General features: G+C 40.3%; 2 protein-coding genes across 7 annotated transcripts; both read left to right on the top strand.

Moving 5' to 3' along the window:
- The first annotated feature begins 110073 nt into the window (after window positions 1–110073).
- Window positions 110074–334735, top strand: LYST (lysosomal trafficking regulator). 5 transcript variants are annotated; one of them, XM_057505741.1, is made up of 55 exons: window positions 110075–110237; window positions 114903–114960; window positions 136486–136568; window positions 140883–141081; window positions 154794–154884; window positions 156586–158665; window positions 160092–161121; window positions 162832–162993; window positions 163685–163841; window positions 165851–166077; window positions 166567–166633; window positions 168451–168560; window positions 169978–170404; window positions 173346–173490; window positions 174446–174619; window positions 178800–178960; window positions 179784–179974; window positions 182386–182631; window positions 184605–184778; window positions 185705–185854; window positions 189432–189569; window positions 216490–216688; window positions 218902–219033; window positions 221420–222047; window positions 222740–222914; window positions 224650–224819; window positions 226052–226282; window positions 227870–228036; window positions 228669–228821; window positions 236099–236251; window positions 236899–237090; window positions 238808–238986; window positions 240670–240876; window positions 248394–248570; window positions 249129–249205; window positions 249349–249537; window positions 257800–257945; window positions 258042–258138; window positions 259097–259158; window positions 259888–259943; window positions 262040–262192; window positions 265028–265272; window positions 281682–281748; window positions 283140–283296; window positions 286125–286265; window positions 287990–288207; window positions 293729–293959; window positions 295978–296167; window positions 299293–299429; window positions 302014–302112; window positions 307032–307171; window positions 307450–307547; window positions 331178–331334; window positions 331746–331817; window positions 332707–334735. In XM_057505741.1, exons 3-55 carry the CDS (start codon window positions 136525–136527, stop codon window positions 332843–332845), a joined length of 11607 nt encoding a protein of 3868 aa, XP_057361724.1. In that variant the 5' UTR covers window positions 110075–110237; window positions 114903–114960; window positions 136486–136524; the 3' UTR covers window positions 332846–334735. The 5 variants fall into 5 exon arrangements, 4 of the variants coding, with proteins under 4 accessions (XP_057361724.1, XP_036775203.2, XP_036775202.2 ...); XM_036919308.2 differs by having other exon boundaries at window positions 114899–114960; XM_036919307.2 differs by lacking the exon at window positions 114903–114960.
- A 16608-nt stretch (window positions 334736–351343) lies between these two features.
- On the top strand, window positions 351344–436325 carry GNG4 (G protein subunit gamma 4). 2 transcript variants are annotated; one of them, XM_036919306.2, is made up of 4 exons: window positions 351344–351433; window positions 394267–394379; window positions 399126–399234; window positions 432822–436325. In XM_036919306.2, the coding sequence occupies exons 3-4, from the start codon at window positions 399136–399138 to the stop codon at window positions 432948–432950; spliced, it is 228 nt and encodes a 75-aa protein (XP_036775201.1). In that variant the 5' UTR covers window positions 351344–351433; window positions 394267–394379; window positions 399126–399135; the 3' UTR covers window positions 432951–436325. The 2 variants fall into 2 exon arrangements, with proteins under 2 accessions (XP_036775201.1, XP_036775200.1); XM_036919305.2 differs by lacking the exon at window positions 351344–351433 and adding an exon at window positions 351829–352230.
- The last annotated feature ends 70357 nt before the right edge of the window (window positions 436326–506682 follow it).

The raw sequence follows: 506682 nt of genomic DNA, 5'->3' as shown, positions 1-506682 counted from the left end.
ACAACTCAATAACAATTAACAAAAACAACCCAATTCAAAATTGGACAAAGGATTTGAATAATCATTCTTTAGAAGAAGATATACAAATGGCCAATAAGCACATGGAAGGATGTTCAACATCATTGATCATTAGGGAAATACACATCAAAACCACAATTAGATATCACTTCACACCCATTAGTTAGCTATCAAAACATAACTGGAAAAAAAACAAAATAACAAATGCTGAGGAGGATGTAGAGAACTGGAGCCTTCATGCATTTCCAGAGGAAATGTAAAATGATGCAGCCACTTTACATTTAAGGAATTTCATGGTTCCTTAAAAAGTTGAATATAAAATTACCATATGAATCCAGTAATTCCATTCCTAGGTATACACCCAAAGGAATCGAAGGCTAAAGCTCGAATAAAGTGTCTGTCAATGTTCATTGCATCATTATTCATAATAACCAAAAGGTCACAATCCAAGTGTCCATTGAAAGGATAAACAAAATATGTTACACACAGATAGTGGAATAATACTCATCCATAAAAAGAAATGGAATTCCAACATACTACAACATGGATGAACTTTGAAGTCATTATGCTCAGTGAAATAAGCCAGACACACAGGGACATATATATGATTTTGCTTTTATGAAGTACTAGAATAGGCAAATTTATAGAGACAGAAAGTAGATTAGAGATTACCAGAGGCTGGGGTGAGGGTGAATGGAGAGTTACTGCTTAATGGGTTCAGAGTTTTTGTTTAGGGTAATGAAAAAGTTTTGGATATAAGTAGTGGTAATGGTTGCACAACATTGTGAATTTACTTGGTGCTACTGAAATGCACATTTAAAAATAGTTAAAATATCAAATTTTATGTCAAATATATATATTCAAACAATTTTTAAAAGTAATAATATAATAAAGAACCACTGAATGTACACTTTAAATGGGTAAATCGTATGGCAATCTTAACAAAGCTTTTTTTTTAAATCATTGTAATTTAAGAAAAAAAGAGTGTTCCTTAAGATTGGCAAAGTGCTGATCACTGTTATAGTTGGATGAGTTCTAAAGATTCCAAGATTCTAATCTAGTTACTTCTGTGAAGGGACTTTGTGGATGGAATTAAGATTATTAATGACCTGACCTTAAAACAAGGAGATCCTTTATCCTGGACTATGCTGATGGGCCTTTAAAAACAATGGCAAAAGAGTCAGGTAAGGCAAAAATGAAAAGCAGGCAATGTGAAGCTGAAGGGTAAGAACACTGGTCATTGCTGTCTTCAAAATAGAGGAGAGAATCACAAGTCAAGAATCAGGTGACCCCTGCAACTTGAGGCCAACAATCAGCCAAATGGGGACCTCAGCACTACAACCACAAGGAGCCTGGTTCTGCCACAACCTGAATGGGCCTGGAAGCGGGCTCTTCCCCAGAGCCTCCAGAAAGGGCCACAGTCCTGCTCACACCTTGATTTCAGCCCTCTGGGACCCTAAGCAGAAGTGCCACCTGAGCCAAACTGTGTTGGACTTCTCACCTACAAACTGGGAGATAATAGTGGATGTTGGCTCAAGGTACTAAATTTGTGGTAATTTGTTATGGCTGCAAATAGAAACCTAATACCCTGTTGCAGCTGGGAGTTGAGATATGGAATTATGCTGCATATTTTCCATATGCCCATCTACTCTCCCCATCCTGATCTGGACCCCACGAGGCCAATCCATGTGGATGACATCTGTGTCTTCCCTGTACCTGACTTTCCACAAGCAAAGTGGGGAGAGAAGAGGGTGAGGCCAGATGTTTATCCTCACTCCCCCCTTCTTAGTTGCCTACTTCCTAGGACATTCCCTGCACCCCAGCCAAAAATGTTAAACCTCCCTCAAATTATCCTAATGTGCATACACATTTTTTGTTGGGACCCTAACTGATAATAGTTTATGCCTCCATGATCTCTACTTTTTTGATCATGTTGACAATATTTGTAGTTTTGTTTAAAAAAACATTAAAAAGCTATTTCATAATCACCTCACATATCTTGTGTTCAATTAGGATACATGTTAGTTACAGTAAAACTAGCAGGTATAAATTACACATATGTACAAGAAGTGTACCAAAAAAGTCCTATTTATTTCAATAGTTCATTTTCATTTTTAGATTCAGAGTCCTGAAATGACATAACTTAATCAGCTCACTCTAGGGGAATTCTAGTTCAACATAGTCATTTCTGTCACTCCAGGTTCAAACTCAATTATATTCAAGAGTGTGGTTGCCTCATCCTTCCTGACGGTTCTCCCCCACACCCAAATCTAAACTCCCTGGAGCTTGCAGACCTGCTACTTAAGGGCACCCCCAGCCCAGCCCAATTGGTCTCAGGCTGGCCTTCTACTTCAAGGGGCATGCCTATGCTCAACAGCTTTGTTTCCATTGGGGTCTCCCTCCATGAGTCACAGAGTCCTTGATCTCTTGATCCTGTGGGTCACTCTGCAGCCTCATCCTGGCCACCTGGCCTGCTTGGAAGGCGGTGGCACCTCCAGCCCTTCACCCCTTTTGCAGATAAGGTGAGAGGCAGCTGTCCTTCCGCAATCTGAGGGAGAAGGGAAGTCAGTGCCCTCCTCCTCCCTAACTGCCATTTCTCAGAGGCTGCCCCTGCAGAGGGGCATGTGGGACCCTGAGGGGCCTCCACCTACTCACGGCTGTGCCCCACCCACGGAGTATGCCGGCCCTACACCCAGTGTGGCCTCCACCTTCTTCCTGCTCCTCTGTTCTGAGCACTGCCGGGGCAGTAATGCATGGCATCCTCCTCCACTCCCAGGCAGGGCCTTGCAGGCTATTCTGTCTCATATCTTATTCACTCTCATTCCAACAGCAATGCTCCTGGGAAGCAAATGGGGTCCCAGGGCCCACAGGTTGGGGTGCAGAGAGAAAGGACATCCTATCAATAGATGCTTCACCCACACAGTGCAATTAAGAAATAAAAAGGGCATAACTGATGCAAAAAGGCTTCTCGGGGTATGAGATGGACCTTAAAAAGCAGAAGTGTGGTACAAGTGTCCTAAAGCTAAATGACTCTCCTACTTGATAAGCTATTTTACTTCAATACTTTCAGCAACTAGGTTTTCTTACCTAAGGAATACAGGTTTTGAGGCCTGATTACTTATCTCAGGAGGGCGCCCACTGTTTCATTTGTCCACTCACAGATTTAGTTTAAAAAACAATCATGTCTCTCGACTCAAAAAAAGTATCAAACTGGATTCAAGATGGCGGCATGAGAGGAGAGACAGAGAATTCCTCCCAAAACCACATATAGTGTGAAAATATAGTTAATACAACTATTTCTAAAATAGCAACAGGAAAGAAGGCTGCACTAGACTGCATACAGACCTCATGAACAAAACAGACCTCACGAAACAGGGTAATGTACAAAAGCCTTGATCCAGCGGGACCCAAGCCCTTCCCCCACCCCATCTCACTGGCAGGAGGAAGAGAAGTGGAGCAGAGAGAGGGTGGAACCTAGAACTGGTGAACACCCAGCACTGGAGGTCTGCTTTGGAGCACAAACCTACATTGTGTGGTGCTCTGGAGGTTGGTGGGATTGGAGAGCTGGGACAGGTGGAGGGCTTGAGAGACTGAGATTCCAGTCATTTGTGGAGGACGGGGATCCACATCCGGCCCCTCTGGGACAAAGGAAAGGCAGGTGGTCTGACAGGCTTCCTAGCAGTGAGAGTGCTACTGAAGGGGCAGGGTTTGCAAGGAGCTTGCTAAGCGGGAGAAGGGATAGGTGGACAAGGTTGTCTGGGTGCACTCTGCCCAGCAGGTTGGGAACTTTGAGGAGCTTCAGGCACTCCTTCCCCCTGGCTGCCTACTTAGCTCCAAGGACCCCCACTGTGACATGCAACTGCTGTGCCTTCCTACTGGTCTGCCCACACCTGCTTGCAAACTGGCAGTCACTGCACTGGCATCAGGCCAGCCAGAGAGAGGCCCCACCTATAACAACTAGAGACGCAAAGCACAGAGGCTTACACCTGTGTGCTCGGCCCACCGGTTCTGATACTAGAGACAGGCACTGCAGTCAGGAATCAGGAAACAGTTCTATCCCCCCCCAAGGCACCAGTGCTGCTCCCCTATGACCCCAACCTCACTCTAGGGGCTGAGCAGCTCCAGAGACTAGGGCTTCTGAGCACTAGAGGATGCCACATAGAATTATGAAACTTCAAAGGTAACTGGTTGAGACCAAAATCTCACAAACCCCAGAAAAAGTGCCAAATGAAACTGAACTCACCAATCTTCCTGAAAGAGTTTAAAATAAAAATCATAAATGTGTTAATGGAGGAACAGAAAAATATTCAAATACTCAGGGATGAATTTAAGACAGAGATTCAATCATTAAGAAATTCTGTATCTGAAATGAAACATACAATGCAGGGATTTTAAAGCAGATTAGGTGTAGTAGAAGAGATGGTAAATGGAATAGAAATTAGAGAAGAGGAAGAATACAAAGAAGCTGAGGCACACAGAGAAAAAAGGATCTCTAAGAATGAAAGAATATTGAGAGAACTGTGTGACTGATCCAAATGGAACAATATTCACATTATAGGGGTACCAGAAGAAGAAGAGAGAGGAAAAGGGATAGAAAGTGTCTTTGAGGAAGTAATTGCTGAAAACTTCCCCAGTCTGGGGAAGGAGATAGTCTCAAGCCATAGAGGTGCACAGATCACCCAACACAAGGGACCCAAGGAAGACAACATCAAGACATATAATAATTAAAACGTCAAAGTTCAAGGATAAAGACAGACTTTAAAAAGCAGCCAGAGAGAAAAAGATCACATACAAAGGAAAACCCATGAGGCTATCCTCAGATTTCTCAACAGAAACCTTACAGACCAGAAAAGAATGGCATGATATATTTAATGCAATGAAGCAGAAGGGACTTGAACCAAGAATACTCTACCCAGCAAGGTTATCATTTAAATTTGAGAGAAGGAGGGATTAAACAATTTTCAGATAAGCAAAAGCTGAGAGAAATTACCTCCCACAAACCACCTCTACAGTGCATTCTGGAGGGACTGCTATGGATGGGAGTATTCCTAAGGCTAAACAGATGTCACCAGGGGAAATAAAACCACAGCAAAGCAGAACAAATAATTACTAAGCAGAATGCAAAATCAAAACAACTACCCCCAAAGTCGATCAAGGGATAGACAAAGGGTACAGAATATGATACTTAACATATAAAGAATGGAGGAGGAAGAAAAAGGAGGAAAAAGAAGACCTTTACATTGTATTTGCGATAGCATATGAAGTGAGCTAATTGGACTGTTAGATAGTAAGGCATTTACCCTTAATCTTTGGTAACTACGAATCTAAAGCCTGCAGTGGCAATAAGTATATACCTATGGATAATCACCCTAAATGTAAATGGTCTGAATGCACCAAAGGAAAGATGTAGAGTCACTGAATGGATAAAAAAACAAGACCAATCTATATGCTGCTTACAAGAAACTCACTTCAAACCCAAAGACATACACAGACTAAAAGTAAAGGAATGGAAAAAGATATTTAATGCAACTAATAGGGAGAAAAAAGCAGGTGTTTCAGTACTTGTATCAGACAAATTAGACTTCAAAACAAAGAAAGTAACAAGAGACAAAGAAGGACATTACATAAAGATAAAGGGATCAGTCCAACAAGAGGATATAACTATTATAAATATCTATGCATCCAACACAGGATCACCTACATATGTGAAACAAATACTAACAGAATTAAAGGGGGGAAATAGAATGCAATGCATTCATTTTAAGAGACTTCAACACACCACTCACTCCAAAGGACAGATCAACCAGACTGAAATTAAGTAAGGACACAGAGGCACTGAACAACACATTAGAAAAGAAGGACCTAACGGACATCTACAGAACACTTCACCAAAAGCAACAGGGTACACATTCTTCTTAAGTGCACATGGAACATTTTCAAGAATAGATTATATACTAGGCCCCAAAAAGAGCCTCAGTAAATTAAAAAAGATTGAAATTATACCAACCAGTTTCTCAGATCACAAAGGTATGAAACTAGAAATAAATTACACAAAGAAAATGAAAAAGCCCACAAACACATGGAGGCATAATAACATGCTACTAAATAGTCAATGGATCAATGACAAAATAAAAACAGAGATCAAGCAATATATAGAGAAAAATGACAACAATAATTCAACACTGCAAAATCTGTGGGACACAGCCAAGACCGTGCTAGGAGGGAAGTGTATTGCAATACAGGCCTACCTCAGGAAAGAAGAATAATCTCATATGAACACTCTAAACTCACAATTAATGAAACTAGAAAAGGAAGAACAAATGAGGCCAAAGTCAGTAGAAGGAGGTACATAATAAAGATTAGAGCATAAATAAATAAAATGAGAAGAATAAAACAATAGAAAGAATCAATGAAAGCAGGAGCTGGTTCTTTGCGAAAAATAAACAAAATAGATAACCCCCTAGCCAGACTTATCAAGAAAAAAAGAGAGCCTACACACATAAACAGAATCAGAAATGAGAAAGGAAAAATCACTATGGACACCACAGAAATATAAAGAATTATGAAAAATTATATGGCAACAAACTGAATAACCTGAAGGAAAGGACAACTTTCTACAAAAATACAACCTTCCAAGGTTGATCCAGGAAAAAACAGAAAATCTGAATAGACAAATTACCAAGAAGGAAATTGAATTGGTAATCAAAAAACTACCTAAGAACAAAAACCGTAAACCAGATAGTTTCACTGCTGAATTTTTTTAAATAATATAGTAGAATTTTATTTCTTCCTTTTTTTTTAGTATTCCTGTAGTTTATTATTATTATTATTATTATTATTTGAGAAGGCATCTCTCATATTTATTGATCAAATGGTTGTTAACAACAATAAAATTCTGTATAGGGGACTCAATGCACAATCATTAATCAACCCCAAGCCTACTTCTCAACAGTCTCCAATCTTCTGAAGCATAACGAACAAGTTCTTACATGGTGAACAGTGCAAAGGCAGTCATCACAGAAACTTTCGGTTTTGATCACACATTATGAACTATAAACAATCAGGTCAAATATGAATATTTGTTTGATTTTTATACTTGATTTATATGTGAATCCCACATTTCTCCCTTATTGTTATTGTTATTATTATTATTATTATTTTTTTAAATAAAATGCTGAAGTGGTAGGTAGATGCAAGATAAAGGTAGAAAACATAGTTTAGTGCTGTAAGAGGGCAAATGTAGATGATCAGGTGTGTGCCTATAGATTAAGTATTAATCCAAGCTAGACAAGGGCAACAAAACATCCACGGATGCAGAAGATTTCTCTCAAAACGGGGGGTGAGGTTCTAAGCCTCACCTCTGTTGATCCCCAATTTCTCACCTGATGGCCCCCCTGCAACTGTGCCTGTCTTAGGTTGTTCCTCCCTTGAGGATCTTACCCGTCTCTGACTAACCAGTCATCTTCCGGGGCCATACAGGGAAATGTAAACTTGGTAAGTGAGAGAGAAGTAATATTGTTTGAAAAGGCTGGCTTTTTACTTCTTTGCAGATTTATGCCCTGTGGCTTTTATGCCCAGCATTTGTCTTAAGGTATCTTTACCACTTGGAAGAATTATGATACTCAGTAATTTCGTTATGAGGCACGAATTCTACTTAAGGGTTGTAATTAGGAAGGAAGAAGAAAAGCTATAGAAGTAGCAGATGGAAGAAAACATGGGGAGATTGATTATTTCTTTGACATATCTTCTTGTAGAGTAACATAAGCATGTGTAGGTTTTAAACTACTAATTAAATTGCGCACACACGTTAACATAATAGGAATACAGCTACATAACCAAAGCAGACCTACAATTACCAGCCATCTCCAGTGAAACCAAGAAAACCAGTTAGGCACCCTAGGCATTTGTGAAAACTTATCAATGATATGATGGATATTGCCTAACTGAATTTGAATAGTTTGAGAAAAATCAGACAAATTAAAACAACACATTCCTGGGAACTGTTCACATCCCATATGTTCTTTTTAACAGTAGGTAGTCTGTAGTCGCAAGATTTTGTAGCACTGCAACTTGCACTTCTCCCTCCCAATTCTTGGTTGAGTTCCAACAGTATAGATCCAGTCAAATTTGTTGTTTTACTGTATGCACAGGCCAGCTTAGATATCTCCTTCTTCATTCCAATGGCAAGTCCAGGAACCGGTGGGATGACTGCAGCTACAACTGCAACAGCGCCAGGATCTTTGTTGAAGTTTTTTGATGATCATCTTCTGGAATGACTCTTCCAGAGAATGTTGATGTTGGAAGTTCTTCTTCATATCGTGTCTTAAATCTTTTTCTGGGTAGCCAAATTAGGCTTTGATCCTCTGTATAAACACATACAAACCCTTTGCCCACACTTTGATATGCCCTCTATATCATTGTGAAGAATTTATTGGAGATCACCACACAGGAACTGCTTTTTTTTTCTTTTTTAAGAGAAAGGAATATTATCAGAAAAATGTACTTCCATAGTTGATCATCTGACACCCTTTAAATGATCAAAATTAAGGATATTTAAAGCATGCATTAATCATTGATTTACAGTTAGTTCTATCCTATCAGGGAGTAATCCCCCTTTTCTTTCTTTTTTTTTGTTATCATTAATCTATAATTACATGAGGAATATTATGTTTACTAGGCTCTCCCCTATACAAGGTCCCCCCCACAGACCCCTTTACAGTCACTGTCCATCAGCATAGCAAAATGTTGTAGAATCACTACTTGTCTTCTCTGTGTTGGACAGCCCTCCCCTTTCTCCCACCCCCCCATTATGCATGCTAATAATAATACCCCCTTTCTTCTTCCCCCCCTTATCCCTCCCTACCCACCCATCCTCCCCAGTCCCTTTCGTTTTGGTACCTGTTAGTCCATTCTTGGGTTCTGTGATTCTGCTGCTGTTTTGTTCCTCCAGTTTTTCCTTTGTTCTTATACTCCACAGATGAATGAAATCATTTGGTATTTCTCTTTCTCCGCTTGGCTTATTTCACTGAGCATAATACCCTCTAGCTCCATCCATGTTGTTGCAAATGGTAGGATTTGTTTTCTTCTTATGGCTGAGTAATATTCCATTGTGTATATGTACCACATCTTCTTTATCCATTCATCTACTGATGGACACTTCGGTTACTTCCAACTATTGGCTATTGTAAATAGTGCTGCGATAAACATAGGGGTGCATCTGTCTTTTTCAAACTTGAGTGATGTGTTCTTAGGGTAAATTCCTAGGAGTGCAATTCCTGGGTCAAATGGTAAGTCCATTTTGAGAATTTTGAGGAACCTCCATACTGCTTTCCACAATGGCTGAACTAATTTACATTCCCACCAGCAGTGCAGGAGGGTTCCCCTTTCTCCACAACCTCGCCAACATTTGTTGTTATTTGTCTTTTGGATGGTAGCCATCCTTACTGGTGTGAGGTGATACCTCATTGTGGTTTTAATTTGCATTTCTCTGATAATTAGCTATGTGGAACATCTTTTCATGTGTCTGTTGGCCATCTGTATTTCTTTTTTGGAGAACTGTCTGTTCAGTTCCTCGGCCCACTTTTTAATTGGATTATTTGTTTTTTGTTTGTTGAGGTGGGTGAGCTCTTTGTATATTTTGGATGTCAAGCCTTTATGAGATCTGTCATTTACAAATATATTCTCCCATACTGTAGGGTACCTTTTTGTTCTATTGATGGTGTCTTTTGCTGTACAGAAGCTTTTCAGCTTAATATAGTCCCACTTGTTCATTTTTGCTGTTGTTTTCCTTGCCCAGGGAGATATGTTCAAGAAGAGGTCACTCATGTTTATGTCTGAGAGGTTTTTGCCTATGTTTTTTTCTAAGAGTTTTATGGTTTCATGACTTACATTCAGGTCTTTGATCCATTTTGAATTTACTTTTGTATATGGGGTTAGACAATGGTCCAGTTTCATTCTCCTACATGTAGCTGTCCAGTTTTGCCAGCACCATCTGTTGAAGAGACTGTCATTTCACCATTGTATGTCCATGGCTCCTTTATCAAATATTAATTGACCATATATGTTTGGGTTAATGTCTGGAGTCTCTAATCTGTTCCACTGGTCTGTGGCTCTGTTCTTGTGCCAGTACCAAATTGTCTTGATTACTATGGCTTTGTAGTAGAGCTTGAAGTTGGGGAGTGAGATCCCTCCTACTTTATTCTTCTTTCTCAGGATTGCTTTGGCTATTCAGGGTCTTTGGTGTTTCCATAAGAATTTTTAAAAAATTATTTGTTCCATTTCATTGAAAAATGTTGCTGGTAATTTGATAGGGATTGCATCAAATCTGTATATTGCTTTGGGCAGGATGGCCATTTTGATGATATTAATTCTTCCTAACCAAGAGCATGGGATAAGTTTCCATTTGTTAGTGTCCCCTTTAATTTCTCTTAAGAGTGACTTGTAGTTTTCAGGGTATAGGTCTTTCACTTCTTTGGTTAGGTTTATTCCTAGGTATTTTATTCTTTTTGATGTATTGTGAATGGAATTGTTTTCCTGATTTCTCTTTCTATTGGTTCATTGTTAGTATATAGGAAAGCCACAGATTTCTGTGTGTTAATTTTGTATCCTGCAACTTTGCTATATTCCGATATTAGTTCTAGTAGTTTTGGAGTGGAGTCTTTAGGGTTTTTTATGTACAATATCATGTCATCTGCAAATAGTGACAGTTTAACTTCTTCTTTACCAATCTGGATTCCTTGTATTTCTTTGTTTTGTCTGATTGCCATGGCTAGGACCTCCAGTACTATGTTAAATAGCAGTGGGGAGAGTGGGCATCCCTGTCTACTTCCCGATCTCAGAGGAGAAGCTTTTAGCTTCTCGCTGTTCAGTATAATGTTGGCTGTGGGTTTATCATATATGGCTTTTATTATGTTGATGTACTTACCCTCTATACCCATTTTGTAGAGAGTTTTTATCATGAATTGATGTTGAATTTTGTCAAATCCTTTTTCAGCATCTATGGAGATGATCATGTGGTTTTTGTCTTTCTTTTTGTTGATGTGGTGGATGATGTTGATGGATTTTCTAATGTTGTACCATCCTTGCATCCCTGGGATGAATCGCACTTGGTCATAGTGTATGATCCCTTTGATATATTTTTGAATTCGGTTTGCTAATATTTTATTAAATATTTTTGCATCTACATTCATCAGGGATATTGGTCTGTAATTTTCTTTTTTGGTGGGGTCTTTGCCTGGCTTTGGTATTAGGGTGATGTTGGCTTCATAGAATGAGTTTGGGAGTATTCCCTCCTCTTCTATTTTTTGGAAAACTTTATGGAGAATAGGTATTATGTCTTCTCTGTGTGTCTGATAAAATTCGAGATAAATCCGTCCGGCCTGGGGGTTTTGTTCTTGGGTAGTTTTTTGATATCCGTTTCAATTTCTTTGTAATTGGTTTGTTTAACTTTTGTGTTTCTTCTTTGGTCAGTCTTGGAAGGTTGTATTTTTCTAGGAAGTTGTCCATTTCTTCTAGGTTTTCCAGCTTGTTGGCATATAGATTTTCATAGTAGTCTTTAATAATTCTTTGTAGTTCTGTGGAGTCTGTCGTGATTTTTCTGTTCTCATTTCTGATTCTGTTGATTTGTGTTGATTCTCTTTTTCTCTTAATAATTTTGGCTAGAGGCTTATCTATTTTGTTTATTTTCTTAAAGAACCAGCTCTTGGTTTCATTGATTTTTGCTATTGTTTTATTCTTCTCAGTTTTGTTTATTTCTTCTCTGATCTTTATTATGTCCCTCCTTCTGCTGACTTTAGGCCTCCTTTGTTCTTCTTTTTCCAGTTTCGATAATTGTGATGTTAGACTATTCGTTTGGGATTGTTCTTCCTTCTTCAAGTGTGCCTGGATCGCTATATACTTTCCTCTTAAGACTGCTTTCGCTGCATCCCACAGAAGTTGGGGCTTTGTGTTGTTGCTGTCATTTGTTTCCGTATATTCCTTGATCTCTATTTTAATTTGTTCATTGATCCATTGATTATTTAGGAGCATGTTGTTAAGCCTCCATGTGTTTGTGAGCCTTTTTGTTTTCTTTGTAGAATTTATTTCTAGTTTTATACCTTTGTTGTCTGAAAAATTGATTGGTAGAATTTCAATATTTTGGAATTTACTGAGGCTCTTTTTGTGGGCTACTATGTGGTCTATTCTGGAGAATGTTCCATGTGCACTTGAGAAGAATGTGTATCCTGTTTCTTTTGGGTGTAGAGTTCTATAGATGTCTATTAGGTCCATCTGTTCTAGTGTGTTGTTCAGTGCCTCCGTGTCCACACTTATTTTCTGCCCGGTGGATCTATCCTTTGGGGTGTGTGTTGAAGTGTCCTAAAATGAATGCATTGCAGCCTATCTCCCCCTTTAGTTCTGTTAGTATTTGTTTCACATATGCCGGTGCTCCTGTGTTGGGTGCATATATATTTAGAATGGTTATATCCTCTTGTTGGACTGAGCCCTTTATCATTATGTAGTGTCCTTCTTTATCTCTTGTTACTTTCTTTGTTTTGAAGTCTGTTTTGTCTGATATTAGTACTGCAACCCCTGCTTTCTTCTCGCTGTTGTTTGCCTGAAATATGTTTTTCCATCCCTTGACTTTTAGTCTGTGCATGTCTTTGGGTTTGAGGTGAGTTTCTTATAAGCAGCATATAGATGGGTCTTGCTTTTTTATCCATTCTGTTACTCTGTGTCTTTTGATTGGTGCATTCAGTCCATTTACATTTAGGGTGACTATTGAGAGATATGTACTTTTTGCCATTGCAGGCTTTAAATTCGAGGTTACCAAATGTTCAAGGTTAGCCTCTTTAGTATCTTACTGCCTAACTTAGCTCGTTTATTGAGCTGTTATATACACTGTCTGGAGATTCTTTTCTTCTCTCCCTTCTTATTCCTCCTCCTCCAGTCTTCATATGTTGGGTGTTTTGTTCTGTGCTCTTTTTAGTAGTGCTCCCATCTAGAGCAGTCCCTGTAAGATGCCCTGTAGAAGTGGTTTGTGGAAAGCAAATTCCCTCAGCTTTTGCTTGTCTGGGAATTGTTTAATCCCACCATCATATTTAAATGATAATCGTGCTGGATACAGTATCCTTGGTTCAAGTCCCTTCTGTTTCATTGCATTAAATATATCATACCATTCTATTCTGGCCTGTAAGGTTTCTTTTGAGAAGTCTGATGATAGCCTGATGGGTTTTCCTTTATAGGTGACCTTTTTCTCTCTAGCTGACTTTAAAACTCTTTCCTTGTCCTTGATCTTTGCCATTTTAATTATTATGTGTCTTGGTGTTGTCCTCCTTGGATCTTTTCTGTTGGGGGTTCTGTGTATTTCCTTGGTCTGTTCGATTATTTCCTCCCCCAGTTTGGGGAAGTTTTCAGCAATTATTTCTTCAAAGACACTTTCTATCCCTTTTTCTATCTCTTCTTCTTCTGGTACCCCTATAATATGGATAGTGTTCCTTTTGGATTGGTCACACAGTTCTCTTAATATTGTTTCATTCCTGTAGATCCTTTTATCTCTCTCTATGTCAGCTTCTATGCGTTCCTGTTCTCTGGTTTCTCTTCCATCAATGGCCTCTTGCATCTTATCCATTCTGCTTATAAATCCTTCCAGAGTTTGTTTCACTTCTGTAATCTCCTTCCTGGCATCTGTGATCTCCCTCCGGACTTCATCCCATTGTTCTTGCATATTTCTCTGCATCTCCGTCAGCATGTTTATGATTTTTATTTTGAATTCTTTTTCAGGAAGACTGGTTAGGTCTGTCTCCTTCTCTGGTGTTGTCTCTGTGATCTTGGTTTGCCTGTAATTTTGCCTTTTAATAGTGATAGAAATAGTTTGCAGAGCTGGGATGAGTGACAGCTGGAAGAACTTCCCTTCTTGTTGGTTTGTGGCCTTCCTCTCCTGGGAGAACAGCGTCCTCTAGTGGATTGTGCTGGGTAGCTGCACGCAGACAGGGCTTCTGCTTCCTGCCCGGCTGCTATGGAGTTTATCTCCGCTCTTGCTTTGGGTATGGCCTGGCTCGGACTGCTGCTCCATAGTGGTGGAGTTGCGTTGGACAGGGAGCGGCTGGGAGGCTGTTTATCTCTGTGAGGGACCTCTGTGCTCCCTGCTACCCATGGGGTTAGAGTGCCCAGAGGTCCCCAGATTCCCTGCCTCTGGACTAAGTGTCCCACCCTGTCCCTTTAAGACTTCCAAAAAGCACTCGCCAAAGTAAAACAACAACAACAAGAAAAATTAAGTAAATAATTAAAAAAAAAAAAGCCTCTCGCTTTTCTTTGTCCTCTGGCACCGGCCTCAGGGACCTGCTCACCGGTCTTGCTGCCCTGTTTCCCTAGTATTGGGGTCCCTGTCCCTTTAAGACTTCCAAAAAGCACTCGCCAAAAAAAAAAAAAAAAAAGCCACTCGCTTTTCTTTGTTCTCTGGTGCCAGCCTCAGGGACTCGCTCACCAGTCTTGCTGCCCTATTTCCCTAGTATCCAGGACCCCATGCATGCACTGTGTCTGCACTCTGGTCGGGATGGCTGGGGCTGGGTGTTCAGCAGTCCTGGGCTCCCTCTCCCTCCCCGTTCCAACTCCTCTCCTCCCGCTGGGAGGTGGGGGGAGGGGCGCTCAGGTCCCGCCGGTCCGGGGCTTGTATCTTACCCCCTTCATGAGGCGCTGGGTTCTCGCAGGTGTGGATGTTGTCAGGATGTTGTCCTGTGTCCTCTGGTCTCTATTCTAGGAAGAGTTTTCTTTGTTATATTTTCATAAATATATGTGGTTTTGGGAGGAGATTTCCGCTGCTCTACTCACGCCACCATCTTGGCTCTGCCTCACTGCTGAATTTTATCAAAACATTCTGTGAAGACCTCCTTAATACCCATCCTCCTTAAAGTTTTCCAAAAAGTAGAAGAGGAGGGAATACTCCCAAACTCATTCCACAAGGCCAACATCACTCTAATACCAAAACCATGCAATGACACCATGAAAAAGAAAATTACAGACCAACATCCCTGGTGAACATAGATGCAAAAATACTCAATAAAATATTAGCAAACCGAATTTAAAAATACATTAAGAAAGATCATCCATCATGATCAAGTGGGATTCATCCCAGGGATGCAAGGATGGTACAACATTAAAAAATCCATCAACATCAAACACCACATCAACAAAAAGAAGGACAAAAACCACATGATTATCTCCATAGATGCTGAAAAAGCATTCAACAAAATTCAACATCCATTTATGATAAAAACTCTGAACAAAATGGGTATAGAGGCCAAGTACCTCAACATAATAAAAGCCATGTATGACAAACCTACAGCCAACATCATATTTAACAGTGAGAAGCTGAAAGATTTTCCTTTAAGATTGGGAACAAGATGATGCCCACTCTCCCCACTTTTATTCAACATAGTTATGGAGGTCCAAGCCATAGCGATTGGACAACACAAAGAAATAAAATGCATCCAGATTGGTAAGGAAGAAGTCAAACTGTCCCTGTTTGCAGATGACATGATATTGTATATAAAAAACTCTAAAGAATCCGCTCCAAAATTGCTAGATCTAATATCTGAATTCAGCAAAGTTGAAGGATACAAAATTAATACAGAGAAGTCTGTTGCATTCCTATACACCAATGATGAACTAGCAGAAAGAGAAATCAGGAAAACAATTCCATTCACAATTGCATCAAAAAGATAAAATGCCTAGGAATAAACCTAACCAAGGAAGTGAAAAACCTATACTCTGAAAACTACAAGACACTCATGAAAGAAATGGAAACACATCCTGTGCTCATGGATAAGAAGAATTAATATTGTCAAAATGGCCATCCTTCCTAAAGCAATCTGTAGATTCATCGCAATCTCTATCAAAATACTGACAGCATTCTTCAACGAACTAGAGCAAATTGTTCTAAAATTCATATGGAACCACAAAAGACCCCAAATAGCCAAAGCAGTCCTGAGAAGGAAGAATGAAGTAGGGGGGGAATCTCGCTTCCGAACTTCAAGCTCTACTACAAAGCCACAGTAATCAAGACAATTTAGTACTGGCAAAAGAACAGACCCATAGACCAGTGGAACAGAATAGAGAGTCCAGATATTAACCCAAGCATACATGGTCAATTAATATACAATAAAGGAGTCATGGATATACAATGGGGAAATGACAGCCTCTTCAACAGCTGGTGTTGGCAAAACTGGATAGCTACATGTAAGAGAATGAAATAGAATTACTGTCTAACTCCATACAGAAAAGTAAACTTAAAATGAATCAAAGACCTGAATGTAAGTCATGAAACCATAAAACTCTTAGAAAAAAATATAGGCAAAAATCTCTTGAATATAAACATGAGCAACTTCTTCATGAATATATCTCCCTGGCAAGGGAAACAAAAGCAAAAGTGAACAAGTGTGATGACATCAAACTAAAAATATTCTGTATAGCAAAGGACACCATCAGTAGAACAAAAAGGCATCTTTTGGGATCAGTATGGGAGAACATATTCATAAATGACAGATCCGATAAAGGGTTGACATCCAAAATATATAAAGAGCTCACGCACCTCAGAAAACTAAAAGCAAATAATCCAATTAAAAAATGGGCAGAGGAGATGAACAGACACTTCTCCAATGAAGAAATTCAGATGGCCAACAGGCACATGAAAAAATGCTCCACATCTCTAGTCATCATAGAAATGCAAATTAAAACCACAATGAGATATCACCTCACACCAGTTAAGATGGCCGCCATCCAAAAGACAAACAACAGCAAATGTTGGTGAGGATGTAGAGAAAGGGCAACCCTCCTACACTGCTGGTGGGAACGTAAATTAGTTCAACTTTTGTGGAAAGCAGTATGGAGGTCCCTCAAAAAACTAAAAATAGAAATACCATTTGACCCAGGAATTCCACACCTAGGAATTTATCCTCAGAATGCAGGAGCCCAATTAAAAAAGACATATGTACCCCTATGTTTATTGCAGCAGTATTTACAATACCCAAGATATGGAAGCAACCTAAGTGTCCATCCATAGATGAATGGATAAAGAAGACGTGGTACATATACACAATGGAATATTATTCAGCCATAAGAAGAAAACAAATCCTACCATTTGCAACAACATGGATGGAGCTAGAGGGTATTATGCTCACTGAAATAAGCCAGGCGGAGAAAGACAAGTATCAAATGATTTCACTCATCTGTGGGGTATACGAACAAAAAGAAAAGAAAACTGAAGGAACAAAATAGCAGCTGACTCACAGAACCCAAGAATGGACACACAGTTACCAAAGGGAAAGGGACTGGGAAGGATGGGTGGGAAGGGAGGGATAAGGGGGAAAAAGGGGCATTATGATTAACACGTATAATGTGGTGGTGGTGGTGGGACACGGGAAGGCAGTATAGCACAGAGAAGACAAGTAGTGATTCTATAGCATCTTACTACGCTGATGGACAGTGACTGTAATGGGGTGGGGGGTGGGTCTTGATAATGGTGAGAGTCTAGTAACCATAATGTTGTTCATGTAATTGTACATTAATGATCACACACAAAAAAAGTATAGAAACCCTGCCATTTGCAGCAACATGGATGGATCTAGAGGGTGTTATGGTCAGTGAAATAAGCCAGCAGAGAAAGACAAATGCCATATGATTTCACTTATTTGTGGAGTATAACGTCAAACCAAAAAGAAGGAAGAAAAGAGCAGTAGATTCATAACACTAAGATGTGACTAGTGGTTACCAAATGGGAGGGGAATAAAGTGGCCCAATAACCTGCAATCAAGATGTAAGTTGGTCATGGGGATAGTAGAAGAGCATGGAGAATATAGCCAGTGATTCTGTATCACCTTTCTATGTTCACAGACAGTAACTGCATCTGTGGGGGTGAGGATTTAATAATATCCATAACTGTTAAACTACTGTGTTGTATATTTGAAACCAATGTAAGATTGTATCTCAATGATAATTCAATTATAAAAAGGTAGAAGAAAAAAAAAGTATATATCAGCATTTAGAATTTTGGACACTACAGGAGACATAAATGCATGGTCTCACACTCTCCCCATCTAAGACTGAGAGGGTCCAGCACAGCCTGGGGAAGGTTAGTGCTATAAATGAAGTTAAGGTGCACAGACGGCGGTGGGTGCTCCTGAAACACGTTAGAGACCAGAGTCGATCTTCATTTTACCCTTGGCCGCAGCAGGAGAGGGCTGTTCACTCAGGTTCCCTCAGGCACAGGGCTCTCTGCTGGCACAGTGCTGAGAAGGGACTGCCACAGGAAACTGCACCTTCCCTGCACCTGGCATTTCCAGCTTGGGGAGGGAGGTGGTCTTACATCTGGCCCAGGGTGTCCTCCAGCTGCTAATCCTGAGGGTCTGTGCTCCTCACTGCTCCACAGAGGCCTCCAGCATCCTTGGCGCTGATGTCATCATATGCACATGGAACTGAGAATAGTAGGTAGTCCATGGGAAGGTAGCCTGGCGTGTCTCCCCACCGGCCCGGCTCTTTTGCTCTCACTGTCCTGCCCACAGCTCTGTGGACACCCTATCCACACCACCCTACAGGCCCCTCTGCCCTTTCACAGGGTGCTTCACTCCTGGGTCTTTTCCTTTCCCTCAAATACAGGTTTTTCCAGGGAGGTCAATGAAAGACTTCACAGGACAAAACCATCTCATATCACAGTAATACTGTGTGGGGAACAGGAATACAAGTACAGAGATAAAGGACTTCAAGGGCTTGTTGGTATCACTCTTAAACAGCCCATGGTGGAGACAAAACTGCTGTTGGGTATGCATTCCACTGGATATACTCTTTGTAAGAGTATGTAATGGTTTATTTTTTAAATACCAATATGGATAATGCACTAGAAGTTACATCTCTTTGTAACTAATGAAGCCAAAGAGAAAAAATGTTTCCAAGGCAAAAAAAATACATGAGGAAAAAATGTTTGCGGAATTCTTTTAGTGGGTTCTCCAGCAAGCATGCTTGAAGACCCTGAGTCTGGAAGGAGGAGACAGGGCTCAGCTCCCCTGGCAGAACTGTCACTGCTCAGCAGTGGCTCCAAAGTCCAGCACTAGCTGTGGTCCGCCTCTTGAGCCAGGAGCTGCATGGCACTGCCAAAATCTGAGGCCTTACTATGGAGAAGAACCCCTATGAGGGGCCTTTATTTTAAAAAACTCAGAATTAAGGAATGCAAGGGCCGAAGAGTCTTGAAAAACAGGCTCTAAGACTGGCTGCTTGCTTGCTAGAAACAGAGGTGGGGATAGGAGAGCTTAGATGACAGAGCTGACAATCCCCAGATGGGGAAGTGGCTCTTCTCAGAGGCAGTTCCAGAAGAGGCCACGAGAGGGCAGGAAAAGCCTCTAAATGCCCACCTGGGCAGGGTGGGCCGGAGGATGATGCGCTCAGGCCTGGGGCCCAGATCATTTCTGCCAAAATTCTGTTCTGGCTTCCCCATCATTGTGTCCAAGACCTTTCTTAATGAAGGTCAGTTGCCTTATCTGTTACCCAAGGAAGTCTAAAAGTTTGAGTTTCTGCAGTGTGTTCAAGTCTCTTCATTTTCATGCAGATTCGCCCCAAAAGCCCAGCATTGTTCCTCCCAGAGTCACCTCCTTCTCAACAAACATTAACAGATATCTCAGGCACTCCCACCACAGCAATGTGTTCAGCATTGTGAGGAATACCCAGAAGTATTCCTAAGTGCACGTCTGTGTCCATATAAACATATTTATTTCTTTAGGGACCAGGTTCTGAATGTATCTAAATTAAGAATGACGCAGTTTCAGAAAACACAGGCCCTTTGCAAATAAGACATGCTCCTCCCCAGCAAGTGTATGTCTAGTTGCTTAGTAGATGTTAATACCAGATGATGCAAAATATTAAGAGCTTCCATGAAATCAGAGAAGGGAGAAGGCTTAAGTAGGGATCCCAGAGAGGGAAGCATTCATTTGCTGAATGTATATGGGAACTGGGATTCCTTCCTCACAATAAGCTTGTGAAGTAGAATTTATTGTGCAAATTGGGAAATTGAGGCCCCAAATGAAGTGATCTAACAAAGGTCATTGCTGTTAGTAAGGGTCAGAGCAGAGTCCAAGTCCAGATCTGGTTTGCTCTACAGTCCAGCTCAGCACATCCCACCTCTCTTTGTATGAAATATTTTAAATAGAAATGGATTTTTACTGCATATATTACTTTATTTCTTTCTATTTAACACATTTACATTTAGAAAACTAGAAAATGAAGGTATGGTACAAAAAGAAGAAATCACAGAAATCTCATTTGGCAATCATTAATACATTGATATCTTCTCAGAAAGTAAAAATGCACACATAAACACATCATGTTATATGTTTTGTAGACTATATATAATAAAAAATGGGGACTGGGGCGGATGATGGCGGTGTGAGTAGAGCAGCGGAAATCTCCTCCCAAAACAACATATATCTATGAAAATATAACAAAGACAACCCTTCCTAGAATAAAGACCAGAGGACACAGGACAATATCCAGACCACATCCACACCTGAGAGAACCCAGCGCCTCGCGAAGGGGGTAAGATACAAGCCCCGGCCCCGCGGGAGCCGAGCGCCCCTCCCCCCAGCTCCCGGCGGGAGAAGAGCAGGCAGAGCGGGAGGGAGACGGAGCCCAGGGCTGCCGAACACCCAGCCCCAGCCATCCGGGCCAGAGTGCAGGGCCCTCGATGCTGGAAAAACAGGGCAGCAAGAACAGTGAGCAGGCACTGGAGGCTGGGCGACAGAGGACATAAGAAAAGCGCGCGACCATTTTTTTTTTTTTGCTTTTTTGCTGCTTTGTTTTGGCGAGCGCTTTTTGGAAGTCTTAAAGGGACAGGGACCCCAATATTAGGGAAACAGGGCAGAAAGACCGGTGAGCAGAGGCCTGAGGCTGGCACCGGAGAATAAAGAAAAACGAACGACCACCTTTTTTTTTTTAATTAAAAAAATTTTTTTTCTTGTTTTTTTTGTGGTCGTTGTTTTGTTTTGGCGGGTGCTTTTTGGAAGTCTTAAAGGGGCAGGGCGGGCCACTTAATCCAGAGGTAGGGAATCCGGGATCTCTGGGCACCCTAACCCCTGGGCTGCAGGGAGCAGGGAGGCCCCTTACGGAGATAAATAGCCTCCCAGCAGCTCCTGCTCCAACGCGACTCCACCATTTTGGAGTAGCTGCCCGAGCCAGGCCACGCCCACAGCAACAGTGGAGATTAACTCCATAGCAACCGGGCAGGAAGCAGAAGCCCTGTCTGCGCGCAGCTGCGCAGCACAAGCCACTAGAGGTCGCTGTTCTCCCAGGAGAGGAGGGCCACAAACCAACAAGAAGGGAAGTTCTTCCAGCCGTCACTCGTCCCAGTTCTGCAGACTATTCCTATCACCATGAAAAGGCAAAGCTACAGGCAGACAAAGATCACAGAGACAACACCAGAGAAGGAGACAGACCTAACCAGTCTTCCTGACAAAGAATTCAAAATAAGAATCATAAACATGCTGACAGAGATGCAGAGAAATACGCAAGAAAAATGGGATGAAGTCCGGAAAGAGATCACAGATGCCAGAAAGGAGATCGCAGAAATGAAACAAACTCTGGAAGGGTTTATAAGCAGAATGGATAGAATGCAAGAGGCCATTGATGGAATTGAAATCAGAGAACAGGAACGCATGGAAGCTGACATAGAGAGAGACAAAAGGATCTCCAGGAATGAAACAATATTAAGAGAACTGTGTGACCAATCTAAAAGGAGCAATATCCGTATTATAGGGGTCCCAGAAGAAGAAGAGAGAGGCAAAGAGATGGAAAGTATCTTAGAAGAAATAATTGCTGAAAACTTCCCCACACTGGGGGAGGAAGTAATCAAACAGACCACGGAAATACACAGAACCCCCAACAGAAAGGATCCAAGAAGGGCAACACCAAGACACATAATAATTAAAATGGCAAAGATCAAGGACAAGGAAAGAGTGTTAAAGGCAGCTAGAGAGAAAAAGGTCACCTATAAAGGGAAACCCATCAGGCTAACGTCAGATTTCTCAACAGAAACCCTACAGGCCAGAAGAGAATGGCATGATATATTTAATACAATGAAACAGAAGGGCCTTGAACCAAGGATACTGTATCCAGCACGACTATCATTCAAATATGATGGTGGGATTAAACAATTCCCAGACAAACAAAAGCTGAGGGAATTTGCTTTCCACAAACCACCTCTACAGAACATCTTACAGGGACTGCTCTAGATGGGAGCACTCCTAGAAAGAGCACAGCACAAAACACCCAACATATGAAGAATCGAGGAGGAGGAACAAGAAGGGAGAGAAGAAAAGAATCTCCAGACAGTGTATATAACAGCTCAATAAGCGAGCTAAGTTAGGCAGTAAGATACTAAAGAGGCTAACCTTGAACCTTTGGTAACCACGAATTTAAAGCCTGCAATGGCAATAAGTACATATCTTTCAATAGTCACCCTAAATGTTAATGGGTTGAATGCACCAATCAAAAGACACAGAGTAACAGAATGGATAAAAAAGCAAGACCCATCTATATGCTGCTTACAAGAAACTCACCTTAAACCCAAAGACATGTACAGACTAAAAGTCAAGGGATGGAAAAACATATTTCAAGCAAACAACAGCGAGAAGAAAGCAGGGGTTGCAGTACTAATATCAGACAAAATAGACTTCAAAACAAAGAAAGTAACAAGAGATAAAGAAGGACACTACATAATGATAAAGGGCTCAGTCAAACAAGAGGATATAACCATTCTAAATATATATGCACCCAACACAGGAGCACCAGCATATGTGAAACAAATACTAACAGAACTAAAGGGGGATATAGACTGCAATGCATTCATTCTAGGAGACTTCAACACACCACTCACCCCAAAGGATAGATCCACTGGGCAGAAAATAAGTAAGGACACGGAAGCACTGAACAACACAGTAGAGCAGATGGACCTAATAGACATCGATAGAACTCTACATCCAAAAGCAGCGGGATATACATTCTTCTCAAGTGCACATGGAACATTCTCCAGAATAGACCACATACTAGGCCACAAAAAGAGCCTCAGAAAATTCCAAAAGATTGAAATCCTACCAACCAACTTTTCAGACCACAAAGGCATAAAACTAGAAATAAACTGTACAAAGAAAGCAAAGAGGCTCACGAACACATGGAGGCTTAACAACACGCTCCTAAATAATCAATGGATCAATGACCAAATCAAAATGGAGATCCAGCAATATATGGAAACAAATGACAACAACAACACTAAGCCCCAACTTCTGTGGGACACAGCAAAAGCAGTCCTAAGAGGAAAGTATATAGCAATCCAAGCATATTTAAAAAAGGAAGAGCAATCCCAAATGAATGGTCTAATGTCACAATTATCGAAATTGGAAAAAGAAGAACAGATGAGGCCTAAGGTCAGCAGAAGGAGGGACATAATAAAGATCAGAGAAGAAATAAATAAAATTGAGAAGAATAAAACAATAGCAAAAATCAATGAAACCAAGAGCTGGTTCTTCGAGAAAATAAACAAAATAGATAAGCCTCTAGCCAGACTCATTAAGAAGAAAAGAGAGTCAACACAAATCAACAGTATCAGAAACGAGAAAGGAAAAATCACGACGGACCCCACAGAAATGCAAAGAATTATTGGAGAATACTATGAAAACCTATATGCTAACAAGCTGGGAAACCTAGGAGAAATGGACAACTTCCTAGAAAAATATAACCTTCCAAGATTGACCCAGGAAGAAACAGAAAATCTAAACAGACCAATTACCAGCAACGAAATTGAAGAGGTAATCAAAAAACTACCAAAGAACAAAACCCCCGGGCCAGATGGATTTACCTCGGAATTTTATCAGACATACAGGGAAGACATAATACCCATTCTCCTTAAAGTTTTCCAAAAAATAGAGGAGGAGGGGATACTCCCAAACTCATTCTATGAAGCTAACATCACCCTAATACCAAAACCAGGCAAAGACCCCACCAAAAAAGAAAACTACAGACCAATATCCCTGATGAACGTAGATGCAAAAATACTCAACAAAATATTAGCAAACCGAATTCAAAAATACATCAAAAGGATCATACACCATGACCAAGTGGGATTCATCCCAGGGATGCAAGGATGGTACAACATTCGAAAGTCCATCAACATCATCCACCACATCAACAAAAAGAAAGACAAAAACCACATGATCATCTCCATAGATGCTGAAAAAGCATTTGACAAAGTTCAACATCCATTCATGTTAAAAACTCTCAGCAAAATGGGAATAGAGGGCAAGTACCTCAACATAATAAAGGCCATCTATGATAAACCCACAGCCAACATTATATTGAACAGCGAGAAGCTGAAAGCATTTCCTCTGAGATCGGGAACTAGACAGGGATGCCCACTCTCTCCACTGTTATTTAACATAGTACTGGAGGTCCGAGCCACGGCAATCAGACAAAATAAAGAAATACAAGGAATCCAGATTGGTAAAGAAGAAGTTAAACTGTCACTATTTGCAGATGACATGATACTGTACATAAAAAACCCTAAAGACTCCACCCCAAAACTACTAGAACTGATATCGGAATACAGCAAAGTTGCAGGATACAAAATCAACACACAGAAATCTGTGGCTTTCCTATATACTAACAATGAACCAACAGAGAGAGAAATCAGGAAAACAACTCCATTCACAATTGCATCAAAAAAAATAAAATACCTAGGAATAAACCTAACCAAAGAAGTGAAAGACTTATACTCTGAAAACTACAAGTCACTCTTAAGAGAAATTAAAGGGGACACTAACAGATGGAAACTCATCCCATGCTCGTGGCTAGGAAGAATTAATATCGTTAAAATGGCCATCCTGCCCAAAGCAATATACAGATTTGATGCAATCCCTATGAAACTACCAGCAACATTCTTCAATGAACTGGAACAAATAATTCAAAAATTCATATGGAAACACCAAAGACCCCGAATAGCCAAAGCAATCCTGAGAAAGAAGAATAAAGTAGGGGGGATCTCACTCCCCAACTTCAAGCTCTACTATAAAGCCATAGTAATCAAGACAATTTGGTACTGGCACAAGAGCAGAGCCACAGACCAATGGAACAGACTAGAGAATCCAGACATTAACCCAGACATATATGGTCAATTAATATTTGATAAAGGAGCCATGGACATACAATGGCGAAATGACAGTCTCTTCAACAGGTGGTGCTGGCAAAACTGGACAGCTACATGTAGGAGAATGAAACTGGACCATTGTCTAACCCCATATACAAAAGTAAACTCAAAATGGATCAAAGACCTGAATGTAAGCCATGAAACCATTAAACTCCTGGAAGAAAACATAGGCGAAAACCTCTTAGACATAAACATGAGTGACCTCTTCTTGAACATATCTCCCCGGGCAAGGAAAACAACAGCAAAAATGAGTAAGTGGGACTATATTAAGCTGAAAAGCTTCTGTACAGCAAAAGACACCATCAATAGAACAAGAAGGATCCCTACAGTATGGGAGAATATATTTGAAAATGACACATCCGATAAAGGCTTGACGTCCAGAATATATAAGGAGCTCTCACGCCTCAACAAACAAAAAACAAATAACCCAATTAAAAAATGGGCAGAGGAACTGAACAGACAGTTCTCCAAAATAGAAATACAGATGGCCAACAGACACATGAAAAGATGCTCCACATCGCTAATTATCAGAGAAATGCAAATTAAAACTACAATGAGGTATCACCTCACACCAGTAAGGATGGCTGCCATCCAAAAGACAAACAACAACAAATGTTGGCGAGGCTGTGGAGAAAGGGGAACCCTCCTACACTGCTGGTGGGAATGTAAGTTAGTTCAACCATTGTGGAAAGCAGTATGGAGGTACATCAAAATGCTCAAAACAGACTTACCATTTGACCCAGGAATTCCACTCCTAGGAATTTACCCTAAGAATGCAGCAATCAAGTTTGAGAAAGACAGATGCACCCCTATGTTTATTGCAGCACTATTTACAATAGCCAAGAATTGGAAGCAACCTAAATGTCCATCGATAGATGAATGGATAAAGAAGATGTGGTACATATACACAATGGAATACTACTCAGGTATAAGAAAAGGGCAAATCCAATCATTTGCAGCAACATGGATGGAGCTGGAGGGTATTATGCTCAGTGAAACAAGCCAAGCGGAGAAAGAGAAATACCAAATGATTTCACTTATCTGTGGAATATAAGAACAAAGGAAAAACTGAAGGAACAAAACAGCAGCAGAATCACAGAACTCAAGAATGGACTAACAGGTACCAAAGGGAAAGGGACTGGGGAGGATGGGTGGGTAGGGAGGGATAAGGGGGGGAGAAGTAGGGGGGTATTAAGATTAACATGCATGGGGGGGTAGGAGAAAAGGGAGGGCTGTACAACACAGAGAAGGCAAGTAGTGATTCTACAACATTTTGCTATGCTGATGGACAGTGACTGTAAAGGGGTTTATAGGGGAGACCTGGTATAGGGGAGAGCCTAGTAAACATAATATTCGTCATGTAAGTGTAGATTAGTGATAGCAAAAAAAAAAAAAAAAAAGGGCAGTTCCTGTGTGGTAACCTCCAACGAGTTCTACACAAGGGTATAAAGGGCATATAAAAGTGTAGGCAAAGGGTCTGTTTGTGTTTATACAGAGGATCAAAGCCTAATTGGGCTACCCCGAAAATGAACTAAGATACGATATGAAAAAGAACTTCCAACATCTGCACTCTCTGGAAGACTCATGCCAGAAGATGATCATCAAAAAACCCCAACAAAGATCCACGCACTGCTACAGCTGTAGATGCACTCATCCCACCAGTTCCTGGACCTGCCATGGGAATGAGGAAGGAGATATCTAAGCTGGCCTGTGCATACAGTAAAACAACAAAATTGGACTGGATCTATACTGTTGGAACTCAACCAAGAATTTGGAGAAGTGCAAATTGTAGCGCTCCAAAGTCTTACAACTACAAACTATTTATTGTTAAAAGAACATATGGCATGTGAACAGTCCCCAGGAATGGGTTGTTTTAATTTGTCTGATTTCTCTCAGACTGTTCAAGTTCATTTGGACAATATCCACCATATCATAGATAAGTTTTCACAAATGCCTAAGGTGCCTAACTGGTTTTCTTGGTTTCACTGGAGATGGCTGGTAATTACAGATATGCTTTGGTTATGTAACTATACTCCTATTATGTTAATGTGTGTGTGCAATTTAAGTAGTAGCTTAAAACCTATACATGCTGAAGTTACTCTACAAGAAGATATATCAAAGAAATAATCAATCTTCCCATGTTTTCTTCCGCCTGCTACTTCTATAGCTTTTCTTCTTCCTTCCTAATTACAACCCTTAAATAGAATTTGTGCCTCATATCAAATTTACCGAGTATCATAATTCTTCCAAGTGGTAAAGATACCTCAAGACAAATGCTTGGCATAGAAGCCACAGGGCATAAATATGCAAAGAAGTAAAAAGCTAACTTTTTCAAACAATAAGGCTTCTCTCTCACTTACCAACTTCACATTTCCCTGTATGGCCCTGGAAGATGACTGGTTAGCCAGAGACGGGGAAGATTCCTCAAGGGAGGAACAACCTAAGACAGGCACAGTCGCAGGGGGGCCATCAGGTGAGAAATTGGGGATCAACAGAGGTGAGGCTTAGAACCTCACCCCCCCGTTCTGAGAGAAATCTTCTGCATACGTGGATGTTTTATTGCCCTGGTCTAGCTTGGATTAACACATAGTCTACAGGCACACACCTGATCATCTACATGTGCTCTCATACAACACTAAACTATGTTTTCTACCTTTATCTTGTATCTACCTACCACTTCAGCATTTTATTAAAAATAATAATAATAAAGAGAGAAATGTGGTATCCACATATAAATCAAGTATAAAAACCAAATGAGTATTCATATTTGAACTGACTGTTTATAGTTCATAATGCATGAGCAAAACCGAAAGTTTCTGTGATGACTGCCCTTGTACTGTTCACTATGTAACTTATTCATTATGTAAGAATTTGTTCTACATGTAAGAACTTGTTTGTTATGCCTCAGAAGATTGGAGACTGACAAAAATTAGGCTTGGGGTGGAATAATGATTGTGCATTGAGCATTGACTCCCCTATACAGAATTTTATTGTCGTTAACAACCATTTGATCAATAAATATGAGAGATGCCCTCACAAAAAAAAAAAAAAAAAAAAAAGGACAGACTTCCAATTGTAAAATAAATTAGTAACCGGGATGTAATGTATAGCATAAGGAATATAGTCAAGATATTGTAACAGCCTGGTAGGGTGATAGCTGGAACCTAGAATTATGTATATAAATGTTCTACCACTGTGTTGTACACTTGAAACTCATGTAATGTAATACTATGTGTCAACTACCCTTCAATAAAAAATAATTATTAAAAAATAAAAATAAAAAAAAAATAAAATAAAATAAAAATAAAAAATGGGACCCTGCTAAATACACTTTTTGGTATTTTTACTTAAATAAACCTATTTAAATAAATGGGCATAAAACATCACTTCGAATGACTGCATAGTATTATATTTTATGAATGGACAATAAACTACCACCAACTTTTTTATTGATGAACATTTAGATTGCTTCCAGTTTTGTTTTCTGTGTTGTTGTTTTTTGCTGTGGCAAATGACAGTTAATAAACACCTTGGTACTTATAGCAAAGTGTCCTTACTCATTTCTCTAGGATAAGACTCACTTATTCAAAGTTTTAAGGTTTTTGATAGATACTGCCTAGCTCCCCTACAGAAAACTTGTACCAATTTATATTCCCACCCACCAGTAATAAAAATAATGTATTACCGATTTATATTTTTGCCTTCAGGTAATTTTTGTTTCCATCTTTGCCAACCAGATAAACATGGGGAGGGGTATTTATTAAAACTAACATTATTTTTGTTGTGTTAAACTTTTAAAGTGTATACTCATCATTCTCATTTGTCAAGGGCCTCTTCAAGTCCTTGTTTCTGTTTGGGTAAATGGGATTTAAAAGGGCCCTGTACATTTTTAAGCTTATTTGCCTTTTGTCCTTTTAGGTTTTGGGTTTTGGGTTTCTTTACCATACAGAAGTCTTTAATTATATGTAGCCAGTTCCTGCCTAGTCTACTACACCACATGCCTACCGGGCAGCATGAACTAGAATGAAAGCACTGCCTAGCAGTCATGAGGCCAGGCATGTCCAAGCTCCACCCATGGCACACAGTGTTTTCCAAGATGGCCTCAGCACTGCCTCCCATCCCACACAGCTTATAATATTGTGTTGTGTGATGTTCACATTTTTTCCATTGAGCAGTAGGGCCTGTGTTCCCTCTCTTTGAATCTAGGGGGCCTGTCACTCTGGAGGGGCTATGTGTGATTCTCAAGGCCAGGCCATGCAAGGTGAAACTGCTTCCACCTGGTTCTTTTGGGATTCCCTCTCTGGGAACACAGCCCCCATGCCGTGAGGAAGCTCAAGCCAAGTGAAGAGGCCACTGGCAGATATGGGGCTCCTAGGTGACTCCAGCCCAGCCACTGTCTAACAGCAGCCCTGGGAGCACAGCCAGCTGACCCTAGTCTATCCCCCGGACCACAGAAGACAGTAATAAAATGATTGCTTTGTTCCCAGCCCCATGTTTGGGGATTATTTGTTACACAGCTGTGGATGACTGGCATTTGCCAGTGATAACCGATATTAAAAGCCCAGAAACCATATACTTCCCTGGCCCCTACTCAGTTTTCTTATTTGGAAAATGAATAGACAAAACAAGCAGGATCCTTCCCTCTGGGCAACATGTCGCAGCCTCAGATCTTGGAATTGTTGACCCTGCCATGAGAGCTGACACAGAGTAGATCTTCTGTATGACCTGCAACTAGCATATGGTTTCTTCTCTCTTAAGAAACAACTTTGGGTCCATGAACTCAATAAGAAAAATGAGAAGAAGAAAAGCAATCGCCTGGTCTCCACTCAGTCACGGAGTACATTTCAGCAATTATTCAGGTGTGAAACTGCCTTGTGCCCTAGTCTGCTAGTTCCTATTGGGAAGTAACCTGATTTGAGCAGGAAACACCTTTATGGCATTGAGATATAAGGAGGGTTCTTTAGGAGAGGAAAAAAGAAACTGTTTGTGAAGGTTAAGATAAACAGCTATATTTGGTTTGTTTAGAGAGGTTCAGTGAGGCTGCGACTTGAATAATTCATAAGTGAGTGTTGGTTTCCCAACCTTTCTTCTACAGCCATCCAGAGCTATTTGGGGGCCTTGTGTTAGGATGTGTTTCTTCCTGCAGAGCGTCAGGCACACGTGTGCTGTGGGAGTGGGAGGGGCACACTGGGGAATCTGGGCTGCCATGGGTACTGTCTCTGCTCTACATCTCCTTTTTCTTCTTTGCAAAATTAACACATTGGCATCCATCTCCTAGTCATTGTGCAGCTACAGGAGAGACAATTAAAAGTGCCTGACATGTAGCAAGAACATAGCAAATGTTTATTTCTTACAATTGCTTAGCACTTTAACATTCAGAAAATGCTTTCGCTGTAGCCTATGGGGAATGTAGGGCCTGGTGCTGTCCCATTTCCTGAGGGAGGAACAGAAGCACGGGATATTGGAGGTGTTTGAGGTCTCAAGGTTAGTACATTTCAGGTCTGGCCTTCCAAACCCATCTTCTCCATTGCCCAATCCCATGCTATTTCTACACACCACACCATCTGTCCTGAAAGTGCACCCGTGTCCCACACATTAGAGGAGTGTCTACTTTATGTCAGATGTTGGGCTAGAAGCGGGGTACAGAGGTAAACAGGGGGATTGGTTAGACCATGCCGGAGCTGAGTCTTGAAGGGGGGATGAGTTGGTCAAGCACATAAAGGAAGACAGGGCATCCAGACAGAGGAAAGGGGATGGCTAAAGGCCTGGAGATGCCGAAGGAGGAATCTGAGTGAGCTCCACCCTGAGGAGTGGGATTAATCGTGACATTTATCCCTGTCTGCTTGAAGACAGCAGGACTGGCCCATCACCCTTTCCCGACTCTCATCCTGCCCTCCCAGCCCTTGCAGTGCACAGCTCTGAGACAGTCTCAGCATGGAGCTAATAGCTTCTCCTTGCTTTCTGGGGTTCCCACCTGCCTTTCCTGGGGGAAATTCTCCAGGGGAGTATCGTCATCTTAATTACATTGAGCATTCCAATTCATCCACATGGACTGTCTCTCCGCTTATTTAAGAAGAGCTACCATTCTTGGTCAACTATGAAACTCTGGCCCTTAGCCTAAATCACTTATAATCTGCCTTTTACTTATGTGGCATCTGAGCCCAGAGAGGTTAAGAAGACCACACAGCTGGCATGCTGGGATTCCAAGCTCGATCATCTGATGCCGTTTCTACTTCACTCTGTCGTCTCTTCTCAATATCAAGGTGGCCCCCAGCCCCATGACCTCCCAGCCCCCACCAGTTCCGGTTGAGGGCATTTCTTTGGCATAATCATTTGCCTCTAAAAAGAGACACGGGCTTGATAAAAAACAACAGGAAGATCCAGTTATCCACAGCAACATGGAGCTATGTCCAAAATGTAGAGATAAGAGAAAAAGGAAGTCACAGAACACTGTGTATCTTCCTACCTATTTTTGTACAACCAAACAAATATGTGCATTTGCACTGAAGGAAGCCTGGAAGGAGGCGCAAGAAATTCTTAATAGTGGTTCTCTCTAGAGACAATGATGTGGTGGTGGGGTTAGTGAGAAGGATTCTAACTTCTCATTGGAGAATATTCTCCACTGGCATTAGGATGCATTACTGTAAGCATGTGTTGCCTTTACAATTAGAAGAATGTCTAGTTGAGAGAGAGAGATGGGGAAATATTTTCCCCATATTGCCAATTGCAGAACCTTGAAAACGGGAAGTTCTTTGGTTCCCCTTCACAACTGTAGTGGCCATGGAGTAATTCTATCCTTCTGAGGGTCACTGGTACATGCTGGCCTGCAGGGGTCAGCAGGGAGGAGGAAGATGAGCACACCCAAGGGAACAAACGTGCAAATACTGTGCCCTGGGGACCCCACTAGGCTGACCCCGATGGTATCTATGGCTGCTGCCCTCCAGACTGGGCCATAGGTTGTCCCTATAGGGTACACAGGCCCCTTACCCCACCTCCAGAGCTACTTCTCTGTGGCCACTGTGTGCCTTGCAGCAATTCCTGTTTGGGGATGTAGGTACCATGTGAAAATGACAAAGAGGAAGCTGTGGTTGTGACAGTGAGAGTGGGGCCTGGGGAGGGCAATCTATTCTTTGCTTTCAAAATGAGAGGCTCCTGTGTATGCCTGCAATAGGCTCAGCAGGACAAGGGGTGCTCCCTCGGGTTGTGTGGGGCTCCCTGGAGACCATGGAGTAGATGAGACCTTCAATCTGGTTCTCCTTCTCCCTTTCATCATCGCCCTCCACCCAACAGCCTTCCCTACCCACCGCACCCACCCTTCCCTTTACCAGGGCACTTCTCACACTGCACTGAAATGACCTGTATCTTTGTCCACTTCCCAGTCTCGCCTGTGAGGTTTTGAAGGCAAGAACTCTGTTTTACTCACCCACCTTTGCTTTCCTAATGCCTAGCATCATGCAGGATACATAGTAGGAACTCCTTAAAAATAGAATGGATGGACAGGTGAATGGATGGAGCTGATGCAATAGGGAAGCTGACATATTCCCACCCTAAATAAATGCTCCTCCAGCCCAAACCCTCTCCCACTGCCTCGATGTGGCTCTCCCACCCCCACATTAGCCTGCTGCCCAGTGAGTGTCGGTTAGAAGAGGTGTTTGCACACACACGGCACACCCTGGGGGACACTGTCTGTCTGTCCTCATTGGCCCTCCTGAGTTTCTGAAAAGAGAGCAGACTTATAAGAATGAGAAGACAGGCCACAGGTGGGGAAAAAAAAATTTGCAAAACACATATCTGATAAAGGAATGGTATCCAAAGAACTCTTAAAACTCACCAGTAAGGGAACAAATGGCCCAATTTTTAAAATGGGCAAAAGAACTAAACAGATATCTCACCAAAGACGTACAGATGGTAAACAGCATGTGAAAAGATGCTCAATGTCATATATAATTAGGGAATTATAAATCAGAACAATGGTGAGATCCCACCATACACCTATTAGAGTGGCCAAAACCCAGAACACTGATATCACCAATGCGGGTGACAATATGAAGCAATAGGAACTCTCATTCATTGCTGGTGGGAATGCAAAATGGGACAGCCACTTTGGACAACAGTTTGGTGGTTCAATCACTCATTGGTATTTACCCAAAGGAGTTAAACATTTGTGTCCACACAAAAACCTGCACATGGATATTTATAGCAGCTTTATTCATAATTGCCAAAACTTAGAAGGAACCAAGATGGTCCTTTGGTAGGTGGATAGATAAATAAACTGTGGAACACCCAGAATTAGTCTGGCTATTAGTCTACATACTGTATGATTCTAATTATATAACATTCTGGAAAAGGCAGAACCATGGAGACAATGAAAGGATCAGTGATTTCAGGGTTTGGGAGTGGGAAAGGAAGGATGAATAGGTGGAACATAGGGGGGTTTTAAAGCTGTGAAACTATTTGTGTGATATTGTATTGGTGGTCACGTGTCATTAAATACTGGACAAAACCTGTAGAATACCAAGAGTGAACCTTAATGTGAACTATGGACTTCAGTTAAGAAAAATGCATCGATATTGGCTCATCCGTTGCAACAAATGTACCACACTCATGCAAGATGTTATTAGGGAAAACTGAGTGGATGTATATGAGGACTACATGGGAACTATGTACTTTTTGCCCAATTTTTTCAGGAAACATGAAACAGCTCAAAAAATAAAGTCTAATAAAAAAAAAAAGAGTAGGCGAGAGAAGCCTCTGACAAACTAATTATTTGGTGTTTTGGAAGCATCAGCATAACCAGAATAACTTACTGCTACAATCATTAGCAGAAAATTTTTACAAATCAAGAATCTTCTTTGTGCCAGAAACTGCACTGGGGGAGGAAGTGCAGAGGTGCGCCGGACAGTCTGGTAGGATGGTCGCTTCCTCCCTGTGACCAACACTCTAGCCGGCTTGGAGTCTGTCTGGGGCCTTGGCCTGTACTCAGATGTGCTGCCCCTGACAAGCTGAACACAGGAGCAATGAAGCCCTTTGCCTCCAGGCAGTGGGACAGGACTTAGGAGGCAAGAGGTCTTTTTAATGCAAACCTTTTTATATGAACTGATCTTTAAAACTACACACACATGACTGTCCTGAAATGCTTAAAACAAAATAAAAGAAAGCACAAAACCAAAGGTTTCATTTTGGAGCTGAAAATTAAAGTGCTTGAGTTGTCAGTGAAGATGTGGGCTTGTGTTGGTGGAGAGGGCCCCCGGGCCATGCAGAGGGCCGCCCCGGCCATGTCCGTGTCCAAGGGCTGCCATAACAGAGCAACACAGGATGGGCGGCTTAAACAAATGTCCAGTCTCCCAGTCCTGAAGTCTAGAAGTCTGCAATCAAGATGTCAACAAGGCTGGCTCCTTCTGAGGCTCTGAGGAAAGGTTCTGTTCCAGGCTCCCCTGGGGCCTGCAGATGGATGGCCATCTTCATGTTCACATGGCCTCTGTGTGTGTGTGTCTGTGTCCAAATTTCCACCTAACGACCTCATTTTAATTTGATTACCTCTGTAAAGACCTGTCTCCAAATAAGGTCACATTCTGAGGCTCTGGGGGTTAGGACTTCAACAGATGAATTTAGGTGTAACACAGTTCAACTCATAACATCAGAACATTCAGCTTCCCCTGGGAGAGTTTCTTACAGTGATGAAGGGGGAGATATGCCTGGGGGGCTACGACAAACTCAGACTCTTTGGCCACCTCAGGAAAAGAGCTACCAGCACAGGCACTCAGGGAAAGTTAAGTCAGCAGAGCTCTAGGCACCAGTCTCAGAAAGCTCCAGGCCCCTCTGCCTCCTGCTTCTCACTCTCCGCTCTTCTTTTCTGCTGGCTTCTGCCTCACAACTCGTCTTACTCCCTTGGTCAGCTGACCCCTCCTGCTCTGATCAGCATTGCCTGGGGTCCAGCATGAAGAAGGAGGTCAGGTGTAACACAGTATGTGTGCTCTGGGCTGCTGGACCATGGTGGGTGGCATGGCTGCATCCTAGACAGCCTCTGAAGCTCCTTCCAGTGAGGAGGCTGGTAACTGATTTGGTCACTGTAAATAAGTTGTTTGAAGAAGTTAACTGAATTGTACATGTGTGGGATTGTTTGCATATTTGAATGCACTGATTTAATTGGTTATGGGAGTCAAATAAGAGCAAGTGTCACTCTGGACCCACATCTGCCACCTAAGGGCCATGAGAGAAGAGGCTACTTTGCCCTCATGGGGCTGGTGCAGGTCCTTGGGGACACCCCTGTCCCTGCAACAGGGGAGTGGAAAGGGGTGCTGGGTGGGCAGTCCAGGCTTTCCCTTGGCCCAGGACAGCAGCCTTCCCAGGCCTCCAAGGGCCGGTTTGGGGATACATGGGCACTGGCAGAACTGTGGCCATGAGTGCAGTTGGCTGAGGTGCCCGTGGCATATGCTGTTGGCCACTGTTTATAGCGTGTCTCTAAATGGAAAACAGATGGGCCCTGGGTGCAGACTGTGGCCACCCAGCACAGTGGGAGTCCACGTGGTGCTGGCAGGCTCCTTCCTCACGTCTACATTATCATCCAACAGAGCTAAGCAGACTAAATGCAACAGAAGCCCTACATGAAACCCCAGGGTGTCCCTTTCTTTGGGTAACTGGGCCTGGTGAGCCAACAGTGTGGCTCCTTCCTATTCAGCAGGGGTTTATTTTGCTTCACAGACACCACGGCCCTAAGTATAAACAGATGGGTGCGCTCATCTGCAAAGGAGATTTTTTGCCCAAAGTTAAGCTGACATATGTTATTTTAGGACAAACAATTCTATTCATGAATAGAAGTATTTTATACCTCACCTCTTTCTAAAAAGAAATGAGACACCTGCCTGTATCTTAAGGGAAGTTGGTATTGTATGTTATGGAGTTCTATGTTTCTGGAATTCTTCACAGGAATGCTTTGTAACCATTTGCATATTAAGTTCCCTCGACCTTGGACTCAAAGGGAAAGTGGAAAATGGAACAAAATAGCCTGAAGTGAAGCAAGTGGTCTTAGGACTTGGGGTGCCTGAGGAGTTGAGGAATCTTCTGACTCCAGGTGACACACCTGAGGAAGAATTCCTCCATTTTGAAAAGCTAGAAGTTGTTGGTTACACATTAAATTTTTATAGAATTTACTTTCACATCTGGAGTTTAAGCAAAGATGAAACTAATCTCCTCCCCCAGGGGCAGCGTATCACCAGCATCTTATTAACAAGTCTTTTGGAAATGTGGAAGATCCCGCTTTAGGGAACCAGGAATGTCAGCATGGTCTCAGTCGGTGCTGAGACTCCCTTTGCCATGTCATTTTGTTTACGACTCAAAGATGCACTCAGTGCTTATATATTGCTGACAAAACTTCAGAGCTATTTAAAAAACTCTTAATTGAGATAGAGTTGACTTGTAACATTACATTATGTATACCACATAATGATTCTATGTTTGTATACATTGGGAAATGATCACAAGAAGTCCAGTTAACATCCATCACCACACATGGTTACAGAATTTTTTTTTCTTGTGATGAGAGCTTGTAAGACTCCCTACTCTCTTAGCAACCATCAAACACACAATGCAGTATTATTAGCTAGAATCAACACGCTGTGCATTACATCCCCAGGACTTACTTATTTCCTAACTGGAAGTTCGTGCCTTTTGACCACCTTTACCCTTTCACACCATTAAATTCCCAAAAAAATGTACTGTTTGCTTTAGAGGGATTGAAGCAGGCCCAGCCTGGCTGTACTGAGTAGGAGGAGCCTAACCTGTCATTTTGTTCTCTATGGTTTGCCTTGTGCACTTAATGAGGAGCCTCAGCTGGCGTCAAACACGCTCTCAAGTCAGCAATGCAACGTGAGTAGGAAGGCTACTCATGAAGCTGGATCATACTGGTCCTGCAGCTCGCCAGTACAGAGTAAATCCATGGCAGGGACCATTTCACTTCTCCATGGCTAAGTTCCAGTGAGTCAGTTATCCAGCAACCATTTATAGCCAGAACTTAAGGAATGGTAAGAAGAGCATAAACATGGAGTCCGAAGATACCAGTTTCAGCCCTGGCTTTCTGTCTTCCTCAGCAGCATCACTCAACCTTCCTGAGTCAGCCTCCACTATAAATGGCAAGCCGTAGACCCAGTGCCCCTTCCCAGGGGAGGGTGGCTGACAGAGCACCGGACCTGTGCTGTGCACTAAACCAGTGTCCACTTGCCAACCTCACACGCAAGGTTGTCTGTGCAAAGGAGCTGACGGATCGCTCTCTTCCGCTGCCTGCTTCAACCAAGGTTGGTCCACAGTAACATCTGGGAGCTGTTCTCAGAAACCATCAGCTGGTTCTAGAGGGCAGCAATGACACTTTTCCAAACTGCACACAGTGCGAGAACAGAAACCAACCGGTGGTTAAGCCCATTCTGCCAATTACTGGGGTCTGGGTTGTGGAATTACTGGAAATAACCAGATCAGCCACTACAACAGAGAGGCCAAGCCCAGATGAAGAAGAGGAACTGGGGACAGGAGAACTGAGTCTGACCTGGTCACAGAAGGCATGGAGTCCCCTGCCTGGTCATGCTGCAATGACATCTTGTGCAAGACACACTGTGTAACATTATGCAAAATGCTTCCCTGAAATGAAAAGCTGTGAGAGACCTCTCTGCAGACACAAAATAAACTAGATCAAATATCACTTAGGATGAGAGCCAGTCCACAAAGCCCCTCCTGGTGCACTTCTGCCAACTGCCACGTTAGGCCTGGCCACAAGCTCCTCCACGGCTGGCTCTGAGTTCAGGTTTTCTTTCAGGGGGAGTTGTGAGGGGAGAGGGTGTGTCCTCAAGGCCACGGTCTTGACCTTAGGACAGACCTTTTTCCTTCACGGGTTTTGTAGCCATGCCACCTGTGGAATGGTTGTGATACCTCACTGCCCACCACTGAGGAAATCAAAGGCAGGCAGGGATTGGGGGAAGGGCAGCTAGAAGGGGCTATAAATCAGGTAGGGCATTGGCAGAGGCTGGCAGAGTTGGTTGAAGTCACAGGACCACCAGAAAATGATATTCACTGTGTGCTGACAGAGCCCAGGCACTTGCCACTGTGGCAGCCCATGTGGGGGACACTGCATGGTGAGGCAGCCCCAGTTCAAATCCTCCTCTTGCTCCTCTCCATCCATGTGAACCTGGTGAGTGACTTTACCTCTCTGGGCCTCACTTCATGGGTCTGTAAAATATTTTTAATGGTATCTACTTTAGAGGATTGTTAAAGAAATAATGTTTGGAAAAGGCCAGGCACATTGACAACTTCATAAATGATACCCATCCCAATTATCACAATCAATGCTTACAGCAAAGTCTGGGAGGTTTATTCCCTAGAAGGAATATTAGAGATCTTCTAAATCTCAAACTTTCATCTGTATCAGAACTACCCAGAGGGTGTGTTAAAACATAGATCTCTGGGCTCTACCCCGTCAGAGGTTCTGATTCAGTGGTCTGGGTGGGGCCTGAGAATGCACATCTCTAACAAGTTCCAGGCAATCCTCATGCTGCTGGTCTGGGGACCACACTTTGAGAACCACTCCACTAGCTTAAATTACTGATTATGGAGATGAGGATCCTGAGGTACAGAATGTTTGCTCCTTGCCCATGTCAACAGAATCTTGGCCTCTCAGCTGCTGCCAGGCAAGGTTGGGAGACAGGAGAACAAAGTGCTAGGCACCCAGGAGTGTCAGGAGGCCAGAAGCCAGACCGCAGGCAAAGGGCTCTGAGAGGGATCCAGGGTTCTAGCCAGAGGGAGAGCTCGACAGAGAGCAAAGCTCCACTATTCGAAAAAGGGAACAGACCTCAGTGTGGGCCTGAGCAACAGCAGCCCAGGTTTCTGGACTCAGGAAGCATGTGTGAGCAGAGTGAGGATGAGTGTGGGTGTGTAAGGGTGTGAGTGGAACAAGTATTGCATAGGTAATGTCATGAGTAGGAGAAGAGTGTGTGTGTGTGTGTGTGTGTATGTGTGTGTGCAGGTATGTAAGTGAGAGTGTTTCCGTGGGTGTGAGTTTGTGCGACTGGGTGTATAGATTTGCCCAGGCTGCCATCACTGTGGAAATACCATAGACTGAGCGGCTTAAACAACAGAAATTAAATTTTCTCATATCTCCAGAGATCAAGGTGTGGACAGTACAGGGGAGGAAAAATTTTCCTCCTTCCTTTCTAGGTTGTTTGGCTGGACTAACAACTAAATTGACCTAAGAAAGATTAACAGGAGAAAAACAAATTTAATTTCATATGTATGGAGCCCCTCAAATACATGAGACCCTAAGGCAGTTGGGCAAGTGAGGCTGTGTGTCATCTGGTCATCTGAGCTCAGGCTGGGACAGGGGCCTGGACTTCAATGGCGGTGGTGGCTGGCGGTGATCCACAAGAAGATAAGAGCAGGTGCCTGGTTGCCCTGCCATGCAGGTAAATCTCAAATAAGGCAGTTATCTCTGGTGAATGCTCTCTTTCTGAGCCAGGTCCCCTACTTAAATTCTTTTAGAGGGTCCTGGGGCTGCAGGTTCTCACCAGGATGGATACACAGACTGGAGGCCTAAATGCCATGTGGCAGTAAGCACAGGGCCTAGCCCGGGACCCACTCTGTAACTGGTACTAACAAAATGTTATTTGAATGACTGATAGAGAGAATGAAAAATGTGGTTTAAAGGGAAGAAACTGTATTCCAGGTGGGAAAGAGAAAGCAAAGTATTGGAGAGATGCTGTTCCTGGCTTCCTTCCCAGGTGTCACTGCAGTGGCAACACTGCCTTTGAGAAAAGCTTTTAGTTGGGGTAACTGTCAGTCTGTCAAAAATTACTTAGTAAGCACCCATTGTATGCAGAACACTGGGAGGCAAATAAAAGATGTATTGTCAAGAATTTCAATTTCCCACTTGCGTGTTATATATTTAAAAACCATAATTACAACTATAGACATGTATTAGGGTTCTCCAGAGAAACACAACCAATAGGATATAAATAGATACATAGAAAAAGATATTTTTCCCAGCTTTCTTGAGGTGTAGTTGACATACAATGTTGTGTGAGTTTAAGGTGTTCAACATGTTCCCTTGAAAAAGAGATTTTTTTTATGAAGGACTGGTGTAGCACCTGTGAAGGCTGGGAAGTCCCGCGGTCTGCTGTCTACAAGCTAGAGGCCCAGGAAAGCTGGTGGTGTGTTTCCAGTTCAAATCCAACAGCCTGAGAACTAGGGAAGCCAGTGGTGTCAGTCCCTGTGCAAATCCAAAGGCCCAAGAACCAGGAGCCCTGATGTCCCTGGGCAGGAGAAGGTGGACGTCCCAGCTCATGGACAGAGAGAAAATTCACCTTCCCCCAACCTTTGGGCTCTAGTCAGACCCTCAGCAGACTCAATGAGGCCCACTTATTGATGCCGGTGACCTTTACTGGTCCACCCATTCAGATGCTAATGCCTTTTCAGAACCACCATCACAGACACACCAGAATAATGTTTCACCAGCTACCTGTTCAGCCCCTTAGACCCGTCAACTTGACACCTAAAGTTAAGCATCACAAGACAGAAGGAAAAAGACTGGAAGGGAAGAAGGAAAAATGGGAGCAATATTGTACTGAGGTCATGGGATTACAGCTACATTCATTTTTCCTGGCTGCTGTTGTTATTTTTTGGCTTTGTGCCTGAAAACAGGTTTCTGAAATGTGGGAAGCCTCTGCTGTCATGATCACTGCCATCAGCTTGGTCACGGGCTGCCCTTCCTGGGACCCAAAGGGGCTGGAACAATGTGAGGAAGATCCTAGCAGGGGCAAACCTGGCCGTTCATGTTGGCCTCTCTGCGGGGCTGCATCTGTCCATGGTGTCTTCCACTCCATTTGCCCCAATAACCTGAAAGTCTGGCCTCAATTTTTACTCCCCTCTATTACTCCCATCCACTCATCAGATATTTATTAAGCAACTTTCTATGAACAATGAGCTACAGCAAGCCCGGGCATAACAGAATGAGAATCAGGCTCTGGGTTCCTAGCTCTGGATGAGAGAGAGGGTATATATTTAAACAAATGGGGACAGAAGAGGAACAATGATATGATATTGGAGCTCAGGGCCAGGAAAGGAGGCTTCCTGGAGGAGGAGATGGATTTGAGGTGAGTCTCAAAGAAAAGTTAGAAGAAAAACAATCAAAGACTTTCTGTGAAGAAGAAACTATGCCAGGAAGGCATGGAGGATTCAGAGAGCTGTGGAGGTTACTGCCTGTTGTTTGTAGGAAGGGGCTATGAGAACATCAGCCCGGAACCACAGGAGCAAGAGGGGAGGGGACATAAAGGAAGTGTGGTCAGACTTTGAAGGACCTGGTCTGCCCTGCAAAGGAGTGTGGACTTATCCTACAGACAAAGGGTTGCTTGGGTCTTAAGGCAGAGTGAGGACTTTGTAACACTGGCTTTTTAGCAAGACAATTCTGATGGCTACTAGAAGGGTAGGGAAGCCTGATCAAGGACCAGAGGAGCTGTGGGAAGGCTGGTGGGGTGGGGTGCAGGCAGGAGCATGATGGAAGTCTGCTCAAAGGACCCAGCAGTGGTGTTGTCAGCAGGATACTGCATTCTTGTGACTTGCACATCAGGCAGGTGGCAGGGCAGGGGTGGGGAAGCCAATGGGTCCAGGCAATAGTGAGCATCCATCTCCTTAGTGGGAACCCAACCCCACACCAGGTGCCCCTTAATTCCTCACAGATCCCTCCATTTCTGCTGCAGACACTCCTCCTCCTCTTCCTCCTCCTCCTCCTCCATCCATAGTAGACTTAGAAAAATAATTGAAAACTGCCAGACTGGGCAGTTCCTTCAAAGACCAAGTTCCAAGAATCAAACACCTCCCTGGTTCCAGGATGGCAAAGTGACGGTGCAATGGCTCTGGGTGTGCCCTACTGTGTCCATATAAACTGTGGCTGGGTCTAGGCTGGGCCTTGGTCAAGCCCATGCTAACTAATTATAGAGAAGCAGTTGCTGCAAAGTTTCCCGCGGAAACCAAAGCTAGGGCTTGGTTTCCACTTAGACTGAGCAACTTCCTTCCAGGGCACTCAGCTTCCTCAACCAAACATTCTCTTTCAACACAGGCAGACCAACACACAAGGGTTGTGATTGTACATTGGACATAAATATATGAATGCACCTTCAGAAGGAAGCTGGGCCTGTGGTTATTCACTCTGGTGAGTATGTTTACATGAGTTTGATCATTTGCCTTAATAATCTTAAGAATCTGGACTAGGGTGAGGTCACAGTTCATGGGCAATGTGGAGGCAAGGGACACCTAAGGATATAATGTTAGATTTATACTAAATAGTGTTATATGGAGTCCCACAGGACATTTCACATTTCACTGGTGGCCCCCTCAAAACAATTTAAACCCACTGTAAAGTGATCTGAGGCTTCCATTACTTGAAGCCTCCCTTTCAAAGGTTTACCTCCTCTGCAGGTATCTGAGCCCCTCCCCTCGCCCCAGCCAAGCCCATTCAGCTGGCCTCTCACCCTGCATCCAGTGGGAAGCTCAACACCTTTAGCCTGGTCAGGCTCTGAGGAGGAAAAGGAAACAGGTCCAGTTAGCTAAGTCGATTGTCTCAAAAGGTTAAAATTCCCAAGTCTGCTTTCTTCTGACCTGTTCCTGGTTATGTTTGGACTAGTCAGGTAGAAGGGCTTCAGGAGCTAGTTTCAGATTTTCTGCAGCCACCTCAACCTAAATTTCCTAGCCACTGCCTGTTGGTCATTACCTCTGCCAGACTTTCACTTGCAGGTGGCTAATTCTCTAATTATACTCATAATATCTTCCAATTACAGCTTTTTCTATCCCTAAAGGAACAGCTGTAGCAAAAGATAGTCCATTGGACTTATCTTCCTTTAAACACAGAGTTCCTGTTGTCTCCTCTGGGTGGATGTCATAAGGCCTTGTGGGAACTGTATCTTCCCCAGCAGAAATGCTTCTCCCAGTATGGGGTGGTTGGTACGGCCAGGCCAGAGTGTTGTGCTATTTATTATAAGACCCAAAGAGCTCTGGCTGATGTGATGGTGTGTGTGTATGTATGAAGTGCTCATGTATATGGAGACAGAGATAGAGTCAGGCACTCTTACAAGGGGTGCTTGTCAGTATAGGCAGGACCCCAAAGCAAATGAGCTATTTTTTTAATTGGATAATTGTCTCCTTTTGGGGCTCCACGTAGTGATGGTTCTGGCTATGCATATTTACTACACAATCCCGAAAAGGGCCTAGAAATTGATGAAAGTTAGAACTCCAGAATGTTCTGTAGTGGTCTCTAGCCTTCCCATTGGAAGGTCCATCCTGCTATATGTGGATTTTGCACATAACGATATCCCTGTCTCAAACCTGCCTCATTCTGTAATCATTCATTTCTGTTTAATGGGCTCAGTCACCCATATAGTTAGTGGAATATAAGAGCAACCACCTTACGAGCCCCAGGTTCCAGAAGATTCCATGTGATAATAATATGTGTGTTATGCACCACACACTTTTCTGAACCCCTGACATGCCCTGCCTCATTTAACCCCAGAACAAACCTATAAGGTAAGTGCTGTTATGACCCTCAGTTTTTAAAAAAACACTTTAGGAAACTGAGGCTAGTACCTTGCCCACAGTCACCCAGCCAGTAACATGTGAATGTGGGATTTTAACCCAGGAAGTCCAAGTGTCTCAGCTTTAATCCCCACACAACAGCAGTAATGAAGGTTGGAGCCAACCTTCCCAGGCTTAAATCCCAGCTCTTCAACATGCCAGCTGTGAGATCTTGGGTGGGTTAAGACACTTCACCTCTCTGGGCCCGAGTTTCCTCATTTGTAAAACGGGGATGATAGGGTGGCTGAGATGTTCAGATGACTTTATGGGAATGGAGCTCCAGTCACATCACAAGCACCATATTGCTAAATGTTTGTTTTCTTAGGCTACCCATGCCTCTGTATTAAAATCCGTGACTTTTAACACTAGGATAGATTTTTAAACTTTTTATTTTGAAAGTTTCAGCCTTACAGAAAAGTTGCAAGAAAAGTACAATGAACTCTATACACCCTTCAGATCCTCTGATTAGTAATATTTTTCCACCTGTGTTTTATCTTCTTTTCTTGCTTTCTAAACATGCAATCATTACTGTTATTTTCCTAAACCATCTGAGAGTTAAATTGCAGTATTTTGCACTTTACGTCTTAGAAAAAGAACATTCTTTTATATAACCACAATACAATTGCCATTTTCAGGAAATTTAACATTAGTACAACATATGATCTAACACACAGTCCATCCTCACTGACTGACCCAGTGATGTTCTTTAGAGAAACTCCATTTCTCTGTTTCAGGATCCAATCAAATCGTGCATTGCTTTCTGTTGCTATGTCATGTTAGTGTCCTTTAATCTGGGATAGCTCCTCAGTCTGGCTTTGCCTTTTGTGCTAATCACCCAGAGTTTGTAGAACACCCCTCCTTTGGGCTTGTCTGACTGGTTCCTCAAAATTAGGTTCAAATTATGTACTTTTGGCTAACATGCTACATAGGTGATATCTTCTCAGTGCATCATGCCAAGAGACACATGATGTTATTTATAACCTGTGAGGAGATACTCTGAGACCACAAATATCCCATTCCTTCAGTCTTGCACCCAGCAGTTTCTAGAACACATTGGAAGGTCACACACTCCATGACACAGATGCCTGGGCCGCACCTGGCCGCCCACGTCCAACCTCGTGTTGCGTATTCCTTCCTATGCACCTCTGCTTCCCGCTTTGAGGACAGGGTCTGCTCTTGTGCCCCCTCCCAACCCTTTCCCTGCCTATCACAGAGGTTTGCACAGAGCAGGGACTCCATAAATGCTTGTCAATCAAAATAAATAAAAAATATGTCATCTGAGGAATAAACACCTCAACAGTAGTGCCTTTCAGAAAGATTTTATTGATAGCCAACTGGGGTGAGGCCTCAAAGAACACAAATGTCCTTCTTTTCATCTGTCTGTGGGGGATTCAGACCAAGAGCTTTGAATGGAATATATACAGATTCCAAACACAGTACACCAGACCTTCCATGGTCAGCTCCCAGGATCAGGGGCTGGAGTTCACTCTGGTACCTCTCCATGTGGTCATGTTCCCATACCCATAAAGAAGAAAGGAAGGAGGGGGAGACAAAGAAAGAGGGGAGGAAAGGAACTTAAAAAACACAGTCAATTGAAAGAAGGCAAAAAATAAAACTGATGACACAGTACCTTTGGTAAAACCTAAAAACATACACAAAATGATTCTATACATGTATATATATATATACATGTGTCCACATGTACATGTACCTCTATATCTAAGGACATGCATGTAAATGTGTTAGTGTGCAACCTAATGGCAGTAAGAATGGAAGTTTGAAAGGGGATCAAAGGGGAAAAATGTAAAATAAAACAGACATGAGCTTTGCCTGGATGGATGACAGGAGGCCAGGAAGTGAGGCGTCCCAGCTGAATGACGTGAGGTCCGTAAGAGTTGGGGAGGTTGTGTTGCCAAGCACAAAGAGATGAATGGCCCTCCCCTCTCCCTGCTTTCTGGGACTAGGGCAGTCCAGGAGCTCTGTGCTCCTCCCTCTGCCCTGGAGGCCATCTCAGGGCAGCACAGCCTGCAGATCTTTCACTCGGGGAGCAACAGGGGACAAACGTGAAAATGGGAGGAGGTGGGCAAGCATGAGGCCAGGAGCACCTCCCAGCCTGTGGCCACCTTTGCTTGGTCACACTGGGGTTGTTCATATTCCAGCTCCCTCATTAAATGTGTGACCTTTGGGCAAACTGCTTGAATGGCTAAAGCTGTTTCCCCATCTGTGAAATGGGAATGATAGCAATGGTCATTTCAGAGGGCAATTGTGAGGATTCCATGGGCCAATGTCTGTAAAGCCCACATCACGGGGCCAGGACCACAGTGCATTCTGGGAAATTCTCAGTTATTAGCATTCTTCTCTTGTGCAATCCTTAAAGCATTGCCAGATGAGCTTAGTCCCGGAACATCTCTCTGCATGTTTAGAACACAGCTGATAGACTCTGGGCAGGGTACTGGTAACTTCTGCCAAATGGCACCTGTGGTTTTCACTTTCCAAACACAGTACACCAGACCTTCCATGGTCAGCTCCCAGGATCAGGGGCTGGAGTTCACTCTGGTACCTCTCCATGTGGTCATGTTCCCATACAAGAACCTGAGGAAACCCAATACTGCCCTGTTGATCTTCTCTTTGGGAAGCTATTGAATTGCTCATGTTTATTTTTCAAAGCCCTGTGTTCAGGACAGCTTCCTTTTCCTAGAAATTTGGGATGGAATCACATAAGTGACTGAATCAAAGCACCAGGAAGACAGTGTGTGTGTGTGTGTGTGTGTGTGTGTGTGTTTGTGTGTGTGTGTACGTGCCATCTCATTCTACGTGGTTGCTAAGTTCTCATCTCTGGTTTTGATTTTATGGCACCTGCACTCAACTGTCATCCCAGGCCAATGTTTATGGCTGATGTTGGCAGGAGAGCTTTGGCAGAAATTATGAGCGCTGTTCGGAAATCTGCACTTATCAGATAACACCAGGTTGCATTGTGGCAATAATTACAGGACAGCCCTGAGTTTCACCGGGACAAAGGGTGGAGCAGCTCTCTTTGGTTGAAATTGCAGAGGCGTAAAAACTACTCCACCCTCTGTGTGGTGGGGAACGAAGGAGAGGAGGGCCCCCTGAGAGGAGTGGGCTCTGCAGCTGTGAATCCCAGCCTCCTGCATTCTCCCCAAAAGGCACAAGTCACCAATTATCATACTTGGTGTTGGTTCCTCTGAGAAGAAGTTACTAGACTGTGATCTCCTTGTGGTGAGGGACTGTGCGTAGTTCACCTTGTTCTCCCAGAAGTCAGCACAGGGCCTGACTCAGAGTAGCTGTTCAGTAAGTGTTTGTAAATTAGAATCAGGGTTTGAGGAAATTTGATTAAAGCTTAAAAATAGCTATCACATCTTTTTTTAGTGCAGCATGTTAAAATGGGTACCAGATCCTATAAGGGCATTTTATTGGCTCTGCTACCTTACTGGCTTCTGATACATACTTTTACCCTTTAGAAATGCAAACTGCAGGGACTCCTTGGATATTATTTACAGAGCCAATCTTGCCAGTTAACATTATATTCCTGTTTGCATCAGCATAGCATTTATGCACCTACAAAATGCTTCTGATGATTCCCCCTTTGCCTCATTCTCCAAATCAAAGTCACTGGGCGGGATCAGGCAGGAGGATGGGAAGTGGCAGTTGACCAGAAAGAGAAAGAGGGGTCCATCTCTCTCTCCTGCCACCCGGGGTCCAGGCTTTCCTTAAACCTGCTGAATCAAACTCCCTGATGCTTAAAGAAACAAGAAACAGAGGTTCCTTCGGCTCTCTGGCATTCTGCATCTGGCCTTCCTAATCATTGCAAGGTATCTTCTTCTGCCAAGCAGCTGCTGACAAGTTGCCACCCATTTTGGGCAGCACAAGTTGCATGAACCCAGAGTGCTGAACTTACATCTCCAGTAAACATTTCCAGCTGTGTTTGTCTAAACGTTTGACGCTGACTCCCTTCAGCTGTTTACCATGAACACCTCTTTCAGAGTGCATTCTCATCTTTGCTACCTGAATCATCCGTGAATTGTGCATTACTACAAATGTATGAGTACACATGGATCATTTCTCTCAGAGTTTCCCCTGCCCTTCTTCTAGCCAGTTGAGAACCCAAGAAGTTTTCTCTCTCTCTCTCTCTCTCTCTCTGGATGAACTAAATCTATCAAAGCTTGTGTTCTGCGTCATTGTCTTACACAAAATGGTGACCGACTTGATATTCTTTTTCTCCTTTAGCAAATCAGTCTCAGTTCTGAAAAGAATTGGCTGCAAAGCCAATATTCCAACGTGGATCAGCCTCATTGCAAAGAGGACAGGTTTTCACAGGTTTTAAATTCTTCTTAGAGAAGTGCTTAAAGACAGTTAACACAGTCTTCATTGTTAGGTATCAGAAGAGGACATTTAGAATTTAGACACCTTGTTGTTTCTTGATTAATAAAGCCCATTTTTCTGGTTGCCCGTGACCTGGAACCAGAGCCTTCAAGGAAGATTAGTTTCAAGGATCAGTGGAAAGAACACAGATTTGAAGTAGAATGTGTTTGGTTTAAAATGCTGCTCTGCTATTACCATCTGTGTTTTCTTAGCAGAACCCAGAAGGTCTCTGTGTTTTGTGTGGTGAGAGAGTCTAGCTGAGCAGTTAAGGCCCTGGCTCCATGCCAAGGCTCCTAGGTTCAAATCTGAACTCTGTGTTTTCTTTTTGAATGACTTGGGGCAAATGACTTAATCCATCTTGATTTCAATCATTGTCATTGTAAATTGAGAATAATAATCATATCTACTTGGACAGTTGTTCTGAGGACAAAATAATTTAATTTCTGTAAAGCCCATAGAATAATGCTGAGGATCATGGCAATCACTTAGAAAAAGAAAAAAGAAACAAGGCCTAGTATTATTTACACAATGGGGGCTAATGATGCCCGCCTTGTAGGAGAGCTGTGGGGAACATTAGAAGAGCTGACCTTTAACTGTCAGAACCTTCTAGGTGCTCAACAACACCTTCATCTTCATTGGCTCCCCCTCCTAACACTGGTGCACCTGAAACATTTACTTACTGTGAACACACATAGGAGCTTTGAAAAGAGAGGAGCAGGAAGCAGATGGTGAGGTGTGAGTGGGGTGTTGTTACCCACAGCAGCCTCAGTCCCAGGAGGTCTTGGTCCTCAGTTTAGAATCTGCAATGTGTCTGGCCTTGCAGCTCAGCAGAACAGGCCTTTCTGGGGCACTGGGTTGGCTTCTTTCTCTTTGATGAGCCTTTCTCTATAGGATGGCTTTATCAAGAAGGTGGCCCCCAGAGTGGACTCTGAGGCTCTGGGGCCACCCACCTTCATATGAAAGTACCATCTTGCAGCACAAGGGCTTGCAAACTTCTCCTTAAAAAACCACATAGAAAGTGCTTTCCGTTTTTCAGGCCATATGGTCTTTGTTGCTGTTACTCAATTCTGCCATTAGAGCCCTAAAGACACTAGATGACACCTGAGCAAATGGGCGTGTCCCAATAAAAGCTTATTTAGGGACACTGCAATCTCAATTTCATTTCATTTTCACATGTTATGAAATAGTATTTATTCTTTGATTTTTTTCTCAATCATTTGAAAATATGGATACCATTCTTTTTTTTTTTTTAAATAATTATTTTTTATTGAAGGGTAGTTGACGCACAGTATTACATTACATTAGTTTCAAGTGTACAACACAGTGATAAAACATTAATATACATAATTCTAGGTACCAGCTATCACCCTACCAAGCTGTTACAATATCTTGACTATATTCCTTATGCTATACATTACATCCCGGTTACTTATTTATTTTACCATTGGAAGTCTGTCCTTTTTTATTTTTTTATTTTTATTTATTTATTTATTTATTTATTTATTTATTTATTTATTTTTGTGAGGGCATCTCTCATATTTATTGATCAAATGGTTGTTAATGACAATAAAATTCTGTATAGGGGAGTCAGTGCTCAATGCACAATCACCAATCCACCCCAAGCCTAATTTTCGTCAGTCTCCAATCTTCTGAAGCATAACGAACAAGTTCGTACATGGAGAACAAATTCTTACATAGTGAATAAGTTACATGGTGAACAGTACAAGGGCAGTCATCACAGAAACTTTCGGTTTTGCTCATGCATTATGAACTCTAAACAGTCAGTTCAAATATGAATACTCATTTGATTTTTATACTTGATTTATATGTGGATACCACATTTCTCTCTTTATTATTATTATTTTTAATAAAATGCTGAAGTGGTAGGTAGATACAAGATAAAGGTAGAAAACATAAGTGTTGTAAGAGAGCAAATGTAGATGATCAGGTGTGTGCCTGTAGACTATGTGTTAATCCAAGCTAGACAAGGGCAATAAAACATCCATGTATGCAGAAGATTTCTCTCAGAATGGGGGGGTGAGGTTCTAAGCCTCACCTCTGTTGATCCCCAATTTCTCACCTGATGACCCCCCTGCGACTGTGCCTGTCTTAGGTTGTTCCTCCCTTGAGGAATCTTACCCGTCTCTGGCTAACCAGTCATCTTCCGGGGCCATACAGGGAGATGTAAAGTTGGTAAGTGAGAGAGAAGCCTTACTGTTTGAAAAGGTTAGCTTTTTACTTCTTTGCATATTTATGCCCTGTGGCTTCTATGCCCAGCATTTGTCTTGAGGTATCTTTACCACTTGGAAGAATTATGATACTCGGTAAATTTGAAATGAGGCACGAATTCTATTTAAGGGTTGTAATTAGGAAGGAAGAAGAAAAGCTATAGAAGTAGCAGGTGGAAGAAAACATGGGAAGATTGATTATTTCTTTGACATATCTTCTTGTAGAGTAACTTCAGCATGTATAGGTTTTAAACTACTAATTAAATTGCGCACACACATTTACATAATAGGAGTACAGTTACATAACCAAAGCATACCTGTAATTACCAGCCATCTCCAGTGAAACCAAGAAAACCAGTTAGGCACCTTAGGCATTTGTGAAAACTTATCTATGATATGGTGGATATTGTCCAACTGAACTTGAACAGTCTGAGAGAAATCAGACAAATTAAAACAACCCATTCCTGGGGAATGTTCACATCCCTTATGTTCTTTTAACAGTAAATAGTCTGTACTTGTAAGATTTTGGAGCGCTACAATTTGCACTTCTCCTAATTCTTGGTTGAGTTCCAACAGTATAGATCCAGTCCAATTTTTTGTTTTACTGTATGCACAGGCCAGCTTAGATATCTCCTTCCTCATTCCCATGGCAAGTCCAGGAGCTGGTGGGATGAGTGCATCTACAGCTGTAGCAGTGCGTGGATCGTTGTTGGGGTTTTTTGATGATCATCTTCTGGCATGAGTCTTCCAGAGAGTGCTGATGTTGGAAGTTCTCTTTCATATCATATCTTAGTTCATTTTTGGGGTAGCCCAATTAGGCTTTGATCTTCTGTATAGATGCAAACAGACCCTTTGCCTACACTTTTATATGCCCTTTATACCCTTGTGTAGAACTCATTGGAGGTTACCACACAGGAACTGCCCCCTTTTTTTTTTTTTTTGGTATCACTAATCTACACTTACATGACGAATATTATGTTTACTAGGCTCTCCCCTATACCAGGTCTCCCCTATAAACCCCTTTACAGTCACTGTCCATCAGCATAGCAAAATGTTGTAGAATCACTACTTGCCTTCTCTGTGTTGTACAGCCCTCCCTTTTCTCCTACCCCCCCATGCATGTTAATCTTAATACCCCCCTACTTCTCCCCCCACTTATCCCTCCCTACCCACCCATCCTCCCCAGTCCCTTTCCCTTTGGTACCTGTTAGTCCATTCTTGAGTTCTGTGATTCTGCTGCTGTTTTGTTCCTTCAGTTTTTCCTTTGTTCTTATATTCCACAGATAAGTGAAATCATTTGGTATTTCTCTTTCTCCGCTTGGCTTGTTTCACTGAGCATAATACCCTCCAGCTCCATCCATGTTGCTGCAAATGATTGGATTTGCCCTTTTCTTATGGCTGAGTAGTATTCCATTGTGTATATGTACCACATCTTCTTTATCCATTCATCTATCGATGGACATTTAGGTTGCTTCCAATTCTTGGCTATTGTAAATAGTGCTGCGATAAACATAGGGGTGCATCTGTCTTTCTCAAACTTGATTGCTGTGTTTTTAGGGTAAATTCCTAGGAGTGGAATTCCTGGGTCAAATGGTAAGTCTGTTTTGAGCATTTTGATGTACCTCCATACTGCTTTCCACAATGGTTGAACTAACTTACATTCCCACCAGCAGTGTAGGAGGGTTCCCCTTTCTCCACAGCCTCGCCAACATTTGTTGTTGTTTGTCTTTTGGATGGCAGCCAATATGGATACCATTCTTAGCTCAACACAGGCCTCCCCAAAACAGGCACAGGGCTGTATTTGGCTAGTTGGCTGTAGTTTGCCCACAGATCCCTTTTCCAGCCTGCAGGATTTCCTTTTCATAGAGCACAGTATTGTTATTTATTTCCTATTCCAACCTGATATTACTGCCTTTCTTCACCTTGATATAAGACAACGCTAACCTTGTAGGCTCACCACAATGTGTGTGAGGTTTCATCTGCTGGAGTAGATGTGATTTTTATCATAACATTTGTGGTTCTTTGAGTAATGGTATAGACTCATGTAATAATGGTCTTGGGCAGCTTTGAGCTTTTTATTCTCTTTCCATTTCCATTTCTGAGTCAGTGTCTGATGGGCATTCATTAATTTTTTATGATAAAGTACATGTAAGATAAAAATTACCATTGTCACCATAGTAAAGTACGCAGTTCAGTGGCATTACATACATTCACAGTGTTGTGCAATTGTCCCCCCTCTATAGTTCCAACACTTCTCATCGCCATCATTCATTCATGTTTCCATCTATGTTATGGTTATCCATGTTACAACACGAGCTCTTAGAGGACACGGACCCATCTTGCAAGCAACAGTCAACATTTAATAACTCTACCTTCACTAAGTTCAGAGACAAAGAAATTAAATCAGTGAGACTGATTTTCCAGAAAAACACAATTGTGTTTAATCTATCTTAATATTTTTCCTTGGTTTCTATCTTATTCTATTGTCAATTATACATGCCATGACTTTGTATGTTTTTTCCAAGACTTATCCAAAAACTAACTATTCTTTCCTAAAATAGTTATAACTTCAGCTCCTCTTTCACGGTGAAGAGTGACACCCCTAGCCTATGGTCAAACCAAACGGTGTCCAGTTGGCATGAAGTGAAGTGAATGTGTGTAGTTTCCTCCTTCTCTTCTATGCACATAGACATCTTTGGCATATTGTAAAGTAAAATAATGAATGGCCTGAAATATTACAGTCTCTCTGTGAGTCATTGGTACTGCTGGATGTAAAGGAAAACTCTATTTACTGCAAGGAAAGGCCCCACAGGCACCTGTCACACACTTCAGCTCTTTGTCTCAATATCTGGTTTCTCTGAACCAGACATCTCAGACTCATGCTGCAACAGAACTGTGAAGACACCCTGATCCTTATTTTGGAGTCAAGATCCCACTAGTGTATAAATAAAACTGAGGTACAGCTGTCAGTGCAGGGCTTAACAACAGTTTGGCATCAAAAATCCTTTGCAGTGGTTTTTCACTAAACTGCCCATTTAAACTTGTCAAGGAGAAGCTGCTAGAAGGTCATGCTCCTGGCATGCCCAGTGGATGGTCTTCTAGTACCTCCCAGTTCCTGTTTCTTTCCATGAGGGAGACATGTGGTTTACAAATCCCATAACTTGGCAAATTGCGGGGATCATGGTGCAAGGAGAGAGTGAGCTCGAGATATGTGCCTAAGTGATGACACCCCTGGTCACAGCAGACATGGGGAAGTCAGGTTCCCTCACACGGGTGATAGTTTCCTTGGAACTGAGTTTATAGAATCTTTAATACATTATTTTTCCCCAAATAAGTATTTACTGACTGACATTGTCTTCATAGTCACTGTAATTCTTGTCAATGTTTTTTAGATAAAATATACGTATATATGTATATATTGAAAAAATATACATATACTTACATATATACATATACAGATATATATATGCATACACATACGTATACACGCATAGCCCACATAATACAGATAGCTGAAAGACTGATGTGTGGCCACAGGCTATTAACCTCCACACTTAGATCATCTTTTTTTTTCCAGGAAAGCAGTTAATAAACTGTTTGCTTAAACTCTTGAGTTTAATTGAAGAATGTATTTTCCCCTGTGATCTATTCTCAGGCAGGAGTGTCACAACACCAGAGCATGAATCCAATTACCAAGTGGTCACTTGTCTTCTTACCTGTCAGCATTGCCATATGTGGCAGAAAGGAAGCAGACCCTCCCAAACAGATGAGCGGCCTGTCATCTCCGGTGCCAAGAAAGTATTGGAAACCTTAGGAAAGAAATGAATGTGGTGAGCTCCCCCCACCTCCCTGGGACTATTTGTGCAGTTGCTACTGCACTTGCCCCTCATTAAATTACAGCAGAATGGTAGACTTTGACTGGGACGGGCTGCTGATTTTTACAGGGAAGGCCCTGTAATTGGATTGTCAGACAGGAGCCAAGAGGACGCTTTGCTTTGTCTTTTTGGCTGACTTGTTTGTGTGGACCATATTACAGCATCTACAAAACCCCCGGGTGTTTTTAGCTGGTAAAATGAAACTCTCAGCACTGGAAGAGCTTCAGAGATCATCCTCTGGGCTGTTCTGCCCAGTGCGGGCCTTACCATTGCAGCGCCCAGAAGCTTCTGCTTAAACACAGATTGCCTTCCTTCCCCACCAGGCTAGCACACAGGGCTGGCCTCATGAGCCAGCGACCTTTACAGCTGCACAGGACCAGCACTCAGAAGGGCCCTGTACTTGGTTCAACCTCTGCTGTTGCTGTCTTGAAATCCTCAATTTGTGAGTGTTCTCATTTTGCACTTGGCCTGACAAATTATACAGTTCCCATGCCAGCACATTTAGGCATTCTACCCATACTACACTCGGCATGTTTGTGCAAGTGCCCAGCAATAATCTAGGACCTCTCCCCCAGATTCTGCCTGTGCTCTTTGCTTTGCTGTGCTGCAGGCTCCAGTTGGCTACCAGCTCCTGAACTTTCCCACCTGGTTCCACTTTGCCTTGACCTGCTTTGACCCCCAGGACTTGAACTCTGAACCTGGCTTCCCTACTTTGGCACTTACAGGTTAAATGCTCCAGAGGTCACAGGCTGTATTCACCTTTTGGGTTTTCCCACATAAGGGAAATTCCCTGCCCAACCCAGTTTTGATCCCTTGACTCCCAACCTAGGCAGGGCCCAGCCCTTCAGGAACAGTTAGCCGATTCTACTTATAGAGTTCTTTGGACTTTTATTAAAATTCTCTCAGATTTAGCCAAAAATCCTATAATACATACACATTACCTGGTAAATGTGTAGATTGTTAGCTAATGAGTCAGCAAGTCAATTAATACATAAATAAACTTACTGAGATGGAATGTGTTATAATTGGCAATATTAAACCACCCCCTTTTTTCAGCCGTTTTTCATACATCCCTACCTCAGCCCCAGACTCCCAGGTCAGCACACGGGATGGCTTAAAACAATACCCCCCATCAGACCATCTGCAAACAACCAGCCTCTTGGTTCTCCCAGCTCCTGTTCAGTGGACCTGCTCATGGCTCTTTAGTAGACCCTCTTCTCTGACCCCATTGCTCCTCCTCCCATGTGGCACCAGGCCTGTGATATCATTTCATGGCAACAAAAGTCTTCCTAAAAATCTTATTTCACTGGGTTCTGCTTTCATGCTGCTCACACTGCTGGCATCCTCTGTGCCCCCAAGTGTCTCCCAGCTGAGGCATAGCAATGTCTATTGTTACTACTGCTGCAGTGTGCATACTGCAGTTCCCCACTGGACAGAACTGCAGCCACCTCCAGGCACTCCCTCTTTCTAAGGACGGTCTTCTACCATCTCCCTAGACCTGCTCATGGGAATGTTCAGACTGCTTGGTCACACAGCCCTTTGACTGCATGTGTTGCGGGGAAGGGTGTATGTGTGTGTGTGCACAAGGATCATGTCACTCATACCTAGAGTGTTCATTTCATTATGAGGAACTCACCTCAGACATCACTACCCACCTGACATTTGCATTCTGATGTCAACCTCAGCTCAGTATTGTGGGTTAAATAGCAGTACCTCCAAACTGCACTGTCTAGTACCAGAACCCAAACCCTTGGTCAGCCCTATTTTAATAGCAGTTTTCATTGACCTAATGACTGCCCAAGCTGGCCACCCATCAGAATCACTTTAGAACATTTTTTCCATGTCTATTCTGTGGTAGCAACTCAGACCACTGAATCAGAGATTCTGGGAGAGGGACCCTGGAATCTGGATCTCCCTAGGCTGAACCAATTGGAGCCCCTACCCTAACAGCAGCCACCCTTTCACAGACATAAACTTCACAGTGGACCTTAAGAGAGCATCTGGTCATCACCCTGCATTGGGATAGGTAGGTATTATTGTCCCATTCTTATAGCTGTAGTAACCAAGTCCCCAGGAGACTATGTGACTTGTTTGCAAGACAGAATGGGGCCAGGACTCAGTGTGCTTGCCATCTGGGAGTTCTCTTTCTACTGTCCAGGGTCCCGCTCAATCTATGAGCCCTTGGTGCCTGTTTGCAGTACCATCTCCTAGACCATTACCCTGGAATTGACTGGAGCACATGGGCCGCATCCAGACACCCCCTGCTTGAAGCCAGCCCTAAAGTCCCTGGCCCTTCACATTGCCTACTCTGTGGTCTCATGGTCTTTGCACATTGCTGTCATGGAACTGTCAGGTGATCACCTGCTCACTCGGCTGTACCCCACAACCCTCTGGGCTCCTTGAGATGGCTGGAATTCACACTTTGATTAGATGTGGCCAGACACTGGTTTGAGTCTGTTTGGTCAGTATATTCATTTGCTAGGGCTGCCATACAAATTACCACAGACTGGGGGGCTTAAAACAACAGAAATTTATTGTCTCACAGCTCTGAAAGTCAGAAGTCTGAAAGCAAGGTGTTGGCAGGACCTGTTCCTTCTGAGGCTGTGAGGGAGAATGTGTCCCAGGTCTCTCCCTCTGCTTCTGGTGGTCCTCTGGCCCTCTTTGGGGTTCATTGGCTTATAGAAGCATCACCCTGATTTCTGCCGTTATCTCCACACAGCATTCTCCCTATGTGTGTCTATGTCTAAATGCCCCCGTTTTATAAGGACACCACTCATACTGGATTAGGGCCCACCTCAATGACTTCATTTTAACCTAACTACCTCTGTAAAAATCCTATCCCCAATAAGGTCATATTCTGCAGTACTGGGGGTTAGGACACTAACATAATCTTTTTGGGGGACAGAATACAATCCATTAGAGCCAATAACAAATTTCATGTCTTTGAGCAAGTAACCTAAACTCATAAGATCTCAATTTCTTCATCTGTGAAATTAGGCTTAAAAAAAATTCCTGCTGCACTGGCATTTTCCCAAAATAATTATTATCAGATTAGATAAGACACTTAATTTTTTTTTTCTTTTTAAAGCAAGGTACAGAACAGTGAGGTTAATTGTTATAATTTGGGTTAAAAGAGGTGGGGCAACTCTCCGTCCATTCTGGGGTGTGTGTGTGTGTGTGTGTGTGTGTGTGTGTGTGTGTTTGTGTGCCAGAGACTGTGACTATCTGAACCATCAAACTGTCAGAGCCTAAGGCAGATTAACAGAAACCACATATCATACAGACATGATGACTTTGAATTTATACTCAAATATAAGGGTGTATCAGCACTGAAATCAAGAAGAAGGCACCTGGGGTGCCACTAATCAGCCTGATAGCTTTTTTCACAGCAGCGTGTTCCCCAAACTTCTTGATCAGACCTGTTAAAAGCCCAGATCCTCTCCCCAGAGTCAGGCTCTGCTAGTAAGGGTGGGCTGCATTTTACCAGCTCTTGGTGGAGCCTTGTAGGACAAGTCTGGGAAAAGGGCGCAGGGGAACAGTGCTCCTCTTCCACTGTGTCTCCCCCACTGCTCGCTGGCCAGGTTTAGTCATTGATCTTGGGCAGGGGCAGTGGGGGTGGGGGTTCACTTCCTCAGCTCTCTCCCTTCCAGCTCTAAAGTGCCACCCGTTTGCTTGTTGGTTGAGACTTGTCTGCCGTATAATGTCCTCTGAACTACCTCTGATATCTCTTTCTATGTCTTCTCACCCACTGGAGAGGTGCATGTTCTGCGCTCACGGGTGTCCAGCCTCACTGACCTGCTGATGGGCCAGGTTACGATGTAGGAGGGAAGCTGGCCACGAGCAGAACACATGCAAGGCAGTCCCTGCCGCCTAAACAGGGAGAGATTGTCTCATCCTGCCCTTCAAGGGCGAGTTTTGGGCCAACTCGGGAGTTTTGTTTAGGCTCACCTTTAAACACAGCCACTTTGTGAATCATTGTTAGGAAACATGGTTGGTTATTTATATGCTCTTGGCTGACTCAGTGTTTCATGAGGAGCAAGCTGTTTTGTTGATTTTGTATTGTTTCATGGGATGAAAGAGCAGCAGACTGTATGCTGCCTGCTGGTGGGCACACAAAAGGTTGCAGCTGCTTTGGAGAACAGTTTTGCCTGTTGCTTAAAACGCTAACTTCAGAGTCACCATATGACCCAGAAATTCTACTCCTAGGTATATACCCAAGAGAAGTGAGAACAAATGTCTACACAGAGCTTTTACATACTGCAACTTGGATGAACCTTGCATGTGAAAGACACCAGACACAGGAGGTCACGTGTTGCATGATTCCCTTTATATGAAATGCTCAAGCTGGCGAACCTCTAGAGACAGAAAGCAGATTAATGGTTGCTGCCCAGTGGGGAGGGGGTGAGAGTGACTGCCTAATGCCTATGGGTGGTCTTGGGTAGTGAGAAAGCTTGAAGCTAGAGAGAAGTGATGGTTGCACAACACTGTGAATGCACTAAATGCCCCTGAGACGTATACCCGAAGATAGTTAAGTATGTGTTATATGAATTTCATATAGGTGAAAATATAGAGAAAATGGGATAAGGGAGGGTGTGGTGGAGGGAAGGGAGAAAGAATGCGAAAGAGAGAGGGGGAGGCAATATTTTTTTCCTGCTGTGGACTTTCTAAGTTTAAAGGATAATGTGACCATTGTGTCACTGAATCAGAACAGTGGCACTGTGTTTACAGTGACCACAGATCCCCTCTGGGGGATGCCCTCCATCATTTCCTTTCACCAGGAGCAGTCTTGGACACTGCCAGTCACAAGATGTGTAGCCAGCATGAGGTCTGTGGTTGACTGGCCCTCCCCCTCCCCATTTTCTCATTCGAGCCCCTCAAGCTCTGAGGACTCCAGCGCTGGGGTCTGGTTGACCACCTCGGGGCTCAGTGGGCATGTGGGGGACCCAAGGGAGTGTGTGCCTTTCTGGAATGAGTCACCAGCCCACATGTAGGGACCTCTTAACTCTTAACTGTGCAAATCATGCTACTGCTAGTGCTTGGCAGGGTAAAGACTTGGATTAAAAAAAAAACCTAATGGGAATTCGAGCTGGGCAACAGAGAAGACCTGCTGCTAGGTCAGGCTGTGGGAGACTTTGGAAGAGTTTGAGCACAACCACTTTGCTGCTGGGCTCTGCAGCCTTTGTGTCAGATGCCTTTCAGAGGAGTCAGGATGAATGTCTAGGCAGGCTTGCCCACATGACAAAACCAGGGCAAGATGAGAGTGGAGTGCTGCAGAATTCATTAACTCACCAGTCAGACCCACATGGGCCATCTCAGTGACTGCTCTAGGCTGCTTTCCTGCACTTCCACCTCCAGGACAAGGGTGTGGGTCTGCCGGTGGGCTTTGGCCACCACTGCTGGCATCACCCTCAGCCACAGTGGCTGCTTCCCAGACCTCTGACTAAACTATGGGCACTCGGCACTTACTCCTGGGTTCAGGATCTAGATCACCAGTCATTCCAAAATATTCAGCCGAGAAGTTGTTGCAAAGAGGCCATTGTGACTCCTAGACATAAAGTTTGCCACATGGACCTTGGCATAGACCTTTCCACAATCAGATGAGGGTCTTGTGGTGCATTCCAGGCTGTCCAAGGGCACGTACTACCTTAGAGCCCAAGGAGCAGAAGCTTCCATTGCTGAGAAGTCGGCCACTCCCAGTAGCCCCAGGACTCTGCTGTCCCCAGGATAGCCAGTCAACTCCCTCCTTCGGTGCAAGCAGTGCTTTGTGGTTCAAGATCAGGACTCAGGAGGTGACCTTCTTAGCTTCACAGCCACTGGCTAGATTCCTGCAGAGTCCCTTCCTCACTGGGAGAGGAGAAGGTGTCTCTCAAAGGGACAATATCTAGAGAGCCATCTTTAGAAGTCTTCACTGTGCTGAGCCTGTTCTGATGCAAAACTCATCGCTCCTTAGATTCCTGTTATTCCTGCTGTTTTCTTCTTATTTGATTATCTTGACAAATGGCTTCATTGTTCTCTAGCCTAAAACTTTCAGTAAAACACATAGTCCTTTAATTGAATACTTAAAATTAAATAGAAATTCTAATTTTCACTTACAAATTTAAATCTCGTCTAAAATTAAATGACAGCTGAATAGTATTTTTTAAATGCAGAAGAGATGTAATACTGGAGTCCTGACCTGCTTTTCCCCCGCAGAATGTAATCCTGCCTGAACACTATTCTCCACTCTGACAACTGAGTCTGTGCCAGATCTTGCCTCTGGGGCTAGAGCTTACAGTTGCCCAATCACGTGGTGTGGCAACTCATGCTTCTTACTCAGAGCATCAGATGATTTAGTCAATGTGGTCGTGTTTTTACTTTTACAAAGCTTCTCCCCCTCGAGGCCTTCTCTGAGCTCCTGGGCCCTTTCTTGACTCTGCTCCAATAACTCCACTAATTTCCTTTGCAGAGGGCCCTCAGGCCAAGACTGCTTCCCACATGAGCCACCACATTTGAACCTGAATTTATTTCACAGTGTTCACCTGAGGGAGGTGGCTTTCCATGAGTGGCTTGGGTGTTGTGAAAAAAGAGACCAGAAATAGGAGATAGAAGTCTGGGATTGAATTCTGGTACAGCCCTGTAGTAGCTGTGTGACTTTGTACAAGTTAATTAACTTCTCTGGCCTTCAACAGGATGCTGAGAGAGCAATGAGCTCAGCCTCCAGAATGGGACTGAGATGCTCTCAAACCCCAACTCTGGGGCTTGCATGTTTGGGGACTTTGGTGGTCCCCTAACATCTCAGAGCCTCAGATGTCAGCCTCTGTGAATGGGAAAGACCCTAGGTGCCTCTGGGCATTTTTGTAGAAATTAAAAGAAAAAAATGTATGGGCCATGCCTGGAATGTAGTTACGTGCTGAAGAAACTTTTAGTTGACTATCAGAGATAAAGCACACTGTATGTCTGCCTCTGTGGACTTTTGAAAGGATCAAATTAACAATGTATGTGAAAATATGCTATAAACTGTAAAGTAACGTAAAATGTCATTATCATTGTTAGAATCTATTTTTTCTTTCAGACCTTTCAAATTTAAAACAGTTGGGAAAAACAGTACACTAAACATCTGAACATCCTTTCCCTAGATTCACCATTAATATATTCTCACTTTCTCTCTTGCTTTATCTACCTCAATCCTTATTTATCTACTTACCATCTGTTTATAATGGAATGAACCATTTGAAAGTAAGTTGCAGACATCTTACTCTGCTCCTAAGTACTTCAGCACCTATCTCATAAGAATAACATCCTCCTCCTATATAACTAAGATTATTACCAAGGACTTTAACATATATTCAATAGTATTATCTAATATACAGTCTGTACTTACATTTCCTCAATTATCCCCACATCAATCTTGTAACTACTTTTTTGTTCCAATATAGGATCCACATTTCATTTGGTTATGCCTCTGTAGTCCTCTTTAATCTAGAACATGCCATCCAATACGGAAGCCCCCAATGTGACCCTCAAATGTAGCAAGTCCAGATTGATTGTACTGAGAATTTAGCACACAAAGAATATAAACTATCTCAGTAATTCTGTATATTGTCTGTGTTGAAATGATGCCTTGAGTAGATCGGGCTAAATATGTGTTATTAAAATTAATTTTGTCTCTGCTTTTTAACACAGCTACTTAAAATTTTTTAATTGCACATGTATTTATTTCTATTGGACAGTGCAATTCTAGAATATTCTCTCCTGCTTTTTTCTTTTGTGACATGGACATTTTTGAACAATCCAAGGCAATTGTTTTAGAATGCCCTACAATCTGACTTTGTTTCCTTTGATCAGATTCCAGTTAAATCTTTCTGACAAGATTACGACCTTAGGGTGTTGGTACTTCACAAGGCATCATATGAGGAGGCTCATGATGTCTATTTGTCTCGCTGTTGGGATTGCAAAATCTGATCTCTTGGTTAAAGTGGCATTTGCCAGATCTCTCAGAAGTAAAGGTCCTCTTTCCCCCTTGTAATCAATAAATAACTAACCTCAGGAGTGATCTTTTGAAACCATGGGAACCTTCTGCTCCTAAAACTTTTACCCAGTGGTTTTAGTATCTAATGATGACCTCTGCCTCCATCAATTATACATCAGTGGTTGCAAAAATCACAGGCATCTTAACTTTTCATTTTAACTCAGTGGCTTGACGAATTTCCTGCTGTGTCTTTTGGGCTCTGACAGGAAGTGAACAATTTGCTACTTTCTAAATCTCATCATATTACAGGTTGCATAGCATTCCATTGTATAGATTCTGGAATACAACATAGTTAACATAATCATTATTGGTGATTGGTGATTATTTAGGTCAGTGTCATTTTTTTGCTATTAGAAATATTGATTCAATGAATATCCTTTTACAGTGTCCATCTAATCTTTTCCTTTTTTGAGATATTTCCTAGAAGTCGTATTGCTAAAGATAGCTAAATTTTTGACACATATAGTCAGAATCCCTTCCAGAAATATTGCACAGTTCCAACTTTTAGAGAATCATCCAGAATGCTTTCAGCTGCAAAGGAACAACAATACCAACACAAATGGGCTTAAATAGTGAAGACATTTATTTTCTCACACAGACCAAAAACCCAGGTAAAAGGTGTGATGCATTCCATTTTTACTCTATTTCATGTTTTAGAAGGACACTGGTTGTGACCCACCGAACGAACTTTATGTTTACAGTTTGAAAAATATTGGTTTAAAATACCCAGATTCCATTCTGAAGCTGGAGATAGGTGGTGACCTGAACAAATTCTGAACTTCCTTGAGGAAAGGAGGAATGGATGTCCATCGCTTTATCTACATGGGGTAGCAGAGCACACCTTTCTCCAAGCCTTCCTCACCCTGGACAACATTCAGCTTTCTAGTCTTCGCCAATCTGAGAAGTGAATAAACTCTTTCTTTTTTATTGCATCTGTATAACAGTGAGATTTCATGGGCAAGCAATACTGAATAGTGAAGGCTTTTGTGAACCACCTGCCTGGCTAATGGTAAAAGATAAGCCACCAACCACTTCACTGTGTGACTCTGAGCAAGTTACTTAAACACTCTATGTCTCTGGCTCCCCATCTTTACAATGGAGATAATACTATCCACCTTAGAGATTTGTTATGAGAATTAAAAGAAACAATTTGAAGTGCTTAGCACAGTAAGGGCATTTCAAATTTCAAAAAATTTTTTTTTGCTTTTTTACTGGCAGATTTCTGTTGTACTATTAGGATGACATCTGGGTTTGAACCCACCACACCAGGGAAAAGAAGTCAGCAGGTGCTTGAGCTCTTCCAACACAACTGCCTCCTGGTTCTTCCAGAGCCTACACAGCTCACGGGGCAGTGGGTACAGAGACCTGGGGACCCTCAGGAGGCCAAGAGAGATGACAAGGACTCTGTCTTCCCAGGGCTTCATTAAGGAAAAGAAGGCAAACAAACATTAAAATATTCACTCAGCACAGACATTTTTTACGGATAGTGCACCCAGCTCCTTGCCCTCGGCTTGCCTCCTGCTCACAGGCTCATGGAGCCCCTTCACCAAGTCCACTGTCTGGCTTCCTTCAGATCCGCTATTTGCTCCAAGCTCCCTGAGCCTCTGTCCCTGACTTTCCATCTCTGGACAGGTGCCAGCCCATCGCCTGACACATTGTGAGCATGAGTAGATGGTAGATGATTGGCTAAATAAATGCAATTTGCAACTGTGGAGTGGAAGATGCTAATATAACTAGTTTTGTGTAGTGTAGTTTAATTAATTGTGTAATTAGCTAGTGTAGTGTAGTTTTCCCTTTGATTTCAGTTTTTCCTCTGGGATCCATGGTGGTTTACATACAAAATTTCATTGTCAGTGTCTTCTTAGTCAGAAAGGGTAGCCTATATATTTAGGGATAATAGGAAGTGGTGAAAGTATTAAGAGGAAGAAAAGGAAGTGCTGAGTGCTCTCAGAAAGAACTGAAGCTATAGAGGGAAGGTCTGTGAAGCAATGATGAACCAAGTGCAAAAGGGCCTGTAAAGTCTAGAAATCAGTGCACACCAGGGCCATCAGTTTCATTTTGCTCAAGGTCTTAAGAGCCTTGGCTTTGCTGTTATATGAATGTACAGGTAGACTTCAATTTGAGATTATTTTTTTTAAAAGGTGACTTGCCCTAACTGGAAAACAAACAAATGACAAGGGTAGGTAAATCATAGAAGCACAAATCTCCCGAGAAGAAGTAAAATATTAGGTTGGGATCAATCACCCTAACAGTGTCATAACTGATGCCATCAGTGAGGTGCCAAGTGAACAAGGTAGCTTGAAATCATGAATGAAATGGTAATAACAGTAACAGCTAACATTGGCAGTGTAGGCTGGCTATAGGACTTCTTTTCTGTGTTGTGACTTTATCCTAATAGAACCACCGAAATCTGTAAATGCAGTAGCAGTTACTTTCTGAAATGCGTTTATCATGCTAAGCACTTTACACGAATTAGTTCTTAATTCTTACAACAAACCTCTAAGGTAGATAGTGTTATCTACCCCATTTGAGGTATGAGGGGCCAGAGGTTCCTTAATGAAGAGGTGAAGTAACTTACTCAGAGTCGCAGAGCAGTCACAAAAGCCTACACTGAGCAACGCTGCCCATCTGTGAAATCTCAGTGCTATACAGATGGGATAAAAAAGCCGTTGTTTTCTGAAATGTGAGTGCATTCTGTAATGTTAATGCAAAGCCTAAAGCTGTCTCCTAGATTGGTCACAACAGTTACTGTAGGATAAGGGGATGTTGAAATTTCCAGGGACCCTAAAAGATACTTGAAAAAGCCGCTTCTTTAACCTCATTGTGGGAAATAATCAAATCCAAGTCATCTCCACTCTAATACCCTTTTCCAGGGCTGTCCCATTATGTTATGTAGTCCCTGTAATGAGTAAGCCATCAAGATAGATTTTTTCCTCATGACACATGCTGCGTGGGACCAAATTCTATTAAGCTATCCTTTGAGTCTGGACCTGGAGGGGATGTTATATCTCTGTTTTTCAGGAGTGGCCTAAAAGGGACCGTATCTATTAACATAACGAGGAGGCCCCAGTGCTCCTAGGATGCCTGACACTCCAGCTTATTCTTCTCTCTTCCTTAGTGAGCCAGCTTCAGGTTTACTGTGGGGAGTTCACCATGACCTTCTCTCCCTGAGACCTGAGAAGGGGAGTTGGGTTGGGCCAGGCCAAGGGACCCTGAGGGACCCTTCCAGGCATCATGCCTCCACCCCATGGTGTTTTACAGTTACTCAGAGCCACAGAGAGAGAAGGCAATCAATTAAGGACCCGCCATTCAGTGCTGCCATGCCCTGTTTCAAGCAGACCCCATCTGAGATCCTTTCTGACTGAAATCCTGTAATTATGACCCTAACAAATATTTATCTAGACAGCAGGCATAAACTTCCCTTGTAACTTGCAAATTGCCAAAGTCAGAGGTAGAGAAGCAAATACAATTAAGTGTCTTGGAACTGAAATTGAAATTGCTTCAGTTGTTGAAACAGAACTACTGAAATTAAACTGAAATTGTTTAAGTTCTAATGATTCATGTACTTAGCCTCTTCCCAACAAAATCCTGGCATTTTTCTTCCAAGAACAAAGAAAATCTGATTAAATCTTGTGAGTGCAACTCACATGCCCTCAGGATAAAAGCCAACCGTTTCATCAAAGTAAAGAAAGTTCTTCTTACTCCCTCCCTTGCCTATCTCCTTAGCCTTATCTCTCAACACCCTCCCCTCTGCCCCCAGCTGAGCCTCAGACCAAGCCCTCCCTGTCCGCTAGTGTCCCAGGGGACCCTTCATTCTGAAACACGCCCTCTCCACCCTTCACCTGGCTGAGTGAGTCCTGTCTCGGCTAAAATGTCATTTCCTCCTAGAACTTTCCCCACTCCCCCAGCCCCCCATGTGTGGGTGCCACTCTTGGGTATTCCCACAAAAGAGCTCAGTGGTTTCCGTGCAGTGTTACAACGGCCTGTGAATTTACTCATCTCCCACTCTGACGGTAAATCCTGGACAGTGAAGACGGTGTTACCTTCACTGCTAGATTCCCAGCCCCAGCTGCGGGGTCTGACACTTAGTAGATGTGGGATAAGTATTTATGGTGGAATGTTACCATGCCCGTATGACTTCTGATACTTTCTGCTATTTAGAATAGTTATCCAGTCTTGTACACTCTGCCACTAAGAATAACCAAGTGACTCATGTTTCTCTCCCAGCAAACTGATGCCTCCTGATGCCATTCAGAGGGCAGTCCTCACTCCGCCCTTCACAGTCAGAGCCAAGACCCAATCTACCCTGTAGAATTGGCTTTTATTCAACAAAGAGGGTGAGTTAGTGGACGTTTGTTTAGGAGCAAGAGAGGGTGCAATTGCTGCTACATGCCGAGAGGAGCATTTCTGTTACGTACAGGATGGGCTGGCAGCAAAAAAAACATGAGAACAAGGGATGATGGTTAAGGAACCATGACAATAATCTATGTAAATTAGGCTATTGGGGGTTGGAATGGACAGGAGGCTCCAGATCCGAACTGAAAGGTAGGGCTTGGCAATCCACAAGCTACTGGGACGGAAGAGAGAGAGAGGTGCAAAGTTGACTCATACTCTTGGGTCTAGAAAATGGGAAGGCAGGTGATGCCCCTGACAGAATCTGGAATTATTAGAGGAGTTGTATGAGGTGTGGTGTTTGTTTTTTTTTAAGGAAGGAGGGGTGTGCATTGGATTTACTAACAGAGTGCAAGTTTAAAAGCTCAGTTATTCAAATAAGAATTATGTATAATGTGTATTAAATGATGACTGTGCCAAGCACTTTATAAAATTAACTTCTTTAATGCTTAGTACAACACTCTGAGGTACATTCTATTATTCTCCCCATTTTATAGAGAAGAAAACTGAAGCTTAAGTCATGTGTCCCCATTCACACAGCTGTTCTTAGTGGTAGAGATGGCATTCAGCCTGGGTTCTGTAACCCCAGCACATTCAATATGTGGAAAGTGAGGCTAGGAAGAGGGTTCAGAGCTCTCTGTAGACTTCAGGGTATCCACATTAGGATGCTAATCAAACACTGTGATTAGATGAGGTTATCTAATGAGATAATGTGCAGAATAGCTGAGAATCCAGAATGGAAATGGAAACTAAAAAGTGAGCAGGCAATGGGAAGAAGAGAAGCCAGAGGTGGGGACTAAGCAGGAACAGCTGAGAGTGGGAGTAGATAGAGTGGAGCATCATAGAATTAGGTGGAAACGTGTTCTAGGAGAGAATAGTGGTGATGTCACATGCTGAAAAGAGAGGTCAAGAAAGAAAAGTACTTTAAGACCACAAGACTGTTTATTATTTTTTGATTGGTCGGGTTAATAATCAATATGTTTTCCTAAGTATTCCTGGGCATCTGCAGTCAGAAAGCAGAATAATGCTGAGGAAGCAAATTGGGAACCATCAACAGCGTTTCTAGAATTGTACCAGCACAGAAAGGGGAAGGTAAATTTGTGCCATGGTTTCAATTCTTTAAAGATGCAAAGTTGTGATATGCCAAGTATTATCATTAAGGTTGCTTGAAACCTTCAGGGTATCATTCCATCATAAGCTTCAGAATTGCTCTAGGTTAACAAATTGACATTTAGTTTGAACATATAACCTGAGACAGCCTTGCCTCTAGTGTATTTGGGGCCTCTGAGATCATTTGCCAAAGATCCAGATCTCATTTCAAGCTCTTCTTTCAGGCTCCAGCACCAGATAACATGGAATATGGCCAGTTCCAGAATTAGATAGAACTATTATTCATCTAGAACCATTCAAATAATACTTTATATGCCATGACAGAATTTACAAACTAAGATATTCTCTTCAAATTTTCCAGTTGTTAATCTTTCAGCTTAATGTGCTGAGTTTCTAAAACTTAGGGAATTTAAGATGATCTCTTCTAACAGTGACACTTTGGTAAGTGGAGAGGTTTCTTTCCTTTTCCTTGGTTAAATAATAAATGAATTGGCATCCAAGTTGCTATGACTAAACTCCCATGAGGGGCTTAATGGCTTCCAAGTGTGTATGCTGGGGAGAAAGGACAGGAAATACTAGGAGTCATGAGAAACTATGAGATGTTAATACTAAAGGAACATCAAAGCCCATCAAGTTTAAGCCCTTATTAAGCCCTCATCTGAGCAAATGAGGCCCAGAAATGTGAAAGGGTTTGCTCAAGCCTCAGAGCTAGAGACTATCAGTTCCCGGACTAGAGCCTAAGCCTCTGAACTGAAATCCAGTTCTCTTTCCACTATTTAGCTAAAAAAAAATCCATTGATCCAAGGAAGTTTGACTATTATCCAGCATTCCAGCATTTTAGCATCTAGTACCACTTACCATTGTACACATTGTGCCTTAGGCAAGAGAGAGGGAAGGAGCACGGCAGACAAGCTCTTCAACACATACTTAGCAAACAGGCGACGAGTTTCTTAAGAGGTAACAAACTTTGGGGAAAGAGTACAAGGGCTTTGGAAGATTCACTCTGGGGATTGTTTTGTGATTTTTCCCAGCTTCATTGAGATACAATTGACATCACTCTTGGTTTTAATTCTGGCTTCACTGTAATTTGTGATACCGTTAAAAAAATTTTTTATGGCTTTCTTTTTTATTTTTTTCAGTTTCATTAATATACACTTACATGAACAACATTGTGGTTACTAGATTCCACCCATTATCAAGTCCCCACCACATACCCCATTACAGTCACTGTCCATCAGCATAGTCAGATACTATAGAATCACTACTTCTCTTCTCTGTGCTATACTGCTTTCCCTGTGCTTCCATCTATGTTATGTGTGCTAATCATAATGCCTCTTTTTCCCCTAATCCCTCCCTTCCCACCCATCCTCCCCAGTCCCTTTCCCTTTGGTAACTGTTCGTCCATTCTTGGGTTCTGTGAGTCTGCTGCTGTTTTGTTCCTACAGTTTTTGCTTTGTTCTTATGCCCCACAGATGAGTGAAATCATTTGATACTTGCCTTTCACTACGTGAATTACTTCACTGAGCATAATACCCTCTAGCTCCATCCATGTTGTTGCAAATGGTAGGATTTGTTTTTTTCTTATGGCTGAATAATATTCCATTGTGTATATGTACCACATCTTCTTTATCCATTCATCTACTGATGGACACTTAGGTTGCTTCCATTTCTTGGCTATTGTAAATAGTGCTGCAATAAACATAGGGGTGCATGTATCTTTTATAAACTGGGCTCCTGCATTCTTAGGGTAAATTCCTAGGAGTGGAATTCCTGAGTCAAATGGTATTTCTATTTTGAGTTTTTTGAGGAACCTCCATATTGCTTTCCACAAAGGTTGAAGTAATTTACATTCACACCAGCAGTGTAGGATGGTTCCCTTTTCTCCACATCCTCGCTAACATTTGTTGTTGTTTCTCTTTTGGATGGTGGCTATCCTTACTGGTGTGAGATGATATCTCATTGTGGTTTTAATTTGCATTTCTCTGATGATTAGCGATGTGGAGCATCTTTTCATGTGCCTGTTGGCCATCTGAATTTCTTCTTTGGAGAACTGTCTGTTCAGATCTTCTGCCCATTTTTTAATTGGATTATTTGCTTTTTGTTTGTTGAGGTGCATCAGCTCTTTGTATATTTTGGATGTCAACCCTTTATTGGATATGTCATTTGTGAATATATTCTCCCATACTGTAGGATGCCTTTTTGTTCTACTGATGGTGTCCTTTCCTGTACAGAAGCTTTTTAGTTTGATATAGTCCCACTTGTTCACTTTTGCTTTTGTTTCCCTTGCCAGGGAGATATATTCAATGAAGAAGTTGCTCAAGTTTATAGTCAAGAGATTTTTGCCTGTATTTTTTTCTAAGAGTTTTATGGTTTCATGACTTACATTCGGTCTTTGATCTATTTTGAGTTTACTTTTGTGTATGGAGTTAGACAGTAATCCAGTTTCATTCTCTTATATGTAGTTGCCCAGTTTTGCCAACACCAGCTGTTGAAGAGGCTGTCATTTCCCCATTGTATATCCATGGCTCCTTTATCATATATTAATTGACCATATATGCTTGGGTTAATATCTGGACTCTGTATTCTGTTCCACAGGTCTGTGGGTCTGTTCTTATGCCAGTACCAAATTGTCTTGATTACTGTGGCTTTGTAGTAGAGCTTGAGTTGGGAAGAAAGATCTCCCCTGCTTTATTCTTCCTTCTCAGGATTGTTTTGGCTATTCAGGGTCTTTTGTGGTTCCATATGAATTTTAGAATTATTTGTTCCAGTTTGTTGAAAAATGCTGTTGGTATTTTGATAAAGATTGCATTGAATCTGTAGGTTGCTTTAGACAGCACGGCCACTTTGACAAAATTAATTCTGCCTATCCAAGAGCATGGCATGAATTTACATTTATCAGTGTCCTCTTTAATTTCTCTTAAGGGTGTCTTATAGTTTTCAGCGTATAGGTCTTTCACTTCCTTGGTTATGTTTATTCCTAGGTATTTTATTCTTTTTGATGCAATTGTGAATGGAATTGTTTTCCTGATTTCTCTTTCTGCTAGTTCATCAATAGTGTATGGGAATGCAACATATTTCTGCGTATTAATTTTGTATCCTCCTGAATTCAGATATTTATTCTAGTAGTTATGGAGTGTATTCTTCAGGGTTTTTTGTGTACAATGTCATGTCATCTGTAAACAGGAATAGTTTAATTTCTTCCTTACCAATCTGGATGCCTTTTATTTCTCTGTGTTGTCTAATTGCCATGGCTAGAACCTCCAGAACTAAGTTGAATAAAAGCGGGGAGAGTGGGCATCCTTGTCTTGTTTCCGATCTTAGAGGAAAAGCTTTCAGCTTCTCACTGTTAAGTATAATGTTGGCTGTGGGTTTGTCATATATGGCCTTTATTATGTTGAGGTACTTGCCCTCTATACCCATTTTGTTGAGGGTTTTTATCATGAATGGATGTTGAATTTTGTCAAATGCTTTTTCAGTATCTATGGAGATGATCATGTGGTTTTTGTTCTCCTTTGTTGATGTGATAGATGATGCTGATGGATTTTTGAATGTTGTACAATCCTTACATCCTTGGGATGAATCCCACTTGATCATGGTGTATGATCCTCTTGATGTATTTTTGAATTCGGTTTGCTAATATTTTGTTGAGTATTTTTGCATCTATGTTCATCAGGGATATTGGTCTGTAGTTTTCTTTTTTTGTGGTGCCTTTGCCTGGATTTGGTATTAGAATGATGCTGGCTTCATAGAATGAGTTTGGAAGTATTCCCTCCTCTTCTATTTTTTGGAAAACTTTAATGAGAATGGGTATTATGTTTTCTCTAAATGAATCTCTAAAATTCAGTGGTGAATCCATCTGGTCCAGGGGATTTGTTCTTGGGTAGTTTTTTAAATTACTGATTCAATTTCATTGTTGGTAATTGGTCTGTTTAGATTTTCTGTTTCTTCCTGGGTCAGTCTTGGAAAGATGCATTTTTCTAGAAGGTTGTCCATTTCTTCTAGGTTATCCAGTTTGTTAGCATATAGATTTTCATAGTATTCTCTAATAATTCTTTGTATTTCTGTGGGGTATGTTGTGATTTTTCCTTTCTCATTTCTGATTCTGTTTATGTATGTAGATTCTCTTTTTCTCTTAATAAGTCTGGCTAGGGGTTTATCTATTTTGTTTATTTTCTCGAAGAACCAGCTCTTGATTTCATTAATTTTTTCTATTGTTTTATTCTTCTCAATTTTATTTATTTCTTCTCTGACCTTTATTATGTCCCTCCTTCTGCTGAATTTGAGCTTCATTTGTTCTTCTTCTTGCAGTTTCAATACTTATGAATTTAGACTATTCATTTGGGATTGTTCTTCCTTCTTGAAATAGGCCTGGATTGCTACATACTTCCCTCTTAGAACTGCTTTCACTGCATCCTACAGAAGTTGGACTGCTGTGCTGTTGTTTTCATTTGTCTCCAAATATTGCTTGATCTCTGTTTTAATTTGGTCATTGATCCATGGATTATTTAGGATCATGTTGTTAAGCCTCCATGTGTTTGTGAGCCTTTTTGTTTTCTTTGTACAATTTATTTCTAGTTCTATACCCTGTGATCTGAGAATTGTTTGGTACAATTTCAATCTTTTTGAATTTACTGTGGCTCTTTTTGTGGCCTAGTATGTGGTCTATTTTGGAAAATGTTCCATGTGCAGTTAAAAGATTGTGTATCCTGCGTCTTTTGGGTGGAGAGTTCTGTAGATGTCCATTAAGTCCATCTGTTCTAATGTATTGTTCAATGCCTCTGTCTCCTTATTTATTTTCTGTCTGGTTGATCTGTTCTTTGCAGTGAGTGGTGTGTTGAAGTCTCCTAGAATGAATGCATTACATTCTGTTTCCCCTTTTAATTGTGTTAGTATTTGCTTCACATATGTAGGTGCTCCTGTGTTGGGTACATAGATATTTATAATGGTTATATCCTCTTGTTGGATTGACCCCTTTATCATTATGTAATGTCCTTCTTTGTCTCTTGTGACTTTCTTTGTTTTGAAGTCTATTTTGTCTGATAAAAGTACTGCAACACCTGCATGAAATATCTTTTTCCATCCTTCACTTTTAGTCTGTGTATGTCCTTGGGTTTGAAGTGAGTCTCTTGTATGCAGCATACAATTATGTCTTGTTTTTTTATCCATTCGATGACTCTATGTCTTTTGATAGGTGTATTCAGACCATTTACATTTAGGGTGATTATTGATAGGTATTTACTTATTCCCATTGCAGGCTTTAGATTTGTGGTTACCAAAGGTTCAAGTGTAACTTCCTTACTGTCTAAGAGTATAACTTAACTCACTTAGTATGCTATTACAAACACAGTCTAAAGGTTCTTTTTTTCCCCTCCTTTTTTTCCACCTCCGTTCTTTATATATTAGGTATCATATTCTGTACTCTTTGTCCTTCCATTTTTATTACCTCTGGTGACAGTCATTTAACCTTAGGAACACTTTCATCTATAGCAGTCCCGCCAAAATACAGTGTATAGATGGTTTGTGGGAGTTAAATTCTCTTAGCTGTTGCTTATCTGGAAATTGTTTAATCCCCCCTTCAAATTTAAATTATAATCTTGGTGGATGAAGTATTCTTGGTTTGAGGCCCTTCTGCTTCATTGCATTAAATACATCATGCCACTCCCTTCTGGCCTGTAAGGTTTCTGCTGAGAAGTCTGATGATAGCCTGATGAGTTTTCCTTTGTATGTGATCTTATTTCTCTCTCTGGCTGCTTTTAATAGTCTGTTTTTATTCTTGATCTTTGCCATTTTAATTATTACATGTCTTGATGTTGTCCTCCTTGGGTCCCTTTTGTTGGGTGATCTGTGCACCTCCATGGCCTGAGAGACTATCTCCTTCCCCAGATTGGGAAAGTTATCAGCAATTACTTTCTCAAAGGCACTTTCTATCTTTTTCTCTCTCTCTTCTTCTTCTGGTACCCCTTTAATACAAATATTGTTCTCTTTGGATTGGTCAGTTCTCTTAGTATTCTTTCATTCTTAGAGATCCTTTTTTCTCTCTGTGCCTCAGCTTCTTTGTATTCCTCTTCCCTAATTTCTATTTCATTTATTGTCTCCCCCACTATATCTAATCTTCTTTTAATACCCTCCATTGTGTTCTTCAACGATTGGCTCTCCATCCTAAATTTGTTCCTGAGTTCTTAACTATTTTTCTGTACCTCCATGAGCATGTTAATGATTTTTATTTTGAAATCTCTTTCAGGAAGATTCATGAGGTCAATTTCATTTGAATCTTTCTCAGGTGTATTCATAATTTTGCTTGGAACCATGTTCCTTTGACATTTCATAATTTGTCTCTGGTGCCCTCTAGTGCCTGGAAGCTCACTCTCTGGAGCTGCTCAGCCCCTGGAGCAATGTTGGGGGTCACCAGGGAGAGGTGTTGGTGCTTGGGAGGATGAAGGGCTGTTTCCTGCTTCCCGGCTGCTATGCCTGTCTTCACTGCCAGAACCAGTGGGCCGAGCACACAGGTGTAAGCCTCTATGCTTTGTGTGTGTAGCCACCATAGGCAGGGATTCCCTCTGGCTGGCCTGATGCCAGGGGAAGGGTTGTTGTTTTGCGAGCCTGAGCCAGGTGCAGGCTAGCCGGGAGAAAGACACAACAGGCTGCATATCATAGTGGGGGGCATTGGAGTTGTGTAGCCAGACAGGGGGATGGAGTGCCTGAAGATAATTTAAGCTCCCAACATGCTGGACAGAGTGTACCCAGAAAATTTTGTCTACCTGTGCTTTCTCTTGATCAGTAAGCTCTGTGCAATCCTTGCCCCTTTAGCAGCCCTCTTGCTTTTAGGAAGTCTCTCAGACTGCCCTCCCAGATCAGGCAGATATGAATCCCTGTTTTCCACAAGCAGCTGGAATCTTCATCTCTCCAGGTATTCCACCTAGCTTAGCTTTCCAATCATACTAAATCACCAGAGCATCATGCAATGTAGGTTCACGCTACCAGAGCAGATCTTCAGGGGTAGGTGTTCAGCATTCCCAGGCCTCCACTTCCTCCCTACTCTGTTTCTCTTCCTTCTGCCAGTTAGCTGGGGTGGGAGAAGTGCTTGGGCCCCACCAGGTCACAGTTTTGTTACGTTACCCTGTTCTGTGAGGTCTGCTCTTTTCTCCAGGTGTATGTAATCTGGTGCAGCCTTCTTTCCTGTTGCTCTTTCAGGATTAGTTGTATTACATTATATTTTCATATTATATGTGGTTTTAGGAGGAGGTGTCTGTCTCACCTCTCATGCTGCCATCTTTAACCCAATCTTCTGCTAGGGAAGTTCTTACTTTAAACATGTATTAGTTTCCTACTGCTGATGGAACAAATTACCACAAACCTAGTGGCTTAAAACAACACACATTTATTCTATTACAGCTCTGGAACAAGTCTAAAATGAATCTTACAGATTAAAAGTGTGAGCAAGTGGGTTCCTTTGGGAGGCACTGAAGGACAATCTATTCCCTTGCCTCCCCCAGGTTCTAGAGGCTGCCTGAATTGCTGGGCTTGTGGCCCCTTCTACTCATCTCTCTGACCTCTTGCTTCTATCATCACTTCCCCACCATTGACTGTGACCTTCTTGCTTCCCTCTCTAAGGCCTTATATGTGATCAGATTGGGCCCACCCAGGTAACCCAAGGTATTCTCCCCATCTCAAGATTTTTAGCTTTATCTCATCAGCAAAGCCCCCTTTTCCATATAAGGTAACATATTCACAGGTTCTGGGGATTAGAATGTGGGCATTTTGCAGGGCCAGTATTCTGCCTTCCACAAACTCTATGTCCTGGAGATAATAATTTCCACCGAATAGTGCTTAAACAACACTGTTTACAAAATGTCCTTGGCATCCCAAAACTGGGACAACAGGGTCCCCTCTTTGCCCTTACAATACTATATTATAGTTACCTGATCATAATTGTATCTTCCCATACTATACTATACAACTCTGGAAAGCAGGGATTCTACCCAAATTATTTTTTCTCTCTCCTGCCCCCAACACAGTATCTGGCACCTGGTGCTTATCAATAAATATTTGTTGACATTGGGATTAAATGAGACCATGCAAAATTGCCAGTGGTACCTGGCTAAAATAGATGTACAGTACATGATGGATGCTTTGTCTGACACCCACTATACCCAGGAAAGTGGGAATATTTCTATGGGTGACAAGTAAAATGTCTCCATCATCAATAGGAAAATGCAAGATTGCATATTTTGTAGCTGAGAGACAGAGATCCTTTGGGGCATTAAAGCCAATGTTATGGTTCACTTTTTCTGTTTTATTAGAGCATGCTTTGCTGAGAACTCAGCACCTATTCACTAAAGAAAATGTGTTGGCTGACCTTCAGAGGTCAAGTAGGACAGGAACAAATAGGAAGGAAGAAACCCACCACCTGTATTTCTTCACTCCAACTGTGCAAAGCAGAAACACAATGTAGGTCCAGTTTTACCTTTCAAATGTGAACTCTTGGCTTCTGTCTCTTCTCCTTTCAATGGGCCATAATTGCTTTTCTCTACTAATGTTTATACCTGGTACAGTGGAGGATAAGAAGTGTAGCTCTGGGCAGCCTCATGGTGCTGGATTCATTGTATTTTTGGAGCAGCTGTCTGCCTTATGCAAGTCTTTCCTCTTTCAGTTTCTGTATCTATAAAATGCATGACTCACCTCACAGATGCCAAAAATTCAAAGGCTTTGTGTTACTATCATTAAAAGGGGAAAGTTAAGTTTAAAAAGCTGCTGTAGACATACCTGTCAGACTCTTATTAGACCAAATCTAAAGTCAAGGCCAAAGCAAGCTTTGATTTCATTTCAAAGCACGGAGCAGGTATCTAGTGACAAAACTTCAAAGACACATGCTGTTTAAAGTGAGCCTGTCTGCGCTACAACTTGGATTCAGATGTAAACATGTCCCATTGTGGGGCTCCTGATTCCCTTACAGGTATACACAGAAGTACTTGAACCAGCAACCTTGCCCTTCTAGCCAAGCAGGGACATGTACTGATTACACAACAGCCAGAGCCTGACTGACACAACAACCATATTTCCTGACAAAATGAGGTCACATGGTCTGCAGAATAAATGTTTAATGATTTGTGAATATATTCCTATGTAAGGTATAACGAAGGAACAAACATTAAACCAACCTTAATTTTGCTTCCGAAAAGGCCCTCTTTTTAAGAAGAACATATTGGGTAACCAGGCCACCACAAGCTTCTTGAAGACCACTGTGTTTTACTTATTCTTAAAACATATCTTTAAACTATCCTTGAAATAGTGCTCAAATAAATGTTGACTGATTAATTATTCAAAATAAAGTATTCAATCAAACACTAGTTCTATTGTCTGTTTCAGGGATAAAAGGGGACCTGAAGACACAGTCTTCACTGTCTATGGGAAGGAATAGAGCAAACAGATTAAAAAGCAAAGGGACACTGTACAGGTGAAAACAAATTTGCATCTATGTGAAATGTAGGCAGTCCGGTAGTATTGATCATTAATTCGTTTACTATCTCATTTTCATTATTCAACAAATATTTCATAAGCACCTTCTACAAGGCAACAAGGGAGCAGGCCATGTTAGCCTGAATAATACTCAAGAGTTCTTGAGTTTTGTTGGACTTATTAGGCAATAAATAGGCAATTATGGGGATAATGGACTATGGCTGTTTGAGGAGAGCAATGGATACCATAGAACACAAGGGAGACACCAACCCTGCCTCGGGGCAACCATGGTCAGTGTCAACCATCAAAGAGCACCTGGCGAAGAGCAAAGAAGGGAGATGCAACACAGTATTCTAGAAAAAGAACTCACCCAAACCTCAGGAACCTTAATAGTCAGTCAATAGGCTGGAAGTTTGATGAACGGCTTGATTCAGAGATTTAGGATTGTGGTTTAACAAAACAAATAATCATAACACAAGTCACCTTTCACTCTGGAAAAAAACAACCCTGCTATCATCAGTGTCATCACCAGCCTCTGGTCAGAGGAATTAAATTCCTCTTCAGTGGCCTCTTTACTTCTGTGGATTCTTGAAATGGTGGCAAAGCAATTCCCAATAGCCAAAGCTTTCCTGAAGCTTCCCATCTGTCACAGGTCAGGAAGTAGGAGGCAAGGGGTGGGAAGAGGGGGTCCCAAGAAGCAGGAGGCTCTTGAGCAAGTGATTCACTGGGGAAGTATTCTTAGGAGAAGGGGAGAGAGGGAAGCAAGATAGGACAAGGGAAGACCCAAGCAAGGGCAGGCCTCACCTGGAGGCTAGCCTCAAGCTCACCTGGACGGCCTGGTGAAGGTGGGGCATAGCCCTGTGGGAGCTATGACTCCTGTTTTGTAGAGTACCATTCCCAGGAGAAGGGGGTGCTATGAGGTGTCAATAGCCAACACTCACAGCAACTGGGGGACAGCAGCTCAGGCACCTGTAGGTAATTGGGAGCTGGGCAGGGCTCCTGCTACATCTACTGCAGTGAACACTGCTAACCACATAGTTCAGTCCTCACTGCTGCTTAGGAAAGGCCATTTCCCAGGAGCTCAATTGAGGGAGAAGTTAATGCCACAAAATATGTTTCTTGCCATCATATGTATACACAATTTCAAAGCCTTTGAGCCTTCCCTTTCACACTTGGCTTGTTCTGCCTCCTTTTATTTCCTACCCTGCAGCCAGACTGCACTTCTTTCAGTTCCTTCGGCACACACCGTGCTCAATCTCAATTTATTTATTCTTCTGTCTAACTGGTATCCTTCCCCCTCCCTCACCCGCCTAAACCACCACTACCATTGACATGGTGGTGCTATTTTCTAAGGCGAGGACAGGGCAGGGGAAGACGTGGGAGTCATGAGTTCTATCTGAGATACCTATCAGGTTTTCAGGTAGAGTTGTGAAGATAGACACTCGGATTCATGAATCTGGAGTGAGGTTCTCAAAACCAGCCTGCACTGGGATTCCTCGGCAGCCTTGTTAAAACACAGATTGCTGGGCCCTGCTCGCAGTTTCTCATTCAATAGATCTGGAGTGGGCCTGAGAATCGGCATTTTTAAGATGTTCTCATGTGATGCTGATGCCCCTAATCAGGGTCCACCCTTGGAGAAGAACTGGCTTAGAGTCCTAGAAGGAGGTCACAGCTGGATATGGAGTTGGGAGGCATTGATGGATCGATAACATTTCAGCTATGGGAAGACGCAAGATCATCTGAGATGGAAAGAAACGCAAGAAAGAAAAGAAAAAATGTGTTATGGGTTGAATTGTGTGTCCCCCTGCAAAAAAAAAAAAATCATATGTTGAAGTCTTAACCCCTGCAATCACCCAATGTAACCTTATTTGGAAACACAGTTGTTGCACATTCTCCCTCACAGCCTGCAGAAGGGACCAACCTTCCTTGCCATACCTCAGTCTCAGATTTCTGGCTTCCAGGGCTGTGAGACAATAAATGTCTGTTGTTTCAGCCACCGAGTCCACGGTACTTTGTTGAGGCACCCCTAGAAAACTAACATGCCTGAGACCCACCAAAATTCAGAGATCCAGTGGGTGAGGAGGAGCCAGTGAAGAAGTGGCCTGTGGAAATCCCAGGAGAATGTAACATCCCAGAAGGTGGGGAAAGACAGCACTTAATTAGGGGAATGGCAGTCAGGCTAAATGCTACAGAGATGACTACTTCATACATGAAGTATTTTACATGACAGCCTCCTGTCTCGGATGACTGCAAGAGCAACTTTAGTGGAAAGAAAGGGGCCAGGGTCAACTGGAGTAGGATGAAGAAAGGGAGATAAGAATGGGGACAGTTTTCCTGGGATGGACTGCAAAGCAACGGAGCTGTAGCTGGAGGAGAACGTAGTCTCAGAGGCTAGGACCCTGGAAATAATCTATATGCCCATAGAATGACAGACAGAGGGAGAAGTTAGTGGTGCTGGAGAGAGGGGAATGATTGTGGGTGAAGTGCTCAGAAAACTCGAGGCCTCTGAGGAGGGGTGGCAAGGGTAGGAAGGAGACAGGCTGACTGTGGCTGGTGTTAAGTTTAGTTTAGTCTCTTGTGCTCTCAATAATTGAACAGAATTGAAGAAACAGAGCTGTTAAAAAAAATTAAAAAACAAAAATGTATGAATGAATTATTAAATGTGGAGCCCAGACTGGAAAAAATTGTGTATGTTTATGTGGGAGAGGAGGGGCAGTAGAAGAGCAGAGTAGATACATGAATCATGTGGCTTGTAATTGTGGAATACCATTTAAGGGAAGAGATGTAAATAGTGCTGTTTGCCAAACCAGGCTGGACGATTGAACTGGAATTTTGATAGCAGGCTTGGAGGCTGGGTCCTCCCTGGGCTACACTTCTAGGTAACTCAGGGAGCCCCTGCCACCATTTCTCCGACCAGGTCAGCCGATGTAAGAGTTCAAGGCAATCATCTGTTCTAATAATAGTGTCTATGATAGTTCAAAATCGGTCATACTTAATTTGTAGAAAGTAAACATATACCCTTCCCCATTATCCTCCACTTTCCTAGGGTTAAGTCCCTGCCCCTGGAGGAAGGAATTCTGGGAGTTCAGTATGACATCACCTCCTCATAGCTGTTGACCGTCGGCCAAGGTCATTGTCATTATCATCATCCATCTGCTGAATGCTAGCTATGCACCAACACTGAGATGCGTATGTCTCACATACCATCCTATTTAATCCTTAGATGGACCTATAAAGTACATGAGCTGTTAGATTCATATTTTGCTTGCAAGGAATCTGAGGCTCTGGGAGGTTATGCCACATGAGGTGTGTGAGAGAGACATTTGGAAGGCAGTCTATCCCTAGAGGCTGCATTTACTTCTTAAGTTCCTGCAGTCTCAGTTTCCTTATCATAAAGTGGAACTAAAAGTGGAAACACCCAGGAGTGTTCCAAGGATTACATGATATAATGCATAAGGTTGGCATTCAACAAGGATAACTGTTATTAGTAGATTCTAGCTATTACTGTAATGCTGGCAAAGTTTACACTTTAATAAAAAGAATTGTAAAGGGAGAATGTGTTTGTGTGTTTGTATGGGTTATTATGTATGTGTGTAAGATAGAGAATGAGGCCAATAATGACCTTAAAGTCATAAAGTAGAGCTGGGAAAATTTTGAGTATTTGTAAAACACACTTTGTCAGGAGTGTCTTGCTCTAGTGCTTCAAATCTTATGATATACAATAGATCTTCAAGATGATTTTAATATTCAGGGCTGGGACTAGGGTAATGTGAATGAGGCCCTTGACTCTGGTGTAACCTTTAAGGGGGCCCGAAAAACTCAGTTCTTAAGAGAAATTATATATATATATATATATAAAACACTAGTAATATATAATATTATATTACACAACATATAATTATCATGTTATGTTATAATAATATTTTTTGTTTGTTTTCATACTGCTGCATGAACTGGTTCTATAAAACTATGTGTCTTATAACATTTTAAGATGGATTTTTGGTATTTTAGTTTTCTATTAATGGGTAAACTGAATGATTTCTCACTTTTTGCTTTACCTTGAGACTTATTTGGAAATAGCATCTAAATTTCTATAGCTTTTCATGTCTGCCTACAGAAGACTTAGAAATTTTATGTTCACTTTTTAAAAATTGAGAATGTACATGACACATAACATTATATTAGTTTCAGGTGCACAACATAATGATTCAACATATGTATATATTGCAAAATATCACCATAGTAAGTATAGTTAACATCATCACCACATATAGTTAAAACTCTTTTTCTTGTGATGAAACTTCTAAGATCTACTCTCTTAGCAACTTTCAAACACAGTGTTATTAACTACAGACAACATGTTATACATTACATCCATAGGACTGATTTATTTCATGTGACACCCTTCACCCATTCCTATCAACTCCCCACCTCTGGAAAACACCAGTCTGTTCTCTGTTATCTATGAATTTGCTTGTTGCTTGTGGGGGTTAGATTCCACATATAAGTGAAATCATACTAGATTGAGAGGATTAAAGATGGCGGCATGAGAGGTGAGAAAGAGGCTACCACCTAAAACCGCATATAATATGAAAATGTAATTAATACAACTAATCCTGAAAGAGCAACAGGAAAGAGGACTGTGCCAGACTGCATACACCTAGAGAGAAGAGCAGACCTCATGGAACAGGGTAACGTACCAAAGCTGTGACCTGGTGGGACCCAAGCCCTTCTGCCACCCCAGCTCACTGGCGGGAGGAAGAGAAACAGAGCGGGGAGGGAATGGAGGCCTGGGACTGCTGAATACCTAACTCTGGAGATCTTCTCTGAGAGCACAAACCTACATTTCATGGTGCTTACATGATACTCTCATGATTAGGGGATTGGAAAGCTAAGACAGGCAGAATTCCTGGAGAGACTGAGATTCCAGCTGCTTGTGGAAAGCAGGGATCCATATCCAGCTGCTCTGGGATAAAAGAAAGGTGGACATTCTGAGAGAATTCCTCACAAGGAAGCCCTTAGCAAGAGGGCTGCTAAAGGGGTAGGAATTGCACAGAGATTACTGCTCAGGAGAAACGACAGGTAGACAAAAATGTCCAGGTGCACTCTGCCCAGCAGAATGGGAGGTTTCACAATCTTCAGGTGTTCCAGCTCCCTGGCTGGCTACACAGCTACAAGGATCCCCTCCATGATACGCAGCCTACTGTGCCTTTCTCCCGGCCAGCTCCAGCTGGCTTGCAAACTGGCAAACCCTACCCTGGCGTTAGGCCAGCCAGAGGGAAGATCTGTCTACAGCAACTACAAACGCAAAGCATAGAGGCTTATACCTGTGTGCTTAGCCCACTGGTTCAGGCAGTGGAGACAGGCATAGGAGCCGGGAAGAACGAACAAGCTCTTTCCTCCCCCCCCAGGCACTAGCACAGCTCTTCAGCGACCCCAACATTGCTCCAGGGGGCTCAGCAGCTCCAGAACAGAGCTTCTGGGCACTAGAGGGCACCAAATACAAATATGAAAGGTCAAAAGAACCTGGTTCAAAGCAAAATTATGAATACAACTCCTGAGAAAGATTTAAATGAATGTTCCTGAAATGGAGTTCAAAATAAAAATCATTAACATGTTCATGGAGGTACAGAAAGATATTCAAGAACTCAGAAATGAATTCCAGTTGAAGATTCAATCATGGAAGAGCACAATGGGGGTATTAAAAGCAGATTTGATATGGTGGAGGAGATGATAAATGAAATAGGAACTAAAGAAGAGGAATGCAAAGAAGCTGAGGCACAGAGAGAACAAAAGGATCTCTAAGAATGAAAGATATTGAGAGAACTGTGTGACCAATCCAAATGGAATAATATTTGCATTATAGGGGGTACCACAAGAAGAAGAGAGAGAAAGAGGGATAGACAGTGTCTTTGAGGAGGTAACTGCTGAAAACTTCTCCAATCTGGGGAAGGAGATAGTTTCTCAGGCCATGGAGGTGCACAGATCTCCCAACACAAGGGACCCAAGGAAGACAACACCAAGACATGTAATAATTAAAATGGCAAAGATTAAGGATAAAAACAGACTATTAAAAGCAACCAGAGAGAGAAATAAGATCACATACAAAGGAAAACTCATCAGGCTATCATCAGACCTCTCAGCAGAAACCTTACAGGCCAGAAGGGAGTGGCATGATGTATTTAATGCAATGAAGCAGAAGGGCCTCAAACCAAGATTACTTTATCCGGCAAGATTATAATTTAAATTTGAAGGGGGGATTAAACAATTTCCAGATAAGCAACAGCTGAGAGAATTTAACTCCCACAAACCACCTATACAGTATATTTTGGAGGAATTGCTATAGATGGAAGTGTTCTTGAGGTTTAATAGCTGCCACCAGAGGTAATAAAACCACAGTAAAGAAAGTAAAACAGCTAATTACTAAGCAAATGCAAAATTAAATTAACTATCCCCAAAGTCAATCAAGGGATAGACAAAGAGTACAGAATATGATACCTAATACATAAAGAATGGAGGAGGAAGAAAAAGGAGGAGAACAAAAAAAAAGAGGAACCTTTAGATTGTGTTTGTAATAGCATACTAAGTAAGTTAAGTTAGACTCTTAGATACTAAGGAACTTAACCTTGAACCTTTGGTAACCATGAATCTAAAGCCTGCAATGGCAATAAGTACATACTATTGATAATCATTCTAAATGTAAATAGACTGAATGCACCCATCAAAAGACATAGAGATACTGAATGGATAAAAAAACAATACCCATCTATATGCTGCCTACAAGAGAATCACTTTAAACCCAAAGACATGCACAGACTAAAAGTGAAGGGATGGAAAAAGATATTTCATGCAACTAATAGGGAGAAAAAAGCAGTTGCAGTACTTTTATCAGGCAAAATAGACTTCAAAACAAACAAAGTTACAAGAGACAAAGAAGGACATTATATAATGATAAAAGGGTCAATCCAACAAGAAGATATAACCATTACAAATATCTATGCACCCAACACAGGAGCACCTACATATGTGAAACAAATACTAACAGAATTAAAAGGGGAAATAGAATGCAGTGCATTCATTCTAGGAGACTTCAACACTCCACTAACTCCAAAGGACAGATCAGCCAGACAGAAAATAAGTAAGGACACAGAGGCACTGAACAACACATTAGAACAGATGGACCTAACAGACATCTACAGAACTCCACAGCTGAAAGCAGCAAAATACACATTCTTCTCAAGTACACATGGAACATTTTCAAGCACAGTTCATATACTAGGCCACAAAAAGAGCTTCGGTAAATTAAAAAATATTGAAATTGTACCAACCAGTTTCTCAGACCACAAAGGTATGAAACTAGAAATAAATTATGCAAAGAAAATGAAAAATCCCACAAACACATGAAGGCTTCACAACATGCTCGTAAATAACCAATGGATCAATGACCAAATAAAAACAGAGATCAAGCAATACCTGGAGAAAAAAATGACAATAATTCAACACTGCAAAATCTATGGGACACAGCAAAGGCTGTGCCAAGAGGAAAGTATATTGCAATACAGGTCTACCTCAGGAAAGAAGAACAATCCCGTATGAACAGTCTAAACTCACAATTAACAAAACTAGAAAACGATGAACAAATGAGACCCAATGCCAGTAGAAGGAGGGACATAATGAAGATTAGAGCATAAATAAATAAAATCGGGAAGAATAAAACAAAGAAAGAATCAACAAAAGCAAGAGCTGGTTCTTTGAGAAAATAAACAAAATAGATAAACCCCTGGCCAGACTTATCAAGAAAAAAAGAGAGTCTACTCACATAAACAGAATCAGAAATGAGAAAGGAAAAATCAGTATGGACACAACAGAAATACAAAGAATTATGAGAGAATACTATGAAAAATTATGTGCTAATAAACTGGATAACCTAGAAGAAATGGACAACTTTCTAGAAGAATACATCCTTCCAAGACTGACCCAGAAAGAAACAGAAAATCTGAACAGATTAATTACCAGCAACGAAATTGAACTGGTAATAAAAAACCTACATAAGAACAAAACTGCTGGACCACATGGCTTCACCGCTGAATTTTATCAAACATTTAGTGAAGACCTAATACCCATCCTCCTTAAAGTTTTCCAAAGAGTAGAAGAAGAGGAAATACTTCCTAACTCATTCTATGAGGCCAGCATCACTCTAATATGAAATCCAGGCAAAGACACCCCCAAGAAAGAAAAATAGAGACCAATATCTCTGATGAACATAGCTGAAAAATACTCAACAAAATATTAGCAAACCAAATTCAAAAATACATCAAAAAGATCATCCATCATGATCAAGTAAGATTTATTCCAGGGGTGCAAGGATGGTACAACATTCGAAAATCCATCAATATCATCCACCACATTAACAGAAAGGACAAAAACCACATGATCATCTCCACAGATGCTTTGAAAAAGCATTTGACAAAATCAACATCCATTCATGATAAAATCTCTCAACAAAATGGGTATAGAGGGCAAGTACCTCAACATAATAAAGGCCATATATGACTAACCCACAGCCAACATTATACTTAACAGCGAGAAGCTGAAAGTTTTTCCTTTAAGATCAGGAACAAGACAAGGATGCCCACTTTCCCCACTTCTATTCAACATAGTACTGGAGGTCCTAGCCATGGCAATCAGACAACACAAAGAAATAAAGGCATCCAGATTGGCAAGGAAGAAGTTAAACTGTCCCTGTATGCAGATGACATGATATTGTACATAAAAAACAATAAAGAATCCACTCCCAAACTATTAGATCTAATATCTGAATTCAGCAAAGTTGAAGGATACAAAATTAATACACAGAAATCTGTGGCATTCCTATACACTAACAATGAACTAGCAGAAAGAGAAATCAGGAAAACAATTCCATTCACAATTGTATCAAAATGAATAAAATACCTAGGAATAAACCTAACCAAGGAAGTGAAAGACTTATACCCTGAAAACTAGCAGACACTCTTAAGAGAAATTAAAGAAGATACCAATAAATGGAAACACATCCCAAGCTCATGGATAGGAAGAATTAATATTGTCAAAATGGCCATCCAGTCTAAAGCAATCTATAGATTCAATGCAATTCCTATCAAAATACCAACAGCATTTTTTAATAAACTAGAGAAAATTGTTCTAAAATTCATATGGAACCACAAAAGACCTCGAATAGCCAAAGCAACTCTGAGAAGGAAGAATAAAGCTGGGGGCATTACACTCCCCAACTTCAAACTCTACTCCAAAGCCACAGTAACCAAGACAATTTGGAACTGGCACAAGAACAGACCCATAAACCAATGGAACATAATAGAGGGCCCTGATATAAACCCAATCATATATGGTCAATTAATATATGATAAAGGAACCAGGGATATACAATGGGGAAATGACAGCATCTTCAACAGCTGGTGTTGGCAAAACTGGACAGCTACATGCAAGAGAATGAAACTGGATTGTTTAACCCCATACACAAAAGTGAACTAGAAATGGATCAAAGACTTGAATGTAAGTCATGAAACCATAAAACTCTCAGAAGAAAACATAGGCAAACATCTCCTGAATATAAGCATGAGCAACTTCTTCCTGAATGCATCTCCTTGAGCAAGGGAAACAAAAGCAAAATGAACTCATGGGACTACATCAAACTAAAAAGTTTCTGTACAGCAAAGGACACCAACAGAATAAAAAGGCATCCTACAGTATGGGAGAATATATTTGTAAATGACATATCCAACAAGGGGTTAACACCCAAAATATATAAAGAACTTACCCACCTCAACACCCAAAAAGCAAATAACCCAAATAAAAAATGGGCAGAGGATATGAAGAGACAGTTCTCCAAAGAAGAAATTCAGATGGCCAACAGGCACATGAAAAGATGCTCCTCATCACTAATCATCAGGGAAATGCAAATTAAAACCACAATGAGATATCACCTCACACCAGTAGGGATGGCTACCATCCAAAAGACAAACAACAACAAATGTTGGCGAGGTTGTGGATAAAGGGGAACACTCCTACACTGCTGGCGGGAATGTAAATTAGTTCAACCATTGTGGAAAGCAATATGGAGGGTCCTCAAAAATCTAAAAATAGAAATACCATTTGACCCGGGAATCCCACTCCTTGGAATTTACCAAAGAATACAACTTCTCAGATTCAAAAAGACATATGCACCCCTATGTTTGTCTCAGCACTTTTTACAATAGCCAAGATATGGAAGCAACGTAAGTGTCCATTGATAGATGAATGGATAAAGAAGAGGTGGTACTTATACAGAATGAAATACTATTCAGTCATAAGAAAGAAACAAATCCTACCATTTGCAACAACATGGATGGAGCTGGAGGATATTATGCGCAGTGAAATAAGCCATGTGGAGAAAGACAAGTGCCAAATGATTTCCCTCATTTGTGGAGTATAACAACGAAGCAAAACTGAAAGAACAAAATAGCAGCAGACTCAGAGACTCCAAAAAGGAACTAGTGGTTACCAAAGGGGAGTGGTGTGGGAGGGTGGGTGGAGAGGGAGGGAGAAGGGGATTGAGGGGTATTATGTTTAGTACACATGGTGTGGGGGGTCATGGGAGAACAGTGTAGCACAGAGAAAGGACATAGTGGATCTGTGGCATCTTGCTGCACTGATGGCATTGGGGTATGGGTGGGGTCTTGATAATATGGGTGAATGTAGCAACCACATTGTTTTTTCATGTGAAATGTTAATAAGAGTGTGTATCAATAATACCTTAATAAAAAATTTTAAAAAATCATACTGTATTTGTCTTTCTCTATCTGACTTATTTCATGCAGTATAACACCCTCAAGGTCCATACATGTTCTCACAAATGGCAGGATTTCCTTCTTTGTTATGGCTTATAATAATATTTCATTGTGTGTGCATGTGTGTGCATGTGTGTGTGTGTCTATGCCACATTTCCTTTTATTTTATCCATTCATCCATCAGTGGACATTTAGGTCCTAGTTTCCATGTCTTGTTTATTGTGAATAATATAAATAATGCTTCACTATTGAAATAATGTTGTTTGATTAATTAAAATGGGGTTGTAGGTATCTTTTCCAGTTAATGTTTTCATTTCCTTCAGATAAATACCTAGAAGTGGGATTGCTGGCTCATATGGCATTTCTATTTTTAATTTTTTGAGGAACTTCCATATTGTTTTCCACTGTGATGGGCCAATTTACCTTCTCACCAACAGTATAAGGGTTTCTTTTTTCCACATCCTTGCCAACATTTGTTATTTTTTGCCTTTTTAATAATAAACATTCTAACATTTGCAAGGCGATTATCTCACTACACTTTTGTTTTGCATTTCCCTGATGTTGAGCATCTTTCATGTACCTATTGGCCATCTGTATGTGTTCTTTGGAAAATGTCTATTCAAATCTTCTGCCCATTTATAAATCATATTTTTGGGGTTTTTATTGAGTTGTGTGAGTTCTTTGTATATTTGGGATATTAATCCTTTATCAAATATATGATTTGCAAATATATTCTCCCATTCTGTATATTTTCTGTTTTGTTGATGGTGTCCTTTCCTTTGCAGAATCTTTTCAGTTTGTGTAGTCCCACTTGTTTATTATTGCTTTTGTATCTTTCACTTTGGATATCATACCCAAAAAGTTATTGCAAAGACTGATGTCAAGGAGCTGTTTGTTTTCTAAAAATGTTATTGTGTCAGGTTTTACTCCAAGTGTTTTTGAGATGATTTTTGTATGTGATGTAAAATAGGGGTCTAGTTTCATTCTTTTGCATATGGCTGTCCAATTTTCCCAACACCATTTATTGAAGAGACTGTCCTTCCCCTACTATATATTCTTGGCTCCTTTGTCATAAACGAATTGACCGTATGTGAGTGGGCTCTCTGTTTTTTCTATTTCATTTCTGGGCTCTCTATTCTGTTCCACTGATACATGTGTCTGTTTTTATGCCAGTATTATGCCTTTTAATTACTATAGCTTTATAGTATACGTTGAAGTCAGGAAGTATGGTGTTTTCAGCTTTGTTCTTTCTCAGGATTGCTTTTGCTCTTTGGGATTTTTTATGTTCCATAGAAATGTTACGATTGTTCATTCTATTTCTGTGAAAAATGCCACTGGAATTTTGAAAGGGATTGCATTGAATCTGCAGATTGCTTTGGGCAGTATGGGCATTTTAACAATGTTAATTCTCCCAATCTATAAGCATGGAATATCTTTCCATTTATTTGTGTCATCTTCAGTTTAATTCATCAGTGTCTTATAGTTTTCACTGTACAAGTCTTTCACCTCCTTGTGAGGGTTAGGGTTAGGGTCTTTCACCTCCTTGGTTAAATTTATTCCTCAGTATTATATTCTTTTTGAAGCAATTGTAAATGGGATTGTTTTCTTAATTTCTTTTTCTGATAGCTTGTTATTAGTGGAAGAAACACAACTGATTTTTATATATTAGTTTTGTATCCTACAATATTACTAAATTTATTAGTTTTGCTGGAGTCTTGAGAGTTTTTTATATATAATATCGCGTATACCCAAATGGAGTCACTTTCACTTTTTCCTTTCTGATTTGGATGCCTTTTATATCTTTTATTGCTTAACTGCTCTGGCTAGGACTTCAACACTATGTTGAATAAAAGTGGCAAGACTGGGCATCCATGTCTTGTTCCTGATCTGACAGGGAAAAGCTTTCAGATAAATAATTTTTTAATGTAATATTTTAAAAAATCAAATTGACAAACTATGGCCTGTGGGCAGCCACCTGTTTTTATAAATCAAGTTTTAACTTCTAATTCAAAACAGAACTCCTGGTTAATCTGTCATACCAGCAAAACATATAAAGCAGTTCTAGAATCATTTCCATACCTTCACTGATACATCAATACAAAATTCATGTTCCTAGCACTGTATTTTTTGTGTGAATGGTTTATACAAGTCATTATTATTCAGCTTTGAATACAACTTCAGAAAATATAACATTACCCAAAATTTATAGAAGAAGGTTTTTATAAAATGACTAGCTGATAAAGTGAGTCTTGGCTCTATCTTCCAAATCTACATAATTGACACTACATCATAAATCTATACAATTTATGTATATATTATATATATATATACTATTCAACCTTAGGAATCTGAAAGGGAGTGTGGGGAAGCTTTGCTTGGCCTACAGGTGGCCTATTCAACAGTGGAGTATCTCTGACACATGTGAGAGCTCCATGGCTACTCACATGATCTGCAGCTCTCCTCACTAATATGCTTATTCTAAGACAAAGGATATTTCTAGGAATTGTGTGCACATCAGAATGATGGCACCCTGCCATACTCAGCAACATCTATTCAGTTTTGAACATGAGTATTTAAGAGAAAAACATTAATTCATGATAAGGGTAACTGGAAATCTAGACCTCATTAAAAAGTTATTTTTCCCTTAGTAATTCTTTAGGTCTCAGAAATGTTAACAAGCTATACTGTAGCTATTTTTCCATCTCTAACAGAAGACAGGGAAAATTAAAGGAAGTTCATCTGATTTGTGAAGGACAAGCAGCTGCTGCTTCTCTCTCCTGCAGAAGGCATTGGCCCATGTAGGGTGGCTCCCCTTCTGATCAACAGTCTGAACTTGGCCAAGTCACTTACCTGGGCATCAGTTTTGTTATCTCAAAAAATGGGGAGAACTAATTCAACCATGGTGGAAAGCAGTATGGAAGTTCCTCAAAAGACTCAAAATAGAAATACCATTTGACCCAGGAATTCCACTCCTAGGAATTTACTCTAAGAATGCAGGAGCCCAGTTTGAAAAAGACACATACACCCTTATGCTTATCGCAGCACTATTTACAATAGCCAAGAAATTGAAGCAACCTAAGTGTCCATCAGTAGATGAATGGATAAAGAAGATGTGGTACATATACACAACGGAATATTATTCAGCCATAAGAAAAAAACAAATCCTACCATTTGCAACAATATGGATGGAGCTAGAGGGTATTATGCTCAGTGAAATAAGCCAGGTGGTGAAAGACAAGTATCAAATGATTTCACTCATCTGTGGAATATAAGAACAAAGCAAAAACTGAAGGAACAAAACAGCAGCAGACTCACAGAACCCAAGAATGGACTAACAGTTACCAAAGGGAAAGGGACTGGGGAGGATGGGTGGGAAGGATAAGGGGGGAAAAGGGGCATTACAATTAGCACAATAATGTAGTGGGGTGGGGGAACACGGGAAAGGCAGTATATACAGAGAAGACAAGTAGTGATTCTATAGCATCTTACTACACTGATGGACAGTGACTGTAATGGGGTATGTGGTGGGGACTTGATAATAGGGGGAGTCTAGTAGCCATAATGTTCAAGTAATTGTACATTAATGATATCAAAAATAAAAAAATGGGGAGAACTACCTGATGGGGATTTTGTGAAGAGAAATCACTATAAGCAAAGCATTTAGGATATACATAGCATGTAGTAAGTGCTCACTAAGTGACAGCTATTATTAGCTAATAGAGGCTGGTTACCCAAGCCTAGAGGGGTATGAAGGTAATGGAAACAAGACTAAAAAGCATGGAAGAATACATAACTGGAGGTGATGCTAACCACTTCTGTCTTTCACTCCAGCTGAGAACAAATGTTGGGGTTCCCTGGACCCTATGACCCACTGCTCATTTCATTTCACATACCGTGTGGGTGAGGTGGACAGGGGGCTGATCACTCCCAAACCTAGAGTTCCAGCCCTGATATCTGGGCCTATTTCTCTTGGGTTCCCCAAATCAACACAAATTCAACATCTCCCAAAGCTGATGTATCCTCCCACTCTCTCCAGCTCACCAAACCTGCTTGCCAGACATTTCTTTGTGGATGGAATTCCATCACGACTGCATCACTCAGCCTGCTGACTCTCATCTCAGCAGCCTCCCAATCAACCTGCCTCACACTGAATCAGTGATCAAGTCCCACCACTTTCATCTGCTACAGATTCTGGCAGCTGCCCTGGACCTGACTATTCTCTGTTACTTCTGCCCCAGGTCAGAACCTTACCATATTCCACCTGGTCTCCCTGCCTCCACCTGTAGACTCCCCACTCCATCGCTCACCCCCTGCCCCCACTTAAAACCTTCAGTGACCTCTTCCTACTTAAATGTCCAAACTTCCAACCATGACTTCTAGTGCCATCCCTGATCTGGCTCAAGCCCATCTCTCTGACTTATTTTTCAGCATTTTCTGACTTGCACTTTATTTTCTAACAACACTAAATTGCTGAGTGTTTTCCTGCCCACAAAATGTTGCCTTTTAGTTACATATCTGGGCTTTTGTGGTTCCCTGTGCTTGTAATGCCTTCCTTCCCTTTATCTGGCTCAGATCTGATGACATGTCCTCCAGGAAGCCTGCCCAGATCTTCCTCTCTCTCCAACTGAGTTAGATATCCTTTCCTTGTGATACTGTGTTTATCTTTTATATAGCAAGTCATTTCTTCTGCTACATAATACTACAATTATGTACTTCCCTCCCTAGACTGTGAGCTCCTTGAAGTTAAGAAATGATCTGTCTTATTCATCTTTGTATCCTGAGTGCTCAAAATAGTGCCTGGCACTTGTAGGCACTTAATAAATGAATACTGAATGAGTATTTATTGAACATCTCCTCCCCCATCCTTGAGACAGAGTGCCATTTGGAGAAATTAGATTAGTGTAATACATGGTTCTCTAAGGTAGGGGAGGCACTTCAAACACTGAACAAACAGTACAAAATAGCAAACATTTCATTTCAGAGCTATAGAAGGTGGTACAGAAAACAGGAACTCAGGGATGGGGGATGGAAGGGATCGGAAGTGGCCTGGCTTCTAGGTGGCGGTTACATGAGTGTATATACATACCAAAAGGCATAGTACACTAAGATTTCTGTTTTTTATTGTACGCACCTTGATATAAAGAAAAGAAAAGGAAGAAATGTTCAACTGGAGCCTCAGATTACAAAGAGAGGTGCTTAGATGGACAAAGATTTGACAGCTCCCTCACCTTACTACAGGGCTATGGGTTTACAAGCCACAAAACCAGAGGAAAAGTGAAATGGTTAATCATTCTATCAAACAGGATTTACTGAGCATCTATTAAGCAGGCACGTACTGGGGATCTAGCAATGAACCAAAAAGCCCTCAGCTCTGTTCCCATTGAGTTTACAGGAAATACCACTAAAGTAAGCAAGGAAATATATGATCACATATAGTCATAAGAACTGTGAAGGGACTAAAAAGGTGCTGTGAAAGAAAATAGCATGAGGGCCAAGAAGGACCTTCTAAGGATGTGGTTTTTAAGTTGAAGTTGACAAGGACATGAAGGAGTGGGAGCAGGCATCCGAGGAAAGGCCTGGGGACTGCCGAGCAGGAAGCTGAGAGGCCAGGGCAGCCTCAGACAGTGGGCAGACCTGGCCAAGTTTTGGGGCAGGCAGGCACAGGTAGGGGTGAGGAGTGTAGATTCTGCTCTATGTACAATGGGCAAGGAAGAGTTTTTGTCTTTGTTTTTGTTTTTTAAATTAAGGTATCACTAATATACACTCTTATGAAGGTTTCCCATGAAAAACATTGTGGTTACTACGTTCACCCATATTATCAAGTTTTTCTCCCCACTCCATTGCAGTCACTGTCCATCAGTGTAGTAAGATGCCACAGAGTCACTACTTGTCTTCTCTGGGGCAAGAAAGAGTTTTAAGAAAGGGGATGTGATAGACATCCACGGGAGAATATCCAGGCTGCCAGGTGGAGACAAGTTTGGGAAGGAGCCTGAGAAGAAAGGAGAAGTGGTTGGGATGAGTGTTTAGCTCTGTAACTCTTCTCTTTAGGAAAGGTCACCATTTACCCCATTTTAAAGCTGAGGAAACTGAGGTCCTGAGCTCGAAGACAGACCCAAGTCTGTTCCACCCCAGAGTCAGAGCTTAAACCCCTACTGCTTCTTCAGTGGCCCTTGCCCTCAATTACACCTACCTTCCAGGTTGGCAAAGATGGAAAAAAAATGATGAAGTGATGATATCCATTTTGGGCAAGGTAACAGGGAAAAGAGAACTGTCATCCTGTGCAGGTGGGAATGTAAATTGGTGCAGTTTTTCAGAAGAAAGCCCAGTACCTTAAAGATCTATGTCCTCCTTGAGTCCCCAGGAACTTAGGAATCCTGAATAAACAAACCACTGAGCAAAGATGTCTGAACAAGTCTTATTTATCACTATTTGTAGCAGCAAAACAGGGCATTGATAAAATGAACTCCAATACTGTGCACTTAATAGCTGATAATTAATTGGCATGGAAAAACTCTACAATATATTGCCTGGTGAGATAATTGGGTTACCAAGTTATACATATGATTCTATCTTTGCAAAACATATGTCTATCTGTAGAGAAACAATGCTGGAACAAACTACAACCACATATTAGGAGTGGCTATTGCTGGGGAGGAAAAAAATAAAGTTCTGCAGCTAGTCTAACAATAAAAATGACATAAAGCAGATTAACAGGAGAAAAACAAATTTATGTACACACAGGAGCCCCACAAAGACAATGAAACTCAAGGAAAATAGGTCAATTGAGACTAATATACCATCCTGAGTTAAGGATGGGGTACAGGCCTGAGGCTTCACAGAGGAGGAAGTAAATCACTCCCAGAACAAAAGGAGCCCAGATGTTTGGTAATCAGACGTTTGCCCTGCCATGCAGGTAGGTTGTTCAGATAAAAAGTTACCTCTAATACAGTTCTCTTTCTGGGCCAGTCCCCCGACCTAAGCACATTAAGGCAGTTAAAGGAGAGGTAGAAGTTTTTCTTGGTCTTCTGGGTCTTCACTGCCTTCAGCTCAAAATAATTCGCAGGCCAAAGTGGCACATTTGGGGGCGGCTTGTTCTGAACCCCTTCACTATCTCTGGAAGATGGGACATCTAGCAGTTTTTGTTGCTATTGCTGTTCTTTTTTATCCATGGTATCTAATTTTTCTAAATCAAAATGTAAACTTTTTATTGAAGTACCAGATACACACAGCAAGGGGCACACACCCTATGCTCACAACTTGATGAGTGATCACAAACTGAACACGGCCATGAAAACAACACAAAGATCAGAAATAGAACATTCCCCATCTCCTAGAAGCCACCTTTGTAGAATCACACAGAATCTACTGTATTGCATTTGATTCCTTTCAGTTAACATTATGAACATTATGTTTTATTTAATTCTTCTGTGTGGTAGCAATGAATCGTAGAAAATTCATTGTTTAAATTCTTAGAATGTTAATGCATTGTCACTTATAAAAATGACACCTAAGAATGAACATCATTACCATTTTGGTCACTTTATAAAGCACTTTTCATGGATATTAGCTCTAAGTGTTATTATCCTCACTTAATGGGCTCAGAGGGCAATTTAATCTGCTCTGGTTCACACACAAAGCTGGTAGATGGCAAATCCAGGATGGGTTCATTCTAAATACATGCCCTTGTTGCAATAGCCTTTGGGATTAAGAACAAAGGTAGCATGGATTAAATGAGAGAAATAACTTTCTTACCATTAGGCTCTTTAAACATGGAGAGAATTACCAGGTAAAGTTGTTCAAACTCCTTTTCTGAAAACTATACAGATTAGAACACACAGACCCTTCTAATTCAGACAGTGCATGTCCCATAAAAATTCAACCAATTTCAATATTAATCATCTCTAGAGAGACTTTCTTTGCCAAGAATCTGTGACAGAAAGCTTTTTCACTATTATAGTGAACATTATTAATCATTGTGCCTTAATTATGATGTCATATATGTAGCATGTGTCTGTGTACTTGCCCTGTGGATTTTATATTTGCATGTGTCCACTTACCTATCCAGCTTTATAAATAATATTGATTACAGCCTCTTAGTGATCATGTACAAGAAAACTTCACTTCTCAGTCACAGAAGAGCAAATTGAGACCCACTGTCAAATAGGTGGTTACAACAGGACTGGGCAGAACTCAGGTCTCCTGAGCAATGTGGACCACATCTCAGTCACTGCATACAGTGAAAAACTTTTCTTTTACTTGGAAACATAATCAATGATGGTTCTGATTGCTAATAGAACATGAAGGGTGGCTTTTTTCAAAGAAAGTAGAGCCACGTGACTTAGCTTTATGTATCATCAGATTCTATTTCACAGTAATATCCATAATGATCCCTCTTTAAACCACTGTGGTTCTAGGTTTATTATGAAACAAGTTGCATAATCCAGTAGACTTCATAGGAATTTCAACAGAAATTAGGTGAATTCATAGGGAAAACAAGAACATATCACCTCAAATATTTACTCAAGCACTTCCACGAGTGTCCTTGTATTATAGGTTCGAGTTGTCAGCTGTTGAAAGCTGAAGTGAGGTAACAAAAGGGCTTCTCTGAATTCTTCTTCCCCATTCCTATTTCCCCTCCTGTGGATGTTCTCTCATTTGCATTTACTTTAGAAAAAAAACACAACCAAGCCATTCCCATCTGTGGTCTTCCTTCCTCTGAGTCTAGCACTGGATTCAGGAGACAGAATTTAGGAAACTATTTCCCTGGGAGGTGGGCTCTGCATTTCCCTGGTTACCTTTCAGGAATCCAAAAACAGGAGGGACCGTTTTTTTATGACAAAAGAACAGTACCCACAGGTCAAAAGACAATTGATAAGCCTATTTATTTTCCCAGGGACTTTGGCCAGTCACTTCCCCCTTCTTAATTTTCTGGTCAGCCTTACTTAGCCTTGACCAAGCCCAGGCCTTCCCTCCTGCTTTGCTGGAGGGATTTCTATGCCTCCTCTTTGAGAACTCTGTGAATGTCTCTCCACAGTTACCTTTTTATAAGTAGGCATGGGGAGAGGGGCAGATCTTTAAATAAACAGGTGAATGAAGTCTGGGAGCTGTCGCCTTTCTAATGACCTTTAAACAGAAGGAAGATACCTCTGCCTCAGGAGCAAAGAAAGGATCCCTCAGTGCCCGGGACCCTCCTGTCTCAGTGCAGGGTCCCATGGGGCCCAGGAGGGTGTCCAGAGTCCAGCTTAGGTACTCAGTAAATGGTGAATCTTCCAGCTTTCAGGGGGAGTTCTACCACTTACAGCATGTCACATGGCATGAATGTCATCTCTCCTACAGGAAATGGCTGAGCCTCGGGGCTCTTGTCTGCAGACCTAGACTGTAACAGGGACTGGTAACTCTCAGAAGACTGCATTTCACCCCAAGCTCAGATAAATTCAGTGCTGTACGGTGTCAGGGAAAGGTTGAGTGAAAGGGGCTGCAAGGAGCTGGCCTACACTTGTGGCAGTGGCCTACAAGTGGGCTTCGTAATGAGGTGGTTAGTGGGACCCAGGCTGGAGGCTGAGTGGCTAGTGAAAGTCAGGGTGGGGCTCATAGCCTCACTGCTTCCTGCAGAGGCAGGGTCTCCAGAAGAACCTCCCTCCTGACCTCTCACTGATGTCTAAAAGACTTAGCAAGTCCTCTTGTTAAGAAGGTGTTCTCTTGGCCAGCACTTCTGTGTATGTCTGCACAGTTGTGTCGGGCTTTTTGAATGAGAAGCACCACATTCCGGATATTGATTACCTTTGGGGATGGGCCACAGGAGAAAGGTATCAATAAGGTTTCATATCTGAAGTGGTTGGTGTTGTTTTTAAGAAATGTTTTATTTTGGAGTAATTTTGGATTTATAGAAAACTACAAAGAGAATACAGAGAATTCCCATATACCCTCACCCAATTTCCCCTCAAGTTAGCATCTTACATAACTGTGCTACATTCCTCAAAACTAACAAAGTAACATTGGTACAACTGAATGTTAGAGTTTAGTCAGATTTTATTAGTTTTTCCTTAATGTTGTTTTTCTGCTCTGTGATCCCATCCAGGATACCATATTGCATTTTGCACAGCCATACTGTTTTATATCTTTAAAAAAGTCTGAAGAAATTATGGCAAATATTAAGATTTGGTTAAACTTTCTAGCAAGAACAGAACATTCATTATATTAATCTATGGCTAATATAGGAGAGAAATTACAATGTAGTGATTATGAGGAAGGCTCTGGAAATGGACTGCCCAGGTTCAGAGTCTGGCTCAAGTTCTCTCAAGTACTCAAGTACCATTTCCAACTGGATACTTAATCTCTCTGTGCCTTGATTTCCTCATCTCAAAAATAGAGATCATCACAGTACCTATCCTGTAGGATTACTCTGAAGCTTATGTGTATTAATTCATGTAAAGTAACTGGAATAGCACTCATATATATTATCTATTATTAATTACATATATATTTCACAATGAAATCTAAAAAACAGTTCCTTTGAGCTTCTCTGGATCCTGTTTTAACAGAAAATCACAATCTTTTTTTGTGGATTCATTGCCCTTGTTATAAAATATACCACTTTGTACTGTAATTATTTGTTTCTTCTGAGTCTCCAACAATGGACTCCACCTCTCATGATGGCACGCACAGGATTTAGAGTGTTTTCAGTCTGAAGGAAGGAAGAAATACTGGAGCCAGGAAAGCAAGCTGAGTGGCTAGGCAGCTCCCCCAGCAGCTTTAACAAGGTGCTCAGAGCCAGAGAGGGAGCACAGCATGGGTTGGGATAGAGTGAGCTGCATTTTTCAGAGCAAGGATTTAGCAGTGATGGGAAGATGGTAACAGTATGGAGGTCTCCCAGTGCAGGGTAGAGGGGCATGGATGTGTGGATCAAGATGCAAAGAAAGAGGCCTCTGTACAGTTCTTTCCAAGAGCATGTGCAGTGTAGAAGCCTGCAAGAACTCTTCATTCCCAGGGCTGAATTGAGAATTCTAGTGCCCTTAATAACCACAGCACAACTGGGACAGTGTCTACAGTTAGCTGTCATCCCTGGACACTAACAAGCCACCACTTTCTTTTTTAATTTAATCATTTTTAAGTGTACAATTCAGTGACATTAAGTACATTCACAATGTTGTGCAACCATCATCACCATCCATCTCCAGAACTTTTTCATCATTCCAAACTGAAACTCTGTTCCCATTAAACACTAAGTCCCCCTTCCTCCTGGCCTGGTATATAAAATGAGTTTTTTTTAGCTATAACCTGTATCCAGAATATAACATGATTAGCATCAATTTCTAGGTACAGTAATTAACCTGAACATTTTGAGCAAATACATACAACACATAATAGTGATTCAACAAATATTTATTGCTCATTTCCTATGTAGTCTATATGCATCACTGCACATACACAAACACATAAAAAGCAGTCTAATTAGTAATGAAGAACATGGAATTAGAAGTTAAACAGGCCTACGGTCTAGTGCTGGTGCCACCACATAAAAGCAATGTGACATTGGGCAAGTCTCAGATTCCTAATCTGTACAATGGGAACAAAAATACCTATCTAGCAAAATTGTTGGGAGGATTTAATGTTTGTAAAATGCTAGACAAGACTGGGCTTAAGTGCTCAATAAAAGGTAGTGGTCTACTACTTTTATACGCACATGTATATGCACATGAATTTGTTAGTAAAGAGAGCAATTCAAAAATCCATAATATGGCATGAGATTTAAAAGATGACAGTGGTTTTTAATTAAAGATTTTAAAAAGAAATATTAACAGATAAAAAGAGAGAGAGAGAGAGGCAGATGTTAGCACAAAGGAAGGACAAAAACTACACCAGGAATCTGAATGAAAGTTTGCAACCAGATGGTTATTGTCTCAGGACTCACATTCTGGTGTTCAGTTCTATGTCCTCCAAAGACTGCAGAATTCTCACAACAAAAGTAATGATGATCTCTCAGGGACAAACTTAGGCCCTTCCCCTGCAGGAGGATCAGGGCTCAATGACTCACAGGAGCCACCACTTACTGGAAATCACTTACTGGAAATCCTTGCTGCAGTTACACTGCATAGGAATGGGACTTGATTTGCCGAATTCTCCATGTGATCTGAGCATGGCCACCTGCCAAAGAGCCAGAGGGAGAGAGGGCCACTTACCTTCCTGGCAACACAGAGATTTCCTAGCCCCATCACCGAAAGAAAAAGCAGCATAGGACTTACAAGAAGCCATTGCCAATGACAACTTGGCTTTGCTAAGAGTACCTATAGTGCTAGAGTGGTTTTGGCGCATTGCCTCTTTCGGCAGCTAAACCATTCTTCCATGGAGAAGTTGTGTTCTGAGTTCTTGTGCATGAACCTATTGTCTTCACCATCTGCTCCTGATCTTCCTCCTGTGACATCAGAGTGCAGCAGCTTTTGCCTCTGCCATCTACTCAGGCTGTCTGGCTCATCTGTGCATGTCCTTACACTGTCAGGAGAATGATCCTACCCCAAGTCAGCTGAACAGAAGCCAGAAGTTAACTGCAAACAAGCAACCCAGCTTGCTTCACAGCATGAGATTTAAAAGATGGAGGAGACCAGTTTCACTGCAGCTAACAGAGTAGATGGTTGCTAATTAGCCTGCAGTGAAGATACCTGCAGGATTAACTACAAAGGGGAAGAGCTCCTTGCTCACCAGAAGAAAGTAATTACTGTGCAGGTAGATTAAAGTGTTCCTGAGACTTCCCAGGGCAGCTTTGGTGGGCAGCCTGCATCCAGAAATTTAAAGCCACTTAGAAAGGTGATTAGCAGGTGGGTTCTGGGCAGTCCTGGTGTTCTCAGGAGCTGGTTCCTGCAGACTGTTTGCCAGAGTGGCCAGATACTGTGCAGAAAGGAAGGAGGATGAAGATATCCTCTGGAGCGGGATGGGCCAAAAACCCTCACTGGAGAGATTGCAGCTCTGATTCTTGGATGCCGGTAAACTGAGATGGTTTGGCTGGGCATGGAGTAGTTACAAGGACTCGCTCAATAATGGATGTAGATGGGCTAATCTCTGATGGTATTAGACAAGGTGCAGCCAACCCAGCATATCCAAAATGCTTCATTCTTTCTTCTCTCTCACCCCTCACTGTTAGCCCTTTTTCCCCTTCAGCCTCTCTTATGTTCCAGATCTATGCTAAGAGTATCTCAAGACCCCCCTTATCCCCCTATCTTGGAGACTAGAGACTGGTCTAGGAGGAAGAGGGAGCTAGCACAGAACTAAGGATTGGTGTAGGGAATCATGAAAGGATAGGTAAGAAATGCCATGGCGGGAGTTGTAGGGAAAGTGAAATACTGGGTGAGATTCTAGGGAAAACTAGAGGAGAATGCCTGCCCGATTGGGAGGGGGCTCTGGATGGTGCTGAAGTCAGGAGTTTAAAGACTGTGAGAGGTAGGAACAGGTCTAAGTAGGGTCAAGATTGGGAGGGGTCTTGAGTAATTGCTTTGAGCCAGGAGCCCTCGAGAGCATGTGGTGGGTCATCCCGGCTGGGGATGTGGATGAAGAGGATGAAAAGGTAGCTCCATTCGCTTAGAAGCCACCAGTGACCAAGGATTTTTCTTATTTTTGAAGAAATCTATTATCTGCCTGACTTGAATTTATGAGATTGCAGGAAACCACACACACCTGCAAGTGCATTCTCCCCTGTGATGAGTGTTCTAATACCATTTCTCTTTATGAAAAATCAGCCAGTGGGTAGGATCTCACCTGATAGCTGCCTTCAATGTGTGGAGACCTCAGTTCACTGGACTGACTGAGCTAGGTGTGGTGGATAGCAAACACAGGGTTAAAAACAAGGTTTACAACAATTAGTAGGGGCACAGCGGCCAGTAAATATGGTGTTGTCTGCCTCCCATCAGGAAACCCTTGCTCTGTATTAGACCTAATTATCAGTCAGCAGCTGATTTCCAGAAATGGCACTGTAAGTTGGGCAGGAAACAAATCAGGCGAGGTTATCTTGAGGGGTGAGTGGCCCCATGATGGTGCTTTGGAGTACATTTCCTGGTCATCTATTCTTCAATGGGATGACCTCAAATTTTTGGCTGATATGCTTAACGTCTAAAGAAGCTTGGGCAGTATGAACAGCAATTGCAGAAGGTGGGCTATAATCATTATTCTTATTTCAGGTTGATGGCATTTGATTCATAGGGAGGATGTGTCTGATCTTGGGGGGAGGAAGGGTGGAATGAAAAGGGGAGTATTTTTCAGAAATCACATTGAATTCAGGAGAATCTGAGTCAAGTGGCAGCTCACACACTAGCCACAAAGTCTACCCATAGGGTGTCCCTTGCAACAAAGTCACTTCCCCCTTGCCCAGGGAACAAGTGCATTTGGCGAGACTCTCTCCTGGCCAGGTGTCCTTGTCCAGCTGAAGGCTGAGCTCACCTTGTCCTGGAATGTTGCCTTAGGGCTTTCCTGACTAAACTACCACATTGACACATGTGAAGTGAAATGATTTTTTAAAAATATATAGATAAAAGCCCAGAAGATATTTTTAAATACCCTGCTTAGTTAAGGCTCTTTATAGTTCACATATATATAGATTTAATATATAAATATAATATATAGATATAAATATGCCTTATATTTTCTTATATGTCTAAATATTTAGTTATCTATATCTAAATATAAATGATATATATATATATAGAGAGAGGTAAGACATATAAATATGTCCTATCTGATAAACTGTTTTCCTCAGATTCCAAGAATCTAGACCCAAGCTGTCTTCTTTATATTTCAGTGATTGATTTTCCAACATAATATTCACATTTTTTCCAATATTATTGTGTGTTTCAGACCACTTTTCCAGGTCAGATATTATTATACTTCCAAACAGAGTATATGTTCTTTTGGCACACCTGGGCTGAATCTATATTGCTAAGTGAGACAACTGTCTTGGAACTTTACTCATGAAATAGGTGTATTACAAAGTCAAAAAAGTTGGCCATAAGTCACTGGTTCACAAAATGAATTCTATGTTCCCAAGGAGTCCTATGTTTCCTGCCTTGCTCCAATGTCAGCATGAGCTGGGCAGGGAGAAGGGTTTTTGCTTAAATTCAAGGTTCCAGGCAAACAATTTGATGAAGCGAATGACCACCCTGTGCCATGGTTGGCCTACCGCAAGCTCCCCCATCACATGGCAAAGTGGGGCCACTCTCTTTTCTCTGGTACAACTACCTGGTTGCACGGATATGAAGGCAGAGCTGTCTGGACCAGGGATTCCACAGACATATTAGTGAAAACAGGCCCTTCAGTTTTTAATCTCAGATGCCTTTGAAATATCTTTGAAATCTCAGGATTTAGAAATATCTAGGATGCCAGTGGGGAACAAATGTGGATAACAGACCCCATGCTGTATGTGTAATCACCCCTTCTCTTCTGCAACCCAAGTTTAATTATTTAATGAGCTTGAATACCAGAGAAGCTTAGAATGAGAGCTGCCCAGAACACTCTTCACTTACTCATGCAATTCTATTTCTGGAGGCCCCATGGGGACCACTACAACTTCCCCCACTTGAATTCCAGAGGTAAACATTGTTTCAGCCTAAGGTGGGACTGCACTGTGTTAATATTCAGTTTTGATTCCAAATATATGCCAGTTCTATGCCTCTCAAATTAGTTTACATAGTGAACTGTGAAATGATTATGTAATTTTTGCAAGTTTGATTTCCCTTTGCACAAAACAGGGCTTTACTAACAAACAGGATGCCACATAATAACGCAAAATATAAAATATGCTGACATTCCATGCACAAAAATCAGGATTTAAATAAAATCTCCCCAAATGTAAGACCCCTAACCTCCAACAACTCTTGAGTGTGACACAGAGAATTCTTTCAGCTACCTGTAGTCTTCTGCCTGTCTTCTCAGCGTTGACTCTCATGCTCCCTGAAATGTGGCCTTTACTCCTTCTACTTTGGAAAGGCTCATTAAGCCACCACGATCTCACTCACCAGTTTTTATACAGGCTGTTCCCACTCCTAAAATTAAAATTGAAAGTGCATTTAAATCACCTGAGGAGCTTGTGAAGTGCCAAGTCTGGAGGGTGGCCTGAGAGTTAGAACTTCTCACAAATTCCCAGGTGTTACAGATGCTGCTTGTCTGAGGACAAGTGTGGGCCTAGAACCCCCTGCCTGGGCTTAAAACACACTGCCTGGCCCGTCCTGGCTGGTTTCTGGACACATGGGATTTTATAGACTGCAACAAAAAAGTAAAAATAACGACGACCATCACCACAAGAACAAAACAGCAAACATTTGCAGCGACCAATTAGCTAGTCAACTCTTTATTGCCAAATAACTGGTCAAGAAAGAACATTAATCATAGGCATGGCTATTAGGACCATATCATAAAGGAAGGTTGTGTAAATTCCAAAAAGGTAGGAAGGGCATAGGTTCAGAACAGAGGACAGTCTTTTGAATTGACTAAACTTAACTTTGTGAAAAACTTACTCCAGTGGCCTCATTTTTAAACGTTTGTCTTAGATTAGGGATATAAAAGCACTTAACAAATGGCCTGCCTGAAGCCTGCTAAGATAAGTCCTTACATCTCAAGTCTAGAGTCATATTTTCCAAGAAAACTTTTATGACCCCAGAGGTAAGACTGGATGTCCCTCCTCAGTGCCCTAGAGATCCCCGTGCATGATGCTGTCATAACTGTCCTCGTCCTCCACTGAAATTGCTTTCTTACCTGTCTGGAGTCCTCAGCAGCCCTAAAATATCTTTCACCTACATTTGTATCTCAAAGCCTTGACCACTGCAGTACACAGAAAATACCCAGTAATTGAATGAAGGCCTGAAATAATGGATCAATCTAACAATCTTACTAGTGGGTCCTTTGTGTGATATTATGTACTGAGTTAGAGACAGTTTTGAAGCGGCCCAAAATTGTGATTTGCATGATATTACAGAAAAAGTGTACATATTAAGAATCTTTATGTGTAGCAGGTTTTTTTTGAGTAGGCAGTAAAACAAGTGTATCTTTACCTGTTCCTTTCATTGAACCTGACTGGCCCTTGCCAACTCTTTCTCTGAACTTAAGTAATATTCTATTCTGTGAACCAGCTGACAACTTGAACTATCTCTTTGTTTTTCTAGTCTTCTGAATGGGCTGCCGTGATCTTTAGAGGGTTCCTGTGATATTTCATCTGCTCTGACTCCCTGAGCTCTCGGCTTTGTAAGCAGGAACAGATAGTAAACATGCATTTCTTATGATAACCTTTCCTAATTTTCTTCTACTTCTTAGACTTATTGAGTAGGATGGACTTAGTTTGCTCTTCTAATATAAACAGCTCACACAAATTATAGCTCAAAGTTAATCACAAACTTACTGACTACAGGAATATATTGGGAATTAAGGCAGACAAATACTAACCATTAAAATAAGAAATGGAAGAAATCACTTGGCTAACAATTAGACTCAATAATGAACTCAAATAAATCCCTCTTTTTTCAGTGATGGTAATGGTGATAAAAATGACTTAGTATAGATATATATATATATGTCATATATATGCACTAAAACATCTGTGGGCATGTATATCACTTACTAGTGATTATCTCTGGGATGGGATCACAGAAGAATTTCATTTTCTATTTTATATATTTGTTTTAGTATTTAAATTGATTACTATATGTCTTGCCAATGGTTTTCAGTCCTGGGGAAGTTCACTATGGATTCAGTGTGTTCAAAGGAAGTAGAACATTCTTGGGGTGAAAGGGATATACCCAACTTTATTTCCACCATGGCAGATCAATCACTAGAATCTGGTCCACTCAGAGCAAGTATGCATGCAGCAAGCCGGTCTCTGCCTCTAGGCCCCTCTGTCTGCACAGCCATCCTCTGGGCTGCTGTCCTTGGCACTGCCACCACTCCAGCCTCTGCTCTGCTCTCCTGCAGCCTTGCAGCTGTGCCACCATGTCCCCCAGAGCACAGGGCAGGGCACTTTATATAGAGTCAATAACAACGTACTGCCCACACTTGTGTAGTGAGCTGGCCAACCAGGGCCAGGTGAGAATCCTGGCCACAGGAACTTTCATTTTGTCCACACTATAGCATATGTTTTCTGTTCTAAGCAGAAAAACAATTCAGACTTAAAGGAAAAAAAAGTTTATGAGAATTAATGACACTGCTGCCCACAAACACAGTCCTTTTTACATACAAAAATAAGACATCAAGACACACTCAGCATGAAGTTTCCACAGCAAAGAAGGGAAATGTGGGTTGTTTTAACACTTTTCACTGGTTGAAAAGATCATCTCCCAAAATATTTTTTGATGTTTACAAATCTTTGAATGCAATGACCTAAGAGTTTGTCAAGTAAAATACTTCTGGAGATTTAAAATTCTGTCAGTGATTTAATAGAGAACATTAAAGAATCTTATTAAAATCTAATGTGATCAATTTTGCAAAAAGAAGTAGATGTTGCTAAACTTAATGGACACATTATCTATGAATTACCCTCTTCCACAAGGTTTCAAGGTACCTATTAAAAAACACATTTTTAAAAGATTCATGTACATCTTAATAAAGTAAAGCACTCCAAAACTAAATTTATACATCTATAATGCATTAAAATAGCAATTACTTGGTCTGTAGTCAAATGCAGGCTTTCTGTGTGATTCTGACCATACTCTTTTTACTGAGATGACAGCCCTGCATTCCCTCTACCACTTCTTCATAAATCCATTTCTGCTCCAGTGCAATGCAGAGGGCATTAAAGCCATCAAACTTCATCTAAAATTATGTAATTAAAATTACTATTTGGATATTTATTTGAATTTAAACAAAATTTTTTCAAACATTTATTCAATAAATGTTACTGAGTGCTTGCTAAGTGCCAGGTATTATTCTGGCACTTGGGATATATCCTAAACAGAACAAATAGACTAAGCCTTCATGGTACTTTTAGCCTAAATGTGGGAGACAATATAAATAAACATATGAAACAGGTAAATTATGTAGAATGTTAGCTGCTGATAGGTGCAATGAAAGAGATGATGTTTAGCATCACATCATGCCCACTCCTAGCACCAGATCCCAAGTGACAGAGAACCCGTGTATTCTTTAAGAAAATTATTTTGGGCAGTGTATTAGTCTGCTAGGGTTGCCATAATAAAACACAGTAGACTGGGTGGCTTACACAACAGAAATTAATTTTCTCATAGTTCTGGAGGCTGGAAATCCAAGATCAAGGTACCAGCGTGGTCGGTTTCTGGTGAGGCCTATTCTTGCCTTAAAGACAGCTGCCTTCTTGTTTCCTCTGTGCATGTGTATCTTTTCCCTTATGGAGGACACCAGTACTATTGGATGAGAACCCGATCCTTATGACCTCATTGAACCTTATTACCTTCTTAAAGACTTTGTCTCTCTGAATAGAGTCACACTGTGGGTTAGGGCTTCACCAAATGAACTGGGGGTGTGGGGAACAAATCCATCCATAACAGATGGCATTTGTGATATGAGGGACACTCAAGTGTGGGGATCAGGCTACAGTACCTTCTTGTCTAGGTTTAAAGGCATTATTGAGATAGACTTCATTGCGAAGGTGAAATCTGAGCAAAGACTTAAGGAGGTAAGAGATTATCCACATGGCTATCTGGAGAACAAGCGTTTTGTCAGAGGGAACAGCCAGAGCACAGGCCTAAGGCAGGAATGTGTCAGGAATGTTTGATTATGAGGGAAAAGGCCAGTCTGATGAGATGAGAGAATACGAAGAGATGAGGTTATGGTGAGAAAAATGGTTTAAAAGATCTGTAGGCCATTACAAGACCTTAAGTTTTTACCTGAGTGAAATGGGGAGTCATAGCAGATTTTTTAGCAGAAGTGTGACATGGGCTAATTTACATATCTGTGTAGTTATGAAATGATTATTTTAAGGTATCTTGGCAAATAATGTGAAATTACATACATATACATTAACTACATCTTTTTAAAAGTTTACTTATTGAGGAACATACAATAAAAGGCATGAATCGTAGTGTACAACTCAATGCATTTTGATGTGTATACACTCATATAACCAGCACCCTTAACTGCATCTTTTAAAACCTTTATTTTATGACTTCACTTTAGAATCTAATTTTAGAGTCAACTATGTTGAGAATTTCCCACTTACAAAATTTTCCAGTGTATGATATTGATAAGTAGAGCTTCCTTTTATATATCTATTACTTTTTCTCTACTCTTTCTTCTATTGCATGTGCTTGATTACACTTGACATTTGTTGTTCATTTGACAACTTTTAACTTTTATCTATGTATATATGTATATAGAATATCTATGTTCTAAGAAACTCTTGATGGTCTTAACAAAGTCAATACTGTGGTAGCTTGGTTAAAATACTTTATAACTCTGATCTAAGGAGAAAGGACTTTACTTTGTGCCTTTTAAAAATAATTTGAGGGTCAATCGTGCACCATTGTCACAGAAAGTCTGTTTCAATCTGTTTGGCTTTAACAAGATCATGATCACATATTCCAGTCAGAAAAACAGAAACTGACTTGTTATTTAACATTGCTGTGACTTCTTTTGTCCATTAAAAAAAAAAGAGGTGGTTTTCAGAGTAATGTATCAAAGTTGATGTGTATATAAGAGCAGTTTCAGTCCAAAGCTAAACTGTGAAACAGATCAAGTTTGGTTTCCGCTTCCTCTTTAAATTCAGGGAAATTCACCAAAGTATCTCCAGCACTTGGCACAGTACCTAGCACATAGTAGGTGCTCATAATATATGTTTCAAATGAGTGATGATTTCGGAGACATCTTTCACTAACTTGTTAGGGACTTCCTGTTTGTTGCTCATCTCTGGAGTATTTGCATTTTTAAGCTTGCCAGAGGAAGTGGGTAACCTCTGCCCAGAGGTATGAACTGCTAACGGCTGAACTTCAGATGTCAGTGGGAAAATAGTTTAAAGGGGGAATTTTCCCTGACAGCCTCTTCAAACCACATCACTGGGCAACAACTTACCTTGTCATTGGGTCAGATGGGAGTTTGAAGTATTAAAAGCTGCACTTGGTATATAGATATAGCCTTAGGAGGTAATATCCTGAATTACTGTGCAAAAATTACTGGAACAGTTGACTCTAAAGTAATTCCCGTCGATTTGTAAACCATGGGCTTATAGTTTGTATTGTTAGGTAGACCCCGGACCCTCAGACCCTAAGGTTTAGGCTCTTTCCCAGTATCTCTGACATTCTATCGGAAGGCCTGTCACAGTGACCTGGTGATGAAGAAGGGTGTCCTCTAAAAGGCCAAACTGCCGGCGGCAGCAGCCTGCCAGCCGTGTGCTGGGCCCGGCAGTCACTGATGCAGGTAACATCCTTGTATTTAACCTGCGGCTCCCACCCTCTGGAGGCACTACTTTTAAGGCACATAACGTTGATAGTGCGCTATATACAAATGTGTTTGCAGAGGGCTGTTAAAAAATACACCTTTGCGCTGAATTAATTCTACAGGGGCTTTGTAAACCTCCCTAAGTTTCCTGAAAGAGCTTACAATAACCTTTGCAAAATGGCTATTTCCAGGCCCAAGACGAAAGATACGGCTCCTCATGGGTAACGCTTCCCCTCTCTCCTGGACCCCTTCCCACATTTCCTCTACCTGCATTCTCTGGACCCACACAAGAGGGAGAGAATGACACTCTGTTGAGAGGTGGAAGCGGGGACTGCGCAAGTGTTGATGCTTTGCAATTGAAACGCGTTCTCCCCGGCGTCTGGCACCAGCGCCCTCACGCAGCTCTGGGAGGGTGAAATCGTGGGATAATCTTCCCAGGGCAAGGGGGAAGCCCACGCCCCCCGCGCGGCGGCGAAGCTGGACTCCTCCCTCCCCATTGGTTAGGGGGTTTCGCGTCATGTGTGCGACGCCAACACTGCCCAACCAGTGAAGGGCGGGGCCCGGGACGCGAGAGGCGGGGCAAGCGCGCACGCGCAGACAAGGTGGTCTGGGTCTGGCCCGGGTGGGAGAGTGGGTGGTGTTCCCGGTGTCCTGGGTTACCTGAGGGGGCGGGGATTGGGAGTTCGCTGCTGCACCGGCGGCTGCTGCGGGAGCGACAACGACCCTGGATTCTCCCAGTGAGGGAAGCGCGCGGCGGCCACGGAGCAGGTAAAGGCGGCAGCCTGGCGCCGACGATGCCGGCAGAGGACTTGGGGTCGGTGGTCTGGAGGGAAGGAGATTGGGGGTCGAGGGGGTGGCAGCCAGAGCTGAGGGGCGCGGGGGATTCTGCCCGACGTCCGGCCCGGGCTTCGTGGCGCCCCGGGGTGGTGTCCCCGCTGCTCCTGGGCAGCCTTTGACAGCAGCTGAGTCGCGGACCGGAGCTCCGCTCGGCCCCTCCGGACCTCTGCGGGGCCGTGCGGCCTCCGGCCACTAACTTTATTTCCCGGAACGCGAGTGCGTCGGTGGACGAGTAGGCTGGCGCCGATTTGCGGCTGTCTTGGTTGTATTTAGTATCCTGCGCTGCGGCACTCTCCCGACCCCGACCTGACCCAAACTGGCAGGTTTACGAGCGCAGTTGACAGTGTCGTCGCCACCACCCCTGCGTTCGCTCCTTGCCCTCTTGTCCCGCGGTGCTCGCCTACCAGTCATCTACGCCTACCAGTCATCTACCCCGTGCGCCTTGGTCTGCTGCTTTGCCCCTGTCTCTAACACCCTTTGCCCAGGCGAGAGACTCTCCTGCGGATCCTCAGAGATACCTGCTGTCTGTCCTGGGCATCCTTGGAACCTTGGCTGAGGTGCCCCCTTGCCTCTGGTGGGATTAAATTGTATGGGAAATAACCCAGAAAGACCCCGGCACCTCAGTGTGGAGGCCAACACGTCGTGTAATGGTGGAGGGACTAAGGCGTTAAGAACGCGCCCTAGACCTGATTCTTAAGGGTTAAACAAAACAAAACAGCCAATTTGCTCAGCAAACCATACACACCCAGCGACTGCTCTTGGTAGTTGATGAGGTTTGTTTTAAGCAGATAGAAAATTTTAAGGCAGTTGAATGTTGTGTTGAATACGTTGGTGTTAAATTCGGACCAAAGTTTCCTTGAATATTGAATTCAGCTCACCTTTTCCCTAGGGTTTAACAGATTGATAGGACAAACTGAATTGGTCTTTTCCTCCTGATGATTCTTGGCTATTCGGCTATTACTTTAAACTTCCACACCCAGAAACCTTATGCTAATAAAGATGTTGACTCTGAGCTTTCATTTTATAGAAGTAGTTAATTAATATAAAAGTTTCTGTTTTACAGAGTTTTGCAAGTAGCTAGCAACTTTTTTTTCTGATAGCTCTTTGCTGTCATCCATATTATAAGTGCAAAGATTGGAGAATTTGGAGAAGAGGAGGTGTAAGATGAGTTACTATATAATTGAATGTACGTGAAAGCAATTTGTAAACGATAAAATTATATATAAATTTAGTAAACGTTTAGTGAGCACCCCAGTGTGCCAGACAGTTTTCTAAATAGAAATCTCCCCTCCTTTATGGAGCTTACATTCTAGTGGGAGATCTCAGATAATGAACAAATAAAATATGTGCTATGTCAGATGACATTAAGGACTATAAAGAAAAAACAAGGAAAAAGGAGGATAGGGAACCAGGGTAAGGTTGCAGTTTTAACTAGGTAGCCAGGAAAGATTTCCCAAAGAAAATGACATTTGGGCCCAAGACCGGAAGGAAGTAATCTATGCACCTCTGTGGAGGAAAAGTGTTCAAGTAGAGAGGGAAAGGCAGTTGTGAAAGCCTTGAGGCAGGAGTGTACTGGGCATGTTTGAGGACAACTAAGAGGTTCATCTGGCTGTGGTGGACTGAGCAAAGTACGAGTAGTAGAAATGAAGTCAGAGGGGTGAGAGGGAACAGGAAGTAAGATTGTGTAAGGTCTTATAGGCCTTTTTAAGGACTTGAGCTTCTATTCTGGATAAGAAGGGAACTCATCCCTTTGACTAGAGAAGAGATATAATCAAACTTGCTTTTAAAAGGGTGACTCCGGTGGCTGGATGGGAATAGACTTTGGGTTAGGGGGAATGGTTGGGCAGAAGCAAGAGCATGGATAACATTTGGGGACTTTGCCATAATCCAGGCCAGAGATTATGTAACTTGGCAGCAGAGTGGAATTGGTAGAGTGCTTGATTTCTGAATAAATTGAGGGTAGAGTCAACAGAAAGCTTAACGGACACCAACATTTTTGTCCTGAACAAGTAGGAAGATGGAATAGACATGTACTAAAATAAGCACTTTGGTGGGGAGGAGCAGTTTGGAGGGAAGAAATGTAGGAGTTGGTTAGAAGATAATGAAATTAGACATGCAAGTGGAGATTAGTAGTAGTAGATTCTAGTGATACTGTATGAAGGCACTTTATACATTATCTTGACTGAAACAGAGGCTTAATATTTTCACCCACGAATTGCCAACTTTTTTTTCTTGCTCATTTTATTACCTGTTTTGGACCAACTTAATCATACTTTTCACCAAATGTATAGTTTTCTTTTTATTTGCTCGCACCCAGAGCATCTGTTTGTTAGTTTCAGTTGTAGAGCAAGCCATATCATCCAGGATTCAGAGTACCTTTTTAGTTTGTTGCTGTTTTTAATGTGAACACCTTCGTCCAGTTAATTTTTTTCTGAATTAAGTTTATATGCCTGCTTAAGTTCAAGAATTTTTTTAAGCCTTGGAAATCTTATCAAATGTGTCTTCACTTGGTCTCTGTGAAATTATAATGGAAATGACCTATATTTTTAATACTTTACTAGTAAGTCAGTAATATACAGGGATTATCCTAATTCTTCTGTGTCATTAAAGATGGCTTCAAATAAATAGGTCATCACATGTTAAATGGAGATGTTTTTCATCAAATTATGCAGTATTTGGAGCAACAGAATTTGACCTGTAAGACTTGTATCAAAAATATATCAGATTCGCAGAATTTAAGGTCTTCCCTTTATATTAAGAATCCAGGTAATAAGCTAATATTTTAAAACAGATTTTCAACCTAAATATATTCTTAAAGTATATACAAATCTGTCAGATTAATAACTAATTATAAACTGATCTTGGAGTCAGTGGGAGCACTATATTCTCTTTGATACTTTGTTTTACTGTTACCTCTCACCAGTGTTTGTCCTTGTGCGTCTTGATTTTCCTGCCCTTGCTTTACAGTAGTTGAGAGAGACTTGATACATTTGGAAAGTTTGAATGCTTTCCAGGTCTAACTGCTGGGAAGGAAAAAACAAAGTCTTATCTAATAATCCTAAAGAGTAATGCTCAAAGTGTGTTCATCTTAAGAAAGGAATCAGTTTTCCAAAAGTTTAGTAATTTTTTTGCATTCAAGTGTTATTCTTTGAAATTCAAACTCAAAAAGTGTAAGGAAATAAAAGAGCTTCTAGCCACTTTAAATGAATGGAGGAAATAGGCGAATGATAGAGTACTACTCACACTTAGATGTGTTTATGCAGCTACTGCCACTCATCTTTAAAAAGTAGAGAGGATAAATTTTTGTCAGAAATCTGAGGAATTGTATGTTTTAAATTTTAAAAAGGTGGGGGGAGGTGAAGCCCAGAAACTATACATCGAATATCTTGACATCGACTGATTCCTAGAAAAATTATATACCAGATTGCCAAGCAGATACTTCATGATTTGTGATTAGAAAAAAGAAAGCACTGGTTACTAAGACCCAGAATTGTTTAAGAACAAGTAATATTAAGCCAACCTCATGTTCACTTTGCCAAAAATATATTAAATAATCTTTGTAAGCACCTCACATCTTAGAGAGTACATTTCCATTTATTATTTCACTTTACCCTTACAACATCCCTGAAGTGAAGTAACGCCATGTGAGGAGGACAGCAGGCGCAGCCCTGGGAAGACTTGGAGAGTGAGATTTGAGAAGTGACTTGCTTAGATAGGGAGTAAGGGAGAGGGAGGAATCAAAGTGGGCTGTAAGGATTCTAGATTGTCTGGGTGAGCGGGGATGCTGGTAATTGATCTTAATTTTAAAAATACAAGTGAAAGAGACATGATTAGGAGACATGAAATTCTTCTGTTCATATCAGTTTGGTGGAAATAACTTACTCATTTATTCAGTAAATGTATTCTTTCAAATACTTTTGGTATGGAAAGGAGGTGGAAGCTTGAGTGGGGAGTTGTGATCAGGGAAGGTTTGTTTTTCTTCAAAGATGGAAGAGTCAAGGACACTTTGGTGGACTGAGGGAAAAAGGCCACTGAAGAGGAAAGAAAATTGAAATCACAAGAGAAAGAAGGTAATCAGACATAATCTCAGAGGAAATGGAAGTGTTGAGGTCAAGAGCCCTGGTGAAAGGGCTACCCTGAAGAAGACAAGTGATGCATCTTCCTCTTCTAAAAAGGAAAGGAAATAGGAAGTAGATACAGATATAGATAAGTATCCAGGATGGCATTTCTTGTCTCTCTGAAGCAAGTTAATCTGCTGAGATTGAGAAGAGCATGTGTGAGGGGAAAAGAAAAGTAACCATTGTGATTGGAAAAGGGACTTCATCAGTGACAAGTGACCTAATTGCTGAATAGTGATCAATACCCTTGAAATCACAAATGCAGAAAGAGGCCAATCAGAATAATTAAGCAGTTTTCTCCAGCAACTTTCATAACAGTACCAAAAACAAATAGTTTTAGTGAACCTGCATGGAGATTGGAAGGGAAGGAATGATGGAGAACTTGGATGGGGTGTAGTGTGAAGTCACAAAATTGAAGTCGGTAATGAGGTTGCTAATTGAAGGTCTGAATCTTTGTATCCTGCTTTGATTAAGGAAGAAAGCCAAGCCAAGATGGGGCTGATAAATGTGGAGAATGAAGAGGATGAAGATTCTCAGTAAGTAAGCTATAGGATTTATCGAAGTAAAGGAGTGTTAGAGATGGAAAAATAGGCATATGTAGTGTTAAGAGTCCTAAATTTAAGATTCTAGAGTTAGAACAATTGGAGGTGATGATAGGGGCCAAAGTATGGCTGATGATGGTGAGTAGCCAAGATGAACAGTGCTAATTACAACAGCAGTAACATTAATGAAAGCTACTGTTTATTGAGTACTGCATGCTTTCCATAGGTTATCATATTTATCGTTGACAACCATTCTGTGAGGTGCATGTTACGATCTCCATTTTACAAATTAAGAAACTGGTCTCAGTGAAGTTAAAAAACTTTTCCCTGGGGGGGCGGAAGATGGCGGCGTGAGTAGAGCAGCGGAAATCTCCTCCCAAAACAACATATATCTATGAAAATATAACAAAGACAACCCTTCCTAGAATAAAGACCAGAGGACACAGGACAATATCCAGACCACATCCGCACCCGAGAGAACCCAGCGCCTCGCGAAGGGGGTAAGATACAAGCCCCGGCCCCGCGGGAGCCGAGCGCCCCTCCCCCAACTCCCGGCGGGAGAAGAGCAGGCAGAGCGGGAGGGAGACGGAGCCCAGGGCTGCCGAACACCCAGCCGCAGCCATCCGGGCCAGAGTGTAGGGCCCTCGATACTGGGAAAACAGGGCAGCAAGAACAGTGAGCAGGCACTGGAGGCTGGGCGACAGAGGACATAAGAAAAGCGCGCGACCATTTTTTTTTTTTTTTGCTTTTTTGCTGCTTTGTTTTGGCGAGCGCTGTTTGGAAGTCTTAAAGGGACAGGGACCCCAATATTAGGGAAACAGGGCAGAAAGACCGGTGAGCAGAGGCCTGAGGCTGGCACCGGAGAATAAAGAAAAACGAACGACCACCTTTTTTTTTTAATTAAAAATTTTTTTTTTTTTTAATTAAAAAAATTTTTTTTCTTGTTTTTTTTTGTGGTCGTTGTTTTGTTTTGGCGGGTGCTTTTTGGAAGTCTTAAAGGGGCAGGGCGGGCCACTTAATCCAGAGGTAGGGAATCCGGGACCTCTGGGCACCCTAACCCCTGGGCTGCAGGGAGCAGGGAGGCCCCTTACGGAGATAAATAGCCTCCCAGCAGCTCCTGCTCCAACGCGACTCCACCATTTTGGAGTAGCTGCCCGAGCCAGGCCACGCCCACAGCAACAGCGGAGATTAACTCCATAGCAGCCGGGCAGGAAGCAGAAACTCTGTCTGCGCGCAGCTGCCCAGCACAAGCCACTAGAGGCCGCTGTTCTCCCAGGAGAGGAGGGCCACAAACCAACAAGAAAGGAAGTCCTTCCAGCCGTCACTCGTCCCAGTTCTGCAGACTATTCCTATCACCATGAAAAGGCAAAGCTACAGGCAGACAAAGATCACAGAGACAACACCAGAGAAGGAGACAGACCTAACCAGTCTCCCTGAAAAAGAATTCAAAATAAGAATCATAAACATGCTGACAGAGATGCAGAGAAATACGCAAGAAAAATGGGATGAAGTCCGGAAAGAGATCACAGATGCCAGAAAGGAGATCGCAGAAATGAAACAAACTCTGGAAGGGTTTATAAGCAGAATGGATAGAATGCAAGAGGCCATTGATGGAATTGAAATCAGAGAACAGGAACGCATGGAAGCTGACATAGAGACAAAAGGATCTCCAGAAATGAAACAATATTAAGAGAACTGTGTGACCAATCTAAAAGGAGCAATATCCGTATTATAGGGGTCCCAGAAGAAGAAGAGAGAGGCAAAGAGATGGAAAGTATCTTAGAAGAAATAATTGCTGAAAACTTCCCCACACTGGGGGAGGAAGTAATCAAACAGACCACGGAAATACACAGAACCCCCAACAGAAAGGATCCAAGAAGGGCAACACCAAGACACATAATAATTAAAATGGCAAAGATCAAGGACAAGGAAAGAGTGTTAAAGGCAGCTAGAGAGAAAAAGGTCACCTATAAAGGGAAACCCATCAGGCTAACGTCAGATTTCTCAACAGAAACCCTACAGGCCAGAAGAGAATGGCATGATATATTTAATACAATGAAACAGAAGGGCCTTGAACCAAGGATACTGTATCCAGCACGACTATCATTCAAATATGACGGTGGGATTAAACAAGTCCCAGACAAACAAAAGCTGAGGGAATTTGCTTTCCACAAACCACCTCTACAGAACATCTTACAGGGACTGCTCTAGATGGGAGCACTCCTAGAAAGAGCACAGCACAAAACACCCAACATATGAAGAATCGAGGAGGAGGAACAAGAAGGGAGAGAAGAAAAGAATCTCCAGACAGTGTATATAACAGCTCAATAAGTGAGCTAAGTTAGGCAGTAAGATACTAAAGAGGCTAACCTTGAACCTTTGGTAACCACGAATTTAAAGCCTGCAATGGCAATAAGTACATATCTTTCAATAGTCACCCTAAATGTTAATGGGTTGAATGCACCAATCAAAAGACACAGAGTAACAGAATGGATAAAAAAGCAAGACCCATCTATATGCTGCTTACAAGAAACTCACCTCAAACCCAAAGACATGTACAGACTAAAAGTCAAGGGATGGAAAAACATATTTCAAGCAAACAACAGTGAGAAGAAAGCAGGGGTTGCAGTACTAATATCAGACAAAATAGACTTCAAAACAAAGAAAGTAACAAGAGATAAAGAAGGACACTACATAATGATAAAGGGCTCAGTCAAACAAGAGGATATAACCATTCTAAATATATATGCACCCAACACAGGAGCACCAGCATATGTGAAACAAATACTAACAGAACTAAAGGGGGATATAGACTGCAATGCATTCATTCTAGGAGACTTCAACACACCACTCACCCCAAAGGATAGATCCACTGGGCAGAAAATAAGTAAGGACACGGAAGCACTGAACAACACAGTAGAGCAGATGGACCTAATAGACATCTATAGAACTCTACATCCAAAAGCAGCGGGATATACATTCTTCTCAAGTGCACATGGAACATTCTCCAGAATAGACCACATACTAGGCCACAAAAAGAGCCTCAGAAAATTCCAAAAGATTGAAATCCTACCAACCAACTTTTCAGACCACAAAGGCATAAAACTAGAAATAAACTGTACAAAGAAAGCAAAGAGGCTCACAAACACATGGAGGCTTAACAACACGCTCCTAAATAATCAATGGATCAATGACCAAATCAAAATGGAGATCCAGCAATATATGGAAACAAATGACAACAACAACACTAAGCCCCAACTTTTGTGGGACACAGCAAAAGCAGTCTTAAGAGGAAAGTATATAGCAATCCAAGCATATTTAAAAAAGGAAGAGCAATCCCAAATGAATGGTCTAATGTCACAATTATCGAAATTGGAAAAAGAAGAACAGATGAGGCCTAAGGTCAGCAGAAGGAGGGACATAATAAAGATCAGAGAAGAAATAAATAAAATTGAGAAGAATAAAACAATAGCAAAAATCAATGAAACCAAGAGCTGGTTCTTCGAGAAAATAAACAAAATAGATAAGCCTCTAGCCAGACTTATTAAGAAGAAAAGAGAGTCAACACAAATCAACAGTATCAGAAACGAGAAAGGAAAAATCACGACGGACCCCACGGAAATGCAAAGAATTATTGGAGAATACTATGAAAACCTATATGCTAACAAGCTGGGAAACCTAGGAGAAATGGACAACTTCCTAGAAAAATATAACCTTCCAAGATTGACCCAGGAAGAAACAGAAAATCTAAACAGACCAATTACCAGCAATGAAATTGAAGAGGTAATCAAAAAACTACCAAAGAACAAAACCCCCGGGCCAGATGGATTTACCTCGGAATTTTATCAGACATACAGGGAAGACATAATACCCATTCTCCTTAAAGTCTTCCAAAAAATAGAGGAGGAGGGGATACTCCCAAACTCATTCTATGAAGCTAACATCACCCTAATACCAAAACCAGGCAAAGACCCCACCAAAAAAGAAAACTACAGACCAATATCCCTGATGAACGTAGATGCAAAAATACTCAACAAAATACTAGCAAACCGAATTCAAAAATACATCAAAAGGATCATACACCATGACCAAGTGGGATTCATTCCAGGGATGCAAGGATGGTACAACATTCGAAAGTCCATCAACATCATCCACCACATCAACAAAAAGAAAGACAAAAACCACATGATCATCTCCATAGATGCTGAAAAAGCATTTGACAAAGTTCAACATCCATTCATGTTAAAAACTCTCAGCAAAATGGGAATAGAGGGCAAGTACCTCAACATAATAAAGGCCATCTATGATAAACCCACAGCCAACATTATATTGAACAGCGAGAAGCTGAAAGCATTTCCTCTGAGATCGGGAACTAGACAGGGATGCCCACTCTCTCCACTGTTATTTAACATAGTACTGGAGGTCCTAGCCACGGCAATCAGACAAAATAAAGAAATACAAGGAATCCAGATTGGTAAAGAAGAAGTTAAACTGTCACTATTTGCAGATGACATGATACTGTACATAAAAAACCCTAAAGACTCCACCCCAAAACTACTAGAACTGATATCGGAATACAGCAAAGTTGCAGGATACAAAATCAACACACAGAAATCTGTGGCTTTCCTATATACTAACAATGAACCAACAGAGAGAGAAATCAGGAAAACAACTCCATTCACAATTGCATCAAAAAAAATAAAATACCTAGGAATAAACCTAACCAAAGAAGTGAAAGACTTATACTCTGAAAACTACAAGTCACTCTTAAGAGAAATTAAAGGGGACACTAACAGATGGAAACTCATCCCATGCTCGTGGCTAGGAAACAATTAATATCGTTAAAATGGCCATCCTGCCCAAAGCAATATACAGATTTGATGCAATCCCTATGAAACTACCAGCAACATTCTTCAATGAACTGGAACAAATAATTCAAAAATTCATATGGAAACACCAAAGACCCCGAATAGCCAAAGCAATCCTGAGAAAGAAGAATAAAGTAGGGGGGATCTCACTCCCCAACTTCAAGCTCTACTATAAAGCCATAGTAATCAAGACAATTTGGTACTGGCACAAGAGCAGAGCCACAGACCAATGGAACAGACTAGAGAATCCAGACATTAACCCAGACATATATGGTCAATTAATATTTGATAAAGGAGCCATGGACATACAATGGCGAAATGACAGTCTCTTCAACAGGTGGTGCTGGCAAAACTGGACAGCTACATGTAGGAGAATGAAACTGGACCATTGTCTAACCCCATATACAAAAGTAAACTCAAAATGGATCAAAGACCTGAATGTAAGCCAGGAAACCATTAAACTCCTGGAAGAAAACATAGGCGAAAACCTCTTAGACATAAACATGAGTGACCTCTTCTTGAACATATCTCCCCGGGCAAGGAAAACAACAGCAAAAATGAGTAAGTGGGACTATATTAAGCTGAAAAGCTTCTGTACAGCAAAAGACACCATCAATAGAACAAGAAGGATCCCTACAGTATGGGAGAATATATTTGAAAATGACACATCCGATAAAGGCTTGACGTCCAGAATATATAAGGAGCTCTCACGCCTCAACAAACAAAAAACAAATAACCCAATTAAAAAATGGGCAGAGGAACTGAACAGACAGTTCTCCAAAAAAGAAATACAGATGGCCAACAGACACATGAAAAGATGCTCCACATCGCTAATTATCAGAGAAATGCAAATTAAAACTACAATGAGGTATCACCTCACACCAGTAAGGATGGCTGCCATCCAAAAGACAAACAACAACAAATGTTGGCGAGGCTGTGGAGAAAGGGGAACCCTCCTACACTGCTGGTGGGAATGTAAGTTAGTTCAACCATTGTGGAAAGCAGTATGGAGGTATATCAAAATGCTCAAAACAGACTTACCATTTAACCCAGGAATTCCACTCCTAGGAATTTACCCTAAGAATGCAGCAATCAAGTTTGAGAAAGACAGATGCACCCCTATGTTTATTGCAGCACTATTCACAATAGCCAAGAATTGGAAGCAACCTAAATGTCCATCAATAGATGAATGGATAAAGAAGATGTGGTACATATACACAATGGAATACTACTCAGCTATAAGAAAAGGGCAAATCCAATCATTTGCAGAAACATGGATGGAGCTGGAGGGTATTATGCTCAGTGAAACAAGCCAAGCGGAGAAAGAGAAATACCAAATGATTTCACTTATCTGTGGAATATAAGAACAAAGGAAAAACTGAAGGAACAAAACAGCAGCAGAATCACAGAACTCAAGAATGGACTAACAGGTACCAAAGGGAAAGGGACTGGGGAGGATGGGTGGGTAGGGAGGGATAAGGGGGGGAGAAGTAGGGGGGTATTAAGATTAACATGCATGGGGGGGTAGGAGAAAAGGGAGGGCTGTACAACACAGAGAAGGCAAGTAGTGATTCTACAACATTTTGCTATGCTGATGGACAGTGACTGTAAAGGGGTTTATAGGGGAGACCTGGTATAGGGGAGAGCCTAGTAAACATAATATTCGTCATGTAAGTGTAGATTAGTGATAGCAAAAAAAAAAAAAAAAAAGGGCAGTTCCTGTGTGGTAACCTCCAACGAGTTCTACACAAGGGTATAAAGGGCATATAAAAGTGTAGGCAAAGGGTCTTTTTGTGTTTATACAGAGGATCAAAGCCTAATTGGGCTACCCCGAAAATGAACTAAGATACGATATGAAAAAGAACTTCCAACATCTGCACCCTCTGGAAGACTCATGCCAGAAGATGATCATCAAAAAACCCCAACAAAGATCCACGCACTGCTACAGCTGTAGATGCACTCATCCCACCAGTTCCTGGACCTGCCATGGGAATGAGGAAGGAGATATCTAAGCTGGCCTGTGCATACAGTAAAACAACAAAATTGGACTGGATCTATACTGTTGGAACTCAACCAAGAATTTGGAGAAGTGCAAATTGTAGCGCTCTAAAGTCTTACAACTACAAACTATTTATTGTTAAAAGAACATATGGCATGTGAACAGTCCCCAGGAATGGGTTGTTTTAATTTGTCTGATTTCTCTCAGACTGTTCAAGTTCATTTGGACAATATCCACCATATCATAGATAAGTTTTCACAAATGCCTAAGGTGCCTAACTGGTTTTCTTGGTTTCACTGCAGATGGCTGGTAATTACAGATATGCTTTGGTTATGTAACTATACTCCTATTATGTTAATGTGTGTGTGCAATTTAAGTAGTAGCTTAAAACCTATACATGCTGAAGTTACTCTACAAGAAGATATATCAAAGAAATAATCAATCTTCCCATGTTTTCTTCCGCCTGCTACTTCTATAGCTTTTCTTCTTCCCTCCTAATTACAACCCTTAAATAGAATTCGTGCCTCATATCAAATTTACCGAGTATCATAATTCTTCCAAGTGGTAAAGATACCTCAAGACAAATGCTGGGCATAGAAGCCACAGGGCATAAATATGCAAAGAAGTAAAAAGCTAACTTTTTCAAACAATAAGGCTTCTCTCTCACTTACCAACTTCACATTTCCCTGTATGGCCCCGGAAGATGACTGGTTAGCCAGAGACGGGTAAGATTCCTCAAGGGAGGAACAACCTAAGACAGGCACAGTCGCAGGGGGGCCATCAGGTGAGAAATTGGGGATCAACAGAGGTGAGGCTTAGAACCTCACCCCCCCGTTCTGAGAGAAATCTTCTGCATACGTGGATGTTTTATTGCCCTGGTCTAGCTTGGATTAACACATAGTCTACAGGCACACACCTGATCATCTACATGTGCTCTCTTACAACACTAAACTATGTTTTCTACCTTTATCTTGTATCTACCTACCACTTCAGCATTTTATTAAAAATAATAATAATAAAGAGAGAAATGTGGTATCCACATATAAATCAAGTATAAAAACCAAATGAGTATTCATATTTGAACTGACTGTTTATAGTTCATAATGCATGAGCAAAACCGAAAGTTTCTGTGATGACTGCCCTTGTACTGTTCACTATGTAACTTATTCATTATGTAAGAATTTGTTCTACATGTAAAAACTTGTTTGTTATGCCTCAGAAGATTGGAGACTGACAAAAATTAGGCTTGGGGTGGAATAATGATTGTGCATTGAGCATTGACTCCCCTATACAGAATTTTATTGTCGTTAACAACCATTTGATCAATAAATATGAGAGATGCCCTCACAAAAAAAAAAAAAAAAAAGGACAGACTTCCAATGGTAAAATAAATTAGTAACCGGGATGTAATGTATAGCATAAGGAATATAGTCAAGATATTGTAACAGCCTGGTAGGGTGATAGCTGGAACCTAGAATTATGTATATAAATGTTCTACCACTGTGTTGTACACTTGAAACTCATGTAATGTAATACTGTGTGTCAACTACCCTTCAATAAAAAATAATTATTAAAAAAAAAAAAAAAAAAAAAAAAAAACTTTTCCCTAGGCGTGTAGAAGTACCTGAGTCTTCTAGCCCCAAAGCCTTTATGCCCAACTACCGAACTGTGCTGGCCTCCTACAAAGTAAGAGTCATTGAAGAAGAGGGAGTCGAAGAGCTCCAAATTCAAGTGTGTTGGGATTAATTGTTCTTATGGATAATAAAGCCCTTCCACCCCCCCATAACAGATCTTGTATGGAAAGGAAGACAGGAGTTGTGTGACAAATTTCTTAGTAAATGGAGATGAATGACTCAAAGGTCAGTAGATGACAACTACAAAATAGCTATAGTGTAGTCTGAAAAGTGGATAAAATGGGATGATGATGCAGCAGTCACCTTTGGAAACCAGGATAATACCAACTTGTCTTTCTGACCTGGAATTTGGGTGTATGTAGTGATTTATTATGAGGAGTAGTTGAAGTGATCCTCCTGTGAAAGGTTTCTTAACAACAGAACTGGGGTTTCTAAAGGTAAGGAGTAAAGAATCCAGGGAGGGAAGAGGACTCATCCAGTTGCACATGAAATATCAGACAGGAACGGTGGGCAGGGAGGGTGATCATATAATTTATTGACTAAACAAGTGTTACTTTGAAAATGAAAAGAATGCCTTTAATAGTTACCCTGAGACAACAGGCATACACCAAGACTCTCCTGGGAAAATTGAGATGTTTAGTCATTTCAGTGATGGGTAACCAGAGGAGCTATCACCTTGGAAGGGGGTTGTGGATATTGAGAATGAATGAATTGAACCCTAAATTAGAGGGGCACGAATGGAGCTTGCTAGCCTAAGGTTATTCTCTCTAACTCTGCAATACTGCCTCAAAATGATATGGGGACACCTTGTTCTATAAAGTTCTGGAGATTTGAAGAAGTTCTAGAAATTCTTCTCTAGATGAAGATTTGGAAGCCATTACTATATAGGTGTACTTTGAACCTTAGAAGTGGAGGAGACCCTCAGAGAAGAACACAAAGAAGGAAAGTGAGGAGGAGGAGAATCCAGAGGCTTACCAACATAAAGGAACTGGCAAAGAAGAATCCAGCCAAGGAGACTGAAAAGGAGACCCAGAGGGGTATGAGGAAAACCAGAAGAGATTGGCATCTCACAAGTCAAGAGAGAAGAGAGATTTAAGAAATGAATTATTAATAGTCTCATATGCTTTATTTTCTTCAGAGAGGTCAAATAAGATAAGGACTGGAATGTGTCCATTGGATTGGATTTAGCAATTAGGTTATTGTTAATCTTGGCCTTAGTAGTTTTGGTAGAGAGTATGGGCAGAAGCCAGACTGCAGTGCCCAGAGAGGTGAGATGAGGTAAGGAAACTACTTCCAGTGTAGACTACCCCTGAGTGATCTTGAAAGAGGAGAATGTCAACAGGATTTTTTCTTTTTAATTGAGGCAGTGGAGAAGCCAATGGAGATGAGGGGTTAAAAAGTAGGAGGGAGCTGAAAGTGCAGCCAGTGCCTCCTAGTAATGTCTACTCAGTAATTTTGTAGTAATCTATAGAGTGAAAGTGAGAGGAAGATATATTTTAAATCAAGTAAGACAAGCTTCAAAATAACTACAATTTGTTAGAAGCTGGAAAGGGTGGAAAGTGTTTATTGAAGAGATGGAATTCCTAATTTGGATGAGATACTGAAAGATGACTAGGTTATGGACTAACTAGGATTCTATTTTTTCTCTGTGCTCAATCTTGCTTTTTGGAACAGTTTAACTGTGTCCCAATGACAAGATTGGGATGGGTTTATTATTTTCTAGAGATTTGTTCTTGTACTTTACAAAATTAATTGTGTCTTTGTACATTGGAAATATTTTCTGGTTAATTATATTTAAGCTTTCTGTTGTAGTGACATTTGGTTATTGGCTGAATTCACTGTTTTTGGTAATTTCTGTTTCTTTAGGATAAGCAAAATCAAATCTGTATGTTCGTTTTAGAATTATGAACTTTTAGAGATCGATAGTTCTATATTAATTTTATTCTTTTGTTTTAATATTGCTCTTATCAAAATGTGATTTGATACCATGAAATTCTTATTAATTCACCTGTAGTTCACTTGTCCTAGTTCCTTAGGTGGAATAATAAGTAATAACTGCACACATATTATGCCAACAGCGTAATTATTATACTGAGTTTGGATGAGTGAAATTAAAACATTGGTAGGAATTATTTCTTTTTTTATTATATCAATGTGGCTTATTTGCAAGGGCAACAAGAGATATTTATCAGCACATAAAATGCATTCATTGTTACTACTTTTGGGTATTCATTCATTGAAGTGCAAAATTCACTGTACCCTGGCCAATGGTAAAAAGAGGTTTTTGGTGTGACTTTCAGGACAGCTGCTTATATCCATCAGCTTGCTCTTATACTACTTTTTAATATTTGCTATCCAGATTTTATTGGACTTTTAATACATTATGGCTTAGAGTTCATTAAAGATTAATATCCTTTGCCATTTTCTGGATTTCCTCTTAATGATGTTTCCAAAGACCGTAATGCTGATAATTATTCTTGAAGGTTTTTTCTCTGTTAGTCTTATTTAAATATTTTGGAGAGTATTTCTAAAATCATACATTTCATATTACTGAAATACATTTATTTTCTCTACACCTTATTTTTGAAAATATAGAATCACAGTAAGGTAGTTTTGACAAGACCTGATTATGCACAATTTAAGGAAACAATTAGAATGGGTCACTTTAATCTTTGGTTAATCTTGATGCATACTATCACTATATTACTATTTTCTGAATGTTGTACTGTCATAAAAGTTTACAGCCTAAAAGATATTTAGAGATCACCTAGTTTTGTCTTGTTTTTTTTTTAAATATGTTAAGAAGAATAAGGCTCAGAAATGTTAAGCACTTGGCCTGAAATCCTAAAGAGGGTTTGAGGCAAAACAGCACTTGGTTTCTAGTGTAATTCATTTGTAACTTCAACCCATTTTCTTTACACCTGCCTACATTTAGACAACAGTGATGTAAAGTAAATTGTGATTGGTACCCAATGAGCTAGAAACAATATTAAGTGTAGTTTGCATTTGAAATGAATTTGCTCCAGAAGTGTTTAAATATATTATTATTTTTTGTTCCTGTTCTTTATCGCTCCCAGTCCCCATGCCCTTCTCTCCTACTCTCTATCCATCCTCATGGATGGTTATGGAGCAATAGAGTAAGCAACTGGATCTCAGTTTGATCTCGCTATTAAATTTCTTGATGTGAAATGTTTTGTAACAGGAAAAACATTTGTCTGTAATTGAATGCCTCAACTAAATATTTTTCTTTAGAAGGAAGCTAATTTTCATTGTCTTTAAGAATTACAAAGGAATAAGAGGAAACTAGTGCTGTCTAAAGTTGCAAGATGTCTTTAAAGCTTGTAAATATCTGTGTTCACTATTTCTGAAACTTATTTTGCAGACTCTCTTACCTTATATAAAAAATATATTTAAACTATCATTATGGTTTTGCTATATAAATTAGTTTTCATTTAACTTTCACTTCACATTTGGGGTAAGGCTCCAAGCTATGTTTTTCATGTTTCTTTAGGAGGTATGGAAAACCATCATGTTTACAATTGATTTTAAGAACTTTTAAACTCTAAATTACAGTTTTTAATATAGGAAGAATAACATCCAAGATTTTTCTTGCTTAAGTTTTTGTTTTTACTCTGAAAAAGTTTGGTAAGGTTTTTAGGTGTTTCTGTAATACTTTCCTTAGTACCTTAAATGTTTGCTATGGAATGGAAAAAAAGTTTTGTAAATGTGCTTCTTTATTTCTCAGAGCTTTAGCTGTATGAAGATTTTCTAAAGGAATTTGAATATTAAAATTTCTCCAAAGTCAGCATTAAATAAATTGGTGTTTATTTATTGAGCTCTTACTGTTTGTGGCACTGTGTTAGGCACAAATAATTTTTTTTCTTAAACAAATGAGGACCTGGTTTCCCTTCTTAAGGAAAGTATAATCTAGCTTGGAAATAATAATGCTGTAGTGCAGTGCATTGAGTCCTAAGATAGAGGTATGTATAAAAGTAATTAATTGGGAATTAATGGGAATTCCTATAGCAACAGCAACATAATTTTTAAAAATCAGTGAAATAGTGTTGAGAAAGGGCATACCTAGGAGAAATTATATGGTAGTGCAGTGTTATGAGATTAGAAAGGTTAGATGGTGGCGGGAATTGTATAGCATGATAATAAAGAATTGGGATCTTATTCCCTAGGAATTGGGGTGTTATTTATGATTTTAAGGAATGTGAGGGACATTTTTAGCAACTGTAGAATTTAGATTGGGTGCAAAATAGAACAGGCAGAGTGACCAATTAAGAGGTTGTTGGTATTGCAAGTGGGAGAGGAGATGTGGGCCTGAGAATGTTTAGGCATAGAGTTAGAGGGGAAGAGCCAAATTCAGGGTGATGATCATGGTAGCTCTAATGGTTACTGACTTTCCTACAACCTGCCAGGCAGTGTGCTACACATTTTTTTTGTATCATTAATCTACAATTACATGAAGAACATTATGTTTACTAGACTCCCCCCATCACCAAGTACCCCCCACAAACCCCATTACAGTCACTGTCCATCAGCATAGTAAGATGCTGTAGAATCACTACTTGTCTTCTATGTGTTGCACAGCCCTCCTCGTGCCCCCCCAATTATACATGCTAATCATAATGCCCCCTTTCTTTCTCACCACCCCCTTATCCCTCCCTTCCCACCTATCCTCCAAAGTCCCTTTCTCTTTGGTAACTGTTAGTCCATTCTTGGGTTCTGTGATTTTGCTGCTATTTTGTTCCTTCAGTTTTTTCTTTGCTCTTATACTCCACAGATGAGTGAAATCATTTGGTACTTGTCTTTCTCTACCTGGCTTATTTCAGTGAGCATAATATCCTTTAACTCCACCCATGTTGTTGCAAATGGTAGGATTTCTTTTCTTCTTATGGCCAAATAATATTCCATTGTGTATATGTACCACATCTTCTTTATCCATTCATCTACTGATGGACACTTAGGTTGCTTCCATTTCTTGGCTATTGTAAATAGTGTTGCAATAAACATAGGGGTGCATCTGTGTTTTTTAAACTGGGCTACTGCATTCTTAGGGTGAATTCCTAGGAGTGGAATTCCTGAGTCAAATGGTTTTTCTATTTTGAGCTTTTTGAGGAACATTTCCTTCAAGATACCACATTAGTGTCTAAGGTGCTAGAGACCACAATCCAAACTTTCTAAGAATGTGTGACATCCTGACATCCAAACAGATGTTCCTTAATGCAAAATTCACAAAATCAAATTTGGAATTTGTCAAGAATGGCCTGAGCTCTATGAACAACTGCTATAATCTACAACTGTTAAAATTTCTTTGAAAGTTGAAATACCCCCACTTATGGTAAATAATCAGTGATTATGGGATCATGATTTGTCTTGTGGAAGTTTTCAGTTTGTAAAACCGTTTATCTTATTGCTAACCTGTTTTATATGGATTATCTCACTCAGTTGTTCTGGAACTTTGCAAAGGTGTCATTTCCTTCCCTAATCCAAATTTTAAATTCCAAGAATTTTATAAAAACAAAGCCTAGTAAAATGTAGTTTAAGTTTTCATATTCAGTGACTATCACATCTTGATTCAATGTTCCCAAGAGAATGTTTATTAGCCATTGCAACATGGGTTGTGAATATCCTTATATTAATAAAAAATATATATGATATATAAATAATCTAATGAATTCTCAGTTTTAAGACTCTCATTGGGAATCATTCTGATGGTTATTGCTTAACACATCTAGAATGACCAAATATTTGCAGAGTAAACCTAAGATTAACAGATATTTTCTTGTTTAAATACTGTATAATTTAATACAGCTGATGTGCCTTAACTATCTTATTCCTTAAAGAGAATTCTGTTAATCTGAACAACGTCAGTTCATAGTCTCTTCCTCTCACCCCTACCCAAGTTTCCTGGATTTCAAATATATAACTCTTTATTGTAGTTACAGATGTTTGTAGAGAAAGATTTTTAAGTCTTGTTTCCAGGTGTACAAATCACAATCTAATGGATTTTAATAAATGTTCTGGGTAATATTTAGAGATAGTATTTAATAAGGAATCTTCTTTGCCCACTGTCTAATTTTTAGTTGGCCTGTCAAAAGGAGAAAGGCTGTGTCTTCTAAACATGGCTATTTTAGTTCTAGTTAATTAGTTCCAAAAATATCATATAATTCCAAGACAGCTGCCATGGGACCTTGGCCCTGTGGGCTTTGGTTTTTGTCACCTATAGAATATGGGGTTGGAGAATATGATGTCTGAAGTTGCTTCTGTTGTGCAAATGTATGATTCTAACTTATTGTGTTCATTCCTTTCTTCATGTCATTTATGAAATAGTATAAATAGAGTCACTTTTTTCTCCTAAGATATTTTTTATTTTTAATGCTGTGTTGCAAAGAATATAAAAGATGTTTGGGAGAAACACTAATCAGTCTATAATCAATATATATTGAACTCTGAAGAGATGGGTTTTAGCTGCTAAGAGTCCATATCAACCAACCCTCATTTTCAAGAAGGCTGCTTCAAATCATGGCAGGTTCTGATTCAACAGAATATATTGAGTACTTATTATGCTATATGTTATTTTGTTTAATCCTCACCCTGTGATTTATAGCAGTCTCCTTTTTTTGGTTCAGGACACATTTCTGAGAAATATTCTCTCCCATGGTAATTTCTCTAATACTATAGTAATTAAGAAATTTAGGCAAACACATGGTATTATTTTAAAAGGGGTTTTGGACTTTTGACATTTGGTGAAAGATTAGGAATCAAGTCCTTCAGATGTTACTGTTTGCTTAGGAAAAAGTATGCTTTCTAATCAGGCTATAAGAATAAAGGTCATTATTGTAATCTTTTTCCTTGTCCTTTTCCTTGTTTTCTGTAGAAGTCACAGGTAGGGAAAAGGCAAAAAATACAGGTACTCCTCTCTTTAATTTTCAGTGCTTTTCTGGCACCAGCATCATCATAAAGCAGAATATAAAAACACGACCTTGCAGACTGCTCTGAGGAAAGGTTGCAGTGATCTTTCTCTTCCTCCAGATGCTACTGTCTGTATTAATGTGTTCAGCTAGTGCCAAACAAAGAGAACCACATACTACATTTACTGAGAATGTTTACTGACGCTTTATAATCTTCGAAGATCCGCAATTTACCTAACAGCAGTTCTATGGGATATACATTTTATAGAAAAGGAAACCAAACATCACACAGCCTCTGTGTGACTGGCTAGTAATTCTAGATTTCCAGTCAGTTGCCTTGTTTTCACCACTGTCACAATGTTATTTTGACTATTTGAGAACAGGTTCAGAAACTAGCAAAAATAGAATGAGTAAAGAGGTAGTAAATATTGATTGAAATATTTGTTGAATAAGTAATAAATTTTGGTTGAATGAATGAGTGAGTGAATGAAAAAGGGAACTATAGCACAAAGGACTCTTCTCTTCTTATCACTGTGGCCCCTGGCTATTTGGTAGTTCTTAAGGAGGAAACTTTGTGACCTAAGGAGCATTTATTGTCCTGTTGCTGGGCTTGAGATTTTATTTTCAGTGGTAAATGTAATGTCATTGGTGACCATGACTAACACACAGAAATGACAAGGTATTGAAAAATGCCTGAAAGTGAAGAATATATGTGTAGTAATGACTTGGTGTAGGGCATAGCAGTAGTACCGTTGACCCTTGAACAACATGAGTTTGAACTGCGTGGGTCCACTTATACATGGATTTTAAAAAAATAAACATATTGGAAAATTTTTGGAGATTTGCAAATTTGAAACATCATTTTATTTTCCCTGGTTTACTTTATTATAAGAATACAGTATAAAATATATATACAAAATATGTGTTAATCAACTATGTTATCAGTAAGGCTTCCAGTCAACAACAGGCTATTTGTAGTTAAGTTTTGGGAGAGTCAAAAGTTATCTGTAAGAGTTTGACTGTGTGTGGTGGGTCAGTGCCCCTAACCTTTACCCTGTTCAAAGGTCAACTGTAGTTCTATATGTAAAGAAGATAAATGTGTAAAAATCCACAAGACTGAGGGTGTTAGCTTAATTCTGTAATCTTTTGTATGCTAGGTAGTAGAAATTAATCACAGAAAACCAGAACATAACTGAGGTATCAGAGTCAGCTGTTCAGATGTCTCTGGCAAGTCTCAATCAACAAAAGCAGAGCCACTATTACCTTATCTTAGTGACCATTTCATTTCCAGAAGGTGAAGGAAATACCAGGGGAGCTGATACTCTGAGCCTGATTTTGACCCACTGAGATATTAATCAGACAAGTGAACATAACAGGAATCCTGAGAGAAAAGCCATGTCATTCATTCAACACATTCAACAAATGATTGAATGCCTTCTATGTGCCACCTACTGTTCTAGATGCTGTAGATTTAGCAGTGAATCCAACAGACAGAATTGTCTTCATCAAGGGCTTTCATTTTAAGAGCTTACAATGATCTGTTGCCCAAAAAAAGCTAGCCTCATGGCTACTTAACTGCAGTGATCTTAACTTACACTTCACTTCACACCCTACTTGCAGGGTCACATTCCAGATGTTGTCATCATCTGAAACTGTTTGTTTCAGAAATTTAGAAATTCCACTCTCCTTCATTACCACATTTTTAATGCTCCTATCTCAGAGAGATTGGCCATTGTCTAATAATTGATTGTATTATCAATGTTTGCCTGACCTCTTTCTGTTTCCTACTCAGTCTGTATTCCATTTTTGATCATATGGATTGTTCTCTCACCTGTATCCTTGATTCCCTTCCACTCATGCTTCTGCTGCCTCAGCTCACAGAAACTCCCATCTCTACATCAGTGACACAATCTTCATTCTCTGCTATTGGATCCAAGGAGCTGAATCCTGCTGGAGAATCTCAGATATCTGAAAAATTTGATATCACCAGAAATTCATGGTGGTCAGCCTCTACTGAGCTCTCGGCTGACCATTAAATCCTTTTATTTATTCTTGGTCACTCCTCTCTCCATCCTTATTTTCCTTTTTCTCATTTTTATTTTGATACCAGACTTAATTAATTCTCTTAAGGACTTGACTTGAGCTATTCTTTCTGTCTGTAATGCCTTTCTTCCCTCCTTTTCTCTCTTTACTTATTCAGATTTTATTCACAGTAAAATAACAGAACTCAATCTTAGGTATTTATTGGCAGCTTTACAGGATCTCTTCTGGGCTGCTGTTTTTGACCCTATTCCACTCATCAGTTTAACACCTTCTCCCATTTCTCACTCTGAGCTGGTAACCTTTTATTTTAGTGAGAAAATGGAAGCATCCAAATCTTGGTCCTTTTACTGCCGAATATATTAATCTTCCTGCACCTGTACTCAAGAATGCTCTCATCCTTCTTATTCCATTAGCTGAACTGTCACCATTCCTAGCGTTTGCACACTGAATCCTCTTTTGTTCTTTGCCTACTCATTATTCCTGGAATTATCTCCTCTCATCTGTATTACTTTCCCTGTTGGAGAAACATGCTATACAAACATTCAATAATATCTCTTGTTTTAAAAAACAAAACAAAACAAAACAAAACAAAAACCCTCCCTTATCCCATGTTCCCTTCAAGCGACCATTTCCTTATCACCTGTTAAGGCAGAACTTCTCAAAAGAGTGGTCTAAACTCCTTGCCTCTGTTTCCTCACCACTGTTTGCCACTCCCCAGAGACCACTCTTTGACAAGGTTGTCAGTAACCTCCATGTTGCTAAATCCAATGATCAGTTCCCAGTTTTCCTCTTACTCAACCTCTCTGTGATATTCCTGTTTCAGGTTTTCTTTACTTGCTTTCTGGGAGGTACCACTCTTTGGATTTTTCTCCTGTCTTACTTGCTGCTCCTTTTAGGTCTCCTGTGCTGAATGCTCCTCCTCTGCCTGACTCAATGATGCTAACCAGATAGCTTGGTCTGCAAATCTCTTCTTTGCTCCATTTGCACTCATTCTTGAGGTCCCTACTGTTCAATGCTGTAGCCACTAGCTGTAGTCTTCTCATTGTAGAAAGTTCTGTTGGACAGCACTGTTCTGGGTTATTTCACCTATCTGGTCTCATTAAAAGAAATCTAGATGACATAGGTGAAGGGGGAAAAAATTAGTGAGATATTTTTCTTCATCTAGGTGATGGCTACATGAAGATATATACATGTCAAAATTCATTGAGCTATACACTAATATTTGTGCATTTTATTGTATGTGCCTCAATTTAAAAATATTTTTAAAAATTTATTCAGCAGTTTGATTGCCCCCCTCCTAAGCCCCAGTTTGGTATATCCAGTGTCTACTTGATATTCTTTGCTTGGTTTCTAAGACACCTGTCAAATGTAACATGGCTAAAACTGAACTTTATTTTCCCTCCCACTGTGCTTTTCTGTATGTCTTCCCTATCAGTAAACAGTGCTACTCTTCACACAGGCTTAAAAAACCTTGTGGTCTTTTTTTTTGGCAAGGGGAATGGGGAATGGCAGGCAAGAAGACTTCCATTCTTGGATTGAGGGGCAGATGGGGGAAGAAGACTTCCCTTCTAAAGGAGAAACACTTGCAAGGGAACACTTCTATTATTTCTACACCTTCAGTCTCTGAGAAGCAGGAGTGAATGACTTCGCTTATTCTATGTAGTAATTTTTAACTTCTCTTTTTCTCTTGTACTCAATGTCTAATGCATCAAACTTACACTAATCTCCAAGCCCTGGACTACTCTTTTCTCAGATACTCACATGTCCCATTTCCGTCATTCAGGTGTTCACTCAGATGTCACCTCTTGAGACATTCTTTGTCCATGCTATCTAAAGTATCATTCCTGTCTGTTACATAGCACTTAGCAGTGTCTGACATTACAATGTGTTTGTTTTTTGTCTTTCTCTATGCCACTGGAATCCATGAGGGTAGGGATTTTGTTTTTGCTCTATACCCAGTGCCAAAAATATGAGATGGTATATAGTAAGTGTTCAATAAACATTTGTTGAATTAAATGTCATATTAATGAAATGTCTAATGACATGAAACTAGGAGGTGTAGCTAAAACATTTAGGTCAGCTTTTTGCCTTTTGTTTTGGCCATTCATATTTACATTTTTCCAGTCACTGCATTACAGAAAGTGAAACTTTTTTCCTGAGGAGGTTGTTTGTATGATATAGGCATTTTGTTATTATGTTTTTCACTTATGGTAAATTTTGAGAAAACACAAATCTTAATATTGTTTGGAACAAGTTTTATTTATTAAGACATTATAACAATAATTGTATTTGAAGTTCAAAATTATAGTAATAATGATGATTTTTATACTTGGCATTATAGCTATAGAGTACAAAAGTAGTAAGACAGGCTCCCTGATTTAAGGAACTCATGACCTAGGGGTAAGACAGTCATGTAGATACATAACTACAGGGTGGGTGTCCATTTAGTTTGGAAACAGAAACAAATACACATATGCCCTAAGGAGTCTTCAATCTATTAAAAATTATATATATTTCTGGACTTTATGGACAGTCAGTATAATATAAGGTGATAAAAATTAGAATACAGCTGTGTATAAAAAGTATGGCAGAGGAAAGGAGGGCTCAGCTGATTGTGCTGGCAGATAGAATTATGATCTTGGATAGAGTGAAACTCCATGGATATCCAGGCTGGGCATTGCAAATACAGAGGTAAAGAAGCCACGTCAGTTTAAGAGCATTAGAGAAATCCCTCAGGATGGCCTAGATATGTCACCTCAATAAGAGAAAAAAACAGATGGATCCTGTTATCTGTCAGCTTTCACTTCTAATGCCCATGCTGAGTTAGCTGGAATCTTTGTAGCACCTCAAGATACATGGCTCAACCCTGTAGTAGTCTAAGATAGAGGGTGCTAGTAGTCAGAGCAGTTAAGACAATACTATATTTATGCTCATAATTGATTCCATGATTTTAAGTTAAAAATAGATGTATCATTTTGATTAGTTCAGGAGGCAGCAGGAACAGGTATGGAGGATGTATAGAGACTCCGTTCCAGGGCCATTCCATTGGGTTGAACAGTTAATGCACTGGCCACTGGTGCTCAGCCAGTGAAGTAGGCTAGTGGCACTGAAATCTAGCCAGTACTTTGGTGACTGTGTACCAAATTTCATATTCTTCTTGTGGGGTTGCACACGCCTGGTAAGAGGTGTTTTTTCCTAATTCATGCAAAATCCTGTGTAGTCTCACCGCAGCTGCCCCATTTCCTGTCTTCTTTATCCTCTGCCTAGGATATTGTGGCATAAGAACTGTTTCCAAGCTGAAAGGAACTCAAGACAGTTCTCTATATTTGAGCATTTTGAAGCAAAGATCATTCTGATTTAAAAACTTGTAGTTCAAAAGAAACCTTTATGTTTGCCTTATAACTATAATAAGGAAATATTTTTCATGCCTCTGCCTTGTATAAACTATAGAGAAGGGGAAAACAGCTAGCTAAAGAGAAGCATCTTGTTGCCATCCCAGATGTAGGAATTTATCATTTAGGCATTCTACAAATAGCCTTCATTTTATTGTACACAAAAAATTAATTCATTTTAAAAAAATTCAAGAAGAATATGAAATTTGGTGCTAGTTTATTCATCGTTTGGTTTTAGTATTTTCTGAGTTCTCAAATATCCTCAAATAGATATCCGTTTATTACCACAGGAGGGTAATAACCCAGCTGCCCCATAGTATGTAGATGATACTCCACTGCCTCCTAGAGTCCTGTTAAAAAGACTGATATGGTCTGATCCTCCTCCTTTTGTAGTTAACTGGTGATTTACCTGGAAGTTTTAAGTTAGGATTTGGGAGAGGAAGGATAGGGAGCCACCATCAAGTTGTCTTTGTTCAGATCAAATATGTTCCAAGACTCCTTCTCTCAACACTGTACTTGAGGCTATTTTTTTTAGCACACTCTTGAAGTTCAAAACATTCATACATCAAACGTTAAGACTGGCCACTGGTTTTCATGTCAGAACTTTATTTAAATTAGTTGTGTTTTACTATTTCCATTAATATGTTTGTTTTTCTTTTGTAGGTGAAGCTTTATTCTAAGAATATTTGTTTCATCTGGTTTATGAGCTCAAAGTGTATAAATGTCAGAGAAGTGTTGAAAGATTGGTAAGTATTTAATGTAATAGGTATTAGAAGACAAAATACTTGGTTCAGTCCAAGGTTTTACAACTTCATAATTATGTGGCATTAATTAAATCCCAAAGTAAAAACAATTAAAGTTTCCATTAGTAGAGATGGATATATAAATTATGGCTTATTCATACAGTGGCATATTGCACAGTGGTTTAAAGGAATGAACATCATCTTGGAGGGAAAAGCAAAGTTACAAAAGAATACATGTATACTCTTTATAAAATGTTTAAAAATAATTAAAACAATACTGAATATTTTTATGGCTATAAGTATTTTAAAAATTATAAAAATGTGTACAGAAATGATAAACACCAACTAGGGAGGGGAAAGAGGTAGTGGTAGGGTATGACTCTCCTATATTGTAAGGTATGATTTCTTTACACACACACATACATACAGGCACATGAACTGACTTGAATATAGTATAATGTTAATACTTGCTAGATCTGAATTTTGGCTATAATCTCATGTTATGTATTCTTTGTACTTTTCTAGGTATTTGAAATATTTTTAAAAATCTTTAAAAAATACCAGACATTCATCTTTTCAGTTGGCAGTCAGAATGGTTGAAAGGCATTCAATTAAATTCCTTAATTAAAATATTTTTATTTTTATTTATTTATTTATTTATTTTTATTTTGATATCGTTAATGTACAATTACTTGAACAACATTATGGTTACTAGACTCCCCCTATTTTCAAGTCCCTCCCACAATACCTCATTACAGTCATTGTCCATCAGCATAGTAAGATGCTATAAAATCACCACTTGTCTTCTCTGTATATATTGCCTTCCCCATGTCCCCACCCGCCTACATTATGTGTGCTAATCACAATGCCCAGTTTTTCCCCTTATCCCTCCCTTCCCACCCATCCTCACCAGTCCCTTTCCCTTTGGTAACTGTTAGTACATTCTCAGGCTCTGTGAGTCTACTGCTGTTTTGTTCCTTCAGTTTTTTCTTTGTTGTTATACTCCACAGATGAGTGAAATCATTTGATACTTGTCTTTCGCCACCTGGTTTATTTCACTGAGCATAATACCCTCTAGCTCCATCCATGTTGTTGCAAATGGTAGGATTTGTTTTCTTCTTATGGCTGAATAATATTCCATTGTGTATATGTACCACATCTCCTTTATCCATTCATCTACTGATGGACACTTAGGTTGCTTCCATTTCTTGGCTATTGTAAATAGTGCTGCAATAAACATAGGAGTGAAAATATTTTTAATTAATTAAAAAATTAATGTGCCAAGGGAAAGTCCCCCTTATCACCCCTACCAGTGTTGTTTTGTTAGTGCTAACTAATGCACTTAGAAGAGTGGAAGGTGTGTGAATATTGGGTAGGAGAATTCAGAATTTTTGTTATGTGTTTTATATCTGTAGGGTTTTATATCTGGAAATCCCAAGAAAGTCAGTAAAAGTTCAGTAAGAAGTTTGGATATACAATTACTATAGTAAAATAAATCTTCCTATACATCTTCTATTTACCATTCTTCTATCCTAGATAGATTATATAATAGGAGACAAAATCCCATTCAGAATAATGGCAGAAACTAACAATAATGGCACAAAGCTAACAAATGTGTGAAACTTATTATATGAAGTTAACAACAATTTCTACTTCAAGGAATCCCATTCAGAATAATGGCAGAAACTAACAATAATGGCACAAAGCTAACAAATGTGTGAAACTTATTATATGAAGTTAACAATAATTTCTACTTCAAGGAAATAATAAGATAGATGTGCATGTAGTGTAAAGATGTTTATTAGAACTTTGTTTATGATAATAAAAACTGGAAATAACCAAAATATTCAATGAAAGATTGGCTACATAGTGACAGTACATCTGTGTAAAGGAATATATGTGATATATACATGCTCAAGAGTGCTATGCAGCTATCAAAGAGAGTAGGAGAGAGCTCATGTGAAAGGATTTCCAAAATACCTCCCTGAATCAAAGCAGATAATAGATATAATGCCTAATTTATTTATATATTTTATGTACTATGTGTATATTTTATGTACATTTTAAAATGAGAAATGACATTTCTGCGTATATTATAATGCTTTTTATTGACTCGACATCTTGTGCTTTCAGAAAGTGGGATTAAAATTATTTCCTCATTAATTGTCATACCTATAAATTCATGTTAATTTCCACTATCTTAGTTTCTAGAAGATAGGCCATAATTATTACCATAGTCTTTTAGTTTTTCACATTTTTAATATCTAGAAGTTGCAGCATGCCTTGCAATTAATGATATCTTATAAGCACTGTCAGTAGGCTGCACTTGTGAAGGAGCTGTTATAGCCTGCTCATGAATGACCTTGGTCAAAGCTCTTCACTCAAATCAGTACTTCAGGCTAGTTAAATGCCTTGTTGGTACTCTATCTGATGTGTTTTAAATGTTTCCTGGTTATTATCTGAAACTTTCTGCTGATTCCATCTAGTAAGATCAAGAAAGCACCAGCATCAAAATTTATAGAATGATGTGAGCATCTTTGGAAGAAAATCCCAAGAAAAGTAATGTAGCACTCTTAAGAAATCTTGCATAGTAAATGGTGCTGATGACCCAGAAGGTGATACTGTATGGAAAATTCTAAGTGATTAGAAGCATTGTGTTATGATTTAATTGGCAGTGTTTTTTCTTTTTTTGTTGTACACTAAATAATTATGTATCTTAAAATCAGTGACAGATTAGGTGAAATAAGTTAATAAAGTTGGATAAATATGGACTGAATGTAAATTAGATTATTTGATTCAAACAATTTTACTGAATGAAAGCTTGTAAAGAACCAGTATTATATATATGTTAGAGGTTATTGCTGCTGAGTGAAAGCTTGTAAAGAACCAGTATTATATATATGTTAGAGGTTATTGCTGTACAGTAGAGGGATAATGAATGCTGTACATTTTATTTTTTAAAATACTTTTCTGTCTTACTAATGTTCAATAATATTAAAAATAATGATATTTGTTATACTAAAGAAGGAACTGTTTATGTAACAATACCTAGAATTCTGATGGGAATTCAAGAGTAAAACCATCAGACTCCAGAATGAACAGGAACTAAAGCAGTGTTAGAAGTTTCTGTGGTCTCTCCCTTCCACATTTACCTGCTTCTCTTTGCCTCCTGTTGGTTCATTTTTATCAGTTGGCTTCTTCTGAGTCGTACTACTTTATAATGACTACCACAGGCCCATCTCTGTGACTTTTCACCACATTATGTCCTTTAATTCAAATTGCTAAGAAAGAGAAACAACCTGATTGACCCGATGTCGCTTCATCATACAAGTCACACCTTGCAACCGGGGTGTTGGCTGCTCCTGAATGGGGCATACTTCAGTTTCACTAGGGCCCAGACACTGGCTGTGCCTCCTAGCAGTAGACATAGTCACATGGCCCAGCGCCTTCTTAGCAGGGACAGCACACAGGGCTTCTCCCCAAGTGGGTGAAGAGAAGACTCCGCAATACATCTTATCTAATTTAACCTCTCCAGGTTAAAAGTTTGTGAAGGTTACTGGATGTCTCAAAATTACTTTTATCCCTAAGATGAAACTACTTTGAAATTCTTAGGGGATTTTGTTATTAATGATTCTTCTTTTCTGAATATTTATACATTTTTTCTTTATATTGTTGTTTACCATGCTCTTTTGTCTGCTTTACCTCACTGTTTTCCTTAATCTTACAATGGCACATTGCCCTTTGTTTGATTCAGATATGTAGTAAAAAGTAAAGTGGCATAACTTCAATTGGTAGAATTTTCTGATTTCTGTTCACCTGGTGGTAAATCCTCCATGTACCCCACCCCTGGCTTTCACACTCAACTCTGGTGTTTGGGGAGGGTGGGTCAGTGATTGTTGGTTTTACCAGGTAAAAAACAGTTAATATTTTTAAAATATCCATTTATCTTTTAAAACATGTAAAACAAGAAAATTTTATAAGTAATGGCCTTACTTTTAGTCTTCGGTCAGGCTATATAAGAGAGAAAATAAGGATCTACCTTAACTCTAACCACTTGCTAATAACTTCTACCTAGGTGTTTCACTCAATGTTCTTGGTTATGCTTAGGCATTTCACACCCAGAGCTTATTGCTGCCACGAAGGAATATTTAAGGAGCACCTGTGTAGGTCATAATTATGTCTGAAAATATTACAGGATTAAGTACCAGTGCCCAATAATTTAAAGTCAGTCTTTGGTTGAAAACAAACAACAAAAACACATACTTTTAAATGGAAATTTTTGTTTTTCTAATCTTTTTTGTAATATTTGTGTTACAGCTCGGTCATGAGCACTGACAGTAACTCCTTGGCACGTGAATTTCTTACTGATGTCAACCGGCTTTGCAATGCAGTGGTCCAGAGGGTGGAGGCCAGGGAAGAGGAAGAGGAGGAGACACACATGGCGACCCTTGGACAATACCTTGTCCATGGCCGAGGATTTCTGTTACTTACCAAGCTAAATTCTATCATTGATCAGGTAACATTTTCATATCCCATAATTTTTTCCATCACTATATTATAGTTAATTGTAGATATATGATATCTGGGTTACATGGTTTCTGAGCATCTCTTTGAGATAAATTTCTATCACATCACTCCAGCAAAGAAAATTAGCCCCATTTATGAACATATTGTTTATCTGGATACTTTTCAAAATGTCTGAAATATCTTAGACTTAATTTATAATTCCAAGAATAATTTATAATTCTAAGATATTTCAGTAACTGGCCTCTATTCTAAAATGGCTACATGGATTCTATGCCTTTTATCATAGTTATCAGTGTGAGATAATTATGATTTATTAGTAGAAATATTACAATTCAGAAGCATGATGAATTTGCACTTTCAATAAACATCAGATACATTTTTGAAAAGTTTAGTGTAAATTATCTTTAGAGAGTTTAGTAATTCTGGGGTTAAATTAGAGGAGCCTTTGTATAAACTAATAACTACTGAGTCCTTTAGCTTACATACATCTAGTTTTTTGTACATTATTGTGTTTGCTTAAAGTGTGGTATGACCACATGATATTTTGCTGTTTTCTTATTATAGAATTAACAGAATTTTAAAATTAGTTAGGACTGTAGGATTTTTCATTCAGTCTCCTTTTGTAGATGAAAAACTGAAGGGCAGAAACATTAAGAAACTCAGACAAGGTTAACTTGAAGCCCAGATGTGACTTATATCCTTATTTCATTATACTAAAAAGCAAATTTTATTTTATGAAAGAAAAACTCCACCATCTGCTTTCAGAGGACCAATTAATATAGGTAGATACTAATATTTTAATTAACATAAATTAAAAAGATAATTTCTCTGCAGCACTGGACATTTTTAAACACTTTAAATGTTATGCCTTAGATGTAAACTTAAACTTAGCCATTGTTAAATAAAATTACTTTGCTATGGAAGCATTTTCCTAATAAATACATACATTGACTAAATAAGAAACTAAAATTACTGTAAGCTAAAGAACCTAACAGATATAAATCAGGAAGTAATTGTTCACTGTGGTGTCTGCCTGTCATGGAATTTTCCAGAATATTTGCAGGTTTATATATTTTTATTTTTCATGAATGTGAGATATTAAATGTGTGACTAAAATGTAATTTAATTTTTATATATTTGTGTAGCCTTTCTATAAATAAATTTTAAAATCAGAAAAGTTCTTTGTTACACCATGTGTAGTGATTTTTTTATTTCAAAATTTTAATGATTTAATATGCATATCATGCTCTGTTCATCTTTTTAGCCCACATTAAAACAATTCATTGCTTTCTCTTTTTTTAAGATACTATATAAATGGCATTAAAAATGCCAAGTAACTTGGAATAAATCTAATAAAATATGTGCCAACTTCTGTATAGAATTCTGTAAGGCACTGTTGAGAGAAACTGAAGAAGACCCAGATAAATGCAAAACTGCATAATTTTCATGTATTGGAAAAATCAGTATTGTTAAGAGAGCTGTTTTCTCCAAATTGATCTATAGATTCCAACACAATCCCAATCAAAATCTCCATTGCTTTACTTTTATGACAGCTGTATTGAAGTATAATTCACATGTCATAGAATTCATCCATTTCATATGTGTCTGTGTGTAAGTCAGTGGTTTTTAGTGTAGCCACAGATATGTGCAGCCATCACCACAGTCAATTTTATTTTTTTATTTTTATTTTTTATTTTTTTTAGATAATTATTTTTTATTGAAGGGTAGTTGACGCACAGTATTACATTACATTAGTTTCAAGTGTACAACACAGTGATAAAACATTTATATACATAATTCTAGGTTCCAGCTATCACCCTACCAAGCTGTTACAATATCTTGACTATATTCCTTATGCTATACATTACATCCCGGTTACTTATTTATTTTACCATTGGAAGTCTGTCCTTTTTTTTTTTTTTTTTTTTTTTTTCGTGAGGGCATCTCTCATATTTATTGATCAAATGGTTGTTAACGACAATAAAATTCTGTATAGGGGAGTCAATGCTCAATGCACAATCATTAATCCACCCCAAGCCTAATTTTCGTCAGTCTCCAATCTTCTGAGGCATAACAAACAAGTTCTTACATGGAGAACAAATTCTTACATAATGAATAAGTTACATAGTGAACAGTACAAGGGCAGTCATCACAGAAACTTTCGGTTTTGCTCATGCATTATGAACTCTAAACAGTCAGTTCAAATATGAATACTCATTTGGTTTTTATACTTGATTTATATGTGGATACCACATTTCTCTCTTTATTATTATTATTTTTAATAAAATGCTGAAGTGGTAGGTAGATACAAGATAAAGGTAGAAAACATAGTTTAGTGTTGTAAGAGAGCAAATGTAGATGATCAGGTGTGTGCCTGTAGACTATGTGTTAATCCAAGCTAGACAAGGGCAATAAAACATCAACGTATGCAGAAGGTTTCTCTCAGAACGGGGGGGTGAGGTTCTAAGCCTCACCTCTGTTGATCCCCAATTTCTCACCTGATGACCGCCCTGCGACTGTGCCTGTCTTAGGTTGTTCCTCCCTTGAGGAATCTTACCCGTCTCTGGCTAACCAGTCATCTTCCGGGGCCATACAGGGAAATGTAAAGTCGGTAAGTGAGAGAGAAGCCTTATTGTTTGAAAAGGTTAGCTATTTACCTCTTTGCATATTTATGCCCTGTGGCTTCTATGCCCAGCATTTGTCTTGAGGTATCTTTACCACTTAGAAGAATTATGATACTCGGTAAATTTGATATGAGGCACGAATTCTATTTAAGGGTTGTAATTAGGAAGGAAGAAGAAAAGCTATAGAAGTAGCAGGCGGCAGAGAACATGGGAAGATTGATTATTTCTTTGACATATCTTCTTGTAGAGTAACTTCAGCATGTATAGGTTTTAAGCTACACCACAGTCAATTTTAGAACATTTGTATCACCTCAAATAGAAACCTTGCACCTTTTAGCTGTTACTCCCCTATCCCTCCCATCCTCCATGGCCCTTAGTAAACTCTAATCTACTTTCTGTCTCTATAGATTTTATGATTTCTCTTTTAAGTCATGAAATATCTTTTAATGTATTAGTAAGTGACTGAAATCATTCCAGTCATAATTATAACAATATTTTTTTCTGTGGTAAGATTTAAGCTCCTTTTTCTGTAGTTACTCACTTTTTTAGAATATCTGTAGCAATGATAGTAGGAACAGTAGAAATAGAATGAAAATAAATAGCCTTTGAATAATAGGGATTATAAACATTTAAATGTTTAATCTAGGAAATAGAAAATGATCATTTGGATCTTTAAGGGGAATTTAATTGCACAAGTTTCATTATTTAAGATGGTATCCAAAACACTAGATTCAAAAATGTATGTTTCAGAAGGAATTTTCACTTTTATATCTGTGCTTCTCATGAGTAGCACTAATGTGAAAGTCCTTGCCCTTCACTGCAGACCTTTTGTGGAAGGACTTTATTAATCAATATTTATTAATAGATACTTAAAGAATTAAACAGACCCATATTGATATATGATTTAGATATAGTAAGTGCACAAATGTTAAGTGTATAGTTGGATGAGTTTTGACAAATACATACTTTTGTAACCATCACCTAGATCAATGTTTAGAACATATTCAGCCCCCTAGAAAGTTCTATCATATCCCTTTTCAGTTAGCCCCTCCCCTTCCCCCACCGCAAGATAACCATTATTCTGATTTCTAACATCTACCTGTAGTATTGCTTGTTCCAGAACTTCACTTAAATGGAATCATGCCATACGTACTATTGTGTCTCAGAGATTCATTGGCATTGTGTGAATTGGTAGTTCACTCCTTTTTGTTTCTGGTTAATATTTTGTTGTACTGATATACCACTGTTTGTTTATCCATTCACCTGTTGTTTAACCATTTGGGTTTGTTTTCATCTGGCTATTATGAATAAAGCTGCTGTGAACATTTTTATAGAAGTCTTTGTGTGAATGTATTTTCATTTCTCCTGGGTAAATATCTAGGTATACAAATTCTAGGTCATAGGGTAGGTGTTTATAAGAAACTGCCAAACTGGTTTTTAAAGTGGTTGGGCGTACCACTTTTAATTCTCATCAACAATATATGAGAATTTTAGTTCTTCTAAATTCTAATATTTGACATTGCCAGTCTTTTTAGTATTAGCTATTATAAGTGAATATGAAGTAGTAGTTCATTGTGATTTTAATTTGCATTTCTGACAACTAATGATGTTGAGCACTTTTTAAAAATGTGCTTATTGGCCATTTATATATCTTCTGTGCATGTTCAAGTTTTGTTCCCATTTTTAAAGTTCAATTTTTTGTTTATTATCCAATTGTAGTAGTTCCTTATGTATTCTGGATAAAAGTCTGTGGATTGTGAATATTTTCTTTGTGGCTGACCTTTTTATTTCTTAACAATGTCTGTAGAAGAGCATATTTTTTTCTTTTGTGAATAGTGCTTTTTGTATCCTAAGAGATCTTTGTCTTGCAACCCCAAAGTTGCAAAGATTTTCTCTTGGGTTTTTTCTAGGAGTTTTTTAGTTACTATTTTTACTTTTAGGTCTGGGATCCATTTTGAGTTATTTGTATATGGTGTGAGGTAGGAGTTAAGGTTTCTTTCTGCCCTCCTCCCTGTATAGTTAGTTAGTTACCTAGTTGTTCCAGCAATGTTTTTTCTTAAACGTCTGCTCTTTCCCTCACTGAATAACCTGGGTGCCTTTCTTGAAAATCAGTTAACCATATATACTTATGGGTTTATTTCTAGATTCTCTGTTCTGATCCACTTATCTGTCATCTGTTCTTTCACTAATACCATAGTCTTTTGATTACTGTGGCTTTTATAGTAAGTCTGGAAATTAGGTGGTGTTAGTTCTCCAATGTGTTCTTCATTTTCAACAATGTTTGACTATTATTCAAGTTGCTTTGCATTTCTATATAAATTTTAGAATCAGTTTATTTCTACAAAAATGGCAAGGATTTCAGTTGTGATGGCACTGAATCCAGTAATCAACTTGGAGAGAATTGACAATAAAATGGTTTCTCAGTCCATGAGCATGGTATAAATCTCTGTTTGTGTCTTCTCTCATTTCCCTGAAATGTTTTGTGGTTTTCAGTGTAGAAGTCTTGCATATCTTTTGGTTAAATTTATTCTAAATAACTGTTTTTGATGCTATTGTAAACAGAATTTAAAATTTCTATTTTCTGTTGTTTCTTGCTCAGAAATACAATTCATTTTTGTATGTTGACCTGTTGTCCTGTGCCTTTGATAAATTCATTTATATTTATTTTGAAAAATTTCTGTAGATTCCTTAGGATTTTCTATGTACACAATCATGTCATCAGTGAGTAATGATAATTTCACTTATTTTCCAATGTCTTACCTTTTTATTTAATTTTCTTGCCTTTTTGTGCTGGCTTCAAGTACAAAGGTGGATAGAAGTAATGAGAGTGGCCATCTTGCCTGGTGTCTGACCTTTGGGGGAAAGCATTCAGTATTTCACCTTTAAATGTGATGTCACCTCTAGGTTTTTCTTAGGTTCCTTTTATCAGAATGAGGATGTTGTCTTCTATTCTCATTTTTTTGAGAATTTTTATCCTGAAGGGAGGTAGGATTTTGTCACATGCCTCCTCTGAATCTACTGAAATATTATATTATTCTTTCTTTTTATTCTGTTAATGTGGGTGAATTACACTGATGATTTCTAAATGTTGAACCAACTTTGCATTCCTATAAGCCCCATTCAGTCATGATTTCTTATACACAGACATGCTAATATATTTATTCTTAGGGAAAAACCATCTGCTAAATTAGCAAAAATGTATTCTTTTTAATGGTTAAAGTTGGCAGTTGAAGCTTATACACTGATCTCTCAGTTTCTGATACTTTGCCCAGCCTGAAAAGTAACAATTATCCTTGATTTTGATCTTGACACCAGTATGAACTAGATGGGTTGCTTTAGTTAACGACTTAATTGCTCCAGATCTCAGTATCCTCATCAGTAACATAAATACATCTACTTGAATGACTTAAAAGATCTCTTCCAACATAAAAATTTTTGTTTCTGTATAATATTCGATAGTAAGGTTTCACATTTCTTCTATATCCTGATTATGAATACATATAGCTTAATTATGATGTAATGAGTAGAAAATTATAATGATTTGTTACCAACACAATATAGCAAAATTGAACTAGTATCACAACCATGTGTTATAAATATGTTTTAAAAATTCAATATGTTTTAAAAATTCAATATGTATAATTTCCATATTTGTCCACACTCTGTGTTTTATAAGGTTACTTATTTTGCTGGGTAAAATATAAAGTTTTACTGGAGTTATATACATTTATGAACAAAATAGAATTTTAAAAATATAATATGTTTCTTTAATCTCAGCTGTTTTCTGTGTAACAGAGTACTTTATTCTTTCTACATTTTATAGTATTAATCACTTTAACATATAGCACTGCATAAACGGGCTATCATAGTAATATGTAAAATAAGTATGATAGAAAAATAATCAGACCTTTACAAGTGTGGCTACACAGTTCAGTCCCTGGTTTATTCAGCAGACCATTTAAGTACCTACTACATGCCAGTGCCCCAGCTAGTACCAGAAATAAAAGAACAGAGACTGTGTTTACCAGGATCTTAGCTTTTGAAGAGATGGACAGAATAAAAAAAAAAAAAAACAGTGACAAAACCGTGTAAAAGTATACAGAAAGTGCATATGAGAGGGTCATCAGGAAATATTTCCTCGAGAAATTGACATCTCTAAATGGGGATTAGCAATGTAAAGGCAGGAAGCATTAGACCAAGGAAACTGCAAAGACAAAGACCCTGGGATCTGGAGAAAGAACAAAGCATTTGATGAAGTAGGAGTAGTTTACTGGAGTTAAAGTCTGCATGTGGGTGGTTGGATAGTGAGGAGACTGGAAAGCAGAGCCCATGTGATGGAAAGCCTTGTGTACCATATTAGGGAGTCTTAATTTTATTTTGAAGACACTGGAGAAGTTTTTTAGGCAGGAGAATAGGCAATGAAAATTATTCTTCAGATTTGACAAGGAAGTCATTGGTAATATTAGTAGCAAGAATTGTTCCAGTAGGAAAATAATGTGAACTTTTAGATTTAGTAAGAGTAATAATAGTAATAATAATAAGTAAGCTTTAATTTACTATATCTAATCCTACAGACTCTATCTACACATATGCCAAGATATGTCTGTGCATGATTAGTCTGGCAGGAATGAGGGAATGTGGGGGATGCTGGCATTCCTACTTGAAGTAGTAAGAGTATAATTGCAGTGGAAATCTTAGCCACTTGATAGTAAGTTAACCCTCTGAGTTATCTCCCTCTGCACCCAGGCTAATAGATAGAAGCAGTGGGAATATCAGCTGATTTTTATGTAACAAACCACACTCCAAAACCTTAGTGGCATAAAACAACAGTGATTTATTTGCTCAAGATTCGGTGAGTTGGCAGTTCAGGTAGGCACAGCTGGGATAGCTGCCTCTGCTTGTGGTGTCACTGGGCCTACTTCTGAATGTGCAGTCAGTTGGCAGAAGACTGAGGGCTCATGGATGGAGCTGTTGGCCAGGCTGCCTCGGTTCTCATCCAGATGGCCTCTCATCTTTCAGTAGGCTGGACTCGGCTTCTTACATGGTGGTAGAAGCATTCCAAGATGGTGAGAGAAGAAGCTGCAAGAAGTGATATAAAGTCATTTCTGCCACATTCTATTGGTCTAGGCAAGTCACAAGGCCAGCACAGATTTAAGGGGTGGGAACATAGACTCCATCACTGCATGGGAGGAAATAATTTGTATATACCTTTATCTACCGTAGTTTCCTCTCTGGCCACAATTATTAGCATGCCTGCCACACTTCCTCCCTCCCAAGACACTCAAGGTATTATCCCATCAGGGCATCAGGCTTGAAGTCCTTAATCTCATGATATGCATCAGTCCTTCCAGGTGCAGTACTTTGGTTGCAGCTCTTCTTTGTTGAGAGACATGTTACCCAGCACACACACACACTGTATGCAGCGATGCAGTAGGGACAAGTTAACCACGATAGATACTCGTATTCAAAAAAGAGAATGACAGGAGGCATGCAGCAGTCACTGATCCACTGACATCTGTCAGGCATGTGTTGTGCCCTCTATTCTGGAGACAGGGAATATGTTTTTCTTCTATGGGAGTACTTCCTTAATGCATGGTTTTCCAGGACTCTTGGTTCCACCCTCTGAGGTGTCTTCTCTTTTCCATAATAGTTAGTGTATAATTTGCAGCTTTCTTACCCTGCTTCCTGCCCTTAGAAAAGTAAGGACTCAGACATCTTTTTTCATTTTAACTGTCTCTGTCCCTTTAGTCCAAGCTGTTAGTATTTTTTAATAATATAACCTGCTTTTAAAATGTGGGTTTCCTCTGAATCTTAATGGAGTTCACTCCATGCCCTGAAGGCCACACCCATAACTGTTTTTAGGACAGACCTATCTACTTGGGCATGGAAGGCTAGTGTGGAAAAATGCCCTCAAGAGACTTAGTAGTATTTTTGTCTAGTTCACAGGGTTTACTAGGTACCACCTTGAGTCTTTCTGGAGTCTTAACAAAGAGTATTACAGCTATTTAATAACCATTCTTTACTGAGAGGGAAGGAGGAGAGGCAACGGGCTAGTTAGGTGAACTGGGGCCTGCAGGCCAAATGCTGCTGGCGATGACCTGTTTTAGATAGTCCACAAGCTAAGAATAGTTTTGTATTTTTAAAGGGTTGTTAAAATAAACAGAAGAATGTGCAGCAGAGACCATATGGGACTCACAAAACCTGAAATGTTTACTATCTGGCCTTTTAGAAAAAAAGTTTGCAAACCCTGGTCTAATTCATGAAAAACTATTAGAATGTTTGACATCAGTGGGAAAAACAATACATTTAGCTATACTGAGAAATCAAACACATTTGACAAAATTCATCTGTTCTTGACAAAAACTCTAAAAAATTAAGAATATCATTGTTTCATCTACAAAGAATAGAAAAAACTAATTTTTAGTAGTAAGTTCTGTAATAGAATCAATATAAGGGTAATTATTACTTTTTCTGTTTAATATCAGGTTTTAAAAACATGCAGCAGTAAAGTGGAATATGAAAGTAATGATGGCTAAATGTGAGAAAGGTGGAGAAATAAAAATGCCATTTTTAAGTGATGTGTACAGAAAAATACAAAAGATCATCCAGAAAACTGTTCAGCAAAATTATAGAATGTAAGACAAACTTATTTTGTTTCCTTTAGTGATAGCTATACAGCTAGAAAATAAAAAAGATTTTATTTACAGTAATGAAAAAATGTTCATATATATGTGGATAGATACACATGTTAGAAATAGTTATAAAATTCTGATAGAAATAAAGACTTAAATGTCTCATTTCTGCTTATGTCTGGAACACTAATTAGCATGTCAAAATGGTGATTTAAAGTAATACTATTAATGTCCACTAAAATAACTTCTGTAGTCTTCCGTCAAATTCTGGCTATCGTCCAATAGTGTGCCATCCTGAGGTCTTTGAGCCCCAGTGAGCTGGTGCCCACTTGCCTTTGCAGCTTCCTAGATACTAGTCTCGTTTGAGATCTTAGCCCCCTGACTCACTTGCCACTATTTATGCATTCCTAGGATAGGCAATTCATCTTAAAATCAGTTGGAACAGTAGAGTTGTGAAAGGATGGTACTTTGTACCTGGTAGGTACTTAAAATATGTTCTTGAATTGAACTGAAAAATTATCACCTAAATGGGAGTGATTGTACTGTTTATTATAGTTATAGGGAATTTAAAAAGGCATGACATGTTTTTCCAGTAGAAAGGGAAATATAAAAATAAAAGTATTAAACGTGGAGTGGTGTATTTCTCTAGATTGGACAGTTGAGGAATAGCCAGTGAATGGGCCTGTTTATGGCATATGTTGTCTAATATGGCATATTGGGAGATTTTCACTTGAATGGCATGAGGTAACACCCCAGTTCTCTTGAGTACTGTGACCACTGTATATACTTATGACCTGAGGGCAGTACTAAAGCTTGATTTGAAACAGAGGGCTACAAGTTCTAGTTTGCCAGCATGCCCACAAATGAGAGAAAAAGATTTTAGGACTTGCAAAAGGGTAGACTTACAAATGTAATTGCTTACAGTTTCTTGTAGTTCTGTGTAGTTTCTTTGAGACTTGAAAATATAGATAAATCTGAGAATATTCAGTACCTAAAAATGTAATAGGTCCTAGAGGATTAGAGCTGCCCCAGTAATGAGTTGTGTTAGAAATTATTGCAACTGAGTGTGAAGTGAAGAATGATTCCCCCAGAAGTGTCCTCCTCAAGACAGTAATTCCAGCATAGGTAGCAAAAAATAAAAACCTGTGCTTGCTTCAATCTCATTCTTTGGAAAGGCCCATGGTTTCCAAGAACTAACCCACTTGGTGAAATGGGAGTAACAGGCATAAAGTCCTAAGTGGGGAGAACAAGTAACCTTGGGTTGGTGTGGGAGGAAAGCTTCACAGAAGGAGTGTGGCTGGGCTGTGAAGGTAGAGAGGGACTCTTAACTAAGTGGACAGGAGTAAGAGAACTTCCAGACCACGTGTCATGCAGGGGTCCAGAGGCAGGCGTTTGGTTCACATAGCAGTGATGATTTGCCAGTGTACTGTTGTGGAGCAAAGGCTAAATTTTAAGGACAGCATGTCTGTAACACTTCTTCACACACCCCTGAGGTTTCTGCAAGCTCCATTAGAATGTTACTAGTTCATCTGTGAAAGATAAAGACTCAGATTGAGATGACTGTACAGGAATGACATGCCCAAAGTTGGTCTACATTTTTTTTTAAGACCATGTACATTTTGCTGGCATTTTAAAAAATGTCGAAGTACATACTGAGAATAAGCTATACATGGAAATACTTATCTTAAAGGTATCTCCAGATATCTTTAGTCTTGATAATTTCTAAGTAAAGCACATGGAAATGGGGCCCTGTAATAGAGTTTTAACTTTGCACCCAGAATCTAAAGACATTCATGCAAATAATGCTTATTAACATCCAACTGTGTTCTAGGCATGGGGTTGCAGAAAAGGAGGGTGATTGCTGAGGTCTAGGGCCTGAGGCCTGGAGTCCATATTGAGAGAGGACTCTGAAGTATGTTTGAAAAAGCTTCCCATCACATTTAGAAACAAATGCAAACTCCTTCTCATGGCCCACAGACTGCCTTAGATCTGACATGGTCGACCTCACAGACCTATGTCTCCAGCCTCAGCCCCTAGCACTCTCCCTTGCTATGCTCCAGCCACCCTGACCTGCTTGCTATTCTATGAGAAGGCAAACCCATTCCCAATCCTTTACATACTTCCTAGGAGCCCTTTTCTGCCAACTCTTTGCCTGGATTCCTTCTTGTCATGAATTATCTGCTCAAGTGTCCCATCCTGACTTGCTTAACTAAATGCCCCACTTCTCATCCCTCTATAATCCTTTCCCTACTTAATGTTCTTCATAGCGCAGCATTCTCTCTGCAATTTTCTTATTTGTACCCAGTATTTTCTGTCCCTCCTACCAGGGTGTCAGCTTTGGTCCTTGTCCACCACTGCATTCAAAGTGCCTGGCACATAGTAGGGGCTCAGTAAATATCTGTAAAGTGAGTAAAAGAGGAAAATTGGCATGAATAGTTCAGCAATTAGGTATCTGTACTGGAAATAAAACAGGCACATGAAACCCAACTTTACCAAAGGAGGATTAGAGAAGTCTCCCCACAAAGGAGCTAAGACCTGAAGAATGGGTTGGCATTGGCAGATGGAGGATGGTGACTGAGAGTCGTAAGAGCAGACTGTTGGGGGTACAAAAACCAGTGGTGTTCAGGAAACCTTTAATAGCTGGACAAGTGGGATGGGGAGAGCTGAAACTACACAAGTCAAGAGGAATCATGTCATGAAGGGTCTTCTGGCCTGAAAAGGAGTTTAGATTTTACTTTTGAAGAATTTTGAGCCTTTTCATAACCAGGGCAGTAGAAGAAATAATCTGAATATTTTGTCTCTGATTTTCTTTCATTCCTTTCAACTCTTTAGCCTATTGTAATTTGACTTATGCATGAAATCACTCCATTAAAACTGCGTTTGTCAAGATGACCAGTGACCCTTTACTTGCTAAATGCTTATCTGACATCATCTCACAAGTTAAGAACAACAGCTCTCCACCTGGTTAACTCTCTTGTTTCTTGAACTGCTGTCTTCCCTTCAGTTTTCTTGTTCTACTTTCACGGAGCTGCTTCTCAGTGTCCTTGCAGGCTCTTCAGCAACTACCATGCTTAATTCTTTAAGTTTTCTCTAGAGCTCCATTCTCATTAGTCTGCCCAGGTCATTCTGCAGATTCTCGATAGGAAATCTCACATATGTTGTTGACTTCTACCCCAGTGACTGCCAAGTGTTCTTATTTACTTCACATCTTTTTCTTAAACTCCAGATCTATATATCCAACTGTTACTAAAAAGCTCTCTCTGTTTGGATATCCCATGGACATCTCAAACTTAATATGTCTAAAAAGTGAACCTATCATCTTTACCCCAACCTAATAACCACACCTAAATTTCCTGTCTGAGTGAGTATATCATCAGTCACCTATGCCGAAACCAGAAACTTTTGAGTTCTTTTAGAGCTTCATTTTTGTCCCTTATGCCCTATAGATAACTAACTGGAAGTCATTTCAGGGCACTTCAGATCATCATTACTTCTTATCTGGATTATTGTTTCCCTGCCTCTAACACTGGCTGATCTCTTCTCTTCCCCACCAATTCTGTCTTCTATTCAGTGGCCACAGCAGTCTTTCTAACAAGTAAATTTGATTGTATTACTCAGACTCTCTATCCACTGATTGGTGTGGTCAATTTATGCTTGATTTGTCATTAATTCCTTGACCACCCATGTCCCAAGGTCCCAGGCCTAGCTGTCTGGCTCCAGTCCCATTTCCAGACTTCTAACTGATAATGATTGCTCCCATTTCTGAACTCCTAAACTGAATATCTGTACCACACCTGGGTACTTACTCATACTACATGCTTTCTATTGTTCTTTAATTGTTTGTGTGTATGTATCTTATGTACCAAGTGAGGGGACCTTCTCCAGGACTTGGACCATATCCTCCAGAAAGGATAAGACAGTAAGTGCAGTGGATGTAGTGTGCAGTCAATAAATATTTATTGGATTACGTTCACTAATAAGTCTTTCTCTTGATACATATTATTTGTTAATATGTCAATTTCTCTTTTTAAAATTGTGTTCTCTGAGTTTTACATTTAACTGCATGAAGACTTTGTTTTTCTAGTAACTTTGTGTTATTCGTTGGCTAATTAACAGGGCATAACTTTTCATTTTCACCTAGCAAACTTGTTTTTTCATAGGTGAGGAATTCTTGCAACGTGCATGATGGTAGTAACAGCTATTTTTGGAAAAATCAGCAAGAATGTGCCAAATACCATCAAATACCCTTACATTCTTCTGTCACAGGAAAGGTTTATAAATTGAAAAGTATCACAGCTTTAATTGGATTTAAGATAGGTTAATTTGATTCTTAGCCTCTCAAATGCAACCTTTCAAGAAAAAGGCTTTTGGTTTCAGTATAAGACAAGGTATGAGGAATTAATGCACCCCATGTTCTCTGAAGGATTCTGTTGTTTCTGATACAGGCATTGACATGTAGAGAAGAACTTCTTACCCTTCTTCTGTCACTCCTTCCACTGGTGTGGAAGATACCTGTGCAAGAAGAAAAGGCAACAGGTATGTCTTCTTTTCTTAATTATATCACTTGTTATATCACAATTATCCTGGGAGAACAGTTCCATTGAAAGGTTACTCTTCCTTAATGATTGAGTAGCAGTTTGATTTCAGAACAGTATATAGTGGTATGATTCTTAATATGAAAACTTCTTTAGGCAAACATTTTTATTTCTTCTGATAATATAAAAACCATGTTGCTTCTTAGGGGATTACTCAAATGTAATGATGACTAGAAAATATATGAAGAAGGACACTTAGCAAAATGAGTAAATCTAGGTATGTAACATAATATGTGGGAAGTGGATAATGAAAAGTTTGAAGAAAGAAATTAAAGTTCCTCTGCTTATTTTAAAGACTGCTTTCTATCAACAGTACTCTCTAAATGACTTTTGCAATTTAGTTTAGTTTTTATAATGTAATTTTCAAAGGATAAATTTGAAGTAGTATTTTTTGTCAAGGTTGGATAGATTATTACACTTCAGCTCAATATATGTTTTAATTTCCAATTTAAAAAATTGTGTATATCATATTAGGTATATGAAACAATTTAACTCCCCCTTGACCATTTTAGGAATATGTGAATTAGAGATGTTTAAGAATCTGTCAGATTAAAAAAAATCCTTCCATATTATATTTTAATGCCATGTATGCATTTTGATACATTTCTGATACATAGCTACCTTTTTAGGGAGTTATCTAATGCCTTATAATATTGTTACTGTGTTTATTTGTAGATTCACTAACTCTGCTCTTATTTTTTTCTGAATTTGGAGAAATCACAAATTATTAATCACCTAAGATACCTGATGAGTTTTCTTTGTGGGAAATTGTCCTCATTGCCCACATCTTGCTGCACAGGTGGAATTTCTCAAACTCCTTTTAGTTTCCCTCCTCCCTCTCTTAATTAAAGCACAGATCTTTTATTTACAGCTTCTTATTTATTCATTCTAAATTGCAACTGTAATTTTCATATAAATCTTTTATGTATTATTGCAAAGGGAAAGACCAATTTCATTGTCTCTTTAATTAGTAAGGGAGGTTTATTCATTTCTTTAAGAAATAGGCTGAGTGTTGACCACACACAGGTGGTTCTGGATTCTGGGCACTGACAAGGACACTGGTGCCTGTACCTGTGCCTGGCTCCGTGTGTGACACACTTAGTAAATATTTTAAATGAAGAACTCTTTTAACCTCAGTCTTAGAGAACATTTCTTATCTATTGTATAATTTTGAAATAATTTTGGAAAATCTTAAAGTTCTTAAGTTATAACAAGGCTATACACTAAATACTATTTTGGGGAATATACTATACCCTTGTATCTTCATTAATGGCACTACTGGAGGAGATTTGTAAAAGGGTATGAACGGTAGTGCTAAATACCAGACAATCTAAAAAGTCTCTTGTGTTGACATTAGTATGCTATGTATGGTTTTAAATCAGAGAAAGTAAATATACAAATTTACTTTCCTAATTCTGTTCTCTTTTGTTGTTTTCAAAATCAATTTCTATCCTTTGATCCAAATCTTGAGAAGGGTAAGTGTTGGGGATGTGACCTAGAGATATAGCAAATAGCTAAAGGAAATCAGGCCCCGTAAAAATAAACCAAGGATAAGCTCCTAAAGTGGTTGATAAATAAGAGTAATTACCTATACAAATTGAGTTTAAAAGGTGTCCTAAATTTTCTTCCTTAATTTCATTAGATTTTAATCTACCATTCTCAGCTGATGTAATCCTGACCAAAGAAAAAAACTCAAGTTCACAAAGATCTACTCAGGAAAAATTATATTTAGAAGGAAGTGCCCCATCTGGTCAGGTTTCCGGAAAAGTAAACATTTTTCGAAAAAGCAGACGACAGTGCAAGATTACCCATCGCTATTCTATAAGAGATGCAAGAAAGACACAGCTCTCCACCTCAGATTCGGAAGGCAATTCAGATGACAAAAGTATAGCAATGAATAAACACAGAAAGCCCCGTCTGCTACAGCATTTTGTAACACAGTCTTCTAAAGACCACCTTACAGCTAAACTCGAGCACTTACCAACCAAAGAAGAACAGACTCATCCTGATACCATGGCTTTGGAAGATTCCAAAGAGATTATTCCAGTACAGGAGTCAAACACTGACATTTTAAGTGAGCCAGCTGCCTTGTCTATTATCAGTCACATGAACAATTCTCCATTTGACTTATGTCATGTTTTGTTATCTTTATTAGAGAAAGTTTGTAAGTTTGACATTACCTTAAATCATAATTCTGCTCTAGCAGCCAGTGTAGTGCCCACACTGATTGAATTCCTAGCAGGCTTTGGGGACTGCTGCAATCTAAGCAACAGTTTGAAGAGTCAAATGGTCTCTGCAGGTTGGACTGAAGAACCAGTGGCTTTGATTCAACGGATGCTTTTCCGAACAGTGTTGCATCTCATGTCAGTAGATATTAGTACAGCAGAGATGATGCCAGAAAGTCTTAGAAAAAATTTAACTGAATTGCTCAGAGCAGCTTTAAAAATTAGAATTTGCCTAGAAAAACAGCCTGACCCTTTTGCACCAAGACAAAAGAAAACACTACAGGAGGTTCAGGAAGGTTTTGTGTTTTCAAAGCATCGTCATAGAGCCCTTCTTTTACCTGAGCTTCTGGAAGGTGTTCTACAGATTCTGATCTGTTGTCTTCAAAGTGCAACTTCAAATCCCTTCTTTTTCAGTCAAGCCATGGATTTGGTTCAAGAATTCATTCAACATCATGGATTTAATTTATTTGAAACAGCAGTTCTTCAAATGGAGTGGCTGGTTTTAAGAGATGGAGTTCCTACTGAGGCTGCAGAACATTTGAAAGCCCTAATAAATAGTGTGATGAAAATCATGAGCACTGTCAAAAAAGTGATATCAGAGCAACTTCATCATTCAATGTGTACAAGGAAAAGACACAGGCGATGTGAATATTCTCACTTTATGCATCACCACAGAGATCTCTCAGGTCTCCTGGTTTCAGCTTTTAGAAACCAGGTTTCCAAAAACCCATTTGAAGAGACTGCAGATGGAGATGTTTATTACCCTGAGCGGTGCTGTTGTATCGCAGTGTGCGCGCATCAGTGCTTACGTTTACTACAGCAGGCCTCCTTGAGCAGCACCTGTGTCCAGATTCTGTCTGGTGTTAATAGCGTTGGGATTTGCTGTTGTATGGATCCCAAATCTGTCATCATCCCTATGCTGCATGCTTTTCAGTTGCCAGCATTGAAAAATTTTCAGCAGCATATTTTGACTATCCTTAACAAACTTATTTTGGATCAGTTAGGAGGAGCTGAGGTATCACAGAAAATTCAAAAGGCAGCTTGCAATATCTGTACCGTCGACTCTGATCAACTAACCAAATTAGAAGAAACACTGCAGGGAAGCTCATGTGATGCTGGGCCTTCCTCAAGTTCTTCCAGCCCCTCTGTCAGATTCCAAGGGATCCTGCCCAGCAGCGGAACTGAAGACCTATTATGGAAATGGGATGCCTTAGAGGCCTATCAGAATTTTGTTTTTGAAGGAGACAGATTATGTAGTGTACAGATTGCAAATCATATTTGCACTTTAATCCAGAAAGGCAATGTAGTTGTTCAGTGGAAATTGTATAATTACATATTTAACCCTGTGCTCCAAAGAGGAGTTGAATTAGCACATCATTGTCAACACCTTAGCATTACTTCAGCCCAAACTCATGTATGTAGACATCATAACCAGTGTTTGCCTCAGGAAGTGCTTCAGATTTATTTAAAAAGTCTGCCTACCCTGCTTAAATCAAGGTTGGTATGTGTATGTGTATGTAGATATTTTTTTCTTATTGTATGCTTTTGAATGTCTTTATCCTTTCTTCAGAGGATTTAATTTTAGTTTAACAGCAAGAAAGTTCCTATCATATGTCAAATTTTTTTTACCATTATTCATGTAATTATTTATTTTTATTAGGATGGTTATAGAGGAGAAAACAGCCACTATTTCAGTTTTTCAGTGGAGAAAAGGAAAGTTTTAAGAATATTTCTGAGAAAAAAATGGATGCAACACAGATAACCAATAGCAGGGGCAAAGTTAAAGTAATTATTTTACTTAATGGAACAGTATTGATCATAACAGTATTAGTAAAAATAATGTTTATAAAGATCATGGTGGGACATGAGAAAATGCTTATAATATTGTATCAATAAACTATTTTATCAGTTAAAAATATTACCCATTTATTCACAACCATGTAAAATGTACACGTATATAAAATGATAATTATTAAGTCAGTGGAAGGAAGGGTATTATTATTTTTTAAATACCATGTTTTACATTTATTCCCTAAGAAATATATATACAAAAATTAGAAAATACACGTAGGATAAAAGAAGAAAATTACAATTACTTAGAATTTTACCAATACATTTTCCAAGTTTTGTGGTTATTGAGTCTGGTACCTATACAATAATTTTATTAAAAAACTTGCTTCTTATAGGTAGTCTGGCCTTTCAAATAATGCATGCATCACTTTAAAAACTTGTAATAAAAAATAGAATTTACCTATCATCATTATCTTTATAATCATTTTATTAAATTCCTTATATTCTGACACTGTTGAAATAGAGCTGAATTTGATTGGAAATGTTTGTAACTCCTTGACATATTTGTGGACACCCTGTTTGTTGCTGAGCTGATTTATATTAGTTATTACTAGGATTCCAGTAATCCAAACCCATGAGTCTCACCTGAGATAGAGTTGAAAATCTTCAGATATAGACCTTTCCCTTTATAAGTTGCTGATTTAAAACAAAAAGTCCTGAGTGAACCATCAGGCAGATGGACAAATGGATACACAAATGCCTGCCTGCTTTCAAAGTATCCATCTCAAGTGTGCTGGTGTTGTGGCATTTAGAATTTACATACAATTTGTCATTTAGAGGAAAATACTCTTCCCTGTATTGCTTCATTTAACTTCAGATGCATGTAATCCATTTTTAAAAATACTGCCAGAGTCATATATGCCTTGTTTGAAGAAGGATGCAAAAGTAATTAGAAAGTAACTTGAGACCCTAGTCATATCTGACTAAGAACTTCAGTCAGATAATTGATTAATTAAATTAGGTAGTGTTTGGTATATACCACAAACAGCAATGATATATTTAGGTAATATATGTATCTATTTATAAATGATGTTTCTATATGTAAAATCTCTTATTTTTTTTCCACTCGCAGGGTAATAAGAGATTTGTTTTTAAATTGTAATGGAGTAAATCAAATAATTGAATTGAATTACTTAGATGGTGTTCGAAGTCATTCGCTAAAAGCATTTGAAACTCTGATAATCAGCTTAGGGGAACAACAGAAAGAGTCTTCGATTCCCAGTGTTGAAGGGACGGACATTGAACAGAAGAAATTGTCATCTCTAAATGTAGGTACTTCTTTTCATAGCCAGCAAGCTTACTCAGATTCTCCTCCGAGTCTTAGCAAATTTTATGCCTGCCTCAAAGAAGCTTACCCAAAGAAGCGGAAGTCTGCTAATCAGGATGTTCATATCAACATGATAAATCTGTTCCTCTGTGTGGCATTCTTATGCATAAGTAAAGAAGCAGAATCTGATAGAGAGTCAGCCAATGATTCAGAAGATACTTCCGGCTATGACAGCACAGCAAGTGAGGCTTGGCACCAGATGCTGCCATGTCTCTCTCCCGAGAGCCTCGTCTTACCTTCTCCCAAGCATATGCTCCAAGCAGCAGATATTTGGTCAATGTGTCGTTGGCTCTATATGTTGAGTCCAGTTTTCCAGAAACAGTTTTATAGACTTGGTGGTTTCCGAGTGTGCCATAAATTAATATTTATGATAATACATAAACTATTCAGAAGTCAGGAAGAGGAGCAAGGAAAAAAGGAAGGGGATGTAGATGTAAATGAAAACCAAGATGTAAACAGAACTTCTCAATCTGCGATCACTAGGAAGGAAGATTTATTATCTTTGACTGTAAAAAGTGACCCCATACCATCAGAACTGAGTAGTCTAAACAAGAGTACTGACAGTTTCGGTAAATTAGAGGCACAGCCTATTTCTTCCATAAACATGGAACAAATTTCAGCTACTGAAGCTGCTCCTGAGGAAGCAGAGGCATCTACAAGTCGGGGAAGTGAAACCTCACTTCAGAGCATACGACTTCTGGAAGCCCTTCTGGCCATTTGTCTTCACAGCACCAGAGCTAGTCAGCAAAAGGTGGAATTGGAGTTCCCTCATCAGGTAATAACTTATTTCTTCGTCCAGCTATTGTGTAGTATATACGTTTTAAAGTTCTAATGTACTATTATGGTTTTGTTTTTCTAAAGATTCTGTTTTGAGAAGCTTCCTGTATGCTTAGCACAGTACCAGGTACTGTGGAGGACAGAGAGGAATACATGACACAGTTCTTGCCTCAGGAAGCTTATAGTTTAGTTTGGAATGCAAACTAAATGTGTGACCAGGTTACTGTCCCTGAAAGCCATTAGATATGCACTAAATGTCAGATGGGGAATAATGGATATTGTGTTTCAGAGTTCAGACTTAAAATCTTGGTATGATGCCATTTGGTGCCCTGCTCAATGGCACCTTTACTAAGGTGACACGTCCAGCCAGTATGTGCTGTGGGTGTTGATTACTAGGGACCATATCTGCACCCATCTCCTGAGAATTGCCCCTGGCCGATGGGAGATGCCCTGTCTAGGGATGCCTAGGAAGGGTGCTCATAGCCAGTGACTGATGGATGTGGCTCTGGGGGCTGGGGAAAATTTCTGTGGTGCAGTTCGGGCTCCAGAGCTTCTCATCGAGTTGCTGGGGCTGGACATTTATTTATTCTGAAACCACATCTTTGCCTGGATTCTTCTCCCTGACATATCCTGCTTCCCTCATGCCCTTACAAATTTCTCCTGAGAGTGTTTCCCAACAAAAAAGGAATCCTCAGTTTCGGGCCCTGCTTCTAAGGAACCTTCTAATATAGCGGATCCCTTTCCTTCTTGCTAATGCACCCCTAACTGTTCTGCCAGCCAACAGGCTGTCCCTACTGCCTCCTGTCTGGAAAATCTTAGTGCTTCCACACTGCTCACCATAAAAATCCACATTCCTTAGTATAGCATACAAAGCCCTTCACCATCTTGGTTTCACTTCTTGTTTAGCCTTATTTCCTGTCATCTTTCACCACGCTGCAGTCATCCAGACTGAGCTGACAGCTTCTCAATGCCATTCTGACATTATTTCTGTACTTTTGTACATAAAAGTTCTTCTGCCTGGTGTATTCTCCCCCTCTGTTTCTATGCCTGCTGTCTGCAACTTGTTCTTCATTGTCCATCTCATACAACCTCTGCTCTGGGACACTTCTGACAGGTCCCTCAGGCACCTTCTCTGTTTTCTGTTCTCAGAGAACTTTAGTTCTAGTCTGACCATCATCACACCTTGTCTGTATGTATCTGTGTCGCTTATTGGATGGAGAGAATTCCTTATGGAGAAGTCAGTTTCTTATTCATAGTTGGCTTCATCACCTACTATGGGGCCATAGGCAAGCAGCAAGTGTTCCCTTCAAGGACACAAAGGAAGGAATAAAGTAGGGAGGGAGAGAAAAGGATTAGAATATAAGTACTTAGAGACCTAAGGAATCTCTAAGAATAAGGAATTTGTAAAACTCTAGAGATGGTTAATCAAAACAAGTTTCAACTAGTCGTTTCAGTGTATCACAAATTTATGATACATTGAAATTCAGAATGATATAAAATGAGTAAAACATTTGATAAATAATGTTATTAACTGTAACATTTGAATGTTTGTATAAGCTTTATATTTATAGTCATTTTCCTTTATCAACTGCAAATAAACTAGCTTACTACTTGTCAGATACATACTAATTTTCACTTATTTTGTCACAGTTTAATTTTTTCTTGAAGCATGTTATTCATATTCTTAGTCTCCTTTATTTTACCTTAGAACTTGTCTGTGGAAAATATCTTGTTTGAAATGAGGGACCATCTTTCCCGGTCAAAGGCGATTGAAACAGAATTAGCAAAACCTTTATTTGATGCCCTGCTTCGAGTTGCACTGGGCAACCATTCGGCAGATTTTGAACACAGTGATGCTGTGTCTGAGAAGGTATGAGTCATGTAGAGTTGTATTGTGTGGGTATGACTAGAAGCAGCAGAAATGTGTAAGATAAAACTGGGATACCAGTACATGTGGTTAGAACGTATGGGCTGGGGTTTAATGAGGTGAGTCTGATGGGCCAGATTTCCATCATCTGGGGTGGATAAATGTACTCAGTGCCCTATGTCATAAAAAACAGGAGAGCAATGTGACATGCTTTTCTCTCATCTAATCTGGAAATCCCTTGGAAAATTTTTCATGTTTTCTCTGGTTATCTAACTAATGAAACATCTTATTTGTAAAAATCCTATGAAAAAAATTTTTCCATGAACAAATGTGTAAAAACAATATATAGTTACATGTAAGAAATATAATGGTACCTCATTGTGGTTTTTAGACATTTCCTTTTATGTAACTAGAATGAAATTTCTTAGACTAATTTTTCAGTAAAACTGAAATCACCAACAGCTTACTTAACCTGTTAAGAGACTTCCATTTTTGAGGTGTTAATCAAGGAGCCCAAGAGAATCTGGAAAATTTTGCTTCATGAATTACATAATTTATAATGATTAATATCAATTCTTAAAATCTTTATCTTAAAGAAAATACTGGAGCTATCCTTAAGATTACTTTTGCGTAAAACTCTTACTAAAAATAAGAAGATGTTACAACTTTTGCCTTTTGCTTATACTGATCTTAGAGTCATCAGTCTGAGGAAGAGTTGTCATCCCCACCTGGTGATTTTTCAGAAGAAGCTGAGGATTCCCAGTGTCATAGTTTTAAACTTTTGGTTGAAGAAGAAGGCTATGAAGCAGACAGTGAAAGCAATCCTGAGGACAGTGGAACCCAAGATGATGGTAATACATCACTGAAGTACTTGTAACTGGATTTGCAAGTCAGATTATTAATTAGCAAGATGGTTCATGGTAATACTTTTGTACTGCGTTACAATTTGAGAAGTGCACTGTGTCATCATTTTGTTTGATCTTCACAACAAGAGGCATTCATATATGCAGTTTAAAACAGAGATATATTTTATTATCACACTGACTGAGTGCCTAAGTGTATAGGGTAGAGAAAGTCCCTGCTTTCCTATCTTTTCTATGGAGAAAACAGACAAGTCAGAAGTAAACACTATGAAGAAATAAAACAGGGTGATATGATAGTAATTGGGTAGTCAGAGGCCTCTCTGAAGATGTTATGTTTACACTGAGAACTGAATGAAACAGATCTACCAGATAAACATTGACAGGAAGAGCATTTCAGGCAGTTTGTTATAAAGATAAAATAATATAAGGAATGCAGACACCTTTTTGTGACATCCAACATGCTACAGCATAGATTTCTTAGTTCACCACAGCCCAGCTTGTCCTTAGACTGGAACTACATTCCATATGATCCTTTGTCTCTGGGCTTAAAACTTGGGTAGAATGGAAAAGAAGGATTGATCAGAGCCAAGAGATTTCTGGGAAGGCCCCATCTTTTTACATGCTGGCCTTGTGACTGTCTCAGTGCTGTTAGTCTCCACTATGTTTACAGTACTTTATCTTCCTCAGAGTCTATTTTTTCTTTCTCATCAAGAGGATGGGAATAATCACTGATACCCTACTAAAGGGCTTGATGGGCCTAAAGCAAGTGTTTTTTTAACCATAAAGAGAGTAAAAAGAACAAAAGCACAGCCACAAATTGAATATCTATCTATCTATCCATCTATGTAGAGAGCATATATTAACATATATATACTATGTACATATAGTATATTATAGTATACACATATGTATGTTGTGTGTATACATAAATACTTATATTTGTACTTGCTTGATTTATTAAATTATGTTTGTTTCCAGTTTTATTGAGAAGTAATTGATATACATCACTATATACATTTAAGATGTACAGCATAATGGTTTGATTTACATATATTGTGAAATGATTACTACAATAGGTTTAGTTAATTAACATCCATCATCTCATATAAATATGATACCAAGAAAAGAAAAAAAAACTTCCTGTGATGAGAAATCTTAAGGTCTATTCTCTTGATTTTCCTCTGTATCATACAGCAGTGTTAGCTATAGTCATCACGTTGTACATTACATCCCTAGTACTTGTTTATTTATCTTATAATTGGAAGTTTGTATCTTTTGGCCACCTTCTTCCAATGCCCCCTGCCCAGACCAGAGCAGGTGCTTTTGAAAACACATTGGCTTAATGATGTTGGTTTTATCATGGTACAGACAGAATTTTACAATGATAAACTTCCTCCTTTTTATGCTTTTGATAACAAGATCTTAATTTAAAGAATTCTGGTATAGAACACTGGTCTGTTACAAGTTTCTTAACTATATGAACATTTTTTTAATGGCACAGCAATCTTTTTCTTTTAAGAGCATATCAGTTAAATTTTACAAAATGTAATATTCAGTGAGACAGTATCTGTTTCTCATTTATGAAGAAGACAAAGTATAGAATTCATCCAACTAATAGTCAAGCCTATTGTTTTCACAGAGATAAAGGCAGGCAAATGAACTACTTTTTGATTTAGGTATTTTGGGGTTAGAAAGTTTGGTGTGTCAGAGGAATGTATTAAATCTGTATCACGTGTATAAAAATTACTATCATATTTCTAATTCTGTTGAAGATCAAAATTACTTTGAGGGCCACTCATTTATCCTCAATATATACCTAAGACTTGATTATTCATGATACTTAATTATAATCAAAAGTCATGTTGTAGGGAAAGATTTTGTGAGCATCATCTTATAAGTAGCACTTCTGCCACTAGATCTTCTAAATGATTAATGAGGTTTGAAATATTTATTCAGAGTTTAAGGAATAAAAATAATCTTCTCTTTTCCCCTTTCAGGGGTAGACTTCAAGCCTGAAGCAGAAGGTTTCAGTGCATCAAGCAGTCCAAATGACTTACTTGAAAACCTCACTCATGGGGAAATAATGTATCCTGAGATTTGTATGCTGGAATTAAATTTGCTTTCTACTAGTAAAGCCCAACTTGATGTGCTTGTTCATGTATTTGAAAGTTTTTTGAAAATCATCAGGCAGAAAGAAAAGAACATTTTTCTATTCATGCAGCAGGTAAAAGAGGCATTTAGTTAACTGTGATCAGTGTTTATCACACTCATGTCACAATTACTTATCTCCTTATATATAAACCAACTTGCATTTTGTATACTTTGCATACTTATCTTTACAACACCTTAGGTACATTTTTATCTACAAGTGATATTCTCAAAATCTAATTCAGTTCTCTAAAAGCAGCATAAAATTAATTATGTCATTGGCTAACTAATAATGAATCCTAGTGTATTTCTGAGGATGGATAATATTTTTTAAATTGCATTTCATTTTAATATATGGTTATTGTTTGGAAAAGTCAGAAAACAAAAATAGTATGAAAGATAAAATGAAAATTATGTGTAATCCTACACATAGCATTCTTTCCAGTTACTTTTAACTGTTTATGTATGTATATGTAGTAGACTATTAGTTTATTATGACATTATAGTTCATGCTTTCATGAAGTAAGATATTTAACTTCTCCTGCTTTATTTTTTTAATCTTCAGGGAACTGTGAAAAATCTTTTAGGAGGGTTTTTGAGTATTTTAACACAGGCTGATTCTGATTTTCAAGGTATGTGGAAACCTGTTAGTTTCAAACAATCTTTGAAGTTATTTTGTTACCTGAAATGAAGAGTTGATAATAATGGCTTCCATTGGCCTAGTGCTCAGTGGTTTCAAAAGTAGTTTTATTTGTATCATCTCTTTTGTTCCTCAGAAGCACCCAGTGCAATAGACATAGAATCTTGAATTTAGAGAGAGGAAAATCTAGATTCCAAGGGATTGAGTGAGTTGTTCAAGGTCATATACATAGAAATGGCATTGCAAGGACTGTAACCCAATCTAAATACTGTATTGCTGCTTGGTCAGGTATTGATTGAGTGCCTACTCTATTCTGTACTTTCATAGACATTTGAGGAATTCGTAATGAGTATACAAAATGATACATAGTAGATAGAAACCTAGATTTTAGTTGGTGAGTTAAGGTTAGCATACATGAAATGTTAATTTGGATTTGTTGGATATTTCCTCATGATTAAGCTTAAGTTATATATGATTTGCAAATATGTTCTCCCACACTTTGGCTTGGACTTTTCACTGTCTTGGGAGTATACTTCAGAGCACAATTTTTTTTTTTTTTATAAAGTCCAGTTTATCTATTTTTGCTTCTGTTGCTGTGCTTTTAGTATGTCTAGGAAGGTCTATACCATAGTCACAAAGATTTATTATCTTTAAAAATAGTTTTCTCCTCTCCATGTTCTCTGCTGTCCTTTTTCTTTCATTCTAATTATAATCTTGGGCCTTCTTAAATTGATCTTGCTATGTCTTACCTTTCCTCTCATTTTACTTACTTCTTTCTTTTTGTGCTATATTCTGGAAGATTTCTCTAATTCTACTGCAGCCTTTTATTCAATTTTTAATTTTGGCAATATCTTTTAATATTTAAGAGCTCCATTTTGTTTGATTGCTTTCTGGTTATTCCATTCTCATATAAGGCTATAATACCTTCTTATATATATATGGATATAATATTAACATTTTTAAAAGATTTCTTCCTAACCTAAATTGTCTTTTTCCTTTGGAGTCAATTTATCAATTTGTTTATTTTTTATATCTTGGGTTTTCTCTTTTATTATTCTGATTCTCAAATATTTATAGACCTTTTGTGCCTGTTTTATTTAAGAAAGCTGCTGGAAATTTCCTGTGAGGTTGTAAAAGTAAATCTGCTTCCCTTTTTGGCTTCTATTCTTAGGTTTCACATTCGGATTCTTTTTAGCATGTCTAAAATGGAGATCTTTTTTTCTGGTGAGGAGCAGTGTAAATATACATTAAACATTATAATGTGTGGTGCAAGTATTAGTTATTTTACTCAAAAAAGTTCTACAATTTGTGTAACACTGATTATATCTTATGCTAAACCCATGATATGTTTGATAAAGTGTTCAAACTAATCATTTGTGATAGTTTTTTCACAATCTTTAATATTTCCACTTTTATTTATGTCACCTAATTTTCTACTTAGAAAGTGATAGTTATAATTTAAACATTTTCAAAATAAGAAGGTAGCAGACTATTTTATGGTACCCAACAGTATCAACTTATTTAACAAGTACTGTAATTATTTATGCTTCTTTAAATAATGCCTTTACTTTATGTGGAGCTAACCAATCTTTAAGAAAAGTGATTGTGTTGCTTTTGTCGTTGGTTGACTAGTTGGTTTACACATAATCGTATTGCTATTACTTCAGCAAGTTTTTGGATTATTAGAGTGTCTATAATTCATCTAAAATGTGACAGCAGCATCTGATCTCTTTCAATGAAATCGCTTATTCAGTTCCTTTAATTATGTTTTGGCTTGAATAGTTCCCTTCTGTCTTTTTTTTAATTTAGCATGCCAGCGAGTATTGGTGGATCTTTTGGTGTCTGTGATGAGTTCAAGGACATGTTCAGAAGAGCTAACCCTTCTTTTGAGAATATTTCTGGAGAAGTCTCCTTGTACAGTAAATATGCTAAAATTTAACATTTTTTCACTGATACCTAACAGAATTTTTAAAATGATTTGGAAGTTACTAAGCTCTCTCTTTTAATGTGGTAATTATTATATGGTCAACTCCATGTTATTATGTGTGAAGTTCTCAATTGTTTTATTATTTGCACATATTTTAACCATTTCACTTCTGTTTTGGCTAACCAGACATATCATTGGTATCATTAGTGTCTTTAGTCCATCCCATCCCTGGTCTTTGTGCTTAAAAAGTGCTGAATAATTTTAATTACTAAAGAACTTAATTATGAGTAATTATTACCATTTTGAGGATTACTATTTTTTAGAAAATTATAATCTACTCTTCAGTTATCTTCTATCACTTCTCCTTTTAATTGGTATAGCTTAGTGACATTTAGACTGTTCTTTGCTGAGAAACCCATTTTTATAATGGAATCTTCAGTAGAAACATAAGCAGCTAAACGGAAAACCTTGGAGCTATTTTCTTTGAAGCACGATGAGATGTTCTGGAACTCTGCCCATTAAACTCCCAGCCCCCATCCTCACCCCCACTCCAGCTCACCTGCCTTGTGGACCCTGAGGGAGCTTGGTGGAACACAAGGTTAAAAACCACTAGTATAGACAATTGAGAACTGACGTACATTTATGGACTGTTTCTATTTTTCAGAGTGCATTTCTCATTATCGTAATCAACATTAGATGTAATTTTATGCATCATAAGGCATTTTAACTAGATAAGTCATCTTTTTTTACTTGTCTCCTCATTGTTTTCCCCTTTAATTAAATGCTCATTTCCTCTCATCTTTTCTATATATTCTACATTTCTGTTCAACCAAAAACTTGTAATTATGAATAAAACCTAAAAACTTGATTTTAGTTTACCAAACTTAGATGGAAGCAAGCTTATTTGATTAGGGAAGAGTCATGTGAAATAAGCTGGAAAGCAATTGAACACTCAGTTTTATAAAGTCAATCATGCTGTAATTATCATTGAGAAATTTGGAGAATTCCTAATGTCTTGGGTTCTATCCCTCATTTAAAACATTGACAGAAGCCCCTATAGTCTATGTGGAAATAATCTTTCTTTGATTGAAATGATTCCTGATATAATTATATTTAATTTTGAATACTTAAAACCATCTTATAACTTTTAGGTTTGTACCATAAATTAAGTATCTAAATCTAAAACAAATTAGCTGCAAGAGATTACATATTTTAAGAGTGAAATCTCTGTTCAGTATCTTAACTACATGAAAAATGAAAATTTTAATGATATGGTAGCTAGGGAGGTATTTAAATAGGAGTGCTGATATGTGTATGGATATGTTTGTATGTTCATTTATAACCTTGATTTCAAGATTATTGTGTACTTTGTAACATGATTGTAAAGGTTTGTTTTTCTTTTTCTCTAGGAAATTCTTCTTCTGGGTGTTCTGAAAATTGTTGAAAGTGATATTACTCTGAGCCCTTCACAGTATCTAACCTTCCCTTTACTGCACACTCCAAATATAAGCAATGGTGTTTCATCACAAAAATGTCCTCGGATTCTCAACAGTAAGGCCATGGGATTATTGAGAAGAGCACGAGTCTCAAGAAGCAAGAAAGAGGCTGGCAGTGAAAGTTTCCCCCAGCAGCTGCTTTCCTCTTGGCACATTGCCCCAGTCCACTTGCCACTGCTGGGACAAAACTGCTGGCCTCACCTGGCAGAAGGTTTCAGTGTCTCCCTGTGGTTTAATGTGGAGTGTATCCATGAAGCTCGGAGTACCACAGGAAAAGGAAAGAGGATAAAGAAAAGAAACAAATCATTAATTTTACGGGAAGGTAGTTTTGATGGAACAGGTATGATGACAGCGTTATCTGTTACACTAAGCTTTTTCAGATGGCAATTTGAGTACAGAACACAGCAGTATTCTAACTAACTCTTAACATGTCTTCACTTAAATGCTCGAGTAGTGACATGTCCTGACTTAGCAAAGCTAAGCTGTCCAAATTGCCAGACAGTCTGGAGAACTCCATTTTCTTCTGTACTTTTTTAACCTGGTGGGGAAGGGGGGAAGTGGGGGAACCACCACATATATAACTTCTGTAGGGGTCACCAGCCCCATTTCCTGCCTCTTTCTTGGTCCCATTACTGGATTAGGGTGGCTCCTGATGTTAGAAAAGAAAAGGATAAAACATTATAGCCACTTTTCCATCCTTCTGCTACCTGTTTTCCCAGCCCCTTTTAGTCAGCCCCCTTTCCATCTGCTTTCTCTCTATCAATTCAAACTCTCCTTTTTATGCTGTATCTTACCTCTGGTCTCCTCTCCCAGTTGCTATCATAGAACGTTTAAATGCATCAGCCATTCTCCAAAGTTAGAATAAGTTCCATTCCAGTCCTTTCTATAACTGATCAATTGCTATTTTGCTGCTTTGAAGCTGCATCTTGTTCCTCATACGACCAGGGCTTAAAGAACCCATTGATTGAAAAGCAGTTTATGGTGATGGGACGTGAAGCAGATGGGCTAATTCTTAGGGTCCATGGAATTAATGAAATGACTAGATGAGACAGATGTTTAGGAGTTTGTTTATATGCTGGTCCCGGCCTCTATATTTCTTCACTCCACAAAACTTCCCTACCTGACTGGAGAGCGTCTGCTTCAGGACTCTAGGCGTTCACTAGTGTCTGGCTTTCAGGGGCAGTCCCCTGCCACTGACTTGCAGATGAAAAGGAAAATCCTTAATGACACAGTCAGGACTGAAGAGTAGGAAATGTTTCCTGATATCCACAGTTGGAACTCAGAATTCACTTCTTCACCATGCATTTTCATGTTCTTAGTGTAGCATGCCTACATATTTTATGGGTTAGCCTAGGAAGCCAACTTTAAAAAAAACCTCAGCAGATAATTTTTAGTATTTCAGGCAGAGCATTTTCTTTTGTGAGTTGAATTTGGCGCCTAAGAATTGACAGCTCTGAAACAATATACATGTGATATTATTGATGATGTTGATGCCTAATGTACATTGAGTGCTTTCTGTATGTGCATCACTGTTCATCTCCTTCTGAATGTCATCACTGCACTATAAACTGTGCAGATTGCTTTCTCGTTATGTTATGTTAGAAAAGGAAAGGATAAAACTATATAGCCACTTTTCCATCCTTCTGCTAAATGGGTTCTATCCTTCATTTAAAACATTGACAGAAGCTCCTATAGTTTAGGTGGAAAATAATCTTTCTTTGATAGAAATGATTCCTGATATAATTATTATATTTAATTTTGAATACTTAAAACCATCTTATAACTTTTAGATTTGTACCATAAATTAAGTATCTAAATCTAAAACAAATTAACTGTAAGAGATTACATTTTTTAAGAATGAAATCTCTGTTTAGTATTTTATCTTAAATGAATAAATATACACAATGACCTGAGAAAAATTAAGTATTGGGGAAATTAAAAAGTTTTTTATTGTAAAGATGTATTAGGAAACATATATTTTAGGAAGGTGATCTTGGACAAACATTTAAAAAGAACATTAAAAATAGTATACATGTAAAATTGAGAAGAAATGAAGAAAATATTACAGTGGTAATAGATCCTTTGCCTCTAAACCACTTGTGTGCCACTGAGCAAGTTATATGAGCTCTCAGCATCTCAATTCTGTCACCCTCAAAATGGGGATAATAATAATAGTTACCTCATAAGATTGTTGTGAACATTAAGAAATATTTATAATATTCCTACTCTGCAGTTCCTGGGTACACACTTGTTTTGTTCTAGCCTTTCATTTATACCAGTTAAGATTTGATTTGGGAACTTTTTAAAATATCATATCAGATGATATGAGTTCTCTCTACATCTTACATCTTGAGCAATAGTCCTCAGAATAATCGATGAATTTAACTCTTCTTTTGTAAGACTATTATATTGCCAGGAATAATATGCTTAAAAATTGGTGATGGTTATGCCTGTTGAAAAATGGCAGCAAGTATATATGTAATCTATTACCTGGTTATGTTCATCTTCTCTGAAATTCTGAGCCTCTGGACATGCATTTTATGTTTTGGTACATCTTAATTAACATAGCTTTACAAAAAGTCAAATATCAAAGTCATAGGTAGCGTGGATGACTTGAGGATTCAGCTTATCATACATACTCAGTAGAGGAACAGCTTAAAGTCAGAATGAATAACCAGGTAGTCCAAACTATATTGCATTTACCTTAGCTTGCCCTAGAGAACATTTTAGAATTTCAGAATAACAGCCGTACATTCAAAGATCACTCATCAGGGAGTCTAAACAAGGAATATATTAAAAAACCACAATTTTCCTAAAGGAACTTTAATATCAATTTTTTAAAAATCATGCTATCATAATAATTGTAGGATGATTTTTAGTAGTGCAAAGCACATGACAGTGGTGTGTGCTCCCTGGGCTAGAGTCGATAAATCAGAGGCCCAATCCAATCAGTAAAAGAATCGTGGTGCAGATTGTGTTAGGTATTCACTGTGACATCACAGCAGTCCATTCATTCCCTCAATTAAACCTCAGTTATCATGCATTTTAAAACATTTAGTAACTTTTAATGCACTCAGTTACTTTTTTTCACTCTTGGTGCTTTTTCTGAGTTAACACTTCAACTTTGGAAATAATATTGTTTGGAACTGATCAGGTTCAGACATTCTGGATGAGTAATTTACTACAAGTGAACAACCGTGTTTTGTATTCTTTTAAATTCACTTTTCCACTCAATTTTTATCAACTACTTTACTGATCATTCTAACGTCTTTTTATCATAGAGAACAACAGACCAGAAGATGCAGAGTACACAAATCCTGGTGAAAGGCTCATAGAAGAAGGCTGTATTCATATGATTTCATTGGGATCCAAAGCATTGATGATCCAAGTGTGGGTTGATCCCCACAAGGGCACTTTTATCTTTCGGTATTTATCCTCAACCACCCATGAATAGCTCATGTATTTAAATTATTTATATAATAAACATAGATGTGAAATCTGCTAATAAAGATCATGACAGAAACACATAAAAATCTTATTAAGAGAATACATTCTAACAAGTTATTAATACCATCTTTGTGACAATAACATTATTTTATCCAAAAATTTACAATTATTCTCTACACTAGATTATCAATTAGATTTTAGACCAAATACATACTGAAGTCTTATCTCTAGAAGTATTCTGTCAGATTGAGATGGTCTTAAGATGTAACTATCAGACAGCTGCTTTCCATGTAGATTATGTATTTAATAGCCATTATCTAATAAGCTTAGGTTCTCCTTACTATCTTGTCCTTTTTTCCTACCTCCTTTGTTAACTTGTATAGACACAAGTCTTTTATTTGTAGTGAGTATATACAATTTTTATAAAACTTAAAAATAACAAATAGTATGTTATTTAGGGATATATGCTTTGTAAATCTTAAAAGTGTACTGCATATGCATTATATCTTAATTCTCTCACAATTCCTCAGAGTAGGTTAGATGTCCAATACATCCTGGCATTTAGACATTTATGTAAAATAAGTATTGATTTTTATATGGCCAAATTTGTATGTAGTTTCTAAAAGGGCAAGGACTATATAAATAGTTGGTAATAAAATTTTTTTTATTACCAAATTGAATTTTGAAAATTACTCCCTAAATTATTAACACCAGCAAATGAACCTAATCTATTTTAGTTCATGAGTTGAGATAAAAATACAATAAGCAGATTATGATATAAAACAAAGTGCTACTGGTTTTTTAAGTTAGTTTAAAATTAGAACTGATTTTTAATCTCACTTAAATATCTGGAATTGTAGTTATCATTCATGTGTTAAATACTGAGATCATAAATTTCATGTTTTCAGCCTAAACCTTTTCTCTTTTTGTGTAGTGTGTGTGTGGATTCAAATGATGATATGAAAGCTGTTTTACTAGCACAGGTTGAATCACAGGAGAATATTTTCCTCCCAAGCAAATGGCAACATTTAGTACTCACCTACTTACAGCAGCCCCAAGGGAAAAAGAATATCCATGGGAAAATCTCCATATGGGTCTCTGGACAGAGGTATGAAACATTTTTAGTAAATACTTATTAACCTCAGTTACTTATTATTAAGTTTAATTAGTCTGTTAAAGCTTCTGAAATATATTACAGAAAACTACAGATAAAATTTACTGTTTACTAATGTAGGAATTTGTATCCGAGTTGGATATTTTTTCTTATCACTTCTATAAATGTAAAAAACTATCACTTTTCCTATATATAACTTTAATACAGAATTAATTTCCCATAGAAGTAATTATTGAACATTAATATTTAGGTTTGGGAGAGCTTGCAGAAATCTAGACATTTAGATATTTATGTAGAGTATGTGTTAAATCAAGGAACAAAATCTATAATTTGGTCCTTCAACTCATATGTTATAAAATGAATCCACAAGGAATTATTTCATTTAAGTGGCTAATAAGGCTAATACCTAAATTAAATCAGGGTTTTAAAAGAAATTAGAATGACTAGAGAAAAATATAAGCCAATAAATCAGCTGATAGATTAAGATAGGGTCCTAGAAATATACCAGGTGATAGATTCAGGTGTAGTTTCATGGGATTTTTTACTGACCAGGAGAACTGTGGGTCAGATTTATAAGAAACATTTTCTGGAATATCTTAATGTAAAGTTCAACCCTGAGAGAGCTATATAATGTGTCTTCTACTTATAAGAGTTGGGAACTATTTTACTGAATGAAATAGCATGGAAGGTGATACAGAATTAGAAACTAGGGTATCATGGAAAAGTTGGAAGGAAGAGTCTGAGTTGAATAATGAAAAAGAAAAATGACATGGGCTTTGGTGAAGTTACCTAACAGGAGGCTTTGAATGCCAAGATGAGGAATCGAGATTGAACTGAACGGACTATAAAATACTGTATGCCTGTTATATTACACTTTTGCTAGGTACATTATATACATTACCTCCCAACTCTCTCAAAAATCCCTTTAAATAGATTAGACCATCGAGATGACATAGACCCTTAGCATAAATTAACCTGTTTTCATTCATTTGTTTGTTCATCAAATATTTATTGAGGAATTACTGTATGCTGAGCATATGCCGTATCTGCCCAGGGGTAGTTGCAGACAAGACAGTCATGTTCCCTGCCTTCTTTGAACTCACAGTCTAGTGAGGAAGCTGACAACAAACACAATTAAATGAATATATACAGATCATGATGAATGCTGTGAAGGTTAACAAACACCTCCCAAGACAGAAAATACCAAGTTTGCTACTTGAAAGAAGTGGATCAGGGAAGGTCTATCTAGGACAGATTATTTAAGCAGAAACCTGAAGGAGAAGATGGAGCTTGCCATGAGCAGGAGGGAGGAAGAACATTCCAGGCACAGCAAAGGGCCTGTGGAAACTATGGAGAGACTGTGTGTCGAGCCTTTGCTGCAAGGGAGGCTACAGAATGGCTTATGGCTGTCCAGCCTCAGTACTAGAGGAAAGCAGGAGAAAGGGACCTGGTGAATGGCTTTAGGGTAGCCAGTCCATGGTCTCAGCCACAGGAGAGAACAGGCTTTGGAAATAAAGTCAGGGGTTCAGTTTTTGTTTATGCATTTAAAAAAATGCACAAAAGGGAGGGATAAGGGAGAAAAAGGAGCATTACAATTAGCACACATAATGTAGGGGCGGGGGGCACGGGGAAGGCAATATAACACAGAGAAGACAAGTAGTGATTCTATAGCATCTTACTATGCTCATGGACGGTGACTGTAAAATGGGGTATGTGGTGGGGACTTGATTATGGGGGGAGTCTAGTAACCATAATGTTGCTCATGTAATTGTACATTAATGATACTAAAAAAAATGCATGGAAATACATCACTGAAGCTCAGTTTTCCTATTCCAAATAAAATATTTTAAGAGAAGTTCTCAATCTTCACCACTGCCTAAGCCTGAATGGCAGCTGTAGCCTGTCAGTAAATTTCTTTGCAGAATCTTGAGTTAGATCACCTGGAGTTGGAATTGAAGTTAGGGCTGTGAGAAGCAAGCTTCTTTCTTGTGGACTCTCTTCTCATTTCTTGAGCTCTTAACATATGCCAGGCCCCATACTAAGCACTTTACACAGCTTACCTCATTTAGTCATCCCAACACAATGAAGTAGATATATTGTTATCTCTGTTTTACGTATGATGCAGCTGAGACCCGAGTGGGGCAAAGTCATGCCATAAGGAAGAAGTACAGACTTGAACCTAGACTCTGACCCCAGAGAGAGCCCATGCTTTAAAACCCTGGACTTCATTGCCCCAGCAGCTTTTTTCTTCATCAAACCAGCTAACAGGTATAGGAATCATAAGCTAATTATTACACATGTGCAGAAAGAGAGTGGACAGTTCTGAAGTTAGCATAGCCATTTGATTCACATACATTCTGTTTTTCACCCTGTCTTGCCAATGGGTTTCAGCCCTGGGCAAGTTCGCTATGGATTCAGTGTGACCAAAGAAATTGGGGTGAAGAAGACCAAAATGTTCTTGGGGTGGAAAGGTTATACCCAACTTTATTTCCAGGTGGCAGGTCAGTCACTAAAATCCCATTCACTCAGAGCGAGCCTGTATGCAGCAAACTGGTCTCTGCCCTGGGCCCCTCTGTCTGCACAGCCATCCTCTGTGCCCCTCTGTCCACACAGCCATCCTCTGGGCCCCTCGGTCTGCACAGCTGTCCTCTGGACCTCTCTGCCTACACAGCCATCCCACACAGTCGTCCCACACAGCATCCTCTGAGCCTCTGTCCTTGGCGCTGCCACCACTCCAGCCTCTGCCCTACTCTCCTGCAGCCTTGCAGCCATGCCACTGTGTCATGCCCAGAGCACCGGGCAGAGCTCTTTATAGAGTCATTGCCCACAGGTGTGCAGTGAGCTAGTCAACCAGGGCCAGGTGAGAATCCTGGCCACAGGAACTCTCATTTTATTCACACACCCATCCACTTATTTCTACATTACTTTGAAGGAACTTTTTGCCACCTGATACAAATCAATGATTTCAACTGTTAATAGAGCAATGAGTAAAGTGATCATTGACAAATATATTCCGTTGATTTAAACTTGGCACCGTCTTTACCACTTTCTAAACAAATAGAATAATTTCTACAAATAATACATTTCAAGAGGACACTTTTAATAATACATAATGACAGAAGAATAACTTATTAATAGTTTCTACTTTTACTTAATGAAAATCATACAAGTCTGGTAGGAATATATAGCACATTTGTTGAATTCATCTTAAAAACAGTATTAAGTCATACTGCCACTAGGGGACAGTAGTCTTTCACTTATGCCATTTATTTGTCCCAGGAAAGAGATGCATGTCATAGAAATGATCTCACAAGTTGTGTGTCAGTTATGCTTCAGTAAAAAAAATTACCCCATATCTTTCATTTATTAAGAAATATTCCTATTAAAATAATTAAACTTACATGTTAACTATGAAACAGAAAGCTTTAAGGGAAAGTTTTTAAATAATATATACCAAAGTAGAATTTTTCATTAAGAGCTAGGCTTTGTTAGTTTATTCTAAGTCTTTTTATTATTTAAAAACTTTGCCTTTAGAAATTACCTTCATTATCTTATATGGAGTTTAAAATATTACTAAAATAGGAGTAGAGCTGGACACTACAATCTCAATCAGATGAAGTTCTCCCATCATGTGTGTCTCTCTGTGACCTTTTCCTACTGGTTCTTTTGTAAGGATTCCAGCTCTGTAATGACTTAGCCCTGAAAAAATAGAAAATGCAAAAAAGCTATGGTATTTCAGTGGCTAGTCAGAGCAAAATCTGGAGGAGTGATATTCCTTTTCTGATTAATATTTGAGGGCCTCATAGAGGATATGAGATTTTAGGAACTGTTTCTCAAGATGGAGTATGTATAAACCAGGAAGGCGCATATGCAGAAGCCAAATGGCTAAGAAAATAAGGAGCAAATGTCTGGTCACACTTGCCGTGGCCTGTTGTAGGATCACCAGACACTCTGCTCTGCTCTTTCTGGGGCTTGGGGGTTGCCAGCACCTTGGACCAGGATAAAACAGAATCAACTCTCTTTCTCCCACTCACCAGTTACTTGATACTGAACCAAGAAAATTGCTCAAGTTTCCCATTGTTAAACATTCACACTTTTAAAATACTTAGTACTTTTTAATACTTAGTACTTAGTCCTCACTGAAGTAATTTATTTAACCTTATTTTTAACTTAGGAAATCTGACGTTCCTTTGAATTTTATGCTGCCAAGAAAAACAAATTTGTCATCTGATAGCAATAAAACATTTTGCATGATCGGCCATTGTTTGTCATCCCAAGAAGAGTTTTTGCAATTGTCTGGAAAATGGGACCTGGGAAATTTACTCCTCTTCAATGGTATATTTTCCCCTTTAAAGCCATTTCAAGTTTTTCTTTCAGTTAACAAGTATTAAACTAAGTAAATTATCCTGGATAAAATATTAATTCCTGTTCCTTCACTTGTGCTTAATAAGTACTGTATTTCCTAGATTTCAAGATGCACATATAGAATATTTTAACATTTTATAATGTAGACGTTTCTTGTAATTGACATACATTTAATGTAGAAGTGCATATCTTATTTATTGTTCCCCCACCCCCGCAGTAAAAGAAGAGCTGATATTAAATCAACTTTATTTTATAATCCTGGAAAATGCAGTATTACAACAAGTAAACTCATAATGGTTTTCCCATTTATTTATAATTTCAATGTATTAAATTTTAGGGGTAAAATTTTAGGGATAAAAGAAATCTGATTGTTAAAAATACATCACTGAACCTGGCACAAAATGGCTGTCATTTAGACAGCTTAATGAATAAATAGACGTATGGATGGGAGGAATAAAGGTATCAACTCACATTTTATTTTAAAAGAAATTCACTGAGGTATAGTTTTCATTTATTAAAAAAAAACAGAAGAAAACGTTTCTAGCTTAAGGAACAGAAAGAAATTTCATGATTTTATTTTAGCAAGTTAACTTTATACTAATTCATCTTCCCTCCATAGTTTGTTATATTTGCTAATTACACCAATTTGGAAATTGAGGCTTTGTCAATTTTATAAGAAATAGAGAACAACTCAAAGAGTCTGGCAAAAAAAAAAAAAAAAAACTCTTGGCTTTTTATAGAAAATTCTGGTTGAAGTGGTTTAAATAAGGAACTTTATTTTTCTGCTGTATAGGAGCTAAGATTGGTTCACAAGAGGCTTTTTATTTATATGTTTGTGGACCCAACCATACATCTATAATGCCATGTAAATATGGGAGACCTGTGAATGACTACTCCAAGTACATTAATAAAGAAATTTTGCATTGTGAACAAATCAGAGAACTTTTTATGACCAAGAAAGATGTGGACATTGGGCTCTTAATTGTAAGTTTTGATTTTATGAGTTTTAACTTAATAGTAACTGTGCATAGATATGTTTGAGTGTGTAATTAACTATGAGTTAGATTTCTCAAGTTTCTCTTTTTTTGTTTTCTCAGCATTTTCTTCATTTTCTTAGAACAAGGCTTTTTCTGAGAAAGAAATTGAAATACTCTGACTTGAGAATTTATTTTCTGTTTTCAAATCTTCATCTCCTCCTTGGAACTGTATTTCTATACTAAGTATTAGTTAAGTTTAGTTATATCTATTAATCATTCAGGAAAAATGTTTATGATATAGTGAAAAATAAAATTAGCCTAAAAAATATTGCCATTACATTTCCTTTCCATACTTTATAAATAAACACTAATTTTTATTTATATTACTTATAATTATATAATTTAGGTTTTAGAATATTCTTTAATATCAGTAACAACTAGGAGTTTTGTTTTATTGCTAACTGCTTATATAAGACCCTCATATTGTTTTTATGCATTATTCTAATATTTTGTTGTATTATACAGTTTAGGAGCTTCTAATGGGTATTTTCATTATGGAAACTAAAAAACTGAGCCTTCATAGTCTTAAAAGTCTAAAAACTGGTAGGTCTGTCCATGACACTGTGTTCCTCCTCTTGCTTCTTACAAGAGGCACAATTATAGGGCAGAGACATTTTTTACTAGGATACTATTTTTGGAATGTATTTTGTTATTAGTGAAATGTATATTTCACAATAAAATTATTTCTATCTTAAAGCTGTAATGTTTGGCTCAAGTAAAGGGAAAATTCTAGTATGATATTTTGTAAAACATGTATGTCTTAAATGGTGTTAAATATATCTGGTAAAATAGGTATAGGGTAAATACCTGTGAAATTTAAGTAAATATCTGATATTAGGTATACAATCTTTTTTCTCCCTAAGAAGTATTTTTAAATGGGGTTGGAGGCATTGCGGCTGTCCACTAGCACTGCATGGGGACAGGAATACTCAACATTGTACAGTGCATGGGCAATGCTATAGAACAAAGAATTATCCCACCCCAAATGGCCCACCATTGAGGAAAACATGGTTTTCAAACCTAAGTGTGTGTCAGAATCACCCAGAACACTTGAAACATAGATTGCTTGGTGGGAGTTGCAGATTGAGTAGGTCTAAAGTGTGTCCCACAGATGTGCATTTTTAACAAATTCCCAGGTGATGCTGACATTGCTGGTTGGGAACCACACACTGAGAGGCCCATACAAGTGTTTGTTCAAATAATAATTTTAACCCTAGTTTTTGTTTGATCTATTTGTTTTCACAAAAAAACAAAAAATTTCTTTAATCCTTTTTTTCCTGAAAAGAATAAAAGTTATGTAAGTTATCAAATTCAACATAAATTATCTCAAATGAACATTCTAAGGGTTTCATATGAATGCTCTTTTTAGAAAGCACATTTTTAAAGCCTTAGCAATTTGGGGTTATAATGTCATAGTGAGCAGTCAGGCCAAGATGGTGCCCTCCTGGCAAGGCGCTTGTGTCAGGTTGGACTTCTTTCAGGTAACTGGGCATATGTCAAGTTTCAGGTTTAAAATTTTGTTTTATCTGGCGTAATCACATACAATAGACTATGTAGTCAGTTTAGTTGATATATGAATATGCTAGTGTCTGATGAAACTACATTTAAATCACCATGGGTTGAAAATTGTCAAAGCCCAAGGCTCCCACCAGTTTCTGAGATAACACGCTAAATCTGCAGTTCATGATTTTCCCTAAGCCTGAACTCCTGCAGTTGCTGCCAAAGTATATTGAGAGCACCCAAAGTGTATTCTGCATTTAAAATTGACCGTAATTTTTAAAGTAGCCAAGAGAAGCTTGACAGAAAGCCAGCAGCTGATAGAAACTATCCTTTACATGGAAAAAATATTGCAAGTTGTATTCTGTTTTAGTTAGGGTTTATGGTAGTCTGGAATTTTATTCTGGTAGAAAGATCTGGTTTAAAGTCTCTTTTAAATGAGTAGCCAGCCTGTGAGCAAATTCAAAGAAAATATTTTGAATACATTAATCCAGAGTTCTCATCTCATAGGGGGTTGTAAAGGTTGGTTAATATTTACAAGTGCATAAGACAGTGCCTGCTGTATAATGAGTGTGGCTTGAGATTTGCAGCTGTTTTACTAGTAAATATAATCTCATGTTTATTCTGGACTTTTTCTCAGTCTTAATGGGTTTTATACTATTGATCACTGCTAAATGAAACTGATCTTTTCCTTTGTGGGGAGCTGCCTTGCTTCTCACATTCATCTTTGTTTAATATAGTTGTCTGTCTTTCTTAAAAGAAGAAGATTTGATGGGTATCTTTTCACTTTGAAATATGTGTTGGCTAGTTTAAACTTTTTAAACATTGTTTAGTTACTGAAGGAAAATATTTATGTTTCAGGAAAGTCTTTCAGTTGTTTATACAGCTTACTGTCCTGCTCAGTATACCATCTACGAGCCAGTTATTAGACTTAAAGGCCAAATGAAAACCCAGCTCTCTCAAAGACCCTTCAGCTCAAAAGAAGTTCAGAGCATCTTATTCGAACCTCACCATCTAAAGAATCTTCAGTCTACTGAATGTAAAACTATTCAAGGCATTCTGCATGAGATTGGTGGAGCTGGTATATTTGTTTTTCTCTTTGCTAGGGTAAGAATTACTGATTCTAGTTTTATCTAAGAAGAAACTACTTCTTTATTTTTGATAAATTTCATAGTTTATTTTTTAGTCCAAATAAAGCTATATATATCAACTATTTAAACTTCTGAAAGATTTTTTTTTTAATCATACATTCTAGGATATCAAGCTTTCTTCCACAAATGGTGAAAATTTAATTTGTGAACATTTTAGAAGTTTTCTATTATCCAGAAATGTAATTAGAACACTTACATATTAAATGTACAAGATTTAAAATCATCAATGGGGAAAAAAATGCATACTGTACTAACAATACAGCAAAAGTGTATCCTTTAAAATAAGGTTTGTGAAAAGCATTTTTTCCTTGAAGCTTCCAGATACATGGAAAAAAACAAGGGTCCACAAATAAGTACAAAAATAATTTATTTGGGTTTCTTTGATTTTATTTGTAAAGAGAAGGAGAAATATAAAAGGTTTGGCTCATGCCGTGAGTACTATACTAAAATAAATTGTTTATCTGTTCTATTTAGTCATCTGAGGGCAGAAACAATATCTTCCCTGACTTAAAGTAGGCGTCAATGAGTATATGCTGTCTCAGGGATTGCTGAAATCCAAAATAAGGGATTCAAATGGTCTCACTTTGGTACAGATCATCTGTACTTCCTTGTTTAATTAAAGTGGCACTGATGTTCTTTCATCCCCAGAATTTTATCCCTAAGTATAACTTCTAAAATAGTACCAAATTTTCACACTGACTCCCTAACTGGCTTGCTTTCTTTAATGGGACCACATTTGATTAGTTTTGAATTAATTAAGCCATATCGGTGTTGTTACTATTCTTACAAATATTTTGTTAGCATTTGACTCACCATACTCTTATGCTGATTTTTCTTTTCCTCCTCTTCCTTATTCAAACTTTTTTTGTACCTAGAATCTATTTAAATAGATTTTTCCCTAGTGTTTTAAAATTAAAAAATGTTCATTTAACTCATCCACATTTTATGATCTATTGTTAGAGTTTTGTATAATTTCAAAATATATATCGTTGGTTTTCCTCTTTCATCAAGTTATTGAATATAATTTTGTTATGATTGCTGTTATACAGTGACTAGATACTAGCAAAAATGTTTTGAGAAATAATTTTTTATCTTACATTCAAAATCTTGCTAAGACTTTTTAAAGCATGTTTTCACACATAAAACTTGAGAAACGTTCAGTATCCTTCTCTTCCCCTGCAAAAATCAAATTTATTCTCCTTAAAATCCCTAAGTGAATAACCTGCCTTTTGAACCTAACCCCTACCATCCAGCCAAATAGGCAACCTATAGCCTCCTAGATATACAATCTTCCAGTTTTAGACCTTTACCCCTCCCCTGTCTCCTGCCCCCACCACCTGTTCCCCCTACTTTCTAGGATTTTGCTCTCTTTCCAGGCCATCTTCTCTCCACATTGGTTTCCCTAACCCAGAATGGAGTCAGAAATAGTTTCTTGCTCTAATGGCATTCATTTTGTTTCATTCTTATTTGTCTGTTATCTTGATAATAAGATGTGTTTCTTACACATAGTAGTTGTCCGAAAGCATTGGTTGAATTGAAGTACAAAGCAATCCATGGTTTTCATACATATATCATATCTTTTGACTAAATAGTAGGCCCCACTTGGGGCACTTATCATGCCTGTTACTTCTTATTTCCCACAGCACCTAATGCAGAGCCTATTTATTGATCAACTAATTATCAAAAGTTTGAGGTATATTGCTGACATTTCAAATCATTAATAAAATGCTACTGACCTTTAAGTTGTTAATATTATTTTAGTTCATTTATAGTATATTTAAGAGACTAAAGAGCATGGAATTTATGACTTTAACGGGCAATAAAAAATTAAGCTTTTGAAAGAAACTGATGGATTGATAGTATGTAATGGTAGACAGCTACATGTGTTAAATTTTTACTCTCAAAGAAATATATATCCACTTTTTTTAGGTTGTGGAACTCAGTGGCTGTGAAGAAACTCATGCATTAGCACTGAGAGTTATCCTATCATTAATTAAATACAACCAACAGAGAATACAAGAGTTAGAAAATTGTAATGGCCTTTCCATGATTCATCAGGTGTTGACAAAACAAAAATGCGTTGTTGGCTTTCACATTTTGAAGGTATGTACTCATAAAATTTATTCTCATAATTTCATATGCACTGATACTTCTGTCTTCATTAAAGTCTTCCAATAATAGAGTTTTGTGTTTCAGTTATTTCTAAAGAAAATGAAGGAAACTTAATAGTATATATTTAATCAAACTAAGGTACTCTTCTATTTTTTTTCATCATTTAAGTAATTGGATTTTTATTTTCTTTAAAGCATTTTAGAAGAGTAGGAGAAAAAAATTAACTCGAAGAGTATTAGATCTGGATGAACCAAAGATGTCTCCTAGGCTGGCCCCTTGTTTCTGTAGACTAATAAAATTGAGACCCACAGAGACAACATTGTTTGTTTCAGTTCCCTCAATTATGGGAGAGAACCAGTTCTCCAGACAGCTAGTGCTATGCCATTTCCATTAGTGGGTACTGAAATAGAGTTGGTTTTTTAAAGCCTTATTAGTTTTTATTATAATTGAGCTGTTATCATATGTTTAAATACCTTTCTAGATAAAAGCATTTGGTAACATTGTGAAAGTATTTCTCTCTGAAGGTACTAGTGCTAAGGCAAAAGACCATGCCTCTACCCGTGCCCACACACCTCAACTCTTTAAACTGTCAAGATCCATACATTTATGGCATGAATCTTTTTAGAAGAGGTCTTAAAACCTAATAAATACATTGAATTTAAAAATAAAAATAGAATGTTTATCCCTTTTTGAAACTGAGTGATCATTTACAAATATTTGAAAGTTTATGTTTCTCTGATTATTTGAATTGTTTTCTAAAGCAAATTAAAAATACTTTGTGAAATGTTGAATTATTCATTAGTATTCCTTTGAAATTAATGTCATGACTGCCAAGATTTTGAAAGCTTAATGTTTCTGTTGATTTTGTGGATTAATCAGTTATAATTGCATCTTGTATTAATGCTGATTTTCCATAGACCCTTCTTGAAGGTTGCTGTGGTGAAGATATTATTAATGTCAATGAGAATGGAGAGTTTAAGTTGGATGTAGAGTCTAACGCTATAATCCAAGATGTTAAACTGCTAGAGGAGCTATTGCTTGACTGGAAGATATGGAATAAAGCAGAGGCATGTACTTTTTTTTTTCTAATAGTAGAAAACACACGGCATAAATTTACCCTCAACAATCGTTAAGTGTATAGTACAATATTAACTATATACACTTTGTTGAACAGCAGAGCTTTAGAACTTTTTCATCTTGCTTGACTGAAACTATGCCCACTGAACAGCTCCCCATTTCCCCCACTCCCCAAACCCCTGGCAACCACTATTCTACTTTCTGTTTCTATGACTTTGATTGCTTTAGATAAGTCATAAAAGTGGAATCATTCAGTACTTGTCTTTTTTGTGATTGGCTTATTTCACTTAGTATTATGTCCTCAAGGTTCATCTATGTTGTAGCATATGACAAGATTTCTTTCTTTTGTAAGATTGAATAATATCCCATTGTACGTATATACACACATTTAGACATTTAGGTTTGCTTCCACATCTTAACTATTGTGAATAATGCTGAAGGAAATACTGGTGAAAAATGGTTTTCAGCTCTTTTAGATATATAACCAAAGTGGGATTGCTGGGTCATATAGTAGTTCTAGTTTTAATTTTTGGAGAAACCTCCATGCTATTTTCCATAAGAGCCACACCATTTTAGAATCCCACCAACAATATGTGAGAGTTCTAATTTCTCCACATCCTCACCACAATTGTTATTTATTTATTTATTTATTTATTTATTTTTAATAGTAGCCATCTTATTAGGTGTGAGGTGGTATCTCGTGTGGTTTTGATTTGTCTTCCTCAGATTATTAGTGATGATAAGCATCTTTTCATATGCTTACCATTTGCATATTTTCTCCGAAGAGATGTCCATTCTGTTCTTTGCCCATTTTTTAATTGGATTATTTGATTTTTTGTTATTGAGTTGTAGGTCTTTATATTTTCTGGATATTAGTCTCTTTTCTGAAATATGGTTTGCAAATATTTTTTCTCATTCATAGGTTGCCTTTTCATTCTGGTGATCGTTTCCTTTGCTGTGCAAAGAGGCATGTACTGTTAAATATTCATTTAATCATTCCTCTGGAGAACAGAATAAACTTGCTACTTCAGTATGTTAGTTGTAAATGGGAATATGCAGATTATTTTCTGTGCAAGGTTTTGAGCAGCCACAGTAATGCTGAGGGTCAGGATCAGAATTTGGTTTGACTGGGAATAGCTGGAGCAGTACTCAGATTGGGAAACATGCAGCTCATTTCAATCAGTCAGGAACTTAATATTTACAATAAACTTGGAAAGGGCATCTTGCTAGGAGTCTGAGGAGTGAAGTCAAGGAGAGAAAAATGGACATACTTCTAAGTAGGGAAGCCAAGTTACGCCAGAGTCATGAGCTGTAACGGGGTATGTTGGCAGGGCTATGAAGTCTAGGGTTCTTCATAGGCATAAGTTAAGGAACATGGTTTGACCTTAGGTCTAGGCACAGCATCTCAACAACTAGGTGAATGGGCTGGTCTTCACAAGACCCAGCCAGGGAGTGAATATGAGGCTATTTCTTTCACCCTATTTTTTTTCTTAATTAAGGTAGCATTGAATACAATCTTATGAAGGTTTCACATGAGCAATACTGTTGTTTCAATATTCACCCATATTATCAAGTCCTCCACCCCATTGCAGTCACTGTCCATCATTTTAGTAAGATGTTACAGAGTCATTACTTGTCTTCTCCATGCTATACTGCCTATCCCATGACCTACCTATATTGTGAGTGCCAATTATAGTGTCCCTTAATCCCATTCTCCCTCCCTCCCCACCGACCCTCCCCAAACCCTTCCTTTTGGTAACCTCTAGTCCCTTCTTGGAGTCTGTGAGTCTGCTGCTATTTTGTTCCTTTAGTTTTGCTTTGTTGTTATACTCCACAAATTAGTGAAATCATTTGGTACTTGTCTTTCTCTGCCTGGCTTACTTCACTGAGCATCATACCCTCTAGTTCCATCCATGTTGTTGCAAATGGTAGGATTTGTTTTCTTTTTGTGCTTTCTGCCCTAGTTTTAAACAACCTTCATAGCATAGGGTCATACAGGCTCCTTAGTTCTCATATAGACTGTAGATTATCTAGAGTTAGAATATAACAACATTATCATCAAACATAATTAATTAAAGTCCAATTCAAACTGTATCCATTTAGGATTTTTAAATGGTTATTCCCAAATTTGGCAGCAGTTACCCAAAATATACTCATTATCAATAAAGAGTTGGGAAGATGAAAAAAACTTTTCTAATTTACCATTAACAAAGATAAATTTTGACCAGACATGCTAGAGGAAAGACAGAATTGTTTTTCTATTCCTCCTATAGAAATCATACTACAAAATTATTGTTAAGTGAAGATATAATCTTCCAGTTATAAAATAAATAAGTCATTGGGATATAATGTATAAGCATAGGGAATATAGTCAATATTATAACAACTTTGTATGGTGACAGATAGTAACTAGATGTTTTGTGACCATTTCATAATGTATGGACAATTATTTTACTATTCCAAAAGAGGGTGCTAATTTTGGGTTGATTAAAAAACAAGACATTTTTTATTGAACTCATAAGTGATAAACACAAATACTTCTGTGGGTTTGAAATAAGGTTTTCTTACCTAACACTTTTTAAACTGAGTTCAGTTTTTGTTTTTGGTTGTTTATGCTGTCACTCTTCTATTTAACAGTACTATTTTTCAGACCCAGATCAAGTTTTAACAGTTGGGCTGCCTTGTCTTCCAGTTTTTACATGCCTTTTTCTTTGAAGGCATCTTGGCAATATTTTATGAAGAGAGAGGCCTTGGTCAGAATAATATGATCAAGTCTTTCAATTCCTGAGCCTTTTCATTGTTCATTACCATCAGATAAAGACAGGAGTAATAGCAAGACCTACATCCTGTTAATTTTGCTTTTTGTTAATGTCTTTGTTGAAGGGTAATTTGGGGTAATAAAATGAGGTGAAGACTATCTTTCAGGATTAGTTTTCTATAGAAGAATCCTCTTTCTCTATTGCTGAGGAAAATTTAAGATTTATTCACTACAGGAGAAACATTTTTAGGAACTTAAAAAAAAATACTAACTACTGTTTGAAGATACAATTTAATAATTGTGGAGAGAATTCTATTATTTGGACTTAAAAGTAAACTAATCCAAAATGCAGAATTTGTCAGTGACTATTTAAATTTTAGTACAATTTTTCTAAAATTATTTGATTAAATGCTATATATGCAAATCAGCATTGTTTTAAGTTTATAAATTTTTAATAATGCCCTTTGAAAATAAATTGTCAATAATTATGTTGATAATGTGTTTCTCTATATTGAATAAATCTTTCAAAATAATTCATCTTTTAAAAACACTGCATATCATTTCATGCCACAGGAAGGTTAATGTACTAAAAGTACCTAATGTAACATCACATTCAACATAAGTATTTAGAAATGACCTATTGACAAAAAAATAATAATAGTTGGGAATATATTTTAAGATTTTCTTTTTCAGACAAATTTAATCTTTGACCCTGAATATATTTAAAGTGATATATTGCATGAATCTACAAAACATGCAGCATATTTTTAAGCAACCATGTGCTAACTGGTATGTGTTCCCTTTCTCAGCCAGGTACTTGGGAAACTCTGCTGGCAGCTCTAGAAGTCCTCATCAGAGGAGGGCACCACCAGCAGATGTTTAATGTCAAGCAGCTATTGAAAGCTCGAGTGGTTCATCACTTTCTGCTGACTTGTCAGGTTTTGCAGGTACTTCCCATGTAACTTTACTTTTGAAGATATTTTCTGCAATTATTTGTGTAACTCAGTACTATGGACTCAGATTTTTGTGGGACTTTGAATAGAATTTTTTCTCTTTTTCAACTTCTCTCTCCTCCCTTCTTTCAACAAATAGTTCAAGAGTTTTTCAACACTTACTTCTCACAGCTTGATCTAAGAGATTCCTAAATCAATTACAAAAGAACAACTGCTACTATATATATATATATATATATATATATATATATATATATATATTTTTTTTTGGTATCGTTAATGTACAATTACATGAACAACATTATGGTTACTAGACTCCACCTCTTATCAAGTCACCACCATATACCGCATTACAGTCACTGTCCTTCAGCATAGTAAGATGCTATAGAATCACTACTTGTATTCTCTGTGTGGTACCACCTTCCCCGTGCCGTCCCCCCTACATTATGTGTACTAATCAAAATGCCCCTTTTTCCTCCTTATCCCTCCCTTCCCACACATCCTTCCCAGTCCCTTTTGCTTTGGTAACTGTTTGTCCATTCTGGGTTCTGTGAGTCTGCTGCTGTTTTGTTCCTTCAGTTTATTCTTTGTTCTTATACTCCACAGATGAGTGAAATCATTTCATACTTGTCTTTCTCCACCTGGCTTATTTCAGTGAGCATAGTACCCTCTAGCTCCATCCATGTTGTTGCAAATGGTAGAATTTGTTTTCTTCTTATGGCTGAATAATATTCCATTGTGTATATGTACCACTTCTTCTTTATCCATTCATCTACTGATGGACACTTAGGTTGCTTCCATTTCTTGGCTATTGTAAATAGTGCTGAGACAAACAAAGGGGTGCATATGTATTTTCAAACTGGGCTGCTGCATTCTTAGGATAAACTCCTAGGAGTGGAATTCCTGGGTCAAATGGTATTTCTATTTTTAGTTTTTTGAGGAGCCTCCATACTGCTTTCCACAATGGTTGAACTAATTTACATTCCCACCAGCACTGTAGGAGGGCTCCCCTTTCTCCACATCCTCACCAACATTTGTTGTTGTTTGTCTTTTGGATGGTGGCCATCCTAACTGGTGTGAGGTGATATCTCATTGTGGTTTTAATTTGCATTTCTCTGATGATTAGCAGTGTGGACTATCTTTTCATGTGCATGTTGGCCATCGGAATTTCTTCTTTGGAGAAGTGTCTGTACAGATCCTCTGCCCATTTTTTAATTGGATTGTTTCCTTTTTCTTTGTTGAGGTATGTGAGCTCTTTATATATTTTGGATGTTAACCCTTTATCAGATATGTCATTTATGAATATATTCTCCCATACTGTAGGATGGCTTTTTGTTCTATTGGTGGTGTACTTTGCTGCACAGAAGCTTTTCGGCTTGATATAGTCCCACGTCTTCATTTTAGCTTTTGTTTCCCTTGCCTGGGGAAATATATTCATGAAGAAGTTGCTCATGTTTATGTCCAAGAGATTTTTGCCTATGTTTTCCTAAGAGTTTTATGGTTTCATGACTTACATTCAGGTCTTTGATCCATTTTGAATTTTCTTTTGTGTATGGGATTAGATGATGATCCAGTTTCATTCTCTTACATATAGCTGTCCAGTTTTGCCAACACCAGCTGTTGTAGAGGCTGTTATTTCCCCATTGTATATCCATGGCTCCTTTATCTTATATTAATTGACCACATGTGTTTGGGTTAATATCTGGACTCTCTGTTCTGTTCCACTGGTCTGTGGGTCTGTTCTTGTGCCAGTAACACATTGTCTTGATTACTGTGGCTTTGTAGTAGAGCTTGAGTTGGGAAGCAAGATCTCCCCTGCTTTATTCTTCCTTCTCAGGATTGTTTTGGCTATTCGGGGTCTTTTGTTGTTCAATATGAATTTTAGAACTATTTGTTCCAGTTCATTGAAGAATGCTTTTGGTATTTTAATAGGGATTGCATTGAATCTGTAGATTGCTTTAGGCAGAATGGCCATTTTGACAATATTAATTCTTCCTACCCAAGAACATGATATGAATTTCCATTTGTTAGGGTCCTCTTTAATTTCTCTTAAAAGGGTCTTGTAGTTTTCAGGGTATAGGTCTTTTACTTCCTTGGTTAGATTTATTCCTAACTATTTTATTCTTTTTGATGCAATTGTGAATGGAAATGTTTTCCTGATTTCTCTCTCTGTCAGGTTATCATTTGTGTATAGGAAAGCAACAGATTTCTGTGTATTAATTTTATTTCCTGCAACTTTGCTGAATTCTGATATTAGTTCTAATAGTTTTGGAGTGGAGTCTTTAGGCTTTTCTATGTACAATGTCATGTCATCTGCAAATAGTGACAGTGTGACTTCTTCCTTACCAATATGGATGCCTTTTATTTCTTTGTGTTGTCTGATTGCCATGGCTAGTACCTCTAGTACTAAGCTGAATAAAAGTGGGGAGAGTAGGCATCCCTGTTTTGTTCCTGATCTTAGGTGAAAAGCTTTCAGCTTCTCACTGTTAAGTATGATGTTGGCTGTGCGTTTCTCTTATATGGCCTTTATTATGTTGAGGTACTTGCCCTCTATACCCATTCTGTTGAGAGTTTTCTTCATGAATGGATGGTGAATTTTGTTGAATGCTTTTTCAGCATCTATGGAGATCATCATGTGGTTTTTGTCCTTCTTTTTGTTGATGTGGTGGATGATGTTGATGGATTTTCGAATTTTTTTTTTTTTTTAGATAATTATTTTTTATTGAAGGGTAGTTGACACACAGTATAACATTAGTTTCAGGTGTACAACACAGTGATTCAACATTTATATACATGATAATTCTAGGTACCAGCTATCACCATACCAAGTTGTCACAATATTTTGACTATATTCCTTACCCTATACATTACATCCCAGTTACTTATTTATTTTACAATTGGAAGCGTGTACTTTTTGTTGTTGTTGTTGTTGTTGTTGAGGGCATCTCTAATATTTATTGATCAAATGGTTGTTAACAACAATAAAATTCTGTATAGGGGAGTCAATGTTCAATGCACAACCATTAATCCACCCCAAGCCTAATTTTCCTCAGTCTCCAATCTTCTGAAGCATAATGAACAAGTTCTTACATGGAGAACAAATTCTTACATAGTGAATAAGTTACATGGTGAACAGTAAAAGGGCAGTCATCACAGAAACTTTTGGTTTTGCTCATGCATTATGAACTATAAACAGTCATTTCAAATATGAATACTCATTTGATTTTTGTACTTGATTTATATGTGGATACCACATTTCTCTATTATTATTATTTTTAATAAAATGCTGAAGTCATAGGTAGATACAAGATAAAGGTAGAAAACATAGTTTAGTGTTGTAAGAGAGCAAATGTAGATGATCAGGTGTGTGCCTGTAGACTATGTGTTAATCCAAGCTAGACAAGGGCAATAAAACATCCATGTATGCAGAAGATTTCTCTCTGAACAGGGGGGTTGAGGTTCTAAGCCTCACCTCTGTTGATCCCCAATTTCTCACCTGATGGCCACCCTGTGACTGTGCCTGTCTTAGGTTGTTCCTCCCTTGAGGAATCTTACCCATCTCTGGCTAACCAGTCATCTTCCGGGGCCATACAGGGAAATGTAAAGTTGGTAAGTGAGAGAGAAGCCTTATTGTTTGAAAAGGTTAGCTTTTTACTTCTTTGCATATTTATGCCCTGTGGCTTCTATGCCCAGCATTTGTCTTGAGGTATCTTTACCACTTGGAGGAGTTATGATACTCGGTAAATTTGATATGAGGCACGAATTCTATTTAGGGGTTGTAATTAGGAAGGAAGAAGAAAAGCTATAGAAGTAGCAGGCGGGAGAAAACATGGGAAGATTGATTATTTCTTTGACATATCTTCTTGTAGAGTAACTTCAGCATGTATAGATTTTAAACTACTAATTAAATTGCACACACACATTTACATAATAGGAGTACAGTTACATAACCAAAGCATACCTGTAATTACCAGCCATCTCCAGTGAAACCAAGAAAACCAGTTAGGCACCTTAGGCATTTGTGAAAACTTATCTATGATATGCTGGATATTGTCCAACTGAACTTGAACAGTCTGAGAGAAATCAGACAAATTAAAACAACCCATTCCTGGGGACTGTTCACATCCCATATGTTCTTTTAACAGTAAATAGTCTGTAGTTGTAAGATTTTGGAGCGCTACAATTTGCACTTCTCCTAATTCTTGGTTGAGTTCCAACAGTATAGATCCAGTCAAATTTGTTGTTTTACTGTATGCACAGGCCAGCTAAGATATCTCCTTCTTCATTCCCATGGCAAGTCCAGGAACCGGTGGGATGAGTGCATCTACACCTGTAGCAGTGCGTGGATCTTTGTTGGGGTTTTTTGATGATCATCTTCTGGCATGAGTCTTCCAGAGAGTGCTGATGTTGGAAGTTCTTTTTCATATAGTATCATAGTTCATTTTCAGGGTAGCCCAATTAGGCTTTGATCCTCTGTATAAACACAAACAGACCCCTTGCCTACACTTTTATATGCCCTTTATACCCTTGTGTAGAACTCATTGGAGGTCACCACATAGGAACTGCCTTTTTTTTTTCTTTTTTCGTATCATTAATCTACACTTACATAACGAATATTATGTTTACTAGGCTCTCCCCTATACCAGGTCCCCCCTATAAACCCCTTTACAGTCACTGTCCATCAGCATAGCAAAATGCTGTAGAATCACTACTTGCCTTCTCTGTGTTGTACAGCCCTCCCCTTTCTCCCACCCCCCCATGCATGCTAATCTTAATAACCCCCTTGTTCTTCCCCCCCCTTATACCTCCCTAACCACCCATCCTCCCCAGTCCCTTTCCCTTTGGTACCTGTTAGTCCATTCTTGAGTTCTGTGATTCTGCTGCTGTTTTGTTCCTTCAGTTTTTCCTTTGTTCTTATATTCCACAGATGAGTGAAATCATTTGGTATTTCTCTTTCTCCACTTGGCTTGTTTCACTGAGCATAATACCCTCCAGCTCCATCCATGTTGCTGCAAATGGTTGGATTTGCCCTTTTCTTATGGCTGAGTAGTATTCCATTGTGTATATGTACCACATCTTCTTTATCCATTCATCTATCGATGGACATTTAGGTTGCTTCCAATTCTTGGCTATTGTAAATAGTGCTGCGATAAACATAGGGGTGCACTGGTCTTTCTCAAACTTGATTGCTGCATTCTTAGGGTAAATTCCTAGGAGTGCAATTCCTGGGTCAAATGGTAAGTCTGTTTTGAGCATTTTGATGTACCTCCATACTGCTTTCCACAATGGCTGAACTAATTTACATTCCCACCAGCAGTGTAGGAGGGTTCCCCTTTCTCCACAGCCTCGCCAACATTTGTTGTTGTTTGTCTTTTGGATGGCAGCCATCCTTACTGGTGTGAGGTGATACCTCATTGTAGTTTTAATTTGCATTTCTCTGATAATTAGCGATGTGGAGCATCTTTTCATGTGTCTGTTGGCCATCTGTATTTCTTTTTTGGAGAACTGTCTGTTCAGTTCCTCTGCCCATTTTTTAATTGGGTTATTTGTTTTTTTTTGTTGAGGCATGTGAGCTCTTTATATATTCTGGATGTCAAGCCTTTATCGGATGTGTCATTTTCAAATATATTCTCCCATACTGTAGGATTCCTTTTTGTTCTATTGATGGTGTCTTTTGCTATACAGAAGCTTTTCAGCTTAATATAGTCCCACTTGTTCATTTTTGCTGTTGTTTTCCTTGCCGGGGAGATATGTTCAAGAAGAGGTCACTCATGTTTATGTCTAAGAGGTTTTTGCCTATGTTTTCTTCCAAGAGTTTAATGGTTTCATGACTTACATTCAGGTCTTTGATCCATTTTGAGTTTACTTTTGTATATGGGGTTAGACAATGGTCCAGTTTCATTCTCCTACATGTAGCTGTCCAGTTTTGCCAGCACCATCTGTTGAAGAGACTGTCATTTCGCCATTGTATGTCCATGGCTCCTTTATCAAATATTAATTGACCATATATGTCTGGGTTAATGTCTGGATTGTCTAGTCTGTTCCATTGGTCTGTGGCTCTGTTCTTGTGCCAGTACCAAATTGTCTTGATTACTGTGGCTTTATAGTAGAGCTTGAAGTTGGGGAGTGAGATCCCCCCTACTTTATTCTTCTTTCTCAGGATTGCTTTGGCTATTCGGGGTCTTTGCTAGTTCCATATGAATTTTTGAATTATTTGTTCCAGTTCATTGAAGAATGTTGCTGGTAGTTTCATAGGGATTGCATCAAATCTGTATATTGCTTTGGGCAGGATGGCCATTTTGACGATATTAATTCTTCCTAGCCACGAGCATGGGATGAGTTTCCATCTGTTAGTGTCCCCTTTAATTTCTCTTAAGAGTGACTTGTAGTTTTCAGAGTATAAGTCTTTCACTTCTTTGGTTAGGTTTATTCCTAGGTATTTTATTTTTTTTGATGCAATTGTGAATGGAGTTGTTTTCCTGATTTCTCTTTGTATTGGTTCATTGTTAGTGTATAGGAAAGCCACAGATTTCTGTGTGTTGATTTTGTATCCTGCAACTTTGCTGTATTCCGATATCAGTTCTAGTAGTTTTGGGGTGGAGTCTTTAGGGATTTTTATGTACAGTATCATGTCATCTGCAAATAGTGACAGTTTAACTTCTTCTTTACCAATCTGGATTCCTTGTATTTCTTTGTTTTGTCTGATGGCCATGGCTAGGACCTCCAGTACTATGTTAAATAACAGTGGGGAGAGTGGGCATCCCTGTCTAGTTACCGATCTCAGAGGAAATGCTTTCAGCTTCTCGCTGTTCAATATAATGTTGGCTGTGGGTTTATCATAGATGGCCTTTATTATGTGGAGGTACTTGCCCTCTATTCCCATTTTGCTGAGAGTTTTTATCATGAATGGATGTTGAACTTTGTCAAATGCTTTTTATGCATCTATGGAGATGATCATGTGGTTTTTGTCTTTCTTTTTATTGATGTGGTGGATGATGTTGATGGAATTTCGAATGATGTACCATCCTTGCATCCCTGGAATGAATCCCACTTGGTCATGGTGTATGATACTTTTGATGTATTTTTGAATTCACTTTGCTAATATTTTGTTGAGTATTTTTGCATCTACATTCATCAGGGATATTGGTCTGTAGTTTTCTTTTTTGGTGGGGTCTTTGCCTGGTTTTGGTATTAGGGTGATAGCTTCATAGAATGAGTTTGGGAGTATCCCCTCCTCCTCTATTTTTTGGAAAACTTTAAGGAGAATGGGTATTATGTCTTCCCTGTATGTCTGATAAAATTCCAAGGTAAATCCATCTGGTCCGGGGGTTTTGTTCTTTGGTAGTTTTTTCATTACCGCTTCAATTTCGTTGCTGTTAATTGGTCTGTTTAGATTTGCTATTTCTTTCTGGGTCAGTCTTGGAAGGTTGTATTTTTCTAGGAGGTTGTCCATTTCTCCTAGGTTTCCCAACTTGTTAGCATATAGGTTTTCATAGTATTCTCTAATAATTCTTTGTATTTCTGTGGGGTTCGTCGTGATTTTTCATTTCTCATTTCTGATACTGTTGATTTGTGTTGACTCTCTTTTCCTCTTAATAAGTCTGGCTAGAGGCTTATCTATTTTGTTTATTTTCTCGAAGAACCAATTTCGATAATTGTGACATTAGACCATTCATTTGGGATTTTTCTTCCTTTTTAAAATATGCTTGGATTGCTATATACTTTCCTCTTAGGACTGCTTTTGCTGTGTCCCACAGAGGTTGGGGCTTTGTGTTGTTGTTGTCATTTGTTTCCATATATTGCTGGATCTCCATTTTGATTTGGTCATTGATTCATTGATTATTTAGGAGCGTGTTGTTAAGCCTCTATTTGTTTGTGAGCCTTTTTGCTTTCTTTGTACAGTTTATTTCTAGTTTTATGCCTTTGTGGTCTGAAAAGTTGGTTGGTAGGATTTCAATATTTTGGAATTTACTGAGGCTCTTTTTGTGGCCTAGTATGTGGTCTATTCTGGAGAATGTTCCATGTGCACTTGAGAAGAATGTGTATCCTGTTGCTTTTGGATGTAGAGTTCTGTAGATGTCTATTAGGTTCTTCTGCTCTACTATGTTGTTCAGTGCTTCCGTGTCCTTACTCTTTTTCTGCCCGGTGGATGTATCCTTTGGGGTGAGTGGTGTGTTGAAGTCTCCTAGAATCAATGCATTGCAGTCTATTTCCCCCTTTAGTTATGTTAGTATTTGTTTCACATATGCTGGTGCTACTGTGTTGGGTGCATGTACATTTAGAATGGTTATATCCTCTTGTTGGACTGAGCCCTTTATCATTATGTAGTGTCCTTCTTTATCTCTTGTTACTTTCTTTGTTTTGAAGTCTATTTTGTCTGATATTAGTACTGCAACCCCTGCTTTCTTCTCGCTGTTGTTTGCCTGAAATATGTTTTTCCATCCCTTGACTTTTAGTCTGTACATGTCTTTGGGTTTGAGGTGAGTTTCTTGTAAGCAGTGTATAGATGAGTCTTGCTTTTTTATCCATTCTGTTACTCTGTGTCTTTTGATTGGTGCATTCAGTCCATTTACATTTAGGGTGACTGCTGAAAGATATGTACTTATTGCCATTGCAGGCTTTAAATTCCTGGTTACCAAAGGTTCAAGGTTAGCCTCTTTAGTATCTTACTGTCTATCTTAGCTTGCTTTTTGAGCTTTTACATACACTGTCTGGAGATTCTTTTCTTCTTTCCCTTCTTATTCCTCCTCCTCCATTCTTCATATGTTGGCTGTTTTTTTCTGTGCTCTATCTAGGAGTGCTCCCATCTAGAGCAGTCCCTGTAAGATGTCCTGTAGAGGTGGTTTGTGGGAAGCAAATTCCCTCAGCTTTTGCTTGTTTGGGAATTGTTTAATCCCACCATCATATTTAAATGATAGTCGTGCTGGATACAGTATCCTTTGTTCCAGGCCCTTCTGTTTCATTGCATTAAATATATCATGCCATTCTCTTTTGGCCTGTAGGGTTTCTGTCGAGAAGTCTGATGTTAGCCTGATGGGTTTTCCTTTATAGGTGACCTTTTTCTCTCTAGCTGCCTTTAAAACTCTTTCCTTGTTCTTGATCTTTGCCATTTTAATTATTATGTGTCTTGGTGTTGTCCTCCTTGGATCCTTTCTGTTGGGCATTCTGTGTATTTCCGTGGTTTGTTCGATTATTTCCTCCCCCAGTTTGGGGAAGTTTGCAGCAATTATTTCTTCCAAGATACTTTCCATCTCTTTTCCTCTCTCTTCTTCTTCTGGGACCCCTATAATAGGGATATTGTTCCTTTTGTATTGGTCACACAGTTCTCTTAATATTGTTTCATTCCTGGAGATCCTTTTGTCTCTCTCTATGTCAGCTTCTATGCGTTCCTGTTCTCTGGTTTCAGTTCCATCAATGGCCTCTTGCATCCTATCCATTCTGCTTATAAACCCTTCCAGAGTTTGTTTCATTTCTGTAATCTCCTTTCTGGCATCTGTGATCTCCCTCCGGACTTCATCCCATATCTCTTGAGTATTTCTCTGCATCTCTGTCAGCATGTTTATGATTTTTATTTTGAATTCTTTGTCAGGAAGACTGGTTAGGTCTGTCTCCTTCTGTGGTGTTGTCTCTGTAATCTTTGTCTGCCTGTAATTTTGCCTTTTCATGGTGATAGGAATAGTTTGCAAAGCTGGAACGATTGATGGCTGGAAGAACTTCCCTTCTTGTTGGTTTGTGGCCCTCCTCTCCTGGGAGAACAGCGACCTCTAGTGGCTTGTGCTGGGTAGCTGTGCATAGACAGGGCTTCTACTTCCTGCCCGTCTGCTATGGAGTTTATCTCCGCTGTTGCTGTGGGTGTGGCCTGGCTTGGGCAGCTGCTCCAATGTGGTGGAGTCGTGTTGGAGGGGGAGCTGCCTGGAGGCTATTTATCTCCACAAGGGGCCTCCGTGCTCCCTGCAGCCCAGGGGATTAGCGTGCCCAGAGATCCCCGGATTCCCTACCTCTGGATTAAGTGTCCCACCCTGCCCCTTTAAGACTTCCAAAACACCCGCGAAAACAAAACAACGACCACAAAAAAAAGAAAAAAAATTTTAAAGTTATAAAATATAAATAAATAAGTAAAAAATGGCCGCTCGTTTTTCTTTATTCTCTGGCGCCAGCCTTAGGCATCTGCTCACCGTTCTTGCTTCCCTGTTTCCCTAGTATCCAGGGCCCTGCACATGCACTGTGTCTGCGCTCTGGTCCGGATGGCTGGGGCTGGGTGTTCAGCAGTCCTGTGCTCCCTCTCCCTCCCGCTCTGACTCCTCTTCTCCCACTGGGAGCTGGGGGGAGGTTCACTCGGGTCCCGCCAGGCCGGGGCTTATATCTTACCCCTTTTACGAGGCACTGGGTTCTCGCAGGTGTGGATGTGGTCTGGATGTTGTCCTGTGTCCTCTGGTCTTTATTCTAGGAAGAGTTGTCTTTGTTATATTTTCATAGATATATGTGGTTTGGGGAGGAGATTTCCGCTGCTCTACTCACGCCGCCTTCTTGGCTCCACTCGGATTTTCGAATGTTGTACCAACCTTGCATCCATGAGATGAATCCTACTTTATCATAGTGTATGATCCTCTTGATGTATTTTTGAATTCGGTATGCTAATATATTGTTCAGTACTTTTGCATCTGTGTTCATCAGGGATTTTGGTCTGTAGGTTTCTTTTTTTGTGATGTCTGCCTGTTTTTGGTATTAGAGTGATGCTGGCTTCATAGAATGAGTTTGGAAGTATTCCCTGCTCTTCTATTATTTGGAAAACTTTAAGGAGAATGGCTATTCTGTGTTCTTGACATGTCTGATAAAATTCAGCTGTGAATCCATCTGGCTGGGGCTTTTGTTCTTGGGTAGATTTTGATTACCGCTGCAATTTTGTTGCTGGTGCTTGGTCTGTTTAGATTTTCTGTTTCTTCCTGGGTCAGCCTTGGAAGGTTGTATTTTTTAGGAAGTTGTCCATTTCTTCTAGTTTATCCAGTTTGTTAGGATATAGATTTTGTAGTATTTTCTAATAATTCTTTGTATTTCTTTGGTGTCTGTCATGATTTTTCCTTTCTCATTTCTGATTCTGTTTATGTGTATAGATTCTCTTTTTCTCTTAATAAGCCTGGCTAGAGGCTTATCTATTTTGTTTATTTTCTCAAAGAACCAGTTCTTGGTTTCGTTGATTTTTTTCTATTCTTTTATTCTTCTCAATTTTATTTATTTCTTCTCTGATCTTTATCATGTCCCTTCTTCTGCTGACTTTGGGCCTCATTTGTTCTTCTTTTTCCAGTTTCAATAATTGTAACTTTAAACTATTCATTTGGGATTGTTCTTCCTTCTTTAAAAAGACCTGGATTGCTATATACTTTCCTCTTAGAACTGCCTTCACTGTGTCCCACAGAAGCTGGGCCATTGTGCTGTTGTTTTCCTTTTTCTCCATATATTACTTCATCTCTGTTTTAATTTGTTCATTGATCCATTGATTATTTAGGAGCATATGGTTAAACCTCCATGTGTTTATGAGCCTTTTTGGTTTCTTTGTACAATTTATTTCTAGTTTTATAACTTTGTGATCTGAGAAGTTGGTTGGTATAATTTCAGTTCTTTTGAATTTACTGAGGCTCTTTTTGTGGCCTACTATGTGGTCTACTCTGTAAAATGTTCCATGTTCACTTAAGAATGTATATTCTGCGTCTTTTGGGTGTAGACTTCTGTAGATGTCTGCTTAGGTCCATCTGTTCTATTGTGTTGTTCAGTGCATCTGTGTCCTTACTTATTTTCGGTCTGGTTGATCTGTCCTTTGGAGTAAGTGGTGTGTTGAAGTCTCCTAAAATGAGTGTATTGCATTCTATTTCCCCCTTTCATTCTGTTAGTATTTGTTTCACATATGCCAGTGCTCCTTTGTTGTGTGCATAGATACTTATAATGGTTATATCCTCCTGCTGGGCTGACCCCTTTATCATTATGTAATGTCCTTCTTTATCTCTTGTTACTTTGTTTGTTTTGAAGTCTATTATGTCTGATACAAGCACTGGAACACCTGCTTCTTTCTCCCTATTGTTTGGATGAAACATCTTTTTCTATCCCTTCACTTTTAGTCTGTATATGTCTTTGGGTTTTAGGTGAGTTTCTTGTAAGCAGCATATATATGGATATTGCTTTTTTATCCATTCTGTTACTCTGTTTGTTTTGTTTGGTGAATTCAGTTCATTTACATTTAGGTTAATTATCGATAGCTAAGTATTTATTGAAATTGCAGGCTTCGGATTCATGGGTAACAAAGGTTCAAGGGTAGCTTCTATACTATGTAACCGTCTAACTCTTATTTATCTATCTATCTATCTATCTATCTATCTATCTATTTATTTATATTTTGGCATCATTAATCTACAATTACATGAGGAACATTATGTTTACTCGACTCCCCCATCACCAAGTTCCCCCCACATACCCCATTGCAGTCACTGTCCATCAGCACTGTAAGATGCTGTAGAATCACTACCTGTCCCTCCATGCTGTACAGCCTTCCCCATGCCCCCCACCACATTATGCATGCTAATCGTAATGCCCCCTTTCTTTCCCTCCACCCCCTTATCGCCCCCTTCCCACTCATCCTTCACAGTCCCATTCCCTTTGGTAACTGCTAGTCTATTCTCAGGTTCTGTGAGTCTGCTGCTGTTTTGCTCCTTCTGTTTTTTCTTTGTTCTTATACTCCACAGATGAGTGAAATCATTTGATAGTTGTCTTTCTCCACCTGGCTTATTTCACTGAGCACAATACCCTCTAGCTCCATCCATGTTGTTGCAAATGGTAGGATTTGTTTTCTTCTTATGGCTGAATAATATTCCATTGTGTATATGTACCACCTCTTGTTTATCCATTCATCTACTGATGGACAATTAGGTTGCTTCCATTTCTTGGCTATTGTAAATGGTGCTGCGATAAACATAGGGGTAAATATGTCTTTATCAAACTGGGCTGCTGAGTTCTTAGGGTAAATTCCTAGGAGTGGAATTCGTGGGTCAAATGGTATTTCTATTTTGAGTTTTTTGAGGAACCTCCATACTGCTTTCCACAATGGTTGAACTAATTTATATTCCCACCAGCCATGTAGGAGGGTTCCCCTTCCTCCACATCCTTTCCAGCATTTGTTTTTGTTTGTCTTTTGTATGGTGGGCATCCTTACTGGGGTGAGATGATATTTCATTGTGGTTTTAATTTGCATTTCTCTGATGACTAGTGATGTGGAGCATTTTTTCATGTGTCTGTTAGCCATCTGAATTTCTTCTTTGGAGAACTGTCTGTTCAGTTCCTCTGACTATTTTTTGATTGGATTATTTGCTTTTGTTTGTTTAGGTGCATGAGGTCTTTATATATTTTGGATGTCAACCCTTTATCGGATCTGTCATTTATGAATATATTCTCCCATACTGTAGGATGACTTTTTTGTTCTATTGGTGGTGTCCTTTGCTGCACAGAAGCTTTTCAGTTTGATGTAGTCCCAGTTGTTTATTTTTTCTTTTATTTCCCTTGCCTGGGGAGATATGTTCATGAAGAAGTCGCTCATGTTTATGTCCAAGAGATTTTTGCCTATGTTTCTTTCTAAGAGTTTTATTGTTTTATAATTTACATTGAAGTCTTTGATCCATTTCGAATTTACTTTTGTGTATGGAGTTAGACAATGGTCCAATTTCATTCTGTTACATGTTGCTCTCCAGTTTTGCCAGCACCAGTTGTTGAAGAGCCTGTCATTTTCTCATTGTATAACCATGGCACCTTTATCATATATTAATTGACTGTATATGTTTGTGTTAATATCTGGACTCTCTATTCTGTTCCACTGATCTGTGGTCTGTTCTTTTGTCAGTACCAAATTGTCTTGATTACTGTGGCTTTGTAGTAGAGCTTGAAGTTGGGAAGTGAGATCCCCCCTGCTTTATTCTTCCTTCTCAGGATTGGTTTGTCTATTCGGGGTCTTTTGTGGTTCCATATGAGTTTTTGAACTATTTGTTCCAGTTTGTTGAAGAATGTTGTTTGTATTTTGATAGGCATTGCATTGAATCTGTAGATTGCTTTAGGCAGGATGGCCATTTTGACAATATTAATTCTTCCTAGCCAAGAGCATGGAATGAGTTTCCATTTGTTAGTGTCCTCTTTAATTTCTCTTAAGAGTTTCTTGTAGTGTTTAGGGTATAGGTCTTTCACTTCCTTCATTAGGTTTTGTCCTAGGTATTTTATTCTTTTTGATGCAATTGTGAATGGAATTGTTTTCCTGATTTCTCTTCCTGTTAGTTCATCATTTGTGTATAGAAAAGCAACAGATTTCTGTGTATTAATTTTGTTTCCTGGAACTTTGCTGAATTCCCATATTAGTTCTAGTAGTTTAGGAGTGGAGTCTTTAGGGATTTTTATCTACAATATCATGTCATCTGCAAATAGTGACAGTGTGACTTCTTCCTTACCAATATGGATGCCTTGTATTTCTTTGTTTTGTCTGATTGCTGTGGCTAGGACCTCCAGTACTATGTTGAATAACAGTGGGGAGTGTGGGCATCCCTGTCTTTTTCCTGATCTTAGAGGGAAAGCTTTCAGCTTCTCACTGTTAAGTATGTTGTTGGCTGTGGGTTTGTCATATATGGCCTTTATTATGTTGAGGTACTTGCCCTCTATACCCATTTTGTTGAGGGTTTTTATCTTGAATGGATGTCTAACTGTCTAAGTTTAACTCACTTGTTATGCTATTATAAATAGTCTAATGACTCTTTTTTTCTCTTCCCTTTTATTCTTCCTTCTCCACTGTTTCTATGTTAGGTGTTTTATTCTCTACTGTTGTGTTTCTCTTGACTGCTTTTGTGGATAGCTGGTTTTATTTTTTGCCTTTAGTTAGTATTTAGTTGGTCTGCTTTCTTTGGTGTGATTTTATTTTCTCTGGTGACATCTATTTGTCCTTAGGTGTATGTCCATCTAAAGCAGTCCCTTTAAAATACCCTGTAGAGGTGGTTAGTGTGACACAAATTCCCTCAACTTTTGCTTGTCTGGGAATTGTTTTATCCCTCCTTCAAATTTAAATGATAAGCTTGCTGGATACAGTATTCTTGGTTCAAGGTCCTTCTGTTTCATTGCATTAAATATATCATGACATTTTCTTCTTGCCTGTAAGGTTTCCGTTGAGAAGTCTGATGATAGCCTGATGGGTTTTCCTTTATAGGTCATGTTTTTTCTCTCTGTGGCTGCTTTTAATACCCTGTCCTTGTCTTTGATCTTTGCCATTTTAATTATTATATGTCTCAGTGTTGTCCTCCTTGGGTCCCTTGTGTTGGGAAATCTGTGGGCTTCCATGGTCTGAGAGACTATTTCCTTCCCCAACTTGGGGAAGTTCTCAGCAATTATTTCTTCCAAGACACTTTCTATCCCTTTTTCTCTCTCTTCTTCTTCTTGTTCCGTTTTTATTGATCACACAGTTCTGTTAATATTCTTTCATTCCTTGAGATCTTTTATCTCTGTCTGCCTCAGCTTTTCTGTATTCCTGTTCTCTGATTTCTATTCCATTAACAGTCTCTTGCACCTCATCCAGTCTGCTCTTAAGTCCTTCCACTGTTTGTTTCATTTCTGTTATCTCCCTCCGGACTTCAACCCTTACCTGTTGAATATTTCTCTGCAGCTCCATCAGCATGGTTATGACTTTTTTTAAAAATTCTTTTTAAGGAATACTGGTGATATCAGTCTTATCAGGCTTTCTCTCTGGCGTTTGAGTGATTTTTCACTGGACCAGGTTCTTCTGTCTTTTCATGGTGACAGAAGTGATTGTCTGCGAGTGGCATGTGTATCAGCTGGGAGTACAAAGTGTCTTCCTGCTTGGTGGTCACCTTGCCCTTCTACACTGCCTGTGCCAGTTGACTGCACACAGGGAGCAGTCTCTGGGTTAATCCCTTGAGCTGCTGTGATTGGGGCGGCCCTCGGCAAAACCTAGGACACTGCCCATGGTCATAGTCACACAGCATGTGTTTTCCTGCAAGAATGGTGCCCCTTCATGCCTTCTGGACCTTGCGCTAGCTTCCTCTGCCTGTGCTGGGCAGCTGCGCTGAAGGGACAACCTCTGGGTCTGGCCCAGTTAGCTGTGTGCTGGGAGAAGACTGTGTGGTTGCTGTGGATGGGGCTGCTCCCCGGCTGGTCCACAGCAATGGCTTGTCAGCCGGTTTGCTTGAAGTGCTCGTTGGGGGGAATGAGCAGCAGGCAGTTGTTGTCATGAGGGTCTTTGGAGCTGCGTTACCTCCCAGGGGGTTAGGGCACCTGAACTTCCCTAAAATTTTCATCTGCTGGGCTGAGTGTGCCAGGACGATTTTGTTTACCTGTTAAACCGTTGTCCCTTTAAGACTTTTACAGCGCCTGCTTTTCTTTTGTCCCAGGGCAGTGGACTGTGGGGACCTGTTCACAGTCTGTCTTGGATTTTAGTTTAACCTTTCTCTAATATCCAGTACACCATACAATGTGTGTCTGTTCTCCCGGTGCAGATTGCTAGGGCTGGTTATTTAGCACTCCTGTGCTTCCACTCCCTCCCCACTCAGATTTTTTTCCTTCCTCTGGTGAGCTGGGGTGGGGGGAGTGCTTGGATCCCGCTGGGTCATGGCTTTGTATCTTACTGTTCCCATGAGATGCTGAGTTCTTGCAGATGTAGATGTACTCTGCCTGTTGTACTGTATTTTCTGGTCTCCCTTTTAGGAATAGTTGTATTGGCTGTATTTCAAAATATATATGGTTTTGGAAGGAGATTTCCACCGCCCTGCTCACGCTGCCATCTTGAGAAAATCCTGCTACTATATTTCTGAGATGTTTCTTTATGTTGGGAAATAATAATTTTGCGGTCTCTTGAACATCAATAATAGGGAAATCTTAACTTGTTCCAGGCTTGACACAGTGGCAGCATTGCAGTGAACGTGTTTTTACCTGAGATACAATTATTGCTAACTGAAACTCATTCCACGTTTCTTAAATAGCAAGTACGAGTATGTATTGTTTTAGTAGTATATATTTGCTTAAGATCTACTATTATATGTGTAAAAATTAGCATTTTGAAAATATATTCAAAGTCTTATATTAGAGTGCCACTGTACCAGTTGCTTTGTAGTGTCTGGGCTGTGGTCTGGCTTCTAGTTAAATTTTTCCTCTGCCTTCACAAATGTCCCTTGTTCAGCATGGGGGCTGTATTGGACTATATTTCAAGTTTGTGTGCTTGTTTTTTTTCTTTTAACCACTTGAGTCTTCCGATATGGGTTGTGTACAGGGGCCCATGAACACACACTCAGCTAGGAGAGTGTCACTTTTTTCTTTTCATATTATTAACATACAATTACATGGGCAACATTATGATTACTAGACATCCCCTATTATCAAGTCCCCACCACATATCCCATTACAGTCACTGTCCATCAGCATCGTAAGATGCTATAGAATCACTATTTGTCTTCTCTGTGCTATACTGCCTTCCCCGTATCCTGCCCCTGTTGCATTAAGTGTGCTAATCGTAATGCCCCCTTTTCCCCCTTATCCCTCCCTTCCCACCCATCTTCACCAGTCCCTTTACCTTTGGTAACTGTTAGTCCATTCTCAGGTTCTGTGAGTCTGCTGCTATTTTGTTCCTTCAATTTTTTCTTTGTTCTTATACTCCACATAAGAGTGAAATAATTTGATACTTGTCTTTCTCCACCTGGCTTATTTCACTGAGCACAATACCCTCTAGCTCCATCCATGTTGTTGCAAATGGTAGGATTTGTTTTCTTCTTATGGCTGAATAATATTCCATTGTGTATATGTACCACCTCTTCTTTATCCATTCACCTACTGATGGACACTTAGGTTGCTTCCATTTCTTGGCTATTGTAAATAGTGCTGCAATAAACATAGGGGTGCATATGTCTTTTTCAAACTGGGCTGCTGCATTCCTAGGATAAATTCCTAGGAGTGGAATTCCTGGGTCAAATGGTATTTCTATTTTTAGTTTTTTGAGGAACCTCCATACTGCTTTCCACAATGATTAAACTAATTTACATTCCCACCAACAGTGTAGGAGGGTTCCCCTTTCTCCATATCCTCACCAACATTTGTGGTTGTTTGTCTTTTGTATGGTGGGCATCCTAACTGGTGTGAGGTGATATCTCATTGTGGTTTTAATTTGCATTTCTCTGATGATTAGCAATGTGGACCATCTTTTCATGTGCGTGTTGGCCATCAGAATTTCTTCTTTGGAGAAGTGTCTGTTCAGAACCTCTGCCCATTTTTTTAATTGGCTTATTTGCATTTTGTTTGTTGGGGTGTGTGAGCTCTTTATATAATTTGGATGTCAACCCCTCATTAGATTTGTCATTTATGACTATATTTTACCATAATATAGGATGCCTTTTTGTTCTACTGATGGTGTCCTTTGCTGTACAGAAGATTTTAGTTTGATATAGTCCCCACTTGTTCTTTTTTCTTTAGTTTCCCTTGCCCAGGGAGATATGTTCATGAAGAAGTTCCTCATGTTTATGTACAAGAGAATTTTGCCTATATTTTTTTCTAAGTGTTTTATGGTTTCATGACTTACATTCAAGTCTTTGATCCATTTTGAATTTACTTTTATGTATGGGGTTAAACAGAATCCAGTTTCATTCTCTTACATGTAGCTACCCAGTTTTGCCAACACCAGTTGTTGAAGAGGCTATCATTTCTCCATTGCATACCCATGGCTCCTTTATTGTATATTAATTGACCATACATACTTGGTTTATATCTGGGTTCTCTAGTCTGTTCCATTGGTCTATGTGTCTGTTATTGTGCCAGTACCAAATAGTCTTGAATAATGTGGATTTGTAGTAGAGCTTGAAGTCAGGAAGCGTAATTCTTTGCTTTATTCTTCCTTCTCAGGATTGCTTTGGCTATTCAGGGTCTTTTGTGGTTCAATATGAATTTTAGAACTATTTTCTCTAGCTCATTGAAGAATGCTGTTGGTATTTTAATAGGGATTGCATTGAATCTGTGGATTTCTTTAGGCAGGATGACCATTTTGACAATATTAATTCTTCCTATCCATGAGCATGGGATGTGTTTCCATTTATTGGTTTTTTCTTTAATTTCTCTCTTGAGTGTCTTGTAGTTTTCAGAGTATAAGTCTTTCACCTCCTTGGTTAGGTTTATTCCTCAGTATTTTATTCTTTTTGAAACAATTGTGAATGGAATTGTTTTCCTGATTTCTCTTTCTGCTAGTTCATCGTTAGTGCATAGGAATGCAACAAATTTCTGTGTATTAATTTTGTATCCTGCCACTTTACTGAATTCAGATATTAGATCTAGTAGTTTTGGAGTGGATTCTTTAGGGTTTTTTATATATAATATCATGTTATCTATAAACAGTGACAGTTTAACTTCCTTCTTACCAATTTGGATGCCTTTTATTTCTTCATGTTGTCTGATTGCCGTGGCTAGGACCTCTAGTACTATGTTGAATAAAAGTGGGGAGAGTGGGCATCCTTGTCTTTTTCCTGATCTTAAAGGAAAAGCTTTCAGCTTCTTGCTGTTAAGTATGACGTTGGCTGTGGGTTTGTCATATATGGCCTTTATTATGTTGAGGTATTTGTCCTCTATACCGATTTTGTAGAGAGTTCTTATCATGAATGGATGTTGAATTTTGTCAAATGCTTTTTCAGCATCTGTGGAGATAATCATGTGGTTTTTGTCCTTTTTGTTCATGTGGTGAATGATGTTGATAGATTTTCTAATGTTGTACCATCCTTGCATCCCTGGTATGAATCCCACTTGATCCTGATGTATGATCTTTTTGATGTATTTTAAAATTCTGTTTGCTAATATTTTGTTGAGTATTTTTGCATGTGTGTTCATCAGGGATGTTGTTCTGTAACTTTATTTTTTTGTGATGTCTTTGCCTGGTTTTGGTATTAGAGTAGTAGAGATGTTGGCCTTGTAGAATGAGTTTTGAAGTATTCTCTCCTCTTCTACTTTTTGAAAAACTTTAAGGAGGATGGATATTAGGTCTTCACTAAGTTTTTGATAAATTTCAGCAGTGAAACCATCTGTTCCAGGGGTTTTGTTCTTAGGTAGTTTTTAATTACCACTTCAATTTCTTTACTGGTAATTGGTCTATTTGGATTTTCTATTACTTCCTTGGTCAGCCCTGGAAGGTTGTGTTTTTCTAGAAAGTTGTCCATTACTTCTAGGTTATCCAGTTTGTTACCATATAATTTTTCATACTATTCTCTCATAATTCTTTGTATTTCTGTGGTGTCTTTAGTGATTTTTCCCTTCTCCTTTTTTATTCTATTTCTATGTGTAGACTATCTTTTTTTCTTGATAAGTCCAGCAAGGGATTTATCTATTTTGTTTATTTTCTTCAAGAACCAGCTCCTGTTTTCATTGATTACTTCTATTGTTTTATTTTTCTCAATTTTACTTATCTCTGCTTCAATCTTTATTATGTCCCTCCATCTACTGATGTTGGGCATTGTTTGTTCTTCCTTTTCTAATTTCATTAATTGTGAGTTTAGACTGTTCATTTGGGATTATTCTTCTTTCCTGAGGTAGGCCTGTATTGCAGTATGCTTCCCTCTTAGCACGGCCTTCACTGTGTCCCACAGATTTTGTGGTGTTGAATTATTGTTGTCATATGTCTCCATATATTGCTTGATCTGTGTTTTTATTTGGTCATTGATCAATTGGTTATTTAGGAGCATGTTTTTAAGCCTCCTTGTGTTTGTGGGGTCTTTAATTTTCTTTGAGTAATTTATTTCTAGTTTCATACCTTTGTGATCTGAGAAGGTGGTAGGTATAATTTCAATCTTTTTAAATTTACTGAAGTTCTTTTTCTGTCCTAGCATATGATCTATTCTTGAAAATGTTCCATGTGCACTTGAGAAGACTGTGTATCCTTTGCTTTCGGATGGACTGTTCTGTAGATGTCTGTTAGGTCCGTCTGTTCTAAAATTTTGTTCAGTGCCTCTGTCTCTTTATTTTCTGTCTGGTTGATCTGTCCTTTGGAGTGAGTGGTGTGTTGAAGTCTCCCAAAAGGAATGCATTGCATTCTATTTTTCCCTTTAATTCTGTTAGTATTTGTTTCACATATGTAGGTGTTCCTGTGTTGTTGCATAGATATTATAATAGTTATATCCTCTTGTTGGACTGACCCCTTTGTCATTATGTAATGTCTTTCTTTGTCTCTTGTTACTTTCTTTGTTTTGAAGTCTATTTCATCTGATAGAAGTACCGCAACTCCTGCTTTTTTCTCCCTATTAGTTACATGAAATATCTTTTTCCGTCCCTTTACTTTCAGTCTGTGTATGTCTTTGGGTTTGAAGTGAGTCTCTTGTAAGCAGCATGTAGATGGGTCTTGTTTTTTTATCCATTCAGTGACTCTATGTCTTTGAATGGTGCAGTCAGACCATTTACACTTAGGGTGATTATCTAAAGGTATGTACTTTATGCCATTGCAGGCTTTGGATTCGTGGTTACCAAAGGTTCAAGGGTAATTCCCGTACTATCTAACAGTCTAATTTAACTCAATTCTTGTGCTATTACAAACACAATCTAAACATTGTTTCTTTTTTTTCCTTCTTTTTCTTCCTCCTCCATTCTTTGTATATTATGAATCATATTCTGTACTCTTTGTCTGTGCCTTGGGTGACATCTATTTAGCCTTAGGAATACTTAAATGTATAGGAGTCCCTCCAAAATCTACTGTAGAGGTTATTTTTGGGTGGTAAATTCTCTCAGCTTTTGCTTATCTGAAAATTATTTAATCCCTCCTTCAAATTTAAGTGATAACCTTGCTGGGTAGAGTATTCTTGGTTCAAGGTCCTTCTGTTTCATTGCATTAAATATATCATGCCCCTTCCTTCTGACCTGTAAGGTTTCTGTTGAGAAATCTGATGATAGCCTGATGGGTTTTCCTTTGTATTTGATCTTTTTTCTCTCTCTCCAGCTGCTTTTTAAAGTCTGTCTTTATCCTTGATCTTTGCATTTTGATTATTATATGTCTTGATGTTGTCTTAATTGAGTCCCTTGTGTTGGGAGATCTGTGCATCTCCATGGCTTGAGAGACTATCTCCTTCCCCAGATTGAGGAAGTTTTTCAGCAATTGCTTCCTCAAAGACACTTTCTATCCCTTTTTCTCTCTCTTCTTCTTCCGGTACTCCTATTATGCAAATGTTGTTCCGTTTGGATTGGTCCCATAGTTCTCTCAATATTCTTTTATTCTTAGAGATTCCTTTTTTTCCTCTCTGTGTCTCAGCTTCTTTGTGTTTTTCTTCTCTAATTTCTGTTCCATTTACCATCTCTTCTACTACATCTAATCTGCTTTTAAATCCCTCCATTGTATGTTTCATTTCAGATATGGAATTTCTTAATGATTGGATCTCCATCTTAAATTCGTTTCTGAGTTCTTGAATATTTTTCTGTACCTCCATAAGCATGTTTATTATTTTTATTTTGAACTCTCTTTCAGGAAGATCAGTGAGTTCAGTTTTATTTCACCCTTTTTCTGGGGTTTGTGAGATTTTGGTCTGAACCATGTTCTTTTGACATTTCATATTTCTGTGTGGTGCCCTCCAGTGCTCAGAAGCTCCAGTCTCTGGAGCTGCTCAGCCCCTAGGATGAGGTTGGGGGTCATAGTGGAGTGGAGGTGGTGCCTGTGGGGAGGAAAGATCTGTTACCTTACTCCCATCTGCCATGCCTGTCTCCCTTATCTGAGCCAGTGGGCCGAGCACACAGGTATAAGCCTCTGTGTGCATGTGATACTCTTTCTGACTGAAAAGTTATTGATCCCTTCTTTTCATCCAGCCAACTCCTTCATGCCTCAACTACAGTTGTTTTTTTTCTTTTTTAAAACTTAGTATTTTATATTGAGGTACATACAATAAAATGTACAAATCTTAGTGTACAGCTTGATGAATTTTGATGTGTATACTTTAAATTTACTTCCTGAGAGAAGCTTTCCCTACCCTGGCCATCTAAATGTGCTCTTTCCCCTGTCTACAGTTGATCTAACCCTGCACATATACAATTTGTTGATTTTATGTCATTTATGAGATTATGGTTTATTTTCCTCTGTGTACTTCCTGAGGGCAGCTGTACTTTATAGTGTTTTGTTGATCACACTGTAACACTGGTACCCTGCACATATAGGCACCCATTAAATATTTATTGAATGAATGAATTCTAAAGAAACAATAACACTTCATTGACTTTCTTGGCCCCTGTGAAAATTAGACCATTGTCTTCAGGAATACAATACAGTGATCTCTTAGGCCCCTTACTTACTGAATATTGTATGTATCATTTATGCTTCAGTTTTTCTCTAAATCAGTTTCTTTCTATATCCATTTCGAAATTTGTTGGAATTTTCATTTTCAGTGAGTTCGTATGACAGTGTGAGGTTCTTTTTGTCTTTCCATGTCAGAAGAGTAACACATATAAACTTGGAGGTTTCAGTATATAGTCTCACTTCCATTTTATTTATAAAATTTCTGGAAAAATCCAGATACCAGTTCCTTTTCCTGAGAAGTATGTTTTCACCTTTCTTCATTCAAAGAGCCAGTTTATCAAATTAGCAGTTATGTGTTAAGAATAGCTTTACATTAGGTCTTGTGAGAAGTATATAAAGAAATTGATCATTACTTCTCAGGAATTCATAGTATTTAAGGAAGATTAATAAATTGGTAGTATGTTGGATGTGAGGGAGTTTCATTAGTTCATGACTACAGTGTAAAAAAACCTGAACTTACGTGATTAAAATGGAAGTGTAAAAGTAGAGAGCAAATATGAAGGAGACTGTAAAAACAATTAATGGGACTTCATTTTGTGTAAGTTGAAGCTGCAGAATTCAAATATATAAAGTAAAAATCTCAAGTTGTGAGAGTAAAAGAATGATAGCATCATCAAAGAAAGAAGTATTGGAACATGCAAGTTTTGTAGTTAACACATTCTGAATTTGAGATTACAGTAGGGCATTCTGTGACAGTGACCACTGTGCACTTAGATGTGCAAGATTGGAACTGGGTAGAGGGATAAGAGAGAAATAATTTTCTGCACTGATGTAATGGAAAAACCATGGGGATAGATAAGCACTACAAGATAAATGTAGTGAAAGGATTGCAGAGGACTGAGTTTTACACCACAGGAAATACCCACATTCAGGCTGTGAAACAGAAAAGGGAGCTATTGAAAGAGATGTAGAAAGAGTAGTTGGAGAGGTAAAACAGAACCAGGAAACTCATTAAACTCATTAAAGCGAATGCCAAGAGTGAGCAGAGGGAAGCAGACCCTGCCCAGAAAGAGGTGGACTCTAGAGCCAAATAATGTAGAAAATTCTAAGAAAACGCAGACAGGTAAAGGGCCATTGACTTCAAAATCTTAATGACTTGCAATAGTTCAGTAGAATGTAGAAAACAAGAACCAGGTTTCAGGAGCTTTAGGCAGTGTGTGTAGTGGAGTCATCCAAGGCAGGAAGAATAATCAATTATTAAGAAGTCCTGCAGCATATAAAGAACTCACATGCCTCAACACCCAAAAAGCAAATAACCCTATTAAAAAATGGGTGGAGGATATGAACAGACAATTCTCCAAAGAAGGAATTCAGATGGCCAACATGCACATGAAAAGATGCTCCACATCACTAATTATCAGGGAAATGCAAATTAAAACCACAATGAGATATCACCTCATGCCAGTTAGGATGGCTGACATAGAAAAGAATAGGAACAACAAATGCTGGCAAGGATGTGGAGAAAGGGGAACCCTCCTACACTGCTGGTGGGAATGTAAACTAGTTCAACCATTGTAGAAAGCAGTATTGTGGTTCCTCAAAAAACTCAAAATAGAAATACCATTTGACCCATGAATTCCGCTTCAAGGAATTTACCCTAAGAATGCAGCAGCCCAGTTTGAAAAATACATATGCTCCCCTATGTTTATCACAGCACTATTTACAAAAGCCAAGAAATGGAAGCAACCTAAGTGTCCATCAGCAGATGAATGGATAAAGAAGATGTGGTACATATACACAATGGAATATTATTCAGCCATAAGAAGAAAACAAATCCTACCATTTGCAACAACATAGATGGAGGTAGATGGTATTATGCTCGGTGAAATAAGCCAGGTGGAGAAAGACAAGTATCAAATGATTTCACTCAACTGTGGAGTATACGAACCAAAAAAAAAAAAATACTGAAGGAACAAAACAGCAGCCAACTCACAGAACCCAAGAATGGACTAACAGTTGCCAAAGGGAAAGAGACTGGGGTGGGCGTAGGGGGGAAGGGAGGAAGAAGGAATAAGGGGCATTATGATTAGCACACATAATGTAGAGGAGTGCACAGGGAAGGCAGTATAGCACAGAGATGACAAGTAGTGACTCTGTAGCATCTTACTATGCTGATGGACAGTGACTGTAATGGGGTATGTGGTAGGGACTTGATAATGGGGGGAATCTGGTAACCACAGTGTTGCTCATGTAATTGTATATTATTGACACCAAAAAAAAAGAGAAGTCCCACAGCAAAAGAAAAGAGAAACAGAATGTTAACAAGGTTTCCAGTAGGTTATGTTAAGGTTTGTTTGTTTTTTTAATGAAATAGATTACCAGCAACTATCTGTAAGGAGTCAGTGGACAGGGCAAGATCAAAGAAACATGGGCTGGGATGGACATAGGAATGAATAATTGAAGTGGCAACCAGGAGAGTTGGGAAGACACAGGGGTATGATTTAGGAAAAAGGATGGTTGTAGCAGAAATCGTGCTGAACTGGAAATCTGGAGACCCATGTTCTTGTCTTGGCCTGGCTATGTGGAGTTGTGAGATCTTGGAAAGGGCATTTTGTGTTTTCTTCTGTAGACTCAGTGCTCTCTTCTTAAGTCTGAGGTAGTCACACTAAACTGTTTCAGAGCAAAAAATCTAGGTTTGAAATTTTCTGTTTCAGCAATACACGAGTAAATGAAGAAAAGTGAATGTATAGACATATGTATTTGGGCATAGGGAGAGGGAAGCTAAGGAAGTTTAGCTCCCATAGGCTTAATGGAGGCCAGCTGCTACTATTGGAGAGGTAGAATTGGAGAATATAAATAATTTATTTATATCCATCCTTATTTTTAGTAATTACTTGGCATTCTACCATGTTTCATTATTCCAAGCAATAGGTGATGCAGTAGAAAGAGTTCAGAGGTCTGAGTTTGAGTTACAACCACACTACTTATAGGTTTTCTGTGTGGTTTAAGTTGGTCATATAATCACTTTGAGACTTCATAGTCTGGAAACGAGCTGTTGTGAGAAAGAGCTTTGTAAACTAGAGCACGCTGTATTAATATAATCAGTTTTGTCTATTAGAAATGTCCCTTCTGATCCCATAATAAGTAGCAGAAGAAGTAGTATTGATAATGGTACTACTAGTAGCTGACTTTATATGGGGCTTGTTGCATGTGGGGCACTATCTAAAAGCACATGCCATTTAACCCTTGTAATAATCCTATGAAGTAATGCTAGTATTATTCCCATATCAGAGATAACGAAACTGAGGCATAGAGATAGTAATATACCCAAGACCAGACAGCTGATGTATGAAGGAGCCAGAATGCACACCTAGGCAGTTTTACTTCTGAGACCATGCTCATGAGTGTGGGAATATAACTTTGCCTCAGTTAATTAAGATAAACGGGCTTAATTTAAATTGCCATCAGTTTTAATGAATTTTTAATAGCAAGATTACTTGAATTAAGAAATAGCAACTCAATTTAATGGCAAATATGGTCATACTGAAGTAGTAAACCAATACAATTCTATCTTAAAAGGCATATTTTGCTTAAATAAAAACTGTTAGTTGACAGTTTTCATTAAATCTCAAGAGAGTTTGACTTTTATTTTTTCAGGAACACAAAGAGGGTCAGCTTACATCCATGCCCCGAGAGGTTTGCAGATCATTTGTGAAAATTATAGCAGAAGTCCTTGGATCACCTCCAGACTTGGAATTATTGACAATTATCTTCAATTTCCTTTTAGCAGTTCACCCTCCTACTAATACTTATGTTTGTCACAACCCCACAAACTTCTACTTTTCTTTGCACATAGGTAGGTATAATCATTTTTGTTAGATCTTGGCTATTTCCATTTTCATTTTTTCTTCCTACTTAATCCACATTTGATATTCATTGAATGACTTCTGTGCTAGAAACTGCCCTAAATTGGGACAGGGCAAAGGGCTATAAAATGAACCAGACATGGTTAAATGACAAGCAGGGACAGGAGACATCTACTGAAATACAGTAAGAAGCACTATTTGGTAAGTACCTAATAGATGTAATAGAAGAACTAATTGGATTTCAGAGGAATGAGGGGTCCATAAGAAAGTTGTGGAGAAAGGAGATTTAATAGATTATATATCTTACATAGGCATTGAAGAATTTAGGTACAGTATGTTAGGTAGACTGGATAATTAGCATTCTAGGTAAAGATATTGAGTTTTAAAGGGTGGAAAAATAGAAAGAGAAAATAAAGAACAAAGAATTTTACCTAAGTATAGGGATCGATAAAGGAGTAGTAAGAAATAATACCATAAATATCATTTTGGACCATCATTTATTTACATTTTCTCCCAAGGTCATATTAAATGGACCCTTAAATGCAAGGCCAGAGAATTTGAACTTGTATTCTGGTTAGGGGTCATTGAGGTCATTAAGGGTTTTGTTTTCTCGTGTGTTTGTTTTGAGCAAAGGGATATGAGGTAAGTAAATTATTGCAGTAAAATTCAGGAAAGAGAAACCATCTATAGAAGCTGTTAGAATGGATGAAACTACTAAAGAAATGTGCAGAAAGAAGGAAAAAAGAAGCTCGGGATAGAACTATAAGGAAGAGTAACCAGTGTAAGGACAAGATGGTATAGTCAGAGTTTTAACAGAGTTAAGAAAATGTAATGTGGTAAGAAAGCAAGCAGGAATGTACCCATGAGAAAGCTAGATAGTAAATTTAGAGAGGAAAACTGGTTGTGAAATAGCCATTTTAAGGAATGTATTAAATGAATAAAATGATTCAGCAGCAGTAAAAATCCAAATGAAGACAGCATGACTTTGTATTAGGTTCAGTACATGTATAGTGAATAAAATTATGTCAAGATTCTGGGAGCAGGGTAGTTGCAAAGATAAGTAAATTATGGTCCCCTACCTTAAGGGAGCTTACAGCCTGATAGAGGGGAGAGCAACACAGACAGATAATTACACTGTTTGGAAAGCACAGTGGTATAAATGTTTCATTTTCTGGTAGCATAGAGCATGGTGAGGGGATGTTTCCCAGGAAACTGCCTGCTCTAAGTCTTAAAGGTTGAATAAGAGTGAAGGGAAGGGCATTCCAGGCAGAGCAAAAGCTTAATGAGATGCTGTGTGCAATGGGTTGTTGTAATGTTAAAAAAAAAAAAAAGGCTGGAAAGGGAAATGCAGACAGATCATGGAGATTCTTGTAGACAAGAAGCTTGGGCTTTAGTATCTAGAGTGGTAAAAAAGCAACAGAGAGCCACTGGAAGATTTTAAGCGGGATTGACATTTGTAGAGTTCTGGTAGCTATGAGGATTTGAGGGTGACCAGGTGCCCATCACGGATACTATTTAGAAGTCTGTGACAATCATCCAGGTGAGAGTGGTAAAAGCCTGCATTGTAGCACTATGCTAGGGATGAGAAGAGTTCAAGAAACAGGAAATTAAGTTAGTGGAACCTGGAGGCTGACTTAGTATGGATAAAGTAAAGGCAGGGTCAAGGGTGGCTTCAGGTTTCTACATGGGAAATGGATGCTTCTACCGCATGAACCAGAGAACAAAACAGGAGGGGTGAATTTAGGGCAGAAAGATGATTCAGATTTCATTTGTTGCATTTGTGGCACACTTAAGAAATCAAGCAGTTAAATTTGCAAGTATGAAGCTCAGAAAAAAAAAAGCTGGAGATAGCAATTTTGGATTTATATTGGATATTGAAGGGGATATGTAAAAGTAGAAGACCCAGTTCTTCCCTCAAGGAATGAAGAGATGAGCAGTCTCCTTGAAGAGCTCATATTAACATATAAAAAAGTGTACAGTTAGCTATTAAACTCTAGAAATAACTGCAATTGGAATAAAAAGAAAATAGAAGTTAATGTGGCTAGTAATAGTCACGAAAAATCAAATGTACATTACTATAAAATATACCATATGTTTTCACTTTGAACATCTTCATAAAAATTTGTATTTAATTATTTGCTTTTAAAGTTATATTCTTGTTTTATCCTGTTTAAAAATTTTACTGTTTCAATTTTTATTCTAGATGGCAAGATCTTTCAGGAGAAAGTACAGTCAATCATGTACCTGAGGCATTCCAGCAGTGGAGGAAAATCTGTTACTAGCCCTGAATTTGTGGTAATAAGCCCATCTGATTTTACTGCTTCACCACCTGAAGGTAAAAATAACAATAATGAAAATATAATCCTTCCTCATTTAGTTCTGAACATTGATAGATAAATAAACTATACATGTTTTAGCAGTATAATATAACCTGATGGACTAAATAAATGGAAGGTTAAATTTAAAAATTATAGAATGTATTTAAGGAATTCATTTCACTAGTTTCTTCTGTCAGTAACACACACTCAACATAGCAAGGAATACTCAGGAAACTTACGATACAAATGAGGTTTATGCTGTTCTGCTCTGAAATTCTGTCCCCTCTTATCATAGTCATTTGTCTTTCATTAAGCTTCTGATTTATTTTCCCATTTTCCTCAAAAGCTTTGCATAACTTACTCTCTCCTTTCTACCTAAACTCATCATTCTAGACAACTTCACTTGCTGTGTGAATGACCATCCAACGGTCCAGTCTCATGTTCCTTGACACTGGGGATCTTTCCCTCTACTTTATCTTCCAATATGCATGCATCTATCTTGGACTTTGTCATCATTAAGAATGCTTCCCACCTCTGAAAGTGTAGTGATAACCTATCTTCTGGCTTCTCTATCTCCATCCCAAGTTCCCTACTGCCTGTTATCCCCATCCAGCCTAGGTCCCATTAGCCAATAGATTCCTTAACACTATCTTCAATTTCCTTGTCCCTTTGGCCTTCTGGCATTCTTGACCTCAAAAACCCTAATCTTGCCTCAGTCTATCCTCATGCTGCTGAAAGCTGCTAGAGAAGGTTATCTCTGAGAATTCCTACAATTACAAGGATCTCAATCGTAGTAGGCCTTTTAATGCTGCCCTGTAGTTTTTCTTTATGTATAGAATCAATTCCCTCTTCTATTTCCCTCACAAGTATATATTCAAGTCTTTAAGCTTACAATATTTTTCTGTCTTCCTAATTTACTCTTAACAGACTACCTCATCTCTACTTTTATAGAGAAAGAATAGGTACATGTCCCCTAGTTGTGTGAACTGATTGGACACCTCTTTCTTTCTTGACCACTGTCCTCTTCCATACGGAGACATTGCTTTCATTGTCAGTCCAGTCTACTTTTGTCTCTAGCTCCAATGCGTATTATTGAACAGTGCAGGTAAATAGAGATATGGATGGGCAGGATGTGTTTCAGCACATTTTAAGGCTGTGTTCTATTAGTTCTATTAGTTTTATTTGGAATTTTATAGGAGATGTCTGTTTTAAAATCATTGTGCATCGCTCTGTAACACTTTTAAATACAGTCATGCTCCCATTTTTTCCAGGTCTTTTGAGCAGAATCTCTTGGCAGACTTAGCCCTTCAGCCAAAATCCAGAAATTGCTAAGAAAAGCTTCTGAGCTAAGGAGCTGTTTTATTGCCACAAAGCCTATGCTCTACAGCAGTTCATTCAGTGCCTATTTACTCTGTATCAGTGCTTTTCAAGTTCTAGCATGTAAAAAAATAATCCCCTGGAGAGCTTGTTAAAACACAGATCCCCGGGTCCTCCTTCATGCATTCTGATTCAGTAGATCTAGAGTGGAGCCTGAAAATATACATTTCTAACAGTCACACAGGTGGTGTTGATCCCCATTCTGCTGGCCCACAAACCACACCTTGAGTAGCTTTCAGTTATATCCCATGCACTTAGAATGAGAATGATTTTTCTGGCCTCCTCTTACACAGATATTAAAAGCAGCAAATTGGAGATCTATGGCAAGGAGAAGAAAAAATATATTCCTTCTTACTAGAGCAGCAAGACATGCCTACAGAAGTGAAGGAGGAAGAGAATAGTCTAGGGCCATTTGGTCTAGTAATAATAATTATAACTATTACTACTGTTCATTAAGCCCCTATTATGTGCCAGACACTATGCCGGAAGCATCACAAATATGATCTCACTTAATCCTTAAGCAACCTTGCCAAGTCTATATTCTGATCCTCAGTTTACATTTGTAGCAGCTGACACTCATATAATTAAATAATTTACCTAAAGCCACCTAACAGAACTATTAGTTGGATCCAGTAGTATTGGTGGCAAAGCCCACACTCTTTCCACTGTATCAAACTGCATCCTAGTGATTGCTAGCCTGAGGCAAGTTAAGTTTCCCTTAATTCATTTAATTTCACTATAGTAGAACAGTTAGTCCTGATGACTTTGATTCATTCAGTCAATATTGTATTTTGTTAAGCAGACAGGAAAAGACACCTGGAAGATTTTAATAAAAAGTAGTTAAAAGAAAAACAGTTTGGGCAAGTTAAGAATTTTAAACATTAGTACTAGGAACATTAACCTATATGGATTCTTTAACATTGCTAGATAAATGGGTTATTGCTGTGGTTGTGTCTGGTAGTCCAGAAAAGAAGTGGTCCCACTTAATAGGTTTTTAAATAACATTTTTCTGTCTACTCTTACCAGGAAACAATTCCTCCAATATTATTCCACAACAGATGACTGCCAACATGTTGCGCTCTAGAAGTCTACCAGCATTTCCTACTTCTTCATCTCTAATACAACCACAAAAACTGACTGGAAGTTTGGGTTGTAGTATTGACAGGTTACAAAATATTGCAGATAATGATGTCACTTCCCAACCAGAGAAACTGAATTCTCTGGAGAGTTCTGAGACGCTGAAAAAAAGCAAAGAAGATGACTTCATCAGTAGCTGTGAGTCTGCAAAAACTGTTTGTGAAATGGAAGCTGTATTTTCAGCCCAAGCCACTGTCACTGGTGTTTCAAAGGGAACAGTGGGATTTCCAGTGGTCAGAATAGATCATAAAGACTTGGGAGCAGAACCCAGATCAAATGGTGACAGTCCTGGGGATGAGTCCTGCCCACGTCGACCTGATTACCTAAAGGGACTGGCCTCATTCCAGCAAAGCCACAGCACTATTGCAAGCCTAGGGCTAGCTTTTCCCTCCCAGAATGGATCTGCAGCTCTTGGCCATTGGCCAAGTCTTATTGACAGGAACACTGATGATTGGGAAAACCTTGCCTTTTCTCTCACCTATGAGCCAAACTACAACCGAACTACCAATGCTCACAGGTACTCACATGTTTTTGTTGACCCTCCCTACCTCATTTTCCTATTCTTTGAAGAGTATCTACACTTCTAGAAACATCTTCATTATTGTCATGTCTTAGAAGACAACATACATACTAATAACAGAAAGATCTCTTTTTCCTTAATCTAGATAATATTGATATTCCATATTTAACTGAAGACTAAGTCATGCATAGCTCTCAAAGAAAAAAAATATCTTGTGGTTTATTTAATTCCTATGGTTATTAGAACAACTCTTCAAGGAAATTATAAGATTTATCATTGTTTCTGAAAGTATCACCTGTCCAATTAAACTTTCTGTGATAATGGAAGTGCTTTACCTGTGCTTTCCAATGTAGTAAACACCAGCTACATGTGCCCATTGAGCAGTTGGAGTGTGGCCAGTGCAACTGAAGAGCTGACTAAATGACACAGCTGGCAAGTGACTACCATATTGAACATCATAGATGTAGCGTAGAATAGTATTTAGTAGACTATATGCCTAAAAAATATTGGTGTTAAAAAGTGATTGCAAATCTGTTAATCATAGTGAAATGATGAAACTTTTTTTAAAACTTTATGAACTTTAGTTTCACATGTTAAAATTATTACTACTCATCACAGTCCTTAAGGTAATCATCATGTACTTTTCTCCCTAATACTGTTCAGTTAGACTTTTTGGGTCTCTGTTTTAGTGTAACTGAAGACTGCTTGGTGCCTATCTGCTGTGGACTATATGAACTCTTAAGTGGAGTTCTTCTGGTCCTGCCTGACATCATGCTTGGAGATGTGCTGGAGCTTATTCAAGCAGACACGCTTTTAGTGCTTGTTAACCATCCATCACCTGCTATACAACAAGGCGTTATTAAAGTAAGGACAAATACTAGATGTGTTAATTCAGAAAAATTAATATACGTAATTTAAATTTTGAACATATATGATAAAGCTTTATTTTATACTTAGGACTAATAGACTGACATAGTTTGTTACTTCTTACCCATATTTTTGCATGTATTCTCATTCAATTCTAAGTATTCCTCTATACATTGATTCATGTCAATATGTTTTTTCAACTTTACCACTTATGAGGAACACAGTTCATTGGAAATCTCTCCTATAATGTAGTATCAAATCTTAAATATTTACTTCAGGTTTCAGCTCAGATGTCACCTTTTCAGAGAGGCCTTCCCTGATCACCTTTCAAAATAGCTTTCCTCATTTATCCCAGCATAACATCCTAGTTCTGTCTTATAAGTATTTTAAAAATTTATTTCTGTACTTGTTTTTTTTTTTATATTATTTTCCACACTGAAATATAGGCTCCATGAGAGTAGGCATCCTGTGCCTAGTATATAATAGATACTAGGTACGTTGTTGAATGAATAAATGTTTGATATGAATAATTTCCACTGAATAACAACCCAATATTGAAATGGTCTTTTAAAAATTCTCATTTTCTTTCAATTGTCTTGATGTAGGATGTTGTTTAATCACTTGCAATTCAACCCATTTATTTATTAAGCTTCCATCCATGCACAAAACACTGAGCCTGTAGCTATGTGGAATACAACAGAAATAATAAAAGCCCCTGCATTCAAGGAGTCAGTTCAGCAAGGGAGAGATATACCCAATGAAGTAAAATTGAGGACTTCTTGATGAGTGCTTCAATGGCAGTATTAATAAAGAAGAGTGGGAGCGTAGGAAAAACAATTCATTCTGATGGAAGAGCCAGGGAAGGATTCATGCAAAAAGTGTATTTTGAGTTCTGTAAACTTAGAAAGCTTTTTAAGTAGGGCAGTAAGTAGATGTGTGTTTGGGGAGAAATGTCTGTCACCCTATGAGGGAGTGATTACAGGGGAGAGAGGTGGAAGTGTTCTGCTAACAGACTGGCACAACATTCTCGGGGAGGAATGATGGCTTCCTGTTCTGTGGAAGCAGGAAGTCACAGGATGGACAGATTTGAGAGACACTCACTGGAATGGAGAAGAGGTGCCTTCACGATTACACAGGTAATTAAGGACAAAAAAGCCAAAAGTGAGTTTAGCCTTGAGTCTAGGAGGGTGGTCCTACTGTGCTCTAAGATCAGAACCATGGAGAACTGAGTTTGGCAGGAAAAATAATTAATCGGCTTTTTCAGTGTTGCATTGAAAATACTAGAGAAGGTGAAAATATAGGCTTGTGCTCAGCATAATTTATCTAAGCCACACAGATACACACACACACACACACACACACACACACACACACACACACACACCTTTTGCAGAGAGAGCATAGTACAATGTTGACTGATTTTTTTTTTCCTTCAGAATTAGGCACAAATATTCTACTTACACTCAAGTAATGCTGCCAGTGTCCATGCTTAGCTAAAAAGCTAATTTCCCTGTCACAAAATATTAAGAGCTCTAAGATAAAGTCATCAGCAGCATTTCATAAAAGTCAGAAACAAAGTGTATTTTTATTTTGCCATGGAGGTGGCATTTTTTTTGTGCTTCCTATGTTCTATACATATAAAATTAAACAACTTACAAATATAATACACTGCTTTGCATATGTTATATACAATTTTAATACATTATATAAGTTATCTTAATTTTTTTCTTAGCTCTTAGGTGCATATTTTAATAGAGCCTCTAAGGAACAAAAAGATAAGTTTCTGAAGAATCGTGGCTTTTCCTTGCTAGCCAACCAGTTGTATCTTCATCGGGGAACTCAGGAATTGTTAGAATGCTTCATTGAAATGTTCTTTGGTCGACGTATTAGCCTTGATGAGGAGTAAGTGGATTCATTCTTCCTCCCCCATAATTGGGGATTGTTTGTCTTAGATGTAAAATTTATTAAACTGATTCTTAACAAAATTATTTGGACATTTTAGAAAAAAATCTGCCAAATGTCATTTTCCAGGTGAATCTATATGATATTCTTCCTAGTATAAATTCTTCCTTTGTATTTCATTCACTAACTAGAAACTAGAAACAAATAAATGCTGCATCAAATAGAAGAAAGTTAAGCTTTGGTACATAGTATCAACACGAGAGAGTTGACTGAAAAGAAGGTGGTTCCTGTTCCTGTATTTTCAGCAACAGATAGCATGAGTGATCACAGAGAAGCTCTCATTACCTCAGAGTCTTCAGGTTATCTGGGAGGAGGTTGAACCCTTTGCCTGGAATTCTGGTATACTGTTTACAGAGATTGAACCCTGGTATATACAATACTGAAGGATTAGCAGATAAATACAAAAATATTTTCTTCCAAACTAAAAGTTTGGCTGAAAAGTTAAATTTGTTATTTCTGTGTGTGATAAAGTAGAGAGAAATGTGTGTCTTGCTATTATTAAAAGTATAGCCTACTTATTATTAAGCAAATTCCTCAAGGTCTGAATTGGTCCTTAAGGAATATACTTACTGATTACGGGATGACAATAGTATTTTCATTTGCATACAGCTTTTGGCTCTTTCAAAGTAATTCAGCAATTATCTCATTTGATTCTCACAACAGCCTTGAGAAGAAAGTAGGGCAAATATCACCACATGTATTTGACAGAAAAGGAAAATGAGGCACAAAATGATTAAATTATTTCCCTCTATTACAGAGGCAAATAATATTGGGGCAAGATCTCAAAATTCATTCCTTTTGCTAGACCTCTTTTTACTAGCTCTCTCAGATACTATTATTTTCCTGTGCACATGTTATATAGATCCCTAAAACAGGGGTTCTGGGACCCCTAAAGGTCCCATAAATGATGTGAGTCAGTCATTTGAAACCATGAAATTGTATACATGTTGCATCAGAATGTTTGTATATTTACCTCAGCACAGACTTCTAATAACACATTTTATCTTATTGGAAGAGTCTATGATCTAAAATAAGGTTAAAAATCCTTGTTCCCTCAATTTTTTTTTTAGCTTTGAAATCAAGTTAACACAACAGCCCATATTGTAATCATCTTTTCCTTATTTTGTGGTTGATTGCTTCTAACATGCTTTTAACTGTATTATTTATTATAGATTTGATCTAGAAGATGTGAAAAACATGGAACTTTTTCAGAAGTGGTCTGTCATTCCTATTCTGGGACTAGTAGAGACCTCCCTCTATGACAACATGCTATTGCATAATGCTCTTTTACTTCTTCTCCAAATATTAAATTCTTGTTCTAAGGTAGCAGATATGTTGTTGGATAATGGTCTACTCTATGTGTTATGTAATACAGTAGCAACTCTGAATGGATTAGAAAAAAAGTAAGTTTTAAATCATTATTTAAACCTACATCTGGTAATATATTGGAAAGTGAAAACTATAATAATAGGCTACATTAAAGCATCTGAATTGTCAAAATACTTTCAAAGAACTTCTTTCCTGAAAAAACTGATTAGATTAGATTTGGAGGGTGTGTATTTTCCATCTTTTTCAACAGTTTGGTTAAAAATAAAGTGCTTAGGTGACCTACTTTAGGTATTTAGAACCTGAAGCCAAGTTGAATAAAATTAACTGTCCTCAAATATACTTACCGAGCTTCTGCTGTAGTCTTATAAAAAATATTGTCCACATAGGAATAGGAAAGTGAAGACTAAAGAGATACAGTACCTTGTTGAAGAACACACAACTAATAGCAGAGAACTTGAGACTGAATGTGTCTCACTTAAAAAGCCTGTTTTCAATTCACCATGCTATCCTACTTATAGCATACCATACCATTATTACCATAAATTAATTTCTAATATTAAAAAATGCATTGGCAGGTGGCTGCTCACCAAGTTGATTAATAGTTTAAAAAATTATGTTAGGGGATTGTATTTATATTTGGATTTTGTTCCTTTGGTGTCTTCATTTTTGATGTGTGGTGTAACATTTTTATTTGCATAATGTTAAAATAAGATCTCCAGAAGCATCATCTTATTGCATGTTAAAGCATTAAATATTACCTATATTTTTGCAGAGAAGGCAGACCATATCCTTGTGATTCTCTAGGCCAAGGAGGCCCTGCAAGAGAGACTCCTTGTACTCAGTTCAGTTCAATTTTAATTGGACACCTGTTAAATTTAGGATCTGTGCAAGGCATATGAGAAATACTAAGTATTATATTTCCTCAAAACACTTAGTCTTGATTACAGTACAATGCATGAAATTTGGGAAGACTGCCTTCAGGCTTCTCCTAAAAGTAGTTTGTTGTATTTTTTTAAAAAATAATTTGGGCCTACTGAATGTCCCTGTATGCTACTCTATTAATTGGTCCCAAACAGTTAGCATTTCTAACTCTTGCTTGCTTTGGAAAAACTAAATGGAGAGAAGTATTTAGGCTTAATATCACACACTGAGGTAGATTTTAAGGGACAGAAGTAAGTAATACATATTTATTAGGTATTTATAAGCAATTAATATTTGTTCAAATCTATTATATATTTTAATCCTTAAAATAACTGTAATTAGTGTAAACAAGCTTCACAGAGATTAATTTACTCAAATTTACCTTCTCCGAGAAGTCTTCTTAGAAGTTCCTACTCATACCCATAAAGTCTTCACCTTTGGTGTGGGGTAGCAATGTGCCTATGCATTCTCGTAGAACCTTGTGTTACTCTTTGTTGTTTCAGGTACCACCATTTACTATTTATAGTTATCTCTTTACTTGTCTGGTCCTCTGCAAGACAATACACTTTTCAACAGGCATCAAAGCATGTCCTCTTATTTCCATTCCAAGCATGTAATTTGTGTTACCTACCATAGTATAAGCATGAATAAATATAGAAGGATCGTGTGAATAAATGAATGCTGGTAGAAGAATTTAAAACAGTTCTCTGTGCCATAAATTATTTGTTCTTTTTTTGTAGTGTTCCTTTGAATGAATACAAGTTGCTTGCTTGTGATATACAGCAACTTTTCATAGCAGTTACAATTCATGCTTGCAGTTCCTCAGGCTCACAATACTTTAGGGTTATTGAAGACCTTATTGTACTTCTTGGATATCTTCAAAATAGCAAAAACAAAAGGACACAAAGTAAGATTTAAATTTTGTGGATTTGGGGAGGAGTTGTATAATAGCCTAATATGTTGTTTGAACTTAATGTCTTTCTTTTGGAAACTGTGTTACTGAAGGTTCATCCTTAATTTTGTGATGATATCTATTAATGTTAAAAGTAAGGCTTTTCTAAGTGGCAAAAACTTTTAAATGAATCCTTGATGTAGTTAGTAGCATCATTAAAGCCACTTATTTTTCTTACCAAGTAGAATTAAATGGCTATTGTTTAATAATAATCCCCATTAGTTTTCTTTCATGGCAAATATTAAAGTGAATATGAAACAGAAAAACGTGAGAATTTCTAGTTAATCTTGCCTTTTATATCTTAAAAGCCTATTTCTTAAAGCAATTATATAAAATCAGATAAATCTGTGAGTCAGTATTTTCCCATAGAATTTTTTATAACAACCATTTGGAAATTTGCTTTAAAATTCTTTCAAAGACTGCTTAAAAATATGTACCACCAAGAGCCCATGTTGATCAAAATTTTTAAATTTGTGTCTAACAGAACATTTTTGACAGTTAGATATTGCATGAATATAAAAATCAATTCAGTTTTAAAAATTAACCACCACATAGCTTGAAAACATTCTAGTATCTTCTGTTTTTAGATATGGCTGTTGCACTGCAGTTTAGAGTTCTCCAGGCTGCTATGGAATTTATAAGGAGCACTGCAAATCATGACTCTGAAAACCTTACAGATTCATTCCAGTCACTTACTGCTCCCCATCATGCAATATTTCAAAAGCGGAAGAGCATTGCTGGTGAGTATTGAAATATTTTAATAACTGTAAATTGAAGGTAGCTTGACTTTCCTATATTCTGATGCCATTCACATTTTAAAAATATTTCTTAGCTTAAAAAGTTAAATAAAGTTTGAGAAGGGGAAGCTATTTTCTACTGCCTTCTTTTCAGTTCTTTTCTCAGTTTTCTCTTACCATCTCCCTTGTGCCAAGCAGTGTGTTAAATGTTGAAGATAGAATGATGAAAAAACAGACACAGAATCAGCCCTTGCAGAGTTTATAAAATAGTAGAGAAATGTAGAGGGTAGTAATAGAGACTGTAACAGGGCAACCTGATTTATGTAACTCCTTACGTAAGAAGTCTCTGGGGAGGTGAAATTCCAGCATAGACGTAAAGGTTGAGAAAGGAGTTACTGAGGTAGAGAGTCAGAGAAAGAGTGTTACTGGCAGATACCAGCAGGTACTCTAGAGACAGTGAGGAGGGTGTGATACTGACAAGGCAACTCAGGATGGTGTGGGCCGGTTCATACATAAAGATGTCGTCCATCATAAAGAATTTAGATTTTATCCTAATGGGAAATCATCAAAGATTTTTAAGTAGGTGTCATGACATAATCAGATTTACATTTTATAAAGACCATTGTGTAGAGAGTGGATTAAAGGAAAGCAAGAAAGGTAATGGAGGTCCAGGTAGGAGGCTATTGTAATAGGCAGGGCAGAAGAGATGTTGGGGGCTCAGATGTGGTTAGAATGCATGTGGCATCAGGGCTTGCTGTGAATTAGTACATATCATCAAATTGTAAACTTCCCCATTTTTTCCATAAAATTTGCTATGACCTTCATACCCATATTTCAGAGATATAGCATAAACAGCCCCCAACACACACACACATACACAAACACACACACACATAGAATCTAAATACACATACTCATACACATATCGTGTATGTACGTATAGTGGGTGTATATGTATCTCCAAACTGTACTTGGTAAATTGTTTGAAGGTTAATCACCCTTTCAGTTTTAAGGTCTTTTAAATCCAAATCTTTCTTCTACCTGTGTTAAACTACTTCATTGTGTTTTGTGCTATGCCAAATTTTAGGATCATGTGAAAAACTAATCTGTAGAAAAAAACTATTAACTATACATGTTTTGCAGCAGTATGTTTAGATTATGCTAAATAAAAACTTATGTAAATGAAACTTCTAAAGCATCCACAAGAGTAAACTTACCACCCACATACATTCTTCCTTAACTGAATATCTGAACACAGTCCCTCCTTGAGAGCTGCCCTCACAGTTAACACCCCTTTTGTCCCAGGTAGAATTCTAGCTTTTACCCAGTCTGGCAGTGATACTTAGCTGCCTACATGCCAAAAGGTTGTTTTTGGATCCCCTTTCCTTTGTAGGATTGGAATTCACCCTCTGTTGATAAAGGAAAGTATACTCTAATACTTTTATGAATTCCTGCTGTTGCTTTCTTGTTGCTATTTCTCATTCTCTTCTCTTCTCTTCTACACCTAGATCCCTGGGGTGGATGGTAATCAGCTTGTGCCTGGGCTAACACTTTAGCCTTCTTGCTATTTTCATTTTGATCTGTGATTTCCCAGCAATCTGTCTTCTCTGTCTTTAGATACTAGCACTTTTATCAACTTCAGCCTTAGAGCCCTGCATAGCTCCAAGTTTGTTATTGTTTATTTTTTGTTTATTTGAGTCATTTTAAAGTGTTTAATGGGCTTTTAGTCCTTTTCTCTAGGCCATTCTCCTTTTATTCTCCTTCGGCCTCTTAACCCTGGGCTGTATTTTCACTCTTAAGTAAATGCAATGACTGTAAGCCATAGGACGCTTATAGAATCCTACCAATTTTGGACTTGATAAAGGACCTTAAAAGTCACCAGTCCAGTTTTCTCATTTTGCAAATTCACTGAGGCTAGAGATTAGAGACTGCCGGGACAGAAGCACCTGCACTCTTCCCTTTGTGTCCTCCCTACATCCACATTCCAGGTCTGTAGTAACTTCAGGACCACATCCATAGCTTCAGGACCCACCTTTCTGAGCTATCTCCCAAGAATCCTTCTTGTTTTAAATACTGCCTTATTTAAATTCTGTCTTTGTGAATCCAGTTTACAAAATACTACTTTATATGTGATGAATTGTTGCTTTGCAGTTCCTTCATATTGATTTACACATGTACTTGGAAAAGACTGTGTTTTAGTTCTTTACTATTAGTCAGAAGCTGTTGTCAAGCTGTATTGGCTTTGTATCTGATAGGTACAAAAGGTACAAAGTACTGAAGCTTCTCTTCTTCTGAGCAATATGGCTATAAAAACCCATTTAAGTTCATTTGTTCATGATACTAAAGTGACTAAAGGTTTATATTTCTACCATTTCTATCATTTAGGTAATGAACTATTCCTTCAAAGATTGAAAACAACCTGTTCTCATTAGTGCTAATTACTTTGGAGGACTGTTTTTTCCTAAATATATTCACTTAGCATTTATTGAAAACTACTGAGGCAAGTGACACCTCCAACCTCACTGCCCCTCCCTGCACTGCCAGCAGGAGTGGTGGGGACAGCTAGCAGCTGCAGCTGCTACTACAGCCACATGCCACGTTCTTTGATTAATAGACAGATTAACTCAGTGAAGCCCAATATATCCATGGTTTTGGGAGACCAAAATTTGTTCAGCAACACTTTAATCATTTCTATATTTCAAGTTCTCATACTCTTAAAGGAGCTAGATACTATTTTATTGCCTGATTAATCTTTTTTATGGCCTGACTCATGTACCATTCTTGTGCTCAGCAGCACTGATGGTTCCCTGCTGTCCAGTGAACAAAGCTCTGATCCTTAGACCCTAAGTCTTCTTTCAGTATAAATATATACTGAAAGATGTAATTTTGCCTAAATGGTATCATAGTTTACCTTCTGTTTATAAACTGGTTTCCATTTCTAATCACTGTATTACAGACATTTTCCCATGTAATATAAATATTCTTTATGTTTAATATGCTTAATAATCTATTATATTGATTTGCCATGATCTTCCCTAGTTTTTATTGATAAACAAAGGGTTTCTTTTATTAAGGTATCATTGATATACAATCTTACACTCAGGTTTCACATGAGCAGCATTGTGGTTACTACATTACCCCCTATTATCAAGTCCCCACCACATACCCCATTACAGATACTGTACATCAGCATAGTAAGATGCTATAAAGTCACTACTTGTCTTCTCTATGCAATAGTGCCTTCCTGGTGCCCCCTCCTGTATTATGTGAGCTAATCATAATACCCCTTAATCCCCTTATCCCTCCCTTACCACCCACCCTCCCTAACCCCTTTCCCTTTGGTAACCACTAGTCCATTCCTGGGTTCTGTGAGTCTGCTGCTGTTTTGTTCCTTCAGTTTTTGCTTTGTTGTTATACTCCACAGATGAGTGAAGTCATTTGTCACTTGTCTTTCTCCACCTGGCCTATTTCACTGAGCATAATACCCTTTAGCTCTGGCCATGTTGTTGCAAATGGTAGCATTTGTTTCCTTCTATGGCTGAATAATATTCCATTGTGTATATGTACCACTTCTTCTTTATCCATTCATCCACTGATGGACACTTAGGTGGCTTCCATGTCTTGGCTATTATAAATAGTGCTGCAATAAACATAGGGGTGCATATTGTCTTTTTGAATCTGTGATCTTGTTTTCTTTGGGTAAATTCCTAAGAGTAGAATTCCTATGTCAAATGGTATTTCTATTTTTAGTTTTTTGAGGAACCTCCATACTGCTTTCCACAATGGTTGAACTAATTTACATTCCCACCAACAGTGTAGGAGGATTCCTTTTTCTCTGCATCCATGCTAGCATTTGTTGTTGCTTATCTTTTGGTTGTTAGCCATCCTAACTGGTGTGAAGTGATATCTCATTGTGGTTTTAATTTGCATTTCCTTGATGATTAGTGATGTGGAGCATCTTTTCATGTGCCTGTTGGCCATCTGAATTTCTTCTTTGGAGAAGTATCTGTTCAGATTCTCTGCCCATTTTTTAATTGGGTTATTTGCTTTTTGGGTGTTGAGGCATGTGAGCTCTTTATATATATTGGATGTTGACCCCTAATCGGATATGTCATTTATGAATATAGTCTCCCATACTGTAGGATGTTTTTTGGTTCTACTGATGGTGTCCTTTGCTATTCAGAAGCTTTTAAGTTTGATGTAGTCCCACTTGTTCATTTTTGCTTTTGTTTCCCTTGCCTAAGGAGATAATGTTAATGAAAAAGTTGCTCATATTTATATTTGAGAGATTTTTGCCTATGTTTTCTTCAAACAGTTTTATGGTTTCATGACTTACATTCAGGTCTTTGACCCATTTCAAGTTTACTTTTGTGTATGGAGTTGGACAGTAATCTAGTTTCATTCTCTTACATGTAGCTGTCCAGTTTTGCCAACACCAGCTGTTGAAGAGGCTGTCATTTCTTCATTGTATGTCCATGGCTACTTTATCATATATTAATTGGCCCTATATGTGTGGGTTTATATCTGGGCTCTCAATTCTGTTCCATTGGTCTGTGGGTCTGTTTTTGTGCCAGTACCAAATTGTCTTGAATACTGTGGCTTTGTAGTAGAGCTTGAAGTTGAGGACCATAATCTTCCCTGCTTTATTCTTCCTTCAAAGGATTGTTTTGGCTATTTAGGGTCTTTTGTGGTTCCATATGAATTTTAGAACTATTTCTTCTGGTTCATTGAAGAATGCTGTTGGTATTTTGATAGGGATTGCATTGAATCTGTAGACTGCTTTAGGCAGGATGGCCATTTTGACAATATTAATTCTTTCTACCCATGAGCATGAGATGTATTTCCATTTATTGGTGTCTTCTTTGATTTCTCTCAAGAGCGTCTTGTAATTTTCAGGGTATAAGTCCTTCACTCCCTTGGTTTGGTTTATTCCTAGGTATTTTATTCTTTTTGATGCAATTGTCAATGGAATTGCTTTCCTGATTTCTCTTTCTGCTAGTTTGTTGTGAGTATATAGGAATGCAACAGATTTCTGTGTATTAATTTTTTAAATTATTTTATTTATTTATTTTGCTATCATTAATGTACAGTTACATGACCAACATTATGTTTACTAGACTTGCCCCATCATTAAGTCCCCACCACATACCCCCTTACAGTCCATCAGCATTGTAAGGTGCTATAGATTCACTACTTATCTGTGTTGTACAGCCCTCCCCTTTCCCCCCACCCACATTATGTCCGCTAATTGTAATGCCCCCCCCCTTTTCTTTTCCCCTTATCCCTCCCTTCCCACCCATCCTCCCCATTCCCTTTCCCTTTGGTAACCATTAATCCATTCTTGAGTTCTGTGAATCTGCTGTTGTTTTGTTCCTACAGTTTTTGCTTTGTTCTTATGCTCCACAGATGAGTGAAATCATTTGATACTTGTCTTTCTCTGCCTAGCTTATTTCACTGAGCATAATACCCTCTAGCTCCATCCATTTTGTTGCAAATGGTAGGATTTGTTTTCTTCTTATGGCTGAATAAAATTCCATTGTGTATATGTACCAGATCTTCTTTATCCATTCATCTACTGATGGACACTTAGGTTGCTTCCATTCTTGGCTATTGTAAATAGTGCTGCGATAAACATAGGGGTGCGTATGTCTTTTTCAAACTGGGCTGCTGCATTCTTAGGGTAAATTCCTAGGATTGGAATTCCTGGGTCCTGTGTATTAATTTTGTATTGTGCAACTTTGCCGAATTCAGATATTACTTCTAGTAGTTTTGGAGTGGATTATTTAGGGTTTTTTAATGTACAATATCATGTCATCTGCAAACAGTGACAGTTTAACTTGTTCCTTACCAATCTGGATGCCTTTTATTTCTTTGTGTTGTCTGATTGCCATGGCTAGGACCTCCAGTACTATGTTGAATAAAAGTGGGGACAGTGGGCATCCTTGTCTTGTTCCTGATCTTAGAAGAAATGCTTTCAGCTTTTCATTGTTAAGTATGATGTTGGCTGTGGGTTTGTCATATATGGCCTTTATTATGTTGAGGTACTTGTCCTGTATACCCATTTTGTTGAGAGTTTTTATCATGAATGGATGTTGAATTTTGTCAGATGCTTTTTCAGCATCTGTGGAGATGATCATGTGATTTTTGTCCTTTTTGTTGATGTAGTGGATCATGTTGGTGGATTTTCAAATATAATTTTTCTTTTTTACTTGTTTATTTTTGCCTTTATAAATTGGGTAGCAGTGTATATTCTTCTGTATGTATATTTTTACTTATCTGATTAACAATGTGAAAACTTTACACATCACCTTAATTCATGATGGTAGATGGAAGTATCAGGGTATTATTTAAACTGCTACACAACTATTTACACTGTCATAAGTAAATATATACGTGTATATATATATATATAAATGTGTATCCTTAATATTATTCACATACAAATGAATTTCCTTTACATTTCCACCATTAATACCAACTATTGACATCTTTTAATTCTTTGTTTGAAATAGGCATTTTGTTTTACCTCCAATATTTTATTTAACTCACAAAACAACCCTCTTTATCCATTCACTCAACCATCAAATTTTTTTTTGGCATCAGCCATATACCAGTTGTTATTTTTTCTGCTCTCATGGAACTTATATTTTACTGTAGAAAATAGTCAATAAGCCTATACCCAGATATATTTAATATAGTGTCAGATAGTGCCAAATATCTGCCTATGAAATGGTCTCTACTTTACTTTCCAGTTCACATCTTACATATGAAAAAACTAAGGTGTAGAAAGAGGTGTACCTAAGGCCACATCAGCTTGGTGTAGCTATAGTATGACTGCTGAAGTACCCTACCACTTTTTAAAGAGCCTAGTACTAGAGAAGACTTAACATTTCCTTACTCAAATGCACATTGCTGTGCCTCTCATGTGATTATCAGCTGCTTATATAGTATGAAAGCTGTCAGAGATGTAGACATTAGGAAGAATCTGCTTAAACTAAGGACATAGTCTGACAATATTTTTCTTGAATATGTCCAGATATGAACCTTTTTTTCTTTCTATTTGCTTTATTTTTGTCTCAAAAGTGACTCTACCCACCAAAATATATTAACTGATTAGAAATACTGGTCACCAAAAATACTGGACAATTTAAAATGCTATTAAAATATTTATCTTGCAGGATGATTCATTAAAAACTATCATAAAATTATTTACACGTAGATAATGTTTGCAGAGGCTATTTATTGGAGACTGATATATGTTTTCATAATTTAAAATAAAGGTTCAATCCTAATGAAGGACTCCGTTATTCCTCACCTGCCAAGGCATCATTTTCATTCCTATGGTCAACTTCCTTCCTTCAGCCCATTAAATCATGACTCAGTACCCCCGTTTTCTCCTGGATCCACTACCTGTGTGGTGCCTCTCAGAGCAGGTGCAGTAATGGTGCAGGAATGCTACTCCTACCTGTTTAGTCTGATGAAACATTTCTTGGGAAATGCTTTTGTAGGGTTGAATTTCAAGTAATGTATATGCACCAAATCATTTTAATAGCAAATCTCCAGAATTATATTCATCTTTCTGATCTCTTCACTTTCATCTAATTTCTAATATGTAACTGTACACTTCTCAAAACTACTTTATAAAATTCAAGAATGATGATTATCCAGAAATAGTAATCTGCTTACTAAAACACAATGTGCTTTAAAAACCTATTGATTACTTTGGAATACAAGGAAGTGAAACAGTATTTGAAAATATTTTGTCAAAACATTCTGAACTACTTACATACACCCTTCTAATTCTTTAAGCTTATCAGAAGACTCAAATTTTGCCAAATAATATACATCCTACTAAGCTCTAGCATTATTATTTAGAACTTTGAACTCAAGTATTGTTACACTTCTTCAAAGAGGGAGAAACATCACTTTCTCTTAATCACTCTATTTCCTTTGGATTAATTAACTTTATACTAAATAAGATTCTTTTCATGGTCTGATAATCAAAAATTTGCAACAAAAATAGCTTCCTTCATCCTTATTAATTTATAGACATGTGACATTTTAATTTGTATGCTGCAAGGTCCTCGAAAATTTCCTCTTGCTCAAACTGACTCTCTTCTGATGAAAATGCGTTCAGTGGCAAGTGATGAACTTCATATGATGATGCAAAGGAGAATGAGCCAGGAGAACCCTGTCCAGGCAACCGAAGCAGAACTTGCACAGAGACTGCAGAGGCTCACTGTCTTAGCAGTTAACAGGATCATTTATCAAGGTAAAACTAGACAATAAATATGTTCTTACTCAGATATTAAATTAAAAGGAAAATAATTTACAAGGGAACTGATTAGGTTTCAAATCTTTAAACAGCACTAACAACCTTAACATCTACACTATTGAAAGAATTTCTTATTTGCAACTAATAGTCTTGAATAAAGGTCTACTTTTTAATCTATTAAAAGCTGGACTAGATTTACCATTGAGTTTAAAACAGTAGAGCACTTCCAGTATATTTTTTAACTTCTCGTTGAGATAATCATAGGTTCACAGTTGTTAAGAAACACTATAGAGATCCCATATACCCTTTACCTGGTTTCCCTAATGGATTTTGCAAAACTGTAGTCCAGTATCACTACTAGGATATTGACAGTGATGCAGTCAAGGAACAGAACATTTCTATCACAAGGATCCCTTTTGTTGCCTTTTTAATAGCCATATCCACTTCCTACACACCCTCACCCCTTACAGGTCTCCAATTTGTTCTCCATTTCTGTATTTTCCTTTAGGGAATGTTATGTAATAGATGTAGTATGTAGCCTTTTGGTATTGGGTTTTTTCACTCAGCATAATTCTCTGGAGAGTCATCAATGGTTTATTCCTTTTTGTTGCTGCTGAGTAGTGTTCCATGGTATTGATATACTAGTTTGTTTAGCCATCCATGTATGTAAAGACCGTCTGGGGTTGTTTCCCATTTGGGGCTATTACAAATAGAGCTAGCTGCTGTAAACATTTACATGCAGGTTTTTGCATGAATGTGTCTTTATTTTTCTGGGATAAATGGCCAGGAGTGAAGTTGCTGGATTGTATGGTAGTCATGTATTTTGTTTCTGTTAAAAAACTGCCATACTTTTCCAGGGTAACTGTATAATTTTACATTCCCACAAATAATGTATGAATGATCCAGTTTTCTTCACATCCTTAGCAATATTTGGAGTTTTCACTATATTTAAGTTTAGCCATTCTGATAAATGTGTAGTGAGATTGTATTGTGGTTTTACTTTGAATGTCTCTAGTGGTTAATCATTTATGTATTTATATAAAAAATATACCTAGAGCAACCACTAAAAAGCTATATGAAGAAATACACTCAAAAATACTATAGATAAGTCAAAATGGAATTCTAAAAAGTGTTCACATTACCCCAAGAAGACAGGAAAAAGAAAACAGTAATTGTTAATCACTAGAAAAACATAATACACACAAGATTTTTTAAATTAAGGTATCATTGACATACAATCTTATGAAGGTTTCACATAATACACCCAAGATTTTAAAAAATTTTTCCTGTTTCCTGGCCCCTAAACTAAACTCTGAAATTGAGCCATTTTTATCATATGCACAGCACTTAATAGCACAGCATATACAGTGAAACAGTTCTGCACATCCACCTAAAATAAAGAACATGTGGTCTTTATGTTTAATTAATGAAAGTAAAGTCGTGAGGATGGCTTTAATTTACAGTGTAGTTCATCTTTAGTAAAATAAATCTTTAATTTAAACTTGCATGACTTATGAATGCTTAAATTTCTACATTGTCTTAGGTGAATTCACTTTTTCTCTAATATACTGTATCTACATCTAATAAACCAACTACACTTTTGTATTGTGACATCTGAATTATCAGCTACATAAAGTATTTCTATCAGCATCATTACCATTTGTAATGGCTGGGTAGCAGTGGTCTAATTTTCTATTCTTTTTTTGATTCAAAGAGTTTAATCCAGACATTATTGACATTTTGAGCACTCCAGAAAATGCAACTCAAAGCAAAACCTCCATTTCCCAGACTGAAATTTCTGAAGAAAATATTCATCATGAACAGCCTTCCATTTTCAACCCATTTCAGAAAGAAATGTTTGTGTATCTGGTAGAAGGATTCAAATTATCTATTGTAAGTAAATAAATTACATGGGAAATGTTCATTCACACAGAAGTAGTAGAGGTGTCATGTATCTATATTATATGTTTTCAAAATCATATTTCTATTTCACAGAGTTTTCTGAAACTCAGACTACTTGATTTTTAACAAAAGAGTAATATATGTTGCTAATTTATCCTTTCCAGTACGACTCATTTCATTCAGCATTGGTTTTTAAGTCTGTAACAAGAAAGCCATTTTGTTCTTTAGTAAGATCAGCATCAGAAAAGAGTAGGACTTTGATGATTACTATGAGAGTTTAAATTAATAGCCACTTGTTAAAGGACTTTATTTATAGCTACTTACTCTTGAATAATTGTTATGAAGTTTAGATCTTGGCTTAAACATATCCAACACCATCAAAATCACAGAGAGAATACCAGAAAGTGTCAAGATCCATTTGTCATTGGCTCACATGGTCTTCGGTGGGTCACTTACCATTGACCATAGGGAACAAAACACTCCATAGAACCAAAGGCCAGTCTAATTCTAGCAGAACTCATAAATCATGATTCTGACAATCTCTACATCTAAGCTAGATTTTTGTGTCTGCAGGTTTCACTTAGAATTGAATCATTCACACAAGGCCCTTAGGACTAGAGTAATAGAAGAGCCAATTCTAAAACACAGACCAAACTCTAAGATGTACTGATTCCAATGTCAAACCAGACAGGAGTTTGGATTAGGGTTGGCTTAGCCTTAATGAAACCACAGTTGAAACGAGCTCTTTCAGTTATTTCTTTGGAAATATTGGTAGTCAATTTATGTGCAGTTCTTAGTTTGTGACTATTATACTTAATATCTTGGTACTAATTCAAGTCTTTATTATGAATCCTTTCTCTTTATTTATATTACAAAATCAGTGTGGGCTTATCAACTATTCTTCTTTGAGAGTTCTTTTTTCTTTAGCTTAAAATTTCCAAACCCTTTGTAATTTTTTAAAAGCCTTAGTACTTAAACTTCTTCATTCATTTCTTTTTTATAATTGTGGTAAAACATACATAACATAATATTTACTATTTTAACTGTTTTTAAGGGTACAATTAGGTGGTTTTAAGTACATTCATATTGTTGTACAACCATTACTACTATACATCCCTACAACTTTTTCATTATACCAAACTGCTCTGCACTTATTAAACACTTAACTCCCCATTACTCCCTGACAACAATAGCTGCTCAGTCACTGATAACCACTATTCTATGTCCTGTCTCTATAAATTTTACTTCCTAGATATCGCATATAAGTTATCATATAATATTTCATACATTGTCTGTCCTTTTGATATGGTTTATTTCATTTAATACAATGTTTTCAAGCTCATCCATATTGAATCATGTATCAAAACCTTATTCCTTTATAAGGCTGAATAATATTCAATTTTGTGTATATACCACATTTTGTTTATCCATTCATCCATCAATGGACATTTGGATTGTTTCCACCTTTTGACTATTTAGAACAATGGTCCTGTAAATATTGGTGTACCTCCATCTCTTTAAACACCCATTTGTATGGATGTATATATCTTTATAATTTGACTATTTAAAAAAAATCTATAATAAAACACCTTCCATGATCTTTAAGGCTGTGCTGAGGCTAGTATATTATTGCTTAAGAAGTGTTATCTTAATTTATTCTTATTCTGATTTAAGGGTTCAGGTAAAACCAGTGGTTCCAAGCAGCAGTGGACTAAGATCTTATGGTCTTGTAAGGAAACCTTCCGAATGCAGTTTGGGAGATTACTAGTGCATATTTTGTCACCAACCCATCCTTTACAAGAGAGAAAGCAAATTTTTGAAATAGTTTGTGAACCCAATCATCAGGAAATATTACGAGACTGTCTTAACCCATCCCTGCAAGTAAGTATCTCTGCATTTCCTACATAAAAGCTACTGGTAAGATGTAAAATTGTGTAAAACAAGAGCTGAAAATAAACTGTATTTTCACGCCAAACATCATAAATACAGTTTTTTTACCAGACAAATACCACCTGAGTTCTTTTCTTCAGATGCTCTATGCCAGACTCAATGTGGCCTCTATGCTTATTTTCCTTTCCATTTTTCCAGTGCTTAAATTAAGAAGTTCTGTATCTGAGTTCTTACAAGGTCTTTTGTAGTTTGTTACTTAATCTTGAAGTGTTTTCTTTATGAACTGTTTTCTTTATGAACTTTTTTAAGAATGATATTATTAATGAAATGTCTATACTGAATGGCTCAAATAACAATAAATATGACATTAAAAAAATACAGCACTTTAGAATATAAAAAAATTGCTGATCACTTGGTATGATCAAATAAAGTACATAAAAGAATTTCAGAGTCTCTAAAATCTATTGCTTAAAGAGTGATAGATGGAGAGTTTAAATAGTGCAACCATTTTAGAAAGCTGTTTAGCCGTTTCTTATAAAATTAAATATACACTTAACCTGTGACCCTAAAATTCCATTTTTACATATTTACTTAAGGGAAATTAAAATATATGTCCATAAAAAGACTTGCACAATATCCATGACAGCCTTTTTACCAATAGCCAATAATTGGAATAACGCAAATGTCTATCAACAGGAGAATGTATAAACAAATTGTGATATATTTATACAATAGACTGTTACACAGCACTAAAAAGGAAAGACTACTGATACACCTGCCATTATAGATGAAGCTCAAAAACACTATATTGATGAAAGGGGCAACCAAACACAAAAGAGTATACACATTCTAAGGTTCCATTCAGATGAAGTCTAAGAACAGGCACAATTAAGATATGGTGATAGAATTCAGGACAGTAGTTGTCTCTGTGTGGAGGTGAGCAGCAAGAAGAGGAATTGATTGGAAAGGGGCATTGGGAAGCTTTGTACTACTTCTTATGTTGTGTAGTAGTTACCTAGGTATATGCTATTGTCAAAACTCATAGAAACAAACACTTAGTATCTATATGCTTTATTGTATGAAATTATACCCCTGTAAATAAAGAAGTGGATGATATATAAGAAAGGAAAGGTGTCCCCTTTAATACCTGGGAACTCAAATATATCATATTGGAAACCAAAAGGTTGCAGTTTTGATGCTCTTCCCAACATTTAGGTTCTCTTCCCAATATTATGACTCTCAAGCACAAAGGGCATTGTCTTCCCTCTCCTCAGGCAGAAGCATATCCAGCCCCATAATTTTTCCTTCTGTGGAGAATTTGAAGTGATGTTCTTTCATTCCTTTATACTCAGCAAAGTTGCAATCCATCAAAATCCAACCCTGGTGGGAACAATTTTCTTTTCCTCATACCAATGTCTATTCTCTACTGTTCCATTTCTGTCAGTGGAAGCTTTACTGATTTCATCTGGAAACTTGAAACTATGTTTGATTTTTCCTCACTCTTGAATCCATTTCATTACCAAAGCCAGTCATTTATTTAGCCGTCTTTCTCTGTGGTCTACCTTCCCCATCCTAGTTCAGACTTTGACCCCTATGTTCCAGTCATTAGTGTAACCTCCTCTCCACCTAAAGACCAAATTACTGTACCTGGTTTTTTTTTTCAGTTTATTATGGAAACTTTCAAACATACCTAAAAGTTGGCAGAAATTAAAAAATCACATGACTGTTGATCAGCTTGAATTTTTCTTTGTAGTATTTTGAAACAAATGTCAGATATCAAATCATTTTACCTGTAAATACTTCAGAATCTATCTCTGACCAAAAAGACTCCTTTTCAACTTATTACACTCCATATATTAACAATTCCTTATTATCTAATATCTAGTCGGTGTTTAAATCTTCCTAACTTCCTTATCATGTTTTAATAGTTTCCTTGTTCTGAATCCAAACAAAGCCTGCACATTGCATTTGTTTGATGTGTGCTAAATCCTTATAATTTACAGCCATCTTTTTTTGATGTCGTGTATTTGTTGACAAAACTCAGTCATTTGTTCTGTAGGATTTCTCACATTCCGGATTTGGCAGATTGTGTCCTTGTGGCTCTAGATCTAAGGGGCCTGACAAGATTCCAGTTCTTGATTTTGTATTTGTTTTTGTGTTTGTTGTTTAAAGAATATTTTAGTAGGAATGCTTTGCATTTTCTATCACATCACAGCAGGAGGCAGAGACTGTCAAGTTGCCCTGCTTTTTGAGTTTGGGTGTCAGCCTGATGCATTCATTATAAAGTTCACCCTCCATCTTTAACCTAATAGTTTTTAGCAGTCATCGATGTTAGTTGCCAAAATCCACTTTTTCACTATGAGCTGCAAAATGCTGATTTCTCTAAGTTTCTCATTGCACTAGTATCTATTAGCTCTGGTTCTTCTATAAGGAAGAAGGTTCCCTTATCGAATATTTGCTACCCTAAAATACAGTCTAAGTAGGAAATGTAAGGTTTTTTCCCCCTATTTATTAATTTTTAGAATAATGAATTAGTACCCTAGCAACCTTCAGTTTTTTATATTGGTTTTTATTTTTGAGGTGCCATTTTGGTATTTTTTATAAATTTTGTAAACAGTTTCAAACCATTGCAGTTACAATTCTGTTTGATATTCCGTTGAACACCTCTGTAGGTTCAAGTTGTTGTGCTCTTTTAACATGCCCTTTTTAATTTTTAACAAGTTAATATGATTAACTTCCTTGCTTTCTGGAGCACAAGAATGCCCCAGGGTCATCTTGTACATTTCCTTTTCCAGACCTAGAACCAAGCTTTTCCCCCCAAGGAAGCTCCCATTTCCTTTTAATGAGATAATTGTATTTAGAGACTACATATCTAGGGACTAGGTATCCTCACTTCTGTTGTATTGTCACTTCTCAGCCTGTTTAATGGACAAAGCTAGGAAATACGTATCTTTTTAAAAAAAAAAACAATAATGAGTTCATCTGACACTTTCACTTTTTTTGGATTTTATATTTTTATTTCTTTTTATTGTTGATAATTCTGATTCCTGATGACTTTTTAAAAATCAAAGTATACTTGATATACAATCTTATATTGCTTTCAAGTATACACCACAGTGATTCAATAGTTACCCATATTTAAAAATCCTCACCCCCACTAGTGCAGTTACCATCTGTCAACATAGGAAGATGTTACAGAGCCTTTTGCTATATTCTCCATGCTGTACTACCATCCCTGTGACCAATTTATAGTTCTCTCCACCTACCACCCAGCCCCTCCCTCATGGTAACCACCAGTCACTTCTCATGCACCTATTTTGTTTGTTCATTTTGTTTTTAGAATCCACAAATAAGTGGAATCATATGGTATTTGTCTTTCTCCACCTGGCCTATTTCACATAGCTTAATATCCTTTAGGTCCATTCATGTTGTCACAAATGGCAGGATTTCCTTCTTTTTATGGCTGAATAATATTCCATTGTGTATATGCACCACTTCTTCTTTATCCATTCATCTATTGATGGACATTTTGGTTGGTTCTGTGTCTTGGCTATTGTAAATAATGAGGCAATAAACATAGCAGTGCATATATCTTCAGATCAGGAATTTTGTTTTCTTTGGGTAAATTCCTAGAAGTGGAGTTACTGAGTTGTATGGTATTTCTATTTTTAGTTTTTTGAGGAACTTCCATACCACTTTCCATAGTGGCTGCACTAATTTATATTCCCACCAACAGAGATTTTCTTCACATCCTCACCAACACGTTCTTGTCTTTTGGATAGTGGCCATTCTGACTAATATGAGGTGATATCTTGTGGTTTTGATTTGCATTTTTCCCGATGATTACCGATGTGAAGCATCTTTTCATGTGCCTGTTAGCCACCCATATTTCTTCTTTGGACAAATGTCTATTCAGGTCCTCTGCCCATTTTTTAATTAGGTTATTACTATTTTTGGTGTTAAGGCATGTAACTTCTTTATTCTTCATTGAACCCCTTATCAGATGAATCATTTATGAATATATTCTGCCATACTGTAAGTTGCTTTCTGTTCTGTTGATGGTGTCTTTTGCTGTCAGAAGCTTTTTAGTTTGATGTAGCCCCACTAGTTCATTTTTGCTTTTGTTTCCCTTGCCTAACGAGATGTGTCCAGGAAAAATTGCTCATGCTTATTTATGTTCAAGAGATTTTGCCTATGTTTTTTTTCTAAGAACATTATGGTTTCATGTCTTACATTTAGGTCTTTAATCCATTTTGGCTTTACTTTTGTGTATGGTATTAGACAGTAATCCAGTTTCATTCTCTTTACATGTGGCTGTCCAGTTTTACCAGCACCATTATTAAAGAAACTTTCTCTTCCCCATTATATATTCATTGCTCCTTTATAGTATATTAATTAACCATGTAAGTGTGGGTTTATATCTGGGCTATCTGTTCTGTTGACCTATGGGTCTGTTCTTATGCCAATACCACACTGGTTTGATTACTGTAACTTTGTAATATACCATTAAGTCAGGGAGCTTAATACCCCCAGCTTTGTTCTTCTTTCTCAAGATTGCTTTGGCTATTCATGTCTTTTGTGGTTTGCTCTAGTTCATTGAAAAATGCCTTTGGTATTTTAATAGATACTGCATTGAATCTGTAAATTGCTTTGGGTAGGATGGCCATTTTGACAATATTAATTCTTCCTATCCATGAGCATTGGATAGATTTCCATTTATTGGTGTCTTCTTTAATTTCTCTCATATGAGTGTCTTAGAGTTTTCAGAGTTCATGTCTTTCACCTCTGTGGTTAGGTTTATTCCTAGGTTTTTTTTTGTGGGCAATTTTAAATGATTCATGATGACTTTATCATAACTATTTATTTGCTTTATCTTTATACTCATATGTGTGTGTGTGTGTGTGTGTGTGTGTGTGTGTATAAAGATGAGCAACATTATCGCAAGCCCACTGAATGCAATTTAAGATTTCTGTGTGGTTCTTTTTGTTCTTAGGATGCCACTGTGGATGGACAATGAAAACACTGTATTGTAAAAGCAGTAATTTTCTCTATTTCATTATGCCACCAACTGCAATGAATAGTTAGCTCCTTTTTTTTGTTTTAGAGATTCCATTGGGTTTTTAATTGTTTAATTTTGTTTTTAATTATGTAAAATATCTACATGGTTTCAAAATCAAAATTGTGAAACATAGCACATTCTGAGAGGTTCTAGCTTTTATCTCTATGCCCTCCCCTCATTCTTCCCTTTCCCTGTAGGTAACAATCTTAATTTTCTTTTTTTTCCTTTTGGAGAGAAAAGCAAATCTGTGCATATACACACATACACATACACACACAGATGCACACACAGTGTATATATTATCTCCTCCACTTCTCAACACAAAGAAAAGAGCAAACTATGCACACTCTTCTGCATTTTTCTATCTTCAACCAACAATATACCCTAAAGATCATTCCATGGCAATATATAGAGATCTTTTCATGCCTTTATATAGCTGCCTCCAAGCTGTATTCCATTTGTAATCTGCTTCATTTTCAAAGCCCCAGGCTTATCTTCTAATGTTACAACTTGAGTCTGATTAATTCTCCAGTCTGTAGCTCTCCTTTCAGGATACTCTCATCTTTGTCTCTTGTAACCTCTTCACAGCCTGTGTATTCCCCCTGAGATGCTGCTCTAGTCATGCTGTCCACTCAGTCTTATCTCCTCTCCTTTATCTGTCTGTATACCCATTCTGTCCATTTAACCATATACCCAGCTCACTGTATGCCACCTTCAAAGCCCTCCTCTTAGTCCACTCAGAACTTTTCCTTTTTAAAAACTTTATTGAAATTTTTATTTTACACATATTAGCATTTTACTATTTTCTCAGGATCTGTGTTTCAATAGATTCAGTTCCTTAAATCAGTTTTTGAAGGGTAAAACAAGACTTTTTTTCATCTATCCCAAATAATACTTTTTCTAGTTCTAGGAATTCCAACCAATAAATGATTGATCAGACTATGTTAAAATGATATATGAGAAACAGCTTCAGTGTCTAAGAAAATCATGTGTTTCGTTGGATATTCAGAATGAATAAAAACATTTCTGATAGTTTTTCAAGGTGGTTTTAGAAAGTCATTAAATACTAAACAAATATTTTTAGAGTTATATCAAGAACATTACCTTTAAGACACTTACATGAAAATATTCTAGTTATTTACCATTTCTGTTTATTTACCAACTTATCAAGCCTTTTACTCGTGCAGAGTCTGCTCATTTTTCTCTTTTGGTCTGGTAGCAGCTGTCTCCTGACTAATTTGAAATGTGGCATTAAAATGCACTTTGCTATTTTCATCATCTCATATGTTAATCTTATGCTTTTGGGAAATGACAAGATGTGATTCACCATGTTAATTTAAATAACCCAAAATGTAATGCCTTTTAAAATCCATTTTTTGACATTTAATACAATTCACAGTTTAAAATGTCATAAAGCCAAAATGCAGTGCAAATTTGTATGAATGCAAATTTTTAAAAAGCAAAATTATCCTTTAATTTGGCAAAATTAATGTCTAAATACTAAATATACACATAACAATCAGGTGTAAGAGAAATAGTACAGAAGGACCACTTAAAAAGTCATGACTCAAAGTTTGGTTCAGGTTTACACTCTGAGTTACCTTCAGTAACACTATAATTTTAGAGTGTTCATAAAAGACTGGCCTAAACCAACCCTTCTCTGGGAACTGAGTGCTGAGGTCCCACTGCTTTTAGAGTTTTTCATGTTTTGTTCTCCCTGAGTCATGAATATTTACAAACTAATTTAGAGGTAGGTTTTTGTTCTGAAATTTGCACAGCTTCTATTCCAAGCAGATTTCAAAGGAGAAGGAATAAGGATAATTCTCTTACCTTACAGTTTATAGAAAGTTTCCCTTCCAGTTCAGTTTTTCTATGAGAAAAGCTAAGAATTACTTTCCTTTATCCCAAGCATATTTTCTGTATTCCTTTAGGAAATCCTCTCCCAATTCTTTCCCCAAAAGCTTGCTTTTCTCTTCCTTTTCCTTCTTTTATTTCCATCCTTCCTTCCATCCTTTTCTTTTCTTTTCTTTCTCTCTTTTACAATGAAAATTTTCAAATATACTTAAGAAAATAGAATAGTATAATAAATACCATATAACCACCACTAAGATTTAACATTTTTTAATATTTTTATCATATTGGCATCATTTCTTCTTTTTCTGAAGTATTTTAAAATATAGAAATACCATGACATTTTTCAAAGTCATTGTCTTATGTAACCATAACATATTATATCTAACAAAATTAGTAAACACCCTCATGTCGTCATACATCCAATGCATAATCAGATTTCTTCAGTTGTCCCCAAAGTGTCTTTTTTAGCTGATTTATTCAAACCAGATTCAATGAATTTAATCTAGCAATATAATTTAATTTAATTACTGTTAAATAACTTAATGTATGAATAAAAATTCTTCATGACTAAAAACAATTTTACTTTTTTTTGAAGCATGGAGCCAAGTTAGTTTTGTATTTATCAGAGTTGATACATAATCACCAGGATGAATTGACTGAAGAAGAACTAAACACAGCAGAGCTGCTTATGAATGCTTTAAAATTATGTGGGTATAAGTGCATCCCTCTCAGTGCATCAACAAAATCAGACCTTATTAAAATGATCAAAGAGGTGAGTCAGTGAAACCATAAGACACAGTCTTCTTAGGAGACCCCATTAAATATACTTAAGTAATGATTGAAAGATTTTTTTAAATTACAGTGTATCATTGATGATGAATTTGAAATAATTTTTTTCTTTATATCACTTTTTTACTATGAGAGAACATATATAGGCTTATTTTAAGGAGAATTTTTTTCTCTCTTGTCATCCTTATTCATTATCAGTAGCTTTCAGTGAAGGAAAGATCTTTAGTCATAAGTTGAAACATCAACCTTGAGTTATAGATTCTTTAATGAAAGAGCAAAGTAAGGAAGCAAGCAACTATGCAAACCCATCAGATTTGGCAACCTGATTAACTATTCTCCCCCAACTTCTGTCGCCCAAATTTTGTGGAAGCAAAGGGGAATTATAACAGTTTAAAATGTTAATGTATTCTAATATTCTGGTCTCCTGTGGACAATATTTTTTCCTTTGTTAATTTGACTTTAAAATAACTTTGTTGGGCTCAGTGCCAATGTTAAATGATAAATAAAAAGTTTTATATAGGATATTATCTAAATCTTTTAGGAACAAAAGAAATTTGAAGCAGAAGAAGGTATGAATAAAGCTACCTGGCAGAAAACAGTTAATAATAATCAACAAAGGTAGGATTTTATGTGTTCTAAAAGTCGTGTTTTAGGAACCCCTTAGATTTCACATAGACTTTTAGTTTTAAAGTATCATGTTTTGATACACATTTAATGTTTCACAAATGCTTAACATCTGGATAATCTTATTGTTTGTTTAGTCTATTTCATCGCCTTGATTCAAAAGCAAAGGATATATCTAAAATAGCTGCAGATATCACCCAGGCAGTGTCTCTCTCCCAAGGAGTGGAGAGAAAAAAGGTGATCCAGCATATCAGAGGAATGTATAAACTAGATTTGAGTGCCAGCAGATATTGGCAGGAACTCATTCAACAACTGACACATGACAGGTGAGCAAAGTGGGTTGTCTTGTGTAAATATTTTATATACTGATGTTAAAATATGTTCATTCCACAATAAAAATTTCACAACATTATCTCATTACCTTAAATATTTTTTTGTTTAATCATTTGTGATTTGTTTCATCTGGAAAAATAATCCTATGAGAATTTTTTTCTTAATTTTTGGTGGGGAGGAAAGGTAATAAGAAAGACACTAGCTCTTCCAGATAAATAAAGTCTGTATATTGACTTTAATTTTAAAATATGATCTTTGCAGAAGAATAGAGAAATAATTGGAAAACAGGACAGTTGGGAAAGAGATCTTTTCTTGGCTAAGACATTAATATAATTTAAAATATGTATCACAATGAAAAGAGGAATATTAGAGGAGGAGCCAAGATGGCAGGGTGAGTAGGGCAGCAGAAATCTCCTCCGAAAACCACATATATTTTTGAAAATACAACAACACAACTATTCCTAAAAGAGAGACCAGAAGATACAGTACAAGAGCCAGGCTACATCTACATCTGTGAGAATTCAGCGCCTCACAAAGGGGGTAAGATACAAGCCGTGGTCTGGTGGGACCCAAGCGGCCCCCCCGCCCCTAGCTCCCCATCAGGAGGAAAGGAGTTGGAGCGGGGAGGGAGTGGAAGCCCAGGACTGCTAAATACCCAGCCCTAGTCATCCGCACTGGGAGCACAGACACACATTGCATGGTGTGCGGATATTAGGGAAATGGAACAGTAAAATCTGCTAGCGGGTCCCCACATCCGGCACCCCTGGAACAAAAGAAAAGTGAGTGCTTTTTGAAAGTCTTAAAGGGACAGGGGCCCCACAGCTGGACGGAAGTGTCCTGGCACACACAGCCCAGCAGCTGAGAATCCCAGGGAAATTCAGGCACTCCAGCCCCCTGAGAGGCAGCACAGCTCTGAAACCCCTCACAGCAATAAACAGCCTCCCACTATTCCCTGTCTGGCATGGCCCCGCCATAGCAGGGGAGCAGCCTGAGAGCAGCCGCACCCATAACAACCACCCAGAGCCTCCTCAGCAGCCACCTGGGCCAGACTCAGAGGCCCTGCTGATGCATACAGACAGAGGAAGCTGGGACAGGGCACCAAGTGTCATCCTCGCAGGAGAGCACACCCGGCGCACCTGCCTCAACCCGCAGGGCTCTGGGCTGCCACGACGGCTGCCCTGCGCACGGCAGATCAGGAAATAAAACCGAAAGCTTCTCTGAGGAGGGCAAGGTGACCAGCAACCAGGAAGGGACTTTATTCTCCCAGCTAGCACACGCACCAACTGCCCACAACTACCTCTATAGCCATGAAAAGGCGGAAGAATCTGATCCAGTCGAGAATCACCCAGACAAACCCTGAGAGGGAGCCTGGGGAGATAGATTTAACCAATCTTCCTGAAAAAGAATTCAAAATAAAGGTTATAACCATGCTGATGGACCTGCAGAGAAATATGCAAGAGTTAAAGGATCAAGTTAGGAGGGAGAATACAGAAATAAAACAATCTCTGGAAGGACTTAAGAGCAGACTGGATGAGGTGCAAGAGGCCATTAATGGAATAGAAATCAGAGAACAGGAATACAGAGAAGCTGAGGCAGAGAGAGATAAAAGGATCTCCAGGAATGAAAGAATATTAAGAGAACTGTGTGACCAATAAAAAAAAAAAATATTTGCATTATAGGGGTACCAGAAGGAGAAGAGAGAGAAAAAGGGATAGAAAGTGTCTTTGAAGAAATAATTGCTGAAAACTTCCCCAAACTGGGGGAGGAAATAGTCTCTCAGACTGTGGAAGCCCACAGCCCTCCCAACACAAGGGACCCAAGGAGGACAGCACCAAGACACATAATAATTAAAATGGCAAAGATCAAGGACAGGGACAGAGTATTAAAGGCAGCCAGTGGGAGAAAAAAGATCACCTACAAAGGAAACCCCATCAGGCTATAATCAGACTTCTCAACAGAAACCTTACAGGCCAGAAGAGAATGGCATGATATATTTAATACAATGAAACAGAAGGGCCTTGCACCAAGAATACTGTATCCAGCATGATTATCATTTAAATTTAAAGGTGGGATTAAACAATTCCCAGACAAGAAAAGGTTGAGGGAATTTTGCCTCCCACAAAGCACTTCTACAGGATATTGTAAAGGGACTGCTCTAGATGGAAGCACTCCTAAGGCTAAATAGATGTCACCAGAGAAAATAAAATCACAACAAAGAAAGCAGACCAACCAAATACTAACTAAAGGCAAAATATATCAACTGCTCACAAAAGCAGTCAAAGTAAACACAAAAGAGCACAGAATAAAACACCTAACATATAAAGAAAGAGGAGGAAGAATAAGAAGGGAGAGAAATAAAGAATCATCAGACTATGTTTATAATAGCTTAATAAGCAAGTTAAGTTAGATGTTTAGATAGTAAAGAAGCTACCCTTAAACCTTTGGTAACCATGAATCTAAAGCCTGCAATGGCAATAAGTACATATCTTTCAATAATCACCCTAAATGTAAATGGACTGAGTGCACCAATCAAAAGACACAGAGTAGTAGAATGGATAAAAAAGCAAGACCCATCTATATGCTGCTTATAAGAAACTCACCTCAAACGCAAAGATAGACACAGACTGAAAGTGAAGGCATGGAAAAAGATATATTATGCAAAGAATAGGGAGAAAAAAGCATGTGTTGCAGTACTTGTATCAGACAAAATAGACTTCAGAACAAAGAAAGTAACAAGATAAAGAAGGACATTACATAATGATAAAGGGATCAGTCTGACAAGAGGATATAACCATTATAAATATACGTGCACCCAATACAGGAGCACCAACATATGTGAAAGAAATACTAACAGAAATAAAGGAGGAAATAGAATGAAATGCATTCATTTTAGGAGACTTCAACACACTACTCACTCCAAAGGACAGATCCACCAGACAGAAAATAAGTAAGGACACAGAGGCACTGAACAACACTCTAGAACAGATGGACCTAATAGACATCTACAGAACTCTACAACCAAAAGTAACAGAATACACATTCTCCTCAAGTGCACATGTAACATTTTCCAGAATAGACCACATACTAGGCCACAAAAAGCTTCAGTAAATTAAAAAAGATTGAAATCCTACCAACCAACTTCTCAGACCACAAAGGTATAAAACTAGAAATAAATTGTACAAAGAAAGCAAAAAGGCTCACAAACACATGGAGGCTTAACAACATGCTCCTAAATAATCAATGGCTCAATGACCAAATTGAAATAGAGATCAAGCAGTATATGGAGACAAATGTCAACAACAGTACAAAGGCCCAACTTCTGTGGGATGCAGTGAAAGCAGTTCTCAGAGGAAAGTGTGTGGCAATCCAGGCCTATTTAAAGAAGGAAGAACAATCCCATAAGAATAGTCTAAAGTCACAATTATTGAAATTGGAAAAAGAACAAATGAGGCCCAAAGTCAGCAGAAGGAGGGACATAATAAAGACCAGAGAAGAAATAAATAAAGTTGAGAAGAATGAAACAACAGAAAGAAATCGATGAAACTAAGAGCTGGTTCATTGAGAAAATAAACAAAATAGATAAGCCTCTATTCAGACTTATTAAGAGAAAAAGAGAATCAACACACATCAACAGAATCAGAAATGAGAAAGGAAACACCACAACGGACCCAATAGAAATACAAAGAATTATTAGAGACTACTATGAAAACCTATATGTTAAGAAGCTGGAAAACCTAGAAGAAATGGACAACCTCCTAGAAATATACAACCTTCCAAGACTGACCAAGGAAGAAACACAAAATCTAAACAAATCAATTACCAGCAAAGAAATTGAAGCAGTAGTCAAAAAACTTACCAAGAACAAAACCCCCAGGCCAGATGGATTTACCTCAGAATTTTATCAGACAGAGAGAGAAGACATAATACCCATTCTCCTTAAACTTTTCCAAAAAAATAGAAGAGGAGGGAATACTCCCAAACTCATTCTATGAAGCCAACATCACCCTAATACCAAAACCAGGCAAAGACCCCACCAAAAATGAAATTACAGACCACTATCCCTGATGAACGTAGATGCAAAAATACTCAACAAATTATTAGCAAACTGAATTAAAAAATACATCAAAATGAGCATACACCATGACCAAGTGGGATTCATCCCAGGGATGCAAGGATGGTACAACATCCAAAAATCCATCAACATCATCGACCACATAAACAAAAAGAAGGAAAAAACCACATGATCATCTCCATAGATGCTGAAAAAGCATTCGACAAAATTTAACATCCATTCATGATAAAAACTCTCAACAAAATGGGTATAGAGGGCAGGTACCTCAACATAATAAAGGTCATATATGATAAACCCACAGCCAACATCATACTGAACAATGAAAAGCTGAAAGCTTTTCCTCTGATATCAGGGACAAGACAGGGATGCCCACTCTCCTCACTGTTATTCAACATAATACTGGAGGTCCTAGGCATGGCAATTAGACAAAACAAAGAAATACAAGGAATCTAAATTGGTAAAGAAGAAGTCAAACTGAAACTATTTGCAGATGACATGATATTGTACATAAAAAAGCCTAAAGACTCCACTCCAAAACTACTAGAACTAATATCTGAATTCAGCAAAGTTGCAGGATACAAAATTAATACACAGAAATCTGTTGCTTTCGTATACACTAACAATGAACTAGTAACTAGCAGAAAGAGAAATCAGGAAAACAATTCCATTTACAGTTGCATCAAAAAGAATAAAATACCTAGGAATAAACCTAACCAAGGAAGTGAAAGACCTATACCCTGAAAACTACAAGACACTCTTAAGAGAAATTAAAGAGGACAATGGAAACTCATCCCATGCTCTTTGCTAGGAAGAATTAATATTGTCAAAATGGCCATCCTGCCTAAAGCAATCTACAGATTCAATGCAATGCCTATCAAAATACCAACAGCATTCTTCAACGAACAGGAACAAAATGTTCTAAAATTCTTATGGAACCACAAAAGACCCTGAATAGCCAAAGCAATCCTGAGGAGGAAGAATAAGGTGGGGGGATCTCGCTCCCCAACCTCAAGCTCTACTACAAAGCCACAGTAATCAGACAATTTGGTACTGGCACAAGAACAGAGCCCAGACCAGTGGAACAGAATAGAGACTCTAGACATTAACCCAAACATATATGGTCAATTAATATATGATAAAAGAGCCATGGATATACAGTGGGGAAATGACATCCTCTTCAATAGCTGGTATTGGCAAATCTGGACAGCTACATGTAAGAGAATGAAACTGGATCATTGTCTAACCCCATACACAAAAGTAAATTCGAAATGGATCAAAGACCTGAATGTAAATCATGAAACCATAAAAGTTTTAGAAAAAAACATAGGCAAAAATCTCTTGGACATAAACATGAGCGACTTCTTCATGAACATGTCTCCCCAGGCAAGGGAAACAAAAACAAAAATGAACAAGTGGAACTATATCAAGCTGAAAAGCTTCTGTACAGCAAAGGACACTACCAATAGAAGAAAGGCATTCTATAGTATGGGAGAATATATTCATAAATGACAGATCCGATAAAGGGTTGACATCCAAAATATATAAAGACCTCATGCACTTCGATAAACAAAAAGCAAGTAACCCAATTAAAAAATGAAAAAATCGGCAGAGCATCAGAACAGACACTTCCCCAAAGAAGAAATTCAGATGGCCAACAGGCACATGAAAAGATGCTCCACATCGCTAATCATCAGAGAAATGCAAATTAAAACCACAGTGAGATATCACCTCACACCAGTAAGGATCACCACCATCCAAAAGACAAACAGCAACAAATGTTGGTGAAGTTGTGGAGAAAGGGGAACCCTCCTACACTGCTGGCGAGAATGTAAATTAGTTCAACCATTGTGGAAGGCAGTATAGAGGTTCCTCAAAAAGCTCAAAATAGAAATACCAGTTGACCCACGAATTCCACTTCAAGGAATTTACCCTATGAATGCAGCAGCCCAGTTTGAAAAAGACAGATGCACCCCTGTGTTTATTGCAGCACTATTTACAGTAACCAAGAAATGGAAGCAACCTAAGTGTCTATCAGTAGATGAATGGATAAAGAAGATGTGGTACATATACACAGTGGAATATTATTCAGCCATTAGAAAGAAGAAAACAAATCCTACCATTTGCAACAACATGGATAGAACTAGAGGGTATTATGCTCAGTGAAATAAGCCAGGCAGAGAAAGACAAGTACCAAATGATTTCACTCATATGTGGAGTATAAGAACAAAGAAAAAACTGAAGGAACAAAACAGCAGCAGAAACACCGAACCCAAGAATGGACTAACAGTTACCAAAGGGGAAAGGGACTCAGGAGGATGGTGGGAAGGGAGGGATTAGGGGGGTGGAAAAGAAAGGGGCATTATGATTAGCATGTGTAATGTTGGGTGGAGCACGGGGAGGGCTGTGCAACACAGAGAAGACAAGTAGTGATTCCACAGCATCTTACTACGCTGATGGACACTGACTGTAATGGAGTTTGTCAGGGGGACTTGGTAATGGGTAAAGAAGATGTGGTACATATACACCGTGGAATATTATTCAGCCTTAAGACGAAAACAATCCTACCCTTTGTAAGCATAATGTTCCTCATGTAATTGTAGGTAAATGATACCAAAATAAAATAAATAAAAATAAATAAAAAAGAGGAATATTAAAGTATTGTTCTCTAAATTTGGCTAAGAAAACTGATTAGTATTGCTTTGGGTGCTAAAATTCACTGAACATTATTCACTAAAGCAAATTCCAGGTGAACAAAAAATTAAATTCAGAAGGTTTATGAAGTAGAAGAAAGTAAGGTATTTATCAACTCTGTTGGATGCATAACTTTCTGATCTCAAATGCAGTAGAAGACACTACAAAGAAGAAAAACAGTAAAACATGAGAAGTTATTTTCAGTAAATATATCAAAGAATTGATATTTTTATTCTTTTAAAAACTGATGCAGAGTTAAAAGTGTAAAACATAAGAATCCAGAAGTTGGACAAAGACATGAATATGCTCTTCACATAAGACAAATAGAATTAATAGTAGATGGGGAAATATTCAATATGGCTACAGACTAATCTAGTTTTTCAAAACCTTCAGGTATCATATTCTACCCTTCATGTTACAAAAAAAAATTTTAGGTGCTAATATCCACAGCAGGAAGAAATGCATCCTAGTCCTTGGTCAGAGCTTTGCTGGCATTGTACACTTTGACAATATATATCATTACAAACATTTTACTCCTAGCTCCCAATACCCTATTTTAGTGATTGTGTCCTAAGGAAAACACTCAAAATATGGAAATACAATAAAGAAAAGGTGTTCATCTCTGCATTATTTATGCTAATGAATGAATTGGAAGCAACTTAAATATATAATAATAGTTATGCATAGCAACTACATCATGAAGCAGACACTCATTGCAGTATCAACCATCTTAAATGGTGATAATAAAGATTTTAATCAGTGAAAGAAGGAAGGCTATAGAAATGTAGATACATAATAATTTTAACTGCAATTTTAGAATATGAAAGAAAATAACCACTACCAGTATTTTGATATGATTAGGGTAATAGGATTAAGGGTGATTTTTTAAATCTTATCTATTTATAAAAATATTTTTTATATGGCCCTATTTTTTTCATTTAAATATTTACTTTTAGAATGGTTCTTTAGGACATGAGTATCCCATCTTCTCAATCTGCTGGCTTTCAGAATAAAGTCACTTTCCTTGCCCCCCCAAAATAATAAAATGAAATAAAATATTTACTTTTAAATATATTAATGTAATTTATGTTTCAAAAATGAAGTAATTTTGTTACATTAGATAGTAGGCAAAATGGGAAATGTAAAAACTTAATTTGGAAAATGGTTTTTTTTAGCTTGTCATATTAAATCCAACATGTTGCTAAAGCATTGAGAGTAGTCATGATTTATCTTTTTAAAAATTTAATAGAGACAAGAAACTGGTAGTAAAGCATGCTTCCAGACAAGGAACTGGGAGACTCCATCAAGAGAGGAGAACACTATTTTATTCTTTCATACTATGTATACACATTCCCTAACCTAATTATATAAACTATTTTTTTGTATTTGGTAGATCAATTTTGATCTATTTATTCAATCTCTATAATGATTTTTTTAAAACTACAAGTACTTCAGACTGCCACTTCAAACATTCTTTTTTTTTCGCTTGCAGAGCAGTCTGGTATGACCCTATCTATTATCCAACTTCATGGCAGTTGGATCCAACAGAAGGACCAAATCGAGAGAGGAGGCGTTTACAGAGATGTTACTTAACTATTCCAAATAAGTATCTTCTTAGGGATAGACAAAAATCAGAAGGTAATATTTGCTTCTTGACTTATGTATTTATATATAAATATAGCAGATAACTGTGGTCATTAGATAAAGATTATATGTGCTTTTTTTCTTCAACAGATGTGGTCAAACCACCACTTTCTTATCTATTTGAAGACAAAACTCATTCTTCTTTCTCTTCTACTGTAAAAGACAAAGCTGCAAGCGAGTCTATAAGGTAAATTTACATCCATAAGATGTTTTCTCTTTTGTTGAAGGAGTTACAGATTTTAATAGTTTATTGTAGTGTTTATTTAGATAATGCTGGGGCTTTAGGAAAGGTCGTAAACAGGCTCAAGAGAAGACAAGGCAAAACGGCCAAAATCCAAAAGGAAAAGATATTTTTCATAGCAGGATTCATTGGATATCTATTATCCAGCTCTGGCCCTTGTTTGCATGCACATGTCCTTGGAATTGACTTTTCTAACAGCTCTGTGAAAGAGAGAGCACTGTTGGTGACATCATTGAGAGTCAACCTAGGGTAGTAATTAAAGGTTCAAATTCTCATCCCTCCGCTTACAAATGGTCTGATCTTGGGCAAGTTACTTAGCCTCTCTGTCTGTTTCCTTATCTGTTACATGAAGAAGATAATAATACCCAAAGTATCATAGCATTGTTGAGTATTAAATGGCTCAGTATATGTTAGTTATTGATATATTATCATTATTGTTGGAGTAGTGGTGATTGTTATCATACCCATTTTATAGATGAAAAATTGAGACTCAAGGTTAAGTGACTTGTCCAAAGAGTGGAGGAACTTCTCTGACTTTAAATCTCTGGTTTTTGCTAGAATACAGGCTTCTTTTATGTGTTCAAAATATCAGAGGTATGAACCAATATTTGCTTATTTACTGGAAAATATAAAATATTGAAGTCTCTTTTAAATAACTGAATCCCTGTGTTCTGCATACAGGGTATATGAATTATTAGCCTTTTCTAAAGTTGTCAGTTATTTTCTCCTCTACTTGAATGTTAAAAAATGAGATACTATTTTCATGTGGGTTTGAACAAGACAGCTCATGCTTTTGAAACGCTATAATCTGCTTTGCTGAAATTTCTTACTAGGTGAAATAAAGCTTATAATCTCTAAAATTGGTGAAAACATTTAATCACAGTAATTTTAAATGTTTTGGCAGAGTGAATCGAAGATGTGTCAGCGTTGCACCATCTAGAGAGACAGCTGGTGAATTGTTATTAGGTAAGTCACGTTTTGAAATTTTACACATGAATTCACACTGCCTTATTTTATTCTTAGATCATTTGAAGCATTGTTTGACACATTGCCATTAAGTCAAGACAAACTTTCTATAACATCACAGAGGTTATTTTGCCTTAATGTTGTATACATATGATTCATGAGTGTGAAGAAATGACAATCTTACTTTCTGAAAAACAATTTTTAAAGTGAAGAACTATTGGTAATTAACAATATTAACAGATATACCTGTGCATAAGAAATATATCCATCTTGAGATTGTTCATATTTATATTCTCTATTGTGCTTCTAAAAGGAAGTCCAGGGTTTCTGATCCATGGTTTGCAACTTGACTTAGTGTGTGACAAAATAAAGCAAATTAATATGCTATTAATATAAGAAGAATTCTGGTAATAATAAATACCCAACATTTTTTTCGCAGTAAGTGCCAGGCACCATTGATAAACATTTTACATGTGGTCTAATTTAATTTCCACAAGAACCCTGGGAGATAGAGTCCTCTCCCTCCCCAACCCTTTTATAAGGAAATTACGATAGGGATCAAGTAACTTGCCCAAGATCTCATGGATACTATTAAAAAATATTGTCAAGAACTATTTCTGGGTTATGGCATGTAAATTCAGGACACCTGACTCCAGAGGTCATGATTTTAATCATATATGGCAATAGTGCACATATATTCTTAAACTCATATCTGATTACTTTCTACAGGAAAATGCGGTATGTATTTTGTGGAGGATAATGCTTCTGATACAGTTGAAAGTTTGGTGAGTAGAGACTTAAGTTTGCATTTATATAAATCCAGACAAATTTCCCAGATGTACAAATTCAGTACTGCCGCAAAACAGGTAGAACTATTAGTTCATTTCTTATCACTCTGTGTGTAGATTGATCTGAAACCCAAATTTTTTTTTTAAAGATAATTTTAAACAGACCGTGCCATCTCCTCTGGTTTATGGTCTGAGTCTCATAGCAGTTAGCATTATGAATCAAATTCTGACTCCTGTTATTTCAATTTGCATCCATTCTTTCTCATCATTACTCTCAATAGCAACAAATAACTTCTCCCTGCCACTCCTGTTTACTATTAAGTACATTTGCCTTCAAAAAGAAAATAAAATACTATATAATTGAATAACTTAAGTAATCCTGCTCTTCACATACTTTAGAATCATAATTTTTATTCTTCTGGAAGTACTGATATTAAAATAAAAGACTCAATTCACATTTTTTGAATAGTCTTTTTATCCATTTGAATTAGCGTGTATGCCATTAAAACATTGTTTTAAGATCCTGTGATCGGAGAAATAATGCTTTTTGTTTCAGAAAAGTGCTAAAGCCAGGAATTCCTAAGGATATACTAAATATGATTATGTGTGGTTTAATGGTAAATACACATTTGACTTCAAAGTAATTAAGACATGAAAATATAAAATTTTGTTGTAAAAGAAAGAATGTGAAAAACATCATGAAAATATTTAATGTGGCCCAAAAAGTTGACTAGACATTCTTTCATGATTCATATATCAATTACCATAGCATTTGTCCCAACTACTGAAAGTGTAGTTATGTTATTTTTCAAGGTGTCTCTTCTTAGCAATCAAGGCATTTAATAGCTGATATATGAGCCAGTGTTTTTATGGATCCAAAAGATGACACTTTCCCCCTTTAAAAGTCTCCTAAAAATACTCTTGCTTTTTAGTAGATGGAAGAATCCTTCCTTCATCTGTACTTTTTGTAGTATTTGTTCTTTCTTCTTGTACGACATTTGATAGCTTGCATTTTAAATGTGTATACAAATATCTCATGCTCCTTTGTCTTACACTGATTTGCTTCATGCAGAGGACTTAGAGCACCTTGCCCATAGATGCTTAGTGTGTGTTAAATTGAAGGAATGAATGAATGAATGTTAAAGCTAAACAAGAAAGAACTCAATTTTAAGTATGAGAATATTACAGTTTCATTAAAACATTTTATATCACTTGTAATGTATTTCCTGCCTCTACTTCTAAAAATGAATTAAGACCCAGTACAGTAGTAAAAAACACACACAGAGCAGGGCAATACATGTCTTAAGTTTAAAATAAGGCTTTAATAGGATGAACAGCCTGGGACAAGATAGATATTGCAACTGAGTTTTGAATTTTGCTCTGAGCTTCCTGTTCCAACACAAAAGAGTAAGTGAATGCAGTTTTCCAAAAGGGAATACTGATAATAAAAAAACAGAAACTAGGATGCAGGTTTTATTTGATGAGATATATTATAACTATTTTTAAATTTTGGTGATGCTTTCTTCATTATTTTTTCTATTAAAAGCATTGAGTAATGAGTAATGTAATTCATGTATTCAACTAGAGTTTACAAAAATTTAGATGTGTTTTTAAAAGTTTTTCTTGATTTTGCACTTTGGGAAAACACTGTACAACACCAAGAGTGAACCCTAATATAAGCGAAGGATTTTAGTTAAGAATAATGTATTCATTATTGGCTCATCAATTGCACCAAACTAATGCAAGATGTTAATAGGGAAACTGCGAGTGCCCAGAGGGAATACATGGGGACTACTATCTGCTCAGTGTTCTGCAAACCTAAAACTGCTTTAAACCTCAAACTTTTAGTTAAGCCTATTTAAAAATTAAAAATAAAAATAAAATCTACTTTTTTTTATTCCTTAAATTTTATCCAGCACTTTTAAGTGTTTTGTAGATTTCCAAGGAGTTTTGTAGATTTCCAAGGAATTTTCTCTGCATTTTCCACAAAACAGACATTCTATTTCATTTTGATATTTTTAAAAATTGGAAATGAAAATGATTATTTATTTCTTATGTAAAGCAAATACTATCATCTATTTCCTTTATTTTAGAGCCTTCAGGGAGAATTAGAACCAGCATCATTTTCCTGGACATATGAAGAAATTAAAGAAGTTCACAAGCGTTGGTGGCAGTTGAGAGATAATGCTGTAGAAATCTTTTTAACAAATGGCAGAACACTCCTGTTAGCATTTGATAACACCAAGGTAAGTTTGGCTTTATTAATAGATATGTATTTTTGAGGTGTTCATCAGACCAGTAACTATACTTATACTGATTATATGAAGATTCAGTTTCTTTAAACTTTGATTCACTGCTTCTGACATCAAATAAAAACTATGTTATTTCTTAGCCCCAATGAAAGTATTGGGATTATGATTGTCCTTCAAACTGTATTTAATTCTGATTCTCCAAAGTGACTATATCTATAAAAAGTAAATGAATGAATGCATAATCAACTAGAAATGAGTAATATAAACTTGATAGTAGATTCCATTTTTCACACGCCGTTCTTGACCCCACATCCCTTCAGCTACTTTTGTCTGTGGTCCTTTATAGAAATCCTCTTGGAAAAAGCTATATATGCTTGCTGCCTCCAACTCTCCCCTCCCATTCTCCTGAAATGCTCCCGTCAGCTTTTCTTCTCGCCACTACATCTGTACCTCCTCTGGTCAGGGTCTCCAGTGACCTCCACGTTGCAAGCCTGTGGTGGTATTTCGTAGTCCTGATCTTACTTGACCTGTCAGCAGCATTTGACACATCTGATTGTCATCTCTTTCTTTAAACACAGAGAAAACCTTCCTCACTGGGTTTCTGGGTTGTCACCTTCCTTAGTTCTCCTTTTACAGCCATGGCCATTCCTTCCCAGGCTCGCTTGCATATGCTTCCTTGCAGAGTCTCAGGGTTCATTCTCAGGTCTGGTTTCTGCTCATTCAGTCTCATGACTTTAGATGCTATATGTATGTCACCATACATATACATAAAAATTTATTTCACTACCCAAACCTCTCCCTTGAATGCTTCACTCAGCTATTTTAACTCCCTACTTGGCATCTGTACTTGGGAGTCTAATTGGCATCTCAAATTTAACAGATAAAAAAACAAACTTCTTATCGTCCCCCCACAAAATCTCTTTGCAGTTTTCCCCATCTCAATATGTAGCAACTCCAGTCTTTCTGATTGCCCAGGCCAAAAACCTTGGAATTATGCTAGACTCCTTTTACTCTCTCATCCCCACATCTACTCTGTCAGTAAGTCCTGTTGGCTCTGCCCCCAGAATACATCCAGAATCTGACCACTTACTTAGACTGTTACGGTCCTGGTCTAAGCTACCATCATCTTTTATATAAGTCATTACAATAGTCTCCTAATTGGCCTCCCTGATTCCATACCTGCCTTTTGTCAGACTGTTATCAACCCAGCAGCTGAACTATGTCAGCTCCTGCCATTCCTCTGTTCAAAACCCTGCAATCACTTTGTGCATCGCTCAGTTAAAAGCCAAAGTCCTTACAGTAGCCAAACAAAGCAGTTGAATAATCTGACACCTCATCATGTCTCTGATTTTATCTTCCATCCCCTACTGTCTCTACTCCCTCTGTGTGACTTCTTTTCCTTGAATATAGCAGGCACAACAAAGCGTCAGTGCCCTCTCCCTCACTGCTCCCTATAATGCCACCTGGAATGCTTTTCCTCTTAGAAATCCACATGATTCATGATTCACTCCCTCCCTTTTTTCACGTTCCCTGATCAAATGTCCTTATCAGAGACCTCCCTGATGACTTTTAATAAATAGTAACCCCTCTTTCACTCCTAGCCACATGCATCCCTGATCTCTTTTACTTTGCCCTATTTTTCTGTATAGAATTAAGAGCATTGTCTCCCCAGTAGAATGTAATCTCTTTGTTTTAAGTGCTATAGCTGCAGTACCTTAAACCTACTGATGTTTATACGGGCTCAATAAATATTTGTTGGATGAATGAATGCTTCCTTTTTCTTGCATAATTTGGCATGCAGTCAGTCATAAATTCCCTTCCATCAACCTTAGCCTCAGCAGTTGGCAACTTTCAGATTTAGACTACAGGTTTAGGTTTTTTGTTTGTTATTTTCCTTGAAACTGTTTTTTTTTTTTTTCCTAAATTGTGGTAAAAAATATATAACATAAAATTTAACCATCTTGAACCTTTTATAGAAAATAGTTCAATACTATTAAGTATATTCATGCTGTGAAACAAACCTCTAAGTTCAGGTTCTTAAACACTCTGTGATCTTGCCTGTTCCATAACCATAGCTTTATTTTCTCATTCTTCTCATTTACTTTTAGTCCCTTCTCTGATGATTCACATCTATGTCTCTTCTTCCTATGCCTGAAGCATGTACACATTTAAGATGAGTACTTCAGATTTGTTTTTAGCAAAGCCCTGGCTTATCTATTTTTTTTTCCATTTACTACCTATCATCAGTTAATTGCTTTAGAAGAAATCAGAATGCTCTTTTTCTGTAGTAGAAATTTTGTGAATCTCTAAAAAACAAGTTTAGATACTAGTTTTCAATCAGTAGTGAAAATAAAATATCCTGTTATATAGAAGATATTTTATTTCATTCTCATGAAATAAATATTATTACCCCCACTCTACAGATGGAGAAAACAAAGGGTTTAAGTGGGAAAACAGGCCAGGTCTGTTTAATTCAGAAAACCGTGCTCTTTCTACTGCGTCTTGTTGCATTTTTTTTAGATGAAGACCCTTCATTATACTGTATTGAATTTTTTTTAGGATCTGTATACAACTGACTATCTATACAAACTTTCTTAGTTTCTTATTAACAGATTTATCCAGCAGCAAAATGTAGTGGTTAACAGCCCTACTTTTGGAGGAAGACCTGGATTTGAATCTCACTTTTTCACTAGTCTTTAGGCAAAAACTATTTTCTTAGAGCACTTGAGAGTAGTAACAAACCTATAATATTACTAATTCTTTGGAGGAAAGTATCAATAAGCCTAAAAATAAAATCTGTGTTGTTTATTTTTCCTCCTTCCCTTGTAGGTTCGTGATGATGTGTTCCACAGTATACTAACAAACCACCTCCCTAATCTTCTGGAATATGGCAACATCACTGCTCTGACAAATTTGTGGTATACTGGACAAATTACTAATTTTGAATATTTGACTCACTTAAACAAACATGCTGGCCGTTCCTTCAATGATCTCATGCAATATCCTGTGTTCCCGTTTATACTTGCTGACTATGTTAGTGAGACCCTTGACCTCAGCGATCCATCGGTCTACAGGTAACTAAAAGCAACATCTCATCTGGGCTTCATCCACACACTTAAAGTTCTCATTGGGAGAATTTTCAAACATGCACAAATATAGAATGAATATACAGTGTACCCCATGTGTCCATCACCCCAACTCAACAATTATAAAAATTCTTGCCAAACTTGCATCATCATCTGTTTTCTTTTAAGACAATCACAGACATCTTGTTATGTCACTCCTATGTTCTTCAATACACATCTCTTAAGAAAAAAATAGAACATTTTCATACATCACTCTGGTGCCATTATCATATCTAAGAAAAGTAGCAGTAATTTGATGGTATCATCTAATATGCTGTCCATTCTCAAATGTCCCCCAATCATATCAAAGATACCTTTTTATAGTTGATTTGCTTGACTCAGTCCCAGTGTCACCTTTGGTTGCTGTGCCTCTAAAGACATCCATCTAGATATACAGCTTTCATTTTTTTATGTATTTTTCTCTTTCTTTCTTCCTAACATTGACTTGTTGAAAAAAAACAGGTCATTTATCTTGTAGGGTGACCCCTATTTCCATGTTAGAATTTAGCTTTTTCCTTTAGCCTTTGTATTTTCCTAGAGACTAGAAATTATTCTAAAGGCTTGCTTAGATTCAGGTTCACCTTCTTCTTGGCAAGAATCCTTTCAAAGTGGTAGTATGAATTTTATATTGCCCCATATCAGAAGGCATACGATGTCCCACTCCAGTGATGCTCAGATTGATCTGTGAGTTCAGGTTGCCACTGGACTTGCTTCTTTTATGATGTTTATTGCTTGAGTCAATTTTTTCACTAGAGTTACAAAATGGTGATCTCCTAGTCTCTCATTTCTTCTATATTTATTAGAAGAAAGCATACAAGATGAACCTGGGATATTTTGTTGTGTCAGAGAGCACAGAAACTAATATGCTTCTGTCAAAAGGACTTGGGAGCCATATTTGCACACCTCTGTTCATTGCAGCATTATTCACAAAGCCAAGAGTCCTGGCACTTGGCAACTCAAGTATCTATCTGTGGGAGAATGGATGTGCAAAATGGGTTATGTATGTACAATGGAATTTTATTCAGCCTTAAGAAGGAGGGAAATCCTGTCACAGATTCCCCCTGCTACTACATTGATGAACCTTGGGGACATTGTGCTAAGTGAAGTAAGCCTGCCACAAAAAGACAAACACTGTGATTCCATTTAGGTGAGTTGTCTATGGTAAACTCAAGGATCAGAGAGTGAAATGGTGATTGTAAGGGGAGGGGGGGGGGAAGACAGGTAGTTGTTCAGTGGGTATAGGGTTCAGTTTTGCAAGATAAAAAACTTGTGGAGATCTGGTACTAAGATAAACTTGCAGAGATGTTACACAACAATGTGAATATGGTCAACACTACTGAACTGTATACTTGAGGATGGTTAGGATTGTAAATTTTGTGTTGTGTGTTTTATACCACAATTTTTAAAAAGTAAAGAACTCGAGCAACTCGAAATAGCTTTCTTTGCCAAGGGTAGGATAATCAGAGCATCAGAAAGAATAATGACTACAATTGATTGAAACACATTTAAACAAAAAAATACCTAAGTTAATACTGATTTTTTTTATTAAGGTATCATTGATATACACTCTTATGAAGGTTTCACAAAAAAACAATGTGGTTATTACATTCACCCTTATTGTCGAGTCTCCCCCATTGCCCCATTGCAGTCACTGTCCATCAGTGTAGTGAAATGCCAGAGTCCCTATTTATCTTCTCTGAGCTACACTGTATTCCCCATGAACCCACACACACCATGTGCTCCAATCACGATACCCCACAATCCCCTTCTCCCTCCCAATCTACCTGCCCTCCCCCACTCCTTCCCTTTGGTAACCACTAGTCCGAGTCTGCGGCTCTTTTGTTCCTTCAGTTTTACTTCATTGTTACACTCCACAAATGAGGGAAATCACTTGGTTTTTGTCTTTCTCTGCCTGACTTATTTCACTGAGCATAATACCCTCTAGCTCCATCCATGTTGTTGCAAATGGTAGGATTTGTTTCTTTCTTATGGCTGAATAATATTCCATTGTGTGTATGTACCACATCTTCTTTATCCATTCATTTACTGATGGACACTTAGGTTGCTTCCATATCTTGGGTATTGTAAATAGTGCTGCAATAAACATAGGGGTGCATTTGTCTTTTTGAATCTGAGAAGTTGTTTCCTTTGGGTAAATTCCTAGGAGTGGAATTCCCTGGTCAAATTATATTTCTATTTTTAGTTTTTTGAGGAACCTCCATATTGCTTTCCACAATGGTTGAACTAATTTGCATTCCCACCAGCAGTGTAGGAGGGTTCCCCTTTCTCCACATCCTCACCAGCATTTGTTTTTCCTAGTCTTTTCAATGCTGGCCATCCTAACTGGTGTGAGGTGATATCTCATTGTCGTTTTAATTTGCATTTCCCTGATAATTAGTGATGCGGAGCATCTTTTCATGTGCCTGTTGGCCACCTGAATTTTTTCTTTGGAGAAGTATCTGTTCATATCCTCCACCCATTTTTTAATAGTGTTATTCACTTTTTGGGTGTTGAAGCGTGTGAGTTCTTTATATATTTTGGATGTTAACCCCTTGTCAGATATGTCACTTACGAATATATTCTCCCATACTGTAGGATGCCTTTTTGTTCTGCGGGTAGTGTCCTTTGCTGTACAGAAGCTTTTAAGCTGGATGCACTTCCAGTTGTTCATTTTTTATATTGTTTACCGTGCCCGAGAAGATGCGTTCAGGAAAGAGTTGCTCGTGTTTATATTAAAGAGATTTTTGCCTGTGTTTTCTTCTAAGAGTTTTATGGTTTCATGGCTTACATTCAGATCTTTGATCCATTTTGAGTTTACTTTTGTGTATGGGATTAGACGGTAATCCAGTTTCATTCTCCTGCATGTAGCTGTCCAGTTTTGCCAACACCAGTTGTTGAAGAAGCTGTCATTTCCCCATTGTATCTCCATGGCTCCTTTATTGTATATTAATTGACCATATATGCTTGGGTTTATATCTGGGCTCTCTAGTCTTTTCCATTGATGTATGGGTCTTTCTTGTGCCAGTACCAAATTGTCTTGAATACTCTGGCTTTGTAGTAGAGCTTAAAGTCGGGGAGCATAATCCTCCCCTGCTTTATTCTTCCTTCTCAGGATTGCTTTGGCTATCGGGGTCTTTTGTGGTTCCATATGAATTTTAGAATGATTTGCTCTAGTTCATTGAAGAATGCTGTTGGTATTTTGATAGGCATTGCATTGAATATGCAGATTGCTTTAGAAAGGATGGCCATTTTGAGAATATTAATTCTTACTATCCATGAGCACAGGATGTGTTTCCATTTTATTGGTATCTTCTTTAATTTCTCTCATGAGTATCTTGTAGTTTTCAGAGTATAGGTCTTTCATTTCCTTGGTTAGGTTTATTCCCAGGCATTTTATTCTTTTTGATGCAGTTGTGAATGGAATTGTTTTCCTGATTTCCCTTTCTGCTAGTTCATTGTTAGTGTTTAGGAATGCAACAGATTTCTGTGTATTAATTTTATATCCTGCACCTGCTGAATTCATACATTAGATCTAGTAGTTTTGGAGTGGATTCTTTAGGGATTTTTATGTACAATATCATGTCATCTGCAAACACTGACAGTTTAACTTCTTCTTTGCCAATCTGGATGCCTTTTATTTCTTTGTGTTGTCTGATTGCCATGGCTAGGACCTCCAAAACTATGTTGAAGAAAAGTCGGGAGACTGGGCATCCTTGTCTTGTTCCCGATCTTAAAGGAAATGCTTTTAGCTTCTTGCTGTTCAGTATGATGTTGGCTGTGGGTTTGTCATATATGGCCTTTATTATGTTGAGGTACTTGTACTGTATGCCTATTTTATTGAGAGTTTTTATCATGAATGGATGTTTAATTTTGTCGAATGCTTTGTCTGCATCTATGGAGATGATCATGTGGTATTTGTCCTTCTTTTTGTTGATGTGGTGGATGATGTTGATGGATTTTCGAATGTTGTACCATCCTTGCATCCCTGGAATAAATCGTACTTGATCATGATGGATGATCTCTTTGATGTATTTTTTAATTCGGTTTGCTAATATTTTGTTCAGTATTTTTGCATCTATATTCATCAGACGTATTGGTTTGTAATTTTCTTTTTTTGTGGGGTCTTCGCCTGGTTTTGGTATTAGAGTGATGCTGGCTTCATAGAATGAATTTGGGCATATTCCCTCCTCTTCTACTTTTTGGAAAACTTTAAGGAGGATTGGTATTAGGTCTTTACTAAATGTTTGATAAAATTCAGCAGTGAAACCATCTGGTCCAGGTATTTTGTTTGTTTGTCATTTTTTGATTATTCATTGCTGGTAATTGGTCTATTCAGATTTTCTGTTTCTTCCTGGGTCAGCCTTGGAAGGTTGTATTTTTCTAGAAAGTTGTCCATTTCTTCTAGGTTACCCAGTTTGCTAGCATACACTTTTTCATACTATTCTCTCATAATTCTTTGTATATCTGTGGTGTCCATAGTGACTTTTCCTTTCTCATTTCTGATTCTGTTTATGTGTGTAGACTCTCTTTTTTTCTTGATAAGTCTGGCTAGGGGTTTAAAGAACCAGCTCCTGCTTTTATTGATACTCTCTATTGTTTTATTATTCTCGATTTTATTTATTTATGATCTAATCTTTATTATGTCCCTTCTTCTACTGACTTTGGGCCTCATTGGTTCTTCTTTTCTAGTTTTGTTAATTGTGAATTTAGACTGTTTGTATGGGATTGTTCTTCTTTTCTGAGGTAGGCCTGTATTGCAATGTACTTCCCTCTTAGCATGGCCTTTGCAGCATCCCACAGATTTTGTGGTGTTGAATTATTATTGTCATTTGTCTCCATATATTGCTTGATCTCTATTTTTATTTGGTCATTGATCCATTGATTATTTAGGAGCATATTATTAAGCCTCCTTGTATTTCTGGGCGTTTTCATTTTCTTTGCATAATTTATTCCTAGTTATGTACCTTTGTGATCTGAGACACTGGTGGGTATAATTTCAATCTTTTTTCTTTTCTTTTTTTTGGTATCATTAATGTACAGCTACTTGAACAACAGTATGGTTACTAGATTCCCCCTATTATCAAGTCCCCCCCACATACCCCATTACAGTCACGGTCCATCAGCATAGTAAGATGCTATAGAATCATTACTTGTCTTCTCTGTATATACTGCCTTTCCCATGTCCCCACCTCCACTACATTACGTGTGCTAATTGTAATGCCCCATTTTCCCCTTATCCCTCCCTACCCACCCTCCCTCCCCAGTCCCTTTCCTTTTGGTGACTATTAGTCCATTCTTGGGCTCTGTGATTCTGCTACTGTTTTGTTACTTCAGTTTTTCTTTGTTCTTATACTCCACAGATGAGTGAAATCACTTGGTAGTTGTCTTTCTCTGCTTGGCTTATTTCACTGAACATAATACCCTCTAGCTCCATCCATGTTGTTGCAAATGGTAGGATCTGTTTTTTTTCTTACGGCTGAGTAATATTCCATTGTGTATATGTACCACATCTTCTTTATCCATTCATCTACTGATGGACACTTAGGTTGCTTCCATTTCTTGGCTACTGTAAATAGTGCTGTGATAAACATAGGGGTGCATATGTATTTTTCAAACTGGGCTGCTGCATTCTTAGGGTAAATTCCTAGAAGTGGAATTCCTGGGTCAAATGGTATTTCCATTTTGAGCATTTTGAGGAACCTCCATACTGCTTTCCACAATGGTTGAACTAATTTACATTTCCACCAGCAGTGTAGGAGGGATCCCCTTTCTCCACAACCTTGCCAACATTTGTTCTTGTTTGTATTTTGGGTGGTGGCGATCCTTACTGGTGTGAGGTGATATCTCATTGTGGTTTGTATTTCTCTGATGATTAGTGATGTGGAGCATCTTTTCATGTATCTGTTGGCCATCTGAATTTCTTCTTTGGAGAGCTGTCTATTCAGCTCCTCTGCCCATTTTTTAATTGGATTAATTGCTTTTTGTTTGTTAAGGTGCATGAGCTCTTTATGTATTTTGGATGTCAACCCTTTATTGGATCTGTCATTTATGAATATATTCTCCCATACTGTAGGAGACCTTTTTGTTCTATTGATGGTGTCCTTTGCTGTACAGAAAGAAGCTTTTCAGCTTGATATAGTCCCACTTGTCATTTTTGCTTTTGTTTCCCTTGCCCGGGGAGATATCATGAAGAAGTCGCTCATGTTTACGTCTAAGAGATTTTTGCCTGTTTTTTTCTAAGAGTTTTATGGTTTCATGACTTACATTCAGGTCTTTGATCCATTTCAAATTTACTTTTGTGTATGGGGTTAGACAGTGATCCAGTTTCATTCTCTTACATCTGTCTGTCCAGTTTTGCCAGCACCATCTGTTGAAGAGACTGTCATTTCCCCATTGTATACACATGGCTCCTTTATCATATATTAATTGACCATATATGTTTGGGTTAATGTCTAGAGTCTCTATTCTGTTCCACTGGTCTGTGGCTCTGTTCTTGTGCCAGTACCAAATTGTCTTGATTACTGTGGCTTTGTAGTAGAGCTTGAAGTTGGGGAGCAAGATCCCCTCCACTTTATTCTTCCTTCTCAGGATTGCTTTGGCTATTCGGGGTCTTTGGTGTTTCCATATGAATTTTAGAAGTATTTGTTCCAGTTCGTTGAAGAATGCTGTGGGTAATTTGATAGGGATTACACCAAAGCTGTATATTGTTTTGGCAGGATAGCCATTTTGATGATATTATTTCTTCCTAGCCAGGAGCATGGGATGAGTTTCCATTTGTTAGTGACCTCTTTAATTTCTCTTAAGAGTGTCTTGTAGTTTTCAGCATATAGGTCTTTCACTTCCTTGGTTAGGTTTATTCCTAGGTATTTTATTCTTTTTGATGCAATTGTGAATGGAATTGTTTTCCTGATTTCTCTTTCTATTAGTTCATTGTTAGTGTGTAGGAAAGCCACAGATTTCTGTGTATTAATTTTGTGTCCTGGAACTTTGCTGAATTCCGATATTAGTTCTAGTAGTTTTGGAGTAGAAACTTTAGGGTTTTTATGTACAGTATCATGTCATCTGCAAATAGGGACAGTTTATCTTCTTCTTTACCAATCTGGATTCCTTGTATTTCTTTGTTTTGTCTAATTACCATGGCTAGGATCTCCAGTACTATGTTGAATTAACAGTGGGGAGAGTGGACATCCCTGTCTTGTTCCTGATATCAGAGGAAAAGCTCTCAGCTTCTCGCTGTTCAGAATGATGTTGGCTGTGGGTTTATCATATATGGCCTTTATTATGTTTAGGTACTTGCCCTCTATACCCATTTTGTTGAGAGTTTTTATCATGAATGGATGTTGAATTTTGTCGAATTTTTTTTCAGCATCTATGGAAATGATCATGTGGTTTTTGTCCTTGTTTTTGTTTATGTGGTGGATAATGTTGACAGACTTTTGAATGTTGAACCATCCTTGCATCCCTGGGATGAATCCCACTTGGTCATGGTGTATGATCCTTTTGATGTATTTTTGAATTCGGTTTGCTAATATTTTGTTGAGTATTTTTGCATCTACGTTCATCAGGGATATTGGTCTGTAGTTTTCTTTCTTAGTGGGGTCTCTGCCTGGTTTTGGTATTAGTGTGATGTTGGCTTCATAGAATGAGTTTGGGAGTATTCCCTCCTCGTCTATTTTTTGGAACACTTTAAGGAGAATGGGAATTATATCTTCTCTGTATGTCTGATAAAATTCCAAGGTAAATCCATGTGGCCCGGGGTTTTGTTCTTGGGTAGTTTTTTGACTACCACTTCAATTTCTTTGCTGGTAATTGGTCTGTTTAGATTTTCTGTTTCCTCCTTAGTCAGTCCTGGAAAGTTGTATTTTTCTAGGAAGTTGTCCATTTCTTCTAGGTTTTCCAGCTTGTTAGCATATAGATTTTCATAGTATTCTTTAATAATTCTTTGTACGTCTGTGGTGTCTGTAGTGATTTTTCCTTTCTCATTTCTGATTCTGTTTTTGTGTGTAGATTCTCTTTTTGTCCTAATAAGTCTGGCTAGAGGCTTATCTATTTTGTTTGTTTTCTCAACGAACCAGCTCTTGGTTTCATTGATTTTTGCTATTGTTTTATTCTTCTCAATTTTATTTATTTCTTCTCTGATCTTTATTATGTCCCTCATTCTGCTGACTTTAGGCCTCATTTGTTCTTCTTTTTCCAATTTCGATAATTGTGACATTAGACTATTCACTTGGGATTGTTCTTCCTTCTTTAAATATGCTTGGATTGCTATATACTTTCCTCTTAAGACTGCTTTCACTGCGTCCCACAGAAGTTGGGGCTTTGGGTTGTTGTTGTCGTTTGTTTCCATGTATTGCTTGATCTGTATTTTAATTTGGTAGTTGATCCATTGATTATTTAGGAACATGTTGTTAAGCCTCCATGTGTTTGTGAGCCTTTTTGCTTTCTTTGTACAATTTATTTCTAGTTTTATACCTTTGTGGTCTGAAAAGTTGGTAGGATTTCCATCTTTTTTAATTTACTGAGCCTCTTTTTCTGGCCTACTATGTGGTCTATTCTGGAGGATGTTCCATGTGCACTTGAGAAGAATGTGTATCCTGTTGCTTTTGGATGTAGAGTTCTATAGATATCTATTAGGTTCATCTGTTCTAGTGTGTTGTTCAGTTCCTCTGTGTGCTTACTTATTTTCTGTCTGGTGGATCTATCCATTGGAGTGAGTGGTGTGTTGAAGTCTCCCAAAATGAATGCATTGCCTTCTATTTCCTCCTTTAATTCTTTTAGTATTTGTTTCACATATGCTGGTGCTCCTGTATTGGGTGCATATATATTTATAATGGTTATATCCTCTTGTTGGACTGACCCCTTTATCATTATGTAATAACCTTCTTTATCTCTTGTTACTTTCTTTGTTTTGAAATCTATTTTGTCTGATACTAGTACTACAACACCTGCTTTTTTCTTCCTGTTGTTTGCATGTAATAGCTTTTTCCATCCCTTGACTTTTGGTGTGTGCATGTCTTTGGGTTTGAGGTGAGTCTCTTATAAGCAGCATATATATGGGTCTTGCTTTTTTATCCATTCTATTATTCTGTGTCTTTTGATTGGTACATTCAATCCATTTACATTTAGGGTGATTATTGAAAGATATGTACTTATTGCCATTGCAGGCTTTCGTTTCATGGTTACCAAATGTTCAAGGTTAGCTTCTTTACTATCTTACTGTCTAACTTAACTCACTTATTGAGCTATTATAAACACTGTCTGGTGATTCTTTATTTGTCTCCCTTCTTATTCCTCCTCCTCCATTCTTCATATGTTGGGTGATTTGTTCTGTGCTCTTTTGTGTTTCCTGTGACTGCTTTTGTGGGTAGTTGATTTTATTTTTTGCCTTTAGTTAGTATTTGGTTGGTCTGCTTTCTTTGGTGTGATTTTATTTTCTCTGGTGACATCTATTTAGGCTTAGGAGTGCTCCCATCTAGAGCAGTCCCTCTAAAATACCCTGTAGAGGTGGTTTGTGGGAGGCAAATTCCCTCAACTTTTGCTTGTCTGGGAATTGTTTAATCCCTCCTTCATATTTAAATGATAATTGTGCTGGATGCAGTATTCTTGGTTCAAGGCCCTTCTGTTTCATTGCATTAAACATATTATGCCATTCTCTTCTGGCCTGTAAGGTTTCTGTTGAGAAGTCTGATGATAGCCTGATGGGTTTTCCTTTGTAGTTGACCTTTTTTCTCTGTCTGGCTGCCTTTAATACTCTGTCCTTGTCCTTGATCTTTGCCATTTTAATTATTATGTGTCTTGGTGTTGTCCTCTTTGGGTCCCTTCTCTTGGGATTTCTGTGTGCCTCCGTGGTCTGAGTGACTATTTCCCCTCGCAGTTTTCAGCAATTACTTCTTCAAAAACAGTTTCTATCCCTTTTTCTCTCTCTTCTTCTTGTACCCCTATAATGCGAATATTGTTCCGTTTGTATTGGTCACACAGTTCTCTTAATATTCTTTCATTCCTGGAGATCTTTTTATCTCTCTCTGCATCAGCTTCTCTGCATTCCTGTTCTCTGATTTCTATTTCATTAATGGCCTCTTGCACCTCGTCCAGTTTGCTCTTACGTCCTTCCAGAGATTGTTTTATTTCTGTATTCTCTCTCTGTACTCTCTCCTTTAGCTCTTGCATATTTCTCTGCACATCCATCAGCATGGTTATGACCTTTATTTTGAATTCTTTTTTGCGGTGATTGTTTAGGTCTATCTCCCCAAGCCCTCTCTCAGGGGTTGTCTGGACTTTACTAAATTCTTCTGCCTTTTCATGGTGATAGAGGTAGCTGTAGGCAGGTAGCGGATGTGTCAGCTCGGAGAACAAAGTCCTTTCCTGCTTGCTGGTCGCCTTGCCCTTCTCCGCTACCTGTGTCGGTTACCTGCACTCAGTAGTTAACGGAGTAGCCTCTGGGTTAATACCCTAAGCTGCTGTGGGCAGGATCTCTGTCAGAGTAGTACAGAGCCCTGTGGGTAGTGGCAGGCATGCCAGGTGCACTCTCCTGCGAATTGGCACCCCTGCCAGGCAGCTGTGTGCCAGCAGCTGCCTTTCTGTCTGGCCCGGGTGTCTGTATGCTGGGCTGAGATTCTGTGCAGCTGCTGGGGGCTTGGCTGCTCCTATGCTGCTCCTCCACTGCCACTGCCAGCTCCCACAGGCCGCTCCTGGGCCCCTCTGGTGCCACCGCTACTGGCGCATGCGGGCCACACTTGGACCCCTCTGGCACCACTGCAGGTGATTGCGGGCCGCTCCAGTACCCTTCTGGTGCTGCTGCCACCGGTGCACGCGGGCTGCACCCAGGCTGCTCAGTTGCCACTGCCACAGGCTCGCGCATGCCACTCCCGTGGGTCCCCTCTTGGTCCACTGCCACTATAGGCTCACGTGGGCCACTCTCGGGCCCCTCTGGCACTGCTGCCACTGTCTCGTGGGCCGCTCCCTGGACCCTCTGCCGCTGCTGCCCCTGACGTGCGCTGCTGCTCTCCCACTACTGGGCCAGTGTATTGCGGTGCGCGCCCATTGGGGGAACCACTGGCAGGGTGCTTATTGCCATGAGGGGCTTCAGAGCTGCGCTGTCGCCCAGTGGGTTAGGTCGCCTAGAGTTCTCCAGGATTCCCAGCCTGCTGGGCTCAGTGTGCCAGGATGACTTCGTCCAGCCATGGGGTCCCTGTCCCTTTAAGACTTGCAAAAAGCACTCACTTTTCTTTTGTCTCAGGGGTGCTGGTTGCGGGGACCTGCTTGCAGGTTTTGCTTTTCTGTTTCTCTAATATTCAATACCCCGTGCACCATGTGTCTGCGCTCCCGGTGTGGATTTCTAGAGCTGGTTGTTTAGCAGTCCTGGGGTTTCACTCCCTCCCCGCTCCAACTCCTTTCTTCCTGCTGGGGTCTGGGATGGGGGGGTGTTCAGGTCCTGCTGGCCTGCAGCTTATATCTTACCCACTTTGTGTGATGCTGAGTTCTCACAGATACAGATGTAACCTGGCTGTTGTACTGTATGCACTGGTGTCTCCTTTAGGAATAGTTGTATTCGTTGTATTTTCAAAAATATATATGTTTTTGGGAGTAGATTTCCGCTGAACTACTCATGCCACCATTTTGGCTCCCCTCCATTCCTTCAGTTTTTTCTTTGTTGTTATAGGTCTTTCACTTCCTTGGTTAGGTTTATTCCTAGGTATTTTATTCTTTTTGATGCAGTTGTGAATGGAATTGTTTTCCTGATTTCTCTTTCTGCTAGTTCATTGTTATTGCAACTTCAATCTTTTTGAATTTACTGAGTCTCTTTTTTGTGGCCTAGTATATGATCTGTTCTTCAAAATGTTCCATGTGTACTTGAGAAGAATGTGCATCCTGCTGCTTTTGGATGGAGTGTTTTGTAGATGTCCGTTAGATCCATCAGTTCTAATGTGTTGTTCAGTGCTTCTGTCTCCTTATTTACTTTCTGTCTAGTTGATTTGTCCTTTGGAGTGGGTGGTGTGTTGAAGTCTCCTAAAAGAATTCATTGCATTCTATTTCCCTCTTTAATTCTGTTAGTATTTGCTTCACATATGTAGGTGCTCCTGAGTTGGGTGCATAGATATTTGTAATGGTTATATCTTCTTGTTGGATTGACCCCTTTATCATTATGTAATGTCCTTCTTTGTCTCTTGTGACTTTCTTTGTTTTGAAGTCTATTTTTTCTGAAACAAGTAACTGCAACTCCTGGTTTCTCTCCCTATTAGTTGCATGAAATATCTTTTTCCATCCCTTTACTTTTAGTCTGTGTGTGTCTTTGAGTTTGATGTGAGTCTCTTGTAGGCAGCATATAGACAGGTCCTATTTTTTTATCCATTTGGTGACTCTATGTCTTATGATTGGTGCATTCAGACCATTTACGTTTAGGGTGATTATCGATAAATATGTACTTATTGTCATTGTAGGCTTTAGATTCCTGGTTACCAAAGGTTCAAGGTTAACTTCTCTACTATCTAAGAGTTTAACTTAACTCACTTAGTATGCTATTACAAATACAATGTAAAGGGTTTTTTTTTCTCCTTTTTCTTCTTCCTCCATTCTTTATATAGTTGGTATCATATTCTGTACTCTTTGCCTATCCCTTGACTGACTTTGGGGGTAGCTGATTTAATTTTCCATTTGCTTAGTAATTAACTGTTCTACTTTCTTTACTGTGGTTTTATTACCTCTGGTGACAGCTGTTAAACCTTAGGAACACTTCCATCTACAGCAGTCCCTCCAAAATACACTGTAGAGATGGTTTGTTGGAGGAAAATTCTCTCAGATTTTGCATATCTGGAAAGTGTTTAATGCCTCTTTCAAATTTAAATGATAATCTTGCCGGGTAAAATATTCTTGGTTCGAGGCCCTTCTGTTTCATTGCATTAAATACATCATGCCACTCCCTTCCAGCCTGTAAGGTTTCTGCTGAGAAGTCTGATGATAGCCTCATGGGCACTCCTTTGTATGTGATCTTATTTCTCTCTTTGGCTGCTTTTAATAGTCTGTCTTTAACCTTGGTCTTTGCCATTGTAATTATTATATGTCTTGGTGTTGTCTTCCTTGGGTCCCTTGTGTTGGGGAAATTTTCAGCAATTACCTCCTTTAAGACACTTTCAAGATTATTTCATTCCTAGAGATCCTTATTTCTCTCTCTGCCTCCACTTCTTTGTATTCCTTTTCTCTTATTTCTATTCCATGTTCCATCTCTTCTACTGCATCTAATCTGCTTTTAAATCCCTCCATTGTCTGTTTCATTTCAGATATGGAATGTCTTAGTGATTTAATCTCTGTCCTAAATTTGTCCCTGAAGTTCTTGAATGGAATATTTTTCTGTACCTCCATTAGCGTTTTTATGATTTTTATTTTGAAATGTCTTTCAGGAAGATTGGTGAGTTCAGTTTCAGTTGGCCCTTTTTTGGTGTTTCTGAGATTTTGGTTTGAACCAGGTTCTTTTGATGTTTCAAATTTGTATGTGGCACCCTCTAGTGCATAGAAACTCTTATCTCTGGAGCTGCTCAGCCCCTGGAGTGATGTTGGGGGTTGCCAGAGAGTGGCACTTGTGCCTGCTGGGAGGAAAGAGCTATTTCCTGCTTCCCAGCTGCAGTGCCTGTCTCCACTGTCAGAACTAGTGGGCTGAGTACAAAGGTATAAGCCTCTGTGCTTTGCATTTGTAGCTGCCATAGGCGGGTCCTCCCTCTGTCTGGCCTGATGCCAGGGCTGGGACTACCAATTTGGGAGCCAGTGCTAGCAGGCCAGGAGAAAGGTGCAGCCAGCTGCGTGTCACAGTGGGGGCCCTTGGAGCTGAGTAGTCAGCCAGGGGTTGGAGTGCTTGAAGCTCCTGAAAGTTCCCAACCTGCTGGGCAGAGTGTGCCCAGACAACCTTGTCCACCTATCCTTTCTCCTGAGCAGGAAGCTCCATGCAGTCCCCACCCCTTCAGCAGCTCTCTGTCTGATAGGAAGACTCTCAGACCTCCCACCTTTCCTTTGTCCCAGAGCAACTGGATGTGGATCCCTGTCCTCCAGAAATGACTGGAATCTCACTCTCTCCAAGTATTCCACCTGTCTTAACTTTCTAACCCCCCTAATTCCAGAGCACCATGCAATGTAGGTTTGTGCTCCCAAAGCAGATCTCCAAGGCTTGGTTTTCAGCAGTCCTAGGCTTCCACTCTTTCCCTGCTCCATTTCTCTTCCTCCCACCAGTGAGCTGGGGTGGGGGAAGGACTTGGGTCCCGCCAGATCAAGGCTTTAGTATGTTACCCTTTTTTGTGAGGTCTGCTCTGTTCTCCAGGTGTATGCAGTGTGGCACAGCCTTCTTTCCTGTTGCTTTTTTAGGATTAGTTGTATTAACTATATTTTTGTATTATATGTGGTTTTAGGAGTTCTCTGTCTCACCTCTCACACTGCCATCTTTAATCCTCTCTTCAGTACGGATTTTTTTAAAGGCCCAAAAAACAAAGCAAAACTAAACTCATTCGTCACCATTGGCTATAACTACAGGGCACCAGTTCCTCACTTCTATCCTTCCTTTTCTGAGTGATTTGCATTCTTATAGTAATCAGATACCCCTCGTTGATGAGGGAATGTTCTGTTTGTTTAGTTTTTAAAAATAGTCTCTTATTTAATTTAAAGAAATATTAACTCAAACTATTCTACTTAGTATTTTAGAGTATTTTAATTATAACTACAGAAAAGTGGGCCTCGTTTGGACAGTTTTCAAGAAATCAGATCCACTTTAATATCTTTGTCAATTTAAAAAATAACAAATGGCCTGCTATTTATCTTACAGACCTTTTTGTACACTGCAGTGGACATTTAAACATTTAATTAATCACTGGCATTAAGTAGATACAATCTTTCTGGAAGACAATTTGACAGTATATAGCCAAAGAACTCTTCAAATATGCATACTCTGTTTTAACAATTTAACTTCTGGGACTTTTTTCTTAGGAAACACTTAAGGATGTATGTGCTCTACCAGAAGTTAAGTTTCCTGAGGGCAAGAACTGTCTGTCTGGCTCATTACTGATTATAGTGCCTGCCACTACATCCAAAGATTTAGCCATGAGATTAATCCTCATATCATTTTTTTTAAGTAGTTAAAATAAAGAAACAAACCAAATGCCCAACACTAGGTTTAAGTAAATTGTTATATATTACAGCCATTAAAAATATGATACTGTAGATGACTATAGTATAGGTGGGGCAAGATATTATTTTTATTTAAAAAGTTTATATATATATATATATACACACAGATAAGCAGAAAAACATTTTGAAAGGTATATACCAAAATGTTTTACCGTGATAGTATTGTGGCTGATGTTTGGTTTATTCTGTCTGCTCATCAATAATTTCTGACTTTTCAACCACAATAATAAGTACTAGTTGTGGTCAAAAAAACTTATTTATGGTAGTTAGAAAAAATTGCATGCTAGGATCTTAAATATGATTTCTGTTTTGAGATGTGAGCTCGTATATATTATGTAAAACTGGTTTTACTTTTTTAACAAAGTATTTAGGATTAGAAAAGTCTGAGAACCGAAATTAGTGTGTTTACTGTCACTAATTTCAATATCCCTAGTAAATTATTACCCCCAAAATAAATATATCAGCATCAGACTAAGCAGACCAGGTTTGACTTACTGAAATATGGGCAAATCGTGATGTTAATTGGTTTCGTGTCAGATACTGAAACTCTAGTGGCCCCATCCCGGTGTCAGACCCTATGGCTCCTCAGCCAGGGAAGCCTGTCCTTCCCCATTGTATATTTTTCTCCTGTTCTTGCAAGTGCCACAAGGACACTACTTGACTCTGTAGCTTGTAAAGTGAGAATTCATTCTTGAATTCTCTCAAGAGCCTCGCTGATACAGTTAAACACCAGCAAGACACATCCACATGCATGCACACATTCTCTATAGTGTGCACAATGATGTTAGTTGCTATCTACCAATTAGATAACCAAATGTTTATTTCAGCGTGGTCATTTTAAGCATGTTTTGTTTCTTCAGCTTTCACTAACTAGCCTAATAATTACATAACATCTCATGATCACCTTTCCTGTCCAATCTTCCGTTCACTCTTCACTGCCTAATAAGTGTAGTCTGGAAAAGAGGGACAGAAACTCCAGGGCTTGGCAGGAATTGGCTGCCCTGGGCAGCATCATTAAATCACAATTTCAAATGGTAACTTATTTGCAAAGCAACATGTGTAAGCAACATGAGATTACTAAACTAAAGGCCAAGTATTTTTTTGATCACTTTACCTAGAGAATGCAGACATCTAGGTGGCTGAACCCTGACAGTGTCAAAATAGTTCATATTTTTCCATCATCTCTTCCTTTGTAGAAACCTCTCTAAACCAATAGCTGTGCAGTATAAGGAGAAAGAAGATCGTTATGTGGACACATACAAGGTAGATTTAGTTTCTCCTCAGATTTTGATAAATGAAAACTGAAGTTTTATTTTATAGACTTGGGTTTTATCTAATTTTAAATATATACTATTGATCTTTCTGTTTATTATTTCCTTCTGCTTTGATTAACAAACAAATGGAAATCATTATATGATTTTAAATATTGTTACCTATCTCAGTGCTTTGGAAACACTTTGCCCAAAAAACAAATTCACTTGTGGCATAAACTGGAAGCAAATAATCATTTGTTATATTCAAATATATAAATAACTATATTCCTTATAAAAATCATAAAGATCTCCAGGCCCCTGCTATTTGTATCCCCTAGTGTTATATGTATAACAATGTCAGTATATTTATAATGCACAACAATCCTTATTATTCATATTCAGCAAATTATGCATTGGTTTATTAACAGGAATATACCAGATTTTAAACTTTAGAAATAGAAGTCAGTTACCTTTTTCTGTGAAATTAATATTAATAGAATTCTGTTAGAAATTTTTTTAAACTCGTGAGGCACATGTTCCATTTTTCACAACACTATCAAGATAGGAGCAGTTAAAGCCATTTTTATATTTACCACATTATTTTATGTCACAGTTCCAGAAAGATCCCTCCAAACATCTTATAATTGTCACTGCTTGGTTCTTCTGCAGTTGAAAATGGGCCAGTGCTATGGAATCAAAGAGAAGTGGCTCCAGGCAATTCACTACCACCTGACTTTATTATCAGTGCCAGACAGAAGCTACAGGAGATGAGAATAGTGACAGATATTAAATATTTTATTGAGCTGCCTACTTTATCATGGAAAGATAGGGGTAGTGATAAATCACTGTATTCTTTTTTATCTCAGTATAACTACATTGTTATAACTACATTGTAACACAGCCATAAAATGTTAGAGTAATACCTAAGAATTCCAATAATGTGATAAAGTTTTTCCATTTCTAATGCATTACCACTACAAAAGTGCATTTCCCTAAAAAAATATAACATTACATCTTGAAACTCGCTTTTAAAATACAGACATCTCCAGTGATCATAGCTCCCATTTAGTGAGTGTTTAATCAACTTAATAGACCTTATGAGTTGTTGTTTGGGAGCAGTAGTGCTTGGAAGTAGGGTGCAGAATAGGTGATTTTCTATGAGGGAATGAGACAGGAAAGGTGCAGGCTGTGATATGCTTCTCGAATAGTCAGGCCTCAGCAGGGCACCAAGGAGGAGACCGCCAGACACTCAAGGTGGCTGAGGTCCAAGCACCAGTGGAGGTCAAGCCATGGAGGATGGCGTCAGAGGGATAGTGGAAATGGTTGAAAAAGAAAACTAATGGGGCTTTTCCAGCTTTGCCTTGAGCACAATACCTTGCATCCCCTCTGATTCCCCTTCAGTACTTGGAGGAAGAGTACCGCAAAGGAGCCAGGGAAGATGACCCCATGCCTCCGGTGCAGCCCTACCACTATGGCTCTCACTATTCTAACAGCGGCACTGTGCTTCACTTCCTGGTCAGGATGCCTCCTTTCACAAAAATGTTTTTAGCCTATCAAGGTAAGGATTGTGTTATAACTACTAAAAAGTCACATTGAGTCATCAGAAAAAAAAACTTGACTCACTTCCTGAGAATGTATTTATACTAATCAAACCACAGGAAAAAGAATTCTATTTATTTCTTTGACAAAATTCCCTTAAAAAAATCTGCAGTAAGCACAATTATCTTGCTAATGGCTCAAATTATAGCTTCAAAGTAAACATGTTTAAGTTCATATAAATGCAATTAAAAGTTAAGATGTAATTCATATACTATGAAATTTGCCTTTTTCAAAATCTCTTTAAAGAGTACACAATTCACTTCCAAAGATGTTCAACTTAATAATTATTTCAGATCACATAAGTTGTCTTGGGACCTTAAAGGGAAATATGTTAGTGTAATTTATCGTACATAACTAGTTAATAGGAGAGCCACACTCCCACCTTCACTGTAGTAACTTCCTAGTTAATAACCTTCTACCAGAGCATTTTAAGTGGCTCCCTGAAGGCCTAAAGATGGCTTAGAGGTGAATTTACTGATTTGTGTGCAAATAGGGACACACTCATTTCTAATAACTTCATGGTATTTACTCTATAGTAGCTCCTTATGGCACCCAGAATCCTTTGTGGAATTATTATCCACTCATTTACTCAACTTTCCTTGAACTTTATATATCTTTACTCATATGCAACCTCTTAAAGGAATGAATTCTGTATTTTCCCTACTTGTTCTATAAAAAGAGCTTTCTTATGTTTGTCCCCTCTGTAAGGACACAAAACAAATGCTCCACGTGACATCTGTTCAAATATTTGAAGACTATTACCCTGTCTCCTTTCTCCCTCCTCCCTCTCAGTCTTGTTTATCCTCAGGCTAATTATCCTTAGTTAATTTGACATTAGGTTGAGAGCATCCTCTATGCAAGATCTTATCACCGCTGCTGCAAGGAATACAAAAAAGAAATTAGTTCTTTACTTAGAATTTTAAACACTAATATTTAAGCTACCCTTTGCTCTAGTTTCCAGCCTCGTCACTATTCTGATCATCTTTCTGGACATGTTCTGATTTGTGAATGTCCTTATTAAAAAGTGGCAGTCAGAATTAAAAAGGGGATTTCAGCTGTGGTTTGGGACTGCTGCAGTGTATAACAGAACTGTTACTGCCCTCCATTTCTTTTAATGTAGCCCGAGAATCTATTAATATAAAACTCCCAATTAATTAACATGTCTTAATTTATTCTATACATATTGCTATTGTGCTAGGTTTTTTCACTGTATATTTAAAAATGATTGAAAACAAAAAGTAAGGGCTACCTCAGTCCCTCTTCAATTTCATCTGATTAATTAAAAATGATTTGTGTTGGCTTTTGAATTTATTTCTAGACTTCTGGTTTAGTCCAGAGAGTCATTTTGAGCTATATAATCCTTTGTTGTGGGGACTGCCCTGTACATTATAAGACATTTAGCAACATCCTTGGCCTCTGCCCACTATATGCCAGCAGCATCCCCCCACCCAGTGGTGAGAACCAAAAACATCTCCAGCTTTGCTAAATGTCCTCTGGTGGCAGAGTGCTAGATTAAGAACCACTAATTTAGTACATGCATGTTCTAGATTTTAGGAATTTTTACTGTTACTTTTTTTAATAATTAAGAAAGTACAGAGAATTTAAGTATTTGAACCAAAATCTTTCAGTGTGTTTCTCTTATTCCACAGTTCCATAGTCTCTACTCTAGGTGTAGTTACTCCAACCATAGCCTTACAGAATTACCTTCAATTTTTCTGGATCCCATTTAAATTGATAACTTTTTCTCATCAGTGAGTTAGTAAATATCTCTTTAGGTGGCCCTCTCTACTTTCTGAGAAAAAAGACATATTTATAAAACTAATTTATTTCCTATCTTATTTAGTGACAGCCAATGCTAACTGACTCAACAGAATATATGAGAAAGTAATAAAAGTAATAGAAAATGTCGCTCGGCAGAGCAGCTCAGGCTTGGGGAAGAAATTTAGCATACATTTTTTAAGTGCCTTGCGTAATACTGAGATTAGTTGGTGACATTCTACAAAGAAAAAGATGTGTTCAAATTTCAGCAAGTTCAGAGGAGCTTTAGATGGTACAACATAGCTCCTAAAAAGCATCCACACTGCTGTTTTCAGGGGCCGGCCCTCAGATACCATTTAATATTCTAGGCCTTCCCTGTGCCTAGAAAGTGTGATAACCGTTGACAGAAAAGAGACAGGGTCAAAACTTAGTTTGTGCTTATTAATAGTCCACACCAGAAAAACTTAAGATAGTGAATATGCTTAGCTTTGTTTTCATTTATAGGAAATTTTACTGAATTCTTTAGCTTAGAGTTAGAACACTTAAAAAGCAGTGCCTTCTCCCCCAAAAAAAGAAAAGAAAGAAGAAAATGTAGTCTTAACAATTAGAGGCAAAGGAATAATTTTGCTTTTCAATGGGGGAAAAAAACTATCTTACTTACCTGAACTTTAATTTTCCTTCTTTATTCCCTCATTCATTCATTCATTCAGTGATAAATATATCATTATTAAGTACCTAGAATGTGTTATGTGTGAGTGATACCCTTCTTTTATGGAATTCTCATTTTACTTGGACAGACAGAAAGTAACCAATCAATTAATATAAATTCATCTATTATGAGAACATAATATAGATTTAAAATAATTTGGTCTCAAATCATGTATAGAAATATTTATTTTCAAGAGCATGACCTCTTTTAAACTATGGATAAACAAAATGAACGTCATTTTAGTCTTTAAAGTAACAGTATGGGCTTTAAAGGGAATCAGGTGTTTGTGTCTTAATTATATTATTTGTATGTTTTTGTAGATCAAAGTTTTGACATTCCAGACAGAACTTTTCATTCTACAAATACAACTTGGCGCCTCTCATCTTTTGAATCCATGACTGATGTGAAGGAACTTATCCCAGAGTTTTTCTACCTTCCAGAGTTCTTAGTTAACCGTGAAGGTATAGCAGTAAATCATTTCTAATTTATATTTCTGAGGGTTTGTACTTATTTTATAATTTAAGTCCTTAAATTTGAGTCTACTACAGTATGTAATTTCATATTTTATGTACCTTGTAGGAATAAATTTCATATTTCATATTTTATGTACCCTGTAGGAATATATGAAACTGAGAATTATATCTCTAGAGAAGTTAGTGTTGGACAAATTACTTTAGAATTTTATTCTACATTAACTGGCCTCTCTGGACTTGTTTGGAGAATCATGTCCCGAGAGAGATGAGCAAAAGCTGCACAGGCTTTTCTAGCCTACACTTGGAGGACACACGGTGGTCTTTCCACTGCGTTCTGTTTGTGAGACAGTCACAAGTGCCTGACACATTCAAAAGGAAGGAGCAGAGATTTTGCCACTTGATGGATGGGCTAGTAGCAAGATGAGCACGTGGGGCAGCAAGTATTATCATAGCCATTTTGGGTAACTACAGTGTACACCATGTCATTTCCTACAGCATTCCTTTAGGCCTCTCAGTCATCTGCTCTGGGTGGAGTGTCTTCTTCTGTGATACATCCTCAGATCACCTGAAAGTTGGAAGTAATTTGAGTTTATGAATAATTTGAGAAGCCCTGCTTCTCAGCCCTTCCCCAGCTTGGGCCTTAGCTGCCTCATCCACTAATGTAAAATCTGTAAATTTTTGCTGCTTGTCCCAAAGCTGCATGCAGAGTTCTGTAGGTACTCAGCTGTCCATCCTAAGTCACCCTGCAGTGGGCTGTAGGGTGACTACTGAGCTTTATGAGATGACTCCCACCCCACCCCATGTTAACTTTACATAAGCCCTTGGTTTCTATTTCACATCATGTCATTTCAAAATACTTACAAAATTAGTGAAGCTCTTTTTGTTTTTATGAGATCAAGAAGTAAACAGACAGCAGCTTAATTTTATATGATGTGTAATCAGCATTTATGAGGTCCTTTTCCATCTTTATTCTGATTATGGTGTTTAGATTTCTGTCCATGAAAGGTTCAAATGTTCAAAGGTAGCATTTCTTTAAGGACAATTTTTTAAAATAAACACATCTGAGGTTTTGTTTACACTAGCAGACTAATGAGACAATTAGATAAGAGCTCATTTACATCACACAAGAGCCCTCTTATTCAATGTGTTGGGATAATTTTGTTGTCCACAGGAATGCTTAGCAGAAATATGGTTAGAACAGACCTATAGACATACCATAAAATTAATAGACTGAGTTCATTTTAGGAATGTGTATACTTTGGGTTTTTTAAACTACAGAATGCTGACATTTACTAAATATAAATATAAATGTTAAGTTAGTATAACATTAACACCAGTAATTCAGAACTGCTTATCCAAAGCCTCACTTTTATTTTAATCACATTTACAATTGAATAGATATTTAAGCATTAAACTGCATTTGAAGATTTGATAATGGAATTAGCAGACAATGATTTTCTTCCTTTTTTTCCAATGTGATATAAAGTAGTAGAAGGATAAAGTTGAAAGATCTCACATTTAATGAGGATAGCATTAATCCATGTATTATCAGGTAAGTAAGTATATGAACAACGGTGTACTGTCTTCTTTGCACTCCTTGTCCTGGTCATAGCACACAATGGCTATTTCTGTGAATTCTTAAGTCCTGCTCAGTGGAACAAATGAAGCATGCTTTTGTGGAGATAAACATTAATATTAATCTTCTCTTTTAGGTTTTGATTTTGGTGTGCGTCAGAATGGTGAACGGGTTAATCACGTCAACCTTCCCCCTTGGGCACGTAATGATCCTCGACTTTTTATCCTCATCCATAGACAGGCTCTAGAGTCTGACTACGTGTCCCAGAACATCTGTCAGTGGATTGACTTAGTATTCGGGTATAAGCAAAAAGGGAAGGCTTCTGTTCAAGCCATCAATGTTTTTCACCCTGCTGTAAGTGACTCTTCAAAAATCTGCATTTACATAAGATAGAACCTGAATAAAAGGCTAGCTGTTATGCTGTTTCTTTAAAACACCAAGTTATCAAAGAAAATTGGTAATGACACTAAACTGTTACCAAGATTTTTCAGATTTTATATTTCACCTCTTTAAAAATAACTAAGATATTGTCTGTCGGGTGTTCCCCAAGATCACCCTCAGATTGGATGAGGACTTAAGGACTCAGAATATAAGTCATACTTACAATTGAGGTTTATTACAATGAAAAATACTAAGCAAAATCAGCAAAAGGAAAAGAAGCATGCGCAAAGCTGGAGGAAACCAGGCACAGGCCTCCAAGAGTCTTCTCCCCGTGAATCACAAAGAAAACACTTCCTCCATCAACAAATTTTGACATGTGTGATGTTGTCTACGAAGGAGCTCATTAGAGATTCAGTGCCCAGGGCTTTTACTGGGAGCTGGTCATGCAGACCCTCTCACTCCCATATACTAAAATTCCAGACTCCAGAAGAAAAGCAGGTGTTCAGCATAAACCAGATTGTTTGTACAAAGAGTTTAGGCACAGTGAGCCACTCTTATCAGTTATGGGGTGGTGGGAACCCTCCTGAAATCCATGCCTCAGATACCAGCCGAGGGCCAACCTTGCAAGAAGCTCTTTCCAAGGAAAGCAGTTGAGATTTTCTGCACACTATCCTATATACATGATCTGTCTTAAAATGTCATTATTTTTCCTTATGGCAGAAATAGTATTTGTGCCTTGTTAGAAAAATGTGTAAGATACAGACTGCAAAAGGAGGAAATTTAAAAACCAACTTTGTTATCACCATCCAGAGATAAATACCAAAACCAAAACCACCTTCTAGACTTTTTTCTATATGTGTATATCATTCCATTCATATAACTGTAGGACTCCATTCATATAACAGTACTGCTTAGTATTCCCAAGTATGGCTATATCGTAATTTATTTAACTAGTCCCCTATTGTTGGTTATTTAGCTAGTTTTTATTTGCTATTAAAATTAATATTCCTAAGGTTATTTCTTCATGTTCAGCTTTACCTTCTTAAGAAAATTTCTTAGAAGTGGAACTTTTCACTTTCACACACTTTTTGATGTTCCTTTAAAAAAAGCTTATCTGTTCAAGAAACATTTATTTTGCTAGGCTTTCAGGGGGGGAAAGGTGAATAAGACTCGAATAGGGAAAGTAGGGCTAGATGGAAAATTGGGGCATTTGGCCTGCTCGTAGAGTCTGAATGAGGCCTCAAACAGGAAATTCCTCAAGGAATGAGAGGTTAAAAAGGCAAAAATGGGGAGAAAGTTATTTCCTGGTGTTGCTACTCAAAGACAAGTAGAACAGATTAATAATTAATCCACTGCATAAGACACATAGTCTCTTTTATTTTCTTAACTTTAAAATTAGTAAGTGGCATTAGATGGATCTTGGACTTCCCTTCCAGCTGTAATTTTCTGTGTAGATTCATCAAGTGTTTATAACAGATACAGCTAAAATGCACACAGACCTACTCTATTGCACTCTATATCTTGGCTTATTTATGCTAAAGATCTATATTCCTGAATAGTGATTTTAAATAAAAATCTATTTGGTTCATTTTGCTCAGTAATTATTTTAAGTATCTCTGAGATAATAGAAAATTAAACTCCTTAAATTTGGAAATAAGACAGATTTATCAATGATGCCAGGAGAGGATAAATGCTATGGCAAAGTGTTCTGAAAAGGGGATAATACAGTTTGGCACTTAATAATTTTATACACAAGAGTAGTATGAAATAAAGGCAAGGCTTCAAGTATAATGTTTGAATTTCATTCAAATTTGATCTAAAATATAACCTTACAAGCAATTAGGAATTTGACATTAACTCAATATACTCTATGCCTATAATCCTGGCACATCGTTTCAGTTATCATATAAAATTCACGTTAAAAGTATATACATGCTGAAATATACCACATAAGTTTCATCTTACTGGAACTTTTTTCACTAATTCTTTGGGACTTCAGAGCTTTAAAAAGGATAGTGTTTATATCGTTGTAGGAATTTAATTAAGTTCCGTTCATGAGGCAAAACAAAGTGTAATGGTTAAGTATACAGTCTCTGAATTCAGAACTGAGTTTCACGTCCTCTGTGATTCTGTCACTTGCTGCATAACTCTGGGAAAATAGCTTAACTTGTCTGTACCCAAATGTACAAATTTATAAAGTGTGAACAATAGCATCAGCCTCATAAATAAGGAAGGAAATTCACATAGGATAATGTCTGCCATACAATTAAGTACAAATAAATGTTAGCCTTTTGAAAAGAATGTAGAAATGCCTTTGATATTAATTCGTCACTCACTAATATATAGGGTCCAGTTAGAAACTGATAACACAGAATATAAAGAAGCCCTGTTTTAAAACAAATTTTTTAAAGTCTTGACTAGAGGATTATTGCAACCTTCATTTGAATTTTTGAGTATATTAAGTCAAGCAGCCATAAGAATGTCCCTGTTTAGATAAGCCTTATAACAAGTATTCAATCCCTGTGGCCGTGGTGGTGAGAGTAGTAGTGTTGGAGACTATTTAACTTCTGAAGAATCTTAGAAATGTTATTTTGGCATTTATAGAACTGTTATACCTAGATGTATAAATGAAATTTGCTATGACTGATTAAATGCTAAAAGCTAAATTGTACAAGTGGGTATGCACAAAGCATGGCAGATCTGTACCCAGCTTCCAACTGCTGGCTTTAGAAATACAAAAGCAAACACATTGCTCCTCAGCTGATTCTAAGGGATGACAACGCAAAGGAGAAAAGTGTAATCACACCCTTTGCATTAAAGAGCCTGGAATTTTCACTGCTGCTTTCAGATTAGAACCCAATAATTCTCTCTTGCACTACCTACCAATATTGTATCTTAATTTCATTTTTGCCTTTTCCTATATATCATTTTGGGCAAATCACTTTTTCAATAATTTAGTATTGTTCATGAAGTCTTTTCTATATTACCAACACTAGGGAAGAAAGGAAAGGACAGCAGCAAATCCTGAATTTTTACTCCTCTTCCAGTTTGATTATTACTGTGAGCCTCCTTTCTCTTTAGCTTCAAGTCCTAGAGAGGTGATAGCACAGAAGACACCATTCACCTGGACATGAATTGTGCCAACCTCTCTGCAGTGTTTTGGCAAATGTGGAATATGTTGACTTGGTTTTCCACGCAGTCTTCTGCCTCCTGCACAGGAGGTGAAGCTGGCCTTTTGCCTCCATTGACAGGCTGCCAAGTTGGCCCAGGGAGGCTAACATAAAGTGATAGCTTAGCCTTCTCACTGCCAACTTCTAGTCACTTTCAGCAATGTATGTGAAAACTTGCCAAGCAAACACAGAGAGGAAGCCAAAATTAAATTTATCCCCTCCACAGATAAATAAGCATGAGGTGTTCTTCTTGAGCTTACAGGATGGAAATCAAAAAGACTTTGCTTGAGTTTTGATACTAGTATGCAGATTCCTGATTCTTCAACCCAGAAAAGAGGAAAGATATAAACATACAGAAATCTAGGTTCCTTACTGTCTGTCTATATATGTAAGAAAATGTGCTTCACTAGTTGATAGTTGTAGGCATCTTCAAGATGGCAAATCTGAGTGAACAACAAAAGGTTGTCCTATGAAACCAGCCACTGTGTCTTAAGAGAGAGAAATCAGACTCTTTGAGTGTATTTATGTCAGAGAACAAAAGAGCATTTGGATATCACATAATTTCAGGCAAATATAAATGGCTTTGAACTTCTAGTCCTCATTTTTACAAATTGAAGAAAATACCTTTCTTCAGACTCTGCATGACCATACAGATGAAATTTCTATTGTCTCTCTCAATTTGGTTGACCACCTGAAATGATGTTGACTAATTCCTTGACTCTAGCTTTATGACCTATATCTGACAGGCAGCTACAGAAAAATTACAGCCACCTACTAATCTGCTTGTAGAAGCTGAGTTATTTTAGGTAGACTTAATTGAAAATCTTGGTTATTTTTTCATCAATCCTCTCTGAAAGACAAGACTAAAGAAAAACCTCATTTGGTTTTCCTTTTTTTTAAATTTAGATGTAGTTGACATATAGCATTTTAATTAGTTTCCAGTGTACAACATAATGATTATATATCTATATATATTGCAAAATGATCACAGTAGGTCCAGTTAACATCTGTCACCATACATAGTTACAAATTTTTTTCCCTGTGATGAGGTCTTTTAACATTTACTGTTAGCAACTTAACAGATACACAATGGAAAACATTACATCCTCCAGATTAATTTATTTCATAACTGGAAATTTGTGCCTTTTGACCCCCTTCATCCATTTTCCTCATCCCCTACCCTGTCCCTTTGGTAACCACCAATCTGTTCTATGTATCTATAAGCTTGTTTTTCTTGTTTCTTTAGATGCCACATATAAGTGAGATCAGACAGTATTTGTCTTTCTCTGCCTGACTTATTTCACTTAGTATAATGCCCTCTAAGTCCATCATGTTGTTACAAGATTTCACTCTTTTATACATTGTGCATGTGTGTGTGTGTGTGTGTGTGTGTGTGTGTGTGTGTGTGTGTGTGTGCCGCACACACCCCACATTTTCTTTATCCATTCATCCATCAACAGACCCTTAGGTTGTTTGCATATCTTGGCTATTGCAACCAATGCTACAATAAACAGGATGCATGTCTTTTCAAATTAGTGTTTCATTTTTTTTTTATAAATACACAGAAATGGAATTACTGGATCATATGGTAATTATGTTTTTAATTTTTTGAGGAAACTCCATACTGTTTTCCATTGTGGTTGCACCAATTTACATTTCCACCAAAAGGGCACATGGGTTCCCTTTTCTCCACATCCTCACCAACCTAGTTATTTCTTGTCATTTGACATTAGACATTCTAACAGATGTGGTGTGATAATCCCATTGTTTTGACTTGCATTCCCCTGATGATTAATGATATTGAGCATCTTTTCATGTACCTGTATGTCTTCTTTGGAAAAACATCTATTCAAGTCTTCTCTGCCCATTTTTTAATTGGATTTTTTAATTTTTTGTTGTTGAACTCTTATGTATTTTGGATATTAACCCCGTATCAGATATATGATTTGCAAATATTTTTCTCCCATTCATAGGTTGCTTTTTCATTTTGTTTATGATTTCTTTTGCTCTGCAGGTACAAAAAGCCTCATATGATATTCTCTGGTCTTAAATTAAAAATCAATTTTATAAACATTAGCACCAGTCAGTCAAGATAACACTATATTCATTCACCCATTCAGAAACATCACTGAATGTTACTCCTATTCTGATCTCAGTGAGACCATTAATGATTACTAACCTGATTAAAAACATTTAAAAGTCACTTCCATTGGAAATGGAGCAGAGTAAACCATTGTCTAGAGAACAAAACTAGTTGTTTTTCCCTTTGTTGTTATTGCCAAGCCTTCTTTTTTACCTATCTCTTGTTCTCTTTTACTCTTCAGACATATTTTGGAATGGATGTCTCTGCAGTGGAAGATCCAGTTCAGAGAAGAGCTCTAGAAACCATGATAAAAACCTACGGCCAGACCCCTCGTCAGCTCTTCCAGTCAGCCCATGTGAGCAGACCTGGATCCAAGCTCAATATTGAAGGAGAGCTCCCTGCTGCTGTGGGGTTGTTAGTGCAGTTTGCTTTCAGAGAAACTCGAGAACAAGTCAAAGAAATTACCTATCCGGTATGTCATATGAATTTCAATAGAAAGCAAAAACTGATTCAACTACTGAGATGTCAGGCCCTCTCCCAGGCTTAGGGACACTAAGATGAACAGCCTGGTCCCAGACTGAGAGTAGGCACCAGCCAGTGAGCACAGATGCATCAGCTGATGGCAATGTTCTGTGTGTAGCCAATGCTGTGTTAGTGGTAATAAAGTCTGAGTGTGGGTATCCCAGTGCAGACATGCAGAGCATGGTCCTGGTTATCATCTTCACCAAAAGCCCTGCCCAGAAGTGTGAATGTTGTGGCTTACAGTTAAGGGGAAACCTTACATATTTCTTCAGCCTCCCCAGATTGTAATGATAAAAAGCATTGCACTGTTTTGCCTCTTAAAATAGGAATAGGTATAACTTTTACTTTGAAATAAAAAAGTAAAGCAAACCAAACCTTAAGAGTAAGATGAATTCTGGTATCCAATTAAATTGTTCATTATAAAAGCAACATAAGATGGGATACCAGGAAGTGTAAAATGGTAGAGAGGTTTGCAGAGGGGATCCCAGCAAGGACCTCCGAGAGAAGTGAAGCAGCAGTGCATCTCTGCCCTCATCTGTGATTCCACTTCAGAGAGGAAGGTTTTCACAATCAGTTTATATAATAATATTACTTAAGTACACTAAATGTAAAACACAAATAGAATATTAAATGTAAAATACTTGTGCTTATAGCTTACATGTATCAAATTTGCATCTTAAATACAAGCAAAGTTATATAATTAGTAAAACTCAAATTTAAAACATCAGTATGCTAGACAATGTGGTTTTATTGAAACCAGATCAGCAATGTTGTGTTTTATAGTTGAAAGCTGTATTTGTTTACTTGTCAATTTAACTCAAGATTTTGAAGACCCACAAAACATTTTAGCCATTATTACCACGGTCATTATGTTAATTAGAATCTACTATTTTAACATATCAAAATAACTTAATATCCCATCCCTGAAAAGTAATAAGTGCTATTAAATTCACCACTATTCTTATTTCAAAAAGAAACCCTGTTTTAAATGGTATATATAAATGATCTGAGCAGCCTATCTGCTTGCAGTGGGGATGTGGTACTCACCTGCCTCATCCTCACCTCAGGGCCTTCACATTTGCTGTTCTTTCCAACTGGAATGACTGTTCCCAAATACAGCCTCAGGTTCCTCTCTCATGCCATTCAGGTCTCTACTTGGATGCCATCTGCTAAGAGAGTCTGCCCTCGCCCCACTCCCCCTCAGTCTGCCCTCACCCCACTCCTCCTCAGTCTGCCTTCATCCCACTCCTCCTCAGTCTGCCTTCATCCCACTCCCCCTCACAGTCTGCCCACCCCCCCTCAGAGTCTGCCCTCACCCCACTCCCCCTCAGTCTGCCCTCACCCCACTCCTCCTCAGTCTGCCTTCATCCCACTCCCCCTCACAGTCTGCCCACTCCCCCTCAGAGTCTGCCCTCACCCCACTCCTCCTCAGTCTGCCCTCACCCTACTCCTCCTAGTTTGCCCTCACCCCACTCCTCCTCAGTCTGCCCTCACCCTACTCCTCCTAGTTTGCCCTCACCCCACTCCTCCTCAGTCTGCCCTCACCCCACTCCCCCTCAGAGTCTGCCCTCACCCCACTCCTCCTCAGGGTCTGCCCTCATCCACATGCCTAAAATAACAGCTCCATAGTTCTCAGTCTTCCTCCCCATCTTTGTTTTTCTTCAGAGCACTTTCACCACCTGACATGTTGCATATGTATTTGTTTATTTCACTTCTGCACCCATCACAAGTATAATGCAGTGCCAGGGGGACTGGGGCTTTGTCCTGTTCATCTGTGTGTCCGGTAACAAGAAACTTGTATTTCTATATGCTAAGCATGGGGGAAATAAACAAGTATTAAATAATTCTCACCCACAAAGGGCTTATAATCAGGTTTCTTTCTCTTTGTTTAGAAGTTAAATTACAAGTAAGTCTGTGTTTACTACCTTCTTTTAGAAAAATCATATTTTTTCCTTTCCTCGTTTTTAGAGTCCTTTGTCATGGATAAAAGGCTTGAAGTGGGGAGAGTATGTGGGTTCCCCAAGTGCTCCAGTACCTGTGGTCTGCTTCAGCCAGCCCCATGGAGAAAGATTTGGTTCTCTCCAGGCTCTGCCCACCAGAGCAATCTGTGGTTTGTCCCAAAATTTCTGTCTTCTAATGACATACAGCAAAGAACAAGGTAAAATAAAACATAATGAAAATTATTCTAGGTATATCCTGCATGAGAGTTGAATGTTTCCATCTTATCTGTGATGGTATTTTGTTTTATTTCTAAGTTTTCTAAGTCCTTGGTGGAAAACTCTTGCTCAAATTTGTAGTTATTTAGTGCAAAGTAGGAATTAAAACATAATACATGAAAAAAATGGGAATTGCATGCAGATGAGAGGAGTCATCAAAGGAGATAAGAATAAATGATTATGCTGACAAGATGAAAGCATTATCAGTTTTATAGAAATGTACACTTTGAAGCTCTTGAATCCCAGAATAGACAGATTTATTTGACCAGCAAATCTAGTACTTTGGAATATATAGTCATGAAATTAAAACAGACAAAACAAGGACGTCATGACAACCCTGAAAACTGGTTTTAAAAATACATGTGCCTGGAAAACAATCTTTTTCTCACTCTTTACGCACTGACTCATGAAAAGCAGCACATGGAAGAAGAGAGCAGCAGAGGCCCGCTTCCTGTTTCTAAACACCTACACAGTGGAAAATGAGGGGCGTGTTCCACTCAAATAATCCCTCAGACCTTCCAAAATGACCATTTCACTTAAGTGCAGAAGAACTCTCCCTACTTAATGGCATGGGCTTTGGGCACTAACATGAATGACTGGGGGCACTCACCTGTTCACATCAGGTGTGTGCCAATTTGTCTGCAAGCCAGGATGCTACCTAGATGCCCCTAGCAGTCCACACTGTTAGTGTTTAGCATTCCTTTCTGTGCACTGCATTCCTCACCACCCATATAGCCTTCACCACATGGCCCTGCAGTACGAGGATACCAGTACTGCCAAACATCAGTCACTCGAAGAAATGAAGTGTGCTGGCAAGACTGCACAGTTCCTCAGACTTTTAACTCTACCATGAAATAAGTAATTGCATTTACAGTTGTTAGAAGCGAAAGAGTCTGCATACCATTTTATCCAAGTATAGTGAATTTATAGCATAAGGTAAATCTGTTTAATCATAGTTATTGTGGCATAAGTGGTTTACTATCACTAGTATATTGTAATTAATTGTAAGGTATGTCACAAGTAATTGACTACTCATACTAGTTAGAGTAGTAAAATGTGTGAATAAATTTACCTTTAAAAAATTAATTAAGAGTAGATTGAAGTTTATTTCAGTTGAGCATAAAAGAAAGGTATTATCACTTAGCATGATGAGTCTTAAATGTCAAATATAATTGTCAACCTATCTTATTTGTGCCACTACAGTCACAAGCCCTTAGTGTTCCCTTAATGGCATTCATTCAAATTAATTTTTATTTCCTTGTGGAATGTATTTGGGATTTGTCAGAATCTTGCTATGTCCAGGAAAGTGGTGTAATAACACAGTGATGGCCTTGGAGGCCCAGTGCCTGAATTTGCATCCCAGCTTAGCTACTTAATAGTTGTGTGACCTTGAGGAAATTACACCTTCCAGACCCTGGCTCTTGATCTATAAAATGAAAATAACAAAAGGATTCACCTCACAGAGTAACTTACTGTAAGGATTAAATGAAACCATATAGGGAATGATTAGCACAGTGCCAGATGCATTCTAAGTGCTCAGTAAATGTCCATCAGACTGGCTGTCAGCATGCTGGAGTCAGGGACCACATGAGTGTTCACTCTGTACCCAGCACATTGCAGTCCACATAGGCATTGTGTGGAGCCTGGCAGGGACAAACGAAGAGTGCAGCTTGCAGGTGAAAGGTCATGTGTTCACTGCAGCAAAATGCTGAACAAATAAGTGTATTTTTGCCAATTATAAGTGCGTAGTACAATGTAACAACTGAACTGAAGTGGTTTTGATTATCTTAAATCCAGTATAGGCCAATTACTTAGAACTGACTGTGCCTCGGAATTGCCTGAGGTGCTTTTTTTCAAAATACACTTGCTTGGGTCCCATTTGAGATACACTACACCAGAATTTCTGGGGCTTGAGTCCAAGCCTACACATACAGAAACAGCAATTTTCTTGCAAACTCCTGTTTAAGATCCACTGTCTTTAAGAGTAAAAGAGAAGTTCGTTTTGTTCAAAGAAAATGGTACATCTTGTATGGCTGTTATGAGAAACTGGGAACAATTACTAACTTTATTTGGTTCATGGAACACTTGATTTATTGAGCACCTGCCACATGCCAGTCATTATTGGTAGAATTTAAGAACTCCTGAGACTCATGAAATATAATGCCTTTTCCTAAAAGCTAATACTTAGAGGAACTTTTATTTAGTGAGTATATCCCATTTCCTTTATTAAAAAACTGATGTTAACATTTAGTATTATACTCAATAAAAGTAGATTTGTGAATTGCATGTTCAATGTGCTGTTGATTCATTCAACAAATATTCATTTGTTTTATTCCTCTATTTGCTGGTTATTATGCTAGATACTGGAATAAATAAAGCACAGTCTCTCTCCTTATGGAATTAAAAGTGTGCCAAGCACCAAGTGCCTACCAGTTAGAGCACGTATGCTGCATAGCTATCTTCAGGCATAGATCAGTACCTAAAGGGAATGTCAAATGTCCAAATCTTTATCCCAAAGGGACATACTATGTAAAAAAAGACAGAGGGAAAGAGGAAAGAACTGACATTTACTAGATGAAGGTCTGCCATGTGCAGTCCTTACAGGTGAACCTGTTGAGTTTTCCCATCTCAGGGTGGGTGCCACTTCTCTATGTTCTCTTAAATAATTGTCCATTTGGGTTTTTCTGCAGGGTCTATTTAAAAAGTTATTTAAATGGTATCTGGTTCACATTTATTTTTTAAAATAGGGTGTTGCAGAACATGAATAGAGTAAGCTTGACTATCACTGTCTTTTATAAAAATTTCTTATCAGAAATTTTAGTTCTAAATCAAATCCCAACCAAAGCACTGCCAGTGAAAAAGAATGCAGTTCCATCCTTAGAATCCCATTAGCATTAAAGGAATAAAACTACATAAATCAGTCCATCTTATGGATATAAAGATGATTTTGCACTAGAATGATATGTGTTCTGCTATGTAAACCTCTGCTGTTAACCAGCCATTTTTGAAGGCTGTCAAATAACACTTGGGCTGCAGCAGTCTGATGCTTTGATTTCTCCTTCTCGAGGTGTGAGAAGCATGAACAGTACAGACATTCAGTGGTCAGCCATCCTGAGCTGGGGATATGCTGATAACATTTTAAGGCTGAAGAGTAAACAAAGCGAGCCTCCAATAAACTTTATACAAAGTTCACAACAATATCAGGTAAACTGCATTTAGTCGAGGCCGAGCTGCTTATGCTGGACACGTGCCTGGTTTACAATGCTTACAGACTTCCCAACTACCACTGTTTGGACAGTGTCCCCAGTCTTCTGCTCAGGGTCTTACTGAGACGGTTACCATAATCTCTTACTCAGCAGCAGCTAACAGCCTCGTGTTTGAATAAAATCAGCCCTGTTAACTTGCCCTTTGTCACTACATAATTTTCTATAGCCAGAGTGCCATCTTCTACACCTGGTTTTTCCTGAATGGACTGTGTAATCAGGCATCATGTGGTGGAAGGAGCACCCGACCTAATGAAAGCCTGTAATCTGTGTTAATGATTTACTGTGTAACTTTTGACAAGTTACCTGATCTCACCACACAAGAGTTTCTTTCCTCCTCTATAAAGCTGGGATAACAGCACCCTCACTACTCTTTCTCAGAGATGTGGTAAAATTTACCCACTGTTTGTGCAAGTACTTTGTAAGCTATTAAACACCATACGCATGCACACACACACAATACTGCCACAACTTTTTCTGGAACTAAGTTGTATGTTAAACCTTATTTCTTTGACTATCTTTCCATAGGAATTTCTTTTACTGTTTTCTGACCTTCATTACCTGTGTAACATCTGCTGCCTATTCATGTGTTCTAACATGTATCCCCATTCCATGAGCACTTTAAAAACAGAGTATGCTACTTTGTAAAAGTTTTTGGCAGTGAGATAAAGGAGAACAGTTACCTGGCTTATCCTAAACTAAGAAAAGTAAGAATGAAAGGCAGTGAAAAGCAACCGTATTAGAAATTTAATAAGAATTTAAGCATTACAAAATTATTTCTATCATTTTCTTAAGTTTCACACACAAACATCATAAAAGATTAAGGAATTCTCTCATAAATCTTAAGCACAACAGGGTAGTCCATATTTTTTTAGCAAAATACTGTGTGATAAAGTAGTTCTGGTCAAGTGGGATGAGAGCAGCATATTTCATTTTCAGCCTTAGAAATATGTACTTCACTCATTAGTTCTTTAGTTTGAGAAAATACATCTAGGGTATTATCATAGGAACACTTACACTTTCCATATTACATATTTCACTTACATGTTGAATTTCATCATCATCATTAGAGATTTGAGTCCTGTCTCTTCACCTACACCTTCTGATTGACCTCCATTAATTTATTATCTTTTCTGTTATCAGTAGAGAATGAAAAATTGTGAATTCCCAACTGTGTTCAATGAACCTGAAAGCAGACTACAGAAATGGTGTCTGCAGCCCTCTTTTATACTTTCTTGAAACATGACAATGTTCTTTAGACAAAGCAATAAGAAAACTAAAAAATGACGGTTTATTTCACATATTACATCATCCTTCCAGGATATCTATCATTCTTCCATTTTATTATTTTGTTTGTTTTGTTTTAGCATAGTTGTGAGTGATTGATGAGTAGTGATGAAATGATTCCTAGAATAATAGAAAAATACTTCAAGGTAGAGGACAAACAAGATTATTAAAATCATGTAATGTAACTTCAGTTTATAAAAGAATTCAGTAGACACAATAATTTTTCCTATATATGAAAAATAGGTACATTTTCTCTGTTCTTTGGAAGACCTCTAAGAAAGAATAAAAGTTACAAAATCTCAATCCTTACCATAGTTGGAACTATAAAGAAACTCAGAAATAAAATTGGATCCACTGGACTTAAGTTAGGAGTTAAGTAGAGCCAGAACCAAAGAAAGTTAGTTTTTAAGACAGCATTATCTTGGCACATTTGTAGGTCCAAGGGAAGACTCGAATTCTGAGAGAGGACAAGGATTCTGAGGGACATTGGAAGTGGGGTGGGACTGGCCTTTGAAAACAGAGAAACTTCCTCCTTTAAATCAGGAGAAGCTGCAAGACACTTTGAGGCACAAAGGAGGAAGGGGCAGAGGTCCACAGCTGACCCTGTCTTCTCAGTGGGGACTGCTGTGTGGGGAGGCAGAAAGGAGACGGGGCAGGGAGAACAGCTGCCGTGCACGTGGCCCTGGGGGTCAGCTAGTACCCAGGGGAAGACTCATCAGGCCAAGCAGAGTTGAACTGACTTTGAAGAGTGCCTCCATGGATAGGACTGAAAGGCTTATAATCCCAAGGGAACAATCCCAGCTTTTTATCCACATTTGTCTTTCCTTCTATTTAACAATGTTTAGAACTGTTAGAAACAATATCTCTGTTTACCTTGTTTTCCCATCAAAAACAGAAAAAAAATTAAAATCAGGCAAATGTGTGAAACACTCCCACATACACATACATTAATCTTTGATCTAGTCGATCTGGATCACTTTGCTTAAATTTCTGAGGAGCAAATAGCTGTATATGTGTGTACAGAAAAACGTGAAATCATGGACAATGCAGTGCAATATATTTTAATTTGAAAACAACTTTTAAGACACCTGGCTCTATTATTATATCCTACACCATTCCAATTATTTCAGGTTAACAGTTTACCTTACATGTTGTGATTATGTATTTGTTAAAGAGTTGTCAGAGAAGCATTTTATGCTTTTAAACATGATACTCTTTGACTCCATCCTTTTTCAAAGGTGACTAGTTGTGCTTGGGTCCCTGATGGTTGCCAGCTGTTTACTGGGAGCAAGTGTGGTGTCATCACTGCCTACACAAATAGGCTGACGAGCAGCACGGTAGGTCCTGGACTCGCTTGGTGGGTACTTTGGGAATTTCACATTAGGAGGGCAAGAAAACCTTTATGAGGCATAATTTACCTTGTTTAAGAGTAACTTAAAATTTTTGTACTTCAATCTTTTCTTCACATAAGCCCTTAGAATGTGAAAGGTCACATACCTAACTCTTTCATTTTAGGTTTGTCAGGATCACAATAATTATATTGAAATATGCAAAAATAATTTAAAAGGTTTTATTTTTGTGTGTCAGAGGCAGTATTTTGAGTTAGGATCTGTTTTGTGTTAGGCTTTTTCATGACGTTTTGATGCTTGCATAACAGTATTCTCAGTATCCACTTCAATGCTTAGGAGCAAGATTCTGTGAAATCTCAAGCTTCAAACCCCTAATGATGAGCAATCTTACACTCTCTTAATATACTCTCACACTCTCCAGATAAATTAGCTGTCAACAAAATTCAACTAGCTCATCTTCATTTCTACCACTAGAAAAATTTTCTTTTAGCCATTCACTGAATCCTCAAGATTTGTGAGTTAAATTATAAAACACTCTAGTGAAGAAAAGAAGACACACTATGCAATAATCCTGTTAATTTACTGTTGTTCCTTTCTTGAATCAACTGTCTGTGGTGCCATTAAGGATAAGTGGCATATTTGGGGTGGTAAGTCAGTAATAATCACTCCAATCTAGAACTTTCTCTGTGCTTTTTTTTTCCATTACAATTTTCTCCATTATATTATTAAATATGTTTTATTGGGTGAAACGTGTATTCCTATTGTAGGGTGATGCTAGATTCCTCTTACTTTTCTGTCCAAGTTTATTCCCTTTTAAGCCCTTGTTAAGGTTTTCTGCCATGATCCTTGGGGTGTAAATGTGACCATCATATTGTTTCTGTCCCTTAGCATAAGGAACCATTAAAATGTTTTCAGCAGGAATAATATGATCCAGTCAGCACTTTAGAAAGAACACTGTGAAGCCTACAAGGAGAAGCACTTAAAAGGGATAGGAGAGCTAAGGCAAAGACACCAGCTAGAAGGCCACTGCAGTGATGTGGCAGGCTGTCAGGAAGGCTCCTTAGCATCAGACACAGGCACGTACAGATCATTACAGAACAGCGAAGTGTGTGCTGTAATGAAGATTCACATGCAGGTTAGAATAGCACAGAAGAGGGACCAACCAGATGTCCAGGGGCCAGAAAAATTACACTTGAGCTGCATCTTAAAGATTCATTTTACTACACAGAGAAAAGAGGAAAAAATATTTCAGGCAAAGGAAAGCAACATGGAATCAAAGGCATGGTAATGAGGGGATGGTAAAGACTTTTTATATGCAGTTTATAGTTTAACATGCTGGGAAGGAGTGGCAAAAGTAGGCTGGAAAAGTAAGACTCTAATATGCCACCTATAAAGATGAATGCTGAGACCACCAGCCAAGAAGTGTCTTAGCTTTTGGAATGACTCCTTTATGCTCCTTTTTACTCTCAAAGGCCTCATATGGGTGTTGATTTTGTAACATCCCTAATATTCACTGCTGCCATCACCTTTCATTTTCTGAGCTCACCCTTCTGTTTCCTTTTCCTCCAAATATGTTCTAATCACCACTGCTAGAGCAGCTATCTGCTGTGTACTTAGATAATTTTGCACCATGCCAGAGACACCTATTTAAAACTAGGTTCATCTTTAGCTTTTTATTTCCTATTGCTTTTCTCAACACTTTGGACAGCCTTGTTCTTCATTTTTGTTACTTTCATTCTCTCTATATTTAAAATTTTAATTGTACACTAATACAGTATAAAGTACAAGTTAAACAGAGAGATGAAGTTATCAGTATAGGAGTAGTTGTGCACAGCATAGCTTTGAATAGAGCAGATCAGAAGTGTGGCTGTTATAATTTGAATATAACAAGACATGCTTCTTTTAGATTTGAAGTTAATGTAGACTTGTGAAGTCTTATCTTGCTTATACTTCCTTGGTTATATATTTACCTGAAAGTAGATTTTTAGCTTATTTATAAGGGTTTTCTTTTTCTCCTAAGTATAATAGTATTAGGCAATCAAGCCATTAGATTTATAGTTACTATTTAAACTGTATCCAAAACTGCATCTTTTTATCATTGTTTGTTTTAAGGGGAGGTGACTTCAGTTTTTGTAGATGTCCTGGTTGCCTTTTCTGCAGGACCGTCTCACCATTTTGGTGTCCCTAAAGCTGCAGTTCTGAGCCTGCACCTGTGAGATTAGCAGGAAGCACCTCATGTTCACTAGTTTCTGTTCTCCCAATCCACTGAATGCCATGGTTCTAAAAGCATTTATGTTCCCATCAGTGTTGGCTTTAACATAGACAAAAGAAAGATTCCTCAAGTTCCATTAATGTATGACCAAAATAATTGTTTGGAAATATTTTCAAGGGGCTCTTATGAAATACCTTCCTTAGCTAGTGAAGCATATCTAACTTTGAGCTTTGTAAGTTTCTGCTGCATCTCCCAAGATAGCCTTCTAAGTGCATTCTAGGTACTGATGAATAAGTTGACTTGTTATAAGGAATTGTTATCTATAAGCCATTTTTATATTAGAAAAGAATGTCTTCTAAAAGTGGTGTGATTTTAAAATAGTTGCTTGAGTCATTTTTTCATGTACTAAATAGTGTAACCAGCCACGTCATCTTCATATAAGTGACCAACTACATTTCTGTTCTCTAAAGTGGTGGCTATAGGAGAATATATATATTCAGTTCATCCATGATAGTAGTATGTCATTCAAGAACAATTTTAAATGAAGTAGGGCACCATAAGATTCCTGTTTTACCCATAGAAATTATTTTCTGATCCATCAGAGAATCATCTAGTTACAATAACTCTTGTGATCATTTTAAAGTGTAAAATATATAAAATTATCAACCATTACAGGGACCCTATGTTGTGTTTACTCCATGAATATTATTCATGGTTATGGAGTAATAAAAGAATACATATGACATATATACATACATATGTTTCAGCTCTTGCATGAAACCACAGCCTGGGTTGGAATTCCCTGGTTGTGCTGGGGGGAACCTCAGGACTCAACTTTGGATAAGGCGTCCCTAGATTGGCATGCGGTCCATGTCATCTGGCAGAAACAAGGAAGATACTTGCATTCTGTTCCACAAATAGAGGAGTTCCTATAAGTGAATTTTTTTTAACATAGTAACAAGTACATAAAACCTGCACTCAAAAGTATGGATAAGAAAGTGAATATGTGAAAAAGTTAAACTTTAGAAAATGCAACTTAAAGCAACCTTGATTGCCATTTAACACCTGGGAAATTTTCAAAGATTTAGAATGAAAGGTGAGTCACAAATTCAAATGCTGCAGAGCTCAAGCAGAGAAAGAAGGGACTTAGGGCTTTTGGTGCAGGGAATTCCTTGCTCCCAGGTAGCCTGCAGCATGGTCTGAAAGGGTTCTGGGCGCGTCTCCTCAGTCCTGCAGACTACTGGCCCTGCACAAAAGGTCACAGTCAGAGAGCCAGAAGGGGCCCACACCCAGGACCCTCTCTCGTTCAAAGCCCACCTGGTTGCTGTGGTTGTGTTCAGTTGAAGGCCACATGCCCTGGCTGAACAGAGCAGCTACTACACAGCTGAAGCCTGTTGTTCCAAGGAAGAATGTGAACCTGGTGTTGTCTAGTCATTTAATTCTCTAAGTGTAAAATATGTATTTTTATATGAATAAAACACTGGACTACATAGCACTTAAAATAGATGAGTTTCAGCTAATATAGCAACACAGATATGTTTCAAAAACAATAGTGAACAAAAAAGCAAGATGCAGAAGATACCTAAAGAATAATACCACATATATAAAGTTTATCAACATAAAAAACAATACAATATGTTGTTCATAGTTTTAGTAACATATTGTAGAACATGTATTCTACATACGTGGGAAACATAAATACAAAATTCAGGGCAGTGGGAACTCCTGACAGGGGAGGGGAAATGGGATGTTAAACAGTACCCAAACTATGTAATGTGTAATGTTTTCTGTATTTAAAAAATAAAGTGATCATATAAAATGTTAGGAGTAGTTTAACTGAGTGGTCAGTGTACAATTTTTTGTTATACTTAGTCTACTTTTCTGTATTCTTTGAAGTGGAAATACTTTATGGCAATAAACAGCTAGCCTTGTGAAAACAAGTCAAACCTTTCGGGGACATCTTGCATCTGTAAGGCAATGTGGACCTTGGAACATCAGTTTGTGACCTTTGATTTAGACAACCAATTCCTAGCTATTGACAAGTAATGTGTCATTATATACACCACCTTTGGTGGAATCGTGAATTGGTGCTATGCCTTTGAAAAGTACACTGTCAAACACTATAAAATTATCAATATTCACTGACCCACTAGTGAGATCCTGGAAATTCATTCTAAGGAAATAATTCAGAGGAGCAACAAAACTTTCATGCATGAAGAATTTAATTCTAACATCTATAATTTTGAAAAAATTAGAAACAGTTTTCAATGTCTATCAATAAAGGATGCTCAAGTAAATTATGGCATACTAGCATACTAACTGATTAGAATATTATAACAACATTGAAAATCATTTTGAAGACAGTGTCAAAAGTAGAAATGATTATGAGAGAATGTAAAATAAAAACAAAATTACATGGCAGTAATCACAACTAAAAAATATGTGTATATTTATTAGGATAAACTGGACAAGAATAAACAAAAAAATGCAAAGTATATTAGTTGATGAAATTATGGACAATTAAAAATTTTTTAATGTTTACTTAGTGTTACTCTTTAGAAAAAGTTGAACTGAATTGGATGGAAAAATGGTATGTTTGAAAAAAATGAGACACTTAGGTTGTTTTTATTTTTGAGATAACACTAGGTTATCTTTTGTCAATGTTTCTATCTTATACTTAATTTTTTAATTTCAGCCTTCAGAGATAGAAATGGAATCTCAGATACATCTCTATGGGCACACAGAGGAAATAACCAGCTTGTTTGTTTGCAAACCATACAGTATAATGATAAGTGTGAGCAGAGATGGAACCTGCATCATATGGGATTTAAACAGGTACAGAAGGTCTCCAACCAAACTTAGCTATTTTTAATGCTTCAGTTCTTATTGTATGAAACAGATCCACTAAAATAGTATCTTTAGTTATATTATAATTTTAAGCATGAAATACAGTCATTACCTTTGTAATCTTATTATAATCAAAAGATCAGTTAGGGATACAGTTAGGAATGCCTTATGAATAGTCAGTGCCTATACTGAAGAAAAGATTTATACAAATAAGAATATAATTATATTTAATGTTTATTTTCAAATTCACATCTTTGATCTTTCAGGTTGTGCTACGTACAAAGTCTGGCGGGACACAAAAGCCCTGTCACGGCCGTCTCTGCCAGTGAGACAACAGGTGACATTGCCACTGTGTGTGATTCAGGTGAGCTAGCCCCAACACCAAAGCACAGGGCCGCTATGCCAGCAGTGCATTCAGCCAGCTGGCTACCGCACAGGCTGCACTGTCAGATACTTCTCTCAGGCCCTGCAAGATCTAAATGCTGTGATAATAGCATGTATGTGCATTAAAATGTAGTAAGGTCCAACACTGAGTTCATCAGTTTAGCTGGCAACTTATACAAAAGATAGCATTGTCATAATTTAACTTTTTTTGATATGTGTAAGATTGCATTTGAGCACATGTAAGTTAATTGTTATTTACATAATTATCTGAATTTTCTTGGGTTTTGTTCTATACTTTTTTGCTTCTGCTTTTTAACTACTACTTTCCTCGTGACTAAATGAAAAACATCAGTGGATGATCAACTTTGAATATGTCTTCCAGTTCCTGAGAGAGAACAATAGTAGAGAATGACAAGTAGACGTGACAGATATATCTCCTAATTTACATGACACAGATATAGCTCCTAATCAAAGGTCTTGCTTTGATTTGTATGGGTTTTTTTTCATGTATATATACTAAAAACTTGATGTACCCAGCAGGAAAGAACGGTTGGAAAAATTCACAAATTTTCGATGTTTATTTCTATTTGTAAGGATCTTAATGATCCCTTGAAAAACTCTATCTTTCTATCCACTCAGTGTAAAATATCTTTGACACATTTATAGTGGGTGGACCTCTAGCCTTTGCTTGCATTTTTTATATTGTTTGTTTTTTTCTGAAACATAATGTGTGGTATCTTCGCAGACAACAAACAATTATCCAGTTCTGTGACACCAATGGATTTTCCAGCAATGCAGTTCAATTCTGACACTAACTACTTCAAGTTAGGAAATTTGGGAGTGTTGAGATGCCCACCACATTCAGTAAATTTTTTTTATTAAGATATTATTGATGTACACTCTTACGAAGGATTCACATGAAAAAAGAGTGTGGTTACTACATTCACCCATATTAATATTATCAAGTCCCTACCCACACCCCATTGCAATCACTGTCCATCAGTGCAGTAAGATGCCACAGATTCATTATTTGCCTTCTCTGTACTACACTGTTTTCCCCGTGACCCCTCACACTGTGTGTACAAAACATAATACCCCTCAATCCCCCTCTCCCTCCCTCCCACACCCCTCCTCTTTGGCAACCACCAGTCCCTTCTTGGAGTCTGTGAGTCTGCTGCTGTTTTGTTCCCTCAGTTTTGCTTTGTTATTATACTCCACAAATGAGGGAAATCATTTGGCACTTGTCTTTCTCCACCTGGCTTATTTCACTGAGCATAATATCCTCCAGCTCCATCCATGTTGTTGCAAATGGTAGGATTTGTTTCTTTCTTATGGCTGAATAGTATTCCATTGTGTATATATACTACATCTTCTTTATCCATTCATCTACTGATTGGACACTTAGGTTGCTTCCATATCTTGGCTATTGTAAATAGTCTGCAATAAACATAGGGGTGCATATGTCTTTTTGAATCTGAGAAGTTGTATTCTTTGGGTAAATTCCAAGGATTGGGATTCCCAGGTCAAATAGTATGTCTATTTTTAGTTTCCTGAGGAACCTCCATATTGCTCTACACACTAGCTTACATTCCTACCAGCAGTGTAGGAAAGTATCCCTTTCTCCACATCCTCGCCAGCATTTGTTGTTCTTAGTTTTTTAGATGCTGGTCATCCTAACTGGTGTGAGGTGATATGTCTTTGAGGTTTTAATTTGCATTTCCCTGCTGATTAGTGATGTGGAACATCTTTTCATGTGTCTGTTGGCCATCTGAATTTCTTCTTTGGAGAACTGTCTCTTCATATCCTCTGCCCATGTTTTAATTGGGTTGTTTTGCCCTTTATTTCTTTGTGTTGTCTAATTGCTGTGGCAAGGACCTCCAGAACTATGTTGAATACAGGTGGAGAGAGTGGGCATCCTTGTCTTTTTCCTGATTTTAAAGGAAAGGCTTTCAGCTTCTCGCTGTTAAGTATGATGTTGGCTGTGTGTTTGTCATATGTGGCCTTTATTATGTTGAGGTACTTGCCCTCCATACCCATTTTGTTAAGAGTTTTTATCATGAATGGATGTTGAATTTTGTCAGATGCTTTTTCAGCATCTATGGAGATGATCATGTGGTTTTTGTCCTTCCTTTTGTTGATGTGGTGGATGATGTAGATGGGTTTTCTAATATTGTACCATCCTTGCAGCCCTGAAATAAATCCTACTTGATAATGGTGGATGATCTTTTTGATATATTTTTGAATTTGGTTTGCTAATATTTTGTTCAGTATTTTTGCATCTGTGTTCATCAGGGATATTGTTCTGTAATTTTCTTTTTCTGGGGTGTCTTTGCCTGGTTTTCATATTAGACTGATGCTGGCCTCGTAGAATGAGTTGGAAGTATTCCCTCCTCTTCTACTTTTTGGAAAACTTTTAAAGAGGATGGGTATTAGGTCTTCACTAAATGTTTGATAAAATTCAGTGGTGAAGCCATCTGGGCCAGCTGTTTTGTTCTTAGGTCATTTCTTGATTACCAATTCAATTTCGTTGCTGGTAATTGGTCTGTGCAGATTTTCTGTTTCTTTCTGGTCATCCTTGGAAAGTTGTATTTTTCTAGAAAGTTGTCCATTTCTTCTAGGTTATCCAGCTTGTTAGCATATAATTTTTCATAGCATTCTCTAATAATTCTTTATATTTCTATGGTATCTGTAGTAATTTTTCCTTTCTCATTTCTGAGTCTCTCTCTGTTTGTAGACTGTCTTTTTTTCTTGATTAGTCTGGCTAGGGGTTTTTCTATTTTGTTTAGTGTCTCAAAGAACCAACTCTTGCTTTCATTGATTCTTTCTATTGTTTTATTCTTCTCGATTTTATTTATTTCTGCTCTAATCTTTATTATGCCCCTCCTTCTACTGGCTTTGGGCCTCATTTGGTTTTCCTTTTCTAGTTTTGTTGATTGTGAGTTTAGACTGTTCATATGGGATTGATCTTCTTTCCAGAGGTAGGCCTATATTGCATTATACTTTCCTCTTAGCACGGCCTTCCCTGCGTCCCACAGATTTTTGCAGTGTTGAATTATTTTTGTCATTTGTTTCCATGTATTGCTTGATCTCTGTTTTTATTTGGTCATCAATCCATTGATTATTTAGGAGCATGTTGTGTAGCCTCCATGTGTTTGTGGGATTCTTCATTTTCTTTGTGTATTTTATTTCTAATTTTATACCTTTGTGATCTGAGAAACTGGTTGGTACAATTTCAATCATTTTGAATTTATTGAGGCTTTTTCTGTGGCCTAGCAATGATCTATTCTTGAAAATCTTCCATGTGAACTTGAGAGGAATATGTATTCTGCTGCTTTTGGGTGTAGAATTATGTAGATGTCTGTTAGGTCCATCTGTTCTAGTGTGTTGTTCAGTGACTCTGTGTCCTTATTTATTTTCTGTCTAGTTGATCTGTCCTTTGGAGGGAGTGGAGTGTTGAATACTCCTAGAATGAATGCGTTGCATTCTATTTCCCCTTTTAAATCTGTTAGTATGTGTTTCACATACGTAGGTGCTCCTGTGTTGGGTGCATATATATTTATAATGGGTATATCCTCTTGTTGGATTGACCCCTTTATCATTATGTAATGTCCTTCTTTGTCTCTTGTGACTTTCTTTGTTTTGAAGTCTATTTTGTCTGATACAAGAACTGCTACTCCTGCTTTTTTCTTGCTATTAGTTGCATGAAATATCTTTTTCCATCCCTTCTCTTTTAGTCTGTGCATGTCTTTGGTTTAAAAGTGAGTCTCTTGCAGGCAGCATATAGATGGGTCTTGTTTTTTTATCTATTCAGTGACTCTGTGTCCTTTGATTGGTGCATTCAGTCCATTTACATTTAGGGTGATTATTGATAGGTATGTACTTATTGCCATTGCAGGCTTTAGATTCGTGGTTACCAAAGGTTCAAGATAACTTCCTTACTATCCAAGAGTCCAACTCAACTCACTCAGTATGCCAACTGCAAACACGATCCAAAGGTTCTTTTTTCTCCTCCTTTTTCTTCCTCCTCCATTGTTTATATATTAGGTATCATATTCTGTACTCTTTGTCTATCCGTTGATTGACTTTGGGGGTCATTGATTTAATTTTGTAGTTGTGTAGTAATTAACTTCTACTTTCTTTACTGTGGTTTTATTACCTCTGGTGACAGCTATTAAACCTTAGGAACACCTTGATCTATAGCAGTCCCTCAAAAATTGACTGTATAGTTGGTTTGTGGGAGGTAAATTCTCTCATCTTTTGCTTATCTGGAAATTGTTTAATCCCTCCTTCAAATTTAAATAATAATCTTGCCAGATAAAATATTCTTGGTTCAAGGCCCTTCTGTTTCATTGCATTAAATATATCATGCCACTCCCTTCTGGCATGTAAGATTTCTGCTGAGAAGTCTGATGATAGCCTGATGAGCTTTCCTTCATATGTGATCTTATTTCTCTCTGTGGCTGCTTTTAATAGTCTGTCCTCATCCTTGATTTTTCCCATTTTAATTACTATATGTCTTGGTGTTGTCTTCCTTGGGTCTCTTGTGTTGGGAGATCTATGTACCTCCATGGCCTGAGAGACTATCTCCTTCCCCAGATTGGGGAAGTTTTCAGCAATTGCTTCCTCAGAGACACTTTCTATCCCTTTTTCTCTCTCTTCTTCTTCTGGTACCCCTGTAATATGAATGTTGTTCTGTTTGGATTGGTCACACAGTTCTCTCAGTATTCTTTCATTCTTAGAGAACCTTTTTTTTCTCTCTATGCCTCAGCTTCTTTGAATTCCTCTTCTCTAATTTCTATTTCATTTATCGTCTCCACCTTATCTAATCTCCTTTTAAAACCTTCAGTTGTATGTTTCATTTCTGGTACTGTGTTCCGTAACGATTGGATCTCCAACCAGAATTCACTCCTGAGTTCTTGAATATTTTTCTGTACCTCCATGAGCATGTTTATAATTTTTATTTTGAAATCCCTTTCAGGAAGATTCATGAGGTTGATTTCATTTCACTCTTTCTCTGGTGTATTTATAGTTTTGCTTTGAACCAGGTTCCTTTGATGTTTCATATTTGTATGAGGCACCCTTTTGTGCCCAGAAGCTCTACTCTCTGGAGCTGCTCAGCCCATGAAGCAATGTCGGGGGTTGCAGGGGAGCGGTGTTGGTGCCTGCAGAGAGGAAAGAGCTGTTTCCTGCTTCCCAGCTCCTATGCCCGTCTCCACTGCCAGAACCAGTGGGCAGAGCACACAGATGTAAGCCTATGTGCTTTGCATTTGTAGCTGCTCTAGGCGGGGCTTCTTCCCTCTGTCTGGCCTGACACCAGAGCATGGTTTGCCGGTTTGCAAGCCAGGTGCGGACTGTCCTGGAGGAAGGCACAGCAGGCTGCATATCACGGGGTGGGGGGCAGCTTGGAGCTGTGTAGCCGGCTTGGGGGATGGAGCGCCTGTAGATCGTGAAACTTCCCAACCTGCTGGGTACAGTGCACGTGGACAATTTTGTTTACCTGTCCTTTCTCCTCAGCAGTGAGCTCTGTGCCATCCTTGCCCCTTTAGCAGCCCTCTTGCTATTAGGAAGTCTCTCATACTGCCCACCTTTCTGTTGTCCCATAGCAGCCGGATATGGACCCTGTTTTCCACAAGAGACAGGCATCTGTCTCGCCAGGTATTCCACCTGTCTTAGCTTTTCAACCCCCCTAATCCCAAGATCACCATGTAATGTAGGTTTGTGCTCCCAGAGCAGATCTCCAGAGCTAGGTGTTCAGCAGTCCCAGGCCTCCACTCCCTCCCCGCTCTGTTTCTCTTACTTCTGCTGGTGAGCTGGGTTGGGTTAAGGGTGTGGGTCCCACTGGACCACAGCTCTGGCATGTTACCCTGTTCTGTGAGGTTTATTCTTTTCTTCAGGTGTATGCAGTCTGGAGCAGCCCTCTTTCCTGTTGCTCTTTCAGGATTAGTTTTATTAATTATATTTTTGTATTATATGTGGTTTTAGGAGGAAGCCTCTGTCTCACCTCTCATGCTGCTATCTTTAATCTCCTCCCTCAATAATTTCTTTAGAACAACTCTCAGAACTCAGTAAAACACTTACTACTATAGTTTATTGTAAAGGATACAAATTAACAGCCCAAAAAGGAGATACACAGGGTGAGATCCAGGGGGCCTTTTGTCAGCTCAGAGGCTTTCCAACCCCACAGTTCAAGGTTTACTGAGGTTTCCTTATGTAGGCGTGATTCAAGAAATCATTGGCCACTGGTAACTGAGCTCAGTCTCCAGCCCTTCTCCCCTCCCAGGAGGTGGGGAGGTGCTGTAAATTTAAACCTTGAACTGGTTGTTTTTTCTGATGACCATCCCCCATCCTGAAGCTGTCTAGGCCCAGCCCACCCCCACTCCCAGTCTTTTATATGCTTATTTCATTAGCATATAGACAGTAAACTACAAGGGCCATAGGAGCTCTGTGCCAGGGCCTGGGACAAAGACAAAAATTTTTTTTTATTATACCACAGATATCTCTTGGAGTTCTGTTGTTTTTATAAAATGTTAATCCACTTTTATATTCAGGAAAAATAATGCCTTCAGTCGCGCTTAAGGATTTCAGATGTGAAGTATTTGCCAGTCTTAGCCTCTGGTCATAAAATCATGTCATGAAATCATTTCTATTTCCTAATCATCATAACTAAGGGGAAAAATCTTAAGCAGTTGACTTTGGTAATATAAATGTGGTCAATGATTGATGACTTTCTAATTGTTCTCCTTGACTTGTACATAAGCAGCTCTGAGTATGTTATATCAAGAGGGAATCTGGGGAGATGGTATAAATATTTATATAGAGGTCTCCACTTTCTTGTTTTGGCAATGTTGGTAAGTTAGGACTGATCCTGAGGGAGCTCAATTTCCTAGTTAATTACTTTCCAACTGCCAGTGGTGATTTATATCTGTGATATTATATTAGCCAGTCATATGGGAACAAGAAACAAAATTACTTTTGCTGCAGTTACCAACTCACTAATAGGGTATTCAGGTTTCCCTAGGTAGCACACAGTATAATCGAGTATTGGCTAGAACTTTTTCTTCCAATTCGAATAAAAAGGGCTTCTCAACTTTTTTAAGGCCTCTTAATATGTATGTAAGAGAAGTCATAAGAAGACTTTGGTATATAGAGAACTTAATAAAAATAGTAATTTTTTAAAACAGTGACTGAATTTATGTTTAGTGACCCAGATTAGAATTCATCCTCCTGTTCTTATAGTCTAGGAAGGGAAAAAAGCTATCATATTTAGCCTAACAAAAATCTTCACCCCCTAGTGGGTGCTATCCAAGTAACTTTAAAATCAAAATTAAAAATAAATAGAGAGGGATTAAAGATGGCGGCATGAGAGGAGAGACAGAGGTTTCCTCCTAAAACTGGATACAATTAGAAAATATAGTTGGCGCAACTAGTCCTGAAAGAGCAACATGAAAGAGGATGGTGTCAGACTTCACACACCTGGAGAAAAGAGCAGACCTCACCAAATGGGGTAACGTACCAGAGCTGTGGCTCCGTGGGACCCGAGCCCCTCCCCTACCCTAGCTCACGGGCAGAAGGAAGAGAAATGGAGCAGGGAGGGAGTGGAAGGCTTGGGACTGCTGAATACCTAGCTCCGGAGATCTGCTCTGGGAGAACAAACCTACATTTCATGGTGCTTTCATGAGATGCACATGACTACCATGTTGGAAAGTTAATACAGTCAGAGTTCCTGGGGAGACTGGGATTCCAGCCACTTGTGGAAAGCAGGGATCCATATCCAGCTGCTCTGGGACAAAAACTTATACCTGTGTGCCCGGTCCACTGGCTCAGGCAGTGGAGACAGGCACAGGAGCCAGGAGGTGGGGAACAGCTTTCCTCCCCCCAGGTACCAGTACCGCTCCCCTGCAACCCCGACATTGCTTCAGGGACTGAGCAGCTCCAGAATAGAGCTTCTGGACACTAGAGGGCGCCATATACAAACAAGAAATGCTAAAGGAACCTTGTCCAGAGTAAAATTATTAATACAACTCCCGAGAAAGATTTAAATGATATGGACCTCGTGACTCTTCCCGAAAGGGAGTTCAAAATAAAAATCATCAACATTCTAATGGAGGTATGACAAGACATCCAAGAACTCAGGACTGAATTCCAGTTGAAGATTCAATCATTGAAAAGCACAATGGGGGGTATTAAAAGCAGATTTGATATGGTGGAGAAGACAATAAATGAAATAGAAACTAAAGAAGAGGAATGCAAAGAAGCTGAGGCACAGAGAGAACAAAAGGATCTCTAAGAATGAAAGATATTAAGAGAACTATGTGACCAATCCAAATGGAATAATATTTGCATTATAGGGGGTACCACAAGAAGAAAAGAGAGAAAAAGGGATAGACAGTATCTTTGAGGAGGTAACTGCTGAAAACTTCCCCAATCTGGGGAAGGAGATAGTCTCTCAGGCCATGGAGGTGCACAGATCTCCCAACACAAGGGACCCAAGGAAGACAACACCAAGACACTTAGTAATTAAAATGGGAAAGATCAAGGATAAAGACAGACTGTTAAAAGCAGCCAGAGACAGAAATAAGATCACATACAAAGGAAAGCCCATCAGGCTAACATCGGACTTCTCAGCAGAAACCTTACAGGCCAGAAGGGAGTGGCATGATGTATTTAATACCATGAAGCACAAGGGCCTGGAACCAAGATTACTCTGTCCAGCAAGATTATCATTTAAATTTGAAGGAGGGATTAAATAATTTATAGATAAGCAAAAGCTGAGAGAATTTACCTCCCAAAAACCCTCTCTACCATCTGTTTTGGAAGGACTGCTATATATGGAAGTGTTCCTAAGGTTGAAGAGCTGTCACCAGAGGTAATAAAACCACAGTAAAGAAAGTAGAACAGCTAATTACGAAGCAAATGCAAAATTAAATTAACTGTCCCCAAAGTCAATCAAGGGATAGACAAAAAGTACAGAATTTGATACCTGATATATAAACAATGGAGGAGGAAGAAAAAGGAGGAGAAATATAAAAGAACCTTTAAATTGGGTTTGTAACAGCATACTAAGTGAGTTAAGTTAGACTCTTAGAGAGTAAGGAAAGTAACCTGGAACCTTTGGAAACCATGAATCTAAAGTCTGAAATGGCAATAAGTACATACCTACCTATAATCACCCTAAATGTAAATGGACTGAATGCACCAATCAAAAGACACAGCATAATAGAATGGATAAAAAAGCAAGACCCATCTATATGCTGCTTACAAGAGACTCACCTCAAACCCAAAGACACACACAGACTAAAAGTGAAGGGATAGAAAAAGATATTTCATACAAACAATAGGGAGAAAAAAGCAGGTGTTGCAGTACTAGTATCAGACAAAATAGACTTCAAAACAAAGAAAGTAACAAGAGATAAAGAAGGACATTAATAATGATAAAGGGCTCAGTCCAACAAGAGGATATAACCATTATAAATATATATGCACCTAATACAGGAACACCAGCATATGTGAAACAAATACTAACAGAACTAAAGGAGGAAATAGAATGCAATGCATTCATGTTAGGAGATTTCAACACACCATTCTCTCCAAAGGACAGATCCACCAGGCAGAAAATAAGTAAGGACACAAAGGCACTGAACAACACACTAGAACAGATGGATCTAATAGACATCTATAGAGCTCTACATCCAAAAGCAACAGGATACACATTCTTCTCAAGTGCACATGGAACATTCTCCAGAATAGACCACATACTAGGCCACAAAAAGAGCCTCAGTAAATTCCAAAATATTGAAATCCTACCAACCAACTTTTCAGACCACAAAGGCATAAAACTAGAAATAAACTGTACAAAGAAAGCAAAAAGGCTCACAAACAAATAGAGGCTTAACAACACGCTCCTAAATAATCAATGAATCAATGACCAAATTAAAATGGAGATCCAGCAATATATGGAAATAAATGACAACAACACAAAGACCCAACTTCTGTGGGATGCAGCAAAAGCAGTCTTAAGAGGAAAGTATATAGCATCCAGGCATATTTAAAGAAGGAGGAACAAACCCAAATGAATAGTCTAACGTCAGAATTATTAAAATTGGAAAAAGAAGAACAAATGAGGCCTAAAGTCAGCAGAAGGAGAGACATAATAAAAATCAGAGAAAAAATAAATAAAATTGAGAAGAATAAAACAATAGAAAAAATCAATGAAACCAAGAGCTGGTTCGTTGAGAAAATACACAAAATAGATAAGCCTCTATTCAGACTTATTAAGAGAAAAAGAGAATCACCACACATCAACAGAATCAGAAACCAGAAAGGAAACACCATAACGGACCCAATAGAAATACAAAGAATTATTAGAGACTACTATGAAAACCTATATGTTAAGAAGCTGGAAAACCTAGAAGAAATGGACAACCTCCTAGAAATATACAACCTTCCAAGACTGACCAAGGAAGAAACACAAAATCTAAACAAATCAATTACCAGCAAAGAAATTGAAGCAGTAGTCAAAAAACTTCCCAAGAACAAAACCCCCAGGCCAGATGGATTTACCTCAGAATTTTATCAGACATAGAGAGAAGACATAATACCCATTCTCCTTAAACTTTTCCAAAAAAATAGAAGAGGAGGGAATACTCCCAAACTCATTCTATGAAGCCAACATCACCCTAATACCAAAACCAGGCAAAGACCCCACCAAAAATGAAATTACAGACCAATATCCCTGATGAACGTAGATGCAAAAATACTCAACAAAATATTAGCTAACTGAATTCAAAAATACATCAAAAGGATCATACACCATGACCAAGTGGGATTCATCCCAGGGATGCAAGGATGGTACAACATCCCAAAAATCCATCAACATCATCGACCACATAAACAAAAAGAAGGAAAAAACCACATGACCATCTCCATAGATGCTGAAAAAGCATTCGACAAAATTTAACATCCATTCATGATAAAAACTCTCAACAAAATGGGTATAGAGGGCAGGTACCTCAACATAATAAAGGTCATATATGATAAACCCACAGCCAACATCATACTGAACAATGAAAAGCTGAAAGCTTTTCCTCTGAGATCAGGAACAAGACAGGGATGCCCACTCTCCTCACTGTTATTCAACATAATACTGGAGATCCTAGCCATGGCAATTAGACAAAACAAAAAAATACAAGGAACCCAAATTGATAAAGAATAAGTTAAACTGTCACTTTTTGCAGATGACATGATATTGTACATAGAAAACCCTAAGGACTCCACTCCAAAACAACTAGAACTGATATCGGAATACAGCAAAGTTGCAGGATACAAAATTAACACACAGAAATCTGTGGTTTTCCTATACACTAACAATGAACTAATAGAAAGAGAAATCAGGAAAACAATTCCATTCACAATTGCATCAAAAAGAATAAAATACTTAGGAATAAACCTTACCAAGGAAGTGAAAGACCTATACCCTGAAAACTATAAGGCACTCTTAAGAGAAATTCAAGTGGACACTAACAAATGGAAACTCATCCCATGCTCTTGGCTAGGAAGAATTAATATCGTCAAAATGGCCATCCTGCCCAAAGCAATATACAGATTTAATGCAATCACTATCAAATTACCAACACCATTCTTCAACGAACTACAACAAATAGTTCAAAAATTCTTATGGAAACACCAAAGAACCCGAATAGCCAAAGCAATCCTGGGAAGGAAGAATAAAGTGGAGGGGATCTCATTCCCCAACTTCAAGCTCTACGACAAAGCCACAGTAATCAAGACAATTTGGTACTGGCATAAGAACAGAGCCACAGACCAGTGGAACAGAATAGAGACTCCAAACATTAACCCAAACATATATGGTCAATTAATATATGATAAAGGAGCCATGGACATACAATGGGGAAATGACAGTCTCTTCAACAGATGGTGCTGGCAAAACTGGACAGCTACATGTAAGAGAATGAAACTGGATCACTGTCTAACCCCATACACAAAAGTAAATTCGAAATGGATCAAAGACCTGAATGTAACTCATGAAACCATAAAACTCCTAGAAAAAAACCATAGGCAAAAATCTCTTCGACATAAACATGAACGACTTCTTCATGAACATATCTCCCCGGGCAGGGGAAACAAATGAAAAAATGAACAAGTGGGACTATATCAAGCTGAAAAGCTTCTGTACAGCAAAGGACACAACCAATAGAACCAAAAGGCATCCTACAGTATGGGAGAATATATTCATAAATGACAGATCCGATAAAGGATCGACACCCAAAATATATAAAGACCTCATGCACCCCAACAAACAAAAAGCAAATAATCCAATTTAAAAATGGGCAGAGGAGCTGAACAGACAGTTCTCCAAAGAAGAAATTCAGATGGCCAACAGACACATGAAAAGGTGCTCCACATCGCTTGTCATCAGAAAAATGCAAATTAAAACCACAATGGGCTATCACCTCACACCAGTAAGGATGGCCACCATCCAAAAAGACAAACAACAACAAATGTTGGCGAGGTTGCGGAGAAAGGGGAACCCTCCTACACTGCTGGTGGGAATGCAAACTAGTTCAACCATTGTGGAAAGCAGTATGGAGGTTTCTCAAAAAGCTCATAATAGAAATACCATTTGACCCAGGAATTCCACTTCTAGGAATTTACCCTAAGAATGCAGCAGCCCAGTTTGAAAAAGACAGATGCACCCCTATGTTTATCGCAGCACTGTTTACAATAGCCAAGAACAACTGGAAGCAACCTAAGTGTCCACCAATAGATGAATGGATAAATAAGATGTCATACATATACACAATGGAATATTATTCAGCCATAAGAAGAAAACAAATCCTACCATTTGCAACAACATGGATGGAGCTAGAGGGTATTATGCTCAGTGAAATAAGCCAAGCAGAGAAAGAGAAATACCAAATGATTTCACTCACCTGTGGTGTATAAGAACAAAGAAAAACTGAAGGAACAAAACAGCAGCAGAATTACAGAACCCAAGAATGGACTAACAGTTACCAAAGGGAAAGGGACTGGGCAGGAGGGGTGGGAAGGGAGGGATAAGGGCAGGGAAAAAGAAAGGGGGCCTTACGATTAGCATGTATAATTTGTTGGGGGAATAGGGAGGGATGTGCAACACAGAGAAGACAAGTAGTCTACAGCATCTTACTATGCTGATGGACAGTGTCTGTAATGGGGTTTGTTGGGGGGGACTTGGTGAAGGGAGGAGTCTAGTAACCATTATGTTCTTAATGTAATTGTAGCTCAATGATAATAAAATAAATATAAATAGGTAAGTAAATAAATAAATAAAATACAGTTATATATTTAGGTGTATATAAATTCACAATGAATATGATGTGTATATGTATATATATATATAATGTTCTCAAAAATTTCTGTGTTGGGGCTGAAGTTGCACTGGCAATCTAATTCCTCCTGATCTTAGTTCCTCAATGCTTATTATGGGATGTGCTTTTTATAGTGATAAAATGTGAAATTTGTTAAACTATATAAATATTACAATAGATGGTTTCTGTGTTTTTTAAATCATTCTGTCACCGTATCAAATATATAACTTTTGGTTCATAGCCTGGTCATATATTGTCAGTGGCGTTATAAAGTTAACATACTGAGATTCAGGGTAGGGTGTGGTTCTCCAATTTATTTTAATTTCAGTGAAGACATATAGGAACAATAGAGATTTTTTTTTCAGGGATGTCCAACTTCCTGGCATTTAGTTAATGTGCTAAATTTTCTATGTAAAGCAATCTGGTATTGGATAAAGGCCTTGATTTTTGATGTTGCAATCTTAGGCAGATGTGTAGTTTCTTGGTTTTATGGTAGCCTAAGTTGCTGGATGATCTGATGGAGTAATACTTTGCCTGAGAAGTTCCATACCATACCTCAGGGGAGCCAAGACCTCATTCATGGTTTTTATTTTGGAGGACTAAGTACACATCTGGCTACTTTGCATATTTTTAAATTCTCATACAAGACACTAAATTCAAAAGGAAGAGTGAAATGTGGTCTGCTCAGGGGAAAGATGAGCTTCTCACCTACAGTTGTATATCCTTATTGAGCACATTGTCTCCTGTAATTTGGTGCTTTGTTACATAATCTCGCCCAATCAGTTCTACAATGGGAACTATTAGTACAACACTGGGCATTTTTTTTATTATTAAGGTATTATTAATATACACTCATGAATGTTTCACATGAAAGACAATGTGGTTAACTACATTCACCCATATTATGAAGTCCCCACCCATACCCCAATGCAGTCACTGTCCATCAGTGTAGTAAGATGCCACAGATTCACTATTTGCCTTCTCTGTGCTTCACTGTCTTCCCCATGAACCCCCACACCATGTGTACTAAACATAGTACCCCTCAATCCCCTTCTCCCTCCATGCCCACCCGCACTCCTACACACCTCTCCTTTGGTAACCACTAGTCCCTTCTTGGGTCTGTGAGTCCACTGCTCTTTCGTTCCTTCAGTTTTGCTTTGTTGTTATATTCCACAAATGAGGGAAATCATTTGATACTTGTCTTTCTCTGCCTGGCTTATTTCACTCAGCATAATATCCTCCACCTCCATCCATGTTGTTGCAAATGATAGGATTTGTTTCTTTCTTATGGCTGAATAGTATGCCATTGTGTATATATACCACTTCTTCTTTATCCATTCATTTACTGATGGAGACTTAGGTTGCTTCAATATCTTGGCTATTGTAAATAGTGCTGTGATAAACGTAGGGGTGCATATGTCTTTTTGAATCTGAGAACTCGTATTCTTTTTTTTTTCTTTTGCTATCATTAATGTACAATTACATGAGCAACATATGGTTACTAGACTTCCCCCATTATCAAGTCCCAATCACATACTCCATTACAGTCACTGTCCATCAGTATAATAAGATGCTATAGAATCACTACTTGTCTTCTCTGTGTTATACTGCCTTCCCCATGGCCCACCACCTACATTATGTGTGTTAACTGTAATGCCCCCCTTTTTCCCCCTTGTCCCTACCTTCCCACTCATCCTCCCCAGTCCCTTTCACCTTGGTAACTCTTAGTCCATTCTTGGGTTCTGTGAGTCTGCTGCTCTTTTGTTCCTTCAGTTTTTTCTTTGTTCTTATACTCCACATATGAGTGAAATCATTTCATACTTGTCTTTCTCCACCTGGCTTATTTCACTGAGCATAATACCCTCTAGCTCCATCCAAGTTCTTGTAAATGGGAGGCTTTGTTTTCTTCTTATGGCTGAATAATATTCCATAGTGTATATGTACCACATCTTCTTTATCCAGTCATCTACTGATGGACACTTAGGTTGCTTCCATTTCGGCTATTGTAAATAATGCTGTGATAAACATAGGGGTGCATATGTCTTCTTCAAACCGGGCTCCTGCATTCTTAGGGTAAATTACTAGGCGTGGAATTCCTGGGTCAAATGGTATTTCTATTTTGAGTATTGTGAGGACCCTCTATACTGCTTTCCACAAAGGTTGAACTAATTTACATTCCCACCTGCAGTGTAGGAGGGTTCCCCTTCCTCCACATCCTCACCAACATTTGTTGTTGTTTGTTTTTTGGATGTTGGCCATCCTTACTGGTGTGAGGTGATATCTCATTGTGGTTTTAATTTGCATTTCTCTGATGACAAGCGATGTGGAGCACCTTTTCATGTGTCTGTTGGCCATCTGAATTTCTTCTTTGGAGAACTGTCTGTTCAGCTCCTCTGCCCATTTTTTAATTGGATTATTTGCTTTTTGTTTATTGAGGTGCATGAGCTCTTTATATACTGTAGGATGCCTTTTGGTTCTATTGGTTGTGTCCTTTGCTGTAAAGAAGCTTTTCAGCTTGATATAGTCCCACTTGTTCATTTTTTCTTTTGTTTCCCCTGCCCGGGGAGATATGTTCATGAAGAAGTTGCTCGTATTTATGTCCAAGGGATTTTTCCCAATGGTTTATCTACAAGTTTTATGGTTTCATGAGTTACATTCAGGTCTTTGATCCATTTTGAGTTTACTTTTCTGTATGGGGTTACAGAATGATTCAGTTTCATTCTCTTACATGTAGCTGTCCAGTTTTGCCAACACCAGCTGTTGAAGAGGCTGTCATTTCCCCATTGTGTATCCATTCCTCCTTTATCATATATTAATTGACCATACATGTTTGGGTCAATAACTGGACTCTCTATTTTGTTCCACTGGTCTCTGGGTGTGTTTTTGTGCCAGTACCAAATTATCCTCATTACTGTGGCTTTGTAGTAGAGCTTGAAGTTGGGGAGCAAGATCCCCTCTGCTTTATTCTTCATTCTCAGAATTGCTTTGGCTGTTTGGGGTCTTTTGTGGTTCCATGTAAATTTTAGAACTATTTGTTCCTGTTCGTTGCAGAATGCTGTTCTTATTTGGATAGGGATTGCATTAAATCTGTAGATTGCTTTAGGCAGGATGGCCATTTTGACAATTTTAATTCTTCGTACCCAAGAGCATGGGATGAATTTCCATTTGTTAATGTCCTCTTTAATTTCTCTTAAGAATGTCTTGTAGATTTCAGAGTACAGGTCTTTCACTTCCTTGGTTACATTTATTCATAGGTATTTTATTCTTTTTGATGCAATTGTGAATGCAATTGTTTTCCTGATTTCTCTTTCTCCTAATTCATCAATAGTGTATAGGAATGCAACAGATTTCTGTGTATTAATTTTTTATCCTGCAACTTTGCTCGATTCAGGTATTAGTGCTAGTAGTTTTGGAATGGATTCTTTAGAGTTTTTATGTACAATATCATGTCATTGGTAAATAGTGACAGTTTGACTTCTTCCTTTCCAATCTGGATGCCTTTTGTTTCTTTATTCTGATTATCATGACTGAGCCTCTAGTACTATGTTGAATAAAAGTGGGGAGAGTGGGCATCCCTGTCTTGTTCCTGATCTCAGAGGAAGAGCTTTCAGCTTTTCACTGTTCAGTATGATGTTGGCTGTGTGTTTGTCATATATGGTCTTTATTATGTTGAGGTACTTGCCCTGTATACCCATTTTGTTGAGAGTTTTTATCATGAATGGATGTTGAATTTTGTTAAATGCTTTTTCAGCATCTATGGAGATGGTCATTTTTGTCCTTTTTGTTGATGTGGTGGATGATGTTGATGGTTTTTCGAATGTTGTACCATCCTTGCATCCCTGGGATGAATCCCACTTTATCATGGTGTATGATCCTCTTGATATATTTTTGTATTCGGTTTGCTAATACTTTGTTGAGTATTTTTCCATGTATATTCATCAGGGATATTGATATTCAATTTTCTTTTTTTGTGGGGTCTTTGTCTGGTTTGGTATTAGAGTGATGCTGGCCTTATAGAATAAGTTTAGAAGTATTCCCTCCTCTTCTATTTTTGGAAAACTTTAAAGAGAATGGGTGTTATGTCCTCTCTAAATGGCTGATAAAATTCAGCAGTGAATCCCTCTGGCTCGGGTGTTTAGATCTTGGGTAGTTTTTTGATTACCATTTAATTTCGTTGCTGGTAATTGATCTGTTTGGATTTTCCATTTCTTCCTTGGTCAGCCTTGCAAGGTTGTATTTTTCTAGAAAGTTGTCCATTTCTTCTAGGCTTCCAGTTTGTTAGCATATAAATTTTCATAGTATTCTTTAATAATTCTTTGTATTTCTATGATGTCTGTGGTGATTTTTCCTTTCTCATTTCTGATTCTGTTTATGTGTGTAGATTCTCTTTTTCTCTTAATAAGTCTGGCTAGGGGTTTTTCTGTATTGTTTATTTTTCAAAGAACCTGCTTTTGATTTCATTAATTTTTTAATTTTATTCTTCTCAATGTTATTTATTTCTTCTCTGATCTTTATTATGTCTCTCCTTCTTCTGACTTTGGGCCTCATTTGTTCTTCTTTTTCCGGTTTCAATGATTGTGAATTTAGACTATTCATTTGGGATTGTTCTTCCTTCTTTAAATAGGCTTAGATTGCTATATACTTTCCTCTTAGAACTGCCTTCTCTTCATGCCACAGAAGTTGGGTCTTTGTGCTGTTGTTGTCATTTGTCTCCATGTATTACTTGATCTCTGTTTTAATTTGGTCATTGATCCATTGTTTATTTAGGAGCATGTTGTTAAGCCTGCATGTGTTTGTGAGCCTTTTTGTTTCCTGTGTACAACTTAGTTCTAGTTTTATAACTTTGTGATATGAGAGGTTGGTTTTTTATTTTACTGAGGCTCTTTTTGTGGCCTAGTATGTGGTCTATTCTGGAAAATGTTCCATGTACACTTGCAAAGAATGTGTATCCTGCTGCTTTTGGGTGTAGAGTTCTGTAGATGTCTGTTAGGTCGACCACTTCTAGTGTGTTATTCAGTGTCTCTGTGTCCTTATTTATTTTCTCTCTGGTGGATCTGTCTTTTGGAGTGAGTGGTGTGTTGAAGTCTCTTAAAATGAATGTATTGCGTTCTTTTTCCTCCTTTAATTCTGTTAGTATTTGTTTCACATATGTAGGTGCTCCTGTGTTGGGTGCATATATATTTATAATGGTTATATCCTCTTATTGGACTGAGCCCTTTATCATTATGTAATGTTCTTCTTTATCTCTTGTGACTTTCTTTGTTTTGAAGTCTATTTTGTCTGATACTAGTACTGCAACACCTGCTTTTTTCTCCCTATTGTTTGCATGAAATATCTTTTTCCATGACTTCCCTTTTAGTTTGTGTATGTATTTGTTTTTGGGGTGAGTCTCTTGTTGTCAGCATATAGATGGATATTACTTTTTTTATCCATTCTATTACTCTGTGTCTTTTGATTGGTGCATTCAGTCCATTTATATTTAGGGTGATCATTGAAAGATATGTACTTATTGCCATTGCAGGCTTTAGATTCGTGGTTACCAAAGTTTCAAGGGTAGCTTCTTTATTATCTAACCGTCTAACTTTATCTCACTTATTATGCTATTATAAACACAGTATGATGATTCTTTATTTCTCTCCCTTCTTATTCTTCCTTCTCCACTCTTTATATGTTAGGTGTTTTCTTCTATACTCTTTTGTGTTTTCCTTGACTGCTTTTGTGAATAGCTGATTTTATTTTTTGCCTTTAGTTAGTATTTAGTTGGTCTGCTTTCTTTGCTGTGATTTTATTTTCTCTGATGACGTCTGTTTATCCTTAGGAGTGCTTCCATCTAGAGCAGTCACTTTAAAATACCCTGTAGAGGTGGTTTGTGGGAGGCACATTCCCTCAACTTTGTTTATCTGGAAATTGTTTAGTCACTCCTTCATATTTAAATAATAATCATGATGGATACAGAATTCTTGGTTCAAGGTCCTTCTGTTTCATTGCATTAAATATATCATGCCATTCTCTTCTAGACTGTAAGGTTTCTGCCGAGAAGTCTGATGATAGCCTGATATGTTTTCCTTCATAGGTGATCATTTTTCTCTGGCTGGCTGCCTTTAATACCCTGTCCTTGTCTTTGATGTTTGCTGTTTTAATTATTATATGTCTTGTTGTTGTTGTCCTCCTTGAGTCCCTTGTGGTGGGAGATCTGTGGGCTTCCATATCTGAGAGACTATTTCCTTCCCTAGCTTGGGGAAGTTTTCAGCAATTATTTCTTCAAGGACACTTTCCATCTCTTTTTCTCTCTTCTTATGTTACCCTTATAATGCAAATATTGTTTCATTGGGATTGGTCACATAGTTCTCTTAATATTCTTTCATTCCCAGAGATCCTTTTATCCCTCTGTGCCTCAGCTTCTTTGTATTCCTGTTCTCTGATTTCTATTCCATTAACAGTCTCTTGTGTCGCATCCAGTCTGCTCTTAAGTCCTTTCATTGTTTATTTCATTTCTGTTATCTCCCTCCGGACTTCATCCCTTAGCTCTTGCATATTTCTCTGTAGTTCCATCAGCATGGTTATGACTTTTATTTTGGATTCTTTTTCAGGAAGATTGGTTATATCGATCTTGCCAGGCCCTCTCTCTGGCATTTGAGTAATTTTGGACTGGACCAGGTTCTTCTGCCTTTCATGGCAATAGAAGTAATCATTGGCAAGTGGCGCATGTGTCAGCTGGGAGAACAAATTCCTCTCCTGCTTGCTGGTCACTTTGCCCTTCTCTGCTGCCTATGCTGGTTACCTGCACACACAGAGCAGTCTCTGGGTTAATCCCCTGCACTTCCGTAGGCTGTGCAGTCCTCAGGATAGCCTAGGGCACAGGCAGGGCTCTCAAAGAAGCAGTGTATATACTCCTGTGAGAGTGGTGCCCCTTCATGCCTTCCAGACTCTGCGCTGGCTTCCTCTGCCTGTGCTGGGCAGCTGTGCACAGAGTGCAGCCTCTGGGTCTGGCCCAGTTAGCTGCATGCTGGGAGAAGACTCTGTGTGGTTGCTCTGGGTGAGACTGCTCCCCAGCTTGTCTACAGCAATGGCCAGTTTGGTTGCAGTGCTAGTTGGGGGGAATGAACAGCAGGCTGCTTATCACCATCTTGGGCTTTGGAGCTGCATTGCGACCAAGGGCGTTAGGGCACCTGAAGTTCCTTAAGATTCCCAGCCTGCTGGGCTGAGTGTGCTGGGACAATTTTGTCTACCTGTTAAACCCTTGTCCCATTAAGACTTTTAAAGTGCCCACTTTTCTTTTGTCCCATGGGAGCCGGCTGTGGGGACCCACTTGCAGTCTCAGTCTCAGATTTTGCTTTTCCATTTCTCTAATATCCAGTACACCATGTAATGTGTGTCTGTGCTCCTGGTGCAGATTACTAGGGCTGGTTATTTAACAGTCCTGTGCTTCCACTCCCTCCCCACTCTGATTCTTTTCCTCCCACCAGTGAGCTAGGGTTGGGGTAGTCTTCAGGTCCCATTGGGTCACAGCTTTGTATCTTACCCTTTTTGTGAGATGCTGAGTTCTCGTAGACATAGATGTAGCTTGGCTGGTGTAGTGTATCTTCTGGTCTTTTAGGAATAGTTGTATTTGCTGTATTTTCAAAATATATATGGTTTTTGGAGGACATTTCCACCACCCTACTCACACCACCATCTTGAGAAAATCCTCCAGAACTTGTATTCTTTGGGTAAATTCCTAGGAGTGGGATTCCCTGGTCAAATGGTATTTCTATTTTTAGTTTTTAGAGGAACCTCCATGTTGTTCTCCACAATGTTTGAACTAGCTTACATTCCAACCAGTAGTGTAGGAGGGTTCCACTTTATCCACATCCTAACCCGCATTTGTTGTTCTTCATCTTTTCGATTCTGGCCATCCTAACCGGCATGAGGTGATATCTCATTGTGGTTTTAATTTGCATTTCCCTGATGATTAGTGATGTGGAGCATCTTTGCATGTGTCTGATGGCCATCTGAGTTTCTTCTTTGGAGAATTGGCTCTTCATATCCTCCACCCATTTTTTAATCTGGTTATTTGCTTTTTGGGTGTTGAGGCATGTGAGTTCTTTATATATTTTGGATGTTAACCCCTTGTTGGATATGTCGCTTACAAATATATCCTCCCATACTGTAGGATGCCTTTTTGTTCTGTTGATGGTGTCCTTTGCCATACAGCAGCTTCTTAGTTTGATATAGTCCCACTTGTTCATTTTTTATTTTGTTTCCCTTCCCCGAGGAGATGTGTTCAGGAAAAAGTTGCTCATGTTTATATTCAAGAAATTTTTGCCTAGGTTTCCTTCTAAGAGTTTTATGGTTTTGTGACTTATATTCAGGTCTTTGAGTCTTTTAGAGTTTACTTTTAGAACATTGGGCATTTTTAAATCTCTGTGTGTTAAAATATATTTACTATAGAAGTTGCCATTTAAACCACTTTAAAATACACAATCCCGTAGCATTATCACATTCCCAAAGTTGTACACCTATCACAACTGTCTATTTCAAAAGCTTTTTCATCACCTCAAACAGATACTCTGTGACCAAAATTCCCCATTCCTCCTCCCCCACAGCTCCTGGTAACCTGTACTTTTTGTACTCCTGGTACTTTTTGTCTGTATGAATTTGTCTAATCTAGACATGCTATGTAAGTGTGATTATACAGTATTTGTCCTTTTGTGTCTGGTTTATTTCACTTTGCATAATGTTTTTAAGGCTCATCCATGTTGCATCATATGTCAGGACTTCACTATTTTTTGTGGCTAAATAATATTCCATTGTGTAGGTATACCACCTTCTGTTTATCCATTCATCTGTCAACAGATATTTCGGTTGTTTCTCCCTTTCAGCTATGGTGAATAATGCTGCAACACACTAGGCATTTTTTGTTATATTTGAAGATCTTTAGTATATTTTTAAATAAAGAAGTATTTCCAGTATTTGTTTCTTTGTTATAAAATATGAAATATTTTTATTGCTTTAATAAAGAAGAGGAACAAATTATCTACTTTTATGTAAGTTCTAATGGAGGAAGAAAATTAGGTGTAGTGACATTGTGTCATCCAAACATTATAAGCCTCTTAACCTTTTTCTTTATCAGCATGGGAAGATTTCTCCAGAGAATGCTGGACACATCATCCTGAAGCCCTAACCCACCAGCCCTAGTTTGTAGAAGATGACAGACAGTTATTGCCTCCTCCGTTCCCTGGAAAATTACAAAAACGTTTGATCACTTATGGTCTTTGAATTTTAATAAGACATTGATTTATAAGATTCAGTCTTAGACCTTCTGAAGAACTATATATATATATTTTTAAGAATTAGTTTTTACAAATCCTACCATTTGCAACAACATGGATGGAGCTAGAGGGTATTATGCTCAGTGAAATAAGCCAGACAGAGAAAGACAAGTACCAAATGATTTCACTCATTTGTGGAGTATAACAACAAAGTAAAACTAAAGGAACAAAACAGCAGCAGACTCACAGACCCCAAGAGGGACTAACAGTTACCAAAGGGAAAGAGGGTGGGCAGGGCGGGTGGGAAGGGAGTGAGAAGGGAATTGAGGAGTATTATGATTAGCACACATAAATGCAGGGGGGCATGGGGAAGGAAGTATAGCACAGAGAAGACAAATAGTGACTGACTCTATAGCATCTTACTATGCCGATGGACAGTGACTGTAATGGGGTATGTCGGGGGGACTTGATGATGGGGGGAGTGTAGTAACCACAATGTTGCTCATGTGAAACTTTCATAAGATTCTGTATCAATGATACTTTAATAAAAAAAAGAATTAGTTTTTAATTCAGCTCACTTTTACTGTAACTTTTTCTTCAGAAGTCACATAAAGTCATTTCTCATAGATGGTTTCACAGAATATTTTCTTTTCTTTTTGGAGATTGTTTAGATTTCTAGGTACTTTTAAATCCAGATTTGACCCTTCATATGCTAAAATACATGATTACACAAAGATTAATGATTAATTCATGTTGCTCTATAGATTTTTAAATTTCTATTTATTCACTGATCATTGTCTCTAGTTAATATGCAAAGCTCTGTGTGACTTACAGTCACATATAAATTTCACTTATACAGTCTTCAGTCATGAGTTGCCTATAAACTTCATCACTAAAAGAAACAAGCCTGGCCCTCAGGGATGTCTCTAGGACCCAAAGTGGGGGGCTCAGGGATACCCATACTCTGGTGACCTGCCGTAATTTTGATGTTGTAGCTGGTGGAGGCAGTGACCTCAGACTCTGGACAGTGAACGGGGACCTTGTTGGACATGTCCACTGCAGAGAGATCATTTGTTCTGTGGCTTTCTCTAACCAGCCTGAAGGAATATCCATCAATGTAATTGCTGGGGGATTAGAAAATGGAATTGTAAGGTAGGAGAAGTTCTGACTCTGCTTTCTGTTTTTCATAAGGATACAGTTATTTCAAAAATTAGTTTTAATATCTAGACATACTAATATTTAATATTTAGAGATTTATAATCACCTTCAGATATAGGTTCTTGTTCTTTAGCTATACTCGTTTATTAACAATAAAGATAGCTTTAGTGTGGTTTTTAAATTTTATATTGTTTGTTAACTATGAAAGATTAAGACTATGAAAATATACAAAGTTAACTTTTCATACTCTCACATAACACACTGTAAACTTCCTAGAAGTAACTATTAATCATTTATTATGTTTTCTTTCAGGTGATTTTTAACAAATAAACAAAAATGTAGGTGTTTGTAGTGAAGGAGATTCTAGTTTGCATAATTAGGTGATGTCTTTTTTCTGCCCTCTAGGTTATGGAGTACATGGGACCTAAAGCCTGTGCGGGAAATTACATTTCCTAAATCAAATACGCCTATTGTAAGGTAAAATTCTCCACATGCCCAATTCTTGGTAATATACTTTGTGTTTTTGTTAGAGCTATAAAAGCACAGACCTAAAGAAATATGTGATGGAAGTCAATACAAACAGCCAACTATTTATCTGACTTGAGGTTGTCCAGGACCCAGTGGCAAGAGGGAGCACATACCTTGTCTTCATTGTGCTTAAAATCTGAGTCAGGAACACACAGTCTAACCTGCTGAGACAGCCCAGGGAAGGCCTCTTGAACTGCAGGAGCTGTATTCATTTCCTAACTTACTGAAAAACTATTATGTTGACTGGTAGCTGTCGGGGCATTCTTCACAGATGGGCAAACAGCCAGCTACCCTTCACCCTGTTAACAGATTTGACTTTGAAAACTCAATTGGAAGTAATTCATTCAAATTCTACTTTATTGAAATAAAACTGTTTTCAATGTACTAAATGTAAAGTTTATTAAACCTAAATTACTCATCAATGTTACATTTTTACCCTTTCCTCTTTCAGGGAAGTAAAATACCTCCATAAAATCATCATCATTTATTTCTATAAACAGAAAATTTAGTGCTGTTATGTTTCCTACACCCAAATATTTGTCACTTAAGTAACAAGGCATAAACAAAAGGAAAAAGAAAATATGCCAAGGAAGAGAAAGTGCTGATCTCTCTGACCCTGATTTTATTCTGTATCACTTGGTCACCTGAGTTTCACTAACTTGCCCACAGAGTGACTAAACTATATTAGACTTACAGTTAAAATTGGTGGGTTGTAGGCAATCATTTCATTTGTCTCCCCACTCCAGATAACATTTTTACACTAATTTATATACAATCACTAATATGCTAATGCAATTTTAAGAGGTATAATATCCAAATGGGATTTTTTTTTCTACAGCCTTACATTTTCCTGTGACGGCCACCATTTGTACACAGCGAACAGTGATGGGACCGTGATTGCCTGGTGTCGGAAGGACCAGCAGCGCCTGAAACAGCCAATGTTCTATTCCTTCCTTAGCAGCTATGCAGCTGGGTGAATGAGAGAAGACTTCTCATTCTCCAAAGCACTTTAACTCCTAACCAGATCGTGGACTTCATCAGTTTTAGGAGGTTGAACCTGAAGAAGTGGATGACCAAACAAACCATCCAAATACTGATAAAATCTGTTCACTGCACACAAGTCAGCAGCCTCACAAATTCCTGAGAGGAAAGTCTTCTCCTAATTTAGTGATAATCTGGAGGATCATGTCAGTATGCACTAACAGGATTTAAGTCTTGCGTGGTAAATTAAAAATAATATTCTCAAAGGTTTTTCTACAAGAGTATTCTAAAGAAAAGATTAGGGTGTCTCCTTTTTCTGTTATTTTTAAAGAGCCAGTAGAATTTTTTAATTGGTTAGTTAATTGTTTATGTAAAATACTCTAAAAATTATATTTAAGAAGTTCTGTACCACGATAGTCCCTTCTCCCACAGAAAAGGAAAAGAAAAGATAAAAATTCAGGGCTTGATCATTGCTTTCATTGAGAAGTAAATTATTCAGTAGGTGCTTCTGCACCAAACGGCTTATGGAATATCTGAATACTAAACTCAGACTATGAAGAAATCTCAGTGTTAGGCTGTTTTTAACAGTTGCCTTCTCAGCTCAAAGTAGAACTAGAATTTTTTGATAGTCATAATCAAGAAACAGGTATCATCGATTTCATACATACTCTATTTCTTCATAAAAAATACAACTTAAAATCCATAACACTAAATATTAAATATCCTTACTTGAGTCATGAAGATTTAAATACAATAATTCTTTTAATATCTCTCATTTACAGAGCATTGAATGCTTACCAATTTGCAATAGGAAGCCTCCACTATGCAAAAAGTTTGCACAGATATTAATAATACAGTCTAGATAAGGCTTTTAATCTAATGTGCAGGAGGAGCCTTCTTCCCCAAAACAGAATTACAAAAAGAAAAGAGACCATTTACTTTGTTTAAAACAGAAGGCAGAATAATTCTTTTAGGAAGCAGTTTCCACTCTGTTTTTACTAACCCATATAGCCTGAGAAATCTAGCAACAATAGAAATTCTAAGTGTACACCACAGCAAACTTACACCATAAGACAGAATCCCTCAGTCCTGGGATACTCTGTCTACCATGATGTTACAACTCTGTTGTTACATGGACTGCTGCTTCATTGGCTTTGGAAACACTGTACAATAGCTGAGTCATATGTTACCACGGGAGAAAAATATGTATTCCCGCCTAAGAATAACTTGCGTGTTTGTTAACAGAAATTTCATTGTATGGTGTTTACAAACCTACTTTTGTAACTTCCAGACTTTCTAAAACATTCTGCTCAAAAACGGTATAAAATACAATTCCAAAGTATCTGCTGTCAAGACAAATACAGTAGGAAGCAAGTGGTCCCATATACTTGTAACTTCATACTGCATACACATGTCAGAACAATTTACAGGCTGCATTTAGATCATGGTCTGCACAAACCAGCTATTAATTCTGAAGTCCAAATAAGTGCAGAGATGAGATTATTCCTATTCACGTTGAAGTGATTTGCTCTGTTAAAACAATAATTGCAGCTATTGTCTAACTCTCATTTTTATACTGAGAACTTTCAATTAGTTCCCTATTAGAATAGGGTTGCTACTCAATCTTTTTTTTTTTTAGGCTGAATTTCATCATTTATCTAAAGAGAAAATATGCAAAATAACTGGTCTTGTTAAGAGTGCAATATTATATTTTTATGTAAAAATAATTTGGAGGGATTATTTATTCAGCATGAAACTTAGTATGTATATGTTTGAAACACTTCATAATGTGCATGTTGTAGCAAACATTTCTGTAAATTATCACAAGCTTTGTTATCTTTGTATACACTGCCTCTTCAAATTGGGAATAAATTTCATAACATAAATTTAAAGAACTATTCTTTATACAATTTCAATATATGCCATATCTCAAGTTGGTGGCTTTTTTCTTGTAACCCACATAGGTTCTCTCTTTAGCTCCCCTACACATTTATGTCACTAAGAAAAGACAAAACTTCATTTCCTAATTATGCTGTTGGTGGGAAATTTCATATTTCAACCTTCACTACCCTTAAATGGAGTTTAGACAGCAGCCCCAAGTCAAACCACTCATCTAAAGAAAAACACCTGTTCTCATCCCCCAAGAGCAGATCTGTATGGAGCCCCTGCAGTGTACAGGCAGTGCACTCCATGCTGTGAGTACAGCTGCTCCGGCACTCCCACAGGCTGCGGGCTGGGGGCAGAACACAGTACCCATGATGTTCAGGTGTCTAGTTACCAAATGTGGCAAGCACTGGAGGTAAAGCATGGCCTGAGAAAGTATAGAGGAAGAATTCCATTTACAGCAAGGGATCGAGGAAGGCCCCATGAGCAAGTGAAATCTTTGTTGAAACCTAACAGATGAATAGACATTTACCTAGTGAAGATGGGAGCATATGTGTTCCAATTATACATTTGCAAAGGCCAGAGGTAGGCATATCAACAATCACAGGCCCAATGAAGGAAAGAACATCTTGTACACACCTCAGCTTCTCTGATGGCATTGCACAGTGCTGGGTGAATTCAGCAAATAGCAGTCCAAGAACCCAGAATTATTTTTTTCTGCTTTGAATCTGTGATGTTTTAAGGGTTCTCAAGACTACAGCACACCTGTTTGTAGGTGTCTGTCCCCAAAATAACTCAGACGCAGTATCAGTGTAAGCCTGCCAACCTAAATGTCCCCTCTTGAGGTGCAAATCTCAGACTGACTCTTCCTTTCAACAACCTTCATTGAATGCCAATTATGCATAGGTGCAATGCTGGATGATGAGCAGAGGAGGGAAGGAGTAGGGAAATTCTTTTTCCAGCCCTTCAGAACTCATACTTGGCAATCTTTTGGATGACTTGTTAATGTTTTGAATCAAAGAAAGAAGAGCTACAGGGTGTTCTCATTCAAGATGGCAGCATAGGAAGATCTTGAATTCACCTCCTGCAGACACACTGAACCTACAGAACAATTTCCTCTAAATAAATCCAAAAACTAAGCAATACTACTCCCCAGGTGAATGAAAAAAAAAATGCCCACGTTGAAATGGGTAGGAGAGGCTGAGACACAATCTCACCATAAACCTCACCCCTAGTGCAGCAACCCACAGTTGGGAGGGAATTCCCAATCCTAGCTTTCCCTGAGGAGCAAAGGGTTTGAACCCCACGTCTAGTGCCCTAGTTTTTAAGACCTACACCTGAGAGACAGACCCCCAAGACATCTAGTTTCAAAAGCCAATGGAGCTTGCAAGACCACAAGGCTATAGCAAATTGAGGAATGACAGATCTTAAAGGGCCATCCCTGATGGACTCACACCATGAACCCACCAAGCCTGTTGAACTGAAACGTGCCCAGTCTTTCTGTGGAGTTGGCCTATTGATTATCTTAAAAGCTTGAGGATCAGGCATCTCATTTAACACATACTTAGGGGCCACTGAAATGCCCCAACAACAGAGGCAGCAGGCTGCCATCTTTGTGCTCTCCCTCTGCCTCACTCCAAGTTCCTAGTATCTCCCAGGAAGGAGGTTGTACACATGTCTGGGGCTCCAGTTTTTATGACTGCCACCCAGGGGGCGCACTCCGATCACCTGGCTTTAGTGGTCAGCAGAGCTTATGTTGGTATGTCCCACAGGACAAGAACAAATGGAGAAACAGTTCTTACCAGCTACACCCACTTCCAGGCATGCTGCCAAGCCAGCTGGCAGAAACACCCTGTCTTTCCATAAAGGCCTATTGGTTTATCTTTATAGCTGCAGCCTGAAGGGCAGGCTTCTAACTAAACACATATCTAGGGGCCGACTGCAATTCTCAGAGGTAGGCCAGCAAGGCACCATCTTTGCATTCTCCCTCTAAGCTGCCCCAGGTCACTGGCATCTCCAAGAAGAGCTTGTGCACATGTCTGGTATGCCAGCTTTTATGGCTGCCATATAGAGGACACATCCCTGGCTCTGGGTCCAGCAGAGCTTGTGTTCATAGACTCAAAAGGATGGTAGCAAACAAGGAAACAGTTCTTAACTGGCTAGCACACCAGGGCTCAGTACAGAGGAAGTAGAAGTGCTGTCATGCCAATGGGTTTCAGCCCCAAGCAAGTTCACTATGGATTCAATGTAACCAAGAAATGACAGTAAAACATTCTTGGGTTGAAAGGGTTATACCCAACTTTATTCGCATGGTGGCAGGTCAATCACTAAAATCCCATTCACTCAGAGTGAGTCTGCATGCAGCGAGCCAGTGTCTGCCTCTGGGCCTCACTACCCGCACAGCCATCCTCTGGGCCTCTATCCTCTGCTCTGCTCTCCTGCAGCCGTACTGTGTCTCACAGAGCACCAGGCAGGGCTCTTTATATAGAGTCAATAAGGACACATTGCCCACACGTGTGTAATGAGCTAGCCAACCAGGGCCACATGAGAATCCTGGTCACAGGAACCTTCATTTTATCCACAAGTGCACATCTCCCAGTCTTCTGAAGAAGTATATTTTTGTCCTTTAAAAAAGTTGCTGCCTGAGGATCTGGCTTCCAATCAGCCTGAATCTAGGTGCTGTCTGAGATCCTCCCTACTGGAACACTGTCGTACCAATGGGTTTCAGTCCCGGGCAAGTTGACTATGGATTCAGTGAGACTAAGGAATGACAATGGAACATTCTTGGAGTAAAAGGGTTTATTACCTGGCTTGTTCTCCTGGCAATAGGTCGAGCACTAGAATTACATCTGCATCCAACAGTCTGCAGGTCTATAATCCTCCTTCATCTCTGCCTCTACCCCAGAGCACTAGGCAGAGCTCTTTATATAGTGACTCAGTAAATAATAGCTTATTGCCTATGGGTGTGGAAGCAGTAGCCTATTAGCAGGCCAATTACATTATCAAATGGTTTAGGTTCAGGTGAAGAGCCTGGCCATAAGAACCCCAACTTTCCCCACAAACACTGACAGGTCTCAACTACTGGAAGCCACTGAGAACAAAGTGGGCTGCTTGGAAAATCACAAAGTCTTAAGAGACAACCAAGAACTAGAGCATGGTTGAACAAGGTTTGTCTCCTACATGAGGCCAACCCTTCAAGACTAGGAGAGGTGGTGGTTTTATCTAATGTGTAGAAACTTACACAGTTCAGGGAAATGAAGAAATAAAGTAATACATTTCAAATTAAAAAACTATAAAACATCAGAAAAATACCTAATGAAGCAAAGATAACCTGATAAAGAGTTCAAAATAATAGTCATTAAATGCTAACCAAGGTAAGGGGACTATGCATGAACAAAGTGAAAACTTCCAACAAAGAGAAAGAAAGTACAAGAAAGTATCAAACAAGTCACAGAACTGAAGAACACCATATCTAAACTGAAAAAACACAACAGAGGGGTCCAACAGCAGACAAGAAGCAGTGGAAAAAATTATCAGAGACCTCAAAGACAAGGCAGAGGAACTCACCCAAACAGAGCAAAAAAAAGAAAAAAGTGAAAAAGAGTGAAGCTAGCTTAAAGGACTAATGGGATAACATAAAGTGGACCAATATTTGCATTATAGGGGTCCCAGAGGAGGAGGGAGAGAGAAAGAGACAGAAGATTTATTTGAAGAAATATTGGCTGAAAACTTCCCTAACCTGGGGAGGTGTCTTGCCAGTGGGTTTCAGCCCCAAGCAAGTTCACTATGGATTCAATGTGACCAAGGAAATGACAGTAAAATATTCTTGGGGTGAAAGGGTTATACCCAAATTTATTTCCACAGTGGCAGGTCAACCACTAGAATCCCATCCACTCAGAGTGAGTCTGAATGCAGCAAGCTGGTCCCTGCTTCTGGGCCTCTCTGCCCCCACAGCCATCTCAGTCTCTGTCCTCAGCACTGCCACCACTCCAGTCTCATCTCTGTTCTCCTGCAGCCTTGCAGCTGTGCCACCATGTCTCTTAGAGCACTGGGCAGGGCTCTTTAGATAGAGTCAATAACAATGTATTGCCCACATGTGTGTAGTGAGCTAGTCAACCAGGGCCAGGTGAGAATCCTGGCCATGGGAACCTTCACTTTATCCACAGGAAGGAAACATATAGATCCAGGAAGCCTAAGGAGTTGCAAAGAAGATGAACTCAAAGAGACCCACACCAAGATACATTATAATTAAATTGTCAAAAGTTAAAGAAAAGCTACAAGGTCAATGTTTAGAAAACTGAGTAGTGAGGTAAGAAACTCAAATAGCTTAACATTTGGAGATTGAAACTATTGGAGTTCTTGGAGTAACCATTATCCCTTATTTTGCTGATTACCCTCAACTATTCCTAATTTGTCCCAAATTGAAGACAAAATGTCCCCACTTGTCAATCTGTTCCACTTTTGGACAGCTTTATTATTTTTCAATGTACTCCTCAGGATAGCATTTCATATACTATGAAGTCAAAGCACTTCAAAATTTTATAGGTTCGAAAGCTTTAATCAGAAAGACCAGCTGAAAAGCATTAGCAGTTGGGGTGGACTTGGTAGGTGGAGGATGAAAAAAGACAAAGAATTAAGATTGAGGTCAAAGGGAAGCGAAAGAGGCTTTAGGTTCAGCACAAACTGGTATTTGGGAGTATCACATTACACATGGTATTTACCAGATATTTTCCCCAGGTTATGTTCAATTTAAAATCCACAACTAAAAAAGCAGCTACATTTGCCAATGCAAACTATACCTGAATATACACTGAGTTGGGGAGGAGTTGCCACTGATTTTATTGTGCTATATGACCTGAACAGAAAAATATATCCTGACATTTTGGGGATACAGGGTTGCAATTCAGCTGTTTGAGAGAAATTAAATAATACAATGTGTCCTTTAAGCCCCAAATGAGGAGAAGATCATTGGAGACTGGGCTATAATATTCTTGCTCAAGTGCTGAGCTTGTTTCTTCTTTTATGAGCAAAGTTAATAAATATAGATAAGTATAGACAGATAAGTATAGAAAAGATTGTTTCATGGCAAAATTTGGCTCATTACCAAAGTGAATTAAACTGGTCTGAATTAAACCAAAATTTCTGAAGGCTGATAACATAAGCCATTCTTTCTTTCTCAGACTTTAATTTTGTTAAAAGAGCTTTAAAAATTCCTGGAATCCAGTTACAAGCATTAAGAAAAAATACTATCTTCCTCTGAGATTTTAGGAAAAATTAAGCTATAATTTTCATACTTGCTGATATGACCTAAATACAAATGGTTAATTAGCTAATTTCATTACATGCTTTCTATAGATGATGTTCTACATAGTAGGATTTTATTACAACCAAGTAAAATCTATTCCCATGTGCTCCTAGCTGGGTAACATGAAAAGATGCTCAACATCACTGATTATCAGGAAAATGCAAATCAAAGCAAATAGGTACCACCCCAACATGTCAGAATGATTATTATCAAAAAGACAAGAAATAACAAGTGTTGGCGAGGATATGGAGAAAAGGGAACCCTCCTACACTGCTGGTAGGAATGTAAACTGGGGCAGCCACTATGAAAAGCAGTATGGAGGTTCCTCAAAATTAAAAATAGAAATACTACACAACCCAGCAGTTCTGCTTCTGGGTATTTAACTGAAGAAAAAAACACACTAATTATAAACGATAGATAGATGTATCCCTATTTACTGCAGCATTACTTACAATAGCCAAGATATGAGGGCAATCTAAGTGTCTATAGACAAATGAATGATAAAGAAGACGTGGTACATGTACACAATGGAATATTACTTTGCCATAAAAAGAAGGAAATCTTGCCAGTTGCAACATCATGGATGGACCCAGAGGGTATTATTCTAAATGAAATAAGTTGGACAGAGAAGAACAATACCATATGATTTCACTTATATGTGGAATCTAAAAAATATAAACAGAAATAGACTTATAAATAAAGGGATAAAGTGGTCGTTGCCATAGGGGAGAGGGGTGAGGGGATAGGTGAAATAGGTGAAAGGGATAAAGAGGTACAAACTTCCAGTTACAAAATAAATAAGGGGATAAAAGGTTCAGCATAGGGTATATGCTGTCAATATGTCAATAATATTGCAATATCTTTGTATGGTGGCAGATGATAACGATACTTACCATGGTGAGCATTTTTTAATGTATATAATTGTTGAATCACTATGTTGTACACCTGAAACCAATATAATATTGTATATCAACTATAGTTCAATAAAAAAATAAATTTTTTAAAGGCCAAAAACTCCCACTTCAGTCCACTTTGGGAAAACTGGGATCAGACCCCCCTACTGTCATAAACAACTAGAAACTGGAGATAATATATAAAAGAATGATTTTCAAAGAGTGGAAAACAGGCAGCACAGACCAGGCTCCCTGAGAAAGAGGCTGCAAACTAGGTGAATCTGTCATCTCCTCAGCCTCCTGCATGGGGCGCTGACAGCTACGGGGCAGAACCGGATCCTGAGGAGTACAGAGGTCTTTCTGAGATGAGGAGACAGAGAACTGGAATTTGTGGCTCAGAGTTATTAGAAGAAGGTTGCTGCCAGAAGAGGAGAACCACGTTCCTATCTGCGGAGCTCCGGGGACTCTAGCTGTATAAAAAGTCATATGTGCAAGATAAAACTCCACAAGCCTGAGCAAAGATTGTTCAGGGAGCTGCAAGCTGAACAATTCCTAGAGCTCACGGGGGTTGGGATACGTTTGAGTTCCAATCACAGAAGGGAAGAGTTCCTGGAACATGAAGCATCATAGGATAGGAGGAAAGCTGACTAGTCCTGGAATAAAGGCTAAGAGTCTTTAAAATAACTATAAAAAAGACCCAACTGATCCATAAGTAACTTGACTGCCTGCCAGAACAAAATCCCTACTCTTTGAGACAGCAAAATCTAGGTACAAAACATACATTTACAATGTCTAACATGTAATTTAAAAACACTAGATATGCCAACAAATAGGAAAATGTGACCCAAGACAGGAGAAAACTCATTTGATAGAAACAGACCAAGAAAGGAAGGAAATGATAGAAGTCACATAAAAGCCATATTAAAATAACTACTATAAATATGCTCAATATGCTCAAGGACTTACAGAAAAATCAATCTAATGAGAAAAGTGGAAGTTTATAAAGAAATGAAGTGGAACTTCAAGAGATAAGCATACAATATTTAAAATGAAATTTTTCTATTTAATTTTACATTTTATTTTTAAAATTTTCCCCTGGTTTATTAGGATATAATGGACATACATCATTGTATAAGTTTAAGTGTACACCATGATGGTTTGACATACATATTTTGTGAAGTGATTGCCACAAGAAGTTTAATTAGCATCTATCATCTCAAACAGATACAATAAAAAGAAAAAATTATTTTCCTTGTAATGAAAACACAGGATTTACTCTTGTAACAACTCTTCTATATACAATTCAGCAGTGCTAACTATAGTCATTATGTTTTACATTACATCCCTAGTATTTATTTATCTTACAACTGGAAGTTTGTACCTGTTGACCACCTTCCTCTAATTTCCCCTTCTCCACCCCCTGCCTTTGGTCACCACAAATCTGATTTCTCTGTGAGTTCTGTGTGCTTTTTCTTTCAGATTCCACATATAATTGAGCTATCACAGTATTTGCCTCTTTCTTGACCTGTGACTTGACACTTCAGAAGAAAGGACCAGTGAATTTGACCACATAGTTGAAAAACTGTCTAAACTAAAAGAAAGAACAAAGAATTTTTTAAATGAACAGAGCGTCAATGACTTGTGCCACATAACAAATGGCCTATTATATCTGTGACTGGAGTCCTAGAAGAAGAGGAGCAAGAAGGGGCCAGAAAAAAATATTTAAGTAAATAATGGGTAAAATTTTTCCAAATTTGACAAAAAAATAAGTCTACAGAGACAAGAAATCCACGGGGTACCAAGCAGAATAAACACAGAGGAGATCACACCAAGTAACCTCATACTCACAGTGTGGAACCCAATAAAAGAGAGTATCTTATAAGCAGACAGAAAGAGATCCACTACATGCCAAGAAACAAGGATAATAATACTGCGGATCTCTTAAGAGAAACTATGCAAGCACAATGGATTGACATCTTTAAACTGCTTCAAACTGTCAAACTAGAAAAATATTCCTCAAAAATAAAGGCAAAATAAAGACTTACTCAAATAAAAGCTGAGACAATTCATCACCAGCATATGTAGATGACAAGGAGTGTTAAAAGGTGATCTTCAGGCAGAAGGAAATGATACTAAATAGAAATCTGGATCTTTGCTAATGAATGAAAAAAATCTTCAGTAATAAAAATCGGGTAAAAGACTTAAAAAAATAATTTCAAAATTTCTTCAAAAGAAATTGAGAGCTTAAAGCAAAAACAATGTGTTTCTGGGTTTATTGTGTATGTGAAAGAAAAATAGGACAAAAAATACTAGGAATTAGGGAAATGAGAGCATACTGTTGTAAGGATCTCATAGTAAAAAAAGGGGTTGTATAATGTTATTTGAAGGTATATTGTGGGAAGGTAAAAAATTACTATAAACCCTAAAACAAGAAAGAGAGGGAGGATATAAGCCTATATGTGATATAAAATGGAATATACAGTATACCCAGTTATTTCAGAAGGAGGCAAGAAAAAGGAATGAACGGGACAAATAGAAAACAAATGAATTGCAAGATTATAGATTTAAACCTGACCACAGAATAATTGCATAAGAAATAAATAATGTAACACTCCAATTAAAAGATACAGTTCTACAGGCTGAATAAAAAAGCAATATCTAACTCTATGTCATCTCCAACAATAGAGAGCCTACTGTAAGAATAAAGATACAGGTAGGTTAATCATAAAAGAATGGAAAAGGATGCATTATGCAAACACCAGACTAAGAAATATGCAGTGGAGATAGAGGATCAAAGATGGCGGCATGAGAGGTGAGACAGAGGCTTCCTCCTAAAACTGCATATAATACGAAAATATAATTAATACAACTAATCCTAAAAAAGCAAGAGGAAAGAGGACTGCGCCAGACTGCATACACCTGGAGAAGAGAGCAGGCCTCACGGAACATGGTAACATACCAAAGCTGTGGCCTGGCGGTACCCAAGCCCTTCCCCCACCCCAGCTCACCTACAGGAGTAAGAGAAATGGAGCAGGGAGGGAGTGGAGGCCTGGGACTGCTGAATACATAACTCTGGAGATCTGCTCTGGGAGCACAAACCTACCTTTCATGGTGCTTGCATGGTATTCTCATGATTAGTGGGTTTGAAAGCTAAGACAGGCAGAATTCCTGGAGAGACTGAGATTCCAGTTGCTTGTGAAAAGCAGGGATCCATATCGGGCTGCTCTGGGACAAAAGCAAGGCGGGCAGTCTGAGAGAATTCCTAACAGCAAGAGGGCTGCTAAAGGGGCAAAGATTGCACAGAGCTTACTGCTCAGGAGAAAGGACAGGGAGACAAAATTGTCTGGGTGCACTCTGCTCAGCAGGTTGGGAGCTTTCACAATCTTCAGGTGCTCTGGCTGGCTACACAGCTCTAAGGACCCCCTTCGTGATACGCAGTCTACTGCGCCTTTCTCCCAGCCAGACCCACCTGGCTTACAAAACTGCAAACCCTACCCTCTCATTAGGCCAGCCAAAGGGAATATCTGTCTACAGCAACTATAAATGGAAAGCATAGAGGCTTATACCTGTGTGTTCGGCCACCTGGTTCAGGCAGTGGAGACGGGCATAGGAACTGGGAAACAGGAAACAGCTCTTTCCTCCCCACAAGCACCAATACCACTCCCCTGTGACCCCCAACATTGCTTCAGGGGCTGAGCAGCTCAACAGAGTAGAGCTTCTGGACACTAGAGGGCGCCATATACAAATATGAAACACCAGAGGAACCTGGTTCAAAGTAAAATTAGTACAATGCCTGAGAAAGATTTAAATGATGTCAACCTCATGAATCTTCCTGAAAGGGAATTCAAAATAAAAATCATTAACATGTTCATGGAGGTACAGAAAGATACTCAAGAATTCCGGAATAAATTCCAGTCAGAGATCTGATCATTGAAGAGCACAGTGTAGGGTATTAAAAGCATATTAGATATAGTGGAGGAGATGATAAATGAAATAGAAACTAGAGAAGAGGAATACAAAGAAGCTGAGGCACAGAGAGAAAAAAGGATCTCTAAGAATGAAAGAATATTGAGAGAACTGTGTGACCAATCCAAACAGAACAATATTCACATTACAGGGGTACTAGAAGAAGAAGAGAGACAAAAAGGGATAGAAAGTGTCTTTGAGGAGGTAATTGCTGAAAAACTTCCCCAATCTGGGGAAGGTGATAGTCTCTCAGGGCATAGAGGTGCACAGACCTCCCAACACAAGGGACCCAAGGAAGACAACACCAAGACATATAGTAATTAAAATGGCAAAGATCAATGATAAAGACAGACCTTTAAAAGCAGCCAGAGAGAAAAATAAGATCATATACAAATGAAAGCCCATTATGCTATCATCAGACTTCTCAGCAGAAACCTTACAGACCAGAAGGGAGTGGCATGATATATTTAATGCAATGAAGCAGAAGGGCCTCGAACCAAGATTAGTATCCAGTAAGATTATTATTTAAATTTGAAGGAGGGATTAAACAATTTCCAGATAAGCAAAAGCTGAGAGAATTTACGTCCCACACATCATCTTTACAGTGTATTTTGGAGGGACTGCTTAGATGAAAGTGTTCCTAAGGTTAAATAGCTGTTATCTGTAATCAAAGGTAATAAAACCACAGTAAAGAAAGTAGAACAGCTAATTACTAAGCAAATGCAGAATTAAATTAACTATCCCCAAAGTCAATTAAGGGATAGACAAAGAGTACAGAATATGATACCTAATATACAAAGAATGGAGGAGAAAGAAAAAGGAGAGGAAAAAAAAAGAACTTTTAGATTGTGTTTGTAATAGCATATTAAGTGAGTTAAGTTAGACTCTTAGATAAGGAAGTTAACCTTAAACCTTTGGTAACCTTATCTAAGTTAGACACCTAGAAAAGGAAGGTAACCTTGAACCTTTGGTAACCACGAATCTAAAGGCTGCAATGGCAATAAATACATACCTACTGATAATCACCCTAAATGTAAATGGACTGAATGCACCAATCAAAAGACATAGAGTCACTAAATGGATTAAAAAACAAGAACCACCTATGTGCTGCCTACAAGAGACTCACTTTAAAACCAAAGACATATACAGACTAAAAGTGAAGGGATGGAAAAGATATTTCATGCAACTAATAGGGAGAAAAAAAGCAGGAGCTGCAGTACTTGTATCAGACAAAATAGACTGCAAAACAAAGAAAGTCACAAGAGACAAAGAAGGACATTACATAATGATAAAAGAGTCAATCCAACAAGAAGAAACAACTGTTGTAAATATCTATGCACCCAAAACAGAAGCACCTACATATGTGAACAAATACTAACAGAATTAAAAGGGGAAATAGAATGCAATGCATTCATTCTAGGAGACTTCAAACACTCCACTAACTCTGAAGGACAGATCAACCAGACAAAAATTAAGTAAGGAGACAGAGGCACTGAACAACATATTAGAATGGAGGGACCTAACAGACATCTTCAGAACTCTATACCCAAAAGCAGCAGGATACACATTCTTCTCAAATGCACATGGAACATTTTCAAGAAAAGATCATTTACAAGGCCACAAAAAGAGCCTCAGTAAATTCAAAAAGATTGAAATTCTACCAACCAGTTTCTCAGACCACAAAGGTATGAAATTAGAAATGAATTACACAAAGGAAATGAAAAATCCCACAAACACATGGAGGCTTCACAACATGTTCCTAAATAACCAATGGATCAATAAACAAATAAAAACATAGATTAAGCAATGTATGGAGACAAATGACAACAATAATTCAGCAACACAAAATCTGTGGGATGCAGTGAAGGCCATGCTAAGAGGAAAGTATAATGCAATACAGGCCTACCTCAGGAAAGAACAAACCCATATGAGCAGTCTAAACTCACAATTAATGAAACTAGAAAAAGAAAAAATGAGGCCCAAAGTTAGTAGTAGGAGGGACATAATAAAGATTAGAGCATAAATAAATAAATTCAAGAAGAATAAAACAATAGAAAGAATCAATGAAACCAAGAGCTGTTTCTTCAAGAAAATAAACAAAACAGATAAATCCCTGGCCAGACTTATCAAGAAAAAAAAGAGAGTCTACTCACATAAGCAGAATCAGAAATGAGAAAGGAAAAATCACTATGGACACCACAGAAATACAAAGAATTATTAGAGAATACTATGAAAAATTATATGCTAACAAACTGGATAACCTAGAAGAAATGGACAACTTTCTAGAAAATTACAACCTTCCAAGCCTGACCAGAAAGAAATAAAAAATCTGAGCAGACCAATTACCAGCAACAAATTGAACTGGTAATCAAAAAACTACCTAAGAACAAAATGCCTGGACCAGATGGCTTCACCACTGAATTTTATCAAACATTTAGTGAAGACCTAATACACACCCTGCTTAAAATTTTCCAAAGAGTAGAAGAAGAGGGAATACTTCCAAACTCATTCTATGAGGCCAACATCATGCTAATACTAAAACCAGGCAAAGACACCACAAAAAAAGAAAATTAAAGACCAAGATCCCTGATGAACAAAGATACAAAAATACTCAACAAAGTATTAGCAAACTGAATTCAAAAATACATAAAAAAGATCATCCATCATGATCAAGCAGGATTTATTCCAGGGCTGCAAAGATGGTACAACATTTGAAAATCCATCAACATCATCCACCACACCAGCAAAAAGAAGGACAAAAACCACATGACATCTCCATAGAGACTGACAAAATTCAACATCCATTTATGATAAAAATTCTCAGCCAAATGGGAATAGGGTGCAAGTACCTCAACATAATAAAGGCAATGTCCATAAACATAACAAATAATATGACAAACCCACAGCCAACATTATACTTCACAGCAAGAAGCTGAAAGCTTTTCCTTTAAGATTGGGAACAAGAGAAGGATGTCCACTCGCACCACTTCTATTCAACATAGTACTGGAGGTCCTAGCCAGGGCAATCAGACAACACAAAGAAATGAAAGGCATCCAGTTTGGCAAGGAAGCAGTCAAACTGTCCCTGTTTGCAGATGACATGATATTGTACATAAAAAACCCTAAAGAAGGCACTCCAAAACTACTAGATCTAATATCTGAATTCAGCAAAGTTGCAGGATACAAAATTAATATGCAGGAATCTGTGGATTTCCTATACACTAACAATGAACTATCAGAGAGTGAAATCAGGAAAACAATTCCATTCACAACTGCATCAAGAAGAATAAAATATCTAGGAATAAACCTAACCAAGGAACTAAAAGACCTGTACCCTGAAAACTACAAGACACTCATGAGAGAAATTAAAGAAGATACCAATAAATGGAAACACATCCCATGCTCATGGATAGGAAGAGTTAATATTGTCAAAATGTCCATCCTGCCTAAAGCAATCTACATATTCAATGCAATCCCTATCAAACTACCAACAGCATTCTTCAAGGAACTAGAGAAAATTGTTCTAAAATTCATATGGAACCACAAAAGACCCTGTATAGCCAAAACATTCCTTAGAAGGAAGAATGAAGCTGGGAGGATTATGCTCCACGACTTCAAGCTCTACTACAAAGCCACAGTAATCAAGACAATGTGGTACTGGCACAAGAACAGGCCCATAGACCAATGGAACAGACTAGAGAGCCCTGATATAAACCCAACCATATATGGTCAATTAATATATGATAAAGGAGCCATGGACATACAATGGGGAAATGACAGCCTCTTCAACAGCTGGTGTTGGCAAAACTGGACAGCTACATGCAAGAGAAAGAAACTGGATTATTGTTTAACACCATCCACAAAAGTAAACTCAAAATGGATCAAAGACCTGAATGTAAGTCATGAAACCATAAAACTCTTAGAAGACAACATAGGCAAAAATCTCCTCAATATAAGCATGAGCAACTTCTTCCTGAGCGTACCTCCTCAGGCAAGGGAAACAAAAGCAAAAGTGAACAAGTGGGACTACATCAAACTAAAAAGTTTCTGTACGGCAAATGACACTATCAACAGAACAAAAAGGCATCCTACAGTATGGGAAGAATATATTTGTAAATGACATATTCGACAAGGGGTTAATATCCAAAATATGTAAAAAGCTCACGTACCTCAACACCCAAAAAGCAAATAACCCGATTAACAAATGGGCAGAGGATATGAAGAGACAGTTCTCCAAAGAAGAAATTCAGATGGCCAACAGGCACATGAAAAGATGTTCCACATCACTAATTATCAGGGAAATGCAAATTAAACCCACAATGAGATATCACCTCACAGTAGTAAGGATGGCCAGCATCGAAAAGACTAAGAACAACAAATGCTGGCAAGGATGCGTAGAAAGGGGAACCCTCCTACACTGCTGATGGGAATGTAAGCTAGTTCAACCATTGTGGAAAGCAATATGGAGGTTCCTCAAAAAACTCAAAATAGAAATACCATTTGACCTGGGAATTCCAATCCTTGGAATTTCCCCAAAGAATACTTCTCAGATCCAAAAAGACATATGCACCCCTATGTTTATCACAGCACTATTTACAATAGCCAAGATATGGAAGCAACATAAGTGTCCATCAGTAGATGAATGGATAAAGAAGAGGTGGTACATACACACAATGGAATAATATTCAGCCATAAGAAAGAAACAAATCCTACCATTTGCAACAACATAGATGGAGCTGGAGGATATTATGCTCAAGGAAATAAGCCAGGTGGAGAAAGACAAATGCCAAATGATTTCCCTCATTTCTGGAGTATAACAACGAAGCAAAACTGAAGGAACAAAATAGCAGCAGACTCAGAGACTCCAAGAAGAAACTAGTGGTTACCAAAGGGGAGGGGTGGAGAAGGGGATTGAGGGGTATTATGTTTAGTATACATGGTGTGGGGGTTCACGGGGAAGACAGTGTAGCACAGAGAAGGCAAATAGTGAATCTGTGGCATCTTACTACAGTGATGGACAGTGACTGCATTGGGGTATGCATGGGGACTTGATAATATGGGTAAATGTAGTAACCACATTGTTTTTTCATGTGAAACCTTCATAAGAGCACATATCAACAATACCTTAATAAAAATTTTTTTAAAAAGAAAATTAATCTGCAGTGGTATGTGGGTATCAGATAAAGAAGAGTTCAGAACATGGAGTGCTACCAGGGACAAAGGAAGGAAATCAGGTGTCCTAAAGTCCAGAGGCTTAGAACCAGGTATTAGGCGACTGCAGCTGTCTTGAGTGACTGGCAGTGATGGACAGAATCAGAATCCCCCTAAGGGCTTAAAACACAGATTGCAGGGTCCCATCCCCGAAGTTTCTAATTCTGTAGGGTTGGGCTGGCTCTTGAGAATTTGCATTTCCAAGTTCCTAGGCACTGCTGCTGCTGCTGGTCTTGGGAACCACTCTAAAATCCCTGGCTTAGATTGATCCTCCTTTCTGTCTTTAAAATGGACACAATTCTATCTTAAAGGATAGTGCAATAAATAAGGAAGATAAAATAAGGAAGTGAGGTACGTGGAAGTGTAGATACTGATTTCCCTTACAACTGATTAACTGGGATTCACTGAGATGGGAACTGGGATCATACGAAACGGAGGATTCTACATTCCTCAACCAGTTGTGGGGTGATATAAGTGAGGCAGGAAACAGGAGAAATCGAATTTCGGGTGGAAATAATGAGCCCAATTTAGGGTTTGTTCAATTTCAAATGCAGTACACATTTATCTTTCTTCCTTTAAAACAAAAAAAAGGTCAGTGCTTTGAGTGTATTTACTAGCTTAGTCATTTTACCCTAGTTTAATTTTGTGCCCTACATGGGCACTTGCGAGCTCTGAAAAAAAGCTATGTGAGATGTTGGCTGCCCACGTAGGCTTTTCTGAACCCTGCGTTTGTATTCTTGGAGTCCGCAAAGGTGTACATTTGTCTGGGGGCAAAGGCAATAGGGATCAGAGACTAGTAATCATTGTGTCGTTTACGGCAAGGAATGGCTGCTGATGGAGGATGAGGACAGCAAATAGAGATTTTCAAGAAATATTTCCTAATTGTCAGCCATGATTTTATGCTTTTATAAAGGAATTAATATTGGCTTCCTTTCCTACCAATCTTGTTAACACTGCTTGAATTATTTTTGTGGCTTCTCTATTTCAAACGTCTTGTATTATTTTACCAGGAGTTAGGAAATGGACAGCGCCTAAACTGTTTTATTTCCTAAAGGTGGAAGACTATAATAATGAAAAGGCTTTACATATCTCTATCGCAAAACGCTTACAGTTCGAATGGAATAGGACTCGTTTCCACGCCGTCCCGGGTCCCGCTCGCCACCATCGTGGGCACGCGGCCCGCCTCCCGTCGCGCCGAGAGGCGGGCGCTCGCTCCCACAGAGCCAAGCTAGCCTGGCGGTGCCTCCCTTTCCCGTCCCTCAGCAGCGAACGGCAGCGGGAACATTCACCCAGGAGTGGAGACAATGTCCTGGGCCTTTCTACCGGTATTAAGCATTTCTCCACTCGCTGCCCCTTCGTGGGGGGAGTGGGCGTTTAGATATCCTTCGGTGATGGATGGGAACTGGCTGCGCCCAGCCTGGCTTGTCCCTGGAACTAAGCCCCAGGCAACCGAGAGGATGCTGGCGGCTCAGGTCGCGGCGCCCCGCGGGACGCGGCCCAGAACCCCTACATCCGCCCCCTCTTCACTGCCCCGGAGACCCCGGACGAAGCGCGCTCCAGGCGGAGGCGGTGCCGCGCGGCGCAGGGCCGGGGATAGGAGGCGGGGGCGCGGGAGGGCGCGGAGCCCCGTTGCGGGAGCCCCAGTGACGCACCAGTGACGTCAGTGGCGGCGGGCGGGATTTCCCGGCCCCTCCCGAGCGCCCGGCGACACCCTGCGGCCAAGTGGGCGCGGCCACGTGGACAGAAGGGGGCGGGGAGCGGGGGTCACGCGCCCTTCGCCCCACGGGTCCCGGACGCGCTCCCGGCGCCCAGCACTGGGCGCTGAGCGCACAAGTACGTGGCGTCGGGGCGTCCCAGCTCTCAGACGTGACACGGCTCGGCCGCCTGCTCCCCGCCCCGGTCCAGCACCAAGTGGTCTGTCCGGCCCCGGCGGCACGGGCGCACTCCCCACCGCCAGCCCGAGAGCGCCTTGGCACGCGAGCAGGACGCGGAGCAAGAGCCTGTGCCGCCCGCCCCGCGCCGGGTGAGGAGCGATGCTGCTCGGCCTGTCCGGCCCCCGCATGCGCCTCCCTGTAGACAAAGCCCGCGCGTGAGCGGCGCCCTCGGCCCGCGCCCCGCTCGGGTAAGTGGGCGCCCAGCCGGCCGGCCCGGCACCGGCGTGTCTGGGCGGAAAGAGCGGCACAGCCCTCGCTCCGGGTAGCTCGGGGCCCGCCGGGAACAAAAGGAATAGTCGGGCGGGAAAGTCTGCGGAGCTGGAGAGGCGGTTCTGGCGCGTGTGTGGCCCTACGGTTGGCAGTGGAGGCTCCGAAACAAGTCTTCGCGGTGATCTTGGCCGTCCGCGGCGAGCCCGGCCTTCGCGGTTGCCTCCCAGGGTGGCGGCGGCGGCCGGGCGCTGGCAGGTGAGGGGCTCCTCCAACCCAGGAGCCTCCACCGAGCCCTTGGGAAGCCTGGGGGCAGGTTTGGGCAGGCAGCTCGGCACGCGTAGGGGATCTCCTGGTGGACGGGGTCACCCGACCTCTGCCTTAAGGAGAGGAGAGGCTCCTGGGGACCCCTTTTCCACCTATAGGTCGCCGAGCGCTTCCCCCGGCAGGACTGTAATGGAAGGGATGGGGAGGCTAGTTGGTGGTTGTATTTGTGGAAATGTTTTTGGCGAATCCCCGAAGAAGCCCTCTTGACTGCCCAACACCCCGGGACACTTGACTCCAGCGGTCCGGTGGAGACAGAAGACGACAAGGCGAGGGTTTGTTCCCTCCCTTATGGCGTCTGTCCCCGAGGCGGGTGCTGAAATGGGCTGCGCTCGCAGTGCGCGCCCCCAGCGGTACGGTGCGGGGCAAGAGGGAACTTTGGCTTAATTTTTTAATTGCCTTAGAAATAGTAAGGGACAGGTGAGGTGGGAGACAGAGGTGTGGCTGGAGAAGTCTTCTTATTTGGGGAGATTTGCTTGTTTTAGTGTATTTGGGGCTAGGATGTTAGGAAACTCAAAAATGTTAAAAGTTTGATCAAGTGATGAAGTGGATCTTGGACACCGGGTTCCCCAGCCTCTCCCAACCCCCACCGCTGCCTGTTCCCTTCCCTTTCCGTTGCCTCCTGGGACTGTGAAAAGCTGGCACAGGGCGGGCCCTTCGGAAGAGCAAAAGGCCTCCTGGGCGGCACTGGTGTTCCCCATGAAAACGTGTCAGTCGTATCATCTGTTGGCAAGTCCTCACTGTGATCTTTCCTTCCCACAGCAGGACAGGAAGATCCAGTGGCAAGCGCTGCAAAGCAGCAGCTAGGGGAGGACTTGGGCTCTGTAGCTGGTTCTTGATTTTTGGGGGGAAATCCTTAGGATTTGGGCCTGTTGCGGGGGAAGGGAGGCATGCCGCCATCTGATTTGGCCCTGTTCCCTGAAAGAGGCTACTGTGGGAGCAACTGAGGTGATAAATCGAAAGCCATTTTACATCTTGAGGGAGAAGACCCCGTACAGATAAACTATGAATTATTTACTGAAGTGTGGAGTTGGCACAGTTATCAGTCATAATAAGATATGGACATAGCTCCTAATAAATAGTAGGTGTTAATGTAAATAACAAGGTTGATTGAGATGCTTTCCTAGTTAATCACTGAGGGGTTATTAGGCTGAAAAAACTCTTTAGGACAATCGGCCTCCTGTTTGCTCTTCCACCCACACATGGCTCCAGTCTTGTGAACACATGGCTCCAGTCTTGTGAAATAAAATTGCCGAAAGGAGGATAGTGGACAGTGTCTGGTCAGCTGAGAAATAGCACAGCAAAAGGGTCATTCCCAGTAGTTCCATGATTGACTAGGCCTTTGACGTTTCTTACAAAAGTCAGTAGTGAAAAAAACAGGAGAAAGCTTGTTCCATATTCGTTTTTAAAGCCAAAATGACAGTCCCTGAAGCGCTCCCCCTACAGATACCAGCACATTCTTTGAAATGGTAGAACATCAGGTGAAAACCCAAGTGCTCTCATTCCTCAGGTCCCTTGGGGAAGCAGATGCTCAGGAGGATGGGGTGAGGATTCAGGAGTGATTGTGTACAGTGCTGCCTTGCGAGCGCACGCGCACACACACACACACACACACTACTGCTTACCACGGAGGGCAGGCAGCCAAACGGCTGAGACTGAAGTCTACAAAACAAATCATTCTCATGTATTTATAGTCACATCTCACTATCACATTTTTCTTTCCTTATCTCATTTTTGTTCTACTTGAAGAAGAGAGAATACCTAATAATGCACTACATATTTGTAGATTATCTTTTTCTTTATGAAATTTTGAATATTCAAATATCAATGTGTCTTAAAATATCACCTGATTTGTTCTCAGGACACTTTTATGAGTATATTGTTATCTAATTTTGCAGACCTTCTTTTATTTTGTATTTTTATTCACTCGAGGCATGCTCAGACATAAAGAGACTTATTATTCAGGTAGAAATTATTTGTTCAGTTTTCTTGAAGCAGAAACTGATATTTAACTTCTTTACTACAGAAATATCCTTTTAACAGTAGCCAGCAAGGTATTTTAGTTGATAATTGGAGAAACTAAATGAGTATCAGAAAAGAAAACCAGGGAGGGCAATTATAGTATAAAAAATAGCATAATACTACTGAAAGGTTAAACTAGCTGCTTAAAACCATATGAAGAATAAACCAAAATATTTCCAATAAATTATCTGAATCAAAAACAAATGCAAATGAAATTTTCACATCGGGAAGGACAGAGAGGCAAGAAATCCTCTGAAAGGAAAAATTACTGCACAGAAAACAATGGGTACTTAAAAAGACATCAGTTTGGTAAGCTAGCTGCTGCATTCCGAATCCCTTTGTCAGGGAGCTTTTGTTAGGTCAGATGGCAGCTGCCGTGCAGTTTTCCTGGTGGAACTCAGAACACAAAATGGGAGGTCTTGTGTAGACAGGGGTGGGCGGGTGTGTTGAAGATAGGGCGCTTGTTGGATGGGCTCTGGGTGGCTGAGAAGTGAGGACGTATATGTAGTTGTGGAGAAGCTTTTCGTCCCCGAGGGCCTGAGGCTCCCGGGTAGTAGCAGACAAGTCACCATGGGCCCACCCCAGCAGGACCCGACAGGAGGGAGCCCAGGTTGGTGGGCAACAGCAGGAAGGGTGGGCCACCCTTCACCTTGTGCATAATGTGGATGATCTCATTCAAGCCTCACTCCATACCTCAAGGTTTCTCTTAAGCAAACGTAACAGTGACTGCTAGTGTCCCTTCTGGCCAGAAGTGCTATGGTGAGGTGCGTGGTGATGACGTTTTTAATCAAGGAAAAGCATATACAAATGGGACATGAGAGAGTGAAATGTGGAAGAGAAGAAATTGAGAAGTGTGCACAGCCCCACACCGGGAATGCTTAGGTGCCCCTTTCCCAAAGGCGAGGACTCATTCCTCTCTCTCTCTCTCTCTTCTTAGATTCCTCAAACCATTTCTCCCAGGGTGTCTGGGGTAGCTGCTTCTAGTGGGACGTGTGCTGTGAGACTGAGGAAGAAGAAATGCTTGAAGCATCTGGCTGTGGCCTATGTCGGGTCTCCCGCTGAGGACTGCATGCAGGGCACGGAGACGCAGCCTTGAGCCACTCCCTGGCACTAACTGCAGTTCTCTGCCCTTCTCTGTCTCAATGCTTCCTCTTGGTGGTGGTGTCTAACTTAGAGCTGCCAGGCCTTCTCTTCCACCCTCTCCCCAGGTTCACTGTGGAAACCAGGCAGGGCAATAGCAATAGGAAGAAGGGAAACATTTTAAACTGTTCAAAAGCCTCTCGTTAGAACACATTTACAACAGTAGGAAAAGATGTTAACTTGAAAAATCGGTGTGCTTCCTGAGACCCTCACAGTCTGAGTCTTTGGTGCTGGAGGACCCACTTCTTATCTACGGGACCCACTATCACAGTGGCCTCCACCTTCCTATATTTCCTTATCTGTATGAGGGTCCAGGCATACCCAAGAGCTGGTGTCTGCTTCTGGAGTGGTTTTCCAGCCTAATTTGGGGAGGCACGCGCCCTGTCCAGTTGCTCTGGGATACCTACACTGCACACCCTTGATGGAAACTGCAGAGGAGGAAAGAAACTTTTCCTCTATCCTCTTAGTTTTAGTAGCCAGGGCCTGTGAATTAAACTGACAACAGGAGAGATTAACAGGAGAAAAGTTTTATCATACAGGTGCATAGGAGCTTCACAAGAAAAAAAAAAAAAGAAGAAGTCATTAGGCTTGAGAGCTGACGTACCATTTTAACAAAGGGAGATAAATTGGGGGAAAGTGACAAGAAAAAGAAAGAAAGGGACAGGAAGTTGTAGGCAGGTAAATCTGTAAGGAAAACTAATGGTAGGTAAGGAATATTCTGGTAAAGTTCGTTTGTACAGACCCATCTTGGTGCCAACTATCTCTCCAGTGATAATGGTGTTTTTCCTCCTCCTGAAATGGGGATCAGAAGGGAAGCAACTTCCCAAAGGCGAATTTATACTCTGCTTTTAGGCAGAAAGGAAGAGGCCAGAGAGTTCCTCCCAGGTCTGCTGTTTCCTAATTGCCTTCAGCTCAAAATAATCTATATGCCAAAGTGGCATATTTTAGGGTGGTGTGTTCTGATCCCCATCAAAATTTCAATCTTTCCTCAGCAAATTCTGGAGCCCAAAGTCTGTGGCAGGTGAATCCATCATGAGTGATCCTTGCTTGGCTTAAGTTTCTGTTGATGAATCTTGGGAAAATTATTTTCCCTGTGCCCCAGTTAACTCCACTTAAAACCCAGGAGCTCCACTGATCTATAGATGCTTATTTACCCCTGACCCCAACACTTGTGGGGCCACATGGTCAAGGGAAGTCTCCATCCTAGTTAAGGAAGACAGATGACTTAAGTGTATAAGTGTATGTACAATGGTATGTATTGGGGAAGCAGATGTTACAGGGGTGTAAACACAGGCTTCTGGACTGTTAAGGGCAGTGGTGGGAATGGAGTATGTCCCAGAAAGGATGATGATGGAACCTGAGTAGAGAATCTCAAAGTATTGAGCAAAGGGATGGACAGTGATGTCAGCTGCCGAATTCTTCCTGGAGCAAAGTAAAGTATAGATCCATAAATTGGCCTTTATGAGATCATGCACTCTTTTCCTCAGCTTAATTATATGTAATAGGGGCAAAGTCCCTGGAACCTTCTGCTTACCTGGACCGTCTGGGTACCTGGGCAGACCCCGCTGTGGACCCCACCATCCTATCCCTGTCTGAGGGGCTTTGCCTCATTGCCTGTCATCTGGAGTTTGGTGTATCAGCACCATTTTTTTACACATGTACACTTAAGTGTACAAGTGTACATACCCTTGTACACTTAAGTCATCTGTCTTCCTTAACTAGGATGGAGACTTCCCTTGACCATGTGGCCCCACAAATGTTGGGGTCAAGGGTAAATAAGCATCTATAGATCAGTGGAGCTCCTGGGTTTTAAGTGGAGTTAACTGGGGCACAGGGAAAATAATTTTCCCAAGATTCATCAACAGAAACTTAAGCCAGTGTAATTGATCTTATAGAATTGCATCTTACTGGCTCCTTTCCCCAGCCCTGCTCTGCTTGCCCTGTGTACATTGCAGTGAGAGTGCTCACAGCCACCACTGTGGTGTGTCTTCCACCTTCTCAGAACTGTTAAGAAAGGATTGAACAAAAGCACAGTGTCCCCCATCAGAGGGACCAGTCCCCACGCCCCCAGGTTTGTTGTGCTCTCTGATTGGTCTTATTCTTCCAAACTCTCCAATTTCTCTCCAAATCCTTTCTTTGTGCTAGAATTTGTTATAGTAAATAGCATCTGAAATAAGTCAATCATTGGCCTGAACCCAGGCATATTTTTATTAAACAGAAATTTTCTTCTTCTTCATTGTGCGGTTGTCCTCACAGAATTCTGCCAGTCGTCCCTGTGACCAGACTTCCTCTGGTTTTCCTGTGCATTACTGCTGCAGCCCATGTTCAACTTAATCGTGGAACACCATGGAAGGGCTTCTTCAATGCATGTATTTTGTGGAAAGCAATAGATGTGTCCCTAATAGACTCTCTGTAAACCAAATGTGTCTGAGACATTCATTTACTGACCATGTGATGAGCACCTGCAATGTGCACCAGGTAGTTGAGGCACTGATGATTCAGAGACAAGTAGTACATTGTCATACCCTTCACAGGGCTCATTATTTGGAAGGAAGTGTGTGGAAACATCTCACCTACCCCCAGGTTAACGCTCTGACAGGCACATTTAACATGTTGAGGGAGCAATAACAGGCACATTAATTCTTCCAGAGAGCAGTAGGGTGCAGAAGGGGCCTGGCAAAGGGAGGTCAGGTCCTAAACAGGCCAAGAAAAGCTGAGTGAGATTTTTTAGTCCAGACAAAGGAGAAAGGGCTTTCTGAGCCGTGCAGAGGTGCCTAAGTGCAGGGAGAGAGCGGAAAGGTGGCCCGGAGCCAGGTTGTAAAGACTGCTCCCTGACTAATGGGGATCCAGGGAAGTTGCAGGATAGAGCAGGTCCCAGCCTTGGCCCACTGGCTGCACTGCCTGTGTGAGGCCAGTCAGAGGAATGGGGCAGGAGACGGAGGGCAGATGGGAGGAGCTGCAACTGTGCCTACAGGGCTCAGGCTTCGCCTTGCAGGCTTTTCTCTCTGACCAGACGTAGAGGGGAAGGGTGACGCTGGTGCCTGGGGATCCAGGTTCTCTAATTTGGGCCTAGAAGGAGAGGATAGCATGACGGGTTTAGTGAATGGAAGGGAAGGAGCAACATGGGCAGGTGAGAGTGTAGGACTTGCCAGGTGGGGAGATGCCATCCAGGTGGAGGCCAAGTCTGCTGGAGGAGCAGCCAAAGAGTTGCTGGTGCCCATGTAAAGCCTTGCAGCCGGTGAGATGCCTGGAGTCCACGGCACAGTGAACAACCTTGGGAGTCCTCAAAGAACAGATATGAAGCATGGGGCAAAACAGAAATTATTCTGCAAAATGCATACACTTGCTAATGCAGGTTTCATGAATTGAAGCCCCTTAAAAGCTCCCCCTGCCCGGCAGTCCCTGAGGCTGTTGGCCCTCCAGTCTCAGTGAAGAATGGGCAACTGGCCCACCCCCACACTCCCTGGGTGACTCATGCTTCTGTGTCCAGGTAGTCCCAGCTCTGTCTCTCATCTACGATTCCTTTGTCCCCCTAACGCTCACAGATTTTATCTGATGCTTCCCAGATCATCTCTCACTGAGTGTGGACATCAGGGATTATTAGAGTTTATTAGCTTCTGTGAGAGCGTGTCTCTATCCAAGGGTGAGTTTTTGTTTTGTTGTTCTTAAACCTCCTCTTCACCCTCTACCTGCCCCTAAGCTCTGGTGGCCTGAGGGGGGAAGCCTGGGCCCCAGCCCTGTTTCACAGTAACCATGGCAACTCCCCACACATGGGCCCAGAGCCTCAGGCCGCTGGGTGTCCCTGGCTTCTCCCCACCCTGCCTGCTCCCTGGCCCCCTGCTGTTGGCCATGGTGGACACCTGTTTTTTCTCACGGTTCCTCACTGTGTCTGTTCTGCTGATTTATCTCACTGTACCTTCTAAGTGCTCAGGATACAATGAACAAAAAGCAGGCAGCGGAGGGAAAAACAAATCCCTGTGCTCATGCTCATAGGTTCACACTGCAGTAGAGGGATCAGGCTCATAATAATAGGCCAGAAAATCAAAAGTAATTGAAACAAGTAAGTCAATAAATAAGCATCCTAAAGTGTAGTCAGTGCTTGGGAGAAAAGTGAAACGCAGAAGGGAGTGGCAGATTTGGCACACTGCTCCTGGGAGACTTACTCTGTGGGTCCAAGATTACAGCGACTATGGAAATGAACACGTCTCAAACGCGTGGAGCCAGGAGAAACAGAAGCAGGCGAAATCGTGCCGGACCCACAGATGATCTATGCTCAGCTGCCTTCCTTGATGGAACAGGACTCCATTCCCACTCAGTGGCCTCTCTCCACACCCCAGCGCGCCAGGGATCTACTTTTCCCAAAAGGAGCACATGGTAATGCAATCAGGACAGAGGAAGAAAAAGCAAAATATCTCACAGGGCATAGATGTCTCTCACTCCCAATTCAGAGGGTGGGCTGATGGGTTGAGCGGCTTCCCAGGCCCCAGGCAGAGGCCAAGAGGACGTAGAGTCCTGATTGAAGGTGTTTGACCCATCCCAAGGAGTGCTCCTGAGGGCCTGGACCAGAGACTCACCATCTTGAGACTCCGGAGCCAGCTAGAGGGCTGCCTTCCTTCCCGTCCACCTGATGTGTACCTGGGGTTAAGAGGCAGCTGGGGAGGGACAGTTCTGGATACTCTTGAAGTAGGATCTGGGGGTTCACGCTAAGTTTCCTTGGATGGTGGGCCATACTGGCTGTTCTTCCACTTTCACACCCCTGTTTTGGGCACTGTTTGTTTGTAACACAGTCTGTCTGGACAGTTGAGGGTGGATCTACCAGTGGCTTGCAAATCTGCTGCATAGCAGAATCACTTTGGGTGGTTCTCAAAACTACCACTTCTTAGCTCAGCCCTGCTCATTCTGAGTCAGTGAGTCTGGGCCAGAGCCTGGGAAGCTATGTTTTGAGTTTTACAAACCACTGAGCCAGGTGATTTCTGTGGGTCCTTACTGTGAACCCCCAAACTGCCTAAGCATCCCTGGGTCCTGTTTCCTATGCCAGTGTCTCCCGCCCCACTTGGAGCTGTGAGACTGTGACTCCCAACAGTCACCATGTGGCTGTAACACCTGTAGGAGCCCAGGTGTCCTTTCCAGGCTGAACACATGGGTCTGTCTACCCCTGCTTTTCATGAGAGGGGCGCCTCAATGAGGAGACCAGCTGTGCACCCTGTAGAACTGCCTCTGCACAGAGCATGATGACCCCCTACAGACTTCCCTTCCCGGCCCCTCTGCTGTGGGGGCCCTGCTCTGCACCTCTGGGCACCCCGCAGGTGCAGGAACCCACATTCACCCTGCTTGCTGAGGGGTTGGAAAGGACCATTAGTCACTGGTGAGACATGTGGCTGCTACTGCATGCCATGTGCGGGGGCAGGAACGCAGAGATGAGTAAAAGGGGAATCAGCTCTTGAGGAATCTACAGTCTAGTGAGGAAGATAGATGACAGTAACATGACACAGAATTAAGAGCAAGTACCGCTTGAACACAGGATACCAAGCCAAGCCTAGGTCAGGGAGGGCTTCCAGAAGGACGTCTCGGGACTTGGCTAGATGAGAGCGTTGGGTCAGAGCCAGTGAGTGGCGAAGGCTTTCCAGACTGAGAGCTTCTGCTTGAACAAATAATAATAGTACTACCTATATGTAAATAATACCTATATTAATTCCTAAGTATACCTACCTATATTAGAAATAACCTACCTGTATGCCAGATGGTAACCACTCAATAAATGTTAGCTATTATTATTATTTAATAATAATAGACCAATTATAATATATAATTTATATTACATGTAACATTTCTAATAATAATAGCAAATATTTATTGAGCTTACTACTTGCTAGGTTCTTAACGTCTTGTGTCTAGTATTATTCTACAACTATTGTTGTAGCAAAAAACAATGCACAACCTCCCCAAAGATGGTCACACACTAATACCTAGAATCTGTGAATATTACCCTACAGAGCAGAAGAAATTTTGTAGATGTGATTAAGTTAAGATTCTTGAGATGGGGAGATAATCCTGGATTACTGGGTGGGCCCACTGGCCTCCCAAGTGCCCTATAAGAGGGAGGCAGAAGGTCAGAGAGGTTGGAAGATGATACACTGCTAGCTTTGAAGATAGATGCGGGGCCCCAAGCAAGGAATGCAGGTGGCCACCAGAAGCTGGGCAAAGCGAGGCAACAGATTCTTCACCAGTAGCCTTATTGACACCGTGGATTTCTGAATGCCAAAACTATAAAAGAATTAAGCCGTAAGTGTGTGGGAATTTGTTGTGGCACCAATAGGAAGCTAACACAACTATCACTCTTCCCATTTTGCAGCTGAAGAAAGTGAGAGTTAAGTGATTTTCCCAAAGGTTACATCAAGAGTAAGGGGCAGGGTGCAATTCAGCTTTCTGGCTGCAGCCCCTGCTCCTGCCCGCTCTCGTCTCTTGCCTACTTGGCAGGAATTACAAAGCAGCAGTTCAGGGCTGGAGTTTGGGAAGACTGGAAGCATCAGAAGATGAGCCCAGCAAGGTGGGCAGGCAGGAACCCAGGTCCTAGGGGCCCTTCTGGAATGAGCGGAGGAGGCAGCCTTTGCGGCCTGTTTCCTTTGCTCGTTTTTGGAGGTCTGTTGAAGTCCATGCCAGACTGTGCATGCTCACCAGGGGCAGAGGACAGCGCCCCAATTCCTGCTTACCCAGCTCTACCTGGTGCCAGGTGCAGACCGAGCAGTTTGCTAATACAAGCCTCTGCCTTTTCCTCATTGTCAGATGGTTTTAAAGCACCTCCCTGGCTGGGTAGCTAAGGAGAGTCTGGTTAAGTGCATCATCCTCATGCATTAAAAATAATCCCATCTTCAAACATCTGTTTCTACCTCGTAATTCCTTTATTCATTCTAATGCTTTTGCTTTTTAATATAAAACATACCCCATCCCTCAGTCTTTCACTGCAGTAAGTGGTCTGAGGAATTTTGAGGCAGTGTTAAGTTTTTTTCTAATGTTACACAATAAATATTACCTGAAACCACTACTCCAGATATGTCTGCTTAATTACATTCCATGTATTTTACAGTCTGTGCTTATGTTTTCAAAGGAGCAATAGCTAACATTTTATTAGCATTTCATAGTTTGCTAAAAGCATTCCCATACCCTGTCCACTTTATCTTTTCAGAAATGCTATGAGACAGGACTTACTGTGCTCATTCTTGAATGAGAAGCTAAAGCTCAAAGAAGTATAATTTGGCCAAGGAACACAGCAGAGCCAGGATGGTGACTCGGAGCTTCCACACTTACTTTGTTGCATTATATTGCCTCTTAGGGGGAGAAAATGACCCAAAATGCTCTTACAAGAAAATAGGGTACCAGATGCCTTGTCAGATGTGCCCTTCCTAAGTGCAGAAGAAGCTGGGGCATCCACACAACACCACCTCTCTGTGTGTCCAGGACCCTCACTGGAGGGGTGCGTGAGATCCCAAGGTCTTTGGCAGAAGAGTGTCATGTGGGGTAGTTAGGGTGGGGCTCACTGATACCTCAGGGCACAGGAAGATGTCCTGTGGAGGGCCCACAGTGACCAAAGGATCAGCTGGTGGGAGGCTCTTGTGGAACATGGCTTCAGCAGCTGAAGTAAAACAGCCCTGAGTGGACACAAGCTGCCATAGGCATGGGCTCCTGTGGGAAGAAGACAAAGAGGGTGCAGGCCTGCTTCTCAGTGTTAACTGTTCTTCCTATGCTTGGGACCCCAGGCCCCTGGGTTATCCTGTCCTGCTTGCTGCCCCTTTCTCAACACAGCTGACCTCAGCACAGGTCAGTCCTGGCCTTTCTCTCTTCTCTTTCTAGGAGCCTGTGGAGTCCTCCTTCCCTTCCTCAGAAACTTTGGCATCCAAAACTTATCCCTGAGGAGGGATTTCAGAACTTACTTTGAAAGTAAAAAGCAAAATACTTCTCTCCTTTTCTATTCCTGCTTTAATAACCCTAGTTCCTCTGAGTCAATGTGAGTGCTTCTGGCTGACTAAAGAATGGTTAGGTAAAAGGAAGCACAGAGAGAAAGCACAGACTGGGAAGTCAGGAGAGTCTCTCTCCACATCTAGAGAGCCAGTTTCTCTCTGAGCTGGACTCACCTGCTCAGTGAAAGGAAGGACCCTCCCAGTCCACCAAGTGCAGGTAAAAAGGAGCTTCCCTGGCTGTTACCGGGTGCCTCGGGCAGTGTGGTGGCACTAGATTCTCAAACACGAATTAATTAAAGGAGGTTAAGTTACCTCCCGCTTCCATCCTTCAGCTTCATGAAGGTGGGGAGCAAGTTACTGAGAGTCTGTGAATCTGGGTCCACACCAGGAACCCCATGTAGACTGAATACAGGATGCCATGTGTCTGTATACTGCTGATTTGCAAGTGTGCCTAGGCTTTGGGATTAATCAGATAAAAATGAATTTAAGTGTATCACTGATTTCTTTATATCACTCTGAATCCTCTGAGTCAGTAGATATGAAAACTATAGCCACAAAAGAGGTGGCATTGTTGTTTTTTTGGGTTTTTTTGGCATCATTAATGTGCAATTACATGAGCAACATTATGTTTACTAGACTTTCCCATCATCAAGTCCCCCCCACATACCCCATTATGGTCACTGTCCATCAGTGTAGTAAGATGCTATAGAAACACTACTTGTGTTCTCTGTCTTGTACAGCCCTCCCAATGCCCCTCCTACGTTATGCTGCTAAAAGTAATGCCCCCTTTTTTCCCCTTATCCCTTCCTTCCCAGCCATCCTCCCCAGTCACTTTCCCTTTGGTAACTATTAGTCCATTCTTGGGTTCTGTGAATCTGCTGCTGCTTTTCTCCTTCAGTTTTTTCCTTGTTCTTACACTGCACAGATGAGTGAAATCATTTGATACTTGTGTTTTTCTACCTGGCTTATTTCACTGAGCATAGTACCCTCTAGCTCCTTCCATGTTGTTGCAAGTGGTAGGATTTGTTTTCTTCTTATGGCTGAGTAATATTCCATTGTGTATATGTACCACATCTTCTTTATCCATTCATCTACTGATGGACACTTAGGTTGCTTCCGATTCTTGGCTATTGTAAATAGTGCTGTGATAAACACAGGGGTGCATCTGTCTTTTTCAAACTTGGTTGCTGCATTCTTAGGGTAAATTCCTAGGAGTGGAATTCCTGGGTCAAGTGGTATTTCTACTTTTAGTTTTTTGAGGAACCTCCATACTGCTTTCCACAATGGTTGAACTAATTTACATTCCCACCAGCATTGTAGGAGGGTTCCCCTTCCTCCACATCCTCGCCAACATTTGTTGTTGTTTGTCTTTTGGATGGTGGCTATCCTTACCGGTGTGAGGTGCTATCTCATTGTATTTTAATTTGCATTTCTCTGATGATTAGAGATGTGAAGTATCTTCTCATGTGTCTGTTGGCCATCTGAATTTCTTCTTTGGAGAAGTGTCTTTTCAGATCCTCTGTCCATTTTTTAATTGGATTATTTGTTTTTTGTTTGTTGAGGTTTGTGAGCTCTATATATTTTGGATGTCAACCCTTTATTGGCTCTTTCATTTATGAATATATTCTCCATACTGTAGGATGCCTTTTGGTTCTATTGGTTGTGTCCTTTGCTGTACAGAAGCTTTTCAGCTTGATATAGTCCCACGTCTTCATTTTAGTTTTGTTTCCCTTGCCTGGGGAGATACGCTCATGAAGAAGTTTTTCACGTTTATGTGCAAGAGATTTTTGCCTATGTTTTTTCTAAGAGTTTTATGGTTTCATGACTTACATTCAGGTCTTTGATCCATTTCGAATTTACTTTTGTGTATGGGGTTAGACAATGATCCAGTTTCATTCTCTTACACGTAGCTGTCCAGTTTTGCCAACCCAGCTGTTGAAGAGGCTGTCATTTCCTCACTGTATGTCCATGGCTCCTTTATCATATATTAATTGACCATATATGTTTGGGTTAATATCTGGACTCTCTATTCTGTTCCATTGGTCTATGGATGTGTTCTTGTGCCAGTACCAAATTGTCTTGATTACTGTGCCTTTGTAGTAGAATTTGATGTTGGGAAGTGAGATCCCCCCTGCTTTATTCTTCCTTCTCAGGATTGCTTTGGCTATTCGGGGTCTTTGGTGGTTCCATATGAATTTTAGAACCATTTGTTCCAGTTCATTGAAGAATGCTCTTGGTATTTTGATAGGGATTGCATTGAATCTGTAGATTGCTTTAGGCAGGATGGCCATTTTGACAATATTAATTCTTCCTAGCCAAGAGCATGGAATGAGTTTCCATTTGTTAGTGTCCTCTTTAATTTCTCTTAAGAGTGTCTTGTAGTTTTCAGGGTATAGGTCTTTCACTTTCTTGGTTAGGTTTAATCCTAGGTATTTTATTCTTATTCTTTTTGGTGCAGTTGTGAATGGAATTGTTTTCCTGATTTCTCTTTCTGCTAGTTCATTGTTAGTGTACAGGAAAGCAACAGATTTCTGTGTATTAATTTTGTGTCCTGCAACTTTGCTGAATTCAGATATTAGTTCTAGTAGTTTTAGAGTGGATTCTTTAGGGTTTTTTATGTACAATATCATGTCATCTGCAAAAAGTGACAGTTTGACTTCTTCTTTACCAGTCTGGATGCCTTGTATTTCTTTGTTTTGTCTGATTGCTGTGGCTAGGGCCTCCAGTACTATGTTGAATAACAGTGAGGAGAGTGTTAGGTGAAAAACTTTCAGCTTCTCACTGTCAAGTATGATGTTGGCTGTGGGTTTGTCATATATGGCCTTTATTATGTAGAGGTACTTGCCCTCTATACCCATTTCATTGAGAGTTTTTGTCATGAATGGATGTTGAATTTTGTCGAATGCTTTTTCAGCATCTATGGAGATGATCATGTGGTTTTTGTCCTTTTTGTTGATGTGGTGGATGATATTGATGGATTTTTGAATGTTGTAACCTCCTTGCATCCCTGAGATGGATCCCACTTAATCATGGTGTATGATCCTCTTAATGTGTTTTTGAATTTGGTTTGCTAATATTTTGTTGAGTATTTTTGCATCTATGTTTATCAGGGATATTGGTCTGTAATTTTCATTTTTGGTGGGGTCTTTGTCTGGTTTTGGTATTAGAGTGATGCTGGCTTCATGGAATGAGTTTGGAAGTATTCCTTCCTCTTTTATTTTTCAGAAAACTTTTAGGATAATGAGTATTATGTTTTCTATATATATCTGATAAAATTCAGCGGTGAATCCATTTGGACCGGGAGGTTTGTTCTTGGGTAGTTTTTTGATTACCGATTCAATTTCATTGCTGGTAATTGGTCTGTTGAGATTTTCGGTTTCTTCCTGGGTCAGCCTTGGAAGGTTGTATTTTTCTAGGAAGTTGTCCATTCCTTCTTGGTTATACAGTTTGTTAGCATATAGATTTTCGTAGTATTCTCTAATAATTCTTTGTATTTTTGTGGGGTCTGTCATCATTTTTCCTTTCTCATTTCTGATTCTGTTTATATGTGTAGATTCTCTTTTTCGCTTAAAAAGTCTGGCTAGGAGTTTATCTGTTTTGTTTATTTTCTCAAAGAACCAACTCTTGGTTTGATTGATTTTTTTCCCATTGTTTTGTTCTTCTCAATTTTATTTATTTATTCTCTGATCTTTATTATATCCCTCCTTCTGCTGACTTTTGGCCTCATTTGTTGTTCTTTTTCCAGTTTCAATAATTGTCACTTTAGACTCTTCATTTGGGGTTGTTCTTCCTTCTTTAAATAGGCCTGGATTGCTGTATACTTTCCTCTTAGAACTGCCTTTGCTGCATCCCAGAAGTTGGGGCTTTGTGCTGTTGTTTTCATTTGTCTGTGTATTCCCTGATCTCTGTTTTAACTTGGTTATTGATCCTTGATTATTTAGGAGCATGTTGTTAAGCCTCCATGTGTTTGTGAGCCTTTTTGTCTTCTTACAATTAATTTCTAGTTTTATACATTTTTGGTCTGAGAAGTTGGTTGGTAGAATTTCAGTCTTTTTAAATTTATTGAGGCTCTTGAGGCGTAGTATGTGGTCTATTCTGGAAAATCTTCCATGTGCACTTGGGAAGAATCTGTATCCTTCTGCCTTTGGGTGTAGAGTTCTGTAGATGTCTGTGAGGTCCATCTGTTCTAGTGTGTTGTTCAGTGCCTCTGTGTCCTTACTTGTTTTCTGTCTGGTGGGTCTGTCCTTTGGAGTGAGTGGTGTGTTGAAGTCTCCTAAAATGAATGCATTGCATTCTATTTCCTCCTTTAATTCTGTTAGTATTTGTTTCACATATGTTGGTGCTCCTGTGTTGGGTTCATATATATTTATAATGGTTATATCCTCTTGTTGGACTGCCCGTTTATCATTATGTAATGTCTTTCTTTATCTCTTGTTACTTTCTTTGTTTTGAAGTCTATTTTGTCTGACAGAAGTACTGCAACACCTGCTTTTTTCTCCCTTTTGTTTGCATGAAATTTCTTTTTCCATCCCTTCACTTTTAGTCTGTGTGTGTCTTTGGGTTTGAGGTGAGTTTCTTGTAAGCAGCATTTAGGTGGGTCTTGCTTTTTTATCCATTTTGTTACTCTGTGTCTTAAGATTGGTGCATTCAGTCCATTTACATTTAGAGTGATTATTGAAAGATATTTACTTATTGCCATTGCAGGCTTTGGATTCGTGGTTACCAAAGGTCAAGGGTAGCTTCTTTACTATCTAACCATCTAACTTTATCTCACTTATTATGCTATTATAAACACAGTCTGATGATTTTTTCTTTCTCTCCCTTCTTATTCTTCCTCCTCCATTCTTTATATATTAGGTGTTTTATTCTGTACTCTTTTGTGCTTCCTTTGATTGTTTTTATGAGTAGTTGATTTTGTTTTTTGCCTTTATTTAGAATTTGGTTGGTCTGCTTTCTTTGCTGTGATTTTATTTTCTCTGGTGACATCTATTTTGCCTTAGGAGTGCTTCCATCTAGAGCAGTCCCTTTTAAATATCCTGTAGAGGTGGTTTGTGGGAGGTAAATTCCCTCAACTTTTGCTTATCTGGGAATTGTTTAATCCATCTTTCAAATTTAAATGACATTTGTGCTGGATACAATATTCTTGGTTCAAGGTCATTCTTTTTCATTGCATTAAATATATCATGCCATTCTCTTGTGGCCTGTAAGGTTTCTGTTGAGAAGTCTGATGATAGCCTGATGGGTTTTCTTTTGTAGATGTTCTTTTTTCTCTCTCTGCCTGCCTATAATACTCTGTCCTTGTCTTGGATCTTTGCCATTTTAATTCTTATGTGTCTTGGTGTTGTCCCCTTGGGTCTCTTGTGTCGGGAGATCTGTGGGCTTCCATAGTGTGAGAGACGATTTACTTCCCCAGCTTGGGGAAGTTTTGAGCAATTATTTCTTTTTTTAATTTTTTAATTAAAAATTTTTATTTTGGTATCATTAATGGACAATTCCTTGAACAACATTATGGTTACTAGACTCCCCCTATTATCAAGTCCCCCCCACATACCCCATTACAGTCACTGTCCATCAGCATAGTAAGATGCTATAGAATCATTACTTGTCTTCTCTGTATACACTGCCTTCCCCATGTCCCCACCCCCCTACATTATGTGTGCTAATCATAATGCCCCATTTTCCCCCTTATCAGCAATTATTTCTTCAAAGACACTTCCTATCCCTTTTTCTCTCTCTTCTTCTGGTACCCCTATAATGTGAATATAATGTGAAAAGGAGATCCTTTTATCTCTCTCAGCTTCTCTGTTTTACTGTTCTCTGATTTCTATTCCATTAACAGACTCTTGCACCTCATCCAGTCTGCTCTTAAGTCCTTCCAAAGATTATTTCATTTCTGTTATTTCCCCCTGGACTTCATTCCTTAGCTCTTGCATATTTCTCTGCAGGTCCATCAGAATGGTTATGACCTTTATTTTGAATTCTTTTTCAGGAAGATTGGTCATATCTATCCCCGCAGGCCCTCTCTCTTGGCTTGTCTGAGTGATTCTAGGCTGGACCAGATTCTCCTGCCTTTTCATGGTGATAGAGGTGGTGGTAAGGAGGCAGCATATGGTGTCAGCCGAGAGGACAAAGTCCCTTCCTGCTTGCTGGTCACCTTGCCCTTCTCCTCTGCCTGTGTCGGTTGCCCGCAGACAGGGAGCAGTCTCTGGGATAATCTTCTGTGCTGCTGTGGGTGGGGTGGCCCTCGGGATAGCCTAGCGCACTGCAGGGGGTGGTAGATGCATAGGGTGTGTTTTCCTGTGAGAACAGTGCCTCTTGCCTTGCTCTGGCTTCCTCTGTCTGTGCCGGGCAGCTATGCACTGGTGGCAGCCTCTGGGTCTGTTGTGGTTAGCTGTTTGCTGGGAGGAGACTCTGTGTGGTTGCTGTGGGCAGGGCCACTCTCTGGCTGCTCCGCCGCTGTGGTGGGTCAGCTGGTTTCCTTGTAGCACTGGCCTGGGGGAGTGAATGGCAGGCTGCTTATTGCCGTGGGGAGCTTTGGGGCTGCGTTACCCCTACAGAGTGTTGGGGCACCTGAAGTTCCTTAGGATTCCCAGCCTGCTGTGCTGAGTGTGCCAGGACGATTTTGTCCAGCTGTTAAGCTCTTGTCCCTTTAAGAATTTTAAAAAGCACCCGCTCTTCTTTTGTCCCAGGGGAGCTGGCTGTGGGGACCTGCTCACAGTCTCCGTCTCAGATTTTACTTTTCCATTTCTCTAATATCCAGTACACCATGCCATGTGTGTCTGTGCTCCCAGTGCAGATTACTAGGGCTGGTTCTTTAGCAGTCCTGTGCTTCCACTCCCTCCCCACTCTGATTCTTTCCCTCCCACCAGTGAGCTGGGGTGGGGGGAGTGCTCGGGTTCTGCCAGGTCACGGCTTTGTATTTTTCCCTTTTCATGAGATGCTGAGTTCTTGCAGATGTAGATGTAGCCTGGCTGTTGTACTGTATCTTCTGGTCTCTCTTTTAGGTGTAGTTGTATTTGTTGTATTTTCAAAAATACATCTGGTTTTGGGAGGAGATTGCCACTGACTTCCTCTCACACTGCCATCTTGAACCTCCGCATTGTTTTTGTTTTTTTTTTAATTTTAGAAAGGACCATTATGCCTTAAAACCACTGGAACCATGGTGTGCAAAATCCCCTCCATTTCTAGTGCTCTGGTTCATTAATAATGTCATGCTGGGTCGATTTTCTAAATATACCATAAATATGTTTGCTATCTACCTTCTCCACCTCAGCTTCCTATGTCAGTTGCTGGCGTCAGAGCAGGAAGCCTGTAGGCAGCCTCATTCCTCTCACAGGGAATGTGAGAGGAGAATTTCCAGAAGATGGGTCTTCCCCATGGAGGTGTCCAGCACAGTTCTGAGACTGGCTTTTGGGCCCTCACCCTCCCTGGCAAAGTGGGACTAGTTATTAGCCAGTGGGACTAACTGTGCCATCACAAGGAGGCCAACCTCAGCCCTCTTTGGGTTTGAATCTGCCCCCAGCTCCAGGTGTGCCTTTCTTTGGACCAGAGCTTCATTTTATCTGCTTCTCAGATTTGGATACTGGTCTGTGCAACCTTCCCTATTTCGGTACAGAGACTTTCTTATGTGAGCTGGAACACATGAACATTTTTCCTGCTTTTTAGAGCCCTATCTTGGCTAGACTTTACCATTTCAGGTGCATGTTGCAACTAGTTGAGTTCTGGTTGCAAGGAAAAATAGACAGAGCCAGCCTCCCTGGCAGACTGTCTTGCTCTGAGATTGCTCAAGAAGAATCTCCCACTACGGTCCAGCTGTGTGATATAGGAGCTTTATCATGTCAGGAGCTTCATGGAGGTATGCTGGCACAGGTCAGGTCAGCTAAACAGCCCCTATGGCCTGCGGCTCCTTTGCCTGCTGGAAGAGGTGGAATTCATGTCTGTGTCTCTCCTGCCTGAGCCCTGCCTCCCACCATGGCCACCTCACTACTCAGGGACAATCCACCAGAAACAACTGCTTTGCAGGGACCATCCTCAGGCTGTGGGCACCTTAAAGATATACTTTTATACTGAAAGTATAAAAAAATACTCATGTCAGAGTCTGCATTTTTTTTCCTGGAAAATATCCAGATTATTCTCAGGCTTATTTAATATGCCCTATTTTTTTTTCCACTGCTGCTAATTATTCTCTGTGCATAGTTACTTGAGCAACACAAACCAGTCTGTCCGCAAAGTATGCATAAACCCATTGGAGAAATGCTACTAATATATGTAGCAGATGATCATCATCAGCTGTGTTATCATTGGTATCATAACAACAGTGTTATCAGGTCAGACTTTAAAGTCAGTTCTTCCTTCCTCTTCTGAAAACAATTATGTTTGAATAGGCATTTGGTCATGAACTCTAATTTTAAATGAAAACTATATTACTGTTTCTGTTTTCTCTTTTTCTTCAAGATCAAGCCATTGAATTGCTACCTAACTCAAGTCAGGTGACAATGTCCAATATTCTATGAATTTGCTAAGTGGTCCTATTGGTTTTGTTCCCACATGAGGAATTTTACTTGATTCTGATCTTTTTGGGGCAAGGAGATGACAGATTGTGCTACAAAGGAGAAGACTGAAGTGCAGATAGAGACACTTGCTCAAAGTCATATATAAGTAATTGAAAATAGAAATAGGATTAGAAGCAAATCTCCGGGCTCCTCATCTGCTCCTCCTATCTGAAAAATGCCCTTTTTCCAGTTGTTTGAATTTCATCTCCAGATCAAGGAGCATTCTGACTGTTCCTACTTCTCTGGAAGGGGGTCCACTAATTCAGTGCTGGCAGCTTGTCAGGTCGGGAGGAGGCAGCTCTTGGGCTGGGGAGCAGCAGACTGCGCCGCAGCCCTGCTGACTCTGTGATCTTGGTGGGCCACCTCTCTCATGGTGTGCTCACAGAATGAGGTTTTCTTGTCGCTGAGGGCCATCTTCTGGTTATCTGAGAATTAATCCATGCACCGCCACTCTTCAGACTTAAAAAAATCACGTTGGATGCATCACCAGTCTGAAGTCAGAGAGCGCTCTCGAGTCCACGGTGCCTCCTCCTGTGGGTACAAACCACCTCAGGCCACCGGCTCCAGAGGTGTTGGTTAATAGAGGCTTCCAGGTGACAGAGCAGTGGATAACTTAGCAGGACGATGCTTCAGAGCTCCTCTCCCAAAAGGCACAGCGCTGAAGTCCATGGGCCACACTTCCCAAGTGGTTCTGAGCTGCGCCCACACCCTCACAGGGGCCTTGGGGCCATCACATCGCCCTTGTTCATGACAGGCAGGCCACCAGGGGCCTTGAACTGGGGCTTCACTAGTCAGCACTTCACAAATTCTGTGCTCTCACCAGAATCACTGGATGAACTAGGCTCCTGGCTGTGGCTGCTCTGCCTTGAGGGGGGCTTCCACGGTGATGGCACCTCAGGGCTATCCGCCTGTTGGTCTCGGCCAGCCCTGGGCTGCTGTCCTTAACAGCAGAGTTCAAGCACTTCTGGTACTCTGAAGGTAGGTACCTGATAGCTTCAAAGTGCTGATAATTTGAGGATTTTTCTGAAACAGTCTCACAAGAGAATTCTTAAATTTCTTGAATAAAGAGTAATTGGCCTCTTTCATGAGCTTGTGCTTGGTTTGTGTGAAGTTATGACAAGTGGAGGCTTCAAATATCTTATTGGCATCTGACTTAGAAAGGAAAGGAAGAGTAAAAGTGAAGAATGTGTGCACTTGATACCAATTCCACCCTACTATGTGCCCTGGAGAAATTCTTGCTCAGGAGATACGCTGTGACATTCATGTATAAAGTAACAAAGTACTGGAAATAAATAGCCTTGCATCAACAAGAGAAAAGAGGGAGAACATATACAGTAGACCACTACAGCAATAAATGGAAAAATCTGAGAAAAATAATTCAGGAGGATACACATACTGTCCCATTTACAAGTATTTTTAAATAGGAAAATGACTCTAGGTATTGTTTAGAGATACAATCATGTTTCAAAAAGTATAAAGACGTGTAGGAATAATAAAATTCAGATGAAGTGATTATTTGGGGTGGGCACACAATTAGGGAGAGGTACTGAGGGAACTTCAGCCATACATTTTTGTCTCATTAAATATGCTAGGTGTGGTTGATAGGCGCCCCCAGTCCTGGTTTAAGAAAAATTCATGTCTGTTCCAAGCAATAGAAAGCAGCTCTGGAACCCTAAGCAAAAGGAAGATTTCATGTAAAGTCAGGGAAATTCATAGAATCAATAGCCACTGGAGGAACTTTGAACCAAGGCAGGACCAAGATGGCTCTGGAGGCCAGGATTGGGGGGACCATGTGAAGAATTCTCCCTGACCTCTGAATTACAGCCAGCACTGCCGGCGGACACCACCCTCTCCCCATCCCTTTATCCACAGGCCTTGTCAGGAGTGTGTGTGTTGGGGTGAGGTCCTGAACAGCCCCCTGGCCAGGCTGTGGCAGTAGCAGTGAAACTTGCTCCAGCACGAGCACTGGGATTCATTCCATCCTTAGGATACTACGGATCTCTGCAAATGTGGTTACCACTACCATAGAGAAGCTGAAAAAATATTCCCATTACCCAATTCTACCCTAGTAGTCTAAAATCCCTCCACTCAATATTGATTTTTAAAGGAGTCATAATACTGCATCTACCTACCATGTACATTTTTTTCACGGAACCAAGTCAGAAAGATCATAGACAAAAATATTATCTTCCTTAAACAATTACCTTGCAGGTGATTTTAACTTCCTGTTTTCCTGTGGAGTTTAAATATTTTTATAATTTGGATATTTTTATAATGAACACACATTGAGAGGAAGCTGGGTTGATCCCATTTGGAAATAAACATACCGTGCAAAAGAATTATTGAGACCTCTGCAACTGATGATATTTGACCCTCTATAGAGGCCGCCATCATTTCTGCTCCTCTGGTGTCGACTCAGAGAGAGAGAGGAGTTGATAATGGGTGTTTTGTTTATTGTTGCTTTTAATTCAATTGAATATCTACTGAGTAGAAGACTGACATGTTCACAGTTATTTGAATACCAGAGTGTACAAGTTCTTTGCAGTGAGGACAGTGAAAGCCTAGGAATGTCATCGTGACAGAGGGTAGTGCTCAGTTCCAGGGACCTAGGTGGAAAGCTGACTCAAGGGGGCTTTTTTCTGAGAGGGTGGTAGCATCTGAATGACTCCTTGACAGTGAGTAGAGGCAGCCTTTAGCAGGAAGGGCTGGGGTGGTTAATAAATGAAATAGAGGAAGCAAAAGATGATGGGGAGAAGTGGTACGCACCTAGGAGAAAGCCCAAGTAGCCAGCTAGACGGTTGCGTTGCAGTCACCTAATTTCAAATATTCTGTGGAGGAAGTTTAATACCAGTATTTTTTAAAGCCTCTTGTATTTGACATTTAAGATGATTCATCCAGCCATTACTCTGATTTAAAAAATAAAAATTTTTAGACTATTAGAAAGCTAGAGTAGAATGAGATAATGAGAATATTTGTTTAAGTAGTGGTTAAAAAAATAAAATAAGCTTAACAGCTTTATCTGGGCCTTTGCTTTTTCTTGCCTTGTATAAATGTCAGCCTCACCTGTTTACTAATTAACTCCCTGCATGAAAACTCACGCAGGTATTTAACTTCATCAGTTCCAAGTACAGCAGTTGCCAGTTTTGTTCAAAGAGAAATTGCATGTCTGTCTCCTGGTCCTGCTCAGTTCTCTAGGGTTCAGAGGAGCAATTATCTTGAGGGTGCTCTGGCTGCTAGAGGATCAGTCACAAAACTCCAAGGAGGTAAGCCTGCAAGAGGCCTGGTGATACACCACTAAAGAGCCACAGGGAGCCGGATGAGATGCAGAGGCCAGATGCCCTTGACCAGAGACTTGTGCGCAGGCTGCAGAATCAAAGGAGGTTGAGCGCTCGGATCACAGAAGTTAAGGCCAGCAGCTGACTGGAGCACACAGAACAGGAAACAAGTGCCATGTCTAGTGCTGCTGAGTCAGAATGAGGGGGACTGGTGTGAATCTGAGTCCACAAACTCAGGTGCAGGGGGGAAAGGTGATTCTTCTAACTTTCCTATAACTTTAACTGAAGCATGCATCCTTCTGACTGACACAGAACTTTAGTCTCTATCTTCAAAGGATGTTCCCAGACTCCTTGGGCTCCCTCAGGCCCCCCACCCCCAGAACATGTGCAAGGCCAGGGTGTTTTGAGAGGGGCCTCTCTGGTTTTCGAGGCATCTGTCCACCAGGTGACCAATGAGCCACTGTTAGCTGGGTATGGGCCCTTGAGGCTGGTGGCTCCGGGTGGATTGGGGCATAACACTCTTCTCAAGAGTATCCATGATCCCCTTTTCCTCCTGTCACCAGGTGACCATTTTGTTCTGGGTTCTTGTCACCCCCACCTATACCTTACCTGAGAAGGCTTTGCAGCTCCCCACTCCCACCACCCTGGCTAGTGGAGAGGGTCACAGGGGGTAACTCTACTCTTCCTCCTGCTTCTGGCCAAAGTGTTTTCTCCCCATACTCTGAATTCTTCCCCATCTCTGAGGCTTAGGCTTTTGGAAACAAAAGCCAGAAAGACTCCCTGGCCCTGTCTGTTTTTTAACCTGCCACACAATGCTCCATGAATGGGAAGGTGTAGGTTAACCTTTCCAAATGCTGTCCAATCACATGTGTTTGAACATTCAGGATTTGGCATTTCTCTCATACTTCATTCTATTCCAGGTGATCTAGCCTTCCTTCCCAATGATGCTAACACACACATGGAAGACTTGCAGTTCCTGACTGGGAAGAGGCAGTAGCAAAAGATCAAATCACAAGAGCCCAGCACAGCCCACATACCTCCATTGTATTAATAGCTACCACTTCATGAGGGCCCCCCACACTGTGCCAGGAAGTTTTTGAGACCCTTTATTCACAGTATCTCATTTAATCTTCAAAACTATGCTGTGGAATAGGTACAATTATACCTAGTCCACAGGTATAAAAGCCCAGGCTTGGAGAGATTAAGCAACTCTCCCAAAGTCATGCTACAAAGGAGTGATGGAGCTTTCCTTCAGGTCTGCCAACACTGATGGTGTATCTTTCATCTTGTTTGTCATGGGAAGTCTTCCAGCCCCAAAGACACCCTCTGATCTGGGGTCCTAAACTGCTTTTCTTAGTGAAAGTTGCATGCAACAGTTGGGGAAAGACCTCTCAGGGAGTGAGTCAGGGATGAGTCCAGTAGATCCTGGATTCTGGCCAGATAGGGGTGATCATGGGCGGTAGGCAACCCAGGACCTGTACTTGCCTTGAGGGGTAGGTCTCAGTGCTAGTGCAGCCAACCTATGAACACAGCCACAACACCAGAATTAGGTGAAATTTAAGGAGACACTGGATCTCAGAGCCTTGTAAGAGCCTCACACTTGCACGATCCTGAAATGGAGTGCCTCCTTAAATTCTGCAATCTATGTATGTTGTTGGCTCTCACAAGTCCAGGCCCCGCACACGGGCTTTGAACAGTTGGAAAGGTAAGGAGAATGTGAAGGCAAGCCAAAGGCTGGGAGAAAATATTCACAAGACCTACCTGATGAAAGACTGTTATCCAAAATATACAAAGAACCTTAAAATTCAACAATAAGAAAACAGCCTTAGTTTAAAATGGACAAAAGTTCTGAACAGGCACCTCACCATAGATATACAGATGGCAAAAAGACATATGAAAAGATGCTCCACATCATAATTCATCAGAGGAACGCAAATTAAAATGAGATATCACTACATACCTATTAAAATTGGCCAGAACACTGGAAACACTAAGTGCCAGCAAGAATGTGGAGCAACAGGAACTCTCATCCATTGCTGGTGGGAATGCAAAAAGGAACCGTTACTTGGGAATACAGTTTATGGTTTCTTATAAAACTAAACATACTCTTACCATGCAATCTAGCAATTGTGCTCCTTGGTATTTACCCAGAGGGTTTGAGAACACATGTGCACACAAAAACCTGCACAGAGATGTTTACAGCAGCTTTATTCATAATGGCCAAAACTTGAAAGCAACCAACATGCCCTTCAGATGAATGGATAAAATGTGTAAATCCATACAATGGTATATTATTTAGTACTAAAAAGAAATGAGTTAACAAGACATAAAAGACATGGAGCAACCTTAAATGCATATTACTAAGTGAAAGAAGCCAATATAAAAGTCTACCTATTGTATGATTCCAACTATATGACGTTCTGGAAAAGGCAAAACTATGGAGACAATAAAAAGATAAGTGGTTGCCAGGGTTGGCAGAGCACAAAGGATTTTTTAATAGAGTTTATTTTTAGAGGAGATCCTGGCAAAACTGAGCACAAGATACACAGGATATATGAGAACTCTGTATACTTTCTACTCAATTTGGCTGTGAACATAAAACTCTAGAAGTTGAGGATTTTTAAAAGAAAAACAGGTTGAGAAAATTGCAAAAGAAGGTTAGGAAAGCAGGGGAGCGAAGTACTGCCCCAAGCAACAGAGGAGACAAGGGAAGATTGCCATCTCTGTGGCTTTGTGTGGGTCACAGGGTCAGCCTGCAAGAGGCATCATTCCTCATTCCTTCTCCAAGGCCCTGGCATACCTTTGCCATGTACAGCCCTCACCTGCCATCTGGTAATCCCTTCCTTGTCAGTATGACAGCTGCCTGCATCAACCAGCTCCTCACACGTGAGGTCTTCAGCAGGCTCTCCTTCCTGCTGGGAGCTGCTTTTGAAGTCAGCTCTTCTCCAGGTTCAAGAGAGTCAGCAATGTATTACAGATTTTCCCAAGAGCTGCAGTTTACTAAGAGTACTTTTCTGACATTCAGGAGCATGTTTACATATAGAACTCCTGACCAAGACAAATAGCAGGTTGCTGAAGGTGAGAAATAGTGATGGAGCCAAAGAAACAAAGAAACTTATTTGATCCATCTTACTCCTAAAAATCTCATAGGCGGCAAATAAGATGGAAAATTAATTTACATGCAACACACACACATGCACATTTGTGCAAACTCTTATGATGTAAAATCCTTATCTTTGGAACAAAATTATCTTATTTCTTAAACTAATTCTCCAAGAGTATGAAAGTTAATTGTTTACCCTAAGAATGTTAATAGAAAATTCATTCTTCTTGAATATGACAGCATCTGTCCTTTTCTCAATTAATAATTACATGGAAAATGCAGAAGTATCATTTTCCTCTAGTAGACACTTTCCACCTTGTAAAAATAGTTTTTCTATTGAATTACAGTCATATAAGAATGGGATTTGATGGAGTCTGACTACCACACTATCTTTCCAAGGATTCACTTGGGACCCATGACCCATTTCCTCTTTCTGACTGCTCTCTTTTGGAGTGAGAATGTCTACCTTATGTTTGACTATATTTTGGAAACAGGTAAGTTGTCTGGTTTCACAAGATCACAGCTAGAGAGCAGTTTTTACCTTAGGATGAATCATAACTCAGGTCTCACCCACACTTGACTTAGAAGATATTTAGGTGAGATTTGGGGCTTAGATTAACTCAGACTGTTGGGATGAGAGTGAATTTATTTTCATGTAAGAAGGCCATTAATTTTGGAGTCCAGAGGGTGGAGTGTTATGGGCTGAATTGTGTGACTGGTGTCCTTATTAGAAGAGATTAAGACAGACATACACAGGAGGGAGACTGTGTGAGGACACAGGGAGAAGATATCCTATACAAGCAGAGGAGAAGGCTGCAAACCAACCCTGCTGACACTTTAAGCTTGGACTTCCAGCCAAGAACTGTGAGAAAATAAATATCTGTTGTTTAGGCCCCCAGCCTGTGGTGCTTGTTATGGCAGATGGAGCAGACTAAGACAGTTGGAGAGGGCCAGAGATGAGGCTGGAGGGGACAGGGGTCATCTGTATGTCAGGTGTGGGTGAAGCACAGACGCTGTCCCTCTGCTGCGTAAGAGACCCACCTTGTTAACCACCTAGCTTTGTATTGCAGCTGTAACAAAATACCGGGAAGGGGCTTGAGATGGCAGCATGAGTAGGGTGGCAGATATCTCTTCCCAAAACCATACATATTTTTGAAACTACACAAGAATGTTTAAACCCCCCAGGCCAGATGGATTCACCTCTGAATTTTATCAGACATATAGAGAAGACATAACACCCATTCTCCTTAAAGTTTTCTGAAAAATACAAGAGGAGGGAATACTTCCAGACTCATTCTATAAAGCCAGCATCACTCTAATAACAGAACCAGGCAAAGACCCCACAAAAAAAGAAAATTACAGACCAATATCCCTGATGAACATAGATGCAAAAATACTCAACAACATATTAGCAATCCGAATTAAAAAATACATCAAGAAGATCATATACCATGATCAAATGAGATTCATGTCAGGGATGCAAGGATGGTACAACATTCGAAAATCCATGAACATCATAAACCACATCAACAAAAAGGACGACAACCACATGACCATCTCCATAGATGCTGAAAACGCATTCGACAAAATTCAACATCCATTCATGATAAAAACTCTCAACAAAATGGGTATAGAGGGCAAGTACCTCAACATAATAAAGGCCATATATGACAAACCCACAACCAACATCACACTTAACAGCGAGAAGCTGAAAGCTTTTCACCTAATATCAGGAACAAGACAGGGATGCCCACTCTCCCCACTGTTATTCAACACAGTCCTGGAGGCCCAAGCCATGGCAATCAGACAATACAAAGAAATACAAGGCATCCAGATTGTAAAGAAGAAGTCAAACTCACTATTTGCAGAAGACATGATATTCTACATAAAAAAAAACCCTAAAGACTCCACTCCAAAACTACTAGAACTAACATCTGAATGCAGCAAAGTTTCAGGACACAAAATTAATACACAGAAATCTGTTGCTTTCCTATACTCTAATGATGAACTAGCAGAAAGAGAAATCAGGGGGAAAAAATCCATTCACAATTGCATCAAAAAGAATAAAATACCTAGGAATAAACCTAACCAAGGAAGTGAAAGACCTATACTGTGAAAACTACAAGACACTCTTAAGAAAAATTAAAGAGGACACTAACAAATGGAAACTCATCCCATGCTCTTGGCTAGGAAGAATTAATATTGTCAAAATGGCCATCCTGCCTAAAGCAATCTACAGATTCAATGCAATCCCTATCAAAATACCAAGAGCATTCTTCAATGAACTGGAACAAATAGTTCTAAAATTCATATGGAACCACCAAAGACCCCAAATAGCCAAAGCAATCCTGAGAAGGAAGAATAAAGCAGGGGGGATCTCACTTCCCAACATCAAACTCTACTACAAAGGCACAGTAATCAAGACAATTTGGTACTGGCACAAGAACACATCCATAGACCAATGGAACAGAATAGAGAGTCCAGATATTAACCCAAACATATATGGTCAATTAATATACGCTAAAGGAGCCGTGGACATACAGTGAGGAAATGACAGCCTCTTCAACAGCTGGTGTTGGCAAAACTGGACAGCTACATGTAAGAGAATGAAACTGGATCATTGTCTAACCCCATACACAAAAGTAAATTCGAAATGGATCAAAGACCTGAATGTAAGTCATGAAACCATAAAACTCTTAGAAAAAACATAGGCAAAAATCTCTTGCACATAAACGTGAAAAACTTCTTCATGAGCATATCTCCCCAGGCAAGGGAAACAAAACTAAAATGAAGATGTGGGACTATATCAAGCTGAAAAGCTTCTGTACAGCAAAGGACACAACCAATAGAACCAAAAGGCATCCTACAGTATGGAGAATATATTCATAAATGAAAGAGCCAATAAAGGGTTGACATCCAAAATATATAAAGAGCTCACGCACCTCAACAAACAAAAAGGAAGTAATCCAATTAAAAAATGGGCAGAGGATCTGAACTGACACTTCTCCAAAGAAGAAATTCAGATGGCCAACAGGCACATGAAAAGATGTTCCACATTTCTAATAATCAGAGGAATGCAAATTAAAACACAATGGGATGTCACCTCATACCAGTAAGGATCGCCACCATCCAAAAGACAAACAACAACAAATGTTGGCAGGAATGTCGAGAAAGGGGAACCCTCCTACACCGCTGAGGAGAAAGTTAATTAGTTCAACCATTGTGGAAAGCAGTACAGAGGTTCCTCAAAAAACTAAAAATAGAAATACCACTTGACCCAGGAATTCTACTCCTAGGAATTTACCCTAAGAGTGCAGTAGCCCTGTTTGAAAAAGACCTATGCACCCCTATGTTTATCGCAGCACTATTTACAATAGCCAAGAAATGGAAGCAACCTAAGTGTCCAGCAATAGGTGAATGCATAACGAAGATGTAGTGCATATACACAATGGAATATTATTCCACCATAAGAAGAAAACAAATCCTACCATTTGCAGCAACATGGAGAAAGAGACAAGTATCGAATGATTTCTCTCATATGTGGAGTATAAGAACAAAGACAAAACTGAAGGAACAAAACAGCTGCAGACTCACAGAACCCAAGAATGGACTAACAGTTACCAAAGGGAAAGTGACTGGGGAGGATGGGTGGGAAGGGAAGGACAAGGGGGGAAAAGGGACATTACAATTAGCACACATAATGTAGGGGGTGGCACGGGCAGGGCTGTACAACACATAGAAGACTAGTAGTGATTCTTTAGCATCTTATTACGCTGATGGACAGTGACTCTTATGGTGTATGTGGTGGGGACTTGATGATGGCGATAGTCTAGTAATCATAATGTTGCTCATGTACTTGTAAATTAATGATACCAAAAAAAATTACCACACAGCTAGGGACTTATAGCAATGCAGATTTATTGTACACAGCCCTAGAAGTGCAGACTTCTGAAATGGGTCTCACTGGGCTGAATGAAGGTGTTGGTAGAATTGTTTCTCTTTCTGCGAGCTCAAAGGGAAATCCCATTTTTCTTGCATTTTCCAGCCTCTAGAGGCTGCACATGTTCCTTGACTCATGGCCCCTTCCATCTTCAATCCTTTAAAATCTTTTGACTCTTGACACTGACTCTCCTGCCTCCCTCCTTCTCTTATAAGTACCCTTGTGATTACACTGCGCCCATCCAGATAATCCACGATAATCTTATTTTACAGTCATCAGATTGGCAGCCCTCATTTCATCTGCTATCTTTATTCCTCCTTGTCATGTAGCATAACCTGTTTTGAGAATTTAGGACATGAGCATCTTTAGGAAACCAGTATTCTGCCTCCCACCCCACAGAAACCAGATAGGATGATATATGTCAACTGTATTGTCAGGCAACATTGTTTATGGTAAAAAAGTCCCCTGATTTGTAAATTACATATGGACTGGGAGCAGCTACGGATGAAATTCAGATACCTTATGTAAGCACGATACTTTGGGTTTCCCAAGTTTTAGTGATCCTTGTAAGTGGCATGTCCCCTGTAGGGACCTTGAAGTTGTTTGAAGAGATACCTGATTTTGTGGGGCAGGGGTCTTTTGCACCAAGGTGACCCTTCACCCATCAATGAGATCTCATCTCCTCCTGCACCATGCTCCCACTTGGGGTATGGTAGCTCCTGGGTGCTGCATAAACTGCTGTAAGGACTGCCCCAGGACTCCTCATGAGATGTCCTGACACTGTCTGCTGGCAAGCCGGGGCTTCTGTGCTTACCCTGCTGCATAGCTTGGTGTGTGTGTATAGTGGTCTCGTGAGTCTGAGTGGCATTCTACTGGGCTAAAGTGGTTGGCTTTAATCTTATTACCAGTGAGGAGCTGTATTTGTCTGCCAGGCCTGGCAAAACAATGCCACAAACTGGGTGCATTAAACAATATAACGTTATGCTCACAGTTCTGGAGGCTTAAAGTTCAAGACCAAAGTGCCAGCAGGGCTGATTTCCCTTTACTATAGAGAATATTACTAGTAGTTTTGATAGAAGCTGAATGGTAGTGATGTATCAGCATTAATTTCCTGGCTTTGATGGTTGTATTGTGATTATGTAAGGAAATGTTCTTGTTTTTAGGAAATATTAAGTATTCAGGGTAATTAGGAAGTCAGGTTGGCAACTCATGCTCAAATGGCTCAGAAAAATTTCTTTGTACGGTTCTTGCAACCCTCCCGTAAACTTGAAATTGTGACAAAATTCTCAAAGTTTAAAGTAAAGACAGTTCTTAAAAAGTAAACGCCAACAAGCAAATGAAAACTGCTCAGTATCATTAGTAATTACAGAAAAGGTCCCACTTCACACCCACGGGATGGTTATAATCCCCAGAAAACAGAAAATGACAAATGTTGGTGAGGATTTGGAAAAATTGGAACCCTCATATGTTGCTGGTGGGATTGTAAAATGGTTCAAAACAGGTACTCAGATAAATACAGGTACATGTATGTTCAAAGCAGTAGTAGTCACCATAAATGGCCATCTAAAGATAAAAGGATTAAAAAATTGTGGAATGTCCATGCAATGGAGTATTTTTCCACTATAAAAAGGAATAAAGTGCTCATACATGCTACAATGTGGATGGACACCCCCCTCCTCTCCACCCCCCACCAAACATCATACCAGGTGAAAAACACGAAAGGTCACCTATTGTATGATTCCATTTAATGACATGTCCTAGGCAAATCTGTAGACACAGAAAGTAGATTGGTGATTGTTGGGGATGTAGGCAGGGAGGAAATGGGGAGAATCACTTATTGGATATACAGTTTCATTTTGGAGGGATGGAAGTGTATTGGAACTACATAATGTAGTAGTCATACAACATTTTAATGTATAAATGCCACCAAATTGTACACTTAAAAATGTTGAAATTTATGTGAATTTTACCTCAATAAATGTTTTTCAAAATATAAGCATTTAAATGTAAGTTTTATATTTTAAAAATGGTAAAAGATAAAATACAGTTGTCAGCAGCTGGAGCCTTTAGAAACAGTATTTCCTGTGACTAGTGGCAGAAGATGGAACCACCTCATCTTAATTGGGCAGCTTGGTCTCTCTGCCAAGACTGCTGTTTCCCAGCAGGGCACAGATAGGCCATGGCATTTGAAGTCCACCCATGTAAGGGGAGCAGGGCTGGCCCCTGTAGGGGCAGGAGAAACCATCCAGGGAAAAGGCAGTGTCTCTAGATTTATAAGAGCCACTGATGTTACTCAGTGTGGACGTGAGGCTGCACCTGAAGCTTGTTAAGATGACTGAAAAACCATGCAGGTGGGATGAAAAGGGATCTGGCTGGAAGGGGTAGATGGGTGAATTGGCATGAACTCCTCCTTACCAACTGAAGTGCACAACCCACAAAATTTGTGCTGGCTTTTGATTACATAGAGTGTGACAGTGCAGGTAATTCACAGAAAGGGCCTGTCTGTATTGTTGTCTCTGTAGACAGTTGTTTCCCTGAGAGCAAGCCCCACAGCCTCATCTAAGCCTGTGCACTCCATACAAACTATGTAATAGTTTGGTGTCAGTGGTAACACAATAGTTCCTCTGTCTCTTCTCCACTTTGAAAATTTCACTTCATGAAGCCTCAGACACAGTCGTAGCAACTGGGGCCACTTGGTCCACAATGAATAGTTCCTTGGGTTTTATTGGCATTAGAATCTTCTGCAAATCTGAAAATGCAGACTGAGGAGCAAAGAAACAGCCCAGAGATGAGCATGCAGTTTTAACAGAGTGAAGAAGTTGGCATCCCTGCCTTCACTTTGTATCTGTCTCCTTTGCTGCCTTAATCTTAATCTCCGGTCAGAAAGCATTTGCCCAGCCCTGCACACAAGTTTGTTACCATCAAAAAGAATTTTTCTGGTGACATAAGATGGGTGCAACAAAACCCTTGCCCCAAACTCACCTCCCCCAGGAGACAAAGAGGCATGTACAAAAGTGTTGATGGGCTGTCAAGGCCTTATGGAACATCATGGCCAGACCCACATCTGTGAAATGCCTGGAGTCAGCTGACCGAGGACACCCTCCTCAGACCCTTGCTCACATCCTGTCTGAGGTCCATTGTCACCTCCTGAGCTCCACTCCCTCCTGCCCCCACTTACCCAATATAAAAGAAGCTTAAAATCAACCCTGAGTGAAGATGGGGCTTTAGGACATGAGTCTGCCATCTTCCTGGTCCGCTGGCTTCCTTGCTCCAAACTCTTGTCTCTCAACTTACTGGCATGTCACATGATGGGGGGGCACAAGCTTGAACTCAGTAATAGTCTCCCTCTGTTCAGCCCAGCCATGCTGGTTTGAGCCAAAGCTCCCACCTGGCCTAGCCTGCTGGCTTGTGCTGCCTGTCCCCAGGAAGCCTTCCATGGCCAGGACTTCTACTGCCCTACAAGCCATGCTTGAGCTACAGAGCTCCACCTTCAGCTCAAACTCACTTATAAACTCACACCCATCAGTCCATCAGTCTGTAGGGCATGTTCTCTTCAATATACTAAAGGCACCCTGCATTCAGCTGGCTCCCACGTGAAGTAATTGCTCATCCTTACAAAGCCCGCTTTCTCTTTTGCTAAGCGTGGTGAGTGGTGCATCACCATCTCCCTGGCAGTCAGCCCGGGTGCCTTTCCCAACACCCAGATCCTAATCCTACCATCCTAGGACCTGGACAGCCCCTTGGCCCCCTCTCCCTCTAGAGCATCAGGGTGCACAGTCTCATCTAGCATTGGGCAGCTTCCTACCTAGCCTGCTTGCTTATCTTGTTCACATCTGACCCATTCTCCACATGAAATTGAAGTGATCATTCTCAAATCTAAAAGAAAATTTATTACTTCTCTGCCTAAATACCCTTCAATTGATTACAACTGCCTACCTGGCACCACCTTAGCATGGCATTTGAGACTCTCTGTGATGATCCCTGCCTTCCTGGGCTCTAGGAATAAAGAACTACACAGTGTCCAAAGCATGCCAGGCTTGTTCACAGTTTCTCTGCCTCTGTACTTGCTGTTCCCTCTGCCTGGTGGGCTCCTAGTCATCTTCTCAGGCTCAGATTAAGAGTGAAGCCTTTCCCAACCTTCTTCTTACCCCCACCCCCTCCCAAGAAGAATCTGTGATCTGCTTTCTGGCCTCTCTGCCCATCACAGACCAGTGGTACCTTGGGTTGATGGTCTCATGTGCTGCTATCCATTTGTCTCCCACACTGGAGAGGGCGCATGTCGTGTTTGAACCACCTCCCTATGTCTTCAGTGCCATGCCTGGCACAGTAAGAGTTGAAGACATGAATGATGAATGGATTGAGTTTGGGTTCTCAGATGTTCTCTGCTAATTAGCAATTGAATGACTTTGGAAAAATAACTGGCTGGACCTCAGTGGTCTCATTTGTAGAATGAGGACATTAAGATGGGCCTAGGTTATTAACTGCCTTGTGTAGGCTGCTTCTCAGTCCCTCTCCCCATCACACAGAGATGAATTTCTCTCATGCAACCGTCAAGCTCCATGCCATTCTCAGAGAGATGTTTCTTATGGGTCTTACGAAGAACAAAAAATATTTGCTTTTTTGTAGAGGTGGGCATAGACTAGTCCACGGTTTGGGGTTCCTGGTGATACTGGGTTGAATAGTGTCCCCACCTGCACTTCCTACTCACCTGAAACCTCAGAATATGACTTTATCTGGAAATGGGGTCTCTGCAGATGTAATTAGTTTAGGTGAGGTCATGCTGGGTTAGGGCAGGCATTAAATCCAGTGATTGGTATCTGTAGAAGAAGGGGAGAGGACACAGAAACATGGTCAGTATGGAGAAGAGACTGGAGCACGCAGCGATGTGTCCACAAGCCCAGGACACCAAGGCGTCTGGGGGCCTCCACACGCTGGAACAGGAGGGGGAGGATCCTCCCCTAAAACCTTCAACAAGAACATGGCATTGCAGACATCTTGATTTCAGACCTCTGGCCTCCAGAACTGTGGAAATAACTAACATCAGCATTTTAGCCACCGGTTTGTTAAGGCAGCCCTAGGAAACCAGCACCCCGGCCTGGCCTTTCCTCCTGCACAGTGACCCTCCCACTTGGGCAGAGTTGCCATGAGGCAAGTGATGATTATGACCTGCTGTAAGGCACCATGCACAGGACATGAGTTTCTGTTCCCCACTGTATTCACACTGGGCAGCAGCATGGCCCAGTTCAGGAAACTTGAATATCTAACCCAGCAGGCGGAAAAAGAGTTAACCTCATGCCCTAGGAAGACTGCTATGAAAGCAACAGAACACTGTTAGACTTTTTAATTCTTGTTTCTGTCGATTAAGATTTTTGGACTCTTATCTGCAAGATCAAATGAATAATTAGGGAGTGAGTGTCCAGGGTGGCCACATAGATGAGAGAATGGGAGTACTATGGGTCATACCGAAGATGGACCTGGTTTCTTCTGTTGATTATTATGTACTAACTTGTCAAATGCCCTTAAGATGGTCTGCCAACTTACTTTAATTTTCTTGACCTTAATAGGGACCAGGTAAGGAGAGCAGTCTCCTGGTGGGTGGTGACCAGCACCGTGCAGACCCAGAGTGTTCTTCCTAAGAAGAGCACTCTGTCCCTTATCCCTGTGCTGCTTTAGCATCTATGTGATGAGATGTTATTAGATCAGGCAGATGCCATCAGGAAGTCAAGATGTAAACTGAGTAACTGAGACCCAGATTATAAAATGCATCGAGCTTGACTATGACAGTATTTAATTTGCAAAGTGATTCATGCAGGAGTGGAGAGGGTTCTGGCCATGTCCCTGCTGAGGGGACCAGGTTCCTGCTACAGACCTGGAGCTGAAATTGTCTGGTGTGACAGCACCTGATTCTCTACCACTCCCCTCAGGTTAAGGACATTCAACTCTGTCTTAGAGTGACTGTAAGAAAGAGAAAAATTTGTCCTGGAGGCAAAAATACCACCTTACACTTCCATGTGTACACATTGAAGTCTGCGCCCTCTGTTACTGCAGTGAATTAGGATCTTCCTCCCTTTTAGATCCCTTGTTTCGAAGCTCATGTGGCTTCCATTATTGGTGGGACACTCCAAGATGTGAAATCTTCGTGGCAATTCAAAACCAATTTATCTTAAAGCTAGGGAAGAGGAATCTTAGTAAATGATGGCTCTGAACACCAGGAGAACATTCCTTTTGCTTTTTATGCCAAAGCAGTGCCATCTTGCGGGCCTCGCATCTGAGAGGATTTTAGGGTGAAAACAGTGACATCCTTACGTTTCTACTTGTAGCCCCCTTTAACCTTTGGGACTGGGCCGAATAGCAAATCTGAATGACAGACACCATGCAGTACTGGAAGGTGTGATTAGTAAGCCAGGGCTGTGTGTTGCGCTGCCTCTCCCATAAGCTGATTCTTTCCTGGGGATGCCTGAGTCTGGCAGCTCACCCCACCAGTCTGTGCCCAGAAGTGTTAAACCCTAGAAGTGAACATGGCTTCAGAAGGTGGAATCCTTGCTATAATTAATACCTCATTGTATTTGGTTTTCCAAATAGATTTTCTTAAATTAGTCCTTTTGTCTCAAAATTGGAAAGTATTTTCAGAGCAACTGTGTTTGCATATCACCATAAACAGACCTCTGTTGAAATACTGTATTTGTTAGGAGATGTGAAGCTGCTGTGACAAAGAGGCCCAGAAATACTGGGATGTAAGCCTACAAATGTTTGTCACACCCATGAGCCCACAGGTGAGTAACGCAGGCTGACAGGGCAGCACACCTCCAGGTGGGTTTTCAGGCTCCCCACACCTTGCTTCTCCCTCCTCCCCTAGGGCTTCAGTTTGTTCTGAGCATCCGAATCACCTGACCGGCTTGTTAAACTACATCCCAGTCCCAGAGTTTCTCCTCAGTGGGTCTGAATGGGGCCCAAGAACGTGCACCCAGGTGGTGCCAACATCACAGGTCCTGGGACCGCATGGACAGCCACTGCCCCAGGCACTCTCCTTGCCTGCCCTTGTGGAATTTAAGTTGCAAACACATCTTGGTTTGGGGCTGGGGAAAGAGCATGGAGGAGCGCATATATAGAAGTGGCACCTATCATTTCCACTCACATTTCCTTTGGTAAAAAAATGAGTCACAGGGATGCTGGGAAAAGTCCAGCCTGTTAGCCACATACCCTGCCACCATGAAATTATTGAGAAAAGGGGGGAATGGATTCTGTTGGGCATCAACCCCATATACACCTGTCACCATGGCAATTACTTACTTACTCATCTCCCCTCAGAACCTGAGCTCTGTGAGGGCAGGCAGCTCTCACTCCGCTTTGTGGCTTCAGAATCTCTCATAGAAACCAGCATTAAGTGCACCAAGCTGGGTCAAGTTCTTTGGTTATACACCCACTCAGAACCGCATGCCTCCGTTCGTAAGAATATGCTCATCAGCACGATCATTCCAACACTGTGTAACACCCTCCACCAGACTGTCAGCCCCATGAGGACAGAGACCATGACTGTGGTCCCTTGAGGTCCAGCACCATGCCATTGCAACTGAGTGTGACTTTAAGTCGCTGCACTTCAGAACCAGAAGCTAAATTAACTCCATTTAAGAATCGAAACAGCAGCAGCATTGCTCTGAAGCCCAGTCTGTTCTTCCATGCAGACATGAGTTATGTTTGTACAGACATGGGCTCTGAGACTGTCCCATGTTGGCACTGGGGACACAGGCATTAGTAAAACCTGCCTCTGCCCTCAAGGGTCTCAGGGCCTGCTAGAGTCCACATGCTGGATCTTTCTGGGCCCTCACAATGAGACCACAGAATTTTGTTTAGAGGTGAGTATTTTCTGCTCTTCAGGGAAAAGTAAAAGCTTTCAAAAACTTCATGGTAAAATTTAGTGTTATTAGAAAGCAGCATTTTTTAGGAACCAGCCCGAGGAAGCCAGTCAGGAGCTAAGCTGCCATCACACCAACAACTTGTCTTACCTTGAGAACTAGTGGTGACATGGGAAGGCGTCTATAGCCCCTCCTGGGGCTCCGGGCATGTCGGTGGCCCACATCTCAAACAGGCCCCAAGCATTGGTGAAAGATGCTATGCAAAGACTGAGTGGACGAGGAGAAATTGGTAGAGCTTTCTCCTGACATATTGTCTTTTGAAGAACTATCAGAATTAGTGCATCACCTCAGAGAGGAGCCCAAAAAAGCTGGACAGGACTGTAAATTATATTTGAGGGTCAGGAGAACAGCAACTCTACTACCCCCTCCCCACTCCCACTGACTTGTGTGTCTTTGAAAAAGTCTCATCTTGGGCCCAGAGTCTCTGAATAAAGTGGCCCTGAGCCCACGACCCTGACCAGTCCATCATTGAGCTTGTCCACCTCTAGCACAGACAAGAATCACTCAGTGTAAAACACAGATCCCATTCCGCAGGTCTGGGTGGAGCTCTCAGGAGCTCCAGGAACTGCAGGTGCTTGTCCCTCCCTGAGGCCCTGCCCCATCTGTTGAATGATAGTCTGTGATCTGGGGGAGTCACGTGCACAACAGAGTTTGGGAAGCACTGGCCTAGGTGCAGACTAGAGCGGTGTTTGCAGTCACCTAGGAAGTTTAAATATCCAGCAGTGCTTGAGCCCTCCCCTAGAGAGTGACTGGGGGGTGACCTGGGTGTCTCCTCAAAATGCTGTCGGTGATTCAGATGCACAATAAAGGCTGAGGACCGCTGGGCTTGAGCAGTGGTGTGAAAATCTGGGGCTCAGAGTCCCCTGGAGAGCTAAGAGAGAGCCCAGAGGCCCAGGGTCATTGACACAGAGTATTGCTGGGCCTTGGTTATGGTCAATTCCAAGTGACTCTGATACTAGCCAGAGCTGGGGAACCGCTGGGAGAGGCGGGCCTGCCTGCAGCAGACGGGGAGCAGCAGACGCATGGAGAACCGTGCAGGTGCACTGCCATCCTCCATGCCCTTGGCCCTGTCGGGGGCCTTGGCAGCTGGTTGGCTCTGCTGCTCCGTTCATCCCACTGTGTGATGGAAAACACGAGGAGCACTGCTGTATTACCAAATGGAAGAAAATCGACGTATTCCTGCATCCGTCATTTTGAGATGTGCAGGGTTCAGTCAATGAGTTTCTTTGCCGCAAGACTCCTCAGAGCCTTTAATGTGCTAGAGCACAGTCTGGCTCTCCACCACAGTGGCAGGATAACGGCCCTTCTCAAACTTCTGTGACGAGGGAGCTCTTTTTCATGGTGCTGGTCAAGAGAATTTGCTGTACCAGGCCTTAGATCTCTCAGACAGGATGTGTATAGGTACAAAAATATCTAATCACCTTAACGAAACTGATACCATTGTCTCCTCACTGTGGTTCCCCTAGCGTAACCTCATCTCATTTGCAGCCTTTACTGCAGGACTTTTGCTAGGAGCTGTGATGTGGCCATGCCCTCAGAGGAACGTCTGCCTTTCTTTCCAGAATGAAGATGCTGAGAGTAGAGAACATTCCCCTGATTTCTAGAACAAGATTAGATAGCCGGAGCCGAGATCAGGGTGTGAGAGATAGGGTCGGTCTGACTGTTGGGGCCGGCGGGGCCTTGGCGGTTAGGGAGGAGTGTCTGCTGGGAAGGGTGACAGGGAAAACTCCCAGCTGGACTTGCAAGTAGCCTTCTGTGGGTAGGTACGGGCTCCATCCCTGCAGGATACCCCTTGCCCCTCAGTGGCCTCCTCTCTAGGACCTGTTTGTCCTCCTCCCTCTGTAAGGTGGTGGGGGCGAGAGGGACTTGGGGAGGGCCTGCCACCCCTCCTCAGCTTCTCCAGTGAGGACCCGCTGGGACCCCCACAGTGGGCGAAGATCACCCAGCAATTGAGATGCCTGCCGTTTGGAACAGCAGTGACTTGAACACAGAGAATGAGATTATTTTCTTCCTTTTTTTTTTTAACAAGAGGAAAGTAAATATGAAGTTTGACAGTTGCTGAAGCCACAGCATTCTAGGTGCCACCCTGCAGTCAGATCCTTGCCTAATAGAACTTGCTGTACCGAGCATCCCAGGGGCTTCATTTGAAAGGGCACTCTTTAAAGATTTTTCTGTTGGAATATTGGTTTCAGATGTACAACATAGTGTATATAATTATATACATTACTAAATGCTCACCACGGTAAATGTAGCTACCCTTTGTTACCATACCAAGATTTTACAGTATTATTGGTTATATTCTCTATGCTGTACTTCCATTTATTTTATAATTTGAAGTTTGTCCCTTTATCCCCTTCAACTGTTTCATCCATCCCTCCAACCCCTTCCCCTATGGCAACCACCAGTCTATTGTCAGTATTTATGGATCTATTTCTTACTTTTTTTTTTTTAGATTTCGCATATAAGTGAAATCATATGGTGTTTGTCTTTCTCTGTCTTATTTCACTTAGCACAGTAGCCTCTAGGTGCAGCCCCATTGTTGAGAATGGCAAGATTTCCTTCTTTTTTTCTGGCTGAGTAATGTTCCATTGTATATGTGTACCATTCTTTCTTATTCATTTGTCTATCAATGGGAACTTGGCTTACTTCCATATCTTGGCTATTGTAAATAATGCTGCCATAAACATATGTGTTCATGTGTCTTTTTGAATTAGTGATCTTGTTTTCTTCAGGTAAATTCCCAGAAGTGGAATTTCTGGGTCATAATGGTATTTCCATTTTTAGTTATTTGAGAAACTTCCATACAGCCCTCCAAAGTGACTACACCAATTTACTTTCCCGCCAGCATGGAATGGTTTTGGAGAGCACTATTAGCAAATTGCAAGGAAATGAGTAAACAGACCAGAAAGGGTTTTCTAATAGCAGAGAAGTGAGAAAACAAAACAGAGAGGGAGATTAGAGTAAAACTATGTAAGAACCTAATAACTCTGGGACCGGGAAGCATCCAGGTGCAACGAATTACTCTGACAGGAAGGAACAACCACACACTGGAAAGAGCAGGCACGTGGTATTTGGGGAACCGTGCATGGGCTGAGCAAGATGCACTAAGCAGGCTGCAAAGTTCTCACCCAAAGTTCAAAGCCAGAGTAAATTCAGGATCCCTGAGACGTGGACACTGTAGATCAAGATGTTTGGAAAACCGCTGAGGGATGGGTCCATTGTCCCAGAGTCAGCCTTTCTGGGGAGGGAGGTAACAGGACTGTTTGTTTCTCTACGGAGAGTCCTTGGCTGTAAAGTCATCCGACTGAGTCCTCTCTTCTGTGCTAAGTGTCCTTTGGTTGGAGTCCGGTTATTTCTAATATGTGTAAGAATATTATACATCACATGTTAACCATAGTTATCTCTGGGAAAAGGTATTCTAGTTGGTTTTCTTTCTTTTTATTTTTTTTTGCTGTAATTTTCTTTCTTACCTTTTTCTACAATTGGTATTTCTTTTTATAATAAGAGAAAACATTTAGAGTGTCTGTTTGGCAGAGGTCTGGTTGGAGCTGGGAGCCAGGGCATGCAGGTCCGGGAAAGCCCAGGGCAGCCTGTGGCCTTGAGATCTTCCCACTCTGCTCTGTGTCAGACCGGGAGCTTCTCTTTCTGTCTGAGCTCGCCATCTCCCCTGTTGTCTGCTGCAAGAGTCCCAGGGCTTACAAGGACAACTGTTGAGCACGAGGAGAGGGCACTGTAGGAGGGGGACACCTGGCTTCTGCCACACCTGTCAGTCTGTCTCTGGTTGTGCTTTCAGGTGAGCCTCAAAGCAGGAGCCCAGAACCAGCCGCTCCTCTGACGACCATCAGCTAGTGCTGCTGCATCCAGCCTGTCCTCTGCCAGGCCCATCACTGTGCCACCTCTCAGCAGGTAAGGAAGTGATGTATTCTGTCCAAGAGCCGGTTCTTTCTGGAGAGCAGGCATTTTTGCCAGGTGTGCGTGTGGGCCTGGGGTGAGGCTGGACTGTCAGGATTCCTGAGGTGTGGCCAGGTCCTCACACTATCACTTTCTTCTTCTGGCACTTGTCACCATCCTGTTCCCCTTTCCCACCTGCCATAGCAGATGAAGGGTATTATGAAGCCTATCTTACAAATTAGCCACCACCTCACATTACCTGCCCCATGAGTGGATGCGCCCCATCTCAGGGAAGCAGGGAGAGGAACACCAAGCCATCTGCCTGGGCCTGGGCTCAGGAACCAAGTGTGCACCCCCTCAGGAAGAGAGATGTTCCTCAGGCAGGCATCCTTGTTCAGCAGCCCACTGTGACAGGGTGCAGGGAGGCAACAGCACCCCCTCCCTGCAGTCCAAGCTGGCGGGTCCCTTCAGGCCAGGGGGCTGTGCTCACTGGCTGTTTTTCAGGCATTTCCCAGGGAGACCCTGCAGCACTCTGTCAACAGACACTTAGCAGCAGCATGTGGAGATAAGTCATATTAGGAGGGTGGAGGAAAAGGCGTGATGACATCCACTTGTCCAGAAATTCTAAGCCCTGTATCATAAGTCAGATCAGCAGCACTGGGGACTGAACCACCTCACACTGCCTCCCACTCCTGACTCTGGGATTATGAGTTGTGCACCTGTGTGCACAAGATGCAGCCTGTCAGAATCTCCCTGTAAGCCCATCTGTGTGTGAGTGCATTCCAGTGTCCTGAGAAGAAATGACCGTCTGAACATGGCAGTGACAGAGTCCCTCCCCCAAGGCTCATTCTCCCTTCTGCCTCATCTTCTAGAAAGCCAAAAGTCAACTCAGTGGTCCACTGGTAGCCAGGGTGCCTATTTGGCTTAGTTCCACCTCCTCTTTGTCCCTACTTCCATTTTCACTTTTTGGCCAAGGTGGGGTGTCCATGTACACACACAAATGGAGAGACTTTCATCAGTTGATGTAGAAGTATGGCCTCTGGAGTCTTACAGGGCAGAGATATTACTCAAGTGGAGCCTAAGAGGTACCTGGCCACATGGGGCCTCAGAGATCTCATGGGATCATATCTTTAAAAAATTCAGTTGTCTTTAGCTCCAATTAACAAAAGCCATTTCCTTCCCCAGCACCAGCTATCTTCCTGGATTACTTTGCCTGCCACAGGGCTCCTCCTCCCCTGACATCTCACTCCCAAGTCAGGCAAGGTTCAGGGTCACTCAAGGGGTGAGTCCTGGGAGAGCAGGATAGACCAAGGGTGTGGGGTATAATCCTTCCCTGCCCAGAGGGCCCACTAGCCCCAGGAGGGGTGAGTGCCACTTCTGCCAGAGAGACCAGCAAAAGTAGGTTATTTAACCTCCCTGAATATGCTGACTCACTAGAAAAATGATTGGACCTAGCCTTCTAAGTTCCCTTCCACTATTAACATTTAGTGATTCAAAGTCTTGCTACTCAAAGTTTGGTCTGTGGACCAGCAGCAACTGGGAGCTTGTAAGCAGTACAGACTCTTGGACCATACCCCAACCCACTCAGTCAAAACCTGTTTTATCAAGATCCCTAGGGATTCATATGCCCATTAAGTTTTTCCAAGGACTGATTTAGAGTCCCAAAGGTACGTGGAACACCTTGCGAAGTTAGTTGGCGACAGAAAGGAACAATAGTGCAGAAACAATTTGCAGCAGCGATGGTACATACCAGAATCGCCTTGGGAGGTTGTGAAATACACATGTGTAGTGAACAGTCTGATTCCTGGGTACACGTGCCATGAGAGACCTTACCCATCACTTGGAAAGGCAGCGTGATCCAGTGTGCAGGTCATTGATGACAACAATAGTAACATACTGGAAACAGGGTCAGTGTGAGCTGAGGGCAACAGAGCAGGCAGGCAGAGCAGGCTGTTACCCGTGTGCCAGGAAGAGAGCTTTCCATCCTTGTTTCAGCACCTCTGTGTTTATGTACTTAGGGGCCCCTTTTGTGGGCACTGATAATTACCTCTCCACCTTCTTCTTGAGCAAGAGTGGAAATTGGAGGAAAGGTTCTCTGTTTTGTTGTTTGGTTTAAGGTAATGAAAAAGACATAAATATATTTTTATATGTTGAGGACAAGGCACCCAGGGGCTCCAGTACTATGGGAGAAAGAGGGGTGAGTGGTAGAGCAGAGCCATGGACAAGGGGACAGGCCCACCATCTGTGCAGTACAGACAACCCTTGAACAACACGGGTCCACTTATTCACCGACTTTTTTCCAAATATATTGGAAAAATGTTTTGAGATTTGTGACAATTTGGAAAAACATTTCCTTTTCTCTAGCTTACTTTGCTGTAAGAATACAGTATATAATACATAAAACAAATAAAATACATGTTTATTGACTATGTTATCATTAAGGCTTCCAGTCAACAGTAGGCTCTTCATAGTTAAGTTTTGGGGGAGATTTTTGATTCTAAAGGAGGTCAGTGGCCCTGCCCCCCGTGTTGCTCAAGGGTCAGCTGTCTGAGCCCCAGAAAGGAGATGCTTTCAGTGCCGGTGAGGGTAACCGCACAGACATGACCTCAACTGAGAAGAATATGCGTTCTCAGTGTCATGGGTCAGAAGCAGACGGTCCAGAATATCTGAGGCTCAGGGCCCTGGGTCGGTTTCTCCATGAGCTTCCTGACTTTGCCCTGGGTCAGCTCCCCCGTGGTCAGTATGGCAAAACTCACTCAAGGCAGCCAAAGACAGGCTCTCCTCTCAGGCCTCGACTAGGAAACCTTTCCTGCAAGTCTCCTTCAGGCACCGCTCCTTTCCCATTGATGGGGACCAGCTCAGGGAGGTGGAAAAGTGAGGGTGTGGCATTCTCAGCAGGGAAGGTGGGCCCTGCTCTCAGGGACATGGTAAGGGAGCAGCTGGGATGGGCCAGCAGTAGAGGATGCAAGGAGATGCAGAGAAGCTAGGTGGCGGGCGATTTAAGGAGGCTCTGTCTTAACTCTAATGACCTTTTCCCTATGGGTTGGTGCTGAGGGCACCTAGTGAGGATGAGAGAGCAGGTGGTGAGGACTCGATGGAGACTGACAGTCAGGAGAGCAAAGGGTGGGTGGGATGACCTGGGAAGTGGTGAGATTGGCAGGCAGCTTTGATGCCCCACTCAGGCTGCACTGTGACCCTCTAGGCTCCGGTCCCCAGCATTTAAGGGCTTTCTCTAGCAGCACTAAGCAGCACTTTAGTGAGCAGAGATGGGAGGGGTTGGATTGATACAGTGTTGGGTGTTCAGGACAAAGGAGAGAAGGCGAGTCTTGGGTGATTATGCTGGCAGGGCCAAGGGAACCGGAGTTGGCCACAGGGGCCTCTACATGGTACGAGGAGGATGGAGGGAGTGAGAGGGAGGGGCCAAGGACGATGCTAGAGCCCAGGAGCAGCCCCCTCATGGTGGACAGAGGGACAGATGGCTGTGCACTGGAGGGGATGCAGGCGGGGCTGCCACGGGGGAGGCGGAGGGGCTGCCAGGAAGGACATGGGAGGAAGGAGGCCGCAAGCCCCCTGTGCCAGGCTCCCAGATACCAACCTGAAGAGGGTGGCCCAGCCACCGGCTTGTTTTGTCTCCAGGACACAGGAAGGAAACCATAGCTCAGCGGGATCCTTTTCAAATATTGAGCATTCAGCCAGTGTTGCCCTGTGTCATGGACTGGAGTGTGTTGAAAATGGACTTTTTGTAAACGGGAGGGTGAGAAAAGGGCCAGGTAACATGCCTCACTGTGCGGTTGGAAGCCATTGTCACCCATGTCCCCAGCTCTCAGGCTTGAAGGATTGGGCCCCCTCTGAGTGGGTTCTCATTAGATGGGGAAACTGTCATTTATGGCCTGTGCTTTCTTGTGAACACCCTGCATTACAGTGGTGTTTTTTTTAATCATGTGGCATCATCACATGTTGGGTCAGGGAGAGTTTCTTTCCCCGGCTAGAAAAACAAATCTACGCCTGGGATAGGGGTGTGTGTGTATGTGTGTGTGTGCGCCCGTGTGCGTGCACATGTTATTGTTTAAAAGAAACTTCCAACAATAACAAGTAGGTCTGTAAACTTTTTGGAATGACATCAAATTAAAATTAATAAAGTCAGCTTACTCATGGGAAATTTGTACTTAGAACTGTAGATTGGGGAAGAACCTTCAGCTAAGCTTCCAAGTTTTGAGTTTGGGTTCTGGATCCACACATTTTGGCTGTAAGACATTTGGCAATTGGGTTAATTTCTCTGAGTTTTGCACCTCCTTTACTTGCAAAGCAAAGCTCCATGTGTTTTGCCAACTTTATCGGCTGCTAGAGGAATGAATAAGCAAATGTGTAGGAAAGTGATTTATTGCTAGACTCTCATATAGAGGATTTTCTAGTAATAAATTTCAGGGTATTACTTATGTTCTATACTCTACCGCTGTACTATAACAGTATAGCTTATATTGCTTCCCCTCTCCCCCAATATGCAGATGTCAGGGTATTACTTATACTTGTGGGGATAGTACAGTAACTAGAGCAATGGGAGAAAGTCTTTCCAAACAAAAGCATCATGTCATTCCCATCACTCTAGTAAAACATTCCTTTCTTATCCCAGGATGGTTCACTCCCAAGTGGTCCCTGACTCGGCAGAGAAGTGTAGGTGGTGGAAGAGGGGAGAGAGTCAAAGCGGCGCTGCCTTCCATTGGCAAAAGCAGAACTTCCAGCCCTTTCCCTTTGGTGTTTCAGGGGCAGCAGAATGAAAGAAGTCATGTCCAATAACAGCACCACGAGCATCTCCCAAGCCAGGAAGGCTGTGGAGCAGCTGAAGATGGAAGCCTGTATGGACAGGGTGAAGGTAAGCACCTGCGAGCCAGCCTCACTCTGACTAAAACCCAGCTCAAAACATTCCTCCTATTTCCAAAGCAGCCTCGGAAGAGTTAATACATCATCCAGCAGAGCATCCAGCCAACCTTGGCAGCTGTAACATTTACAAGCGAGAGTTCCAAGTGTACCCAAGGATTCAAATGATGCAAAATACAGTGTGCACAAATTCCATGAGGAGTCGCCAAAAATAGGCTCATGTTCATCTGAGCTCTGTTTAGCTCTGTTGTCATGCCAATAAGTGAGAGAGTTTAACAACGAGATCAGTCTTAGTTTAGCTGCCTGATCCAGTGACTTTGAGGTTAGACAACGTTGGATATTTTGACAGGAGCACTGCTGAGAAGTGAAGCATGGAACCACACAACGTGTGGGTTAAATGTTCTTTTGGAGAAAGTGAAGAAAGGTGCCAGTCACCTCTGACCATGTTCATTTCACTGATGAGCATAGGGGTTTTCATGCTGGGAGAGCTGAAGCAAGAGGAAGCCACCTATTCTCCGGATGCCACTTAGAAGCACACAGAAGTCTAGGCAAAGCATGTGGCTCTGAAATGTAGTTTAGGCTCATGGACAGTAATGAAGTTGGAACCCCGTCAGAGATCTGACACCAGGAAACTCAAGTTCAATGTGTCTGTGGTTTTTGGGCACATAAAACCAGGTGTCTCAACCAGACACCTGGGATTCAAAAAGGACAGAATCCATAGGGCAATAAGCAACTCTTAAAGTCGCCAATTGGCAGAGCACGCAGTCCCTCCTCAAGGCTCCCTCCACCGAGACCATCCCTCATGCTAGAGTTATGGGCAGATAGCCCCTGCTTCTGCCTCCATAAGGAAAGTTAATCCCTTCCCCTGGGGATTCTGTGTATGAGCTATCCGAGGAGGCAGTAATGGGCACAGGAAGTGACACAACAATGTAAGAAGCAAAGAGGGAATACAGTACAATACAGATGGGCTGAGTGGACTGGTGTTACTTGAACATCTGCATCTTGCACATACTGATACCAACTACAAATTAGACTCTACTCCTTGATCTGTAGGCTAGAGGAAGGAGGCAGAAACAAATCATTCTAAAGGAGGGAGCACCCCATTAGTGTAGAAATGGATCTATGAGTGCCTGCGGCACTAGGAGCTCTAGTGGTGCAAAGACAAGCATTTGTGGAGAGGATGAGACTGTGGTGAATATTCACTCATGAGATAAACATGCCTGAGCACCCATTATGCACCAGGCGTGGTCCTGGGACATAAACTGGAATGGGATGCTTCCTGTCACTGCTTAGAGATTTCATGGAGTTGTGAGCTGTGAGCTGGTTCTGAGGTGATACTGGAGGAGCAGGGAAGGCCAGTGGGAGCCTACCATGGCTCATCTTGAGCAGCTGGACTTGAAAGAAGGCTGGGAAGGCAACTTTGGGCAACTGTGAGGTGCTATGCGCTCAGACGCAGATCTCGGTGATGATTGGGTATGAAGCCCAGCCCATGAGACTAGCTAAGCTGTCAGCAGTAGATAAAGTCATCAGAAGCTGTAGGCAGATGAAGCCACCAAAGTAAATCAGGAGAGACAAAGAGATAAAGAAGGCCTATGTAGTGTAGAGCAGAGTGCAAAGGTGGGATTGGAGAGGCAAATGCACCATGAAATGTAGCAGAACTTAGAGAGTAAATGGAGCCACTAGGCAGAAAGGAGTTAGAACCCAGCTGTCAAGCTCCATGGCCAGAGGACTGGAAAGACAGCACACATAGGTCTGGGTAACAGGACAGTAGCCACGCCAGGGAGTTCCACCTTAGCAAGGAAGATAAGCTGTGAAATAACAGAGCCTTGCCTGTGACAGTCACCACCAGGAGTCACTGTTGGGGTGTCCCCACAATGAAGGGGCTCTTCAGGAGTCACTAAAGGCACATGCACAGCCTCTTAAAGGAGGAGGAGAAATCAAGTTTGTTACTCAGATGGTATTCAGAGAGACAGGCAGGAGTGTTCCTGTGGCAGCTATGTTTTGGAATCCCAGTAGGGGCCTCCCTGGAGGCATCTGTAGACTGAGGTAATTCCAGGGACAGGCCAGTGACAGCCATGTCAGATGAGGTTCAGAGTGGGTGATTTTGTCACTGCAGAGATGACCCAGGGCTGCCTGAGAAGAGAGGTGGCCCTGAGGAGCTACATCCTTGCTACAGCTACACAATCACACATTTTGTTTCTTACTCACAGAACCTTGAACATTTATTGGTTTTAATCATGATAAGTTACACACAATGTGTAATTTACCATTTGAACTGCTTTACTTCACAATTTGATAGCATTAAGTACAATGTCGTGCAGCCATCACCACCACCCATCTTCAGAACTTTTGCCTTATCCCAAAAAGAAACCACTTTTGCCAAAATCCCTCATTTTCCAGCCTCTGGAAACCTCTTCTGTTTTCTGTATCTGTGAATTTGACAACTCTAATACCTCATTTATATAAGTGGAATCACACAGTGTTTGTCCTTTTGTGACCAGCTTATTTCACTTGGCATATGTCTTCAAGGTTTGTCCACATTGTAACATGTCAGAATTTCATTCTTTTTTATGGCTGAATAATATTCCATTGTGTGTATGGACCACATTTTGTTCATCCATTCATCTGTTGATGGACGTTTGGGTTGTTTCTACCTTTTAGCTTTTGTGAGTAATGCTGCTGTGAGCATGGGTGTATAAGTGTTTGCATCCTTGCTTTTAATTTTGTTGGGTCTACACCCAAAAGTGGAACTGCTTTACTTTACAATTTGACAAAAGTGGATCATATGGTAATTCTGTGTTCAACTTTTGGAGGAACCACCGTACTGCTTTCCACAGTTTCTGTGCCATTTTACATCCCCATCAGCAATGCACAAGGGTTCCATTTTCCTCACATCCTTGCCAATACTTGTTACTCTCCTTTTCTATTTTATAATAGCCCTCCTAATGGGTGTGAAGCTCACACTTGGTTTTAAGCACTAGGCATGTCTTGCTTCAGGGCACAGTGTGGCTTTGGGGGTAAATCTACTTGATGCAGCTCTTACAAAAAAAAAGTGCATGTTTTTATCAACTAGCCAGTGAAAGTAGAATGTTGAAAGAATTCGCTGAACTCAAACAAACAGTGATGGGAGTGCCAGGGCCAGATGAAGGGGAACAAGGACAGGCTGGCTACAAGATGAGATTGCAGAAAAGGGAGTATTGCATGCCTTTCAATGGGCCAGAGAGAGGGAAGAACAAGCAGCAAGGGAAACAACTGGACCCTCATGGGCGAAAACACCGCAATTATGATCCCACAGGGCTGGCTCCCCAGGGGAAGCACAGCAGACAGGCCCGGAGGGCAGCTGGCCAGGACAGTTTCAGGCCTGAAACCAGAAGGAGCCCCATGGCTAGCATGGTGTGTAGCCAGCTGCAGAGACTGCCTCTGGGCCCGCCATGCTTGGAAGGGTGTGTCATGGGGAAGGATGGTGTTTGCAGCTCATGGGAAGAAAGGGAAGGTCCATTAGGGGGGCAGAAAGGGGGGGAAATAGCTGCATTAAGCAGGTGTTTGGGTTGTACAGATAAGAAAAACTAATAGTGCGAACTCAGAGAGTTTGAGCAGTTCTTGGAGGACAAATGTAGCCTAAATATCTTACCATCTTAAAGTCCTGTTGGTCCCTTAAAAGCATCATCTGCACAAAAGCACTACTGCTAATGGAGACTTGGGTCCAGATGTTGTAGAGGACATAGAAGGGAGGCTTTACACCACAGGAATCACAACCAGACCTCAAAGCCATGCACAGTGGTGTCAGAGACCCTCTCTACACATGACCTCTGCCCCCTGCCCACCCCTCCCCCACCTTCATTCATTTAATGCTCATTGAGTACCTCCCCCTCTCAGCCCTCTCCCCAAGTTATTGCCCACCCTCTCCCCCTGCACCCATGCGACTCTTTTCTGTCCTGCTTAGAAGCTCATCAGGGCATTTCCCAACCAAGGTGGGTGCTCCTACTGAGAACATATATATCAGCTGCTAAAAAAAAGGTACATGTACTCCATGTACTATAAGCACAGGATGATTCAACCTAGAACCTGTATGGCCTCCCCATTAGCAAAACGCTTAGAAAATACTACTCAGGATCCTAAAACAGAAATAAAGAGCACATGAACTAGTTTTGGAAACTAGTTTGATTCTCAGGAAGAAAATACCCATAGCCTTATTCTTTTTCTCTCCTATTAAGGATCAAGCAATACAAAATCTTACTGGGAAAGTACATATATGACATTGATCACTGAATATGGAAGATTTCCAGGACAATTATGGCAGATTCGAACAAGCAAAGCATAAGAGGCTTAAATGGAAAAGCTGGTCGCTGGAGCCAGCTTGTCTAGCCCAAGATGTTGTGCTGTGGGCAACGTACACAGGTCCTGAGCAGGCCAGGTCACAGGCTCGCAGGAGGGCTTCTGGAAGCTGCCTCTCCATGTGGCATCCCTGCGGGTGCCCTTATTTTCCTGCCCCAGAGGAAAGGAGATTGCTGACATTGGGCCAACCCCATGGGCTTTGACTTGATAGGCTCTGGAGATGAATGGACACCTTTGAGCAAACCAATGACTCTCAGCTGGGACCAGGAAACAGCTCACAGACCTGCTAAGCAATGTGATGCCCAATCTTTCTATGTGCCCTGTGGCCTGTGGTAGATAACTTAAACAGCTGTGGGATGCACTTAACAGTCCCTAAAAAAGCTGCCATTCAGCTGAGGTTCATTTGGTCAACACCAGCTTGATTTGCCAAATCCTGACAGATGCATCAACCCATTCTATATCAGCCTGCATTCTGCAGATGACTAAAACAATGAGGGCAGGAAAGAAGAGAGTCAGATGATAAATACTCTAAAAGCTAAAGCCCAAAAGACAGTGGCTGAAGTGAGACTAACGCTGAAAGGGGTTGAAGTAAAAGAGATTATGTTGTGACAAATAATGACAATTGTTCACAATCCTTCTTCAGGAGAGTTCAGAAAAATCTGGAGGAAAGTTTGAAAAAGGGAAAAACCTTTAGAAAAAATGAATATTCCCATTAACTCATTTTTTTTTTTTGGTAATGAGCAACATTATGGCTACTAGACTACCCCTATTCTCAAGTCCCCACCATATACCCCATTACAGTCACTATCCATCAGCGTAGTAAGATGCTATATTATCACTACTTGTCTTCTCTGTGTTGCACTACCTTCCCCGTGCGCCCCCCCACATTACATGTGCTAACCGTAACACCCTTTTTGCCTCGTTATCCGTTCCTTCCTACCCATCCTCACCAGTCCCTTTCCCTTTGGTAACTGTTAGTCCATTCTTGGGTTATATGAGTCTGCTGCTCTTTTGTTCCTTCAGTTTTTTCTTTGTTCTTATACTCCCCAGATGAGTGAAATCATTTCATACTTGTCTTTCGCCACCTGGCTTATTTCACTGAGCATAATACCCTCTAGCTCCATCCATGTTGTTGCAAATGGTAGAATTTGTTTTCTTCTTATGGCTGAATAATATTCCATTGTGTATATGTACCACATCTTCTTTATCCATTCATCTACTGATGGACACTTAGGTTGCTTCCATTTCTTGGCTATTGTAAATAGTGGTACGATAAACATAGGGGTGCATATGTCTTTTTCAAACTGGGCTACTGCATTCTTAGGGTAAATTCCTAGGAGTGGAATTCCTGGGTCAAATGGTATTTCTACTTTTAGTTTTTTGAGGAACCTCCATACTGCTTTCCACAATGGTTGAACTAATTTACATTCCCACCAGCAGTGTAGGAGAGGAGGATTCTCCTTTCTCCACATCCTCACCAACATTTGTTGTTTGTCTTTTGGATGTTGGACATCCTAACTGGCGTGAGGTGGTATCTCATTGTAGTTTTAATTTGTATTTCTCTGATGACTAACGATGCGGAGCATCTTTTCATGTGCCTGTTGGCCATCTGAATTTCTTCTTTGGAGAAGTGTCTGTTCAGATCCTCTGCCCATTTTTCATTTTTTAATTGGGTTATTTGCTTTTTGTTTGTTGAGGTGCATGATAAGCTCTTTATATATGTTGGATGTCAACCCCTTATCAGATATGTCATTTATGAACATATTCTCCCATACTGTAGGATATCTTTTTGTTCTACTGATGGTGTCCTTTGCTGTACAGAAGTTTTCTAGTTTGATATAGTCCCACTTGTTCATTTTTGCTTTTGTTTTCCTTCCCAGGAGGTATGTTCATGAAGAAGTTGCTCATGTCTATTTCCAAGAGATTTCTGCCTGTTTTTTTCTAAGAGTTTTATGGTTTCATGACTTACATTCAGGTCTTTGATCCATTTTGAGTTTACTTTTGTGTATGGGTTTAGACAGTAATTCAGTTTCATTCTCTTACATGTAGCTGTCCAGTTTTGCCAACACCAGTTGTTGAAGAGGCTGTTATTTCCCTATTGTATATCCACAGCTCCTTTATCATATATTAATTGATCATATATGTTTGGGTTAATATCTGGACTCTCTATCCTGTTCCACTGCTCTATGGATCTGTTCTTGTCAAGTACCAAATTGTCTTGATTACTGTGGCTTTGTAGCAGAGCTTGAAGTTGGGAAGCAAGATCCCTCCTGCTTTATTCTTCCTTTGCAGGATTGTTTTGGCTATTTGGAGTCTTTTGTGGTTCCATATGAATTTTAGAACTATTTGTTCCAGTGCATTAAAGAATGCTGTTGGTGTTTTGATAGGGATTACATTGAATCTATAGATTGCTTTAGTCAGGATGGCCATTTTGACAATATTAATTTTTCCTACCCAAAAGCATGGGAAGAATTTCCATTTATTAGTATCCTCTTTAATTTCCTTTAAGAGTGTCTTGTAGTTTTCAGGGTATAGGTCTTTCACTTCCTTGGGTAGGTTTATTTCTAGGTATTTTATTCTTTTTGATGCAACTGTGAATGGAATTGTTTTCCTGACTCCTCTTTCAGCTAGTTCATCCCTAGTGTATAGGAATGCAACAGATTTCTGTGTATTAATTTTGTACCCTTCAACTTTGCTAAATTCAGATATTAGTTCTAGTAGTTTTGGAGTGAATTTCCCAGAGTTTTTTATGTACAATATCATGTCATCTGCAAACAGGGATAGTTTGACTTCTTCCTTACCAATCTGGATGCCCTTTATTTCTTTATGTTGTCTGATTGCTGTAGCTAGGACCTCCAGTACTATGCTGAAAAAAGGTGGAGAGAGTGGGCATTCTTGTCTTGTTCCGAGTCTTAGGTGAAAAGCTTTGAGCTTCTCGCTATTAAGTGTAATGTTGGCTGTGGGTTTGTCATATATGGCCTTTATTATGTTGAGGTACTTGCCCTCTATACCCATTTTGTTGAGAGTTTTTATCATGAATTGATGTTGAATTTTGTCGAATGCTTTTTCAGCATCTATGGAGATGAACATGTGGCTTTTGTCTCTTTCTGTTGATGTAGTGGATGATGTTGATGGATTTTCGAATGTTATACCATCCTTGCATCACTAAGATGAATCCCATTTGATCATGGTGTATGATCCTCTTGATGTATTTTTGCCTTCAGTTTGCTAACATTTTGTTGAGTATTTTTACATCTATGTTCATCAGGGATATTGGTCTGTAGTTTTCTTTTTTTGTGGGGTCTTTGCCTGGTTTTGGTACTAGAGTAATGCTGGCTTCATAGAATGAGTTTGGGAATATTAATTTTGGAAAACTTTTTCTATTTTTTGGAAAACTTTAAGGAGAATGGGTATTATGTCTTCTCTGAATGATAAAATTCAGTGGTGAATCCATCTGGTCAGGGGTTTTGTTCTTGAGTAGTTTTTTGATTACCGATTCAATTTCATTGTGGTAATTGGTCTGTTTAGATTTTCCGTTTCTGCCTTGGTCAGCCTTGAAAGGTTGTATTTTTCTAGAAAGTTGTCCATTTCTTCTAGGTTATTCAGTTTGTTAGCATATAGATTTTCATAGTATTCTCTAACAATTCTTTGTATTTCTATGGTATCCATAGTGATTTTTCCTCTTTCATTTCTGATTCTGTTCTTGTGTGTAGATTCTCTTTTTCTCTTAATAAGTCTGGCTAGGGGTTTTTCTGTTTTGTTTATTTTGTCAAAGAAAAAGCTCTTGGTTTCATTAATTTTTTAATTGTCTTATTCTTCTCCATTTTATTTATATCTTCTGTGATCTTTATTATGTCTCTCCTTCTGCTGACTTTAGGCCTCATTTGTTCTTCTTTTCCCAGTTTCAATAATTGTGAATTTAGACTATACATTTGGGATTGTTCTTCCTTCTTTAAATAGGCATAGATTGCTATATACTTTCCTTTTAGAACTGCCTTCTCTGCATGCCACAGAAGTTGGGTCTTTGTGCTGTTGTTCTCATTTGTCTGCATATATTGCTTGATCTGTTTTTATTTGGTCATTGATCCATTGTTTATTTAGGAGCATGTTGTTCAGCCTCCATGTGTTTGTGAGCCATTTTGTTTTCTTTGTACAATTTATTTCTAGTTTTATACCTTTGTGATCTGAGAAGTTGTTTGATACAATTTCAATCTTTTTGAATTTACTGAGGCTCTTTTTGTGGCCTAGTATGTGGTCTATTCTTGAAAATGTTCCATGCAAACTTGAGAAGAATGTGTATCCTGCTGCTTTTGGGTGTAGCATTCTGTTGAAGTCTGTTAGGTCCATCTGTTCTAGTGTGTTGTTCAGTGCCTCTGTCTCTTTATTTATTTTCTGTCTGTTGATCTGTCCTTTGGAGTGAGTGGTGTGTTAAAGTCTCCTAAAATGAATGCATTGCATTCTATTTCCTCCTTTAATTCTGTTAGTATTTGTTTCACATATGTAAGTGCTCCTGTGTTGGGTGCATAGATATTTATAATGGTATCTCCAACTGGTTCTGGCATCCTCTTGTTGGACTGCCTGGTTTATCATTATGTAATATCCTTCTTTATCTCTTGTTACTTTCTTTTCTTTGAAGTCTATTTTGTCTGATATAATACTGCAACACCTACTTTTTTCTCCCTATTGTTTGCATGAAATATCTTTTTCCATCCCTTCAGTTTTTGTCTGTGTATGTCTTTGGGTTTGCAGTGAGTCTCTTGTAGGCAGCATATTGATGGGTCTTGCTTTTTTATCCATTCTATTACTCTGTGTCTTTCGATTGTTGCGTTCAGTCCATTTACATTTAGGGTGATTATTGATAGATATGTACTTATTGCCATTGCAGGCTTTGGATTCGTGGTTACCAAAGGTTCAAGGGTAGCTTCTTTACTATCTGACCATCGAACTTAACTCACTTGTTATGTTATTATAAACACAGTCTGATGATTCTTATTTCTCTCCCATCTTTTTCTTCCTCCTCCACTCTTTATATGTTAGGTGTTTTATTCTGTACTCCTTTGTGTTTCCCTTGACTGATTTTTTGGGTATCTGCTTTTATTTTGTATTTAATTAGTATTTGGTTGGTGTACTTTCTTTGCTGTGGTTTTATTTTCTTGGGTGACATCTGTTTAGCCTTAGGAGCACTTCCATCTAGAGCAGTCCCTTTGAAATTTACTGTAGAGATGGTTTGTGAGAGGTAAGTTCCCCCAACTTTTGCTTATCTGGGGATTGTTTAATCCCTCCTTCAAATTTAAATGATAATCTTGCTGGATACAGTGTTCTTGATTCAAGGCCCTTCTTTTTCATTGCATTGAATATATCATGCCATTCTCTTCTGGCCTGTAAGGTTTCTGCTGAGAAGTCTGATGATAGCCTAATGGGTTTTCCTTTGTAGGTGACCTTTTTTCTCTCTTGGCTGCTTTTAAGACTTTGTCCTTGCCTTTGATCTTTGCCATTTTAATTATTATATGTCTTGGTGTTGTCCTCCTTGGGTCCCTTGTGTTGGGAGATCTGTGGACTTCCATGGTTGGAGAGACTATTTCCTACCCCAGCTTGCGGAGGTTTTCAGCAATTATTTCTTCAAAGACACTTTCTATCCCTTTTTCTGTCTTGTTCTTCTTCTGGTACCCCTGTTACATGAATATTCTTCCATTTAGATTGGTCACACAGTTCTCTTAATATTCTTTCATTCCTAGAGATCCTTTTATCTCTCTCTGCCACGGCTTCTCTGTATTCCTGTTCTCTGATTTCTATTCCATTAACAGTCTCTTGCACCTCATCCAGTCTGCTCTTAAATCCTTCTATTGTTTGTTTCATTTCTATTATCTCCCTCCAGAATTTATCCCTTTGCTCTTGCATATTTCTCTGTAGCTCTATTAGCATGCTTATGATTTTCATTTTGAATTCTTTTTCAGGAAGATTGGTTATTTAAGTCTCACCAGGCCCTCTCTCTGATGTTTGAGGGATTTTGGACTGAACATATTATTCTACTTTTTCACGGTGATGTAAGTGATTGCCCACGAGTGGTGCGTGTGTCAGCTGGGAGAACAAAGTCCCTTCCTGCTTGCTCATTTCCTTGTCTGTCTCTGCTGCCTGTGCTGATCAACCACACACAGGGATCAGTCTCTGGGTTGATCCCCTGAGCTGCCATGGACAGGGCAGCCTTCGTGATGGCCTAGGGCACTGGCAGTTGTTGCAGGAGATCAGCACATGTTCACCATGAGAACAGAGCCCCTACGTGCTTCACAGACTCCGTGCAGGTTCCCCCACCTATGCTGGTCAGTCACATGCAGGGGGCAGCTTTTGGATTAAGCCCCTGAGCCACTGTGGGTGGGGCAGCCCTCAGGATGGCTTAGGGCACTGGCGGTGGTTGCAGGCGATCAGCGCGTTCACCACAAGAACAGAGCTCCTACGTGCTTTCCAGACTCCACTCCAGCTTCCTCTGCCTGTGCTGTGCTGGTCAGCTGCATGCACCGGGAAGCCTCTGGGTTGATCCTCTGAGATGCCATGGGCAGGGTGGCCCTTGGGATGGCCTAGGGCACTACCGGGGGTTGCAGGCAAGCACTGCACGTTTGCCATGCGAATAAAGCCCCTTTGTGCCTTCTGGACTCTACACCATTCTCTGCTGTCTGTGTCAGTTGACTGCAGGCAGGGGGCAGCCTCTGGGTCTGGCCCGGTTAGCCACACACTGGGAGAAGCGTCTGTGTATTTGCTGTGGGCGGGGCTGCTCCCTGGTTGTTCCACAGCAATGGCAGATCAGCTGGTTCACTTACAGTGCTGGTGGGGGGAATGAATGGCAGGCCTATCGCTGTGATGGACTTTGGTGCTGCATTGTCACCCAGGGAGTTAGGGCACCTGAAGTTCCTTAAAGTTCCCAGCCTGCTGGGCTGAGTGTGCCAGGATGATTTTGTCCACCTGTTAAACCCTTGTCCCTTTAAGGCTTTTAAAGTGCCCACTTTTCTTTTGTCCCAGGGCAGCTGGCTATGGAAACCTGTTTGCAGTCTTAGTCTCGGATTTTGCTTTTCCATTTCTCTAATACCCAGTACACCATGCAATGTGTGTCTGTGCTCCTGGGGCAGAGTACTAGGGCTGGTTATTTGGCAGTCCTGTGCTTCTACTCCCTCCCCACTCTTGATTCTTTTCCTCCTGTCGGTGAGCTGGGGTAGGGGGAGTGCTCGGGTCCCGCTGGGTTACAGCTTTGTATCTTACCCTTTCTGTGAGATGTTGAGTTCTCACAGATGTAGATGTAGCCTGGCTGGTGCACTCTATCTTCTGGTAACTCTTTGTTTTCAATTTTGGCCAGAGATTTCTGCCACCCTACTCATGCTGCCATTTTGAGAATCCCCCTCCCATTTACTCTTTGCCATTGAGCTTTTGTAATCTGGTGCTTAAAAGAAAAGAGAATATGTGATCAAAAATATTTTTGTTAGGAAATGCAAGGACACAAAAATCGAATTTACAGGTGTTCAAGATGGACTTTACATATACTCTACTTACTCTGTTTAGAATTTTTTCCAAACCATGACTTTATGAGAGAAAGTTAGATATATCCCTAAGCATGTAGCATACTTAAGGTGCCTCAAAGTGAGAGATGGATTATCCAGAGCTTAAAATGAGAATATGAGAAACTAGGTCTACTTATCTGGGCACTTTCATTCTTGTTTTAAAAATAATGTCATTTCTCTGTTCATGAAAATGACATGCAGTTATTTCAGAAAAGTTTGGAAAATACAGAGAAGTATTAAGAAGAAAATTTAATCTTTAACCAGTATATTTTCTTGTTTTTAGATCGAGCTGTTTATTTTTCATTTTGTAAAATCATGATTATAGTGTACATAGTACTTTTTGCAACCTGATTTATCACTGAATAGTATTTTGTGATTATATATCTTGGTCAGTAAATACTCTCCTAGAAGTTCAGTTTTAGTATCCCTTTACTCTATCATCTGATGTACAATGATTTTTTTAACTGATCTCCTATCCTTGGACCTCTCCATTATCTTCCAGTTACTTTTTAAAAAACACTGCAGTGAACACACTGATACATAATGTTTGCACATGTCTGATTGTTTCTTCAGGATAAATTCCTCCCTGCTAGAAATTGCTTGGCCAAAGGAAATCTTATATTTCAAAATATTTTAATCAGTATCAAATTTCCCTGTGAACAATGGTGCCAGTTTATACGCATACCAGCAGTGTGAGTGTCTGTTTCCTCCAAACTCTTCCCAACACCATTCTTTGAGCTATATCAGTTTGATTGTGATTGCCTGTTTCCTTAAGCTGGTTTTGGCATTCAGAGAGCAGGGGAGGTGGCAGGGGAAAGGCGGTGAACCTCCCAACCTGCGCTTTTGTGTATTATCCTGAGAATAAATTTCTGTTTCTAACAAGTGTTAAGTGTTTTCAAAAGGCCTTGCATTCAAGTCTTTAAACTATTTTGCTTTAGTTTTTGTGTGTAATACAAGATAGTGGCCTAGTTTCATTCTTCTGCATGTGGCTGTCCACGCTCACTCAAAGGGTGAATTTTCTATTGTGATACTTACCTTTTTCTTATGATTAGTAAGAGTTTCCTGCATATTGTGTGTTATAGATAGTTTCCCCAGTTTGCTGTTTGCCTTTTAATTTAGTCTTTGGTTATTTCTGATGTACTAATGATTTCATTTTTATAGTCAAAACTACCAATATTTCCTTCTGGATTCCTTTGCTTTATATAGAAGCCTTCCCATACAGAAATTATATAAACATTCACCTATATTTTTCCTAGTTATTTTATTATTTCATTTTTTATATGTAGCTATCAGATCCTTCAAAGTTTGTTTTGTCATTCAGTTAAGAATCAAGATGAAAATTTTTTCAGTTTTATTTCAGAATTTAAACCAATCCTTAATTAACCCAGAATCCCCTCTCTAAGTGTAAAATGTGGTAGCTGTGATTCTGCTCTCCCACTTTCAAGCAGATACAAGCTACTCCGGGGTATTTCTGTTCCCATCTCTGTCTCCATTACTAGATCTTGCACCTGGTTAACACTGGTAATCTTAAGCATTCTATCCTGAATCTAGTAGTTGGGTAAATTAATCTATTCCAGTGACCTTTTTAGACACCTGTATCTCTAGCCCAGCCCCCTGAGCTTTTGTTCTGTATATCTAGGTGCCAACCAGTCAGTCCACCAAAACATTAGGATTGGCACATCCAAAAATGACTGTTTTTATATTTCATCCTGGGTTTTTCTTCTTATCCTTTGTCTTGTTTTCCACCATTCAACCAGTCCATCAGACCATAAGGTCTCTTCCCTCTCATATACCTAACATATTTCCAAATCCTACCAGTTTTGCTCCCCAAACATTTCTTAGATCTAGCCATCATCTCCATCTTCCTGGTCGCATTTATTGCCTGGCCAACTGCAGGAGCTGGGGGTGGTTGCTCTGCCTCCAGTCTTGCTCCACTCAGATCCATCCTTTCCCTTTCTCTGAGTTAATCTAACATGCAAATCTGACTGTGCATTTCTCTACTTAAAACTGTGTGCAGACAAGACTCCTGATTCAGCCACTCATTATACTTAGGAAGTATTAATACTCCTCCAGCCTCATCTTTTAGTATTCCCTTCCACTTGTTCACACAGACTTTCAGCAGTTTCTTGACTATGCCATGCTGTAAACATGCCCTTTTGTCTTTTCACATGATAGTCACTATATGTGGAAGGATTTTATTCCTCTGCCTGGAAAATATCTACTCACCCATCAAATGCCAGTGTTTGGAAGGGGGAACACTGGCCTATGAGTCTTGGCATTCCACCCACCTGGATTTTCATAAAGGCTTGTCTGCTTGCCCCAAAGTGAGGCTTGGCCAGAAATTCAAGACTGCTCACCATGGGATTGGACACAGTGTTTGGGGAAAGTCTGAAACACCTTTAGAAGGAGAGTAGTAAAGAACAACCTACCTGAACTGTGACTTGCCACTGCCTCAGGTTTCATCACCCACTTGAAGAACTGAATTGAGGGTGCTCCAGCCCCTGCTGTAAAGGATATTTAAACATTGCTTCATTAAGCAATGAAGGCAGTCAAGAGAATCTACCCATTCTATTCTTGCACAAATACCAGACTTGGGTTAGAACTTCCCTCTTTCTTGCCAGGTAGAGTATTCTTGGTTTGAGGTTCTTCTGTTTCATTACATTAAATATATCATGCCACTCCCTTCTGGCCTGTAAGGTTTCTGCTGAGAAATCTGCTGATAGCCTGATGGGCTTTCCTTTATAAGTCATCTTTGTTCTCTCTGTAGCTGCTTTCAGTACACTCTCCTTGTCCTGGATCTTTGCCATTTTAATTATTATATGTCTTGGTGGTGTCTTCCTAGGGTTCCTTTTGTTGGGGGATCTTTACACTCCCATGACCTGAGTGTCTATTTGCTTTCTCAGATTGGGGAAGTTTTCAACAACTATTTCCTCAGACTATCTATCCCTTTGACTCTCCCTTCTTCTTCTGGTAACCATATAATGCAAACATTGTTCCATCTGGATTCATCACATAGCTCTCTTATTATTCTTTCATTCCTAGAGATCCTTTTTCCATTTTTCAGTTTTCTAACTCCCTAATTTCCAAGTCATCTACAACCTGTGTAAGCCTGAATTCCCTCCATTGTATTTTTCATTTCCAATACTGTATCCTTAAGTTCTGAGTGACTTTTTGGACCTCTATCTTTTTGTTGAGGTTCTCCCTGAGATTTTGAATATTTTTCTGTAGATCTGTGAGCATGTTTATGACTTTAATTGAAATCTTTATCAAGAAGATTGGTGATTTCAGTCTCACACAGCCCTCTTTCTGTGTTTTGTCTTAAGTTTTGTTTGGACCAAATTCCTCTGCCTCTTCATTTTTTCAGTTCCCTATGGAATAATAGCTTTTGAAGGAGGCGCCCTCTAGTGTCCCGAAGCTCAATTTCCTGTGTGGGAGCCCCAGCTGTTGGCATGCAGTGGGCGGGGCATCTGTCTGGCTTGTAGTGATCCAATTTAAGGTGAGCTGTGTAGGCCTTCTGCTGTTGGCACAAGCAGGGAGAATGTTCGGACTACATTGGTGGATTTGCTGTGGGCAGAGCTGCCCCCACCCAGCCTGCAGCAATGGCAGGGCCACAGGCAAGTGGGACACGTGTCTACCGTGAGAAGGAGCTCCCAGGAGGGGGTGAGCTGTACACGCACACAGGGAGGAGCTGCCATGGGCAGAGCCACCCTCCATCAGGTGCAACAAGACCAGCACCTGCCAGGAAGAAGGAGTTCCCTGGGCTGGGGTGCTCATGCATGTGCAGGGAGAACTTTTACTTTCAAAAAAGAAATGTTGGACCAATGTAAATATTCTGCCCCCAAAATCGAGTACCAGACTATAGAATATAAAAGGCTAATAAAGCTGTAAGTCCGGGGAAAGGAAATCCTGGGGCAAAATCAGTCAAAGGGAGAAATAAAGTTTAAAATTCGTTTATTGCTTACAAAACTGCAGTTTGGCCCATCTCTCTCTCCTGCTCAAGCAGCCACAACACCAGCCCTCCCCTTCACCTCTCAGATACAGATAAGCCCTCTGTTGCCCAGGTAATTACCCACTGATATGGAGATGAACTTCTCCACCCCTGAGGAAAGATGCAAATGCACTAAAGTCTACTTGTTTCCACCTCTGAACGCCTATTGATATGCAGATATACTAAAGCCAGGCAAGATATTTTGGAAATGTTACAATTTTACCCACAAGCCACCCCTCCAGAAATTTCACCTTACAATTTACTCAATCCCCCTCTTCTGACCAATTTAGTAACATGCAATAGCAACAGCAATAAAATCTTGATAATCCTCAAACTGGAGGATTCAGCCTATGCAGATTAAGTAAATGTACTTTATAGCACAATCTCTCACTAAGCACAAAAATACGTTTCTACACTTGTTTGCTCATTTCTAACAATCATGCTAGATTGCTCACAAAACTTTTACCAAACATTAGACAAAGTCAAGTCTCTCTTCAAATATTATTTTCTTGACAACAGCAACATAATCATAATTCTCAAGCCAGAGGATTCAGATAGGTTCAAAGTCCCATGCAGATTAAGTCCAAAGCTCGTCCATTCCAGCCATCATGCAGCAGCTGCAGTCAGGGGGCATATCCAGGACACAAAGACCTTAGAAGCAAATAACCATGATTGTCAGGGGCCAGTTTGCTGTTATTACAGGAATACACAGAAGGTCAGCTTCTAGGCCTTTTCCCCAAGGTGCCAGAAGAGCCAGCCATTGCCAAACCATGTGTTGAAATGTCCAGGGCCACGTCCATTTTTCTCTGAATTGCTGCGCTCATCCTTGCAACACATGTCGAATAAAGTGGGTACCTTGATCACTCTCAGTCACCCGCGACCAACCATAGGCTGCAGAGAGATGCTCTAGGCTCCTCTTGGTGGTTTGCTGATCTGCACAACATGCAGGGCACTCCTTCCAGGCTTGGCTGACTTCTTCAAAGGTGAAAGACAAGCCACACCGATGGGCTCACATTGTCTTTTGAGGTGTCTGTGCCAAGCCACTCTGTGGCCTTTGGGTCCAGTCTCACACCCACCCCACGATGGGATAGGAGGTTATTACCTTGGTTGGAGCTGTTCTGGCAATGGACTCTGTAGCCAGCAAGGCGTGGTACACAGGAGCCAGTTGCTTCAAGGTGACCCGGACCTCTGCTCTTTTCCATGGTTGTGGCCAGGCTCCAGCTGGCAGCAAGAGCAGCAGCAGTGGCAGAAGCAGTAGCCTTAGGCTCGGGCCACAGGCCGGGGTTGGAATGGCCAGCAGTGGTGGTGGCACCTCCACGACCACACGGGTGTAGACACATGTCCCTCGGCACGAACACCACTTCTCCCCATCATTTCTAGGGGTGGCTTTCCCAAAAGTTGCACTTATTACAACAGGTTTTGGGTTCACAGGAATCATGCCAACTATCCCAATTGTAAGTCCAGGGAAAGGAAATCCTGGGGCAAAATACCTCTAAAAACTAAGATCAGTCAAAGGGAGAAATAAAGTTTAAAACTCATTTATTGCTTACAAAACTGCAGTTCGGCCCATCTCTCTCTCCTGCTCAAGGCAGCCACAATACCAGCCCTCCCCTTCACCTCTCAGATACAGATAAGCCCTCTGTTGCCCACATAATTACCCATTGATATGGAGATGAACTTCTCCACCCCTGAGGAAAGATGCAAATGCACTAAAGCCTACTTGTTTCCACCTCTGAATGCCTATTAATATGCAGATATACTAAAGCCAGGTGAAATATTCTGGAAATGTTTCAATTTTACCCACAAAAGCATTCATTTATGAAGAAGTCTGTCAGCAACCCAAAGAAAACTGTAGGTAACTGCTTTATAGTCTCAAAAAAATGTAAAGCAAACATAGAATCTATGAAATGCAAACTCAAATGAAAGATAGGATAAAAGGGAAGTAGAAAAGCTGAAGAAAGAACTGAGGGGGAGCAGGGAACACTATTAGAAGGAACCAGGGTGTAATATCTACTGTAGAAAACCAAATTAATGACATGGAATACAGGTAAACAAGTGAGCAAAAGAAAAGATGAAGCAGCAGATCAACACATCTGGGTGGAGAAGGAGATAGAAATGAAGAACAACAACAACATCCCAACATTTGGACACTGGTGTTCCTGGCAGAGAGAACAAATGGAATGGAGAATACTCTCAAGGATATCTTAAGAAAAGCTTTCATTAAATAAAAGAAGACTTGAATCTGCAGATCCAAACAGCTCCATATTCCAGAAAAGAATGTAATAGGAAATGAGCAACCCTGACATGCATAAACTGCTGAGGTTACGTGAAAAGAAAGAGCCCATTAAGCATACAGAGAGAGGAAGCTGTCACTTAGGACAAGTACACCTAACCATGTCCTCACACCAGCCCTAAGCTACTAGAGCTACTGGTACCCCAATTCCCAGACAGGAAAACCTAGGCCACAGTTGTTATGTGACGGAGTGGGGATACCAACCCAGAACCTCAAGTCTTATCATTAAACCAGAGTGTGCCACCTACAAAGGGCAGAAAAACTCTGGACAACATTGTGATTCAGTTCAAAAGATGCCAGCCTAAACTTCTGCGAAAATTCTAAAATTCTGCAAAAAATTTCCTACCTAGCCAAGTGGTCACTTACATCCTAGAGAACATAGTCTCAATTATGCCGAAAGTGAAATATAATGCAAATATGTGCTTCTTTTTTTTAGCAAAATTATTTCATTTTATGCAGTTGGACTTCACTAAAGGAGATACAGATATGTATAATTTGTGTGAATTTATACATGATAATATAAATTCAGACCATAAGAAAGTTTCTGGGGCAATTCCCACTAGTTCAGGAATTCCTTCTGAGCAGGGGCTGAGTGTCTTGTCTTTGGACCCCACACATTGCATGGGTCCTAGCAGGCACTGGTCACACGAAAGATGGCCCAGTCCAGTGGCCCATCTCAAAGCAGGGCCCAGATCAGTATCATAGAAACAGGGTCACCTGAGGGAGTTCACACATCACAGGCTTTATTCCTACTAGAAGGCTTAGGAAACCTGTAACCATGCCAGCCCAGACACCACAAAGAAGGAAAGCAACACTGCAGGCACCCCTTTTTTGATTAGGGCTGTGAAACAAAGGCCCTGGTTTTTGTGGCCGTCCAAATTCTTGCCTTGTGAGTCTCTCTGTGTTGAGTTGCAAGCACCACTTGAGTGCTATCTGCTCCACAGATCACCTGGACAAGGATCCTTTGTCTGAGAGCTCAGCATCATAAAGGAGCTGACTTTGAAGGGCGAGCCCCCTAAACAGCCCGTGAAGGCCTAGTGAAGTGTGTGTCAGGAATCAAAAGCCCCATGTCCTTTGGTGAGGGAACAGCTGAGGTCCACTTGGCCTCAGTATCCATCTTTACTGCACTGGTCATTGCCTCTTGAACACCAGCCATCTGGTCATTCTTGATTGAAGTCTTTTTCCACCAGCTTCAGAGTCTTTACTGTGTATAAGCCTTTGGTGGAGTCCAAAGCTGTGTCTTTGGGCTCTGTCTTTGGGCTCCCTCTGTGTTTGAAGGATCCTGATGGTGGCAGTGAACACTATCACTGGAGAGAGGAGACCTAATATCAGCATTTGGTGTTAAAAACCTTTTTCCTCCCACCAGGATGGCTACACTTAAAAAAGAACAAGAAAATATTGAGTGTTGGTGAGATGTGGAGAAATTGTAACTCTCTGCATGAATGTAAAATGGTGCAGCCACTATGGGAGAACAGTAAGGTGGTTCCTGAAAAAGTTAAAACTACCATATGATCCAGAAATTCCACTTCTGGAAATGTATACCAAAGAACTGAAATCTGGGCATCTAAGAGAGATTTGTACATACAGTTCATAGCAGCATTATTTAGAATCGCCAAGAGGAAGAAGCAACCTGTATGTCCATCAGCAAGTTAATGGATAAACAAACTGTAAGATAAATTCTAGCCAAAATAAGCAGGCAAAGAGAGGCAACAAAGGGCCAGGTAATTTATTTAAATACCCCCAGGTGAGGTTCCGTGGCCTTCTTGCCAGAGGCCAGAGAAGTCACACCGGGTTAGGGAGGTGGGGCGCTTATAAGGGATTAGGAGGGGGAGGAGTGGGCAAACTATCTTAGGGGGGTGTTGAGAGGTATGATTGGCTAAAGGTGACATAATAATAGTCAACTAGAAACTTTTTTCCTTCTAAGAGGGAGGAGGCTGACATCTGGGTCTTAGTTGGCACATCAGGATGGAATTCAGGAAGAGCTGTCCCCTTTCCATATACAGCACGGACTTTGGGGTCTGGTCTGTTCTCCCCCTATGGCATCTCTCTGTTCTGTTTGCATGTCCTTGTTTTTCCTTTCTCCAGCCTAACACAAACTATGGTCTGTGCTTACCACGGAATACTATTAAGCCTTAAAAAGAAAGGAAACTGACACATGATATGGCATGGACGGACCTTCAAGACCTTAAGTGAAATAAACCAATCACAAAAGAGCAAATACCGTGTGATTCCACTTGTATGAGGTACCCAGAATAATCAAATTCATAGAGACATAAAGTGGAATGGTGGTTGCCAGGGGCTGAAGGGAGAGGGAATGGAGAGTTGTTCTATGGTTATAGAGTATAAATTTTGCACAATGAAAAAGTTCTGGAGATTGTTTGCACAAAAGTGTGAATATACTTAACAATTCCAAACTGTACACTTAAAAAAGGCTAAAATGAAATTAAGAAAAGTTAAATTAAAAATATTTTTTATAAAAAGGTTAAAATGGTAGATTTTATGTGGATTTTGCCACAATTAAGAAAAAATTTAATATAATTTTTTTCCAAAACAAAGTCTCCAAATCCAGCTTCAATCAATCACTACAGAGCCTCCAGACAAGCTTTAGTGCAGTTGGATCTGCAAGCTAGAGAAGTTCATGCCCATCAATTATAAGTTTTGGCATTTCTGCTAACGTCTGCTCAAGACTGAGTTTCATGCATTCTTTTTTTTTTTCAAATGCACTGTCAAAGCACCCTCCCCAGATTAACTAGGATCCCCCTTCTCACTAGATACTGTGACCACTCTGCCCAGTCTCTCTTTCCTATCTTTCAGAGTACTGGTTGAGACTCAAACCCTCATGACTTCCCTCTCCACAGAGAAGTCAGTCTGAGTCATCACTCTGTAAGTCATCTGCCTTAAGAATCCATCACTGGCATCTAATATCTTTGCCAGGTTATAGTTCTTAGATCAATATTCTGTCTTGGGATTCTGCTTAGTTCTTAACCTGTCAATGTCATAGGATCCATCTTCTTCTTACTCCTTATAGTCTTCAAATTTGGGTATCAGACAATGTTTTTACTCCATGTACTAAAGGAACCAAATGCTAAAGAAAACTCTGTCCATCTATGTGAGTTCGTAGAATATACAAACATCAACAGCAGTAGCAAAAAGATTATTGTATTTTGTTAGAATGGATGTCACCAGTGAGGCAGAGGGCGAACTCTTCCATGGGAATGACCTGAGAGTCTGCTTCCTTCAGCATTACCTTTCATTCCAAAAGTTAGGCCCTAACATGCTGTTGAATATAAGCAAGCACAATCTGATGAAGGGCTTGCACTAGCCCATTGCAGCTGCTCCTAACCTTTGAATTATTCTAGTCACTGCCGTATAGTTTGCATTAGATCGGTGCTTTGAGCATTCTAGTGTTTAGAAGAACCTTATTCTTAGTTTGACCATATATTTCTACCTAGAAAGCAAACCAGCTTCTCAAGCCCAGGTTACCATTGGGTTTTGGTTTGCAAAATTATAATATATTAATATCACTTGGACAAGTGTCACTAAGCTAGTTCAACTGAATAGTCCACTTTCCTGGCCGAAATTTCTCCAGAGTTTCTGTGCTGTGTGTTGACATTATAACTATCATGGGTCCAGCTCTAACAAGAACAGGACCTGTCCTCTTTCTGTATCATCAGCTGCATTGCTCACAGCTTTTCTCCCAGTAGACTTTGACACAGATGACTTCATGGTCTACAACTGTTGCTCCAGGTTTGATCCACTCACCTCTCACCATTTCAGGTCAATCATTTGTAACCACCAGGACACTGGTTTATTACTTTCTTGTCCAGAATTGCATTCTTTGAGTGCATGTGGTCACTCTAGCATTATTTTTCAGAAATGGGTCATTGTTGGGGCACAAAGTCTTATACTGCCTACCAGCAATCTGTATCACTTTCTCTTTGAGGGGTTACCAGCATATTTTAGGTCTTCAAGGAATAAAATTCATTAGGTCCCCTCTAAGCAAGTTTTCCAGTATTGCTGTGAGTCAGTCTACCCTCATTCTTCCAGAAATACAGCAGCTTTATTACTGTTTATTTATGGATTCCCTGAATCCAAAAGTAACTTTGCTATGAATCCATGTACTCTAGAATGTTCATTCAAAAATGGGATGTATTTTAATGCCTCCACTTTTACTGTTGTCCTTACTAGCTTAATACAAGTAGTATTGATTCTTATCTCCTTAGCAGCCTTCAACTTCCCATCCATACAAATATTTGAATCATCTTTCTTGCCAATGTGTAAAATTGCCATGGCTGATGAGAAACCAATGCTTGTTCCCTGATCTTGGTGTCCTGGCTCTTCAGTCTCTCCCTGACTTGCTCCGGAGACAACCTTCCCAACCAGGATACCTGCCAGTGCCGTGGCCCCAGTAGCCTCCTGTCTGCTCTGGATTCTCTGTATATTTGTATATGACGAGTGCTCCAGCCAGCTGGAAGCTAGATCAAAATAACCTCCAAATCTGGATGACATGTATAAAAGAAATGGCATGATATCATTGTTTGTCATGCTTCTCAGAAGATCTATAGGATGTAAAAATAAATATTTGCTAGTAATAGACTATGACAGTTCCAGAAAATGCATGCAAAAAAGTGGGAGATGGAGAAGGTAGATTGTTTAAGTATACCAACCTGTCAATCCAGGTTCTTTGTTGCAAATAACAAAAGCCAACCCTGGCTATGTAAATATAAAAGGAATTTATTAAGAAGATTTTGATTAGCTCATAGAATTGTTGGAGGGGGCTAGAAAACATGGCTTAAGACACAGCTTCTAGGAAAATCACTCAAAACTTGTTGCAAAATAGTCTGATGAGGGAACCACTCAATCATGACCATGCACTACATGCTACACTTCATACCATTGCCACTTTGAGCCAGGAACTCAACCTTGTAGCCAGGACTGCCAATGCTACCACCAGAGCTGGAGCTCTCAGTCCCTTCCCTCTTGGGTCATGAGTCAAAGTCTGGCACATCAGTCAAAGTATCACATAGATAAAATCAAGTTATGCTCGATTTGCAAGGGATTCTGGGAAAGTGAGTATTTAACATTTTCAGATCCTATTAAGAGAAATTATCTTTTCCCTACCCTGAGACTCATAAAGTAGATAATTCTTTCAGTCTCCAAACATAGGCTCTATAGTGGCATGACTACTGCCCACTATAGCCAATTTCCTCATATTTTGTAGGTGTGAATCAAGAAAGATGGAAAAATTGTGTAGAAGCCTTGTTTGTCTTTTCTAGTCCGTGTTGATCAACTAGACAAAAAAAAGGTATATATTAACAATAAAATTAACAAGGTGGGCTTGAAATATATATATATATATATCCAGAAAACACCAAGAATACTCTTCTATAAGCACCATCCCTGCAACATTCTTAAAACATCCCTAATACATTCTTAAAAAGTAGAAATGGCTCATACCACATTCTTTGGCCATAAAGCAATAAAATAAATTGTGGCAATGGTAGGGAATAAATGTCAGCCTCAGTAACCTTTTAAAAATATCTTTTAAACAGTGAAATAATTTTGAGAATGCCATATGTAAATGTATAAGACATATTTTTTAAAAACACTCAAAACAAAGGGCATAAAAGAAGACTTCAAAAAGGGAAAGTGAAAGACAACTCTGGTAAGGCCAAGTGATGTCTTATTCTTGAATAGGCAGAGTCAGTATTGTCTAATCTCTCTAAATTAATATATAAATTCAGTACAAATCTAAACAAAATTCTATTTCTGTTTTTGGAGAAAGCAAACAAAATTATTCTTAAATTCTAAAGTTCAGTTAGATGAATAAGTATGTTAGAGTATCCAGAAAGTTTATTGTTAAAAAAAAAAGATGTATGTTCAAGGAAAAAGATACATAGAATTTTCCTACTAGGTATTAAAATTTACTATAAAATCATAGTATCTAAAGATTTAAGGCACTCCTTTATGAGTAGACACAGACCAGTGGAACAGAATAGAAAGTCCCTAAATAAACCCAAGTGTACTGGGAATTTGGAATATGATTCAGATGGCATCTTGAGTTAGTGGAGGACAGATTATTAGTAAATGTTGCTGGAAATTGCTAGGGCTTTAGAAAATAAATAAAACTGTATACATCACTAATTTAATCCAGATAAATTTCAGATTGATTGTATTTGTCTGTTAGAGCTGCCATAATAAAATACTCCAGACTGTGTGGTTTAAACAGTAGAAATTTAAGTTCTCACAATTCTGCAGTCTTAAAGTCCAAGATCAGGGTACATGTAGGGTTGATATCTGGTGAGCCCTCTCTTCTTCAGTTGCAGATAGCTGCCTATTCACACTCTGTCCTCACATGGCCTTTCCTCTGTGCTCATGTGAACAGAAAGAGCTTTCTGGTGTCTGTTGCTTTTCTTATAAATACAAACAACCCCACCCTTATGACCTCATTTAACTTTAATCACCTCTCTGAAGGCCCTGTCTCCAAACACTGGAGTTTATGACTTAAACATCAGAATTGTGGGGGTCGCAATTCAGTTCATAATTTTGATCAAATAATTAAATATAACAAATTAAATCCTTAAAATACTAGGAAAATAGGAGCAAAAAATAATATGAATTTGGGAAGGCCAAGCATGTCATAAAATCCACATTTCATAAAGTAAAAGTTTTGACTGCCTTTTAAGAAATTCTATATGGTACAATTTTCCCAGCCAACAAAGTAAAAAAAACATTTGTTACCTGAATAACAAAGGGTTATTTTCTCTAAATTTAGTTTTTCCAGAAGTTAATCAGGGGGAAAAAAAGAGCCCCTGTTTTTTTTTGTAATTGCATAAACATGAATAGACAATTTAAGAAGGAAAAATGAAAATTGTCAAACATATGAAGAGACATTTACCTTCATGAATAATACACCAATTGTGCTCAAGACAACACCCAAGATCCACTTAAAAAAACAAAAAATTGAGATCCAGACTGTTGATGTGTTTATTTAATCTTTGCTGAAATCCAGTGCCATCCACCAACTGTGGTGTGAAATGAGTGATGTTTGGATGGTTGGAAAGGAAACTGATACAGTCTTCATAAAGGGCAGTTTGGACTACGTATCAAAATATTTCCTATGCATACTCTGACCCAGCCTTCTCACTTCTAGGAATTTACCCGAAAAGACAATCTCACAAGTAAGGAAGAATAGTAAGAATTTTGTCAGAGCAATATTATATAAAACATCATACAATATAATATAAATTTTAATATTATGACCATTATAATATAAAAAAGACTTTGTCTTGACTGTTCATCCATAGGAATTGATTAAGTTGTAGACAAAGTTATACTCCTATATTATCATTAAGAACAATGATGTACGTCTGTATGTACTGAGCGGGAAAAAATACATGGTACAGAACAGCATGTGAAATTGTGTGTACAATTGCATGTGAAGCTGCTGAGACAGTTGGGTGAGCTGAGTGAGGACTTTGCTATGGCTGTGGTGAGGGCCATGTAATACAGCTCTCACTTAGGTTAACTTGGAAATATTAAACCTCTTTTAAGCATCTTAGATTTACATCTCAATAGTAAGGTGTCTGAAAAGATGTTCACCAAAACATTATCTCCAAACAGCAGGGTTTCAAAAAGCTGAGTTTTATTTCTGTCTTTGGACATCTTTATGGGAATTTTACAAACAAGTGGGGATTTTTGTTGTAAAGACTAAGGCTATTTCAAAAATAAAATTCTTCCTAGTGCTCACTCCTCCACAGAGGTGCTAACAGCCCCCACCGGCCCCAAGGTGTCAGTCCCTCCCTCTCTCCTCTGAGCTTTCCACCTGTATGATATGATTGTATTTGAAAGCAGCATGGGGTGACCACATAGTTCAGTCAACAGAAAAAATACCTCTTTTTATTCTTTCCATGCAGGGTCTTACCACCACACCATCACCCTGAGCAACTTAGGAGTTTGTTTTTAACTAACATCAGTTAAAACAGATCTCATTATCCAAATGTACACCATACATTTTGTATAGAATACTGTCTTCCTCCCTAGTCCCTTAGGAACTAATAGCAATATTCAACTTAGTTTTATGTACGCACGTTACACAAAAATTACAAATTAAATGCCGAATTTAAGTATGAATGAGGTTTTCATAGTAAATTATTTTTCCTCCTCATTTCCCCCATCAGCATGCATAAGCCAGAGCTGTTTGGCAGAGCCAGATGGTAAGTGTTCTGCTGAGACAGTTGGGTGTGAACCTTTCAACCCTTGCATCACATTTGGTTTGAACCAGGGTTTTTTCCTTGTAATTCTTCTAACAGATATGCCTTTAATGAGTCTTACCCTTTTTTTTTCTAGCACATCCTAGGAGTCATAACAGCACTGCCAGCTTGTGAATTCTTTTGGAAAAACAAAATGTGTTCTTTAATTGTTTTGTTTTTTCAGAGGATAAAACATGCATTTTCAAGTTTCTGAAGCCAAACCAAAAAATTCTGCAGCCAAAGCCAGTAGCTGGGGAGCAGACATGACTGACTTTCAGCATGGTGGTGTTCCTGTGGAAAATTTAGGAAGAGCAAAACAGGAGATCATCTTGTGACAGGTCACCAAGCAGACCATTAAGAGGATCTCTGACGTCCATGTAATTAAGGTGATAAATGATGCTAAGGTCGAAATAATGACATTTCTAAAAGAAAATAAATATAAAATACATCATTTGGCCCAGGCAGAATCTATTAAGGCAGTGCTTGTAGATTTTGCTTTTCGATCTGTCGGGTTTGAGCTCTGTGTGACATTCCTTCTTCACTCCACCTTGGCTAGTCCAGCAATTTAGGCTTTCCCTTTCCTCCATTTCTCATTCTCTACCAGAAACATCTGTAGGTCTTGCCCAGACTTTAGAAATTAAACGATACAGAAGATAACTTTCTACAATCAAATTTAGAAATAAATTCAAAGAAAGGGAGATGAGTGAGTAATTTTAGAATAGACATCAGATAAAAAGAGGAAACCTTTGAACCAAATCAAAGACTGGAACATGAATAGTAGAACAAGAAGATGAAAGGTGCATTTGAAATATAAAAGGGTTCCTTCCCATTCAAGGGATGGTTTGGTTAGGGGCACAGTGGGCATCAAATTGCCCTGATAATTTCTGAGAAACTTCTTCCTGTCTTTTCCTCAAACATCCTTTCTGCCCCACCTGAAAGTAGCCAAATGAACAATGAAAGAATAGTATGCTGTAAGTATCACAGCATCCACCATATCACTTAGCCACAACCCATCAGGGCTTCTCCCATTCACGAGCATGAAAACTGAGCACCGGAGCATTTGTCTCTCACAGAATGACACAGCTCATCTGAGTGCTATGCGGCCAGGGGCCTTGTTTCTTGATCAAAGCCAGAGCTTCCTCTCTAAGAGATGCTGCCGGCCTTCTAGAGTCCCCAGAGCAAGGATCTACTTATGTGCACCTTCACCTCTACATACGTACCAGAAACTTGAGTGATTCACTAGTTTCTATCACCAAATCACTCTTTTGGTGAACTTGCAAAATGACTGAATGAGAAGTTCCTTTGTGGAAAATTTGGATTTATCAAAATGGAGAGGTGCTCAGAATTGTAAAGGACATGTACCAGCCTATGAAAAGGTTGGGTTAGGTCCAGGTCCAGGGTGGAGCTGAGTGAGGGCTTTGCTATGGCTGTGGTGAGGGCCATGTAATACAGCTCTCACTTAGGTTAACTTGGAAATATTAAACCTCTTTTAAGCATCTTAGATTTACATCTCAATGTGCAGTCAACATCAACATGTGCGGAAAAAACAAAACCTTTTCACTGATGATAGTAAACACAAATTAATCCACTACTATGGACAGCTGACTTTAGAATACAGAGGAGACTCTCTGTTATATTATTCATTTATTCACACATAGTTCCCACCTGCTCTGTTTTCCTCCTGATACAACCTTACCCACTCCCAGCTAGAAGCTTTGTGTGGCCTGGCACCCAGCCATTAGTTTATTGCTCTGAATGGATACAAAGTAGTAGCTGGAAGCCACATGTCTTAGTTCATTCATGCTGCTAAAACAACATGGTAGACGGGGTGGCCTAAACAAAAGAAATGTATTTCTCACAGTTCTGTAGGCTGAGAAGTCCAAGATTAAGGTGCAAACATGGTCAGGTTCAGGTGAGAGCTCTCTGCCCAGTTTACAGAGGGCCACCTTCCTGCTGTGACCTTACAAGGCAGTGGGAGTGGGGTGGAGAAGAGATCTCATCTTCTGATAAAGGCACTAATCCCATTCATGACAGTTCAGCCCTCATGACCTAAGTGCCTCCCAAAGGCCCCACTTCCACCATTACATTGAAGACTTAGGCTTCAACATATGCATTTGGGGGGGAACACAAATACTCAGCCATCACATCATATGTATCTTGAGAATGTCCTGAGGAACTGGTATGTTGATCTCAATCCTTCCCAACATTAGAAGAAAGAAAAAAAATTCAGAAGGACTCACCATGCAGTGTTTGCTCAGAATGTAGAGGTGAGGCCCGCCCCCCACCCCTTTGTCACAGCTGTCCTGGCTGGGGGTCAGGGCTTTGGGGTCTGGGCTTGGCATCCACACTTAGCCCATCCAGGCCATGCCTTTGACTTAAATAAAAGTCCATCCAGTTAAAAATAATTAAATAAATTTAGAGGTGAGGGTTCCACTAGGGAAAATGGTCCATGACTTCTTCTCTTGGAATTTGCCCTTGTTGTAAAAGATGCCATTCCACCATGGCGGCTGCAGCCTGACTGTGGTCACAAATCCCGCTTTGCCCTCCTGGGGGAGGTGGGCAGGAGTAGGCAGAGCCACCAAAGATTTGTAATTGATTCCAAGTAGTACTGTTAAATAGACTGGGATTGCTGAGAAATAGGTGTGAGTTGCTCTACTTTAGATGCAAAGAATAAATGCAGTGGGTGTCAACAGCCAGACAGTAATTATGTTATCTGTCTTGTGTGGAATGTGACCATAGTAATTGCAACATTTTCTCCCATCATGGAAGCTTGTAATTATAGTGCAACTAACAGGGATTATGTGCTAACTTGGGCTATTTTAATCACCTCTTTTACTCTGAAATGTAATAGCAAAATCCCACAGTGTTTCCAAGCTGCCGATTCTTTTCTACATCTATTATTTTGGAACACTTAACAGTTCAACATTAAGCAAAGGAGGCAGAGATGTTCTGGGCATTTCATAACAGAGGACTTCAGGTAATAGTGAACTTGAGGGTTGACGAGAAAGCATGAACAGTAGGGGAGTTTTAAATTTCCAACCAGAATAAAATTTTTCTCTTTGAAAATGAGTCTATTTTATGTTTCAAAGATGACAGATGTTTTATGCAATTTGGCAATGTCTGCAACCCATATATTATATTCAGTGAAGGAAACTTTCAAACATAAAAATCAATCTAGGACTGATTAAGAAAATCCTCCCATTCAACATAAAGAGCAGATTTAGGTTAATTAACCTAGGTACCAAGCTGTGGGTCAGGATGTCCCCTTTCATATAGAAGGCTCATTAAGATGCTCATTACATACATTTGCCTTTTCAGATCACATTACAACAGACTTCAGGGGTCAACCCAAGATGCTTTGGGTCTACAGGAATACAGGGCCATTGGGCACTATGTGAAATAAGGGGACTGACGGCCAAGGTGGAGAACTCCTTTGATTCTTTTGTTGTGACACGATTTACTCTCTCACACTGCCCCCTTCAGTGTTGTTTCAGTCATCTGAGTGCATCCGGGGAATCAGTATTGCATGGAAACAACCTGGATCTGCACATTTGGTTTTAAACGGTGTAGTTATTACTGGATGCAAATACCACTTCATTACACAATAATTCCTGCTGTACAGGTGCATGGACAGGACTCCACAATCCAGAGAAATGTAGTTATAACTAAGCAAACCCATCTGTGATCCTAAAATGCCATCAACAAAAAGGAGTCAATCTAAGAACAGCTTGTTTTCTTGAAAGAAAAAAATGTGACATTAAGTGCAGAATCACACCCTTGAGGGTGGATGGAAAAATCCCTAGATTAGACAGACTGCTTAGAACCAGTAAGGTCAGACGTTAACAGCACGCTTTAAGGTGTCCTGGACACATGGCTGTGAGGGAAACAGACACAGAACATGGCCCAGCCTCATATGCCCTCCATCACCCGTCTCCCAAAGCTACAATTTTTGAGCCTCTTCCTCCAATGCCTTCCCGGGCCTGCTGTGCAGCCGTCCCAGGAATGCGCCCCCTTGCGGTTGCTCCCAGGAAATTAGTCAAAGCCCTCCAGGATGTAACCTGAACAAGGGGGAAGGAAGCAGAACTTAAATTTAGTAAGCCAACTAGGGACTAGTTGTATAGTGTTGTTAAAAGGCAAACTGGGACCCAGTAAAGCTTTTCAAGAGTTTATTCGCTCATACATGGATTCGAATTGAACAGCACCAAACCAAAGGTGGTGAAAAGTGCTCCACCCGGAGGAACTAGAGGCAAGGTTTTTATAGACAAGATGCTCAAGCAAAGCAAAGGCATTATCTGCTTGGTCATGTGGGTTCCCCAATAGCTGGTCTACAACGAGAGTGTGTGCTGGCCCAGCAGATGAGAACATTCCAGTCCACTGGACAGTTACAATTTTCCATATCAATTAAGCAGCTACTGTACCATCTAGATCCTGTGGCCACACTGCTTAGCTTCAAATTCTGGCTTTCTCTCTTACTGGAGTGTGACCTTGGGCAAGTTTTTAACTTCTGTACCTCAGTTTCCTCACCTGTAAAGTGACTTTCAGAATGTGACTTAGAAGAATTAAATTATGTACCATTTATGATAATGCATTTAACACAGTGTCTGACACATAATAAGCATTCAGCAAATTTAATTATTATTTTTATTAATAGTCTTATGCAGCTGCTTCTTGAACTTGTTTACTATGGATCTGCCACAAGAAATGGTCCACTCTAAGCAAGACCAGAGGAATCTTCTAGAATATGGGCCTAGAAGGCTGAAGGCTAGCTCTGGATAAAGGGGGCAGGTTTGCCAAGGTAACTGCCACAGTGTGGAATGGATGGGGTTGTCAGACACCGCTGTCTCCCTGCCCTCTCATGACTCCGCAGTGGTGTGCTCCTGTTCCTTTGTGGTGTATTAGCACATACCAATTATTGCAATAACTTGCTAATTTTTTAGTCTTCTCATTTAGATTTTCCAGAAGGCAAAGAATCTTTGCTTATTCTTTCTCCTATATCCTCTCAATTAGCCAAAAGATAGAAACTCAGTAAATACTTCCAAGATGGGAACATGAGGCTTCTAGAGAATTCAGAACAAACAGAAGCACGTCCCAGAAAGTGAACTAGATGAGAGCAATGAAAACTAGAAAGCTATAGAGCACATGATGGTCAGATGAGACATTGTGAGCCATCTGGAAGATCTCACTGAAGTGAGGGGCTGGGACCTCACAGATTTAAGAGGAGAGGTGGCTCTTAGAGGAGGAGTATCTGTTCCAGCACTACCACCCTTTTGGGTGCTGGCCTGGGCAGCAGTGAAGGCCAACTCACAGTAGTCGCCAGAGAGGCTATTGGATGATTTCAGTGGTCATCCTGACCTGATGACCGTGGAGAAGACCCCATGCCTCCCTGGGCATAGTGAGAAACTGGGGGTGGAGAGGACGAGGGAAATGACAAAGCAGTCAGGGGAGAGCACTCAGCTTTGGCTCAAAAGGAGGCAACAAGCAAGCTGTGCTCAGAGCTCAGCCTCCCGGGCTCCATGCCCATGTGCTGCTGCGCTTCCTGTGTGATTCAGGTTCTCTTGTTATGCACTGTGGCTCGCTGGACCTCAAAGTCGGCTTCCCTACTCCTGTGCTCTAGTCCCTTGTGGCTGCACAGGTCCCTGTAGGTCTGGTCCCTTGCTAGGCCTATGTATGCGGCCTCTGCCTCTCCTAGAAGATTCCTGTATGGGTGTCCTGTAAACCACTGAAAACTTCAAACCTTCCTGTTCCATCCAACATACATTTATTTGGGACCAAAATACTGGCCAAAGTGCTATTACTGTATAATTCTATAGAATTATAGACTGTTTAGAGTAAAAGAGACTTTAGAGATTTCTAATTCTCCTGAATTTTACAAATGAGGAAACTGAAGCTCAGAGAAGTTGAGTCACTTGCCCAAGGTCACACAGGCAGCTTAGGGACACAGATGGAATCAGAAGCCTGATTCTCACTGATACCCCTTTGTCCATTCTCCATTCCCAACAAACTTAGATTTTTGGGGGATTTAGGCCTACTCATCTGCTCAAATTCTAGTTGTTTTATTTGAGGGAAATTTTTATTGTATCTTTCCTGGAATTATCCATAGGATTCCAACTATCCCTAATCAGGTGGGTCTAGGCTGGAAATCAGAAGGATCTCTGGAAAATTTTGGAAGATGGGCCAATTTAAAAAACCCAGAGGGAATGTGGGAAGCTGCCTGAATTGGAGGCCATAAAACATTTTTTCATCCATTTGTAGAGTGCTTTTATAATCCTGGAGAAGATTTAGATGTTGAACATGGTGAAATTATTTCCTTTGACTGCTATATGCTTACCCTTGCATGCAGCCTGTAATAAGCATTTGCAGGCAGAAAAGCCTAATTGGAAGAATGATTTAGTGCGTAGGCCATGCATATGTCAATGACAGACAATGAAATGTGCTGGTAACTTCATCTTCCTCCTAGCAAACTCTTCTGGGCCTCCACCCAGCTCCTCCTCTGGAATCCTTGTGCTCGAGGTAGGGGGATAATCTGATCTATAATCATCACATGTCAGCAGACCTCAGATAAACCTGGAAGGAAAATGGAAGAGAAAGAGAAGCTGGTTAGGAGCAGCTCTCTCCGCAGGGAATGGCCATTCCGAGTTAAAACATGCGCTTATAATACGTAGCTTATATCTGTGTTGTGTATAATGTGCTTAATATGTGCTCTTTTGAGAAGCATCAGGTGTCTCGTTTTATTGATCATGATTGTGGATTGCAAAAAATCAGTTCATAATATAGTAAATACTGTCACTCTGGCTTGGCCAGGGCCAGCACTGTGCCGTATTCGTGTAGAAGTGGTTTAGCAGAGTAATGGGGAGGCTGCTGGCCTGGTGCCTGAAATCATCACTCAGCTGAGCAGAACAAGGATGTCGCCCTTACTGCTGGCTTTCCATTCCTCTCTAGATGTCAGTCAACCATCCCAGGGCAACATCACTTTCCTTGGAGATGTGTTTCAAACCCCATTCTCCTCTGGGTTCACACAAACTTTCTCTCCAGGCTGGGAATGGTTTGTCATTGGCTGTGCACACAATACAGCCTGTCCTCCAGCTTGTCCACATGGACACCTCTGAACATGTCCACATAGGCTGCTGTGCACTGCCCTTTAATCCTGCCCTTTTGCTGTGTCCCCCTCAGGTCTCCCAGGCAGCGGCGGACCTCCTGGCGTACTGTGAAGCCCATGTGCGGGAAGACCCTCTCATCATACCAGTGCCTGCGTCAGAAAACCCCTTCCGAGAGAAGAAGTTCTTTTGTACCATCCTCTGACTCCGTTTGTTAGGAAAATGTCTCCTTGTCTGTCCATCAGCTCCCTGATAGAGACCGTGCATGCTCTTAGCTTTGGGCTCTCCCTCCCTCCACCCCTACCTGACCTGGATTGCTGGAGCTGGCCTCGTCCTATCACTAATTTCCTTCATTACATTTGAGTTTACTTCTTTTCATTTTCATAACTGGCAGCGAAATAGACATTTTTGTGACTAAATAACAAATGTGCCAAGTAAAAATAAGTATGGGTTGGAAGGTTTAAATTTTTTAAATGTGAATTCCCAAATTTAAATACATCAGGTTAATACATTTCAGTGGGTAACTGATTGCAAAGAAAGGCTCCAACAACACCCCATTCACAAGGATTCGGTAACAAATTAGTGCATTTTAACCACTGAAATATATGGGTAAAGTTTTCATCTCCCTAGAGAAAACAGTTCTGAAAGTTCTCTATTTCCTGTTTCCCCATTATTCTATTAAAAAGGAAATAACCCACAACATCAGACTTTTTCTTAACGTGTGTCTACCTAGGGCCATATGGCCTAGACCCTAACAAGGGCCCAGGATCCTGTTTCCCAGATTGTCACTGACCATATTGGAGGTGGTCCTTCTACAAATGTAGCTGTTGGGTGGATATTTTAGCAAGTGTAACCAAAAATGTGCACCGTGACAGCCATCTGCCTATGTGCTCCAGCAGGGCTGGCCGAGGCATCCTCTCCCTTCCACTCATGCCACCTCATTCTGCTACCTCTGGATTCTGGCTCTCCTGCAGCAGACCCAACATGGGCTGGGTTCTTAACAAGGGCCTGTTCTGGGCACCACACTGGACCCTGTGGGGTTTTGCCAGAGTGGCCCCTGCTCCGGAGGAGTGAGTCACAGGAGCAGCAGCTCCCTCTGTGCTACCCATTGATGAGAGCATTAACGTGAGCTCACTTCCTTAACCTTCCAACCATCAACAGATGCCACGAGAACATGTCTGTTAGAAAGAGAAGGAAACTGGCTCAGAAAGATTATGTCATTTCCCCAGAGTTTTGGATAGGAAAAGAAAATGGAGACTTGAGTGCTGGATGCCTGGCCGAGAGCCCCCCGAGCCCATGAGTGATGCCCCTTCCAGGTCACCCTGTTGGCAGGGAGGTAGGCCCACAGACAACCTGACCCACACAACCTGAGTACAGTGGCTGTGGTCCAAAGGTGGCATGCTTCTCTTCCCACCCCTGCCAGGAGGAGGCATCTTCTGACAGCTTAAGGAAAACCGTACGCAGATGCCAGGTGGAAGGCTAGATAGCTCTTTGGTTTTCTGAGACAAACTTGCAGGCCCCAGTGAAAACAAACTCATGCCACCCCTGATGAAAGGAGAGAATACAGAGAGGACGTCGGTCTGTTCTCTTCCACTTGTTAGGAAACCGCCTCCCTCCCCGGCTCACCCCAGCTGGCTGTGTGATGCAGGACAAGCAAGCCACGGTGCCTCAAGTGCTAGCCTGCAAGTTGCGGGTAATGGAAATTATGCTGCCCATCTCTCCTGTCTAGGAGGACATGGAGAGGTGCTCCATGGACGAAAGTTCTGATTATCATTCAAAATAAATAAATGTGCCAACTGCCAAGATGTAACATGGGGAAGAATGCATGACTTCAAAGATAAGACGGTTCAGTTGCAAGAATAATGTAAAATTGCCTGCAAAGAACCAGATACCATGTCAGATCAGTTAATAACTTGCTCTCCTTGTAAGTGGTTTTAGGACATTTTTTTCTTTATCAAAACCCATTCTTAGTTTCATTAAAGCTCACTGGTAACACCAGTGTTGTTAGGAAGCTGTGTGCTCAAACAATAGCAGAATTTTATGCTGTATGTGCTATTAAGGCTTCAAATCCTTCCCTATTTTGGCTCCATGTCAACATCATTAACCCGATGAAGCAAAAACACAATCCATAGGAGCACATCAGAGAAGCTGAGAAAGTGGCTCAGCGTGAAGCTGGCTTGATCAAGTCAAGAAGAAAGCATGCTTCTCTTCCTCCCAACCTCCTCCCAGGTATTCCCACCTTTACTATCCCTCCATTTCCTGCCTCCCTGGTTTTTCCCTCTCTTTTTCCTTTTCCTCATCTCTTCCTTACATTCCTCCATGAAGTTTTCTATCCTTTTTACTACATCTTTTCCTTCCAAACCTATGGCATTTTGTGTGGTTTGCCCCTTCCAAAGCATCCCTGAGCTCAATGCTGTCTTCTTAAAACAAGTTCGTGTGTATGGGCTCTGAGATACATGAATGTGTGAATGAGGCCCCTCTGCTCCCAGCAGCTATCGGGAGGTGAGTGAAATGGAGTGCCTGTAGTGGACTATTGTCATTTTGTTGTTAGAGTTTGGCTGTCCAGCATCTGACACTCCCTTTTCTGTGGGGGGAATCACCCCTTCCATATAGATTAAGGGGTATGTAAAAGTGGGGAGGCCTTCCCTGTCTCTCGGGTGCAGCCCCCTTTCCAGCACTGGGCAGACCAGGGAGTGGCCAGTGACCTGGGGTGAATTACCTGAACTCCCTCCTTGGGCTCCTGAGCTTCAGAGAAAGTGCCACAGAAATGAAGGCCTGAGAGATTCATCCCACGGGACCTGCAGTGGCCCAGGGGTAGCAATGGCCCAGCAGGGAAGGAGTCTAGGACTGGCAGCCTGCAGGATGGCTTTTCCAATACCCAGGGATGGCAGAGTCCAGAGGAGACTGTCCCTGCTCCATTCCAGTCCCATGGAGCTCTCACCTCCACCATCATCCTAGGTCTCCCTCCTTGCCTTCTGTTAAGTCCTCGGGCCTCTAAGCTCCATCCAATCAATTCCTATTCTTCCATGAAATAGCCTGGGTTGACTGTGCATCAGATAACCTAAGAACCCCATTCCTAGGTGTGTACCCAAAAAGAATGTGTAATTATATATATGCACCAAAAGAAATGTACTAGATTGTCCATAGAAGCACTATTCATAATAACTGCACACTGGAAAGCACCCAAAAGCCCTTGTTCCATGGATGAAGATACTACGGTATACTCACACAGTGAAATCCTATACAGCAAGAATGATCCTGCAGCCACACCCCGCAGCATAGTGTGAGTCTCACAGAATAAGGCAAGCAGGTGCCGTGGGATCCCATTTACATCAAGTGTGAGGCCCCGGGGAAGCTACTGGGCTGCTACAAGAAGGGTGTTTGTTACTGTTGACAGGCTGGCTACCAGAAGGGAACAAGGGGAGCTTCTGGGATTCTCTGTTTCTTGATCTGATTGCTGGTTCCCTGGATGTGTCCACTTTGTCAAAATTCCTGGGGCTGTACACTTTGGATCTGTGCAATTTTCTGTGTGTATGTTATACTTCAATAAAAGTTGTTTTTTGTGGCTAGCAATCAAGAATCCTCCTGGTGTTTTTTTCTTTTTTGGCACTTTGCTCAACTTTTTACTCTTCTTTAGGTATAACATCATTAGTGGAGCACTTAAGAGTGTTTGACAACACTTTGACATAAGAACTACTTCCAATCCACAGCTATCTGGACAGAGAATAGGCTTTCACCACAATGCAATGGTTCCCTGTGAATAAGATATATAAATGCCATGCTGTGGAATTGGTGTATTTGGGGAAAATGAGGAGTCCCACTGGGATTTCCTGCTTGGATCAGCCTTGTAATGAGGCCGATGGCAGCCTTCTGACCATCAGGAATGAAAGGAGGGGACGACCTGCCCCCAAACCCTATTATCAGACCACCTGCAGGGGATGTTGCTCCCAAAGGCACCAGCTGGCTGTGCAATGATGCATCTTGTGAACATAACCCTAGTCTCTCAGGCTGCCCAGCCCATAGACACATGGAGGCAAACATGTTTTTTCCACTCTGCTCCCACCCACTGGGGTTCTTGGGCCCCCTTCCAAACCTCTGATCGTTTCTGAGAGTCCCACAGGGCTGTCTCCTTTTATCTTGGCTCCTATGTGCCCTCTGCCACTCTCCGTGAAGCTCTGACATGTTGAATCCCAGGGTAATCACAGAGGAGCTTCACTCTGGGACTCCTGCTACACGAGTCAAAAGATCTTACCTTTGATTCCGAGCTTCAGCCACCACAGAACTCAACAATGAGTCTATGAGTTGTCAGCAGCCTCCCTCTGAGGGAGCCACAGGAGGGGAGGACCCCAAAGGTCAGAAGGAACAAAAATGTTCTTGTGATTCTTCCAATTGGAGATGAAAAGAATAATAGTGATAACTAACGTTTTGACCTGAGAAGAATATGGGCTGTGATAATCAATAACAGAATTTATCTACTCTTCTATTTCTTTCAGCCCTTCAGGGTGGTGAGAAGATACCAGATACCAGGTGGTTGTGTGGAGGACCAGACCGAGGCTGCCCACCTGCCCTGGTTCCAGCTCAGGCTCCTGGGAGGCACACCACACAGCTTCCCCAGGATGTGCAGCCAAGCTGGGTGTCCACCCGGGTTCAGTGCTTCTGGAGAGGAGTGTGGATGAGCCAGTGTCCCGTCGGAACCTGCCATCTCATCTAGTCTCAAATAAAACCCAAACACTTGATTCTGTTTTAGCTATAAGTAGTGTATTAACTTGTAAAATTTTCAAGCCAATGTATGGGAATTAACTATGTGCTCTGGTTACTGTAAGCACTTACCTTCAAAGATTCCTGGGTGACATAGAGTGGTTCCAAGGCCCTGCCTTCTGTAACCCCCACTTCCTCCCCAGGGTCACTTTCATACCTCACTCCCCCTCAAAACCCCTCCAAAGCTCTGTCCAAGCTTCCTTCACTAGCCCTGTTCCCTGCTGCCACAGGGTCTTTGCACTTGCCACTTGGTCTGCCTGGCACAGTCCACATTCCTGCCTTTGCCAGGTCTGCTTATCTTTTAGATCTCAACTTGAGCATCACTGAAGACTCAAGCCTTCCCTGGTTTCTGTGACCCAGCCATTCTCTTCATAGATTTTTACTGCACTTACAGCACTTGTCATTGTTGCAATTTTGAGTGTTTATACATGGCCATTCAATGTCCCATCTGTCCCCACTAAGCTGTAAACTCCACGAGGACAGGGGTTTTACTCACCATCATACCCCAGCACCTAATATACCATCTGGCACATGACAGACACTCAGTATATATCATACAAATAAATGAGAGAAGATCATACCAGTCCTTTTCTGACACTGACTGCTTCACCTAATGGGTTCTCCATAAGCTGCTTGCCTCTGTGAATGAGCCCCCAGAAGACCATGTGAAATAATCACCAAGGGAAGGAGGTGGAGAAACCTTTATCTGTTGAGTGTTTACATGTGCCAGGCACCCAGCAAATGAGTTCACTTTTTAGTCCTCACAACCATCATGGTGTTGGATTTATTATTCTCATTCAGTGGATGTGTATTCCTCATATATATATATATAGAAACTGAGTTCAAATTAAGTAATTTGCCCAAGGTGGGACAAGTACTGTGACTGGATTTGAATCTCAGTGGGTCCTCCTGACTTAATGCCACCATAGTATTGCCTGCAGTCAAACCCAGGAGGGTAAGAGACAAAAGAATTCTCTACTCCACCCCACCTTACAAAAAAAAAAAGCTGCTAGGAAACCATGCAGCACATTCCTGACTTCGGAGAATGGTTAAGCTTAAAAACTACACAGCACCTGCATTGTGCAAATGTCATACTGTGCAATGAACAGCAGAGTAATTATGATAATTAAGGCTGGAGGAGGACTGCTTCTGGGCAAGCAATGAAAGAACAGCCTGAAGAGGAAGGAAACATTGGCCCTGGAAGTGCTAAGATAACATCAGTGCGTTAAGTTCACTCTTCAGGCCCATTGTTTGGAGCAGGAGGTATTGAAGTTTGGAGCCACCTGTTATTACTCTGGCCAGGTGTGTGTACATGTGTTAATTCTCTGACTTGCCTTTCCAAATCATTTGGTAAAATTCATATTTACCTGTAGCTTTTACATTTTTTATATATATGTAGTTCCGTTTCCTGAAGACTGTTTGAAAAGATGAACTTCTAAGAATGTTGGTTGAAGAGTTCTCCAATATAAAGTATGCTGGTGCAGAATCTGTAAGGATTTGGTAATAATCAACTATGCATTCTTAACTTTCTTCTGACAATGTAAATGCTGATAAAGTTAGATGAAGGTATATATATTCCATTAATCTTGAAGACTAATAGAAAATAAGACACCCCAAACCTATTGAGAAGAAGTGAAGGACTTATTTAAGAAAACATTAAGTTTAAGATTTACCAGTAAAATACTTATATTTAAATACACATAAGTGATTAATTCATTAGTAGTCAGAGTGAGTTAGATGTTCATAATGTATTATAAAAATAGAATATTTATAACAATTCAGGATTAAAGATGGTGGTTTCAGAGGTGAGACAGAGGCCTCCCCCAAAAACCAAATATAATATGAAAATATAATTAATACAACTAATCCTGAAAGAGCAACAGGAAAAAAGGCTGTGCCAGACTGCATATACCTGGAGAAAAGAACAGACTTCACTGAAGAGGGTAATGTAACCAAAGCCATGATCTGGCAGGACCCAAGCCCTTCCCGCATGAACCTACTTGCATGGTGCTCTAGAGATTAGTGGGGTTTGAAAGCTAAGACAGGTGGAATACCTGGAGAGACTGAGATTTTAGTCACTTGTGGACAAAAGAAAGGCGGGCAGTTTGAGAGACTGCCTAACAGCTAGAGGGCTGCCAAAGGGGCAAGGATTGCAAAGAGCTTACTGCTCAGGAGAAAGTACAGGTGGACAAAATTGTCTGGGCACACTCTTCCTGGCAGGTTGGAAACTCACAGGAACTTCAGGCACTCCATACACCATGCAGCTCCAAGGCACCCCACTGTGATATCAAGCCTGCTGTGCCTTCCTCAAGGCTGGCACCAGCTCAGAAATCAGCAGCTCCTGCCCTGGTAACAGGACAGCCAGAGAGAAGCTCTGCTTACAGGAGATACAAACACAAAGCAAAGAAGCTTATACCTGTGTGCTTGGGCCACTGGTTCTGGCAGTGGAGACAGGCACAGCATCCAGGAAGCAGGAAACAGCTCTTCCCCTGCTCCCCAGGCACAAGCACTGCTCCCCTGTGACCCCCGACATTGCTTCAGGGGCAGAGCAGCTCCAGAGAGTATACCTTTTGAGCACTAGAGGGTGCCACATGCAAATATGAAACATCAAATGAACCTGATCAAACCAAAATCCCACAAACACCAGAAAAAGAGTCAGGTGAAACTGAACTCACCAATCTTTCTGAAAGAGATTACAAAATAAAAATCATAAACATCTTCATGGAGGTACAGAAAAATATTCAAGAACTCAGGGAAGAATTCCAGATGGAGATCCAATCATTATGGAACACAGTATCAGAAATGAAACATACAATGGAGGGATTTAAAAGCAGATTAGATAAAGTGGAGGAGATGGTTAATGGAATAGAAATTAGAGAAGAGGAATACAAAGAACCTGAGGCCCAGAGAGAAAAAAGGATCTCTAGGAATGAAATATTATTGAAAGAAAGTGTCTTTGAGGAGATAATTGCTGAAAACTTCCCCAACACAAGGAACACAAGAAAGACAACACCAAGAAATATAATAATTAAAATGGCAAAAGCCAAGGATAAAGACAGACAAATAAAAGCAGCCAGAGAGAAAAATAAGATCACATACAAAGGAAAGCCCATCAGGCTATCATAAGACTTTTCAGCAGAAACTTTACCTGCCAGAAGGGAATGGCATGATGTATTTAATGCAATGAAGCAGAAGGGTCTCAAACCAAGAATACTTTATCTGGCAAGATTATATTTGAAGGAGGGATTAAACAATTTCCAGATAAGCAAAAGCAGAGAGAATTTACCTCTAACAAACCATCTCTACAGTGTATTTTTGAGGGACTGCTATAGATGAGAGTGTTCCTAAGGTTTAATAGCTGTCACCAGAGGTAATAAAACCACAGGAAAGAAAGTAGAACAGTTAATTAGTAAGCAAATGCAAAGTTAAATCAACTACCTCCAAAGTGAGTCAAAGGATAGGCAAAGAGTACAGAATATGATACCTAATATGTAAAGAATGAAGGAAGAAGAAAAAGGAGAGAAAAAGAACCCATCTATAGGCAGAGTGCTTGAGAGACTGAGATTCCAGCAGTTTGACAAAATTCAACATCCATTCATGATAAAAACTCTCAACAAAATGGGCATAGAGGGCAAGTACCTCAACATAATAAAGGCTATATATCATAAACCCACAGCCAACATTATACTGAACAGCGAGAAGCTGAAAGCTTTTCCTCTGAGATTGGGAACTAGACAGGGATGCTCACTCTCCCCACTGCTATTTAACATAGTACTGGAGGTCCTAGCCATGGCAATCAGACAAAACAAAGAAATACAAGGAATTCAGATTGGTAAAGAAGAAGTTAAACTGTCACTATTTGCAGATGACATGATATTGTACATAAAAAACCCTAAAGACTCCACCCCAAAACTACTAGAACTGATATTGGAATACAGAAAAGTTGCAGGATACAAAATTAACACACAGAAATCTGTAGCTTTCCTATACACTAACAATGAACCAATAGAAAGAGAAATCAGGAAAACAATTCCATTCACAATTGCATCAAAAAGAATAAAATACCTAGGAATAAATCTAACCAAAGAAGTGAATGACCTACACTCTGAAAACTACAAGTCACTCTTAAGAGAAATTAAAGGGGACACTAACAAATGGAAACTCATCCCATGTTCATGGCTAGGAAGAATTAATATCGTCAAAATGGCCATCCTGCCCAAAGCAATATACAGATTTAATGCAATCCCTATCAAATTACCAGCAACATTCTTCAATGAACTGGAACAAATAATTCAAAAATTCATATGGAGACACCAAAGACCCCGAATAGCCAAAGCAATCCTGAGAAAGAAGAATAAAGTAGGGGGGATCTCACTCCCCAATTTCAAGCTCTACTATAAAGCCATAGTAATCAAGACAATTTGGTACTGGCACAAGAACAGAGCCACAGACCAGTGGAACAGACTAGAGACTCCAGACATTAACCCAAACATATATGGTCAATTAATATTTGATCAAGGAGCCATGGACATACAATGGGGAAATGACAGTCTCTTCAACAGATGGTGCTGGCAAAACTGGACAGCTACATGTAGGAGAATGAAACTGGACCATTGTCTAACCCCATATACAAAAGTAAATTCAAAATGGATCAACGACCTGAATGTAAGTCATGAAACCATTAAACTCATGTAAAAAAACATAGGCAAAAACCTCTTAGACATAAACATGAGTGACCTCTTCTCAAACATATCTCCCCGGGCAAGGAAAACAACAGCAAAAATGAACAAGTGGGACTATATTAAGCTGAAAAGCTTCTGTACAGCAAAAGACACCATCAATAGAACAAAAAGGAACCCTACAGTATGGGAGAATATATTTGAAAATGACAGATCTGATAAAGGCTTGATGTCCAAAATATATAAAGAGCTCACATGCCTCAACAAACAAAAATCAAATAATCCAATTAAAAAATGGGCAGAGGAGCTGAACAGACAGTTCTCCAAAAAAGAAATACAGATAGCCAACAGACACATGAAAAGATGCTCCACATCACTAATTATCAGAGAAATGCAAATTAAAACTACAATGAGGTATCACCTCACACCAGTAAGGATGGCTGCCATCCAAAAGACAAACAACAACAAATGTTGGCGAGGCTGTGGAGAAAGGGGAACCCTCCTACACTGCTGGTTGGAATGTAAACTAGTTCAGCCATTGTGGAAAGTAGTATGGAGGTTCATCAAAATGCTCAAAACAGACTTACCATTTGACCCAGGAATTCCACTCCTAGGAATTTAACCTAAGAATGCAGCAGTCAAGTTTGAGAAAGACCAATGCACCCTTGACTATTTACAATAGCCAAGAATTGGAAACAACCTAAATGTCCATCAGTAGATGAATGGATAAAGAAGATGTGGTACATATACACAATGGAATACTACTCAACCATAAGAAGAGGGCAAATCCTACCATTTGCAGCAACATGGATGGAGCTGGAGGGTATTATGTTCAATGAAATAAGCCAAGCAGAGAAAGAGAAATACCAAATGATTTCACTCATCTGTGGAGTATAAGAACAAAGGAAAAACTGAAGGAACAAAATAGCAGCGGAATCACAGAACCCAAGAATGGACTAAGTTCCTGTGTGGTGACCTCCAATGAGTTCTACACAATGTTATAAAGGGCAGATCAAAGTGTGGGCAAAGGGTCTGTTTGTGTTTATACAGAGGATCAAAGCCTAATTTGGCTACCCAGAAAATGAACTAAGATACGATATGAAGAAGAACTTCCAACATCAGCACTCTCTGGAAGAGTCATACCAGAAGATGATCATCTAAAAAACCTCAACAAAGATCCAGGCAATGCTGCAGTTGTAGCTGCATTCATCCCACCGGTTCCTGGACTTGCCATTGGAATAAAGAAGGAGATATCTAAGCTGGCCTGTGCATACAGTAAAACAACAAATTTGACTGGATCTACACTGTTGGAACTCAACCAAGAATTAGGAGAAGTGCAAGTTGTAGCGCTCCAAAATCTTACAACTACAGACTATCTACTGTTAAAAGAACATATGGGATGTGAACAGTTCCCAGGAATAGGCTGTTTTAATTTGTCTAATTTCTCTCAGACTGTTCAAGTACAGTTGGACAATATCCATCATATCATAGACAAATTTTCACAAATGCCTAGGGTGCCTAACTGGTTTTCTTGGCCTCACTGGAGATGGCTCGTAATTATAGATCTGCTTTGGTTATGTAAAAAAAAAAAAAAAAAAAAGGTAGAATGGAAGCCATTATACAGCAGGATGAATTTCCAAAGACTTTCAATCCTGACCAACAAATGCTGCATCTCTGAAGCATTGTTAGCCATCTCACAGTGCTAGTTTTATTCTGCTTTAGATCTTAGCCCTACATCTCTGCTTCAATTTACTACATGGTCTTTAAAGGTTAATTACTCACTGTCATTCTATAAACTTTACTGACCTTTGTATTTATTCATCTTTAAATGTTTGAAAGTGAATGGTGATAAGCAGAGGCTTTGGGTTGGAATTTATGACATTTTAGGGGGAAGCAGAAGAAGAGTTATTTGGTAAGGGACTCTTGAATGGTTAACTCGGGTGCACATGAAATAAGACAGATGAATGGAGATTAGTATGTGTTCAGAGGCCACATGGAGAAATAAATGCAGTAAGAGAGAAAGGGTCAGACTAGTTCTTGACAGAAAATTAATGTCTTTTGTAATAGTGAGTCAGTGTAAGTATACCATGACAAGCTTGCACTAATGTAAGTTTGTGGCATTACACAAATACTGTAATGATTTAAATAAGAATTAGTTTTTGACCCTAAGAAGGAAGGGAGTTAGATCAGTGGACCTATCCTATAAGATGGCAAAATACAGAACCAAAGATCCTAGAGATGTGCATTTTAGGAGTTCTCAGCCTAAAAACCAATGCTTTAGTTTTAAGAAAGGATGAGCCCTTGCAGGAGTTACTATAAAGGGCATAGAGCAGAAGAAACAGTGCTTGTCCCATATAAGAACTTATTCATTATGTAAGAACTTGTTCACCATGTAAGAACTTGTTCATTATGCTTCAGAAAATTGGAGACTGTTGAGAATTAGACTTGGGGTTGATTAATGATTGTGCATTGAGTCCCCTATACAGAATTTTATTGTTGTTAACAACCATTTGATCAATAAATATGAGAGATGCCCTCTCAAAAAAATAAATCAATGAATAAATAAATAAGACAGTGCTTGTCTATTGTTAATTGAAATTCAATTTTTCAATGAGCACCTAGTGAACTAATGTATACAAGGTATTGTTCCTGGTGTAGGCAACATGAGCGTACATGCCAGAAAATACATGAAAACCATTTAAAGAAGCCAAGTGAGATTATTTTAGTGAGTTTGTTTGTTTAGTTTAGTTTATTTTTTAATCTCTGTGTTATATGTTATAGCGCTCTAAATAAGGTGCAGATTTTAGGAAGGATAATCCTGTGAGAGACAAGCACCATCTAGAAGTAAGTATCAACTCTGAAATAATATAAGTGATCAAAGGCATAATGATTTGTAATCTGATTTCAGAATTAGAGAATAGAAAGTTGAAACTGGCGTTGAAAAAACTAAGGCATTTTGTTGTTAATAAAAGGAGGGAAGTGGCATTTGAAGAGAAATTTATCCTGTTTTATAGCACTTTAAGATTATAGTCGTATACTTGAATGGCAGGGAGTAACTGTAAACTAGAAAAAAGATAATTAAGTCTAAGACAAGGTTTGGTAGGGGTTAGATTTTTTTTTATATAGCAAAGAAAAGCAAATCTGTTTAAAAAGGGCAAGCAAAGGAGGTAATTTAGGTGGAGAGAATAAAGATTGGACGTGTGATTTATGTTACCTACATAAACAGATCAATTGTCCTCAGTCATTTCCAAAAGCATAGGGTATTTTTTAAAAATCCCAAAAAGTATCATCAACAACTGCATTAATACCATGGGCTATAATTTCTCACTTACCAGGGCAGTTCCGACATGGAAATTCTACCTCTGTTATCCATGGCTCTTTTCCTTGCTTCAACTTGAGACTGCATTTGACTTATTCACATAATAACCTATTAATGGAAAAGAAAATGATAGAAATTGCTTGGAATTTAGGGACTCTGAAGGGTAAGTGCAGTTTTAGGGCCAAAATAAAGTCTTGCTTAGGCTCAGCAAATTTAGATTCTTGCAGTGGAAAGGGTGGGGACATATATTTTTTTGTCACCCAAATGGATTCATGAACTTTGACCCCTGAAACAAAGTTGGTATCATTCAACCCTACAGGGGCCTTACATGTTCCAGCAGCTGGGAAAGGAAATGCAAGGTACTAGGAGTTACATATGGAGAGATCTTCTCTAACTGAGATTGTTCACCAACTGAGATTAGGTGACCATAGTTCTCCTGCATCACTTCCCTGCACAGGGTCTTCTGAGCATTGTCCAGCAACTTCTACTCCCCCCGGGTGAATTCCACATCCTTGAATGTTACTGGTCCCTGCAACAAGATATTCCAATTCAAGCTAAGTGAACAGAGTACCATAAAAAAAAAAGTGTAAACAAGAAATATAAAAGAAAAATATGAATAGATATTCTTTCTCACATATGTGGGCAGCCTTTTACATCTTTGGGATATTCACCCCTTCACTTTGTAGATGCAAACAGACAACGGGGAGCCACTGAAGAAACAGATATAAGTACTAGAATGAGATGAGTAGATTAGTAGTTTAGAAGGAAACTCTAAAGTAGAAGAGGCAAATGGCATATGAGAAAGTGGACTGTTAGAAAATTAAGAGATATGTGAGCATTAAACATTTACGTGAAAGTGGCAGCTGTGGGAGAAAGAAGCATAACTTTGTAATTACTTGGAAATTAAAAATCAGTGTCATAATGCTGATTATGGACTATTTAAGAATATGAAGTTTTCTATCATTGCTTCATTTATATTCCTTAGAATCTGAAATGTAATATTTTCACTTGAAGAACATCTTAGTTGTGCATAAATTCTTGCTTCATGCTTTTTTTTAAAAAACACTGTTCTGCTACTCTTGTGTTATAGATTTATATGTTGCTAACAATAATTATGTCCATTTTAATTTCTTTCTTTGCTAAATGACTTAGACTTTTTTTCAAGACCCAGAGAACTCTTTTTCTCTTTATTTTTAAGTAAGTCTAGCAGTTTTATTAGAATTTCTCTTGGTGTTTACCATACTGGGTCAATTCTATCTGACAAACAAGAGCCTTTTCAATATGTAGGTTCAGTTTTTGTTTCCTTCATAGAACGTTTCCTTGGATTGTAGTTTTAAATATTAGTCCTCTTCCACTATTTAGTTTTTGTTATGTAGGGATTCTACTTTGTCTTTCCTTTAGTTCTGTTGACTCTCTCTCCTTCATCCTTGTCATTCTTGTTTCCCCTCAACTAGGGTCTCTTTCCATTCCACTCTTGCATGTCATGTATATACTTTCATTCATATTTCTTCTCCCTTATATATAGTAATTTAATCATTTTATCTAAGATTATTTTCTGACTTCTATTTATTTCCAGAGTTAATCACCTATGTTTGTTTTTCCAGTTCTGAGCCTTAATCTCCTGTTTTTAAGGTTCTTTCCTATCTGAAATTACTTAATATTGGAGAGTTGTGTTTCCCTCTACTCTGTGTTTGCTGGGGGAGAAATATTTACATCAATTGAAAAACTATTAATTCACACTTTCTGCTTTCTTCTTATATTACTATTATATGGATGTTGAGTAACTAACTCTTTGTTCATGATAAAATGAAGATAGAAGTTGGTCTTATGGTGGGAAGATGCCCAAGACATGGAAGCATGGCACTCCTGAGCCCCCCAGCTGACCCTGGCAGACCCCCCACATGGTCCTATGCATTGTCATGGCAAGTTATATAGGGCGCTACCCAGTTCTTCAAAACTTAGGGAAACAGGGCTGGGGAGAAAAGCAAGCCATTGAGGTCTCTTGACCTCCCAGACCACTGTCCCTATGCACTGAGCACCCCACTCTGTGGGTGTGGGGCTCCCTTCAATTCCTGAGACTCTCCTGGTTACTCATGCAGGTGTCAGGCTGGCTGATAGGAACTGGTCTTACCAATTACTAAAGATTCATTCCTTCTGTTATTGCCTTTGACACCAAGAGGGAAGACAAATTGTTACAATCACCACCTTATAATGTAATAATAACAGTGACTAATTTTTATTGTGTTTGCCTAAGGACCAGTTGATATATCAGAACTGTACATAGTTTCACTGTTTCAATCCTCCCAGTAACTGCACCTGTAGGATTTAATGGTTGTCCAGGTTTACTAAGATGGTCCTGACACAGAGAGGCCAAGCGACTTGTCCCATATCACAAAGCCTGGAGGTGGCAGAGCTAAATATGAATCTCACCCCTGCTCCTCCCTTCTCACTTCCCTGACCCCTTTGGGATCAGCACTCATCATTTCCTGACAGCTTTACCCCCAAACCATCAAAGGGTGGCCCTCCTCAGACCCCAGGGCCAAGGAAAGGTCCTGGGTCACTTGGGACTCATCTGTCTGAGCTTCCTCAGCCTCAGACCCTTTGCATGGACTGGACCGGGTTACCTGGAGGATATGTGGCCCCCAGAGTCTGAGTAAGGCTGCATTGGCCACATCTCAGCTCCATGGTTGAGCAGGCAGCATTTAGAAGTTCTGGCAATCCCAGAAGCCTCCATACATGGCTGATGAGACACTCCTGAGGCATGCTTGTGTCCAGCAGGGCCACTACCTGGCATCAGAGGTTCAGGTCTCCTGTGGAAGGTGGGCTCGAGGCTCAAACCAGTGGAGTTACAACCGGGAGATGCCATGCAGGGGCAGGGGCAGGAACAGCAGAGCCACAGAGAGTTCAAGCAAGGGGAGGCAAGTGACTAGAGGGTGAACAAGAATGGCCTTCGTGCCACAACAAGGTGAGGGTGGGGACACTGAGAAACTATCTGAAACAGTCACATCCCAAGGGGCCAAGGTCAGGTGAGGAGGGTGGAAGAGTGATTGGTTCTGGGAATGTACAGCCACCCAGGGTTTGACCAGGCCCCACAGTGTCACCTCTGGAGTCATCCCAGCAGTGATGTGAGCCCCAAGTGACCACCTGTTTGTTAGCTCGTGGCGCAGTGGAGATCCCAGAGGTCAGGGAAGTGGGCGAGGTCACCCCAATAGTACGTGGCAGCACGCAGGATTTCTTCTTTATTTTTATATTATTTTTTGTTTTGGTATCATTAATATACAATTACATAAGCAATATTATGGTTACCAGACTTCCCCCCATTATCAAGTCCCCACCACATACCCCATTACAGTCACTGTCCATCAGCGTAATAAGATGCTATAGAATCACTACTTGTATTCTCTGTGTTATATTGCCTTCCTTTGCCCACCCCTCTCTACATTATGTGTGCTAATCATAATGCACCTTTCCCCCTTATCCCTCCCTTCCCACCCATCCTCCCAAGTTCCTTTCCCTTTGGCAACTGTTAGTCCCTTCTTGGGTTCTGTAAGTCTGCTGTTGTTTTGTTCCTTTGGTTTTTTCTTTGTTCTTATACTCCACAGACAAGCGAAATCATTCGGTACTTGTCGTTCTCCACCTGGCTTATTTCACTGAGCATAATACCCTCTAGCTCTATCCATGTTCTTGTAAATGGCAGGATTTTTCTTCTTGTGGCTGAATAATATTCCATTGTGTATATGTACCACATCTTTTTTATCTATTCATCTACTGATAGACACTTAGGTTGTTTCCATTTCTTGGCTATTGTAAATAGTGCTGTGATTAACGTAGGGGTGTGTATGTCTTTTTCAAACTGGGCTCTTGCATTCTTAGGATATATTCCTAGGAGTGAATATCCTGGGTCAAATGGTATTTCTATTTTAGTTTTTTGAGGAACCTCCATACAGCTTTCCACAAAGGTTGAACTAATTTACATTCCCACCAGCAGTGCAGGAGGGTTCCCCTTTCTCCACATCCTCACCAACATTTGTTTGTCTTCTGGATGGTGGCCATCCTAACTGGTGTGAGGTGATATATCATTGTGATTTTAATTTGCATTTCTCTGATGATTAGCGATGTGGAGCATCTTTTCATGTGCGTGTTGGCCATCTGAATTTCTTCTTTAGAGAACTGTCTGTTCAAATACTCTGTCCATTCTTTCATTTTTTAATTGGGCTTTTGCTTTTTGTTTGTCGAGGTGCATGAGATCTTTATGTATTTTGGATGTCAACCCTTATTGGATATTTCATTTATGAATATATTCTCCCATACTGTAGGATGCGTTTTTGTTCTACTGATGGTGTCCTTTGCTGTACAAAAGCTTTTTAGTTTGATAGAGTCCAACTTGTTCATTTTTTATTTTGTTTCCCTTGCCCAGGGATATATGTTCATGAAGAAGTTGCTCATGTTTATGTCCAAGAGAGTTTTGCCTATGTTTTCTTCTAAGAGTTTTATGGTTTCATGAGTTTCATTCAGGTAGTTCATACATTTCAGGTTTACTTTTGAGTATGGAGTTAGGCAGTAGTCCAGTTTCATTCTCTTACATGTAGCTGCCCAGTTTTGCCAACACTAGCTGTTGAAGAGGCTGTCATTTCCCCATTGTATATCCATGGCTCCTTTATCATATATTAATTGACCATATATGCTTGGCTTAATGTCTGGACTCTCTATTCTGTTCCACTGGTTTATGGGTCTGTTCTTGTGCCAATAACAAATTGTCTTGATTACTGTGGCTTTGTAGTAGAGCTTGAATTGGGAAGTGAGATCCCCCTGCTTTATTCTTCCTTCCCAGGATTGCTTTGGCTATTCAGTGTCTTTTGTGGTTCCATATGAATTTTAGAAGTATTTGTTCCAGTTCATTGAAGAATGCTGTTGGTATTTTGCTAGGGATTGCATTGAAAATGTAGATTGCTTTAGGCAGGATGGCCATTTTGACAATATTAATTCTTCTTAGCCAAGAGCATGGGATGAATTTCCACTTATCACTGTCCTGTTTAATTTATCTTAAGACTGTCTTGTAGTTTTCAGGGTATAGGCCTTTCACTTCCTTGGTTAGGTTTATTCCTAGGTATTTTATTCCTTTTGATGCAATTGTGAATGGAATTGTTTTCCTAATTTCTCTTTCTGCTAGTTATCATTAGTGTTTGGGAATGCAAAAGATTTCTGTGTATTTATTTTGTATCCTGTAACTTTGCTGAATTCAGATATTAGTTCTAGTAGTTTGGGGGTGGATTCTTCAGGGTTTTTTATGGACAATGTCATCATCTGCAAACAGTGAGTTTAATTTCTTCCCTACCAATCTAGATGCCTTTTATTTCTTTCTGTTGTCTGATTGCTTTAGCTAGGACCTCCGGTACTATGTTGAATAAAAGTGGGGAGAGCGGGCATCCCTGTCTTGTTCCCAATCTTAGATGAAAAGCTTTCAGCTTCTGCTGTTACATATGATGGGTTTATCATATATGGCCTTTATTATGTTGAGATATTTGCCCTTTATACCCATTTTGTTGAGAGTTTTTATCATGAATGGATGTTGAATTTTGTTGAATGCTTTTACATCATCTATGGAGATGATCATGTAGTTTTTGTTCTTCTTTTGGTTGATGTAGTGGATGATGTTGATGGATTTTTTAATAGTGTACCATCCTTGCATTCATGAGATGAATCCCACTTGGTCATAGTGTATGATCTTCCTGATGTATTTCTGAATTCGGTTTGCTAATATTTTGTTGAGGATGTTTGAATCTATGCTCATCAGGGGTATTGGTCTATAGTTTCCTTTTTTGGTGGTGCCTTTGCCTGGTTTTGGTGTTAGAGTGATACTGGCTTCATAGAATGGGTTTGGAAGTATTCTCTCCTCTTCTTTTTTTTGGAAAACTTTAAGGAGAATGGGTATTATGTCTCCTCTAAATGATAAAATTCAGCAGTGAATCCATCTCGTCCAGGGGGTTTGTTCTTGGGTAGTTTTTTGATTACCAATTCAATTTTGTTGCAGGTAATAGGTCTGTATAGATTTTCTGTTTCTTCCTGGGTCAGTCTTGGAAGGTTGTATTTTTATAGGAAGTTTTCCATTTCTTCTAGTTTATCCAGTTTGTTAGCATATAGATTTCCATAGTATTCTCTAATAATTCTTTGTATTTCTGTGATGTCCATCATGAGTTTTTCTTTCTCATTTCTGATTCTGTTTATGTGTGTAGATTCTCTTTTTCTCTTAATAAGCCTGGCTAGAGGCTTATCTATTTTGTTTATTTTCTCAAAGAACCAGCTCTTGGTTTCATTGATTTTTTTCTATTGTTTTATTCTTCTCAATTTCATTTATTTTTTCTCTGATCTTTATTATGTCCCTCCTTCTACTGACTTTGGGCCTCATTTCTTCTTCTTTTTCCAGTTTCATTAATTATGAATTTAGACTATTCATTTGGGATTGTTCTTCCTCTTTTAAATAGGCCTGGATTGCTATATACTCTCCTCTTAGAACTGCTTTTGCTGTGTCCTACAGAAGTTGGGGCATTGTGGTGTTGTTTTCATTTGTCTCCATATATTGCTTGATCTCTGTTTTAATTTGATCATTGATCCATCGATTATTTAGGAGCATGTTTTTAAGCCTCCACGTGTTTGTGAGCCTTTTTGCTTTCTTTGTACAATTTATTTCTAGTTTTATACCTTTGTGATCTGAGAAGTTGGTTTGTAGAATTTCAATCTTTTTAAATTTACTGAGGCTCTTTTTTTGGCCTAGTATATAGTCTATTCTGGAAAATGTTCCATATGCACTTGAGAAGAATGTGTATTCTGCTGCTTTTGGGTGTAGAGTTCTGTAGACATCTGTTAGGTCTATCTGTTCCAGTGTGTTCTTCAGTGCCTCTGTGTCCTTACTTATTTTCTGTCTGGTGGATCAGTCCTTTGGAGTGAGTGGTGTGTTGAAGTCTCCTAAAATGAATGCATTGTTGTGATGTCTATTTCTCCTTTAATTTATTTCCTCCTTTAATTCTGTTAGTATTTGTTTCACATATATAGGTGATATTGTGTTGGGTGCATAGATATTTGTAATGATTATATCCTCTTGTTGGACAGAACCCTTTATCATTATGTAATGTCCTTCTTTGTCTCTTGTTACTTTCCCTGTTTTCAAGTCTATTTTGTCTGATACAAGTGCTGCAACACCTGATTTTTTCTCCCCATTGCCTTCACTTTTAATCTGTGTAGGTCTTTGGGTTTGTGGTGAGTCTCTTGTAGGCAGCATATAGATGGTGCTTTATTATCCATTTCATTACTCTGTGTCTTTTCATTGGTGCTTTCAGTCCATTTACATTTAGGGTGATTATCAATAGATACGTACTTATTGCCATTGCAGGCTTTGGATTCGTGGTTACCAGAGGTTCAGGGTATCTTCTTTACTATCTAACCAACTAACTTAACTCCCTTATTATGCTATTATAAACACAGTCTGATGATTCTTTATTTCTCTTCCTTCTTTTTCTTCCTCCTCCACTCTTTGTATGTTAGGTGTTTTACTCTATACTCTTTTGCGTTTACCTTGACGGATTTTGTGCATAGCTGATTTTATTTTATTTTGCATTTAGTTATTATTTGGTTGGTCTACTTTCTTTGCTGTGGTTTTATTTTCTTGGGTGATATCTATTTAGCCTTAGGAGCACTTCTGTCTAAAGCAGTCCCTTTAAAATACACTATAGAGATGGTTTGTGGGAGGTAAATTCTTTCAACTTTTGCTTCTTTTGGAATTGTTTAATCCCTGCTTCAAATTTAAATGATAATCTTGCTGGATACAGTATTCTTTGTTTTGAGGCCCTTCTGTTTCATTGCATTGAATATATCATGTCATTCTCTTCTGGCCTGTAAGGTTTCTGCTGAGAAGTCTCATGATAGCCTAATGGGTTTTCCTTTGTAAGTGACCTTTTTTTCTCTCTCTGGATGCTTTTTTCTCTCTGTGTCCTTGTCTTTGATCTTTGCCATTTTAATTAATATATGTCTTGATGTTTTCTTCCTTGGGTCCCTTGTGTTGTGAGATCTGTGGACTTCCATTGACATGAAATGTTTGAGAGACTATTTCCTTCCCCAGATTGGGGACATTTTCAGCAGTTATTTCTTCAAAGATTCTTTTTATCCCTTTTTCTCTCTTCTTCTTCTGGTACCTCTATAATGTGAATATTGTTCCATTTGGATTGGTCACACAGTTCTCTTAATAGTCTTTCATTCCTAGAGATCCTTTTATCTCTCTGCCACAGCTTCTCTGTATTCCTGTTCTCTGATTTCTATTCCATTACCATTCTCTTGCACCTCTTCCAGTCTGCTCTTAAATCCTTCCATTGTTTGTTTCATTTCTGTTATCTCCCTCTGGAATTCATCACTTAGCTCTTGCCTATTTCTCTGTAGCTCCGTCCACATGCTGACTTTTATTTTGTATTCTTTTTCAGAAAGATTGGTGATTTTGGTCTCACCAGGCCCTCTGTCTGGTGTTTGAGGGATTTTTGACTGAACAAGGTTCTTCTGCCTTTTCATGGCAATGGAAGTGGTCACTGGTGACTGGCACATGTGTCAGATGGGAGAACAAAGTCCCTTCCTGCTTGCTGGTCACCTTACCTGTCTCTGCTGCCTGTATCAGTATACTTCACAGAGAGGGCAGCCTCTTGGTTGATCCCCTGAGCTTCTGTGGGACAGGTGGCCCTCTGGATGGTCTAGAGCACTGTTGGGGTTCACAGACAAGTGGCATGTGTTCTGCTGTGAGAATGGCGCCCCTTCAGGCTTCCCAAACTCTGTGCTCATCTCCACTGCCTATGCTGGGCAACCACACTCAGGGGGTAGCCTCTGGTTTAATGGTTTAATCCCCTGAGCTGCTGCAAGAACATAGCCTCATGCAGGGAGAAGCCTCTGTGTGGTTGCTGTGGGTGGGGCTGGTCTGCAGCAATGGCAGGTCAGCCAGTTTGCTTGCAGTGCTGGCAGGGGGAATGAATGGCAGGCTGCTTATTGCCTTGAGGGGCTTTGGAGCTGCATTGCCACCCAGAATGTTAGGGTGCCTGAAGTTCCTTAAAGTTCCCAGCCTGCTGGACTCAGTGTGCAAGGATGATTTTGTCCACCTGTTAAGCCCTTGTCCCTTTAAGGCTTTAAAAGTGCCTGCTTTTCTTTTGTCTCAGGGCAGCCAGCTGTTGGAACCTGTTCACAGTCTTAGTCTCAGATTTTGCTTTTCCATTCCTCTAATATCCAGTACACCATGCAATGTGTGTCTGCGCTCCTGGTGCAGATTACTAGGGCTGGTTATTTAACAGTCCTGTGCTTCCACTCCCTCCCCACTTTGATTCTTTTCTTCCCACTGGTGAGCTGGGGTAGGGGGAGTGCTCAGGCCCCACCGGGTCACGGCTTTCTATCTTACCCATTTCCTTGAGATGTTGAGTTCTCACAGATGTAGATGTAGCCTGACTGGTGTACTGTATCTTCTGGTCACTCTTTTAGGAATAGTTATATTTGCTGTATTTTCAAAATATGTATGATTTTGGGAGGACATTTTGCCACCCTACTCACACCACCATCTTGAAAATCTCTCAGGAGTTCTTAAATGAACTGAGCTCATGCTGAGGAGCTGTGCCCCATGCACTGGCTCCCCCCTCCCCTGCCACAGCCCTGGAGACCCCAGTATTGTAGGATTCCAGCTGGATATTTGGACCCTCTAACAGGTGCTGGGATTTTGGCTCCTATTCTTTAAGCCTTCAGTGTGGGAGTCTAGGCCTCAAGGTAATTATGGGCTGAGAGGCTTTGGTGTCACTGGGCCCTGCAGTTTCTCCAGAGCAGGGAGGGCCCCAGCCCAACATGATCTCAGTGCCAGACAGACAGCCCAGTCTGCATGGGACATGTTACCATGGAATGGCCTTGTGTCCTTTCATGTACTAACAGAGGCAGCCTTGTTTACTTCTGCTCTGGCAAACAGACTGTATGTCTGCCCCACTGCCTTCGAATCCCAGAGGAGTTTCTCTCCAAATACTTCTTTCCAGAGCATCTCTTCTACACACACACACACACACACACACACACAGTGACCCAGCTAGTTCTTTAGTCTTGTGCCAAACCCCGACTCCCATCTGGTCCTGATTCTGTTCCTTGTTGCCTTAGCCCAGGGCAACCCATAGTTCATGGGAAATGGCCCTCATGGATCCATGAGGAAAATCAGGTTCAGGATGGAAATCTTACCCTCTCACTGAATGGGCACTCAGGGTAACAGAAGGGCTCCCAGTGAGGATGACTTTTGCCACCCCCTCTCAAGGTCCTTTTTAGACAAAATGGGTGTCATTTCCTCCCACAGCTCCTGCACATATCAAAGCTGCTCTTTACATACATTTAGGGAATTTGATCAAAATGATTCTAAAGTTGACCTGAAAAAATAAACAGTTAAGAATATGCCCAAGAGAGAACATTTAAATCTCCTTGGGACTTTCCCATGGGCCCAAGAAGACTAACATCAGTGCTGAGAAGGGAGATCCAGGTCCCATGTTCTGGGGGCTGTAGGGCCAGAGTGCCCCCAGTTTGGCCTTAGGAATGTGGCATGGCAGACGAGGTGGTGGTGGGTGGGTGAATAGAGTCTGCAAATGTGAAATGGGCTTCAGAGGATGGTGTGTCACTGGGCCCCTTGTGGCCTTTCATGTACTAACAGGCAGCCTTGTTTGTTCTGCTCTGGCAAAGAGGTCAGGGCCTAGGCCAGGGGAGTGGACAGCTCCCAAGCAGAAAAGCACCAGGAGCAGAGTGGGAGCTTAGGGACACACAGCGCAGCATCACAGGCTTTGCATGCATGTGGGCCAGGCTGGTGACAAGTGAGGGGCTTGGTGGTGAGGACTCTAGCAGGCCAGCTGGGCCCTGGAGCTGGATTCCCAGGCAGAGGGGAAGCAGAGCTGAAGGTGGGAGCTGCCAGGAGCTTCTTCTCAGGGAAGGTGATTTTGTGAGGCTTGGAATAGGGTAGACCAGAGCCAGGTGCCCATGGGAGAGGGGACACTTGAGTAGGCCTGAGAAGGGAGGCCAAGGGCCTGGCCAAGCAGTAGGTACAGAAGAAGGTGAGCCTAGAACAGGATATGGGATGAGTGGGCTATGAGACTAGATGAAGGAAAGACAGGTCCTCAGAAGTCTGAAGTTAGCATGCTATATGGTGCACCTAGGCAGGCCCTGTGGGGGTATCAGTGGGATTTGGGGCAGGAGGACAAGGGTGGGCTTGAGAAGAAAAGGAGCTTGGCCAACTCCTTGAACCAGGGAAACTATAGCCTTCAGCTCGCAATTCCAGTGGCTTCTTATTGACTTTCTCTCTCTCTCTAACCCCACAGGGGAGGTGTGTTTCAACTCTCTCCTTAATGACACCCCATTGTGGGCCATTGCCCTGCCACCCAGGGATCTGCTGTCAACCCAGCTGCCAGTGCTTCCACCTCAACAGCTGCTGCTCAAGGTGCCAGTGTCCCCAACCCACAGGCTCCCAGACGATTGCTGCCGCTCATCCCTCCTGTGGTCCATGCGCTTTGCCAAGCCACATTGCAACTCCCACCCCATAACCCAATCTCTGTGGTGCCAAAACCCCAATACTACTAAAGAGCTGCAGAATCAGACATCAGTACTGAGTCTTGGTTTACACTAAGAAAGAGTTGAATTTTGTTGCTCATTAGCAAGGAAGTGTGTTACCTGGTGAGCGTTGTTCCATTACATGAAATGCATCTTTATTCCTCCTTCCAGGACAAAGCACCCCAGGGTCCTGCAGATGTGGACATGCGTGAATCCCACCCCCACAGCCTGGTCTTCATGTATCACCCAGGGCTGGGGCACATGGGGTTTTACTCAAAATCTGCTCTTTCAAAAAAGAAAAGTCCAAAATGTAATGTCTTTAAAATATGAATATGATCCTGTGTCTCCTTCCCCAATTTTATGCAGAGAGAAGAACTTAGATTTCTCACCTCCTTCACTCCATGTTCCTGCTTTCTTTCTACTTTGACTACCCACATTCCAAATGTGTCATAGAGACAGGGTCCTCTAAGATTCACCAGTTCAAGTGTAACATTGCTTCCCAGATGCCCAAACTGTCCCTAAGCACAGAATTTAGAGAATTCTCTCCACCTAAGAAGGTAAACCTCCTCTATTTGCATTTGTCACCATAGAAGAAACCATGTTCTACAGAGCTACACCAGCGCGCTGTGTCCCACTGCCCAGCATGTGCACAGTGTCTGTGGGACTGCTCCCAGGGCCATACACACAGCGCACGGAAGCCTGGGGTGGGAACTCTGATCACTTCAGGAGAGATCCTTTGGAGGGACTATAACCAGTTAACCCTAAATCTTGTGGACAGTAAACTACCCCCTCCCAAACTCAGCTCCATCTCCCTGAATATTTATGCCTTGCTGTTGAATTTCTTTTAGACGACTTTGCTAAAACTGTGTCAGTTGGAGTTTTAGCCTGTATTGCTTGAAGTGGATGGACAATGGTAACCATAATTTCCCCATGTTCATAAAAGGAAAAGCTCTTGTTGGAATAGCTTGTATATATGCAACTAAGGATCATTTGCAGGGTTACCTTGGGTCATGAGGCTTCTTAGACTCAGAGCATCTTTACCTGTTCTTGCTGTCTCTGGCAGACCTCTCCTCCACTTCTTGGTCCTGTCCCAGCTTGGGTCCCACATCTGTGTCCTACCAACAGCCAGTACATGAGTGGTGAGGGAGGTTACCTCCTATGTGAACCTGTCCCATCTCCACCAGTACGTCGCCACCCCAGCTCTTGATAAGGCTTCCCAGGGCACAAAATGCCAGGCATAGGCATTCCAGAGAATTGGCCTACTCAGAATGGAGGAAATATAAGAGGATGCTTAAACCCATGTGGGGTGGGACTCAGTGGCTTGGTTGGGCCCCATTCAGAGCCTCAGTCCCTAAGTGACTGTAGGTGCTTCAAGAGAACAAGCAGTCAATCCACACTGCACTTTGACATCCTTCCCAGAATATGATGAGGCCTTCATCAGTGTAATGTTTGGTTTGGTTTGGTTGTGTAAAAGTCACTGGTTGTGTAAATAAATACAGAGAATGTTAACAAGGAGTGCCTGGCATCTGGCATGCAGGTGGCAAGGCCCTGTGCAGGGCAGGGTCCAGAGCAGTGGGTCCCTGATGCCCATGCAGGTGTGGGCAGGACCCTCTGGTTCTCACGTGCTTTTACCAAGCATTAAAGAAGTGGCTGGGACTGTGGGTGTTCCAAAAATCATGGAAAAAATGTTTATTGTACTCACAACACCAAGAAAAGTATGGGAAATAATTTTTCTTAGGCATAAAAGAGATTAAAATAACAATTATAGGGAAATTTTATGTCTTCCTTAATACTAAGTGAAGTATTTTGGATTATCCCTAATTGGTGAAAGCATTGTCCTAGCCTGAGAGGTTCAAGGACACTTCTCTGCAACTGGCTCTGTGCTCCTACATTATCTCCGTGTATAAACGTAAGATGGTACATGCCCATCTCTGAGACTCTGGGACCCTATATGGAGAAACGTGTCTGTGCCTTACTGGAGAGCTCAGTGAGACCCTGACTGAGACCAACGTATATGTTCATTAATGGACATTCTTACTTTTAGCCAACATGAACAAGGGCCCACCACCCCTTCCTCCTCCCTGAACTGAAGAGGGAGGCAGTCATAACTTTGGAACATTAAATCAGAGGACATCTGGGAAGGACAAAGGCCAGCCCATTACCACCCCACCCAGGCCCTGTCCTTGCTGCCTGTGGGGCACAGTAAGAGGAGGGAGCAGGCAAAGGGGGTGTCCTTGGTGGACCCCACTCAGCCCACTCTGCGGCCCTGCCTTCCCCTGTTCCAGCTCAGTTGTCCCCTCTGGTGTGGCATTAACCAGGGTGCTGCCCGCCCCCACAAGGAGGGAAGGGGGCAGCCTGCAGCTGCTGCCTGACATGCAGGGGGGCTGCCTTTTGTTCCACTCCCCCCTAACTGCCCTACCTGAGTCCTTGGATGGGGCAGGATATTTTTAGAAAATGAGTCTCCTGTGTGAGCTGCCCCCAGCTGAGAAATGTACAAAGGGAAGTACACCAGGCAATGCTTACTCCTTATTTTAGACTGGGACTATCAAAATGCAGATTTTCTGAGTACCTCTGGGGTCATGTGAAGCAGCTCCTGTAGACTCAGGATGGACCTCCAGGCTGGCCCAGAACACATGCTCCTGGGAGCCAGGACCTCCTCTCAGACTCCCTAGGGTCAGCGGTAGACCTCCTACCCAAGTGCTCAAGGGGGAGCATGTACATGCTTGGCCCACATTGGAATGTGCATACCTAGTAGAACTGTGGCCTTAACAGTTTTCCCCCACATTGTCTGAGCCCCAGGCCCCCAGAGTGGGACCAGGGAGGAGACTCAGGTAGCAGAAAGTAGCTCAATTTCTCAAGTCCTGATTGACAGCTCTACCTATGCTCTGCTGACAATCTGCATGCATGGCAATCTGCCAAGATGTCCATTTGGGGTCGTGCTTTCTGTGTTTTCCATCCCACATTCCAAGCAGGTAGCCAGGCCTGAAACAACTGGCCAGAAGTCATTCTCTTCCATCTCATGCCAAGACAAGCTCCTGAGGGGCTTAGTGTCTCTGAGTGAAGGGGTCGAGTGGCAGGAAGGACAGAGGTCTGGGGTCAGGCTGGGTGGCTGACCACCGCTGGAACCCTGAGGGATGGCTGGGCGGTGACCAGGCCCAGAGACTCAGCCTCACCAGAGCCACCAGGACTCAAAATAAAGGGCAATGCAGGCCAGATGCTGGGTGATGGGATAGCCATGAGGACTACTAATCAGGGCTTCTGCTTGCAAGACTTTGGCCCAACCCTGGAGAGGAGTCCTCAGCAGCATACAAAAACTACCTTCTTAAATATGAAGAATCCCATTCTTAAATCATGGATCCTTCATGTCAGTCACAAAGCTTGAAAAAATGTCACAGACCACTTCAAAATGTGCCCCAGCTTGTTCACATCCTCTGTCACCTGGGGCATTCCTGTGGAAAGATTGAAGAAGTCCTGCCATAAAGCTCCTCAGGCAGGAGACCCCGCCAGAACTTGCAGGATGAGAGAGAGTAGGCTCTCCTGCTCTCTGGGCCACAGAGCTCTTGCACTGCCTTCTTTCTCCCCAGTCTCCACTTCCCTGTGTGCTTGACTGCCTGCCACTCCACAGGCCCTGGTTGCTGGTACCCTGCTCCTCAGTGCCACATTGCTGGGACACGAGGCCACTATGCAGGTCTAACCACCAGGGTCATATACAAACATGGCTGCAAACATGACCAGGTCCAGCACAGGGCATGGGGGCAGTTTAGAGGGAGTGACTGTGTCTTCAACATATTGAGGAGCCTGATCCACCTGTCTCTCCGTGAGTGGCCCTTGTTGCCTCACACTGCTACTCACCCTCCCACTAACATTGTCCTCTTGCTGCCCCAAGGAGTAGGGCTGTGGCAGCAAGGGAAAGGCCTTCATATCTGCTCACAGCTGTCCTCCCGCCATGTCCTCACGTGGTCCCCCTCTGTGTCTGTGTCCTAATCTCCTCTTCATCCGTCATGTTGGCTGAGCGCCCACGCTAATGACCTCATTTAATTACCTCTGTAAAGATCCTCCCTCCAAATAGTCACAGTCTGAGGTACTGGGGGATTAGAGCTCCAACATAAAGATTTGGGAAGGACACAATTTGGCTCATAATAGCCACTTATCAGCTGACACTGTTAGGAGGCCCCCTGCAAGTGGTGGGTTCTTGGGGACAGGGGGATCCTGTGAAAAGACTTCTACAGCTCTGAAGACAAAATGCCATAGTTCCTGCATACCTCCACCCTTACAGACAAACTGGATGGCCATAGGCTGGTCACTCTCGCTTCTGAAGAGACCAGAGCCATGGGAAGGTTGAATGTGATTATGTGCATAGCTCCCCACACTCACACACACAGTGGGGGCTCCTAGGTGGCAGCCTCTGCCTGATGAGTTCCTGGGAATTTGAAGCAATGCTGAGTCAAGACCCCACTGCTCGGGTCAGGCTTCAAGTTCATAAAGGGACCTTAGAAATTTATAATCCCCTCTGATGAGTAGGAGCTGAGGAAGAGCATGGCAGTGCCTTGCTTTTCTGGAGGCCACAACCCCATCCTCATGATGCTGTGGAAGTTCCGGGCCTCCAGTGACCAGAATGCCCATCAGTGCAGCTGTTGAGTCCAAAGGTGACTGGGATTCTCCAACCCAAAGATACAATTCCTCATAACTGGAAACCCTAAACCTTCATTCCTTATTTCCCTGCTACCTATGGTGGTGGACGTCCTGGGGAAGCAAACTCTGCTCAGAGAGCAGATGGCCTGCTGTGAGAGGCACTGCTTGAACACAGGAGTCCATGCATGGGGGGGAGGCCTGGTGCAGGGGCCCTGTCCTAGGTGGACTAGAGCTTGGGGATGGTTCAAAGAAGGCTTAATCAGCAGAAGCCTAAAGTGGGGGCCAGGAGGCAGAAAGTATGGGGGACTACAGGACCCCCTCCCCAGAGGACTTCCTGCCTTGTAACCTCAGGCATGATGTGTCCAGGTGCCTGTTCCAGGATGAGGATGCCAGGACGCAGAGGCCAGTGTGATATGGTGACTCATTCCAGGAGATGGCGCTTCCAGCTTACATTTGATTCTAGCCCAGTTTGAAAATCTAACCCTGGAGTGCTGGCAGAGTCATGGAATGATCATGGTGACTTCGACTTCTGTTTCAGAAGTTGACTGTGTGACCATTGTGCATTACTTTCTATCACCTTGTCAATGGTGTGAGCTATTTTCCCCTTTCTGACACTGGAGGTGTTTCTTTAAACTTGGAGACATGGGAGAGTACTTGGCAAGGGGGTGAGAGGCACCCTGAGTGGCCCTAAGCCCTGAGCACTCACTTCCCCAACCCACAGGCCTCCTGTTATAACAGCAGACTCCCACCTGGGGCAGCCAGGTGGGTGCCAGTGCACTGTCTCCAGATCCCTGCCAGGGCCCACCTTGCCCAAGTGTTTGGGCCCTGTGCATGTCAGGTCTCATGGATGAGCGCCACTCCACTGTGCCACCACCCCTGCCCTTCTCCCAGCGGCCTTCCATCTGTTCCTAATTCACTGCAGCCTTGGGTATCTGGCAGACACTGCTATGCCTCCCAAGGCCCACTCTTCTCACAGGGAACCTCAGCATCCCCAAGACCACCCACCCAATGGCATGACTTCTTGATCCTTGATCCCTTGGCCTCCACTCCCTGCACTGCAAGCCAGCTCCCTGCCTCCAAACACACCCTGAGCCTTGTCATCCCCGAACCACACAACTCAGACCTCCCTTTCTCACCAACACCATGTACACTCCCCACTTATTGACTAATTACTCCCACCCCATTATTTTTGTAACCTTGACAGGACATCCCATCCCTTGACATCTCCATTTCCTTTCAAGCACAGGACCCAGGGCCCTGCACGGAGACCCATCTCACTGCACTATGCTCTGTTTCTCTGGTGCCTTTACTTTGTGACACATGCTCAGGGTGAAACTTCTGATTCAAACAAGTGGAACCAATTGTTTGCCTTTACTGTTCCTGTCCTGGACTACTGAGAGCTACTGGGGAAAAAATACAGGTTGACACCCTCATAAGTTAATGCCCACCAACCTCAACCAAAGCCTCAATGCTGAGCACAACTTTTAATACAAAGCTCTGCTAAAAACAAGAATAACCATTCTCTAAGTACAAAAAAATATTTTTAGAAAGAAAGTAAAAAAGGAAATTTGAAGTGTAATCAAGTTAAGGTGATGAGTGTGTATCAGACTTAGAAGACATGAGAGCAAAGCTTCTGTCTAAAGGACTAAGATCTCAGGCCATGTGGGTTTAGGAGGCAATGCCTGAGTCCTCAGGCCTGTAGAGAGTGGGAGTCCACTCCCTCTTAAGCTGCAAGCTGAAGAGCACAGCACCTCCCAAAACACAAGACTAGAACCTTATCCCCAGGCAAAGAAAAGGCAGAGAAGAGGGCCATGTATCCTGAGCATCTGTGGGAAATCAGGGTCCCGAGTCCACAGCAAGTTGGCTTGGAAAACCTGAGCTGAGACGCTAGCATTAAGTCCATGCAGACCTGCTAGAACCTGCAGGCTCGAGCAAAACCAAACATGATACTCTCCCTCTGGAGAAGCCTTCCCCATTCAGGGTACTTGGGATCTCATGGAAAACATTTCCTGCTGAAGATGAGCTGAAAGGAAAAAAGTATCCTAGAGAGCTATCTAACCAAAGAGACCTTATGGATACAACAAAGAGGCTTAGGTCTCAGAAGATAGAGATAACAGAGTGATCTAAAAGGGACATTAAAATAAGAGTGTGTAAATGTTCACACAAGATACAGAAAGGAATAAAACTGTAAGACAAGAACAACTAACTATGAAAAAGACAGGCTAATAATTAGCTGTATCAACAGCTGGTTATTAAAAAGGTTCAGAGCAAAGCTGTAAACGGCCATTAAATGGGAAATGAAGCATCACTAGACACACTTGAAAAGAAAAAAGTGTAATTTGAAAGGCAGATCTGAAGATGTCCCTGGTGCAGCAGAGAGAGAATGAGATGGAAACCAGTAAAGGGAAATAAATCAACGAGGAAGGACTGTGCAGCTACAGCCATGGCAGCTCCTTCCCCCATCCGCGATGGTCACAGGATGGAGCAGAGGCCCTGGGCATGGGACGGAATGGCCTCCTGGGTCTGACATGGTTGCTTACAAGTCCCACAGTCATAGACCATGGGGTCTTCACTGTGGCCTGGCGTGTGACAGTGACCCAAAGTCTATGACCGTATTCAAGCCTGGTGTTGGCTACAGGTTAATTCACACCATAGTACCTATTGCAAGCCCCTGCCAACCTCTGGCCTCCTTCACCCCACACTCAGCTCATGATATCACCTCCTGCTACAGAGACAAAGCAACCTCAGAACATGTGGAAGGAGAGCCTGCTCATCTCTGATGTGTCCTCTTTCTCTCCCCCTTTCCTTGAAATACCATGACAGAGAGAGTCTGGGTTTGGGTTTGGGTTCTCCTTCCTAACTAGTGCCAAAGTCTCCAGTTGTGCCCTGGCTCCCATCCGCCACCCCCTTCTCAGGGACCTGGTATGCCTGCCTGCCTCTTCCTCTCTCCTCTGACTTCAAACTCTTCTCTTGCCCTCCAAGAGCATTTAAACACACCTAAGCCCCTCACCCCTTAAGGATGCTTTCCTTAGGCCATACGCCTGTCCACATACAGGCCATCGTCTGCCCCCACCTCCAAGTTGCCCCTATACTGACCCTATTGCTCCATGGCCCCCCACTGCTATGCAGGACCCTCCCTGCCACACTCCTGGAGTTTCCCTCCCCAAGGTGACCACCTGTCAATAAACCCAGTCAGCCTTTTGCAGTCCTCCACCTGCTGTCTGCTCAGCATTTGAGAGCAGAACCACCACTGTCTCCTGAAAAAGCTCACACCCACGCCCTTCCCAGCAAGGCGTGTTCATCCTCTTCCATGGATTCCTCTCTCTCACTCTCGGCCTCCATCTGGATCCCCTTTCTTTTCACTGTGTGCTTATCATCTACACCAATGGCTTAATTATAATCCATATTGATGATGGTACCAAAGTCCCATCTCCATGCCACTCCTCCTGAGTTCCAGAAACTTCTCTCTAATTCTTTCTTGACAGCTCCACTTAGATGTTCTCTTAACTGGAGTTATTTCCTCATTTTTTCCATACACTTTAATAACAGTGTACTAAGAGTTGTAAAAGACTCAGCAGTAACTATTTTTGGCAAAGTGTATTTCTTTTTACACTATTGGCATGTCTTTTTGAAAAGACATGGCTAAAGAGATTATTTTAGGTTGAGTAAGAATGGAAAAATGAAACAGGAAGTGAATCTCATTGTGAAGAAAAAGACAGCTTTGTATGAAAACAAACGCTGCAGGAACATTCAGATACAGATCCAAGAAGTATGTGCTCACCCAGTGGTTGGTCCTCATTTTTGCTACAAGGAGCTTTTTAAAGGAACACTTACCCCAGGTCCATTAAATTAAGTCTCTTGGTGTGGTACCCAGGTAGGAGTTTGACTTTAAAAGCTCCTCAGTATTTCAAATACACAGCCTAAGTTGAGAAGAATTCTTCAGACCCTTTCTCATCTGTAACTTTCCAAGAAGTACTATTCAAGAAGTTTGTTTGTAGAGCTGTTTTTGCATTTTGGACTATGTTTTCTCAAATGAACAATGTTATACATTGTAGTTAATTCCTTAGGCCTTTCCATAAAAGCTTAATTAAGCCCAATGCATTTAAAGCTTGGTCCTCTGCTAATGGGATTACAGAATTTAATCACCATGTATGACAATGTTCCTGAAAAAATAGGCTCTGACTTCTAAAGGGGAGGGGAAAGACTGGAAAGCAGATGGCAGCCTGCAGCCCATCCAAGGAGTCCAGCTCTGCTCACCCTCTGTGACCCCCTCCCCTTTCCTCCCTGTCCTTGTCCTCAAGTTGTTAGGAGATTTTTTAGGACCCCAGACAGTTTGCCACTCATATCCCTGCTTTTCCTCCACCAGGTAGAACTTAACCTGCTGCTTCCCTTCCACTGCCACAGCAGTGCTTCTGGCCAGGCGGCCCTTCCTTCCCTGGGTGCAGGGACAGAACCTAGTCCCTTGCTCTGCTGTGTATGTGTATGTGTAGTTTGTTCGTTTGATCTCCTCTGCTCTTTCTTACTGCCTTTTAAAAGTGACGAGCTATTGTCTGCCAGCAATACAAAACAGACATGAGATCAATGAGTTTTTCTAATGCTCATTAAATGTTTTCACTTGATGCTACAAGTGCATCACCCATATTTTTTCCTGCAAAAGCAGGGCGCCTTTGAAAATAAAAAGTGCTAAATAATTGTACTTGGACAATAGAAGCAAAGTGGACAGGTCTGGTTGAAAAGAAATGTCTCTTCCCCCTAAAAGTGGGCCTTTGGCTCAGAAGACTGAGATCTCATTCACTTGCACTTCATCACTGACCCTGAGTGCTGGCAAGGGCTTCAGAACAGAGCAGGGAGGAGCTGAGTGGAGAGTGTTACTATTATCAAGGGAGGGATTCTAGTGGGCAATGATCTCATCTTTATTTGTTTTTCCCTTTCCTTCTCAAAGGGCCAGACTGGTCCAGCAGCCCTGCCTTAGGGTGACCTTCAGTAACCAGATGGTTGGGTGGGCAGATAAATGGGGGAGGAGAAGTCCCTGCCTATCAGGAGTCTGAATGAAAGGAAATGAAGACAGAAAACATCCAGAGGAGTTATGAGAGCTCAGAAGAAAATTGTTGTAGGCATTGAGTCACTGAGAAATATATAAAATAAATAATTTTAGGGAAGCAGCCTTCTTTTGTAAAGGATCCAAGTGGCTTACACAAATGAAAATGAGAACTATTCACAGAATCTGAACATTAAAATGTGAATAAATAAAACAGAGTCCTGGGGACTTGAGAGTTTTTAATACCATTGTCCTTTGTTCAAAAATACTCATTTTTATTATACTGAGTTGTTTCTCCTTCTTATCACCCAGATATCTTCCCACGGGCTCCCTTTCAAACTGTATGCACATGGTTGGCATCTAGTTAGTCAAACCAAGATGACAGTAGCTGGAGCCTCCATCTCAACTGGAATGAACCCACTTCTACTCCTGGGGGACATCTGTCAGAGGACCTTTCTATTCCTTTCCACATGGCAAAGATGAAAAAAGGGAGCTACAGAAGCCAGCATGTGAAATATCAACCTCATGGTGCATGGATTTTTTCTTGCTATTTACTTATATGCTCCTCTGGGAATCTCATTCATAGGACAACTGGCAGTTACTCATCCAAACTTATGTACTGGGATTTCAAATGCTTTCAGTTTTTGAGCACATTGGAAATATGTCCAATATGATTGATCTTGTCATTATTGTCCTTCAATTTGAATTGATAATTTAATGATCAATTTGACCCCAGGGAATATTTTAATTGAATTGATTTACTCCTTTTTGTTTGTTTGTTTTGGTCCTATTTTCTTCACAATGCTCTTGCTCTTTCCAAGACATCTGACAACCAAATCAAGTCTTTTGGCTCACATAAAAATAAATTCTTAATGCTGGAATGACTAGGTACTGTTGTTAAATATGGTTAGAAAACTGTCTCAAAAGAAGAGTTTTCATAATATTACATCAATTTTGTTAGAGTTCTAATAAAATTTCAAATAAATACAAATATCCAAATTGATAAAATGCATAAAAACCATTTGAAAATAATGTTCAATTATTTAAAGTAGTTATTAAGCATCTTTTCTTTGCTAGGCACTTAAAACTGCATTGGTGTTTATTTGCTCTTCATAGTCAGTCACTAACTAGGGTAGCACTGTTTGGAAGAAAAGGAAACTGAAACACAAAAATAAGGAGGCATTATTCTAAGATGATAGATGTTTAACTGGTTGTGCCAAGATTTAAAAAATAATAATGACTTTCTTTTTTCTAACTCCAAAGTTTTGGTCTTAACCACTGTATTCCTTCATCAGCTGCTACCATTTTCCACAATTTTCTCCATACATTTGTATTTTATATTGATTCCAGAGAGCACTGAAGAAATTTTATGCTCTTTAGGTAGCCCTGCTAAGAAGCTTCCTATGATTGTTTGGGAATTATTTAATCCCTGTTTGTGCTATAGAGCTCTTTCTTGGGCTTAACTGTGGTCATGTATTTTAACTCGCCAGCATCACAACAGGATGGCCCAACTCCTTAGCAAGGCTTCGTATGTGCCAAAAAATATGCCCTATTCAAGGTCATCTCCTACCTATTCCCACACTTGGAAATACTCCCACAGAGGCACATAGAGTTCCTAGAATACTGTGGGTTTCCCACATGTCCATTTGCATACGGTCTTTGCATTACCTATGATCCTTTCCTCATCACCAGCCCCTTTACCTTTCCCAGGTCCCTCTTCATCCTCCTGCAAGTTTGGCTCAGAGTTTGTCTCTCCGCTGGGCATTACTATGTGCCCAGTGGCATACTGGGCCTTAGCACTGCTTTCTTATCTCTCTTCTCCACTACTTGTTGGCTTGCTAGATTCAGGGACCATGTTCAACCCATCCTTTAATCTCTCCACCCAGTGCAGTTCTTGGAAATGGGCAGGACTTACGTTGTGTTTGTCTTTGGGGGTAGAATAATAAGAGTAGCATTAATTATTGTGTCTTGCATAAGTAAATGGGTAGCAGATCCATTCAGAGTTAGGAGCCTCTGAAAAAGCACTAGGCTATGACCAGTTTGAAGCAGTTTGAAGTGGGTGATTCAGGAATTAATAATGTGTCTCATTTTAGATACATTCAGTTTGAAGTGCTGTTTAAATAACCAAGAGGACCACAGCTGCATTGTTAGATATGTGGTCTGAGCTTGGATGAGCATTTCCATGAAGATTATAAGTATTTGAGTTATCTGTGCACAGAGAATAATTAAAGCCAAGGGTGTGGAAACCCCTGATGGTGGAGAATGGAAGGAGAAGATGAGAGGCCCAGTCCTGGGCCTGGAAGGATGCCAGCATTTCATGTTAGGTGGTAAAGGCAAAGCTTGACAAAGGCCTAGTGATTGGGTGTTCCAAACGGTATGAGACCCCAGAGATGAGCGCTGGTGTAAACCATGGCCTTCAGGTGATGGTGTGTGATGCAGGCTCTTCAGTTGTAACAAATGCACCACTCTGGTGGGGAAGCCTGTGCATGGTGGGGCAGAAAGTATACAAGAAATCATCTCTGTGCCTCCCCCCCAATATTTGCATCTGTGAAACTGTTGTAAAAAAATAAAACTTTAATTGTAGGAGACAAAAAAAAGGAAGGATGGGGTGGGCCAACATAAGAGAGTGGTTTTCAAGACAGAATTCATTATGTCAGTTGCTCCTGAGATGTCAGGTAAACTGAAGATCAGAGATTACCTGTTGAATGGGATAACATGACCAGCTGGAAGAAAAATTGGGAAAGTTGGAGAATGTGGGGTTACATCTATATTTACTGAGTACCATGTATTCTTAAAGCTCTAGAATCTGCTTTTCCACTGCACAATGCTTATGAAGATATACCCATGTTAAGTGCTCTTCTAGGAGAATGCTGACACGGTTTATTCAATGCATTTCATGCTATTGGCCATTCAGTTTGATTCCTGCTTTTTTGCCACCACAAACAATCCTATAAGGAGCGCCCTTATTGCTATGTCTTTACGAATGTAATTATGTCCTTGGAGTACATGTCTAAAAATGTAATTGCTAAGTTAAAAGTTGTTCTACTTTTGGAATTAAAGATGGTGGCATGAGAGGTGAGGCAGAGGCTTCCTCCAAAAACCACATATAATATGAAAATATAACTAATACAACTAATCCTGAAAGAGCAACGGAGGGAGGACTGTGCCAGACTGCATACAACTGGAGAGAAGAGCAGACCTCATGGAACAGGGTAACATACCAAAGCTGGGCCCTGGTAGGACTGAAGCCCTTCCCCCACCCCAGCTCACTGGTGGGAGGAAGAGAAACAGAACAGGGAGGGAGTGGAGGCATGGGATTGTAAATACCTAACTCCAGAGATCTGCTCTGGGAGCACAAACCTACATTTCACGGTGCTTGCATGGTACTCTCATGATTAGGGGGTTGGAAAGCTAAGGCAAGCAGAATTCCTGGAGAGACTGAAATTCCAGCCACTTGTGGAAAGCAAGGATCCATATCCGGCTGCTCTGGTACAAAAGAAAGGCAGGCAGTCTGAGAGACTTCCTAACACGGAAGCCCTTAGCAAGAGGGCTGCTAAAGGGGCAAGGATTGCACAGAGCTTACTGCTCAGGAGAAACAACAGGTAGACAAAATTATCCAGGTGCACTCTGCCCAGTAGGTTGGGAGCTTTCATGACCTTCAGGTGCTCCAGCTCCCTGACTGCCTACACAGCTCCAAGGACCCCCTCCATGCTACACAGCCTACTGCACCATTCTCCTAGCCAGCTCCACCTGGCTTGAAAACTGGCAAACCCTACCCTGGTGTTAGGCCAGCCAGAGGGAAGATCTATCTACAGCAACTACAAAAGCAAAGCATATAGGCTTATACCTATGTGCTCGGCCCACTGGTTCAGGCAGTGGGGACAGGCATAGAAGCCGGGAAGCAGGAAACAGCTCTTTCCTCCCCGCAGGCAACAGTATCACTCCTCTGTGATCCCCAACATTGCTTCAGGGGCTGAGCAGCTCCAGAGAGTAGAGAATCTGGGCATTAGAGGACACCATATTCAAATATGAAATATCAAAGGAACCTGGTTCCAAGTAAAATTATTATACAACTCCAGAGAAAGATTTAAATAATATTGACCTCATTAATCTTCCTGAAAGGGAGTTCAAAATAAAAATCATTAACATACTCATGGAGGTACAGAAGATATTCAAGAACTCAGGAATGGATTCTGGTTGGAGACCCAATCATTGAAGAGCACAATGGAGGGTATTAAAAGCAGATTGGATATGGTGGAGGAGATGATAAATGAAATAGAAACTAGAGAAGAGGAACACAAAGAAGCTGAGGCATAGAGAGAAAAAAGGATCTCTAAGAATGAAAGATTATTGAGAGAACTGTGTGACCAATTTGCATTATAGGGGTACCAGAAGAAGAAGAGAGAAAAAGGGGTAGACAGTGTCATTGAGGAGGTAATTGCTGGAAACTTCCCCTCTCTGGGAAAGGAGATAGTCTCCCAGGACATGGAGATCCACAGATCTCCCAACACAAGGGACCCAAGGAAGACAACACCAAGACATATAGTAATTAAAATAGCAAAGATCAAGGATAAAGACCAACTATTAAAAGCAGCCAGAGGGAGAAATAAGTCACATTCAAAGGAAAGCCCATTAGGCTATCATCAGACTTCTCAACAGAAACCTTACAGGCCAGAAGGGAGTGGCATGATGTATTTAATGCAATGCAGCAGAAGGGCTGTGAACCAAGATTACTTTATCCAGCAAGATTATCATTTAAATTTGAAGGAGGGATTAAACAATTTTCAGATAAGCAAAAGCAGAGAGAATTTACCTCCCACAAACCATCTCTACAGTGTGTTTTAGAGGACTGCTATAGATGGAAGTGCTCCTAAGGTTTAATAGCTGTCACAAGATGTAATAAAAGCACAATAAAGAAAGTAGAACAGCTAATTACAAAGCAAATGCAAAATTAAATTAACTAACCCCAAGGTCAATCAAGGGTTAGACAAAGAGTACAGAATATGACACCTAATATAAAAAGAATGAAGGAGGAAGGAAAAGGAGGGGAAAAAAAGGACCTTTAGATTGTGTTTGTAATAGCATATTAAGTGAGTTAAGTTAGACTCTTAGATAGTAAGGAAGTTAACCTTGAACCTTTGGTAACCACAAATCCAAAGCCTGCAATGGCAATTAGTACATACCTATTGATAATCATCCTAAATGTAAATGGACTGAATGCAACAATCAAAACACATAGAGTCACTGAATGGATAAAAAAACAAGACCCATCTATATGCTGCCTGCAAGAGACTCACTTTTAAACTAAGGACATACACAGACTAAAAGTGAAGGGATGGAAAAAGATATTTCATGCAACTAATAGGGAGAAAAAAGCAGGAGTTGCAGTACTTGCATCAGACAAAAAAGACTTCAAAACAAAGTCACAACAGACAAAGAAGGACATTACATAATGATAAAAGGAACAATCCAACAAGAAGATATAACCATTATAAATATCTATGCACCCAACACAGGAGCACCTACATATGTGAAACAAATACTAACAGAATTAAAAAGGGAAATGGAATGCAACGCATTCATTCTAGGAGACTTCAACACTCCACTCACTCTGAAGGACAGATCAACCAGATAGAAAATAAGTAAGGAGACAGAGGCACTGAAAAACACATGAGAACAGATGGACCTAACAGACTTCTACAGAACTCTACCCCCAAAAGCAGCAGAATACACATTCTTCTCAAGTGCACATGGAACATTATACTAGGCCACAAAAAGAGCCTTGGTAAATTCAAAAAGATTGAAATTGTACCAACCAGTTTCTCAGACCACAAAGGTATGAAAATAGAAATAAATTACACAAAGAAAATGAAAAATCCCACAAACACATGGAGGCTTCACAACATGCTCCTAAATAGACAATGGATCAATGACCAAATAAAAACAGATCAAGCAGTATATGGAGACAAACGACAACAATAATTCAACACCACAAAATCTGTGGGATGCAGCAAAGACTGTGTTAAGAGGAAAGTATATTGCAATACAGGCCTACCTCAGGAAAGAAGAACAATCCCATATGAGCAGTCTAAACTCACAATTAATGAAACTAGAAAAAGAAGAACAAATGAGGTCCAAAGTCAATAGAAGGAGGGATAAAATAAAGATTAGAGCATAAATAAATAAAATTGAGAATAAAACAATAGAAAGAAATAATTAAAGCAAGAGCTGGTTCTTCAAGGAAATAAACAAATTAGATAAAAACCTAGCCAGACTTATCAAGAAAAACAGAGAGTCTTCTCACATAAACAGATCCAGATATAAGAAAGGAAAAATCACTATGGACACCACAGAAATACAAAGAATTATTAAGAGTACTATGAAAAATTATATGCTAACAAACTGGATAACCTAGAAGAAATGGACAACTTTCCAGAAAAATACAACCTTCCAAGGTTGACCCAGGAAGAAATAGAAAATCTGCACAGACCAAATACCAGCAACGAAATTTAACTGGTAATCAAAAACCTACCTAAGAACAAAATCCCTGAACCTAATGGCTTCCCCACTGAATTTTATCAAACATTTAGTGAAGATCTAATACCCATCTTCCTTAAAGTTTTCCAAAGAGTAGAGGAAGAAGAAACACTTCCAAACTCATTCTATGAGGCCAGCATCACTCTAATACCAAAACTAGGCAAAGACACCACAAAAAAAGAAAATTACAGACCAATATCCCTGATGAACATGGATGCAAAAATACTCTACAAAACATTAGTAAACCAAATTTAAAAATACATCAAAAAGATCATCCATCATGACCGAATAGGATTTATTCCAGGGATGCAAGGATGTTACAAAATTCGAAAACCCATCAACATCATCCACCACATCGACAAAAAGGACAAAAACCACATGATCATCTCCATAGATGCTGAAAAAGTATTTGACAAAATCCAACATTCATTCATGATAAAAACTCTCAACAAAATGGGTATAGAGAGTAAGTACCTCAACATAATAAAGGCCATATATGACAAACACACAGCCAACATCATACTTAACAGTGAGAAGCTGGAAGCTTTTCCTTTAAGGTAGGGAACAAGACAAGGATTCTCACTCTCCCCACTTCTATTCAACATAGTACTGGAGGTCCTAGCCATGGCAATCAGACAACACAAAAAAATTAAAGGCATCCAGAATGACAAGGAAGAAGTCAAACTGTCCCTGTTTGCAGATGACATGATATTGTATGTAAAAAGCCCTAAAGAATCAACTCCAAAACTGCTAGATCTAATATACAAATTTAGCAAAGTTGTGGGATACAAAATTAACATACAGAAATCTGTGGTATTCCTATACACTAACAATGAACTAGCAGAAAGAGAAATCAGGAAAACAATCTCATTCACAACTGCATCAAAAAGAATAAAATACCTAGGAATAAACTTAACCAAGGAAGTGAAAGGCCTGTACTCTGATAACTACAAGACACTCATGAGAGAAATTAAAAAAGATACCAATCAATGGAAACACATCCCGTGCTCATGGATAGGAAGAATTAATATTGTAAAAATGTCCATCCTGCCTAAAGCAATCTACAGATTCAGTGCAATTCCTGTCAAAATACCAACAGCATTCTTCAACAACCTAGAGAAAATCGTTCTAAAATTCATATGGAACCTCAAAAGACCCTGAATAGCCAAAGCAATCCTGAGAAGGAAGAATAAAGCAGGGGGGATTATGCTCCCTAACTTCAAGCTCTACTACAAAGCCACAGTAATCAAGACAATTTTGTATGGGCACAAGAACAGACCCATAGACCAACGCAACAGACTAGAGAGCCCTGATATAAACTCAACCATATATGGTCAATTAATATATGATAATGGAGCCATGGACATACAATGGGGAAATGACAGCCTCTTCAACAGCTGGTGTTGGCAAAATGGGACGGCTGCATGCAAGAGAATGAAACTGGATTATTGTTTAACCACCTACACAAAAGTAAACTTGAAATGGATCAAAGACCTGAATGTAAGTCATGAAACCATAAAACTCTTAGAAGACAACATAGGCAAAAATTTCCTGAATATAAACATGAGCAACTTCTTCCTGAATGCATCTCCTCTAGCAAGGGAAACAAAAGCAAAAATGAAGTCATGGGACTATATCAAACTAAAAAGTTTCTGTAGGGCAAAGGACAGCATCAATAGAACAAAAAAGCATCCTACAGTATGGGAGAATATATTTGTAAATGACATATCTGACAAGGGGTTAACATCCAAAATATATAAAGAACTTACACACCTCAACACCCACAAAGCAAATAACCCAATTAACAAATGGGCAGAGAATATGAAGATTCACTTCTCCAAAGAAGAAATTCAGATGGCCAACAGACACATGAAAAGATGCTCCACATCACTAATCATCAGGGAAATGCAAATTAAAACCACAATGAGATATCACCTCACACCATTAAGGATGGCCAGCATCGAAAAGACTAAGAACAACAAATGTTGGTGAGGATGCAGAGAAAGGGGAACCCTCCTACATTGCTGGTGGGAATGTAAGCTAGTTCAAGCATTGTGAAAAGCAATATGGAGGTTCCTGAAAAATCTAAAAATAGAAATACCGTTTGACCCAGGAATCCCACTCCTTGGAATTTACCCAAAGAATACAACTTCTCAGATTTAAAAAGACATATGCACCCCTATGTTTATCGCAGCACTTTTTACAATAGCCAAGATATGGAAGCAACCTAAGTGTCCATCAGTAGATGAATATATAAAGAAGAGGTGGTACATACACACAATGGAATACTATTCAGCCATAAGAACAAAACAAATCCTGCCATTTGCAACAACATGGATGGAGCTGGAGGATATTATGTTCAGTAAAATAAGCAAGGCAGAGGAAGACAAGTGCCAAATTATTTTCCTCATTTATGGAGTATAACAGTGAAGCAAAACTGAAGGAACAAAATAGCAGCAGACTCAGAGACTCCAAGAAGAAACTAGTGGTTACCAAAGGGGAGGGGTGTGGGAGGGCAGATGGAGCAGGAAGGAGAAGGGGATTGAGTGATATTATGTTTAGTACACATGGTGTGGGGGGTCACGGGGAGAACAGTGTAGCACAGAGAAGGCAAACAGTGAATCTGTGGCATGTTACTACACTGATGGACAGTGACTGCATTGGGGTATGGGTGGGGACTTGATAATATGGGTAAATGTAGTAACCACATTGTTTTTTCATGTGATACCTTCATAAGAGTGTATATCAATAGTGCCTTAATAAAAAATGTTTTAAAAAAAAGGTTGTTGTACTTTTCAAATAGAGGGTTACTTAGTCACTGGAATCTTCTTACCAAACTACTTTGAGGCTCAGACTGCACAGACTCCTCATGTTTTTTTATCTGGGGAATGAAGTAAGCCTACATGTTTGTTTGTTTGTTTTCATTGATTGTCCTTATTTAAATGCACCCATACATGCCTCTGAGACTAGGTTAGGTCGAACCACACTACAAAACCTTATTTCAAAAAACAATAAACTGTTAACATTTAATTACCACTTATTATGTGGCAGGAAATCTTTTGTGTTGATTAAGAGGCATATGATAGATGAGCAGGTAGGCAGATAGAACTTTGGGAGACTTATTTTTTATTTTTTACAGTCCTGGAACCCTTACTTGCCCAGTGTTTCTGAGTGTGTTACTTCATGTGATTCAGTGTGCTTCCCGTAGTTGCTGTCCTCTGTTGGAATTTACACATGGCACTTAGGAGCCCTTGTAAGTATAGGGAGATAGTAGCAGAGATCTTTTGTTTTGTAACTTATCTGTGAAATGAAGGATTTTGATTAAGTATTTTTCAAAGATCCCTTCCAGCTTGAAAATAATATTATTTCCATCTCTTTGCACTCTTTAGTATTGCTTTTACACACTTAAGAGTGTGGTATTCAGTGCCCAATGTAGAATTTCAGCTTGTGTATTTCCCATTTATAGCTATTAATGCCTGACTGATTTTCTGGGTAATGGTACTCCAGGTATAAGCCACAAAGTGGAACTGGAATGTGATTTCTGAAACTCACATGTGTATATATACTGATACTAATATCATTGTGAAATATGTGATTGCTACACTTGTCCCACGGCTCAAAATTGGATTACTATTTATATTACCTATTTTTATTTTGAGAAAGATTTTTGACCTATATTTTTCATTTCCTTCAAAGGACAAATTCACTGTAGTTTAAATTGCTATTCTCAGTATGAAATAAAAATAAATTTCTTATCTTTCATCTGTATATTCATCTTATGAACATCAGCTGGCAGAGAGACTTCCTTATATAGCAAATGGGCTTGGTTTGCTTCCAGATAATATTCTGTGAAACTGAATTTGATTTCATAATTTCCAATAGAGCAGAAATAAGATGAATCTTATCTTCCCTAGTCTGAGAAAACTAAATTTGTTACTCCTCTGTACAGCAGAATTTGAAAATCAAAAGATTGAGACTTGGAGGAATTAGAATTCTAGTGTGTGGTGTATGTTCTGATTTCCTTCTTTACTATGTTACTGACATCTTAAGTGACCTAAAGTAAGTTAAAATCAATGCTTCACGAATGCTCCTTAAAGTCCACCTGTGAGGATCCCCGAGTTAGGAGCATTAATCTCTGTGCTGCTCCTACCAGCTGGACCCTTCAGCAGCCCCAACCCAGCTGCTTTCTTGGGAAATCTGAGGACCTGACCCCACCATGCCCCTCTGCTGAGATCTGGATATCCTCTGATGCAGCCTGCATTTGAGGAAGGCCCAAAAGGCAGCCTGGTAAAGCCGGAGGACCTGGGCTCTGAGCTGACAGGGCACTCCTGGGCACGGAACCACCTGTCCCCCAGCTGTAGCCCCCAAATAGAGCTTGGCATCCTGTTTCACTTCCCCTGGTTTGCCCTAATGGGTGCAGGTCACTAAGGCCTAAGTACCCAACTCATGCCCCAGTGAAGCACCCCCTTCCAAGACAGGTACAGTTCCCATGTACAAATGACCCCTGCAGGCTCTCTCACCAAGGCTTATGACTTTGGGAACTGCACCCTGTGGAGGCTGTCTGAGCTGGAGACAGCACCTCACCCAGCCAGGCAGGGGCTGGAGGGGATGAGGCAGCAACTCTCTGCTCTTGGGTGGCCCACACAAGGCGCAGTCCTGGTCACCCCTTGAATCTGACCTTGCCTCTCTCTGCCAGGAGTGGAAGTGGGTGGGGAAGGGACACTGAAATGCAGTCCCCACTAGGTCCTCTGGTTTCCCCTGAGTCTTATTAAGCAGTCACCTGCAGTCCCCTGACTGTGGGGCTGCAGGGGTTGGTGGGGCACCATGTGAGCTTTCTGGAGGGGAGCCCTGCTCTTGCAGGTTCCCGGGAGGCCATAGTGAGGCTTGGAGGAGCCTCCCACAGGCCCCTGGCTGCCAGGAGAAGTGAGGCCCAGCCTCAGCAATGGTCCCAGGAGACACCTCCTCTGAGCCGCTGGGACACAGGCGCCAAAGCAGGCTGGCCCACTGCCCATTCCCATTCCCAGGCATCCCAGTGCCCAGGGCCTTCCTAGGACTTGGCCATGAACATCACCAATCCTGGTCCAGGAAACACTGGACACAGGCCATCACAGGGATGAGTCAGACAAACAGAATGTCAGGAAGAAGGCAAAGAAAAATCAGAAAGATTTAGAGAAGAAAATTAGACCAACAGAAAACAGGAAGATGGGAAGGCAATGACAGGAGAGAGAGACAGGAGAGTGGGAGGGAGGCCTGAGGAGCAAGCCCGAGAGTCGGGGTGGTGTGGCCATCTCCCAGGGCATAGGGGCTCACACCTTTGGGCCCTGAGCATTCCTGAGGGCCTGGGGTCTGCGGCCTGGGCCTCTCCCAGCCCCTGTACTGCACCTTGAGGAGGGCTAGCACTGGGCATCTCAGGGGCCCCTGACCGGGCCCAGTGCACAGGGCAGCTACTGCATCTGGGGAAGGGGTTTCAAGGCCCTGGGAGGTTAGGCCAGAGACCCTGACTCTTCACCCAGGCTCCAAAACCATAGCTGGGAGGATGGGCATGAGGAGACCATGGGCCCCAGGCTGCCCTGCTCCCTGGACTGGGCAGATAAGGGCCCCCAGCAGTGCACAGTGAGGGCAGAGCACTGTTCTGGAAGGTGGGATTGGCCTTCCCCACAGGTGGCCCCTGCCAATCCCGTTAGACAAGGCTGCCCCCCACCGCCCACTCCGCCACGAGCATGCAGTCACAGGTGTGCGGGTGGGCTTACACACTAGGTCACAGGCGGGCAGGAAGGAGTCAAGGGTTGAAGTTGTCCTGTGGGAGGAAGTCCAGTGGGTGTTCTGCCTAGCCCTGCTGCACTCCCTGTCCTCTTCGGGTGCCTGGAAGCAGTCTCTGTAGGGACACATCTGGCCCTAGAGCCCACAAAATCACAGGCATTTGGTCCAGTTTGCTCTGATGCAGGCATTGCCAGCTCCTGGCTCCTATCTCTGAGAAGTTGCCCAGGCCATTGGCTTGAACTCCAGTGCCCAGCCCTCTGTGTGACTCTGGGCCCTGGCACACACAGGCCTTTGTTTCATCTCTGCAAGGTGGAGATGGGAATGCCTGGGGTGGTTGAGGATGAATGAGAAGCTGCACACGAGAGCCCCAGCTGCATTGTGGAGGGGTCTCCCAGGCAGGCTGAGCCTTGGGGCACTGGGCCCACATGAGACTGAGAGCTCCCGAGTTGACACCCTGGACTCCAGGAACAGGGGGGCTCAGCAAAACCAGGCAACAAGCCCTTGCTGAGTGGCAACGGAAACCATCCCAGGAGGTGAGCACCAGGCTATAAACACAAAAAGGAAAGTCCAGCAAGACAAAGTAATGTTCCTTCAGCGGGAGAGGGGGCAGCTGGGATTCACAGGTGGGCTTCCAGATCAGTATTTGTGTGTTGATTTGCTGAAGAGGCTTTTATGAAGTTTAAGCAGAGTTCATTGTTAAATACTCTTATGTTCAAAGGATGTGGGCGGCCATATTAATTCCTTTTCTCTTACAGATCAATAATTACATTGCTGATTTGCTTAAAAGGCTCAGGTCAAGGCAGGGGTGGGGAAGTGGGCCTCACTGCTCCAGAGGGGGTGGCTGAAGGTCCAGGAAGACCATGCTGTGGTTGACGAAGACCACCAGTGCCTGGGGAGGCTAGGTGACAGAGGGACATGTGGCAAGTCAGTTGGCCTCTGAGGAGCCAATCCAGGGCCACCCCCAATCTCTGAAACCCCTCTGCCTCCATCCTCCTCTATCTTTCTTGAAGCCCCCATCCCAGAGCTGAGCCAACAGTGAGGCCCTGGCTTCCTCTGGCAGGGTCTCTTCACTCCACTCGCAGGGACTCTGCCCTGGCCTCCTCTGCCCTTCCCAGAAGCACATCCCACAAGCCCAGCTCAGAAGAGCTGGGAAAGGAGTCCTGCCAGAAGGGAAGAGGGAGAGGACAGACCCAACTGACTGAGGCTGACAGAGTGGCAGATGCCTACACTGTTCTCAAGACAACCAGTGAGATGACCAGGAATCGTGCCTTGTGCCCCAAACAAGAGTCATACTCAGGCTGAAGAGCAAGCCCACCTTGCAGGGAAAGAAGGCAGGGTGAGGCAGCCATGGCTTTTCTCAGCCTTGGCTGTCAGCCTTGATGTTTGTTCTCTGATGTCGTGAAGCCAATGGAGTGTGGCTAATGTCTGTGTCTTCGAGCAATCGCCTTGTTTGCTCCTCACTGCTCCTAGTCTTGGCCTTGTCTAGCAAGGTGTTCTCATGCCCAGGAGCTTGGGTGGTCTGCACAACAGCCCTGTGGGATGGGGGCCTGGCCCTGGAATAGGGTCCTGGGTTAGGCCTGTCCGGACAGCCTGGAGGTTCAGCTGGAAGATCCTGGTCAGCTCATTTTATTTATGCTCAGAAGGAAGGAATGGAGGGAGGGAGGGAGGGAGGAAGAAGCCAGCAGGCTGGCAGTGAGGTAAGAGCCATAAATTAATTTTTCTTGTCTGGATGGACGAGAGATTTCCTTGTCTGGGCTGGGACTTGTGTCATCTGCTGCTGGCTGTGTAAGGGAAGCCATGCCTGAACTCAGTGGTGAAGAATACCTATATTTGACTAATAATGTCTGCCATGGGTACAGCACAGGCACATCTGGTGGCACATCTGCCGTATATTTTCAGCTTCACATGAGCCACTGAATCTGTTTGGCACCAAGAGCACCATATGGCTTGAGGCCTGGTTTGCAGAATCTCCTGGATAATGTTGGATCCTGACTGAGGGGGCTCCCAGGGTCTCCTGCCTGACCCTATACATGTACACAGGTGCACAGATGCTGTTGGGAGGCCATTATGAATTCTATTTCATCTAATAGCCTGGTCAGGAAATGGAAAGGTTTATTACAGATCATTAAGTGGGTAAATGAATTTGACAACGTTTGATCTGAGTCAGGAAAATAGGTGGCCTGAATTAATTAACTGGCTGTGGAGAAAGAAAAGTCATCCCTCAATAGTGACAGGCAGGGAGCTCACCCCCTGAGGACCAGGGCTTGGATGCACAGGGCTGACAGGTGGTCTGAGGTCTGCGGCCTCTGAAACCCCACCCCCCCACTGCTCCAGTCCAAGGCACAATCATGTCCCTCACTGTAACATGCCAGGACAGCATGCTGGCTCCCAGAGATTGTCTACTGAGAGGCAGGGGACAGCCAGGGACAATACCCCTGTGTGACTAGCCTGTGAATGGTGTCCAGGTACCATCACAGTCTGCCTGGCCTGATGTCACAGTCTCTAGGCCTGATCCAGGAACAGGGCCCGGGGAAGGAGTGTCATTGCAGGCTCACAGATCCAACATACAGTCATAGCATCTCCCCTTAGATGTCCAGTGGGCACCCAATCCCCTTCCCCAACATGCACCCTGCAGCACCCCACCTCAGGTAAGGGCAGCTCCATCCTTCCAGCTTCTTAGGTTTCAAGTCCTGGTCTCTCCCTGGGCACCTCCTCATCTTGTCCCTCACAACCCATCTTCCAGCAGGTTCTGTGGCCTGTATATTCCAAATACACCTAGCATCTGACCTCTGCTCACCTCCCTGCCCAGCCTGCCGGAGTCCCTCTTGTTCTTTCTCAAATCCTGCACCAGCCTCTACCTGCTCCTCCATGCCCACCAGTCCTACAGTCCATCCTCTCCTAGGAGCCAGTGTCAGAGACCTGCAGCGGCTTCCCCTCCTTCCCATGGCAACTTCTTTGGCCTCACTCTGCTCCCCCTTGAGCTCCCTCTGCTCCTCTGGCCCCTCGCTCATTTCTATCCCATCAGGCCATTGCCAGCCAGGACCTTGGCTCTGTTGCCCTCTCTGCCTGGTATCTCACTGACACTGTCCTCAGTGAATTCTGCAGCCCTTCAGGCAGGATACCTGGGTGTTTTGTCACTGCTGTGTCCCAATGCCCAGAACCAGACCTGACACATGGTGGGCCCTCAATTGATACCTGTCAAGTGAATGAAGAAGCCTGTGCAGGCTGAGCAGGCCCAGGGGCAAGCATGAGCCCACAGGCTAACAGGGGCCATGCCCTCAGCACCTACACCCCACTCTCTCCTGTCCTGGAAAATCCCTCAGTGCAGATGAGAAGGAACTTGAATAAACCAGGGCATTTTCTTATCTCATTTCTGTTCAGAAGTGAGCTTGCCTCCACTTGCATCTGGACCCATAGGAGCAGGAACTTCTGGGGAGAGTGGCAAGTATGGGGCATGGGCCCAGGGGAAGAGATACCTTCCCACAGGCTGAAGGATGTTAGGTGACCAGGACAAGGGGAGGCCTCCATTCTGACAGCACAGCTGGTACCCAGGCTGGAAGGCATGAGGTGTCCAGGCCTGATAGTCCACTGCATAGGTGCAATGTGGCCAACCAAGGCAGGGTGTCAGCAGAGGGCAGGTGGGGGCTAGTCATAGGGGTGCCAGCCCAGCATCAGGGAGCTGCAACAACGGCTTGAAAGCAGTGGAGAATTTTAATGGGGATGGGTGTGACATCATTATTGCATTTAGTGAGTTAAGCTGATTGGAGGGGAGATGAAATGCAGGGCGAATGGTGAGGAGGTAGGCAGGAAGTGGGAAACCGAGTTAGCAGAAGGCGAGCAGGAGTGGCGGAGTATATGGGCAATTTTTTGGAGAGTTCTAAGCTTCTGCACTCAGACTTGGGCATGTTCCTTTATCTTTCCTGTCCTCAACCTCCTCACCTGTAAAATGGGTTAACAATGAGACTCTTTCAAGGGCAGACTGAGGTTAGATGAGGCAGGTGTGTAGGGCATCTGCCCAGAGCGTGTGCTCCCTGCAAGCTGGCCCTCTACCCCAGGCTTCCCTGGTTCCCAGAAGGAGTGAAGACCACGCAGCATCTCTGAGCCACCACCTCCCCTCGATGCTCATGTTCTCTGCCTACTGATAGCTCAGTGGGAGCAAAGCCATGATGCCTAATGAGACCTTTCTCGGAGAATGCCCAGTGCTCAGCTGAAACTCGCCCTCTCTATGCAAGGCTGCTGGAGCCACTAGCTTTGAGTGCACAGTCATATTACTGGAATGATGGTTCCCCAAATAGGATTACTTCCTCCAGTTATCGTCTAAAGAGACAGGCCCCAGGATATGGGTGAGAGGAGCCAAATCAAATCAGGGACCTGGCTCTTTGGAAATGGGCCTGGCACAGGGTCCACTGAGGCAGAAGAGAGATCGGAGGGTAAGCGAGGGCCAGTAGAGGGCTGTACGGAGGAGTGAGGAAGGTGGGTTGGCCTGGTTGCAGAGGCAGGTACTGGTCAGTTAAGCGGAGAGGCAAGGGACCCGGCCCATCCTGACAAAGGTTCTGATGCTGTGGGAGGGGTGGGGAAGAGCCTGGTCGGCTAGCGGGGCAGCTGAGGCAATAGAATGGGGGAGTCCAGGTGAGCGAGGGGTCCAGGTGAGGGAGAAACCCTGGAGAGGGTGTGCTCTTGAGGTGGGTAGCAGGGCGAACTTGGATTGGATGTAGGAATGAGGAACAGTGGTGGGAGATTCACAGGGATGTTATCCTGACTAGCAGGGATGGGTCAGTTCAGGCAGGGAAGAGATCTGGGAAGTATCCTGACCCACTTCTGGCCCCCGGGTACCAGACGCTGTAGGCGTCAAGGGGATGCAGATTTGTGGCCGGCCTATGAGTCTGGAGTTGAGGAGAGGTGGGGCTGGGGGAGAGGCGGGGCTGAGGAGACCAGGGGCTAAGGATAAGCAGGGCCCAGGAGAGGAGGAGCCCAGGGTGTAGCAGGAAAGAGGAGAGGAGGGGCCCGGGGAGAAGCAGAGCTGGGAATGGGTGGGGCCCAGGGGTGGGCAGGGCCCCAGGAGAGGCGGGGCTGAGGGTGGGTAAGACCGTGCAGAGGAGGGCCCTGGGCATGTCTCTGGATCACCAGCTGGAGGGGACAGTGGACTTGGAGGGGCTGAAAGAGACCACAGGAGAGGGACGGGGATCTATTAACGGTGCCCTACCTCTGTGAATGAGGTTGAGGAGGGAGAAATCTGAGGAGCAGGTGCAAAAGAACTTGTCTCTGGGCAGAGGGCCTGGCTGCAGCAAGCTCTGGCTTCCTTTGCACAGCTACACACAGCCCGCCCCTCCTCACACACTGCCCTTGCCTCCTTTGCCTTGAGTTTGGACCCCAGGGGTTTCCAGGACATAAGTCGCTCTGCCCCCTCTGACTTCCACCAGGTCAGGAGGGCACCCAGCATCCTCATGTCAAAGCAAATCATACTGGACCATCTCATATGTCTCTGTACCCCCACAGCACTGAGCAGATAGTAGACACTCTGAAGCTTATTCCATTAAATTGAATAAACCAGGATGTTTTCTTATCTCGTTTCTGTTCAGAAGTGAGTTTGCCTCCACTTGCATCTGGACCCATCATTCAGCGCGCTTACTCCATGGAAGTGAGTCACAAATATACCAGATTAGGATCCGGTCAATATCTGTTTTATTGTCCTTCCACACCAGCACAACAGCATGTGATCGACTGCCCTCCTGGCTGCTGCTAAGAAGTGCTCTCAGCTCGGCCAGAGGAGCCCTCAGGCCCTGGAGCTTGAGGACCCAGGTCCCCTCGCCTCCCAGCTCCAGAAGCTCTGCCCTCTACCATTCCACCCCCAAATCTGTGATGACCCTTGGAAGGGAGTGGAAGTGAGTGTTTAACACTTGTGGTGGACAACACATGGCAGTCCCTGGCATCTGATCTGGGGGCTGGTCTGGGAATGAGGTGGCTCTGCTTCAGGTGGAGGACCCTGGGATGGCTGATGCCCCTCAGCTACCCCTTCTTGGCTTCCTGAGTGAGAGCCATTGTTCTCACAGGTCACGCATCACAACTGGGTCCCCACCCCCGAGCTCACCATCCCGAAACAGCCCAGCTCCTGGCCACCTGTGGTCCTCGCTGTGCACAGGGTCACCACCTTGCCTTTTTCAGGGCTGCCCTATGGGAGATGTCACCTGGTCTGGGCCTGTTAGAGGAGAGCCCCCTGCCCTGGCACAGTGGGCAGAAGCATGGCAGGGTGGGAACCCAGGGTGGCTAGAATATTAGAGTGAGGCCCCATTTCCTATTTCCCTGAGGACCAGCCCTTGGGTTCAAAGCCACAGGAGCCAGAGGATGTCCACAAGCACCTGTGTGAAGACATGGCTACTCTGTTTCACATTCTTAGCTTCACTCCCCACCCTCCTGGCTCCTGGTTGGACAGAGTGCACATCCCTGTCCTGGTGCTCAAGCCCAGACTCCATGCCCTGGGACCCTCAGGGCAGGCTTAGGCTGTGACTGGTAGAGGGGCCCCTGTTGCCCCCTCCCCTCATTGCATGCACCAACATATATACAGAACACCCTCGACTAGACGTGGGGTCTTGGCCAGTCCTCAGTAACTGTGAGAAAGATGTTTATTCCCATTTCATAGATGAAGAATTAAGACTCAGAACCTTCTGGTCCCTTTCCACAAGGCCTCTCCTCATCCAGGAGAACCTGCACCCATGGTTAGCCATTGAGTGAACATCTGCCCTTGGGGCTGCCTGGAGCAAGTCTGGCCTCCTGTTCTGTCCAGCCCTGCAAGATTCTGAAGAACTGCAGTATGTCAGCTCCCCAGGTCTGCTCTCTCCAGGCCAGCCTCCTGGCTCCCTCGGTGTCCTGGCTGCTACTCAGCACACTGAGGCCAGGACCAGTACCCGCATCCCTTCACCTGGCCATGCCCATCCCTATTTGGGGACAGGTGTGAGGGAGGCACAATTCACAGTTCACAGCCCTGTAGCCAAGGCTGCCATTGTCCCGCTGTGGATCGGCACAGCGTCAGGGAGGGAAGCCCTGCCAGCCTGCTCCAGCCCGGTCTCAGCCTCTGCTCTGGAGTGACTGCCTAGCCCAGGTGGCACTGGCCAGTGACAGTGGTGTCCAACTCACTAAGAGACTCTGGGGAGTCACCCAGCCAGCGCCGTGGATTCTTCAAGCCAAAGGGGCTGACAGCTAAGACGCAAGATGGAATCTGAGTAGAAGGACCCCCCTATAGCCCACCGAGAGGCCTAGCCTTTTTGCCTCTGGGCCCTGTCCCTCTGCAGAAGCTCCTCTTCCAACTCCCAGTCCCCACCACCCACTGCTGTTCACACTGGAGCAATCATGGCCATTAGTTGTCATAGCAACCAAGACAGGGCAAAGGCATTTTCCAGAAAGGGCCCTGTGCTAATTACAGCTTTACACGAACCTATCGCCAATCTTTTTAATGAAACATTTTGCTTTCAGCTGGACTAATGGCAGAGATCAGTAAACAGGGGAGATTTGAATTACTGATATTGAAGCTCCCACATCTTTTAAATGGCTTAATTACTGGTGGGACCACACTAAGGCCAGAGAGGGGCTGCTAACAAGTAGGTGTGCTCATGGGTGCAGGCCCGCCCCTGAGGAGGTGACCACATGAAGCCATAGCAGTGAAAGGAAATAACTGTAAAAAAATGTTTAGGACTCTTGAAGGATGTAAAGCTCTGCAGAGTTATGGCTACAATTCAGTTTCCAGGACTGTGATGTCACATTGCTGGCTGCTTGATTTCTGTTTAATTAAATTGTCTAGTATGACACCTGGAAGCAGAACCACATGTCTGTTTGTCCATGGTGTGTGATAAGGGGACTGCAGATCCTCCTGGTCCCTTGCTCCAAAGGCCCCTCCTGCCCCTGTTAACATCCTCCTAACAAAGTCCCAGGGAGCACTTCCCCCCCAGCAGGCCTTCAGGGTGGACAACTCAGCCTGAAATGCCCTCAGATGAGCCTCTAAATCTAGTGAAAGGAAAACAAAGGCCCCAGAGAGAAGGGTGTCACCCAGCCAGCCAGGGCCACACCAGGGGACTAGACCACAGCCTGCTCACCAAGGCTCTGTGGGTGTAACAACTCATGCTAATCACAGTCATCTTCTTCATCTTCTCCAGGGCCTACAGTGCTCAGTAGGAACTTTTAGCTATTTTTAAACCAAAATTTCCTATTAAGACTGCTTCAAGGACATATGTTTATGAATGTACATGTTGCCTGTGTGAGTGTATGTTGTGTACACATGAGTATGTGTAAGTGTGTAAGAGTATATGTGTGAATGTGAAGATGTATGCATGTAGCAAGAACATGAGCAAACATGAGCACAGAAACTTCTAAGCTGTGTATTCCTAAGGGTTGCGGACCAGTTCGGATCCCTGTAAAAAGCAGAATTCATGAATGAATGAAATGGACATCACAGATGGACCTAAAACCAGATCATAAAAGAAGTAAATGGATCAAAGATGTACCCAGGAAATTCTAGACCATTATGTCAAAAAAGTTGACATGGGAATGGTAATAGCAGACACGACAGAATGAGAGGGAGAAAGTATTATTAGGGATAGAGAAGGATGCTACAGTTATGTCCACCAATAAGATTGACTGTGGGTAAAATTGTAATATTTCCAGAATATCTCACCTGGCTTTAGTGCATCTATATATCTACAGGCATTCCTCAGGGGTGGAGAGAGTGTTTATCTCCATATCAATGGGTAATTACCTGGGCAACTAAGGGTTTATCTGAACCTGAAGGGTGAGAGGGGAGGTCTTGGTTTGCTTCTGCTGCAGGAGGAAAGAGAAATGGCCCTGGACTGCAGTTTGTAAGTAATAAATGGGTTTTAAACTTTATTTCTCCTTTTGACTGATTTCAGTTTTAGAGGTATTGTGTCCCGGGTTTTCCTTTCCCTGGAGTTACACTGACCATGAACTTGGTGTGCATTTAATAACACTATCTTGTAAATTCAGTAGAATATGCATAAAACTGATGAATTTTCCACTTCAGCGGAGGCTTTAAAACATTTTTTAAAAATCAGAAATGGATAGCTCAAGGAGACAAATAATGAGTAATTAAAAGGAAAGGAAGTCTCATGATAGTTCAAAGAATGATATAAAGCCCACATTCTCTGACCACAGTCCAGAAAACCAGAAATCAACAATTTTAAGAAGTACTTATAAAATATGCTGGGAAATTTATAAATGTACTCCTGAATGACTGAAATCAAGATGGAAATTTCAAATCATTCAGCCAAGAAACTATTATGTATATAAACTCATGGAATGTAGCTACAGCAGAATTTATAGGAAAATGTATAGCCTTGAATACATCAATTGAACAGCAACAACAATTTTAAAACCTTTAAATTAAAAAACAGAAAAAGTATATAAAGAAGTACTAAAAAGCAGGAGTTAATCAAATTTTTGGAAAGAAACAAGGGCATAAATAAGGCTGAAAATTATTTCTATTTTTAAAAAAATACAAAGAAGGAAAGAAAGGGCCCTGTTTTGAGAACTTGGATACCCCATCCCCAGAAGGGTGTCTGACCCTGATGGAGTTACCTCCACTAGTTCTCAGGGCATCTAGATGTTCTCTAAGATCTTGTGGTTCAGACAGCCTGTGCTCTGTTGAATAGTGACAGTAATTCCACCTTTTCTGCCCTGCTTTCTTCCTGGGATATAGGACAAGCAAGGGAAGGTCCCTGTCTCACTGGGACCTTGGGTGTAGTCAGAGTAGGGTGAGGGCCTCTGGGAAAAGCCGGGCGGAATATTTACAGTCAGAGCAATATAGCAATGGGCAAAGAAGTCCCTACTGAAATTCTGTTAAGCATTATGCAAAGTCAAAGTACTAATTCTCTAGGGAAAGATACCTAAAGATATAGACATCTTCAGTGAGATCAGTTAAAGATCAAAAAGGCAGGAGCAACTTGGCCTGGAATGTTTGAGTGTTCTGCAAGGGTATCAGCATAACCCATGACTCTGCTGTCAGCCCTTGCAATCAGACTTTGACCCAGCCCACCTTGAGGACAGGGCAGGTGATGCAAGTCCACACCCCTAAGTTTTTTTCATGTTCTCGAAAAATCCTCAGCTGCCTATAAAACCCCCTAGACAATGCACCACTATGGGCTCTCTTGTCCTCTCCTGGCGTGAACCAGGAGCTCTATTCTCTCACTTTATTTCTAAATAAGAGCCTGTACCTTGCTCTCCTACCTTGACTGTTTGTGAAGCTCATTCTTCAGCTTCGTGAACAAGAACCCCGGGATCACCAGCACTTGGTCAAGTCAACCATAAAGCTTTATGTAACATATGCGATTCAATATGGAGTGGCATGTAAGAAGCCTAATGCAAGTGAACACTTGCCTAGCTCTTATGCACTCACCTTGCTGGATATGTACCTCATCTTTGTGGTATGCCAGAGGGGGAGAAAAGTGGAATCTGAATTTTGCATTCCTGACTTCCCAAATGTGAAAAGGTCCCCAGTGGGGAGTGTGATTCCCCAGAAGATAAAGGGCTCAGAGGATGGGATGCCATTTAGCTGCAGCCTCCAGCCCCATTCACCCATGAGGTGCTCTTCAGGGATCTGTGGGAGGCGGAAGTTCCCATCAGAGAATCTGCATCAGAGAATGGCTGCCCCGGTGTGGATAAAATTGAAACATTTCCAGAATATCTCACCTGGCTTTGGTACATCTGCATATCAACAGGCGTTCAGAGGTGGAGAGAAGTATGGCTTTACTGCATTTGCATCTTTCCTCAGGGGTGGAGAAGTTCATCTCCGTATCAAGGGTAATTACCTGGGCAACAGAGGGCTTATCTGTACCTGAGAGGTGAGGGGGAGGGCCAGCGTTGTTGCTGCTTGAGCAGAGAAGAGAGATGGGCTGGACTGCAGTTTTGTAAGCAATAAACGGGTTTCAAACTTTATTTCTCCCTTTGATTTTGGTTTTTAGAGGTATTTTGCCCTAGGATTTCCTTTCCCCAGACTTACAATTGGCGAAAGTCAGCAGGATTCGTGTGTACCCGAAATCTGTCATAATGGGTGCGACCTTTGGGAGGGCCGCCCCTAGAAATGATGGAGAGAAGTGGTGCTCATGCCAAGGGACATGTGTCTATACTCGTGTGGTCATGGAGGCACCACCACTGCTGCTGGCCATGCCGACCCCAGCCCTTGGCCCGAGTGTAAGGCTACTGCTTCTGCCACTGCTGCAGCTCTTGCTGCTGGCTGGAGCCTGGCCACGACCATGGAAAGGAGCAGAGGTCCAGGTCATCTTGAAGCAACTGGCTGCTGTGTACCATGCCTTGCTGGCTACAGAGCCCATCGCCAGGACAACTCCAACCAAGGTAATAACCTCTTATCCCATTGCGCGGTGGGTGCGAGACTGGACCCAAAGGCCATGGAGTGGTGTGGCACAGACACCTCAAAAGACAATGTGGGCCCATCAGTGTGGCTTGTCTTTCACCTTTGAAGAAGTCAGCTGAGCCTGGAAGGAGTGCCCTGCATGTTGTGCAGATCAGCAAACCACCAAGAGGGGCCTAGAGTGTCTCTCTGCAGCCTGTGGTCAGTCGCCGGTTACTGAGAGCGATCAAGGTACCCACTTTATTGGACATGTGTTGCAAGGATGGGCGCAGCAATTAAGAGTAAAATGGATGTGGCCCTGGACATTTCAACACATGGTTTGGGGATGGCTGGCTCTTCTGGCATCTTGGGGAAAAGGCCTAGAAGCTGACCTTCTGTGTATTCCTGTAATAACATCAAATTGGCCCCCGACAATCACGGTTATTTGCTTCTACGGACTTTGTGTCCTGGATGTGCCCCCTGGCTGCAGCTGCCGCATGATGGCTGGAATGGATGAGCTTTGGACTTAATCTGCATGGGACTTTGAACCTAGCTAAATCCTCTGGCTTGGGAGTTATGATTGTGTTGCTGTTGTCAAGAAAATAATGTTTAAAGAGAGGCTTGACTTTGTCTAATGTTTGGTAAAAGTTTTGTGAGCAATCTAGCACGATTGTTAGGAATGAGTAAACAAGGGTAGAAACATATTTTGTGCTTAGTGAGAGATTGTGCTGTAAAGTACATTTACTTAATCTGCATAGGCTGAATCCTCTGGCTTGAGGATTATCAAGATTTTATTGCTGTTGCTATTGCATGTTACTAGACTGGTCGGAAGAGGGGGATCAAGTAATTGTAAGATAAGAGTTCTGGAGGGGTGGACTGTGGGTAAAATTGAAACATTTCCAGAATATCTCGCCTGGCTTTGGTACATCTGCATATCAACAGGTGTTCAGAGGTGGAGAGAAGTATGGCTTTAGTACATTTGCATCTTTCCTCAGTGGTGGAGAAGTTCATCTCCATATCAATGGGTAATTACCGGGGCAACAGTGGGCTTATCTGTACCTGAGAGGTGAGGGGGAGGGCCGGTGTTGTTGCTGCTTGAGCAAGGAAGAGAGAAGGGCCGGACTGCAGTTTTGTAAGCAATAAATGGGTTTTAAACTTTATTTCTCCCTTTGACTGATTTTGGTTTTTAGAGGTATTTTGCCCTGGGATTTCCTTTCCCCAGACTTACATCCAGGCTCAGACACCTGCTCTCCTGAGGGTTTCTCAGCAGCAGAGCCAAACACCCCCAGCCTTTCCTTAGGCCTCTTAACAGCAAGAGCATCCATGAAATGTTACCATGGTTCCAGCTCCAGGCCAGTATATTTCCTCCTTACCCAGCCCAGCAAGATACTGTCATTGTTACACCCTCTCTTCAGGGCTAAGGGAACTAAGGCTCAGAGTGGATAAACAGCCTGTCCAGGAGCCCAGTGCAATAAGGTGGAGTGGGGTTTGAACTGGGCACCTGGACTCCCAGCCTCCATGCTCACAAGCTGGCCCTCCCCATCCACCCAAAGGCAGGCCCTGCCCAGGCTCAGCCTCTGCCCCTTTGCAGAAAGAGGCAGACTCTGTTTCTGCCCTCTACTCTGGGGCGGGAGCCGCCCCCACTCTCTGCTTCTCAGGGAATGTGCCTTGTTGTCTCAATCTTATCTGGCAGCTAAATTACAGAAAAGTGTCCTCTCCCAGTGGAGCTGGAGATAAGGAGGGCTGCATTAACCCCAGACACAGCTCAAAATTCTCTCTGTGCTCTGGGCAGCTCAGGAAGTGCTGTGCTAGCCACAGCCCCATCAGTTGCCCTTAGTGGCATTTGGGGAATCCATCTTCCTCCCATTGATATACAGGGAAACAGGGGTCTGACCATCAAGCCGGTGGGAATTTCTCATCTACTCATGATATGTCCCCAAAGTGAATGTTAATAAATAGGTCCAATGTGCGACTCCAGCCATACACACAGCCTGGTAAAAATGGCCTCATTATGCACACAGGAGGTGTTGTGTTCCCTCTCCTTCTGGAAGATGGGTGTTTGGGCTTTGGACTGCTTTGAAATGAGAAAGCCTCTACCTCTGCCCAGGAGACATGCATCCTGCACAACTGAGCCCCTCCCGGGAGGCTGCCAGCCTCCTCCGGTCCCTGAGGCTGTGCTCCTGCTGGGCACTGCAGAGCTGCTGGGGCTCATGGTAGTGGTGTGTGTCCCTGGAGGAAAGATGAGTCATGCAAACTGGCACTGGGGGTGGGGATGGGGGTAGGGTGGGGTGTCCTGGTTTTAATTCTGCTCCATGTCCTCAACAAGGCCCCCAGTCTCAGGTTCTAGAGCTGTTAAATGAGGTGGAGGCCCCCGCCTCTGCCCCACTCTGCCCTTTCTCTGCTTCTGACTTGGGGGTCTCTTTCCTGGACTTCAGAAGGACTTAGGCCTGGCTAGTCTGTCACTCACTGGCCCTGACAGTTCCAGTCCCCTCCTGGGGTTACTGGCATGGGGAAGTAGGCCAAACAGTCCTGGGGGATGCCTGCAACTCCCATCGCAGGGCAGGGTCCTTTCCCACCTGTGCCCCCAGGACAGTCCCTCTTCTCTCTGTGCCCCACACCTCTCCTCCCCAAAGCTGCTCTGAGCTGATGTGAGTGCTGGTGTCAGAGGCTCTCAGAAGTGCAGGGCCTCAGGAAGGAAATGAGGGGCTTAGGGTTCTGCAGAGGGGAAGGCCTGTTGTGGGAGAGGTGGAGACTGTTGGCCTGGTGACTGATGACCTGTTTGATTACTCTGGGCTCTGCTCAGCCCCAGGGCCTGTGTTGTTAGGAATTCCCAGTGGGCCCTTTCAAATTGCTGGTGTCATCCCAGGGCAGCTTGGAGGGAGTCGGGCACCCCTTCCTGGAGAAGCCAGCCCTCTCCTTCCCATAGGGCTCTGGGGCCTGGCCTCACTGTGGCAAGAGGTCCAGAGGCCATTGCAGTCTGCCCAGTTTGGGTGCATCTGGGACCAATCCCTTTCTTCTGAGGGTGCCCAACCTGACTTCCCAGGCACTCGGAGCCTAGCAAGGATGGGGGCACTAGGCCCTCTGCGTTCAACTCTTTCTCTCTCATCTTCTCATTCAGGAAGGGGGGACTGAGCCCTGGCCACCTGGCCTTGGGCAGGGCTTCTGGAAAGCCCCTAGGGAAGCCAACAGGGAGACCATGGGTTTTGGAAGTCAGGGATGGTAGGGCGTGAGGCAAAAGCATGGTAAGGCTGCCTCCCCTGAACCTTGGGCTCTTCTGTAAAATGGTACCTGAGCAGTCCTGGAGGGGCAATTCTAAACAGCAAAGGCATCTCTGAGTGGACTGTCTTGGGAGCCTGACTCCTCCCAATGAATGCTTAGTCTCACCACAGGGTCCTGGGGTCATTTCCAAAGCCCTGCAGGCCCAGCCCCAAGCTGCAGGGCCTCATTCACTCCCTGCTGCATGCCCCCATGCTCTGCCTCAGCCACTGTCCACTGTGGGGCTGCTTTGGGATGCTCCCAAGCTTCTGGGCCTGGAGCGGGGAGAAGGTTGTCATCAGTGGCCCTGAAGTGGCTTCACCAGACCTAGTCTTTTCAAGTTACTCTGAACATTCTGCCAGCTTCTGCCTCTAGACCCCTCTCTCCAGAGGACCCGAGGGGACCTGTCCTCCCCCTCCTTCCACCTGTCTCTGCCCTCCAGCCAAGAAACCCCCACCTTCCCAATGATCTCCAGGAACACAGATGAATGGAGTGTGTGTGTGTGAGAAAGAGAGAGAGAGAGAGAGAGAGAGAGAGAGAGAGAGAGAGAGAGAGAGAGAGCCATCCAGCCAGAGACAGAGACAGAGATGGTATCACAATCTTGGTAGGCAACTCCCTCTCTTTCAGGGGCAGGTGGGTCTGGTGAGGGGAACAAGAAAGAGAAGAAACCAAGCAAACTGCAGGCTCCACCAGCCTCTCACATTTTCTGAGTGCCCCATGTAGGGGTGTGTTTCCTAGATTTTCCCTGCTGCCTGCTGCCAGTACACCCTCTGCTCACCCCACCCAGGTCTGTGTATCTGTGCAGGAGCCTCACGGGATCAGGGGATGACTTGGAGCAATAATAAATCCTGGCTCCCTACTGCCTGTACCCTGCTCCATCCCAGAGGAAGGTGTCCACCCCTAAGCATGGACCCGGGGTGGTGGTGAGTCCACTGGGTGGTGTGAGAGGCCTGGCAGGTGGGAAACAGAGGACTCAGGACACCACTCCCCTGAGTCAGGGTGTCAGAGCCAGTGGCCTGGCCCTCATTTGACAGGACATCCTATCTGGATCTGTTCCTATGTGGATCAAGTCAGTCTCCAGCCAGGCACCAGCTTAAAGAGTGACCTGCAGCTGGATTTCAGCCTCCACTTGTCCCTTGGCAGGTGTCCTTGGGCCATTGTCCCTGGAGGCCTGGTTCTCTGACCCTGCCAGGTATGCAGGTGTCTGAAGTTGGAAAGTCCTGCTGGGCCATAGCTCAGTCAATCAAGAGAGGGGACAAAAGTTTGCCCTTCAAGAAACTGAACCTTCCATGGGAAGAGCTGGCAGTCAGCAACTCACCATACAGTGGACTGATAGTGGGTGGCTTCACTGAGAGCTTCCTAGTCAACAGCAAGGAAGCAACTGCCAATGGGATAGTCTCCCACAAGCAGGCAAATATAGGGGACAGAGGAACAAGTTCAATGACACCATGAGGAAACAATCCAGCGGATCCTGGACATAGGCCTTCCACAAGACAATGAGCCTGAATTCTTCAAACAGATCATGTCATGAAAAGGGCTGTCCTCAGCTACAAGGACCACAGAGGCAGAACCAAATGGCAGCTTGGACCCTGATTGATTTGGACTTTTTCAAAGGCCATAACACAGATTCCTAGATGGGTATGAGAAATCTGAATATGGAGTGGAGATTGCATAATATGTAGGAATCATTCTCAATTTTCTTAGGTATCACAGTGGAATTGTGGTTATGGGAGAAAATATCACTTTTGTGTGCTGCAGGCTGAACTATTTAGGGGTGAAGTGTTAGGATATTTGCAACTTAATTTCAAATCATTCAGAAAAATGCTCTGTGCTTCTATGTGTATGTGTGGGTACATGTGTGTCTCTGAGAGGGAGGGAGGGGGAGAGAAGGAACGGAAAAGCCAACATGACAAATGTCAGCAGTGGCTCTCTCCAGGTGTGCTTGTACTATTCTTCCACCTCTTTCAGCTGCTATGTTTGATATTTTTCATACTAAAAAGTAGAGAACAAAAGTGCCAATGTGGGCCAGCTCCACTGGTCAGAAAGCTCTCCCTCCAAAGGACACATGTCTCTAGCCACTTTTTCCAGGGTGGCTTTCTTTTTCCAGCTACAGCCAGGCAGCCCAGCCTGTCTTCTCCTTTGTCAGTTTCCTGCCCAGCAGGAAGGAGACAGCAGCAGGAGTGCCCCCACCTGAGCACCTGGGACTGGCGGGATGGCCTGGGAAGGTCAGGCCTGGACTAGTGACTGTGCAGGGGCAGGGGGTGGGGCAAAAGAACCCCTAGGCAGCCCATCCCAAGCCAACCCCAGAGAACAGCTGACAAGGCCAGGAACCATGTCTTGTCCTCGTCACCACTGCCACCTTGTGCAGGAGAGCCCCTCGCCTGAGCCATAGCTTAGCTCCTGGAATGTGTCAAGAGAAAGAACTCTTTTCTTCCTGGAGGTCCTTCTGGCTGCTGGACACTAGACTCATGTGAGAAATGGGAAGCTCTGTGAGGACTCTGTGCTCATTCTGAGCTGGGAAGACAGTCTGGCCCCTGTGTCCTCCTACTGGATGTCATGCCTACATCAGGTAGAGCCAAGGGGACTTTTCTGGCTGTTGGGATTAATGCCCAAGGGATAGCAGACTACAGACCGTGGGCCTTGTCTTCATGCTGTTGGTTTAAGGAAAGTTCCACTGGGACACAACAGAGCCCATTCATTTGTGCATTGGCTGTGGCTGCGTTCACTCAAGGAAATGCAGCAGAGACCCACATGGACCCACAAAGCTGAAAATATTTACTGTCTGCCCCTTCATGGAAAGCTTGCCAGCCCCTGTATTAGAAGCACACCTTGAGATAGTCCTGTGGTCTCTGGATTCAAATGCCAATTTGCTGAAAAAACATAGGATAGAGGAACATGCCATACACCACCATGGGGCTACAGCCAGCCAAACACAGATGGGGGGCTCCACAGGCAAATACTTCTTCAATGAATATTACAAGAGAAAAAAAGATGGGAGGGGCAGTGACAATAGACTAAATGAGTGGCCTTTACTCAAATCTGGTTCAAATCAACTGTGAAAAGAAGACTTTTTGGGGACAATTGGAAGTTTGAAGACTGAGTGGATATTTGATACAAATAAGGAATTATGGGTAATTTTTCAAATGTGATAATGATATTGTAGTACTGTTTTAAAGTGTCCATTTTTGGAGCTATGTACTGAAATGTTTATGGATAAAATGATATATCTTGGATTTACTTCAAAATAATAAAAAGAGGGAGTGACTGGGTATGGTGAGGGCAGGAAGGGCCATGGGTTGATGGCTGCAGGCAGGATGATGGTGCCTAGAGATTCATTATACAATTCTATTTTTATGTGTGTTGGACTTCTACTTAATAAAAAGTTATAAAATAAAATGAAAGAAGGCAGATCCCCATCCATGGGATGTTCCTCAGGATCCTCTGACACTTTCTCCAGCCTATAACTTATCTAGGGACAATTCTTACATCCCTGCTCACAGGGATTATGGAATTGGCTAGCACGAAACCTGGCCTGGTGGCCACCTGCCATCAACAGGGGAGAAGTTCACCAGCCTGGATTGCGCAAAGCTGGAGTATGACCTGCCTAGGCAGTAGCAGAACACATGCCCTGCAGCTCTCCTCCTAGAGTCTGAGGCCAGCTGGGTCAGAGACTTGTTTCCTGACAGCGAAGGAGGAAAACTGGGTGGCAGTGGGACAAGAGACAAAATTAGAAATGAATAAGGGGGAATAACCATAAGGGTAAAAGAAATGTTAAAGGGCTTGCTTTGCAAATCGCTATGCAAGTAAATGGAAATACCTAGATAAGAATAATTATTTTCTGGGAATATATAAATGACCAAAATTAGCCCCTGAAGATTAGGAAACATAAGCCTTAATAAATGCTACAGAGGCATTTGACACAATCCAACAGCCATCAGCCATAGTAAGACAGGGAGTAGATGGGTATACATGCACCAACGCCACAGGCATATGTAAGAATCCTAGATATAAGACCACTAAAGCAAAAGAGGGAGACCAGCATACCGACTACAATCTGTATTGTCCTGATGACAATCAAGAGGGAAAAATGGGGATCCCGGGAAGAAGACGCCATGAGTAGTTCAGAGGAAATCTCCTCCCCAAAACATGTATTTATGAAAATACAATAAATGCAACTATTCCTAAAAGAGGCACCAGTGGATACAGTACAAAAGCCAGGATACATCCACATCTGTGAAAACTCAACATCACATGAAGGGGGTAAGATACAAGCTGCGGCCAGGCGGGACCCGAATGCTCCCCCACCCCAAAACCTGGCGGGAAGAAAGGAGTTGGAATGGGAAGGGAGTGAAAGCCCAGGACTGCTAAACAACCAGCTCTAGAAATCCACACCTGGAGCGCAGATACAAGGTGCACAGGGTGCTGGATATTAGAGAAACGGGAAAGCAAAACCTGTGGGAAGGCCCCTCAACCAGCGCCCCCGAGACAAAAGAAAAGCGAGTGCTTTCTGAAAGTCTTAAAGAGACAGGGACCCCACAGCTGGATGAAGTCGTCCCGGCACACTTAGCCAGCAGCTGGGAATCCTGAGGAACCATAGGCACCCTAAGCCCTGGGGAGGCAGTGCAGCTCTGAAGCCCCTTACGGCATTAAGCAGCCTGTCAGGCATTCCGCCAACTGGCGCGGACCCCGACACACCAGCCCAGTAGCAGGAGAGTGGTAGAGCATGATGGGGGCAGCTGTGCCAGAGGGGACCGGGAGAAGATCGTGTGCGCCAATGGCACCAGAGGAGACCAGGAGAGGGTGGTGCGAGCCCGCAGCAATGGCAACTGAACAGCCCGGGTACAGCTCGCGTGCACCAGCAGCAATGGAGCCAGAGGAACCCAGTAGAGGCCTGAGCGGGAGAGCCCCGCACACACATGCAGCGGAGATAGAGGGAGAAGGCACGCTCCCAGCAGCTGACTGGAATCTGAGCCCAATGCAGAGCTGCCCGGGCCAGACCCAAAGGCCTCTGCTGGCACACAGCTGCCCGGCAGGGGCACTGCTATCGTGGAGGAGAGCACCTGGCATGCATGCCACTCCCCGCAGGGCTCTGCACTGTTCTGATGGAGACCCCACCCACAGCAGCTTAGGGGACTAACCCGGTGGTTGCTCCAGGAGTGCGGATAACCGACACAGGCAGAGGAGAAGGGCAAGGCATCCAGCAAGCAGGAAAGGACTTTCTTCTCCCAGCTGACACACCTGCAACCTGCCTACAGCCACCGCTATCACCATGAAAAGGCAAAAAAATTTAGTCCAGTCCAACGAGTTCAGACAACACCTGAAAGAGAAGCTGCACAGATAGACCTAACCAGTCTCCCTGAAACAGAATTCAAAATAACAATCATAAACATCCTGACAGAGCTGCAGAGAAATATGCAAGAGCTAAGGGATGAAGTCTACAGGGAGATTACAGACGTCCAGAGGGAGATTACAGAAGTGAAACAAACTCTGGAAGGATTTATAAGCAGAATGGATAAGATGCAAGAGGCCATTGATGGAATAGAAACCAGAGAAAAGGAATGCATAGAAGCTGAGGCATAGAGAGATAAAAGGATCTCCAGGAATGAAACAATATTAAGAGAACTGTGTGACCAATTCAAAAGGAACAATATCCGCATTATAGGGGTACCAGAGGAAGAAGAGAGAGAAAAAGGGATAGAAAGTGTATTTGAAGAAATAATTGCTGAGAACTTCCCCAAACTGGGGGAGGAAATAGTTGCTCAGACTATGGAGGCACACAGAACTACTGAGAGACAGGACCAAAGAGGAAAACACCAAGACACATAATAATTAAAATGGCAAAGATCAAGGACAAGGACAGAGTATTAAAGGCAGCCAGAGAGAGAAAAAAGGTCACCTACAAAAGAAAACCCATCAGGCTATCATCAGACTTCTCAACAGAAACCTTACAGGCCAGAAGAGAATGGCATGATATATTTAATGCAATGAAACAGAAGGGTCTTGAACCAAGGATATTGTATCCAGCACGATTATCAATGAAATATGAAGGAGGGATTAAAAATTCCCAGACAAACAAAAGTTGAGGAAATTTGCCTCCCACAAACCACCTCTACAGGGTAGAGTAGAGTAGAGGGACTGCTCAAGATGGGAGCACTCCTAAAAAGAGCACAGAACAAAACACCTAACATATGAAGAATGGAGGAGGAGGAATAAGAAGAGAGAGAAATAATCATCAGACTGTGTTTATAATAGCTCAATAAGTGAGTTAAGTTAGACAGTAAGGTAGTAAAGAAGCTAACCTTGAACCTTTGGTAACCACGAATCTAAAGCCTGCAATGACAATAAGTACATACCTTTCAATAATCACCCTAAATGTAAATGGACTGAATGCAACAATCAAAAGACACAGAGTAATAGAATGGCTAAAAAAGCCAGACCCAACTATATGCTGCTTACAAGAGACTCACCTCAAACTCAAAGACATGCACAGATTAAAAGTCAAGGGATGGAAAAAGATATTTCATGCAAACAACAGAGAGAAAAGAGCAGGTGTTGCAATACTAGTATCAGACAAAATAGACTTCAAAATAAAGAAAGTAAGAAGAGATAAAGGAGGACATTATATAATGATAAAGGGCTCAGTCCAACAGGAGGATATAACCATTATAAACATATATGCACCCAATACAGGAGCACCAATATATGTGAAAAAAATACTAACAGAATTAAAGGAGGAAATAGTATGCAATGCATTCATTGGGAGACTTTAACACACCACTGACTCCAAAGGACAGAACCACCAGACAGAAAATAAGTAAGGACACAGAGGCACTGAACAACACACTAGAACAGATGGATCTAATAGACATCTATAGAACTCTACATCCAAAAGCAACAGGATACACATTCTTCTCAAGTGCACATGGAACATTCTCCAGAATAGACCACATACTAGGCCACAAAAAGAGTCTCAGTAAATTCCAAAAGATTGAAATCCTACCAACCAACTTTTCAGACCACAAAGGTATCAAACTAGAAATAAATTGTACAAAGAAAGCAAAAAGGCCCACAAACACATGGAGGCTTAACAACATGCTCCTAAATAATCGATGGATCAATGACCAAATTAAAATGGAGATCCAGCAATATATGGAAACAAATGACAACAACAACACAAAGGCCCAACTTCTGTGGGATGCAGCAAAAGCAGTCTTAAGAGGAAAGTATATAGCAATCCAGGCACATATAAAGAAGGGAGAACAATCCCAAATGAATAGTCTAATGTCACAATTATCGAAATTGGAAAAAGAAGAACAAGTGAGGCCTAAGGTCAGCAGATGGAGAGACATAATAAAGATCATAGAAGAAATAAATAAAATTGAGAAGAATAAAACAAAAAAAAATCAATGAAACCAAGAGCTGGTTCTTTGAGAAAATAAACAAAATAGATAAGCCTCTAGCCAGACTTATTAAGAGAAAAAGAGAGTCAACGCACATAAACAGAATCAGAAATGAGAAAGGAAAAATCATGACAGTCCCCACAGAAATACAAAGAATTATTAGAGAATACTATGAAAACCTATATGCTAACAAGCTGGAAAACCTAGGAGAAATGGACAACTTCCTAGAAAAATACAACCTTCCAAGACTGACCCAGAGAGAAACAAAAAATCTAAACAGACCAATTACCAGCAACGAAATTGAAGCAGTAATCAAAAAACTACCCAAGAACAAAACCCCTGGCCAGATGGATTTACCTTGATATTTTATCAGACATACAGGGAAGACATAATACCCATTCTCCTTAAAGTTTTCCAAAAAATAGAAGAGGAGGGAATACTCCCAAACTCATTCTATGAAGCCAACATCACCCTAATACCAAAACCAAGCAAAGACCCCCACCAAAAAAGAAAACTACAGACCAATATCCCTGATGAATGTAGATGCAATAATACTCAACAAAATATTAGCAAACCGAATTCAAAAATACATCAAAAGGATCATACACCATGACCAAGTGGGATTCATCCCAGGGATGCAAGGGTGGTACAACATTCGAAAATCCATCAGCATCATCCACCACATCAACAAAAAGAAGTACAAAAACCACATGATCATCTCCATAGATGTTAAAAAAGCATTCGACAAAATTCAACATCCATTCATGATAAAAACTCTCAACAAAATGGGCATAGAGGGCAAGTACCTCAACATAATAAAGGCCATATATGATAAACCCACAGCTAACATCATACTGAACAGCAAGAGACTGAAAGCTTTTCCTCCGAGATCGGGAACAAGACAGGGATGCCCACTCTCCCCACTGTTTTCAACATAGTACTGGAGGTCCTAGCCATGGCAATCAGACAAAACAAAGAAATACAAGGAATCCAGATTGGTAAAGGAGAAGTCAAACTGTCACTATTTGCAGATGACATGATATTGTACATAAAAAACCCTAAAGACTCCACCCCAAAACTACTAGAACTGATATCGGAATACAGAAAAGTTGCAGAATACAAAATTAACACACAGAAATCTGTAGCTTTCCTATACACTAACAATGAACCAATAGAAAGAGAAATCAGGAAAACAGTTCCATTCACAATTGCATCTAAAAGAATAAAATATCTAGGAATAAACCTAACCAAGGAAGTGAAAGACCTATACCCTGAAAACTACAAGGCACTCTTAAGAGAAATTAAAGAGGTCACTAACAAATGGAAACTCATCCCATGCTCCTGGCTAGGAAGAATTAATATCGTCAAAATGGCCATCCTGCCCAAAGCAATACACAGATTCGATGCAATCCCTTTCAAATTACCAACAGCATTCTTCAATGTACTGGAACAAATAGTTCAAAAATTCATATGGAACCGCCAAAGACCCCGAATAGCCAAAGCAATCCTGAGAAGGAAGAATAAAGTGGGGGGATCTCAATCCCCAACTTCAAGCTCTACTACAAAGCCACAGCAATCAAGACAATTTGGTACTGGCACAAGAACAGAGCCACAGACCAGTGGAACAGAATAGAGACTCCAGACATTAACCCAAGCATATATGGTCAATTAATATATGATAAAGGAGCCATAGACATACAATGGGAAAATGACAGTCTCTTCAACAGATGGTGCTGGCAAAAGTGGTCAGCTACATGTGAGAGAATGAAACTGGATCACTGTCTAACCCGATACACAAAAGTAAATTCGAAATGGATCAAAGACCTGAATGTAAGTCATGAAAGCATAAAACTCTTAGAAAAAAACATAGGCATAAATCTCATGCACATAAACATGAGCGACTTCTTCATGAACATATCTCCCCAGGCAAGGGAAACAAAGGCAAAAATGAACAAGTGGGACTATATCAAGCTGAAAAGCTTCTGTTCAGCAAAGGACACCATCAATAGAACAAAAAGGTATCCTACAGTATGGGAGAATATATTCATAAATGACAGATCCAATAAAGGATTGACATCCAAAATATATAAAGAGCTCACACACCTCAACAAACAAAAAGCCAATAATCCAATTGAAAAATGGGCAGAGGAGCTGAATAGACAGTTCTCTAAAGAAGAAATCCAGATGGCCAACAGACACATGAAAAGATGCTCCACTTCGCTTGTCATCAGAGAAATGCAAATTAAAACCACAATGAGATATCACCTCACGCCAGTAAGGATCGCCATCATTGAAAAGATAACAACAGATGTTGGTGAGGTTGTGGAGAAAGGGGAACCCTCCTACACTGCTGGTGGGAATGTAAATTAGTTCAACTATTGTGGAAAGCAGTATGGAGGTTCCTCAGAATGCTCAAAATAGACATACCATTTGACCCAGGAATTCCACATCTAGGAATTTACCCTAAGAATGCAGCACTCCAGTTTGAAAAAGACAGATGCACCCCTATGTTTATTGCTGCACTATTTACAATAGCCAAGATATGGAAGCAACCTAAATCTCCATCAGTAGATGAATGAATAAAGAAGATGTGGTACATATACACAATGGACTATTACTCAGCCATAAGGAAAAAACAGATCCTACCATTTGTAACAACATGGATGGAGCTAGAGGGTATTATCCTCAGTGAAATAAGCCAGGCAGAGAAAGACAAGTACCAAATGATTTTGCTCATATGTGGAGTATAAAAACAAAGGAAAACTGAAGGAACAAAACAGCAGCAGACTGACAGAACCCAAGAATGGACTAACAGTTACCAAAGGGAAAGGGACTGGGGAAGATGGGTGGGAAGGGAGGGATAAGGGCGGGGAAAAAGAAAGAGGGCATTAGAATTAGCATGTATAGTGCGTGGGGGGCACGGGGAGCGCTGTGCAATGCAGAGAAGACAAGTAGTGATTTAACAGCAACTTACTACGCAGATGGCAGTGACTGTGAAGGGGTATGTGGGGGGGACTTGGTGAAGGGGGGAGCCTAGTAAACATAATGTTCTTCATGTAATTGTAGATTAATGAGACCAAAATAAAATAAATAAATAGATAAATAAATAAGGGGAAAATGGGACATAGGAGAATGGAGTGGGGCAGAACTTAATGCCAATAAATGAGTGACTGGCAAATAAACTGAAAGGAGGAAGCAAATGTAAGAAAATTCCACAGAGTTTTTACCAACAGAAATAATATTCACACATCAGGGACTTTCCATTACATAATCAGCAACTAAATATAGACATAATGGAATAAGATGTTTTATATGCAAAAGCAATTCATAGAAGACAAATATCTAGAAAGATCTTAGACATAAACGTATAGGACCTGCATCAAGAAAACTCTGAACTGCTATTGAAAGACACAAAAAAGCTTGTACTAGAATGGTAAAATTCATTCTATAGCTGCAATAATTAGGATAAATTTAGATTGCATAAGAAATTTACAGAGCACAGTCCAAAATAATGCCAAAATATATGTGAATTTAGTAGGACACAGGGTGGCAATATGGTAATGGGGGCAACAAATAGCCCATTCAATAAATAATGATGTGACAACACAGTCATTTGGAATAAATAAAGCTATATTTTGGATAGAGTAAAGCTATTCTAACTCAATGCCAGACATAAAAGAAATTTAAGTATTAAAACATAAAACCATAAAATGATTAGAAGTAAAAGTGATTTAAAAAAGCAAAGGCTTTTCTAGACAACATTGATTTTAAAATCATTGATACATTTGTTTAAATAAAAAATTTTTAACTTTGGAATGGTAAAATAAGCCAACAAATGTAGGAAATGTTTGCAACCCCTATGACAGCCAAGGGTTCCAATTTCCTAAGTTAACCAAGAGCTTTCACACACAAATAAGAAAAAGGCAACCAAGCAGAAAAATGGGGAAGAAATACAAAAAAGCACTCAACTTCACTCATAAGTAAATAAAAACAAAATAGAATGAGCTCTTTTCTTTTCAATACATTCATAATCTACATCACTGAAGGATGTGCAAATTGGTGTAGTCTTTTGCAAAAGCAATTTTGCAAGATACCTTTAAAATTTTATTTTCATGTATTCTGGACCAGGTGGATTTTTTCCATTGTACTACCAAGAATTTATGCTAAGAAAACACTTGCAAAATTTGCCAAGTAAAACTTGTATGAGTGAAATGTCCTTGGGTGTTGTCTGCAGGGGCCAACAGCTGGCAATTGCCTCAAAGTCCATTAGTGGGACCATGGATCCACATGGAGATCAGTCCACCATGAAACCTTCAAAAAGAAGTTACATTTGTATGGATTCAGAAAAGTGTATAGTAAGGTGCTAACTGTGTCTATGCTGAACATGCATAAACATTTTTCCTGCAAGTATACACAAGAAATGGTCAACAGCAGTTACTCTGGGTAAGAGGGACTGTTGGAGGTTGGCTTTTAATTTTACATATTTCACCAATTCAGTATTGCTTAAACTTTATCACGTGCAGGAATTACTTTTAATAAAAACCAACCCAAACCTAAAATAATAAAAACACAGATGAGCAAAACAAAGCAATAAAAAACCCATTACTTCAAAGGAGGGTGCCAAAAGTATGGACCTATGTATTCTACAAAGCCTATGAATAATAAATAATTTCAAGAGCTTGCAGGCAGTAGTCCTGGTCCAGAGATGGAATGAGTGCTTAAGCACCCTGGCCCTAGAGGTGTGGGGTGCATTAGAGCAGGGTGCTGTGTGAGGGAAGGATGGCTCCTCCTGGCACTGGCCTGCCCCCTGGTGAGGGTTAGGCCACATGTTTCCCTTCAAAAAGTGCCTCTGAAGTTCAGTGGAATTGAATGGGTTACAGGGAAAACTCTGATTCAAACAATTTATAAAGCACACATTTAGAAGTTAAAAAACATTATGATGCCTTATCCTTCATAAAGCATAAATGGCCCTGTCTGCAGGTCTCCTGACCCTCCGGGGACTGAGTGCTCCTGCTACCCTTGGTGGGACCTTGATCTTAACAGCATTCCAGTGTTGATGGGGGTGGGACCTGTGGTCCCTGTAATCCCCAGAAATGTCCCTAAGAGGTGAACTCAATATGAGCTGGTTGTGTGTCAGGTGACATGGGGCGGGGGTGTGCAGTGGAGGTTGGGACACAGCCTTGGTTTTGAGCCCCAGGAGGGGAGCTCTAGGTAGCCTCTCCCAGGTTTACCCCCACCACAAGACTGGCTGTAGCCTGAACCAGGTGTGCAGAGAACCCATCCTGCATCCCTGCCCAGCAAAGCCCCCCATGGTTGGTCTCTACCTGCCCCTTCAACTGGCCTGGAGCAACGCCACTCAGAGAATGGCACTCTGATGAGGAAGAACATGGGCATTAGCTGTGGACAGGCCTGTGACACGGACAGGGGACTGTGGGGCTTTCTGTCCCCTTTCAGTGGCATTGCAAGTCCCCTTCCTCCCCAGGCACAGCCCTGAGGCATGCCTTACTGAAGGGGTCTTGTGGCGAGGCTGGGTGGCTGTTAGGAAAGAGTATAAAACCTAAATGAGATTTGTTCCCACTAGGATGTTTAGACATTTTAACACTAAGGTATTAACAAAGGTCCACATGGTGGA

Source organism: Manis pentadactyla, chromosome 8 (assembly GCF_030020395.1).
Source record: "Manis pentadactyla isolate mManPen7 chromosome 8, mManPen7.hap1, whole genome shotgun sequence".
Classification (NCBI taxonomy): Eukaryota; Metazoa; Chordata; class Mammalia; order Pholidota; family Manidae; genus Manis; species Manis pentadactyla.
Note: the sequence above shows the minus strand (reverse complement) of the source record. Positions and strands in the feature narration are given on the sequence as shown.

Bases quoted from the DNA above. Each gene is read 5' to 3' on its own strand.
- LYST (XM_036919307.2), top strand. From the start codon at position 136,525: ATGAGCTCAAAGTGTATAAATGTCAGAGAAGTGTTGAAAGATTG. The intron at 296,168-299,292 runs GTAAAATAAAAC...CTCCTTCTCGAG, and splicing joins GACATACAGCAAAGAACAAG to GTGTGAGAAGCATGAACAGT. The intron at 331,335-331,745 runs GTAGGAGAAGTT...TCTGCCCTCTAG, and splicing joins TTAGAAAATGGAATTGTAAG to GTTATGGAGTACATGGGACC.
- GNG4 (XM_036919306.2), top strand. From the start codon at position 399,136: ATGAAAGAAGTCATGTCCAATAACAGCACCACGAGCATCTCCCAAGCC. The intron at 399,235-432,821 runs GTAAGCACCTGC...TGTCCCCCTCAG, and splicing joins CCTGTATGGACAGGGTGAAG to GTCTCCCAGGCAGCGGCGGA.